Source organism: Melozone crissalis, unplaced genomic scaffold (assembly GCF_028551555.1).
Source record: "Melozone crissalis strain CALT ecotype California unplaced genomic scaffold, PUWL_Pcris_2 ptg000111l_1, whole genome shotgun sequence".
Taxonomy (NCBI): domain Eukaryota; kingdom Metazoa; phylum Chordata; class Aves; order Passeriformes; family Passerellidae; genus Melozone; species Melozone crissalis.
Genome location: NW_026535888.1, coordinates 10425891 through 10904880, shown reverse-complemented (window position 1 = coordinate 10904880; position 478990 = coordinate 10425891). Strand labels below are relative to the sequence as shown.

General features: G+C 47.2%; 3 protein-coding genes across 3 annotated transcripts; 2 read left to right on the top strand and 1 right to left on the bottom strand.

The window, feature by feature from the left end:
* Positions 1-8969: 8969 nt before the first annotated feature.
* CSMD2 (CUB and Sushi multiple domains 2) lies at positions 8970-256792 on the bottom strand. Its single transcript, XM_054292539.1, has 71 exons — positions 256240-256792; positions 232122-232338; positions 214522-214634; positions 192200-192394; positions 187167-187374; positions 148871-148983; positions 140857-140934; positions 134001-134088; positions 132663-132787; positions 128961-129082; positions 124231-124334; positions 118066-118178; positions 111896-112078; positions 101100-101426; positions 100151-100345; positions 96327-96465; positions 95764-95951; positions 94687-94875; positions 93847-93963; positions 90133-90348; positions 87064-87252; positions 83108-83277; positions 80831-80987; positions 80065-80256; positions 77832-77958; positions 73123-73325; positions 71614-71805; positions 68297-68435; positions 67248-67435; positions 64806-65000; positions 63940-64056; positions 62580-62693; positions 62346-62441; positions 59641-59844; positions 58368-58492; positions 54730-54826; positions 52876-52980; positions 49768-49886; positions 48580-48649; positions 46590-46706; positions 45328-45537; positions 44369-44557; positions 42824-43001; positions 42089-42234; positions 41045-41125; positions 40844-40957; positions 40031-40219; positions 39151-39297; positions 38336-38524; positions 36795-36980; positions 34899-35093; positions 32903-33076; positions 31759-31932; positions 30562-30735; positions 29514-29702; positions 27119-27292; positions 25909-26091; positions 24967-25143; positions 24500-24679; positions 22661-22834; positions 21517-21690; positions 20415-20488; positions 19141-19252; positions 18547-18726; positions 16902-16967; positions 15608-15769; positions 13814-13926; positions 13111-13198; positions 12195-12333; positions 11041-11215; positions 8970-9440 (listed from the first exon to the last, which is right to left on the bottom strand). Exons 1-70 carry the CDS (start codon positions 256394-256396, stop codon positions 11056-11058), a joined length of 10794 nt encoding a protein of 3597 aa, XP_054148514.1. The 5' UTR covers positions 256397-256792; the 3' UTR covers positions 8970-9440; positions 11041-11055.
* A 209785-nt stretch (positions 256793-466577) lies between these two features.
* Positions 466578-467405, top strand: LOC128947980 (gap junction beta-5 protein-like). The gene has a single exon (XM_054292531.1). The coding sequence runs from the start codon at positions 466578-466580 to the stop codon at positions 467403-467405; it is 828 nt and encodes a 275-aa protein (XP_054148506.1).
* A 7975-nt stretch (positions 467406-475380) lies between these two features.
* On the top strand, positions 475381-476163 carry LOC128947981 (gap junction beta-3 protein-like). The gene has a single exon (XM_054292532.1). The coding sequence runs from the start codon at positions 475381-475383 to the stop codon at positions 476161-476163; it is 783 nt and encodes a 260-aa protein (XP_054148507.1).
* The last annotated feature ends 2827 nt before the right edge of the window (positions 476164-478990 follow it).

Below are 478990 nucleotides of genomic sequence, written 5' to 3'. Positions count from 1 at the left end.
GCAAAATTTTGAGGGTAGAAGTTGACATAAAATTAACAGGATGGCTTCTGAGGTAGTATTGGAAACAGAAAAGTTTAAATAAAAGGCAAAATAACAAAGCTTTTTCAGAGAAAAACTGAGTTGGGGTAAGAGGTTTTTAGTCTTACTAAAACACTCCATAAAAGCAATTTTTTTCTTTGTTCTCTTCTTTATCTAGTGAATTATTTAGGTTAGGCTTTTTAGTTTCTGTCTAATTAGACAGCCCTAAGTTTAAAGTCTCAAAAGTTCTATAAAGTGTCTTTATTCCCATTGGAAAAAAATTCCCATTTTCCGACCCCTCTGAGAAATCCCGCTCCAGCTGTGCCACACATCTGGGCCACATCCCAGCTCTTCCTGCCTTTTCTCCCCACGAGAGGGAGCTGCCAGCCCGTGGAATTGGCTCTTCCAGCCTGGGATATTCCCGAAAAACGCGGATTTCCTTCAGGAAGGGGCTGGAGCATCCCCCGGCACCGGGCTGAGGAGGGAAAAGGGGGAATTCCCTTCCTTTGACCCCTTCCCGCTTTTGGGATGGACATGGAAGGGATGGAAGGGGCTGGGAGCTGGATTTTGGTCCTGGAGCAGGGAAAACCACTTCCAGGTGGGATCAGGGCTGAGTTTAGGTTCTGGAGCAGGGAAAAAACACTTCCAGGTGGGATCAGGGCTGAGTTTAGGTTCTGGAGCAGGGAAAAAACCACTTCAGGAGGGATCAGGGCCAAGTTTTGGTCCTGGGACAGGGAAAAGTCACTTCCAGGTGGGAACAGGGCTGAGTTTTGGTCCTGGAGCAGGGAAAAGCCACTTCCAGGTGGGATCAGGGGCTCGGTTTTGGTCCTGGAGCAGGGAAGAGCAACTTCCAGTGGGATCAGGGCTGAATTCGGTTCCTGGAGCAGGAAAAAGCCACTTAAGGAGGGATCAGGGCCAAGTTTTGGTCCTGGGACTGGGAAAAGTCACTTCCAGGAAGGATCAGGGGCTGGGTTTTGGTCCTGGAGCAGGAAAAAGCGACTTCCAGGTGGGATCAGGGCTGAGCAGGGAAAAGCCACTTCCCAGGACAGAGCAGGAAAAGCTCTGCTGTGCCTGTGGAGCATCCTGGGCATCCAGGAGTTTCCAGGAATCCTTGGGAGCTCCTCAGTCCCACACAGCACAGCCTGGGATGGGATGGATGAGCTCCAGCACATCCAGGGACGCTGCTCCAGCTGATCCTGCACCTTCCAGAGGCAGCAGAGCTTCCCCAAAATCGCTGAGGGCAGCAGTGAGGGAGCTCTGCTTGGCAAGGAGCAGCTCTGACCTTCCTGATCCATCCTGGCAGGCGGCAGGAATCCGGAGCCTGGCAAAGCCGGCGTCTGGGAAGGCTAAAAAGCTCGGGAATTAATTAAAATTCCGGGAAGCAGCTGTCTGGAGCTCCTGCCTCTCTCTCTCCCACCTGCTCGTGCCTCATGGATTCTCCTGGGAGCCAGCCCAGTCCTTGTCACCTCAGCTGATCCCTGCTCCCAGACAGCCAAACCTCAAGATCCAAAGCCTGGCCAGGCAGGGCTTCTTTTCCAGGCAAAACCAGGTGGAATCTTTCCAAATTAATTCCAAGAGTTTTGAGAATCTGCTCCCTGGGAATAGAGGAGGAGGAGAGCAGCGTCCTGCCCGTCTTTGGTGGGATGGGAAAGGAAAAAGAGAAGAAGGGAAAGGGAATTGAGGATCATTTGGGATTGCACCAGTTCCTCCTCCAGACCTCCAGCGGGAGCTTTCTTTTGTTTCCCAGCTCCTTGGAAAGCTGTGGGAAAAGAGGAAGAATCGGGATAAATGATAGCCTGGAATAATTAAATTAAATGGGCAGGGACACCTTCCACTATCCCAAGTTGTTCCAACCTGGCCTTGGACACTTCCAGGAATGTGGCAACCACAGCTCCCCTGAAATATCCATCCCAGCCCCTTCCCACCCTCCCAGCGAGGAATTTTTCCCCCAAATCCCATCCAAAGCATCCTTTTCCCCAAAAGGCACAGTGTCCCCCTCAGTTATGCACCTGAAATCCCACCCCGGGACATTCTCGTGGCCATGAATAATTCAGGAATATCAGGAAAGTTTCGCGGAGCTGATGAGCCCAAATCACCTGGAGGAGGTGAAGATGAGCTAATCACCGTTTGTTCTCTCTCGATAGCTGATTAACTGCTAATTAGAATATTAAACAAGGGCTTAAATACGTAAATGAGCTTCTGAGGATGGAGTTCGTTATTGGAGGTGCCATAAAAGTCCTGATTTTTGTTCTTAGATTATTGTTTGATGGGTTTAATTTTTTTGCCTCCTAAAGAAAGGGTTTTGTTTTTAAAGTGTTTTGTTCTGCTGGAATGTTGTAGGATCTGGGATAAATTAATCCCAAACTCCATCAAAACACCAGGAAGGTGCTCCCAGGTCCACAAGGAGGATGCCCAAAGTTCAGGAAGCTTCTCCAAGAAAAAAGGGCAAATTTTGGATGCTCTGCCCAAAACAGCTCCAAGATTCCTGCAGGGTGAGAGGAGGGAACGAGGAGTCACAGGGAATTCACTTCCATCCATTTCCATGGAATTGGCTGTGGGAATGAGGCTGGAAAATCCTGAGAGCCCAAATTAAAGGTGGGGAAGGGCAGGATTGGCCCGGCGGTGACAGGAGGGGACAGAGGTGTCACACACAGGGGTGGCACCCAGGCAGAAAGTAGGGATGGAAAGCACGGGAATCATGGAATTGTGATGGTTGGAAAAGATCTCCAGAATCATCAAATCCAACCTTCCCACATCCATCCTGCCATGGAGCCCATGGACAGGGATGCTGCTGATGGGATGAGGGCTTGGAAAATCCTTGGGGACGTGGCTGGAATGTTGGATCCCCTCCCTCTGCACCCAAACCTGACCCCAGATCCCATCCCAGGTATCCCTGCAGGACAATTCCTGCACAACCCTCCCTCTATGGGAAGCAGGGAACAGCTGCCTCCTCTCTGAAAATGAAATAATATTAATTAAGCCTCTTAATGAGGGTTTGTTGTGGCATTAATTAACCCCCAGGCCTTGGCAGAGGATGGGGGTTGAGGTTCTGCCCCAGCACTTCTGAAGAATTCCCAAAACCCCAATTCCCAAAACCCCAATTCCCAAAATCCCAATTCCCAAGATTCCTGTTGTGATTTTCCCTGCCTTGCCCTCAAATCCTGGCAGCCGTCCCTGCTCCGGTCACCTCCCCGGGCTGCCAAAATTTGGGATGTGATATCCTTAAACCTCTCTCTGCTGCCAACACCATTTTGTTCCCATCTGTTTTCCAAGGGTTTTTCCAAAGGAGCTCAGCCCAGCCCAGCCCAGCTTGGCAGCATCGTCCTGCCCTAAAACCATTCCTTGAGAGCAGCAGAGAATTCCAGAGGGGTTTGGGATGGAAGGGACCTTAAGGACCATCCTGCCATGGTTTTTCCATCCTGGCCTTGGACACTTCCCAAGTTGTGCTTGGGAATCCTTCATCCATCACGGGATCATGACATTCCTGTGAGGAATGAGCTGCTGGTTTGGGATGAAGCTGCTCCTGCTTGAAATCTCTCCATTCCCAGCAGAAGGAATGGCAGCACCAACGAGAAAATGGAGGGAAAAAAATTCCCAAATCCAGCAGGGAATGGATTTTTGGAGCCAGAACCTTCTGGCGTGGCAGTGCCAGCAGCAGGAGCTGCTTCCAGCAAGATTGGGAAATTCAGAGCTGGGATCAAGGGGCCACATCCAGGTGCTCCAGCTCCTGACAGGTGGGAATGGTGCAGTTAATCCATGGATTTGTGTCCAATTCCAAGCGGTTTGGCTGCCCAGGGTGTGAATTCCCAAGAAGGATTGGGGTTTGGGATGGAAGGGACCTTAAGGACCATCCTGCCATGGATGCCGGGAAGTTCAGAGCTGGGATCAAGGGGCCGCATCCAGGTGCTCCAGCTCCTGGCAGGTGGGAGTGGTGCAGTTCATCCATGGATTTGTGTCCAATTCCAAGTGGTTTGGCCTTCCAGAGTGTGAATTCCCAAAAAGAATTGGGAATTTTGCTGATTGTGGCAGCTCCTCCCAGCTGATCCCACATCCAGGGCAAAGCTACTCCAGGTTCAAGCAGCTCCATCAGCCTCACCCTGAGCTCTTTTTTTGTGCCTAAACACAGATTTTAAACAATTTTTCCCATTTTTTTGCCAGATTTCCTGGCAGATTTCCAAAGGAACGCTCCAGGACAGCGCCTGCAATCCCAAAGCTGTCCCAAAGTGCCTAGTGCTGGCTCCAGTGATGTTTTCCAGGCACTGAGAAGTGGTGAAAACAGGGAAAATCAATAGTTACAATCCCAGTGGCTCGGTTCTGCTGATGAGCCGTGTTCTCCCTGCTGAAAAACCGGGGAATTGCGAAGGAAAAGGGAAAAAATTGGGAAAAAAAAGGGAGAAAAAGGAGGAAAAAAAAGGGGAAAAAGGGGAGGGGGGAAGGGAAAAAAAGGAGAAAAAAAAGGGGGGAAAAAAGAGGAAAAAAAGGGGTAAAAAAAGGGGAATAAAGGGAAAAGGAGCACAAAACTCCCCTCTGTGCCATCTCCCTTTTAACCTCTTGTGTCCTGAATTCCCTTGGGAAGATCCAACCACGCCCCTCCAGTTTGGAAGGGGATTTTATCTGAATTTAATCACCCTTTAATGGGAGAGAGGCCAAGAATTCCCAAGGCTTCCCAAGGATTTGTTCCACAATCAGCTGGAATTGCCGCTGGAAAGGGCAAATGGAGCAATAATTCCTGGATTTAGAATTATTATTATTATTATCCCTAACACCCCTTTATCCCTCCATCCTCAGGCTGAGTTAAAGTGATCTTTCAAGTGACATTTAATTAAAGAGATATATAATTTATAGTTTATTTTATAAATCCCAGGTGGGAGAAGACAATGATTTCATCTTTTCCATCCCTCCTGCACTTCCACTCTCCTCACGGGGAGTTTCCCACTTGTTTTTACTGGAGCTTGGAATATTCCAGGCTGGCAGATGGAAGGAATTGGGATTCATTTTCAAAGAAGAAAATCCTAATTAAAAATATCTCCCAGATTTTTATTTTGGGATGAGCCAACTCTTGCCATCAGGGCAGGGATCCTGCTGAGGAATCCCATGGGATATTCCTGAAGAAATCCTCAGTTTCCCTGATGGTCCTTTCCTATTTTTTCCCCCAAAAGATTCCCAGTAGATGCTCCAGCTCCTTCCAGTTCTCCCAGTTTTATTCCCCCCAAAAAATGCCCAGGGGATGCTCCAGCTCCTGTCCTGCTGCTTTCTCCATGGATTTTTTTTTCCTGGTGGATGTTTTGCTGGTCTTTCCCTGGTTTTTCTCCCCAAAATATTCCCAAGTGGCAGCTCCAGCTCCTTCCAGTTTCTCTGCTGGTCTCCCTGTTTTTTCCCCCAAAAGATTCCCAGTGGCAGCTCCAGGTCTCCCATTTTCCCTGCTGGTCTCTCCCTCAATCAGCAGCCACTGGAAGATCCGGGAGATTTTTGGGATCTTTCCTTCCAGAGGGGTTGGGAAAGCTTTGGAAATCACCAAATCCCAGTTTTGGAGGAGATTCCAGGTCTGGAACTTGGTGGCAAAAAATGCTTGGGAAATGAGGAATTTTCTCCTGAAGAACACCCAAAAGCTGAGCCTGGGTTGGGGATTAAACCCCAAATATGGAGGGAAATTTTAGGAACTGGAAGCAGGAAGAATACCCCAAATACAGAGGGAAATTTTGGGAATTGGAAGGAAGAATAATCCTGGAATGGTTTGGGTTGGAAGGAACCTTAAGGATGATCCAATTCCACCAAAATTCCATGGCCATGGACAGCTCCCACCATCCCAGGCTGCTCCAAGCTTGAACATTCCCGGAATGGGGCAGCCCCAGCTCCTCTGGGAAGCTCCAAAAGTGTTTGGATCTTCTTCCACCCCCGTGAATCCATGGAAATCCAGCAGGATCCTTTCTGCTGCCCCAAAATCCCAAGGAACCCCATCCCAAAAAAGCTCAGCTCCCTCCTTGACCCTTGTTTTGGATAAACCGAGCCAAGGAGGGGACAAATCCAAGGATAAATCCAAGGATCAAGCGTCTGAAAAGCCAAATAAAAAGCAAGGGAGCATCAAATCCACACGGGAGCAGCCGCGGGACATCAAAGATCCTCCAGGGCCTTTTTCATCCCAAATTTCCTCGATCCCGACTTAATTCCTGCCAATCACCGGGCACGGAGAGAGAGGAGGCGTTAATTAAAACCTCATTAAGGCAAATTGGGGCTCCTTGAAAAGGAATGCGGGGGTTGGGAAGGGGGAAGGGTCCCGTTCTCCTTTCCCGTGGGATATCGCTGATAAAATCCCGCTGGAAAAGCCAAATCCATTCATCCAAATTCACCCAATCTGCTCGGATTTTCCCCTTTCCTGAAATCGTGATGTGCTGGAAAAGTCGAGAAACTCCATCCTTGCATGAATGGTGTGTGCACATCCTGAAAATCCCGGGATAAAACTTTTGGAATTCACACATACCCTCAAAAAAACCAACCAAAATCCCAAAAAAACGCTCAAAAAAAAAACTCCACAAAAAAACCCCACCAAAACCCCAAAAAAACACCCCAAAAAACCCCACAAAAAACCAAACCAAAAAAAAAAAAAACAAACCCCTAAAAAAACCAAACCAAAACAAAAAACCCATAGACACACACAAAAAAGAAAAACCACCCCAAAAAACAAAACAAAAACCCCCAAAAAACTCCAAAAGAAAGAAAAGGAAAAAAAAGCACCAGGGGGCTGTAAGAAAAAGCAATGCAAAAATCGAGATTTTTTTATTATTTGGAAGTCCAAAATCGAAAATAGCTTTGAAATTCCGCAGGGAACGCTGGGAACACACGGAAAAGCCTCATATACAGAGACAGATAAATTAACTGGGAATTCTGCAGACAAGCCAGGGGCATGGAGAGATTCCATATGTACACTTTTATGGAAACCATTTATACACTTTATTACATTTACAAAAAAAAAGCTGATTTTTTTTCTCACTACTTTTTTTGTTCTTTTTTCCCTACGATAATGAAAAAAAAAATTACATTTTGTTTTTTTATTTATTTTTTAGCTGTACAAACTTTTAATTAATAAAAATATATCTCTGTACAAAAGACGGATTTGAGCTTTTTTTGTAGTTTTTTATCATTTTTCTCATTTTTTCCCTTTTTTTTCTTCTTTTTTTTTTTTCCTTTTTTCTTCATTTTTTCCCTTTTATTTTAGTTTTTTTTCCCTTTTTCCCATATTTTTTTTTACCATATGCAAGTCCTCTGGGCACAAGGATGGAGAATGGCATGGAGCAGATCTCAGCCAGCTTGCAAAAAAATGGGATAAACCCTTTTTCCCACTTCCTTGGCTCCCTGGGCAAGAGCAGGAAAAGGGAATTCATGGATCCAAAGCAGCAAATTCCATTAAAGTCGAGCTCCCCCTTCTCCCTGCCTGGGTGGTTTTAAATATTTTGGATTTATTTTGCACTCCTGATATGAATTTCTCCTGGATTTTCCATGGAATGAGTGGGAGCCAGGTGTGGGAGGATTCCCTGGGATTTGGACAAGAACCTGGATGGATCCAAGCTCTGCTTCCAGGGATTGTTGGAATTTTGGGGCCTGGAATTGGGATTGGGATGTGGCAGGGCAGGGGTTTGGGTTGGGCTCTGGGGTTTTTAGGGATAATTGAGCTTGGAAAAGATCAGGGATGGGCCAGGAGAGCCCAGTGGAGGCAGGGTGGGATCCAAGGATTCCAAGGGATTATCCCAGCCTGGTTCCAGCCCTGGGAGGATGGAAGGGGGACAAAGGAAGAAAGGAATATTCCTTTGGAGCCCCAATGGGATTGACACCATCCCAATCCATGAAATTTCATCCTGGGATCCTCCCCAAATCCATGTGGGAACATTTCCCTGACCCCTGCCCATGCTGGATCAGGGCTCAGGCTCCAGCTCCCACTTCCCAGGGAGAAAGCAGAGCACCTTGGTGGGATTTTTAGGAGAAGTGACATTTTTGGGAGGACAGGCGGCATTTTTTGGCAGTCTGGGAATTCTGCTCCCTGTGGGAGAGCCAGGAGTAACAAAAATAAAATACTGATGTATTTACACCCAGAAAATCAAGGATAACAAAAAAATATCCCAGATTATCCCAGGAAGAGCTTCAGGGAGGAGAAGATCCATGCTGGAACTGGAGCATGGATGGAAACCCCCATTCCAAAGGGTTCATCCTGATTTTCCTCGGAGCCTCCTGGACTCAGTGACCTGGGAATGGCACTTCTGCCTCCCCTGATCCTAAAGAAAGTGACTCCAAGCAAACTTTGGATCACAAAGATCCTTTGGATTTTTTGCTCCCACAAAATCCCAAGAAACCTCAGTGCCCCAGGGAAATAAAGGGAGCAGCTCAGGATGGGAATTAAAACTCCTCTGGCATTGCCCTTTGGAGGATCAGTCTGGAAAGGGCAAAGGATTTGTGCAGCTTTTGGGGGAATTAGTGTTGAGTTCTTTTCAGAGAGGATTTTTGTCCCTTTGGATATTCCTGTCCCTTCAGGAATCGCCTGGCAGTGAATTCCGGATCAGGGATTTGGGCCCAGCTCAGATCAGGGGGAACATGGGGCAGGAAAAACCCAGCTGGGAATGCCCAAAGGAAAATCAAACACAGGGAAGAGGGGAAAAGCTTTTGGGAAGGTCCCATTTGGAAAACTCTTCCTGGGGTAGAAAATCCAATAAAGAAATAACCCAGAGACCCAAATGCAGAAACCCCAAATCCTCATCCTGTCCCATCCAGGTGTTATCCATAAATCCAACCAGGAATGCCCAAAGGAAAATCAAACACAGGGAAGAGGGGAAAAGCTTCCCAAGTTTTGCATTTGAAAACCCTTCCTCTGCTCAAGCCCTGGGGTAAAAATTCCAACCAAGAAATGACCCAGAAACCCCAAATCCTCATCTTGTCCCGTCCAGGTGTTTTCTGTAAATCCAGGAATGCCCAAAGGAAAACCAAACACAGGGAAGAAGGGAAAAGCTTCCCAAGGTTTGGAAAGCTCCACTTTCAAAACCCTTCCTCTGCTCGAGCCCTGGGGTAGAAAATCCAACCAAAAAAATAACCCAGACACACAAATCCTCATCCTGTCCCATCCAGGTGTTTTCCACAGAATCCAGAACCTTGTGCACAACCTCTTTGTGGCCCAAGCTCTTCCCAAAGTTTGGGAAGCTGGGGAAAGCCTTCCCACCAGCAGGCCTTCCCGAGGTCTGGGAGCGGGGCCGGAGCAGAACCTTTGGCTTGGAGACCCAGCAGGATGGAGGTTGGAGGTGGATCCAGCAGCCCCTCGGGAATTCCAGGGAGGTGCAGCAGCTTCCCCGCGGCCTCGGCGGGGCGGGAGCAGGGAGGTGGGGAGGGGATGGATGGATGGTGAGGTGGGAACGTCATCCACACTGGACACCGGCCACGGGAATCTGGGGGAGCAAGGGGGTTGGTCATGGCACATGGGAATTCTGGGGAAGGGGCTTTGGTGTCCTAAAATTGGAGCATTCCAGATGGAATATTCCCTGCATTCCATGATCCCATGAGAACCCTTCGAGTTCCACACACTCCATGATCTCAAACCCTTCCAGCTCCTCACACACTCCATGATCCCATGAAAACCCTTCCAACTCCCCATGTTCCATGATCCCAAACCCTTCCAACTTCCCACATGCCACGATCCCATGAGAACCCTTCCAACTCTCCACACACTCCATGATCTGAAACCCTTCCAATTCCATGTATTCCATGATCCCAAACCCTTCCACCTCCCCACACACTCCAGGATCCCAAGAGAACCCTTCCAATTCCCTGTACTCCACAATCCCATGAAAACCCTTCCAACTCCATGCATTCCATGATCCCAAACCCTTCCAACTCCCCACAATCCATGATCCCATGGAACTCCACACATTCCACAATTCCAAACCAACTCCCCACGTTCTACGATCCCATGAGAACCCTTCCAACTCCCCACACACTCCACAACCCCAAACCCTTCCAACTCTCCAAACATTCCACGATCTCATGAGAATCCTTCCAACTCCCCATGTTCCATGATCCCAAGAGAACCCTTCCACTTCCCCACTCACTCCATGATCCTAAGCCCTTCCAATTCCCCTCATTCTATGATCCCATGATGATCCCATGGGAACCCTTCCAACTCCCCACGTTCCATAATCCCATGGAAACCCTTTTAACTCCCCACATTCCGTGATCCCATCAGAACCCTTCCACCTCCCCACACATTCCATGATCCCAAGAGAACCCTTCCAACTCCCTGCACTCCATGATCCCATGAAAACCCTTCCAACTCCATGCATTCCATGATTCCATGAAGATTCCCATAAGAACCCTTCCAATTCCCCATGTTCCATGATCCCAAGAGAACCCTTCCAACTCCCTGCACTCCATGATCCCATGAGAACCCTTCCAAATCCCCACACTCCATGATCCCAAACCCTTCCAACTCCCCACACACTCCACGATCCCAAACCCTTCCAACTCCCCACACACTCCACGATCCCAAACCCTTCCAACTCCCTGCACTCCATGATCCCCACACATTCCATGATACCAAGAGAACCCTTCAAACTTCCCACACACTCCATGACCCCAAATCCTTCCACCTCCCCACTCACTCCATGATCCCAAGAGAACCCTTCCAGCTCCACACATTCCATGACCCCAAACCCTTCCAGTTCCCCACTCACCCCATGATCCCAAACCCTTCCATCTCCCTGCACTCCATGATCCCAAACCCTTCCAGCTCCACACATTCCACGATCCCATGGGAACCCTTCCAACTTCTCACATTCCATAATCCCATGGAAACCCTTCCAACTCCATGCATTCCATGATCCCATCATGATCCCATGAGAACCCTTCCACCTCCCCACTCACTCCACGACCCCAAACCCTTCCACCTCTCCACACACTCCACACCCCCAACCCCTTCCACCTCCCCTCATCCCAGGACCCCACAGCCCCCAGGGCCCGCCGGTGGCCGCGGGGTGGCCGTGTCCCACTCACCGCGCGGGGACGGCGCTATACGGCCGTGCACACCGTGCTCACTGTGAACTCGGCCTCGCCTGCCATGATGTCTGAGGGCTGCAGGTTCCTGTCGTACATGGGGTTCTCAAAGGTGCCCCTCACGTTGGTGTTCTCGTGGCCGGCGTAGCCGTTGAACGGGACTTTGGGTCTCCTCCTGTGGCATCAGGGACAAAACCCACACAGGTGATGTCACTACACAACACGGAACACACAATGCACACACAGCGCTGCTTTCAAGATAAAAAAACTGAAAATTTATCTTCTGATTCTAAAATTTATAGGTTTCCAAAAGTGACAGTGGGTTGGAGGGTGACAGTGCCACCTCTCCAATGACGCTGGACAAACCAACAGTCCAGCAAATTTCTCCTCCTCTATAAAAGAATGCAAAACAATGAGTTATTTACAGAAAGTGTGTGAGAAAGTTTGTTACATGAATGTAAACTCAGAATGCTTAGAAAATCTTAAGAAATCAAGATGACAGCCCTGGGGGGGGGCAGTGACAGGGGAAACCTGTGGGGATGGGGCAGGAAAATCCATCTGGGGGTTTGCAGCATTGATCAGGACAAAAGTGAATTTACACCACATTCAAAGCCACAGGGAGGGGGGGAATTCGCTTTTTATCCTCCCAAATGTGGCCACAAATCCCATTAATGGCCAGAAAAACCATTGCTCTCCTCTCCCAAATCCCAAATCCAAAGAAATGCTTTATTTTTCCCACCTCCTGAATTAAACCAGCCCTAAAAGGGGGATTCGAAGCCCAGCTCACTGATACTCCTCTCAAATCCCTGAATTTATTTCACCTTTTGGAATCACTCTCCCAATCTCCCAAACCCTCTTTGTTGCTGCCCCATCTCCTGAATTAAACCATTTCTAAAGGTGGGAATTTTAAGCCCAGCTCACGGATATATCTCTCAAATTCCTAAATTTCTTTCACCTTTTGGAATTCTTCCCCCAAACCCATGTTTGCAGAGATAAAGCACAAACCCTGCAATAACCTTCCAAACCTTCTGTTTTTGTCCCACCTCCTGAATTAAACCAGCCCTAAAGGGGATGATTTTAAGCCCAGCTCACTGATAATTCCTCTGAAATCCCTGAATTTCTTTCAGCTTTTGGGATTCTTGCCCCAAACCCACCTGTGTTTGTAGAGATAAAGCACAAACCCTGCAATAATCAGGGCGATGAAAGGCACAAGGATGGCGGCTGCCACGGAGCTGCTGTTGGATGCAAAGTGGTGGCCTATGGATTCAGGATCATTTTCCATCATGCTGATGTCTGCAACACAGCAGAAATGAACACATTTCCTTCATTTTCCTTTCACGTTTCCCACATTTCCAAACCCTTGCTGGGGGAAAAGGCCTTGGCTCAAAGTACAGGTGGCACCAGCAGCAAAATGAGAGAAGTGGTGTTGGAAAATGGAATTTAAAAAGGGTGCAAGGATGGAAATCCAGCCTATTAGGGCTCATCATTTATTTACATCTGCAATTAAAGAGATATATAAATTGATTTATTTTGCCAAAAAACGTCCAACTTGGATGCATGAAGTTGGGCTTTAAGGAGACTCTGAAATGCTGCAATAACGAGCATCCATAAAGGTGACGAGATTCCAGCAATCCTGAGGGATTAAAGAGCTCAAACCATGCTTTAAGTGGTATTTAGGAGCTTAAACTTTGGGGGGTTTAAGCTCCCAAGAGTCTCTGTGATTTCTGATGGAGACACTTGCTGTGGTGGGAATGGGATTTGGGCTTGGCAGGGATCTGGGAATATGGAAATAAATATATCCAGGTGTTGTTTGTGCTTCCAAACTCTCCCTGCCTTTGGACAGCGGCCTGGTTATCCCTCATTTCGCTCCCAAATTACAAATTTTATCCTTGGCTGTTTGTTTTGTGCTGCTTGTCTCCCACAAACCTCACACCAAGCTCAGCAGAACTCGGAAAGCGCCGAAAATTCAAGCGAGGGATTGGAGAAAAATTCCCTGTCTGGAAACCCCCAACCAGGCCAAAATGGAGCTTCTGGAATTGAGGGGAAAAGTGCAAATCCAAAGAATTTTACCAAGTCTCTGGAGGCCAAACTGCCCAAAGCCTTTGCCACGCACAAAGCCCTGGTACACGAAGGTGCCACTCGAGGACTCCGACGAGACCTGTGGAGAGTGGAAATCAATGGTTTTATCCAACTTTTCCTTGAATTTAACACCCAGCTCACCCAGCCCCTTCCAAGTGCATTAATTTGATGCAATTCCCCAGAAAATTCTGGCATTTTTTAAGGAGTTTCACTGCCCTACAGCTGAAAATTCTCCATTCTCAAAGGAAGGGAAGCTAAAAAAATCTTGTTTGTGATAAACTGGAGAGGACATTGCTGATTCCAGAGGGAGAGGGAGAAAAGTGGCCATGGGTCACTTGGATCCACATTTTTTCCAAGCTCCATTGGATCCCTAAAGGGCTTGGGAAACTCCCAGACACAGGCAAAGGGTGAAGAGCTGACTCCAGTAGGGAAAATCAGCTTTTCCAGCAAGATGTTGAGCAGATGTAAAACACCCACAGGGAATAAATCCCGTTGGTTTCTCCTCCAGCATTATCTGGGAGATGATGGATTCCAAACCCCAGGGCAATAAAATCAACCCCCAGCTGCAGGAGGAGCTGTCACCTGCTGGAAAAGTGCCACATGTCCCCTCCCAGCTCTGGGAATCATCCCTCAGCTCCAGGGAAGGGAAATCCAGGCTGGGACAGCCAAGGGAGGGTGGGTTTTGTTCACTCACGTGTCCATCCAGGGCCCATTTGTCATTCCTGAACTTGTTGGCAAATATCTCCAGTGGCCCCATGATCTGGTACACCTGGAGCAGCAGGTGCACGTCTTCCTTCTTGTAAATCCCTGGGAAAAAAAATGGGATTTTGTCAGCTCTGGTTTGAAATAATTGAGTGGGAGAGCAGAGAAACCACGTCAGGATTTGAGTTGGTGGTGGGAAACACAGCCCAGGATACTGAAGGTATTTTCCACATGGGAAAGGACTCAACTCAATATTTAATTAATATTCAGGAGGGCAGGGACATGGAGCACTGATAGAATCAGGAGCTGGAAGGGACCTCCAAGGATCATCAAAGTCCAGCTCACATAATTTCATGGTTTTTGCCCAAATCTCCAAGTCCTACCTTGGGCACCTCAAGGGATGGGCACTCCAAACATCCCTGGGCAGCTTCAAGGTGTTTCCATGGAGAAATATTCCCTAAAATCCAACCTGGCACAGACTGAGGCTGTTTCATCCTGGGAGCAGAGCCTGACCCCTCTCCTGTCAGGGAGTTGTGGGGAGCCCCTTGAGCCCCATCAGGAGTTCTCCAAACCCTTTTCCAGCTCCATTCCCTTCTCTGGACACACTCCAGCCCCTCAATGTCTCTCTGGCCATGAGTGACCAGAACTGGACACAGCCCTAGAGGTGTCCCAGTGATGCAGACAGGAAGAGAAATTATAAAAGAAAGGCCTCATAAAATCAGGCCTAAATTAATGGCTGCAAGTTCCCATGAGAAAACGATCTTGGTATGAAAGATTCATTAACACAAAAATCTATTCCTAGAGTGAAAAATAATTGCACCAGTATAAACAATAAGAGCTGTCTCATGAGAATCAGTAGAAAAAATATGTAAACTAACTAAAAATACAGAAGTTTGACAAATATGCAAAATACCTTGTACTGACCCATAAATTAAGCATGAATGTATTGTCCACCAGTAAGATTTGACACAGTACTGATAACACTATAAAATATAACCTATTATAGATATAGGTTATATTTTATAGTGTTATATATAATATAACCTCTGATAATCCCATAAAATATGACCTATCCAATCCAGAATTGGCTTTTATCACAACATCCCAGCAGTGCTCTCGTGTTGCTGTTGATATTCTCTGCCCCAAGATGTGCAGGGTGTCTCTGTTTTGGCCCGTGCAACTGAAGAATGAGTCCGGACTCTTCACTTTTCGGTCTTGACGTTGTTTATTAATTCTTATCTATAAAATTTTCTTTCTGCCCAGCCGAGATCTGCTCAGCAGGGCAGCCACAGGCACTCCCTGTGTTGTCCTTTTATACTACAAACTACCTATAACATATTTACACTTAATTCCCAATACCTATCACCTGTGTTACACAGTGCACTTCTACTCTAAACCAATCCCAAAGTGCCAACATCGCTGCAGAAAATGGAGAACAAGAAGAAGAAAGAATAAGGACTAGACATGCCCTGATTCCTCCATCTTGTCCCCATAACCCCCACACCAAAAGTCCCAAAATCTACATTTTCCCCCTGTGCATATTTTGTTATTACACTATTCAAACCTGTGTGACTTTCAGGTGCTCATACAAAGCTGGTAACTTGCTCCAGGGGTCACAATCAAATCCCCAGGTGTTGTGGGCTGTGTGCCAGGGTCTCTGAGCCCCGCAATGGGGTCCTCGGCAACTCTGGACATCCAAAGGGATGTGCTGAATTTCCCACACAGGGAACGGCCCTGGCAGTGCCAATGCCACCCCCTCCCAAAGGTCACATTGTCTGTCCCTCACCTGACACCTGGAGCTCCACCCCGCTGTGGTCGATCAAGGTGGCGTTGACCTTGCTGGTGGCAGGGTCAAAGCTGGTGACAGAGAGCATGGCTGGCTGCTTCTTCCCCATGTACTCGTAGGAGCCTTTCCACAGGGAATTCCTTGCAAACACGTCTGCAGGCACTGGAATTACAGCAGTGAGAGATGTGAAAAAAAATACCCAGCAGCATTTCCATTTTTTCAGGAAAAAAAAAAAAACAGAGCAGGATTTCGGTCTTTCTTTGAATTCACTGATAATAATTAGATTGTTTTAAATATTTAATATTTCAAAAATATTTTCTATTTTAAGTATCTTCAATCACACCTGCTCTGAGCCATCACCATGAGGGACAAAGACAAAACCAGTAACTTTAACTTGGCTGTTGTGACCAAAAACACAAGGATAGTTTAAAAAACAAACCAGCCCCAAAATAATTTATTAGGAAAAGCTCAAATAAACTTATTAGGAAAACTTAAAATAAAAAAGGATAAATGTACAGGAAGGGCTGGAATGCTGTGGGGAGGAATATGGATCTTGATGTTCGGCTCCTGTAAGGATCCTGTTTGTTGTCCATGGAATAGGATGGGGCATGTGGCAGTTTCCAGAGTGTGAAAAATGCATGTATTTTATGATTGGCTTTTCTCAAATATTAACATTAATATTATATGTGTTGTGTTAGAAAGTGATGCTGTATTAATTCTCTTAAGTAGTGGGTAAATATAGTTTTAGGATATAAAAAACGTTAAAATAGAAACTATGCTATGTAGGATACTTTTTTTTAAAGAAAGGACTTGCACTGAGATAGCAGCCACAGGACACCTAAATCTTTCAGAGAAACAGAATTTATTCTTCTTATCAGAAGAAACAAACTTCTTCCCACCTCTAAGGTGCTGTTAGGATTCAGAGGAAGAAGTAGGGACCGATCAGACAGAATCCTGTGTTTGAATGGAATTTATGCATCGTGTATGAGGTGTATGAATATGCAACAGGCTGTTGCTTTTAATGGTTAATCCTTTGTTAACAGGTGTCCTTTTTTGGATACCCAGACTGTACATAACTCTTTGTCTCTATTGTCTCATATTGTCCTAATCCAAATTGTCCAAATCATTATTACTCAAATTATATTACTATTTTTATAACCCTTTTATTACCATTAAACTTTTAAAATGTTAAAAACAAGCGACTGGCATTTTTCACACAGAAGAGGGGATTCAGGAGGGTGGATTTGAGGGGTATCAGGGCTGTGCCCACGGGGAGGAGCCCCCTGAGCCTCACCTGAGGCCTTGGCGAGCGGCGGCTCCCGCGCGGTGCCCACGGGTCTCCCACTGGGCCGGACATCGGCTGGGACAGGGGACAAAGCACAGCTGGTCAGTATTGCATTGTATGTATTGTACTGCATTGCATTGCATTGTATGCATTGTATTGCATTGCATTGTATTGTATTGTATTGCATTGCATTGCATTGAATTGCATTGCTTTGCATTGCATTGCACTGCATTGCACTGCATTGCTTTGTATTGTATTGTGGGGTCTGGCACTGCCCCCCCCAGAATTCCTGAGGCTGGAAAAGCTCTCCAAGGTCACAGAGCCCAAGTTGTGCCTCATGCTCAGCTTGTCACCCAGCCCAGAGCTCTGAGTGCCACGCCCAGGGGACAAAGCACAGCTGGTCATTATTGCATTGTATTGCATTGTATTGCATAGCATTGCATTGTACTGTACTGTATTCTATTCTATGCTATGCTATGCTGTTCTGGGGTCTGGCACTGCCCACTCAGAGTTCCTGAGGCTGGAAAAGCCCCCCAAAGTCACAGAGCCCAGGCTGTGCCCGATGCCCACCTTGTCACCCATCCCAGAGCTCTGAGTGCCACGTCCAGGCTTTCCTTGGATGCTCCAAACCTCTCTGTGCAGCCCCTGCCAAGGCCTGACCACCCTTTCTGTGCAGAAATTTTCACTAAAATCCGACCCCAAACTGCCCTGGCCCAGCCTGAGGCCGTTCCCTCTGCTCCTGTCCCTGTTCCCTGGGAGCAGAGCCCAATTTGGGGCTGTCCCCTCGTGTCAGGAGTTGTGCAGAGCCACAAGGTCCCCCCTGAGCCTCCTTTTCTCCAGGCTGAGCCCCCTCAGCTCCATCAGGACTTTTCCAGCTCTGTTCCTTTCCCTGGACACTCTCCATTCCCTCCATGTCTCAAATGGAGGAGTCCAGAGCTGGACACAGCAATTGAGGTGTCCCTCACCAGTGGTCAGGACAGGGGACAATCCCTTCCCTGCTCCTGCTGGTCCATCCCTGATCCAGCCAGGTGCCACATCACCATGGGCACACCTGGCTCACGGCCAGTGCTGTCCCTCAGCACGCCCAGCCACTCTCTGCCTTTCAGCCACTGTCCCCAGCCCGTCCTGCCTTTCCCTCTGCTCCAACCCCAAGTGTCCAGAGTGACCCCACTCCAGGAGAGCCACAGGGCTCCACTTCCATGGACCAGAACAAGTTCCTCATCCAAGACTCTGTGGCAGGTAAAATGTGGGGGAGATAATTTTTGTCCTGTACAGGTTCTTCTAGACCCAAAAACTCCCCAGATGATCCCAGGTGGCTCTTTGGTGGTGGTACCTGAGTGTTGGGTTACAGGTTGAACTTGATGACCTCAAAGGCCTTTTCCAACCATGTTCTGGGATTCTGCCGTGGAGGCCAATGATGGAGACCCTCCCACCAAGTGAAAATCAGGCTGGGCCATCCCACAACTTTTAAGGGAACAAAATCAAGGCTGAAAACACCTCCCCTCTCCTTCCTTGGAGTTCTGACACCAAAACTGAATCTTGAGTTTATCTGCAGGTTGAAAACCACCTTTGAAGGACCTCAAGGCCCAGGATCTCCACAAGCTGAGAGCCTGGGGAGGGTCTCAGAGCCCAGCTGGTGCTGCCAGCCCCTCACCCAGGCAGATGGGGGGCTTCCCTGTCCAGCTGCCGTCGGCTTTGCAGGTGCGGTGCTCGGAGCCCCCGGTGAGGTAGAAGCCGCTCTGGCAGGAGTAGATCAAGGTGTAGCCCAGGGAGGGCAGGTCCAGGGCACCCACGTTGGCATGGGATGGGGTCTCAGGCTGCTTGCAGTGGTGGGCTGGAGAGGGCAGGGAGAACAGGTGAGAGAATCCACCCAGGTGGGCACGGGGAGGGTGAGAAGTGACACGGTGACAGCAACAGGGGAACCCTCCTGGAAGAGGTTCTACACCACAGCTCACAGGGATTTTTCCCAGCTGGAAGAGCTTCCCATGCTGGGTTTCTCTTCCTGGCTAAAGCTGAGCCAGGCTCCAGCTGATGAGCTGAAAATCAGGATTGGCCACCCCCATTTTTAAGGGAAAAAGACAAAACAAAAAGGTGCTGAAGCACCTCTGAGCCCAGAACTGAGTGCCAGACTAAAAACTGCCTTTGCAATCCCCAATTCTGCCTAAAATGCAACACATTTCCTGCAAGGATTCCTTTTGCAGAGCCTGGCTGAGGGCCCCAGCTCCCCGTTGGCATTCCCAGGACTCACGGACGCAGTCGGGCTGGACGCCGCTCCACGTCAGGTTGGGCAGGCAGGTCCTGGTGGTGGAGCCCTGCAGGAGATATCCCTTCTGGCACCTGAAGAACAGGATGCTTCCCACCTGTCCCAACAGGAGACAATCACTCAGCTTCCCAGGGATTCCCAGACTTTCATTCCATCCCCTTGTCACCACCTCACCCCTCACGGGAGCAGCTCCACTCCCAGCTGAGCAAAAATCCCATTTATGGTGTCTCCAAATTAATTAAACATAAAATAAATTAATTAAACTTCAAGATTAAGGTGACTAATTAGCAGGAAAATGGAAGGATCCACTCTGCCATCCACTATCCCAGCAGGGAATGGGTGGGAATGGAGCCCCCCAAGGGAGCCGCTGTGGGATTTTTGTCCCCATTCCAACGATTTCCTGCTGGATGAGAGATGGGATTAGCAAAAGCACCTGCAGGATTTGGCCTGAAAATTAATGGGAATTAATGTGAATAGCAGCAACTATTAATTAGCACTGTAATTAATTTCAGATACAATGCACTGCCTAATTAATGCTGTGCAAACCCACTCGGAGGGCTAAAGGAGCACGTTGGGGTGTCCTGCTCCCAGGAGGAGACAGGAATTCATGGAAGGACACATGAATCCATGGGATGAGACATTAATCCATGGAAGGACACATTAATCTATGGGATGAGACATTAATCCATGGAAGGACACAGGAATCCATGGGATAACACAAGAATCCATGAGAGGGGACATGAACTCATGGAAGGAGACAATAATCCATGGAAAGATGCAAGAATCCATGGAAGAAGGACATGAATCCATGGGAGGAGACATTAATGCATCAGGGGAGACATGAATCCATGGGAGAACACGTGAATCCATGGGACAACACAGAAATTCATCTGTGAATAACATGTGAATTCATGAGATAACATGTGAATTCATGGGAAGAGACACTAATCCATGGGAAGACACAAGAATCCATGGAAGGACACATGAATCCACAGGATAATCCATGGGGTAACATGTGAATCCATGATGGGAGGGATTAATTTATGGAAGGACACATGAATCCATGGGAGAACAGAATAATCCATGAGAGGAAACTTGAATCCATGGGAGAACACAAAAATCCATGGGATAACACAGGAATCCATGGGAGAACACGTGAATCCATAGGATAACACAGGAGTCCATGGGAGGACACGTGAATCCAGGCCAAGGACCGAGCAGGGCTGGCTTTGTGGCACACCCCTCGTCCATGGCCATACCTGGTATCCCTGGGAATTGTTCTGCATCCCAAAAAGAGGCACTCCAGGATCTGCACACGTCGTGAGGCTGGGATCTGTTAAAAACAGGGAAGGGATTTATGGGAGAGCTCAGAGCCCTCCAGGCACACGGGTCCTGCTGTACCTCTGGAACACAAATGGGATTTGGCTCTGAAGGAACACACAGCAACAAGGAGAACACATGGATCTTCCTGTTCCTTAAATCCCTGCCTGCTGCAGAAAGAAGCAACCAAGTTTTTAATTAATGACCAATCACAGCCAGTTGTGTTGGACTCTCTGAGTCTGTCACGGGTTTTTATTATTCATTCTTTTCTGGTTTTCTGATGTCACCTTTCTCTTTCTTTAGGATGGTTTTAGTATAGCATTTTCTTATAATATGATATGATGTAATTTTATTTAATATATAAATATATATAATTTATACTTATTATACAATTATATTTATATTTATAACTATAATAATATATTTATAAATATGTTTAATAGATTGATATTATATCAATACTATAATATAATATATAACATATTAATATATCATATATTATATATATTATATATTACATATTATATTTAATTAGTATATTTATATATAATACATATTTAAGTATATATAAAAATATATATTTATATAATATTTATAATAAATTTAATATTATAATTATATCTATAAATACAATTATAATTATATTAATATATACATAATAAATAATGTTTAATATAATATATATAAAATATATTATAAGTTCATAATATAGTATCAGTTAATAATATAATATAATATAATATAATATAATATAATATAATATATTTTATATATTTTATATATTTTATATAATTTATATTTAATATAATTTCATAATATAATAAATCAGCTTTCTGAGAACTTGGGAGTCAATTCCCATTTCTCACCCCATCCTGGGGACCCTCACAACACCACAACAAAGCACCACGGTCACCCCGCTCTCCTCTCTGCCCTCTGCTCCCATCCTGACCTCCAAGGACCCCCAAGGGGTTGGGACTGGAGGTGAAGGGAGCCCCCAAACCCTTCACTGAGCCCCCAAAGCCTTCACTGAGCCCCCCTTACCGATGCAGCTGGGCTGGGTCCCGCTCCAGGTGCCGTCGGACTGGCAGAACCTGCGCGCCGACCCCACGAGCACCAGCGGGGCCAGGCAGGAGAAGGACACGGACGAGCGGTAGGTGAAGCCTCTGTCCTCCCTCCTGCCCTGGGCTGGGGTGCCCGGGTCCCCACAGAACACGGCTGCAACAGCAAAGGGACAGGGAGGTGGCCACAGAGCCCCCAGGAATGCCACATCCCATCACAGCCCATCCAACTCCATGATCAGCTCGGGAATCAGGGGTGGCTGAAGGTGCTGCTGGCTGCATTCCTTGTAATTATCTCCTTTTGTCCATGGTTGTTAATTAACTTCCACCTTCTCCCCCAGATTTGCCTTTTTTTCCCCCCTCTTTTTTCTCTCCCCTAATTGCATGGTGTCACTTTGTTCCTTGGCTCTGTATCACACGGAAAGCCCACTAATTATCCCGGATCCTGGGAAAGGTGTGAGGAACAGTGAGGGCTTTTTGGGATTTAATATGAAAATGGATATTGTGCAGCTGGAAAAGGGACTCAGAGCTGCCTTTAGCACCAGGAGATGCTAATTCCTTTTTTTTAATTCTCTTTTTTTTTTGGTGTTTGCTGTTGCATCAAACCCACCCAGCCTTCACAAAACATTCCCAACTTCTGCTGCAACACGGTGCCTTTTGCTAAAGGATTTTTTTGGCAGTTCCAGGAGTGCTGATTGCAGAAGACTGAGTCACTGAGGTCAAACACCCAGTTTTGAGGATGTTCTGTAGGCAGGAACATGGAAAATGCCTGGATTCATCCCAAATGTGGCATCACCCTTCTGTCACAAGGGGTAGAGTGACCACCTGTGTCCCTGCCTGCACTTCACAGATGCCAAAGCAAGGCTCCCAAAAAACCAAGCCATGAAGGAGGTGGGAGAGCAGCCAGACTTTGGCTCCAAACTCTTGAACCATCCCCATAGCACCAAAAATTCCCACTCCAGCTGCTGGAAAATTCCATTTATGAACGGGGCACGAAGCACAGCAAGATCCCTCTAAACCCTGAGCTGCTCAGTGACACAGAGCTTGGGGAAAAAACTTGGAAAAAGCCCTAAAAAGCTGGATTTGAAGCAGAATCCTGGTGGAGGAGAGGGCAGGTGGCTACTCACGGAAGCACTGGGGGATCTCCCCGCTCCAGGAGCCGTTGCCCTCGCAGGTGAGCACGGCGGGCAGGGACAGCTGGTAACCCTCCAGGCAGGCGTAGCTGATGCTGGAACCCCAGCTGAAATCTGACCCCACCACCTTCCCGTTGGGAATGGCCTGGGGAGCTCTGCAGGTGATGGCTGGGGGAGGAGGAAAAAGAAGGAGAAGGAGGAAAAGGAGGAAATGGAAAACGAGGATGACAAAGAGAAGAAGGAGGAGGAGAAGAAGGAGGAAAAGGAGAAGAAGAAGGAGAAGAAGGAGAAGAAGGAGAAGAAGGAGAAGAAGAAGAAGGAGAAGAAGGAGAAGAAGGAGAAGAAGGAGAAGAAGGAAGAAGAGGAGGAAAAGGAGGAAATGGAAAAGAAGGAGGAGAAGGAGAAGAAGGAGAAGGAGGAAAAGGAGGAAAAGGAGGAAAAGGGAGAAAAGGAGGAAAAGGAGGAAAAGGAGGAAAAGGAGGAAAAGAAAAGGAGGAGGAGAAGGAGAAGAAGAAGGAGGAAAAGAAGGAGGAGGAGAAAAAGGAGGAGAAGGAATAGGACAAGGAAAAAAGGAAAAGGAAAAGGAAAAGGAAAAGGAAAAGGAAAAGGAAAAGGAAAAGGAAAAGGAAAAGGAAGAGTCAGGTCTCTCCACTTCTTAATTATTTCCATTAACAAGCAAATTCCACCTAGGTGCAAAGTCACCTCCTGCTCTCCAAGAGCATCTCCCAGGATTGGCACAAAGTGGGGTCAAACCCTTCAAAGTTTGCAGTTCAATCCCAAATAATGAAATATCCCATGGGAAGGGATCCATGAGGATCATCCAAGCCCTGGCCCTGCACAGACACCCCAAAATCCCCCCCTGTGCATCCCTGAGAGCGTTGTCCAAACATTCCTTGAGATCCTGGGGCTCTGCTCAGTGCCCCACCACCCTCTGGGGGAAGAACTTTTCCCTCAGCATCTCCACAAATCCGATTTTGAAGTCAACGCTCGTTCCCAGCTGAAGGTAAAAATCTGCCCTGACATGGTGTGAAAGCTCATCCCCGATTTCCCCGAAGATTCACACATTTTGGACAACCTGGCTGAGGCTCAGACGAGCAGTTGAAGCCACAACCTGTCGGGTTTTCACCCACTCTGGGGTGTTTGGAGATGACATTTTTGCAGCGCTCTGCTCTTCAGCTCAGAGCAGCCAAACCTGTGCCTCCAAATGAGACTCTTGGCCACATTCTGGATCATTTCTGCAGCATTTGCTCAGTGCAGAGGATGAAAAAGGAGAGGAAGAATTGCTCTTTACAGCCTCTGAAGGAGCTGGAGCGCATTTGAGGGTTTTTATGTGGCCTGTTTTTATATCAGTTCCGTGACAGGTGAATTTTCCAGATTTTTAAAGGAATGCAGCGACGCTGCCACACATTTTATCTGTGCTGGGGGGTCAGGAAAACAGATCCAGCCTGCCCAGCCACTGCTTTCCTATTTCCCTTTTCTATCTCTGAACCACAGGAGCCATCTCAGAATAATGAAAAGACTCGCAGGGAACATTTTTCAGATGTTTCTGGGTGATGCCAGCACAGCGTCTGCTGGAAAAACACAATATTTCATCTGAGCTTGATCCGAGTGTTTTGTGCAAAATCACTTTACTCCCTGGGCTTTGAAGGAGAGCAGCAACTCCTTCCCTCCCTGCCAGGCACAGATTGATAGCCCTGAGCACAGCAAGGCGTTGCTGCTTCCCTGACAAATGCCAAACTTTGTGTGTGGAATGAGGGAGATGAGGAACGCCCAGCCAGGCTTTCATGGAAACTCTGGTGGCCTCCAAAACTTGTGTCCTGCAGGGTTCCTTACCCTTGCAGACGGGTTTGGTGCCGTTCCAGGTGCGGTCTTTGGTGCAGGTGAGGGCAGCAGCTCTGTCTGACTCCATCATGAAGCCAGGAGTGCACTGGAACACCACGGATTTGTTGTAGGTGAAGTCACTGCCCAGCCTCAGCCCGTTGGCCGGCACGCCGGGGTCTCCACAGTTGATCACTGCCAAGGAAGGGAAAAAGGAGAATTTCTGGCAGCTGGAACCACGCCTGGGATGGTCCTGAATGTTTTTTTCCAGGTGGGGTTTAACCAGTTAAATGTGGAGCAGGTTTGCAGCCTGCGATTTGGTTCATTTGTCCTTGGTGCCCAGCTGGAGCAGGAATTGTTTTGTCTCCCTGCTCTGTGCACAGAGCTCACCATCCCTGATATGAAGCCCAGACCCACACACCAAAGCAGCACAGAACCTGAGAAATATAAAAGTTAAAACCAGAGGCGCCACCAGTGCTCACCAGTGCACTCGGGGCTGGTCCCAGTCCAGGTGCCATTGACGGTGCAGTGCCTGCTCAGCACCCCAGTGGAGTAATAACCCTCCCTGCACTGGTAGATGATGGAGCTGGAGAACACCAGGCCGTCGTTGAAGATCACCCTGGCGTTGCTGGGAGTCCCGGGGTTCCCGCAGGAAATCACTGCCAGGGGAAACGGGGAAATTCAATTAAAATCACCCAGAAACCACAAACCGACCCCCAGGGCTCCGAGGGGTTCCTCCTGCATTGCCTGTGCTCAGGAAAGGCAAGTTCTGAGGACATGAGAACACTTCTGGGGACATGAGAACAGTTCTGGGGACACCGGAGCCATTCTGGGGACACTAGAGCAGTTCTGGGGACACCAGGACAGCTCTGGGGACATGAGAATAGCTCTGGGGACAATAGAACAGTCCTGGGGACATTGGGGCAGCTGGGGGACATCAGAGCAATTCTGGGGACACTGGGGCAGCTCTGGGGACATCAGAGCAATTCTGGGGACACCGGGATAGTCCTGGGGACACCAGAACAACTCTGGGGACACCAGGGCAGTTCTGGGGACACCAGAAGAGCTCTGGGGATAGTGGGGCAGCTCTGGGGACACCAGAACAGCTCTGGGGACACTGGGGCAGCTCTGGGGACACCAGAACAGTACTGGGGACACTGGGGCAGCTCGGGGGACATCAGAGTAATTCTGGGGACACCTGGGCAGTCCTGGGGACACCAGAAGAGCTCTGGGGACACTGGGGCAGCTCGGGGGACATCAGAGCAATTCTGGGGACACTGGGGCAGTCCTGAGGATAGTGGAACAGCTCTGGGGACAACAGGGCAGCTCTGGGAACACCGGGGCAGTCCTAGGGACACCAGAACAGCCCTGGAGACATCAGAGTGATTCTGGGGACACAGAAGAGCCCCGTGTCGCAGCAGTACCTTCGCACTCGGGCTGCGTGCCGCTCCAGGAGCCGTTGGCGTGGCAGACCCTCTCGGAGGAGCCGCGCAGGGAGTAGCCGGGCTCGCAGCTGAACCGCACCACGCTGCCCACGTCGAAGGCGTCCCCCAGCCCGATCCCGTGCGAAGGGATCCCGGGGTCGCCACACACGCCCTGGCTGCCCCCTGCCAGGAGAGCACAGGGTCACCACAGCCACCAGGGATGGAGGCTCCTGTCCCTTGTCACCCTCATCGGGAATTCCACCCCCAGCAGAGCAGTGGAACTCCAAATTAAACATTCCCTGATTCCGTGAGCCCCCCTGGTTTTGAGATGGATGCAAACATGGCCACAATTCCTGAATCCCAAGGTGGAGGCTCCAGCATCAGCCCCAGGGATGTTTCCCCTCCGTGAAGGAATTCCCACGTGCTCCAAGCCAGCCCTGAGCAGCTGGGAGTGAGGGAACAAGGAGGGTTGGAGCGTGGGAGGAAGGGAAGGGAAAAGGGGAAAAGGGGAAAAGGGGAAAAGAGAAAAGGGGAAAAGGGAAGGGTTGGGGGTGTCCAGGGAAGGGAAGTTCAGGTAAGGGAAGGGGAGGGAGGTGCCTCCTCCTCAAGGCACAAGAGTAGGTGATGATGGGTGGGAGGTGATGACAATGGATGGGTGACCATGAACGAGTGACCATGGCCAGCTGATGGTGTCTGGGTGACCATGACCAGGTGACCAAGAACAGGTGACCATGAACGGGTGACCATGGCCAGCTGATGGTATCTGGGTGACCACGAACAGGTGACCAAGAACAGGTGACCATGAACAGGTGATGGTGTCTGGGTGACCACAAACAGGTGACCATGGCCAGCTGACTGTGGCTGGGTGACCATGAATGGCAGTGACCATGAACAGGTGACCAAGAAGGGATGACCATGAATGGGTGACCACAAACAGGTGACCATGGCCAGCTGACTGTGGCTGGGTGACCATGAATGGCAGTGACCATGAACAGGTGACCAAGAAGGGATGACCATGAATGGGTGACCACAAACAGGTGACCATGGCCAGCTGACTGTGGCTGGGTGACCATAAATGGATGACCATGGCCAGGTGACCATGAACAGGTGACGAAGAACAGCTGACCAAGAACAGATGACCATGAACAGGTGACCATGAACAGGTGACCATGTCTGTGTGCCCCCCAGGGCCCTTCCCAAGCCCCCTCACCCGAGCAGTGTGGCAGGGAGCCGCTCCAGCGCCCGTCCAGCTGGCACATCCTCGTGGCATTGCCCACCAGCGTGCGCCGGCCCAGGCAGCTGTACCTGACCACCGAGCCCACCGTGTGCTTGTCCCCCGAGATCTGCGCGTGGGGAGGGGACCCGGGGTGGCCACACGACACCACTGCAACAGAGACACGGCTTCAGCACCCGGGGATCCAGAATTCTGGCTTGGGGGGACCTTAAATGTCAGTTAGTGCCACTCCTTTCCATGGGCAGGGATGCTTTTCCCTATCCCTGGTTGCTCCAAGCCCTGTCCAGCCTGGCCTTGGACACTTCCAGGGATGAGGACAGTCCCAGCTGCTCTTGGCACATGTGCCAAAGCCTCCCCATCCTCACAGGGAAGTTCAACACACAGGAAACAAAAACATAAGAAAATTTCCTTTTTTTTTAAACTTTGAAACCCAGGAATCCAAGGAATCAGTGGTAAAATTGACCTGGGTTTCCAAATGTCAACAAATCCTCCAAATCCCAACGTTTTCTGCGAGATAAAATGGAGGAAGGAGATCCCTTGTACTCAAGGAGGCTGAGGGAACCTGGGATTGGGGTTTTAACAGGAATTCCCTCCCGGCTGTGGGAATATGGATCATCACTCACCAGCTCCCCAGGATCCATGCAAGGGGTGAGGAGAGGACAAAAGGAAAGGAAAACGTGCCCAAAACTGCTCGGTAGGATTTGGTGTGGAGGGAGAAACGTGGGAAAAACAAAAGGAACAATCCCAGCTTTGGAACAGCTCAAGCCAATTGGAATTTCTGGAGTTGGGCAGGGAATGGGATTGCAGCTGGTTTGGTGCCCAAAGGGACAAAATGGTCATGCTGGGGTGGGGCTGCCCCTGCCTGCACCTCCCTAAGGCAGCTAAAATCCACTCTGGATCCCAAATTCCCAGTGTAAGATTGAGACTCACTCACTCAGGTGAGTCCTCACTCAGGTGAGTCCTCACTCACCCAGGTGTACCCTCAGCCACTCAAGTGAGCTCTCCCTGTGCTCCAGAGCTGCTCCTGCCCTCTCCACCTGCACTATCCCAGCAGGATCCTCTCCTCAAACCCCACAACCCATCAGGATTCCACCTGGAACACCCAAAATCCATTGGGATCTGCCTGTCCTTACAAAGAGAACGTCCCTAGCAGGATCCTCTCCTCAAACCCCAAAATTCATTGGGATTCCACCTGAAACCCCCAAAACCCATCAGGATCCACCTGGCCCTACATAGAAAACGTCCCTAGCAGGATCCTCTCCTCGAACCCCAAAATTCATTGGGATTCCACCTGGAATCCCCAAAATCCATCAGGATCCACCCGTCCCTACATAGAGAATGCCTTCCAGCAGGATCCTTTCCTCAAACCCCAAAATTCATTAGAATTCCACCCAGAATCCCCCAAAATGCATCAGGATGCACCTCTCCCTACAAAGAATGTCCTTATCAGGGTCCTTTCCTCAAACCCCAAAATTCATTAGGATTCCACTCAGAATCCCCAAAATTCATTGGGATCTGCCTGTTCCTATATAGAGAATGCCTCCAGCAGGATCCTCTCCTCAAACCCCAAAACCCATAGGAATTCCACCTGGAATCCCACAAAATCCATCAGGATCTACCTGTCCCTACACAGAGAATGTCCCTTTTCCTCAAACCCTAAAATTCATTAGGATTCCACCTGGAACCCCTAAAATCCAATGGAATCCACCTGTCTCTACATAGAGAACCCTCTCCAGCAGTATCCTCCCCTCAAATCCCAAAATTCATTGGGATTCCACCTGGAACCCCTAAAATCCACTGGGATTCATGTGTCCTCACAAAGAGAACCCCCTCCACCAGTATCCTCTCCTCAAACCCTAAAACACATCAGGATTCCACCTGAAACCCCCAAAATGCATCAGGATCTGCCTGTCCCGAGACAGAGGACCTCCTCCACCAGAATTCTTTCTTCAAACCCCAAAATTCATTGGGATTCCACCTGGAACGCCCCCAAATCCACTGGGATCCACCTGTCCCTACACAGAGAAACCCCTCCAGCAGAATCCTCTCTTCAAACCCTAAAATCCATCAGGATCCACCGTTTCCTGAGAATGCCCTCCAGGAGGATCCTCTCCTCAACCCCAAAACCCATCAGGATTCCACCTGGAACCCCCAAACCCATTGGGATCTGCCTTTCCCTACACAGAGAATGCCTCCAGGAGGATCCTCTCCTCAACCCCAAAACCCCCTCCCTAGGAAACTCCTGAAACCACTGGGACCATTCCCACGTGGATTTTTTTGTGGGGATTTTTTTTGGGATGGATTTTCCCTCACGAATCCTGCTGACCCCCACGAGATGCGCTGGACAGGGAGAGGGGTTGGGGCCACTTACAAAGGCACTGGGGGAGGGCTCTGTCCCACGTGCCATCGCCCTGGCACGTCAGGACGTGCGTCCCCAACAGATAAAATCCGTGGCTGCACTGATAGGACACGGTGGTGCCGAAGCTGAACCTGTGCGGGCCGCTCGGCTGCACTTGCCGCACGCTGTTTTCCAGGTGCCCGGGGTCAGAACAGTTCACAACTGCAAACAGACAACAGAACAACACCCAGAAAATAATGGGAAGCGAAAAGTGAGGCAGAAAATGTGGGGTTTAAAAAAAAAAAAAAAAAAATTGGTGGGAAGTTGAAGATTTTATGCTGATTTAAGATTTTTTTCCCGAGATTTTTTCTCTGAGATTTTTTTTTTTCTCCGAGATTTTTGAGGGTGGGAGTGGAAAAATTTCTTGTGAAAAAGGGAGTCCAGGCAATCCTGCAGGTTGTCACCCAGCAGCAGAGGCTGGATCTCCAAATTGGGATTGAGATTATCCAGCTGGGAATAACTGATCCCAAACCGGGATTTTTTTGGGAATAATTGATAATCCAGCATGGCCAGAGATCCTGGATTAGGGAGATGCAGAGGGAGGGAGTGCAGGAATGGGAGGGGATTTGGGAAGTGAATCTGAGTGCTGATCCCATGGGGAAAGAGGGAAAAGGGCTCTGCACAAAGCTGTGGGAAGATATTTCCTGGGAAGATAAACGAGGAGGTTGGACAAGGTGATTTGGGGGGGAGCAGAGGAGAGATCCTGATTTTCCATGGACATGGATTGTGACCACCAGGGCGTGTTTGTAGGGCTGTGCCTGCCTTTAACACCCTCTGAGCCCAAATTTGGGTCTGATCCCAAATCTGATCTGATCTGTGCCTGCCTTTAACACCCTCTGAGCCCAAATTTGGGTCTGATCCCAAATTTCCAACACGCTCCAACTCCTTGGAGAACGCATTGAGGTGAGGAAATCCCGTGGGATTTACAGCATCCCTGGCATCTCCAACCACATCCCCTGGGTGGTTTCCAGGGATTTCTGGCTTGGGATCATGGAGAATCCCCAGGGAAGGCCAGACTGACCTCGGCAGGAGGGCAGGGTGCTGCTCCACTGGCCGTTGGCCAGGCACTGGGATTGGGAAGCTCCCTCCAGGCGGAATCCGGGGTTGCACTGGAATTTGGCCACGTCGTTGAGGTTGAACTGGGAGCCCTGGGTGAGGCCGTTGGGGGGGTTGCCAGGGTGGCCACAGGTGATGGCTGCAAGGACAAAATGGAAATGTCACTGGATTTATTCCTGGAGAAAAGTGGATTATTCATTGGAAAAAGATGTGAAGGTAGGAGAGCATAAAAACCGCCACATCAATCCCAAACCCCAAAGATTTGGGGCTTCTCTGTTGAGATACAGGATGACATTGAAAAAAAGGGATTTTTTTAGGTTTTATTTGCTCCAGGAATTCCCTGCATCCCTCTCCAGGCAGCCGAGTGCCAGGATCCCACTGATTTACACCACACATCCCTCTCCAAAATTCCCAGCTCCTGCTCTTAACCCCACACCACCCCACGCATCCAAACTCTGTTGTTCCCTCCCTCTCTCCCTGTCCCCCCTGGGGTGAAGGAACGACAAGTACTGATGAACACAAGAATTTAAGAACAGAAAGATTTGATGGACAAGTAAAATACCTTTTACTCACCAACAGAATAACTGGCAAGAAACCTACCAACCAATTGGAGTCACACGTGAGGTGTGTGACTAAAACTACATAAAAATGAGTTATGTGAATAAAGAATGGGTTTTTTCCTGCATGAAGAAAATGGAGTCTTGATAAAAAAACACCCCAAAGGTGTGTGCATGGCCACCCCACACCTCGAGGGTGTGAGCTCTGCCCAGCCCCTTCCAGGCCCTCCAGGCTGGGATGTCCCCTCAGGGCTGAAGGAATGACAAGTACTGACGCACACAAGAATTTAAGAACAGAAAGATTTGATGGACACAGACCAATAAAGTAATTAGCCAGAAAGCTACTAACCAATTGGAAAGACACATGAGGTCTGTAAAACTGCATAAAAATGAGTTGTGTGAATAAAGAATAGGTTTTTTCCTGCATGAACAAAATGGAGTCTTGATAGCAAAACACCCCGAACGCGCGCGCAGCACAACCACCTCATACCTCAACCACCCCACACTTTGGGGGTGTGAGCTCCGCCCAGCCCCTTCCCCAACCCCTTCCCCAGCCCCTTCCAGGCCGGGATGTCCCCCCAGGGTGAAGCAATGACAATACTTACGCACACAGACAGGCGTTTTCCCGGACCAGCGGTGGTCCTGCTGGCAGATGCGCACGGACATGCCGATGAGGCGGAAGCCGGGCTGGCACTGGTACACCACGCTGCCACGGTAGTTGTAGTTCTCCCCGTTGATCTGCCCGTTCACAATGGGGCTGGGCACGCCACAGTGCCCGGCTGGAGGGGACAGAACGGCAGCAATCAGCTGGAGAGCCCAGCAAAGGTGTCCCCAAAGGGCATCGGGGGATCTCTGCGGGTTTGGGGTGAGGAGAAGCCCAGACCGGGATGGGTTGCAAGGGAATGCAAGGGTTGTCCATAGGGACACCTCTACCATGTCAAATCCAACCTCTCCTTGGACATTTCCAGCTGTGGATGGGGCAGCCACAGCTTTTCTGGGCATGGATGAGGTTTGGAGATGCCCAGATTGGTTTGGGTTGGAAGGGAACGTAAGGGTTGTCCACAGGGACACCTTCCACCATGCCAAGTCAGCCTGTCCAACCTCTCCTTGGACTCTTCCAGGGATGGGGCAGCCACAGCTTCTCTGGGCAGGGATGGGGGTTCACAATGCCCTGACTGGTTTAGGTTGGAAGGGAACATAAGGGTTGTCCACAGGGACACTTTCCACCATCCCTGGTTACTCCAAGCCCTGTCCAAGCTCTCCTTGGACACTTCCAGCTGTGGATGGGGCAGCCACAGCTTCTCTGGGCATGGATGGGGTTCATGATGCCCATATTGCTTTGGGTTGGAAGGGAACATAAGGGTTGTCCACAGGGACACCTTCCACCATCCCTGGCCATCCTCTCCAACCTCTCCTTGGACACTTTCAGGGATGGGGCAGCCCCAGCTTCTCTGGCCAATCCACATCATGCTGTTTATAGGAAAGAATCCACCCCAATATCCATCCACACCCATCCTCTTTCACCTCCAGGCTGTCACCTCAACACTCTGCAGTCCCAACCAACTATCCTCACCCCAAAACTCTCCCAGCACCTCACACCTCTGGAGGACGCAGGAATCCAACTCTGCCTCCCTTTTACACCCCCTTCAAACCCCGCAGGGTGGATGTCAGTCCCTAAACCCCCTGTTCCCTCCCAAGGAGCCTTTCCCACACCCGTGGATGCCGCAGGAGCATCCCAAAGGTACCTACCCAGACACCTGACCTCAGCCCCGCTCCAGAGCCCGTTGGCCATGCACTCCCTGACCCGGGAGCCCACCAGGGTGTAGCCAGTGTTGCAGGAGAAGATGGCAGTGGCCCCGTAGCTGGTGAGGGTCCCGATCTTGTTCCCGTTGGGAGGCGTGGGCAGGTCCCCACAGGAGATAACTAGGACAGATCCCAAAGGATAAGTGAGAGAACAGGCTGGGTTTTGAAGGAATGCATCCAGGCACAGCACCAGGAGTTGCTGCTGGAGTGGGAAAGTTCATTAAATAATTCCAGGAATTGTGATCATTCCAGAGCCATGTAAGACGAGGTGACAAAAATAAGAGCTGTTCATATTTATGCTTCAGGACACAGGGGAACACTAAAGACAGGCTGGGAAGGAACCAAAGGAGTTTTTCACACCAGAGCTTCCTCACAGAGGAATATTTTTCTGTCATTAAGCCTGATTCCCAGAAACCCCACAGAATCATGGAAGGGACCTTAAAGGCCATGAGTGGGGACATCTCCCACTAGCCCAGGCTGCTCCAAGCCCTGACCTTGGAATGGCACAAAGTTCATAATTAAAAGTGACACCCAGCTTTCCCCCACAATCCAAAATCCCAAGATCTGCAGATCCCAGCTGGGTTTGTGGGATGCAGGAGCCTCTGCAAACCCAACCTCCCCCTCAGAACTCTTGGTTTTATCTTCATTTTCTCTGCCTTCAAGCTCTGCCAAGCCTGCAGAGCTCCCGCTGGGTGCTGCTGACCTCGGGGCGCTGCCAAGATGCTGTCACTTGGATTTAGGTGGCAATAAGGCTGAGGGAACAAAAGGAGGTCAGGCTCCTGCTCCCGGATCCAGAGGAAGAGCTGGCAGGGGGAGAAGCACATCTGTCACCCACACCAGCAGTCACAGCTCCACAAACAAAGGCAGGCAGCAGGGAAGGAGAGGCTTTGCTGCCTCTGTCTGCACTTGGAGAGAAAAACCCTGCACCTCTGACAAAGGGAGAGATGCAAAGCACAGCAGTGGTGTCAGAACAACTGAGAGCTGCTGGCGTGCCCCGTTGGGTTTGATTTGCAGGTGACACTGTTACCCTTGTAAACCTGGTGTTTGTGTGAGAGCTGAGGCTTGACAGCAGAATTCTTTATTTTCCCTCCTTAAAAGCCCTGACTTCAGAGCAGCTGTGGCAGAGAAGCTGCTGGGACCCCACAGCAACAGCTGAGCTGAAGGGCTTCAGATCCCAGGGAAGTGCTGGGATTAAACCAGGATTCACTTCCAGGCATCTCCCTGCATCCCAATCCCTTCCAGCAGCTCTGCTGTCTCTGCCTCAGCTGCTGACGGGAGTAATTGAGTTCTACCCCACAGCAGAGACGACACCTTCCATGATCCCAGTTTGCTCCAACAGGGATAGGGTAGGTTGGAAGGGATGGGGCAGCCACAGCTCCTCTGGGAAATCCATCCCAGCACCAACCTGCCCTCACAGGGATAGATTTGCTCCCAAAATCTGCACCAAACCATCCCATCCTGTACCCAAAGGGCTCCATCTCCTTGGTTAGCCATGATTACCCACCAGCATCATCCTGAAACCCTCAGGGCTGGGATTTGCTGACCCCAAACACAAAACCAGCTCCTGGCGATGCTGCTCTGTGAAATCCATCCCAGCCACTCCCTGCCCTTCCAGGAATGGATTTCCTCCCAAAATCTGCACCAAACCATTCCATCCTGTACCCAAAGGACACCATCTCCTTGATTATCCATGGTCACCCATCAGCAACACCCTGAAACCCCCAAGGCTGGCATTTATTGAGCCCAATCACAAAACCAGTCCCTGGTGACTTCCTCCCAAAATCTGCACCAATTTCCTCCCCAATCTGCACCAAACCATCCCATCCTGTACCCAAAGTACGATCACCCACCAGCACCACCCTGAATCCCCCCAGCTTGGCATTTACTGACCCCAAACCCAACCCCAGCCCCCGGTGCCACCCTGGGGCGCCCCTGCCCTTACTTTTGCAGGTGGGCACGGGCTGCCCGATGCTCCAGGTGCCGTTGGCCTGGCAGCGGATGACCCTCTGGCCCGTGTAGTAGTAGCCAGGGTCGCAGATGAGCATCAGCTGGGCGTTGTAGTGGTACTGCACCTCGTAGGTGAGGCGCCAGCGGCCGTGCTCCACCGCGATGCTGCCCACGTCGGGGCACGTCACAGCTGAGGGGGGAATGGAACACAGGAAATGGGACATGGGAAATGGCATGTGGGAAATGGGACATGGGAAATGGCACAGGGAAATGGCACCAGGGAAATGGCGCGCGGGAAATGGAACACAGGAAATGGCACAGGGAAATGGGACATGGGAAATGGAACGCGGGAAATGGCACGTGGGAAATGGCACGTGGGAAATGGCACACAGAAGTGGCACAGGGGAAATGGTGCATGGGAAATGGCACGCGGTAAATGGCACATGGGAAATGGCACAAGGGAAATGGCACAGGGAAAAGGGCAGGCGGGAAATGGTGCAGGGAAAATGGCACACAGGAAATGGCACAAGGGAAATGGCACAGGGAAAATGGCACGCGGGAAATGGCACGTGGAAAATGGCATGCGGGAAATGGCACAGGGAAAATGGCACAAAGGAAATGGCACAAGGGAAATGGCACGTGGAAAATGGCACGCGGGAAATGGCACAAAGGAAATGGCACAAGGGAAATGGCACAAGGGAAATGGCATACAGGAAATGGCACAGGGGAAATGGCACGCGGGAAATGGCACGCGGGAAATGGCACAGGGAAAATGGCACACAGAGATGGTTCAGTGAGGTTTTAACCCCGCCAAAAAAGTCCCAGTGTGGTGGGTTTTTAATGAGGGGTGTGTCATGGGCATGTTTTATGAAAAATCTTTTTGCCAGGATTTTTTCTCCTGAGAAGCTGAGAGGTCTCAGAAATGAAATGTAAACAATGGTTATCTGCTGCTGTGGAATGCAACAGGTGATTGGTGATTGGTCTCATGTGGTTGTTTTTAATTAATGGCCAATCACAGCCCAGCTGTCTTGGACTCTCTGGTCAGTCACAAGATTTTATTATCATTCCTCTCCCTTCCTTTTCCAGCCTTCTGATGAAATCCTTTCTTCTATTCTTTTAGTATATTATTTTCTTTTAATATAATATATATCATAAAATAATAAATCAGCCTTCTGAAACCTGGAGTCAAGATTCTCATCTCTTCCTTCGTCCTGGGACCCCTGTGAACACCACCACAAGGGATGTATCCCCTGGTGAGGCTGTTGTTGAGAATTAAAAGGAAAATTTTGTGGATAATGTTGTAAGTGGTGATGTTGCCTGAAACCCAAAGAGAAAAATGCCTTGCAATGGGGTTAAAATCATAAAATGGGAATCAAGGACACCTCATTGTCTCAGGCCTTGAGAAATGGAAACACAAGTGGGTTTGGGGGAGCAAACTTGGGGTAAATCACGGAATCACAGAATTTCTAGGTTGGAAGAGACCTTTAAGATCATCGAGTCCAACCCATGTTCTAACACCTCAACTAGATCATGGCACCAAGTGCCATATCCAGTCTTTTTTTAAACACATCGAGGGATGGTGACTCCACCACCTCCCTGGCTAGATGATTCCAGTATTTGACCACTCTTTCTGTGAAAATGACTTTGTTAACTGAAGTTAATTGGGAGATTGATCCATTGGCATGTTGGGGGTTAAACTTATAAAAGTATGAAAAACTATGACCCATTGTCCATTTTGGATGCAGCCCCCGGGGAGCTTCATCAGCCCTAAATGTACCTGAAAATGCTTCAATAAATAGAACTGCTTTATACTTGTAACTTTTGTTTGGCCTGTGTCTTAGGCAGCCCCAAAGGCCTCCCTGCTGTCTGGGCAGCCCCAGTCCCCACTCACCCAGGCACAGAGGGGGCTGGTTCCCGTTGCTCCACACTCCATCCTGCAGGCACTCGGTGCTGGGCTCGGCGCCCGGCTGCAGCTGGAATCCCTCGTTGCACTGGTACACAGCCTTGGTGCCCACCGTGTACTCCTTCCCAAAGACAACCCCGTTCCTTGGGGCTCTGGGAATGCCACAGGAGAGAGCTGGGAAGAGAAAACACATCTTAAACAAAAAATAAAAATCAGGGAGCTGGTGGTTTTATCCCAAATTGCAATCCTGGATCCCGAACTTTCCTACTGGGAGTGCCCACCCTTCATAAAGGATTGTCGGGGCCTCTAGCTGCTCAGAGTGACCCCAAGATGTGTTAGAAAGTCTCTTTTCCCAGTATGGCGCTTGAAGAAGGAGTCAGAACTCTTCAGTTCTCATTCTCAAGGTTGTTGATTGTATCTTATCTATAAAATTCTTTCTCCTTTCCAGCCGAGGTTTGCTCAGCAAGACAGTCCAAGACACTCTGGCCACCCCCAGGGCAGTGGAGTTATCTTTTTATACTAAAACCTATGTGTACATTATTTACAATAACTTTCCAATGCCTATCACCTATGTTAGACAGCGAGCTTCTACTCTAAACCAATCTAAAAGTGCCACCATCACAGCAGAAGATGGAGGCCAAGAAGAAGAAGGAGAAAGGCTGGACATGCCCAGATTCCTCCATCTCGCCCCCTGAACCCCCATTCTAAAAACCCCAAAATCTACTTTTTCACCCCGTGATAAACTCTCTATCATTCTATTTAATTTGCATTTGCCATGCAAGGCTCAGGTTTTGTCCCACTCCTGCCCCAGCATGGAGCAGGATCCCAGAGCAGCTGGCAGGTGAATTCTGAGAGGTGTCAGCAGCTCCAGAGGCAGGATCAGACCCATCCCTGTTGGCACTGATGGTGACAGGAGTGTCACTGCAGCGAGCTCAGGGCTGGTCAATCCCTCTCCAAGGCCTGATGTCTAGACAGGCTGCCAGGCTGAATACCAATGGCTCTCCCAGGGAACAGAAAGCACCTGGAAAATCCAACTTTTTCCCTGCTGCTCTTTTCCAGCTCCCAGTCATTCCCTTCCCTCTTTGCCATCTATTCCCAAAGTCTTGCAGACGAGGATAACCCTCAGCGCTCCGAGCTGGTTCTCAACACCCAATTACCCAATTCCAATGTTGATTCTTTTTCACTGCTTTTCCAGGGACTCTCAGAACTTGATCCCAACCCATCCCTGCTCTCACTTTGGCACAGGGGGATGGCTTCCCTCCAGTGGAAGTGGCCCTGGGGGTGCTGGGTGCCAGGCTGAATACCAATGGCTCTCCCAGGGAACAGAAAGCACCTGGAAAATCCAACCTTTTCCAGCTCCCAGTCATTCCTTTCCCTCTTTGCCATCTATTCCCAAACCCCTGCAGACGAGGATCACCCTCAGCGCTCCGAGCCTGCTCCCAACATTACCCAATTCCAATATTTATTTTTTTTCCCCCTGCTTTTCCAGGGACTCTCAGAACTCGATCCCAGCGTGTCCCTGCTCTCACCTTGGCACAGGGGGATGGCTTCCCTCCAGTGGAAGTGGCCCTGGGGGTGCTGGCTGCAGGTGGAGGTGCTGTGTCCCACCAGGCGGTAGCCGGCGTCGCAGCCGAAGCGCACGGAGCTGCCGGGGCGCAGCCCGGAGTGGCTCAGGATCATCCCGTGGGCTGGGGGCTGGGGGAGGCTGCAGTAGGGAGCTGGCAAGGAGGGCAGGGAAAAGAAAACCAGTCAGCAGCAGGGTCATTCCCTTCCCACTCCCAGGAATTACACCGAGCTTCCCCAAAATCCCCAAAACAAAAATCGGCGATGGATAAACGCGGAGTCGAAGCAGGGATGGAGCACGGGGCTCTGATCTGAGCCTCAGCCAGCTCCAGGAATAAGGAGTCATTCCTGGTAATTGAATATTCCTTAATTCATTTGCTGAGAAAAGCCTGGACAGACTTTTCCAGTGCCTGGCCACCTCCTCATCCAGAAACCTTTCCCAATATCCATTCCCTGGCATCAATGACTCTCCACATCAGGCTTCTGGTTCTGAGGAGTGGTTGGGAAATGAGCCAAAGCTCCAAGGTTTCTCCCTGGAATTTCTCCTGACTGTGATCCCACAATCCTGATTGTTACAGATTGGTTGAGACTGAGCCAAAGCTCCAAGGTTTCTCCTGGACAGACCCTGCCTTTCCCAACCTCCCAACTTGGAACGTGCCCGGCTTTGTCCCTTCCCTGCCTTGGCAGCTCCTGCCCTGCCAGCTGGATCTCTGCAGGAATCCCACGGATCCTCCCGGCTCTGGAGCTGCTCCTGCTGCTGGCAGAGGCAGCTGGGACTCACCAGAGTAGCGGATTTTGAAGCCTTTCCTGTTGTAGGCATGGTCGGAGGACCAGCGCAGGAAAACGCTGTTCCCGCTGCTGGTGACGGTCAGAGGGGCTGAGTAATTCCCACTGAGGGACAGCAGCAGGGGGCTCTGCCCTGAGGGACCTGCCAGGAACAGGGGACAGGGAAAAGGGACAAGTCACAGTGTGGCATTCACATTTTTTTGAAAAATCCCAGGATTTTTCTCCTGGGAAGCTGAGAAGCCTCAGAGAAAAAGGAAAATAATAATTCTCTGATTTGCTTCGCCTGTGTTTTGCTCCATTGGAATGTGTTTAAAAAGGAAAACAATTCTTTTCTTATTTGCTTCTCCTGTGTTTTGCTCATCTGGAATGTGTTTGGAGATTGTTTACCCACAGGTGATTGTTTCATTGATATCTGCTGTGAGTTGTTTTCACTTTTTGGCCAATCAGAGCCAAGCTGTGTCAGGACTCTGGAAAGAGTCACGAGTTTTCATTATTATCTTTTTAGCTTGTAAGTATCCTTTCTGTATTCTTTAGTATAGCTTAGTATAGTATTCTTTAATATAATATATATATAATAAAATAATAAATCAAGCCTTCTGAAACATGGAGTCAGATCCTCATCTCTTCCCTCATCCTGGGACCCCTGTGAACACCGTCACACCCAACTCCTCCCCCTTGGAAAAATCCTTCAGATCCATCCCAAAAAATCAAATTGCAGCTGTTTCCTTATGCCAGGAATCAGTGAGGAACTTTCTGGAAGGCAAGCAGGAGTTTCCAGGTGGGAAGCTGGCCCTGGAATGCTCCTTCCCCCTTGACTGGTTGGGATCATGGAACCCCAGGAGGATTTGGGATGGAAAGGGGAGGGAATCTCTCACCATCAAAGATTTCAAACTCATCGAACTGCTTCTCGCTGAGGAAGTACTCGATGGTGAGGGAGATGTTGTAGCCTGGCTCCACCTTCACCACCCAGGAGCAGGTCTGGAAGTGGGGGTAGCTCCCCAGGAAGCTCTGGCTCAGGATCACCCCGGTGGAATCCGTCATCAGCTGGTTCATGGGGCAGTGCACTGGGGATGGAGATGGACATTCAGTGGGAATGAACATTTTTCAGAGGAAGGATGGAAGCACAAGGGGTCTGTCCTGATGAGCCAGCTCAAGGCAGAGCACGACCCCTGCACTCCTTGATCCCTGGGGCTCAAAGAATCCCCAAATCCCAAAAATCGTCACACTTAAGGAAAGGAGCAAAAAGCAGCAAAGCCAACTAACCATTCCCACTGCTTTGATCCCTGGGGCTCAAAGAATCCCCATATCCCACAAATCCCAAAAACTGTCACACTCAAAGAAAGGAGCAAAAAGCAGCCAACAAACCATTCCCAATGCCTTGATCCCTGGGGCTCAAAGAATCCCAAAATCCCACAAATCCCAACAATTTTCTCACAGGAACAAGAAGCAGCAAAGCCAACAAACCATTCCCACTGCCTTGATCCCTGGGGCTCAAAGAATCCCAAAATGGGATCCCAAACTGGACATGAGAACTCCAATTCCTGCTCAGGGAGGGTCTCACTCCCTCCTCCCAAAAATCCCACACTCCTAAAAACGGGAAAATGAATCCCAAGGATGAAAAATGTGCCAACAAACCTCCCCCAGCTCCTTCCCTGAGCAGGGAAATGTGGGATTTATGGATTTTTTACCTTCACAGGTGGGTGGGGGTCCCTCAAACTGCAGGTGGGTGCCCAGTTTGCAGGTGAGGATTTCGTTCCCAATGAGGGTGAAGCCAGGGAGGCAGCGGTACCTGACAATGTCACCTGGGAAGGGATGGAAAACAGGGATGGGAGGGGGAAATGCAATTAAAAAACTGGAATGAGGATGAGGAGGATGAGGGAAGGCTTTACCAATGTTGAACTCCTCGTTCTCTGTGATGATCTCGGCATTGGGAACCATGGTGGGAGGCTGGCAGCGGAAAAGCTGGAAAGCTGGAAAGCAAGGGAGGAGCAGAACATCATGAACACAGCCCTGATGGAAGCAGGGAAATTCCTCCCTTTCCACCAGGAAATTCTCCTTTTTTTATAAGGAAATTCCTCCCTTTCCACCAGGAAAATCCTCCCTCTCCATTAGGAAATTCCTCCCTTTCCACAATGAAATTCCTCCCTCTCCATAAGGAAATTCCTCCCCTTCCACAATGAAATTCCTCCCTTTCCATCAGGAAATTCCTCTCTCTCCATTAGGATATTCCTCCCTCTCCACCAGGAAATTCCTCCTTTTCTATAAGGAAAATCCTCTCTTTCCACAAAGAAATTGCTCTTTCCCCACAAGGAAAACCCTTCTTTTCCACCAGAAAATCCCTCCCTTTCCACCAGAAAATTCCTCCTTTTCCACAAGGAGATTCCAGGACTAAAAACTTCCTAGAAAAAAACTGGTTTGAAAGACTTAGTGGAAAAAAAAAATTGAGCTGAAAAACTTCCTGGAAAAAAATCGGTTTGAAAAATTTTGTGGGGGAAAAAATATAAATGGGCTGAAAATCTTTCTGGAAAAAACTGGGCTGAAAAACTTCCTAGAAAAAACTGGTTGGAAAGATTTTGTGGGAAAAAAAATGGACTGAAAAACTTCCTGGAAAAAACTTGGTTTGATAAAGTTTGGGGGAAAAAAGTGGGCTGAAAAACTTCCTGGAACAAAACTGGTTTGAAAAATTTCATGGAAAAAGAAACTGGGCTGAAAAACTTCCTGGAAAAAAACTTGGTTTGATAAACCTTGTGGAGAAAAACTCGTCTGAAAAACTTCCTTGGGAAACCCAGCCTGAAAAACTTCATTAAAAAAAAAAAACTGGGCTGAAAAACTGTGGAAAACTCGGGATAAAAGGGTATTTTTTTTGCATATTCCCAGATCTATTCCCAATATTCCCAACATTTCCCCCCCCCAAGGGAAGCAGCAGCTCAGACCATAGAAGTAGATGGCGAAGATGCCCCCGTTGGCGCCGTCGCTGTGGAATTTCAGCAGGACCTGGTTGGAGGAGCTCTGGGCAGATTTCTTGGCTGAGTTGCCTGTGAACACCCCCAGCTGTGGGGCTGTTTGCTGGGGCCCGTCCCTGATGGCAGGAACACAAGGAAAAATTGATTTTTCCAAGGATTTAAGCCTAGGAACCCAACCTAGGCTTTCCTTCCCTTTTCCCGCATCCACATTTCACAACCCCTGCTCCAGTTAAACCCCTACAACTTCTCCTGGCTCCCAGCTGGACAATCAGAAACACAAATTTCACTTTTAACCTCAAAAACTGAGGAATTAGGACCTGTTTCCCAAAGGAATTTCACTCCCTGTTTGCCCAGCAAATCATGGATTCTGAATATCCCCTCCAGAATACCAGGGGATATTCTGAAGGTCAGACTTTGAGTGCCAAAAGCTCAAACTTTGGTCACAAACCCTTTAATCAGAGTGGCTGCCTGAAGCTGATAATCTCCATTCTTAATAAATAATGGAGATTATCATTATAAATAATATTTTTATTTATTCATATGGAAAGAAAGCTTAAAAAATTTTTAATTTCTCTTCTCTTCTCCAAAACACCAGAAGCTCCCAGCTTGCAAAGGGGATCCCAGGGGTCCCATTCTCAGTTGCTGCTGCTTCAAAGCCAGGATTATTTCCCAAAATGAGTCCTTGGAGTGACCCCCTGCACCCACCAGACAGTGATGAAGTCGTTGTAGGGCTCTGTCTGCAGCAGGGTGAAGTTCAGGTGGATCCCATATCCCACGGGCACTGTCAGCAGCCAGGTGCAATCCTGGGAATTTGGGTACTGGTTGGGGAAGCCAGGAGAGTAAACTGTCCCATTCTGGGCTGTGACATTGCCCCCACAAGGCACTGCAGGGAAGCAGAGAGAAACACAAACCCAGTGAGGAAATATCCCCTTAAAACATCCTTATATCCCATTTTTATTCCTTTTTTTTTTTTTTTTTGTACAAAAGTAACAATTCTGCATACAGAAAAATCCAGATTTTGTCCTAACTTGCCTGAAATAATTCCTCTCTGCTGCAAGCACTGAAAGAGCAGCTGAGGATTCAGCTCTTTGTGTTCTCTGGGGTTCAAGGACTTACAAGAGGGCAAATATCACCTCTCTCCCTCCTTGCACAGCTCCTGCAGAGCCAGTGCTGGCATAAAGGTCAGTGCTCCTGGGAAATGGGCTGGGAAATCTTCAATAAGCAGCTCTGAACTTCTCAAAGGTTCACCTGAAACCCTTCTGGAAGCAAATCCCACAGAATTCCGGCCAGCAGCCCGAGGGGTGAAAGGCTGAAACAGCCATGAGGGGGGGGGGGAAAGAGAATTTGGATGAGTTTGGATGCCTGGATTGTGAATCTTCAGCCTGCAGAGTCCTCTGAGCACAGCTTTCAGAAGAAAAACCACCTTGGAAGATTCCTGAGGATCTCCCACCTGGATCATTCAGGAGATACCCATGAAGGAGGCAGACAGGGACACACCCAAAGTCCTCAGAGCTGCAATACTCTTTTATCAGTGATTATTTTTATTTATCAGAGCTAGATCAATGGAAGCTGGGTGTTGGTGAGGGAATAAAGCAGCAAGGAATTATCACTCCAAGGCCCCTGGACTGTGCCATACAGAAATAACAGCTCCAGCAGGAAGGTGAGACACAGATTCTCCTCAACCGCACCCCAAGACTCAAACCCCTTGAAACACCCCAAATATTCACCAAAACACCTCATGGAGACCACATTTCCTTCCAAGAGCTCATTCCTATCCACACCTTTGCTCCCAGAGCAATCCCAGCCCATCCCAAGGAGCTGAAGTGCCATGCCCAGGTGAGCCCAGGCCGTACCTTCACACCTGGGCAGGGGGTGATCCCAGTTCCTGTTGGTGCTCAAGACTCCCCAAGACCCCCATCAGAAGCTGCCAAAACACCCCAAATATTCACCAAAATACCTCATGGATCCCTCCAAGAGCCCATTCCCAGCCATGTCTTTGCTCCCAGAGCATCCCAAGGAGCTGAAGCGCCGTGCCCAGGTGAGCCCAGGCCGTACCTTCACACCTGGGCAGGGAGTGATCCCAGTTCCTGCTGGTGCTCAAGACTCCCCAAGACTCAAACCTCCCTCAGAAGCTGCCAAAACACCCCAAATATTCACCAAAACACCTCGTGGATCCCTCCAAGAGCTCATTCCCAGCCACACCTTTGCTCCCAGAGCATCCCAAGGTGCCCAGGTGAGCCCAGGCCGTACCTTCACACCTGGGCAGGGGGTGGTCCCAGTTCCTGTTGGTGCCGTGCTGGCAGGTGAGCACGGGGTGCCCGATGAGCTGGTAGCCAGGCAGGCACTCGAAGGAGATGGACTGGCCAACGTTGTAGCCAGCTCCTCTCACCACGCCGTTGGCAAAGGGCTCCGGGTCGGGGCATTCCTGCAGCTCGTAGGCTGGGGAAACACAATGGGAATTTGTGTTTGTGTTTTATTTCTCAGGGAAAAAGGGACAGGGCAAGGAGAAATGGTCTCAAGCTGTGCCAGGGGAGGGGCAGGATGGAGTTCAGGAGGAATTTCTCCGTGGAAAGGGTTGGAAGGGGGTGCCCAGGGAGGTTTGGAGTCAACAACCATGGAGTTGACTCAGCAACCACAGAGTTAACTCAGCAACCATGGAGTTAACTCAACAGCCACTGAATAAACTCAATAACCACAGAATTAACTCAGCAACCATGCAGTTAACTCAACAAGCATGGAGTTAACTCAACAACCACAGAATTAACTCAACAACCACGGAGTTAACTCAGCAACCAAGGAGTTAACTCAACAACCATGGAATTCATTCAACAACCATGGAATTAACGGAATTAACTCAACAATCATGGAATTACCTCAACAACCACTGAATTAACTCAACAACCACTGAATTAAATCAACAACCACGGAGTTAACAAACACGGAGTTAACTCAACAATCACAGAATTAACTCAACTCAACAGCCACGAAATTAATTCAACTCAACAACCACAGAGTTAACTCAACAACCATGGAATGGGCTCAATAACCACAGAATTAATGGAATTAACTCAACAACCATGGAGCTAACTCAACAACCATGAAGCTAACTCAACAACCATGGAGTCAACTCAACAACCACAGAATTAACTCAACCACCACAGAGTTAACTCAAGAACCGCCACCCCCGGGGCAGGGCTGTCCCTGCTCACCCTGGTACTCCAGCTTGAAGCCGGGTTTGTTCTGGGAGTGGTCGCTGTGGAAGTACACGGTGGTCTCGTGGGAGGTGGAGAGCAGCGAGCCGGGCAGCTCGGCGCCGCTGAAGCGCCCGATGACGCTGCTGGTGTCGTAGGGCCCGTTCCGGATCTCCACAAAGTCGTGGTTGGGCTCCGTGGAGAAGTTCAGGAACTGGATGTGGGCACCTGCAGAGGGGGAAGGAGGAGTTGGGCTCTAAAATTGCAGCTGAGGTTTTGCACCGGCACCAGCTCCAACAGCAGCACTAATCCCAGCTCCAATCCCAATACCAAACCCAGCTCCAATATCAGCACCAACCCCAGCTCCAATAGCAGAACCAACCCCAACACCAGCATCAACCCCAGCTCCAATCCCAATACCAAACCCAGCTCCAACCCCAGCTTTAAGCCAGCTCCAACAGCAGCACCAACCAAAACATCAGCATCAACCCCAGCTTCAATCTCAATACCAACCCCAGCTCCAACCCCAGCACCAACCCCAGCACTAACCTCAGCTCTAACAGCAGCACCAAATGCAAGATCAGCACCAACCATGGCTCCAATCCCAATACCAAACCCAGTTCCAATCTCAACCCAAAAGTCAGCACCAACCCCAGCTCCAATCCCAATACCAAACCCAGCTCCAACACCAGCATCAACATCATTACTAACCCCAGCTCCAACAGCAGTACCAACCCTGGTCCCAACCCCAGCTTTAAACTCAGTTCCAACCCCAACATCAGCACCAACCCCAGCTCTTACCCTGGTTTCAATCCCAACACCATTCCCAGTTCCAATCCCAGCTCCAACCCCAACCGCAACATCAGCTCCAACCCCAGCTCTAACCCTTGTTTTAATCCCAATACCAATCCCAGCTCCAACCCCATCACTGCCCACCTGCACAGCCCAGGACACCCTGGGCACTCAGCAGGACTTTAACTGCCCTGGGTACACAGAGTGCCTTCAAACTGACTCAGAGGAGCTTTGGAGTGGAGCTTAGGAAGGAATTCCTCCCTGGGAAGGTGGGGAAGTCCTGGTTTAGGGTGCCCACAGCAGCTGTGGCTGCCCCTGGATCCCTGGCAGTGCCCCAGGCTGGGGCTTGGAGCACTTTGGGATAATTTCCCTGGCAGGGAGTGGAATGAGATGATCTTGAGGTTCTTCCCAACCCAAACCAGTCAGGGATTCTCTGATTTTTCACCCCCTCTTCTGCGATGGCACCGACCCAAACCCATCTCTCTCACCAAACCCCACAGGCAGCAGGATCCTCCACGTGCAGTCCAGGTTGCTGGGGTAATTTCCTGGGAATCCTGGGCTCAGGAGCACTCCTTCCATCTCTTCTGCTGTTCCTCCACACTGGGCTGGAAGAACAACAGGGTTCATGGTCAGGATCCAGTCACAGGATCCCTGAGGGGCTTGTCTGGGTGAGGGCCATGGGAAATGAAGGAATTAAAGACTCAGCTGAGAAAAAGGAACCAGCACCAAGTTTCCAGGGCCACATCAGGAATGGATGTGCCTTTCTCCTGCCCTTAGGAGATGAAGACTGAGCCCAGGGATCCAGTTTGGGCCACCAGAAATGGAAAGCCAGATGTGAGCAGTGACAGAGGGGATGGACACCTGCTCTGCCCACAGACATTGCACCAAACCAGGCACCAGCACTTCTTGACACCTTCACCAGCTCAAAGAATGACTGTGAAGAAGCTGAGTGATGCTATTCTGACCCCAGTTACAGCCTCTCCATTCCCCTGCCAATCTCTGGGCAGTCTGTCACTGATAAACCCAGCACGGAGTGTTTGCTCGCTGCCTGCAGCCCACTGCCAGCCACGGCAGCACAAAAATATGTTTACAAAAGGCACCACATGAAATTGAAGCACTGACAGCACCTCCTCACGCTTATCTGGATGACCTCCACGTGGTCCCAGCAGCAGCACCCAGCTGAATCCAGCCAGGTGTTCTCTAACTCGCTGTGACAGCCAGGCACAGGCTCTTTGTCCAATATCTCATTAGCCCAGACCTGCTCCTAACAAGGTTTCTCCCAGAAGATTTCTCTTTCTTTTCCCTCCTAATGGCTCTTTAATAGAACTGCTGCTGAATTATTTAGGTGCCCAGCAGCTGGAGGAAGCAGGCCAGCAGAAAATCAAACTGTGCTTGGAGCAGGGGCTCTGGTGGGCACAGGGCAGAGCCCCAGCACTGTCACACCCACAAAGGTGACATTCACTCCTCCAGGAGTGGCTCCAGATGTTTTTCTGCCTCTCTGCAGCAGCCTGACCTTTCCCAAGGAGGGGAAAATACAGGCATAGCCAAAATTCTGCTGGGTTGGGAGGCTGGTGCTGATTCAAAGAACAAAACTTGTGGTTTGGCAGCTTTTGGGATCCTCCTCCATGCTGGGATCTCCCAGCTGAGCCCAAGGACTTCTGCTTCCATTCAGAGCAGCTCCAGGGGAACGGGCCCTTTAGCTCAGTCATTCTCCTGGAAATATCTCTCCATTTATTCCTGGCCTGCAGATCATCAGATAAAAGAACTGTTGGCTCTTATAATTACTTTAAAGCCAAATGATGTAAGCTGGAACAGCAGGAGCCCAAAATAACTGTTAACTAAAGCTATTAAATGCATAAATGTCTCTCTCAGAGCTGCAAAATGTGCAATATGAATATTAAACATCTACATTTGCTAAAAGCAAATGACTGAAAATAATTTTTAAAAACCTCCTGCAAGTTCCATTCACCTCCAGGCCTCTTCCACAGGGAAAATGGAATGTCCAGGCCTGAACATCTGAACAGATCTGAGGGTAAACAGTGACCTGGACAAGTGACCTGTGGACAGCAGAGTGGCCACAGCAAGTTGGGATCCTGGGAGAGACCAGACCCCAGTGAAAGGAGCAGCTTTGGTGGTATCAGACACATCCCACAGAAATAAACCACGCTTCAGATGGAAAAAAATCCTCCAGCCATAAAACCAACCTGCTTCCAGCATGAGGAAATTGGAGGGTTTCCCTTCTGAATGGGGGATAATTCTGTGTTTCACATTTTGTGCTAGAGCCACATCTGTAACATCCAAAACAAAGCACTTCAGGCAGCCCACGGGGACTTCTCAGGCACAATTTCCCTGGCAACCCAATGTTTCCTCACACTTGCAAAACCAACCTGAAATTTCTCTAAATCAGCTCTTTAGCCTTGTTTTATTTTAGGGAAGTGTTATAAATATCAGCCAGGTAGAAAGAAGTTGATTCCTTACCAATGCAGAGGGGTGGAGGGTAATTCCAGCGGCGCACCGTGCCCGGCATGCAGGAGATGTGAGAGTGGCCCTGCAGGGATGGAAAACAAAACAGGGGTTTGGGAGGTGGATGGAAAACAAAGGGGAGAGCCCCTCCGTGTCCTGGAAGGAAAAAATTCCCTGCAAGATGGATCTGATCCAGAGGGAGATGCCTGTTGCATCTGGGGTACCAGAAAAGTGATGCCTTAAAGAATGTAGGAATTAAACAACTGGATTTGGAGATTATCTTTCACACTTGGGGATTATCTTTGGAGATAATAATAGTGTAGGAGGTCATCTAAAGGCTGGTCTTTATTGGAGGAAGATATGGAAAAATGTCCATAAAATGCCCATTCCTCTAAGGGGGGAGTGAATACAGTTGTACAAATTTAGCAAATTAGCATAATTGACAAAAATAATCATAAATAGTGAGGTAATTCAACCACCTCTGAATCCTCTCCCACAGACAGGGACTAAACTTTGTGTCTCCAAGAGCTGGTTTCAATCTTGGAAGAGCCAAGGAAGAACAGGAACCTGGGACCCCCAGCTTGGAGCTCTGGAATGTGTTTTGTCTTTCTGCCTTGGGAAAAGGCAGGGAAAAATACTGGGACTGACCACAAATATAACAACAGAGGTAGAAATAGATGTGTAAAGAATATAGGGAACCCAGAAAAGCAGGAATCCTTCTGGTGATGCTCAAGGACCTGGAACAGAGTTACAGGAATAAAGGAGGGATTTATTAGAAGGTTTTTACAGGAGACACCTTGGGCAGCACAAGGCTGGAGATGGACCCAGGTTGGATCCAAGGTGGACCCTGAGTCACAAAATTTCACACTTTTATAAATTTTGGTCCACTTCCATATGGGGTTAACTGTCCAATTCCAGCTGCAGGTTCTGCAGTCCCACCCTCCCAGTTTGCTCCCCTCCATTCCCTGCTGTTTGCACTTTTTGGGGCTGAAGCTGCAGAGGTGTCCTTGGTTCTGGGGCTGGAAATTGATCGTTCTCTGGGACTGAGGAGAGGAAAAGGATTGTTCTGTGTGCTTGAGGAGAGGAAAAGGATTGTTTGTGGGACTGAGCTGTGAGGAGACCTTGCTAAAACACTTTATAAGGAGTTCAGAGTCCCGCCCTGAGGCAGTGCAGGTCTGGAGAAGCAGGGAGCTGGGGCTGTACCTGCAGGGCGTAGCCCGGCTCGCACTGGAAGGACACCACGTCGTTCACCAGGTAGCGCTCGCCGATCTTCAGCCCATTGCCGGGAACCGCGGGCTCCGGGCAGCTGGAGAGACCCACGGCTGTGGGGAGAAGGGAGGTGGGAGCTCAGGGAGTGGGGCTGGGGCTGGGCTGGGGCCTGCAGGGATGGGAACACGCTTTGTGTTCTATCCCGCTCCTGTTTGCCATCCACCACCACAGACTCTGGGTGGGGAAATTCTGTTTATTATGGATTCTCCAGGGACAGCCCATTTCCATCTCCACATTTCCAGCTGGGAATGTCCTGCTGCAAACCCAACTAACAACCTGTGACACCTCGTGAGGAGTAATGGGCTCCCCTTCCCTTCCCTTCCCTTCCCTTCCCTTCCCTTCCCTTCCCTTCCCTTCCCTTCCCTTCCCTTCCCTTCCTTTCCCCCTTTCCTTTTGTTTCTCCTTTCCTATTCCTTCTCTTTCCCTCTCATTTTCCTTTCCTTTCCTTTCCTTTCCTTTCCTTTCCTTTCCTTTCCTTTCCTTTCCTTTCCTTTCCTTTCCTTTCCTTCTTTTCTTTCTATAACCCACATCTCTCTCCTTTTCCCACATTTTTTTCTCTCCATTTCCCACATTTTCTCCTCTCCATCCATCTCCCCTCTCCTTTCCCCATCTCCCCTCTGCACATCCCAGGGATATAAAATGAATCCTGCAGCTCCTCTCCATCATAACCTCCTGCATCCCTGCAAGGGCTCCTGCTCCCCACAGAGCCCCAGGCAGGGGGAAAATAAAAGAGAAAAGGAGCAAGGAGAGGCTGAGTCTCCTCCCAAAGCCCAGTCACGCTTCCCTCCCTGCTCCTGGATGTGCTGCTTGACCTTCAGAGAGGCAGCAGGGAAAATGGCTTTAAATAACTTCTCCTTCACATCAGTGCCTTTCACTCAGTCCCAAATTGTTCCTGGCTTTGGAGCATGCAGAGGTAAGAGCTCAGCCTGAGCGCCACAGTGAGGGAGAAACCTGAGTTTTCCTCCCCTGTTTGAGCTCATCTCTCCCAACTTCCTCCCAGAAAAAAACACAGAAAAAAAAAAAAACCAAACCCAGGGCTCAGGGCTGGGAGATTCCAATTGTACAAACAGAGCAGAAATCACATTATTTCCAGCTGCCCTGAAAATCAACACCTATTAATTTCCTCAGCCAAGGAAACAGACAGGGCTGATAATCCCCAGGCTCATGAAAAACCTGGCCGTGATTTTTGCAGGAGGGTGCTCAAAGGATTTATCGATTGGAATAGAGCTGGAGAAGAAACAGAGTCACAGCCAGAGGATTCCTGCAGCTCCCAGAGCACAGGCTGAGCACATTTTTTCCTCTCCCAATCCTGTGGTGGCTGTAATCCTGCTGGATTCAATAATGGACAGGGTTTCAGTGAGTAAAGGCAGCAAATCCTGGAAGGTTTTAGTGCTGCTTGGCTTTAAAGCAGCTCCAGCTGTGCCATTGCAGGGAATCTCACACTGGTTTGGGTGGGAAGGGTCCTAAATCACCCAACTCCATCCCACCAGCCCAGGCTCACCCTCACCAGCAGCAGAGCTGGGAAAAATCATGGAATATCCTGAGCTGGGACCTGCAAGGATCGTCCACCCCACACCTGGCTCTGCAGGATAACCAGCCCCAAAATGTTTAGGATGGATTTAGGGAAATGTTCTTCTCCCCAGGCTCCCCAGGGAATGGGAACATTCCCAAAAGCTCCAGGAAGTTTTGGACTTCACAGATCATCCATCCCATTCCTGGCTCTGCAGGATAACCCCAAAATGTTTAGGTGGGATTTAGGGAAAGGTTCTTCCCCCCAGGCTCCCCAGGGAATGGGAACAATCCCAAGAGCTCCAGGAGTGTTTGGACAGGGTGGGATTGCTGGGATGCCTGTGCAGGGCCAGGGTTGGACTGGATGATGCTGGTGGATCCTTCCAGCTCAGGATATTCCAGGATTCTCTGCCAGTATTATCCAAAATAACAGGCACCTCCACCTCTCCTGATCAGACATCAGGAATCAAACACAGACCCAGGGGAAAATGAGTTTTTGTCATCCCCATCCAAACCTGACAGCCATTTCCCAAAGGATTCTCTTCCCTGCCTCACTCAGGTTTGTTCTCTCACCACTGGGGATTTCTTTTTGAAAGGATCCTGGCTAGGATCACACATTTAGCCACGTGCTGGGGTCTGTATTCCCAAAAAAAAACTGGCATGAGCCTTGCTGGGAGCAAAGTGCTGCCATTCCAGGAAGAGTTGGGATCATCCCTAACCAGGAACCCACTCAAGTGCTCCACACCACCACAGAATTTGGGTTGGAGGGGACATTAAAGATGTTTTTAAGGTGTTTTTGAAAAGGAGGGGTGCCCACACCACCTCAGAGCTTCCAGAGGTGCCCTTGGACAAGGAGGATGGATCAACCACCTTGGGAATGCTCCTGTGCGGGGCTCTGAGCACACAGCACAGGAATTCCTGGATCCAGCAATGTGCCCAGGGCAGCTCAGGGTGCTGGGCTGTGGGAACAGGAGCACATCCAGCAGGGGAGGGAGGGGAACATCCCCAGCACCCACTAAAACACTGCAGAAACCCCCCCTGATAACACTGATAACAGCGATAACATGGGGTTCAGCTCTCAGCTGTGAGCAGAGCCTGCCCAGGCTCTTTGTGCAAATCCTGCAGTTTTTCCAAGCTCAAGCTCCATCAAAATGCTCAAATTCAGTTTTATCTCCATTCTGACCCTGCTTTCCTCAGGGGATGACCTCTGAGGACTCTTCCAGCCAGGATTTTTGGGATGAGGACATATCCAGACCTGCTGGTTCCAGCAGGGAATGCCAAGAGCTGGAAGTCCCTGGCAAGCAGCACTTCCCAAACCCAGATCCCAGCCTTGCACCCACGGATTTTTTAACCCTTTGTGCCACAAAAAACTGCCACCAGGCTCATCCCACCCCTCTGCTCCATCTTTCCTCTATTTATCACTCCCTCCTTGAGAGCAGGGAGCCACAGCAGCTCCTTCCCCCATTTCCCCAGCCCTGCAGGCACCTCCCCATCGGGCAGGAGCTGCGGGATCAAGGCTGGAGCTGCTCTTACTTTTGTATTCCAGGTGAAAGCCGGCGGCAGAGACGCTGATGTCGGAATAGAAATGCAGATAGAGCTGGTTTGAAGTGCTGTTGAGCAGAGCAGGCACCGTGGTTCCTGGCAAAACAAGGGGAGCACAAAGGCAGGGGAGAGTGTGAGAAATGCCTGTTTGATGACTGGCTTTTGGCAAATATTCAAATGGATGGTATATGGGTTGTGTTGGAAAGTGATGCTGGATTAATTCTCTTCAGTAGTGTGCTAAATATAGTTTTAGGTTATAACAAAATGTTAAAATAGAAACTAAGCTATGTAAGATATTTTTTTAAAGAAAGGACTTGCAATGAGATAGCAGCCACAGGACACCTCAATATTTCAGAGAAAAATAATTTATTGGTCCATTATCAGAAGAAATCAAATTCTTCCTGACTGCTCAGCCATGAAGGTGCCGTCAGGATTCAGAGGAAGAAGTTGGCACTGACCACACAGAATCCTGTGTTTGAACGGAATTTATGCATCATGGATGAGATGTATGAATATGCAACAGGTTATTGTTTTTAAGGGTTAATCCTCTGTTAATGTGGGTCCTTTTTTCGGGCTTATTTTGCCCAGAAAAGATACCCAGACTGTTCATAACTCTTTGTTTTTATTGTCTCATATTGTCCTAATCCAAATTGTCCAACACTTTTATTACTCTAATTATATTACTATTTTTATAACCATTTCGTTACTATTTTTATTATCTGTAAAATAAAACTTTAAATAATAATATTATATATTAATACACATTATTAATATATAATATAATATTATGTATAATATATAACATATGTATTATATAATAATATATTACTATTTTATATTAATATATTATACATTATATATCATATATTATATATCATATATTATATACTATATATTATAGACAATATATTTTATTATAATAGATAAAATATATTAGAAAAATAATTATATAAAATATTATTTTAATATTTAATGATACATTTACTATTAAACTTTTAAAATGTTAAAAACAACTGATGGGCATTTTTCACAGAGAGGATCTCTCTCCCCCTCCTCAGAGATTTCCTGACAACACAAAGTCCTTCCAACTTAATGAGCTCCTCTTGGTTTTGATCAGGTTCTTTCTAACGAGGCCAATTGAGAAATACCCAGGGCCTTTCCTGAAATCCTTTCCTGGATTTCAGCCCCTGGAGCTTGGCCACCGACAGACAAAAAGCACCAAGGGATGGGAAACAGCGTGGGTGGAGCGCAGGTCTGGGAAAATTCGGGAAAATTTGGGAAAATTCGGGATTCCTTCATCCCCTGGAAGCTGCTGCAGCAGCAGGACAAGGCAGCTCCATCCCAGACCCTTCTCCTGCCTAGCTCAGGGCATTTTGGGCACATTTGTTAAATAAATGAGGTTTTGGGCCATTGTTCTGCCAGTGGTGCTGAATTTGAAAGGCTCTCAAAGCTCCTGGAGCCTGCTCTGCTAAAAGCCACAATTCAAAGAAAAACACAAGGATTCCAAAGGAAATACAAAAATTCCAAGGAAAAATAAGAGTTTGTTTTGTAGCCTTTCACCCTTTCTGGGGGACATCAAGGTCAGGTCACCTTGCCAGGTGTGGTGGCCTCACATCCCAGCAGAGCTGAGGGAATTCCCATTTCCAGGAATAAAACTCCACTGGTTTTGTGTTTAAGGCTCCCTCTCAACCCTTCCCACAGGTAGAAATTGGAATTGTAATTCCCAACCCAACAGAGCACATGATTCCCTTGAAATCCATTCCTGGCTTTTGATGCTTTTTTAAAGTTTAATTTTGTGAGGTGAATGAAATGAGGCAGGAACTGATGGGCTCGAGGGCCACGTACCAGAGAAGCTCCCCAGCATGGTGGCTGTGTTGTCTCCTCCATCAAACACTTCCAGGGAATCCCAGTTCTGCTCTGTGACAAAACTGATCACCTGGATCTGCAGAGAGAAACAAAACAAAGGAAAAAAAATTTGAAATAATAGGAATAAATCAAATTAACAGCAATTAAAGGGTCACTAATTGAGTTTACACACTCCGAGGGTTCAACACTGGCAAAATTTGGAGAATTCTGCCTTTGACTGTTCCCACTGGGATTTTCCAGCTATTTTTCCCCCAAAACTTCCAAATAGAAATGTTATTTTCTGCTGCTGCTCCAGAGCTCCTGGAACTGCCCAGCTCATTTACAGCTGCTGAAAATCCCAGCTTTTTTCCCCCATTTGGAGAAATCCTTGAAGACTTTGAGCCCTTTCAAATGAGAGCAACCAGCAGCACCCCGGAGATAAAATAAACCCAAAAACCACCTCACATTAAACAACAGGATTTTAAAAATCCAATCAAGTTCCAGCCTTGTTCCTCAGCTTTTAGAGGGATCACTCGAGTGCATTTTCAGATTTCACCTTTCCCTGCCATGCCCCACAAGGTTTGGAGGCCTTAGGAAGTCACTTGGCTCCATTAGTTGGAACAACAACACAAATCCTTGGATGAGAAACATCAGGAGAGCTGAGAAATCTGCATTTATACAGAAAAACAGAGCTGAAAAATCTGCATTTATACTGAAAAGCAGAGCTGGGAAATCTGCATTTATACCGAAAAGCAGCTCGTGCTTGAGTGAGGATCTCCAAGGAATTGCTCAGCTTTGTTTACCATTAACAAGGATTTTGCCTAAATCCTAAATGCTGATGGTTCAAAGCTTTCAGTGTCCCATTAAAAACCCGAGTTTGGTGAATGGGGTGAGAGTGAGGCAGAAAACCTGGGTAAAAACCACCTGTTTTGGGGAAAATTCAGATTTAAGCTGAAAGGTCTGGATGAAATTTTCCAACATTGGGTATCTCAAATTGAATTGGCAGGCAAAAAACCCCAACAAATCCAAAAGGAATCTCAAAGATAAATCAGGAGCATAAATGAGTTGTACAGCTTGGCTCCAAACAAGGAGAGTGCTGGAAAATTGGGAAAAATGAGCAGTGAGGAGATTTCACTGCCCTCAAACTTTGACTACACACGTGTGAACCTTCTCCCTTTCTCTCCATATCTTCTTCCCTGATTTCCTCATCCACCCCAATTCCCCACTTACCCCTGCCTTGCTGCACAACAAATCAAAACCCCCCGTTTGAAAATAAATAATAAAACCAAAATCAAATCAAATAATAAATAATAAAACCAAAATCAATGCCCCCACTTCAGCCATTGAAGCCATTTCCTCCTTGATTTACTCCGGGTAATAAAACCGGCTGTAAAGTTCCTCCCAAATATTTTTTTTAGCAGAAAGTGAGCGGAGTTCACCCAGCAGGAATCTCAGTGACCCCCACGGAGCCATCACTGACCCTTTTTTCCCTTTTTTCCTGCCTCATTACACCCCTCTCGTGATTTACATTATTGGAAGCTGAGTGAGAATGAGCGTTTTGTTTGCTCTTACACCGCCTAAATTATTTATTCTCCTCTCTCCCCCCCTCCTCCAGCTTAACGGAATAAACATTTTTAAGGTCCTAATTCTAGTCTGACATGTGGATTCACAAGGGATCTGCATCTATTTACTGCCACGTGTATAAATTAATTCACTCAGGAAGGTTTGCTCCGGGAATGAATAATTCATGGCAGAAGTGCCAGCTTCTACCCTGATTACATAAAAATCCTGCTCCTGAGTGCTGTTACCAAGAAAGCTTCAATTTCACCTCCTTCCCTGATTTACAGTTGTTTAACCTTTAATTGTTGCGCAAAAAAGGGGGTAAAGCGATGCTGGAATTAAGATCTAATAATGGAGAACGCAAAGGAAGTGGAGCCAGGATGGATCCAGCTCCAGCTCCGTGGTCATTCCCTCCCTGGGGGCTGCACTGAGACCCCTCCCTGCAGCTGTTTCAGGTCCTGAAAAGCCAAAATCTTTCTCCAAGGGCTTTTTTTGCCTCCCTGGAAGACCCAGGGAAGCTGATGGGTCGTGACCAGGTGACAGCAGATCCTGGTGACATGTGGAAGTGCAGGCCTTAGCACTGGTGGGGGACCCAAAAATGTGGGATCAAAGAATTTTAAGTTTGGGATGGATTTTAAAGCTCATGTTGTTCCAAAATCTCTGCTGTGGCCAGGGACATCTCCCACTATCCAAGAGTGGAACAGGTTGGAAGCCCTGCTCAACCAGGCCTTGGGCACTTCCAGGGCTGGAGCATCCACAGTCTCATTGGACAATCATAATAAAAAACTACAATTTAACCCAGATTCCCCCTCTTTTGTGCCAGAGTAGGGGTCACACTGAGGGAAGTGGAGCCAGGATGGATCCAGCTCCAGCTCCGTGGTCATTCCCTCCCTGGGGGCTGCACTGAGACCCCTCCCTGAAGCTGTTTCAGGTCCTGAAAAGCCAAAATCTTTCTCCAAGGGCTTTCTGCCCTCCTGGAAGTCCCAGAGAAGCTGATGGGTGACAGCAGATCCTGGTGACATGTGGAAGTGCAGACCTCAGCACTGGTGGGGGACCCAAAGAATTTTAAGTGTTTGGGACGGATTTTAAAACTCATCTCGTTCCAAAATCTCTGCTGTGGGCAGGAACATCTCCCACTATCCAAGAGTGGAACAGGTTGGAAGGCCTACTCAACCTGGCCTTGGGCACTTCCAGGGCTGGAGCATCCACAGCCTCCCTGGACAATCACAATAAAAAACTAAAATTTAACTCAAATTCCCCCTCTTTTGTGCCAGAGTAAGGGTCACACTGAGGGACCACGGGCCTGCTCTTCCTAAATCCCACCCTGTGCCTCCCTGGCAATGCTCCTGGAGCTCTGGCATCCCTGGGGCTGTGCCCATGCCCTGGGGACCCTGGCAGTGCCCAAACACCCTCTGGGGGAAGGAGAACCTTTCCCTAAATCCAACCTGCCCCTCCCCTGGCACAGCTCCTTGCCTGGTCACAAGCTGCAGCCGTGGTATTTTCTGAAAAATCCTTTCCTTAGGATTTTTCCTCCTGAGAAGCTGAGAGGCCTCAGGAACAAAATGTAAACAATGATTATCTGCTGCTGTGGAATGCAACAGGTGCATCTGTGATTGGTCTCATGTTAATTGTCTCTAATTAATGGCCAATCACAGTCAGCTGGCTCAGACTGTCTGTCCAAGACAGAAGCTTTTGTCATCATTCCTTCTTTTTCTATTCTTAGCTAGCCTTCTGATGAAATCCTTTCTTCTGTTCTTTTAGTATAGTTAATAGAATAGAATAGAATAGAATAGAATAGAATAGAATAGAATAGAATAGAATATATATCATAAAATAATAAATCAAGCCTTCTGAAACATGGAGTCAGATCCTCATCTCTTCCCTCATCCTAAGACCCCTGTGAACACCGTCACAATAAACATCACCAATGAGTCCCTGCCTAATCCTGGCTATAAATAAATAAATCCCTGATTCCAGAGAATTCCACATCAACCCATCCCTGTCCTACGAGGAACAGCAATTTCCCATCATGTGAGAGCAGCACACCCCGAGTGTCCTGCTGTCTGTCCTGGCTGTACCTGGATCCCTGCTCCCTCGGGCACTGTGATCTTCCACACGCAGTTGAGGCTGTTCAGGTAGGGCTCAGGGAAGCCTGGGGACAGGATGGTTCCTTTCCTCTCCGTCAGGTTCCCCCCGCAGGGCACTGCCGGGAGGAAAGCACAAGGAATTGGTTTTGCTAAAAAAAAACATTGTTAAAATTACAAGAAATCGAGAGCTGGTTGTGATTTAAGGATGAGATTTTAGGAATAATCCTCTTTCCAGTAACTTTTTCGTGCAACTTTTGGCACATTCCTTGGGTGTGGGGAGCACACGAGGATGATCTTCATCCTCTCCTTCAGAGGATGTGAAAGCAGCTTTCAGCCAGATCTGATTTATTTGAGATGCTGTCCCAGATCTCACAAGAGTACTGGATCAAAAATGTCAATTCCCTGGAATTTGGGGTTAAACTGTTCTTATTCAGAGCCAGGCTGGGCTTTGTTTTTTATCAGACAACCATGGAACAGTTTGGGTGGGAAGGGACCTTAAAGATCCCCAAATCCCTTCTCCCAGACACCTTCACTATCCCAGATTGTTCCAATCCCTGTCCAACCTGGCCTTGCACACTTCCACGGATGGGACAGCCACAACCTCTCTGGACAGAACCACAAGAGGTTCTAAAGAAGTTTTGAACATTTCATTCATTTACATTTCAATTCATTAGTGCTTTGTTTTGCTGTTGATTTTTCTTCAAGCTGGAAGAGACCCACAAACACCACCAACATCCAACCCCTGTCCCCTTTCAGGACAACCCAGAGAGCAGCACAGCTCCCAACAACATTCCCAGTGCCACCCACCCTGCTCCCACCTCTCCCAGTGCCACCTACCTGTTGCTATAGGAAATAAAATGATGTGAAGGTAAAAAGAGAGCTTTTCATTTCTGATTCTAACATTTATAGATTTCCAAAAGTGGCAGTGTACTGGAGGGTGGAAGAGCCACCTCTCCAATGACACTGGACACACCAACAGCCCATCAAATTTCTCCTCTTAAAATAAAACTCCGTGGACACGCTGCTCTTTTCAAGGTAAAAAGAGAGCTTTTAATTTCTAACATTTATAGATTTCCAAAAGTGACAGTGGATTGGAGGGTGACAATGCCACTTGTCCAATGACACTGGACAAACCAACAGCCCATAAAATTTCTCCTCCTCCATAAAAGAACGCAGAACAATAATTATTTACATAAAGCGCGCGACAAGAACGCAAACACCAGAAAACTCAGAAAAACTTTAAAAAAACCAAGGTGGCACCTACCCACGCAGGTGGGGACGGAGGAGTTCCACTGGGCCAGGGCCCCGGGCATGGCCAGGCACTGGATGGCAGGGGAGCCCCTGAGGCTGTAGCCGGGGCTGCACTCGAAGCGCACCAGCGCGCCCACGGCGAAGTCGCTGCCCAGGCGCCGGCCGTGCCGCGGCTCCGGCACCGAGCTGCACTGCGTGGCGCTGGTGCGGGGCACGGCTGGCACACGGGGAGGACACAGGCAAAACAGAGTTAGTGCTGGCAGGGAGATGGTGGAGAGAAGATTTGTCTGTTTTACACTGGAATTACTGAGCGTCTGAATGCGGAGAGGTGCTGGGTGCAGACCTGACTGTTGAGTGATTGTACCCAAAGCCTGAAGTGTCAGGGGGGAATCCAAACATGACCACTGAGTGATTGTACCTAAATTCCAAAGCATCTAAACCCCAAAGAGTGGCTGAATCCAAACTTGGCCATGAACTGATTGTACTTAAACCCCAAAGTATCTAAATCCCAAGGAGAAGCTAAATCCAAACTGGGCATTGATTGATTGTACCTAAACCCCAAAGCGTCTAAATCCAAAGGAGGGGCTGAATTCAAACTTGGCCATTGACTGATTTATCTAAACCCCAAGGAGGGGTTGAATCCAAACATAACCATTGACTGATTGTACCTAAACCTCAAAGTATCTAAACCTCAAAGAGTGGCTGAATCCAAACTTGGCCATTGTATTGATTGTACCTAAAAATCTAAAGTATTGGGGCTAAATCCAAACATGACCATTGACTGATTCTACCTAAACCCCAAAGTATTTAAATCCAGAGGAAGGGCTGAATCCAAACTTGGCCATTGACTGATTGTATCTAAAACCTTAAAGTATAGGGGCTGAATCCAAACATGACCATTGACCAATTGTATCTAAACCCCAAGGAGGGGCTAAATCCAAACTTGGCCACTGACTGATTGTATCCAAAACCCCAAAGTATCTAAATCACAAAGAGAGGATGAATCCAAGCATAACCACAACTTGATTTTATTTAAATCCCAAAGATTGGCTTAATCCAAGCATGACCATTGACTGATTATACCTAAATCCTAAAGATTGGCTTAATCTAAGCATGACCATTGAGTGATTACTCCTAAACCCCTAAGCATCTAAATCCTAAAGATTGGCTTAATCCAAGCATGACCATTGACTGATCATTCCTAAATCCCAAAGCACCTAAACCCCAAAAGTGAGCTGAATCCAAGCATGACCACTGAGAAGAGAAAAAAAACAACATTTCACTCCCAGTTCTGCCAGCTCAGGTGATCTGAGTTCAAGTGGCTCCATGCCAGACCGAGTGGAGGTGGCACTTGGTGACACAGCTGGGTGGGCATGGGGGCACCTGGATGAAGGTTGGACTTGAAGATCTTGGAGGTTTTTTCTAACTTTAATGATTTAATGATTCTATACTTGAAATAAAAGCAGCTGGGACATCCAGAATCCCCCCACTGCCTCCTTCCAGAGAACTTTCCCCACACCAAAAGGCTGTTTTTACCCAGGGGAACCAAAGGATTTGGCAGTGGCTTCCCAAAACATTGTTTTGTCACCCAATGCAGGAGCCTTTCGGTTCCTCAGCTCCCTGGGCCTCATGGTCATGAAGAAACAGTAATTGGGGAAAAAATCTCCTTTGGAAAAGAGAGAAAAGGGGGATTTAAGTTGTGATGGTGCTAAAATTATTGATTTTCCTGTTGAATACTGGGAATTACAAAGACAGGAATGAGTCTGGCAGATAAGTGAGGAGAAAAACCCATCAAAAAATACCAGGTCTATTGCCAAGGAAGAATTCAATTAATATTTTCCTCTGAGTTGCTTTAAATTTATGAGTGTTTAGCTAATTAGAGTCTGGCCAGGCAGATCCAAATCAGGATCGCCCTTTTCCCCTTGCTTCCCGTGCAAGCTCTTGCAGGAGGGAGGAGGAAACCTTCCCTGCTTTCATCAAAACCTTTGTTCTGCTGAGCTCTTTGAAGATTACAATCACAACCACGGCTGTTTCACACTCATTAGGCAGGAATTCAAGAGAACAGATCTCCAACTACTCCAAAATCCAAACCATGCTTTGCTTCACCCCTGCAGAAGGCTCAGGTCAGGTCGTGCCAGTGTCTGTCCCCTCTTTGCAGCACAAGCCTGGATGTTCCCACAGATAACTCCAGGGAGCACGTGGGTGAGAAATCCCTTCTGCTTTCCCACTGTTCCATGCATCATTTGCTATTTACTCCCATAAAATCCCCGAGTTGTTCTCGCCCAGCGCAGCACAAAGCTGTTACTGAAAGGATCAAGGGGCAGCAGTGTGACAGCCCCGAGCCTGTGACACGCACACAGGGAGGATTTCCGAGCTGCCAGACGGGATTTCAGCTGCTTACGCCCAGCGAAAGTGCTAAAAATGCCACTGGGGAGAATTGCTGGGAGATAAATCTCCAAATTCCCTGTGTGACTCCGGGCACGACGCTGGGATGGGGCTGATGGTAATCCTGGGATGTGCAGGGTTCAGGCTGAGTGGGAATGAAAGGGCAGAATACAAAGCACCCAGAGCAGCCCTGCCAGAGCTCTGCTCCCAAAGGAATCCTAATTCCCTGTGATATTCCCTGCTCAGAACCCCCAGACACCAAAAGCAGCTCAGGACACTCAGGACACCCCTGGGAGAGACCCGAGGACACTTCCAGAACACACCTGAACTCACCTTGGTAGACGAAATGAAAGCCTTTGGCTGTGGATTGACCCTTGGAGCTGAATTTGATGAGGATCTGGTTGGTGGTGGCCAATGGCAAAGATTCCCCTGGATGGGGAGGAGGGAAAACAGGAGAGACACAGAGGTGAAGGAATGAGCCACAGAGAGTGGGTGTTGGGTGACAGCTGTGACAAAGCTGCTGTCTCCAGCAGGGACAGGGACAGGGGACAGGGAGCAGCTCCCTACCTGAGTGAGAGCCTGAGAGGGAGCTGAGCAGCCGTGAGTGCTCCGTGGGGCCATCGTGCACCTCCACCACGTCATTGAGCGCCGTCTGGAAAAAGGCAAACTGCCCGAAGAGCACTGTGGGGACAGGGACAGGGCTGGCACCGGCCACTGCTGTCCCCAGTGCCACCACACTGCCATCCCACTGCTGTCCCCAGTGCCACCATGCTGCTGTCCCCATGGCCATCACACTGCTGTGCCCAATGTCATCACACTGCTGTCCCACTGCTGTCCTCAGTGCCACCACACTGCTGTCCCTAGCATCACCACACTGCTGTCTCCAGTGCCACCACACTGGCGTCCCCATATTGCTGTCCCCAGTGTCACCACACTGCTGTCCCAAGCATCACCACGCTGCTGTCCCCAGTGCCACCACACCGGCGTCCCCATATTGCTGTCCCCAGTGTCACCACACTGCTGTCCCAAGCATCACCACGCTGCTGTCCCCAGTGCCACCACACTGGCGTCCCCATATTGCTGTCCCCAGTGTCATCCCTCTGCTGTCCCCAGTGCCACCACACTGCTGTTCCCAGTGCCACCACACCGGCGTCCCCATATTGCTGTCCCCAGTGTCACCACACTGCTGTCCCCAGCATCACCATGCTGCTGTCCCCAATGTCACCATACTACTGTCCCACTGTTGTCCCTAGTGCCACCACACTTCTGTCCCCAGTGTCATTACACCATCATCCTCACTCAATCCCAGTGCTGTCCCCACTGTCATCCCATTGCCACCCCATTGCTGTCCCTACACCGCCCTCCACACCCAGCCTCTGGGGCCAAGGCATTTTCATGGACTCAGAGAATCCCCTGAGCTGAACCAGACCCCAAGGACCGTCCAGTCCAAGCCCTGACCCCCCAGGATTCCCAACATTCCAAACTGGGATTTCTTTTCCCAGCACAACCTCTGTCCTGCGTTTCAGCTGCCTTTATTCCAGGCAGGGAGTGACAGCCTGGAAAAATGGGAGCCTTTTATTTATCCCCAAATTCCAGAGGCAGCACCAGACTCCCCTGGCTTCATTAACTCAACATTTTCCCACTGATTCCCAGCCCACTGCGAATTTCCTGTGGCTCATTCCCCTTTCCCTGCCTAGGGAACACGAGGCGCAGAATTCCACTGAGGAACAATAATTATTGATTAGCTGCAATGGACAAAATTGGACAAATCCAGAATTTTCTCTGACTCCAGCACAAAGAGCACCCAACAGCACCTCCTGCTACTCTCCCATCTTCCTTATCTCCAGTTCTGGATGAACTTAGAAAAATTATCATTAAAAACCCAGCAAATAAGAAGAGAATCCCATAAAAATTCCAAGCATGGTACCATAGTCCTTGGGCACGACGATGGAGTACAGGCACACCTGGCCACTGGTGTAGTTTTGGGGATAATTTGGGGACAGGACGACTCCATCTGAGCCTGTGTACTGCCCGCCACAGGGAGCTGCAAGGGAAAAGGATCATGGAGCATCCCTGGAGCCTGGAAATGTCCCCAGCCACCATCCCCTGCTCCAGGTGCTGCTGCCTGAAAGTTCTCATTGGAAAAATCGGGTTTATCCCACCCTGAGTTTGTGCTGGAATTATCAAACCACTAACTAATGTGGGATTTGCTCTGTTCCCCACTCACAGCTGGGGATGAGCTCCTTTTGCCACCTTTCCTCAGTTTTTCCTGCCACAGCCTTCCCAAATTAGGGATTTCACTCCTTCCCCCCACCAGCTGCCTCTTGATCCCCTTCTCAGCTCAAATCTGACTGCAAACCATGAAGTCAGAAAAGAAAATAAAATAACCACAGATAAACCCTAAGGAAAAACCCCTTGTTTTGTCACTGAGCTCTGTCCCTGCTCAGCAACACCCAAGACTGAGGGTTTGGATTGGCAAGGATCAGGTTTAGCCAAGGTTTAAGAGGATTCCTGACTCCCGTCCTGTGCCAGGCACTGAATCAGTCATGTCCAGTTTCCTGTCTGTCTCCAAGAAAACCCTCAAGAAAACTCCCCAAAATCAGCTCTTCCTTTAAAAAAAGAGCTGTTAAACCCCTGAAAAACAATGAAATCTAATTCCTGGTAAAACCCCTAAAAAATTATAGAAAAACTGAGAAAACCCCTGTGAATTAACCCCCATTTTTCCATGGGGGATGCATTGAGGGGTCCAGCTCTGGGCAGATCCTCCCCCCAGCCCCTTCCCGTGGGATTTACCTGTACAGGTGGGGCGTGGCTTGTTCCAGGTGGGTTTCCCATCCCCTCCCATCACACAGGTGAGGGTGGGGCCCCCCTCGATGTCGTAGCCCCCATCACAGTAGAAGGTGATGGTGGAGCCCAGCTTCAGGTCTGTGCCCACCCTGGTGCCATTCTTGATGGAGCCTGGGTCAAAGCAGGACTCCCGGGGGTTCTCTGCAGGGAAAGAGATAAAATTTTAAAAAACATATTAAAAAAATGTTAAAAACCAAATTTCCTAGGATTTTTATTCCTCGGGCGCAGCTCCTCTGCTGCTTTGATAAGTGCAATGGGATTTTTTTTAGGATTTTTTTCACCTGAGAATGTGTGGGATTTTCACAAGGACTGGCACCATTTGCAGGGTGTGGATTTGGGATTTGGTTTGGATTCTGGGAGAAGGGAGGCTCCAGTTCCCACCCAGGCACCCAAAATCCAAACTCCCTGTTTTGGGAACCACAGACTGGGGAACCCCCTCTGCCCATCACACATTTGTACCCTCAGCCTTTAAATCCTGAAATCCTGGGTTCCCCTGGGTTCAGTGGGGTCTTGAAGGACCATAAGCCAAATCAAAACTCTGATTTCACGCAACCCCAGGATCGCTGAGGCTGGAAATTCCCTTCAGGGCCATCGAGTCCAAGCTGCGACCCATCCCCACCCTGTCACCAGCCACAAGGACAAATCATATTTGAGATGGGGAGAAATCTCTATCTGGCACAGAGAAATCCTGGATTTCCCATCCCTGGAAGTGTCCAAGGCCAAGCTGGATGGAACTGGGAAAAAAAATCCAAGCTCCCTGTATTGGGAACCACAGACTGGGGAACCCCCACACATTTGTATCCTCAGCCTTTAAATCTTGAAATCCTGGCTTCTCCTGGGCTCAGTGGGGTCTTGATGCACAATCTAAATCAAAACTCTGATTTCACACAACCCCAGGATCGCTGAGGCTGGAAATTCCCTTCAGGGCCATCGAGTCCAAGCTGCGACCCATCCCCACCCTGTCACCAGCCACAAGGACAAATCATATTTGAGATGGGGAGAAATCTCTATCTGGCACAGAGAAATCCTGGATTTCCCATCCCGGAAGTGTCCAAGGCCAGGCTGGATGGAACTGGGAGCAATCTGGGATGGTGGGATTGTTCCTGCCCATGGATGGGTTTTAAAGTCCTTTCCAACCCAAACCAGTCTGGGATTCTTTCATTTATTCCTTGGACACCTCCAGGGGTGGGGATTCCACCCTTTCCAAGGCCTGGCACCTTTTCCATGCAGAAGTTCCTGCTCATGTCCAACCTGAGCCTCCCATAGCACAACTTCAGGCTGCTCCCTCTCATCCTGTCCCTGTTCCCTGGGTGCAGAGGCCAAACCCCACCTTGCTCCACCCTCCTGGCAGGTAGATAGTGAAAAATTCTCTTCCTGCAGAGTTTAAAATCCCATTTCCACATAAAAACTCCAGAGAACACTACAGAGCTGTCAGGACTTAGATATTTTTTTCCTTCTTCTAACAGCTTTTTTTTTTGGGGGTTTTCTTTTCTTTAATTTTTTTTCCCTGCCTGCAATATAATTAGAGGCTTTGATTAATCCTGCTCTTTTGTCATTTGGAAATTGCTCATTAAAGACAAGGGCTTTTCTGAGAGCAGTGGCTCTGGGAACAATTCAAGTGTGCTTAAGCATTAAATCAGGGGCTCTCAGATTTTGGGGAAGGTGTGGAAAGGAGAAACAGGAAACTGTAAAGCCCACAGGTTTTGCTTTTGCTTCTCTGCATGAAAAATCAGGTGATCCCATGGTTTCCTGTCCACAGCAGCTGCACCAGGAGATCCAAATGAATGGGGCACAAAAAGATGGGATTTTCTTTTTCCTCAGAGCATCAATTCCCTGTTTTGGAAGCCACAGATTGGTCAACCCCCACTGCTCATCACACATTTGTATCCTCAACCTTTAAATCCTGAAATCTTGGGTTCTCCTGGCTCTGTGGGGTCTTGATGTACAAATTTGGGACACTTTGAGCACCACTTTTTCTCTTTTCCTGTTTCACTCCTTTCCTCTTCACCTCCCTTTCTCCACCCTCTGCTTTGGGGATGCCAAAACACCAGAATTCCCCCTGGAAGGAGCTTTCCACAGCATCTAGAGCCTTGTTCCAAAGAGGTGGAATAATCTGGGAATAAGTAGAGGGAAAGCCCCAGGTAGCTGCTGGTGGGGTCTTGATGCACAAATTTTGGACACTTTTGAGCACCACTTTTCCAGTTTCACTCCACTCCTCTTCACCTCCCTTTCTCCACCCTTTGCTTTGGGGATGCCAAAACACAATAATTCCCCTTGGAAGGAGTTTTCCACAGCACCTAGAGCCTCTCCAGTTGTTCCAACAAGTGGAATAATGTGGGAATAAGCAGAGGGAAAGCCCCAGGTAGCTGCTGAGCCCCCAGCCCTCACCTGTGTACTCGATGACGAAGCCAGCGTTGCTGACGGAGGCGTCGCTCCGGAACGCCAGGAAAAGGCTGTTGCTGCTGCTCTCGATCCTCTCTGGCAGCTGGGAGCCATAAAAACTCCCAATCAGAGGGCTCAGGGAGTCAGGCCCATCGTAGATGTGCAGGAAATCGTAGCCAGGCTCCAGGCTGAAGCTGCAAAAGCAAAGGAGGAGAGCTTGGGGTCAGGACATATTAGTGGAGAATTCCGCGTTGATGTTCTGGGATGTAGAAACCCGGGGCAGGGACTGGCTGCTCCTGCTCCAAAATCCTGCCAGGCAGAGGAAATTCCTGCCTCTATCCATGTCTGAGGGATCCAGGAGTAGGGATGGAGTCAAGGGGTTGGGATGGGGTTGGTCTCAGAGCTGCAGCTGCTGCAGGGATTCCTGGGCTGTGCCACATCATGTTCTATTTATTTCTGGGGTGGAAGGAATGATGAATCTGACTCCATGTTCTCAGAAGGCTGATTTATTATTTTATGATACTGTATTATATTAAAGAATGCAAACTAAACTACACTAAAGAATATAGAAGGTTAAAGAGATAATAATGAAAACTCGTGACTCTCTCCAGAGTCCTGACACAGTTTGGCCCTAATTGGCCAAAGAGTGAAAACAACTCACAGCAGAATCCAATGAAACAATCACCTGTGCGTAAACAATTTCCAAACACATTCCACATGTGAGCAAAACACAGGAGAAGCAAATCAGATAAGAATTGTTTTCCTTTTTCTCTGATTCTTCTCAGAAGAATCCCGGCCAAAGGGATTTTTGGATTTTTCCAGAAAATATGTGACAATGTTCTGTCTATCAAAGAGGAACTGCAGCTGGAATAAGAGGATCTCCTCCCCAAAAAATGTCTGGGAACAGATTATCCAGGGACATGGGACAGCTCCATCAGATTCCTTCCCAAAGTTCAGACATCCACACCCAGATCCTCCCTCCCCTCTCTGTGGCCATGGCACCAAACCATGCGTCCCCTCCCCAAGGCTATGGCACCAAACCCTTGTGTACTCACACGCTGAACACCAGGGCAATGACATAGTCAGGGGACACTGTCAGCTTCCAGTCACACTCCTTCCCTGGGGGATATGGCTCTGGGTACTGTGGGGACAGGATCACCCCAGCCGGGCCCGTCAGGATCCCGCCACACGGAGCTGCAGGAAAACCACCAAGGGTGAGCCTCTTGTGAAAAATGCGTATTTTATGATCGGCTTTTTGCAAATATTCAAATGAATGTTATATGTGTTGTGTTAGGAAGTAATGCTGGATTAATCCTCTTAAGTAGTGTGTTAAATATAGTTTTAGGTTATAACAAAATGTTAAAATAGAAACTATGCTATGTAGGATACTTTTTTAAAGAAAGGACTCGCATTGAGATAGCAGCCACAGGACACCTAAATCTTTCAGAAAAAAAGAATTTATTGCCCTCTTATCAAAAGAAACTAACTTCTTCCCACCTCAAAGGTGCTGTTAGGATTCCGAGGAAGAAGCTGACACTGCCCAGACAGAATCCTGTATTTGAATGGAATTTATGCATCATGTATGAGGTGTATGAATATGCAACAGGTTATTTTTTTTAACGGTTAATCGTTTGTTAACTGTGTCCTTTTTCAGGCTCATGCTGCCCAGAAAAGGTCCCCGGACCGTCTGTAACTCTTTGTATTTATTGTCTCATATTGTCCTAATTCAATTTGTCCAAATTACTATAATTAATATTAATAATTATTATATAGAATAGAATTAATGTTAATTAATTCTAATTGTATTACTATTTTTATAACCATTTTATTACTATTAAACTTTTAAAATTTCAAAAACAAGTGATTGGCGTTTTTCACAATTTAGAGCACGCAGACTTCCAAAGCACCAAATGGGAAGCAGGAATGGAATAAAATAAAGGAGATGTGATAGACAGAGGGGATTGAGACAGCACAGAATCCTTGTGGGGCATTTTAGTGGGAAGTGACCCTGAGGCTCATGTAGGACATGAGGTTGTGGTGGCTCTGCCAGGTGAGGGCTCTGTCAAACACCACAAAGAGATCTCTGGATGCCACCAGGACCTTCCTAAAATCCATAAGTGAAGAGCCAGGAGGGAGAGAGAGGGAGAAATTCCACTTTCCTGCTGCATTTATGGAAGTCCCTGTCAAGGCCTGCTCGCCCGTAACGAGGTGAAAACACGTCTGGGCCTAAATGGCTCTGTCGTGTTTACTCCACTTCCCAGCACATTAAATGCCAACCTGATTGAAAAATCAATTATTGCTTTTTTAAGGCTCAAAGTGCCTGCTCGTGTTTCTCACCGTGGCAAAACATGACTGATATTTTTCCTGTCAGTTTTTTATTATGCAGGCTCTTTGTGAGGGCTCGGAGGTTTCCCAGATCGGCCCTCACGTATTTGGGGTGAAAGGAAGGGGGTCTGAGAGCAGATAAAGAGTGGGAAATGAACTGGGATGGGATAAAAATGATGGGATAAATCTTGGAAACATTTTCCATGAAGGAATGAGCATGTGGAATTTGATAAAGAAAAGTATCAGGTAAAACCCAGTGGGGCTTGTCTAGAAATGCCATAGTAGGGATTAGAGAGCTTTTTCAAGTCCAAAAATGGAGAAATGTCATCCTTCTGGGACACACCAGGAAACCACAGCACAGATATGGAAAATTTGGCTGAAAGTCCCCCAAAAATACCTTGGAGAAACCACCAAACTTCCCACATTTGGGATGGAATGAGAGCAGGGAGAGCACAGCCTGTGGGGAGGTCTGAGAGCAGCTACAGAGTGGGAAATGAGCTGGGATGGGATAAAAATGATGGGATAAATCTTGGAAACATTTTCCATGAAGGAGTGAGCATGTGGGATTGTCCTGTGAGCTTTGATAAAGAAAAATATCAGGAAAAATATCAGGTAAACCCCAGTGGCGCTGGTCTAGAAATGCCATAGTACCTGTTAGAGAGCTTTTTCAAGTCCAAAAATGGAGAAATGTTATCCTTCTACTGAAATCACAGTACAGATATGGAAAATTTGGCTGAAAGTCCCCCCAAAAATGCCTTGGAAGAACACACCAGCATCTCTTCTGTGCCCATTCATCCCAATTTTAACCCCAAGGGTGCCTTCCCCTCCCATACTGTAACGTCAGGGGAAAACTCTGCAGAAACTGAAATCTAAGGACTCATTTTTGAAAAGCCTGAGGGAGACAAGTGTTCAACACCCTCGGATTCCTTTGAAAATCCCACCCAGAGTCTCCAAAGGGTTTGAAGCAGGAGCTGGACCCAGCCAGTGGTGCCTGGGACTGGGAGGGATGCAGACTTCAAATGGCCCAAACCTCCCGGGGCTCTCCCAGCCTGGATTGTTTCACAGTGGTGCCACAAAGAGGGGAAAACGCATCTGAAATGCTAAATACCCCCAATCAGCCCTAAATTTAACACTGAGTTTTCCCAGTTTAGCTCCAACTAGGCTGCCTCTCCCCCAGTTACTGATATTTCACTGATTATTCCTCCAAATCCTTTGTCACTTCATATTAAAATTGGCTGGGAAAAAAACTATAAACAATTGAAGTATAATTTGAAGTACAATTTGAAGTATTAGAAAATCAGCATTTTTAATCACAGCTGTGGAGACCTGAAGGATATTTTTTTAAAAATATTTCTTGATTTTTTAAGATGTGTGGAGTGAAATTTTATAACAGGGTTCAGGATGGATCTGTGTCCATGAATTCAGGATGTGGATCTGTGTCCATTGGTTTAGAACATGGACCTGTGTCCCTGGGCTCAGAACATGGACCTGTGTATATGGGTTCAGGACATGGATTTGTGTCCATGGATTCAGGTCATGGATCTGTGTCCATGGGTTTAAAACATGGATCTGTATCCATGGGCTCAAGACAGGGATCTGTGTCCACGGAGTTAAAACAAGCATCTGTGTCCACAGATTAAGCACAGGGATCTATGTCCATGTGCCCAGGACATGGATCTGCATCCATGGGCACAGATCATGGATCTGTGTCCATGGATTCAGATGACAGATCTGTGTCCATGTGCTCAGATAATGGATCTGCATCCCTGGGCTCAGATCATGGATCTGTGTCCATGAATCCAGGTCACAGATCTGCATCCATGGGTTTAGAACATGCATCTGCATCCATGGGCTCAGAACAGGGATCTGTGTCCATGGATTCAGGACAGGGATCTGTGTCCCTGGGCCCAGAACATGGCCCTGTGTCCATGGATTCAGGACATGGATCTGTCCATGGATTCAGGTCGTGGATCTATGTTCGTGTGCCAGGACATGGCCTTGTGTCCATGGATTCAGGTCACAGATCTGTGTCTGTTTCCTTGTGTACCTGTGCAGGTGGGAGGGTCAGGCTGCCAGAAGAACCTGTTCTGGATCTGCACACAGGTGATCTGGGCCTCCCCTTGCAGGCTGTAGCCGGGGTTGCACTGGAAGGTGATGGAGTCCCCGGCCTCCCGGCTGTCCCCGCTCCGGCTCCCGTTCTGGGGGATTCCTGGGTCGTTGCAGGACGTGGCTGTGGACACTGCAGGGAATTAAAAGCACTCCTGAATATCAATGTTTATTTAACACCAGGCCTGCAGCACTGGCTGCCCTCAGGCTCTGTCCTTACCCAGACATCCAGGCCATGCCTTGTTTCCCCATCCCTCCTCCTTCAGCATCCCACAAAGTTCCCCGACACACAAAAAGTGCTTTTCCCTTTGCTCTGAGCATCTGCCACTCCAGCTGGGAAAGGCTCTGGGGACCAGCAAGTTCAAGAGCAGCACCCAGGGAGCAGCTTTGATGTAGAATTGTGCACATGGCTGTTTACTCCATCAGGCCAGACACCCACTGATCCTCCACGGTGCTTTTGGAGAGTTCTGTGCCAAGGCACATGCTGCAAAATCAACTCAGCCACCAGCACTTCACGCTTTCCCCTGAGTGCCAGAGAAATTTAGCCTCAAGATCTGTGAAGCATCAAGCCTGACCTTTCAGAAATGTGTTTGTTTCCTTTCCAGACTTGTTGCTGCCTCTCTTTGAGGTCTGAGATGTCCCCTGAGCTGGGGACAGGCAAAGCTTCGCTGCTGCCTGAGCTCAAGGTCTGCCAACAGCACATGGATTTACCAGCAGGGAAAATCCTGGAGTAATAGGAGTTTTGTGAGCTTATCCACCTCATTAAAGGTCCCAAGATCCCAAAGTGGACAGGTCTGAGCTCAGGTCTGGCTGCTTAGTCACACCTGCTGAACAAAGGCTTTGAGCAGGAGCAGTCAATAAAGCCCAGCTCCAGATCAGGAGCTTATTTCCTGCTAAGTTGATGAGAGTCTGTTACAGCCAGGCAGTTTAGAGAAAGCTGCTCTTGAAAGAGCCAGAGGAAATCCCTCTCTTTCTGTGCAGCTGGAGATAAGGAAGTTAACAGCCCAGGCTGGTCCTTCCTGGCAGGATGAGACACAAATGTGGCAAAAAAACCCCAGGATGGCACCGCTGTGCTGCGTAACACAAAGCTCTGCCTCTGTCTGGGTCATCCCAAAGCTCTGAAACCCAGCAGAAATTCTCCCCAAAATGCTGCCTTGTTCCCCCAGCCAAGCAAGACACCCTAGACAGAAAGTTATGGAAAGAAAAAACAGAAAACCCAAACTTGGGAAGATGTTTCAATGTGTCTCAGTCCAGGCAAAGTCACATCATCACTCACCCAACCACTCCCTGTTTTTATCACTCCAAAACAACTGCACAAACCTGAACATTCCATAAATATTGGAATATATCACCCTAAATAATTGAAATTAATATGTTTGCAGGGCTGAGGTTTGGTTGGGGTTTCCCTCTGGGTCTGGTCAGGTTTTTGAGGAACCCCTGCCCATCCCACCTGAGAACTGGATGGCAAAGCCCTGCTTGCTGGTGAAGAAGTCGGTGTTGAACTGCAGGATGACGGAGTTGAAGGTGCTGTGGATGTCCCCAGGCAGCCCCGAGCCGCTCATCTCCTTCAGCAGGATCCCGTTCTCCACCGGCCCGTCCCAGATCCGCAGCACATCGTGGAACTCCTCGGTGTGGAAAACCATGAAATGGAGCCTGAGGGGCAAAAAACACCCGAAATTCAGGCCTGGAGTGTGGTTTGTGCCAAATTCAGGCAGCCAGGCTCACACAGAATGTGTTGTTTCATCTGGAATTCAGGCCTGGAGTGAGGTTTGTTGTGGTATTTTTTGAGTCTTGAATTTGACTCCATGTTTTTAGAAGGCTAATTGATTATTTTATTATATTATACAAATTATACTAAATTTTATGTTACATCATTATTATATTATATTACATTATATTATATTATATTATATTACATTATATTACATTATATTATATTATATTATATTATATTATATTATATTTACATTACATGATATTATTTATATATATTTACATATGTTGATATTATATATATAATATAATTTATATTATATTACTTATAGATTATTATTATTATTATTACTACTAAATATTATGTTCTATATATTATATAAATTATACTAAACTACACTAAAGAATAGAGAAAGGATAAAGACAGAAGGCTAAAGGATAAAAATGAATCTCGTGACTCTTTCCAGAGTCTGACACAGCCTGACTGTGATTGGTTATTAAGTTAAAACAATTCACACAAAACCAATGAAACAATCACCTGTTGGATAAACAATCTCTAAATTACATTCCAAAGCAGCAAAACACAGGAGAAGCAAATCAGATAATTATTGTTTTAATTTTTCTCTGAGGCTTCTCAGCTTCCCAGGAGAAGAAATCCTAGTGAAGGGATTTTTCAGACATCCCCAAATCCCACCCTGTCCTTGGGGGTGTTGTCCAAACCCTCCTGGAGCTCTTGGGAATGTGAGCATTCCCTGGGGATGGAGCAGGAGTTGATCCCATCCACTCCTGCACTCCAATCCCACCTGGACAGGAGGAATTTCCCTGTCCCTGTTTGTCACTGCCCCATTTTCCCTCTGGCACAGCAAAATCAGGCCAAGCATGGGCAACTCAACCCCAGTGTGAAACGGGGACAGAAACCTAGAAACAGAAAAAAAAACTTCTGTAAAAAATAAACCCATCAGGTGCTGTGCTGAAATCCCTGCCAGCCCACAGAGGCAAACAGGGAAGCTTTCACTTGGCTGCTTTCCCATTTATCTGGGGCAAACATAAATAAATCAGGGGAGAGACATAAAAAAAGGGGGAGAAAAAAAAAAAAAAGAAAAAAGCCCCACTGCAAAATCCTCAGGAACAAAATGATGCCCAGAGAAGCTGGGAGAAACCAAAAGAGCTGAATCATAAATCTCCCAAGCAGAGACCTTGAGCAAAGAGAAATAAAGCCAGGCCTGAGGAAAATCAGGATGGATGGTGCAGAGCTGTTCTCCACGGCTGCCTTGCTGTGATTAGGTTTGTTCCCAGCCTTAACTGGGCCCAGTGAGCCAGAACTGCTGGGAAAAACTAAAAACTTATCCCTGGAGACCTTGGGATCAGGGGGAGGCTGCCAGGGGTTGAGCTGGGCTGGGGGGACACCCTGGAACTGCCACCAGCAGCTCCAGGGCTGCCTAAACCACCCCATTTATCTGAGAAAAAACAAATTCAGGGGGAGAACACCTGGATGATCCAGGTGATCAGGCTGGAATCTGCTGGGGTATCAGATATGGAGTTCTCTGGAGCAAATCCAGCTATTCCACATTGACATCTCAGCTTTTCCCTCAGCCTGAGGTGTGAGACCAGGCACAGCCCCTGCTGCAGCAGACAATGGAGGGGAAAGGAGTTTTATTCCTGAGGGGAAAAGAAATTGTATTCCTGAGGGGAAAGGAATTCTGTTCCTGAGGGGAAAGGAATTCTATTCCTGAGGGAAAGGAATTTTATTCTTGAGGGGAAAGGAGTTTGATTCATGAGGGGAAAGGAGAAGAAATTCCATTCCTGAGGGGAAAGGAATTCTATTCCTGAGGGGAAAGGAATTTTATTCCAGAGGGAAAGGAATTTTATTCCTGAGGGGAAAGGAATTCTATTCCTGAGGGGAAAGGAATTTTATTCCAGAGGGAAAGGAATTTTATTCCCGAGGGGAAAGGAATTCTATTCCTGAGGGGAAAGGAATTTTATTCCAGAGGGAAAGGAATTTTATTCCTGAGGGGAAAGGAATTTTATTCCTGAGGGGAAAGGAATTTTATTCGTGCACTCTGACAATCCCAAATATTTCTCAATTATAGGCATGGAAATGCAGTAAAAAACAAACAAAAAATCCCACAAAAAAACCCAAACCAAACCAAACCAAACAAAAAGAACCTCAAACAAACAAACAAGCACCAAAAAAAAACCCCCCAAAAAACCCCAAAAAACCCCAAACCAACAAACAAAAAAACAAACAAAAAAAACCCAAACCAACAAACCAAAACAAAAGAAACCAAACAAAAAACCCCAAACATCAACACCCAAACCAAACCAAACCCAAAACAAAACCAATAACCAAATTAGAAACTGGGGAGATTATATTTATGTAAATATAAGTGTGAGAGTGGGGAAGCTCTGCCAGTTTAGCAAGGAGCAGAGAGGAGAGCCCAGCTCTACCCTGAGTGTGAACAACCCTTGGTCCCTGTGGGTCCCTTCCAGCTCTGGGTATTTTCTCTGCTGTTTTTAGATGAAACTCTGCAAAGTGGAACCTGTCAATACCCATGAAAATGGGAATTAACAACATCAGTGGAATTTCACAACACTGGGCTCAGGGGTTGACCACAACTCTGCCATGTCTCTGTGTCCTCTGCTCCCAGCTGGGTAAGGAATTTCCATCCATTTTCCACACAACCTCCTGCTTTTCCTCCACCTTCCTCCTCACCCCCAGCCCAACCAAGGCACTCCAAGCCCCCTCTGCAAGAGCAGCCCTTTCCCTTTCATGGCTCTGAGGTGCAGACTCATTTTTCTCGCTGTCTCACCCCCCTGCCCTTCCCCTCGTGCTGCGCAGCTACAGCTTCATTCCAAAAGCTCTGGTGATTAATTTTCATGTAAGTTATAAATGAGAGCTTTATGCAATTGTATCATGCGTGAAGAGGATTATTTTTCCAATGGATTACCATAAAAATGAAGTTGCTGGGAATGTGCTCTCTCCACTCCCCTGAGATCAGCTGTGCTGCTGCTGGGGCTGGGAGATGAAAGGGGCAGGGAGAGGGAGCTCTGATCCCTGGGAAGGGCAGGGTCACCAGGTGTGTGCGGCTCTGACACCTTCCAGAACCTTCTCCTTTCACTGCTGGCCTCTTCCAAGCCTTTGGTTGATCCCAAACCTCTGCTCATGCTTTTAGGGATTACAAGAGCAAAGTTGCTGAAGCAGCCTTTGGATAGGGGGGAAAAAGGGACTTCTCTACTCTGTCCTATAAAAACCTTTTCCAGGAGAACAAAAATAGAGGAGATTTCGAGTGGAAGCTGCCTGTGCAGGGATTCAGCTGTTTTTGCTGTGCTTTTCCTCCTCTGCTCACACCCAAGCCCATCCATTATTGAGCCATTCTGAAGGGCAGCGCTAATGGAGGGAATTTCTGCATGAAATAAAAATGTGAAAACACCAGGCCAAACCTGCCTCCAGCAGAACTCCACGGGCTAAAAGCAGCACAGAGCTCACCCTGAGGGCCAGGCTGTGCTGGGATGGGTGCTGAGGCAGCAGGGAGGAGAAAATGGGATGGAGAGGGAAGGAATTCAGGATGGAACAGCAATGGGCTTGGGGTGAGCCAGGAATGGCTGAGAAGCACTGGGAACTCTGATGGGAGAGGATTACTACTACTATTATTATTATTATTATTATTATTATTATTATTATTATTATTACTACTACTACTACTACTACTATTATTTATCATTATCATCATTATTATTATTGTTGTTGTTATTCAGAACTTTTAAGGTGCATTTCTCCCCCTCAAATCCCACTCAGTCAAAGCTTGGCTTGCCCAAATATTCCAGTTTTTTTGTGGGTTTTGGCCAGCCTGGAATCCCTGGGAGCACCCAGGGCAGCCCTGAAGGGTTTGGCAAACATCACTCAGGGGGTGGTGGGGCAGAAGTGAAGGATCAGGGAGAAGGAATTCCCTGGATTCTGGGACATTCCCTGTGATTTCCTACAACACCCCCATTCCAGGATTGTGTGGCCATTCAGCACTTTTGGGATGTTCCTCATTGATCTGGTGGAAAAAAGGGTTTGATTCTGGATGCATCCCATTAAGGAGAGGGGTGGGAAGCTGTCCATGGGCACCAAAGCTCATCTGGGATGTCTGAGCTCAGGAACACCATGGGCAGGACCAGGACATGGTCTGGGGTCACCACCCAGGGCTGAAAACAGAGGAGCAGTGATGCCTCTGGGGGCTCTGAGCAACCTGGGAAATAAACCCCATAAATCCTCAATCCCATCCTAAACCATTCCCTGATTCTGGAACCAACGCAGTGACTTCTCCCTGCTCGTCCCTCAGCTTCTCCCTCCTTTGTTTTATTTAATTTTTGATCTTTGTTTCTGCGAGAAATCCGTGGGGATTTTTTTGAAAAAACCAGCTCCAAGTGGGAAAGAAGCCAAACCACAGGAGCCCAGCTCACCCAATGGTGCACCCAGGCTCTGCCTCGATGGTCCAGATGCAGTTGAGGTTGTGGTCGTAGGGAGTTGGGTATCCTGGAGAAAGGATCCGTCCCGAGGTCTCTCCTCTGATTGTCCCTCCACACTCAGCTGGAACAAAAATATTTATGGGGTTAGGGAGGAGATTTGTGGCTTTCTGTGGCTCTTGCTTGGCAACAAGCTCACCCTGCAACAGAGATTATTCCTGGCTTTTTCCAGGGACTCTAAAAGCTTACAAAGATGAAGGGAATTGTTGAATTCAGCTGAGTTATCAGAGTTATTCTGAATTTCTGAACACCTGGCAAAGCTTCCCTGCACCTTTCTGAATCTCCAGGGAGCAAAAGCAGAGCCTGTCAGGATCCTGATTCCCTGCTCCACACGTGGGGGTGAAGGAGCTCTGCTCCTCTGCTTGGATTCATCAGAAAATGAAGGATAAGAAGCCAAAGAACTTGTAAATGTCGCTGTAAATGAACTGCAAAGAATGTGAGGATTTGGAGTAATTTCCATAACATATCCATTCAAATTCTGTAATTTTCATTTTTTTCCGTTTTCCTTCATTTCTTTTTAATTTCCACACGCTCAGACACGGCCTCATATCCAACACACGAAGAGCAAACAGGCTGAAGGTTAAGAAAACGCACAAATGGCGGAGATTTATCTTTTTACATCAATAAATGAGGCTGAAATCCCAGCCAAGGACCGGCCCTGCCTCCTGGGAGAGGGAACACGGAGTGCCAGGGGCTGAGCACATCCCTGGGTGTGCAGATCTCCCAGGGGACTCGGTGTCCAACAACTCCCCCACGTCCTGGGCACGGCAGGACGGGAATCAGCAATCAGCCCCATTCATTTAACACACAGAACCCCAAAGCGGAATTTGGAAGAGCTGCAGGTGAAAAGGGAACTCTGCAAAGGGAATTGAAATGTCTGGGGACGGGATCAGGTGTCAGGCAGCTCTGAAATAAAACTGGCTCTGAGCTGTCACACAGGACACACGTTGGTGTCACTATCAGGAGGTGACACTCACTTCAACATGTCCAGAGTGAAAGGACAAGGCTGGAACAGCACAAGGAAGCAAAAATCCCTTGTCAAATGTGGGTTTAGGGCAGAGGGTTTCATGTTAGAGCTGCTTCAGGTGCTCTCTGTCTCATACAGGAGCCTCACCACGTTAATTAGTGGAGATGGGCAATTAACAGCAGAGTTAATGTCCATGGATCAGCAAAGGGTGGTCAGGGTGGGGAATCCAATTTCCTGGAGGTGCAGGAGGTGTCTCCATCTTGAGATGCCTCACAGAGGAGCCTCACCGCAACTTAATTAGTGCAGATGCAATTAACAGGAGAGTTAATGTCACATGGATGAGCAAAGCAGGGACAGAAGGTGGCCAGGGAGTGGGATCCAAGGAAATCACTTCCAGGAAGTTTTTCCATCTCAAGGACCCTCACCACAGACAACTTAATTAGTGCAGATGCAATTAACAGCAGAGTTAATGTCAATGGATCAGCAAAGCGTGGTCAGGGCATGGAATCCACAAGGAAATAATTTCATGGAATCCACAAGGAAAGAATTTCCTGGAGGTTTTGGAGGAGCAGGAGGTGTCTCCACCTTGAGATGCCTCACAGAGGATCCTCACCACAACTTAATTAGCGTAGATGGGAGTAATTAATAGCAGAGTTAATGTCAATGGATCAGCAAAGCTAGGACAAAAAAATGGTCAGGGTAGGACCATTTTTTGTAGGATAGGGTGTGGGTGTTCAGGGTGTGTGATCCAAATCTCGGTCTGGAGAGTGCTGGAGGAGCAGGAGGTGTCTCCATCTCGAGGACCCTCACCACACACAACTCAATTAGTGCAGATGCAATTAACAGCAGAGTTCATGTCAGTGGATCAGCAAAGCAGGGACCAAGGATGTTCAGGGTGTGGGATGCCAGGAAATCTCTCCTGGAGAAGGAGGAAGGAGAAGGGGAAGGAGGAGGAGGAGGAGGAGGAGGAGAAGGAGAAGGAGAAGGAGAAGGAGGAGAAGGAGGAGAAAGAGGAGAAGGAGGAGAAGGAGGAGAAGGAGAAGGAGGAGGAGAAGAGAAGGAGGAGGAGAAGAGAAGGAGGAGGAGGAGGAGGAGAAAAAGGAGGAAAAGAAAGAGAAGGAGGAGGAGAAGGAGGAGGAGAAGGAGAATAAGGAGGAGAATAAGGAGAAGAAGGAGAAGGAGAAGGAGGAGAAGGTGTCTCACCCACACAGGTCGGCAGGGGCTGGTCCCAGGCTCTCCTCTCCCCAGTCAGGCACACCAGCACCCTGGTGCCTCTCAGGGTGTAGCCAGGGTCACAGCTGAAGGACACTGAGCTGCCAGCAAAGTGTCCCTCGTCGTGCACCTTGTACCCAAACTGGGGCACGCCGGGGTCCTCGCACTTGATGAGCTCAAAACCTGCACAGGGAGCAAGGGCAGCTGTTGGCAGCAGGGATTTCACAGCCAGGAGGGTCTCACACAAAGCCACGGTGGGGTTTTCTTCTTACAATGATTTGTTGGGGACCAAAGGGGCCATGTCGGAAATCAGAAGGGTTTTAATTAATGTTGGAGTTTTGATCTGGATTTCGGGATCGCTACAGGCTTGACAGGAATAGTTTGATCAGATCCCAGGGAACAGGGACAGGGGAAGAGGAAACAGCCTTGACCTGTGCCAGGGGAGGTCAGGTTGGACACCAGCAGGAATTTCTGCATGGAAAGGGTTGGAAGGGGCTGCCCAGGGAGGTTTGGAGTGCCCATCCCTGGAGGTGTCCAAGGAACAGCTGCATGTGGCACTCAGTGACAAGCTGGGGATCAGGCACAGCTTGGACTGGGTGGGCTTGGAGGGCTTTCCCACCCTCAATAATCCTGGGATGCTGTGCTCTCCCACACTCCAACTCCACTTTGGGTACAAGATCACCCCAGAAAGGACTCTTTGCTCATGTGCAACACAAAACCACAAAAATACACCTTGACCTGTGGGATTGGAACTCACTGGAGAACTGCAGCTCGAAGCCCTTGCTGGTGTTGGCAGGGTCAGTGATGAACTCCAGCCACATGGAGCTGGAGGTGCTGTTGATGCTGGTGCCCAGCAGCTCCGAGCGGCTGAAGGTGCCCAGCAGCCGGGCAGAGCTGTTGGTGCCATCGTAGACCTAGGAGGGACAACAAATCCAGCCTGGAAAAGCCATTCCTGGGATCAAACCATCACTGCCCAGAGGGGCTCTGGCTGCTCCTGGATCCCTGGAAGTCTCCAAGGCCAGGCTGGATGGGGCTTGGAACAACCTGGGACAGTGGAAGGTGTCCCTGCCCGTGGATGATCCTTAAGGTCCCTTCCCACCCAAACCATTCCAGGATTTCCTTAAGGTCCCTTCCCACCCAAACAATTCCAGGATTTCCTTAAGGTCCCTTCCCACCCAAACAATTCCAGGATTTCCTTAAGGTCCCTTCCCACCCAAACCATTCCAGGATTTCCTTAAGGTCCCTTCCCACCCAAACCATTCCAGGATCTCCTTAAGGTCCCTTCCCACCCAAACCATTCCAGGATTTCTCTGCAGTTTCACTGAGCTCCAGAACAGAGAAATGATGAGGAATTCATCCCACCTAGTCCCTGATCTGCTCACAGCAACACCCTGGGTTTGTCCTTTGGGGTTTTTTTTTGGGAAGAACCAGCAGCTCCTGATAAATGCCCTCATTTGGGGTCACCTCAAATTAAGGAATTTGCTCCTGGCACTGAGCTGATCCTGAGTATTGGAGGGAAAAGGGAAGGAAAGAACCAACCCACTCTGAATTCCAGCTTCAGGCTGGAAAAGCAACTCCAACCCTCCAGGATTTGTCCTACAGGTGATCCAGGAGTGGTTCCTGGATCCACAAGTGCAAACAGGGACAAATCCTTCAGGCAATGTGAGCTGAGATCCAGGGATATCAAACTAAAAGTCTGATTTGATGGAACTCCACAGTGCTGCCCACCTGAGGAGCAGCATTTCCACCCTGGAGGATCTGCACCCTCCTCCTCAGCCCTAATTTACTCTGCACACTGGGCTGCATCTCCTCAACTCTCTTTCCCAAGGAGCAGCTGCTAAAAAATCCACATTTTTTCCCCCAGACTGACTCAGAGATGAGCCTTGATTTAAGAAAAACACAAATGGGGTTTTTTTCTTCCTTTTGTGAGGACCAAGAGCAGCTCCTCACCAGTGGAGATCGATAGGAACTTTCCCCAGATGAGCAGCTGATGACAAACCTGCTGAGAAAATGTAATTCCTCTGACAAGGAGTACATTCCTTGCATTAACAGGAAATCTTTCTCCCTTTCCAGTCATTTGTGAGCTGGAAACGTGGATTACGCCTCTCCTGGAGTGTGACACTTCAATGAGGACAGAGGATTCTTGGGAAGATGGCTCAGCACATCCTTGCAATATTAATGCCTCCTTCAAAACCATTCCTTTGGTTAATATAAAAAAAAACTCAGCCTGGATTTGTCTCCTTCTCCACAGAGTCCTGGAGCTTGAATAATCTCAGAAGAGTCTGGAGTTCTGCATTTCAATCAGCCCCTTTTTTGGGGACAAACCAGCCTTGATTCTTCAAAGCACTGAAATAATGCTCAAACCCTAACTATTCTGATGGAGGAGGAGTTTTTCTTGTGCAATTCCAGAGGTGAGAGCTGAATTTTAGCTGGTATAGGGGAAATTTGGGCTTCCAAACTGCCATGGGAATCACTGGGATGACACAGAGGTCGCTTCCACCAAATCCCACCAAAATTTTAGAACCTTTCTGATGGATGAGGAGTTTTTCCTGCGCAATTCCACAGGTGAGAGCTGAGGTTTAGCTGGTCTGGGGGAAATCTGAGCTTCCAAACTGCCATGGAATCACTCCATGGCATTGGGATGACACAGGTCACTCCCACCTAATCCCATGAGAATTTTAGAGCCTTTCTGGTGGATGAGGAGTTTTCCCTGTGCAATTCCACAGGTGAGAGCTGAAGTTTAGCTGGTCTAGGAGAAATCTGACCTTGCAAACTGCCATGGCAATCACTCCATGGCACTGGGATGACACAGAGATCATTCCCACCTAATCCCACCAAAATTTTAGAGCCTTTCTGATGGAGGAGGAGCTTTCCCTGTGCAGTTCCAGAGGTGAGAGCGGAGGTTTAGCTGGTCTGGGAGAAATCTGCCATGGCAATCCCTCCATGGCACTGGGATGACAAAGAGGTCACCTAATCCCACCAGAATTTTAGAGCATTTAGAGGTGTTGCTCTCCACTGCCCGAGCCAGAATTACCTTGAGGACATCTCCTGCCTCCAGCTCGAAGGTCCTGGCTTTCAGCTGGATGCCCTTGCCAGGCTGGCTCTGGATGGAGTAGATGCACTCGTGGTTGTTGTTGTAGTTCAGGGGGTAGTTGGGCGACAGCAGCACACCCTGGGTGCCCGTCACCGAGGAGCCACACTCAGCTGCAGCGAGACACAAAGGCACATTTCAGTGACCCCACGCGTCTGCTGGCCACAGCACACATGCAGGAGGCGCCTCTGAAGGCCACAGCCGCTCAGCCCCTCCTGCAGCAGCAAGGAGAGGGCTTTTCCCTGTTGGTATTCACTACAGCCTGTTGTTATTTACCACAACCATATCTCTACAACCTGCTGGTGTTCACTACAACCTGTTAGTATTCACTACAACCTGTTGGTATTCAGTACAACCTCTTGTTACTCACCACAACCTGTTGGTATTCACTACAACCTCTTGTAACTCACTACAACCTGCTGATATTCACTACAACCTCTTGTTACTCACTACAACCTGCTGGTATTCACTACAACATGCTGGTATTCCCTACAACCTGTTGTTATTCACTACAACCTCCTGTTACTCACTACAACCTGTTTTTATTCGCTACAATCCGTTAGTATTCACTATAACCTCTTGTCACTCACTACAACCTGTTGGTATTCACTACAACCTGTTGGCATTTACTACAACCTCTTGTTACTCACTACAACCTGCTGGCATTTACTACAACCTCTTGTTACTCGCTATGACCTGTTGTTATTCACTACAACCTGTTGTTGGTCACTACAACCTGCACACTGTCGCCTTTCCCATCAAATTTTCCTAGCCAGGCTTCTCTCCTCTTTCAGAATCTGTGTAAATGTAAATCTGGGGGGAATTTGGGGAGGAATCTGTGTAAATTTAAATCTCTGTGAATCTCTGTGAAATGTGAGTGGATCTGTGAGAAATCTGTGGGAAGTTGGGGGATCTGTGTGAATCTGTGGGGAATCTGTAGGAATTTGGGTGAATCTGCATAAACGCAAATCTGTGTGAAGCTCTGTGAAATCTGTGTGGATCTTTGGGAATTTGGGGGGAATTTGGGGGAATCTGTGGGGAATCTGTGTAAATGTAAATGTGTGTGAATCTCTGTGAAATCTGTGTGGATCTTTGGGAATTTGGGGGAATCTGTGGGGGATCTGTGGGGAATCTGTGTAAATGTAAATGTGTGTGAATCTCTGTGAAATCTGTGTGGATCTGTGGGAAATCTGGAGGAATCTGGGTGAATCTGTAGGGGATCTGTGTAAATGTGTGCGAAGCTCTGTGAAATTTATGTGGATCCGTGAGAAGTCTGTGGGAATCCGGGCGAGATCTGTGAGTAATCTGTGCAAATATAAATCTGTGTGAATCTCTGTGACATCTGCATGGATCTGCAGAAAATCTGTGGGAAATGGATATAAATCCGTACGAATCTGTATGAATTTGTGTAGATCTGCTCAGAACAACCCCACGCTGAGGATTTTCTGTTCCTCCTGCCGAGCTCCCACACGAGCCAGCCGTGACTCACTGTTTTCCCAGCCTGTTTACCCTGCAGGATTTTCTGCTGTCAAACACTGGCTGCCTGCTCCTCTGGGGCTCTGCACGCAGGCCTGGGGACAGTCATCCCCTAGAGCAGCTTTTGGGATCAATCTCATGTCCCTGAGTCCTCATAGCTCCTGGAGCTGAGGGAACCATCCCAGGGGAGGGACGCATCTCAGAGCAGCTCCTGGATAATGAGGGAACCATCCCAGGTGAGGGAACCATCCCAGAACAGCTCCTGGAGCTGAGGAAACCATCCCAAGGCAGCCCCTGGAGCCGAAGGAACCATCCCAGGTGAGGAAAGCATCCTAGAGCGGCTCCTGGAGCTGAGGGAACCATCCCAGAACAGCTCCTGGAGCTGAGGAAACCATCCCAGGTGAAGGAACCATCCCAGGGCAGCTCCTGAAGATGAGGGAACCATCCCAGGTGAGGGAACCATCCCAGGTGAGCTCCTGGAGCTGAAGAAACCATCCCAGGGCAGCTCCTGGATGATGAGGGAACCATCCCAGGTGAGGGAACCATCTCAAGTGAGAGAACCATCTCAGAGCAGCTCCTGGAGCTGAAGGAACCATCCCAGGTGAGGGAACCATCCCAGGGAAGCTCCTGGAGCTGGAGGAACCATCCCATGTGAGGGAACCATCCCAGAACAGCTCCTGGAGATGAGGGAACCATCCCAGAACAGCTCCTGGCTCTGCTGCTCCTCCAGGGAAGGGTTAAGCAGCAGAGGCACCCACAGGAGGCTCTCTGGAGGAGACTCTTTGTCCTCTGCTCTTGCCAGGGATGAAAAGCTGGATTTTGGCACAGATTCCCCAGGGACAATGCTGGGGACATCTCAGGGAGCTGTCCTGGCCACAGGGCTTGGACAAAGGAACAAAAACCACTCCGAGCCCTCCCCAGACCATCTCCAAGATAGGAGCTGAATGCAGAGTGTCTGGAAAAGCAATTAAACCTCCTGTGATCTTAATGAGTCAGTCTGCCTTTTCCATCCCTATCCAGGCAGATCTGAGCAGCACTGGGGACATTGTGACAGAGCTGTCACCCTGCCACGGAGCTCTGGGCCATCAGCCCTGAGTTTGCCCTGCTCTGATCAAGCCAAGCTGTTAATTCTGAGCCAGGAGCAGCAGCCAGGGTTGTCCACTCAGTGCTGCTGTCTGAGGCTCCAGTTCAAAGCTCTGGAAATGATTTTTTATTTTGATTTTCATTCCCCTGATGAGCTTTATCTGCAGCCTGATTGTTACTCCTGCCTGTCCCAGCAGAATGAGGCCCCAGAGCTGGAAATTCAGCACAGCTGGCTCTGCTGGGGAGATTTGCTGCTGAAATTCTCCCTCAAGGGTCACCTAACCCTAACCCACAGCTTAGGACAATCTCCTGAGCAGGTCTGGCCACCAGGTGAGAGCCCTGCCCTGGCTGATCTCGAGGAATCCCACAGGCTCAGGGTGAGCAGAGCTGGGAATGATTTTCTATTGAAATTCTACACCAAAAAATAAGTGTGACATCTTTTTGCCAAGGCCTGGAGCATCTCCCCCATCCCTGCTCTGGATGGTCCCACGCTGGGGGATGTCACCCATACATCCCAGGGGATGTCACCCCTCCATCCCAAAGGATGTCACCCATCCATCCCAGGGAATGTCACACACCCCAGGGGTGCTCCCATCCATCCTGGGGGTGTCACCCATCCCAGAGGTGCTGCCATCCACCCTGGGGGATGTCACTTATCCAGGGGATGTCACCCATCCATCTTGGAATATGTCACCAATCCCAGGGGTGCTCCCATCTACTCTGGGGGATGCCACTCCTCCATCCCAGGGAATGTCACCCATCCCAGCTCCCATCCATCCCAGGGATGCTCCCAACCATCCTAGGGGTGCTCCCAGCCATCCCAGGGGATGTCACCTCTCCATCCCAGGGGATGTCACCCATCCCAGGGCTGCTCCCATCCATCCCAGAGATGTCACTCATCTCAGGAATGTCACCCATCCATCCCAGGGGATGTCACCCATCCTAGAGGTGCTCCCATCCATTTTGGAGGATGCCACCCATCCCAGGGGTGTTCCCATCCATCCCAGGGGATATTACCCCCCCATCCCAGGGATGTCACCCATCCCAGGAATGTCTCCCATCCATCCCAGGGCATGTCACCAACCCATCCCAAGAACGCAACCCATCCACCCTGGAGGATGTCACCCATCCTAGAGGTACTCCCAACCATCCTGGGGAATGTCACCCATCCATCCCCAGGAGGTATCACCCACCCCAGGGACATCACCCACCCCAGGGCTGCTCCCATCCATCCTGGGGGTTGTCACCCACCCCAGGGCCGCTCCCGTCCATCCCTGCCCACCTCAGGAGTGCAGCACAGCGGGGCCAGCCAAGCAAAATGAAAGCACATGACCACCTACCAACACACCTTGGCAGAGGCGCACTCCACACTCGCCGTCGCCCGCCCAGGCAGGTGATGCGCGCCGCGCCCTCCAGCCGGTACCCGGGGAAGCACGAGAAGCTCAGCACGTCCCCCACCCCGAACTGCAGCCCCTTCCTGATGCTGTAGGCCGGCACCTCGGGCTCGTCACACGGCTCCAGGTCGTATTCTGGAGGGGAAAAACGGGGGTTGTGGGATGGGAGATGGGTTCTGTCCTCCACGGAGAGGAGATGAGGGTCCAAGGGAGCTCTGAGCCTTAATCCAGCTGCAGTGAACCCATGAGGATGGAATCCCGTTTGGGCCATGAAAACCCACCTGGATTTCACCCCAACCCACAGCTCAAGGATTCTGTTCTCCCTGTAAATGACATGAGGATCCAAGGGAGGCTCTGAGCCTTGATCCAGCTGCATTTTGCAGGGAGGATGGAAAAATGAGGATGGAATCCTGTTTGGGCCATGAAAATCCATCCAGATGCCACCCCAACCTAAAACTCAGGGGTTCTGTACTCCCTGGAGAGGACACAAGGATCTAAAGGAGCTCTGAGCTTTGATGCAGCTGCAGTGAATCCATGAGGATTCCAAACCATGAAAACCCACCTGGATTTCACTCTCACCTAAAACTCAGGGGTTCTGTACTCCCTGGAGAGGACACAAGAATCCAAGGGAGCTCTGAGTTTTGATCCAGCTGCATTTTCCAGGGAGGATGGAAAAATGAGGATGGAATCCTGTTTGGGTCATGTAAACCCAGGTGGATTTCACCCCAGCCTAAAACTCAGGGGTCTGCCTTCCCTGGAGAGAACACAAGGATCCAAGGGAGCTTTGATCCAGCTGCAGTGAATCCATGAAGATTCCAAACCATGAAAACCCACCTGGATTTCACTCCAACCTACAACTTGGGTTCTGTCCTCCCTGGAGCGGACATGAGGATCTAAAGGAGCTCTGAGCCTTGATCCAGCTGCAGTGAATCCATGAGGATTCTAAACTATGAATATCCACCTGGATTTCACCTCAACCTAAAACTCAGGGGGTTCAGACCTCCCTGGAGAGGACATGAGCATCTAAAGGAGCTCTGAGCCTTGATCCAGCTGCAGTGAATCCATGAGGATTCCAAACCATGAAAATCCACCTGGATTTCACCCCCAGCCTACAGCTCAGGGATTCTGTCCTCCCTCTAAATGCCACAAGGATCCAAGGGATCTCTGAGCTTTGATCCAGTTTCAGTGAACCCATGAGGATTTCTATTTCCCCCTCCACCTACAACTCCCTCCCAGCCCCTGCATCCCAACCACCTCCGAAGGCAACAGGTCCCAGTCCCTGTCACAGTGACAGGGATGGGGATTTGTCACTGTCCCTGTGCTGCAGCCCAGAGAGGATGGATTGATCCGGGTGGGATTTCTGCTGCCTCTCCTTTTCTAATCCTGGAAATGGATGATCCTGCTCAGGGAAGGCAGGAGGACGCTGAAGCTGCTGCTCCAAGAAAGGTCACGTAGGATTCTGGCCAACAGCCAAACTCAAATCTCTGACCCCAAAGCAGCCTGAAGGAAAACTCTTTTGAAGGTGTTTTTGGCAACACCTCCAAGTCCAAAGCCTGTATGTTAACATATATATATGTAAAGGGAGCTAAAAATAGAACTGACTCCTGGTTTTGCTTTTCAAGATAGGAAAGAAACCTTGAAATACACTGAAAATGAGAGTTATAATTAGAGGCGAGCTTTTGAAAGGCAAAAAGCCATTTTCCCCTCATCAAAATGGGAGTTAATTGGAAATTTTCTGACTGGTTTCCACATGCAAATCCCTGACTTCAGAGGCCAGGAACAAAGGCACTGGGAACCAGGTTTCAGCTGCATCTATGGCAACAGCTCTGCCCGTCAGGGAGGGTGCCAGACCAAGCTCCACAGGAAAAATGGGAATTTCTCTCTTTCCCTGGGTGCTGGAGTGGCAGCTCAGGACTGGGAAGGACACGGGGACAGAGGGAAGAACAGCAATAAAGCTCCTGCCCTTCACTGGTTGTGGTAGGGAATTGCTTCTGGGGCACTCAGGCAGCAAAGATTGACATTCCCTGGAATGGCAGCACTTGGGAGTCACTTGGAGGACTCCAGCCCAGAGGACACAGTCAAACACCTCGTGCCCTTTAAGCAGAGGCTGCCCCAGTGCCATGAGCTGCCCTGCAGTGCCACACGTCCCTTCTTTGGTCCCTCTCCAAGTCCTCACGCTCCTCCTGACAGACAGCTGCTGAAAAATCAGGATTTCCTTTGAAAAATTTGGATTTCCTTTGAAAAATCTGCATTTTGGATCAGCACACCCACTCAAAGGCACAAAGGCACCATCACCGTGAGGGTTGAGCAAGCACAGCTCAGCAAGGGATTGCTGGAACTTCTCTGGGCAGGAATTGTTTTCCCTCAGCCTCCTCCTGAGTCCTGGAGTCAGGAAAATCTGGATCAGAGCCCTGCTGGGTGCAGCAGGAGGGGGCTCCCATCTGGTACTACAGCAAGGAAAAAATAGGGGAAAGAGGGGAAAGGGACAGAAAGGGGGAAAAGAAGGGAAGGGGGAAAGGAAAGGAAAGGAAAGGAAAGGAAAGGAAAGGAAAGGAAAGGAAAGGAAAGGAAAGGAAAGGAAAGGAAAGGAAAGGAAAGGAAAGGAAAGGAAAGGAAAGGAAAGGAAAAGAAAGGAAAGGAAAGGAAAGGAAAGGAAAGGAAAGGAAAGGAAAGGGAAGGGAAGGGAAGGGAAGGGAAGGGAAGGAAAGGAAAGGAAAGGAAAGGAAAGGAAAGGAAAGGAAAGGAAAGGAAAGGAAAGGAAAGGAAAGGAAAGGAAAGGAAAGGAAGCAAAAAGGGAAGGGGAAGGGAGAAAAGGAAAGGGAGAAAAGGAAAGGGAGGACAAAAAAAAGGGAGAAAAGGAAAGAGAGGAAAAGAAAAGGGAGAAAAGGAAAGGGAGGAAAATAGGAGAAGGCAGGAGGGAGGGAAAGAAAATTAGGAAAAGAAGGAAGGGACAGAAAGAAGGGAGGCACAGAAGGAAGGGAGGCACAGAGGGAAGGCTCGGGCTGCTACTGTCACCTGAGAAGGTGATGTTGAAGCCCTCGTAGGACATGGAGAAGTCGGAGATGAGGCGGATCTGGGCCGAGAAGTTGCCGAAGAGCCCCGCGCTGAGCGGCGCCGGCAGCCGCGAGCCCGTCAGCTGCTGCAGGGGCTGGGCAAAGCTGGAGTTCTCCGTGATCAGCAGGTAATCGTGCCCGTTCTCCAGGTGGAACGTGTGGAAGGTGAAGAACACGCCTGCAGAGAGAGGGGAAACCACAGGTGGAGTCATCCCAGTGCCCAACCCCAGCTCCCCACCGAGGGCAGGGGGAAAAATCACACTGGAATTGTAGATTTGGGTCTGGTGGAAGTGAAATCAATAAAAACCCTAAATCTGGGGTGTGGGAGCAGGGCCAGGCTCTGGAAATGTTGGATTCCTGTGCCCTTGTCAGGGTGACACAAACTTGCTCCAGGGACAGAGCAGCAGCTGAGGGAGCAGCCCAGGGGAGCCTTTATTCTAAAAATTACTTTTAAACGGAGAGCAGCGAGGTTGGAGTTGGGAGGGCTCAAAAATGAGCGTGTTCCTGAAGGAATTCCTGCCTGGAAAACCAGGACTGAATCCCAGCTTGAAGGTCAGGGAGGCTTTCCCAGAAGTGTGTCAGAGGTGCAGCTACAAGGACCTTTCCATGATGGGCTGAATCAGAGAATCATGGAACAATTTGGGTGGGAAATTACCTTAAAAATGGTTTTATTCCATTCTCCTGTGTGTGGGCGTGGCTAAACCCAAATAAGGGAATGTGGGTGGAGCTAAAACCAAATAAGGGAATGTGGGAGGGGCTAAAACCAAATAAGGAAATGTGGGCAGGGCTAAACCCAAATAAGGGAGTGTGAGTGGGGCTAAACCCAAATATGGAAATGTGGGCAGGGCTAAACCCAAATAAGGGAATGTGGGCAGAGCTAAACCAAAAAAGGGAATGTGGGCAGGGCTAAACCCAAATAAGGAAATGTGGGCGGGAGTAAAACCAAATAAGGGAGTGTGGGTGGGGCTAAACCCAAATATGGAAATGTGGGCAGGGCTAAACCCAAATAAGGACATGTGGGCAGGGCTAAACCCAAATATGGAAATGTGGGTGGGGCTAAACCCAAATATGGAAATGTGGGAGGGTCTAAACCCAAAAAGGGCATGTGGGCAGGGCTAAAACCCAAAAAGGGAATGAGGGCAGGGCTAAACCCAAATATGGAAATGTGGGCAGGGCTAAACCCAAATAAGGAAATGTGGGTGGGAGTAAAACCAAATAAGGGAGTGTGGGTGGGGCTAAACCCAAATATGGAAATGTGGGCAGGGCTAAACCCAAATAAGGACATGTGGGCAGGGCTAAACCCAAATATGGAAATGTGGGCAGGGCTAAACCCAAATAAGGAAATGTGGTCAGGAGTAAAACCAAATAAGGGGATGTGGGATGGGCTAACCCCAAATAAGGGAATATGGGAGGGGCTCAAACCCAAATAATGGAAGGTGGGTGGGGCTAAAGCCCAAATAAGGAAATGTGGGAGGGCTGTCCCATGGGAGAGGACACCTTCCCCTATACCCTACTTTTATTCACCTTTTCTTGCCCAAAATAAACCCCACAGCAGCTCCAGCCACGGAAATGCCAGCCAAACACAGCAAAACTATTTTGCCTCTTCCTCCCAAATTCAATTTGAACGATTTGAAACATTTGGGGAGAAGGCTGTGACCTTGCTGCATTTGTAAATGAGCCAGAGAGGAGTAATGGATTACTTAAAGTCCCCTTCACACCTCCAGACACACAATGGGAAGCACTTCAGGCTCCTGCAGGAGCCTCCAGCGAGGTGATTTTTCATGCTGGAATTCAAACACCATTAGAAACACTCATTCTCTGGAAAATAATTCCAGCTTGGAAATAAAATAATACAAAAAAGAACAAAATCAACAAAAACCAGCAGTGAGAGCAGGAGCCAGGCAGGATCTGAGCTCAGGAACTCTGTCACAGCATTGTCACACCGACTTAACAAGGCAGGGAGATGCCAAGCAATAAAAAGCCTTTTTGCATTTAGATGGATTTTTCCATGCTGATCTCCCAGCTCAGGGCAGGCTCCCGAGCCTCTGCTCATGTGGGATTGGGATTGATCCTGCTCAGAATCCTCCAGGAAACCCCAGGATGGAATTTGGGAGAGATCCCTGCTTGGTTTGACCAGGTTATTTCATTTAACCCAACAATTCCCAAATAATTAGAATTATAAAATAATAATTAAACCAATAACCCAAATAATTCCCAAGAATTCCCTGGCTCTGCATGCCACCATTCCCAAAACACAGCATCCCAAAGAAACAGCAGGAAACCTGCAAAAAAAGCCCAGAGGAAGATTCTCCTCCTTGCTGCCCATTCCCTATTAATTTCTGGAGATCAGGGAAAGCTCTGGAGATCCAATATCCAACCCCACAGCATCCAATTCCAGCTGAATATTCCATTTATTTATCCCTGGCCCTCTCCAAGTTTTTCCTGGAGCTTTGCTGCTCACATGCAGCTCTTCCCTTCCAAGAAGTGAAGGTCAGAGAGGCTGGAAACCAACAAGGAACCTTTCCCATGGGATTGGGAATGAAGGAATTACGGGATCATCCCACAATTTATCCCTCACTGCCCTTTATTGTCCCAAAAGGATTTTTATATCCAAAGCTTAGGACTGACCTTGATAATTCATTCTTTATATCCATTCTGTGGAGAACATTTTTTAGTCCGCAAAACTCCACAAAAGCAGGAAACTTCCAAGAGTTTCCAAATTGTTTGCTATTTCTACCAGAAGCACAAAACAGAAATAGATCTGACCCGAAAACTGGGATGTGGGGAATGCAAAATGACTTTATTCTCCTCTGACAGCAAATTTAAACCCTCAGTTTTAGCAAACCCAGCTTAAGGAACACAAATAACATCACCCCTCTAGAATCAGCACAAGAACAATTCAGTTATCCTGGAGAACATGCCCAAATTCCAAGTTTTTTAAAGTAAAAACTCCAAGCAGAGGGCACAAGGCTCCTCCAGCACTGAAGGGTAGAGGAACTGTAGCAAAAAGGGCTAATTATAAACTCATTTTTAAGGATTTGTGACCAATTAAACCTTTGCTCTGGTCTGCAATTTACTGTGGCACAAAACATCTCTGCAAACACGAGGTTGGGCTTTTTTTTTTTCTCTCCCCATTCTCTGCAGAAGAAACAGCAAAACAAATAAAAGGAGAAAAGAAATCACTTTGAAGCAATGAGATTAAAAATAATGGTCTCTCTTTAGGCATTTAAATACCTTTAAAATTAAACTGCTTTTAAACTCCACTTGCACAGCCTGGGAGTCCATAAAGTGTCACAAGAAAATAATTGTTGGAGCAGTTGGGGCAATTCCAGGACTCGTGTGGTGGCCATGTGGGAGATATTACCAAAAAAACTGTGAGAGGAGGAGCTGAGCACCTCCAGAAATCCCTCAGGAGGGGAAGATCCCTCTCTGGGACAGGGAATGGTGTCAGGATCTCTGCATCCACATCCTGACTTTTAGGATCAGGCCACAAAGGTCTGGAACAGGAGATAACACAAAGCTCTGCTTGATAAGAATTTTCCCTTTAAAAGGTTAAAGAGGTGACGTCAAAACCCTCTGGATTTTGTCCAGGGACAATGGAATCATCATTTCTGAGAGGAACTCGTGGATCTCACAGGGAAAAGTTTCTCTCCCACTGCCTCAGTCCTCTCCTCACCTTTGCCATGGGATGTTTCTATGGTCCATGTGCAGTTCAAGTTGTTGGGATAAAAATCAGGGAAGCCTGGGGAGAGGATGGTGCCACTGGAGCCACGGATGTAGCCCCCACAGAGAGCTAAAAACACAAAAAAACAGGAGAGAAAGAGTTCAATAATCCAGAATCTTTCACAAGCTAGGAGGAAAAAGTAAAAGCAAAACCCAACCCAGGAAAATCCAACAAACGAGAATGATCGACCCAAATCCAATCAACCCAAATGACAAAATCCAACAAAATCCATGGACAGACCCATCAAAATCCAACAAAATCCATGGATTAAACACCACTGGGAGCTCTCCAGCTGCTGCTTTGGCAATGGGTCTGCAGGTGGAAACACCATCCCTGTGGGACCCAACAAAAAGAGGAAAATCCAAAAGAGACTGATGAACCCAAATCCAATCAACCCAAATTGGGTTTTGTGGGTCAAAATCCAACAAAATACATGGACAGAGCCACCAAACCCCATGGATTAAGCACCACTGGGAGCTGTCCAGCTGCTGCTTTGGCAGTTGGTCTGCAGGGGAAGGGTTTCCAGGGTTTCCAGCAGCTGGAACCACCATCCCTGTGGGATCCAACCAAAAGAGGAAAATCCAACAAAATCCATGGACAGACCCACCAAAATCCAACAAAACCCATGGATTTAATGCCACAGGGAGCTCTCCAGCTGCTGCTTTGGCAGTGGTCTGCATGGGAAGGTTTCCAGCAGCTGGAACCACTGTGGGCTCCACCTCTGGATGTTCCCACCCTGTGAGCTCAGCTCTGCCTCCCAACCCCAAGAACATCCTGAAGCAGTTTCCTCACCCTCACAGCTGGGCAGGGGCCGGCTCCACTGGAAGTTGGGCTCACACTCCAGGGCCTCAGTGTCACTCAGGGTGTAGCCAGGGTCACAGCTGAATGTCACCAGGGCTCCCACGTAGAAATCGTTGCCGTGGCGCTGCCCGTTCACTGGGATGCCAGGGTCCAGGCAGTGGTCAGACTGCAGCTTCACAGCTGGGCACAGAAAACAGGGCACAGCACTCAGGTGGGCACTGAGGGGCTCAGGGGAAGCTCAGCCCACCCAGGGGACTGAGCCAAATGTTGGTGGTTGTCCCCAAGGTCAGGGGTGGCAGAGGGTGGAAGGGAGAGAGGGAATTCCTCAAGGGAGGGGATGGAGAGAGGGAAATGAGGAGATGGAGAGAGGGAATTGCCTCAAGGGAGGGGAGGAAATGGACAGAGAAAAATCCCAAAAGTGAGAGGATAAAGAGAGGGAAATGGTCCAAGTGAGAGGAGGAAAGGCAGAGAGGGAAATCCCAAAAGTGAGAGGATAAAGAGAGGGAAATCCCTGAAATGAGGGGATGGAGAGAGGGAAATCCTCAAAGTGAGAGGATGGAGAGAGGGAAATGCTCAAAGTGAGAGGAGGAAAGAGAGAGAGGGAAATGCCTGAAATGAAGGGATGGAGAAAGGGAATTGCCCCAAGGGAGAGGAGGAAATGGAGAGGAGAAAATCGCTGAAAAGAGGGGGGGAAATGGAGAGAGAATAGTTCCAAAAGTGAGAGGATGGAGAGAGGGAAACCCTCAAAGTGAGAGGAGGAAATTGAGAGAGGGAAATCCCTGAAACGAGAGGAAGAAAGGGAGAGAGGGAAATCCTCAAAGTGAGAGAGGAAAATCCCTGAAATGAGGGGATGGAGAGAGGGAATTTCCCCAAGGGAGGAGAGGCCAAACCAGTCAGGGATGCCAGGAAAAGCAGAAACTGCTCCTCCACTGGCAACACCTGTGAGCTGCCTGGCACAGGGGAAACAAAACCTAGGGTGCCCTGAGGAGGCCGTGGTGCTGCTGAAGATTGGGAATTGCAGGGAATTGCTGGGAATTGCAGGGAATCCCATGAACAAGGGGTCCTTACTTTCATATCTGATCTGGAAGCCGATGTCAGAGTGGCTCTTGTCCGTGGTGAACAGGAGGTAGAGGTGGTTGCTGGTGCTGATCAGGAACTGGGGCACCTGGGTGCCATCATAGACCCCAATCAGGGGAGAGGAGTAGGAGCGGCCATCCCTCACCTCCAGGGTGTCGTAATTCACCTCTGTCTTGAACCTGGGAGGGACAGGAGGAAAATGAAACCCCAGCACTGCTCCCTTCTGCTCATTCCCTCCTGGAACCACCATGGGGACAGGGCTGGGTCCTTTCTTCTGCCTGAGTGTCTCACTGGGGGCACCTCACACAAAAATGCAGGGAATTCGGGGTCAGAGCAGGGAATTTGGGGGCAGAACCAGGGAATCTGGGAGCAGAGCCAGGGAATTTGAGGGCAGAACCAGAGAATGTGGGGGCAGAGCAGGGAATTTGAGGGCAGAACCAGAGAATTTGGGGGCAGAGCAGGGAATTTGAGGGCAGAACCAGAGAATTTGGGGGCAGAGCAGGGAATTTGGGTTAAGAACCAGGGAATTTGGGGCTGCCCAAGGTGGTGAGCACCTGTCAAAGGTGATCTTGATGGGGTAGCCAGGCTGGGCCTCGATGACCCAGGCACAGCTCAGCGAGTCCTTGTAGAAGCCAGGCCAGCCTGGGGACAGGATGGTGCCACTGGGTGACGTCAGGTGGCCCCCACAGGGTGCTGGGGACACAAAAAGGACACAAATCCACACAATTATCCAGGCTGGAAAAGACCTTCAGGCTCATCCACCTCTAAACCAAATCCCTGAGTGCCACCTCTTTAAAATTGGGGTGAAAAATGTCACAGAGCTGTAGCCCCATGAGATGTCCCCACTTTTGAAACCCCGTCCCTGCATTTCTGTCCCCACCACGAGTTAAAAATCACCAGAGCCAGATGGAAAACCAACATTTACTGCTCAGAAATTGCAGTTTCAGCTCCAAGTGCAGACAGGGCCCCCCTGGGAGCCAGCAGGGCTGACCTTGGGCCCTGCTCAGGGTGTAAAATAATGATTGGATATAAAAGCAGAGGGAACTTCAAGGTCACTTGGCATTTCAGGTGGCAGAAAAATCCCTCCCAGCCCTGCTATTTGAGTCATGGCTTTGCTGCCACCAGGGATGTCACCAGAGCAGGGCATTAAATCCACCCCGTGGTCCCCAGTGCCACCAGCAGGAGCTGCAGGAACTTCTTGGCATTTTCTGGGAAAAAGACACAAGGTCTGAGAGACCAGAGGGACAAAAATCACATAAACTGTCAGGTTTGTCCTCTAAGGAGTCACCCAGGGCCAGCCCCAATGTCACCGTGCCCCTGTGCCAGCCCCAATGTCACCGTGTCCTTGTGCCACCCCAAAATGTGCCAGCCTCAATGTCACCGTGCCACCCCAAAATGTGCCAGCCCAAAATGTGCCAATCCCAATGTCCCTGAGCCACCCCAAAATGTGCCAGCCCCAATGTCACCATGTCACTGTGCCACCCCAAAATGTGCCAGCTCCAGTGTCACTGTGCCACCCCAAAATGTGCCAATCCCAATGTCCCTGTGCCACCCCAAAATGTGCCAATCCCAATGTCACCGTGTCCCTGTGCCACCCCAAAATGTGCCAGCCCCAATGTCACCATGCCCCTGTGCCACCCCAAAATATGACAATCTCAATGTCACAGTGCCACCCCAAAATGTGCCAACCCCAATGTCACCATGTCACTGTGCCACCCCAAAATGTGCCAATCCCAATGCCACTGTGTCCTTGTGCCATGCCAAAATGTGCCAGCCCCAATGTCACCATGCCCCTCTGCCACCCCAAAATGTTCCAGTCCCAATGCCAATGTGCATGACCCCATGCCCTTGTACCACCTCAAAATGTGCCAATCCCATCCCCAAATCTCCCCTGCTGCTCTCAAGGGTGACAGATCAAAGTCACTTGATCTCAGCTGGCTCCAAAGCAATTATTTTTCCTTTCTGCCCCAAAGCTGTGCTTGGTCTCCTGTCAGGATTTCCACCCTTTTCTCTGTCTCCTTCATTCCCATTAATTTATTTTTCAGGATTTTAGATCTCTGAGCTTTTCTCCTTGCTTAAAAAGGGTAATTAAAAGGTCCAGACTGAAGGGTGAGTCAAAGAACTCACCAGAGTGATCAGGAGGAGAAGGCAGAAGGTTATCACATATAAAAGTTGATTAGAAGTGTATTATTTAATGAATGTTTCCCTTCCACACTTAAAAAAATGTAAATTTCAAGGCTTGTGCTTTGAAAGGAACAGGAGGCCTGAATTAAACCTACATTTTGACAGGAGCAAAATTATTTAAGAATACAAAAATGTCCAGCTTTTTATTCTATAAAAGCTGTTGAAAACAATTGATTCCTTCCTTCAATCCCAAAGACAATGGCCAGGACTGTGCAATTCCTGCTGCTCAGGCAATGCAGGGCCAATTACTCCAATTATTTCTCAATATTCCAGAGCTGCTTCTCAAGAGCTCAGCACTTGTTATTCAAATTGCTGCAAATACCAGAGCAGAGCATCACTTCCCTGAGAACACAGGGCACAGGAAGATTTTCAGTCCTAATGAGCTCCTTCTTCACTTCTTTTTTCCAGAGCAGAGGCTTGAAAGTCTTAAAAAAGCTTTGAAATCTGAATTAAAGCCTTTAATTCAGCCCAGCTCCCCCCTTGGCAGGGTTGGCTGTTGTGGCCAGGAGATGGAAATGCAGAATTTTTGTCTCTCAGCTGCCAGAGCCCATTGAGAGAACTTCCGTCATGACACAAATATCAGATATTTTACATGGATCAAACACCAGGATGGGAAAACATCACCCTGGATCTTCCATTCCTTTTTGTTTCATTCCCTCCCTGACAGGAGCAGCAGGGAAGCTTTGAGGCATCACCAAACCAGAACCTTTTATTATTATTATTATTGTTATTAGAAAAATACCTGCTGTAACAAGAACTGATCATCAAATCATCAAAAAACCACAATAAAAAATATTCCCCAGCGTTCATTCCACACCAAAAAAATTGGAAAATAAACAGAGCTCAGGAATATTTGAACTGAAACTTCCTCCCCAGCAAACTCCTCCTTCCAGAGGGGTGGAAAATTCTGGAAGGTGTTGGCTGGACACTGTGGAATGTGAGAGTGAGACCCGACAGGCAGAACCTTGATTCTGGACCCCAAAAGGCTGCAAAATTCCCCCCAGAAATATCTTTCCCTGAAGGAATGTTCACCTGGAGAGGAGAAGAGGAGGAGAGGAGGAGGAGGAAATGGGGAAAACCCCCTAAATTCCATAAGAATTAAAAATTAAAAGGGAGGGTTGTACATTAGAGGGGAATCTTTGGGATCAGGTGTTCTGGGAAGTCTGAATTTCTCAAGTACCTCAGAAATGGGGAAAAACCCTAAATTCCCTAAGAATTAAAATTAAAAGGGAGAGTCATACATTAGAGGGGAATCTTTGGGAAGTCTGAACCTCTCAAGTACCTCAGAAATGGGGAAAGAGAGAAGGGAAATGCAGCTGGGAAATTGGGATAAAAAGGAGGCTGCATCCTTTAAAAATTGGAGAGATCCCAAGGGAATGCCCCATGGCCTCTGCCTTGATTGGAATAAAGTTTCAGGACTCCTCTGTCTCCTTTTTGGCCACAAACCTCTATAGTTGTGGATGGATTTTCCTAACAACACCCATGGGAAGAGCTGAGATGGGTTCTTCAGCACCCCAAACCACCCCATGGGCAGCAGGCAGAAGCTAGGGCTGACCATCACAGCGCAGAAAAATTGATGGGAAAAACCGTTAAATTCCATAAGAATTAAGAATTCAAAGGGAGGTTTGTACATTAGAGGGAAATCTTTGGGATCAGGTGTTCTGGGAAGTCTGAACCTCTCAAGTACCTCAGAAATGGGGAAAAACTCCTAAATCCCCTAAGAATTAAATATCAAAAGGAAGAGTCGTATATTAGAGGGGAATCTTTGGTATCAGGCGTACCTCAAGTACCTCAGAAATGGGGAAAAACCCCTAAATTCTGGAAGAATTAGAAATTAGAAGGGAGGGTTGTACATTAGAGGGAAATCTCTGGGATCAGGTGTTCTGGGAAGTCTGAACTTCTCAAGTATCTCAGAAATGGGGAAAGAGAGAAGGGAAATGCAGCTGGGAAATTGGGATAAAAAGAAGGCTGCGTCCTCCAAAACTTTGAATGGAATGCCCCATGGCCTCTGCCTTGATTGGAATAAAGTTCCAGGACTCCTCTGTCTCCTTTTTGGCCACAAACCTCTGCTGTTTGTGGATGAATTTTCCTAACAACACCCACGGGAAGAGCTGAGATGGGATCTTTACCACCCCAAACCACCCAAAACCACCCCAAACTACCCCATGGGCAGCAGGCAGGCGCTGGGGCTTACCTTCGCAGCGCAGCACGGCGTTGTCCCACACCACGCTGCCCTCCTGCAGCACGCAGGTGACGCTCTCGGCACCGTGGGTGCGGATGAAGCCCTCGTCACACAGGAAGGACACGGAGCTGCCCAGCTGCAGGCTGTCCCCAAAGCGCTTCCCGTTCACCGGCACGCCGGGGTCTGGGCACTCGTTGTGCCGGAACGCTGCCAGCAGCAGGAGAGAAACAGAAAACAGGAGAATCAGCAACTTTTTGTACTGTCTCCCCGACCCTGTCCCCAAAATGAGGGTGTTGCACCCTCAAATTGAGAAAAATTGAATTTTTCCCCTTCCCAGTGCCAGGAGGAGGAGGAGATGCCCAGATAATAATAATAAATATAGAATATTTAATAAAAAATTAATATAATATATAATCTAAATAATAAAAATATAAGATATATAATATATAATAATCAAGCAATAACTAATATATATTAATTAATATGAAAGATAAGATTATATATTATATGATATAGGATCATAAAGTAATTATTAATCTATAAGACATAATCATAAAGTAATTATACAATATATAATCATAACATAATATAACCATAAGTAATGAAAGTACAATTAATATATAATATAGAATCATAAAGTTAGCCTTCTGACAAGATGGCTAACTTTATGATTCTATATAATATATATATTATATAATATCTTTCTATATATATAATATATATAATATAGAAATTTCATATATGTATATATGATATGTATATGTATATATTATATATACATATACATATATATATACACACACATATACACACACACACATATATATATACACACATATATACACATATATATATACACATATATACATATATATATACATATATATATATATATATATATATATATATATATATAATATGCACCATCCCTCCCCACCACACAAACCCAGCACACACTCACTGGTGAAGGTGATGTTGAACCCTCTCTTCTCCATGGAGTGGTCAGTCTGGAACTCCAGCCTGGCCACATGGCCACTGCTGGTCAGCGAGGAGGGGATGTGGCTCCCTGAGAAGGTGCCCAGCACGGGGGACTCGGCCGTGGCACCGTCCTTGACAGCCAGGAAATCAAACTGGGGCTCCACGTCGAAGTCGTTGAAGGCCAGGTGGATGCGGCTCTCGGGGTTGGCGATGATCAGCCACACGCAGTGCAGGCTGCTCCCGTACTCCTCGGGGTAGTTGGGCGACAGCACGGTCCCCGACGGGCTGGTGAAGTTGAAAAAGCAGGAAACTGCAAAGGGAAAGTGGCATCAGTCCCCACAGCTGGCCCTGCCCTCAGCCTCCTCACTGGGATATTCACAGTTCCTGCTCTGAGGCTGCCTCAGGAGGGAAAATGTGATTTCAGGCTGCCAGAGCCCACTGACAGAAATTCTGTCATCACAGAAATATCAGCATTTCATGTGCATCAAAAACCAGGAGGGGAAAACACCACCCTGGATCTTCCATTAGTTCCCTTCCATTTGTTCTTTATTTCCCTCCCTCACAGGAGCAGCAGGGAAGCATTTGGTCACCACTGAATCAGAATATTTTGGTTATCAGTAAATCAGAATCTTTTGGTCATCACTGAATCCAAATCTTTTGGTCACCACTAAATCAGAACCTTTTGGTCATCAGTAAATCAGAACCTTTTGGTCACTACTAAATTCAAATATTTTGGTCACCACTGAATCAGAATCTCTTGGTCATCATTAAATCCAAATATTTTGGTCACAACTAAATTAAAATATTTGGGTCACCACCGAATCCCAATCTTCTGGTCACCACTAAATCGGAATATTTTATTCAGGATTTTAGGTGGATTTGCCATTTTCCAGTCCCTTCCAGTTCTATTTAACAGCAGGAAGAAAATGCCTCTTAGGTGGGATTTGGCATTTTCCTGGTGAATTCTCTCAGGAAAACTCCCAAAAATCCAGTGGGTGACTTGAGCTGGTGCAAAATAAAACCAGCATGGAACCAGCCAGATTTTGCCCCAACATTATTTTTTTTTTTTTTGCTGTGGCCACATCCCAGCACAATCCCACAGAACTTGGGAGCAAGGAACCAGCTCAGCCACTCTGGGCACTGCTCCAGCCTCCGCTGCTGCTGTCCCTGGCTCAGCTCTGTCACCCACAGGTGACACATCCATCCCCAGGATGCTGCAGGCTCCTCGGGGGTTTGCTCACAATAAAATCTGCCCTTTCCATCTGCTGAGCTCGTTTTTCCCCCCTCTGCATTCATCAAACTCCTTCCGTGCACACCAGGGAGTATTTGTGGGACAAATGGAGTGCTTGGAGAAGGAGCTGGGAGTTAATCTGCTTTGTCTGCGTCCTTGGGAAATCGTTCACACCTGGCTGAGCACTGGGAGAGGTGGAACAGCCCAAGAACGTTCCCAAATGCTGAGGTTTGGGACAAACCAGAGGAATCTGCAGCTCTGGTGGAGGGGAAGCTCTTCCCACCACAAATAAACCCCTGATTTCTGCTGGTTCCCAAAAAGCCACGGAAATAATTAAAACCATGTTTAAAATGAAGCTGAGGGGCAGAACATGCATGAAAAACCCTTCAAGCTCTCCAGGGGTTCAATCCATCCCAAGCTGCAGCTGCCAAGGCCCATTAATTCGGGAAGGCAAGGCTGCCTTTGGAGTGCAACCTGCCCAAACTTTGGGATATTTTATGTACGGATGCTTTGCTCATCCCTTTTCCCCACCGCCACCCCTGGTAAAACCCATTATTGGGAACATCCATCTCCCTAATTCCTGGCACAGAGGATGAGCTTGGCTTGGGGTTGGCGTTTAGACAATTATTTGGATCAGTGCTCTGCCTCCCTCTGTTATTTTCCCTCTGCCTCCCCTCACCACTTAATGGGCTGGGATCAAACAATTCGGACGTTCCTGTGACGTTATCAAGGCCACGGAGCTGCACAATCCATTCCCTGCTCTCAAAGCCACAAAGAGAGCAGATTAAAGGGAAAACAAACTGCAAAACATCCTCAGGATTTTTTTCTGGGCTCTCTCTCTACCAGATGCTGAAATATCAGGGGATGCTGTCAAATAATTCTGTCAGCATAAGCACGGTGTAATCTGCCTGAGGAAAATTGAAAATAAATTCATTTGCACCCAGGGAAATGTCTCAGCAGCAGGGATGAGGTGTCTCCTCTAAATTTTTAAATCCAAAGGGGGGAATTAGCATTCAGCCAGGACCTCCAGCAGCCCAGCAAGAGAGAGGTGCAGTCGCTAGTTCAGAAAATAAAACAACAAAGGACTTGCTGACAAAGGGGAGAGGAGCAGAGCGAGGGAAGAATATAAAATTAACCTTTGCCAGATAAAACAAAGTGACAGATTAAAGAGGAGCTGATAAAAAAAAAAAAAAAAAAACACAAAACCCTCCAAGAGTCTCCACTGCAGGGAAGTAAACGAGGATTTTGATTTTCCATAAGATCAGTGAGGAGAAAAGCGAGTTGGAGCTGGAGGGCCAAGCTGTGGCCAGGAAAAAGCTCCCCTTGATGGAGAGGGGAGCTGGAATCACATCCCAGAGGGGAACATCCAGCCCAGGGAGCCACAGGGTTCATGAACAACACCACGGAGGCTGTGAGATGATGATTTTCTTCATCTGGTGAGGCAGAGGAGGTTTTCCCTCACTTGGAAGGAGGTTTCCCTCACTATGGAAGGAAGTTTTACCTCACTGTGGAAAGAGGTTTTCCCTCTCTGTGGAAGGTTTTCCTTCACTGCAGAAGGAGGGTTTTCTTCTATGTGGAAGATTTTTCTTCACTGTGGAAGGAAGTTTTCCCTCTCTCTGGAAGGAGATTTTTGGCCTCTGTGGAAGGAGGTTTTCCCTCTTTGTGGAAGATTTTTCTTCACTGTAGAAGGAGGTTTTCCTTGCCATAAAAGGAGATTTTTTTTCTCCCTAGAAGGAGATTTTTTCCTTATCATGGAAGGAGGTTCTCCTTCTCTGTGCAAGGTTTTCCCTCACTGTGGAAGGAGATTTTTCCTCTCTGTGAAAGGAGATTTTTCTTCTCTCTGGAAGGAGATTTTTCCTCACTATGGAAGGTGATTTTTCCTTATGTGGAAGGAGGTTTTCCTTCTCTGTGGAAGGAGATTTTTCCTTACTATGGAAGGAGGTTTTTCTTCTCTGTGGAAGATTTTTCTTCACTGTGGAATGAAATTTTTCCTCTCTCTGGAAGGAGATTTTTCCTTACCATGGAAGGAGATTTTCCCTCTTTGTAGAAGATTTTTCTTCACTTGGAAGAAGGTTTTCCATTGCTGTGGAAGAAGGTTTTTCCTTGCTGTGGAAGATTTTTATTCTCTGTGCAAGGCTTTTCTTCACTATGGAAGGAGTTTTTCCCTCACTTGGAAGGGGGTTTTTCTTCTCTGTGGAAGGAAATTTTTCCTCTCTCTGGAAGGAGATTTTTCCTTACTATGGAAGGAGGTTTTCCTTCTCTGTGGAAGATTTTTCTTCACTGTGGATGGAGGCTTTCCATTGCCATGGAATAAGGTTTTTCCTTGCTGTGGAAGGAGATTTTTTTCTCTCTCTGGAAGGAGATTTTTCATTACCATGGAAGAAGGTTTTCCTTCTCTGTGGAAGATTTTTCATCACTATGGAAGGAGGTTTTCCCTCACTTGGAAGGAAATTTTTCCTTACTATGGAAGGAGGTTTTTCTTCTATGTGGAAGATTTTTCTTCACTTGAAAGGAGTTTTTCCCTCACTTGGAAGGAGGTTTCAGCTCTGCCCCTCCAGCCTCCCTGCAGCTGCACACTGGGACAAACCAGGAGCTGTTTAACAGCGTGTCACAGGCAGGGCCAGGCTGTCAGGAGGAAGAGGATGGAGACAGCCCAGCTGCACCTGGAGCATCCCAAAGAGCCCTGAGCAGCAGGAGCCATCCCCAACATGACAGAGGCCAGCCCTGCTGCCTGCAGCTGCCCATCAGCAGCCCTGGCTGCAATTAATATTCATTACCCTTGTTAAATGCCAGCAGAGGCCATTTCATTATGTGCACAGCACAGGGGCCTGTTTACAAAGCTGCCTGTGTCAATAATTTTTTTTTTATTTGTCGATAATTGCTACATTTGCCAATAATCCTTATTGCTGACCAATTACTGCAAAGGCAATGAGAAAAATCCCTTTATTAAATACAGAATAAATCACAGCAGACACAGAGCAGCGAGACCACGGCATGAATGAACCAGCACAGGGATTTGTTCACGTTATCACAAGCAGCACCAGGATTCTGCTTGGTTTAGAGCAGTGAAACAAGGAAGGAGCAGCTCCTTGGTTCTTTTTTTGGGAGAGAGATATGGATGTTAACATGGAGCAGGCAGGAGAAATTCCTGCAATTCTCTCTTTTCTCTTCTCTCTTCTCTTTTCTCTCTTCTGTTTTCTTTTCTCTTTTCTCTCTTCTCTTTCTCTTTTCTCGCTTCTCTTTTTCTCTCTTCTCTTTCTCTTTTCTCTCTTCTCTCTTCTCTCTCTTCTCTTTCTCTTCTCTCTCTTCTCTTTCCTCTCTTTCTCTTTCTCTTTTCTCCCTTTGCTTTCCTTTCTCTTTTCTCTCTTCTCTTTCTCTTTTCTCTCTTTCTCTTTCCTCTCTTTTCTCTTTTCCCTTTTACTCTCCCTTCCCAGATCCCACCTCTCTCCTCCTGTTCCTGCCTCCATCCCTGCTCATCCTTCAGGAGAACCCAGAGCTGATCCCAAAGTGAGGTCACACCACAGGAGCAGGGTCAGGAGCTGAAAACCAAGCAAGGAATCCCTGGAACAACTGCAGTTTCCATGGAAACAATCCAAAATTCTTGACTTTCCTCTCAGTTTTTAGATCCTGCTCCCACAGACCTCTTGGGAGAGAGCTGGGAGACAGGAGTGGATTTTCTGCTTTGCATTTCAATTTTTTTTCCAAAAATTCCTCCTTGGTGATGGGCTGGGAAAGCAGGACAGTGCTGGAAGCTCAGGGCACTGCTCCAGCTGGGCAGCGAAGTTCTTCACATTTTGTATTTTCCTCTTTCTGTATCTGTTATTCCAAGGGCAAAAAAAAATATAAAAATCTGCATCTCATGGTGCCTTTTCCTCCTAAAAACCTTGTGGCACCTCAGGGCAGGTGGGAGGGGAGGGAAGGAGTTTGGAGCAAAATTAACCGGGAGGGTTTTGTCATTTCAGAGCAACAAAACTCAGCACAGTCCGGGGGTGGGACTGCAGGTATGAGGAGAAGAATGAAAACCAGGCAGGTTTTGGGAAGCAAATCTTGAGGAAAATATCACTGAATTTAAAATAGATGTGCAGAGAAGAGCAGGTTTCACTGCCACCCACTCCAGCAGGAGCAGGGCTTGGCTTTGGGAAGGAGCTGAAGTTTTAAAAAACTTAACTGGGAACTGCTGATCCCCACTGGGACAGGGCTGGATCCTGCAGCCATCTGCTCCTGAAAAGCTTCTGCACCTTCCTCTCCTGAATTCCCATCATTTCCAACAGAGCTCTTCCTCTCCCAGCAGCTCCCTTGGGAATTTTGGCAGTGGCCACAAGGAGGTGGAAGTTTGTGGGCATTTTCTTGGCCCAAAAAAGCCTCGTGGTGCTGCTGTTCACCTCTCCCTGCCAATGCTGCATGGGACTGTCCCTCAGGGGCTGGGGGGACACTTTTGGGCAGCCACCACTTCCCTGTGGCAGAGCTTTTTGGCAGGAATATCTGGCATGTTAATGAACACATTTATCCCAAATCCATTAAATATACCTAGCAAAGAATACATTTATCCACATCTGTTCCCAATCCATCCAAACATTCCCAGGAATGAAGATGTGTTAAAAAACAAACCCAGGAACAAACTCATTTATCCCAAATCCACTCACACATACCCAGGAATTAACACATTTGTCCCCAGTCCATTCAAAACCAACCAGGAATGAACACATTTCTCCCCAAACCCAAACCCTCCCAGAAATGAACAGATTTATCCCCAAATGGAATCAAACACTGCCAGGAATGAATAGATTTGTTCCCAATCCATTCAAACACTCCCAGAAATGAACATGTTTATCCTCAATCCATTCAAACACTCCCAGGAATGACCACATGAATCCAAAACCCAATCCAACATTCCCAGGAATGAACAGATTTATCCCAAATCCATTCAGACATTCCCAGGAACGACCACATTAATCCAAATTAAATCAAACACTCCCAGGAATGACCACATGAATCCCAAACTCAAACATTTCCAGAAATGAATGTGTTGGCTCCCAATCCATCCAAACATTCCCAGATTTATCCCTAAACTTTCCTAGGAATGACCATATGAATCCCAAATCCATTCAAATATTCCCAGGAATGAACAGATTTATCCCAAACCAAATCAAACATTCCCAGGAATGACCACATGAATCCCAAACCAAATCCAACATTCCCAAACCAAATCCAACATTCCCAGGAACAACCACGTTAATCCCAAATCCATTCAAACACTACCAGGAATGACCACATGAATCCCAAACCCAAACATGTCCAGAAACGAATGTGTTTGCTCCAAATCCATTCAAACTTTCTCAGATTTATCCCCAAATCCAAACATTCCTAGGAATGATCACATGAATCTCAAACCTACTCAAATATTTCCAGAAATGAACATGTTTCATTCAAACATTCCCAGGAATGATCACGTGAATCCCAAACCCAAACATTTCCAGAAATGAATGTGCTTGCTCCAAATCCATCCAAACTTTCCTAGATTTACCCCCAAACCTTCCCAGGAATGACCACAACGATCCCAAAACTGCTGAGCGACGCCAACCAACCCAACCCTGCTGGGGTCAGTGTAGACCCTTCCCATTCCCAAGAATTTTGGGGCCCAAATCGACTCCTTTTACTCCCCTCCTTTTACTCCCCCACCATTAAATTCCCTGTCAAACACGAGGCGGGTCCAGAAAAACCTGAATTTTCCAAGTGTGATCCCAACAAACTGAAGCTGCAGCAGAAATTCTGGAAGGACTCTCCCAGAACTGGCAGAGGGCACCTGAACCAAGGCAGGAACTCTGCCCAAGGAGGTGACAATGACATTTATTGTCACTCCAAGTGCCACAATCATCCCTCGTGGAAAATGACGGCGCTGCCTGGCACGGGTCAAGCACCCAGAGGGAAATGCAGGGTGAAAATTTGGGAAAAGCAGGAGGAGAAGGGAAGGGAAGAACAAAGATCCCTCAAAGATCCTCTCACTGCAGAACCCCCCCAGGAGCACCAGGGCCCTGCTCTTTCTGTCACATAAACCTGATTCAGTGAATTTTGGGGACAAATAAAACCAGGAAATGAGGGGTTTTATTCTCTACTCCACACGAGGATGTTTGAACAGCAATTCCCACGCTGGATCTCTCCCTCACCACATCTCCATCCTCAGTGTCAGCAGCTCCAGAGCTGGAATTATGGAGCTGATTCTCTGTTTATAAACTGAATAATCTCCCCAGCCACAGGATATTCTATCCCCAAATCAGAGCACAAGGGTTTTCCTTCAGGGATGTTCATCCAATGCCCTCCCAAGCCCATTTTGCTGAGAAAAAGGAACAAGCTCTGTCCAAAATCCAGTTCTGGGTATGGAACTGCCCAGGCCTGCGACAGACACCACATCCCCCAACCCTGGAAATGCCATTTTTAAAGCCAAAAACAAATTATGGAGTTGGTTCAAACAGTGCAGGATGGTGCAAGACAGAGAGAAGAATTTCAGCCATCACCCAAAGCCAGACACACAAACTGTACAGAAAGACACCCAAACTACAGATACAAACATCCAGACATCTAAATTGTACAGAAATAAACACTCACACACTCAAACTGAACAGGAATAGACACCTAGACATCTGAATTGTACAGAAATAAACTCCCAGACACCCAAATTTAACAGGAACAGACACTCAAACACCCAAATTTAACAGGGGAAAAAACATCCAGACACTCACATTGAACAGGAACAGACACCCAACCATCCAAATCTCACAGAAACAGATACCCAAATACCTAAATTGTACAAAAATAAACACTCAGACACCCACACTGAACAGGAACAGACACCCAGATGGAACAGGAACAAACAGCCAGATACACGCAGTTGCACAGAAACAGCCATGCAGACACTAAAATTGTACAGAAACAGATCCCAGACACTCAAATTGTACAGAAATAAACACCTAGACTTGCAAATTGTATAGAAATAAACACCCAGGCACTCAAACTGTACAGAAATAAACACCCAGACACCCACAAAGTATAGGAACAGATACCCTGACACTCAAATTGGACAGAAACAAACATTCAGACACCTAAATTGTACAGAAACGGACACCCAGAAACTGATATTTTAGAGTCAAACACCCATACTTAAGAGGAACACACCCACAGATACCCCAAAACCAACCAGACTCCCCAAATTCCACAGGAACAAACCCCCAACACCCAAATTACAAAGAGACTACCCCCAAACCCCAAATTTCAAAGAAACAAACCCCCCAAATCCAAATTTCACAGAAGCAAAAGGGTTCCCTCATTTCTCCCCCTCACATCTGATGTTCTCCCAACATTTCCCACCTGGAATTCAAACACATTTTGTCCATTTTGTGACCCCTCCTGCTCCACAATAAATCAGGAGTGAAGGTCAGGAGGGGTCTGTGAGACATTTTTCACATTTTTCCCATTGCCTGCACATTGTTTTTTTGATCCATTAATATCCCAAGCGCCACAGAGAACAGATCACACTGGAATTATTGGAACTGAAAGATTCCTGCCATGCTTTGCATGGATGGGGCTTGATTTGATCAACATCAATAATCCTTTTTAACCAAAAATCTCCTTTTTACTCTGTTACCACCCAGTCCTGCTGCCCTGAGCACAAACCACAGGTTTATCCTCATTTCAAACTCTCAGCACCAGCCTCAACCACACCAACTTGTCCAAATTCACCTGAAATTCCAAGAAATTAAAAGGAAAAACCAGCACAGGACCAGTCTAACACTTCCCACCTCCCAGGAAAAACTCCAATATTTTTTTCCTCAGCAGCACCTCCAGCTGATTTGCTTACAAATAAAAAAAACCAAACAGGAAGGGAGGGATGGCAGCTGGAAAAGGGAGGACTCAGAGGAATTGCTTCCTTTCCCCAGGCATTTCTCTGAGCTTAAACAAATATTTGAAAATAAAGGCACTGAATCCAAACTGGTTCTCCCCCTTCTCCATGACCCCAAATTTTCTCCCAACTCTCCAGACCCTCTGCAAAACTTGATTTTTTCCCCCCCAGCTCCATCCTTTTCATGGATTAGCTCCTGTCACACCACATTTTCACTGGAATTCCACCCAGTTTGGCACCTGAACTTCTAAAAAGAACATTTTTGCTTTCTCCCTCTGCATTCTCCCCTCCCTCAACTGCATTTTCCTGGTTTTTTTTCAGCTTCAGCCTCACTCCCCTGCTCCAACAAGGCCCAGATTTTAACAGAGCCAACAAAAGTAGAAAAGGAGATTTAAAAAAGGCAGAAAAGGAGATAAAAAGAAGAGTGAGGTTATCACCAGCCGGGGGAAACAGAGGGAAAACTCTGGGGAAAATTCCTGCAGGAAGGTCCTGTCAGGGCAATAAAGCAAATTGCTCAATATATCTACAGAGGACACTGAGAGCATTGAAACCCCACAGGGACTGGGCAGAACTCCCATTTCCACCCCAAAATGTGATCCTGAGTCACCACAGAGAGCAGAATATCCCAAACCTGCTGAGAATGGGGCAACAAATGTAAAACTGAGGCCCAGCAGGAGGGAGCCTGGAGAGGGTCGGATCATGAGGGAAAAAATGAGGGGGTAAAAAGAGAATTCAGGTTTAAGTTGTGAATTTGGCCGTGTCCTGTCTGTGCTGGCCACCAAGGACTTGATTTTCCCTCAGGGCAGGGCAGAGAGAGCACTGAAGAGCCCAAATCTCTCTCTACAAAGAGAATTCAAGTTTAAATCTGGAATTTGCTGGGTCCTTTCTGTGCCAAGGCCACCAAGGACTGATTTTCCCTCAGAGCACGGCAGCACAGCCCAAATCTCTCTTTGCAAACAGAATCCATGTTTAAATTGTCAATTTGGCCGGGTCTTGTCTGTGCTGGCCACCAAGGATTTGATTTTCCCTCTGGGAAGGGAAGGGAAGGGAGAGCCCAGCACAGCCCAAATCTCTCTTTGCAAAGAGAATCCAGGTTTAAATCTGGAATTTGCTGGGTCCTGTCCACCAAGGGCTGATTTTTCCCTCAGGACAAGGCAGAGAGAGCCCAGCACAGCCCAAATCCATCTCTACAAAGAGACCCCAGGTTTAAATTGTGAATTTGGTCATGTCCTGTCTGTGCTGGCCACCAAGGATTTCATTTTCTCTCAGGGCAGGGAGAACCCAGCACAGCCCAAATCAATCTCTACAAACAGAATCCAGGTTTAAATTGTGAATTTGCTGGGTCCTCTCTACCTGGGGCTGATTTTTCCCTCAGGACAAGGCAGGGAGAGCCAAACACAGCCCAAATCCATCTCTACAGAGAGACTCCACGTTTAAATGTGGAACTTGGCCATGCCCTGTCTGTGCTACCACCAAGGGCTGATTTTTTTCCCTCAGGACAAGGCAGGGGGAGCCCAGCACAGCCCAAATCTCCCCTGCCCTGCCCAGTGAAGACCCCAAACCTGTCCCCAAGCTGGCTGAAGGTGCCACGGGGCAGGCGCCACCACCTCGGTGTCCCCTCAGAGGGCACCCAGGGCACTGCTGACCCACTTACAAACACACACAGGTTTCTGAGCAGACCACTGGCTGCTCTTTTGGCAGGTGATGCTTTTGTGGCCCTTGAGCTCGAAGGCGGGCTGGCACTGGAAGTGCAGGGTGTCGCCGTGGCGGAAGCGGGAGCCCTCGCGGCGACCGAAGGCGGGGACGCCGGGGTCCCCACAGCTGCCCTGGTCAATCTCTGCAACGAAAAACAACACGGGGTTGGGTGAGGGACGGGGCTGGGAGAGAGAAAACAGAGAATTTGGGTGTGGAGAAGGGGTTGGAAGACAGGAAACAGGAATTTGGGTGTGGGGAAGAGGGTGGAAGAGAAAGAACACAGGGTCAGGGTGTTGGAAGAGCGAACAGAGAATCTGGGTGCGGGAAAGGGGCTGGAAGAGAGAAAACAGGATTTGAATGTGGGAAGGGGTTGGAAGAAAGAATTTGGGTGTGAGGAAAGGGCTGGAAGAGAGAGAACACAAAATTTGGGTGTGGAGAAGAGGCTGGAAGAGAGAACATAGGATTGGGGTGTGGGAAGGGGCTGGAAGAGAGAAAACACAGGGTTTGGGTGTGGGGAAGGAGTTGGAAGAGAGAAAACAGAATCTGGGTGTGGGAAGGGGCTGGAAGAGAGAATTTGGGTGTGGGGAAGGAGTTGGAAGAGAGAAAACAGAATCTGGGTGTGGGGAAGGGGCTGAGGCCCAGCTGGTGAAGCCCCCACAGGTTGTGGCATCCCAACCCCGATTCTCTCCTAAACCCCATTCCCATTCACACAGAGTTAATCCCTCTCTGATTTGGACTCCAAATAAACCCCAGGCACAATTTCCTGTTACCTCCTGCTCCCCTCAATCCCATTTCCAAAAGGCTCCCTGCCCTGGATCATTATTAGCTCCAAAAACTTCATTCCTTCATTCCTCCTTAGTGTTCCCACATTATTTATCTGCTCCACACTCCTGTCCTCTCCCAATCCTTTGGACTTATCCCCAAAAACTTCATTCTTTCTGAGTACTTCCACATTATTTATCTGCTGCTCAATCCTCTCCCAATCCTCTTGGTTTTTAGCTCCAAAAACTTCATTCCTTCATTCCTCTTTAGTGTCCCCACATTATTTACCTGCTCCACTCTCCTTTCCACTCCCAATCCTTTGGATATATCCCCAAAAATTTCATTCCTCCTGAGTGTTCCCACATTGTTTATCTGCCCCACACTCCTTTGCCAATCCTCTGGTTTTTAGCCCCAAAAACTTCATTCTTTCATTCTTCCTTAGTGTTCCCACATTATTTATCTGCTCCACACTCCTCTGGTTTTTATCCCCATCATCTCTGATCAGTCTCGCTGTCTTTTTCCTCCCCGTTTCCAATTTCTTGCACCAAATTGGAAATTTCTTTTCTGACACTTCCTTTACAGAGGCAAACCACGGGAGCTGAGATTTGCATGACTCCCTCTAATATCCCAATTTGGCTGGAATAACAACAAGCACCCTCATTATTATTCTGGCTCCAGGCAACTCCACATCCAGGTGTATTTTGAGCAGAAGTCACGGAGCTTCTGCTGCATCTCGAGCTGAAAACTCACTGCTAGCTAATGAAGCATCCCCAAAATAATTTAACATAAATTAATATTAAAAGTTTTCATGAAACAGGCTGAGGTTTTTTTGCCTCTCAGTGAAAGCACTTTGCCAGGATTTACAGATCTTCCTGCACACTTTCCAAATCCGACTGTTTAGGAGCTGCACTTGCACATTAGGGATGGAAAATGAAAATTTTGGGTGTTAAAGCTGCACTGAACTGTTCATTCCTCCCCTCAAAAAACGCACAAGGCCAACAGTGCTTAGCATGAAATGAAAATTCAGCTGGAAAACTCAAGGAATAGCAACGAGCTGGGATGGGAGGGAGTGGATGTGGAACATTTATCAGCGTGTCTGACGGGGACCTGGGGGCTGGGGATGCTCCCTGCTGCCACTCAGAACACCCTTGGCTGTCATCCCTTCCCTTCCACACCCTGGAACCTGGAAATGCAGTGAGCAAGTGCCAGGGATGGCAGCCCTAAAACTCCACAAGTGGAAATAAAAATTCCCATTTTGGCAGCCCCAAAATTCCACCCATGGACACAAAAAATTCCCATCCTGGCAGCCCTGAAACTCCTCCACAAACGGACACAAAAAGTTCCTGCCTGACCCCATCCTGGCAGTCCCAAAATTCCACACATGAACACAAAAAATTCCCATCCTGGCAGCCCCGAAATGCCCGCACAAATGGATATTAAAAATTCCCGTCTTGGCAGCCCCAAAACTTCGACACACGGACACAAAAAATTCCTAATTTTGGCAGCCCCAAAACTCCACACACCAACACAAAAAATTTATGCCTGACCCCATCCTGGCAGTCCCAAAATTCCACACGTGGACACAAGAAATTCCCATTGTGGCAGCCCCAAAACTCCTCCACAGATGGACACAAAAAATTCCTGCCTGACCCCATCCTGGCAGTCCTAAAATTCCACACATGGACACAGGAAATTCCCATTGTGGCAGCTCCAAAATTCCACACACAGACATAAAAAATTCCCATTTTGGCAACCCCAAAACTCCACAAACGGACACAAAAAATTCCTGCCTGAGTCATGGCAGCCCCATCCTCCTGAAGGCCACGGAAGCTTCCCAGAAGGGTCAGAGATGCCAAAACCCCAGAGCCAACCCCAAATGTTTCCCTCAGCTTGGGCTGGTGGCCCTGCAGGGATGGGAACCACAGGAATTCTGCACCAAGCAGCTCCAGCTTGGGCAAAAGCAGAATTTCCAGAGCTGGAATTCCAAAGGGAACTGGGAATGTGCAGCATCAGTAAAATCAGGATGTGCTGAGGGCATCAGGAGCTCAGAAAAAATGCAGCCAAGCGAGGTAAAATCAGCATTTTGACCCTTGGATGAGAGAGAATCAAGACATCACTGCAGGGTCTCCTCCCTCCTCACCCTTTCCTGTCACTCTGCACGACCCCAACTCAAATAAGTGGGTTAAAAATGGGAGGAAAATGAGGAATTAGAGCTCCCAATTCCCACCCTCTCCTTGTCAGCAGCAGGCAAACACAGCTCGAAGGTTTCATCACCTCACAGAGGTCAGGAAATTGAATTTATTCGGCAATTCCATTTTTTGACCTGAGAAAAATCCCCTGGTTCCTGCATTTCTTTGTGTGAGGGAGTAAAATCCATGAAATATTGAGCAGGGCAGAAGTTCCATTTAAAAAAAAAAAAAAAGGAGTGATTCAAAAATATCAAAACATGTTACTTCAATAAGATTGAAACATTCCTCCTGATGAATGTTTAAAGTAAAATCACTTCCACATTAGAATAATAAAAGTCAAAACTAAACAAGAACATCCAAACCAAGTGTTTTGACATTATTGAAAGGAAACAAGTTGACATGAATCTTTCACAGCTTTCTCCATCAAATATTATTCATACAAGGGGAAATTTTTTGTCAAAACTGCATTTTCTGAGGGAAAAATGTAGCAGCAGGAATTTTGCAGAGCTCTTTGTGATGTTTGGCTGAGGGTGGTGGGTGGGAAATTGGGTGAGGAATGAGAAAAAAAAACTCCCTCACACCTCCCCAAATCCAGGATGCTCCTCCCTGGGAATTCCTGTTCTTGCCTGCATCATTTCTGAAGGAAAATGAGGATTTTTCTGGGGAAAATGAGGATTTTTCTGAGGGGAAAATAAGGATTTTTCTGAGGGGAAAATAAGGATTTTTTTTTCTGAAGGAAAATGAGGATTTTTCTGAGGGGAAATGAGGATTTTTTTCTGAGGGAAAATGAAGATTGTTCTGAGGGAAAATGAAGATTTTTTTCTGAGGGAAAATGAGGGGTTTTCTGAGGGAAAATGAGGATTTTTGGAGCTGCCAGCAAGTCAAACTCAGTTTTCTGGAAGGGGTAGCCACAGGGTGAAGGATTTTTGAGACTGTGGAAATCCCACAAATCTCATCCCCAGCCAGGAAACACCCAGGAAAATATTTTACCTCACACACAGGTTTTGTACTTAAATGAACTTGCTTAATTAATTAATGCTTATGGTGTCAGGTAGGAATTTAGGGAGGAGGGTGTTTCTGTTGCCTTTTAGTTTCTGCCTCCAAGAATGAATGAAAATGATCCCATTTTTATCTCATTCCAGCCCAAAGGATTTTACCTCACACTCAGGATTTTGTACTTAAGTGACCTTGGCTTAATTAATTAATTAATTAATTAAAGCTAATGGTGTCAGGTAAGAAAATGGAGGAATCAAGACCAGGGTGTTTTTGTTGCATTTTAGTTTCTGCCTCCAAGAATGAATGAAAATGATCCCATTTTTATCTCATTCCAGCCTAAAGGATTTTACCTTACACACAGGATTTTGTACTTAAATGACCTTGGTTTAATTAATTAAAGCTTATGCTGTCAGGTAGGAATTTAGAGGAGGGTGTTTCTGTTGCCTTTTAGTTTTTGCCTCCAAGAATGAATGAAATTGGGTGATTTGTTGGGAAAACTCCTTGCCCTGGAGCTGGTGCCTTCAACATCCATCAGGATATTCCTGCAGAATTCCCAGCCCATTCAACCTTTATTTCTTCTACTGATGAACCTGAGTTTATGCCAAGCAACAGCATAAATGTAAATGAATTTTATAAATTGCTGTGGTAAGAACAGAAACATCACAAAAAAACTCCACCAAAAACCAGAACAAAGCCAAATTGTAATTCACTGTCTCATTGTTTTAATAGAAAGCCAGAATTTCAAATTAAAACCAGATTTATGGGCGCTCCCACACTAATTTAATTTGGATTTCTGCTGGAATTGGGAAGGAGCTGAGTCAGGTCTGAGCCCCCTGCTGCAGGCAGGGGATGATTAAAAGCTGTTTATTGTCAGGGGAGTGCTGAGCAAGGCTTTGGCTGTGGAGAGCTGGAATTCAGCCCCACGGTGCTAAAGAGGCTTAGGAGCTCTGCAGGGCTGGAGGTGGAGATTTCCTCCCCTGCCCTTTGTGCTTTTCATCAAACTTTTTCATCTTACCACAGGAATTGATACAATTGATTTACCTTTATGCTCTTGCTTGGAATAAACTCCAGTTCTTCAGCAGAAGGAATAAGGATTTTATTTTTCTTTTTTTTCAAACTTTGCTGGGATGAGCTGCTGCTTCCTGCAGCTCTTTTGCCAATTATCCAGGTGGGAATCCAGCCCTGGATTTATATTATTTTAGGTTCTGCATCTCCTGCCTCACTGTTTTGTTGGTGTTGGGGTCTCTGAGGAGGCCAAGGGGTTTCCATCCCTGTTGCTCGGCTCTCCCATTAAATTAAATTTAATTTAAATTAAATTTAATGGCTTGAGTCTGTCACAAAGCAGGAGCCACAGAAGGGCTTTGAGCTGTTCCTGGTGTTTAAGCCTGGCCTAAACCTCAGGACAGGGTTTAATGCGATGCTGGTCCTAGCAAAACCAGGCCCAGTGCTGCACCTGCTCTGCTGTTTTTGGGTGGCAGGGAGGGGCAGGAAGGGATTTTTCCTTTTAATTTACCCCCTCCTTGCTGAGTTTCCTCTTTAGATCCTTTTTTATCTCCTTCAGGGAATCCCAGACTGGTTTGGGTTGGAAGAGGCCTTAAAGCCCATCCTGTTCCACCCCACCATGGGGTCAGAACACGCCAACACCCATGACAGCAGCAAACACAAGCTTAGGCCAGACTTGAGCACTCACATTTTGCTGGATTCTGGGAAGATTTTTTTAAAAAATCCCAATATTAACTTTTATTAACTTTGATTTCACCTGAAACAGCTCAGTTTAAAGCAGCTGACACCAGAGACCTGCTGGAACCAGAGATTCCCCATCCCATCCCTTCCCACAGGCACAACCTGTTGCTATCAGCTGAAATTCCCCTTTTTTTTCCCAATAAAACACCTGAAATGGCAATGGGACAGCCCTCACCCAGCCTGGATGGGAAAGGAAACTCTTAAGGAAAAAAATAAAAAGAAACAAATCTGCAGAGCTTTGATTTATTTAGAGGAGCTCCCTTTTCTCCCCAATCCCTGCACCCATTTTGATTTATTTAGAGGAGCTCCCTTTTCTCCCCAATATCTGCACTGATTTTTGATTTATTTAGAGGAGCTCCCTTTTCTTCCCAGTCCCTGCACTCAACTGGTCCCTGATATTTTGGGAAAAGGGGAATTGGGAGGGAGGAGCCTGGGTTACCTTCGTAGGTGGCTTTGAAGCCCAGCAGGTTGCTGACACTGTCGGTCTGGAACAGGAGCCACATCTGGTGCTGGGTGCTGACAATGAGGTCAGGGACTGTGGTGCCTGTCAGGCTGCAAAAATAAGTAAGAAAAATAAATTAAAATTATATCATATACAAAAATTAGTTAAAATAATAATTATTTAAAATATTATATGTTTATATTAATTATATATTGGTAAATTATACTGTTATTAAATTATATATTATAGTAATAAAATATTGTTAGCATTATAAAATTAATAGTAACAATATGATAATATAAAGACATAATAATATAATATGTTAAATTATAATATTATTAAATTATATATTAATTGAAATAAAGTATAGTATAACATAATATAATATTACATAATATAAAATATGATTATAATAATTAAATATATATAATAATATAAATAACAACATATTACATAATAGATAATATAATAAAGATATAATAAAAATACATAATATAATGTGTAAAATATTATATAATTATAAATAATATATAAATATTGTATTATTATAAAAATATAATAGAATACATAATAATAGAATAAAAACAGCCTCAAAGTGGCCTCAGATTCATCACCCTCAAATAAAGGACTCTGCAGGAGAAGGAAATGCCAAACTAATTAAGAATCACCCCAAAAACCTGGGAGATTTTGGAGCCTGGTGAAAATCCTTCCATGTTCAGTCTTGCCCCACCACCCTCAGTGCAATAATTACAATTCCCTGCTGTTGTTGGATCAGATCACCCAGCAGCCAAAGGAATCGTTTCCCTGCTCATTGAGGCAAAACATCAGCAAACAAATCAAATTCCCAGGAGCCAAAGTGAGCCCTGAGTGACTGAATCCCCTGAACTGCCCTCGCAGCAGTTTGCAGGAGCACAGAAAATGACTTTCCATCCATTCCCTGCTCCATTGCTGCACTGAGAGAAGTTTCTAGGAAAGGAAAAAAAGCACCCAGAGTGTCGGAATCCAGAACATTCCTCTGGCTGCCCTGGGTTATTCCAGACACTGGCAGGGGGCACAGAGACCTTGGCACGGAGTCACAAACACCTGAGCCTTTGATTTTAGCCCATGGAAACAATTACCAACTTTGTGTGAAGATTTAAAAGCCACAAGAGTTTGAGTAGAATGATAGTGAATTTATCACAGGGTGAATATGTAGAATTTTACAGTTTTTAGAATGGGGGTTCAAGAGGCAAGATGGAGGAATCTGGGTGTGATCTGTCCTTCTCCTTCCTCTTCTTGGCCTCAATCTTCTACTGTGATATTGGCACTTTTGGATTGGTTTAAGGTAGAAGCTCACTGTCTAACACAGGTGATAGGTATTGGAAAGTAATTGTAAATAAAGTACACATAGTTCTTAGTATAAAAAGCTAACACCAATCCAAGGGCAGGGACTGCGCCACAACCTGACCTGCCAGACAGATAAGGAAAAATAAACAGCCTTGAGAAGGAGAACCAAGGAATCCTGACTTCTTCTTGGGTCTCAGGGTGGGGAAAAAGAGACTTTCCAACACCTTGGGGTCATCTCAACAGCAGAGACCTCATCACCAGCAGGAGCCCCAAATGGGCTGAAAACCCTGTGAGCCTTTGAGAATCCAAACGTGCTGAACACCCCATAGCCCCTGAGAAGTGCCACTAATCCCAGCAGGATCAGGGCTCTGCCTTCCCCTCAGCATCCTCCCAGGAGGGCTGAGATTGAGGGAAATATCATTGGTATCTCCCCCTATTAACGAGGCTCATTCAGCCTCTGGGATTAATCACCTCAGCACAGCTTCAGAGCTTTATCCCCCACACCCACAGGAGCATCTTTGGCACAGGCAGATGGAGCTCAGCTCCTGCCTCCCTTCCCAGGAGCAGCGTTTGTGTGGGTGGGATGATTATTCCAGGAGCAGGGCTCTTGTGTTGCCTGTGTTTAATGTTGTGATTATCCTGTTTCTGCTCAGGTATCATCTGCGAGAAATTCAGAAATTAACAGCAAGTGGAGAGGGGTGAGAGGGGTTTTTTTTTAAATCTTTTCTGCAGGGTTTAAATAAATCCCAATCGATGTGTTCAGCTCTGGGTTGGGTCTGGCCCCAGCTACAATAGCAGCACTTGAAAGGCTCCTGGATAAAAGTAAACTCAGCAGAAGGGGACAGGGAATTGGTGGAGCAGAGGGATGTGAGGCTGATAAAGGGACAGGAGCCAGGCTGGGAATGTTCAGCCCGGAGAAGGAAAGGTTGAGTGGAGCCCTCACAGCTCCTGTCAGCACCAGGAACTGCAGTGCAGGACAAGGGGGAATGAACTCAAACTGGGAAAGGGGAGAATTGGGTGGGATTTTGGGAAGAAATTGCTCCTGACAGAGGAGGGATGTGAAGCTGATAAAGGGACAGGAGCCAGGCTGGGGGAGTTGGGAATGTTCAGCCTGGAGAAGGAAAGATCAGTGGAGCCCCCACAGCAGCTTCAGGAACTGCAGTGCCAGGACAAGGGGGAATGAATTCAAAGTGAAAAATTGGAGAATTGGGTGGGATTTTGGGGAGAAATTGCTCCTGCCAGAGGAGAGATGTGAGGCTGACAAAGGGACAGGATCCAGGCTGGGAATGTTCAGCCTGGAGAAGGGAAAGTTGAGTGGAGCCTCCTCAGCATCCTGGGAGCTGCAGGAGAACTGGAGAGGGACTCAGCACCAGGAACTGCAGGGTCAGGACAAATTCTAACTGGAAAAGGGGAGAATTGGGTGGGATTTGGGGAAGAAATTGCTCCTGCCAGAGGAGGGATGTGATCCAAGCTGGGAGAATTGGGGATGTTTAGCCTGGATTAGGGAATGTTGAGTGGAGCCCTCACAGCTCCTGCCAGGAGAGCTGGAGAGGGACTCGGCACCAGAACTGCAGTGCCAGGACAAGGGGGAATGGATTCAAAGTGGAAAAGGGGAGAATTGGGTGGGATTTCGGGGAGGAATTCCTGGCTGTGAGGGTGTGCAGGCCCTGGCATAGGGTGCCCAGAGAAGCTGTGGCTGCCCCTGGATCCCTGGCAGGGCCCAAGGCCAGGCTGGACAGGCTTGGAGCAGCCTGGGACAGTGGAAGGTGTCCCTGTCATGGCTGGATGAGCTTTAAGGTCCTTCTACCCCAAACCATCCCAGGATTCTGTGTCACCCCTCAGTGCAGGTGACATCAACTCCGCTCCCTGCCAGGTTCCAGCTCCTCTCCAGGACAGGGATCTCAGGGAAATGGGGCCTCCCTGGGCATCACAGACCTGTCCTGCCCATCCAGGCCCTGTCCCTGTCCCTCACAGGCCCCAGGGACAGGGACACCATGCCCAGGCTCTGAACCTAGAGTGGTTTTTGTTTTGTTTTTCCTGCAATCACAATCCCAGCCAAGCTCTGCCCCTGCCTCTGCTCTGATTTCCCTGACCTGCAGCAGGATTTTATTGATCTCAGGGTGCTGTTAAATGAAGAAGTGATCTTGTTTTAGTGCCTGTTTTGCATCCCAGAGATGTTCAGGAGTGTTATTGTTGATTCTCAGTTTATTTATTGAAGCAGCAGCCAGGCAGGAATGAGGAACACTCCAAGAGGAAAAAAAACACCAGGAAAAGGAGCTTCAAAGCTTTCTGCATCTTTTGCCACCCCACTTTGAACAAGCTGGGGTGGGGGATTGATTTGGGTCCTTGTTAATTCAGAAAATTAAATTCCTACAGCCTAAAAATCTGCTCTGCTCCCATTTTCATTTGGGAATGAGCCTGGAAAAAATCCTTCCCAGCTCAGTTTGGGGTGGAATTTGCTGCTCTGCATCTCCCCTCAAGTGCATTCCTTGATTAGGAAGGCAGCAGGGCTGAGCTCCTCAACAGCCAAGGAAAAAAAATTGAATTATTGCCTTTGACAGGAGTTGCTGCATTTTGATTCTTCCAAACAAACCTCACTTTGTATCCAGGTATTATTCCTGAATAATCCAGCTAAGAGTGGGCAGAAAACTCTGGGAAAAGTGATCCATGGATTTTCAAGCACATTAATTAGCACTGTGGTCCTCACAACGCTCTCCCATTTCATTACTTTTCAATTCATCCTCCCAGATTATTAAAAATAAAAATATATCCCAGGAAGGATTAGCAGCAGGAATTTACTGACAACTTCCTGGGAAAAGATTCCAGGCACTGCACTTTGCTCAGTCTCACATATTCCAAATTTGCATCAGCACCACCTGGCCAGGTGCATTCCTACAGGACAGAATTGGGGAATTGGTAGTCACATATAAAGCACAGAGGGGACAATTTTCTGTCCCCAAAGTAACAGAAAACCACTTAAAAAAAACTCTAAAACCCTAAAACTAAACCTTAAAGCCCTAAAACTGGATCCCTGCATCCCAAGCCCACAACCTCACCTGGCCAGGTGCATTCCCGCAGGAGAAAATTGGGGAATTGGTATTCACACGTGAAGCACAGAAAAGAAAATTTTCTGTCCCCAAAGTGACAAAAAACCACTTAAAAAAGCCCTAAAACCACTGGATCCCTGTGTGCCAAGCCCTCAGCTGCACCTGGCCAGGTACATTCCCTCAGGAGAAAATTGGGGTATTGGAACTCACACATTTAGCACAGATGGGACAATTTTCTGCCCCCAAAGTGACAAAAAAACACTTAAAAAAAGCCCTAAACCCACTGGATCCTGGCATATCAAGCCCTCCAGCCTCACCTGGCCAGGTGCCTTCTGCTACTCACGCATACAGCACAGAGGGAACAATTTAAGGAAATCCAATTTTCTGTCCCCAAAGTGACAGAAAACCACTAAAAAAAAAGCCCCAAAACCACTGGATCCCTGCAGCCCCACCTGGCCAGGTGCATTTTGGTACTCACACATAAAGCTCAGAGGGGACAATTTAAGGAAATCCAAATTTCTGTCCCCAAAGTGACAACCAGCCCCAAACCCACTGGATCCCTGCATCCTAAACCCTCAGCCCCACCTGGCCCGGTGCCTTCCTGCAGGAGAAAACTGGGGAATTGGAATTCACACATAAAGCTCAGAGGGGACAATTTTCTGTCCCCAAAGTGACAGAAAACCACCAAAAAAAATATCCCTAAACCCACTGGATTCTGGCATCCCAAGCCCTCAGCCCCACCTGGCCAGGTGCAATCCTGCAGGATGGTACTCACACATAAAGCACAGATAGGACAATTTAAGGAAATCCAATTTTCTGTCCCAAAAGTGACAACCAGCCCCAAACCCACTGGATCCCTGCATCCTAAACCCTCAGCCCCACCTGGCCAGGTGCATTCCTGCAGGAGAGAATTGGTACTGACACCTAGTGCACAGAGGGGACAATTCTCTGTCCCCACAGTGACAGAAAACCACTGGAAAAAAGCCCTAAACCCACTGGATCCTGGCATATCAAACCCTCCAGCCTCACCTGGGCAGGTGCATTCTGCCACTCACACATAAAGCACAGAGGGAACAATTTAAGGAAATCCAATTTTCTGTCCCCAAAGTGACAACCAGCCCCAAAACCCACTGGATCCCTGCATCCTAAACCCTCAGCCCCACCTGGCCAGGTGCATTCCTGCAGGAGAAAACTGGGGAATTGGAATTCACACATAAAGCTCAGAGGGGACAATTTTCTGTCCCCAAAGTGACAGAAAACCACCAAAAAAAATATCCCTAAACCCACTGGATTCTGGCATCCCAAGCCCTCAGCCCCACCTGGCCAGGTGCAATCCTGCAGGATGGTACTCACACATAAAGCACAGATAGGACAATTTAAGGAAATCCAATTTTCTGTCCCAAAAGTGACAACCAGCCCCAAACCCACTGGATCCCTGCATCCTAAACCCTCAGCCCCACCTGGCCAGGTGCATTCCTGCAGGAGAGAATTGGTACTGACACCTAGTGCACAGAGGGGACAATTCTCTGTCCCCAAAGTGACAGAAAACCACTGGAAAAAAGCCCTAAACCCACTGGATCCTGGCATATCAAACCCTCCAGCCTCACCTGGGCAGGTGCATTCTGCCACTCACACATAAAGCACAGAGGGAACAATTTAAGGAAATCCAATTTTCTGTCCCCAAAGTGACAACCAGCCCCAAAACCCACTGGATCCCTGCATCCTAAACCCTCAGCCCCACCTGGCCAGGTGCAATCCCACAAGAGGGAATTGAGGAATTGGTACTCACACATAGAGCACGGATTTCTGGTCTCCGACCTGGCCTCCATCCCCCACTGTCAGGGTGTCGTAGCCTCTCTCCAGCTCGAACTCCTCGAAGGTGAGTTTGATCACCTGCCAAAGACACAATTAACACAATTAATTCATCAATTAACACCAAGCCCTGCTCGTGGATCCCGCAGCAGCTCCCAAGAGCATCGAAATCTCCAAAACATCCCAAAAAGTTGGGTGGTTTTTCTTGGTTTTTTGTTAGGTTTTTTTGGGTTTTTTGGGGTTTTTTTGGTTTTTTTTTTCTCTGAAATCTGGAAATGTAATTAATTTAATTTAATTATTTAATGATTTATATTTATTGATGATTTATATTTATTGATGATTTTTGTTAAAGAGCCAGGGAGCCACCAACACCCCAAACCTGGATCTGCTGAAGTAACAGAACAGCAGCTCATGCAGTTCTAACCTGAAGCTTTACAAGCTTGTATTTATTTACCTATTTTCCTTTTTCTTTTTTTGAACATTGTATTTATTTATCCATTTTCCTGGTTTTTTTGTTATTGTGTTTTTTTGCGTATTTTTGGTTTTTTTTAATATTGTGTTTATTTACCCATTTTATTTATTTACCCATTTTCCTGGTTTGTTTTTTTAAATATTGTGTTTATTTACCCACTTTATTTATTTACCCATTTTCCTGTTTTTTTTTTTTAATATTGTATTTATTTATCCATTTTCCTGGTTTGGTTTTTTTAATATTGTATTTATTTACCCATTGTATTTATTTACCCATTTCCTGGTTTGTTTTTTGTGTTGAATATTGTATTTATTTCCCCATTTCCTGTTTTTTTTTTATAAATATTGTATTTATTTACCTATTTTCCTGGGTTTTTTTGCTCTGAAAGTTGGAAATGCAATAATTTAATTAAATTATTTACTGATTTGTTAAAGAGCCAGAGAGCCACAGAACCCCCAAACCTGGAACCGCTAAAGTGACAGCAAAGCCAGGAAAATGGGAAAATGAGATGAAACTCCTGATTCCGAAGTGATTGGAAGTTCAGTCACATTTTGAGGAGAAAAATCCACAATAATTCACTCCAGCGGCTCTAACCTGAAGCTTTCCAAGCTCATTCCTCATTTCCCTGCCCTCAGGGTCCAGAATTTCCCCCTCCTTTTGGGATAAATCATCCCCTTCTCCCTCCATCAGCTTGGACGTGGCTTTTTTTGGGAATAACCCCAGGAGAAACCTCAACCAGCAACATCCATTGTGTCAAAAAAAGGGCCAGAAATAGCTTTTATGCAAATTCCCCAATTATCATATGCATTTCTCAGCTCCCCAGAGATTTCTTTTCCCCACTGTGGTTGGAATTAATTCCCAAAGCACCAGGGCCCAGCTAAAAAAACCCCAGAATATTCCCAAAAGAGGTTTTGATGTCCCCAATCTGCAGTGGAAAAAAATCCCAATTTGTCAGTGAGGAGGCCTCAGCCCTGTGGATGCAAAATTCCCAATTTTGAGGGGAAAATTGTAAATTTGGAGGGGATTTTGGGGCTCAGTGGGTCTCAGGCTCTTTTTTTAACAAATATAGAGCAGAAGACTTGCAAATAATTCCTAAATTCAGCTCCCTGCTTCTTCCAAAGCTCCATGGAGCAGGAGCTGATCAAAAAACCACTGAGACCATGAAAAGATTACAAAAAAAAAAATTACAAAATATTCTTTCCAAGTATTTTATGGGAATTATTGGAAGTAATTCATCCCAAATCCTTCCCTCAGCCAGGAAATGCTGGGATCATCCATGAGGGACAAGCAGGGAGAGCTGTGACCTTCCCAAAGGATTTGGTGCTTTCCTCCCAACCCTCCCTGCTCCAGGAGAGCTTTTCCCAACCTGGAAATTAAAGTTTCTACCATGAAACACCTAAAACCAAAAGAATCCCTTCAAAAAGTGACATTAATTGAATTAATTAAAGCTATTTATCATTTCAAAGGCAATGGGATCTCCTCTTCCAGCTGACAAATTTCCATATTTCTGGGGATGATGGAGCAGAACCTGCGGTTCCTTGGTGGGAAATCCTAAAATTAATGGATTTGACCAATTCCAATCTCCTTTAGGATTTAGGAAAGCAGGGAGAGCTGTGGCCTTCCCACAGGGGTTGCTGATTTTTTCTTCCCTGCTTCAGGAGAGGTTTTCCCTCCCTGTAAACGACACTGAAACACCTAAACCCAAGAAAAATCCCTCAAAACCTGACATTAATTGAATTAATTAAAGCTGTTTATCATTTCAAAGGCAAAGGCAATGGGATCTCCTCTCACAGCTCAAAAATTTCCAAATTTCAGTGCAGGATGGAGCAGAACCTGCAGTTCCTTGTGCTGTGGAATCTCTGATCCAAGCTGGGAAATCTTAAAATTAATGCATTTGACCAATTCCAATCTCCTTTAAGATTTAGGAAAGCAGGGAGAGCTGTGGACTTCCCAAAGGATTTGGTGCTTTTCTTCCTTGCTTTAGGTTTTCCCTCCCTGTAAACGACACTGAGACACCCAAACACCTCAAAAAATCCTTCAAAAATTGACATTAATTGAATTAATTAAAGCTATTTATCATTGCAAAGGCAAAGGGATCTCCTCTCACAGCTGACAAATTTCCGTATTTCTGTGGATGACAGAGCAGAACCTGCAGATCCTTGTTGGGAAATCTGAAAATGGATGGATTTGACCAATTCCAATCTCATTTATGTACAGGTATGACAGCCCTGGCCTGGGAATGATCAATCCCTGTCCATTTTCCCCTGGCAATGGGAATTGTTTGGTGCCCTCACAGCTTTTTCCAGTCTCACCCCATTACAAGGAGAGCCAGGGCTCATATTTAAATTTAAACCAGTGCAAAAATGTCAATAAATTCACAATGCTGCATAAATAGCATGAGATAGACCCAAACCTCACTCCTCTGCCCTTGGGGGCTGAAATCCTGCTGGATAAAGGGGAAAAAATTGGGAAAAATCAGCATTCCTGGCACAGCCTCCCTGCCCCGATGAGCTGGGCACCTCCCCACACCAGATATCAAAGGGGCTTCGATTGCAAATAATTACACTCACTTTTAATTACAACCCTGAACTAAACGAGCCTTCAGCAGGGAGGGAAGGGCAGGGATTTCAGGACAGCTGGGAAAACACAGGGAAGAGTGTGTGGGGACAGAAACTGAGCCTGGGGGGCTGAAAAAACTCCGAATGTGAGGGTGAGGAGGGGCTGGAAAAGGTTTCCCTCTGGATCCCAAGGTGGAAAGGCCTTGGAGCAACCTGGGATAGTGGAGGGGTCTGGATGAGTTTGGAGGGGTCTGGATGTGTTTAAAGTGTCTGGATGTGTTTGAAAGTGTCTGGATGAGTTTGGATGTGTCTGGAAGTATCTGCATGAGTTTGGAAGCGTCTGGATGAGTTTGGAAATGTCTGGGTGAGTCTGAACATGTCTGGAAGTATCTGGATGAGTTTGGAAGTGTCTGGATGTGTTTGGATGAGTCTGGATGTGTCTGGATGTGTTTGGAGGTGTCAGGAATTGTCTGCATTTGTTTGGATGTATCTCGATGTGCATGGGTATGTTTGGAGGTGTCTGGATTTGTCTGGATGTTCCTGGATGTCCTTGGATGTGTCTGGAAGTATTTGGAAGCATCTGGATGTGTCTGGATCTGTTTGGAAGTGTCTGGATGTCTCTGGATGTTTTGGAAGTGTTTGGATGGGCCTGGAGGTGTCTGGAATTGTTTGGACGTGTCTGGAATTGTCTGGAAGCACAGCTACCTTTCAGGGGTTGTGGAGGGTGATGAGGTGACCCCTGAGTGTCCCTTTGTCCAGGCTGAGCTCCCTCAGTGGTTCCTCAAAGGGTTTGTGTTCCCCAGCTCAAGAATCCCAACATCCCTCCCAAACTGAGGGCCCAGAAGCACAAGCACCTCTCAGGAAGGTGATGAGGGCACCCCTAAGCCTCCTTTTGTCCAGGACAAACACCCCCAACTCCCTCCGGGGTTCCTCACAGGGTTTGTGCTCCCAGCCCCTCTGATCAGCTCAAGAGTCCCAAAATCCTCCCGAACTGAGAGTCCAGAAGCACAGGCACCTTTCAGGAGCTGCAGAGAGTGATGAGGGCACCCCTGAGCCTCCTTTTGTCCCTCAGTGGTTCCTCACAGGGTTTGTGTTCCCAGCCTCTCTGGATGAGCTCCCAATGTCCTTTGCAAGCTGAGGGCCCAGAAGCAAGGGAACCTTTCAGGGCTGTGGAGGGTGATGAGGTGACCCCTCTGAGGGTTTCTGAACCCCTCTGGATGAGCTCAAGAGTCCCAACATCCTTCCCAAACTGAGGGCCCAGAAGCACAGCCACCTTTCAGGAGCTTTGGAGGGTGATGAGGTCACCCCTGAGTCTCCTTCTGTCCAGGCCAGCTCCCTCAGTGGCTCCTCACTCAGGGGTTGTGCAGGGTGACGAGGTGACCCTCGAGTGTCCATCTGTCCAGGCCAAGCCCCCCAGTTCCCTCAGTGGCTCCTCACTCAGGGGTTGTGGAGGGTGATGAGGTGACCTCCAAGTGTCCATCTGTCCAGGCCAAGCCCCCCCATCTCCCTCAGTGGTTCCTCACTCAGGGGTTGTGCAGGATGACAAGGTGACCCTCGAGTGTCCATCTGTCCAGGCCAAGCCCCCCAGCTCCCTCAGTGCTTCCTCACTCAGGGGTTGTGCAGGGTGACGGGGTGACCCCTGAGTGTCCGTCTGTCCAGCCAAGCCCCCCAGCTCACCTTGGCGGGGTTGAGGGCGGTGATGACCCACACGCAGTAGGCGTTGTTGTCGTACTGCACGGGGTAGTTGGGGGACGTGATGACGCCGCTGGGCCCGCGCAGGTACGTGTCACACATCCTGGCTGGGGACACAAACGGGGACACTCAGCGCTGCTGGGGGGGCAGGAGGAGGGATGAGCTTGGGATGGAGGTGGGAGGAGGTGGAAAAGGGAAGAGGGGGGAAAAAATGGAGAAGTTGGTGTTTTCACGGCCTACACTGCTCCTTTTTTACACCCGGGTGGTGAAAATGAGGGGTTTCTCTGTGAGGAGTGGGGCCATCAACCCTTGATCCCAAAAACCCCTGATCCCATCAAACCTTGACCCCATCAATCACTGATCTCATCAAACCCCGATCCCATCAATCACTGACCCCACCAAGCCCCAATCCTAATAGTCCCTGATCCCATCAAACCCTGATCCTATAAAACCTCTGATCCCATCAATGCCTGATGCCAACAATCTCTAATCCCATCAACCTCTGATCCCAACAAACCCTGATTTCACCCAAACCTGATCCCAACAATCCGTGATCCCAACAACCTCTGATCCCATAAAATCCTGATCCCATCAATCCCTGATCTCACCCAAACCTGATCCCATCAATGCCTGATGCCATCAAACCCTGATCCCATCAAACCCAGATCCCAACAACCCCTGTCTCACCCAAATCTAATCCCAACAACCTCCGATCCCATCAACCTCTGATCCCATCAAACCTAATTCCCCAACAATCCATGATCCCAACAACCCCAAACCCATAAAACCCTGATGCCAGCAACTCCTGAACCAACCCAAACCTGATCCAAATAATTCCTGATCTGAACAAACCCTGATCCCAAAAACCCCTGATCCCAGCAAACCCTGATCTCACCCAAACCTGATCCCAACAACTCCTGATCATACCCAAATATGATCCCAATAAACCCCAATCCCATCAACCCATGATCCCAACAAACCCTGATCCCACCAAACCCCAATTCCATCAATCCTTGTTCCCACTTCCCCTCAGACCAACACCCAACTCTCTATGCTCACATTGATTTATTTCCTTTTTTCCCCTCACAAAAACCCTTCCCCATCCAGGCCAGGAATGACACAACTCCTTCCTGATGTTCCCAAAAAACCCCATTCCCTTTCTTCCTGCACATCAAACCCCCAAAACACTGCACAGCCAGGATTTATTAGGTCATTATTAAGTATTTATCAGCTGGTTTCCTTCTGTGGGCTCAGAACTAAGGTGGCAACTCAGCTCTGCATCTTCAAAACACCTCAGGTAAAGGAAAAACTGGAAAAAGTGCTTAAGCAGGGAAAATTTTGCCTGTGGAATGCCTTTGATGTAATATTTAGCTGAAATATTCCACAAAAAAAAGGTGGGGAAAAACATCCTGGTTCTGGAAATAGCCTCTGCTGTGATAGAGCCTCAAAATTAATTTATTGTTGAAGTTTATTTATTTATTTAAATGTATTATTTAATTTTGGAGATGTATTTGCATTTTTGGAGTCTGCAAAGGTTTTTTTTCTTTGTAAAATACAGAAAATCATCTCCTGGCCAAGCTGTGGGAAGAGAACTTTCCCCCAAAGTTTTCTCACTGGAGATTAAAAAATTATTGAAGCTCAAGGGGTTAAAATCTGTGACTGATTGGAGAATTTGAGAGAAACACAATTTTAAAAAATGGCACAGACTGGGAGAAAAATTGGCAGAAAGCTGAAATAAAATTGAAACTTTTTAAATAGAAAAAAACTCCCCAAAATATGAAAATCAGCAGCTAAAAAAATTAAGTTGATTCACAGAAACAGAATAATGCTGGCAAATCCTTTCTTATCTCTTGCAGGAGGACACCATAAATTTCCTTTCAGTGTCACATATTTATGCCAAATATCCTCTTATACTGATTCAATTTATTCCAGGCTTGTTTCAAGAATTACATGGGATTCCAAAGCCTTGAAAAAATCTGCAGATGAATTTAAAGAAAAAAAGAACTGGGGAAAAAAAAAAAAACCTATTTATGACTTTAAGAGCTTTAAAGGGATTCAATTAAAAATATTACAAGTTGTTCTTTATTAGCATTACAAATATCACAATGTGACATTTCGGAGAGGGAATGAAAACAAAATGGCCAAGGGCAAAATGGGAAAAATGAGAAAAAAATTCCATTCCCTGATGGCTCATGGCACAGGATGAGGCTCCCGGGGAAGCACAGCCCCAAAATTTCACATTTCCAGTTAAAAATCTCCCTCCAGCTCTGCTTTTCCAGGTTTTATTCCTGTCTTTCCTCTTACAGGAGAAGGAGGAGAGGGGAGAAAACACCTGGGATAAGGAGAGGGGTGATCCTGCTCAGGTTTGACATTCCTGAATTAAAAGAATGTTCTGGAGAGAGGGAAAGGAAGGGATTTAGGGATATTCATGGAGGAGTCTGTGAGGGGAAAAGGAGGTGCAGAAACAGGGGCTGAAAAAAGCTTTAAAGTGAGGGTGAGAAGGCCCTAAGGAAGATTTCCCAGAGAAATTTGGATGCCCCATCCTTGGAAGTGTCCAAGGCCAGCCTGGGATGGGGAAGGTCTCCCTACCCATGGAACGACATTTTCCTTAAGGTTTCTCCCAACCCAAACCCCTCTGGGACTCTGACCTGGCCAAGGGATGACCTGAGGGCAGGATGGATGAGAAATGGACAGGGAGGAGGTGGGAATTCCTAAAAATCCCCAAATCCAGCCAAACTGAGCCCCTCAGATTCCCTCTGAATTCCTGGGAGTATCCAAGGCCAGCATGAAGGGACAATGGAAGGAGCAGGATGGTCCTCAAGGTCCCTCCACCCCAAACCACTCTGAGATTTGACCTGAGGGCAGGATGGGTGAGAAATGGACAGGAAGGAGCTGGGAATTCCTAAAAATCCCCAAATCCAGCCGAGCTGAGCCCCTCAGATTCCCTCTGAATTCCTGGGAATGTCCAAGGCCAGCATGGAGGGATAGTGGAAGGAGCAGGATGGTCCAACCCAAACCATTCTGGGATTATTTGATCCAAGGGCAGGATGGGTGATGGAAAAGGGACATGAAGGAGCTGGGAATTCCCACAAATCCCAAAATCTCACCAAGCTGAGCCCCCTCAGGCTGTCTCATCCCTGGGAGGTTCTAAGAACAGCATGGAGGAACAATGGAAGGAGCAGGATGGTCCAACCCAAACCATCCTGGGATTTGACCTGAGGGCAGGATGGGTGATGGAGAAGGAACAGGAAGGAGCTAGAAATTCCTAAAAACCCCCAAACCCAGGCAGGCTGAGCCCCTCAGACTCCCTCTGGATCCCTGGGAGTGTCTAAGAGAGTGGAAGGAGCAGGATGGTCCTCAAAGTCCTTCCAACCCAAACCACTCTGGGATTCGACCTGAGGGCAGGACGGATGATAGAAAAGGAACAGGAAGGAACTAGAATCCCTAAAAATCCCAAAATTCAGCCAAACTCCCCCTGGATCCCTGGGAGTGTCCAAGGTCAGCTTGGAGGGACAGTGGAAGGAGCAAGATGGAGCTCAGCTTGGAGGGACAGTGGAAGGAGCAGGATCCCTCCAACCCAAACCATTCTGAGATTCGACCCAAGGGCAGGATGGGTGATGGAAAAGGGACAGGAAGGAGCTGGGAATTCCCAAAAATCCCCAAATCCAGGCAGGCTGAGCCCCTCACCTCTGCAGACGGGCCGGTGGTCGCTCCAGGCCACGATGATGTCGCTGACTCTCTTGCAGGTGATGCTCTTGGAGCCCTGCAGGTCGTAGCCCTCGTTGCAGGAGAACTGGATGCTGGAGCCCAGCCTGGAGAGGGGACACAGGGGACATCAGCCTGCTCCTGCACCCCAGGATTTGGGGCCAGAGCCATCCCCTGGCCCTGCAGGCAGCAGGAAGGGAGGAGGGACCAGCTCTGCCTCCCTTCTGCTGTGTCTGCCCCAGATGCTGATGCCCAAATCCCAATTTTTAGTGACATTTCAGTGGGAATGTCATCCTGGGAGAGGACGTGCTCAGCGGACATTCTCATAAAGTGAAATAAAATTCTTTATCAACTGCTGAGAGTTCTGCTCTTTGTTCTGTGGTCTGGATTCTGAGCTTTGTTCACTGGGGTAACACAATCAGCAGCTGGGAATTCATCCCGTGGAATTTAGGGACTTTATGGGATTCCCTTTCTTCTGCCCTCTCTCCTTTGCTGGGTTTGAGGAGAATTTGACAGACTGGGATTTGATTGAGAGGCACTTTCCATGAGCAAAACAGCTCCTGGAATCCCAAATTTTAGTGACATTTCAGTGGGAATTTCACCCACAGCTCTGAGAGAGGACACATTCAGAATTCTCATAAAATGAAATAAAAATCTTTATCAACTGCTGAGAGTTCTGCTCTTTGTTCTGTGGTTTGGATTCTGAACTTTGTTCACTGGAGTAACACCATCAGCAGCTGGGAATTCATCCCATGGAATTTAGGGACTGCTGGGATTCCCTTTCCTCTGCTTGGACTTGAGGAGGATTTGACAGTCTGGGATTTGATTGAGAGACACTTTTCATGAGCAAAACCACCCTGGGCAGCAGAATCAGATGAAATATTGATTCCCCATGGCCACCAGCAGCTGGGGCATCCCTGCAAAGGAAAACTAGGAACTGGAAAGGAACAACAGCTCTGGTTTAAACTTCCTAAACTCCAATTAGCTGGCACCATACAGGCTCAGTGACAAGGAATCTCAGCCACCTCAAATTCTCTAAGGGCAGGGCCATGCTGGGGTTTGAGCTAATTTGAAAAGTGATTTTTTTATTTTGGCTGTTTCAGTTTTTCCAGGGGAGGGATGACAGCACAAAACCTGGACTGGGAAAGGATAAAAACACTCCAAGAAATCTTTGTGGAACAGCACACACAGGAAGGGTTTTACACACGTGTTCCCCAAAACTGGGCAGGATTTTGGGAGGGGGACAAAGCAAACAGAGCCCCCCCACACCAGGAGCACACCCAGGAGCTCATGCACAGAACACACAGAAAATATTCTTACCTAAAATCGTTGCCTATCCTTTTGCCTCTCTCGGGAATCCCAGGGTCTGGACACAAATTATGTCCCTGGGACACACCAACCTGAGTTACTACAAAGCAAAAAAACAGCACATACAGAGACAGAATAGCAAAAGGAACAATTCTTTCAGCAGCTGGCTTGGTGGATGTGGCGAGAAAAATGGCAACTGGGAGCTCAGAAACCTCAATGTTTTATTCCACAAAAACAACAGCTTTGGAAACAAATATCCTGCTCAGTTTACACACCTGAGTGTTTTCTAGGAAATGCCAGCTAGGGACACAGTTTCCCCTCCATTCCACTACAGAAATACCTCTGGATAAGTTGATTTTTGGGTATTTTTTTCCATTCTGCTAAATGACACCAATCACAGAGCCTGTTTGTTATGATTAAAGCCCCACCTGCCACCCTCCAAGGTGACTTCAGAGCCCTCCAAACCCAGCCCAGTGTGCCAGGGAAAGAAAACAACTCCATGGAAAGGCAGGGAGTGATCCCAGGAGGGAAAAACCAAGCACAGAACGAGAGGGAGAAAGGAGAGGGGGATGCAAGTCGAGGGTTTGAAAGCCAAGTCATTTAGTTGGAACATGGAGAAAAATTTATGGAGCAACCTGGATGCCAACAAACATGAAATCCATGGGGTGGTGGCCAGCACTGCAGAAAGCTCCCAGCTCCACCCTCCCCATTTCCAGCCCTCTCAAGGCACAAAGGAGGGTTCAGGGTAGGGGAACCTGGGGGTCCCTCAGCCCTGGCACAATCCTGATTTCCAGGCTGAATTCCAGCACAGCAATAAAGGACAAAAGGGGGATTTTGCCACAGGAGCTCGATGGGATTTGGTTTTCTTCTCATCCAAACCTACAGCATGTTTCTCAGCCAAAAAAACTCCATTCCCTGATGGCTCATGGCACAGGATGAGGCTCCTGGGGAAGCACAGCCCCAAAATTCCACATTCCACATGCTGAACCACTGAAAGAACCCCAACTTCCATTCCACCTCTGCCCAGCACTGGATTACAGGGAAGAAAATCCCAATTTTATTCCAAGCATGGTGCCCCAAAGGAGGAGGGTGACACTGAGGTGACACCAGCCCCTTTCTCATGGCTCAGCAGCTGGAGCCCTGCAGGGGGAATGGGAGAATCCATGGGGAGAATCCACCCACACTGGACACACACAAAGCCAGGACCATCCAATATTTGGAATTAACCCCTGGTGCATCCCCAGCTACAGCTGTTCCTACAAGGAGGATGCTTCCCAATTTTGCTGATCCCAAAAATATTCCAGCTTCTCCTCAGCACTAACACTCTTCTGATGCCCTTTAAGTTCTTTATAGGAATTTCCTTTTTAAGGCCCCTTTTTCCTCCCTTCCCACCGTGCTGGAGCAGAGATAGGGCTGGGATTGTCCCCACAGGATGCTTTGGTGCTCTCCTGTGTGTGTGGAAGGGCACAGAGCCATGGATTCATGGAAAACAACATGTGAGGTATTATTTTCCCATTTTCCATGTCCATTACCTGCCACAAACATATTTTATGAAAAATCCTTTCGTTAGGATCTTTTCTCCTGAGAAGCTGGGAAGCTTCAGCTTCTCCATGTTTTGCTGCTTTGGAATGTGATTTGGAGAACTGTTTACCCAGCATGTGAAATTGGTTTTATTTGATGACCAGTGACAGCCACCTGTGTCAAGGCTGTGAGCAGTCACAAGATTTTATTTCCTTTCCTTGAAATTTCCTTCCCTTCCTTCTGATGAAATATTTTCTTCTATTCTTTAGTATAGTTTTAATACATCATTTTCTTTTAATAAATATATATCATAAAATAATAAATCAGCCTCCTGAAACATGGAGTCAAGATTCTCATCTCTTCCCTCATCCTGGGATCCCTGTGAACACCACCACAATAACCCTTGGTAAAGCTCAACCAGCAGCAACAAAGCAGAATTTGACATCCCTCCATTTTCTACAACTCCAAACTTTGCTTTGCCACTTTTCACCAGCCCAGAGGATTCCAAATCAGGAATCAGGAATGAATTCAGTGAAGGAAGGGAGAGTGCATGGATTCTACTCCCAGCTTCTGACAGGAAAAGTTTGGCTGAACGGAGTCCCCAGGTGCCACCACCATCCTTGGGTTCCTTCCCTGCACCCAGAGGTGATGCCTGTGCACAAGCAGCTCCAAAAAAAGGAAAATTCACCTCAGGATGAGGGACCCAATGAGAGTTTTATGTCCCAAAGCCGTGTAGGAGTGAAAGACAGTGCTCAAATTCTTGATTTTCCTCTGTAAAAACCTCCCTGACCACACACACACCTGTAACAACCACACACACAAAGCCAAGACCACCCAATATTTGGAATTAACCACCTGGGAACTCTTCCTCAAAGGAAAAATCCAATTCCCACAGCAAATTCCTCCTCCCATGGTCAAATCCCCCTCAGATCACCCCTTTTGTACCCCCAGAGTGGGCACCGCTGCCACTCCCAGTGATTATTTCCCATATCAGATAAAAATGGAGCCTGGAATTCAAAATTTTGGGAAGAAACAATCCCAGATCCCAGGAAAACAAAGAGAAACAATCCCAGATCCCCAGAAAAACCAAGGCCCCAGAGGAGAGTCTGTCACCCCCAATGCTGAGGCCCAAACCCAGCTCATGTCTCATTAGTGGAGATTCATTAACACCTAAAAACACGAACAGATAAAGCAGAGAACAGGGAAGATAAAGCTGAGGGAAGATATCTCCATATCCTGGGAGTTGGGGAATTTCTCTTTTAAAGAAAGTGAAAGAAAAGGAGGAGATGAATGAGATGCTAATTTACAGAAATTTTTGTTCTCTAGCTTTTGTTTTGGGCACACACACACACAAATAGAGGAGCCCAAAGGTTAGAAAATGGATTTGTCATGCTGAGAATTTGCTGTGTTCACCTTCCCAAAGTTTCACCTGGGCTGGGCCATTCCCAAATAAACCCTTCAAGATTACTAGAAAAAAATTGTGATGAACTGCTCAATGTCTGCATTAGAAACTCAGGAATTCTCTCCCCCAACCATGGGATTGGTTTTCCATCCCCTCATCCTCCTGATTTTTTTCAATTTCTCCCTCCTCATGAATTCAGTGACAGCCAGTTCTGATTGTTCAGTTTGCCACTGTTAAAATCCTCTTTAATTTTATTTCTCATAATAAAAAAAAACTTCACTGACAGATTCCCAAGGGACAATTTCTCGCTGAATTTCAGAACTACAAAATAAAAGCAGCACCTAAAAAATAAACAATTTGACAAAGCCCCAGCATTTCTCAGCATGAGGAATTCAGTGAAAGGAGGTGATGGGAAAGACTCCAGCAGGAATTAGATGGTTTAAAGGGTTAATCTGAGTGGTCACACCAGGGTAATTCCATGCAAACTTCTGGGAAAGATCCCAAAAACCAGACCTGAGAGCTTGGAGCTGATTTAGGGGTGCAGGGCTCACCCCAACGAGGTCCTGCTGCATTTCCAACCCCCAAAGTTCCTTCAGCACCCAAAAAACCAAGGATGAAGTGATTCCAGAACCTCAGTGACACCAACCCAGACACCGAATGTCCCCAAATTTAACAACACCAAGAGTGAAAAGGTCACAGCCAGGTCCTGACACTGGGAAAATCCAATCCCAGCTGGGAATGTTCCACCAGGACAGCTCCAAACCCCAATTTCCCAGCTGGGAATGTTCTACCATGAGAGCTCCAAACCCCAGCTTATTTCCCAGCTGGGAATGTTCCAGAACAGCTCAGAAGATGAAGATTCACAAGCACTCCCAGAAGCACAGAATTCCCAGAGCATTTCAGGCTGTCCCACCCAGGCCCAAGGTGGTTCCTGTGTCCCACAGACACCTCCCCAAAACCCAGAAATTCCCACAGACTTGGCTAAGACCTAAAAAATGCTCAATCCACCCCAAAAAATAACTTTGCAAAGGAGATTTTGACCCAGCTGCACACACACAGAAGTTGCAGTCCTTCACCCAAGTCCTTCCAGTCCTTCACCCACAAGGCCTCAGAATGCTCCTTGTCCCACAGACACCTCCCCAAAATCCAGAAATTCCTATACACTTGAGACCTAGAAACTGCTCAGCCCACCCCAAAAATGACTTTGCAAAGAGGATTTTGACCAAGCTACACATGCACAGAACTTCCAGTCCTTCACCCAGGGCCTCTCCAGGTGGGCCTCACCCAAACACCACACAACCCACTTGGATGCTGTTTTTTAAACCCAAACCACCACAATTCCCCCACTGTGGGAACTGGAATATCCACACTTACACTCTGCTTTCAGTGCCAGAAACAACCTCCCAAACATGGCTTAAAATCTCAAGCTATTTCTTCTACCTAATTTATTTGTCTCTCACTATTATCTCCCCTCCAGAAGTGATTAAAGCAAGATTTCCAAATAATTTCACTGATGGTCAACAGTACAAGGCACTTAATTATGATTTAAAACAAACACAATCCACTATAACTGAGCCCAAGAAGCACTTCCCCACAGAATTTTGAATTTTTATGGATTTTTTCCCTGCAATAACACAAGCAGCTGTTACATCACTACATTTTCACACAAAACACACCAGGTTTAATCTGACCAGGCAATCCCAAACCCAAAAACCTACAGGATTTAAGAGTGGATCCTTCCAGGGAGGATTTTAGGCCAAGTTTTAGCAAACAGCACTTGAAAATAAAATATTGCTGGTAGGAATAATCAAAAATAAAACAGGGACTTGAGGGTTGGACTTGATCTTTTCCAGCCTTAAAAATTTTAGGATTTTGTGGCAGAGCTTTAAGTGATACCAAGAGACACAAAAATTCCTGAATTTCTGGTATTTGAGCCAGAGCAACTGGAAATTGCTCTGGAATAGGAAATTTCTTTGGAATTATCTGTGATGCAAACTCAGCTCGCGGCGGTTTGGGAGCACAGAGGGGCTCAGCCAACCCTGCAAATCCAGCCGGGAGCAGAACAGATGAGGACTGCAAAAAATAAAAATAAAAATAAAATAAAAACCTGATTTTCCTGGTGCCATCTCCTTGGGAATCAGCACTTCTGCAGCTGGGAATTCCCTGTGGGAGCAGAAGGCTCCAAAATAAGGAAAAAATAGGGAAAATCCAGAGCTGATGGAGAGCAGGGCATGGAGAAGGAGCAGGAGGGTGACAAGGACCATGGAATGGGGCCACCATCCCCATCCCCATTATTCCAGCTCAACAACTTCCAGTCTGAGCTGCCCTCAAGATCTGAGCTCCCATTTGGCAGCTCTGAGCCCCTTGGGATGGGATAAACCAGGCAAAGGGAATGAATTCCTATTTTTCCTCCTCAGAAGTGCAGGATCTGCAGGAAAGGGAATGCAGCTGCTGTGTCCTCCTCACCTCAGTGCATTAAAAATGAGTAAAACTGCTCCAAAGGCCATTCCCAGGAAGGAGAAACGGGAATTTTGTGTATTGTTAACACCACAACGCTTCATTAAATCAATGATTTCACTCCTTTGCCCAAAATTCCCCAAAATCCAGGGCAAAAATCCCCCCACTCCAAACACACCCCTGTGTCTCCACACCCAGCCAGGGTAATTTTCCAACTCAGTAAAGGGCACTGGGACGTTTATTCCAATAAATTCTTCCTGGCAAGGAATGTATCACCCAGCCAGGACTCCATTTTAAAGGATAATTCCCTTTAAAATTGAATTATTTTCCCCTGAACACACCCCAAGTGTTTTCTGCTCTGGAGATTTTGGGTTGTTTTTTACTTTTTTGGGCTTTGCTCCCAAAAAAACAGAGCCTAAAAATTCTCCTGGGAGCTGGGAGGGAAACTCTCCTTCCAGAGCCACGATTCTGATCCAGTCCATGCATTTTTCTGAATTTTGTATGCAAAATCCACCAGTTCTGCTCCAGTCCATGCAATTTTCTGAATTTTTTATGTAAAATCCACCAATTCTGATCCAGTCCCTGCATTTTTCTGAATTTTGTATGCAAAATTCACCAATTCTGCTCTAGTCCATGCATTTTTCTGAATTTTGTATGACAAATCCACCCAGCTGAGCTGTGCAAATGCTCCTCTCTGATGAGGGTAATGGGCTGTGCAACAAAATGAGCAATTCCAGCTTCTCCCCTAAAATCCATTTGGAAAAATGCTCCATCCTGCTCCCATTTGAATCCACATAAAATATTAACTCCCAGGCAGATCCCTCCTGTTTCATTTTAGTAAGAGCCCAAGATTCAGGGACAAAAACCACAGGTTTTGCTCCTGATTTGGGAAGAACCTGATGGGAAACTGAAATATTTCCCACCTGCCTGAGGGAGGCACAGCAGTGACCCCAATGTTCTGCCCCTGACACACCAAGCACTACAACTTGAAAAATCAGCACTATAACCTGAAAAATCAGCACTACAACCTGAAAAATCAGCACTGCAAACCCAGAATTATGATTTTTCTGCAGGGAAAATGAAATAAAACTCAAATAGAAAAAGGAAGACGCTGTGACTGCCTCTGTAAATTTTCTAATATTTTGTTTTTAATGCTCCTTATCCCTGCTCCTTATTTACAGCAATAGCACCGATCCCAACCCCAAATTTCTTAGTTTTTCCCACTAAAAAGAGCCTAAAACCACAACCCTGGAGCACAGAATCCACCAAACGCAGTAAATCCAAGCCTTGCACCCTTCCAGGAGTTAGTAAATGCTTGTGACCAGAGCACTGGGAGGAGGGAAGTGATGCAGAAATGCAGAGGGAAGAGGGAAAAGCACCCAAACTTTTCAGAGTGGCGAAGTTTTAGAGATTACTGGAAAGTCCAATGAAATGTTCCAGGAGATTGTTATCAAAAAAAGACAGTGAGGAAGAGCCAGAAAAACTTACACACTGATGTCTTCTGGTTGTTGTCCTTGCTGGGCATGAGCTTCACCCCTCTGGACTTGAGCTCCATCTGCTTCTTGACTGTAGGGGTGGGAAACAAAGGAAAAAAAAGAGGGAAAGGTTGAGCTGAGCTTCAGGGATTGTCAAGTTTTTATTTTAAAAATAAAAATGTGAATCACCCACATCCTGCATCCTTCCCTTTGGGATCAGCTTGTCCTGACTGCTCAAAACCAGCAGGGGTTTGTTTTTCCATGTTAGGGGTTTGGAGAGGGATTTTTTTTCCATGTTAGGGCTTTGGAGAGGTTTAATTTCAAAATAAAAATGGGGTCCAACCCCTCTGTAACCCACTAAAAATGGGAGACAAGCAAAAGAGAAGCTCTGAGGAGCTTCAGGATGCTGAGAGGAAAATGCTGAGCTGGTTTCCCCCAATTTTTCTGGAATTTATCCCATGAACCCATTACACGGCAGAGCCATTCCAGGGGAGCACTCAGAACCTAAAAACTGCAGAGCTGGTGTGAACAAACAGCAGGAAAATAAAATTAAACACCATTACTGGCTAAGGGAAATATTATCTTGGAGCCCCACACCTGGGGGACTCCTCCCCAAGTGCGACCATTCCCTCCCTGATCCAAAATTCCACCAGAAGAGGGGAAAGACCAGGAAAGGGAACAAGAATTCATCCATCTCCAAGGGCCCCATCCTTTTTCTCACACCAGGGAGCAGCAATTTGTTTTCCTGCTCTGGCTTTGGCTGCTGCTGCCTCCACCCCCAGGGTTTGACACAAACCCCACCTGGCAGAACCATCTGGGAGCAGCACAAACACCTGGATTTGGGATTATTGCAGCTTCCAGAGGCAGGAGTTGGGATAAAACAGCCTCTGCTGTGAGGAAACGGGATGAAACAGCAGGAATTGAGATAATTCCAACAGGAGTTGGGATAATCCAACAGGAATTGGGATAACCCAAGAGGAATTGGGCTAATTCCAAAAGGAACTGTGGTAATTCCAATAGGAATTGGGATAACCCAATAGGAATAGGGGTAATTCCAACAGGAATTGGGATAATTCCAACAGGAACTGGGAAAACCCAGCCCTCATTGCAGGATTTGGAATAACCCAATAGGAATTGGGATAATTCCATCAGGAATTGGGATAACTCAACACTCACTGCAGGAATAGGGATAACCCAACAGGAACTGGGGTAATTCCAAGAGGAATTGGGATAATTCCAACAGGAACTGGGATAACCCAGCCCTCCCTGCAGGAACTGGGATAACCCAACAGGAATGGGAATAACCCAGCCCTCACTGCAGGAATTGGGATTAAAAAGTCTCCACTGCAGGATTTGGGATAACCCAACAGGAACTGGGATAATTCCAACAGGAATTGGGATAACCCAGCCCTCACTTCAGGAATTGGGATAACCCATCAGGAACTGGGATATTCCAACAGGAACTGGGATAATTCCAACAGGAATTGGGATAACTCAGCCCTCACTGCAGGAATTGGGATAAAACAGCCTCCACTGCAGGAATTGGGATAACCCAACAGGAATTGGGGTAACCCAGCCCTCACTGTGAGAAACTGGGATAAAAGAGCCCCCACTGCAGGATTTGGGATAAAAGAGCCTTCACTGTGAGGATTTGGGAAAACCCAACAGGAATTGGGATTACTCAGCGTCCAAATCATTTTCTGGGAGCCCTTTCCTGACGAGCCAGCCCTTATCCTTGGAGAAACCCACTTCAAACCCTTCTTCCTCGTGTTCGTCATCTTGTCAGGCTTTCATCCCTAAATTAGCACATTCCTAAGACAAAGCTGTCAAGAAGAATTACCCATGTAACTAAAGAGGGGGTTTTTAATCGTGCTGAGGTTTTTTTGGGCTTAAAAAGAACCTGTTTGGAACAGCTGCTGCAGGAGGCTCAGACAGGAGGAGGCTCCTTGAAGCTCACCTGAGGTGCTGCTTTGGGTGCAGCTTTTCACTCATCATTTCCTCACAGCTTTTGGCTTTCTCTTTAAATAAAGCAGCAAGAACTTCAAAAAAATTTTTAGCTGGAAAATATTCATGAGGAAAAGCTGCTGCTGCTGCTCCTGTCTTCCTCAGCAGCTTCAATCTGTTCAGGGCAGCTGTCTTTTTTTATTAATTTAAGAAGGGAAAACTAATTAACAGCAGGCTGCTGTCAAAGCAAATCGAACTCTTTGTTTCTTTTTGCTCCAAATCCACCTGCAAGTGCAGCAGGAGGAAGAAAAAGCAGCAGGGTTTGGGATGCCCCAAAGGTCCCACGTGGATGGGAATCACAGGAGATTTCCAGCCTGATCTCAAGGTTTTTAATAAATGTGATATCAATGGATCAAAAAAAAAAAAAAAGGATTGGGGCTGCTAAAACTCCCATTTTTGGGGTAAAAATCTATTTCTGCTTCAGATAAAATAGTGACAGACATTCGTGTAGTGATTTTCCAGCTTTTTCCAAGCCAACACAGGGATACCCCAAAATTCCTTCCCAGGCAATAAAATCCAGGCAATTTCAAGTTTCCAAGGCTGAATTTGGATTTTGGTTTGAATTTTCCAAGGATGTGGGTTGGGACCCTGCAGCCTCTAAGTCTCTGCTCTGTGGCTGTGCTTGGGGGTACGAGCAGCTTTACAAAATAATCCATATTTTGGTATTCTCCACATCCAGCCCCCAGGGAATGTTCCCAACTCTCCACACAAACAAAAGCTCAGCTCGGATGATTTGTGCCCCACAAAGGGAATTTAGAGGCCAAGAAAAGCTTCCCAAGCTTTGGTGAAGCCCACCAGAGCTGATGGCGGCACCATGGATGGGATGAGAAATCCTGGGGAACTCCTCCATGAGGACACAGCAACCTGCAGGGATTTCCCCAGTGCTGAACATCCCAAATCCAGGAGAAGGTGCCAGAGGGTGCAATCAGAGGAATTTTAAGGTCTCTTCCAACCCAAACCACTCCAGGATTCTCTGGCATGGGGGAATTCAAAATTTGGATACAGCCAGGCTTGGAAATTTTTCAGGGACACATTTCTAACCAAGGTTCTCCCAGAGCCATCCCTGCCAGATCCCATCCAACAAACATCCCCCTCCAACCCTGTTCCTGATGGAAAACCTGGCTCCCAAACCCCTCAGCAATGGCAACAAGACACTCAACGCTGAGCAGCAATCCCAAAATTCAGAGCCTGAGCTGCATCCCCAGGAAACATCTCCTCCCCTAATTGCACCGTGTCCCTTTCCAGGAGAATTGATAAAGATAAATTGGTGAAGATAAATTGATAAAGAGGGATCACTGCATCCTCTCCTCCTCATCCTTCATTTCGGAGCCCTAATGATGGAAGTCAGACTTTACAAATGACTCCATTTAGATCAGAACCAGGCACAGCAAAGCACCACTTGTTTCGTGCTTTTTTAAAAAAAATTGAACAAATAAGAACAATTCTCCCACTCCCTGCCCTCAAAAATCCTGTATTTGAAAATCTACTTTGTTTGTAAATTGGAATGTGGAGCAGTACTACAAAGGACTGTGTCAGGATAATTGGATGAACAGAAACTCCTGTTTTCTGGAGGCTTTTGCTGCTCACACACATCCAACAGATCTAATGGAATACTCAGCATCCTGTCAGATTTGAGAGATGACATTACAAAGCTCTGCCAGCATGGCAGGCAGGCCGGGCTGTTCCTTTCAAACCACTTCATGTTGCTCTAAATGAGGATTTAAGCAGACATTTATTTATTTTTAATTTGGAAAACAGTGTTTCAGCAACAGCAACAGGAAAAAAAAAATCTATTCCATGAAGCTCTGCTCTCCTTGTTGGGGGAATTGCTGTTAAATCCAAATCCTGCCTGGATCTCTCCCTCCTGCTGGGATGGTTCAGCAGCAGGATGCTCACAGGGGTTCTTGGAGGTGAAGAGAAACCCCCTCAAATGAAACTCTTTGGAAAAATCCCTCTTCTGGCAGCCTGAGCAATGGATTTTGGGAATCAGAGCCTGCACAAGCACTGGGATTATCCAGAATTGCACTGGAGACTCCACAGGTCACATGGAAGGAGGCAAAAATCCCTCTGGAACCCAAGGGTGTGATCCAGGGTGAGATCCCAGATGGGAAATGGAAGATCCAAGATGAGGAGGGGAAAGATCCAAGATGAAAAGGAGAAGATCCAAAATGAGAAATGGAAGATCAGGATAAAGAGTGGAAGATCCAAGATGAGGAATGGAAGATCAGGATGAAGAGGGGAAGATCCAGGATAAAGAAGAGAAGATACAAGATGAGAAACGGAAGATCAGGATGAGGAATGAAAGATCAGGATAAAGAGTGGAAGATCCAAGATGAGGAATGGAAGATCAGGATGAAGAGTGGAAGATCCAAGATAAGCAGTAGGACATCCAAGAAATGAAATAGAAGATCCAAGGTGAGGAATGGAAGATCCAAGATGAAAAGGGGAAGATTGAAAATGAGGGGAAGATCAAAAGCGAGGAGGGGAAGATCTAAAATGAGGAGTGGGAGATTCAAGATAAAGAGTAGAACATCCAAGATGAGAAATAGAAAATCCAAGACAAGCAGTGGGAGATGCAGGATAAAGAGTGGAAGATCCAAGATGAGCAGTGAGAGATAAGGATGAAGAGGGGAAGTCCCAGGATAATGAGTAGAAGATCCAAGACAAGAAATGGAAGATCCAAGATGAGCAGTGGGAGATTCAGGACAAAGAGGGACGAAGATCTGTCCAAACTCAAGCCAAACTGATCCATCCATGGGTAGAACCACAGATCTACCCATGGACAGATCTGTAGACCAAAGCCATGGAAGGGGCTGGGAGCACCCTGGGACATTGGGAGGTCGCTGCCCACGGCAGGGGTGGAACTGGGTGGGATTTAAACCCATTCCAAACCATTCCAAGACTCCATGACTCCCTCACCAAGCCATTTAGGTGTCTCTGGCGAGCAGCAGGGAGCTCCCCAGCCCCTCCCTGAAGGAGGCAGCTCTGTCCTGTGCAGGGCTGGAGCTCATCCCATTTATCTTCCTCCTGCGGGGAAGGGAAGCGGCCGGGGCGGGGAGATCGATAAAAGCTGCAATTACGTGTTGGTACCAATCAGCTCCAGAGCAATTAGGGAGCCAAGTTCTGCCATAAAACATGTGCAGAGAGGGGCAGCAGCCAGGGCAGCATTCCCATCTCTCCAATTCCAGCCTTTGCAGCTTTCCCAAAACCTTCTGATTTTATAAATTCCCACCCAGCTCCTCTGATGGGGGGGACACTGAGGTGCTGCCACCTCACCTGATTAAAAACTTGTAGATTGTTTTCTTCCACCTTTTGGAGGAGACAGGATGGGGAGGAAAATAAAAAATAATTTTTAAAAATAATTCTCTGCACACATTTCTCCCAGTCCCTTTGACTTCCTTACATGGGGAATGGGGAAAAAGCATTTGCAAAAATCAAGATTCACCTTAATGAAAGGGAAAAGGGAAATATTTAACTCTCCCAGGATGGGAACAAAATGAATTTGCTGTGTTCAACAACAAAAACAAAAACCCTCTCCACAGCCTGATTGCATCTAACCTTGCTTTTACATTCCTAAAGTGATTTCCAAATGAGGGCACGGATTAGGGAGAGCAGAGAGGGAACAGACAGAGAAGGTGTTCTGCAAAACTCAGGATCAATTTAAACAAGCTGGAAGGGAAATTGTTTTCTTATAGATTATCAGCAAAGCCAGACCCCGTCCCAGAGGACCCAGGGGGTTCATAAATGATGTACAGACACGTCTTTGGAAAACAGACAGCAAATTAGAGCCACCCTAAAGCCTCCCCTTGCTTCTCCTGGCCGATCCTGATTCAGCTCTCCTGATGAAAAATGCATTTCAGCTGCTGTGCTTGCTGTGGAATTACATGGCCTGTTTTGTAGGGATTTATCGCCACTGAAATATTTATGGCCAGGCCAGGTTGTGGAAAGGGTTACAGGGAGGTTTTTAAAGTCTCAGCATCTCCTGTCCTACAGATCCCACTGCCTGCAGACACCTTCCCTTCATCCCTGGGAATCTTCACTGCTTGGCTGCTTGTTTTGCTGGGTTTTTAAGCATTGAAAGGCAGAAAGAAGCTGCCAAACTCCACAAAAACAGTGGGAAAACGAGAGCAGGTCCCTCTGGCAGCTGGGCTGAGGTCCTGCCTGGATTCCAGCTCAGAATGGGGAGTTCAGTTCATTTTCCAACACTCCATCCCTTCTGCACATGAGATGAGAACCCCCTGACATTTCTCTGAGCAGGGGAATGGGGACATTCACCCTGACTTTGCTGTGCAGGGAAAGGCTGACTCAGACAGGTGCTTTGGCGGAAGCTGCAATCCTGACAGCCATGGAAAAGCCATCCACAGGGAAGCTGCTTTTTCCAGACATTTATGCTGCACAGCAACAACAAAAGGGGTTTTTTCCCTTGTTTAAAGTCCTTTTTTCCTTGTTTTTTCTTGCAGTTTAAAGTGATTTACCGGTTCAAGGAAAGCAGGGAAGTTAAATAACGATGTGGTTCATTTGTTGAGGCCATGACAGCCCTGCTAAGAGCACCCAAACGAGGGAGCTCTGTGGATTTATCCAAGGAAAAGAAAATCCTCTCCCTTTTCCCTGACTTCTCTCCAGAGCTTTTTCCCAGCAAAGGCTTCTTGAGAGCAAACCTGTGGAGCTCCCTGACGGGACTCAAACCATTCCTGCTCCTTCCCAACTTCATTCCCCCTCTCCTGGGTCCTGCACCCACAACCTCCTTCAAAAACACCACAGGAGTGGTGAGAACACCTCCAAGGAATCCACTCAATCCATTCTGGTCCCACCAGGAGCAGAATCTTCACTGCCAAAGGATCTCCTCAACAGCACCTGAGCATCCCCATCCTGAAATCTTTATCCCAATCCTGAATTCTGCCCTGTGAGGGTGAGGAGGGGCTGAGATGGATTTCCTAGAGAAGCTCCTGAATCCCTGGGAGTGTCCAAGGCCAAGAAGGAACCTGGAGCACCCGGGGACAGTGGACGTGTCAGTGGATAGGCTTTAAGGTCACTCCCAACCCAAACCAGGCTGGGTTTTTCTATGAACACCACACTTTGGGGGGGTTCCAGCTGGAAAATAACAACAGCAGGACCATGCAGGGGGGCAGCTGGGGATTCCTGGCTGGGGTTACTCTAAAATGGAGGCTGAGGGTCGTTGTTGGCTTGTTTGTGGTGTTGGAGCTGGTGTGTGCCCCTTATCTCAAGGGGCAATTCAGGTTGTTTAGGGGGTAGGAAAAATCAGCTTTGGGAGCTGGAAAAGAAGATTTGAGCCCTTTCTTCCTGAGATGGGGGGGGGGTAACCTCTAAGAAGGGTTTATGTTGCCTCCTTATCACAGGGGCTCCATGCTGTTGCTCCCTATCACAAAGGTTCCATACCTGCTTGGTATTTCTCATGGGCACCTCCTCAGAGCTCCTCTGTGACTCTTTCTCCTTCCCACAACAGACAACTGACCCCAATTCCCTTCTCCACCACCCACCCACTCTTTTATAGCACTCTTCTCCTCATTAGTTACAGCTGTGGCCTGTTAAAGTCGGGCCTGTTCCTAATCTTTGCTAATTAGGCCCAGCTGCAACTCCTTAGGGGCAAGATCACTTTCTACACCATCTTTATTTTCTTATATTCTTACAGCTTTAGTCTTCAATCTTTGGCTTAAAAGACCCATGTTCTTTCTACACCATCTTTATTTTCTTATATTCTATCCCCTTACAGCTCTAGTCTTCAATCTTTGGCTTACAAGACCAATGTTTTTATAAACCATTAGAGTTAATTAGAGTTGGAGTCGTTTTCTAGGGTGGCCACAAGGGGAAATAAAACCAGAATGGTTGTGAAATGGGTGAATGAGGAAATCAAACTGGAATGATTGTGGAATAGGTGAATGAGGAAATCAAACTAGAATGATTTGTGAAATTGAGGAATGAGGAAATCAAACTGGAATGATTGTGGAAAGAGGCTGGCTGGGGTGGGTGAGGCCAGGCCAGGGCATTTATTTCTCCCTCCTTACCTTGGTACTGGGCACTGAAGCCCTTCTGCCTGTGGTTGCCATCAGAGGTGAAGTGCAGCCTCAGCCAATTTTTGCTGCTGATCACAGGGGCAGGCAAATTCATCCCAGTGAACCTGCAAGAGAGCAAAGCAGCACAGCCACGTCAGGACCACGTCAGGACACCCCAAATCCCCCTCTCTCCCCCTCTCCAGGCCAATCATCCTCCCCCAGGACTTTGGGAACTCCTCTGTGGGTACCACACAGCCAAGGAGAGCCCCCTCCCCACTCCACGGCTGCCTCCAGCCCCATATTCCTGATGGGAATCCCTGCTGAGGGCTCCATGTTTGTCATTACAGAGGTTCCCAGTCCTTTTTCCTAAGGCACAGAACATTCCCAAGCTCATCTCTTCACATTTGGTTAACCCCACTCCAAAATCTTGTTTATTTTAACTCAGGAAGGGAAAGGATGGCAAGAACATCCTTATTTTTTATTTTATTTATGACCAATCCCAACCTGAGGAAGATTCCAGCCAGGATCACAAATGAACAACTCCAGAACCCAGCAGCAGCCCTTCATATTTGTTCATAATTTTATTTCCTTTTAAAACATGATGCTGTTTGCTTCATTTTTAACTCCAGCTCACAATTCCTGGCTGAGTTTTGTCCCAAACCAAGTTTTAGACTGGAACAACACTTCAGACTGAGACTGAGGTCCACAATGGTGACATTCACCATGGTGAGGACACCAATGCTCTCTGTGTTCCTGCTAATGAAAGTTAATCATTTTAATCCCTAATTATCACTTATTTAAAAATTAGTGCAATTTCAACACCCATTATTGGCATTCCAACACCTTTCAGTGGCATCCAACACCTTTTATTGCCATTTCAACACCCCATTTTTACCATTCCAACATTCTTTTTTGACATCCCAACACCTCCTGCTTTTTTTAACAAAGGCAAAAGGATCCTGGGAATCTGTTCCATCCGGAAGATATTTCAGATTTGATTATTAAACATTATTTAGCAGCAGATCTGGCAGCCCATGGAGCACCTGAAGAGCCCTTCAGCCACCCAGCCCATCCAGAGGTGACCTCAGGCTGGAATTGGCAGCGTTAATTAATGGCATCCCTGTGCTCCCAGCCCCTTAATGAGCTGGCAGGGTGATTAGTGCATAACTAAAGCATCTCTGCCACCTACAGTACAATCCAAACCCTGGATTATCCCGTGCCTGGATCCTGCAGCGCTCTGGGATGATTTAAAACTGGGATTTAAGGTTGTTCCCAATAATTTCTCCATGGATTGTCTCCATCCCTGTTCCCAGTTCTTTCAGGAGGATGAGGTGGAGCAGAAATGGATCCTCTGTGGCTTTTTGCCATCCTTGGGGAACTCCAAGGCAGCTGAACCCATTGAATTGGAAACCTTCTCAAAGAACTGAGTTCAAACAAACAGATTTGGGGCTGAGATCAAACATGGGATGCCCCAAACCCAGATTTGGGGCTGAGATCAAACATGGGATGCCCCAAACCCATCCTGAAAAGTTCTCCTGGCTGGTGTTTATGACAACACCCTTAAATTTAATGTTTTCACCCCTCAAGGGCCATTTCATTGTTTATTCTGCAGCAGCAAACCCCTCAGGAATAATCTTTAGCTATGCAGAGCCAAATTTCCCTTTCACAGCTGTAATTCAAGTGCCTGAGACAAAAACCAGACAAGAATGAAGCAAAGCTGCCTGAATGAGGCTCAACTTCTCCTCTCCCACATCCCTGGATTTGGTTTTGATCAGCACATCCTTGAAGGGTGGATTCATCCCAAACCTGAGATGTTTTTCCCTTGTGTGACACCAAATCCTCCACATTAAACAAAATTCCTTAATTCAAAACAAGGAGGGGTTAATGCCATCAAAACTCTTTTTGAAGAAAAAGCACTGAAGTGAGGCCTTCTCAACTCTTTTTTATTTCTTTCCTTGCTCTCTCACTTCCCACTGAATCCAGGCATGAAATATTTATCCCTTTCCCTCCCCTGGCACAATTAGTATGGCTGTACATGGCTGGCACTGATTACTCTGCATTCACGTCCCATTATCTATTTACAATCCCAATTCCTGCTTTAATTTGTTTCCACGCAGAGAGGAAGAAAAGGAAGGGGGAAAAAAAATCAATAAAGTGTCACAAAGTGAGGCAGAAGCACTGGAGGAGCAGGAGGAGATGTTTGCACACAGATTTGGAGCACCCTGAAATTTGATTATCAGCAATTTGGCCATTAGTTCTTCTTAAATGGACCCAAATACGATGAGAATTCCTGGTGTAGATGCTGCAAACCCCGTGCAGGAGTCAAAGGCATGATTAAAGGCAGGAATTCCATCTGAAATCCTGCTATTTCAGGTGAAATATGTGGAGATGATGGATTTAAATATGAATTTGAGGGTGTCCTTATGATCTGGTGCAGCCCAGAATTGGGGTGCAGTCAAACACCAGCTCCAAATAAAAGCAAAGCACATCACTGGAGATGTTTTATCTTTTTTTTCCCTTGAACTGATTTTATGGATTTATTTAACCTCTCTGTTCATTTAATCTCTGTTTTGACACTCCCTTGGATCTCAGCTGATAATCCCTGACATCAGCCAGGCTGAGTCCTGGCTCCTCCTGGAGCCTCCACCACAACTTTTGGGTGAATCTCCCTGAAATTTCATCTTCCTGGAGCTCAGATCCACCTTTTCCTTCCTTTGCTATGTTTAACCCAACAGTGAGACCCACTGGAGTGGCTGGGAGGAGGAGGAGGAGGAGGAGGAGGAGGAGGAAGAGGAGGAGGAGGAGGAAGAGAGATCCCAGCAGCTTTTCCATGGATGGAGGAGACAAGGGCAGATCCCAGCAGCATCTCCATGGATGGAGGAGCCAAAGGAAGATTTCTGCAGCATCTCCATGGATGGCGGAGTTAAAGACAGATCCCAGCAGCTCTTCCATGGATGGAGGAACCAAGGGGAGATCCCAGCAGCTTTTCCATGGATGGAAAAGCCAAGAGGAGATCCCAGCAGCATCTCCATGGATAGAGGAGTTAAAGGGAGATCCCAGCAGCATCTCCATGGATGGAGGAGCCAAGGCTGGCAGTCAACATGAAATCCAAGGAGAAGAACACACCTGGATGATCCCTGGAATGTCCCAGGAGAGGTTGGAGCAGCTGGAATAATGGAATGTATCCCTGCCCATGGATGGGGTGGCCCTGGATGGGATTTAAGGGCCCTTCCCAACCCAAACCATTCTGGAATTCCACCATCCACAATTGGCTGCCCAGTTTAACCAGAATTGTTGAGGGCACAGAACTGAGCCCAGCCCAAATTTCACTCTGAGCTCCATCCCCAGCCCACTCTGAGCCTCCTTTTCCCTCCCAGCTTTTATTCCACTGATTTCCTGCCAATTCTGACTCATTTCCCTCTCACTACAACTCAGGGACACCTCTCAGCAGCTCTTCATCTCCCTGTGTATTATTATTCACTTCACCTGTATTTTTAACTTTTCATCCAAACCTCTCCTGAAATTATCAGGAGAGCTGTACCATTAATTCTGAACATCTTATTTGAGCTTGTCTGCTCTCTTAAACAAAATATACTTAAGCACCTCTAGACCTCATTTCTGGGTCGCAGGAGACTTCTCCTCACTGTGGACTTTTACAAGGAAAATGAATCATTAGATCAGTTATTGTTCCTCCTCTCCTGCACCTTCACTCTGCCCCAGCGCCTGCAGGTGCCTCAGGAAGGGCAGGGACAGACCCCAAATCACCCACACACCTTGGGAAGAGCAGCTTGGCTCATGGAACTCCTCTGCTTGTAGAATTGTGTAAAAAAAACCCCTACAAACGAGGCAAAGGAATTTGTGGGAGCAGTCATGGATGTCCCTTGGAAAGATGTGCCCCCTCCAGGCCTCTCTTCCTTCCCTGGAATGTTTTAAGGCTAAAATTCCATTCCCCACTGGGAGTTTGGGAGTTTTTAAGACCCATCTTAACCCCAAAGGCAGATTTAAACAATCTTTTTCCTTGCAGGAGGAGCAGTGCACTCCTCATGCCCCAAAAATAATGGGAATTACAAGGCCTGAGCACCCTTTCCATGAGGAAATTCCTCCTGCTTAAGTATATTTTGTTTAAGAGACAGACAAGCTCAACTAAGATGCTCATTAATGTATTAATGGCACAATTAATGGCACAATGAGGTCAGGCCTTGAAGCTGCCCAGTTTTGGAGCTCCCATCCCTAGAAGTGTCCAGGGCAGGCCTGGATGTGGCTGTGGACAAAATCTGGTGACAAATTTGGGCTGGGTGACCTTGGAGGGCTTTTCCAACCTCAATTATCCCAGAAAGGAAATCAGGTTCTTCCTCCTCCCCTGGCAGTGCTGCAGCCACAGGGCGACCTTTGTGCTCCTGGCAATTAAAATAATCAAATTATGAATCCCACCCTGGCTGCTAATTACCCCAATTTAAAGAAGCCAAGTGACAGAAGCAAAGCAACTTCCCACACACTCCCAGCCTGAAACCAGAGCTTGGTTCCAGTCACACCACAGCGAGGTGACAAACACGATTAGATTTACTCCATTCACAGCCAGCCACCCCTAATTCAGCACAACAGAATGCAACTGAGGCTCTCTAATGCTCAGCATTGCAAATCTGCTACAGCTTTATTAGAATTTCCTCTGAAGCTTGGATATCAGAGCTGCAGAGATTGTTTTCCCCGGGCAGGCAGGGGGAGATGTGCTGATAAGGAGCAGGGCTGCGTTTATCAGCAGATAAATAACAACCAGCTCTCCGCGCAGGGCAGCCTCACTCCTGGCTTTGTCACCTTAACAATGCACTTAAATTCCATTAAACCCCGAGTTTTACTGCCAAACTGAGACTGGGGAGGCAGGGAGAGTGTTGGGAAGGATGAAAGTTTGACAAGAAGGTCTCACAGATATGTATGCTTGGCAGAAAGATTTCTGAATGTAGAATTTGAAGAAGGAATAGAAATGAAAGCAAGTTTTGATATAGAAGAAAAGAATTGCTGAGCCAGTCTTACTAGATAATGAAGCATAATCGAGGGTGTGTTAGTTAGAAGAGGTTTTTATGGATAAACCCATCCCAAACAAGATGTTTTTACCAAGCAGAAAGATAGCACAAACAAACAAGTCAGCAAATGTGGCGAGTAGAAAAAAGCTCTCAGAATTTTCCACTGCAAGAAAACTGAAAAACAAATTCTAGCTTAAATTGTAATGCACTAACTTTTAGTGATTGGAGAACGGTACCATGAATATGGTAATTACAGTAGTTATGATAGGCTATAGATAAAAGTTAAGGTATAGATTGGTTCTACTGGGTTAAGATGCTCAGCAAAGAAAAGTATGGAATGCATTGTAACCAAAAGAAAAGTAAACAATGCATTGTAACCAAAAGAAAAGTATAGAATGCATTGTGACCTGAACTCAGGGTCTCCAGGCCTGCCTGCAGCTGGAGCTGACAGCTGTGGGCACAGCTCTGTCACCCACCACCCTGGACTGCTGTAACTCTTGGATATGAGAGGAACAGTGGATTTGTCTTTCCAAACCAGCTGTGGGTCTGTTGGGAGATAAAACCAGCACTGGGAGAGAAAAGAAACCATGTGAAGGATTCCGCTGATTGATGAATGGAGAAAGGTGAGAGACATTGGCAAAAAATGGCAAAAGACATTGAAAGGTGAAAGAAACAATGGGGAAGAAAACCCACTAAATTTTGTAAGAATTAAAAATTCAAAGGGAGGGTTGTACATTAGAGGAGAATCTTTGGGATCAGGTGTTCTGGGAAGTCTGAACCTCTCAAGTACCTCAGAAATGGGGAAAGAGAGAAGGGAAATGCAGCTGGGAAATTGGGATAAAAGGGGAGGCTGCGTCCTCCAAAAATTGGAGAGATCCCCGTGGAATGCCCCATGGCCTCTGCCTTGATTGGAATAAAGCTCTAGGACTCCTCTGTCTCCTTTTTGGCCATAAACCTCTGCTGTTTGTGGATGAATTCTCCTAACACATACAACAAACTGCATTTTGAAGGGACACCTGGAGTCCCACATCCCTCATTCTTACACAGGGGGGGATGTTTCAGCCCAATAAAATCTGCAGAGGGAGCCCAAGAAGCTGCAAAGGAGATTCTGGAGCTGCATCCTGGCGCTTTTCCAGCTCACCGGGCACAGAAGTTGCTGCCCCCGGGGACCAGAGCACAATCAGGTCACCTCAGCTGAGCTCCAGACACGCGGCAGGGGCTGAGCTGATCCCGGCTGCCCCCAGGATGTCACTTTAATAATGGAACAGCCTCGCTGGAAGTGACAAACCCACTGGAAGTGACCCTGCCTGGTGGCAGCTCTGTCGGATTAAGGCCTTTCCTGACCCGGAGATGGGTTTGAAAAAACTTTTATTCCGTTTTCAGTCTCATTTAAAAAGTAAGACAATGCAAGTGTTACAATTCACATTATCCAATCAAAACCCAACTATTTCCTAGTCACAATATATACCATAAATATTTCTATATATATAGTATATAATATATATTATATATAGCATAAATATATATATTATAGTATATATATTATATATTATATCACATATACAGTATTATATATAATATATATATTATAGTATATATTTATAGTATATATTATATGACTAAAATATATACTATAAATATCTCTCTCTATATATAATAGATAAAATATATTATATATAATAGATAATAGTTAACAGATAATATTAATAGATAATATTAATATTTATAGTATATATTATTTTACTGTAATATATACTAGAAATATTTCTTAACTACCAACTTTTACCACACCATGCTCCAAATACCTTAAAACCAATCATCGAAAATTACCCTTCATAAATCCTAATAAAATAAATCTTTTGTAATTCCATTTCTCCAACATATCTAGTCTTTTTTACAAGACCATCCTTTAAGAATTGTTTCTAATTCAATTTGTCTCTCAACAACATCTATCCTGTTCCACAACATTTCTAAACTCAACGTTTACACACACAAATACACACTGTGTCAACCTTCTGTCAGCTTTTAAGAATTTTTTACAAATCCATTCTCCACATTAGCTCCACCAGGTGTGGGTTCAGCCCTGTCCTGTTCCCTCCTGTCCCTCTGCTCCCATCAGGCATAAATGTGTTGTTGTTTTTTGGTTTTTTGGGTTTTTCTTGTTATTTTTTCTTTTTTTGCCCCCCGGGTCCTGCATTTACCCAGAGACTGGAGGATTCAAGGTGAGCATTTCAGGAGCTCCTCACGATTTCCTGATGCCACCAAGATTGTCTCTGACCCCTCTCAACTCCAGGGAGCACCAGGCATGAAGGCCTCTCCCATCCCAGCTCCTTCCTCTTCTGCCTCAATCCTGCCCTCACAAAAATCCAGTTTTCCCCAAAATCCCAGCATGGTTTGGCTGGAAGGAGCTCAAGGATTATCCACCATGGCAAGGGGCACCTTCCACCAGAGCAGGGTGTTCAAAGCTCCTTCCCTCCCCTCAGAAGGGCAGCTTGGTGCTGATTTACACTAAAAAAATAAAAGACAGCAACAGAAGAGATTATCTGGGATCACTGAGAGGAATTTTTATGAGGGAGCAAAGCCTGGGTAATGATGATGTTGAAGGAGCAGCCTTTTGCTCCAAATGGTCCCCCTGGTAATTCCTGCAGTGTCTCCACAAGTTTAATACACAGGATTATTGCAGGGAAGTCTCTCAGAAGGAAGCAGATCCTTAACTTGCTTTGACATTGTCATTTTACACTGCATTATTCCACAGGAGACCTGCAAAGCAATAAATCCTTCCTCTGCCAGGATGTGGGAGCCCTGTGAGAGGTGCCAGCAACAAATTGTTCAGCTAAATTCTCATTTCTGCCCCGAATTCCACCTTGTCCTCAATGACTCCTCAAGAAAATAAAAAATAAAAAAAAAGGAGTCACCTGTTTAAAGCCCACAGGAAGCTCTGAGATTTCATTCCCTGATAAATTCATGCTGCAGCTTTAATTTAACAGCAGCAGGGACAAGAAAGGTGCTTTTCAGTAACTTCCACTCCATGAAACTATCAGAGAAATAAAACTTTGTTTTTTCCCCTTTTACTCCTTTCCAAACTCATCCTTTCCAACCCAGCTTTGGCTCTTCCTGCCAAGAAAGAAATTGTGAAAAGGTGTTTGCAACATCCTATTTATTTAGGGAGCTACTGAATAACTCCAGCAGGAGAGCATAAAACAGCCCTGGCCTCATCATTTTGGGTGAATTCTTCAGAAAAAATCCATTTTCAATGTGTTTGCTATTGAGAGAATTGCTGGAATTCACCACCAGTGAATAAACTGTTGTTTCTGAGAATCAAGTGGCGCCTTCTCAGGAGCAAAGTGAGTCCATCCAAACATTCCAGCAGCAAATCCTTTGGAGATTCCCTGGCTGAGAGCTCTCAGGAAAGGGGGAAAAATTCATTTTAAATTCCACCTGCCCCTGTGCTCCCACCTTCAGCCAGCCAGGAATTCCCAGGTGGGTTTATAAAAGATCCCAGGGGCATTTATCAAGATCCCAAGGGGGTTTATCAAAGTTGTCAGGTGGGTTTATCAACTTCCTAGGTGGATTTATCAAGTTCCCAGTGCTGTTTGTTTCCTCCTTAGACAAAAGATGCCTGATGCACTCTGGCCATTACAAAATGCTCATTAAAATCTCCACACTGTGCACAATTCTTATTTCACACCCCAGACAGGGCACAGTCTGCCAAATCCCAAAAAAACCTTCCACCTGCCACTGGTAAAACATGGGAAGGAGGCAGAGAATCAGCCAAGGTCACACAGATGGATTGGAGCAAACTCTGGAGTCCAGAAAAACCCATAAATCGGAGGGGTTTCTAGAAAACCCCATAAATCTGAGGGGTGATTTCACCTCCAGAAAGCTCCACAAATCCCGGGGAAGCACCTGAAAGTCTGTGTTCCACCCAAAGCTGGGAGGAGGAGGTGGAATTTGTTAATTCAGGCAGTTTCACGCTGTCTGCTGGGTATCAATGCCTTTAGCTGGTGGAGTTGAACACAGGAGGAGCAGAGATTTCACTGGCACCAATCCCAGGGCAGCCTCTGCCAGGAACAGCTGCTCTCTCTGTCTGGGAGGACCAGAGCCATTCTTCTTCCCAAAGGCTTCCAGAAGCAGCAAGAAAGAACTCAGAGCTGAGTGCCAGGAGCTGGGGACAAACCCAGCATGGCCAGGGACACCAGGAAAGGTCCGTGAGGAGCATCTTGGGCTGGGATGGTCACAGGGAGAATGGGGCAAGTCCAGCATGGCCAGGGACACCAGGAGAGGGCTTTGGGGAGGAGCATCCTGGGCTGGGATGGTCACAGGAGGAATGGGACAAATCCAGCACATCCAGGAACACCAGAAAGGTCCCTGGGGAGGAGCATCCTGAGGTGGGATGGTCACAGAGAGAGTGGGACAAACCCAGCATGGCCAGGGACAGCAGGAACATCAGGAGAGGGTTTTGGGGAGGAGCATCCTGGGGCTGGGGTCTCCCACAGAATGGGACAAGTCCAGCATGGTCAGGAACACCAGGAGAGAGTTTTGGCGAGGAGCATCTTGGGGTGGGATGGTCACAGGGGGAATGGGATAAATCCATCATGGCCAGGGACACCAGAGACAACAGGAGAAGGCTTTGGGGAGCATCCTGGGGTTGATGGATTCTAATGGGACAAATCCATCATGGCCAGGAACACCAGGAAAGGGCCTTGGAGAGGAGCATTCTGAGGTGGGATGGTCACACGGGGGATGGGACAAATCCAGCATGGCCAGGGACAGCAGAAAGGACCTTGGGGAGGAGCATCCTGGGGCTGATGGATCGTAAGGAGAATGGGACAAACCCAGCATGGTCAGGAACACCAGGAAAGGTCGCTTGGGAGGAGCATCCTGGGATGGGAAGGGATGGGAAGGGATGGGATGCGATGGGATGCGATGGTCACAGGGGGAATGGAACAAATCCAGCATGGTCAGGAACACCAGAAACACCAGGAGAGGGGTTTGGGGAGCATCCTGGGGCTGATGGATCCTAAGGAGAATGGGACAAATCCAGCACAGCCAGAGACACCAGAAAGGTCTCTGGGGAGGAGCATCCTGGGCTGGGATGGTCACAGGGAGAATGTCGCTCTGTCTGTGCCTCTCTGCTGGACACACAGACACAGGCCACCAACAGAACCTTCTGGTAAGTGCCTGAGCACATCCAGTCACTGGTGACAGGCAGGACAACCTGGGGCAAGGCAAGGACTGAAATCTCCACCAGCTGCTGCCACACTCCCATTCCTTATCCCTTCCTTATTCCCACTCCTCATCTGCTGCTTCTTCCAGTGGACTCCTGAGCCACAGCACAGGCTGCCCCATCCCTGGGGGTGTCCCAGGCCAGCCTGGAAAGGATTTGGAGCAACCTGGGATAGTGGAAGATGTCCTTGCCCATGGCAGGGGGTTGAATAAGAAGAATTTTAAGCTCCCTCCCAACCCAAAAACCCAAACCATTGCAGGATTCTCTGATTCCGTGAAGGGCTGAGTTTTGCAGGATCTGTGTCAAGGCTGCCTTATGTGTGAATTAATTACATCATCCTTAATGAGAATTGAACATTATTAACTCTGAACAGCCCTGAGTGTCCCAGAGCTCTTCAGGGGAATCCCAGTGGGAAACCAGTGCTCCCAGGGATGTGGGGGGAAAAGGGCTGGATGGAATGCCTGACAGGGTGCTGGGGTGCTGCTGTGGCTCCAGAAGAGCAGCAGGATCTCCTCCAGGGCAGGAAAATGTGGGATCAGCTGAGCATTCCAAACTCCTGCAGTGCCTGCAGCACCTTCTCCTGGCTGGGAGCTGCCTGTGCCACCTTAGGGACACGAGCCAGCAGCTGCTGGCCACCAGCTCCTCTGAGCACTGAACACCCCTCACAGCTCATGGAAATGCTCCTTTTCAGCCAACAGGACAGATTTCCCTGGATCACAGCAAAATCAGCTCCCACAGAGACCCCACAACATCCAACAGCAATGGGGGGAGCACAGGAAGGATTTAATTTATTCCAGCAGGGTTTAATTTGTCCAGGAATCACCCCCAGACATCACCCAGGAGCTCTCCCAGTGCCTGCATTCCCCAGAACACAGCCCAGCCTTTCCAGGCAGTGATTTCCCCACATCCCAAACCCCTCACTGTCCATTTCCAGCACTCCCCCATGGCACTCATTTCCCCAGGCACCAAATCAGACAAAACCAGCCAGGATTTGCAGGTTTGGTTTCATTCCAAGGGTAATTTCGGTGCTTTTTCCAAAATCTGCATCTCCAAGGATTTTATCTGCACTCCTCAAAGCAGCTGATGATCACAGAAAATGTTCATTTTACAGGAGATGCTGCTCTGCCCTTGGAATTCCTTGGTACAAATCCACCCTGATCCAAACCTGGTCTTTCTCCTCCAGTCAGTTTTTCTTTAGTTCAAACAAAAATGGTTATTTTATGGAGCCCTGGACAACTGGAGGTGAAAGTACTGCAGAGAGGGCAGCTATAAAAAAATGTTGTTAATATTTGAAGGACAATCAACACCAAAAAATGGGAAAAAAATCCCCAATTGTTCCAGTTGTCCATCAAACTGTGAGCAGCATCCTGTACCTGTGGGTACAGATCACCCTTCATTATGACAACTCCATCAAAGAGCACTCGAGTCATTTCATATTTGCTGTGTCACAGTTACATTATCAACAAGTACGAGCAGAAATGGATTTTTACAGCCAGGAGATTAAATTACACACCCTCCCCTGGCTGCCTCTCTCATGAAAATGCCCGTTACAAACAGCAGGTGAGTTAGAACACAAATCACACAAATCAAGGCGGTGTTTAGTTTATTCTGTTGACAACTATTATCCAAATATCAACCCCAAACCTCAGCAGAGGGAGGTCACCTCCCTATCAGGGAAAAGCAGGCAGAAATTCCCCCTGAACACAGCTGCTCTTAGGAAATATTCCCAGGATCAGCCCTTCTGAACCTTTGTTATCTCACCTGCCCACATCTTATCTGGGGACTCAGCACTCCCACATTTCCATGCAGGGTTTCAAGTCACTCCTCCCAAATCAGCTCCTTATCAGTCCCCTGCCCTCACTCACAGGTGGCTCTGCTGTCCTTTGCGTCCCTCCCTGCTCTGGGGGTGCCACCAGAGCCATCTCCACCTGAGGAGAGCTCAGGATAAAGCAGAGGGACGATGGTGACAAGGCCCAGGTGATGGAGGTCACTTCAGCTCATCAGGAGTTCTGCATGCCCAGCCCAGAGAGGGAACAGGGACAGCCAGGAGCCATCTGTGAGCTGGCCTTGGTGACACCATCAGAGAATGTGGCAAAATGATTTCCTTGTGAATGAAACACAGAGAGAGCTCTGGGACAGCTTCACCTGGGGATCAGCCACACAAACCCATGTGGGGGATGAATCCCAGAGTGGGGCAGGGTTAAGGGACCACAGGGCCCAGCCCAAGTGCTGGGAGGTCACAGCCACCACCTGCTGATGGCACAGGGAGGGATCCTTCACTTCAGCTCATCAGGAGTTCTGCATCCCCAGCCCAGAGAGGGAACAGGGACAGCCACGAGCCATCTGTGCCCTGGCAAGGTGATGGCCTTGGTGACATCACTGGAGAAGGTGGCAAAATGATTTCCTTGTGAATGAAACACAGCGAGAGCTCTGGGACAGCTTCACCTGGGGATCAGCCACATAAATTCATTTGGGGAGATGAATCCCAGAGTGGGGCAGGGTTATGGGGCCACAGAGGCTCAGCTGGTGGCACCACCTCAGGGCCCAGCAGTGTGTGCAGAAGGCTCTGGAATGTCCCCAGGGAGGGACAATGCACAGCCAACCCTCCCTGGGCTCTGTTGCAGTGCCCTCAGTGCAGTTCTGCCTCCTGGGCAGGGGAATTGCTGGGCCCAGGCCCTGCCCGGGGCTCTGGGGCCATGGCTGGGCCTGGGGCTGAGCCTGGGCCTGCTCTGAGCTCTGCACACAGGGACGGACAGGGGGACACAGGGACAGACAGGGGGACACTGGGACGGACAGGGATGGACAGGGGGACACAGGGACAGACAGGGACAGACAGGGAGACACAGGGAAAGCCAGGGACAGACAGGGACAGACAGGAATGGACAGGAATACCCAACAGGGTCACCCAGGGACAGAGAGGGACACATGGGGACACTCAGGGACTCCCAAGGACAGACAGGGACATCCAGAGACACCCAGGGACACCCAAGGTCCCAACAGGGTCACCCAGGGACACATGGGGACACTCAGGGACACAACAGGACACCCAGGCCTGAGGGCCCCTCTCAGCATCTCCTCAGCCCCAGCTCCCTCAGCCTTTCCTGCTCCAGGCCCTCCTTCAGCTCCACAGCTCTCCAGGAGCTCCTGGTCCTGCTGTCCCAAGGATCCCAGAGCTGGACAAGCTCTCCAGATGTGCCTCTAGGGCTGACAATTTATATTTTTAATTCTCACTGAAGACAACAACCTAGAGCCCAGCTGATCCCACTCGCCCCACATGAAGCCACTCCTGCCTTCACTCCTTCCTCAGAGGACAAAATGCCCAGAAATGCTCTTGGCTTCCTTCTCCCAGAGGCCCTGGGGTAGACAATAACAATAAAAATACGCCTGCAGAGCTTTCAGCCTCAAAGCCTGATTTTCCAGGCGCTTTCCTGCAGCTCCTCTGTAATGGCATTTTTTATGGCCAGGCCGAAGGAACCTAATCTTGCAATTATTCCATTTAATGCCATGTAATGGCTGGGCAGCTTCCTGGGAGATGGGAAAGGAGAAGTGTGGTATAATTGCATTAAAGTGGGAAACAGGAGTAACTACTCACAGTAAAAAGGATGAGGAATAAAAGGCAACATGGTGTGAATTGTAGAGAAAGGAACGGGTTTATGACATGCAGCTGAAGGTCTGGCAGCTTTTGAGAGGCACCATTCCCCTCCTGTCCCTTTCACTCCCCACCAGGACAATAAAGGAGGAAAAGGAGAGAGCTGGGAGCATAAAGTCCACAGGGTTTGCAAAAGGGATAAATTGGGTTTGAGGACAGAGTGAGCAGGTCAAGGGCAAGGCACCTCCAGGGAGATTCTCCTGGTGCACTACAGCATTCCCAGGAGAAGCTGGCAGCACAAGGCCCTAAAGATGGGGGAACATCTGCTGAGCAGCCCCAAATTTTAGGACAGAGACCTCCCTGATCCCTGATTTCACAGCATGAAAAAGGAGACTGGGGAAATAAAAAAAAAAAAAGGGAATAAAGGTTATTGTTTGAAAAAGCATCAGGGTGACCCTCAGCAGTGCAGGAGGGATGGATGGCAGCATGGGATGAATTCCTGAGGGGAAGGATTCCTCACTCTCAAAGCCAAAGGCCAAGTGTCCGAAGCTCTGGAATTCAGGCGCAATGAGGATTCAAGGAATTCTCAAGGAATGGATTGAAAGGATTTGACCTTAAAAGAAGAAAACAACAAAAGGGGGAAAGACATGTCCCGTATGTTCCACATCTTCCAACCCATTCCATGGGTCTACTCCCCTTTGCTTTACACAAGGAAAAATGATAAAAAAACCACAAAACACACCCTAAAACACACCACAAAACACAAAACCAGCTGAGGCACCAAGACTGGGCTGAAGGCAACCACCTGAGCTACACAGGGACTCAGAGCTTCTGAGCTCAGCTCTACACACCTGAGAGCACCTGTACCTGTAATAAATGCAAAAATCCACCCAAATGTCACCAGATTATAAAACACAGTATTTTCTATTCACCTTGGGACTTTTAAGGCTCCATCCCCATGCTGAGACCTTTTCCCGCCACCCCAAATCAGAGGAAAGAGTCCAAGACACGAAGCTTTTAAAAGCTGGATTCACCCAGTGTAATTACAAGAACCAACAAAGAAAATGCTGAACCTTTTCCTTTCTCCTGCAGGAATGGGAATCTTCCAGACATTTCAGCTTCTCCCTCCATCAGACTCCACACAGATCCTCCACACCTTCACACGTCTGATCCTTTCAGCTCAGCTCTCAAATGTCAACATTCATTTACCTCCTAATTAACATCATTACGAGCTGTGACATTTTTCTCATCTTCCTGCTTAGCTTTTTTGGGGGGTTGTTTCTTTTTTTTTTTTTTTTTTTTTTGGTGTGTCCTGATGGTTTCTGTCAAGAGGCTGTTTTCACTCCCAGCTTTTTTAAAAGTAACAGTAAAAACTTGTTATTTCCAATGAGGAGCTGCTGTGTATTCCAAGGATTGCTCCTGACAAGGAGGGGCTGGGAGCGCTGCTGGGAGCGCTCTGGCAACAGCTTTACCTCAACTTTAATTGCAATTCATGGAGAGTCTTCTGCTCCTGTTAATTTTCCTGGCTTGCCTTTGACGTTATTCCTCCTGGCGTGGAATTTTCACCCACCTCAGCAAACTGGAGCCAATTCCATCCCTTCATCAACACTCATTACCTAATAGGGCAGGCAGAGCAGTGGCCAAGTGGTTTCTGGGCATTTTGGTTGCATTTTGTCGTTGGTTTTTTTGTGGGTTTTTTTTTTCCATTTTGCCTCTTTGGGTACAATATTATCTGCTAAATACAAGCTTTGCAAATTCTGCTTTTTACTGCAAATCCAAACAGGTCCACAGGCAAGGTTTAGTTTCTGCCAGGACTGGTGGCAAAATCTCTCTGTCCTGATCAGGTCTGGGCAATCTCAGGACACATCTGGATGAGATCAGGGCACTGAGAAGGTCCCAGCACAGCCACAGACCCTGTTCAGCTTCAGGCAGGAAAATGGTCACAAATCCCCCTGAATCACCAATTCCAGGATGTCTTTATGTGTATTCCCATGATTAAACAAATACCTGGAGCAGCCACAGGAAAAGCTCTGCAGTGTCTGGACGTGTCCAAAGCCTGGTTTTCCTGGGCTCTGCTCCCCACAAATGATTTGTCCTTAACAATCATTGTTCCACATGAAAATCCTCCAATAAAAGAGGAAACTGGAGCAATAAAGGTGCTTCATTCTGCTCTCTCTGGTGCAGAGACCCCATAAAAGTGGTGGAGGGTTAAACCCAACCCCATGTTGGAGAAAGGATCGATGGATGTATCCCACCCCAGCAGTGCCCTGTGTTTATTCCAACACTTCCAGCCCAGATTTCCCTGGACCTAAATGACCTATTTTGACGGAGTATGTAGGTAATCCAGGGACATGAGCAAACATTGTGCTGAATTCAGATAAATGGCCTCGATTCAAAGTGAATTTTATAAATGACCCAGCCCAAGTGGGACAGCTCTGCCTTTATGTGCATTTTAACACAATGCACCCCTTAAGGCAATTGGGCTGAACAGCATCAATTCCACATTTAAATATAATTCCTGGGGAGGATCTGGAAAGAACACAGGAAAAAAAAAAAAGGCTAAATAAACCAAATCAAGGAAAGAGCAAAAGAGTTTTATTTGTAGCTCCTGAACTGTGGGAATTGGGGAGGCTGGAAAGTCTCTTAGGCTGAATTATTGAGATAATAAAGCACCTGCTGAAGGGACCTGTGACTGCTGGAATGAAATTATTTCACTGCCCCAGAATAATCACCAGGGCAGGTTCTCTTTGGAGAGCAAAGGAAACAAGGGAAGGAAGAGATAAATGGAATGCAAATCACCCTCTCCACTCAAAGGGAAAGCAGGGACATGAAAGAAACGAGGCTGGTGGGACAAACTGAGTTTATTTACCAGGCTGAGGCCACTGGAAAACAACTGGAGTAAACACAGCAGGGGGAGTGGGAAGCCAGTTCTGTCCCGGCTGGATTTTGCCCCTCTCTGCCAGGATTAACCAGCCCAGCAATTACACAAGTCCTAATTGTGCTGGAATTACACAATTCCAGAGTTATCCATGTGTAACTCAGGGATGACTCCCAACTTCCAAGGCTTCTCCTCCCCCATCTTCACCTTTCAGAGAGACAAGTTCCACAGAACAGGGGCTGTTTCATAATTTAGTACTTATGCAATCGGCTACATATGAATATTTAACACTACTGGGAACTTCAATAAATCACCTTGTACTCAGAATGAGTGGTCAAAATTTCAATTTGTTTTATTCATAGTCCTGTCCTCAGTCACAAGAATTCTGACAGGGACAGCCAAGCTCACCTCTGCCTGGGAACGACTGATTTCACCTTTTGGAAACAACCAAACAAACCACTGGGAATTTCTTTTCTTCCCAGACAAACCTGCAGAACGTTATTGCATTCCCATCTGCTAAAGCGTAATTAATGAAGGCTTTTAAACCCGCAGAACCTTTCAAATTAATGAAAAGTCCACCCAAATAAATTAGCCATGGAGTCCAAGGGCTGTGGATTTAAATAACAGTGGTTCTCCTGACAGGAACCAAGGAACAGCTGTCACAGACAATTATTTTTAGGGCTGCTACTAAACCATTTTCCCATTATCAGCTGCCACCTCGCAGCGGCGAACGGCGGCTCCACATTTTATCATGACAAAAAATCCGAGGGCTCCGCTTCCCTCCTTGGGTGTTACAAGTTTGTAAAACACCAGGTGAGAAATGGAGCCAAAATCCTGGTGCTGGAGCAGGGGGGCCCTGGGTGAAGGGATGTGATGTCACCACCGTGGCCATGACATCACCACCATCACTGTGACATCATCACGGCTATGACATCACCACATCCCTCCAGCCAGCAGGGAAACAAGAGGAGGATGTGGCTCCTTCTGGTGGGCTAGGGAGACCACGTGTCATCATGGCACAGATGTCACCATGGTATATCCTGAAATTTGTCCATGGAATGTTCCTGACTTAACCAAACTGCTCCATCACATGGCTGTGACACCACCATGATTGTGACATCACCACATCCCTCCAGCCCAAAGGGTTACAGGGATCAGGCCTGGCTCCCTCTGGTTTGCTCAGGGGACCACGTCACCACAGCACATCCCAGCATTCCACCCACAGAACACGCCCAGCTTATCCAAGATCTGCTCTGCCACCATGGTGATGACATCAACACATCCCTCAAGCCCACAGAGTGACAGGGACCAGGCCTGGCCCATCATGCTCAGCTTTGGGACTCTCATCTCCCAAAGGCCCAGTCACCATGGCACATTCCAAAATTCCATCCATGGAATGTCCACAACTCATCCAAGATCTGCTCTGCCACCATGACGATGACACCATACAGCTACAGGGACCACCAGGCCTGGCCTGTCCTGCTCGGCTTTGGGAACTTCATTTTCCCACTGCACAGTGATGTCACTCAGAACTCCATCCATAGAACATTCCCATCTCATCCAAGATCTGGTCTGCCACCATGACGATGACATCAGCACGTCCTTTGAGCCCTCAGAGTTACAGAGACCAGGCCCGGCCTGTCCTGCTCAGCTTTGGGCCCTTCGTGTCCCCAGTTCCATCACCACCACCCACTCCAACATTCCACCCACAGAAGCTTTCCCACACCAACCCAAACCCATTCCACCACGCCAACTATGACATCAGCACTCCCTCCAGCCAATAGCATTGCAAGGAGCCAGCCTGGCCCATCCTGATTGGCTGCTGGCTGTTGATGTCACAGCGCTGCGGTGACGCTGTGGCCTGTTGTGGGCCTGCTGTGGGCCTGCTGTGTCTCAGTGCGCTCCGGCAGCAGTGCTGAGGGGCAGCACAGCCTGGCTCTCCTCACACCGTCCCCGCAGAGGAGCTCCAGGCAGCAGCAGCAGCAGGAGGAGCGGCCCAGCCCGGCCGGCCCCGCGCGGCCATGGCCCGGCCGGTGCGCTCGGGCCGGCGGCCCAGCACCACCATGCTGTTCCGTATCACCATCCAAAGGCCCGGCCGCATGCTCCGGAGGAGATCCTTGAGGGCGCGCTCCAGGTTCCGGGCCAGGAGGGGCCAACGCTTTGCCAAGAGCGTCCACTTCAGGTCCTCCGGGCGCGCGCTGCCGCCCTTCTTCCTCTTCATGGAGAGGCACCGCCGGCGGATGCAGAGGCTCTACCCCAACATGACCGTGGTGCAGACGGCCAAGAGGCTGGGCAGGATGTGGCGCAGGCTGCCCGAAGAAGACAAGGAGATGTACAAGGAGGCGGCCGAGCGCCTCAAGGGCAGGAGGATCCGCAGGAGGATCCGCCATAGGCCCAGGAGCCGGAGCAGGCCGAGGATGTCTAGCCGGAGGAGGGCCATGAAGAACCTCATGATCTCTTTCACCACCAAGGCGGCCAACCTGCGGAATTTCCTCCTGTCCTACCTGTGACTGCAGTTCCTGCATGTGACTGCGGTTCCTACATGCGATGGCAGTTCCTACCTGAGATGGCTCTTTGTACCTGAGATTGCAGTTCCTTGGAAAGTCCCAATAAAGTTCCAAGTTATTAATGCAGCAAACCCTGGCCCACTGTAGTGTCTCTGGGCAGGAACTTGAGTTTAGTGGAGCTGGTGCTGTTGTAGGTAGCAGGGAGGCTGGGGATGGCTGTTCCTGCACACCCACAAGGAGAACAGTGATGACTTCTCCAAACCAGGAGTTAAAAATAAGCTCCTTCTGCAAAGGAGGGATTTTAGTCCTCCAACAGCAGGTCCTGGAGCTGGGAGGAGGCACAGTGAATGCAGATGAGGAAGCAGGAGAGTGCAGAGAACACAGAAACTTGGCTTTTCCAGGAAAAAGCCTTGGGAAGGTGCAAAAACTCAGAGCCAAAACCCACACAGCTCCCTGACCCTGCTGGAGCCTCAGAGATTTCTCCTCTTCGCCACAGCCTTTGTCCAGGTTCTTTAGGGATGATCACAGCCCATTCCCACTCAAGGTCACATCCCAGAGCTCCAGGTCAATGCCACATTTTCCCCAAGATCCAAAAGTCTCCAGCAAACTCCCAAGGAGTTCCTGTCTCTTACTCCACCCAACTCCTGAGGAGTTCCTGTCCCTCATTCCACCCAACTCCTGAGCTGTTCCTGTCCCTTATTCCACACAACTCCTCAGGTGTTCCTGTCCCTTATTCCACACACAGGGTTTTGTCAGTTCTTTGCACACCTGTTCCAACAGGGCACAAAGCCCATGGCCAGCAGCTCTCCCTGCTGGGAAACCTAAAACCCTGAGATATGGCCCTAGGATACAGATACAAAATCTGGAGATATTAAGGGAAAAGTGCAAGGCTGCCATGAGCTGGTAGCAGAGTGTTGAAGTGAGCAGGGACAAGAAATTTCACTTTAATGGTTCTCCTGCCTGCACAGCCACTGAGAGCCTGACAGGATCCATCAATTAAAATCTATTCCCAGCTGCAGCAGCCGTGGCTCCAGCAGAAGGAGCAGCTATTTTTGGCACGTTACAAATATGAAGTGGTCAGAAAGGCCCCAGATATCACCCAGCCAATTACGCTTTCCACGGAATCTTTGCGTTCCCCCATCCCTCAGCCTGCGAGCTCCATAAACAAGTGGCACTCAGGCAAAATCAGGCCCAGGGAAGTTGGAACATGGGTTCCACTCAATTGAACCCATTACACAGGACTGGTCCTGAGGAATGGCTCCAAATTCCTGCAGCTCTGCCTGAAAATATCCATTTTTTTACAAGGACACCCCAACAAACTCCAAGTCTGGCCGTTCCCACCAGTTTCTTCAGCTGAAATGACACCTGAGACGCTGAGGGACAACTCTGCCAGCTCTGAACACACAATAAAATTCCAGTTATCTGCAGCAGGAAATCTTCTAGTGACAGGAAAACAGGAAGGGATGGGAAACAGTGCGCTGAAATTGGTCGTTATCCACCTGGATGTGTTTCCCACTAATGGTGTGGAGACCAGAGATGGAAATAACTGTGAGAGCAAAGCATGAACAAGGAGAAATAACAATTTGGGAGATGCCTTCCAGCAGCAGAGAGGAAACAATGATCTTGGAAGAGCTGCAGGCAGCTGATGGAGGAGGGGGGTAGGTGATAAATATGGATATTATGGGGGGAATGTATCTCGGGGGCCTGGGGTGGGTTCCTTCCTCTGCTTTCACACTGTACTTAAAACCTGCAATAAACCAACTGCAGAAAATGGTTTCTCTCAGTATTGGCACAATTTTGGCTCGTTGGGAGCCTCGGCGCCTTTTTCATGTGCTCAGAACTAACGTTAATGGCATTGTTACAGACCCAGGAATGTCATTTTTATCATAATGCTGCCTGCGTTGTCACTGCTCTGGGAAAAAGGATTTAAAAACGCCTTGGAAACTGCCTGGACAACCTTCCTTTCAGGCCAGCTACATGGAACCACCTGAGAGCTGTCCAGGATGGGATTTGCTGTCCCCATCCTTGGGATTTGCTGTGGGGGCTTCAAAGGGGACGAGTTTCAGAGCAGAAGGGAAAAGCCAGGAGTGACAGATCTTTATCCAAAGCCCTCTGAAATCCACTTCCCTGTGCCTGACCAGGGGCACAAACACACATCTGCCACCACAGGTGCCAGACACACATCTGGGACTTCAAAATTTGGGTAAACAACCCAGAATTTTCTGTACTCTCCCGCACCCAAACGAAAAAATCCAATTATTGAGCACAAAACCACCAAGACGTGGCTGCTGCACTCGTGGTCCCATTGAGAACACGAGAGCTGTGCCTCTGCAGAGATCTCCTCTTATTCTGAGGGAACAATGGCACTTCAGCCCCCCTCCCTCAGCCAGCTCCACTCTCCTCATCCCAGCAATTTTCCTTTTTGTGAGCACGAATGCTCTTGTGTGGCAGCAACAGCACTGGAGGACTCGTGAACAGCAGAATTATTTAATAAATTTCTCTGCACTGGCGCTCCCACACATGGTCTTGTCTGTGCTCATGGATACACCAGGAGTATCCCACAGCTTGGCACCAAATCAAACACCCCAAACCGAGCCCTGCAATTCTTTCTGGAGGCTGCAGTGAGGATCTGAGCCTTTGAAGGAGCAGCTTTGGGGCTGAGTTTGTGTCAGTGTCCCCAGAGGGTGATAAGAGTCACCCCAGTGATTCCCAACAGCAATGTTAAGAAAATTCATCCACAAACAGCAGAGGTTTGTGTCCAAAAAGGAGACAGAGGAGCCCTGGAACTTTATTCCAATCAAGGCAGAGGCCATGGGACATTCCCCTGGGATCTCTCCAATTTTTAAAGGATGCAGCCTCCTTTTTATCCCAATTTCCCAGCTGCATTTCCCTTTTCTCTTTCCCCGTTTCTGAGGTACTTGAGAGGTTCAGACTTCCCAGAACACCTGATCCCAAAGATTCCCCTTTAATGCACAACCCTCCCTTTTAATTGTTAATTCTCATGGAATTTAGGGGGTTTTCTTCTCCATTGTTTCTTTTATCTTTCAATATCTAATTTCATTCCTCAGCAAACTTAAAGTTTATTTATAAAAGCAAGTATCTTTTTCCATTTAGCAATCAGTGTAATCCTTCCCATTGCTTCTTTTATCTTTTATCTACCAGCAGACCCCCAGCTTGTTTGGAAAGACAAATCCACCATTCCTCTCAGGGATTGGAGGGGGACCCTCTTCTCTCTCCTCTCCCAAAAAAAAAAAAAAGGTTTTTGGGACCAATCCACAGCAGCCAAACCTGCAGAAGCCATCCCTAAACCCCCACTTAGGAACAGATTAATTCTGGATGACTGCGAGGCTTTGCAGGCTCCTTGTCACGCGTTAACTGAGATGTTACAACTTCAACACCCTTTGAAAAATCAGAGCCTGGAAGAGTTCTCTGCTCATTAACTGCCTGCCAAAGGATCCTCCTGCTCTCAAGAATCAATAACCTGCTTCTGTTCACAGCTTGATTTTAATGGGACCAAAAAGCCACGAGAGCTCAGAGCCACCAGGACCGCGGCGAGGGGAACAACAGCTCGGCTCTTTGAAGCCCATCTTGCAGGCAGGAGAGCACAGATTGAACATCCCCGAGCTCATCCCCATCTGCACAGTGTGCTGCAGAGGCAGCACACCCTGCCCCCCTTGTTAGCTTTGATTTACATCACAGATCACCACAAGAACGAGTTCCTTCCACACCCAGCACGGCCCAGCCCACGCCAGGGATGCTCCCAACGTGATTTTCCACCTCTCCCACTCCCAGGAGCAGCACAGATGATGCCCCCAACGTGATTTTCCACCTCTCCCGCTCCTAGGGGCAGCACAGATGATGCTCCCTGCCCTGCAGCCCTGGGGGACAGGGAATCCCCAGCCCCAGTTTGAGATGAGATCATGGAGCAGGTTTTCCATAATGTGCCGCCCCCACCAAACTCCAAACCCATCTGTTTCTTTTAGTTTCCCCCCCCAAAAAATCAGCAGCTGAGTTCTCAGAAATGCAATTGGAGCAGCAGCTTGACAGTCCCAGTTTTGGCTTTCCCAGAATTCATCATTTACACTGATAAAACACGGGTTGGCTCGTGAATTTCCTCATTCCACTTAAAGCCACAACATTCCAGTTCCATCAGGCAGGGGTGGGAACTGCAGCTCTCATCAAACACCCCAGAATGTGTCAAACACCCCAGAATGTGTCAAATGCCACAGAATCTGTAAAACACCCCAGATTAAGAATATCCACATTATGGCTGGGGTTGGAATTAAATTATCTTTAAACCCCTTCCAACCCAAACCATTCTAGTGTCAAAAAATATTCATTTATTTTCTACATAAAAAATAAATCTGTCATCAGATAACCCTGAAGGAGACTCCAACCACCAGGTAGAATGGGATTAATGATGTTTAAGAAATTGCTTGATTTGACAAAAGTTCATTTTCTATCCCTTTCCCGTCAGCTGCACAGTCCCAGTTGGGTGTGACTGAGATGGGGATGGCAAAGCTGGCATCTTGAAAATGGTGACAAATTGATTTGGACAATCCATGTTATTGGCTACACCAGGATGTGATTCCTCTCCTGGGTACTATGGAATCATGGAATATTCTGGAAGGAACACACAGAGACCATCAAAATCCAGCTCCTGGCCCTGCACACACACCCCAGTGAAAGGAATGAGAGATTTGTCTTTATAAATAAACTGTGGGTCTGCTGATAAATATAGATACAGAGAGATGAAAGAAACAATGGGAAGAACCATTAATTCCATGGGAATTCCACTGATTGACACAAGGAAAAGAAAAAAGGGGGGGTACACTTAGAAGGGGGTATGGATTAGGTGATTTGGGAAGTTTGTGCCTCTCAAATACCTCAGCCAGTGAGGAAAGAGAGAAGGGAAATGCAGCTGGGAAATTGGGATAAAAAGGAGGCTGCGTCCTCCAAAAATTGGAGAGATCCCAGGGGAATGCCCCATGGCCTCTGCCTTGATTGGAATAAAGTAAAAGGAATCCTCTGTCTCCATTTTAGACATGAACCTCTGGTGTTTGTGATGAATTTTCCTGACACCAACACCCCCAGCCTGTGCCTGGCAGTGTGAGAAGAGAAGAACACTCTCCCCACTCAGTCCCTACAAGGTTTTTATGACCAGGGTCACCAAAGATGTCGCAGACATCTTTTCATGAAAATCCTTTCCTTGGGATTTTTTTCCTCCTGAGAAGCTGAGAGGCCTCAGGAACAAAATGTAAACAATGATTATCTGCTGCTGTGGAATGCAACAGGTGGATTTTTGATTGGCCCATGTTGGATGTTTATAATTAATGGCCAATCACAGCAGCTGGCTCGGACAGAGAGTCTGGACAGCTGCCTTTGTTATTCATTCTTTTCTATTCTTAGCTTAGCCAGCATTCTGAGATAAAACCTTTTCCTCTATTCCTTTAGTGTAGTTTTAATGTAATATATATCTTAAAATAATAAATCAAGCCTTCTGAAATGTGGCGTCAGATCTATGAATCTTCCCTCATCCTAAGACCCCTGTGAACACCATCACACAAACCTGGCAGGCTGACCCCAATCCCTGCCTCAACCCCAGCCACACCAAACTCACCCCTCTGCCCTCCAGAGCAGCTCCACCAAAGCCCTGGCAGGGCTGAGCATCACAACCTGAGCTGAGCAGGCTCTGGGGCTGCTCCATGAAGAGCTCCCAACACCCCAGGGCACAGATCCCGGCTGCCAAGGCAGCAGAACAAGAACCGCACAAGGGCAAAATGTCCTTTGTAAGGAGCCTCTGTGGGTGACCTTAACACAACGTGAATTCTTTCCAACTGCAGGAACTCTTGAGTGCTGCCAGTTCTGCTTTATTATTTCCTGCTTTTTAAAGCTGCTTTCTGTCTGCCCTTTGCTGCTCTGAGCTTCTCTTGCTCTCCCAGCTCCTCAGAGATCAATCTGCACCTTCTCCACTCAGCTGATGTGAGTTGTGTCGCTGCTCACTTGCCTATCATTCCTTATTTCCAAGGGTTTGATCAGATAAAAAATCCTGAAACGTTCTCCAGTTGGAAATGAAGCAGAATTCTGGGAAAGGAGCAGATACTGAATCTCCTTTCTGCTGGGGGGAAAATGAAAATCCACTTTCACAATGTGGGGCCAGTGATGTTCTGTTCATTAATGGTGTGGGAGATGGGGCAGAGCACAAATCTCTGGGAGCAGCTGAGGGACCCCAAGGGCAAATTCCCACCCTGAAATAAGGGAAAAAAGGGACAATCCTGAGCAGTTCAGAGGAAATTCCACATTCTGCTCCAGAGGAGGGGACATTCCATGGAACTGGCAGAGCCCTGAGCTCCTGAACCAGCCAGGACACACCACCAGTGCCACCAGCAGCAACCTGGGCTACAGCCAGCCTGAAATTCTGTGGAATTCCAATGTTCTAGGAGGATCTGAGCATCTTTTTTTGGAAGATCTGAGCATCTTTTTTTGGAGGATCTGAGCATTTTTTTGCAGAATCTCCTTGCTCAACTCAAGGCAGGACATCTGACAAGAACCTACAGGACAAGAGCAGCCCCAAGCAGTGACAATTTTATTTGTGCTGCTGCCTTTAAATCAAACCTGGTGCAGGTTCAGAGCTGCCATCAGTGTCACCAGCAGCATCCTGGGCTGCAGCCAACCTGGAATTCTGTGGAATTCCAATGTTCTAGGAGGATCTGAGCACCTTTTTTTGGAGGATCTGAGCATCTTTTTTTGTATCTTCCCTGCTCAACTCAAGCCAGGACACCAGACAAGAACCTGCAAAATGAGAGCAGCCCTGTGCAGTCACAATTTTATTTGTGCTGCTGCCTTTAAATCAAACCTGGTGCAGCCTCAGAGCAGCCAAATCCATTTCCTAATTCTGGAAATTCCCAGAATTATCCACAGTTCAGATGAACTCTCTCCCCTTTCAATCAATAAAGTGCCATTAAGAGCCTGTTCTGAGCTGGATGTTGCTGATGTTTGAGGAGTGCAGCCCTGGTAGAGCCTGCTCCAGATTTTTTCCATGGTTTGGATTAAATTTGGGTTCAATTTGGATTGAAATTTGGGTTCAATTTGGATTGAAATTTGGGTTTTGTTGGGAAGAGTCTTCAAAACACCAACTCTGCAAATTCTGACCCCTCCTCACCTGCAAATCCAGGGGAATTTTAAAGCTCTACCAGGACAGGTTCTGGTCTGGGATTCCACACACACTGAAATATTTCCCACTGCTTTTCCTGCTCTCTATAAACTGTTTTGGCAGAAAATATTCAAGTGGAGTAAGAAACATGAAAATTCCCAATTCCAAAATGTTTCAAGCTGGTTTATGTCCCAGTCAAGGAAACCTCCAAGTTTCAGGGAACAACCAGCCAAGGCTTTTCCATGCCCAGAGCAGCTTGTTCAGAGCAACATTTTTAGAAAGAAAACCTAAAAAAATCCAATTTGGAATCTCCTAAACTTCCCACCAGGAAACACCTTGGAGTCAGTGGAGCCTTGCTTGTCTTTCCCAGAGATTTGCTGCAGCTTTTCTGAGATTTAGGAAGATGGATTCTTGGCAGTTGGGCAGAAAAAAAAGAAAATAAGTTACTTTCCTGGCAACTTGCTAAAATCAGAAGTTGCATAAAGGAAAGGGAAAAATGCCAAAAGCAGAAGCAAGGCCTGGCATCCACAGCAAATGCAGAATCCGTGAGTTTGTCCCTTTGGACTCAATTAGTCCAAATTTACAAAGAATGACACCCATAAAGATGTTAAACATTAACAAAACTTCTGCTAACTCACTTCAAAATGAATTTTAATTGCAAGCTGTTTGATACATTGCAAAATTTAATGAGGGTTTTATTCTGCCCACAAAAATTCCGATATATTAATTTCAGGCTAAAAAATCTATAGTTCCTTAAAAGCCTTGAGAGGAAAAAATAATCAATGACAGAATGTTCTAAATGCCAGTCACTGAGATTGTTCTGCTTTTGACTTTCTGGGGGGGCAGATATCGAGCACAGCCCCTCCTGCTTCAGCATTTCTGCTTTTAAATGGGTTTTTGAGGCAATGTGGCAACACAGTTCAGGGAATTGTTAAGGCTGGAAAGGACTTTTAAGATGATCAAGTGCAGCCATCAGACTCAGGAGCTTTTTCCTCTCTTCAATTGAGGATGAGGGTGAAATCAGAGGGTGAAAAATCAGAGTTCAGAAGAGCAGCAGATTTTTCCTGAGCTTGTGCACATCAAACAAACGTGAGAGAGGGGGGACCAGGGGGGTTCCCTGGATCAGGAGCCCCTTCCCCAGCCCAGCTCTCAGCCAGGGTGCCAGGGCACATTGCCAAGTGCCAGGGCTGGAATGGGCATCCAGGCACTGCTGAGCTGTGGGGAAATGTAAACCCAGGGAGGTGTCACTGGGACTGTTCCAGTTTGCACTGGGGCAGCAGAACTGGCAGCAACAACAGCAGGGGCGGGCACTCACCGGGGCACAGGGCACAGAATCCACCTGGGCACAGAATCTACCTAGGCACAGAACACACATGGGCACAGAACACACATGGGTACAGGGCACAGCTCCCACCTGGGCATAGAACCCACCTGGGCACAGAATCTACCTGGGCAGAGAACACACATGGGCACAGAACACACATGGGCACAGAACACACATGGGTACAGGGCACAGCTCCCACCTGGGCATAGAACCCACCTGGGCACAGAATCTACCTGGGCACAGAACACACCTGGATACAGGATCCACCTGGGCACAGGACACACCTGGATACATGATCTACCTGCCCCAGCATCAATCTGGGAACAGGATCCACCTGGCATAGCACCTACCTGCCCCAGCACCCACCTGGGCACAGCACCTGGGCAGAGAACACAGAATCAACCTGGGCACAGAACACACTTGGGTACAGGATCCACCTGGCATAGCACCCACCTGGATACAGCCCCCACCTAGATACAGGATCCACCTGGGCATAGAAAACTCCTGGCACAGCACCCACCTGGGCAGAGCACACAGAATCTACCTGGGCAGAGAACATACCTAGATACAGGATTCACCTGGGCACAGAACACACTTGGGTACAGGATTCACCTGGCATAGCACCCACCTGCCCAGGACTCACCTGGGCACAGCACCCACCTAGATACAGGATCCACCTGGGCACAGAAAATTCCTGGCACAGCACCCACCGGGGCACAGGACACAGCCTCTACCTGGGCACAGAACACACCTGGGTACAGAATCCACCTGGCACAGAAAACTTCTGGAACAGCACCCACCTGCCCAGAGCACCCACCTGGGCACAGGACACACCTGGATACATGTTCTACCTGCCCCAGCACCCACCAGGGCACAGCACCCACCAGGACACAGCATCTACCTGATCACAGCTCCCATCTAGATATAGGATCCACCTGGGCACAGCATCTACCTGGGTAGACCCCCCCACCAAAATACATGATCGACCTGGCACAGAAAACTCCTGGCGCAGCATCTACCTGGGCACAGCATCCACCTAAGAGCAGCACCCACCTGGGCACAGTTCCCATCTAGATACAGGATCCACCTGGCACAGAAAACTCCTGGCACCGCACCCATCTGGGCACAGCACCTCCTGCCCAGCAGTAGCAGGAGGGAATCCAGAGGAGCAGCAGAGACCCCTGAGCATCCCCAGTGCCCTCCTGTCCCTTCCTGAGGCAGGATCCAGAGCTCCAGGGCTGGGAGCAGCTCCTGTCCCTGTCCCCATCCCTGTCCCTGTCCTTGTCCCCATCCCTGTCCCCAGCCATGTCCCCATCCCTGTCCCTTTCCCTGTCTCCATCCCTGTCCCAAACCAGCTCTGCCATCCCCAGCCTCCCCCTCACCCATCACACAGCAGCTCTGAAACCTCTTTCAAGATTTCCCTTTGCTTTCCCCTTTGCCTTTGAGTCACTTCCAGGCTCCAGAAATTCCAGTGCGGCTTTGAACAAATATCCTTTGGATTTCAAACTCACACAGAGCTCCTGTGACTGGGCAAAAAAAAAAAAAAAACCCAAATCCTCTCTGAGCACTCCCCTTCCCACAGGGCTGCTTGGAGCACGGGGCACTGCTCCAGGATCAATGGGGGTAATTTATTCTCTGACATTACAGGGAACAACCTGATTTCCAAATTCCTTCCAGCCTGAAGCACTTCTGTTATTTTTTTCCCCCCTTTTAAGAACAGCTGACTTATCAAAACCAGGTTTTTCCAAGAGAAAAAGCACAAGCTAAGCCACATTACAATAATTGAAGCTATTAATTACCTTTATGCTTTTCTTTTTTTTTTAAGGGAGATCTTTAATGCAGGTAATTCTGGCTAAAAGAGCTAATTTGAGCTGCTCCGTCATTTAAAGGATGATTATAAAATTAATTTAGAAAGAGTGGGAGAAAGACAAAGGGATAAAGGAGAGCAGGAAGAGCTGGGTATTCCCCTTGTGCTCCAACTGGGAATTATCAAAGGAATGGGATTGTTTTAAAAGAACAGAGAGGGCTGATGGAGTTTTTGGGGTTTTTTATTGGATTTGCCAGAGAAACTGTGGATGTTCCAGCCCTGGAAGTGTCCCAGGCCAGGCTGGATGGGGTCTGGAGCAGCCTGGGACAGTGGTAGCTGTCCCTGCCATGGCACAGGGTGGAATAGGATGGAATTTAAGGGATTTAAGGTTCCTTCCAACCCAAACCCTTCCAGGATTCTGTGGGAATTCCAGCCAGTAAAGCAATCCTTGGACATGAGCTGCCAACAGCATTCTGTTCATTCCTAATCCTCCAATATTTACTGGGCATCTTCCCTGATCCCCACTCCAAACCCAGGCACCAGAAACGTCCCTGGGAGGCAAAAATCAACCCCTGCTCACTGTGACACAGCCAAATTGTCACAGCCAAGCCCTGCAGGAGCTGAAGAGATCCCAACCTGCCAGGCCAGAACAGAACAGAACTGTGCCAAGCTCTGAAAACACACCAGGAGTAACAGATGTAACAGTCCAGCTCTGAAAACACACCAGGAGTAAGAGATACAACAACCCAGCTCTGAAAATACACCAGGAGTAACAGATCCAACAGCCCAGTTCTATAAATACACCAGGAGTAACAGATACAATAACTCAGCTCTGAAAATAGACCAGGAATAAGAGATACAACAGCCCAGCTCTGAAAATACACCAGGAGTAAAGGATAAAACAGCCCAGCTCTATAAATACACCAGGAGTAACAGATACATCAACTCAGCTCTGAAAATATACCAGGAGTAACAGATACAACAACCCAGTCTGAAAATAGGCCAGGAATAAGAGATACAACGGCCCAACTCTGTAAATACACCAGGGGTAACAGATACAACAGCCCAGCTCTGAAAACACATCAAGATTAACAAATCCCAGCTCTGGGAACACAATTCCAATTTCTGACTTTGTTTTTCCCACGCTGTGGCCACACTTTGTTTCCTCTGCCCTCTCAAGAGGAACTGCACCAAGGCATGTTGGTGTTTCCCTACTCTTTGAAACGCTGATATTCTCCTCCCCTGAGACTCAGACATCCCCTAAAAAATAATTTTAAGGGCAGAGAGATGAACCCGGCACGGAATGGGTCCAGCAGTGGTGATTCCCAGCTGCAGGGAGTGATGGAAACGGAGCCCAGGGAAGGGAAATGTGCTGGGAGCAGCTGCAGCAAACCCAGCCAGGCAAAATCCAGCAGGCAAAGAGCATTTAAACCACATTTTGTGAGGCAGCTGACGTCTGAAAACAAAGTGATTCCATCCTTGAAACAACTTGTAAATAGCAGAAAAACATCCCTGAGTGGGGCCTGCAGAAAGCCCAGCAGGGAGAGGCCTTTGAAAGCATCCGAGGTGTCTGCGCTGCTCCCTTTGAAGCTGCAGATAAGGGAGGGTGTAGAACACGGGTGTTATCAGCTCTGGCAGACACATCCTGACACCAAAACGCAGCTCCCTGGATCCCTGTGCAAGGAGAGACCTCCCTGCACAGGCACAGCTCAGCCCAGCGGCGTGAAAATGACAGCAATTGGTGTCTGAACATGAAAAAAAAAAAAAAAAAAAGGCAAAAAGGCACAGACAGCTCCTGGAACACCTCAGAGTGAAGACACTGATCTTTCCCACCAACGTTTGTCCAAATCCTTGCTTTAGCTGGGAGGAATCAGTGTTCTGCTGTGACAGTGTTTTAAAGAGAATTCCAAATATCCGACTTTTTACAACCCAAAACATCATCGGCACTTCCTTCAAGCCTCCTTCCCCTGCCAAATCTAGGTATTATTCACTGCTTTACAGTCTATATTTTGGGTCACATCCTGAAGGAGGTTCCAATATTTTTCTCAGCTTCCAGCCAGGCATGTCAGACTCAGTCTCAGTATCAAAAAAAAACCAAAACTCTTTTCAGATTACAGCTATTGAGGTTTCTTGCAAAAACCTCTTTTTTTTTACTCTTCAAACGTGTGTTTGCAGGACAAACACAGGAAGAAATTAAGAATTAATGACCTTCAGGGATTTTTTTTTCCCTCTGCTATCACAGGCTTCCCTGCCTCTCATCCCTTGGGATTCAGGATCACACAGCATTGACCTTTCCATGGAGATCTTTGCCCCTGAGGTGACCAAACAACAAAGAAAGGACAAATTGGGATAAAAAGGGCAATTTAACCATTATCAGGGTCATTTTCAGCCTAAAAGCATCTCCTTCCCAGTCTGAATATTCATTAAAAGCTCTCCACCATGCAGCAAATGGAATTCATCACGTTAATGCACGGAAAAGTAACTCTGGGGAGAAAGTGGGATGGGATGTGATCCTGTTTGATTGGATTGAAGGGGAGAGGTCATGAGGCCTTGTCACAGGGGTTTGTCTGTCCCTGCCATGTCCCAGGGCAGGATTTGGGAAGTAGATGCTTCCCAGGAGAAGGAATGGCAGCCAGGAGCAGGGAGCAGTGGGTTCTGCTGCTCCACATTCAGGTTGAAACCTTCCCCTTCCCTCCAGGAATATCCACCAGCTATGGAACTCCTCCAAATCCCACCTTCCCTTCCCTCCAGGAAAATCCACAAACTATGAACTCCTCCAAATCCTTCCTTCCAGCATTTCCAGCTATGGAGCTCCTCCAAATCCCACCTTCTGCTTCCTTCCAGCATTCCCAGCAGTGCCAAGAGCTCTGGGACAATGTGGCAGCACAAACCTCTCAGTCCAAAACATTCCCAATCCCTGAACTTGCCACCAGCACCAAGGATGCTCAGGGATGGTTGGAAGCCATCACCTCTGCCTCCTGGAATCCAGAGCTCCAGCAGGACAAAACAGCTCCCTGACCCACAAATTCCTGCTCTTCACAGAGGAAATCCATCTTCATATAAAACCTGGAGTGCAGGAATTCCAAAGGCTGGAATTTCCCCACCACCACTCCCAGGAATTTATGCATCATGTATGAGGTGTTTGAATATGCAACAGTTTGTTGTTTTTTAAGGGTTAATCCTCTGTTAACGTGGGTCCTTTTTTAGGCTTGTGCTGCCCAGAAAAGATACCTGGACTGTCCATAACTCTTTGCTTTTATTGTCTCATATTGTCCTAATTCAAATTGTCCAAATTATTATTACTCTAATTGTATTACTATTTTTATAATCATTTTATTACCATTAAACTTCTAAAAATTTAAAAACAAGTGATTGGCGTTTTTCACACTCTGAATCCTGATAGAGTCTTCAGGGCTGAGCAAGGTGGGAAGAATTTCATTTCTTCTGATAATGGAGCAATAAATTCTTTTTTTCTGAAAGATTTAGGTGTCCTGTGGCTGCTATCTGGTGCAAGTACCTCATCCCATTCTTAAAAAAAATATCCCACATGCATCGTTTCTATTTTAATATTTTGTTATAACCTAAAACTATATTTGACACACTACTTAAAAAATTAATCCAACATAACTTTCTAACATAACACACATAATATTCATTTGAATATTTGCAAAAAGCCAATCATAAAATGTGCATTTTTTCACCAGGAACACATCCCAAAGCACAAAATCCTCTCTCTGGAGCCAGAGCCCTTGCGTGGACTTCACAGGCAGCTCCGAGATGAAAACGAGGAGCTGAAAGCACCGAGGCCACCACGGCAGGATCAGAAGCTGCTTTGATGGAAAGAAAAGGGGTTGGTTCATTAGGAGCTCCCACTGAGGAGCTTTCCAGCACCCCATCAGCAGCTCCATGTGAAGCTGTGACCTCCAGGACCTGCAGCTCTGAGAGCACAAGGCGTGTGCAGAGAGAGGGGCTGGCCAGAGGGACGGCATGAGGGAATCCCAGAGCATCCCAGAGCTTTTAATGACTTTTGGGAACCACTTAGAGACAGACTGAGGGGCTGGGGAGGGAAGGGTCAGCTGCACCTAGGGATGGGGAAAGGGAGTTGAGAGGAGCTGCTGAAATGCTGATGGTTCCTGCAAAAATCTTCCACCAAACGGGGAAATCAGAGAACATGGAAACGAGGAGATTTCAGGAATGCTGCTCCACGAAGGGCTGATGGCTCCAAGGGGTCTCAGGAAAAAAGAGAGAACCTCAAAAATGCTGCTCCAGAAAGGGCTGATGGATCCAAGGGGTCTCAGGAGCATGGGAATGAGAGAGAATTTTAGAAATGCTACTCCAGAAAGGGCTGGTGGATCCAAAGGGTCTCAGGAAAAAAGAGACAACATCACAAATCCTCCTCCAGAAAGGGCTGATGGCCCCAAAGTGTCACAGAAAATGAGAGGATTCCAGAAATGCTCTTCCAGGAAGGGCTGACGGATCCAAGGCATGGGAATGAGAGAGAACTTCACAAACGCTGCTCTGGAAAGGACTGATGGATTCAAGGGGTCTCAGAAACAGAGAAACAAGAGACATGATCAGAAATGGTCCTCCAGAAAGGGCTGATGGATCCAAACGGTCTCAGGAACATGGAAATGAGAGAATTTCAGAAATGCTGCTCCAGGAAGGGCTGATGGCCCCAAAGGGTCTCAGAAAACGAGAGAATTTCAGAAATGCTGCTCCAGGAAGGGCTGATGGACACAAGGGATCTCAGAAAACAACAGAATTTCAGAAATGTTCCTCCAGGAAGGGCTGATGGCCCCAAAGGGTCTCAGAAAACAATAGAATTTCACAAATGCCCTTCCAGGAAGGGCTGATGGCCTCAAGGGGTCCCCTGAGCTCAGTTCCAGAAAAAAACCCATAAAATCAACCAGAGGAACTGGAATTCCAAGGTTCTTGGTTCTCACAGGCTCACCAGGTACATGGGCACTTTTGTTTTCACCTACTGCTCAACATCTGGAGCACCCTGAGGTGCCTGTGCTGCCTTCACATCTGGCACAGCTGTGCTGGAAGTGAGTGCAGTAATTCACATGCACGTGCTGGGGCAGGTTCCTTTTCCAGGGAATCACAGCATGAAGCCAAAAGGAATTTAACACAAACGAAATGAAAAAAAAACAGAGAAAAAAAAGGATTTTGTGCAAGGGAAGAAATTGCAGTGCCAAGGTTGGAGAGGCAAAAGGAAGACGAGGCACTGAGGGGGAGGAACTGAACTCAGACAGGAATAAACTCCCAGGGTTTGCTCCTCACTTGCAGCCCTGCTTCTCCCACCACATTCCCTCAGCATGGGATTATCAAGAGAAAATCAAGGAGCAGAAACTGGATCCCAGGGGGAATGACAGGGAAAGGCTCAAGGAGTGGGAGGCATTGGGGCAATGTGACAGCTGATGCAAGTTTCCTAAAATAAACCCCAAAAAGGCTCAGAGCATTTTGTGATCTGAAGCCCACGACACAGCAACAGCAGCACAATTCCCAGTGAAAATCCCAGTCCCTCCCCCCCCATCCAAAAACCACCATGGATATGAAATATCCGGAAGGCCTCGTTATTAAAGCAACTATCTCCATCCTAAAAGTTTTTTAAATAAATTTAAACAAATTTTCCAATCAGAAACATCTCCTGAAGCTCCAGAACATCCCAGGCAGATCAGAGACAATTCCCATTGAAAATCCCAGTCACTCCCTCCCATCCAAAAAACACCATGGATAGAAAAGATGTGGAATGCCTCGTTAGTAAAGCAACCTTCTCCATCTTAAAAGTATAAATCTTCCAATCAGAAACATCTCCTGAATGTCCAGAACATCCGAGGCAAATCAGAGACAATTCCCAATGAAAATCCCACTCCTTCTCATTTAAAAAACACCATGGAGAGAAAAGATCTGGAAAACCTTGTTATTAAAGCAACCACCCCACAGGCTCATCCCACCCCGCTCCTTCCCCCTTCCTGCTTTTAGGATTTTATTTCTCCCCTCTCAAGGCAATCTGGGCCCAAAATCTGGCTGAAAGAGCTGTTAGAAGTGTGATTTTATTAATCTGTCTCAAAACTGCTCCCTTGGAATTCTTCCTGCGGGATTCACATCCAACAGGTTGGGGAGCAAAGGAAACCCAGCTCAGGATTCTCCAGCATGTGGGATCAATGGGAAGGCACTTAAAGCAAGCTGGCTCATAAAAAAGAAACCCAAAAAAATCCATTTTTAAAGCTGGGAGGGTGAATGGTAATGCAGGTTTTTCTAAGAGCAGGTCAAGTCAAGGTTACTTGAAGTGCTGAGTTAATGGGCTCATAAATATCATCATTAGGTGCCATTCCCTAGCTTGGAAACACACAGGAATTATCCTCCTGATGAAATTGAATTTTGTTTATTTGTGCCCAGCCCTGGCCATGACTAAAACTACTCAGAATGCTCAGAAAATGAAATATTTGAAATATTCAGCTGTGAGAGGCTTCAAGAGAATTGGCTGCGAGTCTCTCTGCCCTATTACCAATAATTAAAATCCGTTTTTTTCATAGGCAGAAGAGGGAAAAAGGGGTTTGAGCTCTCTTTTCCTGCTGAATCACATCAGCATGGTTAAAGATGAGACAGGAGCACCAGGTTTTTTTCCCCCTACGGGCAAAAATTATTGAGAACTGACTCATCTGAATTTAATTACCGGGCCAGCTCGGAGAGATGAAATTCCAAACAAGACTTCTTTGCAATTCCACTTGTGGGACTGCAAAGTTTCCTTCAGGAATGAGAAATGAGATGGCCTGGAATGGGCTGGGGCTGGCTGGAAATTCAGGGATGGGAAATTTGGGGATGTGAAATTCGGGGATGGGAAATTTGGGGATGGAAATTTGGGGATGTGAAATTCAGGGATGTGAAATTCGGGGATGGAAATTTGGGGATGGGAAATTTGGGGATGGGAAATTCGGGGATGGGAAATTCAGGGATGGGAGATTTGGGGATCTGAAATTCAGGGATGTGAAATTAATTTGGGGATAGGAAATTCGGGGATGTGAAATTCAGGGATGTGAAATTAATTTGGGGATGTGAAATTCAAGGATGGGAAATTCTGGGATGGGAAATTCTGGGATGGGAAATTCGGGGATGGGAAATTCGGGGATGGGAAATTCAGGGATGGGAAATTCGGGGATGGGAAATTCGGGGATGGGAAATTCAGGGATGGGAAATTCGGGGATGGGAAATTCGGGGGATGAGAAATTCAAGGATGTGAAATTCAGGAATGTAAAATTCGGGGATGGGAAATTCGGGGATGGGAAATTCGGGGATGCACCACAAAAAACAGGAACAACTTCTGCCAGGGGGGAATTCCTGTTGCTGGGGCCAGGGGATCCCGAAAAGGGCTGAGCTCAGCCAGGGAAAGGTGTGGGAGGAAAGGCAGCCCCAGGGATGCAGCACATGGACACCTGGAGGGGAGCAGGGATGCAAATCCATCATTTCTCCCTCCAACGAGCCCCAAAGTGACACCTGTAAAACTTAAACCAGGCTTTAATCTCACTTTTAAAGACTGTATATGCACTACAGGCTCAGCTCAAAGCCAGGCTTACATTCCCCACAATTTAAAGTAATTTTTCCCCTGCTGTATTTACGAGGAGTTTATTAATTTTATTAATTAATTAATTTTATTTTTCCAGCAGGTTCCCTCTGCCAGGCTTTGTTTTATTTTTGACATGACAAGACACAGCTCTGCTTTGGCAACACCTCCAGGCTGAATAATGTTTTTTAACCAGCTCCATCCATCTTCCCAGCCAGCACAGCTGAGTGCCTACGAACCACCAGTGCCCTAAAATATTAATGCATTCTAATAAAACCAGCCCAGGCTTTTTTTCATCAAACAGCAACATCTAATTTTCCAAAGGGGCCTGGGAACAGTAAACAATTGGGACGTGGTAAATGGCAACTTCCCTCCCATCAATACACCCTAAACACTCCAATGCTGTTCCCTCAGAATTGCCAGCCAGGATAAATCACTCAAATAAATGGGATTTGCAACAGGATCCTCACAAATAATCACAATTTAACTCGCTGCTGATAATCCCAGGCAACACCTGATTATTTCAAAAGCTTCATTCTTCCCTTCCAGAGGGATGTTTGGTTTAAATCCAACTTCCAGGACCTTCCACTTGCTGCCAGTCAGGACTTTTAACCCTTTGATGGTGATCACCGTGTCCTTTGCTATAAAACCAACAGGAGGAACACCTCAAATTCCCTCTGCAGATCCTTATTTCCCCTGCCTTCAGAGCACTGGGGTGGCTCCTGAATATTGGAAATATTGGCTTTTATCCTAAATCTAAGCAATATTTCTGAGAGCATTTTCCAGGCAACCCCTGGGATGAGAGGGGGGCTGGAATTCTGTCCCCTGTACCATGGACAAGTGGATCTGGTGAAACATTTCCAGAAGCTCATCAACACCAATGGGCTTAGCAATCATCAGAACATTTAGCAAAACCAAGGCTTGAGTGTGGCAGGGTTTGAAGGGTTCTCAGAGGCTGGGTGATTTTGTTTGGGATTTTTAAAAATCTTTCTTCTTCTACACAGCCACACGACGACTCTCATTGCAGACATCAGGACTCAGAGCAGCCAGTGCCCACTGCAGAGTTTACCAAGCAAATCCCACATTCCAGAAGGAAACCACAGGGAATAATTGGCAATTTCCCCTCCTTCAGGCCCAAACTTCTCCCTCTGAGCCCCCTGTCAAGTTTGGCTGTGCCCACACAGACCATGAGTACCCCACAAAGCACCACCCTACAAGGAACGAACCCAGCAGGAACCTACCAGAGCGAGGATCCCTCCGTGCCAGCAACTTCCAGAACATCATATCCATCCTCCAGCTGGAAATCCATGAACACCAGGGCAATGGTGTCCCCAGGCTCGGCCAGGATGGTCCAGGTGCAGTCTGCATTGTTGCCATACTCCAGGGGGAAGTGGGGGCTGGAGATGATCCCGCTCTGGCCCCGCAGGGTCCCTCCGCAGGCATCATCAGCTGAAACAAAGGCCAGGGTGAGCCCTGAGTGCCCAAAGGCCCCAAAGTCCAGCCCAAAGTCCCAGCCTGCCCTGGATTGCCAAGCAAATTGTATTCTGTTCATCATGAGAATTGTATTCTGCTTATCAGCAAATTGTATTCTGTTTACCACCATCTGTATGGCATTTGTCTTCTGTTAAGTGGGCAGTTTTCCTTATCTCTTCCACAACTAGGGAGACACCTGCTGATAACAGCTATGGAATGTCCCTGCATGGCTGATAAGAACTACAGCATCCCATTGGGAGATGGGAGCCCAGAGGGAGGAGCCAAGCATTCCTACCTGGATATAATCTGGAGATTTCAAACATTCCTACCCGGATAGAATCTGGAGATTCTGGAACACCAGCACGGCTTCTGCACTGGATTGCCCAGAGGAACAGCAGCTGCCTCTGCCCCTGGATCTTCAGAGGCAGAGACTGCACCTTTCTCCAGGATCCCTGCTCCAGCAGAACCAGCCCTGGCACTGCAGGAGGGCTGAGCCACAATTCCAATGGGACTGCTGCCAACAGCCTGACCCACAGGGTGTCAGGTTGGGTTCTGACTCTGGCAGTGTTGGTTTAGTTCACTGCATTGTTTATTTTATCCTTTTATTTTCTTCCCTATTAAAGAACTGTTATTTCCTGCTCCCATATTTTTTGCCTGAGACCCCCTTAATTTAAAATGTATAGAAATTCAGAAAAAGGGAGGGGTTCTTTTTCTCCATTTCAGGGGAGGCACCTGCCTTCCTTAGGAGACTCCTGGCTTTCCAAACCAAGACACAGCCAAACCCCTTTTTGGACAGGGGAGGGGTCACTGCCCCCTCTTAGGGATGGAGATGATGCTTCAGGTTTGGCTTTTGTATTTTTTCAGGTTCTGTGCTGCTTTAGTGTGTGGGTCTGGGCTTCATATGAGGGGATGGTGAGCTCTGTGCACAGAGCAGGGAGACAAAACAATTCCTGCTCCAGCTGGGCACCAAGGAGAAATGATCCAAATCTCAGCCCAAGAGCACAAACAACGTGGAATGAAGTGAGAAAAACAAGCAGAGTGGGACTGCATGGGCTAAAGCTGGAATTGGACAATGAACTCCAATACGCAAATGGAGCAGAACTTATAAAAGTGTGAGACCTTGTAAGCAGTCATCCATTTTGTGACCATTTTGGTTCATCTTGGGTGCAGCCCTGGCTGGGCTCTTGTGCTGCCCAAGGTGGATCCATTGAGGCCTTTTTTCTCCCTGCTTTATTCTTTAGCTCTGCCCAGCCTCTGTTCTAGCTCAGCCTTCACGAGGAATCATAGATGCAAGCTCAGCTGCAGGCACAGCTCCACCAGAGCAGCTGAAAAGCAGATTTTGTGCTGCCCTTGGAGCCATTCCCTGGATCCTCCTCCTCCCTGGAGCAGCTCAGGTGCCACCAGCCCCAGCGCTGGGCTCCAGACTGGAAGGGACACATTGAAATCAAACACGAGTTTGGCACTTCAGGGTGGAAATGCAAAGCTGGGCTTCTCCTCCAGCTGGAGAGGGGATCTCAGCAATGGAAATGGTGCCAACCCTCAGCTCCAGCACCAGCTGGGGTCAGGATTAATCCCTCCCTCCCTGGGGTTTCCTCCACAAATGCTGAGCGAAGCTGGGCAAGGAGGAGACTCTGGGAAAATGCTGTCAGAGCAGAGGGAACTGCTCCCTCCAGGCAGGGAATTCCCTTTTCTCCCACCAAGGCGTTGCTTTGCCCGTTCTCAAGGTGGAATTTCAGGGAATTTGACCTTTTAGAGGGTCCAGAGGAGGGCCAGGAATGGTGAAGGGGCAGCTGAGGGCACTTGGAGAGGAGGAGATTGTGGGCAGAGCTCAGAGGGGCTGCAGCTCCTCCTGATGGAATATTAGGGTGGATTTAGGGCATCCAGAGGGTGCTGGGCACTGCCCAGGCTGCCCAGGGAATGGGAACATTCCCAAGGCTGCCAGAGCTCCAGGAATGTTTGGACATCACTCTCAAGGTGGGATTTTGGGGTGTCTGTGCAGGGCCAGGAGCTGGAATCAATGATCCTTCATCCCTTGATTCTGTATTTTCACCTCCAGTGAAACTCAAAAAATAAAATTAAATTTAAAAAAAGTATTATAAAAGTGGCAAAGACCATCCTAATTTGGAGAAAATCATCACAATCAATCATAAAAAACATCAGGAATAAGCAGCCCTCTCTCAAATCACTCTGAGCTTTCCCCTAAACACTCCTGGCCCAAACCAGCAGGGAAATACCCCCAAAAAACCCCACTGAGAGGCACAACACACCTCTGTGCCTGTAACCCATCCAAGGGAGCATTAAAAACACCCCAAGCAACCAATATTTGCTCACTTGAAGGCGCAGCTCCACGGCCCAGGGGCTGATTGATCGCTCAGGCAGAGTCAATAAAAGCAATCAATAGGAGATGCTCTGCTCAAGTACACAGGGAATCGAGGGGAAGAGACTTCAGGAGCAGCAGCAAATGTTTTTGGTGGAAGAACACAGATATTTGTGTGTTTACACACTCCCCAGCCCCCCTGGGAGCATAATTAGCAAGGCTGAACTGATAAAGGAATTTTGAAGTTTCCCTGCCCTTAAACCGGCAGGAAGTTGGGAATTGGTTTCAGTATAAATTGTTCATATAAATTCAGTGTAAATTTTCAGTATAAATTGTTGAGTATAAATTTTCAGTATAAATTGTTCAGTATGAATTGTTCTGCATAAATTTTCAGTAAAAATTGTTTTGCCTCTCCCAAGGCAGGGAACATCCCAGCCCTGCACAGATCCACCTTTCCTGCAGCACAGCACCACAGCCACCCTGGGATGTGCCACAGGAGAGGGAATCTGGCACTGGGAAGCAGAAAATCCAGTCCCGTTTCCAGCGTTTGAGCTGGAAAACCTGTAGGCTTGGGGAGGTGCCTGATTTTTGGGATAATCATGGGATCATGGTTGGTTTGGAGCTTCAGGATCATCTCCTTTCACCCCATTCCATGGGCAGGGACATTTTCCACAATCCCAGGTTGCTGCAACCTGGCCTTAGACATTTCCAAGGATGGAGCAACCACAACTTCTCTGGGAAATCAACCCCAGTCCCTCAGAGGGAGGAATTTCCTCCTAATATTTAATCTAAACCCACTCTCTTTCAGTTTAAAGCCATCCCCCTTTGTCCTGCCACCTGTAAAATTGGGGTTTAATTTAATTTACTTGTCCAGGGACCAAGAAACTGCAGCTAAAGCAGCTGTGCCCCATTCCCAACACCCCAAGCCCTTCACAACCTTCCCAATATTCCCCCAAAACCCAAAAGCCTTGAGGAACCCATCAAAAACCCATTAACCACAACCCAAAACCCATCAACCACACCAGGTTTACTTTCCCATTTAGGGCTGGTTTGTAAGGGCTGATTTTGAAGGGCTGATTTTTAAGGATTCGTTTTGAAGGGTTGATTTTTAAAGATTGATTTTTAAGAGTTGCTTTTTAAGGGTTGATTTTTAAGAGTTGCTTTTTAAGGGTTGGTGGTTTTGGGTTTGTATGGGAGATATTTATGGAAGTGATGCAAAGCTTTTAGTTACTAGAAAGCTGTATCTGCTTTTGTGAAAAAACACATCTTAAAGATGAAAGATACTTGGGAACTTCTGTTTTTTCTTCTGGTTGGTTAAGAGGTAGCATCATTTGGGTTTTGTTTTGGTTAGGTTGGGCTGGGTAGGTTTGCTGTGGGGCTGGGCTCCTGTTTTGGGGTTCTTTTAAGTTTTTTAATCAGTTGTTGGTTAGGGGCTGGGTTATGGTTGTGATTTCTAACATTTCTTCTGGTTTCAACTAAAACCACCACAGCTGGTTTTGAAGGGTTGGTTTTTGAGGATTGGTTTTTAAGGGTTTCTTTTTAAGAGTTGGTTTTTAAGGGTTGGGTTTTCAGGATTGGGTTTTTAAGAGTTGCTTTTTAAGGGCTGGCTTTTAAGAGTTGGGTTTTGAGGATTGGTTTTGTATGGGTTGATTTTGAAGGGTTAGTTTTTAAGGGTTGATTTCTAAGGGTTGGTTTTGAAGGATTTCTTTTAAAGAGATGCTTTTTAAGGGTTAGTTTTTAAGAGCTGGTTTTCAACGGTGGCTTTTTAAGGGTTAATTTTAAGGGTTGATTTTTAAGGGTTAGTTTTTAAGGGTCAGTTTTTAAGGGTTGATTTCTAAGGGTTGGGTTTTAAGGATTTCTTTTTAAGAAATGCTTTTAAAGGGTTGGTTTTTAAGGGTTGTTTTTTAAGGTTGGTTTTGAAGGGTTTCTTTTTAAGAGATGCTTTTTAAGGGTTGGTTTTTAAGAGTTGGTTTTCAAGGGTTGCTTTTTAAGGTTAATTTTTAAGGGTTGATTTTTAAGGGTTAGTTTTTAAGGGTCAGTTTTTAAGGGTTGATTTCTAAGGGTTGGGTTTTAAGGATTTCTTTTTAAGAAATGCTTTTAAAGGGTTGGTTTTTAAGGGTTGCTTTTTAAGGGTTAGTTTTTAAGGGTTAATTTTAAGGGCTCATTCTAAGGGTTAGTTTTTAAGGGTTGATTTCTAAGGGTTGTTTTTTAAGGATTTCTTTTTAAGAGATGCTTTTAAAGGGTTGGTTTTTAAGGGTTGATTTTGAAGAGTTGATTTCTAAGGCTTGGTTTTTAAGGACTTCTTTTTAAGGGGTGGTTTTTAAGAGTTGGTTTTTAAGGGTTAAATTTTAAGGGTTGATTTTGAAGGGTTAGTTTTTGAGGGTTGATTTTGAAGAGTTGGTTCTTAAGAGTTGGTTTTTAACCCTTTCAAACCCAATAACCCACCCCAACCATCTCAACCCCCATTTTTGGGTATCTCCTCACCTCTGCAGACGGGCAGAGGGAAATCCCAGGAGGCTCCTTGTCCCGAGCTGGCCTGGCAGGTGAGCAGGGCGTGGCCCTCCAGGAAGAAGCCGGGGTTGCAGCTGTACCTGACCCTGTCCCCGATGCTGAAGGTGGTGCCCTGCTGCACCCCGTTCCGCAGCCGCCCCGGGTTCCCGCACGTGTGGCTGGGCAGGGCTGCAAGGGAAGGGACAGGGAATGAGCCAAATCCTCAGGGAAAACAGATAAATCATCTCTGAAAACAGAATAAGTCATTTGAGGGAAGCAGGGTTGGGTAAAGGACTGGGAATCTTTACAGAGTTGAGGTGAATCCTCAGGAAAAATGGAATAATCGTCATTGAAAACAGAATGATCAATTTGAGAAAAGCGGGGCTGGGTTAAGGACTAGGAATTTTCACAGGGTTGAGTAAATCATCAGGAAAAACAAAATGATTGAGAATAACCCATTAGAGGGAAGCACGGTTGGGTTAGGGACAGGGAACTGTCACAGGGCTGAGCTAAACCTTCAGGAAAAACAGAATAATTGCCACTGAAAACAGAATAATTCATTTGAGGGAAGGAGGGCTGGGTTAGGGACTGGGAATTTTCACAAGTCTGAGGTAAGTCCTGAGTAAAAACTGAACAATCATCATTGAAAACAGAATAATCCATTTGAGGGAAGCAGGGTTGGGTTAGGGACAGGGGGCTGAGGTAAATCCTCAGGAAAAAAGGAATAATTGAGAATAATCGATCGCAGGAAGCAGGGCTGGGTTAGGGACTGGGAATTTTCACAGGGTTGAGTAAATCGTCAGGAAAAACTGAATAATCGAGAATAACCCATTAGAGGGAAGCAGGCCAGGTTAGGGACTGGGAGTTTTCATAGGGTTGAATAAATAGTCAGGAAAAACAGAATAATTGTCACTGAAAACAGAATAATTCATTTGAGGGAAGGAGGGTTGGGTTAGGGACAGGGGGCTGAGGTAGATCCTCAAGAAAAACAGAATAATCAAGAATAATCCATTTGAGGGAATCAGGGCTGGGTTAGGGACAGGGAATTTTCACAGGGCTAAGCTGAATCCTTAGGAAAAATGGAATAATCAAGAATAATCCATTTGGGGGAAGCAGGGTTGGGTTAGGGACTGGGAATTTTCACAGGGCTGGGTAAATCCCCAGGAAAAATGGAATAATTGTCATTGAAAACAGAATAATCAATCTGAGGGAAGCAGGGTTGGGTTAGGGACTGGGAATTTTCACAGGGTTGAGTAAATCATCAGGAAAAACAGAATAATCGAGAATAACCCATTAGAGGGAAGCAGCGTTGGGTTAGGGACAGGAAATTGTCACAGGGAATGAGCTAAATCCTTAGGAAAAATGGAATAATCATCACTGAAAACAAAATGATCAATTTGTGAAAAGCAGGGCTGGGTTAGGGACAGGGGGCTGAGGTAAATCCTCAGGAAAAATGGAATAATGAAGAATAATCCATTTGAGGGGAGCAGGGTTGGGTTGGGAATGGGAATTGTCACAGGGCTGAGCTAAATCCTCAGGAAAAATGGAATAATCATCACTGAAAACAGAATGATCAATTTGAGAAAAGCAGGGTTGGGTTAGGGACTGGGAATTTTCACAGGGTTGAGTAAATCGTCAGGAGAAACGGAATGATTGAGAATAATCCATTTGAGGGAAGCAGGGTTGGGTTAGGGACAGGGAATTGTCACAGGTCACACCTGAATGTTCCCAAGCCCAGTTTCGGGGTTCCAGCCCCCCCATCCCAGCTCCTGACCCCCTTTCTTGCCCCCAAAGCCATTATCTTCATCCTCCTCCAAAGCCCCTGGGGCTGGGAAGTTCCACCAGGAGATTTTCCTGCCCAGGCAGGTTCTGCTCTCAAATCCAAGCAGGTGGAAAAGCAGCCCAGAACTAACATTTCATTTCTTGTAATGATCCTCAAACCCCCAATTTAATTAAATTACCAATGTCACTTTTTTTTTTTTTTAATGAACCCATTCCTGCTTTTATGCTTCCATCCCTTAAAATTAATGAGTAGAACTCCTCTATAAATAAAAATCCATCATTTTTAAAAGTCAATCTCCACCACGAGCTGCTCTCTACTTAATGAACTGTGAAGAATCAGACAACCCTGACCTGCATGGGATCTTAAAATCAGACTTGAAAAACAGATCTCAGATTAAAATTCTGCTTCACTGAGCTGCCTGCACATTTCAGATCTTGCTCCACAGCAGCTTTGGGGGGAGCAGCATTAACCCCCCACTGCCCTGGGTCGCTGCAGGGAGCTTGGATTGGGGTTTTTAAATCACCCAGGTGCAGGAGATCTTCAAATTCCTGCTGATGGAGAGACAAAAATGACTCCAGAGGGGTTGGGGGTACATCCAGAGATTTGTGGGGATGAAGGGAAGGTGCTGTTACTGATTTTCTGCTCCTTCCCATGATGAATTCTGAGCAGTTTATTTCATTTGCCCGCACCTGAACAGCTGCCAAAGGCTGATCTGATTTTACGACAGAGGAAAGGCAATGGGATTATCCTGGTGCACCTGCAATGTCACTGTCCCAGCGCTGGCTGGGCTCTGGACACCTCCCTGAAGGTGACCCAGCACAGGAGCCACCCTGGGGGTGCCAAAGGCCAGCCCAGACCCAGCAGAACCAGGGCAGAACCACGACTGCGACATGAGGTGCCAACGGCCTGGTGCACCAGTGGCACCTCCTCAGCAAGAAATTGATGCCTCAGGGTTTAACTTTTATATTTCTCAGGTTCTGTGCTGCCTTAGTGGGTGGGTCTGGGGTTCATATCACGGATGGTGAGCTCTGTGCACAGAGCAGGGAGACAAAACAATTCCTGCTCCAGCTGGGCACCAAGGACAAATGATCCAAATCTCAGCCCAGGAGCACAAACAACGTGGAATGAAGTGAGAAAAACAAGCAGAGTGGGACTGCATGGGCTAAAGCTGGAATTGGACAATGAACTCCAATATGCAAATGGAGCAGAACTTACAAAAGTGTGAGACCTTGTAAGCAGTCATCCATTTTGTGACCATTTTGGTTCATCTTGGGTGCAGCCCTGGCTGGGCTCTTGTGCTGCCCAAGGTGGATCCATTGAGGCCTTTTTTCTCCCTGCTTCTCATTTTTTACCCCCATTTCTTCCTGCTTCTCATATTTTACCCCCATTTCTCCCTGATTCTCCTTTTTTACCTCCCTTTCTCCCTGATTCTCATTTTTACCTCCCTTTCTCCCTGTTTCTCTTCCATTTCTCCCTGATTCTCATGTTTACCTCCATTTCTCCCTATTTCTCATTTTTTACCCCCAATTCTCCCTGCTTCTCATGTTTTACCCCCATTTCTCCCTGATTCTCACTTTTTACCTCCCTTTCTCCCTGATCCTCATGTTTTACCTCCATTTTCCCCTTTATCTTACTTTTTACTTTCTTCTCTCCCTTTCTCTCATTTTTTACCTCCCTTTCTCCCTGACTTTCACTTTTTACCTCCATTTCTCCCTTTTTCTCATCCACTTCTCCCTGTTTCTCATTTTTCACCTCCATTTCTCCCTTTTTCTCATATTTTACCTCCCTTTCTCCCTTTTTCTCACTTTTTACATGCTTTTCTCACTGCTTCTCATGTTTTACCTCCACTTCTCCTTTTTCTCATTTTTACCTCCTTCTCTCCCTTTTTCTCCTTTTTTACCTCCTCCCTAATCCTCATTTTTTACCCCCCTTTCTCCCTGTTTCTCATCCATTTCTCCCTCATTCTCTTTTTTTTACCTCCCTTTCTCCCTTTTTCTCATTTTTTACCCCCATTTCTCCCTGCTTCTCATGTTTTACCTTCCTTTCTTCCTGCATCTCATGTTTTACCTCCTTTTTTCCCTGCTTCTCATTTTTACCTCCATTCCTCCCTGTTTCTCATCCATTTCTCCCTGATTCTTCATGTTTTACCCCCATTTCTCATTTTTCACCTCCATTTCTCCCTTTTTCTCATCCCTTTCTCCCTGTTTCTCATTTTTTCCTCCCTTTCTCCCTGCTCTCCTGAGCTCCCAGATCTGCTGATCCCACACCAGAACTCCCTCCCATCCACCTCCAGCCCTCACATCCATTCCTTTCCACCCTTTTTAACCAGGCTGCTCCCAACTTCTCCTCATCCCAGGACGGCTCCAGTGCGAGTTTCCAGCATCAGGAGCCTTTCACAACCTGGTGCTCGTCAAGCTGAGCCTCCTTGTTCCAGTTCATTCGAAATTAATTAGGAGTTTTTAAGTCATTAGATGTGACTCAACGCATCCCTGGCCACAGTCCCACCATCACAACGCATCCAGCCTCATTACATCAGCCTCTCCCCAATGCTCTCAATTGTCAGCAGGGAAAGAAGAGGGAAAAAAAGGGAAAGAAAAGGGGAAAAAAGGGGGAAAAAAACCATTAAAAAAGGGGAAAAAATATTAAAAAGGGAAAGAAAGGGAAAAAAACATTCAGAAAGGGAAAGGGGAAGAAGGGAAAAAACAATTTAAAAAGGGGGAAAAACCATTAAAAAGAGAAAGAAAAGGGGAAAAGGAAAAAATCATTAAAAAGGGAAAGAAAAGGGGAACAAACCATTTAAAAATGGAAAAGGGAAAACATTTTGAAAGGGAAAGGGAAAAAACCATTAAAAAGGGAAAGAAAGGGAAAAAAGGGAAAAAAACAATTAAAAAAAGGGGGGAAAACCATTAAAAAGAGAAAGAAAAGGGGAAAAGGAAAAAATCATTAAAAAGGGAAAGAAAAGGGGAAGAAAACATTTAAAAAAGGAAAAGGGAAAACATTTCAAAACGGAAAGGAAAAAACCATTAAAAAAGGAAAGAAAAGGGGAAAAAACATTAAAAAGGGGGGAAAAAGGGAATAAAAGGGGAAAAATCATTACAAAAGGGGGGAAAGGAAAAATACATTTAAAAAGGGAAAGAAAACGGAAAGAAAGGGAAGAAAACAAAAAAAGGGAAAGAAAAGGGAAAAACAAAAAAGGGAAAGAAAATTAAAAAAAAACATTAAAAGGGTAAAGAAAAGGGGGGAAAAGGGAAAAAACATTAAAAAAGGAAAAAAAAAATTTAACCTTTTTTTCCTCTTTTTCTGCCTTTCCTGGATTTTTTAGGGGGGATTGGAAGTCAAGATATCCACAAGAATCAACAGGAGAGCCAGAGCAGGGAGATATTCTCTTAATGAGCCAGCCTGCACTGGATCCAAGAAATTCAAGGGAAAAATCAGATTTTTTAAAGAGAATATCCAGATTTCTAAGATTTCTAAGATCCAGATTTCTATGAGAATAACCAAGATTTCCATCACAATTCAAAAATGAAGTGGGACACCCAAAAATGAGGTGGAGAGTGGAGGAGGGATCCACCCAGAGCCATTTCCTCTCATTCTCCATCCATAATTTTTGGGCCAAGTGCTCCAGGGATACTCCAGGGCTGTCTGAGATATTTCAGCAGTGTTTTAGCACAATCTGCTCCAGTTCAGAAGAGTTTTAATCTTCACAAGAACTGTCCAGAGTGTGCTACAGCAAAGGAAATAAATGGGATCGTTTCCATTTCATTTTATCCCTTTTTCTTTCCGTGCCATGATTTGTTTCCAGTACAGCCAGAGATAAAACTAAATGGAAACTACTTTTTTCCCCTCCTTCCAATATTTCTCTGTTCACTAAAAACCAGCCAGAAAGTCACTTTTGGATAATGGTTCATCATCCATCTTGTTTGTGGGAGTAGTTCTGGCCCTTTTTGGGTGGATTTTTATTTTATTTGTTTCCTTTTTGGAAACTCAAGTTTTCAATTTCCCTTTCTGGAACGTGCCTCAGCAACTTCTGAGCAAGTTCAGAGCAACTTCCAAGGATATCCCAGAGGCTGGGAGAGGAGGGGCTTGGCTTTGATCAAATCCTCATCAGGATCAGATTAATACAGAAACAGCAGAGATTTGTGGCCAAAAAGGAGACAGAGGAGTCCTGGAACTTTTCTCCAATCAAGGCAGAGGCCATGGGGTATTCCACTCAAATTTTTGGAGGATGCAGCCTCCTTTTTATCCCAATTTCCCAGCTGCATTTCCCTTCCCTCTTTCCCCATTTCTGAGGTACTTGAGAGGTTCAGACTTCCCAAAATTCCTGATACAGAAGATTTCCTTCCAATGTACAACCCTCCCTTTTAATTTTTAATTCCTATGGAATTTAGGGGGTTTTCCCCATTGCTGAGGTGCTTGAGAGGTTCAGACGTCCCAGAACACCTGATCCCAAAGATTCCCCTCTAATGTACAACCCTCCCTTTTCATTTTCAATTCTTACAGAATTTAGGGGTTTTTCTTCCCCATTGTTTCTTTCACCTTTCAATGTCAAATTTCGTTTCTCAACAAACCTAAAGTTTATCTGCAAAATCAAATATCCTTTTCCATTATCAATCAGTGGAATCCTTCCCATTGCTCCTTTTCTCTCCCGATGCTGTTTTATCCCCCTGAACAGCTCCAGCCTCCCAGAGCCACAACACTCGAGCTCAGCTCCATTTAAAGGAGGTGCTGAAGTGTTTTGCTGAGCAGCAATGCTTTAAGTGTGTGTTTAAAGGCTCCACTGAACTGGCATTTAACAGCTGCAGAGTGACTCCAAAACCTTTCCCCAGGGAGGAGAGGTTGGGGCTGCATTGCCTCCCTCCCTCCCTGAGCCCAGGGTTAACCATTGCATGGTGCCAGGAAAATCCATCCACAAGCACCAGAGGTTTGTGGCCAAAAAGGAGACAGAGGAGCCCTGGAACTTTATCACAATAAAGGGAGAGGCCATGGGGGATTTCCCTGAGGTCTCTCAAATTTTTAGAGGATTTTTTATCAGAGTTTCCCTGGAAGAGGCCATGGGGATTTTCCATGGGGAAAGGACACAGCCTCCTTTTTATCCAATTTCCCAGTTGCATTTCCCTCTCCCTTTCCCCATTTCTGAGGTACTTGAGGGGTTCAGACTTCCCAAATCACCTAACACAGACCCCCTTCTGATGTTCCCCCCTTTTTCTTGTGTCTCTTTTTTTTCCCTCCAAATCCAGAGATTCAGCACAGTTTGAGTGAGCAACAATCTGTGGAATTCCTATGGAATTTATGGTTGTTCCCATTGATTCTTTCACCTCTCTGTATCTGAACTTTTCTACCATCAGTAAAACAAAGACACCACCTCACTGCTCTGAGTGGGCAAAGTGCCGCAGCAGGAGAGCAGAGCAGGCACCAAACTGAGGCTTTAAATTTTAACTTTCATATTTTTCAGATTCTATACTGCATTTTATATACCCTAATAATATAAACCTTAATGCTGAACTCCATATAAAGTGTTTTAGCAAGTTCTCCTCACAGCTCAGTCCCACAATCCTTTCCCAGCCCCAGAACCAAGGACATCACTGCAGCTTCAGCCACAAAAAGTGCAAACAGCAGGGAATGGAGGGGAGCAGGCTGGGAGGGTGGGACTGCATCACCTGCAGGCTGGAATATAAAAAATATAACTTATAGAAGTTATATAAAAACTTATAGAAGTTATATATAAAACTTATAGAAGTTTTATAAATTATAAAAATCAGGGTCTATCTTGGGTGTAGCCTCCGCCAGGCTCTTGGGAGAGAGGGAAAAATGTCCTTGTGCTGCCCAAGGTGGATCCTATAAAAACCCTTTTAATAAATCCTTTTAATAAAGAAATAATAAATAAATTTTTCTTTCAACTCTGTCCAGCCCCTGCTCTAGGCAGCCTCTCCAGGCCCCAGAGTGGAGCTGAGCTGCCAGGGTGTCACAGACATCTTTTATAGAAAATCCTTTCTTTAAGATTTTTCCTCCTGAGAAGCTGGGAGGCCTCAGGAACAAAAATGCAAACAATGGTTATCTGCTGCTGTGGGATGCAACAGGTGCATCTGTGATTGGTCTCATGTGGTTGTTTCTAATTAATGGCCAATCACTGTCCAGCTGACTTGGACGCAGAGCTCAGGCTACAAACTTTTGTTATCATCCTTTCTTATTCTATTCTTAGCTGGCCTTCTGATGAAATCCTTTCTTCTATTCTTTTAGTATAGTTTTAATGTACTCTATATCATAAAATAATAAATCAGGCCTTCTGAAACATGGAGCCAGATCCTCGTCTCTCCCCTCATCCTCAGACCCCTGTGAGCACCGTCACACCAGGGCAGATCAGAGCTCTCCCTCCACGCTCAAAGCTCAGAGTGGGACCAGCAGTGAGTGCCCTGCTCAGTGTGAACTGATCCCACACAGACACTGGGTGCCAGTGTTGGCCTGCTCAGCTCCTCCCGGCAGCCAGCCCTGGCCATGGAACACTCTTTGTTCTGGGGGAAAAAAGCCACTTCCAACTTTAGAGGCCACATTGTTCAGCTGCTCATTGATCTCCTCTGGCTGCTGGCTCCTCACCCAGGAGCGGGGGGTGCAGCCAGCTCCATCTGCTAAATAAATAAATAAAACGTGAAATAAATAAATATGGCACCGCATCACTGCATTCCTGGGCTCACAGCCCCCTCTGCAATGGGAAGGGCTGCAAGGGCAAATATCATGAAATATCACATCCCTGACATCAAAATATGACACCAAAAGGCAAAGGAGGCTGAGCTGGCAGTGCAGCCACCTCCCACCAACAGCCAGGAACCAAAACCACCCCAAGGATGGTGCCACAAACAGCCCACAGAGCTGCCACAGCGATTCTGGTCACCAGCTGCCGCCAGCTCCACAGACTCATTATTAATTTGTGGTCATAGCTGATGAAAAATAAAAAACCCCAAACCCTCCAGATGGTAATTTCATCCCCTTCACTGCAAACACAGCTCAAGTGATCTAATTATGTCATAAAAACACGCCCAGGGCTCAGCACAAGCAGAGTCTGGGGAGGGCTCAGCTCCTTCAGCTGCACTTGGGATCTCCCCAGTGCCTGAATCTGGTCAGGGACAGGAATTTCTCCTGATTTCTGCACCTTTGCTGTGCCAGAATGCAAGGCAGAATATGATATATAATATATAATATATAATATATAATATATAATATATAATATATAATATATAATATAATATATAATATAGTATATAGTATATAGTATATAGTATATAGTATATAGTATATATAATATATTATATATAATATATTATATATAATATATTATATATAACATACAATGTATTATATATAACATATAATGTATAAATACATAAATATATAATATAAATATATATAATATTATATGATATATTATATGATATATTATATGTGATAGATAAAATATTATATATATCTGACATAATATATAATAGATGATATCTATATATGATATATAAAAATATAATATATAAAATATATAATATATATAATATGTAATAGAAATTATAACGTATAATTTAATGTATTAATATATCAAATAATTTCTGCACAAAATTGGGGACTTTACAGGAAATTTTTCTGATTTTGCTGAATTTTTTCACTTTGTTGCTGAAATCATTGGAAGGTGAAATAACTGAATTGTATTAATATACACAATATAAATACGAGCATAATAGATTATACATTACATTAATGTGTGATCTAATCTATTATCGATATTGTATATTAATATAGAATTATATGTGATAATATTATATATATAATATATAACATATTTAATTATATATAAAATAGAATTTATATATATATATATAAATATAAATATATACATATAAAATTTCATATATATATATATAGATATTAGATAGATAGATAGATAGATAGATAGATATAGATATATATATAGATATATGTATAAAATTTGGAATAAATGTTCCAAACATCTCAAGGAGACCTTAAACACACCAGGAATTCATGCAGGGGAGTGATTACAAATGAAAAAAATCTATATATCCATACTGCAAAGCATCCACTGTACAAACATTGTCATGGAAACAGAACTCAGATCTGCTTTAAAAGGACTCAGAGTAAGGGGGAAGAGAAAGGGCTGGACTGAACCCAAAAAAAAAAAAACCCAATAAAAACCCTCCCAACTGCCCTGAATCTTCTTCTGCAAATCCCAGAATTCCACAAAAATCAGAATTTCACGGGCTGCACAACCTGCACAGGCCCAACACAACCTGACCCTTCTCCAAGATCCCAAAATTTTCCTGTCCCACATGATTTCTCCACAAAAAAAAATTCCAAATATCCCTGCTCTGCTCCCAGCCACTGCTTCCAATGCTGCCCCTGGAATTTCCAGGGGGGAATTTCAGGGCTCCAATTGCTGCTCACACAAATTGCTCCAGGGCTTTGTTGTGCTCTGCTCCATTGCCCTTGCAGCAGAACACGGATTTTTCTGTAAAATATCCAAATTCCAGCTGCTCTGGGTCTGCTCACGCAGAATTACAAAAGTAGAACAGGAATTTGACTTCCAGGAAGTTTTTTTTTCCTGCTGAATTCTTTCCTTAACAGTCACCAGCTCTTGGGGGACACAAAATCCCATTATTGAAATGCTGGGAGATGGTTTGGGATAAAAACACCAGGACTTGGTTGGGAATTCCCATCAAAACACAAATAATGGGATTATTAGGGGATAAATAAATAGGGAATAAATATATTTCATAATAAATAAAATAAATAAGTAGGGAATAAATAAAATTTTTTCCTCCCATTCTGTGCTCCTGGCTTAATTTTATAGGATGAGAGTTGGCACTGAGGAGCGGGTTAAAAACAATATTCATTATTCCAATGTATTTTAAATGGAAAAAAAAGATTCCTCTGGTTCAGTTTAGAGCATTAAATCTATAAATATTTATAAATATATAAGAATAGTCTGGAATATGAATTCTGGGACCAACCAGGAGATGGAATTTCCACACTCCCAGAGGAAAGTCAGATAAAAATTCCAGTTAAAATTCCAGATGCTCCACAAGAATAAATGAGTAATTTAAGGACAAATTCTTCCTAAAAACCATCAGGGAGGAACAAAAAAGGGAAAACTGCTCTGGACTCAGTTTTGGGCTCTGAAAGGGATGGAGGGGTTGGGAAGAGGGTGAAGCAGGTACATGGTCCCAAATTCAGGATAAATGATGTGGATTTGTACAAATGGGGGACAACCCAGATACTGGGAAAATCCATCAGAATGAAATAAAAATGGGGGAAAAATGAGAGGAAAGAAATATTCCTGCAGATTTGCTTTCCCCACGAGGCCAGGGCAAAACAACCAATTCATTTCACAAATCGACATTTCACAATTCATTTTGGGAAATTCAGATTTGCCCCTCCAACCAGGAGATGGAATTTCCACACTCCCCAGAGGAAAGCCAGATAAAAATTCCACTTAAATTCCAGTGATAAATAAGTAATTTAAGGACAAATTCTTCCTAAAAGCCATCAGGGAGGAACAAAAAAGGGAAAACTGCTCTGGACTCAGTTTTGGGCTCTGAATGGGTTATTTGGAACCCATTTTCCCCAAGCTTTTTTTACCCAGCCTCTTTCTTTCCCCTCAGCTTTTGTGCAAAGCTGAAAATATCCAGCCATGCCACGCTGCCTGTTTGTGGAATAACATCAGAGCTGCCAAATTCCCCCTCCCTCCATTCTGCACTGCTCACTGCCCATTCCCAGGCAGAAAAAAATGGGATTTTTTTTTTTTTTGTTTTTCTCCCTTGCTTTGGCACCAGAAGCTCTCTGGAATTGAATGAGCTCATGTTTTTTTCCCCCATCAGGATGAAAAGTGCTCCCAGCATTTAATGGGATTTGTTGGGATCACAAAGATTTGGGTGTGGGGGTTTGATCCAGCAGAGGAGAAACACCTGGATCTTGGATTTACATGTATTAACATATGTGTTTAATACAAATATAATAATTCAGCAGCAAAATGGGCCAAATTCACCGCCAAAATGGGAAAAAAATAAGCACCAAAATGGGCCAAACTCAAGCAGTAAAATTGGACGTATTCAGCACCAAAATGGACCAAATAAAGCATTAAAATGGGAAAAATTAAAGAACCATAACGAGTCAAGTTAAGCATCAAAATGGGCCAAATACAACAGCAAAATGTGAAAAATTCAAGCAGTAAAATCGGACAAATTCAGCACCGAAATGGTCAAAATTCAGCACCAAAATGGGCCAAATTCAAGCACCAAAATGGGAAAAATTCCAAGCACCATAATGGGCCAAATTCAAGCAGTAAAATTGGACAAATTCAGCACCAAAACGGGAAAAATTAAAGCACCATAATGGGCCCAATTTCAGCAGTAAAATGGGACAAATTCGGCACCAAAATGGGACAAATTAAGGCACCAAATTCAAGCAGTAAAACTGGACAAGTTCAGCACCAAAATGGGCCAAACTCAAGCACCATAATGGGCCAAATTCAGCATTGAAATGGGAGAAATTAAGCATCAAAATTGACCAAATTAAAGCTCCAAAATGGGGCCAAAATCAGCACCAAAACGAGACAAATTCAGCACCAAAATGTGAAAAATTAAAGCACCATAATGGGAAAAATTAAAGTACCATCACGGGACAAATCAGGCATCAAAATGGACCAAATTCAGCACCAAAATGGGAAAAATTAAAGCAACAAAATGGACCAAATTCAGCACCAAAATAGACCAAATTAAAGCACCAAAATGGGGAAAATTCAAGCAGTAAAAATGGACAAATTCAAGCTCCAGAGCTCCCTCAGAGGCTCCTGCACTATTTTTTTCCCTCTCCTCCCTCACCCAGGAGTGGCAGCTCCTTCACTGCAAGTGTCACTTGAATTTGCTTAAATGCTTTAATAGAGCCTCCTGATTGGGCTCATTTGCATATGCAAATCACACGCCAATAGGAGACACTTAATATTCCCCTGACTTCATTTAGGGCTGCAGCAAACGTGGGTCAATATCTGAGGGGAGGGGGGCTTGGGGCTGAGTCAGCAAATGCTAATTAGCTCTGCTGCTTCCAAGCCTTAAAATCAATTAGTGGGATATTAAAGCAGACTGGCTGGGAGCTCATTGAAGTAATAAAAGTCTTTTGTGTGGCTAAAAAAGGAAAAAGGAAAAAAATAAAAGAAAAAATTTTTTAAAAAATAAGAGGAAGGTTTAACTCTTCCTTCCCTGGAGAGGATCCTGATGGGGAGAAAATTATCCAGCCCTGGGATGTGGCTCTGGATTGGGGGACAAAATCAGGAAAACCCCAAATTCAAATGGATTTCAGTGGGATTTTTCTTTCTGCCCTCATTGGAGCAATGGGAACATTCAGGGAGAGCAAGAGCAGCGCACCCACAGCCACTAAATCCTGACTGGGAGGGGAAAAAGCAGGAAAATCCCAGATTCACATGGATTTAAATGAGATTTTTTCCCTCTGCCCTCATTGGGGCAATGGGAACATTAGAGACCTGGCTCTCCTGGACTTGATTGGGTGAGAAAAGCAGAAAAATCCCGAATTCAAATGGATTTCAGTGAGATTTTTCCCTTTGCCCTCATTGGAGCAATGGGAACACTCAGGGACAGCAAGAGCAGCACATCCACAGCCACTAAATCCTGATTGGGAAGGAGAAAAGCAGGAAAATTCCAAATTCACATGGATTTCAGTGGGATTTTTCCCTCTGCCCTCGTTGGAAAAATGGGAACAGCAGGAGGAACGGGGAGCAGCATATCCACAGCCACCAAACTCTGAGTGGAGGGGAAAATCAGGAAAATCCCAGATTCACATGGATTTAAATGAGATTTTTCCCTCTGCCTTCATTGGAGTAATGGGAACACTCAGGGACCTGGCTCTGCTGGGCTAGATTGGGAGGAAAAGCAGGAAAATCCCAAATTCAAATGGATTTCAGGGGAATTTTTCCCTCTGCCCTCGTTAGAATAATGGGAACAGCAGAAGGAATGGGAGCAGCACATCCACAGCCAGCAAACCCCATATTGGAAAAGCAGGAAAATCCCAAATTCACATGGATTTCAATGAGATTTTTCCTCCCCTGAGATGGGAACGCTCAGGGATCTGGCTTTGCTGGGCTGGACTGGGGGGAAAAGCAGGAAAATCCAAATGCACATGGATTTCAGTGGGATTTTTCCCTCTGCCCTCATTGCAACAATGGGAACAGCAGGAGGAACAGGAGCAGCACATCCACAGCACCAAATCCCAGTTTCCAGGACAGAAATTCCCAGTAAATCCTGGTCAGTGCCATGCCCAAGGCAAGGATTCCAGGATTTTACAGCTCCAAAAATCCCACTGAGCACTCCAGGAGCAACAGCACGAGCTGAATTGTGTGCTCTAAAAATCTGAATCGTGTGCTCCAAAAATCTGAATTTTGGGCTCTAAAAATCTGAACCCTGGGCTTTGGAAATCTGAACTCTGGGCTTTGGAAATCTGAATAGTGAGCTTTGGAAATCTGAATTCTGGGCTCTGGAAATCTGATCTGTGTGCTCTAAAAATCTGAACTCTGGGCTTTGGAACTCTGAATCCTGAGGTTTTATTTCCCTGTTGATGTGTTGAGCTCAGTGATGCAGCACCAAGCTCAGCCCAACCTGCACCTGAGGAAATCCACTGGATTCACCCCAAAATCGAGGTGTTCCCACCCTGAGGAATGTTCTGGATGGGGGTGACTCCACCAGGAAGATCCTTTGGAATCACCAGCTGAGGGTCACAGGCTCACAGGAGAGGCACAGGCAGGAAAACCCACAAAAATTGAATTTTTAAGGTTTTTCCCCCTCTCTCAGCTGCAGCTCCTGCACCCACCCCATGGATATTTGACTTTGGGAACTCATGGGAAGCTCCTGGATCCAGATCCCAGCTCAGTGAACATCCCCAATCCTCCTTTCTGTCCCCTTCCCCACCTAAAATTGTGAATTCATGAACAAAACCCCCAAATTCCCAGGGAAACCCAGCTGAATTCCCAGCACAGCCAAATTCCCATTTATCCCTTTGCTCTCTAATCAAGATTTTTTTTTTGCTTTATGAGTTCCTGAGCACCTGCTGCAGCCCCGAGCTCATCACCCCTGCTCAGGGCAGGCACCTGGCTGCGTTTTACATCCCCAAATTTATTGGACACCACGGAGCAGCACTCAAACAGCTCCTGCCAAGGCTGGCAAAAAAAATAAAACTGCATCACCCCAGCCATGCCAATTTGCCATTCCCTCCCCTGGCAAGGCTGGAGTGGCACTGCCTGCAATGTGCTGGTGACCAGGAGAACAATTCCAGCTCTGTTCCGTCCTTTTTTTTTGTTTTTGTTCAGGAGCAAAGTGGAAATAAACAGCTAAATAGGATTTAAAAGGCAGCTTTGGATCTCTCAGGTGGCTTTGCTGTGCTCTGGGAGTTGGCCAGAAAACAGCAACTGCTGTCTAAAGCTGCAGGAGGGGAATTTTTGGGTGTTTTTTTTGACCCAAAGTAAAGGTTTTTATTCACATCAGTTCTCCCATTGCTGGCACAGACCCAAGCGCCAGCAGGAATTGGGGTTAATTTGGGATAAAAAAGCCCAGGTGAGGGATTTTGACTGCAGATTCCCATCCACCACCCCACACACATCACTGCCAGGGAATTTTTGTGCCAAATCCTTCATTTCCCAACCCGTGGCACATGGGAAATGGACCAGGAGCTGCAGGTCGTGACCAGGGACATGGCAAAAAAAATAAAAATTCCCCATGAAAAACCTGCTCAAGGCAAACCAAATGTTTGATATGAGGTGGAAAACCACTTAATTGGGGACACAATCAATGCAGGGCTATGCTTGAAATCTAATTATCCATCTCCTCCTGCAGACACTGCCCTGTGCACAACAGCCCTGGCACTCAATACTATTGACAGTCCTGCCCTGCTCTCCTGCTTTTCCATGGAATCCAGGGAAAAAATCCAAGCAAAAAAAAAAAAAGCAAATTAAAATTCCCGTGCTGGCACATCCCAAAATCCAGGATTTTATGGCCTGCCATGCTGTTTTCTCCTTGGCTTTATCACCACAAGCTGTGAGGGGGCTACAAACTTGATTTTCTTAATTGAGCACAGCTCAGGAAAAGGGGTGAGGAAAATCCAATAAATATTCAGGATATTCAGGAATTGTTTCCCCACTTTCCAACCACCACAGGATGTCAGACAGTCCTGAAGCTCAGGAGGAATCTGAAAGCAATAAAATTGTTGAAAGGTGATAAAATTTGTCTGAGCTGAAGGTTTTGGTCAGGAATTGGGATGGAATTATTCCCTGGGAGGGTTGGGATGGAATTCCCAGAGCATCCTGTCCAAGGAGCACCCTGGGATCATGGAAGGTGTCCCCTGCCCTGGCAAGGGGGGAATGGGATCAGCTTTGAACCCAAAACCATTCCAGAATTCCAAGTGGGAACTTCCCATCAGCATTCCCAGCTCATTCTGCATCTAGCTCTTTGTTAATATTGGAAATTTGGGAACTCACCCTCAATATTCACAGCAGAATGCTTGTTTGGTTTTATGGAGTTTTGTTTGGCTTTGTGAGTTCTTTAGTTTGGGTCTTTGTATTGGTTTTAGTTTGTTTGGGGTTGTGGTCTTTAATTTAGGTTTTTTGTTTGTTTGGCTCTGTGTGTTCTTTAGCTTGCGTCTTTGTTTGGTTTGTGTTTTTTTGTTTGTTTAGTTTGTGGTCTTTAGTTTATTTGGGTTTGTGGGTTTTAGTTTGGGGGTTTTTGCTTGTTTGGGCTTGTGGGGAATTAGTTTGGGGGTTTATGGATTTTAATTTGATTGGTTTTGTGGCTTTCAGTTTGTTTGGTTTGTGGGTTTTTAGTTTGTTTGGCTTCATGTGTTCTTTAGTTTGGGCTTTTTGTTTGTTTGTTTAGTGGTTTTTAGTTTATTTAGGTCTGTGGTCTTTATTCGGGTTTGTGGTTTTTAATTTGGGTTTTTTATTTGTTTGGGTTTGTGGAATTTCAATTTGGTTGGCTTTGTGCCATTTTAGTTTGTTTGGTTTATGGTCTTTAGCTTGGCTTTGTGTGTTCTTTAATTTGGGGGATTTTTTGTTTGGTTTGTGGTTTTCAGTTCGGGTTTTTTGTTTGGGTTTTGTGGATTTTAATTTGGTTGGTTTAGTGGTTTTTAGTTTAATTTGGATGTGTGGTTTTTAGTTTATTTGGTTTGTGGTTTTTAGTTTATTTGGATTTGTGGACTTTAGTTTGTTTTGTGTCCTTTCATTTATTCGAGTTTGTGGTTTTTAATTTGTTTGCTTTGTGGCTTATTTGTTTTGCTTTCGTGGACTTTCTGGCTGGTTGGCTTTGTGGGTTTTTAATTTCTTTTGTAAGATTTTAATTTGTTTGGTTTTGTGGTTTTTTCTTTATTCGGGTCTGTGAGATTTTAGATTTTTTAGGTTTGTGGGATTTGAGTGCATTTGGGTTTTGTGGGACTCTAGTTCATTTGGATTTTTGGGATTTTAGTTCACTTGGGTTTGCGGGACTTTAGTTCATTTGGGTTTGGGTGATTTTACTTTATTTGGGTTTGGGGTTTTTAGTTTGGTTTGCCTTTGTTTGCTTTGGCTTTTCCCTCCACCAAGGACACTCCCAGCCTACCAAACCCAGCAGCTCATTTGGGCAATTTCAGACAAAAACCTCCATTACTGAGTCCCCAAATCCCACAAGAACTCAAACTGATCCCACAACAGAGCCAAACTCCAGCTGGGAAAAGGGAGAAGTGCAGCAACAACATCCCCCAAAAAAAACCCCAGAGCCAGGAATGCTCCGAGAGGGACGGAAGCCGCAATAAAAACACAATTTAATTGTATTTTCTCCATCTGTTTGCACAACTCTGCAAAGAGCCTGTGAAGAATGAGCCCAGTATTTATCTCCAAACAGCTCCAGCTCCTTCCCCTGGGGATTTAACGCCTCTAATTCCTGAAAATGAGCAGTGTTGGTGCAGCCCTAATTGCTCCCTTTCAATCAGTGTTTGCTGAGAGAATTCGCTGCAGCTGCCATCGATGTCTTGGGAAGGGAAAAGTTTCATCCCCTGGAATTCCTCAGGGATCCACAGGGCCCTGCTTCAACCCAGGAATTCCCACTGAATTCCGCTTTTTTTGGGGAGGAGAAATCCAGACCACCAACAAAAAACCCCGCCCTAATATTAAAATTTTAATTTTAATTTCATTAAAATTGTAATTTAATTAAAATTAAAATATTAAGTTACAAAGAGGAAGGTTCCTAAAAAAAGGCATTTAAAAAAATATTTTACTTAAATATTCATGTACTTTATGTTTTTATGTATATATAATTTTTTAATATATTTTTGATCTATATATTTTTTAATAGTAACTTTATATCCCTTTAAAAAAGGGTCCTGGGTCCCTCCAGGAACTCCCACTGAATTCTGATTTTTGGGGAGGAAAAATCCAGACTACCAACCAAAAACCCCACCCTAAAATTCAAATTCTAAGTTCCACAATTGAGTTTTTCTAATAAAAATTGCATCTAACATTATTGCATCCCTCTACTTTTACAGAGCCCTCATTGTTTATATTTTATTTAAATACAGGTGTATTTTACATATATTTATATTTAAAATATTTATTAATTTTTAATATTGGGTTTTATCTCTATCCTTTGAAAATATATTCTCCCCTATAAATATATATTATATATTATATATAATATATATAATATATTATATATATTTTATATATTATGTATATAAAATATATTATATATATTTTATATATTATATATATTTTATATATTATATATTCACCCCTTTTTTATATATTTATATCCCTCTTCTACAATTACGTTTATAAATTGTGTCCTGACAAGGATATAAATGAAAATAAACCCCCATGCTCTGCTTGACAAGGTGGGTATTGCCCCAAAGTTGGATTTGGGAAGTTTTTTCCAACCTAAAAACTTCCACAATTGTGTTTTTCCTTAAATCCCTTTTTATTTCTCACCCTCTGCTCTAACACAGCACCCAGACGTGGTGATTTCATAATAATTGAATTTACTTTAATAATTTAATCTTCTTTTATCCTTTCATTAGTGAACAAATAAACCACCTGCTCTGCATCCCCTGCTTTATTTTTATTATTTCTGTGGAATTTGTGTCACTTTTCCTCTCACTCAAATTTGCCTGATTTATTTGAAGTCAGCTCTGAGTGAATTCCTCAGGTGTGAGGCAGCAAGGACAGGAATTAATTCCAGCCTCACACATCTTTCCAGGGCAAGCAAAAAATAAAAATGGGCATTTCTACATTTTTAGGAATTTTTTTTTCCACCAGATGAGGCTGTCAAGATTCACAACCCAGTCAAATTTAACTGGGATTATTTATAACTGGCTCCAAAAAAAAAAATAAAATCTGCAGCTGAAAGGAAATTCAGGACTCCACAGCTGGGTTGGGGCTGGGAAAAAAATCAAATCCTTTAGTGAGCAAAGAAGGAAAAATCGCCCAGTCTGAGGGTGAACAGGGCTAATTAGGAAATCATGCTGAATTCAAGGGACAGTAAACAGGGAGAGAAAACAAATTTAGGGATGCTAAAAGCATGAAAGCATTTAATTTCGATATTTTCCAAATGAGACGTGCTGAAAACGGAGCTCCCTGAACTGCTGGTGTTTCCCGGAAGCTCCTAAGTAAAAAAATTACCTTGAGATCAAAGCATTTTATTGAAATGGAAAAGAAATCCTCTCTGTTCTCCCAATTTTCCAAGAAATGCTGACAGATTTTCAGCTCCTCAATTATTTTTCCACACCAGTCCCTAAATCCATTTCTGTGCTGGTCCAAGGCTCTCTCCTCTCCCCAAATGGGATTTTGGGGAGTCCATTCCCACATTTTTAAGCTGCTGCACTTCTCCCTTTTCCCAGCTGGAGTTTGGCTCTGTTGTGGGATCAGTTTGAGTTCTTGGTGGTTTTGGGGACTCAATAATGGATTTTTTTGTCTAAAATTGCCCAAATGAGCTGCTGGGTTTGGTAGGCTGAGAGTGTCCTTGGTGGAGGAAAAGCCAAAGCAAACAAAGGCAAACCAAGCTAAAAACCACAAATTCAAACCAAACTAAAATCCCACAAATCCGAATAGAGTAAAATCCCAGAAAACCCTATAAACTAAAATCTCACAAAGCCAAATAAATAGAGTAAAATCCCAACAAACCCAAATAGAGCAAAATCCCACAGACCCAAATAGAGCAAAATCCCAACAAATCCAAATAGAGCAAAATCCCACAAATCTAAATGAACTAAAATCTCACAGACCCAAATAAAGTAAAATCCCATAAAGCCAAATGAACTAAAACCCAAAAATCCAAATGACCTAAAATCCCAAAAACCCAAATACCTAAATAAAGTAAAACCCAAAAACCCAAATGAACTAAAATACCACAAACCTAAATGAACAAAATCCCAGAAACCCCTATAAACTAAAATTCCACAAACTCAAATTAACTGAAATCCCACAAATCCAAATAAAGTAACATCCCACAGACTCAAATAAACTAAAATCCCACACATCAAACCAAGATTCCCAGGTATGGGGATTTTGGAAGGGATTTTGAATGAGTTACGGATGGGACTTTTGAGTTTTCAGATTTGTTTTTGTCTTCTCCACAGGCAGGAAGGGTGAGTTTGGCTCACATTGTTACAGCATGGGTCAGGAGGTCACAACACCCTTAGTTACAAGACTTTTAAAGGATTTATTGACCAATAAAATACTGCTAACAAGGCTATTTTTATTTTTGACCCAATCCTTAAATATTTCATATTATGAACCCATGCAACAGTGTTGGCCAATCACACAAACCTACACCACTGCATTCTAAACTCCTTTGTAATTAATACTATTTTTTCTATATCTTAAACTCCAAAACACTAAATTTTCCTCTTCTTAACTTCATGTGTCTCTGTTTAAGCCCTAAATCCACATTCTCGTTTCCAGCACCTCAGTTTGGGAGCCTTTCCCAAGGTCTCAAATCAAATCCTGGCTTTAATTCTAAGCTTGACTTCCAGGCCCAAATTTCTGAGAATTCCCTGCATTTTGGAATCCAGCACCCAAAGAACTGAATCACAATCACTCCTTCTGCCTTAATTAACACCCAAAATACAAATTATTTCCTTTGGGGCAGGCTCAGGGTGGTATTTCAGCAAGTGAACCCTTCTCCTACCCTCAGAACAAAACTCTGATTTATGCCAACGCTGTCTCTGTCACTCTGGCTCAGGTTAAGTTTTAAATACATTTATTTTCCCCCTTCAGTTAGAGCCTTGAAAGCCTCCTAATCACCAGCCAAACAAAGCCCAGATCGTTTCAGATGTGTGTGACTAAAGGGCAGCCCTGGCCCCAGCCTTTGTACAACATTTCCTGCAGCATCAAGGTAATAAAAGAACATTACAAAGTGTACAAGGAGCTGTGTGTAAATGCCAAAAAAATGAACTGGAAATGTCAAGAAAGTGCAAAAAGCAGCAGCGTGTCCTCTGCCCCAGGATTTGGGAGTGTCTCACACAGAGACTGAGAGGGGTTCCACAGCACAGGGGCTGCAAATGGGAGAAGATGAAACAAATTGGGAAAATTTGGGGGGGGAAAAGCAGTTTTGTAAATGGATTTGACTTTCCTCCCAACGGGTGAGATCACCTGTCCTAAAATCTTCACCTGCCCCCAAATCTTGACCTATCCTGACATCCTCACCCATCCCAAAATCCTCACCTGTCCCAAAACCTTCACCTGCCCAAAATCTTCACCTGCTCTGATATCACCCGTCCCAAAATCCTCACCTGCACCAAAACCTTCACGTACCCTGACATCCTTACCTATCCCAAAACCTTCATCTATCCCAAAATCCTCACCTGCCCCAAACCTTCACCTGTCCCAACAGCTTCACCTAGGCTCAAAATCCTCACCTGTCCCAACATCGTCGCTTGTCCCAAAAATTTCACCTACCCAAAACCTTCACCTGTCCTGATATCCTCACCTGCCCCAAAACCTTCACCTGTCCCAAAACCTTCACCTGCTCTGATATCCTCACCTGCCCCAAAACTTTCACCTGTCCTGACATTCTCAGCTGCTCCAAAAGCTTCATCTGTCCCAAAAGTTTCACCTGCTCTAACATCCTCACCTGTCCCAACATCTTTATTTGTCCTGACATCCTCACCTATTCCAAAACTTCCACCTATCCCAAAATCCTCACCTGTCCCAAAACCTTTACCTGTCCTGACATGCTCAGCTGCTCCAAAACCTTCACCTGCCCAAAACTTTCACCTGTCCTGATATCCTCACTTATCCCAAAATCCTCACCTGCCCCAACAGAATCCCAGGGAATTCAGCCAGAGCACACTTTTAACACCAAAAAAACCCCACTCTTCTGGAAAGAACCATCAATTTAAGTGCTGAAAAAGCAGATTAAATGACACAACAGCGAGGCAGAGATGTGCAGCTCCTGGTGCAGACTCTGCAGCCCAGCTCCCACCTCCCAGGTGCAATCCCAGCCCTTCCTGGACTCACCCTCGTAGCTGGCCTGGAAGCCTTGGGCACTGACGGCGTAGTCACTGACGAGCCACAGGGACAGCACCAGGCCCGTGCTGACGATGGGAGCAGGCAGCTGGAACCCTGTCAGCCTGCAGAAACACACACAGGGTCAGAACACAACCGGGAAAACACACAGAGAGGTCACAATCACAGCGAAAACCCACACAAGGTCACACTCATAGGGAAAAATCCACAGTGAGGTCAGCCCCACCAGGGAAAACCCAAAGCCAGGTCACACTCATAGGGAAAAACACACACGAGGTCACACTCATCGGGGAAAACACACACAAGGTCACACTCACCATTGCTGCCCTACAAAAACCCATAGCACTGTCACACTCGTCACTTCTGGCCTGACAAAAACCCACATAAGGTCATACTCATCACTGTCCTGTAAAAATCCACAGTGGGGTTGATCCCATCCCTCTCCTGGAGGAGCTCAGAGCTCCTGAACACCTGGGACAGCCTGAGAACAACAAATTCCTGGGCTTTTCGCACCCTCTGCCTGCCCACAGGAACTGCTCCTGTAATTTTTCACCGTTTTCCACAGGTTTCCACAGTTTTCCACAGTTTTTCTCCACTCCTGTGGTTCCTCACTGCTCCTGTCCCAAACCCCTCCCTGCTTCACCCCTTGGTCACCAACACCTGCCCTGGGACACTCCACAGACCCAGCCCTGGGACAGAGATTATGGGGTGCTGAGTGAGCCCAGGGCTTTGTTCAATAATGCTTAAAATATCTTGAGAACCTTGGAGTAATGAAATGTTCTACAAACTGCACTAAAGTGAACCCAAAAAAAAGGCAAAAAAAATGGATGTTAACAACAAACTAAAGCCTTCAGTGTGGTGCCTGCAGAGTGTTTGACATGGAAAAGGCTGGAAGGTTCTGGGAATCCTCCCCAGGACAAGGATGGGGGTTTCATGTGGGCACAGATCCAAAATGCACCAAAGGATGGTTCCCACCTCCTCCCTGAGGTAAATATCCAAGCTCACAGCCAGGAAATTGCTGCACCAGAGGGGCTGCAGGAATCCCCAGGACACGGGCACAAATCAGAGTGAAGAGCAGAAAATAAAACTGGACAAATCCAGGAACTCCCACCTGCTTCCCTTATGGGCTCACAGCTACATGACAACTGATGTTATTATAAAAACCTGTTCATTACTGATTTGCATTAATCCCAAACACAAACCCCTGGTGCTGAGCCATCCCCAGAGCAGCTTGTTGACCAAAATGACAATTTTACAACTTCCAAACCTCCTTGCACGTGGCCAAGGGGATTCCTGGCCAGATTTCCAATTTAAAGCAATCCCAGGGTGAATTCCTGCCTGTCACTGCTGGGACCAGGAATTCAGAATCCATTCCTTACCTGTCCCAAACCCAAACCTTCACAAACCACAGGAGCAGCAGGAACTGAAGGAATCTGGTATCATTTGGGATCAAGAGTGCTCAAGGGATCACAAGGGCAGGAGTAGCATGAGATAAACAAGAAAAAAGAGAATTTAAAGCTTCTTACAACACACTCTGAGGTTTATCCAGCCAGACTTTGTGCCAGGAGGGGCACAGGATCACCAGGATACAAAGCTCTCTGCCCCTTTAGGAAATACCTGTAAATGTTATTTCATTCAGGGAATTTCCTCTCTTCACCCGGAATGAAAAGGCACCCACAGAACAAAACCAGATTTGGGGAGTTTAAGTTTAAATTTAAATTTAAATTTCTCTGAGCACCCAGCCCAAGCAATTCCTGCTCAAAGTCATCACCAGCCCCTGAGACAGTGAGGGAATTTCCTCCTCTTCTCTCTGCCTCTCATTGAGCAAACCTAAATATTATTTCACACACATTTGAGCTCTGAGTGATGAGAGCTGACAGGCTCTGCCTGAGAACTTTATTGAAGCAAAATTTCCAGTTATTGGCAGAGCTCACAGAGTTGCCAGCCCATGATTTAAGTTTTAATGTCAGCACAGCAGCACTGACCAGCCCTCAGCATAAAATCCACGCTCTGGACAAGCTGGAAGGACAATTGCTCCTGTTTATTAACAATCAGAGCTTCCAGGAGCCAGAAGGATTCAGTTTTTTACTGTGCTGAGTGGAAGTGTCATTGTTTTTTATTAATTAATTTGGCAGTTTAATTAGAGCGGCCTGCTGAAACATTAAAAAAAAAAAATAATCCAGGAAATGCCTGGACCAGCTTTAATAAAAGCAGAACCTGATTTATCTTCCCCTGATCAGCCCATACCATCACAGAGGAATTTTTTAATGCCTTTTCATTACCCAGAGTGGATCTGCTCCCTCCGAGCTGAGCTTTTTGCATCGTGGATTCTGCTCACAGAGGGGAGAACACTTTGCAGATGTTGCTTTTAATTCAGGGCAGCAGAACATGTCCTTTACCTGTAAGGAAGAGCTGCTGTCCCCCAGGAGCCGCAGGAATTAAATGTTACCTGAAACAACACTGCCCTGCAGCATTTATTCCAACACAACTGCTGTTTTCCACTAACAGGGCTTTAAAAGAGAAATTCCTGTGCACGAGGGCATGAAATTGTCACTGAGCTTGTGCTCAGAGCCCACACTGGCTGGAGAGAGAATTTCCAGGAGAACCTCTAGAAATTGATAACTGAGCTTGTTCTCACAACCCACACTGACTGAAGAGACATTTTCCGTGAGAACTTCTAGAAACTGATAAACTGAGCTTGCAATCAGAGCTCATAATGGCTGGAGAGAGAATTTCCAGGAGAACCTCTAGAAATTGTTAAACTGAGTTTGTTCTCACAACTCACATTGGCTGGAGACACATTTTCCATGAGAATCTCTAGAAATTGATAAACTGAGCTTGTTCTCAGAACCCACATTGAGTGTAAAGAAAATTTCCATGAGAACCTCTAGAAATTGATAACTGTGCTTGTTCTCAGAGCCCACACTGAGTGGAGAGAGAATTTCCATGAGAACCTCTAGAAATTGATAAACTGAACTTGTTCTCAGAGCCCACACTGAGTGGAGACACATTTTCCATGGGAACCTCTAGAATTTGATAAACTGTGCTTGTTCTCAGAGCTTACAATGACTGGAGACACAATTTCCATGAGAATCTCTAGAATTTGATAACTGAGCTTGTTCTCAGAGCCCACACTGCGTGGAGAGAGGATTTCCAGAGGAACCTCCAGAAATTGTTAAACTGAGCTTGTTCTCAGAACCCACACTGGCTGGAGACACGATTTCCATGGGAACCTCTAGAAATTGATAATCCAAGCAGCTCGGACCCTCAGAGGTTCCCTTGCAGCAGAGCAGCACCAAAGGCACCAAACCCTGCTCCCCACACACCAAAAATCCCCTCAGCCCACAGAACATCACAGGTGGCTCCACTGCAAGCAAACTCAGCCAGGAGGAAGCAGGAGATGCTGCTTCAGACAGGGAAATAAATCCCTGTGCAGCAGCTCCAGCTTTCCTGGCTGCTCCTGCCCTGGGAATGAGCTGGAGCTGCTCCTGCTCCTCACTGAAATCACAACAAAAGCCACTTCTCTCCTCTCAAGCCTCCAGCCAACACACAAAACTGATTTTTTTTTGTCCTCTCTGATGTCCTTGTCTTGTCCAAGGCAGCATCCCCTTGAAGAACAATCATTTACCATGGCCATGTTCAAAAGCTCAGCTCTGCTGTTCCAAAGCCCCAGGACAGGCAGCATTGGCAGGAATCCCTGCTTGGTAACTGTTCTCCTGCCCTCCTCCCTAAATCTGAGGGATTTAAACCATGGAAAGGCAGACACAACAAGGAATCACTCCCCAGCAAACAGCAATTCTGACATTGCTGATCTTCAGGGCAACAAACACAAAAAAACACAAACTAACAAGGCAAGGAAGCAGCAAACTCCACTCCTTGTTTTTATGGAGGTGAGGGCAGTAATAACAGCAGGAATAATCATATTCCATTCCTTCTGTACCTCCAGCCAAATGGATTATTGAGTGATTATCCCCTTAACGTGCTCGGAGCCAGTGCTGATTGTGTGAGATCTGCAATGTGGTTTTCATTGGCTTAATTTTGCTCCTGCAGCGAGGAACCAAACGAAGCCAGCGCCAGAAATGCCGCTTGATAAGCTTGCCCTTGCAAAAAAAAAATCAATATATCCAAACAAATCAAGCCAGAAATCCTCTGCTCTCTTTGCATCCCTCGTGCTCTGCTTCAGGTGTGCCACGGATGCTGCAAATCTTCCTGGTTTGGCTCTCAATTTGCAGCAGGAAAAATCAGTTTTGGGAGAGGTGATGGCAGTGAGAAGCACCTTCGGGTGAGAAACCCCACCTGCCATGAGGCTCAGCCTGCATGGGACAGAATCCCAGAATCCCAGAATCAGGGAGGTTGGAAAAGCCCTCCAGGGGCATCCAAGCTGTGCCCAATCCCCACTTTGTCCCCAAGTGCCACATCCAGCCCTTCCCTGGACACCTCCAAACCTCCCTGGGCAATGCCTGACCACTCTTTTCATGCAGAACTTTCCCTAAAATCCAATTTAAACCTCTCCTGTTCATCCTGAGGCCATTCCCTCTCCTCCTGTCCCTGTTCCTTGGGAGCAGAGCCCAACCTGGGGCTGTCCCCTCCTGTCAGGAGCTGTGCAGAGCCACAAGGTCCCCCCTGTTGGGAAGGATGAAAGTGTGGCAAGAAAGTCTCACAGATATGTGTGCTTGGCAGAAAGATTTTTAAATGTAGAGTCTGATGAAGGAATAGAGATGGAAGGAAGTTTTGATACAGAAGAAATGAATTGCTGAGCCAGTCTCACTGGATAACCAAGGAGGCAAAGGGAGTGTGTTAGTTAGAAGGGGTTTTTATGGATAAACCCACCCCAAACAAGAAGATGTTTTTACTAAGCAGAAAGATAGCACAGGCAAACAAGTCAGCAAATGTGGCAAGTAGAAAAAAAGGTCTCAGAATTTTCCACTGCAAGAAAACTGAAAAACAACTTCTAGCTTACACTGTAATGTGCTAACTTTTAGTGATTGGAGAACAGTACCATGAATATGGTAATTACAGTAGTTATGATAGGCTATGGATAAAAGTTAAGGTATAGATTGGTTCTGCTGTGTTAAGATGCTCAGCAAAGAAAAGTATAGAATGCATTTGTAACCAAAAGAAAAGTGTAGAATGCATTGTGACCAAAAGAAAAGTAAATAATGCATTGTGACCAAAAGAAAAGTATAGAATGCATTGTGACCAAAACCAAAGGGTCTCCAGGCCTGCCTGCAGCAGGAGCTGACAGCTGTAGGCACAGCTCTGTCACCCACAAACCTGGACCGCTGTAACACCTTGGATGGAACAAACTGCATTTTGGAGAGCAGCCTGGAGTCCCACATCCCTCGTTTCGTCTCTTACACCCTCCTAATCCTCTTTTTCTCCAAGCTGAGCCCCCTCAGCTCCAGCAGGAGTTTTCCAGCCTTCCCTGGATCTCTGCAGCCCCTCTGGACCCCTCCAGTGTGACAGCACCCATGGCAAAGTGCCCTGTCCCCAATCTCTGACAGCAGCTGAGCCCATTCAGAGCCCCCCTGGCTGCTCTGCTCAGCACCTTCAAGCCACACCTCAACATTTCTTCATCCCCCAAACCCCAACACCCCCCCAGGCCTGTTCCAAGCCCCCCTCAGCTCCATCTGTTGCACATTTTGCCATCCCTTGGACGCAGCAGGGCCGTGCTGACGCACTTGGGGAGTGCAGGTGCCATAATTAAAGCCCAGCCCATTATTTTTCTGGTAGGATGCCCACCATCAGCTCAGGCCGCAATCAAAACAGTTATTGCAGCTGGCAATCCAGCAGCCTTTAAAGCATAAATGCTGGAGAAGTGTCTCAGAACATCTAATGAAAATGCACTGGATTGTGTCATTTAACCCAGCATTAAATTACAGCACCCCAGAGCTCGGTGAGCTTTTTCCTGCCTGTCATTTCAAGGCACCTATTAGGGAAAATTTCCCCATCAAATGAGGCACAATCCTTGCTGTTTGCAGGGCGAGCGACAGCAGCCTGGCACCCCTGCACCATCCTGGGGTGATGATCCTTGCAGGGCAGGTGGGAGGGAGGGAGGGGATGCTGCCCCTCTGCCCAGCCCTGGGGCACATCTGGAGGGCTGGTGCACATCTGGATCCTCCAGGAGCTCCTGGAGTGCTGCAGAACTGAGGAAGAGTCAGAACGCAGAACCCAGGGGGATCAGAGACCCTGGCACAGAGCCCAAAACACCTGTGGGTTTGATTATGACCCCTGGAGCAAATTACCAACCTTATATGAAGATCTGCAAGCCACAACAGTTTAGGTAGAATATTAGTGAAGTTATCACAGGGTGGAAAAGTAGATTTTGGGGTTTTTGATATGGAGGCAAGATGGAGGGAACTGGGCATGTCCAGCCTTTCTCCTCCTTCTTCTTGGTCTCCATCTTCTGCTGTGATGGTGGCAGTTTTAGACTGGTTTAGAGTAGAAGCTCAGTGTCTAACATAGGTGACAGGTATTGGGAAGTAATTGTAAAAATTGTACATGTAGTTTTTAGTATAAAAAGATAACACTGCCCTGAGGGTGGCCAGAGTGCCTCTGACTGTCCTGCTAAATGGACCTCAGCAGGCCAGGAGAAATAATTTTATAGATAAGAAACAATAAACAACCTTAAGACCAAGCACTGAAGATCTCCAACTCATTCTTCAAGTGCCAGGCTGGGAAAAGAGACGTTTAACAATCTCGGGGGCAAGATGGAGGAATCTGGGCATGTCCAGCCTTTCTCCTCCTTCTCCTTGGCCTCCATCTTCTGCTGTGATGTTGGCACTTTTGGATTGGTTTAGAGTAGAAGCTCACTGTCTAACATAGGTGATAGGTATTGGGAAGTAATTGTAAATATTGTACAGGTAGTTTTTAGTATAAAAAGATAACACCAGAGTGCCTCTGTCTGTCCTGCTGAATGGACCTCGGCAGGCCAAAGAAAGAATTTTATAGATAAGAAACAATAAACAATCTTGAGACTGAGAAATGAAGATCTCCAACTCATTCTTCAAGCACTCAGGCTGGGAAAAGAGACGTTTAACAAAGAAAGACCCCAAGAAGGAAGGGCCTGGAGCAGGAAAGGTTGAGCTGAGGAGCTGCTGAGAGCATCCCTCAGCCCAGGTGCTGCTGCCTCAGCCTCCCTCACACATCTCATCCCCTCTCCTTGCTGCAGAATTTCCCATTGCCAGTGGCTGTGGATAAAAGCCACCCCTCAGCAGCCAGCTCTGTCTCTCCCTCCTGGCATTTCCTCAGGCTTGGCTGGGGCAGGAATTTCCCCCCTCAGCGGCTCTGTTAGGTTTTTTTTTCCCCCTGTATTTATTAAAGAAAAACACAATTACAGCGAGATGTCAGCTTTTTTCCAGAGCCCATGGACACGAAGGCTCTCATTAATCATCAATAAAACAAGCAGAGCATGATCTGAGAGCACTCCCAGCTCCCAAATGCTGCAGACACTTAAAAGGCAGCTCTGTCCTCCAGGCACAGCTCACTGGTGTCACTGAGATAGTTGTCCTTTCATTTGCAGCCCTGCAAGGCTGAAATGATGCTCTGGACCAAAAAAAATAAAAAAATCAACTCTCAAGCAACTTGAAACGATCCTGCAGTGACACAAGAACAGCTCCCAGTTGGATTTAGCCAAGCTGGTGGAGGGATTTGTGCTCAGAACGCAACTGCTGCTGTTTGGGAGTCGGGCACAGAACAAACACCTGCACAGGGATGCTTGGATCTGCTCACATTTCCCTCACATTTCCCTCACATTTCCCTCACATTTCACTCACATGGCCAATTTAATCCCATCCCAGCTGCTGGAGAGTTGATTCCAAACCAGTACAATCCACTGGTTCTGACATTCACTACTTTTATTTTTCTCACCACAACAGCTAACAAGCAAAGGGCAAAAAAACCTCATATTTTTCTGTTCCTTAACCTCTCCCAGTGCCATAACACCACCAATTTTCCCAGGAATTTTATCCAGCACAGCTCTCAGTCTCAGGAACGAGCTGCATTTTCCCTCCTTTTCCCAAGCCAAGCTCAATCCATCAAGGCCCAGGAGCCCTTTGCTTACCCCTGACACTGACAAAGCTTCATTAACCAACACGGACTCGGGGGACACTGACAGAGCTCATAAATCCCAGCCTGGATGGATTTCTCCACTTGTTTAAAGCAGGGTTTGGGTCAATTCCCACTAGAAAAGTGTTATTTATAGAGCCCAGAGCCAGCTCAGATATATGAGGCCTTCATGGCTCAGGCTGGGGACAGGTAGTGAGCATCAAATTTCAATAAATTTGATTTTCCATGCAATGCAATGGACTGGGAAGAGCACGGAGTTGGATGTGATTTATTCTTTCTCTCACATCCCTTCCATGCTGGTTTTTTCCAAGATTTCCTGGGATTTGCAGTGGGATTTTGTCCCTGCCCATGGGATGAGCTTTAATTCCCTTCCCACCCAAACCCTTCCACAAATCATGAAATCCAACTGTGGCACCTCTGTTCTCAGCCTCGTTATGACAAACCAAGAGGAAGAAAAACACAAATTCACAGGAAAAGTTCATCAAATCTCAGTCACCCCCCTGGCAAATCCGAGCTGACATTCTGAGTAAACAAAGGCAAGTTTGGATACAGCCCAAGCACGGCTCAGCAGCTTCAATTCAGAACTTGGCAGATTGGGGTTATTTCTGTCTTTCTTCAAAAAAAAAAAAAACACACAAAAAAAAAAAAAGGGAAAAAAAAAAAGCAAAAAGGAAAAAGTCACCAGGGGTGTGAAATGGAGTAAATGGGAAAAATAAGTTCTTGGAACTCCCTGGAAATCACAGGGGGTGTTTATTTTGTTTCTAGGTTTGTTTATTGCTGAACACAGGGCAAGTGGGGAGCAAGGAGCAAGTGTGGCCACAGTGGAGGTGTTGGGAAGAGCCAGGGCTCCAGCAGCCCTGCAGAGCAGGTATTCAGAGTCCCAGGGCCTGCAGAGAAGCACAAATCTCTGACACAGCTTGGAGGGCAAGGAAGGCAGGATGGAGAGGTCGTCAGGCCAGCAGCTCCCTGTGATTCTGGGATTATGTCATTTTACAGCTGGGAAAGCTGATAAGGGATTTGCCCAGGGAGCAGAGCAGCTCCTGAGCTCTGGGCAGGATTGAGCCCTGCTCCTGGGAGGGACCCCAGCCCATCCAGGGCTCTGCCTGTGCCCCTCAGCCTCTGCTGCACTGCCCTCCCCATGCTGGCACCAAACCCCACAGAGGGCAGTGCCACCACCCTGCTCACTGGCTCAAAGGGACATTGGTTTTGAATCATTTTAACCAAATCATAATTTGGTTAAAATTATCAATAAATATAAATATAAATATAAATATAAATATAAATATAAATATATTTTATACTATAATATTATGTTCTATATTATAATAATTACATTATAATATGTAATATATAATATGTAATATATAATATAATATTATTATAATAATTATCATTATTGACAATTTATTATATATACTATAATATATGTTATAGTATATAGAATAGAAGATATTATATTGTATATTTTAATTATTATATTATTTTATATATTATATGTATTATATAATAATATATTATATATGATATATAATATATTATATAAATGTGTAGATTATATATATTATATATATGTGTAGATTATATATACTTTATATATATGTATATATATTATATATATAATATATACATTTTTATATATTATATATTATATATTATATATTATATATTATTATACTATTACATATAATATGTAATTTATATATTATAGATATACATATAATATATTATATGTATATATATATATACATATTTTATATATATAAATATAAAAATTTACACATTTATATTATGTGTTTTATATGTGTATATATATATATACATACATATATACACACACATATATTGTATATTATATATATTATAATAATTATTAAGGAACATCTTCAGAGCCCCTGCCTGTGTGTCTCACCTCAGAGATGTGAGCACCTCCTTTAACCCCTAAACCAGGACAAAAACCTCTCCATCCCCACCTCTGCAGAGGCTGCCAAAATATCCCTGCCAAGGCTCCTCCTGAGCCTCCAACATTCCCCACAGTGCCAGGGAAAAAAGCTCCCACTCTGATTGAATCAGCTGCTTTTATCACTCCTCCTGATGCACCCTCTGCTAATAAATATGGAAAAACTGCACTGAAATTGCAGAGCCCTGCTGCAGTTGCATTAACTCCATTACCTCTCCCAGACTTTCAGCTCCAGTTTCATCAATTATCCTGCAGACACAGTTTAAACACTCAGCACTTCCTCACAACAAAACGGGGACACTGCTGAAGGGTCCTGGAGCTGCTGGAGCAGCTCAGACGCTGCTCTTCCCAGAGAGAAAAAACACAAATTAAGAGGATTTTATCCCACACAGCAGAGAACATAAATTTAAGTGGGGTTTTGTTGTGTTTCTTTTCCCATGGAGTTAATGGGAAGTGACAAAAGGCTGTGCTGAGGGGGAGAGGGAGGTGGGGCTGGGATGTTTACTAAAGGTGACAGAGGATTTAGCCGGCCCTCTGCTTTATTTATCCTTCTCCTTAGCAAAAAGAACTGTAGTCACCTTGGAGACATGAGGCAGTGACAAAGGAATATTGCACTGGGCCAGAGGTGACTCAACACAAACTCCAAACACGAGCTCTGTGCATTCCCAGCTGACAAATGCTGGTTTTCCAGGAATTTCCTTACCAGGACTGAACTCCTGGATTTTTTCTTTACCAGAACTGAACCTCAGGATTTTTTCTTTACCAGGACAGAACCCCAGGATTTTATTCTTTACCAGGACTGAACTCCAGGTTTTCCTTTACCAGAATTGAACCTCAGGATTTTTTCTTTACCAGAATTGAACCCCAGGATTTTTTCTTTACCAGAATTGAACCTGAGGATTTTTTCTTTACCAGAATTGAACCCCAGGATTTTTTCTTTACCAGAATTGAACCTGAGGATTTTTTCTTTACCAGGACAGAATCTCAGGATTTTTTTTCTTTACCCGAATTGAACCCCAGGATTTGTTTCTTTACCAGGACAGAACTCCATGATTTTTTTCTATACCAGGAAAGAGCCCCAGGAATTTTCTTTACCAGGACTAAGCCCCAGGACTTTTCTTTATCAGGACTGAACCCCAGGAATTTTTCTTTACCAGAACTGAACCCCAGGATTTTTTTCTTTATCAGGACTGACCCCCAGGATGTCATTTCACCCCAAATTTGCATCTTTGCAAGCCACAGGAACACTGGGGAACTCTCTCCTCCCTTTTTGTCCCTTCCTCTCCTCCTCCTTTTTTGTGCCTTCCTTTCCTCCTCCCTTTTTTGCCCCTTCCTCTCCTCCTCCATTTTTGTCCCTTCCTTTCCTCCTCCCTTTTGCTGTTTTTAAGATCAAAAGCTTTGTGCTCGTGATTGGTAATTAAGTACAAGTCACCCAGGCTGCTTTTTCAAAGAGTAATTAAAAGGTTATCAAGAGAAACATGCAAGGTGCAGGTAATTCCTGCTGCAGCTGTAATTAGGTCAGCCCGGAGATAACTCTGCTCTTATCACAAGGATCACATCATTTCCAGGGTTCAAACCAAATCCTTCAACTTTCACCCACTTTCACCCAATTAAATATGGCCCAAGACGTGGTTGTGAATTGCTCACACAGCAGATTGATGGCAATCCTTCTCCTCCCTCTTCAGCCACTTGTCAGGGAAGAGGGATGAGGATCTGGGAGCAGCATGAGGAGGCACTGGGACATGTGGGACGTGAGCTGCAAGGGAAGCAGGGCCCCGTGCCAGCAGCAGGGTTTGCACAGAACCCTGTTGGGGAGGATGAAAGTTTGACAAGAAGGTCTCACGGATATGTGTGCTTGGCAGAAAGATTTTTTTTAATGTAGAATCTGAAGAAGGAATAGAAATGAAAGCAAGTTTTGATAGAGAAGAAAAGAATTGCTGAGCCATTACTGGATAACCAAGGAGGCAAAGGGAGTGTGTTAGTTAGAAGGGGTTTTTATGGATAAACCCACCCCAAACAAGAAGATGTTTTTACTAAGCAGAAAGAGAGCACAGGCAAACAAGTCAGCAAATGTGGCAAGTAGAAAAAAGGTCTCAGAATTTTCCACTGCAAGAAAACTGAAAACCAACTTCTAGCTGAAACTGTAATGCACTGACTTTTAGTGACTGGAGAACAGTAACATGAATATGGTAATTACAGTAGTTATGATAGGCTAGAGATAAAAGTTAAGGTATGGATTGGTTCTACTGGTTAAGATGCTCAGCAAGGAAAAGTATAGAATGCATTGTAAACTAAAGAAAAGTATAGAATGCATTTGTAACCTAAACTCAGGGTCTCCAGGCCTGCCTGCAGCTGGAGCTGACAGCTGTGGGCACAGCTCTGTCCCCCACCACCCTGGACTGCTGTTATTTCTTGGATACAATAAACTGCATTTTGAAGAGCAGCCTGGAGTCTCACATCCCTCATTCAGGCTCTTACTGAACCCCATTACAGTTATGACTGCAAACGTTCCCCCAGACCCTGCACACTCTGCAGGAACAGGAATTTCTGCAGGTTCCTCCCAGATGTGTCAATAAATTGGAATTTGTTGCTCCTCGCAGCGATGCCTGTGGAAATGTGGGCTCTGCAAGGCTCTGGGAGTTTTTTCCTCTGCATGCACAGCCTCAAACAAACATTTTTCTCAAGCAAATAAACCCAGCATCACTGAAATGTTTTGTTTGAACAGGGAAGAGACCAGAGGATGACACAATTCCCTGCCCACAACAGGTGGGAAGGGAAACCCAAGGGTTGGAAGAGCCTGAGAAACCCCAGCATTGCTCAGCACATTTACAAATGAGGAGTCTCTGCTGGTAGAAACATCCCATGTTCTGTCCCCTGGGCTTTTTTGAACACCTCTGGAAGGAAAAAAAAGAAAAAAAAATCTGATTTTCTAAGCTGACCACTTCCATTTGGAGTGTAAATTCAGCAGGTCTCACTAGGAAAACAGAAATAGGGAGCTACAACGACCGACTCACAGGGAGACTGGAAATGTGTTTTCCTTGGATCTGAGTACAAGCCCGAAGCTTCAAATCAGGGAATTTGCAAGTGATTTAAGATTCTCACATTAAAGGGGTGCTGCAAATTACTGGCAGATGAAACAGCTGGGGGAAGCCACGTGGTTCTGTGGTTGCCCACTCTGGGGATGTCACAGAACAAGAGCCTGACACAAAGAGGTGCAGAGCCTCTCCCAAATCCCACAGCAATCTCAGAGCCACAAATAACCCCAAGAATTCAAATTGCAGTCAGGTCTGTGCTGAGTTTCTGAGCCCAGCACAGTGGGAAGGCAATCAGGAAGGGAACCTGATTGGAGCGACCTGGGAACAATGCCACAATCACCGGGCACAAAGGGAACTGGGCAAAGAATGTTCTGGAATAACTGCAGGGCTCCACAGCATCCCACAGCAGCTGGGAACTTGGGGGAAGAGGATTTGGGAAGAGTCTGGTCTGGGGTAATGAGCTCAAGAGAAGGGGAAGTCCTGGGTAGGAAGCAAATATTGATGTCCCTCATCAAGGAAGAGAAAACTGTGCACCCACCAAATATAATTATTATAATTCTATTGTTATAATATTGTATATTATGTTATAAATATAACTATATACATTATATATATTATATTATATTATATTATATATATATTACATATTATATTATATTATATATATTATACTATATATTTTATATAATATATTCTATATTATATATCTTATATAATATATTCTATATTGTATATTCTATATTCTATATTCTATATATTATATGTAGCATTATAATATATAATGTTATAATATAGATAACATTTTATATTATATTATAACAATATATATAATATATAAAACAATATATATAATATATATTATATATTATGTAACAATAATATAACATTATATATTATAGATAACATTATATATTATATTATTATATATGTTATATATTATGATTAATTATAATTATATTATGAATATAAGAATTATAATGATATAATTACAATCTACAGTTCTCAGGTTTCACAGAAAACTCCCCCACAGTGGTTCCTGCTGAAAGCCAGGAGCTGGGAAAACTCCAATGGACAAGGAGGAAGGCTCCAACTGAATAAAGGGAAGTTTAGGTTATAAATAAGGAAAAAATCCTGCCCTGTGAGGGTTGGGAGGCCCTGGCACAGGTTGTCCAAAAAGCTGTGGCTGCCCCTGGATCCCTGAAGTGTCCAAGGCCAGGTTGGACAGCCTGGGACAGTGGAAGCTCCCTGCCCATGGCAGAGGATGGAATGAGATGGAATTGAGCTCCCTTCCAACCCAACCCACTGCAGGATTCTAAAAACCCAACAATTCCAGAGAAGCTGAAATAGCAAAGACTTGGAAATGAGCTCTGATTTTAGCAAACAAAGTAAAGTCATGGCACTGAGAGATGACAACAGCCCTGGATGTCTAAATTAAGGCACTGAAAGCCATTTAATATTCACGTCCTCATCACAAACACGCAAGGCAAATTCCCTAATATCCAGTAAAGCTGTTTATTAGCAAATGCCTCATTGGATTAGGGCTGCTCTTATTCTATTAGGGAACCTTCACACCACATTAAATTGCAAGACAAGAGGGTGTTTGCCAGCACATGATGAACACAACATTAACCCCTTCCCAGGAAATCCTGGAATGGTCTGGGTTGGGAAAGACCTCAAATGAATGGGGGATGATCAAAAATTGAAGTTTGGGAGGGAAAGAAGCAAAGAAATCGAGTTGTCCCTTCTTTTCCCCTTGCTCACAGCTCATTTTGGGTGAGCTGTGATGAGTGACACGTGGCCATCCATCTTCAGGGCTGCACCTCGGTGATGAATGGAGAACATTTGGAGAGCAGGCAGGAAAAAAAAGCAAAATTGATGGCCATGAGAAAGAGAAAAAAGAGAGAAAGAAGGAGAAAAAAGTAACCCAGTGTTAGGGAACAGTTAAGAGTTTAATGAGTTTAATGAGGTGAGATTGATGCAGTAATAAAAATAATAGTTGGGGTCTCCTGAGGTGGAAGGGTCCCACAAGGATCAGGAGACATCCCAACAATCCCACCCTGTGCATCAGGGTATTGTCCAAACACTGAAATTGGTGAACAAGATGAGACATGAAACAGCCCAAAGGAGCCAGCTCCAGGTTTGGAAATTACTAATTACTAATTATTAATTAATTATTAATTAGAACCAAACTAATTAGCAATTATTAATTACTATTCCAGAAATGTCCAAGGGAAAAAAGCAAATGTCCAAGGGAAGAAAGCAAATATCCACCATGCAGGAGTTCATCCTTCACTTTGCTGAGTCCTCTCCAAGTGCTTTCAGACCTCTAGAAATCCCCCTCTTTATTTGCCCCCTTTATTCCTAATTCCTAATTATTAATTAGAAATTATTAATTACTAATCCAGAAATGCCCATGGGGAAAAAAGCAAATGTCCAAGGGAAGAAAAGAAATGTCCAAGGGAAGAAAACAAATGTCCACCATGCAAGAGTTCATCTTTGCCCTCTCTAAGTGCTTTCAAACCTTTAGAAACGCCTCTCTTTATTTGCCCCCTTTATTCCTAATTCCTAAGTATTAATTATTAATTAGAACTAAAACAAATTAGAAATTATTAATTACTAATCCAGAAACATACAAGGGAAGAAAGCAAATGCCCACCATACAAGAGTTCATCTGTTACTTTGCTGAGCCCTCCCTAAGTGCTTTCAGACCTTTAGAAATCCCCTTTATTTGCCCCCTTTATTCCCTTTTCCTGCCCTATATACACTCCATTTCCTGAGCTCAGAGGTGGAACACTCCCAAGTGGATTTTGCTGCTGGTTCCACCCCCAGCTCCCATTCACCTGCCCAAACTCACCTGAATTTCACCAGGGAGGCAAAGGGGGAACCTTTTCTGCCTCCTCACCCTCCCTCAGTGCAGATCCCCAGCTCACACTTGGGAGGTTCCTTTCTCCTACTTTTATTTACAACCAGAATATTCTAGTGAGGAACTCAGAGCAGCATTAACTTCTCACTACGCAAAGTTTCCTGAGCTGGATTTTACCCCCAAATTTTCCACCTTTCCATTATCCCCAAAGCGAAGCACTGAACCTCCTGATTAAACCACCCAGGTCCCATAATTAAAGTGATTCTCAAGCACAGTTGCCAAGTGAGGAGATGATTTATTTGCATAACTGAAATAATCTACATAAAGAGCTGATTTCCACCAGGGTGCAGCTCAGATGTTCCACTCGGGTCAGACAAGACACTGAGGTCAATGGATTTGTCCTGAACTCGAGGGCTTTGAAGGAAAATCCATTTCCAGGGCTGCAGAATCCTGGATTCAGAATTCCAGGGATTCAGAGCCTGGATGCTGCCAAAGCAACACAGCAAAATCAGCCTCCCACAAAACTTTCTTTTACACTGGAAGTCTCACTGGAGAAACCAGGCAAGTTTTCCTATTGAGAGGAATAGTGGATTTGTCTTTCCAAACCAGCTGTAGATATGCTGGTAGATAAAACCAGCACTGGGAGAGAAAAGAAACAATGGGAATGATTCCACTGATTGATGAATGGAGAAAGATATTTGCTTTTACAAAAAAACTTTAGGTTTGCTGAGAAATGAAATTAGACATTGAAATGTGAAAGAAACAATGGGGAAGAAAAACCCCTAAATTCTGTAAGAATTAAAAATTAAAATGGGAGGGTTGTACATTAGAAGGGAATCTTTGGGATCAGGTGTTCTGGGAAGTCTGAACCTCTCAAGTGCCTCAGAAATGGGGAAAAACCCCTAAATTCCATAAGAATTAAAAGTAAAAGGGAAGGTTGTACATTAAAGGGGAATCTTTGGGATCAGGTGTTCTGGGAAGTCTGAACCTCTCAAGTACCTCAGAAATGGGGAAAGAGAGAAGGGAAATGCAGCTGGGAAATTGGGATAGAAAGGAGGCTGCATCCTTTAAAAATTGGAGAGATCCCAGGGGAATGTCCCATGGCCTCTCCCTTTACTGGAATAAAGTTCCAGAACTCCTCTGTCTCGTTTTTGGACACAAACCTCTGGTGTTTGTGGATTAATTCTCCTAGCACTACTAAACTGGATTATTGAACACTTTTCACCCCTGGAGATCCAGCAGTGGGAGGGAATGCAGCCCTGTCCTGCTGCTGGATGGACTGGGGGTTAAGGAACAGCCCAAATTTTGGGGCAAAACCCACAAAGGCTTTGGCAGAGCTGTCACTGAACCCCACAGTCCATCCTCCCATCCAGGAGTCTCCTCTGGACTGAGGGAAGCTCTGTGCACATTAACTCTGCCTCCCTCCTGCTCCATTTCCTAATTAACTCCTCTGGAGGTCTGGGACGAGCCTGGCTAAATCATTACTGTCAGGAGTTCAGAGAAACATTTCAAGCCTTATCAAGAGCTAAGAAATCAAAACAACTGTAAGAACTGCTCATGGAGAAACACTCCCAGTTTATTGCAGCATCAACAATCCAAGGGCAGATTTAATCCCAGCGGCAGGAAGGGGGGAAATGTGGATAAACATCACTGTAATGAACAACTGTACCTCGTTCTCAGATTGCCCTGCTCAGGCAGCCCATCGTAGATGGATAATACATCAAAATCTTCCTCTAATGCAAAGGACTGGAAAACGAGCTGTATCCTGTTCTGCTCCTCAGCAGTGATTGTCCACGTGCAGTTTGCATAATTGGGGTATCCATAGGGAAAGCCTGGGCTCTGTATTGTCCCGTTTGGGCCCTGCAATGTGTGACTGCAGTTCTGGGCTGCCAAGAGAAAAAAACAAAAGCACAAAGTCAGACGTGAGCATTGAATGTCCTCAGCATCCCAACAGAGCACACAGGGCTCTTCCCACCAGGAGAAACAGAGAAAAGGAAAATCTGAGGATGAAGTTTTGGCCTCCTCCCTGCAGGGATGTGGAGCCCAACACAGGGACAAGGACAGAGCTGAGTGTCCCCTTCTCCCCCAAATCCAGGGACAATGACAGATCTGACTGTCCCTTTCTCCACCAATTCCAGGGACAATGCCAGAGCTGAGTGTCACCTTCTCCCCCAACTCCAGAACCATGCCACAACTGATTCTCTCCTTCTCCCCCAATTCCACGGACAATGCCAGAGCTGAGTGAGTGTCCCCTTCTCCCCCAGTTCCAGGGACAATGCCAGAGGTGACTGTCTCCTTCTCCCCCAAATCCAGGGACAATTCCAGGGACAACGTCACATCTGACTGTCCCCTTCTCCCCTAGTTCCATGAACAGTGCCAGAGCTCACTGTCCCCTTCTCTCCCAGTTCCAGGGACAATTCCAGAGCTGATTCTCTCCTTCTCCCCCATTTCCACCTGGCCACAGACAGAAGAAGGGCTGAGTGTGCAGGCAGTGCCACATCCCCCCCCTCACCCTGAGAAAGCAGAAGGGACCCCAAGGAATGCCAGGCTGAGCCACCAAGGTTGCCTCAAACCTGTGAAATCACCTGCATGGCCAAAGGTCAGCCACAAACCTGTCCTGACTCCAAAAAGAGCAGGACACAGTGCAAGGCTTGACCAAACAAACCATCCTGTAAGGTGCCCTCCAACCCTGCCTGGGAATGGCTCACTGGAATTAAAACCAGCAGCACTCACACCCCTGTTAGCCCTGATGGGGGCACACAGGGCAGAAATCACTGGCCAGACCCTGCCTTGCTGGTTCCTCTCAGGTTTGTGCTCCTCATTCTGCCTCAACACACAGAACATCTTCAGTCAGTACCTCTGAGGAGCTGCTGCAAAGCTGCAGAGAACAAAACCCCCTCGTGTAACAGCAGTGAAACACCTCAAACCTCCCTCAAATCCATTCCCCTCCTGTCACACCAGAGAAACACCTCAGACCTCCCTCAAACCCATTCCCCTCCTGTAACACCAGTGAAACACCTCAAACCTCCCTCAAATCCATTCCCCTCCTGTAACACCAGTGAAACACCTCAAACCTCCCTCAAATCCATTCCCCATTCCTGTAACACCAGTGAAACACCTCAAAACCTCCCTCAAATCCATTCCCCTCCTGTAACACCAGAGAAACACCTCAAATCCATTCCCCATTCCTGTAACACCAGTGAAACACCTCAAAACCTCCCTCAAACCCATTCCCCTGCCCAAGGCAGTACCGTAACACTGCATCCCAAAGATAAAGAGCCACTAGGTACATTTACAGGATAAATGAGATTTTTTTTTTCTCTCTGGGGACACAGGTACATGAATGTGTTTTGGGAACAGCCTAAACGACAAATTCCCCTCAGCCTTTTCCTCTCCCTTCACTGCTGCTGTACCTGGATACCTCTGGAGGCACAACTCACTCCAAACTGCTCCAACCCTCCCTGCTTTAGTGGATTAATTCCTCCACACAAAGCCAAATTCCAGACAGCTGAAGGGTCAATCCCATGGCACAAAATCTGAGTTTCACCTTTATCCCCTGAGCGGCTGCTCCAGCTTTTCCCACCCATGCTGCATTGTTTACCCTGCTGATGGGGACAACAGAGGCTTTCAAGTCAAAATGCATTAGAGTAGAAATTACTTCTTTGATTTCTCCTTGCTTTTTTTTTTTTCCCCTTCTTTTTTTCTCAAAGGCATTTGCACTTCTGAGTGCCAAGCAGCTACAGGTACAGAGCTGCAGAGTGGTGCTCATTAAAGGCAATTATAATTAGATTGACCTACTTTGGGTGCAAAAAACGCTCCTGTGGAACTTCTCCCTGCAAGACAGAGTTTTATGAATCTGAGACAGCCCATCCTATTTACTACCCAGGGAATCTTTTTGTAGCACGTTTATTGGATCAATGAGAGGCAGGACAGCCCCACAATCCACCAGGGATTAAAGTGAGGGAGGCACAGGATTCCTTGCCTGGAGTATTTTGCATTTCTGTAGCACCTGGCTTTTTGTCACTACACAAGAGACGAATCCGCCTCCCTCCTCCACTTGGGCTCCATTTCTTTTGGGGAGTTCACTGGAAAAGCTCAGTGCCAGAAAGCTGCACAGGAGTGGGAACATTCCTGTGATCACAGAGGAGTAAAATGAAGCCCAGTTTGGTTGAAGAACCAAAGATCCACGAGCTCTGCTCTCCAATTCAGTCGAATCCTTTCTCCAACCTCAGCCACGCTCAATAAGCAGCAGGGGGATATTGAACTGTCCCTCCTGCTCATTTTTATTTTAATCATAAGTTCATCAGAACAATTTAAGGCAAATGGGAAATTAAAGAGGCTGTATCTCTCAATTTCCTGATGGTGTAAAAGCTACCAAGGCTGCACAAAGCTCAGGAAATAAATTCAAGGTCACAGACACCATGTTCCAAACACTTCCAAGGTCATAGGGAAGCTCCAAAATCCACAAACTCAGCCCATCCTTCCACAGCCAGTGCCTGTGCCACAAATGGACATAAATCTATCTGAAAGAACAAATAAATAATAGAAAAATAAGGCAGAGTTTTATGATGTATCCAATCAATCTACTGAAATATTTGCATGTTCACGACGTTGACCCAGAGGTGCTCTGGGCACAGATAAAAGAAAATTGCTTATTGCAAACAAAGCACAGCTTTGCAAAAGCTGCCAAACTGGGCAGTAATATATTCTGTAATAGCTGTAATAGCAGAGAACTTCATTTATATTGGACATTGCTGGAAAAAGTCATCAGGCAGGGAAAGAAATCCGGGAAGCTGAGGGAATTTATGTGTTCTATCATTTGCTTCCAGGTCTGAGTTAGTTCAGCTCATCCTTGACTGACAAAACCTTATCTGAAATTCAAAATTTCTCCTGTGAAGATTGCAGAAACAATTCCCTTTATCCCTTTGGCCCAGGAGCACAAACAAGCAGAAAGATATGAAAGGGCAGCGCCGGTGCCTGCGCTGTGCAAGTTCCAGGTGGATTTGGGGTTGACAGAGGACAAAATTCTCCCAAAATTTCTGGCACTTTCTTCCCATCCCAAAGTCTGACAGGAGGCAGCTTCAATTCCTGCCCCAGAGATGAGAATGCTGCATCATCATCCCCCATAATCTGAGGGGTGTTCCTGGGGGTGCTCCAGCTCCTCATCCCTTCTCCATGGGCTGACATTCCAGAGGGTGGGACCCCCTGGGCTCATCACAGGGATGGGTTTGTGGGAATTTGTCCCATTTGGGAGGGAGGGAAACCAGAGCTGAGGCCAGGCTGGGTTCTGCCAGCACCTCCTCTCAATTCTGGAGAGTGCTTTGCTGGGAGTGGGGCCCTGAAATGAATCCCTCAGCTCTGCTTCGGTGCAGGAACTGCAGACAAGGACGAGGGGTCACTGAGGGCATCAGCATTGAGGGGATCAGCATTGAGGGAATCATCACTTAGGGAATCATAATTTAGGAGATCATAATTTAGGAGATCATCATTGAGGGCATAATCATCTAGGGAATCATCATTTAGGTGATCATGATTTAGGGGATCAGCATTGAGGGCATCATCATTTAGAGCATCATAATTTAGGAGATCATCATTTAGGGGATCATCATTTAGGGGATCATCATTTAGGGATCACCATTTAGGGGATTATCATTTAGGAGATCATCATTTAGGGCATCATCATTGAAGGAATCATCATTTAGGAGATCATCATGTAGGGGATCACCACTTGGGTGATCATCATTTACAGCATCCTCATTTAGGGTATCATCATTTAGGAGATCATCATTTAGGAGATCATCATTTAGAGGATCATCATTTAGAGGATCATCATTTAGGGGATCATCATTTAGAGCATCATCTTTTAGGGGATGATCATTCATGAGATCATCATTTAGGGAATCACCATTTAGGGCATCATCATTAAGGCGGTCACCATTCAGGATCATCACAGGATCATTTAGGCTGGAAAACACCTCCAAAATCATTGAATCCTTTAAGGAAACCCACAGCACTTTGGGAAAACATCTGTATCTGGGACACCACCAATGTAATTCACTGCTGGTGACTCAATTTCTCCATTTTTTCACACATTGGTTTAATCAAATCTCCACTTCCAAGAGTTCTGTTGCGCAAGAGGCACTCTCTGAACCATCCCCAGACTAACTGGCTTCACCCTGGGCCCCTCACCAGGGAAATGAGGGAATATTTACTCTGCAGAAGAACTGCAGTTTGTAACACAGAGTTTAATCCACATGGTACAAAATTTAACATGACCAGACACTGCAGTGAAAAATAAATATCAGCAGAGCAGAGGAGAGCTCCAAACCCCCCAGGCTCCAGTGTGGGGCTGCCATGCAGAGAAAGGAAGGGTGGCAAGAGCAGGAACCACATCCTTGTGCTCCAGAGCAGAGTTCTTTTGACAGGACAAGCTCCAGGAGCGGAGGCAGAGGCTCGGGGGAGGTTTTATTTCCACTGTAAATCCAAAGCCATCTCGACACATGAGCCAGCACCGTTCTGGTGCCAGTCACTGCAGATTTAGAGGGGCCCTGAAGCAGCTCCGGAGCTCAGCCCAATGTCCCAGAGGTGGCAGTGTGACAGTCACTGCACCCTGACCAAACCCACCAGGAGAAACAGGAGATTCAGCCATGGTAGAACACTCACAGCAACAGGATTTTTGTAATTCCTTTCAAATAAGCAACACAAACGAGCTGCCCTGGCTGCTGCTCCCTCCCAGCCCTGCCTGACAGGGAATTCCAGCAGCTCCACACTGAGATAAACCTGAACATCCAAAATGTGTCACTACAAACCTCCTCCTCTGCCAGGAGGTAAACAACAACAACAACAAACAAAGGCATTTTCTGACGTGACAAGTGCAAAGGAAACCAGTGGGGGAAAAATCATCTTCCACCTACTTGCAATTCCTCAAACTTCAATCCCAGGCCAGATCCAGGGGGTTGTAGAGCAAGGAAGAATTGTAGCTGTTGGTTTACACCATGTTATTATCCAGGCAGTGCTTGAGAGAGAGGGAGACTGAATTTATCTCTGAAGTGCTTCCTGAAATACAAGTCGCTGCACTTTGTTCCTCAGCAGAAACAAAATCTAATTTAGCAAACGCTGATGCATGGTCACTGCACCATTCAGCGGGAACAAATATCAAATCATGCACAGTGCCTTGCTCTCAGCAGCATCATTTATGGAGGATCCATGGCTGCCTCCTCCCTAATGCAGCAGTTTGGGGTTTTGCCATTTGCTGTAGTTACTGTTACTCACACAGAAATGCTGTTATTCCCTGTTGTTCTACAGCCCATTCCACAACCACAGGCACATAAAAAAAACCTTTCCCCAGCAAAACTGAAATGCACAGGCAAACACTGAAACACCAGGGGCAAACCCTGCTTGTCCAGCAGCACCTCCAAGGTTTGCTCATCTCACCCCTGTCGCAGACATCTTTTATGGAAAATCCTTTCCTTAGGATTTTTCCTCCTGAGAAGCTGAGAGACCTCAGGAACAAAATGTAAACAGTGATTATCTGCTGCTGTGGAATGCAACAGGTGCATCTGGGATTGGCCCATGTTGGTTGTTTCTAATTAATGGCCAATCACAGTCAGAGAGTCTGAGCCACAAACCTTTGTTATCATTCTTTCCTTTCCTACTCTTAGCCAGACTTCTGATGAAATCCTTTCTTCTATTCTTTTAGTATAGTTTTAATGTAACATATATCATAAAATAATAAATCAGCCTTCTGAAACATGGAGCCAGATCCTCGTGTCTTCCCTCATCCTCAGACCCCTGTGAACACCGTCACACACCCCAATGCTCAGAGCTCTCCAAACCCATCCACACCAACTCCTCACTGTTTGCACTGCCTCCTAAACAGAGAAAAATGTTCCTGTGGCCATTGTTTAGTGCTGTGCATCATTTACCAGTGTCAGGACATCCCTCTGGCTGCCCTGGGTGATTCCAGACCCTGGTAGGGGGCTCAGAGACATTGGCAGGGAGTCACAAACACCTGAGCCTTTGATTTTAGCCCATGGAAATTATTATCAACTTTGTGTGAAGACTTACACACCACAAGAGTTTGAGTAGAATGATAGCAGAATGATAGACAGAGAAAGAGAATTTACTGCTCCATTATCAGAAGAAACTAAATTCTTCCTGCTTTGCCCAGCCCTGAAGATGCCGTCAGGATTCAGAGGAAGAAGCTGACACTGACCAGACAGAATCCCGTGTTTGAATGGAATTTATGCATCATGTATGAGATGCATGAATACTCAACAGGCTGGTGCTTTTAAGGGTTAATCCTCTGTTAAAGTGGGTCCTTTTTTGGGCTTATTTTGCCCAGAAAAGGTACCTGCACTGTCCACAACTCTTTGTTTTTATTGTCTCATACTGTCCTAAATCTTAACTGTCCAAATTATTATTACTCTAATTATATTCCTATTTTTATAACTTTAATTCCTATTTTTATAACTTTTATTCCCATTTTTATAATTTTATTACTTTTAAAATTTTAAAAACCAAGTGATTGGTGCTTTTCACGCCTGCAAATCTGATTCCTCCACACTTGATCAATGGGAGCCGCGCTGCCCTCAGGGTTCACCTTCTCTGAGCTGCAGCTTAACCTCCAGCCTCCTATCAAAGCCTGCTGGGTAATAAATAATGCAGAGTCATTCCATTAACTGTAACTTCATCAAAAGCCCGTGGATCCAAGAGCATCATCAAGGGGATGATTTCCATCTCAGATAGCACAGGGAATGATGAGCTGGGCAATGCAAGGGCACCAAAAAAAGTGCATTTCAGCTGAATTCAGCTCTGCCAAGCCCAGAAGCACCACCCTGATTTTTTAAAATTTTCTAAGCCTTCTGATGTTTACATTCTTGTAACGAACTTTCTCACACACTCCCTTCCTTTCCTAATCAAAAATGTTGTCTTGGACAGTTATGAAAATTTCCTACACATTTGGGATTCCACAGAAGCCTCAAATGAGCCACCACACAACTGAAAACCACAAAACCACACAGGGAAATTGAGTTTTCCTCCCTGCCAGGAGGAGGGGAGGTTGGATATTAGGAAAATAACCTGATTTTCCTAATTAGGAGGCAGTTCAGGTTGGATATTAGGAAAAAATTCTTTTAAATTTCTTTCTTTTCTGCAATTGCTCCAGCCCAGCAATTCCATTTGCAGGCCTTCCCAAGCAGGAAGAAGAGGAACAAAAGATGCAAAACTCATCCCCATGTGTGCTCTCTGTTCCTTTCCCAATCAAAAATGTTGTCCTGGACAGTTATAAAAATTTCCTACACGTTTGGGATTCCACAGAAGCCCCAACTGAGTCACCACACACCTGAAAACCACACTGGAAAAGGGAGTTTTTCTCCCTGCCAGGAGGAGGGGAGGTTGGATATTAGGAAAATATCCCAATTTTCCTAATTAGGAGGAGGTTCGGATTGGATATGAGGAAAAATTTCTTTCAAAAGTCCAGGAAAAATTGGGGAAAAAGCCCCTGGACTTTCTGCAGGCAAACCAGCAAATTCCTCTGTGCTGGACCCACCTAAGCACAGGGGTGTCTGTGCTGTGACAAAAGTGAATTTATTTGATGCCTTTGGCATGAGAACAAGGGACATTGGTTCTGCCAGGCCCACTGATTTCCACAGAGCACCTTGGCTGAAGGAGTTCAGACATTCAGAGCCCAAAAACCCCAAGCAAACAAAAACCCTGAGCGCCCCAGGAAGAGCAACGCTTGAAAAATCAAATTAAGCAGCTCCAGTTGATAAGACTTTAAACACAATGCCAGGTTTCTGCCCTCTCCACTTCTCAGCAAATCCATTTCTTGGTACACATGTTCCACATTTCAAGTCTGGCCCCTGTGGCACTGCAGCAGCTTCAGATTCAGGTGAAATCCTGGAGATGTGTCACAGAATTCACCCCACACCCCGAGCACAAAAAAACCAAAAATTTCATCCACAATCACCAGAGGTTTGTGGCCAAAAAGGAGACAGAGGAGTCCTGGAACTTTATTCCAATCAAGGCAGAGGCCATGGGGCATTCCACTGGGATCTCTCCAATTTTTTGAGGATGCAGCCTCCTTTTTATCCCAATTTCCCAGCTGCATTTCCCTTCTCTCTTTCCCCATTTCTGAGGTACTTGAGAGGTTCAGACTTCCCAGAACAACTGATCCCAAAGATTCCCCTCTAATGTACAACCTTCCCTTTTAATTTTGAATTCTTAGGGAATTTAGGGGTTTTTTCCCATTTTTGAGGTATTTGAGAGATTCAGACTTCCCAAAACGCCTGATCCCCAAGATTCCCCTCTAACATACAACCCTCCCTTTGAATTTTTAATTCTTACAGAATTTAGGGGCTTTTCCTCCCCATTGTTTCTTTCATCTCTCAATGTCCAATTTCATTTCTCAGCCAACCTAAAGTTTATTTGTAAAATCAAATATCTTTTCCCATTCAGCAATCAGTGGAATCCTTCCCGTTGTTTCTTTTATCGCCCAGCAGACCCACAGCTTGCTAGGAAAGACAAATCCACCATTCCTCTCAATAGGAAAACTCCCCTGGTTTGTGTGGGCAGGGACAAAAAGCTGCTGGGGGTGTTGAAGGAAGCCTGAAGGGCAGAAAATGAAGGAGCAAGGTTTGGAAACTCTGGAAAAGCAGCAGCATCAGGATGGTTCATCCCAAATCACCATTGCAGAGGCAGCCCAGGCTCAGGTGCTAAGCACAGGCACAGAGGGAGCAGCTCCAGCTCCTCCTGACAGGGCAACCATCCCCTGGAATCACCTGCTCAGCTCCAGGAATCATCCCAATATTCAGCCAGGAAATTCAGACATCTCCTCCTCCAGGGATGTCATTTCCTTCCTTCAAACCTTTCCCCTTCCAGAATTGTCTCTTTATCAATTTTGGCCCCTCCTCTCCACAGGATGATAAACCCAGGAACTTCTGGAGCTGTTTCCATCCTCCACAGGCATTACCCAATTAATGCACGTGAAAAACGCCAATCACTGTTTTTTTTAAAATTTTAAAAGTTTGATAGTAATAAAATGGTTATAAAAATAGCAATATAATTATAGTAATAATAATTTGGATAATTTGGATTAGGACAATATGAGACAATAAAAACAAAGAGTTATGGACAGTCCACGTACCTCTTTCTGGGCAAAATAAGCCCAAAAAAAGGACCCATATTAACAGAGGATTAACCCTTAAAAACAATAACCTGTTGCATATTCACACACCTCATACATGATGCATAAATTCCATTCAAACACAGGATTCTGTCTGGTCAGTGTCAACTTTTTCCTCTGAATCCTGACAGCAAAAAAAGTTCATTTCTTCTGATAATGGAGCAATAAATCCACTTTTTCTCTGAAAGATTTAGGTGTCCTGTGGTTGCAATCTGCTGCAAGTACCTCATTCCTTTCTTTAAAAAAAATATCCCACATACACAGTTTCTATTTTAACATTTTGTTATAACCTAAAACTATATTTAACACACTACTTAAGAGAATTAATATAGCATCACTTTCTAACACAACACATTTAATATTCATTTTAATATTTGCGAAAAGCCAATAAAATATTTTCATCAAATTTTTCATAAATTTTTCGAAGTTTTCATTTTTCATAAATTTTTCAAATTTTTCATTTTTTTGGTCTATTTTTCATGAAATAGGCATTTTTCACAATGCAGATTCTGGGGTGAGGAACTCACTCTGGGAATTCCCTCTGCGGCCTCTCAGCTCCTCCAGTGCTTTTGAGGATTCAACCTCAGAATTGCTGAATGCTTTGCCTGGGAAGGGACCTCAAAGCTCCTCTGCTCTTTTCCTGTCAAACCAAGATTTATCCTCCAAAAAAATATGGTTTAAAATGTGGTAAAACCACTGAGGTGGGAGCTGGGATGCTCTTACTGATCCCCTTGGTGACCCTTTTGTGACAAACACCACAAAATCCAAGTTCACAAATCCTTTCCAAAGGAATTTCACAGCCCCAGGTTTACAAATATTTTATAATCCTCTGGAGCCTTCCTAACCCCTCTTGAGCTGTGCAGCCAAATTTCCTTTATAAACCCCCCCCCTGGGCAAGTCTCCACTTATTTTACCGTCTAAATATCCTTAAAAATCTTGTCCTGAAAGTCAGAGACTCAATTAAAATGTTCAGCCTGATTCAAAACCTTCTGAAAATTTTACTGTTATTTTCTCTCTGAGATGCACACAGCAAAGATTTCATTTTTTTTCTCACCTCCACTGCAGATATCTGTAAAAATGACACAGATCAGCTCAACCCCCAGTTGAAATGAAACTCAGAAAACAGAAGGTAATTTGATGAAAAACTTTTTTTCCCAGTGTCTGCAAATGGACTCCCACTCATGTGCAGCATTTTTTTACTCAGTCTCATTTACAAGGTGCTAATTATTATCGCCAAAACAAATTTTTTCAATTTGTATTTCAATTATTTTGCGGTAAAATAATATTTGCATTTAAATGGTTTATCCAGGGGGCTCGAAGGCATTTTCATCTCGGGTGTTAAGGATTATCTCAAAAAAAAAAAAAAAAAAGAAAAGAAAAACTGAAGAAGGTGAAGGAAGATTCAAGGTGAAATCCATCTCAAGTCATAGGGGAGCCAAAATTAAAGAACTCCTCATGAAAATCTTTCATTATTGGTCTCTTTTTGTCACTATTAAACATTTAAAATTCCCTTTGCCACTGGAGCTCTGTGTCCAGCTGTAAAATTCAATGTTTCCTCAAGGCCCAAGGGAGATGCTGGGCTCTAAATCCCATCTCCCTAAGAATTTCCAAGCCCTCAGCCCTTGGAATTCTCCCAATATCAACAATTCCATCCTTTGATATTGGAATTCTCCCAATATCAACAATTCCATCCTGATGGTTTAAAGGGAGCACAGTGGGCAGAGCTCCTTTAGAAGCAAATCTGCACTGGAAAGTTTTTCTTCATCTGACGCATTTCCATGGGGTTTCTTCCCCCTTCCCATCACATTTTGGATTCTAATTTAGATTTTACACATCAATTCATGAACCAGCTTGTATTTTCATGCTTTTTTTACGCCCTAAAAACCCAGAAATTACACAAATCCCCTTTTGGTGCTGGCAGAGAGGCCACAGACCTTTTTTATCCCTCAGGGACCCAGAGAATCTCTGCAGCAGCCAAAACAGAAGAAACCACTTCACCCACTGCCATCCCCAGCATCTCACACCTCCAGATCTGAACTAAATTAAAAATATCACTCGGAACAAGGCAGAGACTGCACTTATTAAAAGCTCTTCACTCTTGCACCACCATCCTCGTCTCCCCACGCTCCGCAAAGTGAAATGTTCTGTGTGTTTACAAGTGCTCCGAGATCTTCCAACAAAACCCCTCTCTCTGCCAGGCAATTGTATTACAGCAGCTCACACTTGTGTGATTGGATTTGAATTACAAAAGGAGTCCAACAGAAAGCAATTTCTCCTGGGGATTTTTGTTAGGGGTATAAATCCAATTTTTACTTGATTCCCTTAACAGCACTTTCATATTCACTTCCTTTAAGTATTGCAGCACTTGATATTTATTACCTAATGCCTCCTTGTCACCTTGAGCAATCAATGAAAGTCACCTGGAGTTGACAGTACAGAGGAAAGTTAATAAATAAAAGTTAATAATTCACTTCACCCAATGAGCCAAAAAAACAAGCCAGTCACATGCCCCAAAGAATAATAGCTACAGAAGACTCCTAGCAGATTATGTGGAGAAAGAGTGAAACATTTCAATTATACTGAATTTTTTCAGTTCATTTAGACCTGAGTTTCACATTTACAATGGCAAAATCTCAATTTTTATTTCAGGGAATGGTGGAATGGTTGGGAGGGGATGTTAAAGATCAGCTGTGGGAGCTGAAATCTGGGAGCTCTGTTCAACAAGGGATGTCCCTCTGTCCAAACAGGATTTGGGAACTGATGGATGCTCTGATAGCCCAAAACCAGATTTTTTTGTGCTGTTTTGACCCAACTTAGAAAAACTCTTGTGCCAAGCACTGATTTTCCATGACTTATACAACTTCTGCATCCTGTGCCCTCTCCACCTGTGCAGAACCACCAGAGAAACCCAAAACTCCTTCCTATTAACATCACATTGTGTTTTACTTTTCTCTCGCCTCCTCCATCCATTTAAAACCTCATTTTCACCCACAGACATATTCCACTTCATCTTAGTTTTCAATCCCCAAAGCAGATCAATACCTTTCTTCTTCAATCTACATAGCTCTCAATCAAGGAGCTAACAGGGGGTGAATTGAATCGACTTCTACGTTCAAATTGGGGATTTTTTGTCAAAAGTCTCATTTGTTAACTGCATTTCATGGAAGAAAAAAGGCAAAAAACTGCCTGTAACAGCCCTCAGTGTTGGACTCCTGGGTAAAAAAAGGTCATCATTTGTTCTCTAATTTAAGATTGGGAAGTGCTCCCAGGAGGAACAAATGACAGAGCCTCCCCTAAGCCGGCATTTGAAATCCAGCAAAATGAACTTGCTCTTGCTAAATGAATTTGGTTAATTCAGTAGAAGAAGTGCAGGTGTTTACCAAGAGGTGACAACAGCAGGGGCCTTGCAGGGTTGGTTTTTCTGCCTTAAATCTTGCTCGGGGTCAGAGCGAGCCCTGCCTGTGCCTCTGAAGATGGGCCCTGGGTCAGGGAGACACCGGGGCAAAGTTAAAAACAGGATTCTGGAATGGTTTGGGGTGAAAAGAGACCTTAAATCCCATCCCACCCAAAAGAGACCTTAAATCTCATCCAAAAGAGACCTGAAACTTCATCCAACCCCATCCAAAAGAGACCTTAAATCTCATCCCAATCCATCCCATCCAAAAGAGATCTTAAATCTCATCTAATCCCATCCAAAAGATACTTAAATCTCAGCCCATCCAAGAGACCTTAAAGCTCACCCAATCCAACCTAAAAGAGACCTTAAACCTCATCCCATCCCACCCAAAAGAGACCTTAAATCCCACCCCATCCCACCCAAAAAAGGAGACCTTAAACCTCATCAAATCCCACCCAAAAGAGACCTTAAATCCCATCCCATTCAAAAATTACTTTAAATCCCATCCCAACCAAAAGAGACCTTAAACCTCATCCCATCCAAAAGAGACCTTAAACTTCATCCCATCCACAAGAGGGATATATTGGGGGGTTAATTAATTCCAATTACAGCTTCAGCTAATGAAGTCATTGACCCCAAGTTTGCTGCTCCCAACTCACTTTTGTTTCCATCTCTTGGGGCCTGAGGTGTCCTTGATTGCCAGGCCTGGAGAGGAATTGTTGGGTTTAGTGGTTTTGAGGTTGAATTTTGAGGTTTTGAGGTTTGCATCGCTTCCCTAAATATCTCTCAAGCCAAACCATGACATTGTGTCTGCCCAAAATGGGAAAACAGCAGTTCACACTGTACATGGAGTTTAGGGTTATAAACTAAAGAACTTCAGGATTACAAATATATGAAAAATAGAAAAACCCAAAATCCTAAAGCATCTCTGGAAAAAAAAAGTCCCACACAATGAGGGACAAACTCCCCATCCTTCAAACCCTTCATTAATCCAGCAGGTGAACCTTATTTTAATATTAACAGCCCAAGTGGTGCTTAACTTTAATGAGAGCCCCTTGGGAATGCTGCTGACAGCTGCCCAGTGTCCAGGATTGTGCCTAACCTTTCCCTAATGGAGACAAAACAACAATAGAGGGATATAAACAATATGCTGTGGGATGCAAGGAGCATCTTTAAAAATGGCATCACCTTTGGAAAAGCACCAGCTCCATTATCCTCCTGCAGGATGGGATGTTTTCCTCCCCTTTCCAGGAGAAAATGGATTTTTCTGGGTGTTATTATTTGGTGGATAAAGGGGAAAGGGAACATTGAATTGTGCCTTTTGTCAGAGGAGAAATGAGCTGCAATTTTCTGTACCCCTGAGTTTAGCAGCTCTCCACAGCCCCTGCAAGGTGCAGAGCTTCCTCTGCCCACAGCAGTGAGAGGAGGGGAGAATTCTGATGGAATTTATGGATTTAAACACGTGGAAAGGGAAGGATTTGGGATAGGATGTGACCCCCTGTGAGCCACCACACCCCAGCACAAAGCTCCTCAGCAAACTTCCTAAAATCCCATTGCTCCTGTGCCTAAAATCCCACTCCTCCTGTGCCTAAAATCCCATTGCTCCTGTGCCTAAAATCCCATTCCTCCCATGCCTAAAATCCCATTCCTCCTGTCCCTAAAATCCCATTCCTCCCATGCCTAAAATCCCATTCCTCCTGTGCCTAAAATCCCACTCCTCCTGTGCCTAAAATCCCATTCCTCCCATGCCTAAAATCCCATTCCTCCTGCCCCTAAAATCCCATTCCTCCTGTGCCTAAAATCCCATTCCTCCCATGCCTAAAATCCCATTCCTCCTGCCCCTAAAATCCCATTCCTCCTGTGCCTAAAATCCCATTCCTCCCATGCCTAAAATCCCATTCCTCCTGCCCCTAAAATCCCATTCCTCCCGTGCCTAAAATCCCATTCCTCCCATGCCTAAAATCCCATTCCTCCTGTCCCTAAAATCCCACTCCTCCTGTGCCTAAAATCCCATTCCTCCCATGCCTAAAATCCCACTCCTCCCATTTTTTTCAGAAAATAAACTCCACTTCAGGCCATGCAACTCCAAAAGTAATGACATAAATGCCACCAGGAAAAAAAAAATCTTATTTCAAACTCTGCTTTCACTAAATTAACTAAACAAAATATTGATAAACTGCTGATAAATAACAGGAACCGTAACAAGGAAACAAGTTCTCCATTTGATCTCTGCCATCCTGCAGGCATTCATCTTCATAATTAATTAGATAATACTATTAGTACAGCACTGCTTTTCCCCCTCCATAGACAAGAAGCTGGAGCTCACATAATTTAAGGAACTGCTTCAAAGGCAGAGTGTGTGGCAGGTTAAATTCAGAAGGTCCAGAGCATCCTCTGTGCCAATATCCAGCATCCAATTCCCTGATGCATCTGGCAAATTCTCAGCGCACACCTCCCCATCTCTGGTGAGCACACTTTGCTTTTAAAAGCTGCAGTCTTTGCATAAAACATGGATCTAAAGGTATAAAAAATACAAAATTCTGTGCAAATTACAGGAGCCGTGCAAATCATTCCTGCAACAGAAACCGCGCTTGGTTTTATTCCTGACTTTTTTTGACAATACTGCTTGAAGTTCAGTGGCAGACAGACAACTTTCACCTCAAAATGTCATTCACAATTAATCCCAAATTGTACATGAAATGGTTGAATTCCCTCCATGCAATCAAGGGAGAGAACCAAGAGCACATAAAAGTTGAGCAGTTAATCAACCTCGTGCAATTTGTACCTGCTGAAAGCTCCTCACAAACATCCCAAGATCTCTCTCTGCAGAATAAATCTGTAAATCATTTTGCAAATTCTGTTTATCCCTGTTGTAGGTGTGAAAAACGCCAATCACTTGTTTTTGAAAAGTTTTGAAGTTCAATAGTAATAAAATGGCTATGAAAATAGGAATATAATTAGACGAATAAAAATGTGGACAATTAGGATTTAGGACAATATGAGACAATAAAAACAAAGAGTTATGGACAGTCCAGGTACCTCATTCTGGGGCAAAATAAGCCCAAAAAAAGGACCCACATTAACAGAGGATTAACCCTTAAAAGCAACAGCCTGTTGCATATTCATACACCTCACACATGATGCATAAATTCCATTCAAACACAGGATTCTGTCTGGTCAGTGTCAGCTTCTTCCTCTTAATCCTGACATGGAAAAAAGTTAATTTCTTCTAATAAGAGAGCAATAAATTCTTTTTCTCTGAAGGATTTAGGTGTCCTGTGGCTGCTATCTGGTGCAAGTACCTCATGTCTGTGGGATATTTTTTCTTTAAAAAAAATACCCCACAGACATGGTTCCTATTTTAACATTATAACCTAAAACTATATTTAACACATTACTTAAAAAAATTAATACAGCATCACTTTCTAACACAACACATATAATATTCATTTGAATATTTGTAAAAGGCCAATTATAAAAATGCATTTTTCACATAGGGACGGGGAAGGGAAGATCCCCCAGTGCCCCCAGCCAGGGGAGGCAGCAGGAACTGGGCTCTGACAACTCCTGCAAGTCAGGGGAGTGTGCAAATAACAGCAGAGCACTGAAGCAGCAAATCCCCAGTTGCGGTTAATTCTCTGCCTGTGATTAACTCATCTTTCTTGGCTATTCCAGCCCTCCTTGCACCTCCTCATGCAGCTGGGGCTGGGATTACCAGCCTGTGACCGTGCCCTGCTCTGCACTGAAGTGACAGCTGAGCACCAGGTAAAATGTTCCACTGAAACAAAGCAGCAAGGCAGGTGGATGAAACCCAAATAAAGCCATTTCAGCAGGGCAGAACAGACTTCCCATCCCAGAGGTCAGGGGAACAAATCTTCCCTTCCTTTTGTGTTAAAACGTTCTGGACAAAGACACCTTTATTTGAGATTCACCGTCGGTTTATCTGTCTGGAAATGGGAATCACAGACATTTTGATAAATGGGATGCAGGAATTGTTCCGTTCCAGTGTAACCACTGTGAAAATGCCTTTGCACAGACACAGCTCCAAGCTCATCTGCAGCAGGGAGGCTTCTCAAAAAGCACCTCAGGAGCTGCAGCATCACATCCCCGTGCCGGTGCTCAGCGTGGGATGACGCAGGAGTGACATCCAGGCTGCTCCTGCTGGGTGACCTTGGCCAGGCCCTCCTGCTCCTGCCTCCTTCCCTGACTTCCAGCACCTCCTGGAGCACCCACTGCTCGGCCTGTTATAAATAAAAATCTGCCAAATTTTTTTGGCGGGGAAAAAAAAAAGAGTTGCAAAACCAGTTGCTGCTAAAGTAAAGTTCTACCTGTTTGTTATTGTAATCAGCGGCCATTCTGTAAATTGCTTCTTTTATATCGGTATAACCCTGCCTGAAGCTAAGTTGTCCTTCTGCCCAGAGGTAGGTGGAGGGGACATGGAGGGGGAATAAGAGAAGATGCAAAACATCCTCGAGACCAGCATGCCATAGGAAAGAACCTCATCAAACTTACAGAAAAGACCCCAAAAACAACGAGCCAATACAGAATTAAGATATTAGAATGATGTCTGGACATGAGGAACGGAGTGCTGAGCCTGCAGAGATGCTGAGAACCTTTGTGGCCCCTCACCCTGAGCAAGAAGACTTCAGCTGAGGGCAAGACCCTGGATGACAGGCCTGAGGGTTGAGAAACCCGGGGCTACGCCTGTAATAAACAAAATTCTGCCAATTTTTTGGGGGAAAAAAACGAGTTGCAAAACCAATTAGACCAGTTGCTGCTAAAGTAAAGTTCTACCTGTTTGTTATTGTAATCTGCAGCAATTCTCATAAATTGCTCCTTTTATATCGGTATGGCCCTGCCTGAAGCTAAGTTGTCCTTCTCCCCAGACCATAGGTGGAGGGGACATCAGAGAAGATGCAAAACAGCCTCGAGATCAGCATGCCATGGGAAAGAACCTCATCAAACTTACAGAAAAGACCCCAAAAACAATGAGCCAATACAGAATTAAGATCTTAGAATGATGTCTGGACATGAGGAACGGAGTGCTGAGCCTGCAGAGATGCTGAGAACCTTTGTGGCCCCTCACCTTAAGCAAGACTTCAGCTAAGGGCAAGACCCTGGATGACAGGCCTGAGGGTTAACTCTTGTGAGGATGGGACCCCCAGCTCTGCCCTATAGTGGACAAAGCTGCATTTTCCTTCTCTTCCTCCTCCTCCTCTTCACCCTAGAAAAGACAGAGACTGCAGGCCCATCAAGCTTCCCAACCTTGAGCTGATCACTTTTGATAAATGCATTAAAAGGAGAAAAAGTCTCCTGCCCTGTTCACTTCACTGCCCAGGAGTGAAACAGGAGGGTAAAAGTCTTTTTACCCAGCAAGAAATGGGGTGCTGTGGGTTTCCTGCTGGTGGGATGGAAAGAGGAGTTCCCTTCTGAGGACACCCAGGATTAACAGTGGAAAAAGCAGAAACATCAGCAAGGATTGAGAAATTTTTTTTTTGTGAGGATTTGGCTGCAGCTCCAGTCGTGCCCTGGTGGTGCCCACACAAACCAGGCTGGCTCTGGTGGCTCTGGTGGCTTTTTCTTGTGTCCTCCTAAGGCAATCCATGCTTGGCAAGCAGAATTCTGGGAAAAAAGCCCCTCTGGGCTGTGATTTTCCATCTTTCACTCCAGAATTACAAACAGTGCTTGTTGATAGTTTAGAATGTTCCCTGTGCCACCTCCAGGTGTATCCAGGAGGAATTTCTGCATGGAAAGGGTGGTCAGAAATCACAACTCAGGGAGGTTTGGAATCTCATCCCTGAGGTGTCCAAGGAGGTCTGGATGTGACACTCAGAGCTCTGGGACGGGGACAAGGTGGGGATTGGGCACAGCTTGAATTTTGTGAGCTGGGAGGGCCCTTCCAACCTCACTGATCTGGGATTTTGGGTGTTTACACCTCAGGAAATGACACTGCTGGTAATTCACACACCAACACCAGCTGCTCCACCTTCTCCCACGTGGAGCAAAAAGCCTCACCTAGTTTAGACTCCCCTAAAATCCTGATTCCCTTTCCCTTCCCATCATTCCTCACTGTATATTGGAGCCAATCAATGGGATTCCAGCACCCCTGACATTTCTGTGCATGTCAAAGAGACAGCTCAATGCTGCACTCAACAATTCCAGCACTAGAGAATCTTTACTACTTAATCATTTCCCTTTTTTTTTTTTTTTTTTGTAGCCCTTAAAGTCTTATCTCTCCCCTTCCATTTGAATTTGCTGTATTTTCTGTTGGAAAAAAAAAAAGCCTAATTTAAATTTAGGCCTATTCATGGTGTTTCTGAACCTCCCAATGCCTGGAAACATGGAGAAGAGTAAAGAAGTATTATTTAAAATCCACTCAGCTAAACAGAGCTTTGTTATAATTTCACTAAAGCCTGTGAAAAATTACTCCAGCCCTGTGTCTCAGGATACTCCTGATAAAAATTGAGTTTAAAAGACTTTGCTTGCAATGCTGTGGGCTCAAAACCAGTTAAGGCTGCCTGACCTTGCCCCCAACTAACCCTCAACATTATCATAACAATTTCCTCTGGTCAAGATCCAGGCCAAATTCTGGCAGGGGTTGGGAGGGCAGCAGCAGGAACAGAAGCACAGCTGTGAAATTTGGCATTTCCCACACAGCTGGGCTCTCAGAAAGCAGAGTAGGGCAGCAATAATTCCATGGCTGGAAATCCCTGGAATGCTGCTGGAAGTGGCTGAGAGCAGGAACCATTCCCTGGGTGCAGAGAAGTGAGGAATGCTCAGTTCTGCTCATCCCACAGCACTGACATCCCCTGGTCAACAGCTCAGCCACACCTGGGACACAAATCCATCATAAACAAAATTCACAAGCAGCTTTAGAAGAGAAGTCTGGGGAAAAAACTGTTTTCCATCGAGAAAAAATAATAATTACAGGGGTTTAAAACTGATGAGCTGCTGTTTCGAGCTGGTGCATCCTCCCTTAACCCAGTACCAAGCAAGGTGCTACTAATAAAGCACAGTGTGTAAATAATGGTGTCAAGACCCTTTTAGAACAGGCCATTAAAATGTGTTTTATTTGTGTTTATCCACACCCATGGGGCCTCCACATGGCCCTGATTCACCTTGCAGTTGATTCCCCAGAAAACACCAGAAAGGGGTGAGCAGCACTGCTGTGCCCACCTGACTGACAATCAACAGACAGAATTCCAGAACCATCAGACAGAATTCCAGAATCAACAGACAGAATTCCAGAACCATCACACTCCAGAGCCCAGGCAGGTCTCACCACCAACCCACCGCCAAAAGGAAAATCCAGAGCCCTCAGCCCATCTTATCCCTGTGAAACCTTCACTGCAGCCTTCAGACTGCAAGGGAGAACCTCACAGAACACTTCCACAGCTACAATAAACTTCAAACTGGAAGGAAAAACCTCACAAGTGAGAGGAATGGTGGATTTGTGTTTCCAAACCAGCTGCGGGGCTGCTGGGAGATAAAACCAGCACTGGGAGAGAAAAGAAACAATGGGAGGGATTCCACTGATTGGTGAATGGAAAAAGAGATTTGATTTTACAAATAAACTTCAGGTTTGCCGAGAAATGAAATTAGACATTGAGAGATGAAAGAAATAATGAGGAAGAAAACTCCTAAATTCTGTAAGAATTAACAATTAAAAGGGAGGGTTGTACATTAAAGGGGAATCTTTGGGATCAGGTGTTCTGGGAAGTCTGAACCTCTCAAATACCTCAGCCAGTGAGGAAAGAGAGAAGGGAAATGCAGCTGGGAAATTGGGATAAAAAGGAGGCTGCGTCCTCCAAAAATTGGAGAGATCCCAGTGGAATGCCCCATGGCCTCTGCCTTGATTGGAATAAAGTTCCAGGGCTCCTCTGTCTCCTTTTTGGCTATAAATCTCTGGTGTTTGTGGATGGATTTTCCTAACACAAAACACCTTTCACATCCACAATAAACTTCAAACTGGAAGGAGGAGCCTCACAAAACATTTCCACATCCACAATAAACTGCAAACTGGAAGGAGGAACCTCACAAACCACTTCCACAGCCACAATGAACTTCCCAGCACCAGGCATCGCCTTCGCTCCGCTCCAGCTCCATCCTTCCCCCAAGGGAAGCTCCATCACCCTGCCCTGGGACATGGCAGCACCTCAGGGCACCCCACACCCCGTGCTGTGTTTCAGAAGGACATTTCTGGGCAGGCAGGGCCCAGATGATGAGATGGGAGCAGGGTTTCTCTCAAGACATCCCAGGGGAATGCCCCATGGCCTCTCCCTTTACTGGAATAAAGTTCCAGGACTCCTCTGTCTCCTTTTTGGCCACAAACCTCTGCTGTTTGTGGATGGATTTTCCTCACACAAAACACCTTCCACATCCACAATAAACTTCAAACTGGAAGGGAGAACCTCACAAAACATTTCCACAGCCACAGTGAAGTTCTCTTTATCAGGCACCACGTTCCCTCCGCTCCAGCTCCATCCTTCCCCCAAGGGATGCTCCATCACCCTGCCCTTGGACATGGCAGCACCTCAGGGCACCCCACACCCCGTGCTGTGTTTTAGAAGGACATTTCTGGGCAGGTAAGACCCAGCTGATGAGATGGGAGCAGGGTTTCTCCCCTTTTCCTGTGAACTCCAGCCTGATGGCTCCACACACACAGCTCTGCTGCCACACTATGGGAGCTCCTGGCTACTGCTCCCTGCTCAGCCCCGGAACGGGAGAGCCTGGAGCTCTTGGAACTTTGTTCCACACGGGTTCAGCACATTCAGAACAGGCTGAAATCATTGCCAGGAACTGCACCCCAAACCCACAGTGAGCTGCAAAGGGCGGGTGCCTCCCCTCCCTCCCTGCCCACCCAGCACCGGGCACTGACGCCCGAGCTGGCACCCTGCTCTCACTAAAACATCCTTGCTGGGGTTTCACAATCTAAAGAGGGGACTTATTGATCAATGCCTCCGGCTCTGATGCAGATAAAAAACCATCCGAGGGCTAAAAAGCTTTCGCAGGTCTTCTGCTCACAAAGCAAAACAACCCGGAGCAGCAACCTCTGGCTGAAGGATCCAGAACAGAGAGCTCAGAATGCAGACAGGAGGGAGCAGGGGCCTGAGAAGAAAGGATTAAATGCTCAGTGAGGTACAGAGTGAAGATCCAGTATGAGTAAGCCACAGACAGCTCAGAAGAAGAGAAAAAGCTGTAAGCCCCTGGTAGAGTAAATCTGAGATTTAGGTATCTCTCCATCAGTGTGCTCGCATGAGGAAAGCTCAACAGAAGCTGCTGGAAGGGTTTTCCTCTGTGCACAGGCTGAATGTTCATGCTGGAGAGATGAAAAATAGCCACCAAAATAAATATTCAGCCTTTATTAAGGACCTGTAGGTTGTTTTGGGTGGGTTTACAGCCTTTCCTAACAGATGCTCCCAGTCAGCAGAACTGTTCAGCTCGACTGCAAGAGTGCTCAGGAGCAGCAGTTAATCTTCATCCCCCAGCCCCTGGAAGGAAACCTGCCTTACATAATAAAATCAGCCTTGCATTCCAGATAAAGTTTTTCCTCAAAAAAAAAAAAAAACAAACCCAAAAGAACAAAAACCCCAAAGCCAAGGAGCTTTCATACACATCAACACCCAAACACACATTCCTCCAGCCTAGGATACAGCAGACAAGACAACAGGACTTGGAAACTTGGAAATGGGGGCACTGCACAGTGTGGAGAGCAGCCACTGCCAAGCTCTCCCACTCTTCCCCCTCCTACACACACAGAAGGACAGTCCCTAAATATTTGCTGTTTACACCAGAAATAAACTTCACTCCCTGGATCTGCTTTGGCTGCAAGGGCAGCTGTGGAAATGAGGCAGGAGACACAAAGCAAACTGCCCCCAAATTCAAGTCTTCTTCTGCTTTCAAGCCCAACCATGCATATTTCATAAAAACCAGGCTGCTGAGGCCAGCGAGCTCATATATAAGAGATATTCAACTGGGAAGGCAGGAGGAAAAGGAGGAAAGTGCTTCCATCTTCATGTAAGGCATCCAGAAATCTGTTCTATCAGCTGTGGGCAAGCAGCAGGGCAGTGAAATCCTGAATTGAGATGCCAGGGAAAGGCAGAGGGGAGAGCAGTGCTGGCATTTTTCACAGTCATGCTGCACATCAGCAGCTCCTGAAGCAGCTCATCCCAAACCTGACCCAGCAGAGCAGGGGAATGAGATCATGGAGAGCCGGAGCCTTCCTCACACGGCAGCGCTGGGGGAAAACTGCTGCTCCCAAAGGATGCAGCTCCAGAGTCTGGATCCAACACCCTCAGTGTCGTGCCCAAGGTGCCAGGGCACAGTGTGCCAACACCCCAGTGGCAGAGAGCACAGTGACAACACCCCAGTGCCACACAGCCTATTGCCATCACCTCAGTGCCACCATCCCAGTGTCACCACCCCAGTGGTAAAGAGCACAGTAACACCACCCCAGTGTCACACAGCCTATTGCTACCACCACCCCAGTGCCACACAGCTCACTGCCACCACTCCAGTGCCACCACCACAGTGCTATCATCCCAGTGCCAAACAGCCTATTGCTACCATGCCAGCACCATCACCCCAGTGCCACCACTCCAGTGCCACGTAGCTCACTGCCACCACCCCAGTGCCACACAACCTATTGCTATCACCCCAGTGCCACCACCTCAGCACCACAGAGCCTATTGCTACCACCACCCCAGTGGCACACAGCCTATTGCCATCATCCCAGTGTCACCACTCTAGTGCCACACAGCCTATTGCTACCACCCCAGTGCCACACAGCTCAGTGCCATCACCTCAGTGCCACACACCCCAGAGCCACCACCTCACTGCCACCACCCCAGTGCCACACAGCCTATTTCCACCACCCCAGTGCCATCACGCCAGCAGCACACAGCCTATTGCCACCACCCCAGTGCCACAGAGCTCAGTGCCACCACTCCACTGCCACACACCCCAGTGAGTGCCACCACCTAGTGCCATCACCCCAGTGCCACACAGCCTACTGCTATCACCTCACTGCCACCACCCCCGTGCCACACACCCCAGTGCCACCACCCCAGTAGCGCACAGCCTATTGCCACCCCCCAGTGCCACCCCCAGTGCCACCCCCCGCACCCCGCTCCCTGCCGGGCTCCATCCCCGCGCAGCCGGCGCTGCATCCGGAGCTCCCCGGCCGAAGTTGCCCGCGGCACTCACCCATGGCCGATCCTGCCAGCAGCCCCAGCGAGAGCAGCAGTGCCCGGCTCCAGGCGCTGCCCTCGGCCGCCAGCAGTGCCACCATGCCCAGCTGCCAGCAGTGCCTCCCGAAGCTGCAGCTGCATCCCGGCCGGTCCCATGCCAAGCAAGGTTGCATGTCAAAGGGCAGCGGCACCAATGGGGCGTGCTGGGGGTCCGCTGCTCGCCGCTCTTGGGTTTTTCCCCCTTTTTTCCTTCCCCTCGGCGATTGGGATAGTCCTCGGCTCGGCTGGATGAAGAGGAGAAAGGAAGGAGGAAGGGGGAGGTGAAGGGGAAGCGGGTCAGGCTTGTGATTTTGATTTATATATTTTTTTTCCCCTTAATTTTTTTTTTTCAGCCCGGGAGGAGGAAAAAAAAAATCCCACCGCATGGAAGGCTCTGAGCTTCTGCAGCTGGAATGAACCAAGTGTGGCAGCAGCTCGGGGAGAGAGGAGAGGAGAGGGAAGGCGAGGAGAGGAGAAGAGAGGAGAGGAGAGCAGGGGAGGGCTGGCGCGTCCCTCCCGGTGGCTGTCTCAGAGCCAGCTCCTCGGCAGCAGCAGCACCACCAGCACCACGCAGCCCGCAGGGATTTATACTTCTTTTTTTTTTTTTTTTTTTTTTTTTTTTTTTTTTTTTTTTTATTATTATTAAGCCACTTGATTAATCGTTCCCGGAGCTTTGTTCCTTCTCTGGATGCCGGGCCAGGGAGGTGTTGTGGATAAGGGAGGAGGGGGATGCTGTGTTACCCACCCCAAACCCGGCATCCAGCCCCACAGCGCGTTTATTTTTGATAGTTTCTTGATAAAGAACGAGCACCCCCACTCCCATTTCTCTCTCTCACACACATCCCTGTTACTCACCCCCCTCCTTCCCCCCATAAACAACCTGATGCTATTGACACAATTCTTGTGATGAGGCGAATTTTGTTGCAAACACGGATCACGACAGAAGCCCCCCCCTCCCCTCCTCTCCCTTTTCCCTGTCTGTGCCTTGTCCCTGATACTGGTGGGACTGGTCCAGGGGCATCCTGGAGGTGGGAAAGGCTGTGCCCCCCTCCCCAGAGGCAACAGGGGGGCTTGGCAGGGCTGGCAGAGCCCCTTTTCTCCCCCATCACCAGCAGCACCTCCCCTTGTTTTTGTTTTAACATCTCCCGGTACGCCGGTCCCTGGAGCTGCAGGCAAGATGGGGAAAAGGGAGGGAGGAATGGGAATGCAGCCACTTAACGCCACATTCGGGAACTTCATTATCTTGCTAATGATGCTCAGATCCAGGGACAAGGAAAACAACTCGAACATGACACCAGAGCTTAAGGAAATAAATAAATAACGAAGAAAAAGGCACTCTGGAAAACGCTCGAGCATCCTCCCCCCTCCTCCCTCCTCGCCAAGCACCGACTTCACGTTCGTGACAGCCTCGGAGCCGCCGCTCTCCCCCGAACCCCTGGGGAACACAGGGGGTGTCTGCCAGCCCCACACCCCCTCTCTCCAGCCCTGTTATCCCCTTTTTTCCCCCCGTCCATCCCCATTTCCCCCCGGGATGCGGGGCCGGGCTGGTTCCCCCGGTTCCCAGAGCGGGCCCGGGCCGCTCCCCCCGGGCCTACCGGGGCCACCTCAGGGGCTGCCCTGGCACCCATCCCCCTGCTCCCCCGGCCTCGCATTTGCGGCAGTTTCTTGCTGCAAAACCCCCTTCTTCGGCCGTGTTCCGGTTGCCTTGAATGAGCTTATTTGACAGCTAAAAAAACCCAAATTATAGATCGAGGGGGCTCCGCAGATCTGGGCTCAATCCTCCTTGTCTGTCCCTCTGTCCCCTCTGCATTTCAATCCTCGCACTGCCCACACCGGGAGCCGCTGCCAAGAGCCAAGGCAACCGCGGCTGGCACATGAAAGAGTTGCTTTATGTCTGTTTAAGCTGCAGCATCAATTCAAACAGCCCCGATTGTGCACAGGCACAGCTCCCTCAGGGAAAGCTCTGGGCCACAGCTCCATCAGCCGCTGTCCCCTCAGCACCCTGCAATGTCCCCCTGCCCAAAATCGCATCCTGTGCTGGGGTTGCTGCAGGGCAGGGGCTGAGCCAAGAGCCCTGCATGCACCACAGGCATAAAAAAAGGAATTGAGGAGCCAAAATCCCACTTTATTGCCGGGTAATTGTATGGCAGCTATTACAAACCCAGGGGTTCCTCCTGAGCAGGTTTACATCACCAAAAAAAACCCCGGAGGTTTAGGGTTGAACGGTCTCCAGAATAATTAAGAGAATAATAATTAAGAAAAAATGCTGCGTTTATTCACGGGAAGGACAAATTGTGGCACAAACCATCCCTGGCACCCCCAACTCCTCATCCCCCAGGGAGGGATGTGGGGTTCCAAGGAGTCTCACCTTGCTACACCACCTCTCCCTACACTCCCAATCCCTGCGAGGACACAAATCCTGCTCTGCACTGCCACCCGCAGCCCAGCCGGGCTGCAGGGACACATTCCCCGCTGATTTTATCCCGTTTTTCCATGTCCCGCTCGCCCCTCGTCAAAACTCTGCTCGGATTTCTCCCCAGGAACCACAACAGGATCCCCAAGGTGATTTGTGGGGTGGGTTTGGGGAGGAAATGCTTCCCTGTGAGGGTGAGGAGGGGCTGGCACTGGGAGGATGGGGTTGTGCCATCCTTGGAAGTGTCCAAAGCCTGGCTGGACAGGGCTTGGAGCTACCTGGGATAGGGAAAGTGTCCCTGGGATAGGGAAAGGAGTCCCTGGGATAGAGAAAGTGTCCCTGGGATAAGGACAGGGGTCCCTGGGATGGGGAAAGTGACTCTGGGGTAGGGAAAGTGTTCCTGGATAGAGAAAGGTGACCCTGGGATAGGGAAAGTGTCCCTGAAACAGGGAAAGTGTCCCTGAGATAGGGAAAAGGTGTCCCAAGGATAGGGAAAGTGTCCCTGGGATAGGGGAAGTGTCCCTGGGATAGGGAAAGTGTCCCTGGGATACAGAAAGGTGACCCTGAGATAAGGAAAAGTGTCCCTGGGATGGGGAAAGTGACCCTGGGATAGGGAAAGGGGTCCTTGGCCATGGCAGGGTCACAGCCCAGGGTCCCTGAGGGACACCAAGGTGACCAGAGGGATGGAGCAACTCTCCCATGAGGAAAGGCTGGCAGAGTTAGAATTTTCCTGAAGAAAAGGCTCCCAGGTGACTTCATTGTGACTTTCAGGACCTGAAGGAGCCAGCAAGAAACACAAGGAGAGACAATTTACAAGGACTTGGAGTGACAGGACACAGGGAATGGCTTCCCACTGCAAGGGAGTGGTTTTTGGAAAGGAATTTTTCCCTGTGAGGGTGGCAAGGCCCTGGCACAGGGAATCTGTGGTTGTTCCATCCTTGGAAGTGTCCAAAGCCAGGCTGGACAGGGCTTGGAGCTACCTGGGATAGGGAAAGTGTCCCTGGAGTAGGGAAAGGAGTCCCTGGGATAAGGAAAGGTGTCCCTGGAACAGGGAAAGGTGACCCTGGGATAGGGAAAATGTCCCTGAGATAGGGAAAGGTGACCCTGGAACAGGGAAAGTGTCCCTGGGACAGGGAAAGGTAACCCTGGGATAGGGAAATGCGACCTTGGAATAGGGAAAGGCATCCCTGGAGTAGGGAAAGGTGTCCCAGGAGTAGGGAAAGGTGTCCCAGGATAGGGAAAATGACCCTGGGATGGGGAAAGGTGACCCTGGGATGGGGAAAGTTGGGATGAGCTGAGCTGATTTCAGATCCTCTCCCATCCAGATCCCACACCTTTCCCAAGGAATCGCCTGTTGAACCAAAGCCTGAAGCACAGGGTGCATCCTCCTCCTGTTGAAACAAACAATTTCCACTTTCTTCCACCACAACCAATTTTCTTTGGGAAAAGTGTGTCCCATGAAACCCGGCTACTTCAAATTCTGAAGCACCCAAAGCAGCTGCTGCTTTTGCTTCCCCACAACATTTAAAGGAAAACAACCAGAGACACATCAAAATATTTACAGGAAGAAGCGAAAGCAGCATTCAAAGGAGCAAAATTGAAAATTAAAGTGTGATAGGGAAGCTACTGTAAACAGCTGATCTTCACAAAGAAAAGCTGAATTTAGCACAGAAAAATTTATGCCAAATCATGTTTCACAGGACAAATAATGGGGAGAGAGGGAAGGATGCTCTTCACATTAATTGGATAATATTTACTGTGTGCTACCGAAATAGAAAAAGTAAAATTGACAAATCCAGCTCATAATCAGCAAAATTAACACGTGGCCACTTCTAAATATCCCAACAAAACATCCTGAAAGCCTGGCCTGTCCTGCTTGGCATGTGGAAGTGTTAAATTGTATTTTACCTTCCAAAAAATAACTTCACAGATGAGGAAACAGAGAATTTTCCAGATGAAGCCATGGAGGAACAGAAGGGGAAAGCTGCAGCCTGTGAAACCACCAGACAGGAATCCCTCTGAGAAAATGGGGCAGAAAGTTGTTTCTGTACTCAAAAATAACCTAACAATGTTCTATTTTCATACCCATGGCACAAATCTGTTGAGGTTTTTATTACAGAGAATATCTCTGTTCTTTAAAAATAGAGGGGAGCCAGCATCCCACTAATTACAGTGAGCCTATGATTAGAGATAATTAGATACATTTACAATTTAGAATTTCCTAACTTGAGCTGTTTATGAGCCATAGATGTGCCCATAGTGTGTGCACAGAGCATCAGTCATTCCCTGCAGCTATGAGGAGCAAATTGATAACACATTAAATTATTGAACATGGCAGCAGCAAACCGGAATTTCAATGGGGGTTTGGGGGAAGGAAGCACAAGGATTGGGATTTGGAGCAGGTGACCATCACAGGCAGGTGGATGTGGCTTAAAGGAACACAAAACTTCAATCCCTTTGCAAGGAACACAGAACTCTTCAATCCCTCTGCAAGGAACACAAAACTTCAATCCCTCTGCAAGGAACACAAAACTCTTCAATCCATCTGCAAGGAACACAAAATTCTTCAATCCCTTTGCAAGGAACACCAAACTCTTCAATCCCTTTGCAAGGAACACAAAACTTCAATCCCTCTACAAGGAACACAAAATTTCAATCCCTCTGCAAGGGATCCCTCTTGAATCCTTCTACAAGGAACACAGAATTCTTCAATCCCTCTGCAAGGAACACAAAACTTGAATACCTCTACAAGGATCACAAAACTCTTCAATCCCTCTGCAAGGAACACAAAATTTCAATCCATCTGCAAGGAACACAGAACTCTTAAATCCCTCTGCAAGGAACACAGAACTCTTCAATCCCTCTGCAAGGAACACAAAAAACTTGAATCCCTCGATAAGAAACACAAAATTCTTCAATCCCAGAGCAATCTGGGGGGTTTGGAGGGACCCACTGCCATATTTGCTCTGTGGTGATGCCCAGACCAGGTCTGGAAAGTGCTGGAATGGCTCTCAGGAATTGTTGTGTTCCCTGCCAGGGGCTGCAATCCCACTTTTCTCTAATATTTAATCCAGGATTTCCCTCTTGTTGAAGTGGAGCAGAATCCACCTGTCTGAAGGTGTCTCACACCTCCAGAGTGGTGAATTCACTCCAGAATCCTGGACAGGATGATCTCCAATTCACCAATTCTCCTTTGCAACATCCTCGTCCCAGAGAGCTCTGAGCTTTGGGCGGAGTGTTGGGTTCTATTCCTACAACCTCATCTGGTCTCAAATTCTCAAGAAAATTCTCAAATTTGGTTCTATTCCTACAACCTCATTTGGTCTCAATTCCTCAGGAAATTCCTCACATTTGGTTCTATTCCTCACATTTGGTCTCAAATTCTCAGCAGATTCCTCACATTTGGTTCTATTCCTACGACCTCCTTTGGTCTCAATTCCTCAAGAAATTGGTCACATGTGGTTTTCCTTCTACAACCTCATTTATTCTCAATTCCTCAGGAAATTCCTCAAATTTGGGTCTATTCCTACAATCTCATTTGGTCTCAACTCCTCAAGAAATTCCTCACATTTGTCAGGCTCATTTGGTCTCAAATTGTCACGAAATTCCTCACATTTGGTTCTATTCTTATGACCTCATTTGGTTTCAAATTCTGAGGAGATTACTCAAATTTGGTTCTATTCCTACAATCTTGTCTGATCTCAAATTCTCAAGAAATTTCTCACATTTGGTTCTATTACTACAATCTCATTTGGTCTCAAATTCTCAGGAAATTCCAGGTGAGAGTTTCATGGCCCTTCAAGAGGACTTCTCTGCTAATTCCCAACTTTTGGGGGCCATGTTGCAAAAATTCAGCCTGGCAAAGTAACTGATGTGAACCAGACTTTGCTGACAGGCAAACCATGTCCTCCTAACTGCAAATGTCCCAGACATAATGAAGAAATTGCATTTTTATTAACACCTATAACCTTGTGTTGTTTTACAGGAGCTCCTGCAACACTGCAGAAAAAAATTAATTCAAGCACTTCAGATTTTCTACTGCATTTATTCACAGCAGTGGCCAAGGCTGAGCTTTCCTCCCTCCCTATATTCCAGTTTTCCCAAATATTCAAATTTCTCACTCTTTTAGGGAATAAAACAGACCCAAATTTGGTGAGGAGAGGGCAGAACACCTCACAGATTTGGGGCATAACAGTGAGATTTGCAAAAGAACCAAATTGAGGATCCTTATCCTACAAAATATGAAGATATGGGACAGAGAGGAAAAGCTCATCCTTCCCTCTGGATCCCCATCCCAGAAAATAAAATGTAAAACAAAACCCAGCCAGAAATGGATAAAAGCTCCTAGGAGCTCCATTCTGAGGAAGAGAAAGAAATAATTTGGGAGTTTGATGTAATCCCCTGAAGCTGGACTGAATTAAATTCCTGGGTTAAATTCCTGGAGAAGCTGCAGGGACAAACCTCAAACTCTGCAAAATTTTCAGGGAATTCAGTGTTCCTGTCCTGGTACTGTGAGGAAAAGCTGCCATTTGTCAAAGTCCCAGAGTCCTAGAAGGACTTCATGTTTTCCCCAAAGTGAACATTTCCATCTCCAATAATCCCCTATGATTTATAGGGTGAGGAACAGCTGGATGACAATTCATCTGAAATGAATTTTTTAAGGATGACAGAATAAGAAGGGGGCTTTTTTCTTTTCTCTTTTATTTTTTTTCTGTATGAGAAGATGGAGACAAATAATAAAAATGTTTTATTTATGAAAAACGCCTGAGCTGCTCAGAATTGAGTGCTGGTGCAATAAAGATGGTTGACAGAAGAAGAGACTTGGCTGGGAAATTTCAGAGATAGGGACTTTATTTGTGTGTTCTGAGGGAGATTAACACAAAACACTCAATGCCTGGGTGGTGCATGACTGGGTCCTGCCTTGTTCCCTCAAACTCCTGTTAATCCTGAGTTTAAAAATGGAGTTTTAATAGTAAAGAAACTATTATATATTATATGTTATATATTATATGTTATACATTATATGTTATATATGTTATATATTATATGTTATAAAAATATAAAATATAAAATATAAAATATAAAATATAAAATATAAAATATAAAATATAAAATATAAAATATAGTTCTGCATTCAAACTATAAAGTTTGGATGTAGAATTATATTTTATATTATATATATATATATGCTTAATTATATCCCTTGACTTGCTCCTGCCTTATTCCCTCAAACTCCTGTTAATCCAGAGTTTAAAAATGGAGTTTTAATAGTAAAGAAACTATTATATATTATATGTTATATGTTATATATTATATATTATACATATTGTGTATAGTATATGTTATATGTTATATGTTAATGTTATATATAATATATCATATATATGATATATTATATAATATATAATGTATTATATTATATATATTATATAATTATATTTAATATATAAGGTATAACATATAATGTAAACATACAATAAACAACATAATATATAATATATAAATTATATATAATATATAAATTATATATAATATGTACTACGTTATATATTATTATATATTATATATTACATGTTACATGTTATATATTATGATATAATATATGATATTTATATAATATATAATTAATATAATAAATAATATTATTGTTTATTATATTAATTAATAATTAATATTATTTATATTATATTATTATATAATATAATAATATAATAAATATTTATTGTATTATTATATTCTGTTATATAATAATAGAATAATATAATAAAATATAAAATATAGAATATAAAATATAATCCCACATCCAAACTATAAAGCTTGGATGTGGAATTATATTTTATATAATATATATATATGCTTAATTATGTCCCCTTGGGGTGTTTCTCTTGGGAATTTCAAGGCTCTGAGCTTGATAACAACCCCTGCAGAGCATCTCTGCTTCCTCCCATCCAGGCTGGAGCTGCTCTGTTGCAGCCACTTGGCTGGGTCAGAGGTACCAGACTGATTAAATGAGATTTTACAGCCTCTGGGAGCCCCGTCACAACAAATCACCAGCAAAGTCTCACCCAGCCTCAGCACCAGTGACTCAGGGCAGTGACAAAGATCTGAGTGTGTGTTTCACCCAGCACCACCGAGTCAGCCCAAAAATTCACATTGAGTCCTGGTTTAAGAGGATATTGCACCAGTCAAGCTTAAAATGGGAATTAACTCTACAAAGATCTGAGTGTTTCACCCAGCATCACTGAGTCAGCTCCCAAATTCACATTTAGGCTTGGCTTAAGAGGGTACTGCACCAGTCAAGCTCAAAATGGGAATTAACTCTACAAAGATCTGAGTGTTTCACCCAGCACCACTGAGTCAGCCCCAAAATTCACATCCAGGCTTGGTTTAAGAGGATATTGAACCTGTAAAGGTCAAAATGGGAATTAACTCTACAAAGATCTGAATATTTCACCCAGCATCACTGAGTCAGCTCCCAAATTCACATTTAGTCCTGGCTTAAGAGAATATTGCACCTGTAGAGGTTAAAATACGAATTAACTCTACAAAGATCTGAGTGTGTGTTTCACCCAGCACTGCTGAGCCCCAAAATTCACATTTAGGCTTGGCTTAGAGGATATTGCACCTGTAGAGGTTAAAATGGGAATTAACTCTGCAGGGCTGGAAAGGCCTGGGTGTTTTGCAGGTAGTTACAGGTCCTACAGAAGGTGGAGAACCTTCACTCCTGGAGGAGCTGCAGGTCCAAATGTGCTTCACCTCTTCAGGCAAAACACTTCCTAATGGCTTCAATGTGGGTCATAATTCAGTTAAAAACTGGAGGATCCTCCTGATGAGACAGGGTTTGGAGCAGCCTGGGACAGGGGGATGGAATGGGATGAGTTTTAAAGTCCCTCCCAACCCAAACCACTCTGATTCACTGAGCTTTAGATTTAGCCCTTGATAAACCAACACCAGATTTGTTCTCTCCTCCTGTATTTAAAAAATTCAGCTTTTCTTTCCCTTTTAATCCCTTTCATGTAAACAGCAGCAGCTCGTGGTGCAGCCGGTATAAAACTCAGAGTCTGTTTACTCCTGTGGGCTGGATAAACAATCTCACAGCGATCCTCCAGGTGACATTCTGCACATCAGAACTGCTTCAGCCCTCACTGTTCCTCTGCATCACCATCTATTTTGGGTTACCCAGATGGCTGAGGTGCTCTAGGACAATTTATAAGGAGGAATTCATGCCTTGGCAAGATGTGCCCACTGGCCCATTTTTTATTTTATTTTTTTCCCTCCGCACGGGGCTGCGAGCCAGAAATTCAACTCAGCTAAATGAGACAAGCAATTAGGAACCTCCTGTGTTTCCACAACATTCCTCACTCTCCTCACCTTGTGGGGAAAGGGACAAGGGGGACATCAACCAAGCTGTGGAATGAACACCAAGGCAGGCAGCTGGGAGAAATCCCAAATCCCATCCAAACTCCCACCAGCAGCAGAAACAATGAACTCAGAGCCCCTCAAATGTGGAAAAATGAGAGGGGGGACACCAATAAAGATTCACATCCCATCCCTGGAAGTGTTCCAGGCCAGGCTGGATGAGGTTTGGAGCAGCCTGGGATGGTAGAAGGTGTCCCTGCCCATGGCACTGGGTGGGCTTTAAGGTCCTTTCCAACCCAAACCATTCCAGGATTTCATCAATATTGAATTTCTTAGGGACAAGCAGCCTGCACTGGATCCATCCCTGGGGTATGTTCAGCTGGAATTCAGGGAGCTGAGGATCTGCCAAGCTCCCTCCAGGCCCCAAAGGAAGGAGGACGGAGCATCAACAAGGAATGGAAACCACAGCTCTGCTCTTCAGGAACACTGGGACACCAAGGCAGGGTTAAATGGATTTAATAACCACAATTCCTGCCTTATTTCACCATGGATTACATGGATTCTCCATGCAGAATTCCTGCCGTATTTCACCAGGATTACACAGCTTCTCCATGCAGAATTCCTGCTTTATTTCACCAGGATAACAAAGGTTTTCTCCCCAGAATTCCAGCCTTATTTCACCAGGATAACACAGTTTCTCCACACAGAACTCCTGCATTATTTCACCAGGATTACACAGGTGCCCTCCCAAAAATTCCTGCCTTATTTCAGCAGGATTACATGGATTTTCTCCCCAAAATTCCTGCCTTATTTCAGCAGAACTACACAGCTTCTCTCCCCAGAATTCCTGCCTTATTCCACCAGGATAACCAAGTTCTCTCCCCAAAATTCCTGCTTTATTTCAGCAGAATTACACAGATTCTCCATGCAGAATTCTTGCCCTGTTTCACCAGGATTACACAGCTTCTCTCCCTAAAATTCCTCCTTTATTTCACCAGAATTACACAGTTTCTCTCCCCAGAATTCCTGCCCTGTTTCACTAGGATTACACAGCTTCTCTCCCCAAAATTCCTGCTTTATTTCAGCAGGATTACATGGATTCTCTCCCCAGAATTCCTGCTTTATTTCACCAGACTTACATGGGTTCTCCATGCAGAATTCCTGCCCTGTTTCAACAGGATTACACAAATTCTCCACCCACAACTCCTCATTTCCAGCCCAGGGTTACATGGTTTCTCCACTCAGAATTCCTGCTTTGTTTTGCGGGATTACACAAATTCTCTCCCACAATTCCTGCCCTGTTTCCAGCATGGGATTAAGGACACCAAATAAAGATTCTCATCAATTTTTTTTTCCTTTTTTTCCCCATTATTCACCTCATGGCTGTGCTCCCGCATGGACCTACAGGAATATTCCAGTTCTCAGGAGATTTTTACTCATACCTGGAAATCCACACTTCCAGTTTTTCCCAACACATTTCTCCCAAACCTCTGTAAGAGACAGGAAAGAGGAATCACCCCCATTTTACAAATAAAAAACTGAATTTTGGGAAGTCAGAACTCAAAGGCTTCATCCATCCGGTTTAAGGGCACAAATCACAAGAAAATAAATTCTCAGGGACACAAACCAAGATCTGGAGGGCACAAAAGTCATAAAACTTTTCCTCTGCATTGACCAATTCCCAAATTCCCTTCCAGTGCATTCTATAACTGCTGGATGTCACATGAAACTCCCTGGGCAAATCCTGATTTCTTTCCTAACTCATTGCTGAATTTTCCTCAAGATTTTCTTGCAGGATCCACTCCTTCCATTGTGGCTGCTACAGGGTTCCTTTGAAAAATAATTTTACAGAGCAAAATAATCATTTACTTACAGTTTTCCAACCCAAAACTTGGAGCAGAATTTCATTGGCTCAAGCCAGGTCTGTTCTGCCCCAGTAAATTCCCATTTTCTTTAAGTGGAGTAGAAGCTTGGACTTTTCTCCTGTTCAATGCACTGCCTGTTTTCCTCCAATATTCCTAACACAATTAGCATAACAAGATAAAGGAATCATCAAGTCCTTTCCCATTTTTCTTCCTTTGTAAAAGGACTGATGACAAACTGGGAATCAGGATCTGTATTGAATTACATTTGCCACAAAAGAGTTCATTAAGTAATAGTACATAATAAAAATCATCTGTCAGCTTGAGGGATTGACCAAATCCACTTAAGGGAACAGCTGGTTATTTTCTGGAGCACTCCAGAGCCAACGGTCAATATGTGCAAGGAGAAAGAGTGGGACACAAGGAAACAAGGAACAGGTCAATTATTGGAATGCCAGGAGAGTTTTTGGGATTTCCTGCACAGTTGGTGAGGAATGGAGGTGAGATTTTGCCCATGGCAGCCCAGTTTCTCCCTGATTTTTGTGCTGCCAGCAGCTCCTTTCACCAGGAAAAGGATCAGGGTGTGACAGGCCTGGAGATGCTTCAACAAATCTTGGAATTTCATCATCAAGTCATGGAACATCAGCAAATCATGGAATGGAATCCCAGGATCACTGAGGTTAGAAAGCTGAGAGACCTCAGAGAAAAGGAAAACAATTCTTACCCCATTTGCTTCTCCTGTGTTTTGCTCCTTGGCAATGTGTTTGGAGATTGTTTACCCACCGGCGATTGTTTCACTGGATTCTGCTGTGAGTTGTTTTCAATCTTTGGCCAATCAGGGCCAAGCTGTGTCAGGACTCTGGAGAGAGTCAGGAGTTTTCATTTTTATCTTTTTAGCATTCACTGAATTCTATAGTATAGTATAGTATAGTACAGTATAGTACAGCATTCTTTAATATAATACAGTATCAGAAAATAATAAATCAGCCTTCTGAGAACATGGAGTCAAATTCATCATTCCTGCCTTTGTCAAGGCTTCCCTGCAGACACAATACAGAAGCAGACCCATTCCACCTCCTGCTGCCTGCAACTGAGTCACCTCATCTGCATGGAAGCCTTGCAGCAAACCCACCCAAACAGTGCTGCTGATCTGGGCTCCTTTTCTCTGGGACCAGACTCCCAGAACGCTCCCAGGAGCTGATTGTGCTGTGATTCGGGACGTGCTGTGGCTGGCACAGCGAGCAAACATGGAATTGTGAACCCAGACCCTTCAGGATTGACACTTCCAGCTGCTCCGAGCTGCCAGGCTCACATGTTGGAGGTGGCTCATTGGTGTTGATGAGCCAGGAACGAGTTCCTGCATCTTAAACTCCTGCTGATGCCTGGTGAAGGCTGGCTTAGAACCGAGACCAGGCAGAGTTACAGAATAAAGCAGGGATTTGTTAAAAGGCCTCAATGGATGCACCTTGGGCACAAGAGTCCAGCCAGGGCTACACCAAACATGAACCAAAATGGTCACAAAAATGCACAAATGGTCACAGGGTCTCTTACTTTTGTAAGTTCTGATCAATTTGCGTAATTGTGCAATTCCAGCTTTAGCCCATGCAGTCCAATCCTTCTTGTTTTTCTCTCTTCAGCCCGCGCGCGCTCTTTCTGCTCTTGGGCCTGAAATCTGGATCATTTGTCCTCGTTCCCCAGCTGGAGCAGGAATTGTTTTGTCTCCCTGCTCTGTGCACAGAGCTCACCCTCCCCTAATAGGAAGCTCAGAAGTACACACTAAAGCAGCACAGAACCTGAAAAATATCAAAGCTCAAACCTGAGGCATCACTGCAGCCTCCCAGCTGTGCTTTAAACACTGCCCTCCCAACAGTGACAGACATGGGTAGGAACCTTGTACTACCAGGATCTCGTGCAGGGAGCAGATTCCAGGCTGGATTTATCAAATTCAGCTGCAGCTGCAGGGGGGGTGTCAGTGCTGCTGAACAGGGAAATCCATCTGATGGGAGCAGCACACTCAAAACACATCCAAGGTTTGGGAATTTTATCTCCTGTTCTGAAACTCGCCCCTGCTCATCTTTCAGAGATGTTGCTGCCAAAGCAGAGCTGGGCAGAGATGTCTGATTGAACATTTCCCCCAGGGCAGGCAGCATCTCCTGGGATGAGAGAAGAATCCAGCTGAGGGAGGAAGAGCAGGAAGCATCCAAATCCATCCCAGCCCTTCCTACGATGTTGTGTTTGCAGGGATGCCCTGATGAAGGCAGGGATGATGCATCTGACCCCATGTTCTCAGAAGGCTAATTTATTACTTTACAATACTATTATATATAGTATTTTATATATACTATTATATATATATAAATATATATAATAGTATATATACAATACTATATATAATAGTATATTTTATATATATACACTATATATAATATATATAATACTATACATAATAGTATATATACTATTATATGTATATAAATATATATAAATATTATATAATACTATTATATACATATAAAAATATATAATATATTTTAAAATATTATATTTACTATATTAAATAATAAATATATTTTATCTATTAATTATATATCATAGATTATATAATTATAGTATTATATTACAATACTGTATTATATTAAATATATTAAATACTGTATTATATACTACATTATATGAAAACTTATATTAAAGTAAAAATGATATTATATAATATTATATTAATATCACAGTACAATAAATATATGATATGATATGATATTTTATATTATATTGATACTTACTTAATACTAAAAAGATAATAATGAATATTGGTGACTCTTTCCAGAGTCCTGATACAGCTTGGCCCCAGTTGGCCAAAGAGCGAAAACAACTCACAGCAGAATCCAATGAAACAATCACCTGTGGGTAAACAATCTCCAAACACATTCCACATGAGCACAACACAGGAGAAGCAAATTAAATAAGAATTGTTTTCCTTTTTAAACAGTTTCCAAAGGAGCACAACACAGGAGAAGCAAATGGGGTAAGAATTGTTTTCCTTTTTCTCTGAGGCTTCCCAGCTTCCCAGGAGGAAAATCCTGGTTGAAGGGATTTTTCCAGAGGATGTGAATGCCACAGCTCTGTGCTCTCCTGGTGCTCTCAGGCTCACTCTGAGTGCAGGGAGGGAGGGAAGGAGGCTCCAAAGGTCACCCAGTCCATTCCCCAGCCCGAGGCAGACCCAGAACATCTGCCCACATCTGGCACACAGCTGGCAGAGGTGGAGCTGAGCCCGCCCTGGGCAAAGACTCCCTGGATGCTTTAGTGCACAGTCAGTGATTTCTTGAGCAAAAAGGATATCCAGGCATGCCATTCCAAATGTTCACTGCCAACACATCCTGTCCCTGCACAGAAATCCTTAAACCCAACCTAAACCCAACCTTTGCCTTATTTTTGCATTTCCCCCTCAGCTCCTATTCATGGAACAGTCTCTAAACTAGAGATTCTCCCTCAAAAATTCCAATTAATTGGCCAACACTGGTTGGGGTGTCATGGCTGTTTTGTTTGCTGGTTTGGTTTTGTTTTAATTTTAAACAAGATTATATTTTCTTACAGACAAATCATCCAGGGATTAATAGTTCAGTGGTTTGCCCACCTACCACTGCTCCTGCAGCCCTAATTCAAACCCCATTTTCACGCAGAATTTGGTGCTATCAGAGCAAATTCTCCTTCTCTCCAGTTCATTTGTTCACGCTGAAGCAGATGAACATTAGTTAACGGCTCACTCCCAGCTCCAATTCCAACCTCCTGGCTCACAACACAAGATTTTGAGAGCAGCTTCTTGCATCCATGAGAAACTGCTCCAAGCTGGCTGCCAGTGGTTCTGAGGGATTTGACAGGGATTCCAAAAAACAGGGGAAGGAGTTATTTCAATCCTGGCTATTGCAGTTCTGCGCACATCTTCAGACACTGGTAGGGAGATTTCATACCATTTTCCCAATATTTTCCCTGGCAGAGGAGGAAAATCTTTTGATGAAGGGCTCAGCCCACCATCCTGCTCACTACAGCATCCACACCTGCTAAAAATTCCCTAAAAATCGTGGAAACAGCTCCACCCCTCTTCCCACCTGATCCTAAACATGCTGCACAATTCCATCTTCTCCAATGCATTCAAAATCGAAGCCATGGGGTGTAATTATTCCCCCCTGTTAATGAGTTTTCTTGCAAATGCCCACGAGCTGCTGGGGCTCTCCTTCCCCATTTGTGCACTCCTGAATTAATCTTATTAGGAAGCACAATATTCCAAGCATTTATTCCTCACTTCCTTTCATTTGTATAAATATGTTGCTCTGCCATGTTCTCTAATTGCTTAACATCTGCTGGAAGGAAGAGAAAATAAACACATTATGGCAAGAACAAGCTGTGATACCCTTTACAAATCAGAGTGGACTGAGAATTCCAGGAACACCACACAGCATCCAGCCACGAAGTGAGGAGGGTTTGGCACCAAGATTCCTGCCCTGAAACCAATCAGGTCATTTTTGGTTCCACTGTGGAGCCCTTCCAAGCCAGGATTTTGCATGATCCCAACTTCCTGACAGTGTTTTTGCCCAAAATCTGGGACAATTGAGCCCAGCAAAGCCTGACAGAGCCATTTTCTCTGAGGATGCTCTCAGCATCCTCAGCACTTACTCAGCTCTTTCCCCAGCAGCTCCTCAGCTGCCTGTGCCAGCACCCATTTATTAAATGAACATTTCAGGGGCCAAGGGATGACATTGGATTCATGGGAGCCCCTTCAGATCATGGGTGGCATTTAAATAACCCCACAAAAACTGGGGGCAAACAGGAGCTGCAAACCCCTGAGCTTTCCCTACATTGGGAGAACACATCTGAATCCCAGCTCTGAGGTAGTTTTGGTGGAGTTTACTGAAAAAACTGACAGACATGGCTTAGATCAGTACAAAACACCATAAAACTGGCCTAGAAGCTTTTGTTGGAGCAACAGAATAGTTAGAGAGTCTTAATTTCATTTCTCCAGCTGAAGAAATCCTTCTCCTCTGTCTCCTCTGCTCCAGCCTGAATTTTATCTCCTGTTTAAAAGGAGAAAACAAAGCTAATTTTAGCTAAAACCTAAAACCTGAAGTCACTGGGTGTAACGTGAAGCTGCTGTACATTACCTGTACAGCTCAATGTCACTGTGACAGAGCTGACAGTGCACTTGGATTTTATTGTGTGATTTCATGAATGACTATTAACCACTGCACTGAGCCCTGTAAATAGCAGCTCATTTCTGAGAGGTTTTTTTTCGTTAAAAATGACTCCTTGCTGCCGCTGCCATCCCTTGTCTTGCTCTCTGAAGATGCCACTTATCAACTGGGGATTCAATTGGGTGCAAATGAAGAGTTTATTGACTTTACTATTTTCCCCTCCATATTTTGTAAGCTGAAGCCCAACCATTCACCCAGAAAGAAACATCTTGTAAAAAGGGAGGAGGAAAAGATCTCAATTGCAAGAGATCTTTTATCCAAACTACAGCTTGTGGAGGCTGATAGTCCTGGCCAAAGCCAGGAGGGACACAGGGAAAAAAATGGGGGTGTTATAATGTAAATCAACTCATTTTGTGGCAATTTTGGACTCTGCACCTCCCTATATATTCATGCAACCCTTTTTGTCCCTTTCAGGGGATTCTCCTTCTCACAAACCCCACTGGCAGGGCCAGAAAACAGCAGCAAAATTCGATATAACCAGAATTATTTTATCCATAAATAAGGCTCCAACCACCAGGAACACGAGTAGATAACACCAAACACAGAAACACGAGGAGATAATAGTGCAGATGCCAAGATAGGAGCATCCTTAATTGTCTGGATCTGGCAGGGAGAACAAACTCCTGTGCAGTTGGGTTTTCCTCCAGTTAATTCTTTGTGTCTGTGCTGGGCAGCCCAGATGAGGGAGGGGGGTGAGGCAGCTTTGCTATCAAATCTTGGTTTTAATGAGCAAAAATTATTCTGTCTCTGCTCTGCAGGCACAGCTCCAGGGTAAAAGCCAGCCCTGCCTGGCTGGGAAATGTTTTTTTTGTCAGGACAAGTTAATCCTGGCCAAGGAATCCTCCTTATCTCGGCTGCTCCGGGGAGCTCATCCCTGGGATGCTCAAAAAGGGAACTCAGGCTCTAGTGGGGGCAAAGCTGAGTTCACCACACCCAGCCCAGCTCCATCACCTCCTTCCGCAGCATTTCCAGCTGGAAACTGGAGTGGTTTTATGGGAAAACCTCCTGGGAACTGGGATCTGTGGGACAGCACTGCCCCAGCTCCCACAGCACAGGATGGAGTCTGGCAGAACTGCCCAGATCTGGAGAATTGCACAAAGTGGGGGTAAAACTGAGTTAACCACACCCAGCCCAGCTCTATCAGCTCCTCCTGCAGCACTTCCAGCTGGAAACTGGAGTGGTTTTATGGGAAAACCTCCTGAGAACTGGGATCTGTGGGACAGCATAATTAATATAATATAATATAATATAATATAATATAATATAATATAATATAACCTGCAGAGCCACAGCAGGGCGGGCATTAGCCAGGATGGGCACCTCCAACTCCAGGACAGGCAGGATGCTCCTTTCCCTCCCTCATCCCAACAGAATCACCACCCTGAAGGAAAATCCCTCAGCTAAAACATCCACCCAGAGATCCTGGAGCAGGGACAAGGACACAGGGAGTGCCAGTGGTAAAAACCACCCATAAAAACATCCCCCCAACATCCAAGAGGGGAAAGATCTCCAGATTTTCCTCAGGATCTGTGCTCTCTGCGTGCCTGGCAGGAACACATCGTGTAATTCACCTTCAGTTTACAAATGGCCACGCAACGGGGAGGGAAAAATAATGAAGCATGAAATGCAAACCCTGCATTGGAGGTGAACCATGAAACAGCAAGAGCAGCACAGCTGCAGCCAGAGAAGAGCTCACCCCCAGTCACAACTGGGGAAAACTGGGGTCAGGGCAGCCCCCAGCCCAAAATAAGCCTTTAGAAAGGGAAAAGGAGTTGGTGGGGTAAATGCCACCCAGCAAATTCTCAGTTTTGAGCAGCAGAAGCTGAAGACACAAGGGTGGGGAGCACTTGAACAGTTACAGGCTGCAGCAGGTCCGAAGTTACCCCTGGCAGCAGCTGAGGAGCAATTCCAGGGATGTGGAGGCAGGGCAGCTCTCTGTGGAAACACAGAGCAACTTCAGGGGATCACTGGGGCAAAACACAGCCAGGGACACACACAGAGCCTCAGTTCCACCCCTGCTCCTTCCCAGGGATTTCCTGCCTGGCACAGGCTCCAGGAACCCCAGAGCTGTTCCCTGGCTGTCCCTCGTGTCCCTGTGAGTGCACTTCCAGTCACACACTGGGCTGGGCTGCGAGGGATTTGAGGATGATCCCATCCCACCTCTCCATGGGCAGGGACATTTCCACTGCTCCAACCTGGCCTTGGACACTTCCAGGGATGGAGCCACCACAGCTTCTCTGGGAAATCCATTCCCCACCCTCACAGGGAAGATTTTCTTCCCACATTCCCACCTAACCCTGGCACTCTTCACCTCAAGGCCATTCCCCTCTCCTGTCACTCCATGCCCTCATTCCAGCCAGACACACAAACACCTTCTCCTCTCTGTATTTGCTGTGGGACATCTGAACCCAAAACACTCCCAGGTGCTGCACAGAGGCCAGGAAAGGATCAGAAGTCCTGGGATAACTCTGTTCTGTCCAGGGAGTGGTACCTGGGCAACCACAGCTTCAGGGAGGCTTTGATGCATTGGCCAAAAAAGAAAAACATAAAAAACACAAAACACACAAAAAACACAACCCAGGGGCTGAGGACAGCAGAAGTCTGCACAGATTTGGGGTTGTACTTCATGGGCATCAGTCTTTGGGGTTGCACTTCATGGGCATCAATTTTTGGGGTTGCCCTTCATGGATATCAATCCTTGGGGTTGCCTTCATGGGCATCAATCTTTGGGGTTGCATTTCGTGGGCATCAATCTTTGGGGTTGCATTTCATGAATATCAATCCTTGGGGTTGCACTTCATGGATATCAATCTTCGGGGTTTCCTTCAAGGGCATCAATCTTTGGGGTTGCATTTCATGGGCATCAATCTTCGGGGTTTCTTTCAAGGGCAGCAATCTTTGGGGTTGCATTTCATGGGCAGAATCATTCCCAAAAAACCCTCACTTGGCCTAGGAGTCCTCTCACCCTTGTGTAGAAATGCAGCAGTTCTGGGCACTAAAATCTTGTTGAGTTACCCCAGGAAATGGTGCAGAATCTTGAAGAAATCAAATCTTGCAGAATGGCACCACAGAATGTGCCACGGGAATCCCATTGCTGTGTCCAGGAGCCATCCCACTGGGAAAAGCAACCCCAAACCAATCCTGGAGAGCTCCTGAGCCACCTCCAGGCCTGTGGATGCTGCCAGAGGGGTGCAACCACCTCAGGAATGAGGTGAATGTTATTCTAAGAGCACACAGCTCACCTGAACTGCATCCAGAACCCTTCCAGCAGTTTGTATTTCAGAACGCAGCTCCCCAGCCCTGCAGCAAACACATCCCTGCCTCTCTGGACTGCCTGTTCTGCAAGGAGATCTGCTATCAGCTATCAATTGCAGTAGTGAGCATCTAATTTGACTTTGGCAGCAAGATGACAGTGTCTTGAATGCTAAATTACATCTGCAAAAAGGTCAAACCCCATGGATACCTGAGCATTTACATAATTCAAACAGCTCATCATCAGTTGCCTCCTTTTTTTTTTTTTTTTTTTTTTTTTTTTTTATTCTTTTTATAAAGCTACTCCAAGGCAATGAATTTGCCATGACTTTCGGGAAAGTGACTTTTAGTGGGTAATGTTCTTGGGTTTGACCTTGTTTCTACGGTGTTAATTACCGCCATTATCAACCGCTTGCATCTTCAGAAAAAAAAAAAAAGGCAATTAGTTGTAGGAATCAGCCCTCCCCTACACTGGAGGTAATAAACCCGAAACCCCTGCCCTGGGAGGAGCAGCTTTGTGCAGCCTCCCATCACCTCCAGACCCTCCTGCCTTCATAAAACCACCCGGAGCTGCTCACAGCCTGGAGACGGAGTCATTGCTCAGCAGTGCCACCGTTCCTGGGCAAATTTTACAAATTCTGATGCACGAAACACTCAGCGTAATGAATGAAAACGGATTTCTGTCCCCTGCTCATGGCAGGGCTTTCAGATCCCGTTCCCATCTGATTTTCTGGATATCAAACACCTGTGATTTTCCAGCTCAGTGCCTCAGTTTCCTCCCTTCTTCCTGAAGAGCCCAAATTCCATGGGTGCCCACCCTGAGGGCACCTCAGCGCTGCCGAACTCCTCCAGCTTCCCTCACTGTTCGTATTTGCAGATGAATTACAGCTTTGTAATTAATCTTCCCCTTTTCTTTCCTACCTCTGTATGTTAATCACCGTGATTATTTCTGGTAATTCCATTTTACAAATGCTCCTGGAAGCTCAAGAGCGGTGGCTGCACTATCTGAAATGAAATCTCTGCTCGGGGAACTGAGGGCAGGGCAGGGGCTTTGGGAACAGTATGGAATTGCAGGGAGTGGGGAAAAAAAGGAAAAAAAAAAAAAAAGAAAATAAATGAAAGGAAAAGGGAAAAAAAGGAAAGGGGAAAAGAAAAAAAAAGGAAAAGAAAAAAAGGAAAAGGAAAAGAAAAAAAGGAAAAGAAAAAAAGGAAAAGAAAAAAAGGAAAAAAGGAAAAGAAAAAGGAAAAGGAAAAAGGAAAGGAAAAGAAAAAAAACGAAAAGGAAAAAAGAGGAAAAGGGGAAAAATGAAAAGGGATAAAAAAGGAAGAGGAAAAAAGAAAAAAAGGAAAATGCAAAAAGGGAAAGGGAAAAAAAGGAAAGGGAAAAAGAAAAGGAAAAGAAAAAAAGGAAAAGAAAAAAAGGAAAAGAAAAAAGGAAAAGAAAAAAAGGAAAAGAAAAAAGGAAAAAAAGGAAAAGAAAAAAAGGAAAAGAAAAAAGGAAAGGGAAAAAAGGAAAGGGAAAAAAAGGGGGAAAAAAAAGGAAAAGGGAAAAAAGGAAAGGAAAAAAAGGAAAAGGAAAAAAGGAAAAGGGAAGAAGGGAAAAGGAAAAAAAGGAAAGGGAAAAAAGGGGCAAGGTTTGCTTTGCTCTGAGCTTGTCCATTCACTGCTCAATCAGGAACAAAAAATTCAAACACCTTTCCAAATACTGAACACCCTGAGCATCTGTGCCACCAAACCCACCAGGCAGCCCCTCCCTGCTCCTGCCCCTGTCCCGCTGCCACCACCCAGCACCAGGGGTCCCACTCAGGGTCCCACTGAGCACCCCCTGCTTCCCTCCAAGCCCACTCCAGCACCTGAATTCTGCCTCTCTCTCAAACTGAAAAACAAAAATTCATTTTTTTTTCCTTGTCCAAGACCTGAAAACACGCTGGAAAGACACGGTTAGGGTTAATAAGTATCTCTATCAATAGAATATTCAATCAGTATGAATAACCATCAGATCTCTCCCCACCCTTCTGACTGATGATAGCTAAATTACTTCTAAATATAGCCCTTAAAATCTGCATTAATCCTGTCTGCTCAAACACGTTGGCTTTATTGACAGCATGAAGATATAAGCCAAGCACCTGCATGCAGCACGAGCTTATAAAACAGGAAATAAGAGCAATCCAGATGAAATGCAACTTCCATTAACCTTGGCTTTTTGTTTTCACTTCTCTGAATGCTCACAGTGCCACCAAACAATCATTGCATTGCAGGCAGCTCTGGACTGCAGCCCTGCCAGAGAACTGCACAGAAAAACCACCTCCATCCTCACCCCATCACTCCCCACCTTGGAGGAAAAGAATGACAGGAATGGTGGATTTGTCTTTCCAAACCAGCTGTGGGTCTGCTGGGAGATAAAACCAGCACTGGGAGAGGGAAGAAACCATGGGAAGGATTCCACTGGTTGGTGAATGGAAAAAGAGATTTGATTTTACAAATAAACTTTAGGTTTGTTCATAAATGAAATTGGGACATTGAAAGATGAAAGAAACAAAGGGGAAGAAAAACCCCTAAATTCCACAGGAATTAAACATTCAAAGGGAGGGTTGTACATTAGAGGGGAAGCTTTGGGATCAGGTGTTCTAGGAAATCTGAACCTCTCAAGTACCTTAGAAATGGGGAAAGAGAGAAGGGAAATGTGGATGGAAATTGGGATAAAAAGGAGGCTGTGTCCTCCAAAAACTGGAGAGACCCCAGTGGAATGCCCCATGGCCTCTGCCTTGATTGGAATAAAGTTCCAGGACTCCTCTGTCTCCTTTTTGGCCACAAACCTCTGGTGTTTGTGGATGGATTTTCCTGACAATAACAAGAGGGAGAGGTTCCTCTCAGGACACCAAGAGGTCAAGAGCATCAGTGGCTGGATGGACCAGCAGTGTTGTATTTGTGGAGCTCCTAGATGAAGGAAGGAATGATGAAATCTGACTCCATGTTCTCAGAAGCGAATTTATTATTTTATTATATTATTATTGATATAATTTTATTAATTTTAAAATTTATTCTATTCAACTCCACAGCCACAATCCCAGTGCCATCATTGAATTTTGGAAACCCTCAGGAGCAGCTCAGGCTGGATCCCTCAGCACCTGCAGCTGACACAAGGAGCCCATGGACACATCTGGAGTCAGTTCCTTTTGCTCTGCTGTGAATTACAAATGTCTCCATGAACTCCTGGAGCCAGAGGTGAACCAGGCCCTGCTCATGAGGGCATCCTGTCCATCACACTCTGGGTTATTGCACAGAGCTGGGAGCTCTGGGCTCCTCGCCATCACGAGTAATTGGATTGCAAGAAAAGCACAGATCAGCCTCCAAATGACATTTTTATCAATATCTGTCTGTTTACAGGTGTCTGTCATAACCTTCAAATACACTTAAATAACTCATTCATCCAAGCATTGAGTATGTGCTAGGGAGAGGATTCATCAAGCAAATGCAAAACTACTGCTCTAGGAAAAAGTTCATCAAAGAACCTCTCCAGGTCCTGGAAATCCCTCCCTGGAGTGGCAGCACGGCTGGAGTGGCCAAGTTTTTCCAACAGAGGAGGTGGGGCCAATGGAAGAAAGATTCAGCCCAGAAACAATTCATATAAACAACAATTCAACAATTCAAATAAACTGTTTCTTTACAAAACAGTTTATTTGAGATTCACTGCTGCCCTGGAACATCTCAGCTCAGTTCCATCGTTCTCACTGCAATTTAAGATTTACCCTGGTCAGTGGAAAAGCTCAAGGTTTCATCTGGATTCTGATATGCAAAGACAAACCTGTGGAAATGAAGAATTAAACCTTTTAGCCCCTCCCAAACCAGACAGAATCCAACCTTCTGCTCCCAGGCTGTTTCAAGCTCCAGTGAACCCAAATCACTGCATCTGAGCTTCTACTCCAGCATTTAAGCCTGTCAAAACATCCCTCAGGCCAGCCCAACCTGTACAGCAAGAGCTGAGCTTGTACCTGAAGCCCAGTGTGATTTGTTTGCAATTCCTCAGCACTGTTCTGGCTGCAGCAATGCTGATGTTCCTCCCAACACAGAGCACCCTGGTTACTTCTGGTCTGATATCCATGGCAGGAATGAAATCCAGCAGAGCCAGGCTTTAACAACATCAGCACCTTTATTGTAAATGCACGAAGGAAGGAATGATGAATCTGACTCCATGTTCTCAGAAGGCTAATTTATTAATTTATTACACTGTATTAATGAAAGAATACTCTACTAAACTAAAGAATATAGTGTGGAAATCCTGGGAATATTTCCCTGTCTGCTCTGGGGTGCCCTAATCCCCAGGGTAGCTCTGACTTTGACCCTCATTCATGGAGAAAGTTTCCTAAACTCCAGAATAGACTAGAACCTACTCAAGTGTAAAATAGATTATAGAGAGTAGTGTAGGTGTAGCACTTAAGTGATAATTTAGGTTTAGGGATAATTGGGGAAATAAGGAAAATAGGGAAATAATTTAGGGAAATTTAGGTGTTAAGATTTTTAGTATGCAGTGGATGTAAGCAAGATGGAGGGCACAGGGTGTCATCCTGGGTTTCTTCTTCATGGGTTTGGGTGGCATTTTGTAATTGGGCAGAAAAGTCGACATTGGGATCAGTTATTGGGTTAAAAGGGAAATAATCCAGGTGTCAGTTCTTCATTGGATAGTTTAGCTTTAAAAGACCTTGGAACAAGAGATTGTTGGCCATTTTGTGGTGCTTTTCCTGGTGTGGACAGCGTGCAAAACTCTGGATATGATAACAATAAACCAGAACCTGAAGACCGAAAAGATCCAGTGGGTCTCTCTTTCCTGACACAAAACCACTCCAGAAGGGTCTCCTAAGGCTAAAGAGATAATAATGAAAACTCCTGACTCTTTCTAGAGTCCTGACACAGCTTGGCCCCGATTGGCCAAAGAGTGAAAACAACTCACAGCAGAATCCAATGAAACAACCGCCTGTGGGTAAACAATCTCCAAACACATTCCACATGAGCACAACACAGGAGAAGCAAATGAGATAAGAATTCTTTTCCTTTTCTCTGAGGTTTCTCAGCTTCCCAGGAGAAAAAGCCCTGGGTGTTGAAATCATGTTCAGAGAATGTGAATGCCACACACCTTCCCAGGCAGCCCAAAGGAGCCTGATTACCCCAAGCAGCCCCAGGAGCCTCAGAAGCCCAAATCCCAAACTCAGCCCAGAAAAAACACCCTGGAGCCTCCTGCCTGACCCCAACACGAGCCAGGCTCTCCCTGCTGAAGGACCATGGAATGATTTGGGTTGGAAAGGAGCTAAAGCTCATCCAGTGTCACCGCTGGGACACCTCCCACCATTCCCAAGCTGGTCACCTCAGGGATTCTCTTCTGAAGGCACCCCTGTCCCCAGCCCATGTGAAACCACAGGAGCTTGCAGTAATAGCTGTTGCATATTACATTTACAGAGCCCTTTGTCCAAGGATTACAGACTTTCCAAAACTTAATTAATTAATGTGTAACCCCCCTGCCCTCCATAAGGTGCACTGAATTCTCTGTCAGCATTTCCAGACTAAAGCACTATTTTACAGCAGTTATTAATTGGCTGTAGGTTTCAAGTTCCTCACCCAGGGAAAGACTCAGTTCCTGCCTTCTAAGCACAAAGCCCAAGTCAGGATTCTTGGGGCTTCTGGCATTGTTTTGCTTTCCTGACATCAGACACAGCCAAGTAAACAGGTCAGAACCTCCTCATTTCACAGCTGCCATCAGCAGAGGACAGAGAAATGCAGATCATTAGAGCAGTGGCCATTTCACCCCTCACAGAAAATCCCAAATATTGTGCACAGCTGTGGCCTCACATCTCCAGCTGAATCCAGAGGGGTTTGCAGAGCTGAGAGAGCCCCTACACCTCAATACCAACCAACAATTACTTACACTATTAATTCTATAAATGATAAAAATAAAAATTTAAAATTATAATATAAAATTTATACAAAATATTTTTATAATTAAAATAAAGGTTATTTTTATAAATAACCTTTCAAAATATTCCCAGATCCAGATGTCTGACAGGGCAGTGTCTGTGGGTCTGTGTGACAGAAGCATTCCTCCTTCTCTGGAGACAGCAGGGGGATTTTTAGAGGGTATGGAAGACAGGCACCTCTGCTTTGTATTTACTGCAAGCAGATCACTGCATTTTCAGTGGTTGGGAAGTGAAGTGGAATGCACAGCTCTGTCTCTGCTCAAATGATCACAGGAGAGAGCTGGGACCACAGGGAGCTGGGCAAAGCTGGGCTGGGAGAAGCACTGGGAAAGGGCTGCGTTGAGGGAAGGAAAAACACCCAAGTGAGATCACAGAATTCACAGAATCACCAGGCTGGAAGAGACCTTCGAGATAATCAAGTCCATGTCCCAACACCTCAACTAAACCCTGGCACCCAGGGCCACGTCCAGGCTTTGTTAAACACCCCCAGGGATGGTGATTCCACCACCTCCCTGAGCAGACCAAAAACCCCAGGAAAGCCCAGGGAACACAAATTCCCAGAATTCACAGAATCTCAGAATAACCAGGTTGGAAGAGACCTCCAAGATAATCGTATCCAACCAGCCCCAACACCTCAACTCAACCCTGGCACCCAGTGCCACATCCAGGCTTGTTTTAAACACCCAGGGATGGTGACTCCACCACCTCTTTGGGCAGAACATTCCAGAAATTTATCACTCTTTCCATAAAAAACCTTTTCCTGATACCCAACCTGTATTTCCCTTGGTGCAGCTGGAGATCAAAGTGCCCTGAGCAGAACAACTCGTGGCTCCAGGGAAAGGGGCTGAGGGGTCCCTGCCCTGCTGTGCCCCAGCCAAACCTCCCTTCCTGCCACCACAGAGATGCTCCCTCAGCACACACGAGAGGGTTATGGGGACAGGGTTTAAAAATAAATCAACTTCTGCGTTGTTTTGGAAGCAATCTATGAAAAGAGATTTGGTTGTAAAAGCGGTTTTATAAATGGAGGCACAATTATTGTTTGACAATAAAAAACCCAAACAGTTTTCTTATATTTGCTGGGAATAAAACCATTTTGCAGATGTCTTCAGACAGGCTTTTCAAGTGCTTTCTGCATCTTAATTTTCCCTTTTAGGTTTTTATTACATTTAAATTAAGCTGATGCCTGTAAGCAGTCAAGGGCAACTTTTAACAAGTCTATCACTGCTGAACTTTTCACTGCTCAGATCTCTCACCTTTGCTCAGGAGACTGTAAACAAAGCTCACCCCTTCTCCAGTGCTCCTCCTCTTTCCTGCTCAGGCAGGAATGCTTTTCCAACCCTTTGTGCTTCCAAAAAACCTCCTGCTTTTCACTGTCAGTCACCACTCTAATTACTCATCCCAACACAGGAGCCAAAAGCCTTTCTGCATCTTTGCCTTTTAGGAAACAAACCCCATCCCATGAGCTGGAAAATGCAAGGAATAACATGCAACAGAGAAATAAAGAGAATTGTTTTACTGACCAGTTTAGATATTGACAGAAAAACTAAAGCTAAATAAACCCCTCCTCTTCCCATGGCAAAATTTTAGCTTGAATGGAGCTTGGAATAAGAAAAATTCCTTAAAATACCTTAACAGAGAATCTTAAATAAGTGATCTGTGTTCATCAGGTTGCAGCAGGGATTTGGCCAGGAGTTTTGGCTCCCACCAGGAGAAGAGATCACCCCACTCCCTCACCTGCTTTTTCCTCACCTTGAGGATTTCAGCATTTCTACTCCACACTGAACCCCAGACCAGGCCCTGCTGATTTGGGAACATCCTCAGAAGAGGCAATAAATGCCCCAAAAGAGAGGAGATGGCAGGGCTGAGCTTTCCTAAGCTTGGTTTTCTCAGAGAACAGACTCCAAGAGACTAAAAACACTACTGAGCTACACAGGACCCAACCACCCTCTCCCCACCCTCTCCAGGCCACAGAAAATCACATTTCTACCCTGAGCACTGCTTTGAAGTAACCCGAAACTCCTTCCCAATCCTTTTTAAAATGGAAACTGCATCTAAGGAACCAAAACCACGGAGAATTTCCAATGGGCTTGTTGGAATTGAGGATTTCCAAGCCCTTCTTGCTGCTGCCCCTCTGTGCTGCCAGGTTTGCAGCTCTGCCAGGGCAGCTGTGGTGGCTGCAGGCTGGATTAATGTGGCATGGCAGAGAGGAGCCCAGCACACCTGCTCTAAATAAAGATTTCACTTCTGTTGCTCTATTTATTCTTGTTTCAATCCATCTAAAGTAAATTTTACCCAGGCTCCAAAGCTGCTCTTTGCAAATGGGGAAACAATGAGAGCCCCCAGGTAGAAGCAAAGCTCAGAATTAGGTAAATAATTAAGTTACCTCAGATACTCTCAGTTAATTCCCATGGATGGATTTAGTTCCTGTTTTCTGGGCGGAATGTATTGTTGCATTAGCTGGAACTCTTCCATTAAAGGAATCTTCAGACTGTTTGGGGGGTTCTGTGGGATTAGTGAAGCTTCCTGCCATGGATTCTCCCAGGAAGAAAGGAGGCTTTTGTGTATTTAGCACTTTTGTTGGCTCCAGATGCTCTGCCAGGTCTGTGGAGCCACCAACACCTCAGTCCCAAGGACAGACTCCATTTACCAAAAAGTTCCAACAGGTAAAGAAAGCAGATTTTGCTCCGCACCTGGAAATTCAGGAGAAGTGCTTCCCAATTTGTGTCAGACACCACAAACAGCATTTTCTGTCTGCATTGGGGGCATTTTCAGCCTCACCTGCACAGGACAGCAAAAAAAAACCCTTTTCCAGCTGCTCTGTGCCCACCCAGGGCTGATCCCAAAGCCACAGTGGGGAGCCCCTTGCTCTGCAGTATCTGCAATAATCTGCTTTCCTCCCCTGACAAATCCTGACATGCATAAAGTGATAGCAGAGAGGCTCAGAGTTTATCAGCAGCACATGTAAAATTGACTTTTCCTGTCCTGGAAACAGGCAAGGACGAGCTGCTCCTGTCAGGGAACCACTCCACAACTCCAGAGCTCAGTCAGGACCCTTCAGGATGAGCTTTGTCCCTCATCCTCCTCCTCAAACCCCACGGATTTTTTCCTAAAGTGCTTTTGCCATGCTCAGGAATCCCTGGGCTTCCCCCACATCCAGTTTCTGTTCACAAATGAATTAAACATTGCAGCTTCCCACGGAGAAGCCAGGAGGATTTGATGGGAACGTGTTTCTACCTTACACCTCCTATTTCCATTTTTTTTACACAAATTCCTAAACCTGCACCCAGCACATCACAGGCACTGCTGGAATAAAAACAGCAGCACAAGCCAGAGCAGCAGGATTTCCAAAAGCACTGAAAACACAGAGCTGGTCCCTGTGGTTTGAGGCAGCCCAGGTACCCAGCAGATGTTGAGGTGCAGCTTGAACAAAGTAAAATTCTCCACACGGCTCCTAAAACCACTTTATTTGCATGTTCCTATGCAAGCTGAAAGGCTCATCAGGGATTTTTCCAGGTGCTCACACCTCTCCTTCCCTCAAGTCTCAAGCAGCAGAATCAGCCAAACTGCACTGCTTTATTTCCTAATAAAAGTGGGGGAAACTTTGCTTCTGTTCTGTTCTCTCCAACCTAAACCACAGCTCAAATGAAAAACACCTGAGCACAGAGAATTTTACACACTCAGCACAAGGCAGGTGCTGCAAAGCCAATCCCCAGCTGAAGCTGACTCATAAAATAAAAGAATTAAATTGGATTAATAAGGAAATTGGTAAATATAGCATTAAATGAATAAGGGGAATTAAGATGAAGAAGAAAACATCAACTCTAAGGAGAGGGACCTGGAGAACAGGATCCATTCCAGAGATGTGGATCTGACAAAAAAGTACCTGCTCAGCACACCCAGCTCCTCAAGAGCTGATTCTGCTCCAGTTTCACTCCTGCACACCTGAAGTTTGAAGATCTGACTGCAAATCCTGACATGGATTTGTGACATGGACAATTTCCATGGAGAACTCACCACACACATCCATTGCTCCGAAAACATCCCCTAACATGGAACCAGAGGGAAAAAACAAACTTTCCCCAAAGTGAAAACAGAACAAAACTTACCCTCAGGAGTCAGGGGAGGTGAATCCCAAAGCTGTTGAGCTTCCAGGAGTGTGTGGAACATTCTGGAATTCCCTGCCAGCCAAGCCATGGAGGTCCCTCCCCTTCCTTTTTATTCCCATTCCCTTCTCCTCCCCTTCCCCTTTCTGTCCCACATCCATCTCCCTGAAGTTCAGTAAGACTAAAATACTATAAATAACTTTGTTTAATACTTTTTAATGAGTTTTTTAATTAATGGTGAGCAGTGCCCACTTGCAGCCAGCACCAGTTGAGTTTCCTCACAGGCCCTCATTGTGATCATTGATCTTTAAATCATCTCAAAGCTGAAATTTGCTGAAAGCAACATTGATCAGTTGCAACAAACTGAACCAAAGGGATTTGGAGATCTGGGAACTCAAATTTACGGCTCTTGGAGGATATTGGAGTAACGAGGAGATACAGAGGAGATCAAGGCCTGGAAAGGTGCAAAGTCCCTGCTGATAAAAGGACTAAAGGATGAGTAGGAAGAGCAAGAAATCAATAATCAATAAATGCTGATTGATGAAGAGAATTGCATGGCTTAGAGCCAGTGATTGGTAATTTCTTTGTTTGCTAAAAATGTATAAATAAGTGGAGAAGCTTTGGATTGGGGTCTGTGTGGAGGCCACACACCCAAACCCTGGCCAGGAATAAAATAATGCAAGAATAAAATATTTATGGCTGGGGAGGGCAGGAATTGTTTCATAATCCCATAATTTGTGGGCCCTTCAGCAACTGAAAGAGGTGAAGGTTGGGGTGAGTCTGTGCAGCTCTTTTTGGGTTGTAAAGTTGTGATTTTGGTGGAAAAACTGTCCTAGAGTAGACCTTGCACGTTCTTCAATTTGCAAAAATATTCATTCATAAGCAGTTGGTTCTCAGCCCACGGATGGGAAGTTGTGAATCATGGATTAATTCCCAGTGCAGAGCTGAATGGAGAGCACAAGGGAGCTTTGCTTCCCTGATTTTCCCTTGGCTTTTTTTGGGTTTTTTGGGGGGCTTTTTTGGTTTTTTTTTCTGTTTGTTTGGGGTTTTGGTTTTTTTTGTTTTGTTTTTGGGTTTTTTGGGGGGTTTTTCTTTTCTTGTTTGGTTTTGGTTTTGTTTGTTTTTTTTTTTTTTTTTTTTTTTTTTTTACTGTGTGCAGTGTTTAATTCCTTTTTGTTTCCTTTTTTCCTTTTTTTTTTGTTTTTTGGCCATTGTTTAATTCCTATTTTTTTCCCATTATTTAATTCCTATTTTTTTCCCAGCTAGGAGCAGTTTCCTGATATCCCAGAGCACCTGGACATGAGCAGAAACAGTGACCTGAAGCAGAAATGCAGCAGAAGGGAGTCTTTACCAATTTCCAGCCATTTTTACAGCCTCTGCCATTTCTTGTTGTTTTTTTCCTTGGGTTTCCATGTTGGTGTGATGTTTTCCAGGTTGGTTTTCCTCCTGGGTTTCCAGGTTGGTTTTTCTTCCTTGGTTTCCAGGCTGGTGTGATATTTCCAGGTTGGTTCTTCTTCCTGGGTTTCCAGGCTGGTTTGGTGTTTTCCGGGTTGATTTTTCTTCCTGGGTTTCCAGACTGCTCTGGTGTTTTCCAGGTTGATTTTTTTCCCTGGGTTTCCAGGCTGGTGTGATATTTTCCATGTTAGTTTTCCTTCCTGGGTTTCCAGGTTGGTCTGGTGGTTTCCAGGTTGGTCTGGTGTTTTCCAGGTTGGTTTTCTTTCTGGGTTTCTGGGCTGGTCTGGTGGTTTCCAGGTTGGTTTTTCTTTCTTAGTTTCCAGGCTGGTGTGATATTTTCCAGGTTGATTTTTCTTCCTGGCTTTCCAGGCTTGTCTAGTGTTTTCCAGGTTCGTTTTTCTTCCTGGGTTTCCCGGCTCATCTGATGTTTTCCATGTTTTTCTTCCTTGGTTTCCAGGCTGGTTTGGTATTTTCCAGGTTGATTTTCTTCTTGGTTTTCCTCCTGGGTTTCCAGGCTGGTCTGACTCTTCCAGGCCCCATTCCCACCACATCCCTTGTCCAGGCTCCAACTTCACAAACCCACTGCACCTGAGATTTTTTTCCCCTCATCCAGAATTTCTGGGGCTTTCTTCCCACGAGTTCAGCATGAATGAAAGCAGGGCTGCTCTGCTGAATTGCTGTGCTGCTGCCTGGTGTGATTTTTAGCACTCTGCATCAGGGATTAGCTGCACAACTCCTGTTGCCATAGCTCTGCTCCCTCTGAGGCTTCAATGTGTCACATAAACTGAATGAGGAACACAACCAAAGCAGGAGGGGGGGAAAGGTGGGCAACAGAGGAGGGAGCCACAAACAAAGCAGGAATCCTTCCCTCAATTCCAGCCTCGTGATCCAACATTTACAGTGACAATAATTCTGGGCTGTAAACAGCCAGTGAACAAAAACCCCGTGTGGGAGGGGGGAAGGCTGAGCTCAGCATGCCTTGAGATCACTCCTCAGGCCTCCTTCAAAGCCCTGCCTGTTCATCCAAAGAGATTTTCTTTTCCCAAAAGAAATTCTGTAAGAAAATTCCAGCTCCAGAGCAGACCAGCAGTCTCATTTAGTGCAGTGGCCAGTGCCTGAGTGTGGGTGGCTGTCTTGGTTTGAAAAGCCAGGGGTCTGCTTAAGGAAAGCAGAACCCTCCTCTGAGATGGAAAATATAAACCCCCTCCCTCCAAATTATTATAATTTTGAAATTAAAATGCTCTCAGGTAAAGATACGGGAATAGCAATAACAGTTCTTTACTAGGAAAACTAAAAATACAAATACAGTTAACAGAAGATAACTGGCCCACCTTTAACATAATAAAATACACAATCCCACCCACATCTTGCAACCCAGGGTCAGTGGCAAAATCAGGAAATATTCCTAATTCATGCGGTTCTTCACGGAAGTCCCCTGTGCACACTGCTGGAGGAGGAAGCAATAAATAGGAAGCTGCCTGTAATAGTTGCTTGAGTTTGTTTTCTTCCTTTCTGGAAAAGGGGAAAAAGTCACATTTCAGCCACAAAAGCTTCCCTGGGAGCCTTTCAGAGGAGTAATAAATAGTTCTGTGTGCCAGGGTTTAAGAGGTGCCAGCGCCCACTTGGGCTCTTTGGTGAGCAAGCAGCTGCTCAGTGCTGCTGTCCTGAGGGCTTTGGTTTGCCTGGAACAAGGAGAAAAGCAAAAAACAAAATGGGGTGGGACCTGAAGGAAAAATCCTGGTGGTTCTGGCTAGGTGGAATAGCTGTGGCAGCAGGGAAATGCAGAATTTAATTGTCACCTGTTGATTGTGTCAGTATTTACATTTAGAAATCTCAAGCCCTTCAGTTGTGTTTTGGAGATGAGTGCAGGGTGAAGTGCTTCTGTTGAAGGTTGTACTGCCCTGCTCCAGCCAGGCAGGGTTCTGGGGATGCATCCAGGGATGGATTGGAAGATAAATTGTGGGATTTAGTGGGGAAAAGCCCCATGTGGTGAGCAGCAAGGAGAGCAGGAGCCAGGCTCTGGGTAAGTGTGGGAGTTACAAACAGGGAAAGGCCGGGGATGGATGTGTCAGGAAAATTCATCCACAAACACCAGAGGTTTGTGGCCAAAAAGGAGACAGAGGAGTCCTGGAACTTTATTCCAATCAAGGCAGAGGCCATGGGGCATTTTCCATGGGGTCTTTCCAATTTTTTGAGGACGCAGCTTCCTTTTTATCCCAATTTTCCCAGCTGCATTTCCCTTCTCTCTCTCCCCATTTCTGAGGTACTTGAGAGGTTCAGACTTCCCACAACACCTGATCCCAAAGATTCCCCTCTAATGTACAACCCTCCCTTTGAATTTTTAATTCTTACAGAATTTGGGGGTTTTCTTCCCCATTGTTTCTTTCATGTTTCAGTATCCAGTTTCATTTCTCAGCAAACCTAAAGTTTATTTGTAAAATCAAATATCTTTTTCCATTCACCAATCAGTGGAATCCTTCCCATGGTTTCTTTTATCTCCAGACCCACAGCTTGTTTGGAAAGACAAATCCTCTATTCCTTTCAGATGCAAACTGGTGGGAGCACGTTCCCAGTGTGCTGGAATTCCCTCTGGAGCTGTTTCTCACTGATCCTGCCTCCCCACCTGTCCCTTCTGCCCTCTGCAGTTTCTGGACCTTTCCGTGAGCATTCCTGCTGTGAGACAACCTGTCAGCAAACCTGTCTGAAAGCCCAAGGGTCAGGGGAGTTCAAAATCAGCAAAGTCTTTGGGGAAAAGAGAATAATGAAAAGTGATGAGGCTCAATTGCCTTCAATCCATTTGGCTTTTAATTTCATGATAATGGGCACCAATTAGTTTAAGGAAACACTTTGAAATATTCATTGGGATGCTGGAAAATTGGCTTCATCTTCCTGGGGAGGAATTTGAGGAAAAGGGCTGTGTTGGGGTTTTGAATTTCAAAGAAAAAGAGAGGAGGATTTTAGTGCCATGTTTCCACTGTTCCAAATATATTTCTCCCAAAATCAGTGTCAGCTTTTGTAAATGTTGCTTCCCTTCTGGAATGGCTCCATCTCAAGGCAAAAAAAAAATCCCAGTTTATTGGCAGCATGGGTGTGGAGTTGGGTGCTTTATTTATCTGCTTTGATGCAGGACCTCAGAATGTGGAGCAGAGGATGACAAAGTGTTAAAGCTGAGTTTTAAAAGTCTCATTTCCAGGTGAGCTGCCTTTGGAAAGTGATGTCGTGTGCTTGTGTTGGGCAGGTAGCAGAGAGCTTCTGGTTCAGTTCATTTTTCCTTCCCAAACTTAAAGGTCTGCTGAAAAAATATCCTTCCAAAGGATATTTTTTCTTTGGACTCCTGTGTGGATGTTCAACAGCAGTTCCCTGAGTTCAGTTCTCAGCTTTGTGACAGTCCCAGACAAACCTGGGAGGGTCCATTTGGGGCAGGATTTGTTCCTCCCCTTCAGCAAAAGCTGTGGCTGGCCAGCAGAAAATGTCACTCTGAGAGGGTTTTCCCAATTGCCTCATTCCTCCAGAGCAGAGCTGCCCTGAGGAGCAGCCAGCCACCTTCCTGTGAGCCTCACCTGAGTGAATCTGATACATTTTATTTGTGTTTTCCATGCAATTTTCTAATTTGGCACCCTGCAGCCTTGAGCTGCTCTCCCTATTCCAGTGTTTAATTGAAATAAAGGATGTGCAACACCTGTTCTGCTTGGGCTCTCACCTGGGGGTCTCAGTGCAATAGAAATAACAACAATAACTTGAAATTGTGCTTTGGAGGGAGTTGCTTTGCACTTCTGCAGGGCTGGGAGGGGTTGTTTAGCTGGGATGAGGAGAGCTGATCACACAAATTCTGGTTTTAACACAATGATGCAGCTGCATGACGGAAATGTCAGTGTTCACCCACAGCTTCTTCTGGGCCTTGGGAAAAGAGCTTTAATTTGCTGTGGTGGTTCAGAGTCAGCTTCTGACCTGGGAGATAGGAAGGGAGTGTCAGGCCTTGTGCTGTGCTTGGTGTTGGCATCTCCTCAGTGTTTGGTGGAAAATGCTGGGACATTCCTGGTGCTTTGGAAGGTGTTTGGGAAATGCTGGGACATTCCTGGAGCCCTGGGGATCAGGGACTGCTGCTTTGGGAGGTGTTTGGTGAGAAATTCTGGGACATTCCTGGAGCTTTGGGGATCACTGAGTGCTGCTGTGTCTCCAGAGAGGAGACTACTGGAATGCCAGTCCATTTTATACTCGTGCCTCTGGTTTCCTGTCCCTTTTCTGCTCAGAATTTGCATTTCTGTGCTAGAGTTGTTTACAGCCCTGGGCCTTCACTGTCATCTCCTGTCCTTTGTCTCTACTCTCCTACATTGCCCCTTGTGTCCCCATTTTCAAGGCCTCTGTCTCATGCCAGGCCTGTGTCCCTCAGGAGTCACCACTCCTGGAGTTTTTACAAGGGCATGGCAGGATGGGAGGAAATGGCTTTAAACTAAGAGAGGGCAGGGCTAGATGGGATACTGGGAAGGAATTGTTCCCTGGGAGGGTGGGGAGGGGCTGGAATGGATTTCCAGAGCAGCTGTGGCTGCCCCTGGGTCCCTGGAAGTGCCCAAGGCCAGGATGGACAGGGCTTGGAGCACCTGGGACAGTGGAAATTGTCCCTGTCATGGCAGGGTGGCACTGGATGAGCTTTAATGTCTTTTCCAACCCAAACTCTTCTGGGATTCCCATCTTCCCTGCTGCTCCTGTCTTAGGAAATGAAGCTGTCAGTGTCAGAAGGGACAGAGGTGTCACAGACATCTTTTATGAAAAATCCTTTCCTTAGGATTTTTCCTCCTGAGAAGCTGAAAGGCCTCAGGAACAAAATGTAAACACTGATTATCTGCTGCTGTGGGATGCAACAGGTGCATCTGTGATTGGTCTCATATGGTTGTTTCTAATTAATGGCCAATCACAGTCAGCTGGCTTGGACTCTCTGTCCAAGACAGAAGCTTTATCATTCCTTCTTTTTCTATTCTTAGCTAGCCTTCTGATGAAATCCTTTTTTCTATTCTTTTAGCATAGTTTTAATATAATATATATCATAAAATAATAAATCAAACCTTCTGAAACATGGAGTCAGATCCTCATCTCTTCCCTCATCCTCAGACCCCTGTGAACACGGTCACACAGAGGAGGAGGAGCAGGCACCTCACTCAATTCCCCCTCAGACACCACGCAGCCCCTCTCCTAATTAATATTTGCTTATTTTGCTTGGATTTCAGCTAGCAGAGCCAGCACAGCACCTGCATTTACACCTTGTCCTCCTCCAGCTCCTTGTGCCCGAGCTAAACGTGGGGAGGGGAGGTGATAATGGAGCTCCTGATTACCCAGCCCCGGGTGAGGACTGAGGGACGAGCTGGGTGGAACAGCAATGCTGGTGAGACTGCTTCCCGCACCCCCCCCTTCTTCCAAATCATCTATTTTTCAAGTTCACATCAATTACTTCTGTTTCCAACTGGATAAATTTGAATGAGACGCCTTTCTGTAATCTGCTGACAAGATAGTGAAGCATTTTTTGTTAGCACCTCCTGATGCCATCTAAATCGGGTGTTTGCAGGGAAGAAATGTAGCATGCAGTTAAGGAAGATGAAAAAGCAGGGGAAGGAAAGGGAGATGTTATTTAGAGCTTGTGTTAAGATGGGAGTGCTGGTTTCTCATTTTGGGTTTTCAACCCAAATTCATTTTCTGGAATTTGGGTTTTTCATGCAGGGAACATGAGGCTACAGCTGAATGAGGTGTAGAGGTAAACCAAAAGGATCTGTGGGTTTGTCTGGCTCCTTCTGGTGAAATTCTCTGAGGATTGGAAGGACCAAAGGGAATATTCTTGCTAACAGGAGTGGTGGAAGTGTCTGCGCCCTCTTCTCTGGGTAATAATAATAACAAATAATAATAACAACAAACTGAATAACCACCATAAATGTGGTTATTCAAGTTGTTATTAATATATTATATATGTAATATATATTATATATATTTGTGTAATATATATGTAATATATTATATATATATATATATATATAATTATAATTATATTATATATTATAACCACCATAAACAGTCAAAACACACCTGGGTTTAGGTAGGTGTCCATGAAGAGTTTTCTTCTCAACCTAAATCCATAACGGATAAGGAAGGGGAAAAAAAGCTTAATTCAAACTGTTGGAGGCTGCATCCTTAACTTTCTGGGGAGCTGCTTTGGCAGTGGGTGTGTTTGTAATGTGTTTTCAGTGCTTTTCTCCATAAAAAATGCAGAACTGCCAGTGATGGATGGGAAATGCTGGGGAAACAGGGGAGAGAAAAGGTCCAGGGAGCTATGCAGGGCATCCCCTGCCTCTGCCACCTGAATGAGATGAGACCTCTGGGGCCAGGAGGAGAGAAGAGGTGAAGTTAAAATCGTGGCAGAGCGTTGCTACAACAACCTCCCTCTGCAGCAGAGATTTGCCATAGCAATAAACTTTAACAAGAGGGATTTGGGATTGGTGTGTTCCTCGTAAATCCTCCCAGGCTGGCTGTTTGCTGTGCAGGCTTTGGGGAGGGTGAGTGATAACAGAGCTCCCGTGGTCTCAGGGAGCAGCTGGAGAGACCCCAGTGCTGAGGAGGGAACTCAAAATCCCTAAATCAGAGCAGCTGGGGAGTGAGTGCAGCCACTGCCACCACCCCAGCCCTGCTTCCTGGAGAACACTGGACAAAGTTGACATTGGGGAGAAAATTCAGCAGAATTTCTGTCATCCAAGCTCCTTTACCTGGCTCCTCATTGTTTTTTCTTCATAACATCCTTTGTGTGCATAGCTTTTCGTATAAGGAGAGCACATGAACTCGCCCCAACCCTGTTTTAGGCACTGGAAGGTGTCAAAAATCCTTCTGTGTGGTCTTTCTGGGGGGTTTAGGGATTGCTGCTCGTTGCTTTTCATTTATAAATTTCCTTGTGTTTTCGTTGCTGAGGAGGGAACTCAAAATCCCTAAATCAGAGCAGCTGGAGGGTGAGAGCAGCCACTGCCACCACCCCAATCCCTGCCTCCTGGAGAACACTGGACAAAGTTGACACTGGGGAGAAAATTCAGCAGAATTTCTGTCATCCAAGCTCCTTTACCTGGCTCCTCATTGTTTTCCTTCATAATATACCTTGTACACAGAGCTTTTCATATAAGGAGAGCACATGAAGTCACCCTAACCCTGCTTTAGGCACTGGGAGCTGCCAAAAATCCTTCTGTGTGCTCTTTTTGGGGGTTTAGGGGTTTCTCTTGGTGACTGGTAAATTAGGGAAAGCCTCTTGAGATGCAAAATCTGAGAAATCACAAAATCTGACTTGGGCAACGACATCTCGATGGATGTTTAACCAAGCTCTGGTTCCTGCATGGAGCTGAAAGGTTTCTCAGTGGAACTAATGATGCTTGTTAGGCCTGACACAGTCACTTTTATAATGCTGAGCAAATAGCAGTGAGATTTTAATTTTCTTCCCCAATTATGGTTAGGATACTACAAAACTTAATGCAGGTTTGTTTATCCGGAAGGAGCTCAAGGATGGTGAGGACAGTGCTGAAGGTTACCACAAAATGCCCAGGAGTGGACGGGTGGATGAAGATTACCACAAAATCCCCAGGAGTGGACGGGTGGATGAAGATTACCACAAAGCCCACAGGAGTGGAGAGGTAGCTGAAAGTTACCACAAAACCCACAGGGGTGGACAGATAGATGAAGATTACCACAAAATCCCCAGAAGTGGACAGTGCTGAAGGTTACCACAAAATCCTGAAGGTTACCACAAAACCCACGGGAGTGGAGAGGTGGATGAAGATTACCAAAAAACCCACAGGAGTGGAGAGTTACCATAAAATGCCTGAAGGTTACCATAAAATCCTGAAGGTTACCACAAAATCTACAGGTATGGACAGGTGGCTGAAGGTTACCAAAAAAATCCCTCAGGAGTGGAGAGGTGGCTGAAGGTTACCAAAAATCCTAAAAGTTAGCCCAAAATCTACAGGAGTGGACAGGTAGATGAAGATTACCACAAAACCCACAGAAGTGGAGAGTGCGTGAAGATTACCACAAAATCTACAGGAGAGGTGCCTGAAGGTTACCACAAAATCCCCAGGAGGGGACAGTGCTGAAGGTTACCACAAAATCCTGAAGGTTACCACAAAACCCACAGGAGTGGATACATACACGCACGTGGAGTGGACAGGTGGATGAAGATTACCACAAAATCCCCAGGAGTGGACAGGTGGATGAAGATTACCACAGTGAAACCCACAGGAGTAAACAGTGCCTGAAGGTTACCACAAAATCCCCAGGATCTCCTTCGCCTCAGCGTGACAATCGATGCTGTGCAAGGAGCCAGATCCCTGCTTGTAAATCAGCTCAGCCTGTAATATCTGTCAAGTGTTTGGGGACACCTGGCTATCCATGCTGGATAAATGTCAGCTGTTATTACAGTTTCTTGCTCGGGTTATTGATTTCTCCCCTGCTGCTCTCCCTGGGATGGAGCCACTGGAGGGTTTTTTGGTGGATCAGCTCTTCCTCCTTCAGCTCATCTCACAAACTTTGAACCCTGAAGGGCAGGGTTGTTATCAGGTCTCATAATTCCCACCCCTGCAAGTGTCCAAGGCCAGTTGGACATTGGGGCTTGGGACAGTGGAAGTTGTGGGAGTGGGATTGGATGAGCTTTAATGTCTTTTTCAGCCCAAACTCTTCTGGGATTCCAATCCTCCCTGGGATGGTGGCAGGTGGAACAGGATAGGATTTAAGTCCCCTCCCAACCCAAAGTGGTTCTCTGTTAAACAGTTCCTGCTTTCAGAGCCCAGCAGGTCAAGCACTGCCCAGCCCCTGAGTGCCTCCTGCCAGGGGCACAGAATGTCCCCTGTGACCCTCCCAGTGATGTTGTGTGTTCTGCTTCTCCTCCAGTGCACACATCCTCACCCTCTCATCCTTTATCCTGGAGATTCTGCTCCTGTGTGAGTGGAAATGTGTTCAGCTCTGTTATTTCAGCCTGAAGGACGAAGTTATCATTCTGTCTCCCAGCAAATGCTCTGCCCTCACCTTTCAAAGCTCAGCCATGAAATGCAAACCTTTGACAGGATCTGATCCCCAGGAGTCCCTGCAGTGTTTTAGCTTGGCTGTAAAAGCTGCCTCAGTTAAAGGGGGAAAATAAATTTATTATTTTCTCCTTCCAAATGCAGGGAGTCTTCCCTGCCCCCCCTTTTCCCTCCTGCCATCATATCAAGATCAACTTCCCTCGCTACTGTAGAAAATGTTCAGCTTTTAAGGGCAGAAGGGCCCAGCTGTGATTATTTAGTCAGGATTTATTGAAAACATCGATGTGCCAGTCTTGCTTTTCCTAAATCAGCTGCACCAAAGGCAGAAAGACACTGGCTGTGCTGGGTGGAGATGGATGTGCCTCATTAGCAGGGCAGCTGCTGGAGACACCCTGCTTCTTCTGCAGCCTTTCCTGACCTTCCCACGTTACAGGAGAGCTTCCCAAGTGCCACCAGCCCCAAAAATGTTCTCCTCCTGCCCTGCCATCAAAGCATTTTTCCCCTGCTCCATGTGAAGCATTTTTTGGGGTTACCTGTGGGCAGCTCTGGCTGGTGCTGGAGTGTCACCCCCCCCAGTAAGAGCCCAGCTGCTGTAAATTGACTGTGTGGTTGTGGCAGGGGATGTTGTTGATTTATAGACTGAAGGTCTGGCGTGCTCATCTTTTTAATTAGCATCACATCCTTGCCTGGGAGCTTCCTTGCATCAACATGTTGCTGTGCCAGGTGCTTTGGAAAGGCAGCAGAAGAGACTCCAGGTCCCCAAGAAGATGCAGTCTGGTGCAATTAGAGGGGAGAGCTGCCTGTGTCACATCTGCTCACAGCTGCAGCGCTGAGAACTGCCCTGAATTTCACCCAGATAAATCCAGGAACCAGCAATTCCAAAGCCTCATCTGGCTGGGCTCAAGCTGCCTGATTGAAAGCCTCAAAATTTAAAATTTAGCTCCAGTTGTGGGGATGTCCTGGAGAGCCAGGTCAGGACAAGAAGCAGAAGTTGTTCTGTGGCATTTCAAGGTTCAGTGCTGGGCCAAGGGTTGATTTATTTATCAATAAATAAATGTGAATTCCAAGTTGGTGAAGGGGCAGGAGCCAGGAGACGCAAAACGTGGAGGAGAACCCCAGGGTGCTGCAAAGGTGGGTGCGGAGAACTCTCTGGAATTCAGCAACGAGAAAAACATCCTGCAACAAGGGAGGAAAAACCCCAGGAACACAGGCTAGGGGAAGAACAGGATCTGTGTGGTCCTGGTGTGATTTTGTCTGGTAACAATTTGGTTTTGGGGCAGGACAAAGAGGGGTCAGAGTCAGAGACTGGAGCAGAAATAGCCTCTCCCAACTACGGGTCCCTGTGCCTGGCAGGTGTCAGGAAAATTCATCCACAAACACCGGAGGTTTATGGCCAAAAAGGAGACAGAGGAGTCCTGGAACTTTATTCCAATAAAGGCAGAGGCCATGGAGCATCCCCTGGGGTCTCCCCAATTTTTGGAGGACGCAGCCTCCTTTTTATCCCAATTTCCCAGCTGCATTTCCCTTCTCTCTTTCCCCATTTCTAAGGTACTTGAGAGGTTCAGACTTCCCACAACACCTGATCCCAAAGATTCCCCTCTAATGTACAACCCTCCCTTTTCATTTCTAATTCTTCCAGAATTTAGGGGGGTTTCTTCCCCATTGTTTATTTCATTTTTCAATATCTAATTTCATTTCTCAGCAAACCTAAAGTTTATTTGTAAAATCAAATATCTTTTTCCATTCACCAGTTAATGGAATCCTTCCCATTGTTCATTTTATCTCCCAGTGCTGGTTTTATCTCCCAGCAGACCCACAGCTTGTTTGGAAAGACAAATCCACCATTCCTCTCACAGGGAACTGGATCCAAACCCGGGCAGGACAGGAAAGGGGAGTTGTGTTCACCTCAACGTGACTGAGACACACTTTATGGGTTTCTTTGCCTTTTCTGATTGCACTGGGAGCAGGGGGCAGTAAATCGGTGGATTTTTATATCTTGTGCAAAAGCTGACATTGCTAAAATATCCCATTATCACAAGCTGCCATAAATGAGCTCTTCCAAGAGCCACAGCTGGACTCTGAGGGTGGAAGCAAAAGCGATTACAGGAAGCCATGAGCTGCTCCTGGAAGAGCAGTGGGAAAGTCAATAACTTATTAGCACCAGTTTCTGGATTATCTGGTTTCCTGAAGTGTCTCCGTCCCCCACTGCTCGGCTAAACGGGGTTTTTGTTATGCAAAGCCACGGATTGTCAGCCCCCAGTTCCCCCCTTGCAAAGAGCTGGTGTTTAACAGAGTGAGAACAGGGCTGGGAAATGCCAAAGGCAGCGAAGTCACAGCTCGGGGTTGTTTGAAATTCGCCTCTCTTCACCCTCTCGGTGAGAAATGGTTGAAGAAAGTGAAACATGGCTTTAAAAAAAAAAATAAATAAAATACCCAAGGCAGTTAGAGCTGATCCATCTGTGTTCAGAGCATGAGGAGAAAGGTGCTGATGGGGAGGTGTCCTGGTGTGGAAAGACAGGCGCCTGCTAAGGAAGGCAGGAGAAAATGAAATCCGAGCCCTCTCCAAATCGTTATAAATTTTAAATTAAGGGGCTTTCAGGGAACAAAAATTATAGGAGCAGGAAATAACAGTTCTTTAGTAAGGAAGAAAATAAAAGGATAAAATAAACAATGCAGTGAACTAAACCAGCACTGCCAGAATCAGAACCCAACCTGACACCTTGTGGGTCAGGCTGTTGGCAGCAGTCCCATTGGAATTGTGGCTCAGCCCTCCTGCAGTGTCAGGGCTGGTTCTGCTGGAGCAGGGATCCTGGAGAAAGGTGCAGTCTCTGCCTCTGAAGATCCAGGGGCAGAGGCAGCTGCAGCTCCTCTGGGCAATCCAGTGCAGAAGCTGTGCTGGTGTTCCAGAATCTCCAGATTCTATCCGGGTAGGAATGTTTGAAATCTCAGATTCTATCCAGGTAGGAATGTTTGAAATCTCAGATTATATCTGAGTAGGAATGTTTGAAATCTCCAGATTATATCCAGGTAGGAATGCTTGAAATCTCCAGATTATATCTAGGTAGGAATGTTTGGAATCTCCAGATTATATCCAGGTAGGAATGCTTGGCTCCTCCCCCTGGGCTCACATCTCCCAATGGGATGCTGTAGTTCTTATCAGCCATGCAGTGACATTCAATGGCTGTTATCAGCAATGTCCCCTCCTGAGGGAGGAGTGATTGTGATCACTCAGAGAGAGATAAGGAAAGCTGCCCACTTGACAAAAGAGAACTGCCATACAGATGGTAATAGAATACATCCTGCCTTGCAATCTGGAGCAGGAGGGATGAGGAATTTGTCATCCTTTTGTGGGGGGAAGTCCCTGCAGTTCCTCACCTTGGAGTGGGTACCAGGTGAGCAAGGAATTAAAACTCTTTGACCACTGAGACTTGAGAAGTTCAGTCCCAGCCTTCCCAGAACCTTCCAGACACTTTGTGTGGATTTTTGGGCCACTCTGGAAAACTCTGGAAGCTATCCAATGGTTGTAGACAAGGAAAGAGGAGCTTGGTGCTTGCAATGAGTTTCACAAGAGGAATTCTCTGTTTGCTCCCATCCTCCTTCACATGCACTAAATTAATTTACTTATTTGATGGACCATAATGTGTGTGTCACCACTAAAGCAGGATGTACACAGCTTTATAGAGATGTATTTCCTGCGCCATTAAACCACTCTCCCTGTGACAGAGCCTGTGAATAAGTTCCAAGAGGTAACCTCAAATGTTTTAGGGCACGGCTTTCTAATAAATATATATGGATATCTGCCCTTGGAAACTCTTTGGGATGCAGCAGATTAGAAAGGAGGGCAGTAGGTTGGGGAGGAAAAGCCTGTTAGCAAATTGGTTTGAACATTCAGCACCTCTGCTGCTGTTTCTCTGCTCTGAGTACACATGGCAGGGTAATTTATGTCCTGGAATTACAATCCATATGAATTAGCCTGGCACAAATAGATCATTTCCTAATAATAATGACAAGATGCTTCAAGGAATGATGATGAGAACAGCACTTTCTTATGTGTTCTGCTTTAGTGCTGAGTAATTATCTAATCATTTCCTTGTAGGGATATAAAAGGGGTTTTATTCCCCCTCTTATAAAGCAACAAGTGCTTTTTGGAGGCTGTGGTGTGAAACAAAGCCCAGAAATAACAATAATAGGTCCATTTCTGTGCTGACAGCCCAGGGAGAGTGCCCTACCCAAGCCAGGCTTTAAGGGAATGTCCAAGTGGGGAAAATCCATGGTGTGGTTTGGGGTAAATTCCTTCTCTTTCACCTCAGGAGTGAGAAAATTGGTGTTTATTGCAAGATGTGATCACAGGATAACTGGGTTTGAAGGAACTTTATGGATCCTCTCCTTCCACCCCCTGCCATCCTCTTGTGGGCTCCCTTCAGGACTGCAAGGCCAAAATTAGGACACCCCAAAACTTCTGAACAATCCCAAATCCCTCAGCCTTTTGATTTGCAACCAGAATTCTTTCTCTGAGCTGCCTGTGCTTTGTCCATCACCAAGCCCAATGGTCCAGGGAAGGATTGCGCTTGCAGGTGCCTCTGCAAGATTAATTACTGAGTTGCTAAATAGTGGGGAAAACCAGGTTTTTCTCTCTGTTCTCCCTCCCTGCCTCACCTGTTGAGCTCCAGGTGTTCGGTGAGCAGAGCTGCCTCTCCCTCTCCCACCCCTGGGGTGGACCTTGCATAATTCCCTTTGCCTGCCTGCTGTTACCATAGTAATAAATCACGATTAAGAAACCTTCTTTGAGTCGTGTTTAATCCTGTGGAGTCCTGGCAAGGCTGATGGTCACAGGGCTCTGGTGAGCACTCCAGTGCTTGGACCCTTTGCTTTGCTCAGGAGGTGCCAAAATCCAGGCAGGAACGCCGGAGGAGCCTGTGCTGCTCCAGCCCTGCCGTTCCCAGTGTTTGCTCTGCTGCCTTTTGGGGCTGTTTTCAGCATTTTAAGAGTCTTTCAGAGGTGGTTGGTGGAAGGGAGCATGGATTTCCCATCTTCAAATACCCCTTGTCCCAGGGATGGGATTCTCTCCAGTGCCTGTGGAAGCAGAAGCTCTGTGTGGTTACACTGATCCTTAAACACTGCCAATATTGCAGTTGGCTAAATTAGAATGAGATTTCCCCCAAAACCTGGTTTTTTGCTTAGTGACTATTACAAAAACATTTTCAGCAGTATTTTTACCCAATTCCTCCCTCCTTGCAGCTGTTATTTGTGACGGTGTTCACAGGGGTCTCAGGATGAGGGAAGAGATGAGGATCTGACTCCATGTTTCAGAAGGCTTGATTTATTATTTTATGATATATATTACATTAAAACTATGCTAAAAGAATAGAAGAAAGGATTTCATCAGAAGGCTGGCTAAGAATAGAAAAAGAAGGAATGATAACAAAGGCTTGTGTCTTGGACTTTCTGTCCAAGCCAGCTGGGCTGTGATTGGCCATTAATTAGAAACAACCAACATGGGCCAATCACAGATGCACCTGTTGCATTCCATAGTAGCAGATAATCAATGTTTACATTTTGTTCCTGAGGTCTCTCAGCTTCTCAGGAGGAAAAATCCCAAGGAAAGGATTTTTCATACAAGATGTCTGTGACAGTTATTTGCCCACAAGCTGGATCGCTCCTGTGCTGCTGCCAATTTATTCCCTCCCCAAGGTGCCATCAACCCCCTCCAAACCCTGCCTGGGGTGGAGGACACGGCCCCCACGTGCACAGGGGGAAGCAGGAGAGCAGCTCCCCAAGGTTTTCCATCACTTGTTTAACCTGCTGGCCCTTGAGCAGCAGTGGAGTGAGAAATGGCTTTTCCTGGGGCTCTGCCCTTGGGGATAATTACTTGGAGGTTGCAGGAAGGGAGGAAGGAGACGCTCCTGCGTGTCAGAAGCTGCTGAGGTGGCTCTTGTCACCGTGCTGGGGGACACAGCACTGAAATCATGTCCCAGTAACCTGTTGACACCGTGACTAAAACATCCTAAATAAGCAGGAGGAGGCAGCTCTGTCCTCAGCCGGGCTGAGCTCCCTTTGTTTCAGTGTTTGTGCTTTTTCTGCAGAGGTTGATGCTGCCCTTGGCTCTGCCTCCTGTTCTCACAGCCCTCAGTGCACTGCAGGTCATGCTGGCCATGCTGAGAAGCCAAAAATATGGGAAAAACCAGGAAAAACTGAGTGCTGGAGGCACAACAGGATTTTTCCACAGCCCTCAGTGCACTGCAGGTCATGCTGGCCATGCTGAGAAGCCCCCCAAAAATGGGAAAACCAGGGAAAACTGAGTACTTGAGTATAACAAGATTTTTCCACAGCCCTCAGTGCACTGCAGGTCATGCTAGCCATGCTGAGAAGCCCAAAAAGTGGGAAAAACCAGGAAAAACTGAGTGCTGGAGGATAACAAGATTTTTCCACAGCCCTCAGTGCACTGCAGGTCATGCTGGCCATGCTGAGAAGCCCCCCCAAAAAATGGGAAAAAACAGGGAAAAGTGAGTGCTGGAGGACAACAGGATTTTGCCAAAGGTGTGTGGAAGAACTGGGAAGTTCAGGATGAGGACTTGGGGTGTGAGGTGATGATGATGATGGTGATGATGATGTGATTTTAAGGGATGGGAGTTTATCCAGGCAATAATTAATCCCCATTTAGTCCCCTCACCTCTTGCTCAGGACTGGCTTGGGGAATTCCATTTTTTGTAGCAGTATTGCAGGGTTTGCTCCATCCCAAGTACTGGTGAGGCAAATCCTGATGGAGAGGTGCTGATGGACCAACACATTTCATTCTCCTTGATTCTATGAAAGAAAAAAAAAAAAAAAAAGCCCTGCTGAAAGGCCCTGGGCAACTTTGTGTGATTGAAACATAAAATCCATCACAATAAAAAGCAGCCAATGTATCCAGGAACGTGCATTAACTGAAGCAAGCACTCTGAAGCCTTTCAATGACACCAAATTAATAATACTAAACCCCAGTGCTGGGTGATGAGCTGCCTTCATTGTGAGCCTGAGTACATTTCCACATTTACAACCTCGCCGTGAATTGTGCTGCTCTTGCCTGTGTGGGCTCCTAATTGAGATTTGAACTGCTAGATAACTATTAGCATGCAAATCAGAAATAGTGGGAATAATAATAATAATACAAATGTTCTTAACCTACTCAACTGCTGGAACAATACTGCAGACAGAGAAGGATGATCCTGCGAGTGAGGTGGCTTCCGGATGTGAAGATTAGAGAACAAAAATACACTTGGCCTGCCTGGGTGCTTGTTATTTTATTACATGTTATTATATATATTATATATATATAAATAATGTATTTTTTAAGCTACATGATCTGCTCTTGTTGCTGTACCCCACTGATAATCTGTGTAAATGCCACAGCACAAGTGTGGAAGAAAATGATTTTGAATTCTCAGACTGATTAACCTTTTGTGTGCCACCAGGAAGATTGGATTTTAGTGGTGCTCCTGCTACATTAGGATTCTCTGCCCTGTTTTTTATTTCTTTGGTATAATTTAAAAAATAAAAGGTCACTCCAGCTAATAATTTGTTTCCTGATGTATCGAACCTTCTAACACAGCCAGGATGAATTGTATTTGTCCAATAGTCATGAATTATTGGTGAAACATTTCAGTCTGACTTGCTGGCCTGAGTGTCAGGGTCAGGCCTTCGGTTTCCTTTTATTTTCTTCTGTTTCCTTTATTTTCTTCTGTTTCTTTTTATTTTCTTCTGTTTCTTTGTTTCCTTTTATTTTCTTCTGTTTTCCTTCTGTTTCCTTCTGTATCCTTCTAATTTTTTGTATTTCCTTCTGTGTCCCCCTCTATTTCCCACCCTGGCTGGGGCAGATCTGGATCTTTCCAAACCTCCCTTTCAGTGCCCAATTCCCCCAAACCTCCCTGCTCCTCATGCCCAGGAGGGACAGAGGGAAATGGGCAGGTTTGGATTCCCCATCCCTGGAGGTGTCCGAGGATGGGCTGGAGGTGGCACTCAGTGACAGGGTGGGGATTGATCACAGATTGGATTTGATGGCCTTGCAGGGCTTTTCCAGTGCCCTAGATTGAAACACAATGTGTATTCTGTTAGGGATGTGACAGTTATCTTCAGTTCATTGGGCAATTTTCTTTATCTCTTCCACAAACCAATACTCCCTCTGAGGAGAATCTGCTGTTAATGGGCCATTGATGGGCCATTGAATGTCACTGCATGACTGATAAAATTCCATCATCCCATTGGAGATGCTCCACCCAGAGGGAGGAGCCAAGCACTCCTACCTGGATATAATCTGAGGGTTTGGGACACCAGAAAAGTATTTCAGAAGAGCCAAGCATTCCTAATTGGTTATAATCTGAGGTTTGGGGACACCATAACAGCCTTTTGGAGGAGCCAAGCATTCCTACCTGGATAAAATCTGGGGGTTTGGGATACCAGAAGGGTATTTCAGAGGAGCCAAGTATTCCTACCTGGGTATAATCTGAGGTTTTGAGACACCAGCACAGCTTCTCCACTGGATTCCCAGAGGAGTAGCTGCCTTTTCCAGTGGATCTTCTGAGGAAGACTACACCTTTCTACAAGATCCCTGCTCCAACAGAACCACATCTGACACTCCAAGAGGGCTGCAGCCACAATTCCTATTGAACTGTACCAACACCCTGACCAGCAGAGTGTCAAGTTGTGTTCTGACTCTGGCAGTGGTTTTATTGCATGTATTTTAGGGGTTTTTTTTCCCTTTTCCTAATAAATTGTATTTCTGACTTGGAGCCTCTCATTGGTTTTGTTTTCAGACCAGAACATCCAGCCTCAGAGATTCTGTGAAATGAAGTCAGAGTTGCTCCACGCTGGAAATTCCAGGGTTGGCAATTTTAGGAAGTCGTGGTGTTTATCTGCTGCTGTAAATGGAGCTGCCAGACTGCCCTGGCTCCAGCCAGGATCTCCCCCTCTCCCTCACACCATTCTCCTGCCTTTTAATGACGTGTCCATTGCTGTGCTCCCTTCAGCCAGGGAGCAGGATTATCACTCTTATTTTATTACTCATGACAGCATGAGATTTTTCAAGCCCCTGCAAACACTGTTTGGCCAATCACTTTGTAAGTGATTGGGTTATGGTGAATTATGGAGTTCTTTCTTTCTGCTCCCAGCAGATAAAAATACATTTCCTCAGAGCTAATCTCGGTGTAAAACCCAAATCCTGTCTCCATCTGTAATGTGTGATGTGATTTGAGCAGGGGCTGACAGAGAAGAGCCTTAATGAGAGGAGCCATCACCAATGCCAGATTTTGGGGCTGGTTCTTCTCCCTCTGAGGGCCTGAGAGAAAACACTCAGAGATTTGATGGGCCCATTTACAGAGGCTTTGACAGAGGAGCTGAATTCCTCGAGTCACTTGTGGAATGTTGGTTTGTCAGCATCAATAGCAGCAGCTCCAGCAGAGTGACAGCCCAGCCTGGGGATCCTACTCCAGGCACGTCCTTGGCCATAATCCCTTTGCTCAGGGCTGAGCTACAATTACACATAATTATGAGCAAGGGTATCAAACCCCCCTGCAGAGCCTGTGCTGCTTAATGCCAGCAAACTGTGAATTTCTCATCCACCTCTGCAATCACCTCTTGCTTTGTCTTCTTATCATCAGGATTTAATATGAGGACTGGCAAGTGAGAAACTCACCCTCTCCTCTCCCCCTTGTTTGTTGTCACTCTTGAATTAAAGTGGGGGGTTTGAAAAATAAATAAAAATTTAAATTGCATTTTATTTTCTTACCAGCTGCTAACTCTCCGAGACCGATTGGGGAGATCAATTATCACAGCGGTGAATAAATCTAATTTTTCAATATAATTTACGGTAATTCCATATCCTCTGCCTGAGAAGCAAATAGTGCTGGCTGGTTTCCAAAACAGGGCTTGGAAAGAACTTCAGAAGAATCCTCACAGAACCAGCAACAGCTCCAACAGCCAGGACTCCTGCTCTGCCCATGGTGCCAGGGGTGGGGAGGGCTGGATTTGTCTGCTCCAAGGAAATTCCCCTGAAAAATTCTGGGATTTGCTTTGGGCAGAGAACCACGATGGAATTCTGAATATTTGTCCTGGTTTTGTGGAGGATTCTGGTTTTAGGGGTGTGAGGATTCTCTGTTGGGCTCAGCTGAGCTCTGGATCAAAATCACGTGTGGGATTCATACCTGTGGCTCCCTCTGTAATGTCCAAAATAAGGGAGATGCTGGGAGCACTCCTCTGGGTCGGATGGGCTCAGGGCTTTGGCACAGGAGAGACCCTCTGGGATGTGGGAATCACATGAGGAAGGTCAGCCTCAAGGTGTTAGCAGTGGACAGGAGGCAGGATGGCAAATCTGGCTGATATCACATCCCAGGATGGCAAATCTGGCTGATACCACATCCCAGGATGGTAAATCCGCTCATAATCAAATTCCAAGATGGCAAATAACTGATAATGACATCCCAGAATGGCAAATCTGGCTGATAACCACATCCCAGTATGGCAAATCCAGCTGATAATCACATCCCAGGATATCAAATGTGGGTGATATCACATTCCAGGATATCAAATCTGGCTAATACCACATCCCAGGATGGCAAATCTGGCTCTGCATCTCATTGTGCAACCCCTGCATGTCCAAAAGCATTTTCTGCCTCTGCAGAAGGAGTCAGAGGTGTTGTTCCTTCCATCCAGCCCAGGATTGAAACATTTCACATAAAAACTCACATTTAAAGTATTTGGTACCTCCCCAAGCACTGCACCCATGGCTGAATTTTGGCTGCTGGGTCATTGTCCTGTGTCTGCTGCTCTGCATCTCATTGTGCAACCCCTGCAGGTCCAAAAGCATTTTCTGCCTCTGCAGAAGGAGTCAGAGGTGCTGTTCCTTCCATCCAGCCCAGGATTGAAACAGCGCCTCCCCCAAATTGCCCCAAAATGCAGGGTGTGGCTTTTACTGGAGTGGAACTTGTCATTTGGACAACAGAGGGCTCGATGCTAATGTGGAAAATCACACACACCACAGAGGGCACGGGGGAATGTACAAACATCAGGGGGAAAAAAGGCAGAAATTGCAGTTGTTGAGTGAACAAGGTAAAAGGAAAAATCTGTGACCTGGCAGGTGACCTTCTCCAGGCTGTTGTGTTCTCTGAGAGCTGCAAGTGTTTGTGCTACAGCTTCAACAGCACTGCATGCCAGGGCCACTCTGCACTGAGAAATGACAATAATTTCTTTGTTTGTGCATTAATGCAAAGGGGAGGAATCAATCTGACCAGCTTGGGGATGGATCTTTAATGCAAGGTACAATAATGTGCTGGATGAACCATAAATAAAAATCCTATCCCTGCTTGTTTGCATCTCAGGCCTTGGTGTATGTGCAGCACCCTTGGTGACACCCAGAGAGTTGCAGCTCCCAATCTGTTTGTCCTGGGGCTTCCAAAATGAAAGGATTTCTAAATTCCTGCCAATTAACTGCATTATTTCTACTCCTGGTAGATTTAAAGTGCGTTTTTAAATAAACACAAGGAGTTTTGCAGCCTCTTTTTGTTTCCCCCACCCCATCCAACGTGTGCAGGGGGTTTATTTGAATTATTTGTGCCCATTTGAAGTGATCTGAACACCAGACTTTTCCAGAAATGCCATCAGTGCCCAGGAAGTGCTGCCAGTGTTGCCCTTCCTGCCCCAGCCATGGAGCCACTCTGGGGAAATGGGGTTGGAACAGGGAATATTGAGTTTTCCCCACGGATTTCCACATGGAGATGAGTTGTAGAGGCACAGGCTTGGCCTTGGGCACTTCCAGCCCCTCATTCCCCCATCCCTGCTGGGCAGGGCTGCTCTGGGTGTGCCTGGATGGGTCAGAGCAGTTTGTCTTGGTGTGGGTGAGCAAAGGCAGCTGCACACATTTCTGGGGCACACCCAGGGGTTTGCACACCCTAAATCATATCACGGATGTGCACCCTCCAAACCACACCCAGGGACCTGCATATTCTGTGTCACACCAGGATCTGCACACTCCAAATCACACCCAGGGATGTGCACACTCTGTCACACAAGGATCTGCACACTCTGTGTCAGACTCAGTGATCTGCACACTCTGTCACACCAGAATCTGCACAATCTGTGTCGCACCAGGATCTACACACTCCAAATCACACCCAGAATCTGCACATTCCGTATCACACCCAGGATTTCCACATTCTGTGTCACACAGGGATCTGCACGCTCTGTGTCACATCAGGATCTGCACATTCTGTGTCACACCAGGGATCTGCACAATCCAAATCACACCCAGAATCTGCACACTCTGTGTCGCACCCAGAATCTGCACATTCCAAATCACACCAGGGATCTGCACACCCTAAATCATACCTAGAGATGTGCACACTCTGTCACACCAGAGATTTGCATTCTCTGTGTCACACCCAGGGATCTGCACATTCCAAATCACACCCAGGGATTTGCACACTCCAAATCACACCCAGGTATGTGCACACTCTGTCACACCAGGGATCTGCATATTCTCTGTCACGCACAGGATCTGCACACTCTAAATCACACCCAGGATCCGCACACTCCACATCACACCCAGGATCTCCACACTGTGTCACACCCAGGATCTGTGTCACACTTGGTGACATTTGCAAAAGCTTTAATTCTTTGCACCCCTGGTCTGTCCCCAGGGAACTCCTGTGTGGGTCACAGGCAGTGAAGCTCCAAATCCCCTGAGCTGTTGGCTCTGACAGATCCCAACAGAAGCAGCTGTTTCCAAACCTGGGGTGATGTTCCAAGGCTCTCTGGTGACACTTCATTCACCTGTCCCTTTTGTTACCTGAACCACTCCCTGTGCTCTGGGGCTCCTGAGAGGTGACAGGAACTCCTGGAGTGGTGACAGGAACCCCTGGATAATCCCCTGGGAGTTTCTGCTGCTTGGCACCACTCCCAGGACACTTTTCCTGCTGTTCACAAAATCCTGGAACAGTTTGGGTTGGAAGGGACCCCCAAACCCATCTCATTCCAAGGCAGGGACATTTCCACTAGACCAGTTCCAAGCCCTGCCCTACCTGGCCCTGCTTATTTCAGGTTCACTTGAGGGGTAAGAATTGGCATAAAATTGCAAAAAATAAACCCCAAAACCCCCAAAACCTGGGAATGTAAAAAGATATAGGGAGCAGGGAGCTGCTGAAGGTTGCAGAAGCATTTTGATGTTCATATGCTAATTGCATCCCAGCGCCTCACAAACTGCAATCACTCCATTGTTTTTGTGCCATGTGTTTTTGAAAGGATTTCATTGAAACCTCCTTAATGAGGCAGGCACGGGAGTGAGGGAGGTGTGCTGGGGATGGAAATTTCTCCTGAACGCTCCACGTTGATTTCATCGTAGCAAACTTGTTCCCTTTAGAGGCAGAAAGAAGGATTTGAGAGCCAGGCCAGCTCTGGCATGAAGGGAAGGAGCTGTGATGCTCCTGGGTACCTGGAAAAGGGCAGGGACAGGATGGCTGTCACCATGTGCTCCCTCCTGGCACACAGGGAATGGGCTGTGATCCTCCTGGGCATCTGGAAAAGGGGCAGGGACAGGGTGGCTGTCACTCCTAGGATGCAGAGAAGGAGCTGGGATCCTCCTGGGTACCAGGAAAAGGGCAGGGACAGGGTGGCTCTCCCTCCTGGCATGCAGGGAAGGAGCTCTGATCTTCCTGTGTACCTGGAGGAGGGCACACACAGGGTGGTTGTCACTCCTGGCATGCAGGGAAGGAGCTGAAGATGCTCCTGGATACCTGGAAAAGGGCAGGGACAGGGTGGCTCTCACTCCTGGCATGCGGGGAAGGAGCTGGGATCCTCCTGGGTACCTGGAGGAGGGCACACACAGGGTGGCTGTCACTCCTTGCACCCAGGGAAGGAGCTGGGATCCTCCTGGGTACTTGGAGGAGGGCAGGGACAGGGTGATTGTCACTCCTGGGATGCAGGAAAGGAGCTGTGATGCTCCTGGTTACCTGGAAAAAGGCAGAAAGGAGCTGGCATCCTCCTGGGTACCTGGAGGAGGGCACACACAGGGTGGTTGTCACTCCTGGGATGCAGGGAAGGGGCTGAGATCCTCCTGAGCACCTGGAGTAGGGCAGGGACAGGGTGGCTGTCACCATGTGCTCCCTCCTGGCCTGAAGGGAAGGAGATGAGATGCTCCTGGGTACCTGGAAAAAGGCAGAAAGGAGCTGGGATCCTCCTGGGTACCTGGAGAAGGACACACACAGGGTGGCTCTCACACCTGGCATGCAGGGAGGTGCTGCTGTCCCCGAGAAGAGCTCAAGGGAGATCCCAAGGCCTCTGGGAGATGGTTCATAGATCCATAAATCTGGAAAAGACCTTTAAGATCTCAAAGTCTAACCCTCAGCCCAGCATCAGCCCACTGTTCACCACTAAGCCATGTCCCCAGTGTCACATCCACACATTTCTGAGCCTTTCCAGGGATGGTGACTCCACCACTGCCCTGAGCAGCCCATTCCAACGCTGCACAACCCTTTTTGTGACAAATTCTGTCCCTAAAATGTGATCTAAACCTCTCGTGGCACAGCTTGAGGCAGGTCCTGGAGCAAGGCTGTGCTGCTGGGTGCTGCAGCTTTGCATCCCTCAGCTCAGAGCCCCAGCCAGGCTCGTGGTTTTTTTTGGAACAATCGGGATGTGCTGGAGTTCTGTGGAGCCCAGAGAGCTGCAGGAACCTCGGTGACCCCGAGAGTGCTGGGAGGAGCCCTCAGAGCCGTTAATTACAATGTCCTCGGGCTCTTTCTCAGCCCTTTGCAAATGTTAACCCTCTGGGCAGCAGCAGCAGCATAAAAAGCCTTTTATTTCCCCTTCTAAATGTGTTGCTGCAATTAGATTTTTTTTCTTTTTTCTAGCTGAGAGGAGAAGGCAATGAGGCTGTTGCCAGGGAAGGGTGCTCATCATGGAGGTGACTTTTATTTTGTGTCTGGTTTGGGTTTATTTATTTCTCTTGTTCCCAGCACAGGACACAATTCCAGTGAACTGTGGTGTGTAGGAGTGAGGCTTGGTAAAATAGCCCTAAATCTTCAGCAGGGGCCTGATGAGAACCCCAACACTTCCCAAATTGCAGCAGAGCTCCAGCAGCCTCCCTGTCACAGCTCTCCCTGTTCTCCATCATTTTGAACACGAGCTGATAAAATTGAAAGGACAAGTCTGTATTTCTTGCCCACTCAGCAGTAAAATGTATAAAACATTTGGAATCTCATAAGATTTTCCAGACCAAAAATGTTTTCAGAGTGTGTAGCTGCAGTTTCTGAAACGAGCCTGCCTGGAGGGTGAATTTCAATCAGGGCACCTTTTTCCCCCCCTAATTTTAGCACATCCTGGGAAATGATGCCACGGAATCTGTGAGAGTCTGAGGTTTTTAGGAGCAGGGTGAGCTACAGGATCACCTCACCTGCCAGGGAGCCCCATCCAGGTGGGATTCAGAGCCTCCAGGTGAGGATAAGGCAGCTTCATCCCCTGCTGAGGTGTTTCCAGTGGTTCCTCACTCCATTCCCAGGAGGATGGGATGGAGTGGGGAATGAGGAACCTTTAGGATGCAGTTTTCCAGACCTTTAGGATGCAGTTTTCTCTTGGGAATGACTGTGGTGCTTCCTGCTGTGTTATGTGTGGCATTCACATTTTCTGAAAAATCCCTTCACCCAGGATTTTTCTCCTGGGAAGCTGAGAAGCCTCGGAGAAAAAGGAAAACAATAATTATCTCATTTGCTTCTCCTGTGTTTTGCTCCTTTGGAATATGTTTAAAAAGGGAAACAGTTCTTATCCCATTTGCTTCTCCTGTGTTGTGCTCATGTGGAATGTGTTTGGAGATTGTTTACCCACAGGTGATTGTTTCATTGGATTCTGCTGTGAGTTGTTTTCACTCTTTGGCCAATCAGGGCCAAGCTATGTCAGGACTCTGAAAAGTCATTATTATCTTTTATATTTCATTATTATAGTTTATTATTTTCATTATTATCTTTTTAGCATTCTGTAAGTATCCTTTCTGTATTCTTTAGTATAGTATGGTATAGTATTCTTTAATATAATATATTAAAGAATACATAAATATTCTTTAATATTCTTTTAAATATTCACCTCCCTAAAATAATAAATTAGCCTTCTGAGAACATGGAGTCAGATTCATCATTCCTGCCTTCATCAGGGCACCCCACAATTACGATATGTAATTGGCAGGCATTAAAGTGATGAGAAGTCCAGGGGAAATTCTTACATCAAGCTGATAAATTCAGTGGCAACTCCAGCCTCAGAGTGACAGCCAGTGGTGCATCTCATCTTTTGTCCTGTTAGAAATAAAAAAAAATTTTAAAAAACCCCAAACTACCTCGAAATGTTCTGTTTTTCCAATACAAAGACAATGCTTTGGAGGATGACAAATCCCATCCCACTCAGCCGAGTCAGAGCCTTTACATTCATTAGCTCAGTGCTTGTTTCCCTCCTTTTGATGCACCTGGTTCCCACCTCCACTCCTGCTCACGCTCTGATTTCCTCTGTGAGCCACTTTTTGGTTTTTGTGGAGGCATCAAAGACAGGCATTGCTGTGTTTAAAGAACATATAAACTTTTAATTTGATGGCATTATGATCAGCTGAAGACAGGTCCTTTTTGTTCATGCTGCTTTGCTTAGACACGTGCCAAGAGAAATTGAAATGTGAAAATAGCTGTCCTTCCTTAAACAGTTCTATTCCATAAGGCTGGGAGGGATGGGAGTTTGTTCTGGGAAATAGGGCAGGACTGAAGGACTCTGAAGTGACTTCTGGCCTGGCTTTGGGACTGATTTGTCATTTGGCTCTGACTCAGCAGCAGCAGCAGGAGGAATTTGTCACTGCTCTGTGGGTGTCGGTGTTCACACTCTGTGTCTGTGCCCTCCCAGCCCAGTGCACACCTATTGTGTTTGTGTTCCCTCCAGATGAAGGCAGGAATGATGAATCTCACTCCATGTTCTCAGAAGGGTAATTTATTATTTTATTATAATATTTTATATTAAAGAATACAGAAAGGATACAGACAGAAGGCTAAATAGCTAATAATGAAAACTTGTGAGTCTCTCCAGAGTCTGATCCAGCCTGGCCCTGATTGGCCAAAGAGTGAAAACAACTCACAGCAGAATCCAACGGAACAATCACCTGTGGGTAAACAATCTCCAAACACATTCCACACGTGAGCACAACACAGGACAAGCAAATGAGATAATTATTGTTTTCCTTTTTCTCTGAGGCTTCTCAGCCACCCAGGAGAGAACTCCTGGGTGAAGGGATTTTTCAGAAAATGTTAATGTGACACAGACCTTGAAGGTCACCTCAAAGCCTGTGTGGGCCCAGCCCAGGGGCTGGAGCTCCTCAGTTATTCAGGGGCAGAGGCAGTAACTCTCCCTTCTGGAAAAACCCTTCTTTTGGGTTTTTTTGGTCATCCGATGTCAATTCTTACCCCCCAGCTGAAGCTCAAATAACCAGAGGCAGGTTGGCCAGGGGTAGAGGGCATCCTTTGAATCTGCCAATCACTCGATGCCCTTCTGTAATGCCAGGGCTGACAGACAGTGCTGGGAGGGGAAAGGAGAGGGGACTGACACACCTGGGAGGGAATTATCAGGGCAGGGACCCCAGGTTCTGAGGTAAACCCTGAAATCACAACACAAACTACACCTTCCCTTGGAGGAGGTGAAGGACGTGGCTCCTCTTTGCTGCTTGTGCAACCACAAAAAAGCCATTTCCAACCCCACAGTTTACCCAGCTAAACCAACAGCAGGGACTGTGGGAACCTTGGGAGCAGCACTGGCACTTCCAAACGGATCAATTGGAATTGATTCCTGCAGAACTGTGGCAAATAAACCCCCCCTCCCCATTTCCTGGGCTCTCAGCACAAAGCTCCTTGTCGTGGCATGTAAAATATTTATACCTCACTACTAAGCTGTAACTTACATTACCCATAAATGAGTTCAACAAAACCTTTTCAGAAAGCATTTTATTCTTCAGCAGGGAAGTGCTTGGCGCTCTCCAGAGTTCTGGGCTTTGATTCTACACCCCCTCCCTTATTTCATCTGTTCAGGAGCAACTTGCATTTCAGGAAATGGTGTTTAAATTTTTTATTTCTTGTCTGTTTGGGAAGCTGTGTCATTTTGTCAGGGTTTTTTGTTGTTGTTGTTTTCTATATGTTTCTTCAGACTGGTAAATGTATCTTTTAAAAAAGAGGAAAGCTAATATTCCATTTGAGCTCTTGAAATGGGGAATCAGCTTTGAATTTCCAGCTCCTCTGCCCTGGACTCCTGGGTTTCCTTGGGCAGATTTAGCAGCTTATTGAAACTCAGCTGAACTTAATTATCAGCAGATGTGAACACCTTTTAGAGTTCAGTTAAATTACACTCACTGTGCCTCCAGCAGATGGAAACTGTTGTTAACTTGGTTTTCTTGGTGGAGGAGCCAGGAGGCTGAGGGGACACCTGAGTGAGGATGTGGAAGGATTCTCGTGAGAGATTCCTCTGCTGGGCTGTTTGGAGAGGATTTATTCAATCATGGGATGATTCAATTTATTCCACTCAATTCAGGATTTATTTTATTGAATCATGGAGTGAATTCATGGAATGATCCAGTCCTGAGGTGGAAGGGATCAAGGATCATCGATTCCAACCCCAGGCCCTGCACAGACACCCCCAAATCCCACCCTTCAAGCCCTCCTGGAGCTCTGGCAGCCTTGGGAATGTTCCAAGGTTCTTAGGGGAAGAGCCTTGTCCTAAATCCATCCTAATTTTCCATCAGGAGGAGCTGCAGCCTCTCTGAGCTCTGCCCTCAGTCTCCTCCTCTCCAAGTGCCCTCAGCTCCCCCTCCTGCCCCTTCACCATTCCTGGCCCTCCTCTGGACCCTCTAAAAGGTGAAATTCCCTGAAATTCCACCTGGAGAACGGGCAAAGCAGCACCTTGGTAGGAGGAAAGGGAATTCCCTGCCTGGAATGGGATCTGCAGCCCCTCTGAGCTCTGCCCTCAGCTGAACATCCCAAGTGCCCTCACCCAGTCCTCCTGTGCCCCCCAGACCCTTCCCCATCTCTGCAGCCTCCTTTGGACACTTTTACTGATTCTTGAGTTACTCTAAATTGAGTTTTTAGTTCTGTGTGAGCCAGAGGAGCTGTGGAGTGACCAACATTCATGTCCAGCTCTGCTGCAGCCCCACCTGGGCCTGCCTTTGGCTTGGTCAGGAGCCTTTGGGACTAAATTGTGATTGTTGGGAAAATTCAGGGAAATCAGACCAAAACCAGATTGTGGTTTTCCAAGAAATTGTGGGACCAGCTTTGCTTTGAGGGTTTCTCCTGCCAGCACCCCTGGGTAATTCCACCAGCATTGCCTGTCCTCTGTGCTGTTTGTCCCAGGCCATTTTCATGGACAAAAGTCACAATAATTCCCACCCCTGTTCTCTGTGCTGTTTGTCCCAGGCCATTTTCAGGGACAAAAGTGACGATAATTCCCATCCCTGTCCCTGCACAGGCCATTTTCAGGGACAAAGCGGGGACAGTAATTCCCAGTCCTTTGTGCTGTTTGTCCCAGGCCATTTTCTGGGACAAAAGTGACAATAATTCCCTGTTCTCTGTGCTGTTTGTCCCAGGCCATTTTCAGGGACACAGTGGGGACAGTAATTCCCACCTCTGTTCTTTAAGGCTTCCAGGAAAAGTCTTGTGGGGTTTTTTGCTGTTGCTGCCTGTGTGGGTCCATTCCTGTGATGCCATGATGATTTCTTTACCTCTTTTTATATATCCCTTAACAGGGTCTGGCCCTTAATTTTAGGACCAAGGAAGGGGCATCACCTGCCCTGAGTTATTCTTTTCAAATGGAACAGCACAGGGAGCTGATTCACCAGTGCAATTTCTCTCCTTTCCCTGAAAGAATTCACCTTCATCAAATTGGCTTGCACCTAAAAAGGCCCTTTCCCTCCCCAAAACATCCTTGTGCTGCTGCACAGAGAAATATGCTGCTTTCATGACTTTAATAATTAAAAATGCACTTTAAAAAAATCCTTCTGCACACTCTGTAGGAAAGGTCTGGTGCATTTATTGGAGCCTCTCATGGATCCTTATAGTTTTATGGGCACTTTAGAGCAGGAATAAAGATCTTTTTTATATTCCAAAAGCAGATGTCTTTGGAACTGCCATCCTGTTCTGCACAGCCCCAGCGTTTTCCTCTTTAAGATGTTGCATCTGGACCCAGGTTTTTACCTTTCCTTTTTCCAGAGATGAGTCAGTTTAGGGCAGGGGATCTCCCTCAGCTGGTTCCATGTCCTGTTGTCACTGTCACATCCTGGGGACTCTGCCGTGCACAACCTGAGTGTGACAAGGGTGGCTCTGCCAGATGCTCAGACCTTGAAATTCTCATTTCTTTATTCTCATTTATTTAGTCTTTATTTCTTTATTTCTCATTCTTTCCAAACTTGAGGTAGATAAAAGCATCGATGGGAACCTTTCATGTGGAGATGGACCCAAAGCCTCAAGCTGAATCCTTCAGGAATGCTCACCCTCATCCTCCTCCTCACACCCAGCATTAAATGGACCTTGCTGAGGGGTCTCTCAGCAGCAGATTAAATTCTAATGTAGTTATGAGGATGTGGATGTTGTTATCCCATTTTCCATCTCTAAAAGGATGACCAGGGAGGTCACTCTGCCCCTGTACTGGTGAGGCCACACCTCGACTGCTGTGTCCAGTTCTGGGCCCTCAGTTTGGGAAGGACATTGAGACACTTGAGGGGCAGTGTTAGATTAAAACCAGAATTTTGCTGCTAGAGTATTTTTAACTGTGGGTGTATTTTATTTGCTTTGCCCCCAGATGAAGGCAGGAATGATGAACCTGACTCCATGTTCTCAGGAGGGTAATTTATTATTTTATGATACTATTTTATATTAAAGAATGATATGCTAAAGAATACAGAAAGGATTACAGAAGGCTAAAAAGATAATTAAGAAAACTTGTGACTCTTTCCAGAGCCCAGACACAGCTTGGCCAATGAGTGAAAACAACTCACAGCAGAAATCCAGTGAAACAATCACCTGTGGGTAAACAATCTCCAAACACATTCCACATGAGCACAACATAGGAGAAGCAAATGAGATAAGAATTGTTTTCCTTTTAAACACATTCCAAAGGAGCAAAACACAGGAGAAGAGAATGAGATAATATTGTTTTCCTTTTTCTCCGAGGCTTCTCAGCTTCCCAGGAGAAAAATCCAGGGTGAAGATATTTTTCAGAAAATCTGAATGCCACAGTGGGTGTTGCAGGGAGGAGCAGGAGCTGATCTCAGGGTGTTTGGCAGCTGTTTTACCTTTGGAAAATCCGTGTGGAAGGGGTGTTTGTTGTGCTGGACGTGGAGATTGAGGTTTTGGTCTGTGCAGTGAGAGTTTCCTTGGGCAAAAAATACAAATGCAGCTTCCTCCCATCCCAAAACAATCATCCCAGTGGCTCTTAGAGGCTGACATACAACAAAAACCAAGAAAATAAATGAACCTGACCACAGCATTAATACAAATCACATGAAAAATAACCTCAAGACCCCACCCCCCCCAAAAAACCCAAATAAAACCAACCAAACTTCATCCACACCGTTGCTGCAAACAAAAAGTTACATAAGGATGTAATTTCAGTTGGATTCAGGCTTTGATTTTTGCATCTTGGTGTGAATCTCGTCAGTGTTTGTAAAAATGGATTTTTTTTGTGTTCATTGTGACACAACACAGAGAATCTTCAAAGCAGTTGTAGGGAAAAGGGAGTTGTTATTTTTGATAAATTATGTACGAAGAGAAGGTTGAGGAGTAGCTCAATCTGTCCTTCCTCTCTTAGGACTTGAACACAAAAAGAAAACAAGGTTTGAAGCTTTTGGATGTTCAGTCAGTGCCAGAGACAGTACAGAGGTGCCTTTTAGTGACATTAAGGTCACTGAACATCCTCAGAGAACAGGACACACTGACATGGCAGCTGTTGATTTGATTTTATTTTACCCGAACTCTCTTTTTCTGTGTGTTTCTCTTCCCCTACATTTTATCCCAGTGTTCCCTTTCCCTTGTTCTTTGACCTACAGCCATTTTTAGGCAAATATTTCATTCCAGTGTCTCCTTTTTTTATGCTCCAACCACCATTTGTAGGGAATTAAGTTGTAAATCACAGACTGACAAAGCTGTGGGGAAGGTTTTAGGTGCATCCCTGCAAATGTGCCGCATCTGAGCTTCTTGCTGCTCTGAATTGTGCTGAAAAGGGCTCTTGAAATGTTTCAGGGAGTCACAATTGCAATGGAGATCTCTGCAGGAAAGGGGAAGATGTAAGAGCCTGAATGAGGGATGTGGGACTCCAAAATGCAGTTTATTCCATCCAAGGTCTTACAGCAGCCCAGGGTGGTGGGTGACAGAGCTGTGCCCACAGCTGTCAGCTCCAGCTGCAGGCAGGCCTGGAGACTTTAGTTTAGGTTACAAATGAATTATAGACTTTTCTTTGCTGAGCATCTTAACCCAGTAGAACCAATCTATACCTTAACTTTTACCTACAGCCTATCATAACTGCTATAATTACCATATTCATGTTACTGTTCTCCAATCACTAAAAGTCAGTGCATTACAGTTTAAGCTAGAAGTTGGTTTTCAGTTTTCTTGCAGTGGAAAATTCTGAGACCTTTTTTCTACCTGCAACTTTGCTGACTTGTTTGCCTGGGCTATCTTCCTGCTTGGTAAAAACATCTTCTTGTTTGGGATGGGTTTATCCTTTGCTCTAAGCCATAAAAACCCCTCATAATAACTAACACACCCTTTGCCTCCTTGGTTATCCAGTAAGACTGGCTCAGCAATTCTTTTCTTCTATACCAAAACTTGCTTCCATCTCTATTCCTTCTCCTGATTCTACATTTAAAAATCTTTCTGCCAAGCACACATATCTGTGAGACCTTCTTGTCAAACTTTCATCCTTCCCAACAGGAAAACTCTTCTGTTTAGTAAACCCAACTGGAGGTGCCAGTTCTGATGCCACAGCTGGGAGGAGGCTGCTGAAAAACCAGAACCCCATGGATTGATTTCCCCACCACCAGCAAACTGGAGAAAAGAGTGATGAGGTGAAGGGACACCAGGAAGCTGTGCCCAGCCAGCTGGAAACCCTCCAGCCCTGAAAATGAGCCAGAAAAAGCTGATTTGTGGGTCTGAGGTTGTGGTGTTCAGTGTGTCCTTCTCAGCACCTCCCCAGGGGTATCCCACAATGGGCTGGAAGGGACCCAAAGCCGCTCCAGTGCCACCCCTGCCATGGGGACACCTTCCAGTGTCCCAGCTGCTCCAAACCCTGTCCAACCTGGCCTTGGGCACTTCCAGGGGCAGCCTCAGCTGCTCTGGGAATTCCCAGCCCCTTCCCACCCTCCCAGGGAATAATTCCTCCCCAATATCCCACCCAAAATCTCCTCTTTCCCATTTAGAATCCATTCCCTGTGTCCTGTCCCTCCGTCCTTCATCCAAAGTCTCTCTCCATCTTTTTGTGGGTATTTTTTAATGCACTGGAAGGGGCAATGAGGTTCCCCTAAGAACTTTCCCTTCTTCAGGCTGGACAATCCCAATCCTGCCAGTTTTATCAATTACAGAGGTGCAGAGCCCAGTGTGAGCAGTGGCACATCCCAGCTCAGGGAGGTTTCCTTTCTGTTTCTTTCCTTTCCTTTCTCTTTCTTTCCTTTTCTTTCTGGCCCTGCCTGTCACCCTCTGCTGTCCCCTCCCTGCCTGGCCTCTGCACAGCCAGCCTTGTTTGCCAAAGTATTTGGGGTATTTTATTTTACATCGATTCCTTATGTAACTTTTCAGGAAATGTGATGATTTTTGACTCCTGCTGCCTGACAGGAGCAGTGGGCTCAGGGCAGGGAAGGTGCCACAGAAATGAGCGGCTTTCCTTCATTCCAGGACATGCTTGACATGGCAAATAAACTCACAGGGCTGAGATCTGTGCCTTGGGTAAATCGCTGGGACTCTCTGAGCTGGGCTGGAGCACTGTAATGTTCATTTACCATTAAAAACTGAATTGTAACAGCAAACTGCTCTGTGGAATGCCCAAAGCCACCAGGAGTTGTCCCACATGTCCTTTAGGAGCTGTCTGAGGTACCTGGCAGGTTCATCAGTGACAGAGAATGGTGCTGAGCAGCATTTCTGCTGCTCCTTCTTCCTGCTGCTGCCAGGAAAATCCATCCACAAACAGCAGAGGTTTGTGGCCAAAAAGGAGACAGAGGAGTCCTGGAACTTTATTCCAATAAAGGGAGAGGCCATGGGGCATTCCTCTGGGATCTCCCCAATTTTTGGAGGACGCAGCCTCCTTTTTATCCCAATTTCCCAGCTGCATTTCCCTTCTCTCTTTCCCCATTTCTGAGGTACTTGAGAGGTTCAGACTTCCCAGAGCCCCTGATCCCAAAGATTCCCCTCTAATGTACAATGGAAAGGGAAGGAATTGTTCCCTGGGAGGTGTCTGTGTTTCCCTGCCCCAATTTATGCAGAAGAGACCAAATAAACGAGGCCCTGTTATGTTTGTGCAGCCAAAAATGAGATTTGGCCATCCAGAACCAATTGTTACTGGCTGGGAGGACAGCAAATATGTCTGAACTTGCTCTTTAAGGGAAGTTTTGAATTTTGGAGGGGTTTTTAAAATCCTGGCCTGTGTTTTCTGGCTCACACATCTGCACTGGGTCACCATGTATCACAATTGATCCCTTTTGGGCTCTCTTTTGGAGAACTGAGCAACTGAAGCTCTCCCTTTTCATTCATATCACTTACCAGGCAGGGGTTTTTGCAGCCAAGCTGCTTGAAAAATAGTAAATCTGAAAAGAAAAATCCATTTTTAAATCATTAAAAGCATTAAAAGTGACCTTTACCTGCTGCAAACATAATCCCTTAATAATGTGTCTTGTACTGGACAGATAATGGGGATCTTCCACGCGGGGATTAAAGGATTGTGCAGACTCAGCTGCTGCTTCCCTGAGGAAATTTCTGCTTTTGGGAATCACAGGTGGGACCCCAAGGGTGCTGCCACCTGGATTAGGGCTTCCACCTCGTGCCTCTCCCAGATTTCAAAATGTGCACAAGTTTCTGTTGGAATAACTCTGAAAATTTGGGATTTCCAAGCAGGGGGTAATGCCACAGCAGCTTTTTGGCTGTTTTTGCCTCAGAATAATCTCTGGAGCTCTGCAACAGGGATTAGGCTCTGTGTGTTCCTGGGACAGATTAAGGGTGGCCTAAATTCAGGTGGCTGGTTGAACTTACCTCTGTTTGAAAGGAAGAAAATTCAACAAGAAATCCACTATATAATACCACATTTCAATTCAATTTATATTGAATATCCCATATCTATTCCATTTATATTGAAAATAAAAATATTTCCCTGGGGGAAAATTCCCTGGGACACACAGGAGCCACCAGCAGCTGTCCCAAATGTCCTTTAGGAGCTGTCTGACAACTGTTTGAGTCAGACTTCAGTGTGCCTCATCCTCATTCTGCCCGCCTGGGACAACACTCATTCATTTAATAATAATAAAAAAAAAGCTTTAAAGCCTGCAAGAGGATTTGGTTGGGGTTTTTTTTTTTTGCCCTTTCACAATAAGCTGTGAGTGTACATTACTCACAAAGTTGGGGAAGCAGAGCTCTCAGATGTGTGAGGCTCTGAGCACACAGCAGTGTGACCACTGCTGCAGATCCAAATCAAATAAGGCATTTGCCAAATCTAACAGACTCTGCCACCTTTGATCATGTTAATTTTTCTGCTCCCAGTTCCTGCTGTAATGTTATTTCATGAGACACTCAGCCTTCAAAAGAGCAGAACAAAAAATTCAGCTTCCCATCCCTGGGCCTTTGAAGAAAGTCTTGGAAATGCAACTCCAGTGTCAGTGCTCAAACTGAGGAGGGGAGAAGAGAGGTCACCCTTGCAGGAAGGCTGACCTGCATTTTAAAGGGTGCTGCTGCTGCCTGGGACGAGCTTTAAATGTAGGGACTGCTCCAGTTGTGCTGTCTAAGAGCTGAATTTAAATTCACATCAAGCACTTGGCGTTCCAGGAACTCTTCATCTTCCTCTGGAGTGCAGGTTGGGGTGTTTGGGTGCTGAGGGCAGCCATGAAGCACAGCCTCCCCTCTGCGCAGTGGCTGCACAGGGCCTCCACCTCTTCCAGGAGATGAATTCACATCCCAAACCCTCATAACCCTCTAGGAGCAGAGGTCTGGCTGGGATGCAGATTTTGAAGTGAAAACCAGGAGATATATTCACATCCCAAACCCCACACATTTCCAATACAAGAGGCCTGGCTGGGATGCAGATTCTGAAGTGAAAACCAGGAGATAAATTCACATCCCAAACCCCACAGCCTTCCAGGAGCAGAGGTCTGGCTGGGATGCAGCCTGTGAAGTCAAAACTAGGAGATAAATTCACATCCCACACCCCACACACTTCCAATACAAGAGGTCTCCAGAGATTATTCTGACTCAAACACCTCCCTGGGTGCTGCCCTTGCTTTGGCACATCACTGCCCTCATCCATCCTCCAGGCCCCCAGACACATTCCTGCCCTGCAGTCTAAAGGGAAATTTGAATTAATATCTTTGGAGTCATCAATATAATTTGGAATTTATGACTCTGAGATGGTTACAGGGAGTGTGAGGGACCCTTGAGCCATCCTGAGGCTGCCACAGAGCCAGGCCTGAGTGTGGGGGGGTTTGACAGCTGCCCTGCAAGCAAAGCTGAGTTAATAAAGAAATAACAATTGATGGTTTTTGAGTGTATCCATAGCAAGGAAGAAGACAAGGCCATCAGCATGGAAACAGATTAGAAAAGATACAATAATATTTTTGTAAGCTAAACTACGTGCTTAAGTAAATGTGTATTATTAAATTTCTGTAAAACTTTTGCCAATTATATTGACGTTAATTGCTTTGCACCAATGAATAAAATAAGTTATTGTGATGTAGTTAATGACTTAAGATCATGCTTTGTTAAGAGTGTATAAGCTGGAGAACATGCAAAATAAAAACTTTTTTCTTCTTGGACCCTGATCACGTGTGTGTCACATCCAACCTAATGGTGACACCTGAGCAGCTCTCGGGGCTCTTTTTGTAGCATCAACAGGGTCACCACCAGTGTGTAGCCATGATGTTTTCTGGAAAATCCCTTTTCCTAGGATTTTTCTCCTGAGAAGCTGAGAGGTCTCAGAGGAAAAGAAAAACAATCATTATCTGCTGCTGTGGAATGCAGCAGGTGCATCTTTGATTGGTCCATGTTGGTTGTTTCTAATTAATGGCCAATCACAGTTCCAGCTGTCTCGGACTCTCTGGTCAGCCACAAGATTTTATTATCATTCCATTCCATTCCATTCCATTCCATTCCATTCCATTCCTTTCAAACCTTCTGATGAAATAATTTCTTCTATTCTTTTAGTATAGATATTCTATTCTATTCTATTCTATTCTATTTATCATAAAATAATAAATCAGCCTTTTGAAACATGGAGTCAACATTTTCATCTCTTCCCTCATCCTGGGATCCCTGTGGACACCACCACACCAGTGCTCCCAGTTCAGCCCAGTTTGGCACAGTGCTTAGAAACATAATTAGTGCAGGAAAGCTTTTCCCTCTGTCCAGGAGGTGACTTTTCCTTAAATGAGGAGAAGAAAAGGCCCTGAGGAAGCTTTTGTCACGTGGCAAGAGCCACTTCCACCTCCAGTTCAGGTTGCAACCTCATAAATCTTAAATGCTGACAGAGAATAGAAACATTTTGCTCTTTCTGCTGGAAAATGTTCCTTCCCCAGCTTGGCAGCAGCTGGTTTTGTTGGTGTTTTGTTGGTTTTGTTGGGTGATTTGTTGGTTTTGGTGTTTGCTGGTGTTTCTGCATCTCCCTCCATCCCTCACCTGGGCAGGCTGGGAGGTGATTTTGCTTCTCCCAGCTGTGATTCCCTGGGCACGCCTGGGAGAGCAGCAGCAGGAGGAAAAGGTCGCGGGGAAGACAGGAAGGATGTCAGAGAAAAGAGGAGTGAGTGGGGGAGACAGGAGGAGGCTCTGCTGTCTGCACAAGGAATAACAGGAGCCAGCTGAGGCAGAGCAGGGAGCCCGAAACAGAAGGGAAACGTGGTGGGAGAGTGGAAAGGAATAGTAGAGGAAGATGTGGAGCAAGAAAAAGAGTAAGGAGGTAAAAGGGAGTTTGGAAGAAAGATGGAAGAGAATGGAGGCTTTGCATGGTCAGCTCTGTGATGATCTCTCAGCTGGGAGTGAGGGATCCCCTTCCTGGGGATTTAATTCCTCAATATGGAATGAGGGATCCCTTTCTGGGGTTCTCATCCCTCAGCAAAATGAGGGATCCCTTGTTGGGGTTCTCCTCTCTCAGTTGGGATTGAGGGATCCCTTCCTGGAGCTCTCATCCTTCAGTAGAATGAGGGATCCCCTCCTGGAGCTTTCATCTCTCAGCTGGGAATGAGGGATCCCCTCCCGGGGCTGTCATCCCACAGTAGAATGAGAGATCCTTTTCTGGGGTTCTCCTCTCTAAGTTGGGATTGAGGGATCCCCTCCTGGAGCTCTCACCCCTCAGAGAATGAGGGATCCCCTTTTGTGGGGCTCTCATCCCTTAGCTGGGATTGAGGGATCCCTTCCTGGGGCTCTCATCCCTCAATTGGGAATGAGGGATGCCCTCCTGGGGATTTAATCTCTCAGTTGGGATTGACGGATCCCCTGCTGGGGTTCTCCTATCTCAGGTAGGAATGAGGGATCCCCTTCTGGGGCCCTAACCCCTCAGCAGAATGAGGGATCCCCTCCTGGGCCTCTCATCCCACAGTTGGGAATGAGGGATCCCCTCCTGGGGTTTTCCTATCTCAGTTGGGAGTGAGGGATCTCCTTCCTGGAGATTTCACCCCTCAGCAGAATGAGGGATCCCCTCCTGGGGTTCTGCTATCTCAGTTGGGATTGAGGGATCCCTTCCTGGAGCTCTCATCTTTCAGTAGAATGAGGGATCCCCTACTGGGGTTTTCCTATATCAGGTGGGATTGAGGGATCCCCTCCTGAGGTTCTCATCCCTCAGCAGAATGATGGATCCCTTTCTGGGGTTCTCCTCTCTAAGCTGGGATTGAAGGATCCCCTTCTGGGGCTCTCATCCCTCAGCAGAATGAGGGATCCCCTCCTGGGCCTCTCATCCCACAGCTGGGAATGAGGGATCCCCTCCTGGGGTTTTCCTATCTCAGGTGGGAGTGAGGGATCTCCTTCTGGAGCTCTCATCCCTCAGAGAATGAGGGATCCCCTCCTGCGGTTCTCGTCCCTCAGTTGGGATTGAGGGATCCCCTCCTGGGGCTCTCATCCCCACTTCAGTCCCCCCCCAGGCTGGCACTGCCCCTCCTGCCAGGGACTGGGCTCTGGGAATTGGGGGGATCTGTTTGCTCCAGCCAGGCTCATGCTCCAATGGGATTTACTTGGGATCCCCTCACTCCTTCTGTGAGGAACCTCCCTGGACATCCCATCCCTTCGCAGGGCCACCAGATCATCCCTGCTGTGTACCTGGAGCTCCTGTGGGTGCCGGAGATTTGTGGCCTCCTCTTCCAGAGCCTCCACAGCCCCCATCATCCCCAAAGTGGTCCTGGCAGGGCCACGGTGAGGTCTGGGCACAGCAAGGTTGGATTTGATCTTGGAGGTGTTTTCCAGCCTTAAAGATTAGAGAATTCTGTCATTTTTGGCCTCTGAGAAAAACTGAAGTTCTGGGAGGAGAAGTGAAGCAGCCAAACCAGGGAATGTTAAACACGAACGCGAAATAAAGTGTTAAACACGGACGTTAAATAAAGTGTTCAACAGGAATGTTGAATAAAGTGTTAAACAGGAATGTTAAAGTGTTAAACAGGAATGTTAAATAAATTCTTCTCTGGAATTACAGCATGGGAAGGGCTGAGGGAAGGAGCTGATGGGAATTTAATAAATATCGTGATCAGTTCTGAGCTCCAGCAACCTGCCCAGGCTCTCCATTGCGAACCAGAGGTGTTGCACCACTGAATTTTGTGGGATTCACTTTTTTTTTTCTGCTGGAAAGCAGCAGGGATCTCTTTTCCAAGGAGCTGGGCTGTTTTTCCTCCTCCTTGGCCCTGGCAATTCCTTGGTAGCACTGCCTGGGCTGAGCTGCTTCTCGCTGGGGAAGGAGTTAAGATGAACTCCAAAGCATTAAGGCCTCTTTAATTCAGAAGAGGAGGGTTTGTGTCATGGTGTCACACAGTTTAACTAATCTACTTTAAAATTAATTTGGTTTAATTTTCCTTAGGGCCCCCATGTGGATATACCCTTAAATACCTAGAATAAATAACAGGTAACTGGGTTGTAAATCACCACAAGTAATTGTGTACCTACTTCCCTGTTGTAAATCAGCAATAACTCCAGAGGGGCTGATTCTCCCTGTGTATACCTGCAATAAACCAGGAGTAACCTGCTCTGAGTCAATAAAGGTAATTTTCTTCCTCCTTTCCTGGGATAAAACAAGAGGAAGGAGCTCAGCTGAGAGAAATTCAAAGCAAGAAAGTGAATATTTTTTACTTCTGAGGAGAATTAATGGTAGAACAACTGACCAGGGACTGTAATGGACTCTGTGGGGCTGCAGAATTATTTTTTCAAGTTCAGCCCATTCCCTGAGCCTGCCCTTGTTCAAGCAGGAGGAGGAAAGTCCGTGGGCTGTGGCAGGCAGAGCATCATCCTAAATGAGCATTATTTACTCATTATTTACTCCCTGCACACAAACCTCCCACCTTGTTAACCCTGGGAGAGCCTGGGAAGGGCAGGAGCATTCTGGAAAGTTCCAGGGGGTGAGGAGGAGGCCCTGAATGGGGCAGGAAAGGCTGAGGCAGGGTTATCCCACCTCTCCTGGGTTCTGGCATTGCGGCAGAGGGAGAACTGAGGGTGGCAAATGAGGGAATTCATCCCTGCCCCCTCCCCTGCGTGGAGGTAAAGTCAACAGACATGGGCTCAGGGAATGGTTTGGGATCATGGAATGGATTGGGGTCAATGAATGGTTTGGGATCATCATGGAATGGTTTGAGATCAATGAATGGTTTGGGATCAATGAATGGTTTGAGATCATCATGGAATGGTTTGGGGTCTTGGAATGGTTTGGGATCAGTGAATGGTTTGGGGTCAATGAATGGATTGGGGTCATGGAATGGTTTGGGGTCATCATGGAATGGTTTGGGATCATCAATGAATGGTTTGAGATCAATTAATGGTTTGAGGTCAGTGCATGGTTTGGGATCATCATGAAATGGTTTGGGATCATGAAATGGTTTGGGGTCAATGAAGGGTTTGGGGTCATGGAATGGTTTGGGGTCATCATGGAATGGTTTGGGATCAATCAATGGTTTGGGATAATCATGGAATGACTTGGGGTCATGGAATGGTTTGGAATGATGGAATGGTTTGGGATCAATGAATGGTTTGGGTGGGAAGGGACATTAAAGATTTGTCCCACCCCAAAACTTCCACTGTCCCAGACTGCTCCAAGCCCTGTCCAACCTGGCCTTGGACACTTCCATGGATCCAGGGGCAGCCACAGCTTCTCTGGGAAATCCATTCCAGCCTCTCACAAGGAGCAATTTTATCCCAATATCCCATCTAACCCTGCCCCCCTTCAGCTTAAGGCCATTCCCCCTTGTCCTGTCACTCCAGGCCCTCGTAATTTCCTCGTAATCTTTCCCAATTTCCAGGTCCTGCTTCAAACCAACACAGCTCAGTGAGGTTTCCAATGTTCACCCAAGGAAAATAAATGGGAATTTGGATGAGCTGGAGCTGTTGGGGCCACCAGATCAACCTGACAGACCCTGCATTGTGCAGTGACAGAATTTTGTCACCCTTGTACCTGAGCCAGCTCCAAGGTGAAGCTGCATTGGTGGCACCTAAAAAGCCAAATTTGCACAAAAATATTTGGTGGGAATAGAGTGAGGTTCTGTCAGGAAAATGTCAGGATGCTTAGCTCACCATGAACTCGTTCTTTGCTTCCCCTGTTTGTCCATCTCTGTAAACCCAGCAGGATTTCTGACTTAGGACTCTAAAAAAGAACTCCTTGCAGTAATGCTGGTAGATCATATGTTAGATTTTTTTTTTCCTCCCCTTCTGACAAAACAGCCTCTGGCAAATTTTCCACTCCAATCTAAAAATTGTGTGTTGCTTCCCGGAGCCGAGCCCTTCTCCTGCTGCACCACGCAACGATGACAGACGAACATAATTAGCAAAGTGAGTAGAAACCCCATCTGATGTTGTGGCATTTCACACCCTATTTACAGAGGAATTAACACCTTCACTGTCACACTGGGGACATCGCCTCTCGATCTGCTCAGGAGGATTTGTTTTGAGGAGAAAATTGATTTAATCTGGTGCCAAGCTGTCTCCAGGAGGGGTTTTGGGGGCTCTGTTGGCTTTTCCCCTTGGGTCTCACAGCTCCTGCACAGAAATAGTCCCCAGCTCGAAAATTTTCATTATTTTCTTACTAATTTGGCTCAGCCTTTGTATTCGTTGCCCGAATTCCTGGCTGTGACTCAGAACTGAACTCCCAACTCACCAGGGATTTTTATTTGTGTGGATAAAGCTCTCATTAGCAAAGCTCCATCTCCAGCCTGGATCCTTCAGGAGAAGGGTTTGGATCCTTTCCCTTTGCAGCACAGCGATGGGAAAGGCCCAGAGTTGAGCAGGGGAGTGAAAAAGAGCTGCTTGCTTTATTGTCAGATCCTATTGATCAGAGCTTGGCTCTGCTCTGCTTGGCCTTAAAGCCGCTAAAGTGGAACAAAAACGTGGAATGAGGGATAACAGCTGGATTTAACAGCTGGTTTTACCAGGCTGAGTCCAGTGGGGTTTTTCCTGGGGATCTTTCATTTCCAAGGTGAGCCAGGGATGTAAAGAGATCACCCACAGATTTATGTCTCATCTGTAAAGAGTGTTTGGGGTGGGGGAAAATCTGGAAACATCTTTGTGTGTTTGGTGCTTGTGTTGCCATAAGAGATCTGCTCTCGGAAGGAATCCACTCTGGAAGGGGAGCTGGATGAATGTACGCATGAGCACAGGCTGTGTGCCTGCATGAAAATGGGAAAGCTCCATCTTTTATGCAAAGTGGGAGAAGATAAACTGTGCTTTTTGTGAAGGAGCACTAAGGAAATTCAACCAAACCCAATCTCAAAGGTTTGGGACAAAACCCAGTCTCAATGGTTTGGGAGAAAACTCAATTCCAAAAGTTTGGGAGCAAACCAAATCCCAAAGGTTTGAGAGAAAGCCCAAACCCAAAGGTTTGGATAAGCTGGGAATTTGGATAAACTGTTCGGGCCAAAGATTTGGGAGAAAACCCAAACCCAAATATTTCCAGTTAAAGCCTAATTCCTGAAGGTCAGGCTCAGGAGGAATTTATTTTGGGGCACCATTACTGCCTCATAAGAGACACTTTCATTTCTTCAGCTGGACTTTCTTGCGATTTCCCTTGCCATAAGCCCAGGCTTTCCTTCTCCCGTTTATATTTGCCCAAATCTCTGTTTTTCCATGCCTTTCTCCCCACTCTGTGCCCATCCCCTCCCTCCCCAAGGACTCCTGTTCCCAGGAGGGTTTTGCAGCAGGCTTGGTGTGAGACACTGCAGAGGTGCGAGTTAAAACCGCAACTAAAACTTCCAGAGGATGGAGAAGGAAGGAAATGGGATTCAGCAGCTCTCCTAAAATCACCTGCCAGGCTGCTCCCTTGGCTAGGAGCCCTTTTCCAGCCCAGCTCCCTCCCTTTCCCAGGCAGCAGAGGAGATTCTGTTTGACAGGGCTGATCCTCAGAGTTAAAAGTTTATTCCTCCATCAGCACATTAATGAAAAGAGAAACGTATCTCGGGGAGGGAGGCTTATGAAACAAAAATCAAACTAAATCTATCAATTCCCCATCCTGAATAAATGAATCTATTAAGGTGGGGTGAGATGCCTGGCAGATAAGGGGTGTTCCACATAAAACCAGCAAGGAAAACCCAAGCAGCCCTGTGCAAACCCAGCACTGAGCACTGGGATTGTCTCCTGTGTGCTCTCAGCTTTTCCACCTGAGCCACAATGGCACACACATATTTTATGAAAAATCCTTTTGCCAGGATTTTTTTTCTCCTGATAAGCTGAGAGGCCTCAGAAATGAAATGTAGAAAATAATTATCTGTGGAATGTGGTCTGGAGATGCTTCACCAACACGTGCATCTTTGGTTGCATGTGGTTGTTTTCACTTGATGGCCAATGACAGCCACCTGTGTCGAGGCTGTGAGCTGTCACAAGATTTTCTTATCATTCCATTCCTTTCTTTTCTAGCTTTATGATGTCTCCTTTCTCTATTCTTTAGTATAGTTTTTATAATATAATATAATGTAATGTAATGTAATATAATATAATATAATATAATATAATATAATATAATATAACCAGCCTTCTGAAACATGGAGTCAAGATTCTCATCTCTTCCCTCGTTCCTGCAAACACAACCACACCACAATTCTCCAGTTGCTGCCTGTGAGGAGAACGTTCCTTTTCTCGCTTTGGGTTGGGGAAAGTTAATGGGAAGAAAAGCCAATAGATGGCGCTTGGGAATTCTTGGAGGAGGGAATAGGTGGGGTGGGAATGATGGAAACTCGTCCTTGTGTGCTGTAAATTCTCCCCCTGGAGATGAGCTCCTGGATTTGCTCTTCCTGCATCTCAGAACCTTTGCTGGTCAGAGTGACCCCAAGATGTGTTAGAAATTCTCTTTTCCCAGTCAAAGAAGGAGTCAGAACTCTTCTATTCTCGTTCACAAGGTTGTTTATTGTTTCTTATCTATAAAATTCTTTCTCTGACCTGCTGAGGTCTGTCTGGCAGGTCGGGTTGAGGCACACCGGTGTTATCTTTTTATACTAAAAACTACCTGTACACTATTTACAATAACTTCCCAATATTGTCACCTATTAGACAGTGAGCTTCTACTCCAAACCAATCTAAAAATGCCAACATCACCCAGAAGATGGAGGCCAGGAAGAAGAAGGAAAAACGACAAGGCATGCCCAAATTCCTCCATCTTAAGATGAGCCCCCATTCTAAAAACCTCAAAAATTGATTTTTCACCCCGTGACAAACTATTACTCTACTCAAACTTTCTTGACTTGTAATTTTCCATATAAAGGTTGGTAGTTGTTTTTTCCAAGGGCTAAATCAAAGGCACAGGTGGTTTTAACTCTGTGCCAAGGTCTCTGAGCCACCTGGGCAGGGGTTCAAGCCCTTTAACCAGCCTTAGCTTCTACTCTAAACCAACCTAAAAATGCCAACATCACCCAGAAGATGGAGGCTGGGAAGAAGAAGGAAAGAGGACAAGACATGCCCAAATTCCTCCATCTTGGGACCTCGAGCCCCCGTTCTAAAACCCTCAAAACTCAATTTTTCACCCCGTGACAAACTGTTATTCTGCTTCAACTTTCTTGACTTGTAATTTTTCATATAAGGGTTGGTAATTGTTATTTCCAAGGTACAGGTGGTTTTGTCTCTGTGCCAAGGACTCTGAGCCCCCTGGCTTGAGCCCTCCAGGCCATCCAGAGGAATTTCCTGGGTTCTGACATAGCACAGGGAGATGTGGATGCTCCTCCTGCCGTCCCTGGCCATCCTCTCCTCTCCTCCTGCTCCCCAGTTGCTCTCAGTTTGGATTTCAGACCCTTTGGAGATGAGATAAGCAGGGCTGGGTCGCCAAGGAGCTGGCCCGGGTACATGGTGGGTAAATCACAGCTCTACCTGCAGTGACAGCAGTAATTTATCTCGGGCTGGAAAAAGCTGCTGCTTCCCATCCTGGGCTCCCTGGGTCATTCATCACTTTTTGTTATTTTTATAACAGAAGGGAGAGCGCTGGTTCCCTCCCCCCATCGCCTCCAGGGACAAATTGGCTGCTCTGGGAATGGATGAGCTCAGGGGCTGTTTGCATTTCTGTTTTTAACGCTGCAACCAAAGCCCTGGGAGCTGCAGGGCTCCCCTGAGCAGGGGCAGATGGAGCAAGGCTCTGGAACTGTGCCACGGGGAGGATGTGGCCTTTGGGCCCTGCTGCTGGTGGCAGGTGGTGACATCCAGGGCCTGGTGGTGGCTCTGAAGCCAGCGCAGCATCCAGAGCGCCTGCCAAGCTTTGTGAGCTGGGCTGGGCAGGATTTGGGTGTTCTCTGGAGATCTCAGTGCTACAAACAAGGGCTGTCTCTGCTCCTGAGGCCTCCTGATCGCTGTTCTCTGATCCTGGGCCAGGCTCAGCCATTCTGGGGCCGTAGGAATGCTCAGCTCTGTTTCCTCAGGATGCTCTGCACAGCCACAGGGCTCTGCATCCAGCCACAAACAGGTGCAGGTTTTATCCCTGCTGGTTTGCTGGGATAGATAAATGTTTATTGAAAATAATTTTTAAAAATATACACATTATATATTTACATTATATATGTATTTATTTTATATATATATATATATATATATATATATATATATATACACATATATAATGTATATTAATGTATATTCCATACATAATTTTGAGAGAGATCTGCTAAATCTGATATATATATATATATATATATATATATATATATATATATAAAAAATATGTATATAAATATATATTCCATAAATAATTTTTGACACGGATCTGCTGAACACTCATATGCCCAGAGAAGCTGTGCCTGCCTCATCCCTGGAAGTGTCAAAAAAAAAAATACACACACATTGTATATTTACATTTTATACATATACATATACATATATATATATATATACACACACACACACATATATGTGTGTGTATGTGTGTATTTTTATATATATACATATATATAATGTAAATATATATATAAAATAGATATATATATAAATATTTAGATATATAGATATTTTATATATCTATATATATTATAGATATATAAAATGTATATAAATGTATATTTAATAAATAATTTTTGAGAGAGATCTGCTGAACACTCATATGCCCAGAGCAGCTGTGGCTGCCTCATCCCTGGAGGGTCCAAGGTCAGGCTGGACAGGGCTTGGAGCACCCTGGGACAGTGGAAAGTGTCCCTGCCCATGGCAGGGCTGGAATGATCTTAAAATTTAAGGTCCCTTCCCACCCAAACATTACATGAAAATTCTGTGATCTATTTCCAGCCCACCCTGGATCTGCCATTGCCCTCCTGCTGTGTTTTTTAGGGTTTTTTTTAGGCTTTAGGGTTTTTTTTCCTTCACGTCTGCCTCCTGCGGGCACTGAGGAGCTGCAGGCAGGCAGCAGGAGAGGGAAGATTGGACACGGGGTCCCTGGGGAGGATACAGGTGCTCCACAACCCCTTCCTCACTGAGGGGACATTGCTTCAATGACTCTGCCAATCACTGTCCCTCACCTGTCTGTCACTCGTTGTGCAGCCAGGGAATTCACTTCACAGAGTGGCCAAAAGTGGCAGATTTTTATATCTGCAAGGGGCCATTCTGCATAATTCTGGGCACCAGGGAACAGAGCCTGTGAAGAGGCATCCACGGCCCCATTTCCATGGAAATTTCCCAGCAGGCAGGGACAGGGATGTATTCACTTCCCAGGGCATTGCAGATGGGCAGATTTGCCTTGTAGTGCTGGAAATTGCTTTTGTGTCTCACACATCAGCGTGCTGAGCCTGCTCAGAGCAAGGGCAATGAGGAGAAAGGGATGGGGATCTCCTCTTCTCTTCTCTTCTCTTCTCTTCTCTTCTCTTCTCTTCTCTTCTCTTCTCTTCTCTTCTCTTCTCTTCTCTTCTCTTCTCTTCTCTTCTCTCTTCTCTTCTCTTCTCTTCTCTTCTCTTCTCTTTTCTCTTTTCTCTTTTCTCCCCTCTCTCTCCCTCTCCCTCTCCCTCTCCCTCTCCCTCTCCCTTTCCCTTTCCCTTTCCCTTTCCCTTTCCCTTTCCCTTTCCCTTTTCCCCCTTCAGGGGAAGCTTTTGGAGCTGCAGATTTTGATGGAGGATTTTGGGGTGCTTTGAGTTGGAAGGGACCTTAAAGCTCATCCAGTCCCACCCCCTGCTGATGCTTTAGGATTTGAGCTTTTCTAATTTTTATATATTTGTGATCCTGCAGTTCTTCAGTGTGTAACTCCAAACTCCACACACAGTGTGAGCTGCTGCTTCCCCATTTTGGGCAGACACAACAATTCCTCTCCAGGCCTGGCAGTCAAGGACACCTCACTGCCTCAAGCCTTGAGAAATGCGAACAAAAGTGAGTTGGGGGAGCAAATTTGGGGTAAATTGAATTAATTAATCCCCAACATGCAAATGGATCAAAATTATAAAAGTGTGAAAACCTGTGAGCCATTGTGATTTTGGGTGCAGCCCCTGGGGGGCCTTTGTCTGCCCGAAATGTCCCTGAAGGCCTTCAATAAATAGAACTGATTTTTATTGTCTTAATTTTGTCTGGCCTCTGTTTTTAGGTGGCCCCAAAAGGCATTTCTGCCATGGCAGGGATGCAGCTGCAGGCAGATGTTTCTCTCTGATGGTCCTGGCCCCTCGTGGTGGAGGCTGCAGAGCTTGACCTGGGGCTCACCTCTGCTGGACCTGCCTTGCGGGGTAAACTTGGATTCACATTTTGGGTTTTGTTGTTTATTTTTTCCCTTTTCTTCCCTCCTCCTGTCGATTGCACAATGCATAACCTCAGCTGTGGCAGGCTGGTGATTATTTATTGTCATTTGCAGTGACTGGGGGACAAGCACAGGCCATGTACAGCCATTAAAGGCTTTTTTGGAAAACTCAGGAAGCAAAGTGGCCCCGTTCCCTTGGCTGCAGGGAGCAGCAGGGCCTTGTGCTCACCATGGCCATGGTTCAGGGCTCCTCTGCAGCCTCCCTAATTGAGTCATTTGTCTCCCCAAATACCCACCAGCTTCACTGCAGATTTGTGGGTTCTCTTCATTATTGGTGTCATTAATTTTTATTTAGGCACAATTGATGGCCTTGTCCGTGGAAGTTGATCTGAAATTGTGTCTGGAGAATGCTCTGAGGGGCTGGTGGGGATGGGGAGCCCAGGGGTTGGGGCCACAGGGCCACATTTATTTGAGAAAGGTTCTCGTGCAACCTGGAGGTGACAGAAGAGTTTGTGGGTGGGATTTAGGCCACCTAAATATTGCTCCGAGAGATACAAAACTTCCTGAACAGCAGTTTATTGTTGTCCTGTCCTTTTTCTGAGGGTCTTGTGAGGAGAATCACCACCCAGACAGTGTGGAGCAGTCAGATTTCACAGGCAAAGAACAAAATCCAAATGTCTTGGGTGATTTTTGTCCTGTTCTCCCTGGAGAGATGTCACGTTGCTGTTGCAGGTGTTGCTGGTCCAAGAGGGGACCTCTCCCTGCTGAGCCCAGCTGGGGCAGAGCTGTGGGCAGCAGAGCTGAGGGCAGGCACCTGCATGTGCTCATCTGCATCCTTCCCTTGCCAAAAATCAACATTTCCTCTGATGCCTTAAGTTGTAGCTTTCAGATTTTCCAGATTCTGTATTGGCTTGTTACTCTGAACTTTATATATAAAGTGTTTTAGCAAGTTCTCCTCACAGCTCAGTCCCACAGAACGATCAATTTCCAGCCCCAGAACCAAGGACACCGCTGCAGCCTCAGCCCCAAAAAGTGCAAACAGCAGGGAATGGAGGGGAGCAAACTGGGAGGGTGGGACTGCACAACCTGCAGCTGGAATTGGACGGTTAACCCAATATGGAAATGGACCAAAACTCATAAAAGTGTGAAAACTCTTGACTTGGGTCCATCTTGGATCCATCCTGGATGGATGGATGGATGGATGGATGGATGGATGGATGGATGGATGGATGGATATTGGGTGTAGCCCTGACTGGGCTCCTAAATATCTAATAAAAGATATTTACAGGTGGATCCTGTAAATATCTTTTAATAAATCCCTACTTTATTCTTTAACTCTGTCCAGCCTCTGCTCCAGGTTCCTCTCAAGGCATCACAACCTTCTTGTAAATCTGAGGGCTCCTGGGGGTGAGGACGTGGCTGTGGCTGCTGTCCTTGCTGGGACAGCCCTGGAGGAGGAGGAAGGAGGAAGGAGAAGGAGAAGGAGAAGGAGAAGGAGAAGGAGAAGGAGAAGGAGAAGGAGAAGGAGAAGGAGGAGAAGGAGAAGGAGAAGGAGGAGAAGGAGGAGAAGGAGGAGAAGGAGAAGGAGAAAGAAGGAGAAGGAGAAAGAAGGAGAAGGAGAAGGAGAAGGAGAAGGAGAAGGAGAAGGAGAAGGAGAAGGAGAAGGAGGAGAAGGAGGAGAAGGAGAAAGAAGGAGAAGGAGAAAGGAGGAGAAGGAGAAAGGATGAGAAGGAGAAGTTGTTAATGTTACAGCTGGACTCACTGCTGGACACATGTCTTATATGATCACTTCAGAGGACAAGGGTGAGGACAAGGAGGATGAAGATGATGATGATGATTCAAACCCTGCAGTTCTGTGTAGCCATCCTTGTGCTGACAACCTTGTCTGCAGCTTGGTTTTGGTGTTCTGGTTAGTTGGTTTTTTTGGTTTTTTTTTATCCACTCTTCCAGTTAAACTCTTCATTTTGCTGCCACTTGCTGGGCCTGCCAGCTGCTAACAACCACCAAGGGACTCCAGGCAGCTTTGCAGGCTGCCTCAGAGTGCCTCAGGCAAAGCCTGAAACGCATAAAACATGAAAATAACCTTTTGTGTTCGCTTGCAGCCTCACACCCTTCATCCTCCCTGGGGTGGGGGGTGATTGGTGAGGCTCACAGCCAGCAGGTGGAGGTGGCTCTGGGTTACAGGGTGCTGGGATTCAGGCTGGGGCTCTATTTTTATTATTTTTATTTATTATTTTTTATTATTTTTATTATTTTTATTTTTTAATTTTTAAATTTTTTTTTTAATTTTTAAAATTATTTTCAGGGAATGTTGCAGTTTGGGATTCTGGGATTCCCCATTTTTTGCTGGGATTCCCCATTTTTTGCTGGGATTCCTCATTTTTTGCTGGGATTCCCCATTTTTTGCTGGGTTTTCCCATTTCTTGCTGGGATTCCTCATTTTTTTGCTGCGTTTCCCCAATTTTTGCTGGGTTTCTCAAGATGTAGGAGGGCAGAGCAGCCAAAGATGATCTTTAAGCTCCCTTTGAACCCATACCAGTCTGGGATTCTGGGATTCCCCAATTTTTGCTGGGATTCCCCATTTTTTAGCTGGGATTCCCCATTTTTTTTCTGGGATTCATTTTTTTTTTGCTGGGTTTCCCCATTTTTTGATGAGTTTCCCCATTTTTGCTGTGATTCCCCATTTCTTTGCTGGTTTCCTCACTTTTTGAAGGGATTCCCCATTTTTTTGCTGGGTTTCCCCATTTTTTGCTGGGTTTCCCATTTTTTTGCCGGGTTTCCCCATTTTTTGCCGGGTTTCCCCATTTTTTTGCTGGGATTCCACCATTTTTTTTCTGGGTTTCCCCATTTTTTGCTGGGTTTCCCCATTTTTTAACTGGGTTTCCCAGACGAGCAGAGCATCCCCAGCCTGTGAGCAGCATCTCCTGCTGGTGCAGAGTTTGCTTGGAGCTCCCTGAGATTCTTTGACATTGGTCTCTGGCTCTGAGATTGTTAAATCCTGCTGGTCAGGTTTATCCTTCCTTAATCCTGAGTTATTCAAATGTTCTGCTCCGTCTTTCACGTTAAACAAACAGACAAACAAAACCCCTTAGGAAGCAAAGCCCTGATTTTTGCTGATTAGACCCGGCCCTGCTGGAACCTCATCCTAAAATCCATCAGAGTGCATCTTCTGGGCTCCCCTGGAGAACTGCAGCATTTCCAGGGCTGAATTGAGGAATATTTGCATTGGAGTGGAGCTCGCAAGGAGCCCAGGTCAGCTGTGAGAGGCCAGCTCAGCTCGGGTAGGTGTGAAGAGGTTGGAGAAGAGGCTGTCAGGAGCATTAGAGCAGCGAGGGAAAAGAGCAGCTCTGCTGGGGTGTGTTTGCCGCTGTCTGTTATTAGCAGTTAAAACACTGCTGAGCTGCTGACAACTTTGGAGTGTTTAGCCAGGGATGAAAAGAAGTGATGTGACTTGCAGGGAGAAAAAAAAAAGAATTTCAGGATAAAAAAAGATTTCTTCCTTCCACACATAACCTGAGAATGTCAGCAGGCAGATAAATGTTCCTTTCTCCCTGGCTTTGTGGGGGACAGCAGAAAACTTGGGCACAAACTCCTGAATTCCTTTGCACGCTTTGCTTTCTGCTTCTGTTAGAGCTTGCCAGAAAGTGTGTTTCGCTTTCTCCTGATTTAATTCAAGAGCTCTCAGTGCCTTTTCCAAGCTCTGTGTTGTAAGACCTTCCCAAATTGGGGGAAGGAGCCCTGAGACCTCACAGTGAGATCCAGAGAAGTCCTTCCATGTGCTTGCTCTTTCTTTGCCCCAAGAATTTTGAAATGTGCTGAGACAAAGGTTATTTGTGATCCGTGCCCTTGCTCAGTGAACACGAGATCTTTTTATTGTTTTCCCTTTCCAAACTCTCCCATTCCAGGCTGTTCTTTCATGATTAATTTACCTTTTACTCCTTGCATGTGGGTCTGTGATGGTGTTCACAGGGGTCTGAGGATGAGGGAAGAGACGAGGATCTGACTCCATGTTTCAGAAGACTTGATTTATTATTTTATGATATATATTACATTAAAACTATACTAAAAGTATAGAAGAAAGGATTTCATCAGAAAAGAATGATAACAAAGGTTTGTGGCTCGGGCTTTCTGTCCAAGCCAGCTGACTGTGATTGGCCATTAATTAGAAACAACCACATGACACCAATCACAGATGCACCTGTTGCATTCCACAGCAGCAGATAATCAATGTTTACATTTTGTTCCTGAGGCTTCTCAGCTTTTCAGGAGGAAAAATCTTAAGGAAAGGATTTTCCATAAAAGATGTCTGTGACAGGGTACACACATTTTATTGTGTGAAGTTGGTCTCCTTGATTTCCTCAGTTTTCCCCTTCTTCAGTGCAAGTTGTCCCAATATTAGAGATTAAATAGCAGCTCCTGCACCCCTGGGAGATGTTCCCATCCTGCTGCTCCTGCCCAGTATAAAATAATCCCACTCCTGTCTCTCCTCAGGATGTGCATCCCTCCCTGATGCTCAGCTTAATACATTCCCTGCACAGTTCTGTGCCATTATTCCTAGTTAAACTCTCCTGGATCACCCAGAACATGAGGAATGTGCAGCAGCTTCCCAACAGCACAGCATAATTAGCTGCTTCAAAAACTACCTGCAAAGAGTGATGCCCTCATTATGCCGAGCAGAGGAGGCTTTGGTGGGGTGAGGTGTCTCCAGGAAGGAGAAGCATTTCTCTTCAGAGCAAGAAGAAGAGGCCCTCCTGCAGTTCCCTTCATCACTGCATTCCTCAGGAGCCTGAAGGCACCTGGCAGAGCCCCATGATGGAAGGAAACACCTTGGAGCATCCATTAGGAGCTCGTGGTGATTAAAGCAGAGCCTCGTGGTTCTGCAGGAAAGAAGCCAGGAAATAACCACCAATGTTGCTTTTAAATGCTTTTTTTGCTATTTTGCTGCAAAACAGGTCAGTGGGTGTGACGGTGTTCACAGGGGTTTTCAGGTGAGGGAAGAGATGGGAATGTTGACTCTATGTTCAGAAGGCTTGATTTATTATTTTATGATATACATTACATTAAAACGAAACTAAAGAATAGAAGGAAAAGTTTCATCTCAGAAGGCTGGCTAAGCTAAGAATAGAAAGGAATGAATAATAAAGGTTTGTGTCTGGGACAGAGAGTCTAAGCTAAGTGGGCTGTGATTGGCCATTAATTGTAAACATCCAAGAGGGGCCAATCACAGATGCACCTGTTGCATTCCACAGCAGCAGATAATCAATGTTTACATTTTGTTCTTCTCAGAAAGAAAAATCCTAATAAAGGATTTTGAATGAAAAGGTGTCTGTGACAAGTTGGTGCAGCTTTAGCCAGGCCTGGGTGGAGGTGGCTGGGTGCCCATCACATTCCCAGCTGGCCTCGGCTGGAATCTTCCCCTGCCCCCCTGGTCCATCCATTGTTCTTCACCCTCTGCTAAAACAAAGCCAGCTGTGGCTTGAGAGCCAGCCTTGATTTGTTCCCACTTTATTCCTGAAACCCAGAGCTGGCCAAGAAGTCTCCAGTGCCTGCCTGGCTGAGCACAACAGCCCTTGATGTTCCTGCAGCGTTTGTGGTCGAGGATCTCCGAGTGCTCTGCAAACAAAACCTCCCTAAGCCTCCTGTGAGCCCTCTGGGCTGGGTATTACGCTCCTGACTTAGCAGATGAGTAAACAAAGGCCCCAGCAGCTCAAGTTTTCCATGTTGAGAGCACTTTGTCAATATTAACCTGATTAATCCTCACGCTTGGGTGCGGAGAGTTGGGTTCCTTCAGGGGCAGAGCAAAGTCACGGTGGGGATGTCCTGAGTGCCACAGTTTGGGGTCCCCACGCTGAATAATGGGGTGGTGGCAGCTGAGTCACCAGTCAGGGGATCATGGGCTGATCCCAGAGCTGGAAGGGACCCCAAGGATCATCCACACTGAATAATTGGGTTCAATAATTGGGTTCAATCTGGCACTGCATAATGGGGTGCTGTCATTGAATAATGGGGTTCTGGCAGCTGAGCCACCAGTCAGGGGTCATGGGAAGTTCAGAGCTGGAAGGGACCACCAGGGTCATCCACAATGAGGTCACCACACTGAATAATAAAAATGAAAATAAAAATAAAAATAATAATTATGGCAGCTGAGCCACCAGTCAGGGGGTCATGAGCTGATCCCAGAGCTGGAAGGGACCCCAAGGATCATCCACACTGAATAATGGGGTGTGGCATTGACTAATGGGGTGCTGGCAGCTGAGCCACCAGTCAGGGGATCATGGGATGTCCAGAGCTGGAAGGGACCCCAAGGATCATCCACAATGAGATCACCACACTGAATAATAATAATAATAATAATAATAATAATAATAATAATAATAATAATAGTAGTAATGGCAGCTGAGCCACCAGTCAGGGAGTTATGGGATATCCAGAGGCGGAAGGGACCCCAAAGATCACCCACAATGAGGTCACCTCTGGTCTCTTCTCCAAAAACAACCCCAGCCTCTCCTCCCAGCAGAGCTGCTCCATCCCTCTGCCCATCCTGGAGCCTCCATGGGCTCTGTCCAGCAGGACCCTGTGTGTGTCACTCTGTGGGAAATGTGCTCAGGAAATGTCCCCCTGTGCCCCCACAGGTGACAAAGCAGGGTCTGCCCTGCTCAGGACAGCCCTGCAGACCCCCTTGAGTGGATGGGCTGATCCCAGGAGCTTTTAAAGCCCAGATGCTGAAGAGCACTGAAACATTTTATTAGCCTTTAACAAGACAGAGTTATATCAAGTTTGTTCAGCATTAATTATACTTTCTGCAGTGTTCTACCTACACCATCAATTATTAATTAATCTCCCTCTGTATTTTTAGCTGTTACCTGTCCCTAATCACCTTGCTGCTATAACTTTCTGGTCTCATGCCAGCGTGTGTTGCCAGACCAGTTGAAGACATTAGCAGCAATGTAATTACCTCGTTAGAGCTCGTGCAGTTTTGCATACCCCACCCCGATGGCATTAGGGATGCAGAGGGAAAGGCATTTTCCCTGGAAGTGTTTCTGCTTGTTCCCTCACGCTGAGGCTGGAGGGGGACCCACCCTGCTGTCACAGTGCCACAGAGCCCCTGGCACCGTGAGGGGGCTCTGGGACCCAGATCTGAGTGTGGCACTGCCAGTGGGGCTGGGGACAGGCAGGACATCAGTGCTGAGGGGCACTGGGGGATCTCCCCACTGCTGTGGGATCTCCAAGTGCTGATGAGGTCACTGTGGGATCTCTCCAGTAGTGATGGGGTCATTGTGGGATCTCCCCAGTGCTGCTGGGAGATCTCTCCAGTAGTGACGGGGTCACTCTGGGATCTCCCAGTTCTGGGGGTTACCATGGGATCTCCCAGCACTGATGGGGTCACTTTGGGATCTCCCAGTGCTGTGGGATCTCCCAGTGCTTATGGGATCATTGTTGGATCTCCCCATTGCTATGGGATCTCTCCAGTACTGATGAGGTCACTTTGGGATCTCCCCAGTGCTGCTGAGGGTCACTGCGGGATCTCCCAGTACTGATGGGATTACTTGGGATCTCCCCAGGGCTGTGAGATCTCCCAGTGCTGGGGATCATTGTTGGATCTCCCCATTGCTATGGGATCTCCCCAGTATTGATGAGGTCACGTTGGGATCTCCCAGTATTGATGGGGTCATTGTTGGATCTACCCAGTACTGATGGGATCACTGTGGGATCTCCCAGTGCTGGGGATCATTGTAGGATCTCCCAATGCTGTGGTCACTGTGGGATCTCCCCATTGCTGTGGGATCTTCCCAGTGCTGATGGGGTCACTGTGGGATCTCCCAGTGCTGGGGATCATTGTAGGATCTCCCAATGCTGTGGTCACTGTGGGATCTCCCCATTGCTGTGGGATCTTCCCAGTGCTGATGGGGTCACTGTGGGATCTCCCAAGGGCTGGGGGTCATCGTAGGGACTCTCCAGTACTGATGGGGTCACTGTGGGATCTTCCAGCATTGATGGGGTCACTGTGGGATCTCCCAGCACTGATGGGATCATTATGGGATCCCCTAGTGCTGATGGGGTCAATATGGGATCTCCCATTGCTGTGGGATCTCCCAGCACTGATGGGACCATTATGGGATCTCCCCAGGGCTGTGAGATCCCCCTGGTGCTGATGGGGTCAATATGGGATCTCCCCATTGCTGTGGGATCTCCCATTGCTGGGACACCCGTGTGGGTCACTCAGGTACCCAGACCCGCAGCTCCCCTGAGCTCTGGGCACAGCTTTTGATCCCTTCTGGCCGTTGTGTTCCTGATCCCTCCCCTGCTCCATCAGTGGCTCTGTTTCCATCAGGGCTCTCCTGCTGCCTGCCTTCTGCAGCTGTCACTCTGTCACACCCACGTCACACCACAATGTCAAACAGAGAGAGTGGAGGGGACAGCAGCTCCCTGCTCCTGTTTCAAGGGATTCCAGCTTACCCTGTTTCTGTGCCAAGTCCCCTTTGCCTCCTCCATCCCAATTAGCACATTCTGATGTTGCCTCAAGCCTTCCCTTAAAACCCCCAGGAAAAACAAACACCCAGCTCCTGCTTTGTGCCTCTCCCCACCCAGCCTCGCTGCATTTGTGTGCTCAGGCATGTCCAGAGCTGTAGATTTCCAGGCTCTGCATAAAAACCCTGCCAGCCAACAAGGTTCCCAGCCAAGTTTTCCTCCTGTTTTTTTCCTGTGTGCGTGCATGAACAAATGTCAGCACAGCTGGGCTGCAGTGGCCACTGGAGGAGAACTGCTGAACTCCTTCCCTTTGCAGCTGGGCACAGCTGGCAGGGTCAGATTGTGCCCTGTGCCATGACAGAGGCAGCTGTGCCACCTCACCCAGCTTTGGGAAGGGCAGGGCTGGGCTGGGAGAGCAAATTCTCCTTTTATTTCCTCATGGAAAGCACCAAGGGCTGTGCTTGGAGCTATTGTTGTGTCAGTCAGTGTGTGGGAAGGGAGTGGTTTTAGGGGAATAACAGCAAAAGAAGAGTTTTTCTTGGAGAAGGGAAGTGAGAAGGGAGTGCTGAGGTAAAAGAGCAGGATTGTTAAAAAAACCCTCATAATTCCATTGCCCAGATATGAGATTTTGACAGTGGAGTATTTATGTTCCTCTGGGCAAATATTTGGGATGCTCTTCTTGGATTCTCATCCTTCATTCACCCAGGCAAGATATTTGTGTGAGAAAGTGACAGATCAGTGAAAATGGAGGACCTGACACGAGTCCTTGACCTGCAGGTCTGGAAGCCTCCACTCCAATGAATCACACATTGGATGGGTTTGGATGAGTGGTCAAAAAGCAGAAAGGAGGGAGAGCAAAGCCATTAACTGAACACAACCATGAGGGCTTCAGTGTCCCTGCCCTTGGAAAGGGTTGGAACTGGAGGACCTTTAAATTCCCTTCTAAAAAGGGGAGCTTAAAAGGGAATTCTGTCATTCTAAAATCCACCCAGAGCAAATGCAAGGTGTCCAATTCCAGGGGGAAACCTGGCAACATCCAGCATGACAATTAACTGGAATTACTGTGAAATCCATGCCAGGGCCATCCCAACAGCTCTGCCCCAAGGCTGACAACAGGGTCAAACTTTCAAGCGCACTTCACATTTAACAACTTTGCCCGAATCCAAAAATGAGCCCAAGAGCTGCCTCTGCATTTTCCAGCCCATGGAATCAACAATTCCCTACAATTCACCAGCATTCCTGAGTCAGGACAGGTACTGCCACACTCTTCCTTCTTTGTTTTGGGAATCTTTCCCAACTTTTTTCTGGTTTCCCCATCAAACTCAGCAGTTCTGCCCAGTGAAAGCAGCTGAGCACAGAAGGCAGTTGCCCAAATGACACCAGGTGTGTGGATGCCTCTTCAGGAAATTTTCTCTGGTTGTTTTTCATTTGTTTGGTCAGGCTGGCAGTTCTGTCCCCCAGTCCTCCCTGCTGCAGGCAGGTGCTGCCAGGAGAGCTGGAAGAGAAAACAAAGTGAAAAATGCAAAATATCAGGAGCTGGCTCTCAGCTGACACAAACCAGCCCAGGATTTTTTGACATCAGTGGGAATCACAGCTTGCACTGGGTAAAGCCTGGCCTGCTCCTCCTGCAGGGGCTCAGATTGCTGATTTGACTTTGGGGTCTGAGTGCTGCTGCTGCTGCATTGGGTTCATCACAGCAGCTGAGCCTGGGTTGGAAACAGAGCCTTGCTGCAGAGCCATGCTGCTCTGTTCCCCTCAGAATTTACCAATTTGCCTGTTGGGATCTCTGCTGCTCACAGTGACCCCAGATGTGTTAGAAATTCTCTTTTCCCAGCCCAACGCTTGAAGAAGGAGTCAGAGCTCTTCATTTCTCGGTCTCAGGGTTGTTTATTGTATCTTATCTATAAAAAATTTTCTCCTGCCCTGCTGAGTTCCATCCAGCAGGACAGTTCCAGGCACTCTGCCTGCCCCCGGGGCGGTGTTATGTCTTTATAATAAAAACTACATGTACAATGTTTACAATAACTTCCCAATACCTATCACCTATGTTAGACACTGAGCTTCTACTCTAAACCAGTCTGAAAGTGTCACCATCACAGCAGAAGATGGAGGCCAAGAAGAAGGAGGAGAAAGGCTGGACATGCCCAGTTCCCTCCATTTTGCCTCCTGAACCCCCATACCAAAAACCCTAAAATCTAATTTTCCACCCTGTGATAACTTCTAATATTCTACCTAAACTGTTGTGGCTTGCTGATCTTCATACAAGGTTGGTAATTTGCTCCGTGGGTCATAATCAAAACCACAGGGGCATTTTGGGCTCTGAGCCCCCTGGCAGGGGTCTTGGCTGCTCAGGACAGACAGAGGGACGACCTGGGTTCTGGCATTTGCCAAATTTGTTTGCAGGGCCAGGGTGACTGCAGACCTGGAGGGATTGCTTGGCACTTTTACCTTGCCTACCTCTGTTTTTTGGAGCACCTGGCCAGCAGCAGCTCCTGTTGCAGAAATGCTGGAAGTGCCTGGATCTGGCTCCCAGCTCTGCTGTCCCATCTGCTGCTCCCCAGGATGGCAGTGCCAGCTCCATTTCCCACTGAAGGGAAAACATTTCCTCTGCTAAACACAGGAGTGCTCCCCCATCCAGCTCCTGCCTGCCTTCCTGAGTGCTGCACAGGGCTCCTGCTGCTGGGTTTTGTACAGGTTTTGTTCAGGTTTTGTACAGCTGGAGAATTTCCATGTGCTACAGAGGAAATTCCAGCTCAGTGCCAGATCCAAGGAGCCTGTGAGGACACAGGGATGCCCAGTGCTGGTTTGGATTCTTCTAAATTTACATCTCCATGTGCCACCTATCAAAATATTTCCCCCAAAATCCTTTTGGTTTTTGGTTGTTTTGTATTTTTTTTCCCCCAAGTGTGAAATGCCTGAAGCTGGGGATTTTCCAGGGAAAGGGCATTCCCACCCATCATCAAAGTTTGTCATGTTTACTGTGGAACACTGAGATCCCTAAATTCTCAGCAGCTGCTCTGTGTTTATTTTTTCTCTCCTGTCAGGAGTTAAATTTGGAGGGCACAAAGCACTCCTGTGAATGGAAATGGTGCAGAAGGCTGGAAGAATAAAGGAGAATAAGGACAAAATTATGTTTATTTTCTCCTGCTCAGAGCTTTAAATTGGCAAAGCCTGACCACTCCTTGCCCAGTTCCTCAATCCTGACAGGTGTTCCCTCAATTCAGAGACATTCCAAGGGAAACAAATGAAAAGCAAGCAGAGAAAATTTCTTTTTCCTGAAGAGGCATCCACACACCTGGTGTCATTTGGGCAAGTACCTTCTGTGCCCAGCTGCTTTCACTGGGCAGAACTGCTGAGTTTGATGGGGAAACCAGAAAAAAGTTGGGAAAGATTCCCAAAACAAAGAAGGAAGAGTGTGGCAGTGACTGCCCTGACTCAGGAATGCTGGTGAAATGTAGGGAATTGTTGAGTTCATGGGCTGGAAAATGCAGTGGCAGCTCTTGGGCTCATTTTTGGATTTGGGCAAAGTTGTTAAATGTGAAGTGAGCTTGAAAGTGTGACCCTGAGAGCCTCAAACCCTGGGAGCAGCACCAGTGGAAGGTGACCCTGCCCAGGAGGTTGGGCCAACTTTGAGCTCCCTTCCAACCTAAACCACCCTGTGATGCCGTGAAAATGGGAAATTCCACAAAAATGGGAAATTCCACCTGAAGCTCCAGGTATTAAGAGCAGAAGAGAACCCCGAATTCCTGAGGACAGGAAGATTGCGAGGAGCAGATTTCCAAGCTCAGCTCTACAGAACCTTTTCTTTCATCTCTTTGGCTGGGTTTTGTTCTGCTCTGACCCTGCCTGTTGGGATCTCAGAGCTGATTCCCAGGAGATGGGAGCAGTGAGGGGATTGGGGATATCAGCATGGGGCAGTCAGGAATGATTCCCTGCATTATAGGGACAAACTCTGATTTTAAATCTGAGTGCAAGCTCTGCTTGACCTGGCTCGTGCCTTTGCCAAAATAGATATGAACCGACACATCCTTCAATGGAAAACCAAATTCCAATAAATAATAACAAAGTGGAAATTCAGGTGGTTCACTTTCAGCACTGGAGTTTCCCAGCTTCTGAGTGCTCACACTTTAAACCTTTCTCTTTCCTACAATTTTATGTGATTTTTTTTTTTTTTTTTTTTTTTTTTGCTAAAGCTTAATATAACCTAGCACAGATCCATGGCTTAAAACAGTCAGCAGAACTTTTGACAGCAGTGGGGCCCATGGGATAAACCACTCCAGTGCCAGTAAACTCTGATTCTTTCCTCATTATATAACAATGCAAATGTAATAATTTTTTCTCTGCTCCAGTTGTTACTCAATCCCCGATTAATTCAGAAATGGGCCAGTAGTGAATATACAATTGCAACTGCCAGCAGAGTCTAATATGAAGTTTGGGTTATTGTCACATTGCTATTAATAACACTCATGATTAGGCACTGACTTGTCCCTGAGCTGTTTAAATGTCACCGCCGGAATCAGAGGGGTGAAAGGAATTTAATCTCTTTTCCCCAACCCTCAGCCTCTGTATCACAGGAACTTGGAAATGTGTGGTTTTTCCTATTGTTCTTCAGTCTATTGTAGAAGTGCTGCAGTGACTAATTCCTGCATAAATCATTGCCATGACAACACCTGTAATATCTCCTGTCAAACGGTGCGAGCTGCTGTGGCTCCTTCTCGGGCTAAAAAGGTGCAAATGGGGGTGAGGAGAGTGCACAGACCTGTTCTGGGAGTGGAGGAGGGCTGAGCACTGGGGTGAGCTTTGGGAACCTCTCCCTGCCTGCCTGCCTCCCTTCCCAGCCCCTGGGAGCTGATCAAGCCTCCTATGAGGGATTAATTGTTCTGAAATAAGGAGAGAGGTGCTCAAAGGTGTGGTGCTGGTTGAGTTGGAGCAAACACAGCTCCAAGGCAGGGCTGGGTCTCACCAGGGCTTCTCAGCCCCCTGGAACACACAGGGTGGACAATTCTCTTTCCTTCTGGCTGCATTCATGATAAAATATTGATCTCCTTCTACGGGGAAACAGGCAAAGTTGGGTGTTGTGTTTAATTAAGGGCTTTAAAAGAAGGACTTGTAAGGTGATCAATATTTATTAGGACAGGGTAATCTTGTTTTGACTTCTCAGTTTGGTGAGTTTGATGTATGCCAGCAGCAGAGCTGGGGATGGGGAGAAGTGAGATGTGCTTTTCTCTGGGGAGCTGCTTTGACGATAACCCCAAGCCAAGCTCGGCTTTAATGGCAAAATAGATCAGCCCATTTTTCTCCTGTTCCTGCGAGCTCTTCTTTATTCCCCTCAAAAGGAGGCCTGTGAAGGAAGAATGGAGCAGAGAGGTTACTGATTGCTATCTCCAGCCCTGTCACAAAGGAAGATTTACTAACACAGGGTAAAATAGGAACGACTGCGTTGAGCGGATTCCATCGGAAGTGCTTTACAGGCAGGACTGGATGAAAAATGAGGTTTGACTTTTAATGCCAATATAGAATCCATCTGTTTAGGTCCATCTACTTTTTTCTTATCCTCTATTCATCCCTATTGTGTGTGAAGTCTCCTGTGATATGTGAAGATCTCAGTTTTGCCTCAGATTAAAGGCAAGGCTTCTCTTTTGGGCAGCTCGGGCACAAAGGGGAGGAGGGATGGAAATTGTGTGTGGAGGACTTGGTCCCTGCAGTGACAGCACTCTGGGGCCCCTCTTGAAGAGTCCTCCTATGGAGTGACTTTATTTATCCAGAGTTCTGCCTCTTGACCTGGTTTCCTACTCCTCAGTGCCACCCAAGCGTGTGAAGCGTTGCTGTTCCATTTCCTCGGCCTAGGTTCAGGGCAGGGTGGTGCAGATGGAAGTTCAGCACTGGGATTTTGGTTACTACAACCCAGTGAAGTCATTTTGGGTCTTGTCTAAGCTGTACTTAAAGCTCTCCTCTCTGGAAAATGTGATAAAGCTTTTATTCACCATTTCACCCAGGTAAAGGTGAAATGGTGAATAAAATATGAGAAGGGCTCAGCTGCATTGCCCAAGGGAGAGGTGGGCAGAGTTTGTTACCTGCTCCTCAACCCCTGGGCTGCCCCTTGCTGATTTATTTCTGTGCTTGAGTATCCTGAGAGTTGCAATGTTTTACCTGCAGTCTGACCATAAATCTCCTGTGTGGATGGGGATGCTGGGCACAGGTTCACTTGTGGCACTGAGCCGCAAACTGAACTTCCAATTCCACACCTGCGTTCTTTATTTTTGTTCTGCTTTATCTACTGAGAAGGAATGAGGGAAGAGAATGTGGATTTGTGTGGTGCCTTGGCTGAGGCAGAGCTGTAACCCTGAGGGAAGGGGACAAGTGCAGACAGCCCTCCTGATACCAGCACTGCCTGGCAATGTTCCCTCCCTCCCCTCTTCAGCTCCAAGAGAATTAATCCCAAATTAAAGCCTTTGTTTTGCCCAGCAGGAGCAGGCAGGCTGAACTCTGCTAGGAGAGGGTGGCTCAGTGGCAGCAGCAGACCTGGGTAATTTGTGTGACAAAGAGTTTTACTCACCAGAAATGCGGTTTTGGAGTGGAGGAGGCAGAGCTGTCTGTGAATTTGGGTCAGATTCAACAAACAGTTTCTGCCAATAAAAAAACCTAAAAGAAAAAAAGAAAACACAAAATTCTCTCTTTATTGCTTTCCCAGATAATCAAAATAATTCATTTTATATTTCCCAAGAATCAGCAAATAAAAATACAGTGAGAATTAACATTTTTTTCTCCCACGGGAATATCCCACACTGAAAAATACAGGCAGGCAGTGACATTTGCCCAGGTAAAACATCTCATTTACCAAAAGCTGTTGTTTTTCACAGGAAAACACCTGCGTGCTTGTGGTGCAGGTGGCACACGAGTTCCTCCCTCTCAGAGTGGCTGCGGTGTCACTCGCCTGTGAATAGAAATAAAACCAGCAGATGGTGCTGGAGAATGTCCACCCTGGGTCCTGCAGGGACAGCCTGAGCCTCCCCTGGAGGGTGGCCTGGGCTGGAACATCCAGGGAGCCAGGGCTGGGGCCAGGAGGGTGGAAAGGCGGAAAATTGGGCAGCTCAAGGCCTGTTCCTGCCTGGGAGGGCAGGAATTGTTGGGCAAAGGTCCTGTCTGTCCCTGTTGTGACCCTGTCCATCCCTGTTGTGACCCTGTCCATCCCTGGGTGCCCCTGGGTGTCCCTGGATGACCCTGTCCCTGTGTGTCTCTTGCTGTCCCAGTGTGTCCCTGTCCGTCCCTGTGTACCTGGGTGTCCCTGTCCATCCCTGTCTGTCTGCCCCTGCGTGTCCCTGTCTGTCCCTGTGTGTCCCCCAGTCTGTCCCTGTCTGTCGCTGTCCATCTCTGGGTGTCCCTCTGTCCCTCTGTCCCTCCCTGTCTGTCGCTGTGTCCCCCTGTCTGTCCCTGGGTGTCCCTGTGTCCCCCTGTTCATCCCTGTGTGTCCCTGTCCATCCCTGTCTGTCCCTGTGTCCCCATCTGTCCCTGTGTCGCCCTGTGTGTTCCTGTGTCCTCCCTGGCTGTCCCTGGCTGTCCCTTGGTGTCCCTGTTGTGACCCTGTCTGTCCCTGTCCATCCCTGTGTCCCCCTGTCTGTCCCTGTGTCCCCCTGTCCATGCCTGTGTCCCCCGTCTGTCCCAGTCCATCCCTGTGTCCCCCAGTCCATCCCTGTGTTCCCCTGTCTGTCCCTGTGTGTCCCTGTGTCCCCCTGTCCATCCCTGGCGGTCCATGTGTCCCCCTGTCCGTCCCTGTGTCCCCCTGTCTGTCCCTGTCTGTCCCTGTCCATCCCTGTGTCCCCCTGTCTGTCCCTGTCCGTCCCTGTCCATCCCTGTGTCCCCCAGTCCGTCCCTGTGTCCCTCTGTCCGTCCCTGTGTCCCCCTGTCTGTCCCTGTCTGTCCCTGTCCATCCCTGTGTCCCTCTGTCCGTCCCTGTGTCCTCTGTCCGTCCCTGTGTGCAGAGCTCAGAGCAGGCCCAGGCTCAGCCCCAGGCCCAGCCATGGCCCCAGAGCCCCGGGCAGGGCCTGGGCCCAGGAAGCTCCTCAGAATTTTGGACGGGGCTTAGAGCCCCCTGGCCTGGTGAAGTGTCCCCAAGATAGGTCTAACGTCCCCTCCAACCCAAACCACTCCATAATCTGTGATTTCCCCAGAGTTTGGAGCTGTTTCTTGTTGAGTTTTGCTGTGTCAGAGCACAGAGCTGGGGTGTCACACCTGTACCCCTCAGCTCTGGGTCTCTGCTGCTTTCTGCTGCACCAAAGTTTCTTTTCGTTGCTTTTATAAAAAGTTTGGAGTGGCCTCATTTTCTATCCCCACACATCTGCTCTGCTGTCCCTGTCATTCATCTCCTGGTAGCTTCAGGTTTCCCCCTCTCCCACTTGCTGCATGGCCACCATGATTTATTAGAGGTAATGTCACTGACAAATTTTATGAAAAATCCTTTCATTAGGATCTTTTCTCCTGAGAAGCTGAGAAGCTTCAGCTTCTCCATGTTTTGCTGCTTTGGAATGTGATTTGGAGAATTGTTTACCCAGGATGTGAGATTGTTTTTACTTGATGACCAATGACAGCCACCTGTGTCGAGGCTGTGAGGAGTCACAAGATTTTTTTCCTTTCCTTTCCTTTCCTTTCCTTTCCTTTCCTTTCCTTTCCTTTCCTTTCCTTTCCTTTCCTTTCCTTTCCTTTCCTTTCCTTTCCTTTCCTTTCCTTTCCTTTCCTTTCCTTTCTTCTTTTAGTCTAGTTCTAATATATAATTTCCTTTTAATATAATATATATCATAAAATAATAAATCAGCCTTCTTAAACATGGAGTCAAGATTCTCATCCCTTCCTTTGTTGGGGTTGTCTGCAAATTCTACAAGGTAAAACTTAAATTCTTTATATGTAAAGGGGTATAAACTGTCCAGAAATTCAGAGGAGAAATTAAAAGAATTTACACACAAGGTTAGAGTTTTCTTTGACCTAATGTGACTTATTGAGGGTTGAAGTGTGCAAGACCATTTTTATTGAAGGATCTGTTAAAGGTATTTTTGTAACTCATGAAAATAAAGATATTTGTTATCAAATAAAGAGCTCAGATGATGTTTTAAATCTTCTCTCAGTGTTTTTCTCTGGCAGAATCATCAGTGTCTCTCCCACATCACGTGCTTGAGGCCAAAAGTGTTCATGACTTCTTCAAGAGCAGACCTTGACCAGCACGTCATGGAAATGCCATGGCCCTGCTGAAGGAAGGAAAGAGACAACTAAATGATCACTGATGCACAGCAAATCCAGCTTCCAGGGCTACCTGCTCATTGTTTTCTTGCTAAAAAATAAAGGATGAATCTTTCAGTTAAAGGAAATAGCCTGAGAAGCGAGACGGTCCCTCCAGCCCCATCAGAGTGGGAATGAGCACAATTATGGTCACACAGGGTGCTCTGGGAGAGCAGCCTGGCCTGGCTTTGCCCTGGATATCCCCAAATTCTCCAAAATCTTGTTCCAACCCAAAGAACTGCCCTGATTTGTTAGCTGTGTGTGATGGCCACTGGCAAAGCTGTAAATGCTCTCCTGGGACTGCAACAGAAAGGGGCATTTTTAAGGCTCTTCCTGAAGTAAGATGGAAATTAAAAAGATATTTTTGTCCCAAGGCCAGCCCCTGAGTAAGCGTAATTTGGCTCTGACAACTCTGGAGGAGCAGTGCCAGTTTCTACAGCTGAAGACCCATCTATGATATTAAGAAAAAACAAATCTCATTTATTCTGTATCCTTGTTGGCATCACAATCCAGCTATTAAAAAAAATGAACACATTGCAGAGCAATCCTGCCATCATGAAGTGAGTACACACCAGGGCAGTTAAAATGAATTGAAGGGATTGTTTGTTTTAATTTTTTAAGGGTTTTTTGAGGGTTTTTTTTTTGGCCTTGAGGGTTCTTTTCTCACGTTCACTTTGTAAACACAAAAGTGAAGGAACCTTTCTACTGCTGGAGTGCAAAAGTAGGTGGGGAAGAAATGCTTTCCAAAAAAAGCATCTCATTGTGAGGCTGAGAATCCTGAATTTTTGTAGCATCATGGAATGGTTTGGGTTGGAAGGACCTTAAAGGTTATTCAGATTATCCATGGGCAGGGACACTTCCATTATCCCAGGCTGCTCCAAGCCCTGTCCAACCTGGCCTTGGACACTCCCAGGGATGGAGCAGCCCCAGTTTCTCTGGGAAATCCATCCCAGCCTCACAGGGGAGAATTTCCCAGAAGAAACCAGCCATAAACAGAATTTCTGTCAGCTTTATCCCTGTCCCCAGACCTGCTCCTTGCAGCTGTGCTGCTGTAACCCACACCAGGCAGGGCTGTGCTCACACTGGAATTTATTGTTCTTTGTCAAGTGCTCTAAAACAGTCAGACAAACCTTCCAGAACATTCTCTGGGTTTTTTTTTCCTCACCTACTTCAACATGAGGAGGGCAAGTGAGTCAAACTCTTGTCAGGCTCTGGGTGAGAACAGGAGGCTCAGCTGGCCCAGCAAGGCTGACCCAGAGCCACAAACACACACACAGGGTTTGCTTCTACCCTGTGTCTGCTCAGTAACATCTAATTTACAGCTCCCTCCTAAAGAGGAGAATTTAATGGGGTTTTCTTTCAAAAGTGTTACTTATAAATGTGCTGTAGCAGTGTAAATGTGTCTGCAGGCACAGAAATCATCACCAGCCTCTGCTAAAGACTGATACACAGAGAGAGGAAATTTATATTCTCTCCAAAGTGGGAAGCAGACTGTAAATTGAATTTGTCAATAAATATGGAAATAGTTCCTGTTTTTCTTGTCTTCACTGCACTGGGAAATCTGGTACCATCACTGGTGTGGCAAGAGAAATTTCCAGGTCCTGCCCTGCCTGGTGTTGGGAGATTTGTTATCACCTCTTCAGGTCAGGGGTAGAAATAATATAAATCCTTTAGGAACAGAGTCTGGAAGGAGATAATTGGATTTAAGGAACTCAGAAAGACATTCTGGATAATTTACCTTCCTGGAAATGTGTGAATGGTGGAGGAAGCAACACAACCATCAGACTTTGGTCTTGGGAAGCACTCAGAGATCCTCAGGAGAAATTCCATGTTCTGGTGCCCATGGAAGCACTCAGTGATCCTCAGGAGAAATTCCATGTCCTGGAGCCGATGGAAGCACTCAGTGATCCTCAGGAGAAATTCCATGTCCTGGTGCCCATGCAAGCACCCAGTGATCCTCAGGTGAAATTCCATGTTCTGGTGCCCATGGAAGTTCCCATTTCAGTCCTGATGGTCCTGGAGCTCCACTCCGTGCTCTGCTCCTCAGGCACACTGGGTGTAAATTGTGTCACCTGACTTTTGGGTGGCAAAGCTGCACTTTGAGGGGGTTGTGATTTTTCTGTCTGCCTTTGGACATTGCACTTCCATGGCTCATCTGCCCCTTGGAGAAACAGTTCCTTGATTAGGAATCAGTGCAGGAAGCCATGGATGTGTCCTGTGTGCCTTCAGCTCGTGGTTTTGGCTTTAAACATCTCTTGGATGAAAAGATTTGCAAATCAGTGTTTGCAGAATGGCTGTTCAGCCATCACCTTCTGGTGTTGGGAGTTGGATTTGAGAGAAGGCAGCTCCTTGAAGGAAGGAGGTGAACTCTGAAGACACAAAACTGAGTTATAAGGCAGCCCTTAGACCCTCAGGTCCTCCCAGAGAGGCCAAACAACTCCAACCTATCAAAACTGTAATGAAAGGCCATCACTTTGATGAGTGGGAAAAGTCACCCCAGCATCAGAATGGAGAGATAATTTCATTTTATCACTGCAGGGTTGTTAGCCTGGGGAGCAGAGACACTCTGCTGGCAACTGTGATCCCATCAATCCTGACAGGGCTGCTCTGATATTTTGGTTTAGTGGAGTTTGGGGGATTTGTATCTCTTGGTTCATCAAAACCCCTGGCACATCTGTTCTCCTCCTTAACTCACACCTGGCTGCCAGGTGAGCAATGGCTGGTCCTCATGTGTGATGTTTGGGTGCTGTGCAAGAAAAAGGGCTTTGGGGAGGTTCTGCTCCTCCAGGTGAGCAGTGGCTGCTCCTCATGTGATGTTTGGGTTTCTGTGTGAGGGAAAAGCCTTGGGGAGGTTCTGCTCCTCCAGGTGAGCAATGGCTGTTCCTTGTCTGTGATATTTGGATGTCTGTTTGAGGAGGTTCTGCTCCTCTTTTCTCTCTCCAGGTGAGCTCACAGCTGGTTTGGCTTTCCTCATGGGACAGCTGCTCCATCCCTCTGATCACCCTGGTGTCCCAGAAGGACCCTGGGCTGTAACCTGGCCTCTCACTACACTGAAAATTTGGGCTTTATTCCCCTCTGCCCTTTCCAGCACGTGCTGAGTTTTACAGAATCCAGGCTTTGGCTCCAACCCCACGAGTTAAGCCCAGCCTGTGGAGTTGTGGACAGCTCTGCTTTATCAGAGGAGTGTCAGGCTTCCCCTGGCTGGGACTGCTATCAGTAATTAGCACACCCCACCGAGCTGCTGCTCCACAGAAATGCTGCTTTGTCATCAAAGTACAGTAGCTTGTAACTAATTACATCCCTGCTTTATCTGGGCCCGTTCTTCCTTTTAAATACACTTAATAACTCTGCCTTTGAAGGTTTCAGGAATAAAAATAACCACTTCAAATAATCTCCTGGAGACACATGCCACATTAGGTGTAGAGCTGGAGTAGGCACCTTGGATTATCTGAGCAAAACAAGAGGCCTGAGTCCCTGCTGGGTTGGGATGGAGAGCTGGAGCTTTGGAGTGCTCTGGAGACCAGAGTTTGTGTTTTCCAAGAGTCCTGCGCTGCCATTGTCATTAAAGATGTGAGGAAGGACAAGGGGACTGTGCCAAAAGAGCTGTGACTGACCTGGCTGGAAAGACTAACAAATACAACAGCTAAAATTCAGCATAGCCCCTCCTTCATGACCTGAACCCTCCACTTCTCTTCCTAAATCGTGTTTAGACATTTAGATCCACAGCTCTGTCTTCTGTCATCCTCTCCATGACCCCTTCAAAAGAAGGACCAAAGAAAACATTTTGTTTCCCTGATCTTGGAGGTTCCTGTGGGATGGGAAACACCTTTGCAGAAGGAAGGGCTGTGGGAACTGGCTTGGGAGTCAGGGGGGAACCAGAATTCATGGAGCTGGAGCCAGCAAGTTCCCACTGGTTTATTTAAACCCCCTCTGCTGTCACTGAAGCCATTCTGTGAGATCTGGGTGCCATAATGAGGCACTAAAATATCCCATAGGGCAGGATCAATTTTTGTTATGGCCGAGTATTTTTGGTGTGTATTTTTTATTATGACCTAATTTCTTCCTGTACAGTGAGCCCATAAACTCCAACGATGCTTGGGATAGATGGGAATGTGCCAGTCCCTCACAGCAGTTTCTGTGTCTTTGAGCTGTGGAAAAAAAGGCAGAAAATTCAAAAGTAATCCATGTCAGGACCAGAGCAGAGACAGGAGCCCGTGGCTCCTCATCCCAAAGTGATCCAAGCAAAAGGAGCAGGCAGTGCCATGAAAATGTCATGGCTGCAAAGCACCGAGGAGGAAATCAACTTTAAGAGGCAGCAGAAGGCGAGTGGATTATGGCACTTCTAAATTAAAGGTGCTCAGGGGATTCCTGGAGGGGAGAGGAGGGAGTTAGGAGCAATTCATTACAGAGACAGTGCACTGGTGAATCACCTGCCCATTAAAGCCGTGCTGCACTGCCCTCAGGGTGGGGATGGCATCGCTGGGGTCAGGGACAGCCTCTCTGTGTGCTCCCAAGTCACCTTTAGCCAAGGAGGTTCTGCTTTCCCCTAATTGCTGCTCCAGGTGTGTGTGGCCCTGCCTGCTCCAGGCTGAGCGTGGAGCCAGGGGCAGGTGGCTTTAAGGGCATCATTGGCTGCCAAATGGACAGTGGTGCTTTGTCTCATTTGAAATGAAAATGCAGAGGAGGGGAGAGCTGTGAGCATGACGTGGAGTGCCAGCATTTTGTTCTCCAAGGGGCTGTTTTTATTCAGGGGGAAATTCAGGATGAGTCCCAGTTCTGGAGCATGGCTGCCTGTCTGTGGTGTGAACTGGGAGCAGATTTAATTGAGCAATTGTGGATTTATGTCCGACCCAACCCCACAAGAGTCACTCCACATTTGCATCTCAGCTCTGCCAGGCTGGACCATCTCCAAGATGCTTCCTTGGCTTTGCTGGATCGTTTTCCTTCAGCCATTTCAAGTGCAATTTTTAATGGATACCTCTGGAGAAAATAAAATGAGTAAATTCAGTGCTCGTGGAGAATCAGAAAGTCAGCACAAGGATTGAACTGGGCTGATGTTCCCTCTCCTTCCTGCAGCTCCTGCTCTGCCGCCAGCCCCACAAAATCCATTCCCAAGGCTCCTTTGCAGTGCTCCTTCAAGTCTCTTCCCCTGTGGCCATGCTGCCACCTCGTCCTTGGCTCTGAGGGTGACAAAGCCACCCTCAGTGAGCACAGGGGGGGTGACAACAGCTCATGGGTTTCCCTCAGCAGCATCCTCTCAGTGTGTGAATTCTCACCTGCATCAAAGCCTAAATTCTGCCTGGAGTGACTTCCAGTGCCCCCGAGAACCCTGTCCCTCCCAGGTTTGTGTGCTCTGGAGTGAGGTGTGTCAGTTCTCAGCTCTAGACAGACTCGGCGATTTGCACAATTTGCCACCAAAAAACAGAGGTGGTTTTGTCACCACTCCCATATGGTGGCTCATTCAGCTGTGCCAGGACACAATTAATTATTGGAGGCTGCTGTTTATCTGTCAGACCACTGTAAGGAGAATTTTGGGCTGCATTGTTTGTTTAATCTATAGTGGCTTTTGTTTGCTTCAGAATAGCCGATATCTTTTCCATTTTTCCTTTTTTCTTATCTTACCCCTTTCTAAAGCTTTAATTCCTATAATCCAAATGGTGTCTTTCCTTTCATTGCTGCTGATCAGTTATCACAGAGACGGAAAATCATGGAATTGAGTTGGGAGGGACCTTAAAGATGATTCTATCCCACTCCCTGTTAAGGGCAGGGACACCTTCCACCTTCCCAGGGATGGGACACTGCCAGGGATGGGGCAGCCACAGCCTCACAGGGAAGAATTTTTTCCAAATGTCTCATCTCAACCTCCTCTCAGTGTGAAGCTTGTCCTGTCACCACATGCCCTTGTAAATATGACCCATGGAGGAGTCACTGGTCCCAGGTGGAAGATGTGACAATCGATGTTCATGAGGGCTCATCTTGGCTCCTGAGCAGCAGCAGGATCAGTGAGGAGTGAAAGTCAGGGAATAAACCCTGCCTGGAGTGACTCAGCCCTGAGTCAGTGTCTGCCTGGCTCCAGGGACACATCCTGACTAAACTCTGTGGGCAGGAACGTGCCAGGGGATGCATCCCTGCCTCCAGGGACATGAGGAGCTGCAGAATGAGGAGGTGCAGCGGCAGGAATCCCTCTGCTGAGGTATCAGAGCTCAGGAAAGCTGCCCACCACCATCATCCACCCCAAGGTGGCACCAAGGTGTCCCAGCAGTTCACCTGTGGCATTCACATGCTCCGAAAAATCCCTTCACCCAGGATTTTTCTTCTGGGAAGCTGAGAAGCCTCAGAGAAAAGGAAAACAATTCTTATTTCATTTGCTTCTCCTGTGTTGTGCTCATGTGGAATGTGTTTGGACATTGTTTACTCACAGGTGATTGCTTCGTTGGTTTCTGCTGTGAGTTGTTTTCACTCTTTGGCCAATCAAGACCAAGCTGTGTTGGGGCTCTGGAGAGAGTCACAAGTTTTCATTATTACCTTTTTAGCCTTCTGTAAGTATCCTCTCTGTATTCTTTAGTTAGTTAGTTTAGTGTTCTTTAATATAATATAGTATCATAAAATAATAAATTAGCCTTCTGAGAATATGGAGTCAGATTCATCATTCCTGCCTGCCAATCCCTGAAAATACAAAACTCCTGTGCCCAAAGGGAGGCTGGAGTGTCCTCAGACCCTTCCCAGACCTTGCCAGGAGAAACCATCTCCACCCCCAAAATCAGAGAGGGGAAAATAAACCAATTTTTAAAAAGAAATTACCAGAACTAACTCCAAATGAGGATCATTCTGTTGCAGCCACACAAGCTGCATTTAAAGCCTGTATTTTAATATTTCTCCTAGAGCTGCCACCCCAGCTGAGTGTCACATCTCCCACCTGGGACAGCTGACTCCTCCATGGGTAATATTTACAAGAACATGTGGAGACAGGACAGGGGGAATGGCTGCACACTGAGAGGAGGCTGAGATGAGACATTTGGAAAAAATTCTTCCCTGTGAGGCTGTGGCTGCCCCATCCCTGGCAGTGTCCCATCCCTGGGACAGTAAAAGGAATATGCAATGAGTAAATCACCCACCAAATATTGAACATGTAAAATGTCACAGACACATTTTATGAAAAATCCTTTCCTTAGGATTTTTCCTCCTGAGAAGCTGAGAGGCCTCAGGAACAAAATGTAAACAATGATTATCTGCTGCTGTGGAATGCAACAGGTGAATCTGTGATTGGTCTCATGAGGTTGCTTCTAATTAATGGCCAATCACAGTCAGCTGGCTCAGACTCTCTGTCCAAGACAGAAACTTTTGTCATCATTGCTCTTTTCCTTTTCTATCCCTAGCTAGCCTTCTGAGGAAATCCTTTCTCTATTCTTTTAGTATAGTTTTAATATAATATATATCATAAAATAATAAATCAAGCCTTCTGAAACACGGAGTCAGTTCCTCATCTCTTCCCTCATCCTCAGACCTCCGTGAAAACCGTCACAGTAAAAGATGAGGAAGGCAGCCTGCCTCACTCCAAAAAGCCCCTCCTCATCCTTTGGGGCTGCTGTGGTGTTTGCCAATCCTTTCAGGGGCTGTGGTGGTGCCTGAGGAGGGGTTGTGTTCTCCACAGGCAGGTAAGTTCTGCTCAGGAGAGCTCTGTGCTGGCCAGGTGGCAGCTGCTCCAGAGGAAACAGATGTTCTGTTCCACAATCTGAGGAGCTCTCACGGTTTTGTCAGATCCTGGGGAGCAGAGAGCTGAGGTCAGCACTGAGCTGCCTCAGCCTGGGCTGCAGGGCTGATTTTATCAGGAGGAAAACGAGTGTTTGGCAGTGCAGGGGAGAGTTGGGAAAAATATTTCCAGGAGGAAGGGAAATGTTTGTGAGTGTTGGTTGATTGTGAGAGCCCTGCATGGACTTGGCTGGGTCAGCAGCTCCCTGCTGTCAGCTTCTCCTGAAGCCTGAGAGCCATAAATGTTTGTTCCAGAAGTTTCTTGGAAAGAGGCTCCCTGGTGGGACCAAGGCTCCCTTTGGGTGCCTGGGGATGGGTTTTGGAATGTGCCAGGCTCACCAAACCCTGCTGCAGGGGCTGGATGTGCAAATGCCAGCAGGAAAAACAAGACTGGACGATTTCCACCTTCTTCACCAAGAGCAGATCCCCTCCTTTGCTTTTGGGACTGCCTCAAGGACAGGTTGTCACTTTAGGACATGAAATAGAATGACGTGGTATCTCAGTTTGGAAAGACAGGAGTCTACTAAGGAAGGCAGGAGCCTCCCCTGAAATGGAGAAAATGAACCTCCCCCTTTTTCTGAATTGCTATAAATTTTAAATTAAAGGGCTCTCAGGCAAAAAATATGGGAGCAAGAAATAACAGTTCTTTAGTAGGAAAGAAAATAAAAGGATAAAATAAACAATGCAGTGAACTAAACCAACACTGCCAGAGTCAGAACCCAACCGGACACCTTGTGGGTCAGGCTGTTGGCAGCAGTCCCATTGGAATTGTGGCTCAGCCCTCCTGCAGTGTCAGGGCTGGTTCTGCTGGAGCAGGGATCCTGGAGAAAGGTGCAGTCTCTGCCTCTGAAGATCCAGGGGCAGAGGCAGCTGCTGTTCCTCTGGGCAATCCAGTGCAGAAGCCGTGCTGGTGTTCCAGAATCTCCAGATTATATCCGGGTAGGAATGCTTGGCTCCTCCCTCTGGGCTCACATCTCCCAATGGGATGCTGTAGTTCTTATCAGCCATGCAGGGACATTCAATAGCTGTTATCAGCAGGTGTCCCCTCCCGAGGGAGGTGTGATTGTTATTACTCAAAGAGAGAGATAAGGCAAACTGCCCACTTGACAAAAGACAGCTGCCATAGGGATGGTAACAGAACACATCCTGCCTTGAAATCTGGAACATGTGGACACTGGAATCTCCAAGGTAAAAAAGAGGGAAGTTTAATTCTTCTCCAAGATTTATAGATTTCCAAAAGTGACAGTGGATTGCAGGGTGAAAGTGCCACCTCTCCAATGACACTGGACAAACCAACAGCCCATCAAATTTCTCCTCCTCCAGTAAAGAAGGCAAAACAATTATTTACATAAAAGAAAGTTTGTTACAGGGATATAAACATCAGAAGGCTTAGAAGAACTCAAAAGAACAGAGAGACAGCAGGTCACCCCTCAGTTACACCCAAAGTCCTGCAGACACTTTAAAAATCACAATAAAACAACCCCACACAAGACCTGTCCCCCAAACCTTTGCTTGGCAGGAAATATATATATATTTATATTTATATATATAAATATATATAAAAATATATATTTATTTCTTTATATATAAATAAATATGGGCCTTTAAGGAAAGTCTGATGTATTGCTTCTCAACCACAGTATGCATGTGTTTGATTTAGCAAGAATATTCTCAGGGCCATACTAGCCCTCAAGAAATCTCATAGTGGATTGTACTCCCTAAGTTATTACTTCATTTTTTTGTATTACTTTTTTTTCTTCATTTTTTTTTCTTCACTCCTTTTTTTTTTGCTTCATTTTTTTTTATACTACTTTTTTCCTTCATTTTATTTTCTTCGTTCTTTTTTTTTTACTTCATTTTTTGGTATTACTTTTTTTCCTAAATTTAGGTACTTCCTATAATTTTTTTTTAATTCCACAGACTTTATTTCAATATTATTTTTTAGATTTTATTAAAACTAGGCATGGTGTTTTTAGGCTTCAAACCTAATGGTTCTCTTTGCTACAGAGTGCATGATTTTCAAATTCCCGTTTCCATAAGCTCCATGGCAAGACTCGAAAGTTTCACTAATTATCTGCATGCAGATTTTGCTTAGCTCAGGTCTTTATTTCCTCTTTTGATTCTGCCTGGAGTACAGCCTTCCATGCAGGACACTAATTCCACTTCCAAGCTGCTCCTTTTATCCTGGAGACTCCAGTGCCAGGCACCTCAGGGCAAACTGGGTGGCCACAGGCTGGGAACAGGCAGAGAGTGTGTTCAAAGGCAGGGAAAACATTTCATCTGTTCAAAGGCAGCTGCAGTCCCCACTGCTGGGCTTTTGAGTGGCTCTGATAAAAACTGAGGATATTTAATTACCAAAAGTTGAAATAATAACTGGTGTAAACAGCACTGGAGGGGTTTGGGCTCAGTTTGATGAGGTGGGTGTTGCTGTGTTCCCTCCCTGCCATGGGTGTGGTGTTTGTGGTGTTTCATGGGGTTTCTGTCTTTGTGGGACAATTGGCATCATTACTTCTGAGGGGAAAAGTGGGAATTTTCCAGAAAAAAGATGCTCATTTAAGTGTTCCTGCTGATCCCCTCCTGATCCCAACCCAAGCAGGGGCTAACTCAGGGAGGCCTTGCTGTGTCCCTTTGGAATCAGAACAACTTTTCAACACTGGAATGTTAAGTTTTCCACCTCATCCCAAACATTTATTGTTGTAATCAGTCCCTCTGCCTGTCCTTGAATATTCAACACCATTTAAATCTTTTTAATGCTTGGAAAAGTCACATTTTACTAGAAGGCCCTGCATTATGCTGGATAGAATGGCTGATGTTCTCATGGCACAGCTAGTGTGGAATACAAGGATTTAGTCAGGATTTAGTCAGGTTTCACAGCTGTTTAAAGGTGTTGTGGTTTTTATTGTCTATTCAGGTATCTGGCCTTGAATGTTGAAATTAGGATCAGCTTTGTGAGTCTGTTTTCTTGGCAGGACTTCTGTCCCACAAATTTAACAAGCTGGTTTATGAGACCATGAAAACTTTTGCATCCATGGCATCCTACAGCTTGGAAAACTTTGTTTCTACTTCTTTTTTTCTTTTTATTTTGCAAAGGGCCTCTACTTCCCTTGGTTTTGAACCGAGTGGGGACTGAGCAGTGGGGGAAAAGCACCATCTGCTCATTTCATATTTTCTGCACAAGCCCATGAGGTCTCAGTGGGGTCTCCAAGGGGTGTCCAAGAGCACCCAAACCCTCTGTGTGAGCTGCAGCCACCATCAGAACCCTACCTGGGGCTCCTGGAGGACAGTTGAGGTAGTGAGCAGGGGGCTCCCAGGTGAGAGGAGCAGCAGCCCCAGCTCAGGCAGGCTGATCTTTCTGATAAATGTTATTTCAGTCGCTGTGTTTCAGCTGCTGTGGGAGCTGCACACCTCAGCCTGGAGTGCTAAATTTACCTCATTAATTGCCTTGCTCTTTCCACACACCGGAGGCTGGTGTGCTGTTAAACACACCAGGAACATTTATTCCTTGAGGTTTTGGGCTTTATTGAAATATTCCAGTTCTTAATGACTCCTCTGCTTGGGATCAGGCTGGACCTGAGTGCAATCCATGGTTTTCCCTTCCCAGTATTTCCATTTGTGCCCAACATGGTTGTACAGAGCAGCATCACTGGCCTGGAGGAGTAAATCCCTTCTGGGAGCATTTTTTGCTGATATTTCTCTGTAGTTCTGCATTATCTGAAGGCTGCAGCTGGGGTAATCACACCAGGAACATTTATTCCTTGAGATTTAGAGTTTACTGAAATATTCCAGCTCTTAATGGCTCCTCTGCTTGGGATCAGGCTGGACCTGAGTGCAATCCATGGTTTCCCTTTCCCAGTATCTCCATTTAAGCCCAACATGCTCATACAGAGCCTGGAGGGGTGAATCCCTTCTGGGAGCATTTAGGGCTGGTATTTCTCTGTAGTGCAGCATTATCTGAAGGCTGCAGCTGGGGTTGCTCTGTGAGGGGCAGGAGCAGCCCCCAAGGTGCAGTTTGCAGCCTGAGCAGGCAGGCAGGTGGCAGGGCACAGCTCCAAGGCAGGCCATGAGCTCAGACCATCTCCAGGTCACAGCTGGTCGCGCTTCAGGAAGCACCAGGGATGGAGCCCAGGCCCATTTTCCTGCTGATCAGTTCAGCTGCAAGGCTGGAGCAGCTGGGCTGGAGCTGCTGCTGCTGTCAGGCAGCACAGCACTCACCCAAAGAGAGAATTTACCCCAGAAACCCTCCCTGCCTTGGGTTCTGAATGGAGCAGGGCTGGAGAACTTTCATTTTCTGGGCCACTGTGCATCCACAGGACAGGACTCAAAGGGGCTTTCAGAGAGGAGTGGGGAAATTCTCCAGTGTTCTTTCAAAAATGCCAACCTGCATCTGCAGTGCTGCAGGAAAGAAAAAGCTGGAAGAGCTTTTCTTTCTTCTGGGAGCAACCCTGTACTGGAAAAAAATCACAGAATCATGGAAGGGACCCATGAGGATCATCCAGTCCAACACCTGGCCCCGCACACATCCCAAAATCCCACCCTGGGAGCATTGTCCAAGCTCTGGCTGCCTCAACAATGTGACATTTCAGTGCCCCAGCACTCTCTGAGGGAAAAACCCTTCCCTGAATCCAACCTAAACCCTCCCCTGGCACAGCCTCACAATTCCAGCCCCTGTCACCAACTCCAAGCCTTGTGGGAGCTTCACTTGGAGTAGGAAAACAACCCTTCAGCTCCAAATATCCTGTTTTTTATTGAGAGCCTCTTCCTTTTTTACAGCCCTGTTTGTTTTTGCTGTAAAAGCTGGTGCAGCACCTGGCAGAGCAGTGTTAGTTCCACACACTGGGCTCAGCCAAGCCCTCTGCTCCCTTCCAGTGCTGCAGGGCTTTGGGAGCTGTGAAAACACTTCTGCCATGGGATAGAGCTGCTGGGCTCCCAAAAATTCCCAGCAATTCCCCTGCCCAGGAGGCAGAACTGCACTGAGGGCACTGCAACAGAGCCCAGGGAGGGTTGGCTGTGCATTGTCCCTCCCTGGGGACATTCCAGAGCCTTCTGCACACACTGCTGGGCCCTGAGGTGGCACCAGCTGAGCCTCTGTGCCCCATAACTCTGCCCAGTCTGGGGTTCATCCCCCAAATGAGTTTATATGTCTGATTCCCCAGGTGAAGCTGTCCCAGAGCTCTCGCTGTGTTTCATTCACAAGGAAATCACTTTGCCACTTTCTCCAATGGTGTCACCAAGGCCATCACCTTGCCAGGGCACAGATGGCTCGTGGCTGTCCCTGTTCCCTCTCTGGGCTGGGCATGCAGAACTCCTGATGAGCTGAAGTGAAGGATCCCTCCCTGTGCCATCAGCAGGTGGTGGCTGTGACCTCCCAGCACTTGGGCTGGGCCCTGTGGTCCCTTAACCCTGCCCCACTCTGGGATTGTGGGATTCATCCCCCAAAATGAGTTTATTTGGCTGAACCCCAGGTGAAGGTGTCCCAGAGCCCTCTGCACACACTGCTGGGCCCTGTGCTCTGGAGCTGCCCTGAAGTGGCACCAGCTGAGCCTCTGTGGTCCCTTAACCCTGCCCAGTCTGGGATTCATCCCCCAAAATGAATTTATGTGTCTGATCCCCAGGTGAAGCTGTTGCAGAGCCCTCTGCACACACTGCTGGGCCCTGAGGTGGCACCAGCTGAGCTTCTGTGGCCCCATAACCCTGCCCCGCTCTGGGATTGTGGATTTTGCACAGGACACTGCAGGACATGGCCTTGTGGCCCCAGCAGAGCTGTCTCCAAAGCAGGGTTGGCAGTGAAGAGCCTGCTGGAGCCCATAAAGCTCCACAGCGAGTAAAGGATGAGGAGGCTGAGCTGATACAGTCTAATTAACTTCCGTTCAGGCTCTTTGTTTGCTGTGCTCAAGCCTGGTTTCTTCCAGATTTAAATTGATTATGAAAATCAGCACAATAACAAAATGCTGCTTTTGAAATCAGACTTTTCACAGTAAATGGTTATTTGTTTCCCTGCTCAAAAATATTGGCTTATCCCCAGTGATAGAATTCTCTCTCTCTCTCTCCTCTTCCACCTTCACTCCTGCCTGATTTGTGTGTGTAGTTTAATTAAAATCATACAGTCCTTCTACAGCTTGGTCCATCTCTGCTGCTAGCCTTGGATTTGATTTATATACAGCATTCCAGTGAAACTGCCTGGAGAAATTAAATAGACATGAATCAACTTGCTGCAGGCTTTTGAAATCCAGCATTTCACAGCAAACTCCCTGTGGACATCTCCTTTCAGCCTGGTGCAGGAGAAATGTTCCTGTGAGCACAGAGGGACACTGGCAGAGCCCAGTCATTAGGTTTGGGGTTTATAATTGGAGCTGTTTGCCAAATGATAGCTCAGGAAGTCCTTGGATTCACCACTTATGATTATATGATTATTTAAAAATAAAAAAAAATTAAAAATCAGAAAGAAAAGCAAAACTACTTGGGTTATTTGGCTTCAATTTCTTTTTGGCTTGGCTTCTGGAATAAGTCTAAACCAGTGGTAAGTGTTTGTAACAACACTTCAGCCTAAGTGTGTTTGATGGAGCTGCTGTAAATGCTGCTTCTGTCTCTATCTTATCTGGAGGTGTGAGCTCTTAGCTCATAGACAGAGACTTATTCTTAGCTGAGCTGCAGCTCCCTTTGGAGGCTTCTACATGACAAACAAAGTTAACTCCTTATCAGACCGTCCCCTGCTTTTTTAGTGACTTAAAACAGGGCAAAACAAGGCACTGAGCAGGAGGAACCTGAAACCCTGCTGCTGGCACTCCAGGTTTACATACCTGGAGTGTGTGAGACCATGGAATAATTCCCTTGGAGCTGGAACTATGGAGTTAAATCCTTTGGAGCTGGAACCTATGGAGTTAACTCCTTTGGAGCTGAACTTGTAGAGTTAACTCCTTTGGAGCTGAAATTATGGAGTTAACTCCCTTGGAGCTGAAATTATGGAGTTAAGTCCCTTGGAGCTGAACCTGTAGAGTTAACTCTCTTGGAGCTGAAATTGTGGAGTTAACTCCTTTGGAGCTGAAACTATGGAGTTAACTCCTTTAGAGCTCAACTTGGGGAGTTAACTCCCTTGGAGCTGAACCTATGGAGTTAACTCTCTTGGAGCTGAAATTGTGAAGTTAACTCCTTTGGAGCTGAACCTGGGGAATTAACTCTTTTGGAGCTGAAACTGTGGAGTTAACTCTTTTGGAGCTGAAATTGTGGAGTTAACTCCCTTGGAGCTGAACCTATGGAGTTAACTCCCTTGGAGCTGAAATTGTAGAGTTAACTCCTTTAACTCCTGAAATTGTGGAGTTAACAGGAGCTGAACCTGTGGAACAGACCTTGCAGGACTGAAGATGGATATCCAAAAGGAACAGACATTTCTCTGCCTTTCCAAGCCCCCCAACCTGGCTTGGTCCCAGCAGCAGCAGCAGCGATGCTTGTGTTGAATTTCCAAGAGGGTGAGGAGAAAAGGAAGAAAACTCCTTTGTAGCTGCTGGGCTGTGTGCTGGGAGCTCAGATTCCCGTCACAGCCGAGCACCGCGCTCGGCGCCACAGAACGTCTGCGGTGCTGCTCATCCCTCCTGCCTCATGCTGCACGGGAGTTAATCAAGAATTGCCAGCCTTGTGGAAGACAAAGGGAGCCCTCTGTGGGATTTGGGCTCAGCTGTGTCCTTTCAATAATTTATAATAAGTCTGGGGCTCTAATAACCTAATCGCAAGGATTTGGGGAAGGAGGCAATGAATTTGTTTGTTTCCTGCCTGCCACAGGTGATCTTCAAGTGAAGAAAGGAAAATTAATCCCCTTTTCTGATTTGTCTTATAAAAGATATGCAAATGGTGTGAGGAGCTGCTCAAAATGCCAGTGATTTCTGGATTGCCACGGGTGAATACTAAAGCAGGGCCTTGGGAAGCGAGGCTGTGGTGGCTCAGGAGCACCAGGGCTGTCTCTGCTGCTCGATACCTAAGTGCTGCAGGTGGGAATGATCCATGCAAATCTGTTGATCCCATCAAAGAATCTGGCTGAGGGATGCAGGGGGTGGCCTTGGTCAGGCCAGCTTAGGCAGACTGGGATGTTAAACACAATCAGAGGGGAGCTGAGCTCCTGGGAGAAGTGCAGAACTATGCTGGAAGCTGCAGGACATGCAGTGACAGACCTAAAGATGTTCACTGGGCTGGAGAGGTTCCATGGGTGAGCTGAGCTGTGGGAATTCCTCCTCTGTGCTGGCTGCTCATGGGGTGGGAGAGCAGAAAGTGCCTCTATGGTTTTAAAGATGGGAGGCACAGCCTGAGCTGGGTGGGAGCTCAGCGAGCCCAGCCCTTGCTGGGTGGCGAGCCCAGACTGTGGGATCCAGTGGGAGAGAGAAAGTGGACTTGGAACTGAGCTTTACAGGGCTCCATGACCTCCCTCCTGTGCTGCAGGGCTTCTCCCAGCACAGGGGCTTGTACTGCACTGTATTTGTGCATGGAAAAACCTCAGAGAAAGGTAAAACTGTGGAGGAGGAGGAATCACAAACTCCCAGATTGGTTTGGGTTGAAAAGGACCTTAAAGCCCATCCTGTTCCATCCCCTGCCATAGTTCAGAGAAACTGGTCTTGGAAACAGCTTTCCAGGGCTCCAGGACCTTCCTGTGCTGCAGGGCTGCTCCCAGCACAGGGACTGGTACTGCACTGTGTTTGTGGATGGAAAAACCTCAGAGAAAGGTATAATTGTGCAGGAGCAGGAATCCCAGAATCCCAGATCGATTTGGGTTGGAAGGGACCTTAAAACCCATCCTGTTCCACCCCCTGCCATGGTCCAGAGAAAGTGGACTTGGAAACAGCTTTACAGGGCACCATGACCCCCTTCCTGTGCTGCAGGGCTCCTCCCAGCACGGGGACTGCAGCTGTGCTCGTGGAAAATCCTCAGAGAAAGGTAAAATTGTGGAGGAGTGGGAATCCCAGAATCCCAGATTGATTTGGGTTGGAAGGGACCTTAAAGCCCATCCTGTTCCACCCCCTGCCATGGGCAGGGACACCTTCCACTGTCCCAGAATGTTCCAAGCTCCATCCAACCTGGCCTTGCATGTGGCCCTAGCTGCTCTGTTCAGTGCAGGGATAAAGGAGAGCCTGGAAAAGGAGCTGTGCAGGGCAGGAACACACCAGGGATGAGTTGGTGGGTCTCAAACTGGAGCACACATCAGTGAAGGCTCTGATTTGGGCTCCTGGCTGTGTGGGGTGTGGAGCTGGCCTGTTTGGGGGTGAGTGCCAACCATCCCTGCCTCCCTGACCTCCGGAAATCCTGCTGCGTGGGAGACAGCCTGTCATCTCATGTTTGCAAGTGCTTTTCAATTTAATACATTTTAATCAGAAAATTAATCAGGAAACACCAGTTCAGCAAGATAATTGAACAATGAAGAGACATGATAATTACTGTTTAGTCTAATTAACTTTGTTAAGTCTTTATTGGGAACAGAGACTTCCTGAGTGCAACTTATTAAATGGTTCTCCCTGGAACACAGAATCCCCATCAAAAAGGCTTTGTTCCTCACACTGTTGGTTAGGAACTGGGTGCTGCCTTTAAATCATGATTAGAGAAGCCAGCAGGTGGGTTCTGAGAAAACTCTGAGTTACCTTTCAGCAGCTTCTCCTGCATCCTCAGCTCATTTACATCTCTTTAATCCAGGGTTCTCCTCCTCGCTGCTTCCCAGGTGGGCAGGGTTTGATTGCCAACAAAACCCACAGGGTGCTGCCTCCTCCTGCATCCACTCTTGGCTTTGTTCCAGGTCAAAGTGTGTGGAGAATGGACAGGTGATGGAGATTATCAGCAAAAAAAGCCTGAGGGGTTTGTTTGCTACGACAAATAGATCTAAAAATATCAAATATCAAAATATCAAAACCTTTGGTAGGGCTGTGACAGGAGCTGCTGGGAAAACCCTGCTTGAGGGGTTTATTGAGGGGATCTGTGGGTTGGGATAATCCTGGGGAATCCCAGGGTGGGACGGGGAGAGTATATGGGAGAGAACCACGGTGCTGCCATGGGATATTCACACCAAGGCAGAAAAGGAAACCTTGGTAGAAGCCCCCAGAAATGAAACCTGGCTCCAGAAATGAATCCTAAACCTGGTTCTAGGAATCAAACCTGGCTCCAGGGATCAAACCTGGCTCCAGGAATGAATCATGGCTCCAAGAATGAATCATGGCTCCAGGAATCAAACCTGGCTCCAGGAATCAAACCTGGCTGCAGGAAACAAACCTGGCTTCAGGAATGAATCCCAAATCTGGCTCCAGGAATCAAACCTGGCTCCAGGAATCAAACCTGGCTCCAGGAATGAATCATGGTTGCAGGAGTCAAACCTGGCTGCAGGAATCAATCCTAAACCTGGCTCCAAGAATGAATCATGGCTCCAGGAATCAAACCTGGCTCCAGGGATCAAATCTGGCTGCAGGAAACAAACCTGGCTTCAGGAATGAATCCCAAACCTGGCTCTAGGAATGAATCATGGTTGCAGGGATCAAACCTGGATCCAGGAATCAATCCTAAACCTGGCTCCAGGGATCAAACTTGGCTCCAGGAATGAATTGAGGCTGCAGAAATCAAACCTGGCTCCAGGAATGAATCATGGTTGCAGGAATGAATTGTGGCTGCAGGAATCAAACGTGGCTCCACAAATGAACCCTGGCTCCAGGAATCAAAGCTGCCTCCATGCCTCCTGTGCTCCTCTGCTCTGACCTCTGTCCTTGCAGGCTCTGTCAGGACTCAAATAAATAATCCATGTTGATTGAGGAATATTAATGGCATCAGGAGCTGTGTCTGCCTGGACAGGAATTAGCATGAAAGAGCTGCTCTGTCTGGGCCGGTGTCTCCTCTGCTTTTGCTTGGCTTTGCTTTCCTGTAAGGGCGTAGCATGAAATATTTATCATTTCAGAATGAAGGATTAAACATAAATATTGAAATGAACTTGATTGGCTTTTGATCTGCTGAGAGAGCCCTTTGGCTGGCCGGGCTCCAGCCAGAGCTGCCCCACCGGCAGCTCGTGCATTATTCATGGTGGGATAGGTCAGCAAGAGGAGAGAGCTCGGATATCGACCTGGCAGAGGGATGGGATTTAATAATCCCTGGCTCCTGGGGTTATCTGCTCGAGGCAGGGAACCAGGGGAACCTCAGGGCTCGGATTTTGTTCTCAGTTTCAGTGGTGGCAAAGTTGAGACATGCTTTTCTCACCCGGGATGTGCAGAACCCAGCTCCCCTGAGGGCTCAGTGCCTGGAACACGCTGTAGCCCCTGGGCTGATGCAGGTCAGGCTGCTTTGTTTGCTGTCAACACTTCTGTAACCACAGAGATGCTTCTACAGCAGAGCAGGTCTCCCTTCCCCAACACACAGGTAGCTGAATGAGCAATTTAGCAGGAGAAAAATGCTCTGAGTGAACATTCTGCTGCTTCTCTGGTTCTCAGTGAGTGTCTCAGACTGTGCCCAGCACACTCTGCCCCACTTCAGACCTCATTATTTCATTACAACCAATGCCTCGGGTTTTGGCTTTTATGTTTTTCAGATTCTGTGCCGCTTCAGTGTGCACTTCTGAGCTTCATATCAGGGGAGGGTGAGCTCTGTGCACAGAGCAGGGAGACAAAACAATTCCTGGGGACCAAGGACAAATGATCCAAATCTCAGGCCCAAAGAGCAGAAACAACGTGGGCTGAAGAGAGAAAAACAAGAAGGATGGGACTTCATAACCTGAACGTTGGACAATTAACTCCAATATGCAAATGGAGCTGAACTTAAAAGTGAGACCTCGTGACCAGTCGTGCATTTTGTGACCATTTTGGTTCATCTTGGGTGCAGCCCTGGCTGGGCTCTTGTGCTGCCCAAGGTGGATCCATTGAGGCCTTTTAAAAAATCCCTATTTTACTCTTTAGGTCTATCCAGCCTCTGTTCCAGTTCAGCCTTCACCAGGCATCACAAGGAGGGTTCAGGATGGCTCCCCACAAATCCTGCTCTCTCCTAATTCATGGAACTCAGAGTTAATTCATGGAACTCAGAGCCTGAGTGTTTGAGTTCCTTGTTGGCAAGCACTGCTGTGATTGAATTTGTAATTTATTTGGTCCAGTTTGTAATTAAAGGAAGTGCTCTCCAACTCTTCGTGGTTGGGTTTTTCCACCCATGTCGTGCTACAGAGCAGTCCCAAATTGTTCAGTGCCCAAAGCACAAGGGACACCTCATTTCTCCTCTTTTTTCTGGGTCAGCCAGTGCCAAGATTGTTTTGTTGTGTGGAATCACGACTCAAGACGTGGCTCTGTTGGGAGAAAACATTTTGGAGAGTGCAGCAACAGCATTGGCTGCTCCTGTATTTCCTTTTATCTCCTCTCTCCCCATTAATTACTGAGCAAACTCTGCTGGTTCCTCTGAGATCTGGCAGGATCCTTTCACCAGGAACAGCCATGGAATGGTTTTTCTAGAGGGGCAACTCTTGAGGAACCTCCTGACTTAACTTTTCCCTCCCGTCCTCTCCCACAGCGTCACACAGAAAATAAAATTGCTGGAGCCTTAAAGCACTTCCCCAGCTGAACCAGGGAGTTAATTATTATTTAAGAGGGACAATTTGGTATAGTTAAAAGCTGTGAAAGAAAAGAGGGAGAAAAATAAAAAGTAGAAATTGCAAAAAGAGGGGGAAGGAGAAAGATGCTGTTCTATAGTGTGATTTTATATGGAGCAATATCTGCAGTTTCAAGGTGGAGGACGAGTAGAATGATCCTTTCTCATTTCTTTTTCCTGCAACCATTCCAGGACTATGAAATTGCTCTTTTCTCCTTCAGAAGGACAGATAGGAAGTGGTGACCCTGCTAGTTTTGTTTCAGCCCAGTTTGGTGGCCATGTGAATAGTTTGTATTTGAAGAAATACACCACCAACCTTTGTGGTGCTCTGCAAATCACATCCTAAAGCTCTTGTGTGCTCTGCTGCCCTGAAAGTGAAATCCCTGTGGCAGCAAACCCCATTTGTCTTGTGGCTGAACAGCAAAGGGCCCAGCACGTGCCTGCTGGAAAGGGCAGGCAACTCCCCAGGCACCAGCGCACAGCAGGTAATTTAAAATATCATCAAGTCTTAATGGGGGCTTCAGCCTTTTCTGCAGGGTGGTTTTGCCCCTGTAAACAGCAAACAACATTTGGCAGTGCTGAGAGAACTCCAAAGGCAAAGGCAGTGACAAAGTTGTGTTGTGTGTGCTGAGCCATTCCCAGCCCAGGGCACTCAGTGCCACATCCAGCCCTTCCCTGGGCACCTCCAGGGATGGGCACTCCAAAACTCCCTGGGCAATGCCTGACCACCCTTTCCATGGAGAAATTTTCCCTAAAATCCAATTTAAACCTCTCCTGGTTCAACAGGAGGCCATTCCCTCTCCTCCTGTCCCTGTTCCCTGGGAACAGAGCCCAGCCTGGGGCTGTCCCCTCCTGTCAGGAGCTGTGCAGAGCCACAAGGTCCCCCCTGGGCCTCCTTTTCTCCAGGCTGAGCCCCCTCAGCTCCATCAGGAGTCTTCCAGCCCCTTCCCAGCTCTGTTCCCTTCTCTGGACACTCTCCAGCCCCTCAGGGTCTCTCCTGCCATGAGTGACCGGAGCTGGGCTCAGCTCTCATTCCACACTTCCCTCCCAGGTGCAGAGCTGCTGTGTGAGTTCACAGCCCTTGCCTGAGCAGAGAGTTTAGGAGTATTTTTACCAACAAAGGCTGCTCCTTCCTGAACTCCCCAACCTTTGTGTTTGTGCAGTGACAGAGGAGATTTGCCTCCCCTCACTGCTCAGACCACAAATACCTTCCCTGCTCTGTAGGCAGCTCCTGAAGAAGCTGCCCCATGCTGTTCTGCCTTTCCACAGCTCCTTGTGCAGCCTTTTTCTTTGCCATAAACCCTTAATTCTGTGCTTCCAGCGCTCACCTTGTCTGTTTTCTCTCTCTGAAACAGGCAGAATGTTAAATAAATGCCTGTTGGTCGTTAAAGCTGTGTTTACAGCTCTGGAACAGGCACAGAACGTGCTCTGCAGAATTGTCACCATGTAAACACACCATGATAAGCAGCTGGGAGTTAAAAGCTTTGGGATGTATGGAAAGCTGTAATTTGCTGATTACCAGGGCTTGATTGTGGTTGCACTGCAATATCTGTTCCCAAGCATCCCCAGAAACCCAACCCTTCTCCAAAGGAGCCAGATCAGAGGAAAATGCTGGGAATGCAGGAGAATGAGCTGGAGCTGCAGGAATTTTGACCCTTCGTGCTGGATTGGTTTGGGTGGAGATGGGGCTGTGCTGATGTTGCTGTGTCTCCCATCAGCTCAAGATCTGCTGAGCTCCCATTCATGGAAAGCCACCAAAGTCATGCTGGTTTTTCTGTCCTCACTGGTTTTCCACCACTAATTTGTTGGAGTTCCTCAGGAAGTCACTTTTTCCCCTCCTTGGGGCTGTTAGCATTCCCCAGTATCTGGTGAACATAAAATGTGATTTTCCTGAAGCTTCCATGGAGCTCTGCAGAATGGATTTATGTTCCAATTCCACTGAACTCTCTCAGACAGGATTTCTGTAGGGTGTGGGTTTGGTTTTGCACCAACATCCCCTTCACCCAAAGGTGCCTTCAGGCACTGCTGGGCTTTATTTTAAATTATGTCCCTCTTTGGGGAAAAAAATAAAAAGAAAGAGGAGTCAAGAACATAAATTAAGCCTTCAAATGCATGTGCAGTTCTCTGTGACACAAACTTTGCTCTTGGGGTTTATGATGCTAATAAAATACTATTCACTGCTAACAGCTCTTTCCTTCCTGGCCTCGGAAACAGAGACAAATAAGTGCCTGGATTGAAGGAGTTCACATTTTATGTCTCTTTGCATCAATATGGCCCTGCTTTATTGACATTTTTAGGTAGAAACTGGCCGGTCATGTCTGAACTATATTAACTATTATTTATTATTTGGGCTGAGGACCCGAACCTTCCTTGTTCTAGGTGGTTGTACATACAAATCAATACTATTTGTATCCCAAAGTGCCTCTAAATATTATGAGAGACAAGAACTAAGTGAGATAAAAAGTGAAAGAAGCAGTGAGGTGGTTTGTGTAGGAGCAGCCATGGCGAGTGCCGGCCTTGGGCTGTGATGGAGAAACATTGCCAAGGGTTTGTGGCAGGTTCCTGAGCATAGAGGAGGTGGCACAGAAGCTCTTGAGCTAATTAACCCACAGATTAATGAGAAATAATTAGAGTGAGATCCAGGAAATGGTCCCAGTGTGTCCCAAAAGAGCCACCACACCCAAGGGCTGGTGTGTCCCTGGTGTGCTCTTCCTTTTATGCCTGGATTTTCTCTGTAGAAAACTTCAGCTTATGATGAAATGAAGAAATTATTCCATTCTTCTGTTCTTTAAGGAAGGAAATCCAGCAACAGGAATTAATCCAGCAACCTGGATGTGACTAAGAAACAGCCCCTGTGCAACATTTTCCCTTTCTCTTCTCTCACCAAAATTTAAAGAAGCTCCATGATTCAAAACATTTTGTTGAATTTCCTGACTCTCTGTTAAAACAGAATTTTTAGGGGGGAAATCTCGTTACAATGCTTCCCTAGCTTTCCTTGGGATTGTGTTATGTCTTAATTGCATAATCCCAAAATTTGGGGGATCCTCATCCCAAGGATGTGCCAGGGTGATGCTGGGCATGGCTGGAAGCAGCTCCCAGGGAGACAGAATATTTGGGACATATGGTGGCAGATAATGGATGAATGCAGGATTAAAGCAAAGATGATTGAGTAAACTTCTGCCATCTCCACCTGGAAGTGGTGTCTGTCCACACCACATGGTGAAGGTGATAAATTGTAGTGAATTTGTGATCTGGAGCCATCAAATTTCCTCGCTGTCTTTCTTAACCTTGGGACAAATTAAATCAAGTTCTGCTGTGAAGCCTAAAGACATAAAATTTGTTAGCTGTAACAGCACATCCTGCCAAGCAGTCAGAACTCCCTGGTATTAATTACTTTATTCTCTAAGTTAAATAAATGATGTGATATTTGGATTCAGGGGGAAGCCACGCAGGAGTCTATAAAGGATGGGAAGATTTTCCTGTCAATGAACATCCAAACTCTTTTGCTAATTTGCTGTGGAGGGAAATAATGGGTTCTAAAGTGCCTCCATTCCTGAGTGAGATCCTGCCAACAGGAGCACCATTGACAGGACACCTGGAATGGTACATCCTTGTAATTCTGGGATTTGTGCTGGGTTGGCTTCTGAGGGTCCTCTTTATATTTGTTTTCCTCTTCTGGAACAAACATCATCCCAGCTTGTGTGGATTCCCTGGCTCTGTTGGTTTCCCTCAGCTCTCAAAACACAAATCCATGCATGAACATCTCCTCACCTGCCCCACATTAACCCAGGTGGGTGCAAAGCCCCTCACACAGAGGGTAAAGTCATCCCCACTGCTCTGCCTGTGGGCTGCAGACCCCTGCTAGGATTTCTCTGAGTTTCTCCCTACAAGAAATGTCTTGCAAAGAGATCCAAACACAGCTGACAGCGAGTCCGCACTCCTGGGTTGTTCAGTGATTCACTACCCCATTGAAAAAAAAAAAACCCCACACATTATTTTGAATTCAAATTTGGCTTTAATTTCCACTAAGAGATTCTGTCTCTGCTCATCTCTGCCAGGTTAAAGAGCCCTCAGGATCTGATAGTTTCTTCCTGTGAAAGTGTTTGTCCACTATAATCAAATTACCTTTTGAATTCCTTCCTGAGAAGTTTAAAGAGATAAATCTTTTCACAGTGTCCATTCTGGAGCAGTTTATTTCCACGAGCCTGAGTCACTCACAGCCCTTCTCTCCAGATCTGTGACTTGCCAGAATGCACAGACACTGCAAATGGGTGCAGTGATGTTAAGCTGAGCTCAGAAATAGCCCAGGGGTTAGATCAGGTCCTGTGCTGGCTCAGGTGGGGCAGGAGCTCAGGACGTCACACCAGTGAGGAACTGCTCAGAGAACTCAACCTGGTTATGGGGGGAAACCTGTCAGAAGCAGCTGTGGGACTGGAACCCAAATTTGAGGTGCAGCACCACCTTTTTGATGGAAAGCTGGTGTGGCTGAGCCTGGGGAAAGCAGGCAGAGAGCTCCTCACACCTCCTGGACTGGAACATCTCTTCACTGCTCCCATGGCTCAGGTCAGCTTCCATCTGGCATTCCTTCCCTCCCTGCTGGAAGATGGAGAACAGCTACTGGGGGAAAAGGTGCTAAATGGCTCCCTGATTTATTATCTTCATTATTTTACTGAGGCAGCTGTGCTTGGCATCGCCCTGTGGGGAATGTTTGTGCTCAGGCTCTGAGATCAGCCCTGCACCAGCAGCTCAGTGTTTCTGCTGCCATTCCTGGCATGATGACTTTGCCCAGCTTCTTAAATCCACAGCAAAGCTTTTAGAGAACTTTAAGAACTACTTTTTTTTTATGAAGGCTGTATTAAAAGGACTATTTTTAGAAAAGGCTAAGTATTAAAATGCAGAAAAGGCAGAAGGAGAGGTGGACAGGGAGGCTCAGCTTGTTAGCACTTCCTGCCCTGAGCACCACTGCACCCTTGCTCTGCTGCTAAAATTCATTTATACTATAAAAAAAAGGAGGTGGAGAGTTTAAAAAAGAGGCAAAATCTCAATCCTGTCAGATGCTGAGTGCTTCATTGGGAAGCACTGAGTTGGCAGGAGCTGGAGCTGCCCAGCCCCTCTCAAACACTCCTCTTCCTCCTCCTCCTTTATTGTCAGCTCATCTGCAGAGCTGCCCATAAAACAGGCAGGGGATTCCAATAAAACAAAACCACTTCCAAGGGTTACAATACTGATATTTCACTGTTCAGAGTCATTCCAAAGGGTGAAATCCTGTGGAGAAAGGGAGAAAGATGTTCTGGTAGAGGAACAGAGTTTTCCTGTGGCAGGGGATTCCACCATTTCCAAGGGTTACAATAGGGATATTTCACTGTGGTGAAATCTCTTTAAACTTCTCAGGAAGAAATTCAAAAGGTAATTTGATTATAGTGGACAAACACTTTCACAGGAAGAAACTATCAGATCCTGAGGGCTCTTTAACCTGGCAGAGATGAGCAGAGACAGAATCTCTTAGTGGAAATTAAAGCCAAATTTGAATTCAAAATAATGTGTGAGGTTTCTTTTCAATGGGGTAGTGAATCACTGAACAACCCAGGAGTGCAGACTCGCTGTCAGCTGGGTTTGGGTCTCTTTGCAAGACACTTCTTGTAGGGAGAAACTCAGAGAAATCCTAGCAGGGGTCTGCAGTCCACAGGCAGAGCAGTGGGGATGACTTTACCCTCTGTGTGAGGGGCTTTGCACCCACCTGGGTTCACGTGGGGCAGATGAGGAGATGTTCATGCATGGATTTGTGTTTTGAGAGCTGAGGGAAACCAACAGAGCCAGGGAATCCACACAAGCTGGGATGATGCAAATTTTTCTGGTAGAGGAACACAGAGTTCCTACGGGCAGAGGGGTGGTGGAGGGGACAGTGTGAGCTGTCCCATGAGCTCCTGGCTCTGTCAGCATCACTGAGGGTGAACAGGCTTTGGGAGGAGCATTCAGACCTTAAATCATCCCCCAAATTACTGCCACACGTTCTGGCTCAGCACTCCCTGCCTGATTTATAGCCCAGGCAGCAGCCGGCGTCTCCTCGGAGCTTTGGAGACTGGGAGGAAACTGCAGGTACAAAATGCTGCAGCACATTTCAGGGCATGGAAAAGCCAGGGGTGCTCACTGCCAGCTCCCTCTGGAGATGCCTGGGAAGAGCTGATCTCCTTCCTAAGGGCTGCTGGTGTCTCAGGTGGATTCCTCCAGGAGTTACGTGCCAGGTTCTTGTCACAGAAATTGGAATTTGAGGATTCTGGTGGGTCCCTTCCAGTTCAGGGTATTTTATGGTGGCAGATGAGTGTCCAGCTCCTCAGGGAGCAGGACATGGTGATAAAACCACTCCTGGACTGAAGCTGTCTTCTCTCCCAGCCATGGAGTAGATCCTTGCTGTAAGCTTGATCCTTGCTGTAAGCTCAAATCCCAATCAAGAGAATTAATTAATGGCAACAGCAGCAGCTCAGAGCTGTCCCCTGGAGTGGCTCAGGTGTGTGGGTGGCTCCAGCAGCCCCAGGCCATGAGATCCCAGTGCAGGGATTTCCATGAGGGCTGGAGAACAGCCAGGACCCTCTGGGCTGTGCTCATTCCCTGCCTGGGAAGGGAAGCCTGGAGCTCCTGAAGCAGGAGCATCATTTCCATATTCAACAGAGCCTGGAGCAGCAGGATGAGTTTGAGAGAGTCCTGCAGTCCTTCAGGAGGCACCTCGTGCCCGTGAGCAGGCTCCCCCCTCTCTCAGAACCCATAAAACCCTGTGCTAACGACCGTCGTGACAACCATAAACCTGTTGTTTCCATTCCCTGTGATTTACCGAGCTGGTGGGAAAGGTGGGGCTGCTCTTTTATTGGGATGATCAAATGTTTGCAGAGGGAAAATACAATCTGCATTCCTCCAAGGCTGCTTTTATACAGTGAATCATGAATACATTTCCTTTCCCATTAGCAGTTTAACATCGTAGGACACAGAAACACTTCCTCAAAGTGAATTTCTTTTTTAAGGAGTGTAAAGTCCTGGCTGTGGGGGAGGGAAAGCACAAGCCTTTGTAACCATGTGAAAGCTGGGCCAGAACCTCCACAAAGCAGCATTTTGCTGCTCTGGGCACCTGTGAGAGAGATAAATCACCTGTCCTGCCCTTGTGAGGTGCTGCCCACGTGGCTGGGCAGTAAAGCAGCCTCAGCATGTACAGGACAGCTCAGGAAAGAGGACTTTGGTCCAGAGAGAAAAGAGGATGAAGGAAATCCAATCCTTTGAGTCTCTCATGTGCTGGATCATCCAGGCACACGCAGAGAGGAAACAAATGATGCACGGGGCTGGGGTGGATTTAGCCTGCCATTACCTGGCCGTTTCTCTGTGTTAAATACTTTTCCCTGTTTTCTGCTGGGTTAAAACTCCACACAGGTACTTGGGAGATGCTGTATTTAATAGCTGCAAATGTGGAATCGAATACAATTAATAACAGTAATTGTAGTGGCCAGCACACTGATGTAATTGACCTAAATGTTCTTACTAATTAGAACAGCTCCAGTTCAGAAATCGTTCCCAGCTTTATGCTGGGGAAAACAAGCTGTCCTCAATCTGTGCCACACATCAGTGCTCACACAGGGCAGATTGGATTTTACTGTTATATTTATTTGCCTTTTCTGGGAGTATTAGAGCTGGAGGAACCTAAGGAAGATGATCTGGGCATGCTGTGGGTTTATTTTTGTCATTTGGATATTCATCTCTCTCTTGGGCGATGAGTATGGGGCTTCATTCAACACAGGTCACATTTCCACTGGGTTAAATGAGCTGGGATCTCTCCCTTAAAGCTTCCTTCATCTTGTGTTGTTATTTATACTCTTGCAAAATGAATATGAAACCCATCCATGAAAGTGAAATGAGAGTTTCTGCCTTTTTTCTGATTTATGCACTGATGTAAATTGTCAGGGAATGTGCAAAGCAGAATCAAGCTGAGCCTGAAGTGTTTGTGGTGCAAATCCCCCAGTCTTACAGCAGCACCACCACAGCATCCCATCCACTGACCTGGGATGTGGATCCAGGATGTGAGGATCCAGGATGTGACAGGATTTGGGATGTGGCAGGACTTGGGATGTAACAGGATCCAGAATGTGACAGGATCCAGGTTGTGACAGGATCAAGAATGTGACAGAATCTGGGATGAGACAGGATCTGAGATGTGGATCCAGGATGTGACAGGATCTGGGATATGACAGGATTTGGGATGTGACAGGATCCAAAATGTGACAGAACCTGGATGTGACAGTTCCTGGGATGTGACAGGATCCAAAATGTGACAGAATCTGGGATGTGACAGGATCTGTGACAGAATCCAGTTTGTGACAGGACCTGGAATGTGACAGGATCCAGGTTGTGACAGGATCTGGGATGTGACAGGACCTGGGATGTGACACGTGGCTGGCTCAGGCACTGTGAATTCGGTGACTGACAGCAGCTCAGACAGAGTTTGATGTTAAACACTCTCCAAGTGCTGGGGATGAGGTTTGCAGCCTTGTCCCCATGCAGAGTCCCCTCCCTGCCCAGTCAGTCCCACAGGCCAATTCCCCACTGGGAATGTGACACTGGGACAAGTGGGAGAGTGACATTGTGCCAAAGAGTGGCATCACAATCACAGCTTCTGGCAGAGTTTAACCTGACAATGTCCTCACGTGCCTTAGGAAGGGATTTTTGGGGCCAGATCCCTGCCTGGAGTTAATCAGGATTGCTGGAGATGGAGCAACTGCGACAGAGCTCCCCAAAAACTGAGGGTGCATGAGGAAACAGCCACCCCTGAGCCAGCATCTCTGCACCCCCAGAAAAAGCATCAGCCCCTTCCCAGAGCAGAGCAGAGCCTGGCTGAGGTGAGAGCAGCTCCTGCTCCTGCTCAGATCCCCAGGAGGCAGCCAGGCTCCAACTGCCAGGGAATGCCCTCATGTGCCTTAGAAAGGGATTTTTGGGGCCAGATCCCTGCTCGTCATGAATCAGGATTGCTGGAGATGGAGCAGGTGGGACAAAGCCAGCTCAGCATGGCTGTGCTCCCCAAAAATTGAGTTTGCAGCAGGACAGAACCACCCTTGAACCAGCATCTCTGCATCCCCAGACAAAACATCAACCCCATCCCAGAGCAGAGCAGAGCAGAGCCTGGATGAGGTGAGAGCAGCCCCTGCTCCTGCTCAGATCCCCGGGAGGCAGAGAGGCTCCAACTGCCAGGGAGTGTCCTCACGTGCCTTAGGAAGGGATTTTTGGGGCCAGATCCCTGCCTGGAGTTAATCAGGATTGCTGGAGATAGAGGGACAGAACCAGCTCAGCATGGCTGTGCTCCCCAAAAACTGAGGGTGCAGCAGGACACAGCAACCCCTGAGCTAGCATCTCTGCACCCCCAGACACAGCATCAACCCCTTCCTAGAGCAGAGCAGAGCATCAACCCCAAAAATTGAGTGTGCAGCAGGACAGAGCCACCCTTGAACCAGCATCTCTGCACCCCCAGACACAGCATCAACCCCTTCCCAGAGCAGAGCAGAGCCTGGCTGAGGTGAGAGCAGCTCCTGCTCCTGCTCAGATCCCCGGGAGGCAGCCAGGCTCCAACTGCCAGGGAAGCAGAGAGCAGGAAAATCAAAAAGGAGCAGTTCAAGGCCTTGGCAGTTGGTCGCCCAAAGCGACCACAAACATGTGTCTCACCCTGGTAGGTCTCATCAGCACAGCTCAAATGTCAGCTCGTGCTGACAGGCGAGAGAGAGGCAAACACGGCTGCCCTTGCTGGAGAATAATGAGAGCTGCCAGTAAGGAGGGAGCAGAGAGCAGTCCCAGATGGGTTCTGTCCCATTTGTGATCCTTCTCTCTCGCTATTCCTCCAGCTCTGCTCGTTTTGGGGGTTATTAAAGTGCTGGGTTTGCAGCAGCAGGGCTGGGCATGGTGTAAATGCCTGGGAGGGGAAAGCCCACAAAAAGGTTTGACATAAACCACTGAGCACTGATCCAGAGAGGTTTTTAAAAGATAAAAGTTCCATTCCCAAATTTGACACGCACTCCTCTGTGTGATCTCTGGGCAGTTCTCTTAATCCCTCTGTGCCTGAGCTCTCCAGGCTTAAAGAATATTGGAGGGGTTTAGGAACAGCTGATCCTGCTCTGGGGCTGTGTGTGACACTGGGAAATGCCACAGTGGAGGGACACAGGGATGTGGCACTTCATGATGTGGTTTAGTGGCCATGGGGGTATTAAATCAGAGGTTGGGCTTGATGGCCCTGTGTAGCCATGATATTTTATGAAAAATCCTTTTGTTGGGATTTTTTCTCCTGAGAAGCCTCAGAGGAAAAGAAAAACAATAATTATCTGCTGCTGTGGAATGCAACAGGTGCATCTGGGATTGGTCCATGTTGGTTGTTCTTAATTAATGGCCAATCACAGTCAGCTGGCTCAGACTCTCAGAGAATCACGAGTTTTTGTTATCATTCTTTCTTGTCCAGCCTTCTGATGAAATCCTTTCTTCTATTTTTTTAGCATAGTTTTAATATAATATAGATCATAAAATAATAAATCAGCCTTCTGAAACATGGAGTCAAGATTCTCATCTCTTCCCTCATCCTGGGACCCCTGTGAACACCACCACAGTCCTGGAAGCCTTTTCCAGCCTTAACAATCCATGCCAGGCAGTCTGGGTGGACTTGGACAGGTGAAAAGCCAGTGGGATGCCCGTGGCACCATCCCTGCTGCACTCTGGATCCTCTCTCTCCATCCAGGAGAAAACCAGCAGGTGCTGGGTTCATGTGGGAACCCAGGACATCCCTCTGTCTGTCCAGGATGGCCAAGACCCCTGCACAGAGACCTGGCACAGAGCCCAAGACCCCTGTGGTTTTGATTATGACCCATGGAGCAAATTACCAACCTTATATGAAGATCTGCAAGCCATGACAAATTAAGTAGAATGATAGTGAATTTATCACAGGGTGAAAAAGTAGATTTTGCGGTTTTCTAGAATGGGGGTTCAGGGAGCAAGATGGAGGAATCTGGGCATGTCCAGCCTTTCTCCTTCTTCTTCTTGGCCTCCATCTTCTGCTGTGAGGGTGGCACTTTTAGATTGGTTTAGAGTAGAACCTCACTGTCTAATATAGATGATAGGTGTTGGAAAGTTATTGTAAATATTGTGCATGTAATTTTTAATATGAAGACATAACACCACCCTGGGGGCAGGCAGAGTGCCTGGACTGTCTTGCTGAACAGACCTCAGCTGGACAGAAGAAAATATTTTATAGATAAGGAACAATAAACAACCTTGAGATGGAACTGAAGAGCTCTGACTCCTTCTTCCAGTGCCAGGCTGGGAAAAGAGACTTTCTAACATTTTCTTGAAGTCACTCTGAGCAGCGAGAATCCCCAAGTCAGGCTCTCTGCTTCCTTCCACCACCACACACCTGCTTTATTTCTCCTCTCTCATTTCAGAGAGAGGCTGAAGTGCAGCATGAAGGAATGTGTGTCCAGGAGAGCAGGTCAAGGCAAGGGACACCTCTCTTCTTCTCTCTTCTTTTCCTCTCTCTTCCAGCCCAAGGCTTTGTTAATTCCCTTCCCAGCCCTGGTCCCAGCTGGATAACAGCTCTCTCTCTCCTGCAGAAATATGTGCTGTGTCCTCACTGCATTAAGCATTGGCTTCAAGTGAATTTCTCTCACAAGCAGAACTAATAAAAGGACTAAAACCTGCCAGCTTCCACTTGACAAATGGCTGGAAGGAGGATATCTCCCTGCTTTTAGTGTTTGCAGTGATTGATCAGGGCAGGCTGGGAAGCAGCTGACCTGTTGAGGGTTTCCAGAGTGGGGGAGATGATGGAAGGAAGATAATTCTCCTTTCTGCTTGATCACTGTAATTTCTGCTTTTCAGCAGATAACATATCCAGTGTCCAGAAATCACCACCTGTGTTTTGGAGCTCGCCCAGGAGCTGCAATTTCAGCCCGTGTGTGCATCTGTGTGCTCAGCTCACCATTCCCAGGAGGCTGCCACAGCCTGGGGGTGCTGCTGCACACACACAGAGGGACAGGGTCATCCCAAAGTGCTTTATGGCCCACAATGAAGGTGCCCAATGGGTCACACCAGAACCTGGCATCAATCTAGAGGCTCTGGCTGCATCCAGGCATTTCCTCCCAGTGAATTCTTGCTGCTCTGCAAAGCTGACATTGGGTATTGAGGGAATTCCTTTCTATGCCTGGATTTTCTCTGTAGAACACATCTACTTTCTCTGTAGAAAACATCTATTAAGCTTATGATGAAATGAAGAAATTATTCCATTCTTCTGTTCTTTAAGGAAGGAAATCCAGCCACAGGAATTAATCCAGCAACCTGGATGTGACTAAGAAACAGCCCCTGTGCAACTTTTCCCTTTCCCTTCTCTCACCAAAATTTAAAGAAGCTCCATGATTCAAAACATTTTGTTGAATTTCCCGACTCTTTAAAATGCCATTGAAATAGAACTTTTAGAGGGGAAATCTAGTTAAGATGCTTCCCTAGCTTTCCTTGGGATTGTGTTATGTCTTAATTGCATAATCAAGACAGTCAGTCTGTCCTTCCTGGGGAACTTCTGAAAGCCTAAAGTCTGATATGGATGATGAGCAAAAATATGGGATTTTGGTCAGCTGGAGGTGGGAGAAGGAGCCCTGGAGCAGGGAATCTCAGCCCCATCTCTGGCCAGGCTGGATGTGCTCCCTGCCCAAGGCTGAAGGGACACAACCAACATTTGGGACCTCCTTTTAAGAAAGTCCTGAGTTCTGGCTCCCAACAAAAATCTGAGGACTTACATTCCTCCCCCAGACACTGGGGACCTGGAGAGCTGTAAAATGTCCAGGTGATCTGAGCTGCCTTTGCTGAACCAGACAAGGTGGGACAGAACCAATTCCTTGGGAGCTGCTCTGTGAATTAACTCATCCCACAGATTTCTCTCATCAAATCCATTTGCAAGCCATAGTGACAGTTGTTATTTATTTATCTAAATAAAAAGAAACAATTAGCTAAGAGGAGATGCACTGTGACCTCTCTGTGAAAGCTGTTCTTTGCTTGTTTGAGGTTTCAGACATTTCATCTCTCTGGGGATCACAGCCACTAGGGCTGTGCTGAGTCCTGGCTCTTCCTCGAGCTAGTTGTGCAGGTGAATGCTCCTATGGTTAATTGACACCCTATTTACTGCTGAAGTGTTGTCCTTTTTGGGTTTTTTCTTCTCTTCTCTGTCCAGGAAGGAAGATTTTGGTTCAGCAATCGGTCACAGGGGATTAGCAAACAAGCTGAGAACACTTGCTCTGGGGCATGTTTGAGACCAGGCAGCTCTTCCTGGCCCCTGTTTCGCCTCCCTCCTTTCCCTGACTGCATTAGGAACCCTCATGGAGCCTTCTTGGAGGTGGATTTTCCCAGGGAGTCATCAATGCTGCTGCCTGATTTGTCATTTTGTGCAGCGGATAAAAGCAATTTCATGTTCCACTCTGAAACCCCTTGTTCACTTTATGAATAACTCCTGTAAGTATCACTTCAGAAGCTGATCCAGCAAAGTGACAGGGAAAGGATACCCCTGGGATGTCCAAAAAAAAAGGGAGACAGAGCAGATTGTGTCTGCAAGGCCTGGGGGTGTTTTTGTAGTTTTTGTGAACTCCTCATGTGGGAGGAAGAGCAGAGCAGGCACTGGAGCCCTGTGCAGGCACAAAGCCACTCCTGCAGCTTCTCTGCTGTCCCTGTCCCCCTTTAAAGCCCAGAGCTGAGCTGCCACCCCAGGTGACCTGTGCAGGGGGATGTTTTGGTGCCACCATGGGTTTGGTGCCACCCTGTCAGACCCATCAGTGCTGGATCATTTCTGAGCAACACCTCAGCACCTTCCAGCTCAGCTGGCCCTGACTGAGATCAACAATTAATGCTGGGTCCTCATTAAGGAGGATGATTCTGGTTTTTCTCCCTTCTCAGGATGCTCCCAGGGAGGCTGGGGCTGACCATGATTGAGTCTCCAGCCCTGGAACTGTCCAAGGCCAGGCTGGACAGGGCTTGGAGCACCCTGGGACAGTGGAAGGTGTCTCCATCCATGGCAGGGGGTGGAACAGGATGATCTTTGAGGTTCCTTCCAACCCAAACTATCCTGGCATTCTCAGTCCCTATCAGCAGTGGTTTGTGTGCTGCCCAGACCTCACTTAAAGCAGATTTCTCATTAAAATACCTGTGTTTAATACCTCATTTAATGCAGGTTTCTCATGAAAATACTTTTGTTTAACACCTCACCTAATGCAGGCTTCTCATTAAAATATCTGTGTTTAAAACCTCACTTAATGCAGATTTCTCATGAAAACACCTCTGTTTAACATCTCACTTAATGCAGGTTTCTCATTAAAATATCTATGTTTAAAACCTTACCTAATGCAGGTTTCTCATGAAATACCTGTGTTTAAAACCTTACTTAATGCATGAAAACACCTGTGCTTAAAACCTCACCTAATGCAGGTTTCTCATGAAACACCTGCATTTAACTCCAGGATCTGGGCCCTGCTGGAGGAAGTGCAGCTCTGCCAGCTCTCTCCATTTTTAATTGTCACCATAACCTCCCTCTCATTCCTGAGAAATAAAGCCTGCACAGTCTGCTGAGACCTTCCCACAGATTCCTGCAGCTGCAGGGACTTGTCCTGACTCCTGCTCTGCTCTTGAGGAGATGTTGATGCATTTACTTGCAGTTGCTGAAGCAAAGAATGTGAAGAGATCCCCTGGCCCTGCCTGCTCACAGTAGTTGGTCACTGAAGCACATGCAGATTTTCGCTTTTTGGATTTATTTTTTTGTGCACAATTAGGCTTAGGCTGAGCTAACTGTGTCCAGCTGGGCTTTGACATCAGCTGGAAACTCTCCAGGCTGGTGCAATCGTTGGAGCCTGCTGTGCTGGGAGGGTTGGGGTGCTGTGGGGGGAGCTCTATTTATCCAAATTTCCTCGGGATGTCTCCTTGCATCTTCTTGTCCTGATCTTGGAGCATATGGGTGCTTCTTCAGCTGCTGCTGACAGAGAGGGCAAAGAGGAGTGGGAGGAGATCTGAACAAACCCCAGGGTTATCTCCTGGCTGGAGGGGAGCACTGGGGTGCTCCAAAGGGGAAAAAGGTGACTCCTCATCCTTTTCTCTTTCAGAAAGAGAAAATACAAAGAACTGAAAAGCCTTTAAACCAACCTGAGCCAAATAATCTGCATATTTGAATCCTTTCTCTGAAGTGGTATGGGTGGACCCTGAGTGACACCCTGGTGACATTTCTGCAATACATCCCAAACCCACCCTGCTTTTATTATTAGCCCACCTCTCACAAGTCAGGCCCTGCTATGAGGAGGGGCTGGGGAAGGACTCACCCTTTGGAACGACTGCTCATGGAATGCTGTCAGCATTTCTTTAAGATGCCAGAGGCTTTAATAAGCAAGGGATTATTAGTTACACCTTCCATGGCTGCCTGGCAGCTTCACCTTAATGCCTGAGAACGTTTGTATATTTGGGGCAGGAAAATCATGGCATTGCCCTCCTGTTGTCCCCAGTGAATAATCCAGGGTGATGGGATCCTCTGGAGGAGCTGGAGACTGTGCTCCACAGGTCACCATTCCTCTGCTCCAGTGCAGTAGAGAAGGGATTTACTCCCTTCTCCAACCTGCTTCTGGATGAGCTGCTGGGTAAACAAGGCAAAGGCAAGGCTGGGGTGAAGCCACAAAGCTCAGGTGGCTTTTTGGAGCTGATCTTCACAACCTTGTTTGTGTAGCTGTGCTTGCCAGTGCCTCTGGGCACAGCCTTTGAAGGTCCTTTCCTGCTGCAGGTGATTCATGAGCCAGCTCGAGGTGAACCTTTCTGGCAGGTTTTGTTTCCTGTTCTGGGCAGACCTTGGAGCATCAGGTTTCCACCCACCCCTTCTAGTGAGCAAAAGTCCTGCATTTATGACTTCCCCTGAGGCACTGGGGATGACTGATCAGGCAGTTCTGACCAAAAAATGGCACATGAAGTGTTTGCTCCTTGAGGGGCTGAGTAACAGCTAATGAGTGCAAGACAGATCCTGCTGCTTCCCATCCGATGGGAATTAATCCTGCCTGTGCTGGAGCAGAACCAGCCTGCCTGCTCATGCATTGATTATGGCTCCACTTTCCACAAAGTACAATTGAGCTGAACTTTTCATGGAGTTTGAGCCAGGAGTGATGCAGTCAATGAGAGCTGCACCACGAGCTGTGCCCTGAGCCAGGGCTGAGCTGCTGCAGTGTCCTGTGGTGCTCCTGGGCTCCCACCTCCCTCCAGGCAGTGCCAAAATGTTTCTCTTTGATGAACCAAATTGCTTGGCTGAGTGCTGGGCCTTGGCATGGCCTGCTGTGTGTCAGGGAAGGACTTCCCAAGGCTGTCCTGCTCTGCATTTGGGGTGAAGACATCAGGAAGGGCTCCCTGGTGATGCCTCAGGTTTTAGTTTTCATATTTTTCAGATTCTGTGCTGCTTTAGTGGGTGGGTCTGGGCTTCATACTGTGGAATGGTGAGCTCTCCTCACAGAGTAGGGAGACAAAACAATTACTGCTCCAGCTGGGGACCAAGGACATATGATCCAAATCTCAGCCCCAAGAGCACAAACATCATGGGCTGGAGAGAGGAAAAGAATGAGACCGCATAATCTAAAGCTGTAATTGGACAATTAACTCCAATATGCAAATGGACCAGAAATTATAAAAGTGAGAGACTTCATGACCAGGTGTCCATTTTGTGACCATTTTGGTTCATCTTGGGTGCAGCCCTGGCTGGGCTCTTGTGCTGCCCAAGGTGGATCCATTGAGGAGATCCTTTTAATAAATCCCTGCTTTATTCTTTAACTCTCTCCAGCCTCTCTTCTAGCTCAGCCTTCCCCATGCATCACTGGACTGCTGAACATGGGATCTGCCCTGTCCTAGGCTGTGAAAAGTCAGCAGGGACTCTGAAAGGGGAATCAGCGCCAGGGCTGCCTGGAGGAGCCTCCTTTGGGCTCTTTGGCAGAAGTTTAATAATGCTTTTAAGTAGAGAGAATGACCCCTTAAATCCAAGAGTTTATTGTCCTGAGGAGCCCTGATGGCTCCAGCTGCCCTGCCAGATGTTGGGTGGCTAAAACCCTCTGAAAAGCAAAGCTGGGCTTGGCTCAGCTGAGCTGGGCCAGCCCATGAATCAAAGCCCAGCTCCAGCACTGCAGACCTGCCCACAGCCCCATCACTTATTGCTTAACAAGTGCATTAGTGTAAATCAAGAGGCATGTTTCAATTATCTAATAGAAGAATTATTGATCCACGCTCTCCCCCTGAACGTTCAAATGTTCCAGGAGGAGAAGCAGTATTTGTATGTGCTATAAAAAAGCTGGAGTGTGGTTTTATGTTTCAATTAGGGGCTGCTTGGAGAGCTGGTGCAAGATGTTTTTGTAGGAGCAAACTGTGATGGGCACAGAGCCACTGGTGGTCCCCAGCCCTGGTTTTGGGGTCAGCAAAGGACACCAAGAGATGAAATTCCTCCCTTTCCCCTCAGGGTGCTGTGCAGGGATCCCCAGGGCTTCATTTTCAGCTTGTTGTCCATGGAAAAGTGCAGCTATTCCTTAAAATGCCAAATCCAGTTGAAGTGTATCAAATCAAAGCAATTTTCTTCTCCTTCTCCCTGCCCCGTGGTTCTGATGGCTGGGGGGAGGAAGGGGATTTGTGCTGCTTGTGTAAGGAGTGTAAGGAGCATTGGGGATGTGGCTGATAAAACAAACATCCCCAGGAGAGTTAATTCCATGTGGAATTATTCTATTCTGAACCTTCAGCTTTCAGTCCATTGTCCTGTGCTGACTGTGTAAAATGCCATTGAGGGATGTTCCTTTTTCCCTTTGATATAAAACATGGGGCTATTTTAGAAATTTAAAACTCATTCCCAGCCTCTTCTCAGCACTTCTTTTCAAAGCAGCTCAGTTCAGCTGTCAGTCCCCAGCTCCACTTTTTAATTAAAATAGTTTTGTAGCCTTCCCTGACAAGCAAACATGTACACTAAGTTGCAAACTACAGAGCAATTCTTCTCTGCTTAAGGGTGCCACATCAAATGTCACTTGGCACCTCTCTAGGACAGCTCTCTATGCTTAAGAATAAATATACAAATAAAAGTTGTTGATAACCTTTTTCTGGGACAGGGAGCTCAGATGAGACATAATAGCAGCTGCCTGTATTTCCTGCAGTCCCAAAAATGTTTCTGGAGACTCCACGGCCCTGAGTTGTGGGGTTTTTTCCCCATTGTGCACAGTGACACAGCTTGTGAAATGGTGTCACTGTGATTTGGGGGAGCCCTGGGGCAGCTCAGGGGTCCTGGGCCAGCAGAGATTTGCAGTGGGGATTGCTCAGCCCAGCTCCAAACAGAGCTGGGGTGACCCCCAAGGACCCTCCCCAAGGAATGGGATGGCAGCACAGGGAAATGTGGGAGCAGTGCTGGAGAATTTGCACAGAATATTCTTTGTGGTTTGAGCACTTCACTGCCAGAGCAGGATTTCCCTGCTGGAACGAAGCACCTGCTGAACCTGTCACCGCTTTCATGTTCTGCTTATTGAAAAGCTGAGAAACCCTCCAAAAGCAAATAAGATTAACTCCAAACAAATGTGTGGCACAGAGCAGCAAATCGTGCTGCAGCTTTATTGCTGTCACCATTATGAACAAGTTTCTTCTCCTGGCCTGGCTGCTGCCTGGTGTATTTTTCAGTGTTTAAAGTTTGCTTGGTGTATTTTTCAGTGTTTAAGTTGTTTTAAAGTCTCTCCAAGGTCTCAGGGTTAGGGGAGGCCATTCTCACCCTGGTTTGGGGGTCAGGCTGCGGTTGTCCTAAAATCAGCAATGGGATCACAGAACTCTGGGTATGGGGTTAGGGACTTGCTGCTGCAGCTGGGTGGTTGGGATGGATGTTGTGGGAGATGTTCAGCTTCCAGGGGCTAAAATGGCCCAGCCTGGAGTGGCACAATGGTCCCCAAGTGCCACATGTTCCAGGGCAGTGATCCCTGGGGAATCAGGATCCCTGGCAGGGAAGGGGGCTTGTCCCTGTTTCCCAGCTGGAAACCTGGGCAGTGTCAAATATTCCAACTCCTCACCCCAACTTCTCAGACTCAGGGTGGGTTTGTGACTTAAATCCACATTTTAGGGGCTGCCCAGCAGGAACCAGGCAGCTCCTTCCTTCCCCCAGCCCTGCAGCAGAGGATTCCACACTCTTTCATGAAGCAGAGCATCCTCCAGGCTGAGCAGGTAAATCCATCCAGGTGGGAAACATCAGGACAGGACAGTTGTATTTTCCCTCTGCTCTTTACACACTGCTTTAATTAGGAGCCTGCCTTTGATTAGCTGAAGCAAACCCAAACTGTGTCAATTCAAATAATTTTTCCCCTATCCCTTTATCCTTTGTGAAAAGTTTGGGTGGCTCGTTCCAAACTGGAATGTGGGCAGTGCAGGAAGAAAAATCAATTTTCCTACCACCTCTAATCATGAGAGGTGTGAAATTAAGTTGTCACCCAGGCCCCCTAATCCTCCTGTCTAAGTGCATGTTGGGCTGTTTGCTGAAGCAATTACAGGAACCTGGTTCCTCTCCCTCCCTGACTTCCTTTATTAGAAAACACTTAAGGTACAGCTCCCTGTGACACGTTGTCACCAGGGAGGGACAAAAGTTTCAGAGGAGAGAAGTAGGACATGTAAGAGCAACATGAACTGGTAGGAATCAAGCAGCTATTTATGAGCCATTTACTTACTTAGCCCTAAAAATAGCTGGGGTTTTATGTGAAAATAGGGCTGTGATTGAAATCAAGCCCTAGACATGAGGTAATGGGAAAGGGGGGGTACAAGAGAGCTGCAATCAGGTGTTCTATAAATAGAACACCTCTGGCCTCTCCAGGGGTGGGGTAGGGATTGGTTTGGGTGTTTTTCTGCTGGGGCTTGAAGGGGTCAGTGGGGCTGGAGGAGCTGCCTTGGGGTGTAGCAGTTTACTGAAGGCAGCAGGAACAGTGGGACTGGAATCCATGGGAGTGATCCTCCAGCACCTCAAATCCCATCTGCACTGTCCCATCTGCTGGTCACACCTCAAATCCCACCTGCTGGTGACACCCCAAATCCCACCTGCACTGTCACACCTCAAATCCCATCTGCACTGTCCCATCTGCTGGTCACACCTCAAATCCCACCTGCTGGTGACACCCCAAATCCCACCTGCACTGTCACACCTCAAATCCCAGCTGCACCGTCCCATCTCCTGGTCAGTGCTGTCCTTGGGGTGCTGTGTGCGCTCCTGGGCTCCTCAGGACAGGGCCAGGAGTTCCTGGAGAGCTGTGGAGCTGAGGGAGGGCCTGGAGCAGGAGAGGCTGAGGGAGCTGGGGCTGAGGAGATGCTGAGAGGGGCCCTCAGCCCTGGGTGTCCTGTTGTGTTTCTGAGTGTCCCCATCTGACCCTGTTGTGTCCTTGGGTGTCCCTGTCTGTCCTTGAGAGTCCCTGAGTGTCCCCATGTGGCCCTCTCTCTCTCTGGATGACCCTCTTGGGTCCCTGTGTGTCTCTGTCCATCCCTGTTCGTCCCTGTCCATCCTTGTCTGTCCCTGTCCATCCCTGGCTGTCCGTGTCCATCCCTGTGTCCCCCTGTCCATCCCTGTGTCCCCCTGTCTGTCCCTGTGTCCCCCTGTCCATCCCTGTGTGCAGAGCTCAGAGCAGGCCCAGGCTCAGCCCCAGGCCCAGCCATGGCCCCAGAGCCCCGGGCAGGGCCTGGGCCCAGCAATTCCCCTGCCCAGGAGGCAGAACTGCACTGAGGGCACTGCAACAGAGCCCAGGGAGGGTTGGCTGTGCATTGTCCCTCCCTGGGGACATTCCAGAGCCTTCTGCACACACTGCTGGGCCCTGAGGTGGCACCAGCTGAGCCTCTGTGTTCCCCTAACCCTGCCCCACTCTGGGATTCATCTCCCCAAATGAATTTATGTGGCTGATCCCCAGGTGAAGCTGTCCCAGAGCTCTCGCTGTGTTTCATTCACAAGGAAATCATTTTGCCACCTTCTCCAGTGATGTCACCAAGGCCATCACCTTGCCAGGGCACAGATGGCTCGTGGCTGTCCCTGTTCCCTCTCTGGGCTGGGCATGCAGAACTCCTGATGAGCTGAAGTGAAGGATCCCTCCCTGTGCCATCAGCAGGTGGTGGCTGTGACCTCCCAGCACTTGGGCTGGGCCCTGTGGTCCCTTTACCCTGCCCCACTCTGGGATTGTGGGATTCATCCCCCAAAATGAGTTTGTGTGGCTGATCCCCAGGTGAAGCTGTCCCAGAGCTCTCTGCTGTGCCCTGGGATGGCCCTGCTGGAGCAGGTGACCCTCTGTGACCCCATAAACCTGCCCCACTCTGACATTCCAGGCTTCTCTCCCAACCCTCCTGCCACAAGAAGATGCTTTGCAAATCAAAAGGTGCTGAGTAACTTCTGCTGGAAGCAGCTCTCTGCAGCACAACCTCTTTGATCTCCTGCTTCCATCTGCTCTTTTATTGCTCCAGAGCTGCAGCGTTGAAGTTTTTACCTCAAGAGGTGACATTTGGGTCCTTTTGGGTCCCTCAGTGTTGGAGCAAGCCCAGCACCCTGGCTGAGTGCCACAACCAAGCTGTGCCTGTCACCTTAACCTGCACAGGAGCACTCCAGGGAGGGCACTGAGAGAAGCAGATGGAATTAAATCTCCATTTACTGTAGGCTTTTAATAAAAGAGAGGACGTCTGTAACGTCACCAGCTCTGCCCACGCTCTGGGGAATTTGCCCTGGACACTTTTCCAGCTTTTCCTTGGAGTTGAGAAGCAGAACTGTGCCTTTGCCACACTGCAATTAAACAAATTCACTGCTCCCCATAAAGCCTAAACCCTATAAAATACAGCTGTTCTCTCCTGCTGGGTTTAAAAAGAAATGGTTGCACAGAAATGGCTCCAGGTGTGTGTTTGTGCCAGAGAGGCTCCTGAATGCCTGCTGGAAATATTTTGGCAGATGTTGGTCCTGGGCTAGAGGATGCTGCTGCGGGGACAGCGTGACAGTGTTCACAGGGGTCTGAGGATGAGGGGAGAGATGAGGATCTGACTCCATGTTTCAGAAGGCTTGATTTATTATTTTATTATATGTATTCTATTAAAACTATACTAAAATAATAGAAGAAAGGATTTCATCAGAAGGCTGGCTAAGCATAGAATAGGAAGGAATGATAGCAAAGGTTTGTGGCTCAGACTCTCTGTCTGAGCCAGCTGACTGTGATTGGCCATTAATTAGAAACAACCACATGAGACCAATCACAGATGCGCCTGTTGCATTCCACACAGCAGATAATCAATGTTTACATTTTGTTCCTGAGGTCTCTCAGCTTCTCAGGAGGAAAAATCCTAAGGAAAGGATTTTTCATAAAATGTGTCTGTGACAGGGACAGCCTGTGTCCCAAGTCCTCACAGCGTGGTTAAGAGGGCACAGTTTGGTCAAAAGTTGGATGATCCTGGAGGGCATTTGATCCTGGAGGGCATTTCCAACCTTCACAACGGGGTGGTTCTGTCTCTGGTGTGGTTCCACCCCTGGGTTGTGCTGCTGGCCCTGCCCAAAGCTCTGGAGGTGAAAGCCCTGAGCTCTCTGCTTTTCCAAGTCTTCAGCCCAGCCAAATCAGGGTGCAGTGTGCTGCCTGCAGCCTGCTCTGCTCTTCCTGAAAATTTGTTTGAAATCAAGGAGCTCAACCCCTCATGCAACCAGGGAGAGCAGGAGGGAGCAGAGACCAAGCCCAGCTGTGCTGGTGCAAAATGGGATTTATGACTTGTGACCATTTTTCAACTGAGAATCATTGATTTTTTTTTTGCATTTTTTTTTCTTTTTCCTCATAGAATTTCTTCTCCTTGAAATAGAACAGATTGCCTGAAGCACCTGGTTTCCCAGGGATCCAAGGCTATTCCTCCCTGATGCCCTGAGAACAGAGGTTGCTGTGATGTGTGGAGATGTGGTGGGAATTTTACAGCCAGGGAATGCTTCAGTGTTGGAGCTGGAGGTGCCATTTTCTCAAAATATCTTTGGATTTAGCATTTCTCCTCATGGCAGGGCTGTTTTCCCTGAAGTGCCTCACAGTCCACCAGGAAGGAAACCCATTCTTTGTTTCTGACTTACCCTAAATGCCTTTTTTTGTTCATGTCAGACCATTCTTTTTTGTACTGCCTGTTCCAACACAAAAGGAAACAAATCCTTTCTATGCCAAACTGCAGATTTCTGCCCCAAAAGTGCTGTTCTGCTAATTTTTGAAAGGCTGCAGAAAGTTCTCTTGATAGGCACTAAAACCATGCAGGTTTTGAAGACTTTCAAAGGTTGGACTTGATGATCTTGGAGTTTTTTTCCAACCTTAATGATTCTCTGATTCCATCTCTGTGCATTTGGGCTGGGAAAGGATCATTCTGAACAATTCTGCTTCTTCTTGCCTTTGCAAAGTCATTAATGCAGGCACAGCCATGAATTTGGGGAGAATTTAAACTCTGCCTCTCTCTTCCCTCCCTGAATTATGGATGGCTGGGGGGGCCTGGTGGGGCTGTTAATGCTCCTGTGAAGTCACAGCCCATCTGTGAGCCCAGAAATGGGAATAGCAACGTTTTGTTTTGTCTGCCTTACAGAACAGGAGCTGGAGATTGATTAATTCTTGTGAGCTGAGGGAATGTGTTCCAGACAGAGGGGGGATCAGGAATTGGGGGGCTGTCTGTGGGGATGAGATGTCTGTGCACCCCCCAAACTTTGGCCTGTCCAGTGTGACCACATCTGTCAGAGGGCCTGGGCAGTGTGTGGGGACAAAGGAATGGAATAAATAAGGAGAAAATTTTAAAAATGCTAATTAAAATCAGAATTAAATGAATTCTAACTGACTGTACATCAGGAACTGGACTGACAGAACAAGGGGCAGTGGGTTCACACAACCAGAGGGCAGGGTCAGATGGGATATTGGGAAGAAATTCTTCCCTGTGAGGGTGGTGAGGGCTGGGAAGGATTTCCCAGAGAATTTGTGGCTCCCCCATCCCTGGAAGTGTCCCAAGCCAGGTTGGACAGGGCTTGGAGCACCCTGCTCTGGTGGAAGATAACCCTGCTCATGGTAGGGGGATGAGAATGGATGATCTTTACATTCCCTTCCAACCCAAACCATTCCATGATTTCCTGATTCTGTTTTCCTTCTCACATGAAGGAATGTGGCCTGTCACTACTCACTTAAAAGAAATAAAAACCACACTGTACTGAAATAGTGACTTCAGATCCCTCTGTGAACATTCCCCTGCAATTACTCCACTCTGTTAGACTGTTTCAAACACTTTTGGATCCTGACAGGGAAATGCTGTTTATCACTTCCAATTTCTACAACTGGGTCTGAAAACTAATTAGTAAAACAGACTGTACCATCTGCTTCCTTGGGATGTGCTCCTGCTGTAGCTATTTATATTTTAAGTTGGTTTTTTTTTTCTTTGTAAATTTGTTCTTGCTCCTAAAATGGTTCAATCCAGCCTATTGTTGTTTTATTGTGCAGTCATATTCCACTCCTTCTGCATCTGCATCTCTTCTTGGCATCAGGAGTACACTGAGAGGAAGGAAACATAAAACAAAACTTAATCCTGTCATTCTTTCTGCACAAATGTGCCTGGTTTATATTCCTGGGGCAGCTCTTGCTGGAAAACACTGCAGAGTTTGCAGGTAGGAAAGGCAGGAGCTGCTCACCTTAATGAAAACACTGGTTCTCCATGGGGAGAAGGAGATCCAGACTCTCCTGGTCTCCTCAGCCCTAAAACAGGGATGGCACAGGCAGGGAGGATTCCTGGCTCTTGGTTTGACCAAAAAAATTCTGGTTTTGGGGCAATCTTTGGAGCAGGGCAGGGCTGATGCTCTCCCCATGCCCAGGAGTGTTTTCCACATCAGAGACTGGCAGAGCTCAGTGATTCTCTGTGGTGGATATTTCCCCTGATATTCCTCTTCAATTCTCCATCACTCATTTTAATATTATTATTATTCCTGTTTGCACACTAAACAACCCTTCCTCCCTGCTGCTTGATGTCCTCATTGTGTCTGCTTTCTGCAAGGGAAAGCAAGATCTTATCCCTAAAATAAATTCAGGGATGAAGACTTTGGAGCTCTCCTTTGCCTCTGCAAGGGTGGGTGATGCTTCCCTGGGCCTCCGCTCCCAAGATGTGGATCCTGAGCTGTGGAGAAAGGATTTTAACATGGTGGGTGAGGAGGAGAACTCTGAGCTCTGAGCAGTGATTCCCTCCTGGAATTGCCAACTCTGCCAGAGGTGGGACAAGGAAATCGAAATAACTCACAGTAGCCAAGTCAAAGATATCAATCCCAGCTACACCCACGATTTTCTGCTCATTTCTCCTCACCTGCAAAAGGATCAGCTCTTAACCAGAGGGAAAATTGAAGCAGCAGTTGTGGTGTGGCTGAAAATCCACTCGTGTGGCGGATGCTGCTCCCCCTCCAGGTGCCAAAGACCTTTAGACCTCCAGCTCATGAGGTCCCCATCAAGCCAACAAAGGTCATGCTTGGCAAATAATGTGTCTCAGATGAGTTTCTTCCTCTGCATGAGCTGAGCTGCTCAGATCGTGCCCTGCTTTTATCCCTCCCTTTGAGGGCTCCCAGGCTGGTGGCAGGAAAGCCATTATCAAGGAGCTGTTCCTTTGCCTTGCCTTTGTGGATATAAATACTGACACCTTGTTCCATTTTTCATGCATTACTTCTTTCCCTGCCCCATTCAAAAGAACAAAAGCAGTTCTGAGCTCTCTGAGCTTGGAGTTTGACAGCTTTTCCTTGGTGGTAGCATTGCTGGTTTTTTAGTTTTGCTCAAAAACAGCTTTTTCCTTTCACCTGAAGGGGAAAGGGGGGGAAATGAAATGATGGGGAAAGCTGGAGGAGGTTTAACCTGCATGCACGAAGCAGCAATTGCAGTGATTTTTATTGTTGGGGCTTTCTGATGGTCGTCCCAAATCATCAATAAAGCTCTGGCAGTCTCTGCTTCTCCCTCCTCGTTAGCTGGAGGCACAGCCCAGTTCTGTGGCTGCCTGGGAAGTGCCTGCCTGGCTAATTCCCCCTCTCCAGCTGGCCCTCACTCCCATTTGGAATATAAAAAGGACCAGAGGGCAGGATTTATGGCCAGCAGACACTTTTTAGTACAGATGTGCAAAGCAGCACCTCTCAGGTGCCAACAAAACCTCTGGAGAGATACATCATAGCAGGAACTTGTCAGCAATTAATTTTCAGAGGGTTAAACTTCACCCATGTTTTAATAGAAGAGGAGGCTGAAGGACCAAAGAGAGAATAAATCATTTGGACCCCTGGGAGGTTTTATTTTAGCTCCTTTCCTGAGCAAGTGTTGCTGCTTTTTTTCTCCTTTGCAACAGGTAAAACATCAGGGGTTTAACCACTGAGACAAATATTCTTAAATAAGCAAGACTTAAAATAGAAAAATAAAACTGAGAACAGCTTTTCTCTGCGAGATCCCTTAAATCTTTCTGCAAGAAAGATGCCAAACACTTGGATAAAGGTCTGGTTGATCTTGCAGGTGATGCTTGAGTGACAAAGTGAAGGGGGGCTGAGCTATAATTGGTGGATGTGAAAAGTTTGCTGACAGGGTTGGTTGCTGACTTTTGAAAATTTAATTTTGGGGGGTTGATTTGGGGGTTTTGAGGTGGGTTTTTTTTGGAAGAGAGGGTAATTTCTTTGCAGTTCAGCTCCTCAAACTTCAGAGAGGAAGAAGAGATGGCCACAGCTCAATGGCAGGGCTGCCTGAATGGTGGATCATGTTTGGAGCTGAGTCAGTGATGCTTTATTGAGGAGAATTTCTGTTCCTTCTGAAGAACCTCAATTCACCAAAATATTTTACATTTTCCTCCCAGTTATGCCAGGGTTTAAGTCCAGTTCTGCTGTGCACAGTGTAAATGGGCTGTGGGTGTCTAATGCTCACTCTGGTGGCTTTTAATGCTCCTAAAATTTTCCACTCCCACCAAAATTGGGGTTTTTCTTCCTCTATGGAAGCTGGCAATTGTCTTCCTCATGTCACAATGTGGTTTAGAGGGCATGGTGGGATTAGGGTTGGGCTTGATCCTGAAGGCCTTCTCCAGCCTTAATGAGATTCTGTGTTAACAAAAACCTGTTACAATTCAATAAAAACCAACAAATCACAGAATCATGGAGTGGTTTGGGTTGGAAGGTACCTTAAAGGTCACCCCAGTCCATCCCCTGGGACACCTTTTACTATCTCAGGTCCATCCAAGCCCTGTCCAGCCTGGCCTTGGGCACTTCCAGGGATCCAGGGCCTCCCCGCCCTCACAGGGAACAATTCCTTCTAAATATCTAACCAAAATTCCCCATTTTTCAGTCTGAACCCCAAAATCTTCCTCTGTCCCAAATGGTGGTGGCAGCTCCAGGTGCCTCCCAGGTGAGGCAGTGGTCAGGAAAGCTCAGGAGATAGAAAACCTGAGCTGAAAATTCCCTGTGGAACAATTCCACTCTGTCATCTTCCTCCTTATTACCCTTTCCTCTGCAGCCATGATGGGATTAGTGATATTTCCATTTGTCTGTTTTATGTATTTTGTTTTCCCTTGCTCTGAAAAATGATTACAGGCTGAAAAGTTTGTCAGGCCTTGGAGTTCAGCAAGATTCTCTCTGGAATTAATTTCCCACCTTGGAGTATGAGCAGGCATCTAGAAAAACACTATTTGATTGTACTTTGGTTTTCATATAAGAAAATGATTATTTTCACTTGTTGGTGGGTGTAGGACACAGAGCTGTGTGGCCAAGGCAGGATTTTTATTTATCAGATGGCTGAAAACTTAAAACCCTAAGAAGCAGTAATGAGGAAAGCTGAGGAAATGGAAGTTTTGCTCCATTTATTCCCTAAATAATGGGAATTATTTGGTTATTCCCTAAGTGTCAGAAACCCACAGCAGAGAAGAAGAGCAGGAGGAACAAGGAATCAAACCCCAGTGGGATGAGCTGGGATCTGTCAGAGCCAGATCCAAGAGGCTCTGGCATGAAATGGCCTCTCTTGATTTTCTCATCCTCCCCATCAAGCCTCTCTCTCTCTTGCTCTAATTGAAGGGGTTTGTTCTGACACCTGCTGCAATCAGGGCTGGATGAATTCCATGGGAATTCAGTGCCAGGAACGAGGCCTGTGCTGTGCTCTTGGCTCCAGAGCCTCTCCAGCACTGGTTTCCACTCCCTCCCAGTTGCAAGGGACACTTCTGCTCCTTCTGCTCCATCATTCCTTCCACCTCCACCATCTGCCTCTTGTGGTGGGGTTCACGGGGATCCCAAGTGAAGAGATGAGAATCTTGACTCTATGTTTCAGAAGGCTGATTTATTATTTTATAATCTATATTATATTTTTTAATGTATATATTATTATATGATGTGATTAAATGATATATTATATTATTCTGATTAAATGATATTATATTTATTATTTTATTATCTATATTATATTAAAAGAAAATTTATATATTATGATATGATGTGATTAAATGATATCTATTATATTGAAAGAAAATATACTAAAAGAATAGAAGAAAGGATTTCATCAGAAGGCTTGAAATGAAGGAAATGGAATGAAATTATAATAAAATCTTGTGGCTGCTCACAGCCTCGACACAGGTGGCTGTCATTGTTCATCAAGTAGAAACAACTCACATGGACCAATCAAAGATGCACCTGTTGCATTCCACAGCAGCAGATAATTATTGGTTTTCTTTTCCTCTGAGGCCTCTCAGCTTCTCAGGAGAAAAAATCCTAGCAAAGGATATTTATATATTTATATATTTATATATTCATATATTTATATATTTATATATTTATATATTTATATATAAATATATTTATATATTTATATATTTATATATTTATATATTTTTATATTTTTATATTTTTATATTTATATATATATATGTATATGTATGCATATATATATATATGTGTGTGTGTATATATATTTATTTATACATATATTTAGTTATATATATTGGCCTGTAGTCACCCCTGAGTGGCTCTTATCCCAAAAACTTGTGGATCTTTCCTGCCCCACCATTTCACCTTTCCCCTGAGCACCCTGCTCTCACAACCTTTCTAATCATATTAACATCAAATCAACCCCCATGGTGAGGGTTTGGAACCAGACCATCTTTAAGGTCCCTCCAAAAGCCACAAGGGTTTTGGTTTATGGTTTGGGTTTAAGGGTTCTCTAAGCCCAAACCACTCTCTGTTTCTAAGATATCTGTTGTGAAAAACACCAGTCACTTGTTTTTAAAATTTTAAAAGTTTAATAGTAATAAAATGGTTATAAAAATAATAATACAATTAGAGCAATAATAATTTGGACAATTTGAATTAGAACAATATGAGACAATAGAAACAAAAAGTTACAGACAGTCCAGGTACCTTTTTCTGGGCAAAATAAGCCCAAAAAAGGACCCAAATTAACAGAGGATTAACCCTTTAAAACAATAACCTGTTGCATATTCATACACCTCATACATGATGCATAAATTCCATTCAAACACAGGATTCTGTCTGGTCAGTGTCAGCTTCTTCCTCTGAATCCTGATGGCATCGTCCTGCCTGAGCAAGGCAGGAAGAAGTTCATTTCTTCTGATAATGGAGCAATAAATTCTCTTTCTCTGAAAGATTCAGGTGTCCTGTGGCTGCTATCTGGTGTGAGTCCTTTCTTTAAAAAAGTATCCTACATAGCATAGTTTCTATTTAACATTTTGTTATAACCTAAAACTATATTTAACACACTATTTAAGATAATTAATACAGCATCACTTTCTAACACAACACACAGAATATTCATTTGAATATTTGTGAAAAGCCAATCATAAAACACACATTTTTCACACTGTGATGTTTTCTGGCTCAGCAGCACAAGGAGGGATCCCAGGTCCTGCTGCTCCATCACTGGTGCCTGCAGAGGGGGAGGCTGAGGAATGCTGGCTCCTCCTTGGGGTCTGTAGTGAGGAAAAATCCATCATTTCCCCTCTCCCCATATCCCCAGTGCTGCTGGAGGATTCACTCTCCCTTTAAATGAAGTCACCTCTGCAAGGGCTTACCATGCCTGGAGCCTCAGACCTTTCGTGCCAGGATGGCTCCTTCTCCATCATCCAGAAAAATTCCCTTTCTGCAGCTGCTGGCCTCGGGTTCTGTGTGCTCAGAGGAGCTGACTCAGAGATGACTCAAACTCTTCACACGCCCTTGTGGGTTTGCAAATGAAGGAGAAGGGTAAGGTTGAGTGATTAAATCAGAGACCTCAGCCAGCAGCCAGCCCCTTCCCAAAATCCCAGGGGGAAGTCAGGACCTGGAAACTCACCCTGGGCACGCTGAGTCAATGGAGTGAGCAAAAACCACTTGTAAATACATTTATTAGTGCTGAGGCTGTGGTTGGAGCTGAGGCAAAGGAGAGGAGCCACAAAATTGCCTGCGAATTCTTCCTGAAGTCCTGGAGTCTGTAGGTCAACAGGGTTCTGCTATGGGTTTTATTTTGGTGTGGATTTTATTTCATTCCACATCTTTATTTTCTAATCTTAAAGGCACGTTATAAAACTGGTAAAAGGAAATTGCCAATCTGGGGGTAGATGAAGAATGTGAAGAGTTACTGGGAAGCCTCAACATCAAAACTGGTGTCTGGATCTGGGTGTATGAGGGACTTTTTTGAAAGATTCTGAGCCCTTCATCTTTTTCTCAGAGTGAAAAGCAGGGAAGCAGCAATTTAATGAGATTCCTGACACCATCTCCATCCCTGGTTATGTCCAGCTGCCAGAAAATACCCTGGGGATGAAGGGGCAGGGTGGGATCTTTCACCTTCTGTTACACAACAGGAATGAAGTAACCAAAAAAATGACTTTGAATCTCCCTTAGGAGCAAAACCAGCCCTTGAGCTGAGCTCAGGCCCCATCCCAGTGGTGCCTGGTGAAAACTGGCCTAGAACAGAGGCTGGACAGAGCTGAAGAATAAAGTAGGGATTTATTAAAAGGCCTCAATGGATCCACCTTGGGCAGGTGATAAAGTATGGATTTATTAGAGTCCAGCATGGATTCTAATAAAAGTATGGATTTATTAGAATAAAGTAGGGATTTATTAGAAAGCCTCAATGGATCCACAAGAGCCCAGCCAGGGTTACACCCACGATGAACCAAAATGGACACAAAAATGGATGACTGGTTATGGGGTCTCTCACTTTTATAAGTTCTGCTCCATTTGCATCTTGGAGTTAATTATCCAATTACAGCTTTAGGTTATGCAGTCCCATCCTTCTTGTTTTTCTCTCTCCAGCCCACGGTGTTTGTGCTCTTGGGCTGAGATTTGGATCATTTCTCCTTGGTGCCCAGCTGGAGCAGGAATTGTTTTGTCTCCCTGCTCTGTGCACAGAGCTCACCATCCCCTCATATGAAGCCCAGACCCACACACTAAAGCAGCACAGAATCTGAAAAACATCAAAGCTAAACCTGAGGCATCACCTGGAAATTTGGGTCTTTCCTCTCATGTTTAGCCAGGCCTGTGGCTGTTGCAGGAGGGATTATCACCCTGTAAGAGCTGAAATCAGATCCTGCAGCTGAGGGTTCCCAGAGGATCCACGGGCATCTGTCGTTGCTGCTCAGCACATCCTATGAAAGGGAGGGAATTGCTCTGGGTACAGAGATTTTCCTGCTCCTCAGCTGGGGACACCCCCTTGGTGCTGGGAGGTCTGAGGGGAGGATTATGAGCTTTACAGTGCAGGATTTCCACAGGGCTTATTGGAGCCAATACCTGTAAATTTGGAGAATTTTTAATATAGAGGTAAAACTCCAGTGGGAAGCTGCATTTGCTGTTGTGAGCCTTAGAGGTAATTATAATCTCCTTTTTTGACACTGCACTGTTGGGAGTGAATGCCAACATTTCCATTTGAGGGCTTATTTGATTATTTTTCTCATTTTGCAAAACATTATTACATTAACCCGCCACTCCTGAATCCTTGTCCTACCATGGCATTTATGCGTGAGAGGGTCTGTGCTCTGAAAGGAACATCAGGCTGAAGAATGCTCCATGATGATGGAAAGGCTTCTGTTTATCCTGTGGTTTTGGAATAAGAGCTTATTTTTGGCTTTGGAAGCAAATGTGACCTAGTTTGGATCCAAAATGTAATCTGAACCTTCAGCTACACATCTCAGATATTTATTAGGGCTGAAAGGAGTCAATAAATGGATGTGAGTCTGAGTCAGACTGAGAGAGGGGAAGTTTAGGTGAGAGATTAGGGAGAAATTCCTCCTTGTGAGGGTGGGGAGCGGCTGGGATAGAATTCCCAGAGAAGCTGTGGCTGCCCCTGGAAGTGTCCCTGGAAGGTTGGACAGGGCTTGGAGCACCCTGGAACAGTGGAATGTGTCCCTGCCCATGGCAGGGGGTGGAATGAGATGAGCTTTAAGGTCCCTTCCAACCCAAATCACCCCATGATTCCATGATTTTATATAAATCAATAATCCACAGCACCGTTTTGTTGTGTCCCAGCCCTCACCCTCTTTCCATCCCAGTTAAACCAGTATAGGAGGAGGCTGGTCCAGTCCGCAGAGATCCCTTAGGCTGCTCTGAGCAGGTGATACCATCCCTGAGAAAAATTCTTTCTCACCAGGGCTCACTGCTCTTCATTTTCCCTCCCAGTGTCTGCCCACACTGTCCTGAGTGCAGTTCTGGGTTACTCCTCTCAGTCCATGCAATGCTTTCCTTTCTCCTTGCTTACTTTTAATTAAATCTCATCACTTGAAAAATCCCAAGGAAGACTTTGCAAGATCCTTAATTTGATTTTTATTTTCATTAAGCACAAACTTATATGACAAATCTCCCAGAGCTGTGGCTAAATGCACTTTGTTTTCATGCAGTGCTCCTCTGGCTGAAAGTCCTGTTCCTGCCAGGGGAATGTGGGCAGGAAGGGAATGTTCACCTGGGGTTTATGACCTTGACAACCTGTTTTTGTTATTAAAATGGTGCTGAGCAGCTGAAGTGATGAAATACCGAGTTCTGTGGAGTCTGCAGAGTGTTTTTTTAACCTCCAGTCATTATACATTGTGTTGGCATAAAAAAGCAGAGGAAGAAGATCCTTCCTAGAGAGCAAGCAATTCTTCTTGGACCTTATGAAGTTAATTATTTTATATCCCATAACTGAAACTTGTAACTCAGTGTAATTGGCAGGAGAAGTCCCACAGTAACAATCACAGGGCTGGTTATTGTTTCCTCTAGTGCTCCACTGTGGGAATGCTGGAAAAACAGCCTCCCATCCTGGTGTTTATTGGCAAATGCTTAAATAAATCATGCCAGCCTGTACAACAAGCTGAACAATCAATAATCTCTCCTCTTGAAATGGGAAATGTTGCAGGAGGGGAAGTGGTGGGGACGGGTTTGTGGTGCCTTTTTAGCTGGGATTGTGCTTTATGAGTTTGGGAAAACCAGAAGCCAAGGCCAGGCTGGATGTCCAGTGGAAGGTGTCCATGTCCATGGCAGAGGGATGGGATGGGATGAGCTTTAACACCCCTTCAGCCCAAACCATTCTGGGATTTGATGTCTCTTCAACCCAAACCACGCTGGGATTTGATGTCCCTTCAGCCCAAACCACTCTGGGATTTGATGTCCCTTCAGCCCAAACCACTCTGGGATTTGATGTCCCTTCAACCCAAACCATTCTGGGATTTGATGTCCTTTCAACCCAAACTACTCTGGGATTTGATGATTCCATAACGATTTTGTGAATTTTTCCTTTCCCAGTCTGCCAACACCTCACTGTGTGACCACAACAGGACCTGGATTAACCTCATGGTGCTCCCCTATTCTGTTAAAAACCTCCCTGACTGCCTCAGGCCCTGTTTGCAGCCTGGGTGAAGGAACCACATGCCACACTCACCATCACAGAGGTTCCTCACCCCTGTGCTCAGCCCAGGACACCAAACCTCCTCATGCTGCTGTCAGCACCAGTGGGAATGACCCCATCACCCCCATCCTGAGGGATTCTGTGCAGCCACATCAGCCCCAGCTCCTCAGGTGTCTTTTCCAGCTCTGCTCAGCCCACGGAGGCTCTTGACTCTGCAAGACTTGATTTTACCCAGGGGCTGCTGCTGCTCTGCCTCACAGACCCTCGGGGGCTGCCTCCCTCTTGCAAGTGGGTATATTAAGATTTTATTTCCTATCTGCCACTAATTTCTGGCTATTTCTGTCCCAGATGGAGCCTGCAGTGACAAGAGTGTGAATGCTGACAGTCCTCACTCTGTGCTGCCTCAAGATTCCAGCATAGCCAGGGAGAAGGGCAGGGACAACAGAGCTTTGTTAATGTCACCTTTGGCGCTTGGGATGGGACATTTGAAGTGGAAGAAAAGGGCAAAGCAGATCTCTGGTGATTGTGGCACCTCCACCTCTGCTGGGAGCAGCAGTGCTGAGGATACAGCTCAAATTTAATGCTTCAGTAGGAAATCTTAGGATGGATCCTCATCTGGGACGAGCTGGCCTCACTTTCAGCGGCAAGCAGGCAGTTTGTGAGGGATGGGGTCTGACCTGCTGCTCCTTTGAGGTCTTCAGGCTCATCTGTTAAGCTGCACTTGAGTTTGCAGGCTGGCATGGCATTCCTGCCACGAGGAGCAGGAGCAGGGCTGGGCACACACTCAGCATTGAGCGTGTGAGTGTTTTACAGAAATGCTCCTGTGTCAGTTCACATATCCCCGTGCCCTTTTTTTCTGCATGGAGAATGCTGGCTCAATTAAATTGTCATCTTCCTGGAAAAAAGATGTCCTGCTAGCAAGTTGGGTCTCTTGGTATGAAACCACAATTCTGGAAGGAATTTAAACAAAGTCATCTGTTTTAAGAGGTTGCTGAATTTCTTTTTCTATCGCTTCTACCACAAAAAGGAAATATGCTTCTGAACTCTCCAGGCAGTGATTTCAAGGTAGGATGGCTCCTGTTAAATTAGACATTTATGGACTATTTAGTAAATTACCTCAGAGACAAAACCTTCCAGACTTGTTTTCTGTTTCATATGGGCTATTTCAGAAAATTCATCAGGGTTGTCTGGGGCTGGGAGGAGCTGAGGAGCATTTGGATGTGGGAGAGGTGGCCTGGCTGGGAATTGTCTCTCTGGTGGCAGTGACTGGGGAGAGAGAGCAGCACAGACCCAGTCCTGCCTGGACCCTTTCCCAATTTCAGCAGCTGAGGAAAGGAACCAGAATGCTGCTGGAATGTTGGAGGGGAGGGGATGGGATGTGATCCTGCTGCGGTGGTGGCCTGGATGTGGCTGGAGATGCCCAGCCATCTCTGATGGGGCCACCCCTGGCCAGCTGTGGCTGCAGCTGCTTCCTCACACAAACACCTGGGCTTCCACAGGGCCAAGGCTGCAACCTTGGCAGGAGGTGCTGTTTGGGCTGTGGGGCCTGGAAACATCCCCAGAGAATGCTACAAAATGGGGTTTGCAATTGCATAGAGCACACCTGGCCAGCTGTGGTTGGGTTTATCCTCAGCAGAAGCACCAAACCTGTATCTCCTCCCAGTGATGGCTGGTGAAGGCTGAGCTAGAAGAGAGGCTGGACATAGCTAAAGAATAAAGCAGGGATTTATTAAAAGGATCTCCTCAATGGATCCACCTTGGGCAGCACAAGAGCCCAGCCAGGGCTGTACCAGCATGAACCAAAATGGTCACAAAAATGGACAAATGGCCATGAGGTCTCTCACTTTCATAAGTTCTTGTTCATTAGCATATTTAAGTTAATTGTCCAATTACAGCTTTAGGTTATGAAGTCCCATCCTTCTTGTTTTTCTCTCTTCAACCCACGTTGTTTCTGCTCTTGGGCCTGAAATTTGGGTGGTTCTCCTTGGTCCCCAGCTGGAGCAGGAATTGTTTTGTCTCCCTGCTCTGTGCACAGAGCTCACCCTCCCCTAATATGAAGTGCAGATCCACACACCAAAGCAGCACAGGATCTGAAAAATATCAAAGCTAAAACCTGAGGCACCACCATCACTCCCCTCTTTGCTGGTATTGAACAAAACCTGGTGGGAAGCAGAACCTCCTGCTCTGGGATTTGTTTGCACTTTGCACTGGAACTCTGCCCCCATTTGCTTTCACAGCCCTGGCCTGACCTTGCCCTGATGCCAGGATGGCAATTAAAGAGCTCAGAGCAGGGAGGGCTCTGGTTGTTATTGATTATGGCTCTAATTGCTCATCTCCCCACACTGTTCAAGAGAATTGGGCTGGATGGAGATGCAGGGAGTGAAATGGAGACGTGGCTGCCACAGGACTCACTCAGACATTGTTCCTCAGCACAAAGCTGCAGGATTTGGGGGGCTCTTCTTGCTCAACCCAGACAATTTTTCATTGCTGGCCCCTTCCAACCTCTCTGCTTTCCTGAGGTCCCTCACTGTGACCAGCCATGGGTGCAAGGGCAGGGAAGGGTGGTCACTGCAGGCAAACCTCCTGTACTTCTGTGAGCACCCCCAAACATGTCAATTATCTCGTTAATTATTTCCTTCCAGCTCAGAACCAATGCTTGGACATTTCAGGGCATCACAGGACAAGTTACACCTCCAAATGTAGACCAGAGATGGTTTTTGAAACTCTCAACAGGAGTTTAAATTTGGGGGATATCTTTTCAAGCTATTAACTGATCACAGCCTTGCTAACTTTGAAAAGGAGAGGAAACCTCACCAAAGACTGAAGCAATATGACAGTAAGGAGTGGAGAGCTCTCAAGAGCCAGGAATTTCAGAAACAAGAGCTCTCTGCCCATAATTTTGAGTTGTTCCTTGTCCAGGGAGGCTTTAGGCACCAGAGGTGTGGAAAAATCAAAGTGAACTCTTTGTTAGCTGCTGAGGAAACTCTGCTGCCCTGAGAGCATGGGATGATCCCAGAGTTGTCTAATTAAGCAGGCAATTGTTTAAAAAAGGATTTCACATGCAGGCCTGAAAGAGCTGGAATTGACCCATGAAGTGAAGAAAAAGCTGAATTTCATTCCCAGCCCCTGCACAGAACCTGGCTGAGCACAAGGAGCCTCATGCTGCCTCTCTGCTTGGGGTGAATTCCATTAGAATGGGCTGATAATTGCATTGTACAGCCAGAACCAAGCAGGGGGAATTTACCTTCAAGGCCCATGAAGGTCAAGATCATCCTCAGAACAATATCAGGCTTTTCAAGACAAAGTTTTCATGTGAACAGGGAGAGGACTTTGTGAACTCAGAGGCCTTGCAGAGGTTCAAAGCTGCCAGCAGCCATTTTGTGACATTTTGTGCCATTTTGGGACATTTTTCAGGGGTACAGCTGGGCCTGTGGTTCACCCAGGGCTTCTCTTCTTCAGGGCATCACTGGGTGCAACTGTGGAGGTTTTTTTCCTGTGGTTTGGGATATTCTCTGGAAATGCCCCAATCCTTTGGGAGACAAGGTCAGGGAGGGGGCTGGAACTTGCTGTGAAGGTACAAAATGCTTTGCTCCTAAGGAAGCTCCTTTGGGAGCCTGAGCAGCTCCCAGAGGGTGCCAGCACTCCTTTCCAGATGTGCCGCACCTCTGGGACAGACAGAAAATGCTGGATAAGCTGGAGCTGCCCTTCCTCCTTAGTGAATCCTTCCCTTGTGGAAGCAACAAGCCCCATGGAGATAACAGCAGGTGGCTGTGAAAAACACTGCAGATAAGGGAGGATTGAAGACTGTGGAACTGTTTTGAGGTAAATTTCTGCTTTTCAGATCAGATCTGCATGTTTATCCCCTATCTACATGCACACTTAATCCCCAGTTGCCATGGGACAGGAGAACTGCCTGTTATTGCAAGCTCTTTCTCTGAGCAATTTCCTGTTGTTAATGCAGCTCAGTCCCTTGATTCCATTCCAGTCAAATCATTCCTGTTGTCTTTTCCGAGGTCATTGTGCTGCCTTGCAGAACCCAAACCTCAGTGTTGGCAAAGCTTGGGGAATAAAGAGCCCTCTGTGAGGAGCTGCTGAGCCAGGCTCAGCCAGGTGAGAGCAGAGCTGAAAGGGCATTTCCATGCCTTGATCAGCTGCCAGCCCTGCTGCTCTGGGCACAGCCTCAGACGTGTGGTCTGACTTGATTTATGTAATCCTCAGATCTAGATAGTCCTCAGAATGCCCCACTCAGGATCATAACAAGGTAAACACATTTTTAGCACACAAAAAACCTGAAAATCTGATTGTTCTGGTGAAGCAGACAAAAGCTGGAAACTCCTAGCAGGGATATTTTTGAGGTGAGGCATTGATGTTTGAGGGAGGGAGAGCAAGGCTTGGAACTGGAGAAAATGGGCTGGGTGGCAGCAATAGAAAAAAAAAAAACTTCCTGCTTTTCTTCCAAGCAACCAAATCTGGAGTGGCAGAGGCGGCTCCTTTCTGCAGAGAAACAAACACGCCAAGGTGTCTATGTGGGGAGCAGCAAGTTGTGCTCCAGACTCCCTGATAAATAAGAATACCCTGTGCTTCACACGTGTCCCAAAGAAATCTGTCACTCTCACTCTCCTGAAGGTCTCACCTCCCTTTGCAAAGTCTCTTTATTCCCCTTTTCCTGAGTCACAAAGGGAAGGGGTGAGGTCAGGCCTAAATCCCGAGAGGCTCCTTGGCCACCTCATCCCAGTGGTGGGTGTAGGGTTGGGATTTGCTGTAATCACTCCCCTGGTGAGGTGACACCAGAGAAGGGAACAGAACAGACCCATCATTAGGTTAAAAATAGAAATTCACATAGAGTGTGGGCTGTAAATTGGGTCCTGGCCCTTCCCCATGCCTGGAGCTGCTGTTGCTGCCTGCAGGGATGAAGGAATCTCCCCTTTTCCCATCCCTGTGGCACAGCAGAATTCCAGCTCTCACCTGGCAGGGTGAGAAATGTGTCCTGATGGCAGGAAAGCACCAATGCCCACAGCAGGGAGCAGGATCCCAGCTCCTCTTCTTGCCTGTGTGTTGTAAGAGGACATGAAATAAAACGATGCAGACACCGGATTGTAAGTTAAGAAGAAGAAAAAGAAGGGAAGTTTATTTCCTGACTCCAATATTTATGGACTTACAAAAATGACAGTGGATCGGAGGATGAAAGTGCCACCTCTCCAATGACGCTGGACAAGATAACAGTTCATCAAATTCCTCCTCCTCCAGAGAAGAATGTAAAACAGTAATTATTTACATAAAAGTGTGTGAGAAACCTTATCACAAAAACAACATCAGAAAGCTTAAAAGAACTTAAAAAAACAAAGCAACACCTGTGCCCATGCCAAGCTGTGTTTGGGGCAGCCTCAGCCTGGCTGTGTGTGTTTGTGCCTCTGCTGGATGCTTCCAAAGCACATTTTCTCCTGGGCAGACTGCTGGCATATGCACACACATGCAGCAGGCACTCACTGGAACTGGCAAGCTGGAAAAATAACAGCATCCTCAGGGAAAAGAGAGGCTCCTGTGTTGGTGCCCCCCTCCCCTCTGCTGGCAGTTGCTCTGCACATCTCCAGCTCTCAGGCTGCTGCCCCTGAGAGCCAGGGAGGGAGATAAAACAATCTCATCCCAGCGATGTTATTTCCCTCTCCAAGTCCTCTGCGTTCTCATATGGATGTTGATAGCGAGGGCTGTGGATGTCAGAGCTCTGGATTTATGGATAGAGATGTGCAGATGAGTGTGACAGCTGCGTGGCTGACTCCTTTCCACTGCAAAATCTGATCCCTATTCCCTGCCATCAGTTGGATTTTGTGCCACTCCTGACTCCCTTGGCAGAGCTGGGAGTGTGGGGAACTCGAGGCTCCATTTCCAATGAGCTTGTTGGGTCTCAGCAGTGAATTCATGAACAAAACCAGTGTTAGTGTTCAGGAACACATCATCACAGAATGGTTCTATGCAGGTGCTTATATTATTATATATATTATATATTATTCTGGAGTACACAAATCCAAATCTGACTCTGACGTGGTTTTGGGCTGAACATGTTTTATATTCCGCCATTATATAACTTACATATTCATTATTAAACTTACATTGTTCTATTGCATACGTTAATTTCATCCAAGCATGGATTCCTCATGATCCCCCTCAAACCCCCAACATAGTTTCTCATGATTCTTTAAACAATCATTATAATCAATAAAAACAATAATTATATCAATAAAAACAATAATTTAACAATTATATCATTTATCATGTACTGACTTCACAGGTGCAGTTTTCACATGAGGCTTAGCATTTCCCAGGGCCTACCTTTAACATTTTCCCAGGGCCTACTAAGCCTAACTTTCTTTCTAGCTCCCTGAATTTTCTGTTATTTTAAAATTTTTTACTATCACCAGCACAGGGACATCCCCTGAGTGCACAGGGGTCGTGTCTGAGCTGCCCTCCCTCTGTAAATGCTTTTCCCTTGGCCATGCAGGGTCGTGTGTGGGATTTATCTGGCTGAGAACAAATGTGCAGCAGAGAGACCCCACTGGGACCCAGCTCAGGTCGTGAGAATGCTCCTCTCCAGCTCCTGTTCTGCTGTAAATCAGGAGCTGTGGGGTTTGATTTGATTGCTGAGGCTGTGTTCTTACATCAGAAATTACAGCAACAACGAGAAGGATTCTCAGCTCAGCTCAGTGGAAGGGCCTGGGGTGACAGGACAAGGGGGCATGGCTTCAGTGAAGGAGGGCAGGGTTGGATGGGATATTGGGGAGAAATATTGGCTGTGAGGATGGGGAGGGGCTGGGATGGAATTCCCAGAGAAGCTGTGGCTGCCCTTAATCCCTGGAAGTGTCCAAAACCAGATGGGACAGAGTTTGGAACAACCTGGCGCAGTGGGAAGTTGGAAAGAAGATCCTCAAAGATTTTTCCAGTGCCACCCCCTGCCATAGTGGCCCAGGAAAAATCTTTGAGGACATTCTCAACCCAAACCACCCTGGAATTCTGTGACAGGAAGGCACAGCAGAGTGGTTAGGGATGGGCAGGGCTGCCTGTGAGGGTGCACATGCAGGGGTGTCCCATGAGGGGTGTCCCATGCAGGGTGTGATAAACAGGGTTTCTCACACAGGGGTGTCCCCTCTTGGCCTCCCCACGCTGTGCCTCTCCTGCAGCTCCATCTGCACCACAGCATTCCCTGCTGCAAGGCTGAAGGAGCAGGAGTGCTGCACGTAGAGCTGAGCTGATGAGGCTCAGCACCCCCCTCTCCTTGTTTCATGTTTAATTAGCTGGTGCATGAAGGATGGATTGGATAGAACAAGGAAGCAGCAGGGAGAAGGAAGGTTAATCTATCCTCCAGCCTTGCTATTCCTTCTTCCTTGTGATCTTGTGAAGCAAGGGGATGATGTGTCTTTTGAAGTGTAAAGTACTCCCTATCCTTCTCCCCCCCTCGAAGTCTCCTCCTCCTCCTCCTCCTCATCCCAGCTGCTTCCTGCCAGGTGCTGCTGATGGCCAAGGGGCTGGACCCATCCTCCCAGGGGCTTGGAACCACAAAAAGTCAGGACTGGCTCTTTTAATAACCTCAAATCCTGTCCTCGAATCCTGGGGTTCTTCCTGTCCCAGGCCAGGGCTTGGGGTCACCTGGGACAGTGGAAGGTGTCCCTGCCCTTCCAGGGTGCAATGGGATGAGCTTTAAGGTCCCTTTCAACCCAAACCTGTCTGGGACTTTGGGATTATTGAATTAATTTGGGGTTGATGCAGCAGGAGGAAGAGTGTGGGCTGGGAGGATGCCCTGGAGCCTCGGTGTCACCTGGGGTGTCCCCAGGAGCTCAGGGCTCACAAACAGCAGTGCCACCCTCACCTGAGGGAGGAGAGGCAGCTGGGCTCTCTCCTCTCCCTCTTCAGGGGCTCTGTTCCATTTTCCAGGAAACTCTTTGAGAACAAGGAGCAGGGGAATCAGGACAGAGGAGAGGGCTGGCCTGGCACGAGCAGCCCTTCCCCAGGCCCCGTGTTCTCCCCAAGTCAGAGTAATTGAATTGTTTTAATATTAATGTCTTCTCTCGAGCTCTGCTGATGGGAGGGAGGGAGAGATGTTTCTTCCAAAACAGTCTTAAGCTAATGCAGAAAGTATGAATAAATCTCTCAGAGATTATAGCCCCTGGAAAGCTCCTGTGAATATCAGAAAGACATCCTTCCTGCTATGGGAGGTTTGATTGAATTACAAATTCGAGGCAACTCCAAAGCAAAACTGATTAAGTCTTTTCTTTCTCACTCTCTTGTTGTAGCTTTTTAAGGCGCTAAAGCTTTTTAATAATTAGAAATCCCCCCGTCCTGTTTGTAAGTGGTTATAATTGGCATCGCCCTGCCTGTGAGGAGCTCTAATTGGCATCGTGTCCTCGTGGATGGTGACACACCAGAGCACAAAACGTGGTGGGAAATGTTGTTATTCCTCATCTCTGAGGGAAACCCATGGCCTGACTATGAGGGGATCATCTCAGGGCTGGGAGGGAGAGGTGATGCCCCAGGGATGAGCCCCTGGGTGCTGCTGAGGTGGGAAAATGGGGATGGGGCTCCACTGAGGTGGGAAAACAGGGATGGGGCTCTGCTGGGGAGGAGGGAAAACAGGAATGGGGCTCCACTGAGGTGGGAAAACAGGAATGGGGCTCTGCTGAGTGGGAAAATGGGAATGAGGCTCCACTGAGGTGGGAAAACAGTGCTGGAGCTCCACTGAGGTGGGAAAATGGGGATGGGGCTCCACTGAGGTGGGAAAGCAGGGATGGGGCTCACTGAGGTGGGAAAATGGGAATGGGGCTCCAATGAGGAGGGAGAACAGGGATGGGGCTCATTGAGGTGGGAAAGCAGGGATGGGGCTCCAGCTCTGCTCCCAGGAGGAACTGGAGGGCCCTGGCTATGGCCTCTTGTGTAGGAGCCTGCTGTGAAAATAGCATAGCCCCTGTTTTGGGAGGAAGGGAAGGGTCCTGTCCATGGGGCTGTCTCAGCTCTTCCCCTCAGAGCCATCCCCACACCCAGGGCCATGTTTGATTAACGGTGTTTGATTAACGGTGTTTGATTAACAGTGTTTGATTAACGGTGTTTGATTAACGTTGGCACTGCACTGCCAGGATCTAAGGCTTTGCTGGGGGAAACACTGCCGGGGTAAAGGCACTACAGAAATCACCTTTTTCAGTTCTCCCCTATTAAAGCAGAGAGGAAAAAAAGGAAGAAAGAGAGCAAAAGAGAAAGCATTGTACGGCAGGAGCTTTGCACAGGGCCGTCTGTAGCCAGGAGTATTCTGTGATTCTGTGATTCTGAGACAGCTGTGGTCTTTACCAGCCCTTGACAAGTGATTTTTCCAACAATCAGATGGGAGAACATGCTCTGTTAGGCTTATAATTGATAATATAGCACTGTTGAAATATGCCTGTCAGTTGTGCGGGGAGATAAAATTATAGCATTGATATTTCAGAGCAGTTCTCACGGGCAGCTCTGAAACCACATCCCGGCCCTGGCACGTGAAGGGTGCGTGTGGAGGCAGGATCCAGCCTTCAGCCTCTCCCTGAGGGTGAGGAGGGATCTGACTGCAGACCCCAAGCCCTGGGTGGGCTCTGTGGTGCATTTCCAGCACTCAGCAGGTGCTTGCACTGAGAGAAACCAGTCACAGAGGGGTTAAAATGTGTCACAGAGGTGTTGAAATAATGAACAGGGAAATTCAAATGGTCCAAGCCAGTCACAGTGATGACTTTTTTAACAGGGAAGGCAGTTGACGAGTGGACACTTCAGAAACTGATCCCTCCATTCCTGGGAAGGTTTTGAAGAGGAAAACAGGCTTTGGGAATAATCCAGCAAAACTCTTGGGATGCACAGCTGGGATGAAGGCTCTGGCTGCTTTTGAGATCACAGGACTCCACAAGGGCCATGGATCCCTAAGGATCTCTTCGTCAGAGTCCCACAACCTCCAAGAGTCCAAGAACTTTTTGGATCACCTTCTAACATGTGTTTGGTGAAAGGAAAAGCTGAGACAGGGAGGGAGCCCCAGGACCCACCAGCACTTGGCTTTGCCATCTCAGTCCCACTGCCCAGAATCAGGAGGGTCACACCAGCTGGATTATGAGAACCACCAGTTGCTCAGCTGGGTTCTCCAGGATCCAGGAGGCACAGGAAGGTCCTCACCTTATCCAAACCTTTGGGGCATTTGTGATCCCACATGGATGCTGGTACTGGAAAGACAGCACAGAGTTTATGGACCAGGGGCTGGAAACTCTCTGAGATGGAGGAAGGGACTGCAGGGCTTGTTGGTAGACTTGGTTGTGTCCCACAACATCCAGGAGTCCAAGAACTTTTTGGATCACCTTCTAAAAGGAGTTTGGTGAAAAGAAAAGCTGAGACAGGGGCTGGAAACACTCTGAGTTGTGGGACAGATGGGGGAAGAGACTGCAGGGGTTGTTGTAGGACTTGGTTGTGTCCATTTGAGCTCCAGATCTGTGATTTGCAGACAGGGAGGGGAGCTGTTCCCAAGCCTGTGCTGATCCAGCATCCTGCACAAAACAAAAAGGTTTGAAACAGGATAAAAGCAGTCCTGGAAGCAAAAGGAATAAATGATTCTCTTTCTGCTGGTGACCAGGTGGAGAGCAGCAGGCGAGGCACAAGGTGGGGACGTGCCAGAGCTCACAGCACCTGCGTGCCAGCTTTGGCTTGGGGGAAGGATGCAGCAGCCTCTGCCCTCTCAGCCCTCCCTGCTCTGTGTTCCTCTCCCTCTCTCCTTCCTTTCTCTCCTTTCTTGGCACAGAACTTGGGTAGATTGAGTGCCAGAGCAGTTAAGTGACATTTCTGACACCCCTTTGTCATTCCTTGCTCCAGGGGTCTCAGCTTCCAACCCCTCTTGCACCCCATTGAAACCAGATGTTGGGATGGTTTGTCCATCCCCAGACTCACCCACTGAAGCCCCCAATGAGCATCTTGTCCCAGGACACCTGGGCCTGGCATTAGCAAGCCTTTGTCAGGGTTAGTGACTCAAATTTGGAGTCAAATTAAAGGCGTGTCGCTAATTAGGAGCTGCGGATTCCCTTCAGGGTTGGCTGCACTGAGTGAAATTGAAGCTCCCAACATCCCCCTTCCCATTCCCCCTTCCTAATTAGTCCTTCCCAACTCTTAGAGGCTGACATTTCAAATGAACTCAGCTGAAATTAGTGCTTTTCTAGTCGATTTTCAGTGCTGATAATGGGAACGCAGAGGGGACAAACCCCTGCTTGGTGACAGTGACAGGTCCCAGGTGCCACCAAGCAGGGCAGGCACTGCTGCCACCCAGCCTGGTGCACCTGCCTTGAAGGTCCCTTGGATTAATGCATTAAGGAGATTTTTATTGTCTGATTCCCTGAGAAAGGTCCCTTTCATCAGCGATTTCTCCCCTCAAGACACAAAATCAGTAAATTCTGGGCTCAGCCTGCAAATCTCCAGTTGATATTTGTGACTTAACTCACTCCACCGAGTAAAAACCCTGAGCAAAAAGCTGGGAGTTGCAGCAGCTCTGGTGTGACCAGGCTGCCAGGCTCTTAAACCCCCAATTTCCTGCCTTTTGATGGCTTTGAATCACGATGGGCCTAATAATAATGATAGTTGGTACTTAGATGGCACTTTATCTTAAAAGCACTGTGCAAACATTAATTAATTATAGACACAGACAGTGTCTGCAAACGTGGAGCTGCAGATGCAGCCGGGTTTGGAGCCACACACAGCTCAGAGCCAGGAGCTTCCTAGCAGGAGAGAGCTTGGATCGCATCTGTTGTGGGCAAAACCCCTCATTTCTGGCATTATCTGCCCCAAAAGGTGACTAAAAACAACCTGTGCCCCTGCAACGCCTCCCTGCACAGATCTCAGCTAGGATTTTACTGCTATTCCTGCCTGGAGAGGTGGCAAAACCTTGGGGTTGACTCCTGGTTCAAACAGGTCCTGCTTGGACTTTCAGCCTCCTTATGGCTGCAGGTGCTGCTTTTTTGGGGGACTTTCTGGCAATATCTGGCAGTATCTGCCCCAAAAGGTGACCAAAAACAACCTGTGCCCCTGCAAACACCTCCCTGCACAGGTCTCAGGGAGGATTTTACTGCTATTCCTGCCTGGAGAGGTGGAAAAACCTTGGGGTTGGCTGCTGGTTCAACCTGGTCCTGCCTGGACTTTCAGCCTCCTTATGGCTGCAGGCGTTGCTTTTTTGGGGATGCTGTGGTCCCTAAAATGTACAGGTGATGCAGAGATGAACTTTGCCCATCTCCTACTTCTCCAAATTAAAAATAAGCACCCCAGCACTGCAGGGAAGCTGGGAATGCTGCCTGGGAAGGAGGGAGGGAAGGAAAGCAGCAGCAGCCATGGAGGAGGGCAGGCTCTGCCTTCACAACCTTTCTCCTTCTCTGACCACATGCTGGACACTCAAAAGATCCCTGTTTCCTTGGAAACTGGCTCTTCCCGCATGTGCTGCTGAGAGTTGGGCAAGTTTGCCTTCATCAAACCCCCACGGTGAGGAGAATAAGCTCCAGAGAAGCTGCTCTGGGGCCGGCAGCCTGATTGCTGCTGCTTCCCTTATTTGCATCCCTTTAAGAAAAGGCAAAAGAACAGGAAAATCTCCCTCCCTCCTGCCCCTTGCAGAGGGGATCCCTCCTGGTTCCTTGCAAGCCCTGTCACTATCTGGAGGCAGAGGGAATTAATGCAATCACTGAGACAGGGCTGAGACCCCAAAACTTCCCCCTCCCCTCAAATCTTAGGCTGCAGACACTGCTCCCCCAGAAAAACTGAGGGCAGTGGAGGGAGGGACATGTCCACTCATTTAGCTCCCCTTTTTTCACTTTCCAGTAAACTCAGCATCAAGTCAGGCTTGAGACAAGAGGCCCAGAGGCTTCCTGGAAGATTCCCTCAATAGCAGCAGCTTTGCATTTGCCTTTGCCAGCTTTACCCCCTGTCACAGCACTGACCTGCCAAGGACACAGCCTTGGCACCCCAGGGTGGTGCTGGGGTGATGCTCCTTGTGCCAGAGCCTGTTCCTGGGTGCTGGGCACCAGGAAGGGTCTGCAGGAAGCAAAAAGGGAAGGAACAGGGACATTCCAGAGCACACAGCAAGGCTGGAGGGGCAGCAGAGCCCAAAGCCCAGCTCCGAGCGGGTGTGTGGGTGTTTAACCCAGCAGATATAAACGCTCCAGGCCTGCAGTTTAGAGAAACCTCATAAATATTTTAGCTCGGGGAGGATGAAAGGAAGACAAACAAATATAGGTTTGGGCCTTTGGGGCATTGCTGTGATCATCTCTTCAGAGAAACAGAGGTGGTGCTGGTACTTGGTGCTGCGGCGTGACAGGGAAGCTGCTGACACATTGTCTGACGAGCGCTGCCACCAAAATATTGATTTTGGAGTGAGGGAAAAGCAAGGAAAAAGGTCCAAACTTTTCTAATGAGGCAGTTTTGCTCCTATTATTCCAGCAGGATTTGCCAAACTAACCCAGTGATCAAAGCCTCGAGTTTTGATCTGAGATGGGTGGGCAAACACCGTGAACATTTGTGCTGTTCTCGTACGCTTGTTTTGACTGTCTCTGCCCCCAAAGTCTTGTTTGAATTTGAGAGTGGAATTTAATTTGATTATTTTTACAGCTAGAAAGCAATGAAGGATGAATAAATACTCTTTGCTGAGCATTTCATTTGAAAAATACACTAAAAACCATCGAATTAACGATTCAGTGATTGAGGCTGTGAATTCTGGTTGATCATCACTTTAAAAGCAATCCTGGTAGAATTTTGCAAGCTGAGGAATATCATAAAGTGTTCCAGTTGTTTTGCTGCTGTAATTATACAAGACAGACTGTGTGCAGATGCAGTGGTGCTGGTACAAATTGCTCTGGTGCCCTCGGTGGAGCCAGGAAATGCAGATGTGGGAGGTGGCTTAGGTGGAGCTGCCACAGTTTTGCCCAGGGAGGTGGTTTAGGTGTCAGCCTGCACGTTAATACCAGGCATTAATTGCCTATTAATTACCTGGCTCTGTTTGGAACCTGCTCACTGCCACTCTGTAAATATTTGTGGCAAAATTCAGCATCCACAATGATCTCTTTATACTTGGGAATTCAGCACTAAGGCTTGCTGTGGGTTTGCTGGCAGCCCTTCCAATGGTCACCTCCACTCTCTGGCTGCTCCTGGACTTATTTTGAGGAGAATCCAGTCCCTTTTTTTAGCAAATACGCATGCAGTTTATAGAATTGATGCTCAGCCGACTCTGTTGGTTTCAGTATAAATCCCAGGAGAGCTCAGCCTTTTGCTTTAAAATCTCTGAGCTCAAACAGAGGATGGATAAAGGGAAATGTTTGCACAATCTCTTTGCAAATCAAATCTTTACCGTGGCGCGTCACTCTGGAGAGGTGGGGAGGGAAGATAATCCCAGATTTTGACTTTGAGCTTGCAAGGCAAAGCTGCCCTTCATTGTAAAATCAGCGGGAGCTCGTCTTCAACTCCCACGGGAGTTTCTGGGATGGAACCAGAGGCTGCAGGGTCTGGAGGCTCCAAAACAAATTTACACCAGGATCGCTGTCTCAGCCTGCCTGCGGGAGGAGCTGCCCCAAGCCAGGCGCACGTGGAGCGTTCGGACGTGTTCCGCTAATCCCGGGATTTGGGAACGCGCTTGGCAGCGCCCACTGGGGTGATTCATTCCTGCAGCACAGCCCTGGAGCTGGCATCCAGCACACACAGAGATGCCAGCCAGGGCTCCTGGCCTCTCCCAGCAAAGGCTCCCCAGTCTGGGGCGTTTCTGGGATCAGAAACATCAGAACTGTCGGGGTTTGGGCTCCTCACAGTCCAGCACTGTGAAAAGGGAAGCACATGCCAAGGAATGGAGCCAGGAGCAATCCTGGTGTCCCAGCCTCACCTATGGCTCATTGATCTAAGGTGCCACAAGGGCACTATTTCATTTTCCTCTTCGCAACCTACTGATTCCCCAGCACCTTAAAATTCCCCAAATATCCGTAAATTTGAAATCCAGGCCCCTTCCTAACTCTTAGAAACGCTGCTGTCCCACACTGGAGAGCGATTCTTCATGCAGTGAATAAATTCTGGGGCTGCCTGGGCTTGGGCTGAGGTCTGGAGGTGTGGACAGCACACTCAGTGACTTCAGGATCTTAAATGCCTCCCTCAAGCTGGAGTTTGGTCAGCAGCCAGGAGCTGCACCTAGCAGGAGCTGGGAGCCAGCCCATGGTGGAACACGCTCATTATCTCTACCTTGCTCAGAAAGGATATTGTGATTTTAATAACTTCTTGGATCCATTTTTTCCCTGGTAGCTCTCGTTGCCTTGGATACAGGCTCTGGAGAGGCTCAGCCCTGCTAAAGATGGTAGATCATTTAAATGGAATAGAAGATGAGGTGTGGATTTGCAAAGTGCTTTTGCACTCCCAGAGCTGGCGGCGAAGCCGAGCTTCCGCGGGATGTGCGGGTTTGTTCAGCAGGGCTTTGTTCCTGGGGATGGGACACCAAAGCTGCTTCTGCACGTGGAGTTTGTGGTGTCTGATGTGCCCATGTGACAGCGCCAGGCTGGGAAAAGCAGAGCCCCGAGGCTTTGGTGATGGTGTTGAATCAATTCCAAGAGTGCCAGGAGCAGGAGCAGAGGTGGATCTTGGCGCCTTTGGAATGGGGTGTTCCAAACTCTTCAACTCTGCTGCCATCCTCTTCCTCTTTCACCACCACCTCCACCCTCATTGTGACTTCCCAAGGTCACACAGGAACTGCAGGGTGGTTTAAGGCCATGAGCTCTTCTAGCTGATGTGCATTCATGGCACTCCAGCTCTCCTGGTTGCTCTCATTCAAAGCTCGATTCCCATCCCCAGCACTCCCTTATTCCCTTTCTCCCCAAAGCCCTGAGGCTTTGGTGATGGTGTTGAATCAATTCCAAGAGCTCTGGGAGCAGGAGCAGGGCTGGATCTTGGCGCCTTTGGAATGGGGTGTTCCAAACTCCTCAACTCTGCTGCCGTCCTCTTCCTCTTTCACCACCACCTCCACCCTCACTGTGACTTCCCAAGGTCACGCAGGACCTGCAGGGTGGTTTGAGGCCATGAGCTCTTCCAGCTGATGTGTGTTCATGGCACTCCAGCTCTCCTGGTTGTTCTCATTCAAAGCTCGATTCCCATCCCCAGCACTCCCTTATTCCCTTTCTCCCAGCTTACACACACGGCTTACCTACAGAGAAGCCATGCAAACAGAGAAATTCTCATTTCATGAGAGGTTGCCCGCCCCTAAAGGTCACCAAAGCTATTAAAGAAAGCCCCTCGTGCCCAGGGCTTTGGACACCTCATTTGACTTGCTTTGGTCAAATTTCACGCTGCTGCAGTTTTTGATTTATGCCCTTTGAAAGTCTTTTGCTGTGCTGGAGGAAGCCCACCCTAGGTGCCTGTTGTAATCAAGCAGTTCTGACTTTTTGGAGCTGACTTTTCTTCTCTTAACAACTCTGGGGTGTCTGGGCCCATCCTGATAAAAACAAACTAAACAAATTGCTTTTTCTTCCTGATCCTCATCATAAACACGCTTGGATCTATGATGGCTGTCTGGAAAATTGTTGAGATCATTTAATCACTGCCAGAATAAATCATCCCGACTGGAGACTCTGCCCTGAACCTGGATTTGCTGCTGGGGTTACTGAGGGTGAGATGCTTGTGACACTGGGCACAGAAATTGGTGTTTAATTGCTATGGAGGAGCTGCTGGAGGTCACAGCCCTGCTGTGTGGGTGACAGGGGGTGACAGGGCTGGTGGAGGAGCAGGAAGAATGTCAGAACTCAGTGCATCCCTCCGGGTGTCCAGAGTTGCCAAGGACCCCACCAGGAGGCTCAGAGACCCTGGCACACAGCCCAGAGCACCTGGGGATTTGATTGTGACCCCTGGAGCAAGTTACCAGCTTTGTATGAGGACCTGAAAGTCACAGAGGTTTGAATAGTATAATAATTAAATTATCACAGGGTGAAAATGTAGATTTTAGGATTTTTGGTATGGGGGTTATGGGGACAAGATGGAGGAATCAGGGCATGTCTAGTCCTTCTTCTTCTTCTTCTCCATTTTCTGCAGTGATGTTGGCACTTTGGGATTTGTTTAGAGTAGAAGTGCACTGTCTAACATAGCTGATAGGTATTGGGAATTAAGTGTAAATATGTTATACGTAGTTTGTAGTATAAAAGGACAACACAGAGTGCCTGTGGCTGCCCTGCTGAGCAGACCTCGGCCGGGCAGAAAGAAAATTTTATAGATAAGAATTAATAAACAACCTCAAGATTGAAAAGTGAAGAGTCCAGATTCGTTCTTCAGTTGCACGGGCCGAAGCAGAGACATCCTGCACATCTCGGGGCAGCAATTGACAAACAGCAAACCAAGAGAGGAGCTGAGGGACAGCTTCCTTCCATGAGGCTGTCAGAGCACTGGGAAAGCTGCCCAGGGAGGATGAGGAGTCTCCTTCTGCGGACATTCAGTGTTTGTGTGGGCTCAGCTGGGAGCTCCAGCCCTTCTGCCACCAGTGCAGAGCCAGGGAGCTCCTGTCATTTCCTCCCAGCTGATTTCCACAATTCCTGCCCATGGATGCTCTGTGCTGCAAGGAGTTGCTCACCTCGATCTGTGCCAGCCCTTCCTTCAACCCACTGCCCTCCACAGCCCATGGGAAGGACCCCATGATGTCTGAAACTCTCCAGAATTTCACCCTTTGTGCTGCTTCAGGGGCCTGGGAGAAGAAGGAGGAATCACCAAAGAAGCAGCAGCAGAATGAAGAAGAGGGAAAAAAACAAAAAACAAAACAAAAAAAAACCAGCACTTCTTTTCTCAAAAAGAAATCTCAGCCTTCCTGGAGTGAAGAAAAGAAGAGGAGGGAGAGAGATGCACCACACAAAGAGAAGAAAATGGGCTGAGAAACCACGAGACATTTTAAAGCTCACCCAGGAAACCCCACTTTGATATCCCCTCTCATTGGAAGCATTTGAGGGCAGAATAATGCTGCCATGATTGATCACACAAAGGGATGAGAAAAGGGAGTGGATCCAAGAGCTCCTTTCTGCTTCTTAGGACCAAAAAAAAAAAATAAAAAGCTTTGTATTCAGTTTCAATGTAGGAGCTAAGAACCCTTAATCAAGTGTCTGTTTGCAGGGCTGTGTTTCTTCCTTCCAGGAGCAGCAATGGGAGTGGGACAGGACAGGAGCCACTTCCCCAGCCTGTAGGGACCTCTCTGCTCTGCCTTTTCCTCTGCCTTCAGCCCTTGGGAAATGGCTCAGGTTGGTTCATGGCCAAGGAGAAACTGAGTCACACCCAGGGAGTTTCCCCACACCGGATGCGTGTGGGCACAAGGTAACTCATCTCCAGAGAATCCCAGAGTGGTTTGGGCTGGAAGGGACCTTAAAGCTCCTCCTGACAGAGGTGGGATACCTTCCACTGTCCCAGGCTGCTCCAAGCCCTGTCCAGCCTGGCTTTGGACACTCCAAGGGATCCAGGAGCAGCCACAGCTGCTCTGGGCACCCTGTCCAACCTCACAGGGAGGAATTCCTTCCCAATATCCCACTCAAGTCTCCACTTTTCCAGCTTGAAGCCATTCCCCCTTGTCCTGTCACTTGTAAACAGTCACACTCCACCTCTCTTGCAGCTCCTTTAGGAGCCACAATTAGAAGCCATCAATCCCCCTGAGCTTTCTCTTCTCCAGGCTGAACAATCCCAATCTTCCCTTCAGTGCATTGCCTGGGACTTAATTCCATCTCCTGTTTGTCCAACAGTTCAGCTCCATAGACTTCATTTTATGCTTGTTTAAGTTAATTTTCTAATTAGTGCAGAGCAGAGGCGTTTTGGCCGGGAGGTTGTTTGTAGCTGGTGTGACCAGGGCAGCTCTGGGTCGTGTCTGATCCCAGGGGATGCAGCAGTGCCCACATCCAGCTGGTTGTGCTGCTTGCAAGGGGAATGCAGACTTCCCATTAAAGCAAATTGGTGCTGCTCCTTCCCTAAATACAGACTGGATATGACCCAGGAGAAGAAAAATCTCAGCAAAGTATTTTTCCTTAAATTTCATCCCTAAATGTTCATCCAAATATCCAGCGGAGCAGTTACTGCTGAACAAATGAACTATGGAGCTGCATCAAAATCAACTTTTTTAGCAGGGAAATGTTTATTATGTAGTGTGATTTTATTTCTTTGTACTGATGGGAGAAAGAAAGTGTTCAAAATGAACATTTTTTAAACTGATGAAAAAATCGATGTTAGGAAAGTAAATGCTTCATTTTTCATTGGGTATGTCTCCATTTCTTTAACTTCCAGATTTCATTTTCAGCAATTTGACTTTTCTGCCTGTCATAAACCAGCTGGATCAGACTCCCTGGCTGGTGTCAGTCTCTCCCTTTGCTCGGGGGCAATGTAGCAGCTCCAGAGCAGGACTTTCCCAAGCTTCAGCAAGAAGAGAATGAGAAAACCTCAGCCCACCCCTCTTGGAGCCCCAGGTCCTCTCCCCATGAGCAAAGCAGCTTTTTGTATGGCAAATCCCCAGTTTTCATCTGGGACCTATTTTGTGTCTCTCTGCCTGAAGCTTGTGAGATCCTCAAAGGCAATTTGGTTTTTAGGTGTTCCAAATCTGGCTGAAAAATGAAAACTGAATTAAACCTGGCAGAGAAGAGGGCGAGTGACTCCAGAGGCAGCGTTTTCCCCCTGTGCTGAGCTTTGTGGTGCCCCTGGTCTGTGATTTTGGGGAAGCAGTGCTGTGTCCTGCCAGGCAGTGCTGCTGGAAGGGGCATCGCTGTGGGCACAGCCTTGCAGTGACAGCCAGGAATTTCTCTCTGCCTGGAATCAGTAGCTGGCTTGCCCATGGAAAGGGGTTGGAATGACTTTAAGATCCTTTAAGATCCTTTGAATCCCAAACTGGGACTCATGAGCAGCACCAGCCTCTCCCTCTGTGCTCACCTCCACCTCCAAGCCTTGGCATCCTCTCTGCTGCCACTGGAGGGATGCCTTGGTTTGGAAAGACAGGAGGCTGCTAAGGAAGGTAGAAGCCTCCCTGAAATGGAGAATGTAAACCCTCCCCACCCCTCTGAATTGCTATAAATTTTAAATTAAGGGGCTCTCAGGCAAAAATATAGGAGCAGGAATAACAGCTATTTAATAGGGAAGGAAAATAAAAGGATAAAATAAACAATGCAGTGAACTAAACCAACACTGCCAGAGTCAGAACCCAAACTGACACCTTGTGGGTCAGGCTGTTGGCAGCAGTCCCATTGGAATTGTGGCTCAGCCCTCCTGCAGTGCCAGGGCTGGTTCTGCTGGAGCAGGGATCCTGGAGAAAGGTGCAGTGTCTTCCTCTGAAGATCCAGGGGCAGAGGCAGCTGCTGTTCCTCTGGGCAATCCAGTGCAGAAGCTGTGCTGGTGTTCCAGAATCCCCAGATTATATCTGGGTAGGAATGCTTGGCTCCTCCCTCTGGGCTCCCATCTCCCAGTGGGATGCTGTAGTTCTTATCAGCCATGCAGGGACATTCAATAGCTGTTATCAGCAGGAGGAGGTGTGAATGTGGTCACTCAAAGAGAGAGAGAAGGCAAACTGCCCACTTGACAAAAGATAATCTGCCATACAGATTGTAATTGAAAACATCTTGCATTGCAATCTTCAACAAGGGACAAAAATCCTCTGTCACCTACACCAACCTTGCTGGGACTCAGCAGGACCACCCAGGACCTTTGGGGCTGGTCTGGTTGGCCACTGATTTTCCTGAAGTTGTCATGAGCTTCCAGAGTAAATCTTCTCCTAGTCCCAAGCAGATCCTGCCTCTCCTCTGTCCCCTCTGCACTGGGATGATCTGGGGTGTGAACATCTCTGCCCATCAATCCCACATTGACAGCTGAGGTTGTGCCCAGAGCTCCCAGCTCCTGTGACCTCCCCCTGCAGATGGGATGAGGTGCAGAGAAACCCCCATCACCCTCAGCATCACCTGAGCTCGATTTGTCTCAGCAAGAGAATGTTATTTTTCCTTTTCTCCTAAGCAAAATGGGTATTTGGATGGGATTAAATCTAACCCCCTTCAAATGGTTGAATTCTGACTGGAATGCAAACAGTCCCTGCGGGCCCTGTGCTTGCAGGCAGCAGTGTGAGGATGGCGGTTTGTGTTATGCTTCGAAAATATTTCCAATTGCAAAACAAAAGTGGGAAGAGAGGCCTTAAATGATGTGAAAATAAGACTGTTTGAATTAATGTGTCAGCCCTGATGGATGCTTGTGCTACCCAGGGTTTTGAAGGGGCTCTGACGGGTAAGATATTACCAGGTGAGATTTACCTACAGCCCATGACTTTTAGTCAGCAAAATCCGAGATGAAAACCCATCCTTCACTCCACACTGACTTCCCAGGAATATTGAATCAAGATAAAGACCTAAAGGGCCTCATACACAAAACTATTTTGGCATCTAAGTCTCATTCATTTTGATGCAAGTTTTGACATTTTCAGATAATATCTTTTATTTAGTCAACTAAAGGAGGGTCAGTCCTCATTCCCAGCTCACTCAGTGCAGGAGTGCAGGTCACACACTCTGGAACCAAAGCAAGGGAGTGAAAGTGGGTTTCACTGGAGATCCAGGCTTCAATCCCCTCTCAGCTCTAGCCATTCTCACCATAAACCTTTGCAAGTCACTAATGGCTGGATTCTCCTCTAATTCAGTGATGGAGCTGGGAAGGAAATTGGGGTTTTAACCCTGGTGGTTTTACAGCAGTGGAATTCTTTTCCTCCTCTAAACTCTTTGTGAAAACACAGCCTAAAGCTCCAAGCCTTGGCAAGGAGAGAAGCCAGAGGAGAGAAAGAAAGAGGAAAATGTGTGAAAAAAATCCTAAAAGAATAATGATAGGGAATTTTTTTATTGCAGCGGGAGGAAAACCCCCAAAATTAAAAACAAAGCTGTGCTGTGTGCAGAGCCCTTCAGAGACTCAGACTCAGAGTGTTTGCTGTTTGAACACGCAGAATTTAAGGCAGCACTTCCTTCCCAGCCAGATAAGTGAGGACTTTTTGGGGAACTTGCAGTATCTACACTCAGCCAGCTCCGGCAGCCGGAGCCCAGGGAGCTGCTGCAGCCACAGCTCCTCCTCTGCCCATCCCCAGCTCCAGCTGCAAAAAAAACTTGGATTCAAAGGAACCACAGCAAGGAGCACCCCGTGTCCGGCCTTGTTTGAGCCCAACATGAATTTCAAAGCAGCTCCCACCGGGCTGGCGTTGGCGGGGCGTGGGAGGCCGCGGGGTCGCGATCCCTGCCTGGATCCTCATGTTTCATCCTGCCACCCATCCGGGGCTTATCAGAGAGTTTCCCATGGAAATCAATAGCAACAGAGGTTTCTCCGTGGACTTTAGAGCGTGGAGGTTAAAAGTCAGCTGTGTGGTTTTCGATTTTTTTCTTTAATTTTTCAGATTTTTTTTTTTTTTTTTTTTCAGGAGGGTTTTTGATCATTTATATTTAAGATCTGAGGGTTTTGGTTTCTTCTCGATTTGAGTTTGCTGCCAGGTAACTTTAAAGGCCTTCCTAAACAGGTGCTATTTTCTTGGCAGAGGAAAAGGGAGCAGCACGTTGGAGCTGATGCTGGAGGTGGAGGGGCAGCCCTATGTCTGCCCTGCCCTGGGCAGTGGAGTCTGTCTGTCCCTCTCAGCTGATCCAACCCTGGGGTGTCCAGCCCCATCCAATATTTCAAGAAGCAACATCTGCACATGAGACCCACAAGGATCACCAAAGTCCAACTCCTGACTTCTGGAGCGGTTAAATTGTGAGTTTCATCTTGTAAAGCACCCAGAGTAATGTTGGGATTGGGGTTGGGATTAGCCCAGCCTGGATTTGGCAACCTGGCAGTACAAACAGCAGGGCTGAGGGCTGAGGTGGGCAGGGTAGTGCTGCCACCCCCAATCCCATCCATCCTCCATCCATCCATCCATCCATCCATCCATCCATCCATCTATCCCCCATCTATCCATAATCCATCCATCCATCCATCCATCCATCCATCCATTCATCCATCCCCCATCTATCCATCACCCATCCATCCATCCATCCATCCATCCATCCATCCATCCATCCCACCAGGGCAGAAGATCATCAAATCTCTCTGCATTGAGATTTTCTGGAAGAACTCTCTGGGACAAGATGGAAGCAGTGATACTTTAGTTAAACATGGAAGCTGACAGGAATTTCCATTAACATCTCCTTTCTGGCCAGCAGGAGTCTGCATTTCTCCACAACATCAAACCCTTATCTCTGTTAATGCAGATATCTGCCCCTGACCACAGAGGAAATGAAAAGTTTCTCCATTATGCATTTATCTGTTTCAAGAAGCAGTTTTCTAAATAGAAGAGGGGAGCAGGAGGTTCCCTGCATTACTCTGAGGCACGAGCTAAATCAGCATTTCAAACAGGCCATTTCCTGCACTACAAAGTCCTTTTCCCTCACTTCTCCCTTCCTGTTCTGTAACTTCCATGGCCAGCAGCCCTTACTCATTGCATGCCCTGCCAAATAAGTCAGTAATTGAGGATATCACTGACAAAGGAAATCCTGATCCTTGTGTTTGTCTTCTGCTTGTGAAATCTTCCAGACTTCCCAGCATTCATCCATACAGGGAAACATCACTGCAAAACCAAAGCTGAGGTTTCTGCACCATCACCTGGCTCCAGGGGCATCCTCAGCCCTCACAGACTCTTCCTCCACGTGAGACTGTGGCAATTCTGTTTTTCAGAGTTAAATCCAGTGGGGCTGAGCCAGTGCAGCTGATTTCTGCCTCCTTGGGTGAAAACTAAACTGCACAAGAAGCTTCTTGGTGGCCTTGCACACTGCAGCTGGAGCAGGGAGGCTTTGGTGACCATCTCAGAGGAGCAGAGCAGCAGCTGGAGGGCAGCTGATGTCACCTGGCTGCTCTGCCATAGAATCATTGGGGTTGCAAAAGACCTCCAAGATTATTGAGCCCAACCTTGACGTTGTCACCCCCTCCTTGTCCTCACCCATCCCAGAGCACTGAGTGCCACATCCTTCCTTGGACACCACCAGGGATGAGGACTCCAAACCTCCCTGGGCAGCTCCTGACAGCCCTTTCCATGAAGAAATCCTTCTTGATGCTCAGGATGAATGGCTCATGCTCTTCTAAAGGTCCAGTTCATCCTTAGGTAACTCCCAACTCAATCATGCCTGACTCTGCCTGCCCAGACACGCTGAGGTTCCCTGGGAGCCCAGCAGAGCCTCATTTCTCCTGTCACGCTGCCTTCCCCCTGCACAAGCCGACAGAGCTGTGCCTGCTCCGTTCTGCAGCTCTGCTGCCAAGGCAGGGGAGGATTGCAGCCTGAGGAATGAGTGTGATTTGGGAGAAAGCCCAGCAGAACGTCACTTACCCTCGGCCAGGATTGATGAGGCTCTGCTCACACAGCACCGTGCCAGGCTGCTCTGCTGGGGTGGCTCTGGTGTGGATGCTGTTAGGAAAATTAATGCACAAACAGCAGAGATTTATGCCCAAAAAGGAGACACAGGAGTCCTTTCTGGCTTTATTCCAATAAAGGCAGAGGCCATGGGGCATTCCCCTGGATCTCTCCAATTTTTGGAGGATGCAGCCTCCTTTCTATCACCAATTTCCCAGCTGCATTTCCCTTCTCTCTTTCCCCATTTCTGAGGTACTTGAGAGGTTCAGACCTCCCAAAATGCCTGATCCCAAAGATTCCCCTCTAATGTACAACCCTCCCTTTTAATTTTTAATTCTTACACAATTCAGGGGTTTTTCTTCCCCATTGTTTCTTTATCAGCAAACCTGCAGTTTATTTGTAAAATCAAATATCTTTTTCCATTCATGAATCAGTGAAATCCTTCCCATGGTTTCTTTTATCTCCCAGTGCTGGTTTTATCTCCCAGCAGACCCACAGCTGGTTCGGAAACACAAATCCACTATTCCTCTCAGGTGCCATGCCCAGGGGTGTGAAGTGGTGGCAGCCCCCCAAGGCAGCACCCACAGCCTCTGTTTTGGGGTAACTCTCTGAAATGTGCCCTTTTTGGTGGTTCTGTTGAAAAGCCAGTTCTTCTCCCAGCACTGAAGCTGTTCCACATCCTTGTTTGGCATCCAACAAAAATGGGCTCTGTCCACAACCCCCTGAGAGGAGGGGACAGCCCCAGGTTGGGCTCTGCTCCCAGGGAATGGGACAGGAGGAGAGGAAACGGCTTCAAATTGCACCAGGGGAGCCTCAGGGTGGGCGCCAGCAGGAATTTCCCCATGGAGAGGGTGTTCAGACCTCAGAACTGCCCAGGGAGATTTGGAGTGCCCATCCCTGGAGGTGTCCAAGGAATTCCTGGAGGTGGCACTCGGTGACAAGGTGGGGATTGATCACAACCTGGACTGGATGCTCTTGGAGGTCTTTCCCAGCTTCAATGATTCTGTGATTCTATGATCACTGATTAGACCCATCCCTTACCAAAATACTGAACAAGCAGGATCAAGAGTTAAAGCAAAAAATGATTTCAGGGAAGTGGAAGCCACAAAACAAACCAGTGCTAATGTATTATTAATATATTCATGTCAGCATTAATTGCAACTCAGAGTTTTGTAGCTGGTTTAGTAAAAACGCTACAGCTTTATGTATTAATAAGTGTGGTAATATTAATGCCACTTGCTGTGAAAAATAACATTGGTGATAACATTGATAATAGCACTGCATCTCCAGGCTAAAAAAGAAAAATAATTAAAAATTTAAAATGCTGCTGCCTGCACTTTTTGGCCAAGCAGAACTCCCTTCCCATCACTGCTGGGCCTCCCCTTGCAGAATTCACTCCATGCAGCCTCTCCCTGCTCACAGCGCCTCTGCTGCTGGATTTCCTGGGGAATTCCCACATTTCCAGCCAGGATTGAAGCCCTCTTTGGTTTTGCAGTCTTAAATTCTTTATTCCAGGTCCCTGCAGGGCATGGCTGCCAGAAAGGACAGAAAGAGGCACCTGTAACCTGTCGAGCCCTGTGAATTTCAGACTGGTCAGGACAGAAGGGTGGGATGGAATCAGATCTTCCAGCTGATTTCCAGCTCAGAGCTCTAACCAGGGGTATGAAATGAGGCTGCTGCAGGGAGATTTTTCTTTGTGCTCACAGGTTTTGTGGGCAGGAGGGCCTTGGCTGTGGAATATCCAGGCAAGGTGTGGGGAAAGTTTTTGGGAAAAGAGGGATGAAGAACCACACTAAACCCCACCAAAAGGGTTTGGAATGGAGCTATCAAAGTCCCAAGGTACATTTTTGTGTGGTTCAGTCTCTTCCCAGTGCTGCCTGCTGAGCTCTTGGGGCTGTGCAGAGGAGGAGCTGAGCTCCCAGGGCTGGATAATCCTGTGTGTATTTCCTCATTCAAAATTCCTTCCAGAATCCCCAGAATTCAGAATTCTTTCTTCAGAAAGAGGCACCTGTGTCCTGTTGAGCCCATCCATGAGTTTCAGACTTAGACAAGCAGGTGAAAGGGGCTGAAGCCCTGGATTTGCCACAGGGATCCCATTCTGGAAATGGTGCCATGCCAGGCCCTGGGGGTACAGGCTGGTGACAATGGGCTGAGGTGTCTTTGGGGCTGGTGGCTTGAGTCCTCTCCTGGCCTGACCTGAGCAGTGACCATCAAAATTCTGGGGCATTGACCATCAAAACCCTGGGGCAGTGACCATCAGGATTCTGGAGCAATGACCATCATAACTCTGGGGTACTGACCATCACAACTCTGGACAATGGCCATCAGAACTTTGGGACACTGACCATCAGAACTTTGGGACACTGACCATCAGAGCTCTGGGTCACTGACCATCAGACCCCTGGCCACTGACCATCAGAACCCTCCCAGCTTGTCCATGGTCACAGTTTTACAGCCAGACCTACAGCTTACCCATCTTTTTTCTCGATTATGAATCCCTGTGAGCCTGCAGGCTCCTTGCTGCTGTTTTTGCTCCCTAATTAGCTCTGTGTGTGTGTGTGGATGTGCATGTGCCTGCCTCCCTCATCAGCAGCACCCCTGGTATTCACAGGAGTAATTAGAACATCTCAATCTTCCCACAGTGCCACCCAGCCCCGCTGGAATTGTCGGTGATTGCTGCAGATCCCAGCCAGTGCAGCCACTCCTGGGTTTTTCTGGGGAAAGTTTCACATCCCAGCTCCTTCCCACTCCCAATCCAGTGGGTTTTGTTGGCTCAGGGAGGATTTTGGGGATTGCATCCCACTGGAATCCAAGTGCTTGGCAAATCTGGGTTGGGTGCTGGATGCACAGGGAATCCTGCCCTGCCTCTCCTTCCCTGGCCACACCTGGGCTTGGGCAGGATGAGGGGTTTGGGGCACCCTGGCCTCTCCTGGCATCCAGCAGTGACCCCACAAAAGAGCCCTGAACCCTCAAGGGATACATAATGGGTGTGGGTATAAATAAATGAATTTGCTATATATAAATATATGTGTTTATATATTTATAAATATAATATAAATCTTTACTATATATAAAGACTAAATACTATGAGATAAAAAATCTAAATACTATAATATTTATGCTCAATAATAATAATATCTATAATATATTGTTTATCTATAATATCCATAATACTATCTATAATAATATCTATAATATATATATTACAGAAATGTAGGTATAAAATAGATATTATAAAATATGCTATATAAAAATATATTAGTAAGTAAATATATTGTGCAGAAGTATATTATTACATGACTGTATTAATAAGTATTTAAACTAAATAGTAAATAATGGTATTAAAAACAGTATTATTATTAAATAACTGTATTATTAAATAACTATATTATGTAAATATCTTACATAAATATATACAATTTATAGGTACAATATATTTTCTTTTTATATATTTAAATATATAAAATATATATTATATGTTTATATAATATGTAATATATGTTTTATATTATGTTTTCTATTTTATATTTTATTTATAGATATTTATTTATACCTATATATATTTATATCTATCTATATATTTATATTTCTATTTTACCTCTTATTTTTGTATTATTTAAAAATATGTAATATATAAAGACACTATGTTTTATATATTATTTACATATGCTTACAAGTAAAACCATCTATAAAATAGATAAAACAAATCTCACAGGAGGTTGAGGGTTGATCATCATTAATTTCATGTTCAATGATGGCAGGCAGTGGCTGCTCACCCATTTCCTCCCCACATGGGGTAAAAAGTGGGGTCAAGAAATGCAGATTTTTTTTTCTGAAGATTTTCCCCCTCTCATCCTAGTTGGCATATGGAGACGAACTACACATCTTATCTCCCCAGCTCCACTTCTTCCCTGATACCTTTAATGTTTCTCTGTCTTTCCTGGAGGATGAGGGGCTCTCTCACCATTCCCAATTACTATTAAAAATATAAAATAAAAGCCAGGGAAGTAACTTTGCTAATGACTTTGACTGGAATCATTAAGGACATCTCAGCACCATGGCTGCTCTTCTCCGCTTTCAGCAGCAATATTGATTGCTGGTTTAATTTAAATCTTGGACAAAATCCTTCATTTTTCTCTGGGCTTACCACAGGAACTGATCCCTGGTCCCCAGAGGAGAGGGGGGAACAGGGGGTGGGTGATTGTCCCAGCTCTGAGCAGGGAAGGGGCAGCTCAGGGGGGTCAAGGACCCACTTGGGGAGCACTGAACAACCAGGAATTGAAGGGAAACCACTTGAAAATGCATCCAGGAGGAGGCCAGGGTAGCATTTTCAGAGGGGAGGTCTCGTGCTCTGGGTTCTCTCCACTCTCATTATATATTTTCCAATTGCTCTTATAGATGCCTCAAAGGTTAATGTATGTTTGTGATGAGTGCACTTTGGATAAATGTTAATTAGCCGGGGGTGCAATTCAAGGGATTCTTCCCTCAGAAATAAATGCTTTTTCTGTATTTTTAGCCACTCTTTTATCAGTACTTATGCAGGAGATGAGAGGGAAGGCTGGGGGCTGCACTCAGCCCTGGAGCAGCAGAGTTTGGGGTTTTGGGGCTGCTGCAGCTCCCAGAGCCACCCTGAGACTGGGACCAGTGTCTGGTGATGGGGTTGGGACCTTTCAGTGTCATTGGGGGATTCAGGGATCTGGTGTGGAGAAACAGAGGGTTTTGTGTCCCCCAAAACCTCACAGGACTGGGGTCCTTCGCCCCCTAAGCCATGTCCCAAAATCCCTGTGGCTCCACATCCGTGTGACCTTCCAAAATATTCATGGGTGGGGAATCTGCAGCCACAAACTCTGATTTCCATGGGTTAGAAAGTGACAAAAACTCTGATTTCCATGGGTTAGCAAGTGACAAAAACTCTGATTTCCATGGGTTACCAAATGACACAAACTCTGATTTCCATGAGTTAGCAAGTGACTGCATTTCCATGTGCCACAACCTCTGATTTCTACGGGTCAGTGTCACCGTGATATTTTATGAAAAATCCCTTTGTCAGGATTTCTTCTCCTGGGAAGCTTCAGCTTCTCCATGTTTTGCTGCTTTGGAATGTGATTTGGAGATTGTTTATCCAGCATGTGAATTGTTTTTAATTAATGGCCAATCACAGTCCAGCTGTGTCAGACTCTCTGAGTCTGTCATGGGGTTTTATTATTCATTCTTTTCTAGCCCTCTGCTGTCTCATTTCTCTTTATTTATTATAGTTTTAGTATAGCATATAACATTTATATTATATTATATTATATTATATTATATTATATTATATTATTTTAATTAATTTATTAATCAGCCTTCTGAGAACTTGGAGTCAAATTCTCATCTCTCCTCATCCTGGGGACCTCACAACACCACAGGGGAGCAAATGTCTGCCCTTCCATGTGCCACAAACTCTGATTTCTATGGGTTAGCAAGTGACAAAACCTCTGATTTCCATGGGTTATCAAGTGTCTGCCCTTCCATGTGAAACGTGTAGGGATAAGGTGGGATTTCCATCAGTGGGAAGGGAGAGGAGATTTCCCAGCTCCCATTAGCTGCTGATAATTGCTTTGAGAGCAGAGCTTTCAGCTCAGGATTTCACACAGAAGTGTCGCCCTCCCAGTGATGTCCCCTTCCCCAAGAAGTGTCACATCCACAGCATCCCAAAATTCCGCAGCTCCAGAGCAGGGCTGCAGCTCCCAGGGTTCTCCTGAGGGCACCAGGCTGGCCCTGGCAGCTTCTGGGACAAGGAGGTGTCTCAGAGCCTCCCCCCTGCCTCCACTGCTGAATCTTTGCAACACCAAGGTCAATTGAATTCATTACAGAGTAAAAATGAAGTTCTCTGATTGATTGAAGGCTCCTCTTTAACACTTGGAGTAAATGTGTTGGTTTCACTTGATGGAAAGCTTTAAAGGTCTATTATAAAATACCCTTTTTATACGAGAAGGGATTTTTTTACATAATTTTTCTTTCCCTTAATTTTTGTGGGACATAATTATCTTTTTTCCCCCTCACCTCCTTTTCTTTTTAATCGATTTTTTTTTCCTTCTTTTCCCTCCCCAGTCCAAAGCAAGGAGCCTTATTTAAAGGGGCACAGACACAAAATCCAGTGGTTTGATGGATACCACGGGTGGAAGATGAGATGCATCCATCCATCTCAGACTTTCTGTGGCTCCCATCAGTCACTTGATTTAAGTTTTCAGGGTGAGGACACAACATGGGAGGTTCAATGCACCTTCTCCATGCTCAAACAGGGATGGGGGTAATGTGGGGGTCCCAGCTGCCACATGGAACCCACCTGAGCACTGGAGTCATCACTGCCACCATGAATTCCTCTGGTTTGCCCTGCAGAAAATCCCCAGTGCACTGAGAAGGTGCTTGCTGCCCATTTGTGCAGCGCTGCTGAGGAGGGAAAATGGGGACAAAAGGGAGAACGATCCCATTTGAAGGGTGGGAGCCTCCCCTGCCTGGGGGAGGCTGCAGCAGCATTAACTCCTGACACACTCGTGATCATCGAGCTAAATCCAGACTAAACAGGAGCTGCTGGCTCAGTGGACTGGTGCAGGGAGGAAACAGGAGCTGGAGAGGCTTCTCTCACCGTTTGGAACAATTTTTATTTTGTCCACACCCTGGAGAATCTTGCTGGGACTCCCTGGGGATTATCTGACCTGTGGCTGAGTGGGATTGGCAGAGCCCTGTGCTCATGAGAAGCTCAACACCAAATTCCTGCTCTGCACTTCACCTCTGTAAAATATTTGGGCTGCAGTCACCTTTCAAACAAGAGTTTGGCAAAGAGGGGAGCGCTCAGTGCAAGGAACTCAACAGGACAACGTAATTCATTCCCATATTAAAGAAAAAAAGGACCCAGCAGAGCCCTGTGCCCATGGGAAGCTCAACACCCAATTCCTGCTCTGCACTTCACCTCTCTGCAATATTTGGGCTGCAGTGACCTTCCAAACAGCGTTTGGGAAACAGGGGAGCACTCAATACTCAGCACAGCCCAGGGAACTCGACAGGACAAAGTGTTTCATTCCCACAAGGAAAAAATGGATTGGGAGTACCCAGCAGAGCCCTGTGCCCACAAGAACCTCAATACCAAATTCCTCCCTGCAATATTTGGGCTGCAGTGACCTTTCAGACAACAGTTTGGCAAAGAGGGGAGCACTCAGCACTCAACACAAGGAACCCAACAGGACAACGTGCTTCATTCCCATATTAAAGGAAATAAAGGATTGGCAGTACCCACCAGAGCCTTGTGCCCACAAGAACCTCAACACCAAATTCCTGCTCTGCGATATTTGAGCTGCAGTGACCTTTCAAACAAGAGTTTGGTAACTCTTTTTCACAGCCCAAGGAACTCGACAGGACAACGTGCTTCATCCCCATATTAAAGGAAAAAAAACCTCCTGGTGTCTGTTGGTGCCCCAGGGATGGTCAGCACAGACCTCCCTGTCTGACGAGGTGCCAGCTCTCGTGCAGTGTGAGTAATGCTCTTTGTCAGCTCCCATAAAGCCTGAAATCTATCACCAGCCCTTTCCTCCAAAGGTTTGGTTACCGAGAAAAGTAATTACAATTTGTCCTTAATTCCAGAAGTGTGCCTGGCGAAGTGGCTGGGAGGAGGCTGGGGAGGAGGGGGATGGATGCTCCGGGACAGTCACAGCCTCCTGCCACCTCCAGCACCCTCAGCAGCCACCTCAGGGGCAGCTGCAGCTGGAAATTGAGCAGGAGAGGTGACAAATCCAGCGGGGGACCTCAAGCAGCTCCTGTGACATCAATGCTGCAGTTCCTGGCCATGCTGAGGAGGGGAAATCACCCCTGTGAGTGTCCCCACAAGTCCCTGCCCTGGCCAGCTGGGCCTCTGGGCTGATGGATGGCACAGAATTTGCTTTTCAAGCCCAGTTGTTGAGTGGAAAGGGAAAAGCTCTCCTTGTGCCTCTGGATGTGATGTGATGAGACATGTGCCGGGGAAGATGAATTGAGGGCTGCATCTGAAGTGCCAGATACATAATCCATCCTAAATAGGCTTCATTAGTGCTAACAATTAAAGTTACCATTGTGGATTGGATACGTTTTCTATTAACTTTGCCCTTGTCTGCAGCTCGGACTCACCTCACAATAATGAGCTGTGTCACTTCTGATCTATTTCTCATAATAGCTCCTTTCTCCTCTAAATCTGGGCAAAATATGATTTATGGGCAGGGCTGTGATGTGGGTGTCAGGCACCACCTTCAGCCATGGAGAAGGGGTAAATATGGGCTGGAACTCACAGCCCTCACTGGCTCTGTGTGGGGAGCAAAATCCCTCATGGGGCTGGGATTTGGGGTGATGTGCATGGCCCAGGGGCCATCAGGACAGAGGGGAGATGGGGCAGGAACTTTCCTCATGCTGCTGGAACAAAAGGAGTGGCACTAGCTGAGGATTGTGTCAGTCACCTCTCCTTTCCCCTCCCAGCACTGTCTGTCACTCCTGGAATTCCAGAAGGGCCTCGAGTGATTGGCAGATCCAAAGGATGCCCTCTACCCCTGGGGGCATTGGGCCATCCAGGTGTCCTTGTCCCTTTGTCCCTCGCCTCCTGTCCCTGCTTGGTGGCTCCCTGCCCCTTCCCTGCCCCTCTCCCCGGGGTTCAAAGGAGCAGCAACCACGGGCTCAGGGAGTTCTGTTGGAGCTGCTGCTGCATTCAGAGGCCTGTGGGCCAGAATAAAGCTCTGCATCCAAACCCTCCATCAGAACCGACTCCTTTCCTTCACCATCCCCTTAAAGCTTCTCTGCCAGAGGGAAACCTGAGGAGCAGCCCCTGTTATGGGGGGAAGCTCCATCCCAGCACCACCAGAGCTCCTGCAGGCCGGGCCTTGTCCCCACGGGCCCTGTGCAGCACCCAGCCAGCCCAAAGTGTCTGTGGGGTGAAACACCACACACCCAGCCAGCCCAAAGTGTCTGTGGGGTGAAACACCACACACCCAGCCGGCCCAAAGTGTCTGTGGGGTGAAACACCACACACCCAGCCAGCCCAAAGTGTCTGTGGGGTGAAACACCACACAGGCCCACAGGCCTCTGAACCAAATAGTGCCACTGTTTGGTTCAGCACCAAGGACCAGACAAGCTCAGCCACGTCCTGTCCAGCTGTATTGGTATTGTTTTATTCCATATTGTATTGTTCCAATTGGAATACATTGGAATATTGTATTATTCCAATAGATTGAGCCCCAAAACCCCTGGCAAGGACCCCCCTGCCATGGATGTGGCCAGGTCCCCTTGGAGGAGCTCAATTCCAGCAGCAGCAGATGTTCCAGCAGCCACATTTGCCCAGGACAGATGGTTTCTCGGGATCTCTTTGCATCTCTAAATCACCTTTTTTGCCTCAGCTCTGAGGAGATGTGCCTGGCTTTGTTGCTGCTCCAGGGTGCCCTGCCATGGAGCATGGCTCTGGTACAGCTCCAGGGACTGAGGATGGAATTGTCCTGTCTTGGCAGAGCTGTGGGCAGGAGGAGGGTTGGAAACCTGCCCCTGTCCCCTCCACATCCAAATTTCCTTTGTCTCAGTTGAGCTCCAAACCTCTGCCAAATGGAGAGCAAGCCCAAGCAGCAGCAAAAGCCCTCCTGACAAAAATGTCCCCCAGCTTTGGGGCTGGCTGTCACCTCATTATATCAGCAGTGATTAAGGGAAGGAAGTGGCAGGTAACACTCTGCAAGGTGTTTTGCTAATAAATTGAGAGTGCCTGGTGTAAAGCTGTAGCATATTAAACATGATTGTGGGTGGATAAAGCAGAAAGCAGCAGTGACCTGACCCTTTCCTCCAGGGCACCACAGTTTGGAGGAACACACTCAGCCTGGGCATCTTTTATCTGAAATAATTATTATTTTTGTTTGATGTGAACCCTGTGTTTCACACAAGCAGAGCCAGGAGAAGTTCCCATTTAATATTTCTGTCACGTTTCCCACCCCAGAGCCATCCCAAGCCCTGGCTCAGGAGCACAGGTGGGATGTGCAGGATTTGCTCTCCCTGCCCACTCCTCTGTCCCTGCAGGGCTTGGATCTCCAGCAGGGTTACTTGGAGAAAAAAAAACATCCAGGACAGAAAAAAAACCCAAGGAGTTCTGACAAACAAGATCCATCAACAGCCTGCAACGCTTTGGGACCTTTCCTGATAATTAAAAGCAACATGATGGCTCTGTGCTGGTGAGAATTTATTCTGTCACTTGGCCTCCAAGAGGCCTCTGTGCCAGAAGTGTCACTGGTGGGTGGCAGGGCTGTCACTGAGTGCTCTGCTGTGGCTGCTGGCGCTGAGGTTCCAGTATTGCCCACCCCTTGCTCTGCTGAAATTTAGATTAATCTCACAGTATTTAGTCTTTATCTATAGCAAATACATTTATTCATACACACACCCATTTCATGTCCCTTTAGGGAGTTCAGGGCTCTTTTGAGGGGTCACTGCTGTACCCAGGACAGGCCAGACTCTGCTCTCCTGCTGAAATTTAGATTTATCTCACAGTATTTAGTCTTTATCTATAGCAAATACATTTATTTATTTTATTGCATGTCCCCTTGGGGAGTTCAGGGCTCTTTTGAGGGGTCACTGCTGGACCCCAGGACACACCAGGTTCTGCTCTCCTGCTGAAACCCCAGCTCATCCTGCACAGCCCAAGGTCACCAGGATGTCATAGCAGCCCTTGGAATTGAGATTTTATCTGGTGGAGCTGCTCAGTGCTTTGCTCTCAAAGCCATCCCTCATCCCTCCTGAGGGAAGGGAGTGCCTGGCCCGGAGCTTTTCACACACACGGTATCAATCTCTGAGAGGAAAGCACTTTTATATTGCAGATCTGATGGAGGAATAAATTCCCACAGAAGTAGAAAGCAGAAGCTAATAGGCTTTTTCACAATGAAAGAATAGATCTGCTGACAAAGGCATTTCCAGGGCATCAAAATAAACTGTATTTTCTGTGAAGACCACGGATCCCCCAGAGCTCCCTCAACTCTGCAGCTGCACAGCTGAGAGTGGCATCCCTGGGATGCTCCTGAGCCCCATTATGGTCACTTCATGAATGTCACCCACTCAGAAAAGTCCTTGCATGGTGTGTCCTGGGTCAGTGATGTCTCTCCTGGGTTCTGGTGTGGCCATGTTCACAGGGGTTTTCAGGTGAGGGAACAGACGAGGATTTGACTCCATGTTCAGAAGGCTTGATTTATTATTTTGTGATGTACATTACATTAAAACTATTCTAAAAAGAATAGAAGGAAAGTTTCATCTCAGAAGGCTGACTAAGCCAAGAATAGAAAAAGAAGGAATGATAACAAAGGCAGCTGTCTTGGACTCTCTGTCCGAGCTAGCTCCGCTGTGGTTGGTCATTAATTAGAAACAACCACATGAGACCAATCCCAGATGCACCTGTTGCATTCCACAGCAGCAGACAATCATTGTTTACATTTTGTTCCTGAGGCCTCTCATCTTCTCAGGAAGAAAAAATCCCAAGAAAAGGATTTCCATAAAAAGATGTCTGCAACATTCTGGTCCCTCTGCTCACCCCCAGCTTGCCTGGACATTGCTCTGCACTCCCATCCAGCACCAGTCCCACCCTGGCAGAGCCCTGCTCCTGCTCCTCTCCACCCTGGAATCCCTTGGCAGCTGTCAGCCAGGCTTCCAGTGCCCTTTTCACTTCCCTTTTTGAAAAAAAAAAAATGTGCCATAATTTGTCTTTCCTATCAATTGATTTTCCAGTTAAAAGCACTCTGTGCCTGCCCTTGCCTCCCACCCCACAGGAGAACCAACCCTCTCAAGGAAATGGCTTAGGAGACCAAAATTTACTGAAATCCTACATGCTCCAGTCCCCAAAGGGGCAGGGAGAGGGGGTAAGAGGAAATGATTTGTTCAATTAATTATAAATGTTTTAATTTAAATGGCTAATGTAGAAGATAGTCAGATAGAAAGCAGCAAAGCACTGAAGTGGTTTATGGGTCCTTAAAGAGCAGTAAATGCTTGTTCTGATCCTGCTGAGATCACTCAAACGATTTTTCCTGCCCAGTTCAGGGTAGGGTGCAGTGGGAGGCAGAGAGGGGGAGATTTCCTCTTGTATTTCACATCCCCCCCAGGCAAGTTGTGATAAACGTTTAACAATTCCTTTCTTTGGAGCCCGGAACTCGCCTTTGTAAAAACACAATGCTGCACAGAGGTGTTACGAAAAAACAAAGAAGAAGAAGAAATCTTCTGGGTCAAGGTCACCCCTTGCTGTAGGATCACTCCTACACCTACCAACCACATCCCTGTCATCCTCCTTGACATCCCAGCCAGCCCCAGAGCTCAGAATTCCACATTGAGGAATATTTCAGCTCCATCTCTCTTTGTTCCCTGCCTGCTGCACAGCACCAAAGCCCTCTGTACACAGCATTAATGAGCTGATTTACACAGGGAGAGCTCCAAGCCTCCCCTTTTTCTTGTCAAAACCACAGAAGTGCAGAGTTATGAGGCTTCTTGGAGGGAGAAATGTTGCCTGTAAGGGAGAGATTGTGAATGGAGGTTGCTTGAGTGACTGAGGGATGTGAAAAACGCCAATCACTTGTTTTTAAAAATTTAAAAGTAATAAAATGCTTATAAAAATAGTAATATGATTAGAGTAATAATAATTTGGACAGTTCAGACTAGGACAATATGAGACAATAGAAACAAAGAGTTAGGGAGAGTCCAGGTACCTTTTCTGGGCAACACAAGCCCAAAAAAGGACCCACGTTAACAGAGGATTAACCCTTAAAAGCAATAGCCTGTTGCATATTCATACACCTCATACATGATGCATAAATTCCATTCAAACACAGGATTCTGTCTGGTCATCATCATCTTCTTCATCTTCCTCATCTGAATCCTAACAGCACCTTCAAGGTGGGAAGAATTCCATTTCTCCTGATAAGAAGGCAATAAATTCTTTTTCTCTGAAAGATTCAGGTGTCCTGTGGCTGCTATCTCTCTGTAAGTCCTTTCTTTAAAAAAGTATCCTACATAGCATCGTTTCTATTTTAGCATTTTGTTATAATCTAAAGCCATATTTAACACACTCCTTAAGAGAATTAATACAGCATCACTTTCCAACACAACACACATAATATTCATTTTAATATTTGTGAAAAGCCAATCATAAAATACACATTTTTCACAGGGAGATGGAGCCCATGGGTCTGTGTGTGGCTGGAGCAGAACAGCCCAGAGAATTATGGAATATCCCCTGTCACTGTCACATTCCCTGAAAAATCCCTTTGTCCAGGATTTTTCTCCTGGGAAGCTGAGAAGCCTCAGAGAAAAATGAAAACGATAATTATCTCATTTGCTTCTCCTGTGTTTTTCTGCTTTGGAATGTGGTTTGGACATTGTTTATCCGACTGGTCATTGTTTGATTGGTTTCATGTGAATTGTTTTAACTTAATGACCAATCATGGTCAGGCTGAGCTGGGACTTTGGAGAGTCACAGGTTTTTCACTATTATCTTGTTAAACATTTCTCTATTCTTTAGTATAGTATTTCTTTACTATTCTATAGTATATACATCCATATATATTTATATGGATATAATATAATATCATATCATATTACAATATGGTACTATATAATACAAATATGATATATAATTATTTTCATATCATATAATTATTTTCTTATCATTTCATATAATAAAATAATAAATTAGCCTTCTAAGAACATGGAGTCAGATTCTCAATTCCCCCTTCATCCTGGGGACCCAGCAAGCACCACAATCCCCCTGGCAGAGACCCACAGGGATCATCCAGTGCAGCTCCTGTCCCTCCACAGACACCCCAACAATCCCACCCTGAACTCAAAAACCTTGTCCAAACGCCCCTGGAGCACTGGCTGCACTGCTCCTTTTTCCTTTCCTATTTGGAGGCAGAAAAGGAGCAGACAGCCTTGGAGAGGCTAAATTGGACATCAAATAAATGCATTTCTCACTTCTTTTTTCCTCTCCTTTCTCCAGACCATCCTGCCCTGAAAACTATTTTCCTGGAGTTCTCATTCTTGACCCCTAGAGCTCCAGAGATGTTACCTAAACTAAATAGCTTTGCTTTTCATGCTCCAGCAAAATCTCTCTTGCTTCCAGCACAACCCATCTCCTCCCAGGCCACAGAGAAACACTTACAGCAGCAAAAGGCTTCTACACTCATAATTACAGATCCTTGTGATGCACCAGTGGGCTGAGTCTGTGCAAAGAAATTTGGATTTGGGGATTATAGAAAGGAGTTTTTTGTTTTTATTAATTTTTTCAGCCTTTTTCCGAGAGGAAGAAAACCTCAGAGGTGGTTCTAAAGTAGATTTCTCATTGGCAGGGGGCTGTTTTAGTGGAGTCAAAGCCCAGCTGCCTCCATCAGCATTGTCAGGAGGGGTTCAGGGCTCCAGCTCCAGGACACCACACAGGGGAGGTTTTTTTGGGAAGCTCAGACCTCATCCCTGAAATGAGAGCAGGAGCTGAGGGGCTGCCAGGGCAGAGCAGAACCTGTGTGACAGGGACCTGTGTTGAAGATTGCAATGCAAGATGTTTTCCATTACCATCTGTATGGCAGATTACCTTTGTCAAGTGGGCAGTTTACCTTCTCTCTCTCTTTGAGTGACCACATTCACTCCTCCCTCGGGAGGGAACACCTGCTGATAACAGCTATTGAATGTCCCTGCATGGCTGATAAGAACTACAGCATCCCATTGGGAGATGGGAGCCCAGAGGGAGGAGCCAAGCATTCCTACCCAGATATAATCTGGGGATTCTGGAACACCAGCACGGCTTCTCCACTGGATTGCCCAGACGAACAGCAGCTGCCTCTGCCCCTGGATCTTCAGAGGAAGAGACTGCACCTTTCTCCAGGATCCCTGCTCCAGCAGAACCAGCCCTGACACTGCAGGAGGGCTGAGCCACAATTCCAATGGGACTGCTGCCAACACCCTGACCCACAGGGTGTCAGGTTGGGTTCCGACTCTGGCAGTGTTGGTTTAGTTCACTGCATTGTTTATTTTATCCTTTTATTTTTTGCTTTTCCCTATTAAATAGCTGTTATTCCTGCTCCTATATTTTTGCCTGAGAGCCCTTTAATTTAAAATTTGTAGCAATTCAGAGGGGTGGGGAGGGTTTACATTCTCCATTTCAGGGAAGGCTCCTACCTTCCTTAGCAGACTCATGGCTTTCCAAACAAAGACAACCTGGCCTGTGACAGCCACCTGGAGGTGTGGGCAGCAGTGTGGAGCCCAGCACAGTGCTAGGAAACCCAGGAGCCAGCACTCCATCCTCCTGCAGGGCAGGCAGGAGCATCAGAGAACAGGGCTGAGCTCTAAGCTGCCTTATTAGAAAGCAGAAAGTCTTCCACAAATGGATTTCCAATTTCCCATCCACCTGCTTAGCCAAGACAGATTTCTTGCTTTTATAATTACTTTTTTGGGGTAGTTACAGGATCTGGTATCCGGGCAACTTGATGCCTCTTAAATCCTCTTGTAAATCTGTTTCTTTCTGTTGATTTCTACGTGTTGGGGAAACATCCACCAACCCCTCAAGGCAGACACAACTTTCCCCATGGCTCTTTCTCGTTCTCAGCTGGGCAGGCACAATGCCCTGTCAGATTTGGGGGGTTCAGTTCAGGTCCGTGATGCAGCAGCTCCCACAGGCTCTGTGTGGCACCTCTTGATCTCATTTCCTATAAAATAGTGGCCAAAAAAAAAAGGCTGCAATGCATCTTGGAAGGGGGTACCAAGTTTGGGGGTACCAGGGCAGAGCAGGACCCTCCCCAGGTGCTGGCACTGCCTGGAGGTGCCCCCATCCTGGTGTGGGGTGCAGTGCCAGCCCTGCCTGGTGTGGGGGGACACCAGAGCTCTTTGGGGGAAGGTGTGGCCCCCTCCACCTGGCCTCAGGCTGCGATTCTGGGCAGCGGAGGCTCCCACAGCTGGTGGAGCACATTTCTTCAGCAAGCTGTGCAGTTTCTCCTCCTGTGTCTTCCCATGGCTTAGCTCCATCCCTGCTCTGTGGGTCATTCACATGCTCAAAACCTCTTCATTTTGGGGGTGTTCGTGCCCATCTGGGTCAGGGCAGGTTGGAGATGTTTTAATTAAAGCATAGCCACAGTTAATCACTCAGGAGTGTCCATCAGGGGCAGGGGCAGGAGCGGGACTGGCTAGCACATCCTGCAACATGCAGGGCTGCTCTGGCTCTGCTCTCCTCCCACTCATCCACATTTCCATGGACAAGTGAAGGAGGAGGAGACCAGGGATGGCACACACAGCTGCTCCAGGCCCCACCAGTCTCCTCATTACCTCATTACAGGGAGGTCAAGTCCCTCTGCAAAGGTCACACATCAACACAGCTCCGAGGCTCTGACCTTTGCTGGGGGAAGTGTAATTTAATTTACTCCTGCTTTCCTCTTCACCTGCTGCAGTCATCTGCATGTGGGTCACACCCTGGGGGCTGCTGGTCCCTCTGTCCTGCCTCCAACCCTGGCAGCACTGTCTGTCTGTCCCTCTGTCCCCAGGCTGGGTGTCCTTCAGCACGGGGACAGCGCTCAGGCTTGGAGCTGTCGCTTGCGGTCGTGGTGGCAACAATTAGAGCATCAGTCAATAAACTAATACTCTCATTTACAGTCATTAGGGACTGCAGATCCAAGCATCTGCTGCTGCTAATGAGTTTAAAAGTTGGCTAAATATGGCAGACCTGCTCTAGTAGAGAAGGAAGCAACAGGAGTTCGATGCAGAATTGGGCTCTGGTGAACACAACATCAATTTTAATTAGCAGCCATCTACAACTTCCCAACCAAACCACAATAAGTAGTGAAGGGAGGGTGCTGGAGGCTGCTCAGGGCTCGTTTTGGGGTCCCAGGTGGCTCTGCCAGGAGGAGTGAGCCCCAAGGGTGCCCTGCAGGCACCAGCACAGCTTGTGCTGTGAGTGCAGCACTGCTCTGCTGTCACACAGATCTTTTAATCTGCTGAGGAATCATTCATTTCCACCTCCAGGCCTAACACAGGCTGCCAGGGGGATGCTGAAGTTTGAAAAGCCCTATCATAGATCTGCTGTAGCTCGGAGAGAAGGGAAAAAGCTTTTCCTCTAAATGACTGTAAATGGTTTTGGCTCGGAGATGCTGGCTCACAGGGGGCTGGCGATTTATGAGCTGCTGTTTGACCTCACTGATGGAGACCTCCATCACCTGCCACCTCCCAAGGCCACCCTGCAGTGGTTTGTGGGGGGAAACAACAGCCTACAATACATTTTCACTCACACCTCTCAGGTTAGGTGGTGGGTTTGCTCCATGTCCTGCTCAGGGAGCTTTAAACCTGAGTATGTTCTCTCCAGGCAGGGGACAAAACACTCCTCAGCGCCCAACCCATCATCCTCTCCAAGCAGCAGCACTATTTTCCCTGTGGATCCATTCCTGCAGAACACCAGCCATCATGTTTTGCAGGAATCTCGTGTTCCCCAGTGCGGGTTAAAAGCAGCAGCTAAAAGGAACCATTTGAAAAGTCCTTTTCCTTTTCCTTGCACGCTGTTCAGCGAGGCAGATTGAGGCATTAGCAGCAGTCAGGGATGTTTTAAGGCATGGTTTGCTCAGTATAAAAGCAATGTCCACACACAGGATTTGGCTTTCAGTGGTGATTTTCTCTCCCTGTTGTGTTCCCATCTCGCTGCCTGATGTTGCACCCACTCCCAGCCATTGGATCAGGACCAGGTTAGGGACAGCCCAGATGAGAATTATTTAATTTTAGCCCCTCAGAGGAAATTCTGACGAATTTAAAGAGGAAAAAAAGTCAGATTTTTCAAGTGGATTTTTTTCAAGAATCTACAACTCCAGAAATGTTCTTTGAGTGAAGGTAGCTGTGGCACAGAGCAGGAGCATTTCCATGGCACAGCTGGCTGGGCACAGCTGGTGGGTGTAGAGCTGGAGGGATTTGTCTGAATTGCTTGGAAAGGCCAGGTTTGGTGGCAGGGACCCCCAAAGGGCATCCTTGATAAGGTGAATAGCTGAGAACTGCCTTAGGGAGGCTGGAAATGGGGAAAACCTCTTCCTTTGGAATAAGAGCTGGGCAGATACAGAGCATGGTGGCGTTTTGTGAAGAAGGGAGGACCAGGAGGCTGGGAAAACAAAAAACCTCTTTCTCTGGGATAAGAGCTGGGCAGTTACAGACACAGAGCAGAATTTATGAGGAGGGGAGTGACCAGGAGACTGGAAAAAAGAAAAAAAGAGAGAAAAAAAGTGGGTGTTTATTGAAGGATTTCAAACTTCTTCCTTTGGAATAAGAGTTCAGCAGGTACAGAGCATGGTAGAGTTTTGTGAGGAGAGGAGTGACCAGGAGGATGGAAAATGGAAAACCTCTTCCTCTGGAATAAGACCTCAGCAGATTTAGAGCATGGTGGAGTTTTTGAGGAGGGGAGTGACCAGGAGGCTGGAAAAGAGAAATTCTCTTCCTCTGGAATAAGAGCTGGGCAGTTACAGATACAAAGCAGAGTTTGTGAGGAGGGGAGTGACCAGGAGCCTGGAAAAAGAAAAATCCTCTTCCTCTGGAAAAGCTCAGCAGATTCAGACACAGAGCAGAATTTATGAGGAGGGGAGTGACCAGGAGACTGGGAAAAGAAAAAAACAGAGAATAAAAGTGGGTATTTATTGAAGGATTTCAAACTTCTTCCTTTGGAATAAGAGCTTGGCAGATACAGAGCATGGCAGAGTTTTGTGAAGAGGGGAGTGACCAGGAGTCTGGAAAAAGAGAAATTATCTTCCTCTGGAATAAGAGCTCAGCAGATTTGGAGCATGGCAGAGTTTGTGAGGAGAGGAGTGACCAGGAGGCTGAAAAAGAGAAAACCTCTTCCTCTGGAATAAGAGCTCAGCAGATACAGAGCATGGCAGAGTTTGTGAGGGGAGTGACCAAGACACTGGAAAAAGGGGAAACCTCTTCCTCTGGAATAAGAGTTCAGCAGATACAGAGCATGGCAGAGTTTGTGAGGAGGGAACTGACCAGGAGCTGCTCAGGTGCTGCTTGGGGGGCCCCAGTGAGAAGCTGGACGTGCAGGAAGATGTGTCTGCAGGAAGATGTGTCTGCTCCGGCTGGGGCTGGGATTTTGGAATCCCCAAAATTCCATTCCTGAGTGCTGGTGGGGAGAGCCCCAGGCAGGGAATGCTGCAGCAGCAGTGGGAGCTGGGAACAGCAGCAGCCCAGGCCCTGCAGCCTGCTGGAGGAAGATGAAATGCTGCTTCTGCAGCCAACGTTCTTGATGCTCTTTTTAATACATATATTAAAAGGGTGCTAATAAGCAAATCCGTCAGTTATGCAAATGAGTGGCAATTGCATCTTGAAGAGCATCCCACAGTTTAATTACATCATAATTGCAATGTAACACTTTAATTACCATATGCATCACGAAATCATGAGCGCTGTTTCTAATCTCTTCACTAATATTTCAAATCAAACAGATTGCACAGGGCCTGGTGGCGCTGCCATCCTGCACAGGGAAACTGATGCCTTGGAGTGGCTACCAAAAACAGAGGCTACCAAAAACAGAGGCTAGGCAAGATTAAGAGAATAAAAGTGGATATTTATTGTATTTATTGAAGGATTTCAATAGATACACCTTGGGCAGTCAGAAGTCGCTGAGGGGCTACTCCCAAAATGAACAAGTGTCACGAGTTTTTCATATAAGTTGGGTCCATTTATATACAGGTGTTTATATAGTCACAATATAATAGAATAAATAAAATAAAATTAATAGAATAAATAAAATAAAATTATTATAAAAATATAATAATATAAATACAATATATAATAAATATAATAAATATAATGTAATGTAACGTAACGTAACGTAATATAATGTAACATAATAAAATATGATATAAATTATATCAATATATTTTATAATTAATAATATATTAAATTTAATATAATATTAATAACATAACTATTTAATATAATTATATTAATAATTAATAGAATATAATTTTAATATAGGTATTAATCCTTCAAATATAGTTTTAGGTAATGAAGCCATTTACTCCAAGTTTGCCCCCTCTAATTCACTGTTGTTTACATCTCTTGGGGCCTGAGACTGTAAGGTGCCCTTGAGTTCCAGGCCTAAATAAAAGCTAAATCCTAAAGCATCAAAACAATGGATTCATCCCATCCCCTGCAGGATGGAGGCTGGGAAGGGCTCCTCTGTGTCCCTGCCTGGCTGGGAGCAGATGGCTGCAGGAATACTCTTGGCCAGCATCCCCAACCATGTCCCTGGTGGGCTGGAGCCTGTGCCTGCACTCCCCAGAGCAGAGAGAGGCTGGGGCCATGCTGGGACTGCTCCAGGATTGTCCCTGGTTTAACCCTGGACCCACTCAGTCCCCACCCCTGCCCAGTTTGGGGTGATCACACCAGCCAGGTGATCACACTCTCTGGATGAAGGGATGAAAATTTGCAAATGGATGTTTTGGAAGAAGACATTTAATGAAAAAGCTGCCTGTGATCCTCCCTTCCCCACCCAGCACAGAAAAATGAATTTCACATTCTCCTTCTCACCCCAGAGAGGGAAACAATAAAGTTTTCTGGGGCAGAGCTTTAGCTGGAGGCCTGGGAATTAGATTTAAACCAGTTGATTTGGTAAATCTCCCCAGTTTGCATTCTTTACTTTTCCTCCCATCCAGCTTCTTTCCTTCTCCCATAAAACCACATCTAATAAAAGACTTAAGAAAAGTAACAGATTGGCTTAAAAAGGCACTAAAACCCACATCTGGGGAGTAAGAGCTGAATGTTTTTAAGCAGATATGGGTGTGATGGAGTGATGGATGAGGAGAGGAGGATGTTGGGCAGGTGAATGAACCCCTCCTGCCCATGGCAGTGCCCCAGATGGGGCAGCTCTGCTGGGAAGGGGCTGGGGGCTCCCTGCTGGCCCTTTCCCAGCTCTCCTGGCACAAAATCAGGGCCAGGCTCTCCTGCAGCCCTTCCCAGCACTGCTGCTCTTGCTGCAGGTTGCACATTTGCTTTGCTGCGAGCTGGCAGTGATTTAAAATCATCCTGCGCTAATCCATATAAATTCTTTTAATCGTGGATTTAATCTTCTAAGCGTGCTGTAATTAAATTACCACCAGTCAGAGGCGCATCACTAAAGGTGTGAGTTTACAGGACCGCGGGCAGGGCTTCAGGATAGCCCATGGCCAGGACAATCAGGCATTTCATTACTGCCCTTGTCACTGGTTTCCTCCTTTCCATCTCTTTTCCCCAGGCAATTTAGGTTGGAAAAGCATCATATCCAATCTGTGCATGATCCTGTTAGGAAAATTAATCCACAAACAGCAGAGGTTTGTGTCTAAAAAGGAGGCAGAGGAGTCCTGGAACTTTATTCCAATAAAGGCAGAGGCCATGGGGCATTGCCCTGGGATTTCTCCAATTTTTGGAGGACGCAGCCTCCTTTTTATCCCAATTTCCCAGCTGCATTTCCCTTCTCTCTTTCCCCATTTCTGAGGTACTTGAGAGGTTCAGACTTCCCAGAACAACTGATCCCAAAGATTCTCCTCTAATGTACAACCCTCCCTTCTAATTTTTAATTCTTACGCAATTTAGGGGTTTTTCTTCCCCATCGTTTCTTTCATCTTTCTATGTCTAAATACATTTCTCAGCAAACCTGCAGTTTATTTGTAAAATCAAATATCTTTTTCCATTCACCAATCAGTGGAATCCTTCCCATTGTTTCCAGAGCTGGTTGTATCTCCCAGCAGACCCACAGCTGGTTTGGAAAGACAAATCCACCATTCCTCTCAATCCTCACCTGAGTGCCACATCCAGCCCTTCCTTGGGCACCTCCAGGGGTGGGCACCAAACCCCCCTGAGCAGTTCCAATGCCTGGCATCTTTTTCCATGCAGAAATTTCTCCTGGTGTCCAACCTGGCACAGCTCAAGGCCATTTCTCTTGTCCTGTGTGACAAGGAGGAGCAGGAGAGGAGAAGACACAGAAGGAGCTGGTGGCCAGGACAGAGCCTGGAGCAACCCAAGTGCTGGAATATTCCTGGAGAGCAGGAGGAGACCTGGAGGAAAGCGCTCCCGAGCTCCCTGAGCAGAACACTCTGGTGTTAATGGAGGGAAGCACCGTGACACCAGCAGCACATTAACAAATTAAACTTTGGTGCTGGGAAGGGGAAAGTCTCGGTGAACTGCGAGGTAGGGAGATGACTGACTTCAGGAACGTGACTTTTTTTTTACATTAAGAGCCAAATAGGAGCATATATTTAATTCATTAAACCAGTCTGAAGTGGCTCCCTCCATTCCAGAGCAGTTAATCGGTGCTCAGTGTCTCCTAATGAAGGGGTCCCTGTAAGGTCAGCCTGACACTCGTTAGCTAATCCGAGACTTATTTGTTTTGCAAATTGCTCTCCCATTTTGAACCGCCGCGCTGCAATTTCCATGGCGGGGAAGCCGGGGAGAGTTCAGGGGCTGGGTTTTGAAGCCCTCAATCTGTCACTGGGAGGAGGATAAAATTAGCCTGGGAAAGAGAAGGAGCAGGATGCTGGGCTTGTTCCCAGGCAATCCAGCCACGTCGGCACTGAGGGGTGGCTGGAGGGCTCTGTGGGCAGTGGCACCATCCCGCACATGCCAGGGGACATTGTGTGACACTGCAAACTCCTGACCATGCCTGGCTGGGCAGTGCTGTCCTGCCCTTTCCATCCTCCTCTCCATGGGAGACCTTGTGTGGTCCATGGGGTCCTGCTGCCCTGCCCACGCCCTCTGCCCAGACCTGCATCTGAGGATGCCCAGAAACAGGGGAGGTGCACAGAAAGATGCTCAGAACCTGCATCTGAGGATGCCCAGAAAGTGGGGAGGATGTGCACAGAAAGATGCTCAGAAACACGGGATGTGCACAGAAAGATGCTCAGGACCTGCATCCTCAGATGCCCAGGACCTGCATCCTCAGATGTCCAGAAACACAGGTTTGTGCACAGAAAGATGCTCAGAACCTGCATCCTCAGATGCCCAGGACCTGCATCCTCAGATGTCCAGAAACACAGGTTTGTGCACAGAAAGATGCTCAGAACCTGCATCCTCAGATGCTCAGAAACACGAGGTGCACACAGAAAGATGTTCAGGACCTGCATCCTCAGATGCTCAGAAACAGGGGGTGTGCACAGAAAGATGCTCAGAACCTGCATCTGAGGATGCCCAGAAACAAGGGAAGTGCACAGAAAGATGCTCAGGACCTGCATCCTCAGATGCCTAGAAACAGGGGATGTGCACAGAAAGATGCTCAGGACCTGCATCTGAGGATGCCCAGAAACAGGGGATGTGCACAGAAAGATGCTCAGGACCTGCATGCTCAGATGCCCAGAAGCAGGGGAGGTGCACAGAAAGATGTTCAGAAACAGGGGAGGTGCACAGAAAGATGCTCAGGACCTGCATCTGAGGATGCCCGGAAACAGGGGGATCACAGAAAGATGTTCAGGACCTGCGTCCTCAGATGCTCAGAAACAGAGGAGGTGTGCACAGAAAGATGCTCAGGACCTGCATCTGAGGATGCCCAGAAACACACGGATATGAACAGAAAGATGCTCAAGACCTGCATCCTCAGATGCCCAGAAACACAAGGATGTGCACAGAAAGATGCTCAGGACCTGCATCCCCAGATGCTCAGAAACAGGGACATGCACAGAAAGATGCTCAGAGCCTGCATCTAAGGATGCCCAGAAACCCGGGGGCGGGCACAGAAAGATGCTCAGGACCTGCATCCTCAGATGCCCAGAAACACAAACAGAAATGTTCCCAGAGATGGCAAAGTCCCTGGTAGCTCTGTGGGGCTGTTCTGGGCAGGGATACAGCACACTGAGGGCATTTCTGGATAGAGGGGGAGCAGTGGGGACATCCACAGAGCCTGAATTAACTGTTTAAACCCTTTTCCTTCCCTCCCAGAGGCAGCTGGAGGTCTGGCTGCTGTCCTGGAGCACAACAGATCCACCTCAATTGGGAGTTCATGTTTATCTCCGAAGGAGGAAGCATCTCCCACCCTTTCCATGGATGAAGATTCTCCTCCCTCCTGCACTCAGATTTGTTTTACAGCCATGCCCATGGGAACAAGCTGACACATGTCCCTTTGCATCCCAATGCAGCTCTGCCCCTGTGACACACAGGCCACAGCTCCTCATCCCCAGGGCTGGGAGTGACCTGAGCTTTGCTATTGGAACACAAAGAAGAAGCCCTGAATTTTGTATTTTAGGTCCAAAAGCAGAGTGATGTGTAAATTGGGGCTGCCATCCTTTCCTGCCCAGCCCCTCAGCCAGGAGCTGCTGCCTCCCCCTGCCCCAGGGTGGGTGACTGGGGCCTCCACTCCCCATTTCCCTCCTGTGTGGGGAAATCAGGAGCCAGAGCAGAAGGCAGCAGCTCCCTGTGCTCGTGCTGGGGCTGCTGCCCTGGCTCTCTGGTCACTGACCTTTGGCCATGAACCTGTAGCAGGGATTTTCCCCTGGTTTCAGAGCAGCATGACTGGGAGCACTGGGAGCAGACCCCGGCTGTCCTGGCTGCTCTGCTCGTTCCACTTGGCAGCTGCTTGAACTTAGAGGGAGAAAGAACCTTTATTTTCCAATATCACAGGCAAAAAAAAAAAAAATTAAAAAATACACACCACCTTTACTTTAATTTCCCCTTTAAAGTAATGACATCTATAGTGTAAAGATAGCGTTCCGCTGAGACACAAATTTTTTCCCAAATGTCATGGAAATGGAGGAATTTCAGCAACTGTATTTGTGTGCAAAAGAGGAGAGAAAGTAGATTAATTTTAAAAGGTTACATTGATTGCAGTCAGGCATGGACCTGCAGCAAGGAGCCCAGTGCAAGGAGGTGTGGGGAGCTGCTTTCCTCTCCATGGGGCTGTTCCACCTCAGCATCTCCCCAGGATTCTGGGGCGCCCCCAGTGCCACAAGCCAAAAATCCTTAAATCTGTGACCCTGGAGCTTGGGAGAGAGCAGCCCTGGCTCCTGAAACACGAGGCTTCATCCATGAGGCTTCATCCATGAGCAGGAGTGCTCATCCTGGGCTTGGTGGTGAGGAGTTCCCTGGGAACAAACTGCAGAGTGAATTTTTACTGGATTTTATTTCTCTGCAGGATCCCTGACAGTTGGGAAGAGCTCCTGGTCCTTCAAGGTGATGAAGGTGATTTCCTGCAGCTCTGTTGGCACAGAGAAGGTGCTCAGAAGTCTCTGTTTCCAGACAGGCTGGAGGAGAGCTGTGAGCCTGACGTGGTGGTGGGGCAGGTCAGGTTCAGTGGGGTCTCTCCAGCTCAACCTGGGGTTGTTTGGGGGCTGCAGTCCTGGCTTGGCTCTGCTCCTGAGGGCAGGAGGAGCTACCATTTGGAGTGTTCCTCTTCCAGCATCTCCAGAAACCTTGGGTTGGTTAATTCCTGGAGCAGTTTGTAAGAACCAAAGAGTGGCAAAGACAGCGTGGAAGTGTCAGCATTGCCTTGTGCTGCACAAGGGAAGAGTTCCTGTAGCAGATGTGAGCTGTGAGCACCCCCAGGGCAGTGTGGGGTCTCCTGGACCCTGGAATAGCTCTGCTGATTTGGGATCACTTATCAGAGATGGGCCCAGTGACCTCCTTCAGGCACTGGCTGTGTTTGTGTTACCCCATCCACCACTTGGCCTGGCCATCAGGGGATGGGATGGACACAGGCTCTTGGGGAGGTTTCTCCTCACCATCAAGGCACCATGGCTGGTGCTAATGGCACCTTCCATTTGCAGGGCAGTGGGACACAACCTCGAGGGGTAACTCACGGGATCTTCCTTTCCTCACCAGGACAAGAGTTGAGGGCAAAGCCACCCAAGCTGACAACAAGAGCCTGAGCCTCCCTCATGAAAGCACAAGGGAAATTTTAAATACCAATGACCACATTTCCCTCCCAGAGCTCCTCTCCTGCTCTTAACACAAGCACAGGAGCCGTTCCTTGGCCGGAGCTCCAGCGTTTCCCACATCAAGCACAAACCAAGGCTGACCTTCCTCGGCGGGCGGCAGCGCCGGAGCTGCACCTGCATCTCCACATCAATGCACAAAAAACCCATCAAAACCCATCAATGCTCAAAACCCATCCTGGCAGGGTCATGGCCTGCAGCGTGGGGCTGGGGAAAGCCCATCCCAGCCCGGCGCTGCCCCAGCCACCTCGCGTCTTCAATGGCAGGAGGAGGAAACGCTTCCCTTGATCAGGAGGGATAAGAATAGCGAGCGGCAGGCGGGGTGCGGATGAAAGGCTCTCGTTGTTCCCCCTCCCGGGGCGATCTGGCCCTTCCTTTCCCAGCCATAATTGCGTGGCAGAGCAGAGTCACGCTCCACCAAAGGCCGAGCACCGCGGGGCCGGGGCTCCAGGCTGGCCGGCGATGAGCGGGGAGGCAATGAGCAACGAGCAACGAGCAAAAGCCAGCTTGCTTTTGATGCCTCTCTTCTTCCTCTGACGTGCTGAGGAGTGATCAGGCTCTGAGGAAGGCATTTGGAGCTCTGCCTTGCTCTGCAGAGATCAGCTGGTGCTGTGCCACGCCAGGAGGGCACAGGGACAGCACCAGCCCATGCGCCAGGAGCTGCTCCATGGGCCAGACTCAAACCCAACATCCTTTGTCGGAACTTCATACATCCCTCTGGCTGTCCAGAGTTGCCAAGGATCCTGCTGGGGGGCTCAGAGACCCTGGCACACAGCCCAGAACACCTGTGGGTTTGATTATAACCCCTGGAGAAAGTTACCAGCTTTGTATGAGGACCTGAAAGTCACAGAGGTTTGAATAGAATAATAATTAAATTATCACAGGGTGAAAATGTAGATTTTAGGATTTTTGGTATGGGGGTTATGGGGACAAGATGGAGGAACTTGGGCGTGTCCAGCCTTTCTCCTTCTTCTTCTTGGTCTCCATTTTCTGCAGTGATGTTGGCACTTTGGGGTTGGTTTAGAGTAGAAGTGCACTGTCTAACACAGGTGATAGGTATTGGGAATTAAGTGTAAATATGTTATACGTAGTTTGTAGTATAAAAGGACAACACAGAGTGCCTGTGGCTGCCCTGCTGAGCAGACCTGGGCTGGGCAGAAAGAAAATTTTATGGATAAGAATTAATAAACAACCTCAAGATTGAAAAGTGAAGAGTCCAGACTCATTCTTCAGCCGCGTGGGCCGAAGCAGAGACATCCTGCACATCTCAGGGCAGCAATAACAACCAAAACCCGAGAATCCCTGAGCCCTCCACAGCTCCACATCCCTCCAGCCATCACAATGGTGGACATGCCTGTGACCCTCCTGACAGTGCTCACTGGCTTTTGGTGGCTTCTGCTCTGGTGCTGGGGACAGCCTGGTGAGAAGGGCAGAGCCCTTGGAGGTGTTGTGACACCTCAGCACGGCCATTCCCAACCCAACAGCTGTGCTGGGGCATCCTGGCCTCCCACTTCCCTGTGCTTTTTCAGGTGTTTCCTCTGGCTTTGCTTTCATTCATTTATCACACGCACACAGAGGATAAGTGGGCTCCATCTCCAGCAGCTGAAATGGAATCATTACCCAGTGGATCCCACCTGGAGAAGCATTTCCCAGCTGGTCAGCAAATTGTGAAGAAGTTCAATGTATCCTTTAGAGCAAGAAATTATCCTGGAGTGTAAGTTATGGCTCTAAGCCGTACGGGTACAAGAAATGAAATTAAAAGTGTGGGTGAGATGGAGATTTAAATGATGCTGTAGAAAACACTGAGCAGGGGACACCTTGATCTCACTGGGGGTTCCCTTTGGAAGAAGGGGGCCTAGCAGCAGTGTCTGAAGGAGATAAAAGCAAAAAACCTGACACAAGAACCTGGGAACATCCCCTCAGCTCTTCCAGGGCAGGCATCTCACAGCTGAAGTCCCTTTCCCTGCATTGGCATGATGCTGCACAACATCATCCCTACAGCTGGCTGGTATTTTTGGGGGGCTATTTTGTCCTATTTTTAGGAAATGCCAATATGGATTGGGGATTTTTTTGGGTCTGGGAGGGAAAAGGTCAGCCTGAGCAAATTTCTCAACCTGAACTGAAAGCAGAGAGGGGTGACAAACCCACTCCAGCTTCAGAAGGAGCTAATTAAAGTGCTGACATTTTAAGACATGATGATGTGAAATCTCTTGCTTCAAGCCAAGTCTGGGCCCTTTGCAGAGTTTGGTTCTGCTGCCCAGAGTTTCCAGGAGAGGTGCAAGCCAGCTGAGAGGGCTGAGGGGTTGTTCTTAGTGTGGTATTGTCCTTACAGTGAGAGCGAGTTTTTAACCCTTGGAAGAATCCTGTCACGTCAGGTTACCTGGGCAGAGATCCCAAAAAAAGTGGAGCTCTCCAGCTCAGGTGCCTGTGAGAGGATTTGAGTCTTGGCACTGTTCTGGTTTACCCTCAAGGAGAACAGGGGAGGAAAATCCCAGCCTCACAACATGGAGGTGAACTGGTGCACACCCCAAAACCTGTAGCATCACCACAACAACAGCGACATAAAATCCAACTAGGTGGAGTTTTCTGTAGAATGGAGGATTTTGGGGTGCCCTGGGAGGACAGAGGAGGGTGGGCTGTGGCAGAGCCGTGTGCCATGTGCTGCCAGTGGGGCTGGCAGGGAGGGAGCTGCAATCAGGAGCTCTATTGTGGCTCTCGGGCTGCCGGCACAATGCAGCATTAAGAGACAAAGTCAGCTCGGCTCAGTGGGGTGCAGGAGGTGATTTGGGGGAAGCAGAGACCGGCTCTGACAGGTAGAAGGAGCCTGGAGTGATGGGGGAAGGCCAGACTGATGGGGGGAAGGCCAGACTGCTGCCGGCGCCTGCTCACAGTCTCTGGCTCCGAGCCGAGCTGCAGGGCTGCGAGGGCGAGGGAGCTGCGCTGCTCCACTGAGAATATCCCGGGATTTTCCCAGGAGGGACCTGTCTGCAGCAGCCCTGGGGACAGGGATGCACCCAAGCATGAGACACAGAGGGGTGGATGGACAGACAGACAGACAGCCAAACAGATCTCCAGGGAGAGATTGATCAGGGCAGGGCAGGCACCAGCCCAGGCTGCCGCAGGAAAACCTTTCCGTGTGAAGGGAGCTGGGGCAGCAGCATCATTTGGGGTTTGGGACTCACTTTAAAGCCCCACTCCTCATCCCCATCCCTTCTACAGGTGCCCAGGTGCTCCTACCCCTGCCAGGGGAGGGCACCACGAGTCCCAAAGGGCTGTGCTGGTGCCATCAGGCTCTGGGGAGCCACAAGTGCAGCTTCTCAATGGGAAAAAAATAATAGTTTGGGGACAACCTATTTTACTAGCTCAGAGATGAAACACCCTGAGCTCTGCCCCATCACCACACTCTCAGTGCAGGTGAGATGCTGGAGGTGAACTGAGGAATGGGAGGATGGAGATGAGGTGGGTCCAGGACGGAGATGAACTGGTGGGTTGAGGATGGAGATGAAGTGAAGATGGAGTTGAACTGGTGGATATAAGGATGGGGATGAACTGGTGGGTTCAGGATGGAGATGAAGTGAGGACTGTGAAGATGGAGGTGAACTGGTGGATGCAAGGATGGAGGTGAAGTGAGGACTGTGAGGATGCAGTTGAACTGATGAATGTGAGGATGGAGATGAACTGGTGGGTTCAGAATGGAGATGAGCTGATGGGTTCAGGATGGAGTTGAACTGGTGAATATGAAGATGGGGATGAACTGGTGGGTTCAGGATGGAGATGAACTGGTAGATGCGAGGATGGGGATGAACTGGTGGGTTCAGGATGGAGTTAAACTGGTGGACATGAGGATGGAGATGAACTGGTGGGTTCAGGATGCAGATGAACTGGTGGATGCGAGGATGGAGGTGAAGTGAGGACTGTGAGGATGGCGTTGAACTGGTGCATGTGAGGATGGAGGTGAGCTGGTGGCCTCTCCCCAGCTGAGACATTTTCTGCTCCGTCATCCTGAGTTTTCTGCTCTGTTTTGCCAGACTGTTCCGGGGAAGGCGGCTGAGCGTTCTCCCAATGCCATCTAGTGTCAGCTCCCGCAGTCCCAGACAGTTATTTTAAGGCATCAGCGCTGATTTATTGCAGGAGGATCTTTGAGGGCCAACAGGCTGCCCGGGCTGGTTATTAACAGCAGCACGGATAACTAACGGGTGGGTGCGCAGGCTGGGCTGGATTATTTTTATTATCCCTCCCGTTTCGCACTGAAAACCCACCCTGGCAGGATGGAGTGCGAGGATGCAGCGCCGTGTCCGAGGTGATTAAAGTCTCTCAGCCTTCAGCCACTTGTCTTGTAGCCCCGCCATCACCTGAGGCTTAATCACTCAGAAAAGTGCTGTCATGTCCTATTGTCGCCGTATTGGGAGCGCGACCTCTTTCCCGTTTAGCTGCCATCTGAAAAGGATGTCACTTTGCCAGGAGACAGGCGTGACTCAGGAGAATGGTGATGGGATATAAAGACTTTGACCCGCGAGCCGCCCATTTGGAGGCTGCCAAGGTCAGTGGCAAGGGCGGCGATGTCCTTTGCACGGTGATTATTTGTCAAAACAACACAAAACAGGCAGTGATGGGTCTGTCCGTGACTCTCTGCTCCTTCATGAGGGCATCAAGCCCCCAACCCCTCCCTATCTGGGGTTTGGGGCTGTGTGATTGTCCCCTCCTGCTCAGGAATTTGTCCTCCACATTTTTCCCTTGCCATCCTCACAGGGGCTGCACAGGCTGAGAACATTCTCATTTCTGCCTTTTTAGGGGCAAAGAGCCTCAGCAGCATCTCCCATTCATCAGCCTGCCATGCAGAGGAAGTTTCACAGGACAGATGTGCCCTGTCCCCTGCTCGCGTGTCCCCTGCTCTGCTCACCACCATCACCTGCCATGATTTAGGTCCCTGCTAACCCCATCCTCATCCTCAGCCACTGCTGACCATGCCAATTCATCTCCTCGGCTGCAAACCACCTCATGGAGGCAGTTTGAGTCGGTGATTAATTAAGGTCTCCCTAGAAATGAGGTTACTCCCTGCAGCCTCACATAGAAATGTAAGATTAATGGGTGCTGGCCGTGTCAGATGGCCACGGCCAGGGAGGGTTTGCCTGCTCCCATCCAGACACTCCTTGAACACAGATTTTCCATGGAAGAACTTCCAAACAATCCCGTGGGATGGGGAATGCAGCTGGGGAGCCAAGGGGCTGAGGCAGGGTTGGAAGCAGCAGCCAGGGATGCTCACAGACTCCCCCATGGCTGAGCCAACATCCAGCCTGCTCTGGGTGTTTAATTTTCACTAATCTGGTTGGGGGTTTTTAATTATCTGCAAACAAGGTGCCTTCTTCACGGAATAACAATGGTGCTGGGGGCAGTGGGCTGTGCCCACACCCCTTCCCTGCCGCTCAGCACCGCTCAGGAACTTTGCCCAGGACTTGTTTATCTGTCCTTATCCATCATCAATCGCGGGATTCCGCCCTGCTAACCAGCATCTGCATGCAGCATCTCCTGCAGCAGGAGCCAGTCCTGCTCAGCTGGTGTGTAAAAGCCTTCGCAATCACCCCGCGCTACGGAGCTGGAGGAGGCTTTAAATACAAGGCTTTTTAATAAGATGAAAAGAGCCCTTTCTTTCCCCACTGGTTCCCTGCTTGCTCTTTCATGCTGCCGGAGCCCTGGGGTTGTGTCAGGGCCTGCCTCTCCGTGGGCTGACAGGTTTCCTAACTCCCCTCCCTGCACTGTCAGCACAGCATGAGGAACAGCAATTTCCAGTTGCAGCAGCTGGAGGAGGAGGAAGGCCAGGTCGGAGCAGTGCGGTCGGGTTTTTATCTCCAAAACATCCTCAGTGGCACCGGTGACCTGCAGAAAACCCTGTGCCTCGGTGTGTGCAGCAGGAAAAGGGGTCTAATCCCCTTTACCTGTCTCCTCCAGAGCTGGCTGCAGTGCTTGATTCATGTCAGCGGCTTGGCTGGTGACTGCGGGATGAATGACGCTATATAAATGCAAAGTGTTATTAATATTTCATGTTGTAGTGAAAACGTACTAATGGGGCTTGTTCCTGGAAGATAAAGTGCTGCCATTTAATACACCTTTGTGTCCCCTGAGCTGGGGACTCACCTGTGGAGGGATGGAGGGGCTCTACCCAAAGCAGAAACCGCCCATCACACCTGGCTGTCCCCAAAAGAGGGGATTTTAACCCAAAAAAGCACAAAGAGCCACTTCTGACACCCACAAAATTAGGGGTATCTGAGGCAGAACATCCCCCTAACCCACCACTGTGTGCTGGTGGGTGGGTGCTGCTCTGGGTCCTCCCTGCCTGCCCATGGGGCACACAGCCCCTGGGACCTCCCTTTCCCAGCACAGCCACTACACAGGCACGTTAAAAACAAAAAAAAAAATAAAAATGGGCTTGTTTGACTTCAAACTGCAGAACTCTTCCCTGGAGCCATCCGCAAACACTGGTAATTTACTTTACAGCTGTTTAGATTTGTTTCTCTACATTTTTTTTTCAAACCCCAGCAGAATTGCAAATGAAATGTGTGTTTGCTCCTCAAATGACTCCAGCTCTACCTGAATTCCTGCACCCCACACCTCCTTGGACTCCCCTCCCCTCTGACCCCCATCCCTGCACCCCAAAGCTGTGAGATGGGGGTCAGACCCCCAAGAGGGGTTCTCTGAGCTGGGGGTTCAGATTCTGGTATCAAGGAGGGGTGATGGGGAAGAGACGTGTGCCAGCTTGCAGGTGAGGGGTGCACAGGTAAGCAGTTAATTAATTGCCAGTGAAATTATCAACTGCCACCCACTAAATAGAGGGTGGCAAGGGGTAAATGCTAAATTATTGCCATGGTGCAAAGTTTCAATAAAAAAAGGATTATAAAGGGTGGTGAGAAGGGGGGCACTCCCAGGGCTTTGGCCACTTCGGAGCAAGGGGAAATGGGTGCAGGGAAAGCATGGAGGGACCCCAGGTAGTGCTTAATTAATTGCCAGTGAAATTATCAATTGCCAGCCATTTAATAGAGGGTGGCAAGGGATAAATGCTAAATTATTGACATGGTGCAAAATTTCAATAAAAGAGGATTATAAAGGGTGGTGTTCAGCTGAAAGGGGGGCGCTCCCAGGGCTTGGGACACTTTTGAGCGAGGGGAGATGGGTGCAGGGAAGGCATGGAGGGACCCCAGGTAGTGCTTAATTAATTGCCAGTAAAATTATCAACTGCCACCCACTAAATAGAGGGTGGCAAGGGGTAAATGCTAAATTATTGCCATGGTGCAAAGTTTCAATAAAAAAAGGATTATAAAGGGTGGTGAGAAGGGGGGCACTCCCAGGGCTTCAGCCACTTTAGAGCGAAGGAAGATGGGTGCAGGGAAGGCATGGAGGGACCCTGAACACCCCTGCAGAAAGCTGAGCACAGCCAGCCCTGAGCTCCCACCCCTTCCCGGCACGGCAGCGCTGCGGGGCCGCCCTTCGCCTGGGGAAATCTGGCTGGAATTCTTCCAAATCTTCCACGGGACACGTGGGGATCCTCCTGGAGCCTCGTCCCTTCCCCCGGGAATCTCCTCCTCGCTCCCAGGAGCGCGGGGGTGACTCATGGGCTGTCTCCGGTGCCGGGTGATGCTCTCCTGCCCTGGGCAGGCGCCGACCTGCAGCAGCGCTGCCGAGAGACACCCGCAGGTGAGCGGCGTGGGGACCCCCTCTGCCGCGACCCCCGGCCCCGAGAAGGTGAGGAGGGCGCTGGGGAGGTGCCTGTGCCCAGCCTGGCACCGGGGCAGAGGGAAGGAGGAATTTGGGGTGTGCGCGTTCCTCCAGGGAGGGACGAGAACCGGCAGTTCCGTGGCCACTCCAGTCCTGCAGGAGGGTGCATTGGAAGGGGATGTGTTCACCCCTCGGCGAGGGGGAATTTTGTTATTCCACTGGTAGGGAAAATATTTAAGGAGATCCAGCGCCAAACGCAGCCCTGGGAGTCTTTGCAGGGCGCGTTTATCCGGCACGATGCAAGCCGGGCTCAAATCGGCCACGCAGGTATCTGTGGCTGGTGAAAATCGGGTTTTTTTGAATGCTCAGCCCCTCGGCATTGCAGGGGCTGTGCAGCCACCCCAGCCCAGCCCAGCCGCTGCCTCTGCCCTGCCGGGGGCTCCCCGGTGCCCCCTGGGCACGGCGTGGGCACACGGAGCGGTGGCACCGGGCGGATTCCAGCGGTGGGAGAGGACAGCGCAGCGCGGTGAGTCACGCCCCGGCTGCTCCTATTTGTTGTCTGCCTGGGCCAGGCTTGGAAACGTAGGGGAAATTAATAACAAATACCTGGGCAACGAGGCGGGAGCTGCGGCGGGATGGGGGCCGAGCACCGGAGGTGGCTGGAGGATGCTGTGGCTGTGGCAGAAACCTCGAGTGGTGACAGTGGGGACGGTGCTTGGAGGAGACGTGTCACCCGGAGCAGGTCTGTGCTGTCTGTGGTGTCCCTTTGTTCCAGCACAGGTCAGAGGTGGCTCCAGGAGCAGCGCTCAGTGCTTTGAGGCACACAGGAGCTCCTTTTGCTGCTGCTTTAGTGTCACTCTTGTGCCGAGGTGACAGGCAGGATTGTAGAATAGGCAAAGAAGGCTTTATTCAAAAGAGTGGTATGATAGATTTTCTATTGGCTAACTAACAGAAACATCTTTTTTTACGCACTGTCTTTGAGAGGAACAGAAAAATAAAGTAGAAAAACACTACTTGCAAATGGTTTATAGTTAACAAGTCACCACATCTTTCCAGCTCCTTAAAACTTCTCACAAGCTGCTGTGAGAAGTTGTTGTTGTTTCTCTCTGACTGTTTCTGTCTCTCTGTCCCATGGCATCCACACTTCAGTGTCACGGTGTTTCCTCTCTTCCCAGGCTGGCAAAAAGTATCGAGGAGCCATGAACTGGGGTTGGCTTGAGGACCTGCTCCGTGATGTCAATGTCTACTCCACAGCCTTCGGCCGCATCTGGCTCTCCCTGGTCTTCATCTTCCGCCTGCTGGTTTACCTGGTGGCAGCCGAGAAGGTCTGGAGCGATGACCAAAAGGACTTCGAGTGCAACACCAAGCAGCCGGGCTGCACCAACGTCTGCTTTGACCACTTCTTCCCCGTCTCCCACATCCGCCTCTGGGCCCTGCAGCTCATCCTGGTGACCTGCCCGTCCCTCCTGGTGCTCATGCACGTGGCCTACAGGAAGGCCAAGGAGGAGAGGCTCCGTGAGATCCAAGGGGACAATTACCGCCGCATCTACCCCAACCCCGGCAAGAAGCGGGGCGGGCTCTGGTGGACGTATCTGCTCAGCCTCGTCTTCAAGGCCTGCGTGGATCTGGTTTTCCTGTACGTCTTCTTCCGCCTCTACAGGAACTACACCCTGCCCCGGCTGGTGAAGTGCGAGCTGCAGCCCTGCCCCAACACTGTGGACTGCTTCATCTCCCGGCCCACCGAGAAGAACATCTTCACCCTCTTCATGGTGGTCACCACCTGCGTCTGCGTGGTGCTGAACCTCATCGAGGCCACCTACCTGATCGGGAAGCGGTGCCACGAGTGCCTGGAGGTCAAAGGAGGGGACAGCAGGAGGAACAGCCACGACTACCCCATGTCCTGTGCCAACCCCGTGGGCACGGGCGGGCAGGTGTTCCATGGGGCTGACTACAAACCCCCCACGGCCACCACCCCGCTCACAGCCTCCTGTCCCAGCACGCTGCCCAAGGATGAGGCTGGTTCCTAGAGCTGCCCAGGAGAACGCAGGAGCTGCTCGCCTGGCCTGCAACTTCCTGGCTGCTCTTCCTCCTCTGTGCTCCAGGGTAGGAGCGCTGAGGGTGGCAGCACCCTGGAGTTGGGCTGTGCCTGAGGGGTCTCTGCCTCTCCTGTCCTGGGAAAGGCATTTTACATCATCCTGCTGAATTTGGGGTAAAGCAGGAGCTGTAGAACACATTCTGTCCCAGGCAGTGACAGGAGCAGCGGGTCCATGGCAGCTGTGAACTGAGAGTGGTGCCCACACTCTGAGCCTGTACCAGCCAGGACAGACATCCTGATACCTCAGGAAACCCCTCTCCCTATCTCTCACCCTGTCAGCCACTCAGTGGGCGTCAGGGCCACCTCAGACTGATGCAATTGTCATTAATAACACTCATTAGTTGAGTGGGGACAAGAGCAGGTCCCAGGTGCTGCAGCCACCTCAGGCGTGAGGATCCAGCCAGGCAGGATGGATCTGTGGGCTGCTGGATCATCCTGCCTGGCCAGGGCAAAACACCTGAGCAAAACAGCCAAACACAGGAGAGGAAAACACCCCAAGCATTGATTAAACAATGACATTAAATGGCAGAATCTGATCTCGTTTGTTGTTGTAATCCATCGCGTTCGGCCGTGACATGGGCGGTGCTGCCACTTCCGAGGCCATCGGAGCAGCCGAGCATTAGCTGGCATGAATAATTAACAATAATTTCATGGCAAATGCACTCACAAGTAACATTAACACTGAACATGCAGCTCGATCTGTTACTGGTTTTGCTCTGCTCAAAGGGTGTGATAATTATTTTTTCCACGAGCAGTGACAGTGCCAGCGCTCTCTGTCTCTGTCCCAAAGGAAGTGGCACAGGGGGCGAGGGGACACCATCGCTGTGTCCTTTATGTGACTGAGGCCATTCTCAGTGACAGATCATTGCAGTGATCCAGCTGAGACCTTCCATGGGCAAAACTGAGCTCTTTCCCACAGCTGGATGGGGCTGCCGGGGACAGGCAGGGCTGAAGGGAAGCCAAGAGCAGGTGGGGCTGCAGCACTGCTGGGACTGAACCAGCCACTAGTGAGGGTGAGGATGGTGGAGAAGCCCTGGGGGGATCCTGGCCACAGGCACTGAGCCCTTTGAGCCCAGAGCAGCTCCTTGATTTTGGGGACCTTTGGGGTCAGAGACACAGATGATGAAATCCATCTGTATTATCAGATGTACAAATCAAATACATCAACACAGATGATGAAATAAAGAATTTTTTCCACTTCTCAGGGGAAGTTGTGCTGGCACTGCCTTGCTTCCATCCACTCCTGCTGCTGGATTATCCACCTGAAAGTTTTCTTTATGAAGTGCACAACGTCAGAGGACACAAGTTGTTCTTTGTGTGCGAGCCATTGCACCGAATTAAAGAGCATGGGCTGGGCTGTTTGTTTTCCAGCAAGGTTGGCCACTCCTGCTCCAGGCTGGAGAGTGAAACCCCGAGGTGTTCCCCTCTGCAGGCACTAATGGGGACAGAAATAAGCCCCAGAAAAACCTCCCTGTGCCACCTCTGCACACCAAAGCACAGCTGGAGCTGCTGCCCATTGAGAGACACCTGAAGATCCAGTTGTGGATGTTGTTGTGCTGTTTTGTCATACTCAGAGCAAACATTGCAGAGCTCTGAGTGTCTTGCACCATCCAGGCTTGGGATAAGCAGCAGTCAGCCAGAAAAACGAGAGCATTCAGCTGCTTCTTTTGATATTGGTGCCAAAAATGGGGGTCTGGGTGCTGGGATATCTCCTGGAATGCAGAGGCAGGACCAGAGTCAGCAAACCAGGGGGTGTGTCGCAATAAAAGCTGAATGTTTCCCAGATTTCGCGTCCTCACACAGGAAATTCCCTGTATTTGCTTGTGAGATCCCAGAAGACCTCTTAAATCTTGGGATGGGGGAATTTTAAAGAAACTCACCACTAACTGCAGCCCAGGCAGGGATGTGGAGCGGACTGAGCGCACAGGTCAGGGTAAATTGACCTCCCCAGCTTGGGCTTCTTTCTGCCCTGGCCAAAACCTGCCTGTTTGCTGGGAATTGAGGAGAATCTCTCTGATTTATGTGCAGCCCTGGCTGCCAGCTCCCAGGCCCCCATGACTCCTCTGCCCCTGTTCTTGCAGGGAAGTCTCATCCCTGGGGATGTGGCCCTGGAGGGGGACAGCTGTTGGCAGGCAGAAAATCCTACCATGCTCCATTTAAGACCCTTCTAAAAAGGGTTTCATTTTTGAGCTTTTCCTGTTGGTTTGGCATCCACCAGCTCCACAGTTTGGGTTTTTCCTTTATGGAGGAGTCAAGGCCTCCCTAAATCCCTGATGGCACCAGGGTGACACGTCCTGGGCACAATCCTGCCATGCTCCATTAAAGACCCTTCTAAAAAGGGTTTTATGTTTGAGCTTTTCCTGCTGGTTTGGCATCCACCAGCTCCACAGTTTGGGTTTTTCCTTTATGGAGGAGTCAAGGTTGGGCCTCCCTAAATCCCTGTGTGTTCACATGTGGCCCTGAGGCCTCTCAGCTGTCCCCCAGCTGTATCAGAGCAGGGTGGCACCAGGGTGACACGTCCTGGGCACAATCCTGCCATGCTCCATTTAAAGACTTTTCTTAAAAGGATTTTATATTTGAACTTTTCCTGCTGGTTTGGCATCCAGCTCCACTGTTTGGGTTTTTTCTTCATGGAGGAGTCAAGGTTGGGCCTTCCTAAATCCCTGCATGTTCCAGTGTTCAAATCTAGCCCTGAGGCCTCTCAGCTGTCACCCAGCTGTGTTGGAGCAGGATGACACCAGGGTGACACGTCCTGGGCACAATCCTGCCATGCTCCATTAAAGACCCTTCTAAAAATGGTTTTATGTTTGAGCTTTTCCTGCTGGTTTGGCATCCACCAGCTCCACAGTTTGGGTTTTTCCTTTATGGAGGAGTCAAGGTTGGGCCTACCTAAATCGCAGTGTTTACATGTGGCCCTGAGGCCTCTCAGCTGTGTTGGAGCAGGGTGGCACCAGGGTGACAGGTCCTGGGCATAGCCCTTAAGCTCCCAAGTGCTGAGATGTGCAGAACCACGCTGTCACCTTGTCCCTGTGCCCACACTGGCAGCGGGGGCGCAGGGATGTGCCCCTTGACGGATTTATGGATTCACCCAAACACCCAGCTCAGCATTTCAAGCACTGCAAAGCATGGAGCTGTTTCAGCTCCCCACCCAACTGCCTGAGGGAGATTTTCTGCCCATGCCAAATGCACCTGAACTCTCTCACCGTGACCACAAGAAATCTCAAAATTGCAGGCAAGAGGCTGCTCAGGGGGATCCGACCCCTCTCTTCACCTGGCCCTTACAGGGTTTGGCTGTGGGGCAGGGAGCAGCTGCCTCTGCAAGGATTCAGAGCTTCCAGTGCTTCTGGCACCTTCCCTCTCTCCAGGGTTTTCCACCTCACAGCCCCCAGATTCCTGCTGAGCTCCTGCCACACCAGCTCTCTGCATAACATAGCTCAAATTCCTGATCCGGGCAGCTCCGGGGTCAAGGAAGGTTCCAGAGCCCCTGCTTGGCTCTCATTTGAGATTAGAGGGCCCATTGCTGTCCACTCCTCCAGGCTAACTCCATCCTGCACCCCCAGGCTGCCACCTGGGTTTGCTTTGGGTCTCCTAAGCTCCCATTCCATTGTCCCAGCCTGACAAACCCTCACTGGCTTTATTTGCCCTCCTGGAGACAAAAAGCCTCGGGGCAAGAGGCTCCTGTTCTGCCAGGAGAGCAGGGAGCAAATCCCCGCAGGCAGGGAGGAAATTCCTGATCCGGGCAGCTCCGGGATCAAGGAAGATTCCAGAGCCCCTGCTTGGCTCTCATCTGGGACTGGGGTGCCCATGGCTGTCCCCTCCTCCAGGCTCACCCCATCCTGCACCCCCAGGCTGCCACCTGGATTACTTTAGGCTCTCATTCCATTGTCCCCAGTCTGACAAACCCTCACTGGCTTTATTTGCCCTCCTGGAGACAAAAAGCCTCGGGGCAAGGGGCTCCTTGTCCGCCAGGAGAGCAGGGAGCGAATCCCTGCAGGCACCAAAGCACCCCGGGGCTCCTCAGCCGTGTCCCCACGGGAGGGGTGGCCCTGGCCGGGTGCCGAGGCGGCTCCAGCGCGGCTGATCGGCCCCAGGGTGTGCCGCAGGATTCCAGGGAAGCCTCGGGGCACTCTAGAAACCAGGTGAGGGAAGGGAAGAGCATTCCTGCCCGGCTACCTCCGCACAGGCATCTATCCATGGGATATCCGGTGGGATGGGGCTGGCTCAGCCTCCTGGAAGCCCCCAAGAGAGGGACAGAGGGACAAACCCCCTTAGCGACAGCCTGCGGGTCCCATGGGGGTGCAGCATGTGAAAAATGCATGTATTTTATGATTGGCTTTTTGCAAACATTCAAATGAATATTAAATGTGTTGTGTCAGAAAGTAACGCTGGATTAATCCTCTTAAGTAGTGTGTTAAATATAGTTTTAGGTTATAAAAATTGTTAAAATAGAAACGATGCTATGTAAGATGCTTTGTTTAAAAGAAAGGACTCGCAGCGAGATAGCAGCCACAGGACACCTGAATCTTTCAGAGAAAAAGAATTTATTGCCTTCTCATCAGAAGAAACGAACTTCTTCCCGCCTCGAAGGTGTTGTTAGGATTCGGAGGAAGAAGTTGACGATGACCAGACAGAATCCTGTGTTTGAATGGAATTTATGCATCATGTATGAAGTGTATGAATATGCAACAGGCTATTGCTTTTAAGGGTTAATCCTTTGTTAATTTTTCGGGCTCGTGATGCCCAGAAAAAGGTACCCGGACGTCCATAACTCTTTGTTTTTATTGTCTCACATTGTCCTAGTTCAATTTGTCCAAATTGTTATTACTCTAATTGTGTTACCATTTTTTTTAACCATTTTATTGCTATTAAACTTTTAAAAATTTTAAAAACAAGTGATTGGCGTTTTTCCCAAGCATGAGGCAGCAGCAGAGCAGGGTCCGGCTGCACGGGGACCCTGGTGCCACCCTGCTCGATGGCAAAGGTCCCACCTGGCCACACCAGCCCCGCCAGGGCGGTGCCTGCAAGTTCCTGTAGGTTGGAGATACCGATGAGCTGTTGCAAAACTATTACTAAGGCAAAATCATTTCAAAAGTGGGTTGCAATTGCGTAATCCGGGACTCTCAGCCCTGCTTGCTGGTGGGCGCACAGCTGGGGCACAGAGCGGGGTCTCGGCCTTGCTGCCAGCCTGCAGAGCCTTGCAGGGATGGGACATCACCTGGAAGGAGTTTCCTGTGGAGGAATGCGTCTGTGCCGATCTCGCTGCGGGATCTGACCTGCCTTTTGTTGTTGGAGCCGAGCGTGTGTGTGCATGTGCAGCCGGAGCCTCTCCGGAGCTGTTTGCCAGACTCACCCAGTTACTGGGAACCAAACCAACCACCCTTCCCCTCCCCTGCTCAGACAAACCTGTGTGTGCAGGAGGGCTCAGGCTGAGAAGGAGCTTCCCGATCCCATCTGGACACCTTCCTCTGGCTCTGCCACCTGGACAGGTACCTGCTGGGGCACTGGGTACTCCGGGGCTGCCAGGGTGGAGGGGGGACAGCCCTGCAGGGTAACAGGGGGCAGGTGGGAGCTGTGCTAAGGTGTAACGGGGTGCAGGTGGCTGCTGTGACTGGGGGATCAGAAGTGGGGATCCCAACATCACACAGTGCCACATCAGGACCCCACAGGCCGTGCCAGGGGTGATGAAGGGGGATGGCACAGCGTGGCACCCCAAGGAGCAGCAATGATCACCTCATGGCCGCTTCTGTCCCACTCCCAAAAGGGGCAGAGACCCCTGGAGAAAAGTGTTTCTGCTGAGTGTGCAGCCCAGGTGGGAGCAGGGCGCTGCCGGCTCCAACGCCCTGCGCCCACACGGGGCAGGACTGTGACGCAGTGGGTTGGCATCCCGGGGGCTGGCAAAGGTGCCGGGCTCTGCGGGAGGCAAACGGGCACTGCCGGCACAGCTGAGCACTCCTGAGAGCTGCCCCTGCTCTGCCTGGCTGCCATCCAGCACTGGGCAGCCCGTGGGGGCTCACAGAGTGCTGCCCACGGCCACTGCCACGGGGATTGGCACAGAGCTTGGCACGGAGATCACAGCCCCTTCCTGCCCCACGGCGGGTCCATGAGTGGAGCCAGTGCTGGGCTGAACTGGGCACACAGTGCCGGGCAGGTGGGTTATGGGCAGGTGGGCACTGGGTTGGTCTTGCTGGCACCAGGGTTGGGGTTGTGGATGAATTGGCAGGCTGGCACTGGGAGTATTCAGAGTGTCCAGGTTCCACCAGCACCAGCTTTCGGGGGCAAACAGCAGCTCCCCTCTCCCAGTTTGAAATCCAAGGGTTGGGTGGGAACGCAGTGATTGCTCCCCACCCTGACTCCCGGCCAAGGGTTTGCCAGGGAGGAAGATCTGGTTCCAGACAGGGTGGTGAGTGAAGGTGTGTGGGCATGGGTAGAGGCACAGCCCTGGCACTTGGCACATGGGGACCCCAGGGACCCCAGCCTGGGGCACTCAGCCCAGCCACCCTTCCCAGTGCACCCCTGGGCCAGAAGTGTGGGAGCACAGCCACAGCTTCGGGGTTTGCTGCGGGGTGGCCCTGGCCAAGCACAGGCTCCCACAGTGTTCCGTGGGCTCCGGGCAGTGCTCCAGGTTCTGTTCCACCCCACAGCCCTGGGACGCCGCAGTGCAGTGGATGAGAGGACCCTGATCACCACTCTGCCATCGTGCCCTGGCTATGCCCCGTGCTGGACACTCCCCACCCCACAGCCCCCGGTGAGCGGGGAAGGAGCCTGAGCCTCCTCCAGGTACGTCTTGGGAGGCACTGGGTGGGCAAGAGGCAGCAGCAATTCCTTAGAAGTGTTCTGTGAATCTCTTTGCCAGGGCAGACACCTTCACAGCCCAGAGGGTTGTAAAAACCACCTGGGTTTGTAAATCCAGGTGCAGTAAAGCTCCGGGTCAGGCTTAGCACGTCTCCCTGCTCACTCAGGGCTGCCCCAGGCTGAGCTGCTGAGCCGGTTTGGCCGTCGGCACCTCCGGCATTTCTGCAGGAGCAGAGCCCTGGCCAGGGTGACATGGTGGTGACACACACGGACTGCGACACACACGGACTCTCACTTTCTGCAGTCCCACTGTCACCTCAGGTATTGCCTGTGAGACAGAAAACAGATCCCTAGCATGTCCCAGCAGCCCAGCTCTGCAGGAGCAGCCATTTCCCCTTTGGCTGCCTCAGGTATCACCTGTGAGACAGAAAACAGATCCCTGGCATGTCCCAGCACACCAGCTGGGACAGGAGCAGCCATTTCCCCTTTGGCTGGTGATCCTGGCCTGCTCCAGCAGATCGTGCTGCCAGTTTGCACCAGCACACACAATCAGGCACGGAGCTGGTGGCAGGGACTTGGCCGGGTGGCTCATCCCTGACAGCAAAGGCTCTGTCAAGAGGAAGTGCAGAGGGATTGAGGAAGTGTAGAGAGAGATTATCACCAGGAGTGAGAAGATGGGCTTTACTGTCTGCAAGGGTGAAGAGCCCCCATCCTAGATGAGTGTAATGTGGTGAGGGAGAGGATTCATAGGATGGAGTACACTGCCAAGCTCGACATGGCTAATAGGAAGAGTAGGCCTAGGTTAAGGTCTGCTAAGGAGAATGGAAGGGGCAATGGGGTTCAGATTGAGATTGCTAGAAGTAAGGCTAGTACTGGGGTTGCGATAAATAAGATTGGGGAGGATGTTGGTGGTCAAATAGGTTCTTTGATAAATAGTTTTACTCCATCTGCTAGAGGTTGTAGGAGCCCGAATGGGCCAACAATGTTTGGGCCCTTTTGGCCTTGTATGTAGCTTGTATGTAAGTGAGAGTTAGTGCAGCTAGAGATGTGCAGTGGGGTCTCCATTGCTCCTTCTGCCTCTCCAGGGTGGGTGACCCTGGTCTCCCTCAGCTGCCATGGATTGGAAAACGCTGCAGGGGCTGCTCAGCGGGGTCAACAAGTACTCCACAGCCTTCAGCCGCATCTGGCTCTCCATGGTCTTTGTCTTCCGTGTGCTGGTCTACGTGGTGGCGGCCGAGAAGGTCTGGGGCGACGAGCAGAAGGACTTTGACTGCAACACGCGGCAGCCGGGCTGCACCAACGTGTGCTATGACCACTTCTTCCCCATCTCCCACATCCGCCTCTGGGCCCTGCAGCTCATCTTTGTCACTTGTCCTTCCCTCCTGGTCATCATGCACGTGGCCTACCGGGAGGACCGTGAGAGGAAGAACCGGGAGAAGAACGGAGAGAATTGCCCCAAGCTCTACAGCAATACAGGCAAGAAGCACGGCGGGCTGTGGTGGACCTACCTGTTCAGCCTCTTCTTCAAGCTTGTCATAGAGATCCTGTTCCTCTACCTCCTCCACAAGATGTGGGACAGCTTCGATTTGCCACGGCTGGTCCAGTGCACCAACGTGGATCCGTGTCCCAACACCGTGGACTGCTACATCGCTCGGCCAACCGAGAAAAGGGTCTTCACCTATTTCATGGTTGGAGCTTCCTCCATCTGCATCGTCCTCACCGTCTGTGAGATCTTCTACCTCATCTTCAAGCGAGTTGTCCAGAGGACAAGGAAGTGGAGGAAATCCAAGCGCTCCGTCAGCTACAGCAAGGCCTCCACCTGCCACTGCCACGTCAAGTCAGAGGAGAAGGACAGCAAGTCCCAGCCGAGGTGTGTGGCAGCCCTGACTGCTCTCTGAGGGGTGCTGGGGAGGGTGGTGGGGGAAGAATGTCCTGGTATGTGCCAGGGATGGTTGGCACCACGGGTGACCACCAGACTCTTCAACCAGGACCGCAGTGGCTGTAAGGGGAGGGGGACACATCCAAGGGAACTCTCCTGCTTGGGACCACGGGCACATCCCTGGCTGTCCCAGTGGTGTGGACACGCTTGCTGGCAGGTTGGTGCTGGCCATGCCTGAGTGTGTCTGTTCTTCCCACAGAGGAGAAGAGCTGTGACCTCACATCTACCCCAGCCGGTTCACATTCCCCTCAACTTGGCTTTTCCAGCCTAGCAAATCCCTGAACCCTCAAGAGTCGACCTGTGTGAAAACTGACTAAACCCAACAAAGTAATGTCCCTGGAGAGAGACCCACGGGTGCCTGAGCAGACACAGGTAAGGCAAGGGCAGCCCTGGAGCTCTGCAGGTGGCAGTGCCACAAGCATGGACATCACAGCAGCACACAGATCCTTGTGTCCAGAGCTCCTCTTGGGTCCTGCAGCTCTGCTGCTCTAGGCTGGGTGTGAGTGCCCCCAGCTGGTGCCCAGCCAGGGCTGGTGTCACCCAGTGTGTGCCAGTCCTCCCAGCTCACCGTGCCTCACTCATGCACTGCTTTCTTTTGTACCAAGAAACCAAAGGAATTCTGGGCTCCGTGGCCAGACCTCTCTTCATGCACCCAAAGTAATGACAGAGGACCAGGGCTCCAATCTGTTGGCAACTGTTCTGCTGGCCCAGTTTGTCCAGTTTGCTATTCCTCCCCCTTGTCTCACACAAGCACCAAGCCATGTCTTGCCCAAAAGCTCTGCTGCTTCCCTTGGTGCCTCTGTGTCCCCCTCACCTCAGATGCACATCACACCCAGCACAAGCTACAGCTCCAAAAGCCCAATAAATGTCGTTTTTGGAGACACCAAAATCTGCTCTGCACACTGGAAATTGGGGGACTGGTGAGGGCAGAAGACATGGATGTGCAGAGGTTCCTCAGGAGCCTGCAGCCAGGTCCTTCTCATCCGCCTGAGCTGGGCATTGGCCGAGCCCACAGCCAAGCTCACGTCCGCCCGTTCCGCCTCTCCCAGCTTGTCACGCGTCGTTAAACTTTAATTCAGCAGAACCTCACGCTGGCCCCCAAGGAAATCAAGGAGGGATGAGCATCAATTATTTACTAAACCTTGATAAATATTACAATAAATAGAAATTATTTCCATTTAATCTCTCCTTAAGCAGCACTAGCGGAGGGTCGGCTGTTCCCAGCCCTGCTCAGCCCGCCCGCGTTTCACAGCCCCACCGGGGTGTGCTGAGACCCCCGACAGCAAAACTTCGTCTGGAGCCTGCGAGGGAGTTCCCGGCCGGCCTCCGGTGGGGCTCATCCCAGGAACCGACGGGACGAGGGATCGCAGCTGGGCTCTGATAGGGCTCAGCCCGGGAGCCTGCGGGATACGGGATGGGGGCCAGGCACGGTGCAGTTTATCCCGGGAACCGACGGGACGCGGGATCGCAGCTGGGCTCTGATAGGGCTCAGCCCGGGAGCCTGCGGGATACGGGATAGGGGCCAGGAACCGGTGGGGTTCATCCCGGGAACCGGTGGGATGTGAGATGGGGGCCAGGCACCGGTGGGGTACATCCCAGGAACCGATGGAATCGCAGCTGGGCTCTGATGGGGCTCAGCCCGGGACCTTTCGGGATACGGGATGGGGGCCAGGCACGGTGCAGTTTATCCCGGGAACCGACGGGACGCGGGATCGCAACTGGGCTCCGGTGGGACTCAGCCCGCGAGCCTGCAGGATGTGGGATGGGGGCCAGGCACAGTGAGGTTCATCCCGGGAACCGGCGGGATGCGGGGCTCCGGTGGGGCTGGGCTCCGGTGGGGTTCAGCCCGGGAGCCTGCGGGATACGGGATAGGGGCCAGGCACCGGTGGAGTTCATCCCAGGAACCGGCGGGATGCGGGATCACAGCCGGGCTCCGGTGGGGCTCCAGCACCACCCAGCGCCCGCCGCGCCGCACGGAGCCTCGGGGGCAAACCACGAGCGCCGCAGCCGCGGTCCGGGCGGGGCGGGCAAGGACGGAACATGCCCGGGACACCGGCGGGGATCGGACGGAGCATCCCGGGGTCTCTGGCTCAGCGGTTTGCCCGGTGGCGGACCCGCAGCTGTAGATGAGAGAGCGGGAGCACACGAGCTTCCACCGTTCGCCCCCAGCTTCGGCCCCGACGGCTCCGGCCGCCCCCGCCCCGCCCGCCGGGGCCGCCCCCTGCTCCGGGGGCCGCGGGAGGGGCGGCCCCGCACACCTGCAGCTCGGCCCGGCCCGGTGCTAAGCCCCGGCCCCCGGTTTCCTGCCCACGCTCCTCCTCCGGCTTCCCCGGGCCCCGAATAAGCGGAGGCACCCGGGCCGACCCCGCACACTGAGCGCGGCCCGAGCCCCGCGGGACGTGCCCGGCGCGGCGGAGGTGAGTGCGGGCACCGCCGGGACACCGGCACCGCTCGGGGACACCGTGCTGGGGACAGGGCACCCCACCGCTGCCGGGGGTTCCTTTAACGGCACAGCCGGCACTTCTGAGCTTAATTAGCAGCGGTTAATGAGGAGCCGGGGCTGCGGCCGTTCTGTCCCTCTCTCACAGCCGGGCTGAGCGCCCGCGGGGTGCGGGCTTGGCTCCCCAGAATGCTGGGAGTGGCCGCAGGGTGGTGAGCGGTGCTGGGGATCCCCTGGCCATGGGAGGGGACTGGGGCTGGGTGTCCATCGCCCTGCAGTAAGGGAGCTGCTGGGGGGGCTGCCTGTTCAGTTTGGGGTGAGCCCTGAATAGGCATGGGGTGGCAGC

Excerpts from the sequence above, each read along its gene's own strand:
- CSMD2 (XM_054292539.1), bottom strand. The coding sequence starts at position 256,396 with ATGCAACCTTGCTTGGCATGGGACCGGCCGGGATGCAGCTGCAGCTTC. Across the intron at positions 93,964-94,686 it reads GCCCCTGCCCAGCTGTGAGG|CTCTCTGTGGGGGCTACATC; the intron begins GTGAGGAAACTG and ends TTGTGTTTTTAG. Across the intron at positions 26,092-27,118 it reads CTCCCTGCCACACTGCTCGG|GGGGCAGCCAGGGCGTGTGT; the intron begins GTGAGGGGGCTT and ends CTCTCCTGGCAG.
- LOC128947980 (XM_054292531.1), top strand. The coding sequence starts at position 466,578 with ATGAACTGGGGTTGGCTTGAGGACCTGCTCCGTGATGTCAATGTCTAC.
- LOC128947981 (XM_054292532.1), top strand. The coding sequence starts at position 475,381 with ATGGATTGGAAAACGCTGCAGGGGCTGCTCAGCGGGGTCAACAAGTAC.